The sequence below is a fragment of the Myotis daubentonii genome, chromosome 1 (genome assembly GCF_963259705.1).
Source record: "Myotis daubentonii chromosome 1, mMyoDau2.1, whole genome shotgun sequence".
In the NCBI taxonomy this organism is placed as follows: Eukaryota; Metazoa; Chordata; class Mammalia; order Chiroptera; family Vespertilionidae; genus Myotis; species Myotis daubentonii.
Window position 1 is genome coordinate 177,363,652 of NC_081840.1, and position 576,716 is coordinate 177,940,367.

Consider the following 576,716-nt stretch of genomic DNA (forward strand, 5'->3'; position numbering starts at 1 on the left):
TACAGGAAGTGACCAGATGCACATGAATGTAAGGAGACTATCTGAAATAATTTTATCCTATAGGTCTAAGTTGTACAAAGTTCAGTTCTACTTACAACCACCTTTTCGGTTCTTCATTTTGATCCAGGCTCAGATTCATGCTCCTTTATCATTATTTCAATAAATAGTTATGGAATACCTATTAAGTTCCAGTCACAGTAAAGCATGACCTTCATGGAGCTTACATTCAAGTAGGGAGAAATAGATAATACACAAATAATGCATTACATATACATACAAGTGGAGAGAAGAAATCTGATCAGAGACATGGGAGAAAGATTATGGGAGACAAAACAGCAATTTAAAATAAAGCAGTTGTAAATAGCCTCACAGAGAAGAGGGAACGTGACATTTGAGAATACTTAACGTGATAAGGCATCAGCTGAGTGGCTATCTGGGAGAAACTTGCCCCAGCAGGAGGTAGAAGTATGCCTGGACTGTTCTGGAAATAGCAAGAAGACCAGTGTGGCCAGATAGAAGAGAAAGACAGTGTCATGAGATGAGGTCAGAGAGGTTATAGAGACAGATCACATGGCTCCTTGTAGACGAATGTGAAACTTTATTGAGCAATTGAAGGGTTTTGAGCAGAAGATTGAGATCAAAAGTATTTCAAGTTACAACTCACCATATCCCATATACTCTAGTTTTTTACCCTGCCCAATTTATTTCATGGTACATATCATCTTCTTAGATTATTTTAACTTATATATTATGCTTATTACTTATCATCTGTCTCCTTAGCTACAACTTAAGTTCCATAAAGGCATGACATTAGTCATTTTTTTTCTTTCTATCTTGTTTATTAATGTGTTCCAGGTACCTGGCACACAGTAGGCTTTCAATAAGTAAATATTAAATATTTGTAGAATGAAAAACCTGACTTTTATTTTATGAGGGTATTCTGAGGCAAAGTTGAAGAAATAGGGAGGAACCAGCCCAGATAGCATAGAAGATACTCTCCAGGGGGCAAGCTTTAACAGCCTTAAGAGCAGGGCAGAAATAACAGTTCCTACATACCAGAGTAGATAAAGATTGTAGTTTTTGAATCTAGGCAAGATAACTTGTCCTCCAAAACAAAACCCAACAATCCCTTGAATGAAACATGATACAGAAACCAGAAAACTCCTAGAAAAAAACACAAGCAGTAAAATCTCAGATATTTCTGACATATCTCCTCAGGCAAGGGAAATAAAAGAAAAAAATAAACAAATGGGACTACAAAAAACTAAAAAGTTTTTGCATAGCATAGGAAACCACCAACAAAATGAAAAGACAACCCACTTAATGGGAGATGATATTTACCAATGATACATCTAATAAGGGATTAATAATCAAAATGTATATAAATAACTCAGACAACTCAACACACACACACACACACACACACACACAATTAAAATGTTGGCAGAGGACCTGAATAGACACCTCTCCAAAGAGGATCTACAGATGGCCAAGAGACATATGAAAAGATGCTCAATGTCACTAATCACCAGAGAAATTTCTATTAAAACAAATTGCTATTAAAACAACTTCCTATAAAACAAATTAAAAGAAATTTCTATTAAAAAATTAAGACAGAATATTTGCTAATCTACTTAGGAAAGGTTTATTTTTTCATAATTCACAGCGAGGGCAAGAAAATGGGACTTATAAACCTATACACACTGCTATTGAAAAAAATTAATACAATCTTTCTGGAGACAATCTAGTGTGATGTATTTTCATTTTTTTTTAATTACTCTAATTTCAGCGCAGTTGTGAAATATCAGAAAATACCAAGTTAGCGCTGTTGAGGTAAGAGATGATGTTTACTTGGTCTCCCTAGGGTGGTGGCAATGGCAATGAGGGACATGGAACGAACTGGGGAGTTATTTTGATCATAGGGACAATAAAATTGATGATTGATCATGAAGTAAGAGTAACAAAGAGAGTAGTCAGGAAGAGCTTCCAGATTTCTGGCTTGAGTTTCTGGGTGGATTGTGATACATTTCACTGAACATATGTCCCTAAAAGAGAAGAAGGCTTGCAAGGGGAGATGATAGCTTCACTTTTAAATTTGAAATGTTTAAGAGAAAAGGTAATAAGCCTGTGTGTGTGGTGGCGGTGGTGGTGGGGGTGTTGTTTTGTTATTGTTTTGTTGTTTTTCCTGCAGAGCACCAATTTTGCCTTTCTTATCAGACCCTGGTTTTTACCTTTGAGAACTTCTGTCTTCATCATTAAACAAAATCCACTAAGCAAATTATCAGAATTCTGTCTTCCCTCATTAGGGAAGAGACGTGTAACCCTAGCTAGGCCCAACTGGAAGTGATCTTACCAGAATGTGGATCCTGAACAGAGAGAGGTAAGTATAGTTCCTGCTACAATATAATTTTAGTGGTTTCTCTTCTGAATCCTTGCCTAGCTCCTACCATAGTATTTTGACCAAATTCTGTGATGCCTAATATTCTCCCTTATTTAAGTTAGTCATATTTAGTTTCTGTTGCTTACAACCAAAGAACCTAAATAACACAATATTCATAGTTGGATATGAGCATCCATAGTTCAGCAAGATATTGACCCAAAGTAATGAATTTAGCAATAAGATGGTGATTGAATCATGGATGGTATCTCATACCGAGTATGTAGAATGAGCAGAACAGCACTCCTGTAGTAAGTGTTTCCCTCCATGTCCTGCGTGGTTCAGGGTTCGGGTCTGGAAGAGGAGCCGCACACAAATGAAATAGAAAAGACATGAGATAATTTGGAAATATTGGGGGACCAGGCAGGCAAGCCCAACTCAAGGAGAAGGACTTCCCCTGTGCTCAGGCCTCACCCAGCTTTTTAGAGAGGTAAACAAGGTAGTGGTTACCATAGTTACACAGTTCTTGTGAGTTTCACTTGTTTTGACCATGGTTACACTTCCTGCACTTCCTCAGTCCATTAGCTTCCCAGATAAGATCTAGGGAGTGTTATAAGGTCAAGCCTAATTATGCTAAGAGGACCGTGCTCTCTAAGCTAGGACTTGTTTGTGACTTTGCCAGCAGGTCAGTTGGAGGCTCAACCCTATATCAGTTTCCCACACACACCTAGGTATGAGAGCTCAGAAATGTGAACTGTGTCAGGTAGGCGAAGAGAAGACAGCATAAAAAGGAACAGTCAGAGAGGTCACAAGAAAATCAAGAGAACATGGTAGCAAGAAATCCCAAGAAACCTACAGCAGCCAAAACTGGTTTGGCTCAGTGGATAGAGTGTCGGCTTGCGGGCTGAAAGGTCCCAGGTTCGATTCCGGTCAAGGGCATGTACCTGGGTTACGGGCACATCCCCAGTAGGAGATGTGCAAGAGGCAGCTGATCGATGTTTCTCTCTCATCGATGTTTCTAACTCTCTATCTCTCTCCCTTCCTCTCTGTAAAAAATCAATAAAATATATTTTTTAAAAAAGAAACCTATAGCAATACTAATAAGTATATAAGTAAACACTTTGTAAAAGATGTTCATTTTAATATTGTCTCTAATAGCAAAACATTAGAAACAACCTAAATGTCAACTTAAATAATTTAGAGAATAGTCTAATTATGGAATTCAGTGCCATTACTGAAAATGACCTGAAAATATTTAAAAGGATGCTTACTCAGTAAATGCTATATAAGTATTAAGTGTTATTTTGGAAAATTGAATATCCTCCATTGGGCTCAAGCATACAAGGGAAGTTTACTTGCTTTTCACTTGGGAAATAGCTTTCCAATAAAATAAACACAGGTAATGATCTTATTAAAAACTAAGATACATATTTACTTTGCAGTGTTATCTTTAATAGATTCAACAGACAAGAATTTGTAAAGTACTTATTAGGTGTTACTATTGTGCCAGGATCTCTGAAAGATACTGAAAAATACAGAATAAAGTATTTTTGAGATAAATACTTTTTTATTTTTATATTTTTAAAAATATATATTTAATTCTCTATTGTTGAAAATATTACATATGTCCTCTTTTTCCCCCATTATCCTCTCCCAGCCCACCCCTACCCCTAAAGTATTTTTGATTATAAGGAAATGGCACCAATATTTGTAAGTAGTTCATGAACTGAAGTTGTATCTTAAAAAACAATAAAGAATTTGCCAAATTCTGAATCTCCTACTCAAACTTTGGCTGAGAGAAGCCTGCTGATCTTTGTGTGAACACAAGGGTGGATCCGTAAGAACAGCATCTGGGGCCATCGGTCCATTATGCTTCCTGCAGTAGGAATCCTGATGCAGCATTTTCATGACCACAAATAAGGAGTAGCCACTAATGAGGCCACAAAGTAGGTAAGCCACAAAGTGCTTTATATTCAAGTGCTACAAAGTTTATAACTTATACTTTAGGTTCTACACTATAAAATTAACTAGACAGAATGACAGATTAGACTTGATAAGAGCCTTGACCACCAAGTTTCAGTCTTGGGAATATATTATAGGTGTTGCATATGAGGTTAATATTTGGGAGCAAGATGAACTGGGATGCATCACTTACTATCAGGAGGGAAATTGCACACAGGCTTAAAGCATTGGTGTTGTTTCTGACTCAATCTGTTACAGGAAAACCGGACAAGAACCAGACAGCGCTCTGAGAGTTTGGAGTTACTTTATTCACCGCGGCGGGCCTAGGGAAATGAATCCAAAATCTAAGCAAAACTACAAGCAGAACTTCCCTTTTTATAGAAGAGCCAGCCCTTTGTGTGCTTGCTGGCAGCGGCCTTGAAAACTATACAGTTCTATCCAATTAAAAAATGCACCTGGCATGGCATTGGGTGTATCTAGTCTCTGGCCTACGAGGTCAGACAGCTAAGTTTATCTCCCCCACTATTCAAGCAGGCTAGAAAGCAAAGTTACTTTTTCAGAATAAGAGGCCGTCCAAAGAATAGCAGAGAATTCCAAACAGTAGTTTTACAGAATAGGGGTTTTCCTTCACAAATCAAGCATCTATAATAATAAAATAATAATATGCAAATCGACCGAACGACTGAACAGCAGAATGACTGTCCAGACAACCTTCTGGACGACCACTGTATGACAGGCACTGTCGCCAGGCCAGCCAAGGCGGGTGCGATGTGATTGGTCAGGGGGCCCCGCCATTGCCCCATGCCAGGCCACCCTCTGCGGGGTGATCTATAGAGGGGCTCTGCGATCAATTGCCCCAAAGAGGAAGGCCTAGGCTACCCAGCTGGCAGTGCTGTGGTGGGTGGGCAGGGCCTCCCTCGGTGGGGCAATTGACCTGGGGGCCCGGCGATCGATCGCTCCACAGAGGGAGGCCCAGGCCATCCAAGTGATTGCATCTCATGCCTGTTGCCTGCAGAGGGAGGCAACTGGTGGGGGGAGGGGGGGTAGCACCACACAGATGGCAAGCAGTGGCAGCAGCGGGTGCAGGGCCAGCTGCCAGCAACCAGGGGAAGGAAAGCCCCAATAGGCCCTGATCACCGGCCAGGACTAGGGACCCTACCCAAGGGATCCCGGATTATGAGAGGGTGCAGGCCACCCTGAGGGACACCCCCCAGCACTTTCATGCACCAGGCCTCTAGTTATTAAATAACTACATAAATAATATATCATCTCTGCCTTCTAGGGGCTTGTTCCCTTCACACAATAATAATAGCACAGTATTAATAATTATAACACACTACTGTTAAAAGATAAACTGAGGTACATTAACATTTTGAAGAGTTCATTTGAGCATACATCAATTCAAATCAGGCAGCATTGAACTGAAAGTGGGTGCTCTACCAATAGGAGGTAGAAGAAAAGCTTTTATAGAGCAGGTGCAGGAGCAAAGCAGGAAAATTATTTGAGTGGCTGTAGCTTAAGCAGTTGCCTCATTTGGGAAACCTAGTTGGCTGTTTGTTATTGGTTGTCCTTAAGTTTCAAAATCTCAACCTTGAGCATTTATAGGAATTGAACAGCTTAGGTTTTGGATTGTTCACATAGACTACCAAGGCATTAGAGCTACCTTGGTCTAAGGCAGGGGCAGGGAACCTTTTTTCTGCCAGGGCCATTTGGATATTTATAACATCATTCGCTTAATAGAATTCACTTAACATAAATTTATGTTGCTATGAAAAAAGCTCCTAGATTTATTGAATTTCGAGTCCTGCCTGTGGTTGCCTTGGCAGGGCCAGACCTGTGTGAGCCTCAGACAGCATGCAGGCTGCATGTTCCCCAACCCTGACCTCCTTGTTTAACTATTTTAATCCTACTGACTGTTTCCTAAAGCTTCATATGGGAGTCATATTAAGAGGAAGAACCTACATGTTTCATGCTGGGGAAAGACTGGTTTGGAGAAGAAAACTAAGATAGGAAAGGTGTGTTTGTGCTTAGGTAAATTCAGGAAGAAATCAGCCTCGCTCACTTGGTAGAGAGCCTGAAGCAAAGTCAAAGCCTCCACCAACGCAACTGCTGCTCCAAAGAAGGCTCTCTCCTCCTGCCTGGACAGACTGGGGCCCTGCAAGCACAAGTGCCACTCTCGCCAGCTGAAATCTGCCACAGGAGGGCTGATAAAAAGCATGAATGGCTCTGGGGCCAGGACTCCCGTAAGATTCTGTCACATGGAGAGGGTTGTCCTCTTCCCAAGGAGATGTGAGGATACCAGAAAGGCGGGTACTGATAGGGGGACTGTGGGAAGAAGACAGTGAGAGGAGGGAAAATTGGCTATAAAGATGAGAATGAGTCTTAAAATAAGGCTTCATCACTTTTCTGTGGAAAGTAGGAGATTCAATTAATTAAAGTAAACACGCCTGCCTTCCAATTTTTTTTAAAGTATACTTTTATTGATTTCAGAGAGGAAGGGAGAGGAAGAGAGAGATAGAAATATCAATGATGAGAGAGAATCATTGATAGGCTGCCTCCTGTACGCCCCCTACTGGGGATCAAGCCCGCAACCCAGGCACATACCCTGACCTGGAATGGAACTCCTAGTTCATAGTTCAATGCTGAACCACTAAGTCACACCACTGGGCTGCCTTCCATTTTATACTTCTTTAAGGTTATCTATCTGAACATTTCAATTCAGAAAACGAAACAAAACAAAACTGTCTTACCAAATGCTGGCTCACTGCCGTGAGACTTCCCCCCATGAAATTTGAAACCAGACCCAGTAAACAGAAGGCAAAGAGAGATGGAAGCGGCCAATCCTCCTTGCTGGCTTGCCAATTATTGGTTCGAACCTGCAGGTGAAATCTGAAACTATCCCTATACATAGAGGTCAAGGAGAGACTGAATACAGGCAGGCCACTGCAGATGGTGAGGTGGCAGGTAATAGGCAGGGAACTTAGCATGTCTTGTACGGTCTTGCACAATGACGAGATCTCCAGACCCCACCACCAGAATCCTAAGAGTTTAGAGATGCCTTATCCAGGTTCAGTCAGATACACAGTCCAGATGGTCTCGATAACACATTACTCTCTCAAGTCTGTGTGCTTGAAGGAGACCACATTGGAGTGGGAACAGTTAGCAAAACCTACATTCCACCAACAGGGAAGTGGGTAAGGAGCCTCCAATTGCGGGGGTTCGGCTGCAGGGTCAACCAGTGGTCACATCCTCTGGATGACCTCCTCCAACACCACAATACAATGGCGAGAAGAAAGGTAACATTCAGGAAGAGGGCAGCGTGAGTTCTTGCTTATCTGCTGTTTAATCAGAAGCAGCCTTGCCCTTTGGCATTAGTAGGTTTATAAAGTTTGTTCCTGCAGAAGGTATTGAGGAATAATCTCCATATATCCTGCTATCTGACACGAGAGAATAACTGTCAATTTAGAGTATTAAAGTTCAATGATTGTGGTAGATGTCCAATCGAAATAATTAATCAAACAACAGGTAGTGTTTTCCAAAGCTCCTTTGAAATATAACTTTGATTTAATTTAAAAAATTAATACACTTTTAACTTTTTATTCAACTCTCATGCATTTTGTCTTAAAATGGAATAAATAATTTGTGATGCTTTTTCTAAAGATTAAAGTAAAAGAATACGCCTCTATGTTATGACATGAATAAATGCTCAACATGCTAAAATTACTATAATGAACTAGAAAAATTTCAATGAATTATTTCTAAATGTAATAGTCACCTCATTTCTAAAAGTATTAGTTTTTACATTTTAGCAATTTTTCTTTTTATTTTATTGTTATTATTTTTTTTTAGAGAGAGAGAGGAAGGGAGGGGGAGAGAGAGAAACACTGATGCAAGAATGAAGCATCAAATCAGTTGCCTCCTGCACAACCCCCTCTGGGGATCAAGCCCTAAACCCGGGCATGTGTCCTGACCCAGATTCCAACCAGCAACCCTTCAAGTGCACGGGATGGTGCCCAGCCAACTGAGTCACACCATCCAAGGCATTTAGCAATGTTTCTGGATCTACATTATAAACCCCCTGAGGGCAGAAATGATATATTATCTTTATATCCCCTCCATTCCTGAGCCAGTGCCCTGCAACTTGTAGACACTTAATAGTAGTGGTGGAACAAATCAGAGATGATGCTGATATGTTAAATCTAAATGATAGGAACTAGGGAAATGAAACTGACAAAAGGAAATAGTAAGGGAAGATGATTTTCAACAAGTTGGGCCATCCATAATTGAAAGTCTGCAAAGTATCATCCCTAACAAAACATGGTTATATCTTCAAAAGTCTTCTATTAAACAACACTGTTAATTCCTTCCGGTGATTCTCTAAAGCAGCTCTTACAGAACACCACAATCATGAGAGCTAAACCAAAGTATTATGCCTCTAATGTGGGATAATGGTTCTGGTATTTTTATATATTCTAAACCTGTTATGCTGATAATGGATTTATTGTGGAGGCTGAAAGTCTAATGCATGATGTATATTGCATCAGAGGCAGAATTTGCAATTACTGAAATTGCAAAGTGGAATGGCTATTTTAAAATTTTTTTTTCTATAACCTAATTCTTATTCTGATTTTTTTTTTGTCTTGCTGTATGTTTGCCAAAGACATAACATGCCACTTCAACTAAGGGGCTCAGATTATTACCTTTATTGGAGGGTTCATGCAGATTATGCAAAAATGTGGCTGTGTTTTGTGCATATGGTATTCAGGTTTGAAGTATTCTCAGAGGAGAATTTTCCCTGCTGTGTATTGGACAAATCCAGGCACATATGCAACACTGATATCAGATTAAAAAAAAATTTTTTTATTGATTTTAGAGAGGGAAGCAGAGAGAGAGAGAGAGAGAGAGAGAGAGAGAGAGAGAGAGAAACATCAATGATGAGAATCATTGATTGGCCATCTCCTGCATGCCCCCCCACTTGGGATCGAGCCTGCAACCTGGGCATGTGCCCTTGACTGGAATCAAACCCAGGTCTCTTCAGTCCTCAGGCTGATGCTCTATCCACTGAGCAAAACCAGCTAGGGCTTGATATCTGATTTTAAAACCAATCACACTTCCTTGAAAATCTCCTTATCCCTTAATATCACTTTGAGGATTATAAAACAACTAGAGGCCCAGTGCATGAAATATGAAATTTGTGCACTGGTAGGGTCCCTAGTGGCTGCTGGCTGCAGGCCAGGGCCTCCCTCCCTTCCCCCAGCTAGCCTTGCCCCCTAGTCGAACTCCCAAAGAAACTCCTGGTTGAGGGGATAATTTGCATACTATGCTTTTATTATACAAGATTAGATTAAAATTTATAAATATTCCATTTTATTTTCAATAAATCCATAAAATACAGAGCTTATAATTTCCCACATGGTAATTTTTAAACTGTTCTGCTCTAAGTTCTACCTGAACTTCTTTCATGGGGACACCCGGAAACAGACAGAGTAATGTGCCCATGGATAGTGAAGGTACCAAATACTTAGAATACTCTGTCAAATACTTATAATATTCTATTGAATTAAGAGAAAATGTTATTTTCTTTTTTTAATATATTTTATTAACTTTTTACAGAGAGGAAGGGAGAGGGATAGAGAGTTAGAAATATCGATGAGATAGAAACATTGATCAGCTGCCTCCTGCACACCCTCTACTGTGGATGTGCTTGCAACCAAGGTACATGCCCTTGGCCAGAATCGAACCTGGGACCCTTCAGTCTGCAGGCTGACGCTCTATCCACTGAGCCAAGCTGGTTAGGGCAAAATGTTATTTTCTTAAAAATAAAAAGACAAGGGTGAACCAAGATGACGGCATAAGGTATGTACCTGTACGTGCTGCCCCCCCACAACCACATTAAAACTACAGCTAAAAGACAAAACAGCTATCATCCAGAACCACGGGAAAGCTGGCTGAGTGGAAGTTCTACAACTAGAAGGAAAGAAAAAAGCGCATTGAGGCTGGGTAGGAGGTGCGGAGGTGCCAAGAGCAGAGGTATGGAGGCGCGCGAACCGGGCTGCATCTGGGTGCGCGGTTTTTTTTCAATTGGGAGATACAAGCTCCCGACTGCACTGAACTCGTTTCCGGCAAGACTCTAAGGACCCAGACTCCTACGGAGAGAAACTGGACTGTTTGACATCAGGTCAGAAAGCGAGGGTGGCTTTCTTGCAGAACTGCTCACAGGGATCATTGTTACTGTGGGGGCGTGGGACTCCGGGATGCAGAGACACTGAGATGCAGAGGCACGGAGTCACGGAGAGGGCTGACGACAGCCATGGCTGTTTGCTCCACCCTGTTGATTCTCTGAGACCCTGCCCCACTCAATTTACAACACCACCCAAGCTGAATCACCTGCCCTTTTACAGCCTAACCTAACGAACTGCAGTTGGGTCAGAGAGCTCCAAAATTTCCAAACCCCGAACAAAGAGGAGAAATCTGCCGATCTCGCTGTAGCTCCTGCTGGGCAGGCTCACACAGTGGTTGAATTTGCACCTCCTTGGAGATCCAGGAGCCAGTGTACCCAGTGGTCAGATTCCAGATTTCAACTCCTCACATCCGTAATTGACACACTCCAGAGGCAGACTCAGTGAGCACCAAAGCCCCACTGAAGCAAGTCCTGCCCCATAAGGGTGTCTCCTGCACAGAAGTTCTTCTACTATAGACACAGCGGATCCTTGCAGTTAAAGGGGTCTAAGCCGTCAGTTGTATATCCCCTGAGGGCTCCCAGACTGCGAGAGGGCTCAGCCCGGGCTGAGGGATCCCCTCCACCCAAGTGCACTAATTTCATGCACCGGACCTCTAGAGTGTGTGTGTGTGTGTGTGTGTGTGTGTGTATTTTTTTTTAAGTTAAAAAAAGTGTCAGTTCTGCCATTTTCATACTTCCTTTCTTAAGCATTGTTAGTCTGCGTTGTACTGGCATTTTCTTTACAAGAATCTCTGTATGTCATTTGCATGTTTTGTAAGGATGAGTTTTATTAAAAAATGGGTCATAGAATCCTCTCAACTAGCCACACACAAGCTGCTCTGTGACATGATTCACTGAGAGGGAGCAATTGGGAGCGGCCTCTATGAAGTCGTGGGCACATGGAGCTCCCACATTTCCCCCCAGAAACCTCCTGTACCCAAACGCAGGGAGCGTGACCACCTTATGCACAAACTGTTCAGCATGTCTGTACACTACAGATCAGTACTGTTTAATTTTATCTTACTTTTGGATTTAAAATGCAGAAGTGATTGTGTTTCTCATACCTAGTGGATTTCTGTGCACCCCTTAATTCCATTGATTACAGAACACTGGAGAGCCCAGGAGACTTGAAAGCAAGCATGTCAAACTCGTGGCCCACAGGCTACATGCAGCCCACAACAAATATTTTTGCAGCCCAGCCAATATAAAGGTATGTAAGAAACGCTTTAATAAAAATTTTGTAACTTAATTTTTACAATATCCTGTTATACATAATTATTAACGAACTACAATGTTCACTAATGACTGATAACTATAATCATGTTGCATTCATTTCCCTTACGTGCTTTACTTGCAGACACACCATTTCTCTCCACTAATACCAGCAGCGAATATTTTAGCAGCAATTGCCACGTCATTAGTCTTGTGCTGACTTGTTTGGTGTGCGCAACAGAAAATATTTTGCTTTCAGAGAACAAGAAAAATAGGTTTATTTGCATTACGCTTATTAAGTTGTGTAGTTATTCAGTGTCTGGTAAGTTAATGTTCAAGAAAAATATTAATTTTTATTAAAATGTTCCATTATTTTATGTTAACGATTACTCATTTATTTCAGCCCTTTGTATTTAGCATGTCTCTATCAAAATAAACCTATGTTTCTATGAAAACTTAAGCTTTTGTTTTATTGCAGCCCACATAAACTTAAGCCTTGTTTATTTGGCCCATGTTAGCCTTTGGGTTTGACATGCTTGCTTTAGAGTAAAAAGAAAGAGCCCTGGACAGTGTGGCTCAGTTGGTTGGGCGTTGTCTCATGCACTGAGAGGGAGATTGTTGGTTTGATTCCCAGACAGGGTACATGCTGGGGTTATGGGCTCCATACCCAGTAAGGGGTATGCAGGAGGGAGCCTATTGATATTGTACTCTCACATGGATGTCTTGCTCTTCTCCCTTCCTCTCTCTCTAAAACTCAATAAACTATTCTTTAAAAAAAGAAGAAGAGCCGAAACCGGTTTGGCTCAGTGGATAGAGCGTCGGCCTGCAGACTGAAAGGTCCCAGGTTCGATTCTGGTCAAGGGCATGTACCTGGGTTGTGGGCATATCCCCAGTGGGAGATGTGCAGGAGGCAGCTGATCGATGTTTCTCTCTCATCGATGTTTCTAAGTCTCTATCTCTCTCCCTTTCTCTCTGTAAAAAATCAATAAAATATATTAAAAAAAATTCTTTAAAAAAAAAAAGAAGAAACAACTTAGAAAAATTACTAAATTACTTAACCTTTCAGAACTTCATTTCATTCATCTTTAAGATGATGATAATAAAATAGTAATAATTCCATGCAAACAGATCTACTGTCAGCATCAAATTAAACATTATGTAAAAATACATTATAAAACATTGTAACTTTTAGTTAATCCTAATAAAATTTCAGCAAGATTTATAAGCCTGTAAGGTATTGAAGCATAAAATGAGTGAAAGAATTATATGGGAGGATCTGCATTATATTAGTTGTGTAAAAATTTAACTGTTTCTAAGACTTTTTTAAAATGACATTAAGATGTCCTGTTATCTCAATAAAACATGGGCAGGGGGATGTTCTGATATGTCATGAAATGCCCCAAGCTGACAAATAATAAATTTTCTCAAAGAAGATTATTGCTATATTCATATAAAATATATATAGAAGTAGGCTCAAATAATAAATAAAAACACTATTCATGTCCAAGATTTAAAATCTTTCCCACCTTGAAAACTATGAGGGAAGGATGGAGGGATTTAATCATCCTTACTTTTATAAATTTAGCTTAAGTTTACTTAAGATATTTATTTAAAGGTACCAGCCAAGTTAACTTGTTTGGTAATGTGGGAGTAATTATAAAGATTAATTTGATAATCTTATTTTTCCATCTATATTGTCCACAAATGACCTTATTTAACATAGATAATCCCAAAGTATAATTTTTATTACTACTGTTCTTCTCCCAGTATCTCTATTAGAGATTTCTTCATTCTCTAAAAATCAGCTATCACATCTGTATAGATTACTAACAAATGTTTATTTTTGATCTGGTTTTCTCCTCAGAATTTTGGTCCCTCATCTTAAACTGTGTTTGGGATATTTATATTCATATATTTCACAATCTCCTTACAATTAAAGTTTCTAAAATCTATTTCTAATGCCTTTCCCTCCAAACCTGGCACCAGGTTCCTCTGTCATTGGCAATGGAACAAACAGTGTTTTTGTAATCATGACTGTAAATGAGAAAGTCATCTTTCATACAGTTCCCTGTGCTCTCCAAACCCAAACATAACAAAAATCTTGATCATTCTTCCTTCAAAACATTTCTCCCATCATCCCTACCTTGATATCAGGCCTTACTTTCTTTTATATTTAAACCTTTTCACTCACATTTCAACCTCCATACCCTCTCTAATGCAGACCTTCTTGCAGTCTACAGATAGATTAATCTTCCTAAAGCATGTTTTCCCGTGTCATTCTTCTGTTACAAATAGTGCAAACTTCCTGCCATCTGTAGAATAAAGACCCAAACTCCTAAATCTAGCATTCAATTTGGGATTCAAATTAGATCACATTCAATCTTTCCTATCATCTATATATATAAAAGGCTAATATGTTAAATGTCCCTCCAACCATCCGACCAGTCTCTATGACACACACTGACCACCAGGGGACAGACGCTCAACGCAGGAGCTGCCGTGATGTGCACTGGCCATTTACAAAGAAAGCACCATGGACCTGGCGGCGACAAAGCAACACTTGGCTTCCCCCAAGTGGGACAAAGGCCTCACCACCACCCCGGAGCGACACCCCACCAAATTGCAGCCAATGCTGCCAAGACCCCATGGTGTAAAATGCAGCCCACAGCCCAGCCTAACCCAGAAATAGTCGCTGTGGGCACTGGGTAATGACATCACGTAGCAATGCCTGGTTTCCTCTCCCTAGCAACTAGCCTCCTTGCAGTTTCTTTAGCCCAGGAACATGACTTGCTTTATAGCCAGGTAGAAACATTTTACATGCTAACCAAATGTCTGTGAAGCATTTTCCCATGCCTCATCTCATTTGATCCTCACAGAAGACCAGGAGTAGGTAGATAGGAGACTCGGTAGAATCCTATTTTCTTTACATTAGCAAGAAAACAAAGATTTAAAAAGTTTAGAAACTTGACCCAACTGAAAAGAAGTAAGAAATGGTGGACATTGAAAATGACTTCAGGTTTTTTCATTACATGGAATATAGTCAAACACTGATGCAGTTAAATATTTTACCCTTTGCTTTCCCTGTGTGATCTATAATAATAATCTGCTTCATGTTGATATTTACTGCTGTGTTGCTGAAAATTACCTGAAAGAGAAGTTGGGATGCTTCACTGGGCTGGAAAAGGTTTAGCTAAAACAGAAAGCAGGTCTAATTAAGCAAGTTTATTCTATATCTATAAAAGGCTAAGTGGACTCGCGCATGCATGATACATATAAAGCTCTCACTGGTGCCAATCACACCCATGTGTTTCTATCTCTCATGAATTTGGTTGACACTTCCATTATAGAGAAAGGGCAAATAGCGATATTAAAATATTTCTTCTAATTAATTTCCTTTCAATGTTCACAAATTCATGCACCGGGCCTCTAGTATGCATTATAACTTACAACCAAGCCAGAAATATGCCTTTATTCTAAACTAGAGGCTCGGTGCACGAAGATTCATGCACAGGGTATGGGGTTCTCTCAGCCCAGCCTGCACCCTCTCCAATCTGGGAGCCCTCAGAGGAGCTCTCTTCAATCAAGGAGCCCTGACAACTTAGGGCTACTCCCCATGGTTCTCTGCTCTCTGCAGGGCCTGGCCACTCCACGCCCACTGCCCAGAGGCTCTCCACTACCTCAGTCTTCTAGTTTTTTAATGAGAAGCTTTTCCTTACAAAGGACAATTTTCTCATATCTCCATTTTCCCTCTTCATGTTCTTCTCTCAGCTCATCTGAAGACCCTTCTTCTGCCCAGAGGCCCTCTGCAGTCAGGGCAGGGTGGGGCAGAACGCTGGCATCTGCCAGTGTCCTACCCCCAGCCACTCTGTGCCTAGGTGCGCGCTGCCCAAAGGCCCTCCATGGGCGGGGCGGGGTGGAACACCTGCGTCATCACCATGGTAACAATGAAAGTGTCCCGGCCTGGCCACCGCCATCTTTGTCACTTCAATTTGCATATTCCCTCCTTATTGACTGTGTGAGCCGCCATCCTTGTTTCAGAGTGACAGTCAATTTGCATATTCCCTCTTTATTAGATAGGATATGTTTTGTATCTTCTGTTTACTCCCCCTTTTGTTTTTTGCCTCTCTGTTTCGTCCCATCATAAACCAATGGAAATGCCTTTCTCCTCTTCTTTCCCAGGTGTTCCATCCATAGCCACTCGTTTATTCATTAATCAAATACACACTGAGCATCATCAAATGTTCCAGACTCTATATAGAGGTTAGCAAGCCATGGACCCTGACTTTTTAATCTGGTCAGTTAAATAGACAGAAAAATAACTAATGTAATCCACACTAATAAAAGAGAAAAATGGTAATTGGCGTACGAGCTACCCTTTTCATTGGCTAATCAGGGCTATATGCAAATTAACTGCCAACTAAGATTGGCAGTTAACTGCCAACTAAGATTGGCAGTTAACTGCCAACAAGATGGCGGTTAATTTGCATATGTAGGCACAATGCAGGGAGGCGAAAGGGAAAGCAGGAAGAAGCCCCCTGCCACTGACAGTGATCGGAAACCCAGGGGGGAGCTAAGAGCTGGGGCGCAGGGCAAAGGCAGCCCCGGGGCCGCCTTTGCCCTGCCCCCCAGCCATGATCAGAGAATCAGGTGCCTTTTCCGCCCTGGCCAGTGATAGCAGGAAGTAGGGGTGGAGCCAGCGATGGGAGCTGGGCACGGTTGAAGCTGGCAGTCTCAGGAGCTAGGGGTCCCTTGCCTTGGCCTAAAGCGAAGCCCATGATCACGGGGCCGCTGCCACTGCGGGTCCCCGCTGCCCGGGCCGGACGCCTAGGCCAGAGGCGTTAGGCCTGGGCAAGGGGCCGATCCTGCGATTGGAGGGTGATGGGGGTCAACGCCTGAGGGCTCCCAGTATGTGAGAGGGGGCAGGCTGGGCTGAGGGACACTCCCCCCCCCACCCAGTGCACGAATTTCGTGCACTGGGCCCCTAGTACTCTTATAATAGAGGCATAAACAAATGGGACATAAAATTAGTTAGACCACTTCATTCTATTTTTAGAATTTGAGAAGAATGCCTCAAACTTTTTTTGATTTGGGAGTCCACATTGCCCACCATGAAACCATGGTAAGAATGGGGAACATAATTCAGGAAGGGAGTGAGTGATAAGCTAATCTACTATAGCTAAGAAAAACCAAATGAATACAAAATTTAAAAAACAACAGCAAATTTAAAAAATTAATGAATATGAAACTCAGATCTTCATGTTTCAAACATTTTGAGCCCATCAGTTATCTGTTAATGGAACAGACAGCGGGATGCAAAGTAGTGTGTATACCATGACTACCGCTCTTCATGCTGGACCAGGTCCCTTACACCCTGAGGCCACCCTACACTAACCAACCTTTAACACATTTGCAACCACTGTTAGGAGTTTGGATCAGGTTAAAATAACACATTATTGATTCAATGGACATTTTTTCAGGCTCCCTTTGACCAAGACAAAACAACAACAACAAAAAATGGTTGCAGATATAATAACGGTTGTTATAAACCTAAGCATTGTTTGTAATTTAGTTGATGGTAGTGATCTATCACTTGCTTCATTTGCATCGCTGTGGAAACAGTCTAATAAGACAAAGTGTTTATTTTCCCAATTTGTCATGCAGGAGTGTATCTATTCCCTTCTCATGCTTTCGGGAAGTCACAATTCTCATTACTTTTTAAATAGAGTCAGTAACCCTTTTGTATTATGCATAACCAACCAATCAATCAACAAATATTTACAGAGTAAGTGCAATATGTTGGGAATAATAACAAAGGAGGAGGTTGGAGGTTGAGAAAAGATAAGAGAGGTGAAACAAAGGCAGAGCAGAAGCAGATGTTTTTGCAGTGCCCTCTTGGAAGGGAACTGAGGCAAAGTGGAGCGGACCTTGAAAATGCAAGGTTTGTTGTTTGTTGGTTTGTTTGTTTTTTAAGCAAGCTCTGTTTAGATTCAAGAGCTACATACTGACATCTATGTGAGAGATTAATGCAGTTAGATCTGAGTCTTAATAGGCATCAGAAGTAGAAGAAAGAATATAGAACCACCTGAAAGGGGGCTGGAAGTGGTGGAAGGTGAAGACAGTGGCCAACAAATTCTGAAAATAGGTAAGGAGTCTTATATTGTCAGTACCCCCTGAAAAGAGAATAAAGTTGCTATGTGTTCCCATCTAAACCAGCTAATTCTGTCTCTGGAACTGTTGTGGGAGCTCCCAGTAACCATATAGTATATACACACACAAAGCACCATAAATATTTGGTCTTTGAGCTCCAAGGAATCCACAGCCCAATTTTAAAAACTATTCAAGTCTTTCAATACAGCACAGTTATTGCTCCCCAGTTTCAAGTTTATTTTGTGAACATTTCATGATTTTACTTCTGTATAATTTTCAGCAACAATTTTAGATGGATTGAGTATACCTGATAAGAATAATGAAAAGAATCCACGGACTGGGCATAGAAAATAGAGTCAAGTAGATGACAGAAAAGTTCACCATTTTTGAAGCCAAGTCTTGAGAGAGATAAAGTCAAGAGATTGTAGTTTGGGGGCTTAAACTATGTGAAGGAAGCATACACGGAATCTACAATCAATAAATCTTATTATTCACACAGGTCAAGAACTTTCTTTATGTAGTCTGAGATATCCCAAATTGTTTTACCAGCTGAATATGTTAAAGGATATAAAACAGCCCTTTTAAATCAACATTACCTCAGGAGTATAGTTTTAAAGTCATATTGTTTCTAAACCTATAACAGTTCACTGTTTTACTACAGAAAGTTTGCTCATTGCATACTAAACGTGTGTATATTCACCTTTCTTCCCTTTGTAATTTTTACCAGTTGTATTACCTGCATGAAATATCCCCACTCCACATATGCCCACTTTATCTTTTAAGATTAAAACCATATTACTCCATTTTATAAGTCACTATCACTCTATAATAAAGTGATTTGACATTCTATGAACACCTAGAGCATAGTTATATAGTTCACTTGAGAAACTAATGTACTACTTTAAAATAGTTCTTATACATATTATGAATTAGCTATAGCTGATTCTTCAACCAGATTTCAAGATCCTTGAGGTCTGTGCCACCGTATTTATATACCACACCCCCTCATATAGTGGCTTGGCCATTTCTTACTTATTAAATACAAAAAGTTAGATAAAAATATAATCAAGTCACAAATATGTAACTTGTATTCCTGGAATAAACTTGGTCAATTTTAAAGATAAGTTAAGATGATATAATAATATTTTATTTAGATTTTTTTGCATAGATTTATTTGTATTCATGATTATGGTAAATTGGTAGAAATGGAACTTTCCAAATTTTCATCTTTATTTTCCAGAACAGTTTAAATAGTGTTGATGGTTGTTATTAGCCCATGAGCTCAGTGAACTCTTTTCCTCCTTCAATTTCTTATTGTAGTAGAAGCAGAGAAACAAAAGCATCTTAAAAGTTCCTAGTTTTGAAGGTCAAATGTCCAAGTCTAGGTTTCCGAAAGAAAAGAATTTTGACAGGACATATAAATAAGCACAGTAAGTCTCCCAACTACCACATTCCTGACTCCAAGTTTCTAAATGGTCTCTTGTCAGGACAGGACCTCTCCGTACCCTCTCTGTGTGTCCTCTATAGAGATGAAGAGGAAGCAAGGTGGGAACGCTGGTACAATTTCTAAGAAAGAGTACTCCCCTGCCCTTTCATGTGGGCCCCTGTTCTGATCTTTCAGGTCCTAAAGACGAGAGGGGATGGTGATGATCTCCCAGGAAATATTGAGGATCTGAGACTGGAAGAGATCTGTGCTCAGCTTTAGGTCTGGTTGCACCAATTAGACATTGAGATCAAAGTGTGCCTTGACCCTACATAGTAAAATAGCTGAGTAAGACTGCCCAATGTCTAGGAGGCCTGGATGTAAACAGGCTCACAGAGAGCCACTTTGTATGTATCCTAAGAAGAAATGAGAGAACAGCCAAATGTTTTTTCTTCCTGGTAGTCTGAAAGCTGTGAAGGCTGGAATGGTCTCACAGGTGAGAGAGGGAAATGGGTAGAAGACAATGGAATCACATGACTGGAAACCAGATAAGCCAACCGGGACTCAGCAGATGACACCTGGGACACACCAGACTATGACTATGCTTAAGCCTTTGGAAGGTAAATGCTGTCCCAAGGAGAGGGAGAGAAGGTAGAAAACAATGAAGAGAATTAAGGCTACTTAAAATGATTATTTTTCTGCTATAATGGCCTTAAATAATGTGGTGGTTTTCAGTGTGGCTAATAGAACTAAAGAAAAACATTTTCAGACCCTGGCCAGGTGACTCATTGGTTAGAGTATCGACTTAATACAAATAGGTTGTGGGTCCGATTCCCAGTCAGGACACATACAAGAATCACCAGTGCGCCCTAACCGGTTTGGCTCAGTGGATAGAGTGTCAGCCTGCGGACTGAAAGGTCCCAGGTTTGATTCCGGTCAAGGGCATGTGCCTTGGTTGTGGGCATATTCCCAGTAGGAGGTGTGCAGGAGGCAGCTGATCAATGTTTCTCTCTCATCGATGTTTCTAATTCTCTATCCTTCTTCCTTCCTTTCTGTAAAATATCAATAAAATATAGTTTTTAAAAAAAAGAATCACCAATGAATGAATAAATAAGTGGATCAACAATTACCTGAAAGAGAACTTGGGCTGCTTCACTAGGCTGGAAAAGTTTAGCTATATCAGAAAGCAGGTGTAATTAAGCAAGTTTATTCTATCCTATATAATAAAGAGCTAATATGCAAATTATCATCATGCCCTCATGCCCTCACACCTTTGTGCCCTCGTGCCAGGGACAAGGGACCTAAAGCTGAGACCCCCACCCCAGTGCTGGGGCCAGGGGACCTGAAGCTGCGCCCTCTGCCCTGCGGGGCTTGACGGGGGTGGGGCCAGCTGGTCTGGGTCTTGTGCAATTTTGAGGCACATGTGGGAGGGTGAGGACTTGACTCTGGGTCCCTCAGCACGCCCCAGATTCTGACAGGAGAAAGATTTTCATATACATTTTATTAATTTTCTTTCATCTCTGACACTTCTATTATAGAGTAAGGGCAAATAGCAATATTAAAATATTTCCTCTAATTAATTCCCTTTTAATATGTATGAATTTCATGCACCGGGCCACTAGTATGCATATATATATATATATATATATATATATATATATATATATATATATATATATATGGCTAAGTTGACTGGCATATGCACAATACATATAAAGCTCTCACTGGCACCAATCGCACGTGTGTGTTTCGATCTGTCATTGTTAATAGTGAATTTGGTTGACACTTTTATTATAGAGAAAGGGAGAATAGCGATATTAAAATATTTCTTCTAATTAATTTCCTTTCAATGTGCACGAATCTGTGCATCAGGACACTAGTATATAATATTTTATTCTCTTCCTTTCTTCCTTTCTTTCTTTTTTCTTCTTTCCTTCTTTTCTTCCTTACAATCTTTTCTTATTTAAGAATAAATACATCAAACACCATGTTTTCAAGTGCATTCATTTTTATAGTAATTACTAGAGGCCCAGTGCACGAAATTCCTGCACGAGGGAAGAGGGTCCCTCAGCCCGACCTGCACCCTCTCCAATCTGGGAACCCTCAGAGGATGTCCTACTGGCGGCTTAGGTCTGCTCCCCGTGGTTCTCTGCTCTCTGCGGGGCCTGTCTGCTCCACACCATGGCGACGGTCAAGCAGGCCCTGCTGGGTGCTGCCTGCGGGCTGTGCTTGCCTGCTTGCAGGTTGCCTGGGCAATGCCTGCTGGGATCATGTTGCCAGGGTGACACTGCCAATTCCCTGCCCTGGCTGCTATGGGAGCCACCATCTTTGTCGTGGAGTGACAGTTAATTTGCATATTACTCTTTTATTAGATAGGATGCTTTCTCTATACTTGTATTTGTCTGAAATGAAGCTGAAGAAATGGTGAAATTGAAGTAAATATTTCTTTACTATCAATAATAAACTTTCTCTGAAGTCAACAATACTATTAGGATGTTAAAAGCATGACTTTCTAAACCACATGTTGCAATTTCACAGAGTAGCCATGGACTTTTTGTTTGGAAAATGAGGAGGTTTGTGTACTTACAGTTTCTCCCACCACCCTCTCCTAGAACTGTATTTACTCATATTATCAATTTTATGATGTCAAAATTGGTAACATTTATATTTTATTCTGCAATCAAAATTCTTGACACTTTTTAGTGTTGGTTTTACATTTAAAGGAATTCAGTGTTCATTATCAGTTCTTTTACTTCAGCTTCTTTTTCCTTGAGTTCTGTGTTTCTATACACTGCTTAGTTGACTAAATTAGGTTGATGGTTTTGTTGTTTCTTGAGAGTATGTATCTTTATAGTTGGAGGATAACTTGGCTAGGGACAATATTTAGAGTCAACTCTCTTTCCCTGAGGAATTCATACAGACGTTCTTCCTCTGGTTTCCGGTATTCCAGCATTACTATGGGGAAATCCAAGGAGTGTCTAATCTCTTTTTTTAACCTTTAATGCTACTTGTTTGTTTATTTTTTCCAGAGAATATCCATAGAATTCTATCTTTAGTCTTAAAATTCAACAATTTGGATACTTTTGGTACTAGGATACTTCTTAGGGTACATCATTATGCATCAGTTTTTCTCTTGGACAGAGTTTGCTCTTTCAACATTTAAATTTTGGTCTTCATTTCCAGAAAGTACCATCTAAGTTTTTTCTTGTTACTTATTTAACTCCATCTGTTCTATTTTCTTCCTCAATTTCTAGTTCTTCCTCAAATTTCTTCTTGAAATCTATTTTCTTCTTTATGCCTATATGTTATATTTTTAAAATATCAAATTTATTTATTATTATATTGATGTAGTTTTTTCATCCTTTAAATTGTATATTCCGCAAGATTTTTCCTTAATGTATTTTTCTAAGATGGGTTTTAATCTATTTCATTTATTTTCTGAGGTTTTCCATCTCAATATTTCCCTCCTCTAATGCCTTAAATTATTGCCTCTCTTTTCAAGCTCTTCTTCTACAGAGAACATTGTACAAATTATCTGTTTTTGCATAATGATGTTAACACAGACTTAGTGGCTTGAAACAGCACATATTTTTTGTTTCACAATTTTGGTGGGTCAGGTGTCTGAGCACAGCTTAGCTGGTTCCTCTGCTTTGAGGTCTCAATGGCTGCAATTATGTTGTCAGTCAGGGCTGTTATCTCATCTGAGGTTTGGCTGGGGGAGGATCTGCTTCTCCACGCAGCCTACTGTTTGCAGACTTTAGCTCCTTGCAGACTGCTGAACTGAGGACCCCTTTTTCTTGCTGATCACTGCACCCTCACGTCCAGATGTGGAGCTCACAACATGGTAGCTCGCTTCTTCAAAGTCGGCAAGAGTCTCCTATCGAGATGGGTTATAATCTTACGTCATTGCAAGCACATATACACAATCATATACATCCTGTCCCATTCACTGAATTCAATGTGTAAGGAGCAAATCATAGGTCCTGCCTACACTCAAGGAGAGAAGATAACACAAGGACATAAACATCACGGTGACCACTGTAGGGTCTGTCCACCACATTCATGTTGTATGTAATTTCTTGAGGGCTGTATTAGTTTCCTAGATCTGCCATAACAAAGTACCACAAACTGAGTGGCTTGAAACAAGAGAAATGCACTGACTCATAGTTCTGCAGGCTAGAAGTCTGAAAGCAAGGTGTCAGCCAGTCTATGCTCCCTCTGAAGAATCTAGAGAAGAATCCTTTCTTGCCTCTTCCTAGCTTCTGGGGGCTTCCTAAAATTCTTTGGCTTGTAGCTACATCACTGCAATTTCTGCCTCCACTGTCACATGGCTTTCTTTCCTGTGTGTCTCTGTGTATCCTTTTCTTAAAGGGATATCAGTCATTGGATTTGGAGCCCACCCTAATCTAATATGACCTTACCTTAACTAATTGCATCTGCAAAGACATTTCCTAATAAGGTCATATTCTGAGGTTCTCAGTAGACATAAATCTGGGGACACTATTCAAAACACTACTGAGACCATGAGGAGATATACAGTATTCTTTAACTCTCGGGCTATTAGGTAATATATTGTGCACTCCACATTCTCTTTCTGCAGTTCCCTTATCTCCCTTTTCTCTTCTTTTTGGTTGTTTTATTCCTAGATTCCTGATTTTTTTTTTTTTTTTTGGAGTGGTAGAAATTGCAAATTCACTAACCTTTCTCCCTTGCCTGCCTCTACTACAGAAGCTGTCTTAGCTATTTTGTTTTCCCTGCCTTCCCTTCAGCCAGTGGTTGCCATGACACACAGAACTTGTCCATGAGTTATTGGCAAAACTCTGTGTAGGGATGGGGAGTGATGGGAGCTCACTGGCTCCTCTCTTCATTCCCTCACTCTGTTTTCGCTCTAGAATCTCCTTGGCTCAGAGACAGGCTGAAGGCTGTCAGGATGGCATGCCAGCCTGGTGTCTTCTTTGTTCCTGTGCCCCTTCAAACCAGACATTACACTTTTTCTGAGGAGGCTCCTCAAGGCCAAGACCTTACTGTTCAAATCACAGTCTTTCAGGACTGTGCCTCTTCCGTTGAGAGGAATCTGTGGTCTGCTCAAGGTTAGAGAAGGCATGCTTGGTTCTCAGCAATGAGCCTCTTCCCCCATTTCACTTCATTGTTTGGTAAATCTGCTTCCTATTTGGTAATTTAGGGTTGTATCATTTCCTTGTTTCATTGAAGATGAGTTTTTCTCCCCCGCCCTCCCATTGTTTTTCAACATTTTTATTATTATTTGTACGTTTTAAGGAGGGGGAATGAAATTAAAAAGTCATTCTATTGCCATCTTGAACTAACAGCTTCTACTAGACTGTATAAGAATTTTAACATAATTATTTAACCCCTACTTCTATAATAATCAGAGTTGAGAGGAAAATGATATGTTTTTAATTCTTTCCATTGGATACAATTAAATTAGTAAACTTTCCTCCTTTTACAACTTGTTAGTCTTTGTTAATACCATATGGTATTTAGATCCTAGGTGTTACAATATTAATATTTTATATATTTTTCCTTTTAAGAATTATTTATGATGTTTGCATTAACTTTATAAGCAGATTCTCAACCATATATTTTTTTCAGTATCACTCTTTTACCACGTTTCAGTGTTTGCAAACAATTATTTCAAATCCTCTTTTCCCATTAGCTCTTAATTTTGCTTCATATTTTACTTTTTGGAGAAATATTTAAGACATTTATTTTTATAAATTTGTAAAGGTTGTCTGATAGGACTCACATATCAGAGAACACCTTTCTGTTACACTTACACATCATTAACTACATAGCTGGATATAAAATTCTTCAGCTAAAACTTCTCCAGTCCCAGATCAGTCAGTATAGGCCGAGATGTGTTGTGTTTAACAAATGACCCCAAGATTTCAATGAATGTAATCTCAAAGCTTTATTTCTAGTCATGCTATGATTTTTTGGCAGGTTGGCTTCATCTTCATTCCAGCACCAAGTTGATAGAGCACCTAGAATGTTGTTGGTTACCCCAGCATAGGGCAAAAAGAGCATGGAAAACTATGCTCCTCTGCATCTGCTGGGAAGTGACAAAGTTTTTATGCTTGCAATTTATTGGCCAGAGAAAGTCACATGGTCGAACCTGGTGTCAATAAGGCAAGGAAGTTCTTATTGTCCCCTAGGGATGGACAGCAAATACTTGTAAACAATACTTGCAAATAATGGAATTTAGTACACTCCCCATATGTCACAGACATTGCTTATGTTAGCATTTTCATTCATGAAGGAGAAGGTTGAATGAAGACTACTACAACTGAGATGTAACAAATAAGAGTAGGAATAGGTTTATGGGAAGATAATAATTTTAGTTTTAGAAAGTTGAGTACAAAATATCTAGCAGATAATTGGATATGAGATCAAATGTATGAGGAAAGGTCTAAGTTGGAGATATGAAATTATGTAATCAATGTATATAATTGAATTCATAAGAATTACTGACAGGAGCAGTGGAATGACAGTGTCACCTTGGAGAGCAATTACTGTAAGAACCAGCCAGAAGAAACAGTTATGGTAAAGGAAACAGAAAGAATGGGTAGAACATTTGAAAGGAACAGGAAGTAGCAATGTCATACAAACTAAGGAAGTGGAGAGTACCAGGGAGAGAAGGTATTAGCATTTCCAAAATAAGAATAGAAAACCTCCAGTATAAAATGGAAATTATTTGATGTTGCATTAGGAGATAATTGGTGCCTTTAATAGGAGCTATTTCAACAGAGTGGAAAAGTAACAGGCAATTGAATGACTATTAGGGATTTGAGTGAAGAAATTGAGTATAAATGGAGTACAAAAGACCACTCCTTTAAAAAGCAGACAAGGCAAGAAAATAGTCACTATTTGTTAATTCTATGTGGAGGGAAAAAAGAGGAGATTGGAAGGTCTCCTCCCCCCATTTGAATAGTGAAGAGACTTGGAAATGTTTAAAGGACCAAGGATTGTGTGTGTGTGTGTGTGTGTGTGTGTGTGTGTGTTCATTCTTATTTTATGAATAGATGCATATACAAGATACAATTATGTGGAATTTAAAACCAAAATCAATCAACATAACAATGTTTAAATAGTGTAAAATTCATGTACTTATAGTCAGTCTTTCATATCATGGTATGTGTATTAGTCTGGGTTCTCCAGAGAAACCGAACCAATAGGATATATAGAGATATAAGACACAGTTATCATAAAGAGATTCATTGTAAGGAATTGACTCTCACAGTATGGAGGCTGAGAAGTCTCAAAATCTGCAGTAAGCAAGTTGGAGACACAGGAAAGTTAATGGTGCAAGTTCAAGTCCAAATCCAAGTTCAAAGGCGAGAGAAGACCAATCTCCCATCTTGAAGACAGTCACACAAAGAACAAATACCCTCTTACTCTGCCTTTTGTTCTCTTCAGGTCTTTAACAGACTGGGTGAGATTCGCCCAAGTTGGGAAGGGCAATCTGCTTTACTCAGTTCTATGGATTCAAATGTTAATATCGTCCAGAAACACTCTCACCGACATGTCCAGAATAACATTTAAGCAACTCTCTGGATCCAGTCAAGTTGACACAGAGAATTAACGATCACAGGATGTCATTAAATTAAATTTGGATTTATTTTTTTATATATTTTATTGATTTTTTACAGTGAGAAAGGGAGAGGGATAGAAAGTTAGAAACATCTATGAGAGAGAAACATCAATCAGCTGCCTCTTGCACACCCCCCACTGGGGATTGTACCTGCAACAAAGGTACATGCCCTTGACCGGAATCGAACCTGGGAACCTTCAGTCGGCAGGCCAATACTCTATCCACTGAGCCAAACTGGTCAGGGCTGGATTTATTTTTTAATGAATGTTTAGTATTGTATATAAAATGTAATTAATTGTATAAAACCTCAATTTGAATCCTGAATGATTTAACTTCTGGACAAGGCAAGAAAATAGTTGCTACTTGTTAATTCTGTTTGGAAACCCAAGCTATTGAGAAAAAATTAAATAAAACAATGAAACTATAGGTTGTGGTTTTTTGTTGATTTGTTTGTTATTGTCTCTTTACCCCCAACTCACTGGCTAGAAGTTTCTAAAATACAGTAAAACTTAAACTTGATTTTGAAAGGCACATAATGATGGCAGAAATTTCAGGAGATGAGGAAGAACAAAAAGGAAGCACAAACACTTACTTACTTATTTATTTATTTATTTATTTATTGTTAATCTTCACTGGAGGATATTTTCCCATTGATTTTTAGAGAGAATGGAAGAGAAGGGGTAGAGACACAGAGAGAGAAACATCAACGTGAGAGAGACATATCAATTGGTTGACTCCAGCATGGGCCCCGACCAGGGCTGGGGATTGAGCCTGCAACCGAGGTATGTGCCCTTCACTGGAATCAATTCTGGGAACCTTTAGGCCATGGGCTTATACTGAACCAAACTGGCTAGGGCACAAACATTTTAGTGATAGAGAAGATCTAGAAAAACATTAGCTCCATGTTTAACTTTATTTGTAGTTTCTCTCCAAAATAATATTGTTTTGAATATAGTGCACCCCCAAATTAGCAAGAATTTTGATTGAGATAATTAGATACAGTATGCAGAAAACAATTATGTGTTCTAGTCTTATTGTGACACATAGGAAAGAAACATGAAAAAATAAAACAGTGTTCCAATAAGAGAAAATAGTATATCTTTGGAATTACTAATAATCCAGCTAATTTATTCATCCTTATTATTAGTATACGTCATTAAGTTATGATAGTTTTTAATTGCTTGATTCAAAACTTTTCTGGATGAATTGGAATGCAAAGAGTGTTGCTAAAATTGGAATTTTGAGTACTTCATTATTAATGAATTGTATTTCTCCTATCCTCATTAAAATTGTACAAATAATTTGTGTAATAACAGATACAATTATAAAATTACATCTGTGATGAGTGCTATGAAGAAAAGTTGAGTGGTTCTACGAAAATTTTTCAGGTGGGATTTGTGTCTTAAGCAGTTCAAGTGAAGGCTTCTTTAAGATAAGTCAAGAGCCAAGGGACAGGGAAAAGGCTGTGCTAAGGCTCTGTGGCAGAAGGAGCTGAAAGCAGGGCAGAGTGACAGCAGCAGAGAAAGTGCAAGAAAACCATGATGTGGGCTGACATTAGAGAGGGGAGTGGTGGACCAACTGTGCCAGGTCCCAGGAGCCACCGAAAATCTGTAAGTGGGAACAATGGATTGGAAGGGGCCCAAGTGAACGTGGGTAGACCAGATAAGAGGTTAGTGCAGTTGTGAAAGTGAGACTAGGTTACTCCCAGAGAAAATGGAAGTAAGAGTCAATGAGACCTTTTTAGGAAGTAAAATGAACAGTACTTGGCAATAGACTTGATGCAGGGGATGAGAGAAATTGAAGTATTATGGATGTTGCCTTTTGAGGTTTTTAACTAAAGCAATAGAAAAAAAACCCACCATGCATGGAGAAAGGCTTAAAATGCAGTTCTCACATAAGTCCAATGATTACTTATAGCAATGGAGAATAGGAGCAAATGCTTGTTATGCTTTATATGAACTGTTGGTAATGATTTGTGTGCCCCACTATGACTATTCTTAAGACATTGTATTTTCTGGTTTACATCTGTCTCCTTCACTACACTGTGAGCTATATGAGGGCAGACATTAGGTCTTATTTACCTCTCCTGCAGGCAATCAAGTTTCTGGCATAGCAGCTACTCAAATATTTGTAAAAGGAAATAATTAGGTCAAGAATCAAACTTTAAAATTCTCTATTTTCCAAGTTACTTCAGTACGGTTTCATATTCATAAACAAACACTCTTATATATAATATACCAAATCCAAAATTCCAAGTTGATAACTTTACTCATTTTAGCCATAAAACTAAATGTGGTTTTAGCCAAATATGGCTACATTACTGATAGATGAGTTTAACTGTTAGCCAGCTTTCAAATAATGCTAAACAACAACTACATGCTAGTATAGAATATAATCCCAAATTTACGTACAAGATACTGATTGATTAATCACCCAGCATAGTACTTTTTAGCATGATTAAAAGATATATGGGCTAAACAGCAGTTTCTTGAACTTTACAGGTGCGTCAGGCCAATTACTTTTTTTTCATTCTAGTCAGCAGATGGCACTGTTTTACTTTATTTAGCTAAAAGAAGTATCTCCTAAGCCCTTACCAGTGGTTCTCAACCTTGGCTGCACATTAGAATCACCTGGGAATCTTCTTAAAATCCTGATTTCTGGGCCTCATTGAAATCAGGATTTTAAAAAGATTCCCAGGTGATTCTAATGTGCAGCCAAGGCTGAGAACCACTGCCTTAGACTCTTAGAATTCAGCCTCCCTATTAAATAACAGTATTTTTTGAGAGTTAACTTTATACTTTTTGAACTATACGTAAATATTATAGAATAGGGGCTGGTATAGATTAAAAAATTCATACATTTTTTTCATCAACTTGAACTTAAAAATTTCTTTAATATTGATTCTCATTTGGTTTATTGCAAACAATTGTTCTCATTTTGTAAACAACAGGAAAGCCCAGCTGAGTTTACTTTGGTTTATGCTTTATTTCCGTGCAAGGTCAATGCTGAACAGTGCTGGAAATGACAATTAAATTCCATTTAAACTAATGTGGAATAGTTAAAAGTTTTATTGGGCTTCAGTTCCCCAACTGTAAGAGTAACTCTTCAATTCTGAAGTTTTTGAACTTGAAAGTGAGTCAGGAGATCTGGGTTTTATTTAGAGTGCCATGAAATGTACAGTGAGTGACCATAGCCATTTGAATTTGTCTTTTGCCCTGCTTTTTTGATGAGTGAAATGAATCTAGTCTGTACACTACTATATTTAACTTGTAAAAACATTGTCAAGATACTCATTTTAAAGGTCTGGACTCTTCAAAAAGAAATATGGAGGAATTGAAAATCAAGAAGTCCTTCAGACTTTAAGTAGAAATACAATTTATTAATAATGAAGTATTCAAAAAATCCTGTTTCTATAATAGTCATTAGAATGATGATGAACAAAAGCAGACATTGTTGCTATTCAGTTTCCTTATGTCTTCATGTTACTCTTCAAAATTTAAAGAAGCTTTAGCTTGTATTATTTACTTAAGTAAAAACACAAAAACAATAACCAAGCTACAACCTCCCCTGGCCTCCCAAAGAAACCCAAACCAAATGCTCAGTAGCTCCTTTGAATGTATTTATAAGAAGAACAAAAAATAGTCTCTAATTGGAACTTTCTAAAAGCTTTTCTTCCCAATTAGAGTGCAGTGATGACTTTAAATGGCACTGTCTCGAGGACAGCTCATCAGTTAATTATATGGGGTTCTCTAAATTGAGGAGTGAAAAATGATACTAAATTTCAATCAGTGCAGATAAATATGGCTTGTCATTATTCACTTGATATTTTAGACAGTCCATTTAAAGAGGGAAGACATGGAGCAGAAATATTAATCTTTTCTGAAAGAACAGAGATTATGAGAATAACACTGAACATTTACCCAGCACTATGTTCTGGACCGGAGTATGGTTTCTGTAGTCATTCAAATCCCGTGATCCCCAGAGACTTTCATTTGCTTGCCCAGTGTATTTTCCATCTGGCTCTTTCAAACAAGGAGAAACAATGTGGCATTTCTATTGTTGTAGCTAATAGCCTGGGAAAATGGATGTGGATTTTAAATTGAGTAGTTATGTAATTTAACATGTTGACTGAAGCTTCAATTTCTTTTAATTTTTGTGTTCCAGCATAATTTAGCACTCTGTATTCTGGTAATAAACATCTTAAAATTCTATAATTTACTTATAATTATTTCTAGGATAATTCTACCTGCCCAAGTTAAATTTAGTCTTAAAGAAAGTAATTGTTTAAATAGCAAATTGTCAATACGTATTATTTATCTTAACAATTGCCCAATAGTGCTCTTTTCTATTATCTAAAAATTTTCTTTCTTACTTTTGATATTTTTCATGACCCGTTTATCTTCATCTTCTTTCAAAGTTATGCTGTGCTTATTCATGTTCAAAGAATTTTCAATCATGTTAAAAACAAATATGGATTTTACTATCACAAATATCCTTGTTATTCTCCACAATCACCTTTTTCATGATGTGTAAGCTGGGGACCAGGCTCTGCTTAGCCATAGCCCTTCATGTTTGCTCCTCTGTTCCCGGGGGAGTTTCTTGCACATGCTTCGATCCCTTTCCATCTGGCCTCTGCACAAAGGCTTTCTCCCTAGCTAACACAATCCTTTGTTTTATGGAGGACCTTGAGTTTATCTGAGAGTGAATACATGTGAAACAATAATCATGTTGTGGGAGAACCTGGTCTGACCTTATTTTTATTCCTGAACCCTAACATGACAGAGAAACTACACTTAGCTGGCAACAAAGACTGAAAAAGGTAAGAGCTGTAATGATGACAGATCTGAAACAGAGCTGCCCAAAGTAAGTGTAAAGGGCCTGATTCTCTGGATACTGTCAATAATTACATGCTTATGTTTATATGACTCTAGTAAAAAAAAAAAAAAAAAAAAGCTTGCTACATTTTTGTGTATATCACTGAAAAACCTTTGTGAGATTTTCAGTTTGTAGGACATTAAGAAATGGCTGCATTTGTGTATTGATCTACCCATGAACTTTATTGCAATGTATTTCTTTCAGCGGAAAAATATTTATAAAGCGTTAATGAATTTTAAAATATAGACTCCTGTGTTTTTTTTTTCAGTGTAAATAAAATCACAATAAGATTACTGAAACCTCATATTGAACTGAAAACCCTCCTTTTAAAATGCATGCTGGTCTGTGTTTAATAGAAGTCGACTGATTTTTCTCACCCACTTTGTATTCATTTTGTCTTTCCTGCAAATATACAAATTTATAAGGCAGTACTTAGAATTTTGTGTTGATTTTGACCGTTGAAGCACATTTAAATGAAGAATAAACACTAAAAGGCCCAAAAGAAAACACACACACCCTCCACCATATAGGTGCTTTGTTTTTTATAATTTACTCCAAATGTATTATATAAAACTGTCTCCAGGACTTTATTTGGGTTTCAAAGTTTTAGAGGCTGATGCAGGCTGTTGGTTTCAAATTGAATTGCTGGTATTGAAAGATGGCATCTGAGGTCTGGAAGGCATTTTGTGTGGATCAAAGAAAAAGATCAGAACCCCACCTCCCTGCCCCCCCCCCCCCCACGTATATTCATTTTTTAAATGAAAATACTTTGTTTTGATGTATTCTTTTCAAAGAGCTTTGAAACACATTTCAGATTTAAACTTAAAATAATGACTCATTTTGAAGTAGAATCTAAAACTACATTTCAAAATATTTCTCCCTATATATTTGGCTTGTTGAAGAAAATGATCTCGGAACACATTTAGTCATCTTATTCTGAAAGGGCAAGGTGTTTTTTGATAGCCACTGTCCCAAAGAAGCTAAACTGTGGCCCCCCAACACACACACACACACACACACTCTTCACACAGTGCTCACATCACACCCCCTGTGTTTGTCATCCGTGCTGAACCCTGTAGTCATTGGTGAGTGAATCCTTACAAATGGGTCCAATTTGCCAAAGGCAAAGTGGCTGCAAAGAAAGGAACAGCAAGTGCCTCTTGCTTCATCTTTGTCAGAGGAAATTCACCAGCGTCTGCGGATTGCAGCGTCAGGGAAAGCAAAGTTCGAGCGACAGGACCACTTCCCCCCTCGGAGCCCGCGCGAGGGGGTGACTTCATTGCGGACTCAGTTTGCCTCCGCGGCCAGCACCGCAGGCGCCCCCAAAGTCCACCGGATCGAGTGGGGACACGCCGCAGAGGGACACGCCGGTGGTCCCTTCGTGGTCCTGGGGCTGCCCGCGCGGGCCGCCTGGGTCTGAGCACCGTGTGCGCTCGGTCTGCAAAGCTAGAAACCATGCCCTTCCCAGGCAGGGAAGCAACCCCCGGGAATCCCGAGGCGGCCGGCTCAAGGTCACCGCGGGAAGGCGACGTCTGGGCCGGGGCTCTGCGGCCCCTCGGTCCAAGGACGGACCCGAGCCGAACGCGACCCCGTCCCCGAGTTTCAGAGCCGCGGAGCCGAGCCCGCGGGGGCAGAGCTCGTGTCCTCGGGCGGCGCGATGAGCGCAGCCTCCCGCCCCCCGGCCCCGGCCCCGCGCGCAGGGCGGGGAGCGCAGAGCCCGGCGGTCCTGCCTCCGCGGAGGCTCGGGAGCCGCTGGGAGCGGGACGGGAGGGAGCCGAGCGCCGGGAGGGAGCGGGCGTGCGCGTCGGGACGGGGAGGGGGCGAGGGCCGAGCGACCCGGGGGCCGCGCTCCAGCTCGGAGCCTCAGGCGCCCGCCGCCTGCAAAAGGGGGCGACCCCGGGCAGGGGGAGTGCGGGGGGCGGGGGGCGGGGGAGGAAGGGAGCCTGGAAAGAGGAAGGACAGGCGGGGGGAGAGAGGAAGAGCGGCTGCAATTTCCGCGGCCGGCGCGGCGGGAGCGGGCGCGGGCGGGGCGGGAGGAGGATCCAGCGGCGTCCGTCAGCGCCCGGCCGCGGGAGGAGGGGACGGCGGGCGGGCGGCGGATTAAAGATGGCCTCCGACAGCTGCGGGGAGCGGCGGCGGCCCGGCGCTTCCCGGGGCTGTCCCTACGATCGGCCCGGCCTGGATGGAGAGGAGAAGCCGGCGCAGCGCCGAGGCTGAGGCGGCGGCGGGGACCCAGCGCGGAGGAGGAGGACGCGGGGGGCCGGCAGCAGAAGGGGAAGGCGGCGGCATCGCTGCCCCGGCTGCCTAGCGCCGCTGCCCGCCCCGGCGGACCGGCTCCGGCTCCCGCACCCGCACCCGCACCCGCGGCCGCAGAACCCAGCCCGCCGGCCCCGCCGCGGAGCGCCCGCAGCCCGCGGCCGACGCCCCCTCCCGGCGCCCCGGCCCGCGACCCCCCCGCCCGGCCCGCGCCCTCCGGTGAGTACCCCCTGCCCACCGCCCCTCCGCGCCCGACGCCGCGCCGCTTTGTTCGCGCGGGGCCCCGGCGCTGCCCCTCGCGGCCCGGCGCCCGCCGCCCTGGGGACAGGCCGCGGCCCAGCTCCCGGCCTCCCCCGGGACCGCGCTGCCCTCGGGGCTGGTGGCCGGGCCTGTGTCCTGCGCGGCCTGGAGGGGGCGCCGTCGCGGTCGGGGTCGGGGTCGGGATCACGCGCGGCGGGGGGCGGCGTGGGGCGATGCTTGGGTTTTGGGGCGCGGGGAGGAGGCTGGACGTCGCCGCCGGTGCGCAGTGGGGGCGTAACCCGGCGGCCCGGGAGGGGTCCGCGCCCGGCCCTCCGCCAGCCCCCGCGGCGCCCGCTCCCCGAGCCCCCGGCGCCCGGGCGCAGCCCTGCGAGGCCTCCATCCCTCGGGCGCTGCCTCCCGGCTGGGCTGCGGGCCTCGCCGGCTGCTTCCCCCCCCCCCCCCCCCCATCACACACACACACCCCTGCGCTGGGGGCCCTGGTCCGTGGGAGGAACCCGGGCGCCCCTGTGCCGGCGGCTGCCCTTTTCCTTCTGTGCGAGGATGAGCTGGCATCGCAAACGCTCCCGGTTACCGTGGGGCTTGGCCCGCAGATGTGACCTCTCCGACCGAAAGGCGCCGGCCACCTGCCTAGTGTTTGCGCCTCAGGTGCGGCGTGTTGGTGATCTTCACCCTTCGATCCTGAGATCTGCAGTATTAGTTAGGCCTCCCCTTCATTGACATATAATCTGATAAAACCCGACTGAAAGGATGTTTACTCTCTCTGTGAACCCCTGCCTCGACTTCCAGAGCTTTAGCATGGCTGTTTCCTGTGGGAAAATGGTGCTAGTGCATAGGAAGAAGTATTTGTGTTTTTTTTGGTTCAGTAATGAGCACGGGTTTGGTGAGTGCCAACTGGCTATTATCGTCTGAAAACCGAACAATTAAAAAAGAAAAACAAGACCTTTTGCACTGAGATAGTGGCATACCTCCAGGGTTGGAATTATTTGATAGGAGGTTGAGGACAATTAGTTTTCAGCATCAGGCTTCATCACAAATAAACATCAAACAGAACCAAAAATGTATTGATTAATGAAAGAACTGGATGTACTAGTGCATAGGTATAGGAAAAAAATAAATCCAGCCGAAAAATAAAAAATAAAACTTGATCATGGGACTCTAAGCAGAGGAATTAGCTTGGTATGGTTTTTACATTTAAAAACACATAGTGCATTAGACTGACTTGAGAACTCTTTGTGCGTCTTTTTGAGCATCAGGGTTGCACGTTACACTCTGAACCATTCATTCTCAAGCAGCTAAAAATACAGTTCTAGTTTTTCCGAGTTGAAGTTGATTCGTGTGAAAAAATCGTTTCTAAATTTGAACTTGCTGAAGGAGATATGAATTAGAAAACATGATGTTCTGGCTGGTCTTGTATATCTGTTTTTTAAAAAAGTAAATGACACTGTACATTTCAATATTAGCTGGATTCTCGACTTTGAGGATTCTTAAATTACATTGCTCAACTTTGCAATTTTAAGAGTGTGCAGCAGGCATTCTTAATTTTATGCAAGTGCTTCAGAAGGTTCTTGAATACTCAAATAATAGACAGAATATAGCATATACAGGCATCTCTCAGAAGTTTTGCAGGTTCGGTTCCAGACCACGGCATCAAAGCTAGTCACAATCTTTTTGCTGATGGAGAGTCTTGCCTTTAATTTGTAAACAAAACAAAACAAAACAAAAAACATCTGTGAAGTGCAATAAAGTGAAGTGTAAAAAAATCGAGGTATGCCTGTATATGCATTTTTGGGGGGTAAAAAATCCTTGGAGTCATCACATTCTCAAAAAGATCTGTCTCCACAAAAGATTATGAACTACTGGATATAGAATTAAAGAACTAATCTCTTATATTTGGAATGTTAAGATTCTTAGAGGGGATTAGATGTGAGAATTTGTATCTTTTCAGCTATCCTATATAATAAAAGCCTAATATGCAAATTGACCAAATGGCAGAAAGACCAGCAGAATGACCAGTCGCTATGACACGCACTGACCACCAGGGGGCAGGCACTCAACACAGGAGCTGCACCCAGCCCGCAGGCCCCAGGCCAGCCAAGGCGGGTGCCAATGGGCCCCCCCGCCCCCCATCACCCTGCTGGTCACCCCACACATTGGTCCTGATCACTGGCCAGGCCTAGGGACCCTACCTGTGCACAAATTTTGTGCACCGGGCCTCTAGTCTATATATGTAAAAAGCTAAGCGACCATCCCACTGGCTGGTAGGTATGACTCACACTGACCACCAGGGTGCAGATGCTCAACGCAGGAGCTGCCGAGCTGTGGTGACTTGGCAGCTGCAGTTATCGAGTGACGCACCCAGAACCAGAGAGGAGGGAGTCCAATTCCGTGTTGCGTCACCCAAGAAGCATCCTCTTGCAATCCAGAACCCCTCAGGGGATGTTGGAGAGCCATTTTGGCCTGATCCCCTCAGGCCAGGCTGAGGGACCCCACCTGCCAGAGGGACCCCTGCTCATTCCACAGACGCTTTTTGAGCCACAGCACCACCCCAGGTGCGACTGGCAGGGGAGGGACTGCGGGAGGTTGGCTCTAGGGTGTGTCTGGCCCGTCTTGCCCAGTCATGCCGGTCACCTTCTAATTAATTTCCTTTCAGTGTGCACGAATCCGTGCACCAGGGCACTAGTCTATAATGATAAAAGCGTAATATGCTAATTAGACCTGATAGCCAAACCACCTTCCAGGCGAAGCCGGGGCTGCGAGGGCTGAGCCCCTTGCACGAATTTCATGCATCGGGCTTCTAGTATCTAAGAAATGTTTGTTATTGACAGTTTGGCACATGGGAATTGTTTTTCATGCATTCTTATTGAAACCTTAGGAAAATGTTAATCCTACTTTCATAATGAAGAAATAGATCTGTAGAGACGCTTGTTCAAAGTCACACAGACACTGGTGGGCCAACATTTAAACCCAGACTGTCTAAAGTCAATGCCAGTACTCCTAATAACAAGGAAGGCTACACTAAGTTTTGAGTTAATGATAGCATTTGCTTGATGTTAACATGAGTAATAGATGTTTTGTTAAAATTAAAAAGTGGATCTGAGATGATCAAGCACTCAGTATCATGGAATTTTGGAACTGTTGACTCCGAGTAGAAAGAGGCCTTAGGGATTAAACCTCTGTTGGTCATACTAATCTGAAATCATACCCAAACTAGGGCCATTTCTACAGCATCCTTGGCAGGATCATTCAGGCTCTGGTTTTCATACTTTCTGTGATTATCAGCTCACTTCTTTTTTTTGACATTTTTAATTTTTTTCTGTTTATGTGAATTAAAATCTCCCTTCCTGATATTTCTACTGACAAATCCCAGTCCCTCCTGTGTATGTATGGAACATTTATTTTCCAGAAAAGAAATGAGGTAAATGACTCCTCTAATTGTTTTGTAGTCTCAGGTTTACTGCAGTATAATTTACCTATAATAAAAGTTTTGACAAATGTATAGAATTGGATAATCATCACCATAATATAAAACTTTTCATCCTTGCTGGTGCCGTTTTTCAGTGGTTAGAGCTTCCGCCCGTGCACTGAAAGGTCTCGGGTTTGATTCCTGGGTTGCGAGTTTCCCCCCCGCCCCTGGTCCTGGGACGTGTGGTAGGCAACCAATTAATATGTCTCTATGACATCCCTCTCCCTCTCCCTCTCCCTCTCCCTCTCCCTCTCCCTCTCCCTCTCCCCTCTCCCCTCTCCCCCCTCCCCCCTCCTCCCTCTCCATCTCCATCTCCCTCTCCCCCCTCCTCTTACCTCCCCTCTTCTCCCCTTCCTACCTCCTTTCCGCTCTCTGAAAAGCAAGCAATGGAAAAAATATCCATGGGTGAGGAATAACAACAATAACAAAAAATATGAAACTTTCCCATCACACCAAAAAGTTCTTGTGGTGCTCGCCTGGCAACCATTAATTAATGAATGCCCCTATAATTTTGTCTTTTCTAGAATCCTATATAATAAAGAGGTAGTATGCAAATTAACCCTCACACCCTCACAAGATGGCTGCATACAACCAGGCTGGCAGGGGGGTTAGTGAGGGACGACCAAATGACTGAATAAGCAGGATGCGTGGGGCGACCAGGCTGGCAGGGTGGCCGAGAGGGGCAACCAGGCCTGCAGGGGGAGGAAGTTAGGGGTGACCAGGTAGGCAGGCAGGTGAGTGATTAGGAGCCAGCGGTCCAGGATTGTGAGCGGGATGTCCGACTGCCGGTTTAGGCCCAATCTGGCAGTCAGACATCCCTCAAGGGGTCCCGGATTGGAGAGAGTGCAGGCTGGGCTGAGGGTCCCTCCCCCTGTGCATGAATTTTGTGCACCAACCCTCTAGTATCATATAAAGGAGATCAGACAATATGTAGTGTTTTGTGTCTTCTTTCACTTAACATAATGCTTTTGATATTTGTTAAGTTGTTGCATAAATCAGTAGCTTGTTTGATGACCAAACCTTAGCTGATAAATATTGTAACAACTTGCCCTCTAACATAAAAAAAAAAAAAAAAAAAATCCCTGATTTTTAGCATTTGCTAATTATTGCACTGTAAATACTCTAATCATGGCCTAAATTAAGCTATCTGAGTCAGCTGGCAAAATTTCTATAAATTTAACAGTGGGCTCTCACCAGCTGGTACCAGCCCACTATAACACACCACTGAGTGTGTTCCTTTGTATTGTTGAGTAGCATTCCATTATATCGTGGTATCACAATTTGTTCATCTGTTCATGAATCAGACATTTGAATTCCCAGTTTTGGTCAATTATGAATAAAGCTGCTGTAAGCAAATAGGTACAGGTATATGTGAGGGCAAGATGTTTTCAATTTTCTTGATTTGTACCTAGGAGGTGGAGTAAGTGTATATTTATTAATATCAGTAATTTTATATTGTACTGCCAAACTGTTTTCCAAAATGACTATACCATTTTGTATTCCTACCAGTAGCAATATAAGAGAATTTCAGTTGTTCTGCATCCTTGTTAACACTTAGTATTATCAGTTATTAAAATTATAGCCCATGATTTCCAATCTTTTTCATCTCATGGCGCACATAAGCTAATGAATAAAATTTTGTGACAAACTAAAAATATATATATTTTGCTGATCTTATTAAAAAATAGGTATAATTTTGATTCATTCTCACAGGACAGCTATAGTTGTGTTGGCTGTTGTCATTTTTTTATTTGACAATAAAAGAGGCCAGTTGTCCCTGACTAAACAGTCAGGTATTGTATGTTTTAAAAACTTTTGTGGCACACTAGTTGAAAATCATTTATATAGCCATTTGTTATATGTGTAATGGTCTTCTTTAATGCTTTTTCTTATTATTATTTTTAGTAATATTTGAATCAACATAGGAAGTTTATGACAGACATTGCTAAAAATTATTTTTTGGTTTGGTCATCAGTGATGATCTCACTATGAAGGCTATGGCACGTAAAGGATGCTTCTTATTGTAGAATTGACTTTCATATTATTAGAATTACCTTTTTAAAAAATAATTACTAGAGAATTCTAATAGTGTTAACATTTTAAAAATGTGGCTTTTAAAGAAAAGATATATAAAGCTTGTTTCTTTAAGAAAAATTTAGAATTAAAAAAAATTCTCAAATGCCTGGCTGGTATGCCTCAGTGGTTGAGCATTAACCCATGAACCAGAAGGTCACAGTTTGCTACCTGGTCAGGGTACATGCCTGGGTTTTGGGCTCCATCCCCAGTGGGGAGCATGCAGGAAGCAGCTGATTAATGATTCTGTCTCATCATTGGTGTTGCTATCTCTTCCTCTCTCTGAAATCAATAAAAAATATTTTTAAAAATTCTCACAAATTATAAAGTATTTCTTCAACTACTACTACTTAGCTCTAGATTCACATATCCAACTGCTGATTTAGACATAGCCACTGAGATGTTCCATAGGCATGTCAACCTCAGCATGACCAAACCTTAGCTCATAATCTTTCCCCCCAAATGTCTTCTTTCCTGTCTTCTCAATTTGAGTAAATGCCCAAATCATCTACCCTGTGACTAGATGGAAGGCTGGCAGTCATCTTCCACTCCTTGATCTTCCTCAGTTTCCACATACAGGTAAACATCAGATCAGGTCCAGTTGCTTTTATCTTCTTAATGTTTCTCCTTTTCAACCCTCTCCTTCTCAGAGGCCTTTCATTAAGTCCTGTGTTTCCCTAGTGATTTATTACAGCGGTCTTACAAATGCTCTCAACTCTGTCTTCACCCCTTCTCACCAGTTCCCCTCATACCCTTTCCAAAATGAATTCTTTCTTCCTTTTTTAATTTTGAAAAATATAAAATTCTGATTTTCCAATATGCATATTTTTCTTGCTGCTTAAAATATTTTAGTAGATACTACTTAAGTCATTATCAGAGAGTCATTAAAGTACTGGGTCTTGGTCTGTACAAAGCTCTGTATGGCCTGGCTTCAGCTTCTGACAGCCATTCTTTTCATTCTTTAAAAAAAAAGTTTGTGTGTCTGCTATCTGCTCTGCACAGTGCTAGCTGATGGAGTTACATCAAGGAGCTTAAATGCTGGTCGGGGGCGGGGGGACAGATAACAGATGTACACATTGTCAGTTGGTAATAAGTGCCATGGGAAAACAAGGTTGGGTAAGGGAATTAAGGGAGTGTAGAGTCCTGAGGTGTGCATGGGGTTGCCATTTAGAGGGCTCTATGAGAAGGCCTCTTCGTTAAAGTGAGCAGAGGCTTGAAGCATTTGCAGGAGTAAGTTTTGGATCTGAGAGAAGGGTAGGTGCTGAGGCCCTGAAGCAGGAGGGTGGACAGGTAGGGGTTGGCTGGAGGGAGGTGAGAGCTGAGCTAGGGTGGTGGAGGTGCTGGCAGACCTTGGAGTACAGTGTAAGGACTTTGACTTCTGAACTTGGTGAGTTGAGCCTAGAGTGTGCCCTGGGCATGAGCAGAGGTGCATTCCTGTCTCCTACCTGAAGTTTCTGAAGTATGCTACCCTATCCTGCCCCTGAGCTTTCCTGCTATGCAGAATACTGCTTGGTTTGTCCCTACCCTGTGTTCCCTTAGCACCCTTTGTCATACCCCTACTTACTAGCTCTTTTGTTTGTTTGTCTCCTCTCCCCAGACTGAGCTCCAAAATTTTATTTTTAACTTCTGAATTCCTATTTCATTCAGTTAATGTCTGTTGAATTATGGAATTGCTGACAATGAAATTAATCACTGAAAACTGTTTAGGAGACAACCCAACAGTATAGTGTAATGACTGCTAGCTCTAATGGATGTGCAGTCTGTCTTTTTTGCTGACTAGTGTATATTTAGGGCCAGGGCAATGAGCCCTGCATAATAGGTGCTCAGTAAATACCTAGTGTGTGATTGAGTGCACATCTGTGTACCAGCCGCTGCTCTTCTGCTTCCCTTAAATACACGGACAAGCTTCCCCCAAATCCCTTAACATGTTTCCCTGTGGCCTTATCCTTCCTCTAATTGCATGCTCAAGAAATGCCAAATACTTAGGAAATTCATCTATTCATCCTATCTAATAATAGAGAAACACTGTAATTAACCATAACTTCGCTACCCTTCCCATTGGCTAATCAGCTAGATATACAAATTAACTGCCAACCAAGATGGCGGCCGGTAGCCAGGCAGCTGAGACGAATAGGAGGCTTGTTTGCTCCAGTGATGGAGGAAGCCAAGGTTCCCTGCCTGCCACTGCTGGCCTCTGAGCTTGCGCTCTAAGAAACAGTGTTGCAATTATAGAAGCTAAACAAACTCCAGAAACCTGCTTTCAGCCGTCAGAGCTGGAGAGAGCAGGACCGCAACAGTGTTACAATTATATAACCCAAACAAACCCAGATACCTGCTTTCAGCAGCCGAGGTCTCAGAGCTGGAGCCGGCTCTCAGCTCCAGTGACAGCCATAGAAGGTAAATAAATCCCAGAATAAAAAAAAAAAAAAGAAAAAAAGGAGAGGTTGGGAGCTTCAGTCACCCGCCAGCCTGAAAACGGCCCTCAGCCCCTCACCCAGACTGGCCAGGCACCCCAGTGGGGACGCCCACCCTGAAGGGGGTGTGACCAGCTGCAAACAGCCATCATCCCCTCATCCAGGCTGGCCAGGCACCCAAGCAGGACCCCCACCCTGATCCGGGACACCCTTCAGGGCAAACCAGCCGGCCCCCACCCGTGCATCAGGCCTCTATCCTATATAGTAAAAGGGTAATATGCAAACTGACCCTAACAGCAGAAAGACTGGGAATGACTGGTCACAATGACACACACTGACCACCAGGGGACAGACTCTCAATGCAGGAGCTGCCCTCTGGTGGTCAGGGCGCTCTCACATGGGAGGAGCTCTTCTCAGTCACAAGCCAGGCTGATGGCTGCCAGTACAGTGGTGGTGGTGGTGGGAGCCTCTCCTGCCTCCTCAGCAGCGCTAAGGATGTCCGACTGCAGTTTAGGCCTGCTCCCCGCTGTCAAGTGGACATCCCCCGAGGGCTGCCGGGCTGCCAGAGGGATGTCTGATTGCCATCTTAGGCCCAATCCCCCGGGGGATGGGCCTAAGCCAGCAGGTGGTCATCCCCTGAGGAGTCCCAAACTGCGAGAGGGCACAGGCCGGGCTGAGGGACTCCCATCCTCTCCGCCTCCCCCCGAGTGCACAAATTTTTGTGCACCGGACCTCTAGTTCATTATAAACAAATGTAATAAGATAGTAATGCAGATAACTTCTCTTCAAGCTAAATAGATAGGGTTTATTGCACATATTGACTCATTCACATTTCTGTTTTCCTTTCGTTGGTAGGAATTTTTTGAGGATAGTTTATTACTGGCTCCAACAATCATTAATAAATAAAACACTGATAGGTCTAGAATATCACTTCTATAAACAACTCAATGGGAGCCCTGCCGAGTGTGAAAAGTATAGTACCAGAAATAAAGTCGACAGTATTTCTTAGTGTGTTTCATTTGATTGAACAAGCAATTAAGGATGGCTTATTCATCTGACTTTACTTGTGCAGGCTTTTGGGTGTGTGTGTGTTTTTGTTTTGTTTTTTGGTTTTTGTTTTGTATGCTCACCACCATGTCTGTGTAATGTCAGACTCCAGCACACACTCTTTTTTTTTTTTATTAGTTAAGGTATTACAAATGTGTCCTCATCCCCCCCATTAACCCCCAACCTCCCCCCACACACACAAACTCATGCTCCCATCCCCCCGTTGTCCATGTCCATTGGTTTGGCTTATATACATGTATACAAGTCCTTCTGTTGATCTCCTCCCCTTACCCCCGCCCTCCCCTACTTTCCTTCTGGGGATTGATAGCCTGATCGCTGTTTCTCAGTCTTTGGGTCTGTCCCTTTTCATCAGTCTATGTTGTTCTCTATAATCCACAAATGAGTGAGATCATGTGGTATTTATCTTTCTCTGACTGGCTTATTTCACTTAGCATAATGCTCTCCAGTTCCATCCATGCTGTTGCAAAAGGCAAGAGTTCCTTTTTTTTTTTACCGCAGCATAGTATTCCATTGTGTATATGTACCACAGTTTTCTAATCCACTCATCTGCTGATGGGCACCTAGGCTGTTTCCAAATCTTAGCTATGGTGAATTGCAGCACACACTCTTGAATCTTGGAACACTAGATATCATCTTAAGCCTAGAAACCTGTAACTTCAAGTCCTTCAGTCCTTACATCTAAGGCTTCCATGTCTTGTCTGACCCCTGCATGGCTTGGAGCCTATAGGGTAGTGGTCGGCAAACTGCGGCTCGCTAGCCACATGCGGCTCTTTGGCCCCTTGAGTGTGGCTCTTCCTAAGCCTTAGGAATATCCTAATTAAGTTAATAACAATGTACCTACCTATATAGTTTAAGTTTAAAAAATTTGGCTCTCAAAAGAAATTTCAATCGTACTGTTGATATTTGGCTCTGTTGACTAATGAGTTTGCCAACCACTGCAATAGGGGATACCCTAAGTGTTGTATCTGCATAAGCTGTAAGACTTGAGCCAAAACATTTAAAGTAATGTCTGTTAGTAATATGAGTCATTTTCCCTCCATTTTTGGTTAACCAAAAATTATGTGCTTGGGTATAATACATAACAAATATTGGATTATTGATCTTCTATATGTTGTAATCCGTAGTGACAAGCCTAGTGATGATGTGCCCTGTAGTTTTTTTAGTATATGAAATAGTTGTAGATCCTGGCCCACTTAATGTGAATACTATTTGTATTTTGACCAATTACACTATTGTTTTTTTGCTTTGTTTTGGATTTGGATTTTGTTGTTGCTGCTGCTGCTATTTTAATGATTATGTGTGAGTAGGGCCTTGATTTTGTTTCACTATTAGAATGGTCTTACTATTAAATTTGCACATCAGTTTTCTTCAGTCAAGGACAATTTTTAATGACTTAGGTTTAAGTTTTCTCCCATAAAGTTTAAAAATTTTTTTTTGTCACTTTCAATATGTGTATAGTATATTAGTCTATGACGTGGCACAGTGTTAGTGCACCTAGTTATTTTAAGTTTAATATATCATTGCTTTGTGATATTCCACAAAAGAGCACAATGGGGATCAGGTGCTGCATTACCTGAGCAAGTTTGAGATTTAAGAATGTACCATGACCACTCTTCCATCATATACTAACCCAGTAGCAGATACTGCTATGCCTTGAGTAAACTGAGTCCCTGCGTAGAGAGCCACTGTCATTATGCATTTTGGTGAGGTTGCTTAGATCAGTAACTTTAATCAACTAGATCTATGTGAAGCCACAGGGACTTAAAGTACTACTGTAATTGTATTTTGGGGTTTAGAAGACTATTGAATTGGAAAAAAAATACAACTAAGTATGATTGGCTTTCATTTTTTTAATGTATGGCCTAATTTCTTAAAGGTGTTCATTAGTTCTGCCTATAAAAGACAAGATCCTATTTATAGTGACACTTTCAGAGACCCAGAAATTGAGATTTGAAATCTTGCCCTAGCCGGTTGCTCAGTGGTTAGAGCATCAGCCCGCGGACTGAAGGGTCCCTGGTTCAGTTCCAGTCAAGCGCACATACCTTGGTTGCAGGCTCCATCCCAGGCCCTGGTCGAGGCGTGTGTGGGGGGCAACCAATCTGTGTGTCTCTCATATTGATTTTCTCTCTGTTTTCTCTCCCTCTACTCTCTCTAAAAAGATCAATGGGGAAATGTCCTCAGGTGAGGATTAACAACGAGAGAGAGAGAGAGAGAGAGAGAGAGAGAGAGAGAGAGAGAGAGAGAGTTTTGTTACTTTGAGCAGGTCACCTATCCTGTCTGGCCTCTGGTTCTTCATCTGTTTCCACACCAGGTTCCTTAGATAAGAGTGATAATTGCTTTCTGACACTAATTCTTTTAATTTTCCTCAGTTTCTTAAGCCCTTGGTACTTATGTTGTGAGAGGGATGCAGGGTAATTTTTGACATGTGTAATAGATGAATCCGCTACATTTTAAAGCAGTGGTTCTCAACCTTCTGGCCCTTTAAATACAGTTCCTCATGTTGTGACCCAACCATTAAATTATTTTTGTTGCTACTTCATAACTGTAATGTTGCTACTGTTACGAATCGTAATGTAAATATCTGATATGCAGGATGGTCTTAGGCGACCCCTGTGAAAGAGTCGTTCGACTGCCAAAGGGGTTGCGACCCACAGGTTGAGAACCACTGTTTTAAAGTATCAGGTCCAGCTTTCTCTTCCTGTATAATGTTTCTTCCTATCTTGTTTCACTCTGTTCTCCAGCCAGTATGGATTTAAAGGAGGCCAATTAATTTAATATTAGCCTAAGAAAAATAGAAATCTGTTACATAGCCATTATCTGATATTAAAAAGTCTTGCCAAATGATTTTGTATTATCTGCTTTTTCCTTTAGGGGGAACAAGTAATTTGTCTGCAGAGAACCTTGTTTATTGCCTCGTGCTATAAGTAAAGCATCCTAAGTTATGCTTTATCACTTGTGTGATTTAGGAGGTGATTAACTATTGTATATTGGTGGCCCAGTGCATGAATTTGTGCAAATTGAGAGGAAATTAATTAGAAGAAATATTTTGATATCGCTATTCGCCCTTTCTCTATAATAGAAGTGTCAACCAAGTTCACGATAGACAATCACAGATGGAAACACACACATACAATTGGCGCCAACGAGAGCTTTATATGTATCATGCATGCGCGAGTCAACTTAGCTTTTTATAGACATAAAATAAACTTGCTTAATTAGACCTGCTTTCTGATTTAGCTAAACTTTTTTCGGCCCAGTGAAGCACTCCAACTTCTCTTTCAGGTAATTGTCAGCAACACAGCAGTAAATATCAACATGCAGCTGATTATTATTGTAGATCATGCAGGGAGAACAAAGGGTAAACTATTTAACGGAAGCAGTGTTGTTGTTTTTTAAATATATTTCTTCATTGATTTCAGAGAGGAAGGGAGAGGGAGAGATAGAAAGAAACATCAATGATGAGAGAGACTCATTGATTGGCTGCCTCCTGCATACCCCCTACTGGGGATCAAGCCCACAACCCAGGCATGTGCCCTTAGCTGGAATGGAACCTGGGACCCTTCAGTCCGCAGGCCAATGCTCTATCCACTGAGCCAAACCGGCTAGGGCTGCAGCGGTGTTTGACTATATTCTGCACAGTGAGAAAACCTGAAGTCATTTTCAGGGTCCACCATCTTAACTTCTTTTCAGTCGGGTCAAGTTTCTAAGTTTTCTAAATCTCCATTTTCCGGCTAATGAAAAGAAAATCGGATTCCATCGAGTCTCCTATCTACCTACTCCAGGACTTCTGTGAGGATCAAATGAGATGAGGCACCGGAAAACACTTCACAGACATTTGGTTACAGTGTGAAGTGTTTGCACCAGGCTATAAAGCAAGTCATGTTCCTGGGCTGAAGCAACTACAAGGAGGCTAGTCGTCACTAGGGAGAGGAAGCCGGTGTTGCTACATGACATTACCGGGCGGAGGGAAGGACACTTAGCATATTAGCCTTTATATAGATAGATAGGACTTAACACTTTAAAAAGAATCCCATAAGTATTGTTCTCAAGACAGCCAAATCTTTTAGTACATTTTTGAGTGTTTGTCTCTAGAAAACCAACTTGTTTTAATTTCTCTAATGTTTATTCTAACTGCATTACCTTATTGATATATTTTTAAATTTTGAAGTAGTTATAAACTCGGGAAATTGCGAAAATTACCATAGAGTTCCATGTAAACTTTACCCATCACCCTTTGCTCAGTAGTAACATCTTACATAACTGTAGTACAATAGTGACTTGTATTTCATTGCTAAAAGCATAATGATCTTGCTCATTTTGAAAAATGTTGACAAGTACAAGAATGTTGTTGATATTTTTGTTCTCAGAGGTGAAGAGGTTAGCATGTACAAATTCAGATTCTCTGCCTTGTTTCCATAGGAAAAACACCAAAGCTATGTTTCTTCCCTGAACTTCCTATAAATAGGATGACAGTTAACCAGGCAAATGGCTGATTATTTTCCACCAAGTAGTTCATTCACAGCCTTATATATAGTCATGCAAAATTTCAGTTACACGGCATTCTTCTTAATTCCTCTTTGCTGGACTTCTTTATTTAATCATTCAGGAACTTTTATTCTTGCATGTAACAGAATATAAAGAAATAAATACTGGGCATTTAGTCAAGAGATACTAAGTACCTGTTATCACTGTGTTGACTATTTTGGAAAAGTTATAGTGTAGCTGAATAAACAGCTGTAGGACGTTACCACATATTACATAATGTATTTCAACAGATTTTATTCCTAACACATAGACATAGGCATGTAGTTGGCCTTCAATAAACATTGAGTTAATAAATGTACTTAAGCAATAAGCATGTTGTCAGAAAATTATGTAAGTCTTAAGAAAATAAATGTTTACTGTCACTCCTAGGAATTCTAAAACTACTCATTACCAAGTGAGAGAATAGTAATGCATGTTTTATTATGTTTCTTTATTTTCTTCACCCTAGGAAACCTTTAGTAAATATAATCAAATTTCCTTATTTAAAGACTGGGTCTTTCTGATTCTGAAGTCCAAGTTCTTTCATTATGGCACACTGCTCATTAAAACACAGTACTTACTGATTTAGATGAGAAATGCCATAGTTAAGTGAATAAGTATGAAATTAAACTGTATGTCAGTTATTTTTAGAAAAATCATTGTGTATTGATTGCCTAATAATTTTATTTTACCTGATTTATTTATGTAATTATTAGTGACTAAATTAGATCAAATATAAGGGATTTAACTTGCTCTTGGAACCTAGTTCTTATTACCCAAAATGATCATACACTATAAATATACTCTCAAATGATGCTATAATGTGTAATAGTAATTCTAAAAATTTTTTTCTAAATAGTTATGAAATATTTTATTGTTTTCTGCACTAGGTACTATGGGAGCTACATGGATAATTCTGCTCTCAATAACTTTATAATATAGTGTAGATAAGATAGATGAATAAATAGTTGAACAGTATGTGAATAGTCTGTCTGAAAGGTATCAAAGTTCTATGGACATTTAGTGAGTAGAAAGATTACTTTTAGTTGAAATTATTAGGGGAAGCCTAATATGTTTGATATGAATATCGGGGATTCATAGAATTTTCTTGGTGAAAACTGAAATTGACTTATATCAGAATTATAGAAAATTATAAAATCAATAGATTTCACTAGCAGTGAATCAGATGGAAAAAATTTTGTCTGAATTTATTGTTTAAGTAATAAAGATGAGGATGAGCAGTAAAGTAAAACACTTAGAAAAGACCATATTTTTAACATGAAAACCTTACTAGTGCTCCTGAAGCATTTTACAACTAGGTCACCATGAAAACTGAACCAAATATGACTTTTTAGCATGTTTTTTTAAAAAGATAATTTGATCTGTTGGATCAATGACAGATGTGCTTTATATATTTCATTTCATTTGCTAAGTTATAAGTTAGATAAGTTATCTCTGTGGTTAAGATGAAAACTGGTTTATTGCTGCTTTATTATTTCTGAAGTTCTGATGTTTAAAGTATTTCTATTATCTCTAATAGCCTAAAAAAGTTATCTTGACTTTGTGAAATTCAGCATTGCTAGAAGAGGTTGCTGTTGGTGTGGGCTTAAAGAAGAGGCTGGAGAAAAGGGGGAAGGACAGTGTGGGTGAATGGCAACATGATGCGGAGAAAGGGGGGAAAGAGGGGAGAGGAAATGAGAGTTCTCTGTAAAGGGGAATCCTTCTGCCTGTGGTCATTCAGTCTATCAGAGGCTGACCTGGACCTAGTCAAACCTGAGGTATTTTTGAAAGCTACTTTATTTGTCAAACCTGTATAAAGAACAGAAAATCTTGAATTTGCTTTAGTTATACAATAAATATTAATGAAAAGTGGTGTTATGACAGGCGTTTGTGCTGTCCATCTCCTTTTCCACGGAGACCTAGATTTAAATCTGAGTCACCAGAGTAAATGTGTTCAGTGATTCCCAGCTTGTGTTAGGTTGCATAACTGCCACATGGATTGGCTAGGTGTTTATACTTTCATGAGGTGATGGGGAAGCCCAACAAGACGTGGCAGCTGCTGGAAAGGCCACCATTATTACCTCCGACATGCACTTGTGTGGCTGGGTCAGGGCAGGGGAAATATTCAGAATAGCCTTTCTGAGATGACTATACTAGTGATCTCTATTCATGGTCTGGAGAAGTGCACTTATTCTTTAAAAGCGTATTCTTTCTTTGTCTTTATGAATTTTCATGCACTTTGAATTTTCTCAGCCTAATTACTTTCATAAAAAAAGGGCCACTTTTTAAGTGTTGTGTGCCAGTGTTGAAAGATCTTTAAAATGATCCTCATATTCTAGCCTTTTTTCTTTCTACTGTGCTTGTTGACAGCCACTGTAGTGCAGAGTTGAATAGTTGCTTTGCATATCCTAATGTAATCTGACAAAGCCTCATTCCAGTTCCGAGAAGTTCTGTTCAGCAAGCACTATTTTAATGGAAGGAGATTGGTTGCATTCCTGTACCTAATTGTTACTTTGGTGTTGTTAAACTTATAGATACTAGTCACATCTGTGTGTGCTTTCTTCAGTTTTGTTAAAGTTTAGAAATGCTCTTACATAGCATGTTGGCTACATTGATTTTAGTATCTTAAAAAAATTTTGTCTCATCTAAGTAGCAGAGGTAAGTACTATGCACAGGTTTTGAGTTAGATTTTTGCATTTCATCATCTATTATCATTAAGAGATCAATTAAAAAAAACAACAACTTGAAGCCCTGGACGGGGTGACTCTGTTGAGTGTCATCCCATGCACTGGGAGGTTGCTGGTTCAATTCCTGGTCAAGGCACATGCTCAGGTTGTTGGCTCGATCCCCAGTAGGGGGAGTGAGGGAGGCAGCTGATTGATGTTTCTCTCATTGATGTTTCTTTCTCCCCCTTCCTCTCTCTTTAAAATCAATAAAAACATTAAAAAGAAAACACTTTAAAGATGGCAAAATGACTAGTTTAGTAAAGAATGCCATAGCTTATTGGCGTTAAAAAATTTTCATTATTTTTTCCCCCATCCAATCTATTCATGAGCATTCAACTCATTATAACATCTCTACGAACCATGATTTTAAGCTAAATAAATGAGCTAGTAACTCATTGCCAGATGCCTGAAATAGAAAAGTCCTACCAAAATAAACAAGCAGTGAAAGGGATTTTTGAAACTTAAATATTAAATGCAGTGTTAGATTAAGGAAAGGGCTATAATAATATAAAATCAGAATAGAGGAAAATAATTACCTGGTGAAAAGATAAGAACAAATGAAATTAACCCATGATGTGAGATGCATGGAATAATAATCCGTGTTTACTATTCCGTAGGGAGTTATCTTTGGAAAAGAGACTTGGAACTCACATCACACTTGGTTTTCTTTGAGGAAGGTTCCCCCTGGCAGTTGACATTCCGAGGTGACTCTATTGCAGCACCAGCTGAGTACAGTTGACACTCCTTTACTAGCCATCTAAATTCTTTGGTGGTGTTTTTTCATTCAACAGGAATTTATTAACTGTTTTGTGTGTTGAAATACTAAGATGATAAGATACTAATCCTTTTAAAGAGCTAGTAAGCTACTTTAACTTATGAACACATAATTATTAAATAATGCAGTAGTAACATCAGTTTGAGGTTTCATTGGCTTTCCTCCTTAGTCCCAGTATGTGGAGCTCCTTATTATCCATTGTACTTGTTCTTATCGAAGCTCTCTTGGCATATAAGAAGCCCAAATACACACACCTTTTCCCTATAATCTTGGGCTACTGAGCGTTTTTCCTTGTACTCATGATGATCCCGTTTGTGGCTTGATCTTTAGGAATCAGGGTTGAGAAATTCAGGAAAGGGACAACTTTTATAAGGGTATAGTGTTAGTAACAAAACTAGATTTTGGAGAAAGTAATGGGAATCCTATTTTGGGGCACTAAGTGGAATTAGAAATTTAAGTTTCATAAAGAAGAATTCAGCATTGATCAAAAGAGATGCTAATTTGCCCTAGCCGGTTTTGCTCAGTGGATAGAATATTGGCCTGCATACTGAAGGGTCCCAGGTTTGATTCCAGTCAAGGTCAATGGCACATACCTAGGTTGCAGACTCAATCCCTAACCCTGGTCGGGGCTATGTGGAAGGCAACCAATCAATGTCTGTCTCTCTCACATTGATGTTTCTCTCGCTCTGTCTCTCCCTCCCTTCCACCCTCTAAAAATCAATGGAAAAATATACTCGGGTGAGGATTACAAAAAACCAGATGCTAATTTTATATGACTAGGTATAGACATTGTTTTATTGGTCTGATGTACCTTATTTGTTTTGTGTCAAGTAATTACAACCAGAATTCTTTGGAATTAAGTGGTTGTTTCTATATGCTATAATGTATTTATAAAATATGATGTCATTATCTTTTGTTCTATTTTAAAGAAATATCTGATTTTTAAAAATTTGGCATATAAGTGTCTAGGAATATTATGTTTATATTACTACTAGGGGCCCAGTGCATGAAATTCGTGCACTGGGTGTGTGTGTGGGGGAGTGTCCCTCAGCCCAGCCTGCCCCCTCTCACATACTGGGAGCCCTCAGGCGTTGACCCCCATCACCCTCCAATCGCAGGATTGGCCTCTGGCTGAGGCGTCCGGCTCGGGCAGCGGGAACCTGCAGCTGCAGCGGCCCCACGATCGTGGGCTTCGCTTTAGGCCCAGGCAAGGGACCCCTAGCTCCCGGGACTGCCAGCTTCGACCGTGCCCAGCTCCCATCGCTGGCTCCACCCCTACTTCCTGCTATCACTGGCCAGGGCGGCAAAGGCACCTGATTCTCCGATCATGGCTTGGGGGCAGGGCAAAGGCGGCTCTTAGCTCCCCCCTGGGTTTCTGATCACTGTCAGTGGCAGGGGCTTCTTCCTGCTTTCCCTTTCACCTCCCTGCATTGTGCCTACATATGCAAATTAACCGCCATCTTGTTAGCAGTTAACTGCCAATCTTAGTTGGCAGTTAATTTGCATATAGCCCTGATTAGCCAATGAAAAGAGTATCGTCATACGCCAATTACCATTTTTCTCTTTTATTAGTGTTGATATTACAAAGTTTCCAATTCATACCATTCAGAAAATATTTTTCTTTTGTTTATCTGTTTAATTCCTTTGTTTTTAAATTCTGTAAGTTTGCTTATTTTTTAACCATATCTCAAGAACTGATAGGGTTTTGTGGTATTGGTGATAGGCCAGAGTATGGTCAAGCTTAAGAGTAGGCAGAGGTTACTGTCGTACAGATGGACTAGAATGAGTTCATACTTAGAAATAGTGCCAATCTTACCTAAGCTACAGGTATTGAGGAAAGGTTCTCTTTGGTAGGCCATGCCAAGAGTAGAATAGCCAGGGAGCCATCCATAACCTGTTAATGGGAATTCAAGGTAAAGAAACATGTGGAATCTTGAGGGAAAGAGAATGAGAATGGTCTCCAGAGAATTGTCTGCGGCTACTGGGTTACTGGGCTCTAGATAATGTCCTGATACCAGTCTTTGGGATTGGACTAATAATCAAAAACAGGCATCCCAGCCCTAGGACAAGGCAAAGCAGGGACCAGACTAGGAACATCCAAAAGTGTTTAAAACAGAAGTCTAGTTATAATTATTGAGTTATAAACAGGGCTAGAACAGCAGAAAGGGTAGGAGTAGAATAGAGTGGGTATCAGAACAAGGATCCCTAGTCCTCTAATCTGGGCTCTAGAGGCTGGGTGAACTAATGTTAATGATAACTTGATCTGTAATCAAAGATTGAGGGTGACACTGCTTAAGTATCTCTTGTCACAAATCTGTATTGGTGACCCAGGACTTAAGTGACAGGGAAAGCAAGACCCAGGGAGAGCAGAAGCAGGCTGGGCTTGACATTCTTTTATATACTATTAAGTATCTTTTAAGGAAAAAAATTCATTGCCATTGTTAATCAGTAATCATTTAGCTTGCTCTATGGCACTGGTGTGGCATCACGAGATGTAGAGAATTGCTGATGCTTCATTGTAACATCTTAACAGGAAACTGCTGTTGAGCTGCTGCTAAAATGAACAAACTGAAGCTTTGGAGTAAGTATGCTTTCTTGCAAAATAGGAGGATGTGAAAAAGCATGTTAGGCATGAGGTTCTAATGTCACAATTCTGAAGGCCAAAGCACACTGTGTTAGGCGTTTAGGTTTTGAGTGGGGTAAGAGGAAGCACCAGCAAATTAATGATATGATAATTTGACATCAAAATGAGAACATTCCACACCTCTTTTACTTCCTAGAAGTCATATTAGCATTTTTTGATTTGCAGTAAGCTGATACTCACTAGCATAAGGGGTGATAAAAGGCATTTATGGAGCCCATACTGGAAATTGGATGATAAATTGAACAAGTGGGACTTAAACAGAAGAAGCCAAAGGAGCTCTAGGAATCTCATCAGCAGGAGTTTTATACCTTCTTTCTAGACACCCGCCACCAATGTGACATTGCTCTAAAGCAGGGGTCCTCAGACTTTTTAAACAGGGGGCCAGTTCACTGTCCCTCAGACCGTTGGAGGGCCGGACTATAGTTTAAAAAAAAAAAAAAACTGAACAAATTCCTATGCACACTGCACATATCTTATTTTGAAGTAAAAAAACAAAATGGGAACAAATACAATATTTGTATTTGCATGTGGCCCACGGGCCGTAGTTTGAGGACCCCTGCTCTAAAGATTGAGTCTCTGCCTTGACAGTTCAGTTTTTATATTCCAACAAGAAAGGATGAGATTAGCCTGTTCAGATCAGGTATCTGTCTTCCAGAGCAAGGGGACCAGGTTGTGATGGATAGTCATAGCTCTGGGCATCTAATACTGTGTGCTGGGGGCCATCCCCAAAGAAGGGGAAAGCAAAGCTTGGTAGCTCTCCTGGGAGGTGTCTAGCTATCCTACCCTTTGGTAATTTAACCACTCCCTTTACCTTTTCTCTTGCCCCCATTTTTCTCCCCACTTATATAAAGGTAGAGATAACCCTGCTATCCCATCTGTTGGTGCACTTTTTCTAGTGGGAGAAAAATCTAAATGCAAGCTGAGATACCACATCAAGAGGCAGTGCCGTAGGGCTACTGATTCTGGGTAATGTGCTGCTCTTCATTCTACTGTGACTCTTTCTTTTACAATCTAAATTTAATTTCTGCTAACTTGTCATCTGCATGTTGGGGGAAAGGAAAAGGAAATAAAATGTATTTAATGAGAGAGATGGGATAATTATTATACACTAGGGGCCCAGTGCATGAATTTGTGTACCTTGAAAGGAACTGTGGGCCACGAGGCTGCGATGTGCACAGGGGCAGGTCTCGGCCCCTCCTCTGTGCCCAGCCCCTCCTGCCGCGGCCCCAGGTACCCTGTCTACTGGCAGCCCTGCTCCCGCTCCCACATGCTGATGGTGCCGGCCCCACTTGCACCCACTGACAGCGTGGAGCTATTGGGGCTGGCACCAGCAGCAGGGCTGGCGCTGGCAGCGGGTATGAACAGTGACTCCGGTGCTGGCAGCGGGTGCGAGTGGGGCTAGTGCCAGCAGCAGGTACAAAGGCCAGGCAGGACGGCGGTGTGTGCGGAAGCGAAGAATTTTCAGTAATCACCAGAACCTTGCCCCGATGACAACAACCGGTGCCCCACCTTTGTCTGGTGCCCCCACTCACCTCCACCATCCCACTGTGGCCAATGCCCGCCATGTTCCACACTCTGCTGCCTGCTGCCAAGCCCGCCATGCTCTGCGCGCACCCCCTGGTGGCCAGCACATGTCATAGCGACCGGTTCGGTTTGGCCGTTCGGTCTATTTTCATATTAGGGTTTTACATATATATAGATGACTAGTAAGAAAATAAATGATGGCTGCAATCCTTAGTTTTGCATCAGTGCACAAACCCTAACCTGTTCCACGTCGGATTTCATATTTCTGTTACCTTCTACTTACCAAGTCTATTGGCTTGTCAGGTTCTATTCTGAGCCAGTCTTTCCTTCTTGAAAGGGTCTGAGCTCCCGGTATTTTCAACTGGATGGGATTGTGTTGGTCTTTCTACTGTTGCGAGGAAATAAACCTGAACACTATAAGTTCAGCTTTCAGTAGAATGAAACACTTATTTTGTCTCCTGGTATAAATATTTTTTCCTTGGGAATGAAAACTTCTAGATCAACAGATTTCAGAGTTCTTGAGACAAGAAGAATTATTGAGACAAGAAACAAAACTCTATCATTGTTTGGTTCCTACATCCAGTGTATTCTGGAGATGGGAGACATCGTGTGTTGGTTAGTGTTCAGAACCTACTGTATATCCTGCAGGACAGCAGCCCAAGTTAATCTTGCATAGCGATGCTGGCAGAGGCAAATTCAGAATTGGTATCCCATGTAGTGAGGACCAGCCATCACCATTTCTGTGATGCGGAGGGCTTGATGTATTTTGCCAAAAGGTAGTACTTATAGGGGACTCAGGCAAATGTGTTCTCAATAGTAGTGTCAGTGAGGTCAGTCTTAGTGAGTCCATGCAGTTGATCCCTTACATAACTGCTTCTCCTGCCACCTGGCTGTCTTCATGAACCTACTGAGCAGGACCAGGTTGGCTGGAGAAGAAGTCTAACTTGATTTGCAATGTGGGTCATCTTATCCACCCGATCATTAGGAGGCTTTATATTTTGATTTGTTTGCTTTGGCAGTGGAGGATTCTGGGGAACACCTGCGAGGGGAATTTTAGGTTATTGTCAGGTTGTGAGAGATTCGTTCAAATAGCCATTTCATAAATCTCCCTGTAATTTATCCTTTGATCTTTCATGGCACCAAAAAGGGAAGGATTGTGGGCTCTCTAGCCACTCCAAGATGTGTCTGCCACAGAAGTAATAATATATTCTGTAAATTCCCAAAACTTAAGCAAGATTTTAAGCCACATTAAACTACTATATTTTAAATTTTAACTTATTTTTATCTGATTTGACTCGTTTTTTTCTTTTTTAAAAATATTTTTATTGATTTTTAAGAGAGAGAGGATGGAGAAGGATAGACAGAAACATTGATGAGAGAGAAACATCATTAATCGGCTGCCTCCTGCACACCCCCTACTAGGGGTTGAGCATGCCACCTGGGCATATGTGCCCTGATCAGGAATTGAACTGATGACCTGTTGGTTCCTGGGTCAGTGCTCAACAACTGAGCCACACTGCCTGGGCTTAGCTCTTTTTCTTTTTTTGGTTTCATGCTTTATAGTTCCTCAACTATAAAGGCCCCATTGAAATATTTTTAAAATCTTGGTTTATAGAATTCTAAAATGTTACATACACTGTGTTTGTGAAGACATGCAAATATGTATATGTATACACACACACACACACACACACACACACACACACACACACACGTATATACTCAGCATAGAAAATGTCTGAAAAGGTACATACCAGATTGTAAACATTGATTATCTTTGGGGCATGAGTTAAGGGAATATAAGAATTGGTATTATGGTGCAGAACAACTTTATTGTTTGACTTCAAAAAATATATTCTGCTTAATATTTTATAGTATGCTTGGCTGGTGTGGTTCCGTGACTGAGCATCAACCTATGAACCAGGAGGTCATGGTTTGATTCCTGGTCAGGGCTCATGCCCAGGTTGCGGGCTCAATCCCAAGTAGGGGGTGTGTACACGGCAGCCGATAAATGTTTCTCTCTCATCATTAATGTTTCTTGCTCTTCCTTTCCCTTCCTCTCTCTGAAATGAATAAAAATATATTTCAAAAATATTTTAATTAAAATAAATTTTTTAAAAAATATTTTATAGTATGTACTTTCATTAATATGCCAAAGGCCAGCATATGATTTTTGCTTCTTATAAAGTTAGGAGAGATAGTTTCTGAATGATTAAGGACTAATAAGCAATACTTATGTAAAGCTATCTGGGTTGTCAACAAAAACATATGTAGTAGTTTTTATTTTTATGTTTTAGCATATGTATTTGACAATCAGATGCTTATTGAAAGTCATTGCGTGTGTTAGGTTTTCATGTAATTACATTTAGGTTGAAACTCTGCTTTTCTTATCAACCTAAACATTTTCATTTAAAAGTTACTCTGTAATTAACAAAAAGTATAATATATCTTAATCTGAAATGTCTATAATTCAGAGGTCAGATTGCAATACAGAATTGCAGGAGGGAGGCATTTAACATGTTATTCTCTCTCTTGCTAATTTTAGTTTTCATGTCTGGGCATCTGATAGGGACCCAATGCTAGGAAGAGCTTATAACTAGGAGTATCAAGACATATTTTTTAGTTTTCAGTATATGCAGGCCAGATTGCATCATCTTCAGGCTATTTACTAGTTGATGATGATTTTAATATCTTCCAAAGAGCAGTCTATTATCTCTTTTTTAAAATAAACTGGTTCCTTCAAATATATACATACAGAGAAGTGAACAGCTCATAAGTGTACAGCTCAATGAATTTTCTCAAAATAAGCTTGCTGCACCATTAAAAAAATGAAAAGGTTAGGAAAATATTTGCAAAACATATCTGGCAAAGCATTTGAACCAGAAGATCTAAAGAACTGTCACTCTGTCTGAAAATGACAAAAGATTTACACAGACATTTCACCAAGGTCAGTACACTACAAAGAAAGATACAAATCCATAGGAAGATGTTCAACATCACTAGTCATCAGGGAAAATGAAAATTAAGACCACAGAGTGATGCCATCACACACCCACTAGAATGGCTTAAAGTCTGACGATGTTTAATATGGTGAGGATGTGGACTAACTAGAAGTTTCATCTCATACATTGCTGGTGAAAAGGTATAGAGCCCTTTTAGAAAACAGGAATGGTTTTGCTTTATTGGAAGTTGATGATGTAGGAGAGAGAAGTAGGACTCCCTAGAGCAGTGGTTCTCAACCTTCCTAATGCCACGACCCTTTAATACAGTTCCTCATGTTGTGGTGACCCCCAGCCATAAAATTATTTTCGTTGCTACTTCATAACTGTAATTTTGCTACTGTTATGAATCGTAATGTAAATATCTGATATGCAGGATGTATTTTCATTGTTACAAATTGAACATAATTAAAGCATAGTGATTAATCACAAAAACAATATGTAATTATATATGTGTTTGCCAATGGTTTTGGGCGACCCCTGTGAAAGGGTCATTCGACCCCCAAAGGGGTCGCGACCCACAGGTTGAGAACCACTGCCCTAGAGTATTGTGTATCAAAGGGGAAGTGTTAGTTAGACTTGATATGGTCCCAAAGAGTTCAAGCACAGTAGAAGGTTGGTGGTAAATGTGGATCTGCTGTTTCTGCTTCTTTATAGCATCACTTGCCTGTACATGGTAATTCAAAGTGGGTAAAACCAAATAATCATCTAAAACATTTATATAAAATTGTAAGTAAAGGGTAAATAACTAAGGAGGAATTGGGCAAAAGCTATCAATAGGCATTACATAAAAGAGGAAACACGAATTACCCCAAAAAACTTGAAATACTCAGTATCATTAATTAGCAAAAAAATACAAATTGAGACTACAATTAGATGCCATTTTATACCCCAAAATTAAAAAGTTGGCATGACCAAATGCTGGAGATAGGGATCAATATGAAGTACCCTATTGCTGGTGGGATTATAAATTACTAAACACATTTTTGGGAAAATAAAAATTGCCATCCTCATGAAAAATTGAACATATGTATATTTCTCAACTCCTACACATTTTACTTAAAGAGAAACTTTGGTACTGTGTGATCAGGAGATGTGTATGACAGTTTTTGTAACAATGTTCATAATAGCAAAGAAAAAAAACCCAGGGGAAAACATGATGCTATTGTAAAGAGAATGAATAATTCGATTATGGCATGATCACACAGTGCAGAATTATTCTGCAGTGAAAATGGAAAATTTATGAACTAAAACTAAATGCAACAACATGGATGAAATCTTGAAAACATAATATTGAGTGGAAAAATTAGACCCTGGGCAACAGGAGCTGTTAAATACCACTTTTACCAAAACAGAAGCAAACAAGATGAAGCAGTGTGCTGTTGGGGGATAGGTACATATATAATATACTTTTTAAAAAGCAAAGGGATGATAAACACATATTTTAAGATAGCAGTTACAGGGACAGAAGGGATAAAAGAGCTGGGGCATGGCATAGAGAGGAACAACTCAGTAGAACATTACTAATAACCTATATTTAGGTTCTTGAGTTGGGTAACAGGTACCTGTATATTCATTCTATTATTTGCTTTGAATTTAAAACATGTTACAAATAACTGTTGTATGTAGCAATTAATATAGAGAAGGCATATTCTGAGGTTACAGTTTAGGAGACATTTCATCATTTCTACCTACTCCTTCACTGCTACTTGAATTTCTAAAGTCACTCAATACTTTACTTGAAGTATCTTGTTTTAAAAACTTCTCTCTGATTAAGACTGTGTCTGCCATCTGACAAGTCACTCGGTAACAACTTGTTGAATGAGTAACCAAATGATTTGGGAAAAAGATTCAGGAAGTTTCTTATAAACCACCTAAAAGGTAGATTTTTAAAAATATTTTCCTTCCACTTCCAGCTGGGTTCTTATAAAAAAGTGAGATAGCAAAACTAGGTTATTGTTGCATAGGTTTTTGAGTGATAATTAACTACATTTGAAGACAATATTACTGATTATTTTTAACCTATTGTAATAATATCATCAAAGAGATGAACAAATATATAACAAAAAAACAAATAGTTGATCAGCAAAGCATAATGTTGCTGAAAGATGAAACTATTCCTAAGTAAAATGTTTCAGAGTTAGAAGATCCATGGGAATTAATCCTAGCTCCTTGTTTTGAATGAAAGAGCTTTGAGAACAAAGAAACAATTAATATCCTAAAACTTGATGAGAGCTGAGTTAAGATCAGAACCTAGATATAATGATTCAAATACTAGTGTTTTCATATTAAAATATTGAATGGTAAATAAAAAACATTTAAATATCCTATACAAGGCAAGTTAAATAACTCAAGGTTGGTTTATAACCATTGAGTGAGGAAGCATTGTTTTCTGGTTTTAATTTAGAGTAAATTAGTTCAGCTCTACACCACATTTATCTTCAGATGTTTGACAAATGCACCTAAAGAAATGACATGAATTTCTCTCTCTCTCTCTTTTTTTTTTTTGCTCATATTTGGGTCTCCAAAAAGAGACAAAGTGATCTGTGATGTACCCATGAATTCTGGCTGGAAGTGGGAAGAATTCGGTTCTGCATCTGGCTTTCCTGCTAAATAACTGTGTTGTCATTGATTCTTTGCATAACTTTTTTGGGTCTCAGTTTCCTCACCAGTAAAATGAAGAAGCTGAGTGAGATGGTACGTAGAGACCATCATTAAATGACTGTATTCTTTATGGATTTTGAATAGCAAATTTTACTTACCTAAAATAGTTATGTGTTCCACGATTAAACCATTGGCAGCACATAAAGAAAATAAAGAGAGAATCAGTAGAAAATGAATGACTCATGATGCTGAAACATATTCTGAAAATTCACTGGGTTTTCTTTTTCTTTCTTTCATCATAGATATAATACTTGTCCACATCTGCTTCAGGAGGAAAGTGCCTGCCGCAGGTTCATGCCAGCCCAGAACAGAGAATCAGGTCAGTTGTAGGATTGCTATGTCTGTTGAACAAGGAACCAGGAACAGAATCGTGGTAGTCTTTGCTGTACCATACCATTGCACTGTAACAAGGCCTCTGAACTGTGTCTCAAAAGAGCTGGGTTTCAGTCATTCCCTCTGATGGCTGGGTAATCTCGGGTAAGCCTCCTTTTCTGGATGGCTTTTAGTTTTCTGCACCTAAAGAGGATATGTTAGAATAAATTACCTCAGTTTCAATTCTGGCTGTAAAGCATTATTACTTTTATTGTAGTTACTTACATAGAATAAAATCATGTTTTTAATGCATTATTTTCCTAGAAAAATCTAGCTGTAAGCACAGGCTTTGTAACTCTTTATTGTACTTTACCTCGAGTGACTAGTGTGAATAATGAATTATGTTGTGAGGCATTGGAGAGTACTATTGATACCTACTTGCCTTAGTTTTAGTCTTGCTTTATTTTTGCTGAGAAGCGTATTTTTTACATGAAGTTATTAGTCCTTCAAAAATGTTCTGCAACTTTGGAGGAGGCTGCTTTTTGACCGTGTTAGTTCTCTTTTGATTGCAAGTGACTGGATTCAAATGAGCTTCAGCAAAAGGGAGAAGTTACTCGTTTTTTGGGTGTGTCAGAGGAGATGCCAAAGGATCCAAGGCCAGAAGTGCAGATGGGCTGCCTGTAAAGCACCCAGGAACCAGATGCAGCAGGTCTCCCTCAAACTCTCAGGAGTGTGCAGCTCCTGTGCATCTGTCTCACTCTCTGCAGACTGGCTTTCTCCACGTTTCCATTTCTGCTCAAGGGAAGCATCATTGCCACCACCTCCTGAGCTTTATATCTTGTAGTTCAGATGCCCAAAGAAAGGCTAACTTAAGCACCAATCCCAGATTTCCCAGAACAGACTGATTCTTTAGTCAGGTGCTTGTGGACAAGCTGTGACTTAGGGCACGGTGATTTTTAAAACTTTGCTGTGGTTTTCTTGCCATCTTTGTTTCAAAGTCTGTTTTCTGACTTATTGCTACTAAAATGCAGATAACTAATAATATTGTATTACTCTTTCCAGGTATATTTGTATTTTAATTGATATCAAATGTTAAGCTCAAGCAGTTTTTCCCAAACTGTAGAAGTGAAATTTTCTGTTCCAGTATATAAAAATGATTAACATAGATGCAAGAAAAGCATCAGGAATTGAAAACAGCATTTGAGGGTTCAGGGAGTAAAATAAAATGGGTAACCATATTTTTCTGGTTAGATGAGGGCAGATAGGCAAATATACACTGAGTGGCCACATTATTATGACCACCTGACGTTTGTGGGCAAATTAGCTATCATTTCGTGCTGAAGTTGCTAGAGGGCCAGACCATTATAAATAGGGAAGCAGGTTGTTTACCACAACAGTAGAAGTGATTTTTTCCTGAAGATATGGGTAAACAACGCTATTTAACAGCCTTTGAACGTGGTATATATTTGAACGTGAGTGGCCAGTTTATTATGACCACCCCCATCAGTACTTCGTTGGGCCACCTTTTGCCTTCAATACTGTGGCAATTCTTTTTGGCATTGACTCCACGAGATGTTGAAAGGTGATGCGAGGAATCTGACACCATGCCTGATGAATAGCACTGTCCAGTTCTGTGAGATTTGATGGTTGTGGAACCAGCTGCCTGATGGCTCTTTTAACCTCATCCCACAAATGCTCAATTGGATTGAGATCTGGTGATTGTGGGGGCCACCTAAGCAAGGTAAAGTCTCCCTCATGTTCTTAACACCACTCCTGCACAATGCGAGCACCATGGCATGGCACATTGTCTTGTTGGAAGAAGCCATCTCCATTGGGATACGCCATCAACATGATAGGATGAACTTGATCAGCAACAATACTGAGGTATGTTGTGCTATTCAGATGTTGTTCCACATGAATTAAAGGGCCCAGATCATGCCAGGAAAACATGCCCCAAACCATAACACTGCCCCCACCCGCTTGAAGGGTTGTACTCATGCATGTGGGGTGCATGCTCTCATGCTGTTTCCGCCAAATTCTCACTCTGCCATCTGCATGATGCAACTGGAAACGTGATTCATCGGACCACATGACTTTTTTCCAATGCTCGACTGTCCAATCCTTGTGTTCCTATGTGAATTGGAGACATTTTATCTTGGTAACTGCAGACAGCAAAGGTATTCGAACAGGCCTTCAGCTTCCATATCCCATACAATGCAGTGTATGGCTAATCTGCCTACAAATGTCAGGTGGTCACTCAACGTTCAAATGTATCCCATGTTCAAAGGCTGTTAAATCGCATTGTTTACCCATATCTTCAGAAAAAAATCACTTCTACTGTCGTGGTAAACAGCCTGCTTCCCTATTTATAATGGTCTGGCTCTCTAGCAACTTCAGCATGAAATGATAGCTAATTTGCCTACAAATGTCAGATGGTCATAATAATCTGGCCACTCAGTGTATATATTTCTAAGGTAGAAAGAAATACAAAGCTTGGATGTAGTAAGTAAAGGAAAAGCTTTTCTATTTAACTCTTTAAGAAAAAGATTTGAAGGTGGGAGTGAGAAAGAACCATTAGGTTAGTCCCAGCTTAACTACTAGCTATGATTTTGAATAGTTATAAATTATTCTCTGGGCACCTCAGTTTACTAAATCCTGGCTACTTACTAGCTTCTTACTTAACTTCTGGACATCAGTTTCTTCATCTTAAAAATATAATTGATGGTGCTGGTATTTCATAGGGTTCTTGTGAGGAATTAATATATGCTAAGTGTTTAAAAGCAGCAGCAGCAATTTTTTAAATGAGTAGATTATATTATATGATTGCAGGAGTCCCAGCTAACTAAAAAAAAAAAAAAAAAAAAAAAAAAAAAAAAAAAATCTGTGGTCTAAGATTTTCTGATCTGGACTAATGTCTTTTTCCAGAATAAAGACTTGAGACTTGGAAGCTTTGAGTCCTGGGTTGAAGCTAATTTAGGTACAGACAATAAAAGTTATTTTGAATGAAGTATATGTATTAGTTCTCTATTGCTACATGCATTAATTTGTTAGGGCTCTCAGAGCAACTTAACACAACAGAAATTAATTGTCTTTGTCCCAATTTCCCCTTTTTATAAACACATAAGTTACATTGGGTTAAGACCCGCCCTAATGACCTCAGTTTAACTTGTGTACTTCTGTAAAGATCCTATCTCCAAATGAAGTCACATTCTGAGGTGTTGGGAATTAGAAATTCAATGTATGAAAATCAAAGGGGATACAATTCTTAGTGCTTGGTTGATTGATTATACACTTGATTAGCATATTGACTTTATTTTTGAAAGGTAGAATTGAGTTTGCATAAAAGGATATGAGTTTGGAGCCATTGCTTAAATTGTTGACTTAGAGAAAAGGGTATGGAGGAATTCAGTGTGCTATTTTTGCTGTAGGTTTGAAAAGATATTTTTGTAATCACTAAGTAATTTTTTAAAGTTGGTAACACTAGGATGTCAACTTTCCATTTTAGTTTTAAACTTTAGCCACTAGCCACTCTTTTGTGTTTTGCTTTGACCTCAGGGAAGGGAGCCAGAGGACAGATACCTGTTCCTTTCATTGTTTTGTAAGGGATGTGTGGCTTGGTGTTAATGTTGTTCATGGGAAAGTTGCCCCTGCGTCTTAGTTTTCTGAAGACTCTACTAAAAGTCATCTTTAAGTGTATTAATCTGATTGTGAGATGACTGTGGCAACATAGTAGCATCCTAAGAAAATTAATCTTCTCTTTTTAGAAAAAGGAACTATGTCTAAGTTGAGAGAAACATGGAATTTAGGAGGAAGTCTCCTACTTATGTACATTTTGCTCCTAATTTGGTCAGACATCTGCTTTACCTTTGCACACATTTTTTATGTGCTTTATATAAATGAAAATGAAGAAGGCTGCTGCTCTCCATTAGAGTTTGCAATTTGAAAGTGTTATATAACATAAATGATCCAGGAGAGGAAGTAGGGGGAATGAGAAATATAAGCTCTCGAGGTGTTTTATTATCTTATTAGAAGCCCGGTGCACAAAAATTTGTGCACTCGGGGACGGGGGGAGAAGGGGTCCCTCAGCCCGGACTGTGCCCTCTCGCAGTCTGGGACCCCTCGGGAGATAACGACCTGCTGGCTTAGGCCTGCTCCCGGGTGGCAGAGGGCAGGCCCAATCCCTAGGTGCAGCCCCTGGTCGGGCTCAGAGCAGGGCCGATTGGGGAGTTGGGGCACCGCCCCCTATCATGCACAGAGCAGGGCGGATCGGGAGGTTGCGATGCTACCCTCAGTCACACTCAGTGTAGGGCCGATTGGGGGGTTGGGGCACCGCCCCCTGTCACACTCAAGGCAGGGTCAATGGGGAGGTTGCGGCGCCACCCCCTGTCATGCACAGAGCAGGGCCCATCAGGGGGTTGGGGCTCTGTACCCTGTCATGCACAGAGCAGGGTCAATCAGGGGGTTGGGGAGCTCCCTCCTATCACTCACAGAGTAGGGCCGATAGGGGAGTTGGGGCACTGCCCCCTGTCACACACAGAGCAGGGCGGATCAGGGGGTTGGGGCGCCGCCACTCTCACACTCAGGGCAGGGCCAATGGGGAGGTTATGGCTCTACCCCATCACACACAGAGCAGGACCCGTTGGGGGGGGGGGTTGGGGCGCCGCACCCTGTCACACACAGAGCAGGGCCGATCAGGGGGTTGGGGCGCCGCACGCTGGCACACACAGAGCCGCAGGGCGATCAGGGGGTTGGAGAGCTCCCCCCTATCAGGCACAGAGCAGGGCCGATTAGGGGGCTGGGGCGCCGCCCCTCGTCACACACAGAACAGGGATCGTGGGGGGGGTTGGGGCGCCGCACCCTGTCACACACAGAGCCGCAGGGCGATCAGGGGGTTGGGGTGCTTTCCCCTGTCACGAGCAGAGCAGGGCGGATAGGGAGGTTGTGGCCCCGCCCCCTGTCACACACACAGCTGCAGGCGATCAGGGGGTTTGGGTGCTGCCCCTGTCACACTGATCCCGGTGCCAGGAGGCCTCGCGGCTCCACTGATCCTGGTGCTAGGAGCATATTACCCTTTTACTATATAGGATAGAGGCCTGGTGCATGGGTGGGGGCCGGCTGGTTTGCCCTGAAGGGTGTCCTGGATCAGGGTGGGGGTCCCCACTGGGGTGCCTGGCCAGTCTGGGTGAGGGGATGATGGCTGTTTGCAGCTGGTCACATATCCTTCAGGGTAGGGGTCCCCACTGGGGTGTCTGGCCAGTCTGGGTGAGGGGCTGAGGGCTGTTTTCAGGCTGGCTGGTGACTGAAGCTCCCAACTGCTCCTTTTTTTGTTTTTTGTTTTATTCTGGGCCAGCTTTAGCTCTAACTCCAGCTCTGAGGCCTCTGCTGCTGAAAGCAGGTATCTGGTTTGTTTGTGTTCTATAATTGAAACACTGTGTCAACTCCAGCTCTGAGATCCCGGCTCGCTGAAAGCAGGTTTCTGGGATTTTGTTTAGCTTCTATATTTGTAACTATGTTTCAGACTGCAAGCTCAGAGGCCGACAAGGCAGGCGGGGAACATTGGAGTCCTCCGTCACTGAAGCAAGCAAGCCTCATGTTAGTTTCAAGCTGCCTAGCTGCCGGCCGCCATCTTGGCTGGCAGTTAATTTGCATATCACCCTGATTACCCAATGGGAAGGGTAGCAGACGTACGGCTAATTACCATGTTTCTCTTTTATTTGATAGGACTAGAGGCGTGGTGCACAAAAATCTGTGTACTCGTGTGTGTGGGGGGGTCCCTCAGCCTGGCCTGTGCCCTCTCGCAGTCTGGGACCCCTCGGGAGATAACGACCTGCTGGCTTAGGCCTGCTCCCGGGTGGCAGAGGGCAGGCCCAATCCCTAGGTGCAGCCCCTGGTCGAGCTCAGAGCAGGGCCGACTGGGGAGTTGGGGCGCCGCCCCCTGTCATGCACAGAGCAGGGCAGATTGGGAGGTTGCAATGCCACCCTCAGTCACACTCAGGGTAGTGCCGATTGGGGGGTTGGGGCACCGCCCCCTGTCACACTCAAGGTAGGGTCAATGGGGAGGTTGCGGCGACACCCCCTGTCACGCACAGAGCAGGGCCAAATGGGGTTGGGACGCTGCCCCCTGTCACGCACAGAGCAGGGCCCATCAAGGGGGTTGGGGCTCTGTACCATGTTACGCACAGAGCAGGGCCAATCAGGGGGTTGTGGCGCTGCCCCCTGTCATGCACAGAGCTGGGCCCATCAGGGGTGTTGGGGCTCTGTACCCTGTCACGCACAGAGCAGGGGGGATTGGGAGGTTGCGATACCACCCTCAGTCACACTCAGGGTAGCGCCGATTGGGGGGTTGGGACACCGCCCCCTGTCACACTCAAGGCAGGGTCAATGGGGAGGTTGCGACGACACCCCCTGTCACGCACAGAGCAGGGCCAATCAGGGGGTTGGGGTGCTGCCTCCTGTCACGCACAGAGCAGGGCCCATCAGCAGGTTGGGGAGCTCCCCCCTGTCACGCACAGAGCAAGGCCTATCAGGGGGTTGAGGAGCTCCCCCCTGTCACTCACAGAGTAGGGCCGATAGGGGAGTTGGGGCACCACCCCCTGTCACACACAGAGCAGGGCAGATCAGGGGGTTGGGGCGCCGCCACTGTCACACTCAGGGCAGGGCCAATGGGGAGGTTATTGCTCTACCCCATCATAAACAGAGCAGGGCCTGTGGGGTGGGAGTTGGGGCGCCGCCCTCTATCACCCACAGAGCAGGGCCGATCAGGGGGTTTGAGTACCACCACTCTCACACTCAGGGCAGGGCCAATGGGGAGGTTATGGCTCTACCCCGTCACACACAGCAGGGCCGATGGGGTGGTTATGGCTCTACCCTGTCACACACAGAGCAGGGCTGACCAGGGGGTTGGGGCGCTGCACCCTGTCATGAACAGAGCAGGGTGGATAGGGAGGTTGTTGCCCCGCCCCTGTCACACACAGAGCCGCAGGGCGATCAGGGGATTTGGGCGCTGCCCCCGTCACACTGATCCTGGTGCCGGGAGGCCTCTCAGCTCAGCTGATCCCGGTGCTGGAAGGCATATTACCCTTTTACTATATAGGATAGAGGCCTGGTGCACGGGTGGGGCCAGCTGGTTTGCCCTGAAGGGTGTCCTGGATCAGGGTGGGGGTCCCCACTGGGGTGCCTGGCCAGTCTGGGTGAGGGGATGATGGCTGTTTGCAGCTGGTCACATACCCTTCAGGGTAGAGGTCCCCACTGGGGTGTCTGGCCAGTCTGGGTGAGGGGATGAGAGCTGTTTTCAGGCTGGCTGGTGACTGAAGCTCCCAACTGCTCCTTTTTTTATTTTATTTTTTATTCTGGGCCAGCTTTAGTTTTGAGGCTTGGCTACAGCTCTTAGGCCTCCACTGCTGAAAGCAGGTTTCTGGCCTTTGTTTACCTTCTGTATTTGAAACAATGTTGCTATCCTACTGGCTGAAGCCCGGCAGACTAAAGCAGGTTTCTGGGGTTTTGTTTAGCTTCTGTATTTGTAACATAGTTGCGTAGAGTTACAACTCAGAGGCCCACAGCGGCAGGAGGGGAACATTGGAGTCCTCCGTCGCTGAAGCAAGCAAGCCTCATGTTCGCTTTAAGCTGCCTGGCCGCCGGCCGCCATCTTGGCTGGCAGTTAATTTGCATATTGCCCTGATTAGCCAATGGGAAGGGTAGTGGTCGTATGCTAATTACCATGTTTCTCTTTTATTAGATAGGATGTATAGTGGGAGAGGAACCTCAAAAGGTCTAGGCCTAGGGAATCACATTTTGAGAGTAAAGATTCAGTATTTTTTGACTGAGTGAAGGATTGTTGTGAATGTCTATATGCTAAAGGAGAATGTGAGTTACAGAATGTATAGGGAAGGAAGTACAGGCCTCTTTAAATTTTTATTTATTTATTTATTTATTTATTTATTTATTTATTTATTACTTAAGGATTTTGGGACTTCTTATAAAAATTATGATATTTTGGTTGTTCTCCCCTCCAAAAAGCTGAAATTATTTATAATGGTCTGCCCTCCCTCCTTTCCACCTTCCTTCCTTCCCTCCCTTATTTCCTTCCATATAGTTTTTGACCTTTCCGTTTGGTTCTTTTATGTCTGGTGTTACTACTTGTTTGTAAGTCATATGTCATGTGTTCATGATGCAAGAATTGTTTTTCTCCTTACAATATCTTGAGTTCTTTCTTAATTATATATGATTGCCTACTCCAGATGATGTTGCAAAAAGTTCTATAATAATGAATTTTCATAGTTGCCTCTGAACCAGTTATGGTTCAAAATTCAAACTTTTTGATATCAGGGTTAAGACTTGGTCTGTTTTTGTAAAATCTTCAGGATTTTTACTTTCCTCCAACATCAGTAGATTATCCTGAGGCTTTGCTGTATCTGTATGGGCTGTCAGGAATAAGGAGTTTTGTTGTGGTCAGGGATTGTTGAAGGAAAGCTTTACAAAATGTTATCAGAAGGCAAGTTACTCCTCATGAAAGAACACCTCTTAGTTTATTGTTGTGAGGCCCCACAATAGAGATTATGGTTTTTCGTAGTGTAGGTTTACCTTTAAGTTCCATTTTTTTGGATCACACATTTTGATGTTTTTCATTTTCTGTACCCGCCAAAGAATGACTCTGTTCAAGGAATTTAGTTTTATGATGTCACAGATTATGAAATCTACCCTCATACTCTGACTAACAGCTAACAATAGTAAAAATAATATTAATAGTAAACACTGTTTCCTAGGTTTTTCCATAATATTACATCATTTATTTTTTTATAACAACCCTACAAGATTGATTCCATTATCATACTAAATTTATGCTACTAGCAACAGGCAGGAGAAGTTACAAGGTCACAGGATTAGAAAATGACAGAACCAAGATTCAAACTAGGAGTCTGTCTCCAGGACTCAGGCACGTAACTGCCCTCCTATAATGCCCTGCCCCTCCTACACATGAAGAAAGACATTACTTTTTTCTTTTCTTTAAAAGAATATTATATATTTTTGACATATTTGAATATATGGTTATACTCATTATATTAAACATGGATTTTTAAATGTTTTATTCTATTGCTGAGAAAAGTAAGCAAATCCATAATAAGGAATATTTGGAGAAGAATAACTTGTTCTATCTTCTCAGGTAACCCTGTATAAGATTAACATCCTATTTCAGGGAAGAATATATTGAGTCATAGTTAAATCCCTGGCTTTGCTGTGTCCTAATCATATTTTTGGTATTTAATATGCTAATTTAACTCACTTGTTTCCACTGGAAATTCTCTACCTAAGTATATGTCCATATTTACCTTTTTCTTAAGGAAATTATTTTGAGAACAAATATCCTGGTACCAAAAACTATAGAACTCAAGTACAGGATGTACAGCCAGGCTTCTGTGGAACTGAATGTTTTTAGGCACTTATTCTCCATTTCTTTTTTTGGTGTTGCTTGTATTCTTGTTTTTGTTTCTCTGCCAAATGGTTTTATCAGCTTTCTTATCAGTGGACAGTGGTCAGTCGGGGGTGTTGAGTTTAGCTTTTATTTTGATGGTCACATTCTAAATTATAACTTGCTGGAAGAAGAATTCATCTGTCTCCTGTTCCGAAGGCTGTCCAGCACTGCCCAGTCACTTTCATTTGAAGAACCTTCACAATCGAGTTGCCTTTATAACAAGTGTGGAAAGCACAACTTCTCTAAGAAGGGCCTATATGTAGGAAGAAAGCATCTTTAGTATATCAGCTGAAGCAAATAATTATATGAAAATATTTTTATATCTTAAGTTTTGATACATTTTAAAGTGAATTTGAGTTAACTCTGCTTTTTCTTACCTTTGAGGGTGTTGTGATTTTGTGGCAAACTTATTTTCCAATAGCTCATAAGAGTCTGGAATAGTGATACATTTTAAGTCTAATTTAATAGAGGAAAATGGCCTGTGAACTATATGAATGAGTTTTCAGTTATATATTGTAATTGTTTTTTGAAGAAGCATAGGTTCTTAAAATTTTTAAGCAGTGTTCTCTCTGTTGTGTATTCCAGCAGAAACTGTGTGGTGACCTTAGCTATCATTTTTACTTTTTCATTAGGTTCATTGTTCTTCTCCTTTCTGCATGCTTTGCCTAGCCTAGGAGCTGGGTCTCTGAGAGTGGTTTGCCCTTTAAAAATATAAAAAGTCACAGAATTAACAGAAAAGAGAACTGTGAGATTGTATAAGATGTATGCAAATGATTTAAAGATTTTCATGAAAATGTAATTTGCTTCTTTACCTTTTTTCAACTTCTGTGTATGACATTCTAATGAAGACTATACACTGTATATAGTTCAGGGAAATATTTGTGCAGTACAACCACAGATTTTCATATTTGGTAACATGGGAAAATTGTACAGTTTTATGTTTAAAATATTGTGATGTCAAAGACATTGTTTACAGAGGAGAAAGAGCAGTGCTGTAATTCTGTGTATCCTTCTGCAGTCTACCTAGAGTGGTAATCCATCCTAAGATTTAGCAGGTTAGCACTTTGTAGACCAGAGAGGGAAGAAGTTTCTTATTTCTGCTCTATCAAAAATACTAGAAATCTAAAGACAAGTGGAAACTCTCTAATGGCTTTTTAATCTTTCTCCTTTTAAACCCTACTTTACATTTTGAAAATTTAAAATGTACAGAAAAATTTATTGAATTTACAGTGTATATCTAAGTACTCTCAACCTGGAGTTGACAATTATCAGTGTTTTGCCACAAACATTCTTTTTTTTTTATTATTTTTTATTTTATTGATTTTTTACAGAGAGGAAGGGAGAGAGATAGAGAGTTAGAAACATCGATGAGAGAGAAACATCGATCAGCTGCCTCCTGCACATCTCCTGCTGGGGATATGCCCGCAACCCAGGTACATGCCCTTGACCGGAATCGAACCTGGGACCTCTCAGTCCGCAGGCCGACGCTCTATCCACTGAGCCAAACCGGTTTCGGCGCCACAAACATTCTTGTGTTTATATACATTTCAAAGGAGTTGGTATTACTAAACCATTTGAAAGTGATTTCAACCATCGTGACACTTGACTCATAAATACTTCAGCAAAATAACAATAATCTTATATTGTCATGTTAAATCTAGTCCATATCTAAATTCTCCAGTTGCCCCCAAGATTTCTTTCATAGCATTTAACACTAGATTGCCCAAGGAAGTCATTTTGACTGCTTTTTAATTTCAATTAGAAAAACGATGTATATAATGACACAATTTCTTAGAATTTTGTGACTTTTTGTACAACATATAAATGCATTTATAGTTACCTCCCCCCTCCTTCATTTCCGGTGTATATATATGTGTTATACCTATATTGCCCAAAAGCAGTCATTTTGACTGCTTGGGAAATTTTAAATAATCAAATGACTCTTATTATTGAATTGAGTAAATTTCTTATATGACCAGTTCGGCTCTGTATTGAAATAACAGGTTTCATTTTTTTTCGATTACCGTCACATGATAACATACAAGTACATGATAAATTGCCGATACTTGATAAGTTGCAGTTGCTCAATAAGCTAAACTAGTACTTGTTATTCGAATCTTTATGCAGTGATACTTGTTCTAATAAGTTGTTTATTTTATTTCTTTTGCGCCCTAAATTCATGAAAGAACTGTCGAATAGAAGTGAGTTATTGGAAAAGCTAAGGAACATAAGTGCTCTGATATTATTCTTTCACAATGCAGTCATTTTGACTGCTTTTGGGCAACATAGGTATATACTAAGTTTCAGTCTTTCTAGTGTTAAAAAAATATTTGCCTTTGTCTCCTTATCCTTTTAAAATCTAGATTAGGCTATGGCTGCTGTGGCTCAATTGGTTGGGCATTGTCCTGTGCAATGAAAGGTCACTGGTTGGTCACTGGTTCAATTCCCGGTCAGGGCACATGCCCAGATTTGTGGGTTTGGTCCCTGGAAGGCAAACTATTGATGTTTCTCTCTCTCTCCCTTAAATCAATAAAAACATATTTAAAAAATAAATAAGATAGAATCTAGATTAGTTTTCCTTACCCTTTTCCTCTTTATCTTTTTCTTTCTTCCTTCCTTAATACTAACTTTTTGAAGACAGTCCAGAACAACTTTCTTATAGCAATTCACATTCCACATGTGTTTCTTCCTGGTGTCTTCTCAGTGAAGTTGGGAAATATTTCTTTAACAGGAGCGGGAAGCCACCTGAGATATACAAGAAAAATGTAAAAGGGAATTGGATAAATGGCTGGCAGTAGTTATTACAGGGTTGAAGTTAACAAATAAGATTTCTTTCAGGTTAATGGAGAAGAAGTTGGGAAAAGAATAGGAAAAGAAAGAGATTGGAGGGAATGCACATGGCACTGAGGGATGGTCTCAGGTGAGTTACTTGATAAGAGAGGAGAGGGTTGGGGAATCACAGTCCCCAGCTCCCCTGGGTTAGATATTCATTCTGCGTCAGCCTAGTGGTTGAACAAATGAAGAAGTCTGAATTTTTGTGCTGACTATAGGGGAGGCACAGTGAGTGAAGATCACTTTAGCTGCTACTGGAAAAGCAAAGGAGGTTGTGTGCATTAGACCTTTTGTAAGTTATGAAGTCTTCTATGGAAGTAGAGGTATCACTTTAATATATTGTACTGCTTCTTTCAAATTTTCAGGGGAAAATTTGGAGCCATGATTTGATACTTTGTCTATATTTTTATGTTTTATAATGATTGTGAAATGTCTTGATACTATAGAGGGAAGAGTTTGAGAATCAGAAGATCTTAAGTTGAAATCTTATTTTACCACATACTAGCTAAACAGCCTTGTTTAAGTACCTTAGCCTCTGACCCGTTTCCTCCTTTGTGATGACAAAGCAACATCCTGTAGGGAAAGAATAGAGGCCTTGGAGTTAGGCAGACCTGTTTCTAAACAGCTGGTTCTTCTGATCACTAGCATGTGACCTTCGGCTACTTAACTTAGCTTATTCTCAGTGTTCTCTTCTGTAAAAAGGGATTGACAACATCAGTTTCATGTTATTATTGTTAGGGTTAAAGAGATAATTCATGCAAAATGCTGAATGGGGGGCTGGCATGTAGAAGTTCTTGACATATGTTGGCTTTCCTTCACAGAATTGTCGTGAAGATCCAATTAAACGGTGAAATAAATATGAAATCCCATTGTAAGGAATGAAGTACTATGCAGGAAACTTGGCCAATGCCTAGAAAATAGAATATGGATATAGAGTCATGTAATGATTTCCATTTATTATACATTGAAGAAATCTCTGCAATGATGGTTTTCTATGAAATACTCCATAAATGCTATAAATGGCATGAAAGAATCTGCTTTTTAAGAAAGTAGAATAAGTTAGTGTAAAACATTTGTAATTATACTTTCATGTATAGAGAAATGATTCATTGATCTATCAGGGCTGTGAGTATTTGCAGCTTGAATGATTTTGTTTTTTGATGTAGCTACCAGGAATTTGTGTGTGTGTTTTTTTAATTTTTATAAAAGAATAAAATCTGATTAAAGATTTTGCAGTTTGATGGTAGAAAAAATATTTAGCTGGGAGTTAAGGAGTATTAATCTGTTATCCAATTGCAATATTCATTTTTGATAGCTAGGGACATGGTGTATGGAACTAATGGGTGAGTATATATATATTATTAGTATTACAGATTGGTTAAGACTTCATTAGGGATCTGATTATCTTTTACAAAAGACTCAGGTGATTTTCTCTTCCCCCATTTTTTACAAAACTTAAATAGGCAGACAAACTGTCTTTGTGATTGCAAAGATCTCTGAACACATTTCCCAGTAGAATAAAAGATAGGTCAAACACTTTGGTTTTTAGCTATCATTTAATTTTTTAAAAATATATTTTATTGATTTTTTACAGAGAGGAAGGGAGAGGGATAGAGAGTTAGAAACATCAATGAGAGAGAAACATCGATCAGCTGCCTCTTGCACACCCTCTACTGAGGATGTGCCCGCAACCAAGGTACATGCCCTTGACCAGAACCGAACCTGGGACCCTTCAGTCTGCAGGCCGACTCTCTATCCACTGAGCCAAACCGGTTAGGGCTATCATTTAATTTTTTAAGCAATATGTTTGGAGAGTACATTAAACAACTTTATTGCATATAAAAATTCTTGGTGTTCTATTGGCCATATATTTACCTGCTTAAATTTGTAGAAATCCAAGCAAAAGAGCCCATCTGTAGACTGACCTTTGATTCTCTCTTTATCTCTCTCCCTACTCCCCTGTCTTCTCCCCCCCCACCCACACACACACAGTTAAGATTTTTAAATTAAAGTACAAATGCTGCTTGTTACAAAAAGACTAAATGAATGCGGCAATTAAAACAAAACTTGATAGAGAAGGCCATTCTGAGACTTATTTAATCTTCATTACTTCTGTTGTCTTCCTTTTTGATTTTATTTTTAATTCCTAAAAGAACAGGTTTATAGAAATGTTCCAGTTCTAGAACAAGAGGATGAGAATTGTTATAAACTGGAAAAGAACTATTAAAAGTAAGCTTTTTGTCTTGAGAACTAAATAATTTAATGAACTCTTTAATGTATATTTTGCCATGTGTCGTATTTTACATTCTTAGTGTGAAATATCAAGACATGTTTATAAAATGTTGTGTTTTTTTTGTGCAGCTTGAGGTTGAAAGTTACTTGAATCTATTACTGCTAAAATCTAAGATAAAGGTGCACAAGTTGTATCCTACAATCCAGACATAAATATGTCTTATATAACTTTTGTATATACTATATTATAGCCCTTTAGTCCTAATTACATAAGAAGTGTACAGTTCCTACACTGAAAACAAAACATTGCTTAGAGAACATATTTAAAATCCTGAATAACTAGAGAAGTATGCAATAATCATTAATACCTTAGTTTCGATACCTAAGAATAAGCTTAATCTCTTACACAACAGTCTAAAAACTTTATTAGATTTAACATTGTTACATTACTTTAACCTACCAGTCATTTTTCAGTTTTGTCCATTGATCAAGTAAATGCCTATAGAAAATTTCTTCCCTCCAGTACAGAATTTAGGCTGTGATCATATTTTGCATTCAGATGTCACATGTACCAGTATAGCATCCTTTAATCTTTTTAAGAATGTTAGTGGTTATAAAGCTTTCTTTGTCACTTATTACATTAACATTTTTAAAGTATAGTTGATTCTTGACCAACATGAGGATTAGGGGTGCTGACCCTATGCAGTCGAAAGTCCACATATAACTTTTGACTCCCTAAAAGTTAACTATTAATATAGCCTTATCGATAATATAAACAGTTAACACATTTTGTATGTTATACATGTTATATATTGTATTTTTACACTAAGTAAACTAGAGAAAAGAAAATGTTACTAAGAAAAGAATAAGGAAGAGAAAATGCATACATTTTATGCATTCATGATATACCTAACTTTAATTTTTTTCGATATTTCTAGGCTGTGTGGTTCATCTGTGAGTTTTTTCAAATTGTCACAAATCTTCAAAACAATTTTCCAATATACAGGTGGGGCAAAAGTAGGTTTATGATTCTGAGTATGTGAAATGCAAAGTTTATTCTTATATTATAATTTATAAATTACTGTGTTATTTTCTATACAAACAACTGTAAAGCTACTTTTGCCCCATCCTGGATGTAATTTTTTTCTTTTCTTTCCTAATACAAAGGGGTAGTATGCTGTCTGTATAAGCACTTTGGCCCTTTGCTCTTTTCACTGAAAAATATACCTTGGGAATAATTTCATATTGATTCATAGAGATTATTATTGTCATTCTTCTGTGTGAATGACACCAGTTTATTCATCCTGTCTTCTATGTTTGGCTCTCCGGTAGTTTCTGATATTTTGCAGTTACAGAGTACAGCAATGAATAGCCTTGTGCATATGTCTTTATACTGTTGAGATGTATCTTCAGCATAAATATTAGAGTGGGATTACTGAGTCAAAGGTGAATGGATATGTAGTTTTTCTAGGTGTTACCAAATTTCTATACATAAGGGTTGTACTTTCATTCCCACCAGCAGTGTACTAAGAGAGTGCCTGTTTTTCCATAGCTTTACCAAGAAAGTGTATTGTCAACCTTTTGAATTTTTGCCAATTTGAGGGTCAAGGGATACTAGTATACCTCTGTATTTTTCTTATAAGTTTAACATTTTTTCAGCTCTCTAGTGATCTATATATATAAAAGTCTAAGCAACCAGCCGACCAGCTGACTAGTTAGCTGACCATCTGGTAGCTATGACACACACTAACCACCAGGGGGCAGACACTCAATGCAGGAGCGGAAACCACAGGCATGGAAACATGGAACAGACTGATGAATCTCAGAAGAGAGGGGGCAGGGCGGGAAGAGATTAACCAAAGATCTTATATGCATACTAGAGGCCCAGTGCACGGATCTGTGCACCAGTGGGATCCCTCGGCCTGGCCTGCAGGGATCGGGCTGAAACTGACTCTCTGACATCCCCTGAGAGATCCCGGATTGCAAGAGGGCGCAGGCCAGGCTGAGGGACCTCACCAGTGCACAAATCCATGCACTGGGCCTCTAGTGTATGTGTGTGTGTGTGTGTGTGTGTGTGTGTGTGTGTGTGTATACTAGAGGCCCGGTGCACAAAAATTTGTGCACTTGGGTGGGAGGCGGGGGGTCCCTCAGCCCAGCCTGTACCCTCTCACAGTCTGGGACCCCTCGGGGGATGGCCACCTGCTGGCTTAGGCCCACTCCCCAGGGGATTGGGCCTAAGATGACAATCAGACATCCCTCTGGCAGCCCGGCAGCCCTCGGGGGATATCCACTTGCCAGCGGGGAGCAGGCCTAAACTGCAGTTGGACATCTTTAGCGCTGCTGAGGAGGCAGGAGAGGCTCCCACCACCACCGCTGTACCTGCAGCCATCAGCCTGGCTTGTGGCTGAGCAGCGCTCCTCCCATGTGAGAGTGCCCTGACCACCAGAGGGCAGCTCCTGCATTGAGTGTCTGCCCCCTGGTGGTCAGTGTGTGTCACAGTGACCAGTCATTCCCAGTCTTTCTGCTGTTAGGGTCAGTTTGCATATTACCCTTTTACTATATAGGATAGAGGCCTGATGCATGGGTGGGGGCCAACTGGTTTGCCCTGAAGGGTGTCCTGGATCAGGGTGGGGGTCCCACTTGGGTGCCTGGCCAGCCTGGATGAGGGGATGATGGCTGTTTGCAGCTGGTCACACCCTCTTCAGGGTCGGGGTCCCCACTGAGGTGCCTGGCCAGTCTGGATGAGGGGCTGAGGGCCGTTTTCAGGCTGACGGGTGACTGAAGCTCCCAACCTCTCCTTTTTTTCTTTTTTCTTTTTTATTCTGGGATTTATTTACCTTCTATGGCTGTCACTGGAACTGAGAGCCAGCTTTAGCTCTGAGGCTCGGCTCCAGCTCTGAGACCTCGGCTGCTGAAAGCAGGTATCTGGGTTTGTTTGGATCCTATAATTGAAACACTGTTTCAGCTCCAGCTCCGAGGCCGGCTGGCTGAAAGCAGGTTTCTGGGGATTGTTTAGCTTCTATAATTGCAACATTGTTTCTTAGACTGCAGCTCAGACCCCAGCAGCGCCAGGCAGGGAACCTTGGCTTCCTCCATCATTGGAGCAAGCAAGCCTCCTGTTCGCTTCAGCTGCCTGGCTGCCGGCCGCCATCTTGGTTGGCAGTTAATTTGCATATCTCGCTGATTAGCCAATGGGAAGGGTTAATTACCAATGTGAAGTTATGGTTAATTACCATGTTTCTCTATTATTAAATAGGATATATATCCTATTTACATATATAAATATATGTAAATGTCTCCACTTTTCTCTAGGATTTTTGGTCTTTTCTTCAGTTAAGGGCTTTGTATCTTAGGAATATCAGTTCTTTATTTGTAATGTATGTTGCAAATATTCTTGCAGTGTTCTTATTTGTCTTTTGATTTTGCTGTTAAAAATGGTGTGTTTTGTGATTAAAAAATATATATTTTAAAATGTTATGTTGTCAAAATTATTAGTGATGTCTATTATTGCCCAGGTGTTTTGAGTTATAGTTAGAAAACAATAATTTTAAATGAATTTCTTGTATTTAAGAGTAAAGGAATGAGGTAGTTATATAAATCAGAGAAATAGGAGTAATTATCTGTGCTGTATTTATTACTGGCCCCCAATCTTACATTTATTTATTTTTCAATCTTACATTTAAAGTCTGAACCATAGCAATCATCTATTTCATATATAGAATATGCTAATTTTTAATTTAACTTCAAGTTTTTATTACAGAAAAATTTAAACATCCTTAAAATTAACACTTTTATACCTATCATCTAGTTTCTGTAATTATCATTTCTTTTTAAAGCACCTGTGCCAAATGATCTAGATTTATAGGTTTTCAGTTATTATGAATTATGTTTGTAAAGAGGAAGGTTTTGAACTAGGCTTGCAGGCTTTGGCCAACTGGCCTCGAGGCTCTCTGGCCTCTTTTTAGTAATCTTGGCACCATACCTGACCTCTTTCAGGCTTCTGAAAACACCAAGATCCCAAATTGGAAGTTTATAGAAATAAGGTGATGGAGCTAATAGGTAAGAGACTAATACTATTGCCATGGATCAGTGACATACTCAAAAGAAGTCTGGTTGATTGATGCATTAAAAGTTATATCTCTTATGTCAGGTAAAAGTAAATACTATTTACTGTATATATAGTCATTTGTTTTCTGTGGTTCAGTGTTCATTAATTAGAGTAGAATCAGCAACATATCCTGTCAGTGAGTCTAAGATGACAACTTACAAATGTTTGCTAGCCAGAATCTCAGCACAACACAGAAAACACTGAAAAATTCTAATTCGCTTAACGCAATTTTCTTTGCTCTACACTTATTTTAAACTGAAATTATATTGCTTTCATCTGATAGTCTCCAAGGAAATTTTATTAATTTAGTATATTAATTTTCAATTTATCAAGAGGCCATGATTACTTTGAAAGAATGACTGGAGATCACAAGAGCTCTGGGATTTCTCCTTTCCTTTGAAGGGCCTATGTTCTGTTTGGAACAACATTCTTGATAACACTGAAACCCAACTAAAGTACAGCAGTGTGGTTTTAGAACAGCTTTCCCTCCTTCCTAAGTAGAAGCTGACCAGTAGCTTGCCGGTGACCATATGCTGAGAATCTCAGTATTCTTCTGAAAATACTTTATTAGGCAGGAAGGAAATATCAGTCAGTGAATTCTTCATCTACTGATTATAAGTTGTTTTCATAAGTTAAATCCACATTTGGTTTCTTTTTTTCACTGAGAAGAGCAGTGGTAGTGATCTTGGCAGAACAGAATGCCCGCTGGCAAGAAGCAGATGACGAGGACTGGTACAATCACAGGGAAATGTTGCTGCATAGGATTGCATTCACTGTTTCTCCTGTGCTGGTCTCTTGTGGATTTGCCTCCATGAACTCAGTGTTACCTTTTGCTTATATTGTGCATTTCTTAACTTGTCATTTTTGTATCTTTCTGTTTTGTTTTAGTTATGGTGTTGTTCATCCTTCTTCTAAAATTAGGGCTTGTCCATAAAAAATGGTTTTCTTATTAGCTATCCAGCATGATAAAAACATGACCATTTTTTTTACTAATATCTTACCCCTAAATATCTGATGAGGCTCTAGTGTTGTGGAAGTTAGAATTAAGATTATTATGAAACTGTTTCTTTATTGGTTTTTGGAAAATACGTAGCATTCCTGATTAGAAAACAGCATGGTCAGTGATTGGTTTTGTGCTACTTACCAAAAGCATGAGACACATTGTGCTGTTTGTGTGTGTGTATAATTAACACCTTTTCTCTCAGGTCTATTAATTGAAATTTCTACACTTATTTCTACTACCTAGAACTTCTAACAGTTTTGATAGTTAAAAATTTACACATTTTTCTCTTGGGTGTTTGATTTTAAACTAGTTGAAAGAGAAAATTCTAGATATGGAGATACAAACAAAGTAAAAATATACAGCTAATGACTTCCAGCCTGCAATGAATTTGGCTTTCATTTCCATGGGTGAGGTTAACTTGTCTCGAACACCAAGTTCCTGCCAAAAAAACAAAAACCCTTCAATTGGGTTAGTTTATCGGCTTCTCTTTTAGTTTGAACAGTGGAATTGGATGCTTGATGTTAACAGTGGTACATACTTCTCAGGTGGTGTATCAATTTAAAATTGTGGTTAAAATATACATAATCTAAAATTTACAATTTTAACTGTTTTCAGTGGCATTGTGTACATTCTGAATGTTGTGTAATTATCACCACTGTCTTTCCCGAACTTTTCATCATCTCAAATAAAGCTCTGTACCCATTGGGTAATAATTCCTCATTCTTGGCCTGTGGTAACCTCTATTCTACTTTCTGTCTCTTATGAATATCCATTTTTCAGATATTTCATGTAAAGTATTATCATATATTTGTCCTTTCTTTTGTGTCTGACTTATTTCACTTAGAATAATGTTTTCAAGGTTCAATCCATGCTGTGCCTAGCATGTATCAGAACTTCATCCCTTTTGTGGCTGAATAGTATTCTATTATATGTGTATATCACATATTGTTTGCCCATTAATCTATTTTTGGGGGTTTTTTTGTTTTGTTTTTGTGGTTAATCACTATGCGTTAATTATGGCCCATTAATCTATTGCTGGTCGCTGGTTATTTCTACCTTTTGCTGCTATGAATTTTGGTATACAAGTATCAGAGTCCCTATTTTCAATTTTTTGGGGTATATATCTAGAGTGGAATTGGTGGAGCATACAGTAACTCTTAGTTTAACTTTCTGCGGAACTGACATGGTGTTTATCACAGTGGCTGTTCCATTTTATATTCCCACCAGCAATGTACAAGGTTTACAAGTCTCTACATCCTTGCCAACACTTGTTATTTTTCATTTTTTAATAATAGCCATCTTAAGTAGATGTAAAGTAGTATCTCATTGTGGTTTTGATGCATCTTTCCTTGATGACTAATGATACTGAGCATTTTTCATATGTATACTTTCTTTGATGAAATATCTATTCAAGTGCTTTGCCCATTTTTTTATTGGGTTGTCTTTGATGTTGAGTTGTAGGAGTCTTTATGTACTGTAGATATTAAACCCTAGTCAGAGATATGATTTGCATATATTTTCTCCTTCATATGGCTTGTCTTTTCACTCCTGTTAGTGTCCTTTGATGCACAAAAGTTTTTTATTTTTATTAAATCCAATTTATCTGGTGTTTTTGTTGTTATTGTTATTGCCTGTGGTTTTGGTGTCATATTTAAGAAACCATTGCCAAATCCAAGATCATAAAGAATTGCTCTTTGTTTTCTTATAAGAGTTGTATAGTTTTAGCTTTCAAATTTAGTTTTGTGATCCATTTTATGTTGATTTTTGTATGAGATGTAAGGTAAGAGTCCAATTTTGTTTTTTGCATGTGGATATCCAGTTTTTCTAGCACCATTTTTAAAATTTTTATTAAACTGTTCTTTCCCCATTTAATAATCTTGGTCTCCATTTTGAAAATCAACTGAGCATATATGTGAGGGTTTATTTCTTGGCTCTCTATTGCATTTGTCTATATGTCCATCCTATGCCAGAATAACATTGTTTTGATTAGTATATGAACTGTTTTATTTTTTATTGACTATTTTACCATTTATAATGTGTGCCTTTTAAAATTTTTCTAATATATAACTTTAAATTTTGTTTTAATATTAAGTTATTTTTAGTTGAAATAGTCCAAAAAGAACTGTAAGTATTAAATGAATACTGCTGGAGTTAGTATACCAGGACAATTAACATTAAAGCAAGCAAATTTGGGGTTATTTAATTGAAATTGCACTTTCTTTTGAAATTAGAGGACAAAGCATGAAGACAGAAATGAAATATTGCTTATACCTGCTCACAGAAAGAATAAAAAGAATGGGAAAGGCCATTTCCTTACATAATCTCATAAGTGATTCTTTAGTTTCTTAAATGTCACTTTCATTTTAGTTTCAGAAGTAATCTACTTAATGAAACTGTTCAGGAATTTTATAAAAGAAAATATTGGTATTTTGTGGGGAACATTTTCAGTAAGGAGCTAGCTAATCATGGCAGACTCTTAGTTATTAAGCCAGAGTTGAATGACTGTTTTTATTAGGCTTATTTATGTTACAAATAGCTGACTTAATTTTGTGTCCTTTCAGACTGCAATGAAGATTAGAAAATTAGGACATCAGATACTATTTTTTCTCTCTGTTGATACACAAATTTTATTTGCACCACTTCTTTTCAGAGTGGGTTTTTACCCCCTACCTTTTTTTATTATAAAGGAATACGTCCTCCAATATTTTAACTTAGTCTTTAAATTAATTATTCAGGATTTAGAATTATGAAATAGAAAAATCTTGTAATAAGAACACTGAATTATAAATTAAAAGCAAGGCTTCTAAGTACAGTTTAAGCTTTTAAAAGTTTCTTTGTAAATTAATTAATTCTACTCTGAATAAGAAAAGAAAGTTGCATTTTGACACCTGACTCTTAAGTAGAGGTAAGGTCATAAATTCTTTTTCTAATTTATAAGGAATGCAATATATACTAAATAAGATATTTCTGCCTTGGCTAGTGTGGCTCATTGGTTGGGTGTCATCCTATGTGCTGAAAGGTCACCTGTTTGATTCCTGGTCAGGGCACATGCCTGGGTTGTGGGCTCAATTCCTGGTGAGGGGCGTGCAAGAGGCAGCCTATCCCATTCACATTGATGTTTCTCTCTCGTCCTTCCTCTCTCTCTAAAAATCAATAAAAAATCTTTTTCTTTTTAAAAAAATGATAATTTTATTTGTTCTAAATATTTCATATTACTGTGATTTTCCTCGTATAGTTTTGGAGATATTGATGACATTCAAATACAATCATAAAGTCCTATTTTTATACCTTGTTAATGTCACCTACTACGTACCTTCTTATTGCTAATGTATTTCAGGCCATCATTCTGCCTAAACTGAATGGCTGCTCTTTCCTCTTTCCTGTCTGTGTTAGAGGAAGCTCCTTTGGAGCTCTTTTCCATCCTGCAACAAGAGTCTTCTTTATAGAATGCAAGGCTGACTTCTTGTACTCAACTTCTTGAAATTCTCAGTGTCTCCCCATTGCCTTTAGATAAAGCTTGGACTTGGCATAAAGTACTTTTTTTTTTTTTACCCAACTGGTGCTTGTATCTGCAGCTCCTTCATGTGTTGTCATACATACTTAACTCTTTAAACTGTTTTCTCCTCTTATTTTCCTTCTCTCATCTTCCCCTCCCTGTGTCTTTTGAAATCTGATATTGTGTGCTAGGTATTCAAGTAGGGCCTTATATTTACCCTGATAGAGCACTTTTACTGTTTTGCCAGACTACTTACTTTCTGTCCTGTCTATACTTAGTGTCTTATTTTTCCTCTGTGTCTATGAGGACTGGGACTGGGATATACAGTGGGGCCTTGACTTACGAGTTTAATTCGTTCCGTGACGGAGCTCATAGCACAAATTAGTCATGTCAAATCTTAAAGTGAACGAGTGAGACACGTGATGCTGGGCTGATGTTGTGGCGTTCACTGTGACGTTCGCTGAGCCAACTAGCGGTGGGGTATCTGAAGCTGGCTCGTAACCCGAATTTTAGCTCTCAACTCAAAGCAAAAAATCGGCCGAGAGACGGCTTGTATCTCGAAAAACTCATTAGTCGGGACACTCGTAAGTCAAGGCCCCATTGTAGTAGGGAGAGATCGATGCTTATTGAATAAATGAATGTGTATTAGTTACCTATTGATGTAATATAAATTTCCCTAAAACATAGGAGCTTATAAAAAACAAACACTTCTTATCTCAGTTTCTGTGGTTCACATACTCAGGAGTGGTTTAGCTGGATGGTTCTGGCGTATAGTCTCTCATGAAGTTGTAAGCAAAGTGTTGGCTTGGCCATCTGAGGACTGAGTGGGCCTGTAGGATCCTTCCCTCGCATGGCTGTTGATGGATGGACTCAGTTTCTTGCTGGCTGTCAGCAGGAAGCATCAGTTCCTATTCATATGGACCCCTCCAGGGGCTACTTGAATGTCCTCACAATGTGGAAGTTGGCTTCCTGCAGAGGAAGTGATCCAAGAAGGAGAGCAAGAAGGAAACATAATGACTTTTTAGTTCTGCTCGTACTATCCCTGCCACCATATTCTGTTCCTTAGACACAAGTCACTAAATATAGCTCACAATTAAGAGGAAAGTAATTAGACTTTACCTTGAAGGGAGGCATAGCAAAGAACTTGTGGATGTATTTTATAAGCACCAGAGAATATAACAGTAATTTATGATTCACTCTTGGACCTGACCCTCTTTATAAAATACACTAGTGGCTTGATGTATGAAATTCATGCAAGAGTAGTCCTTCCTTCCCCCGGCTGCCAGCACCAGCTTTCCTCTGGCACCCTGAACCTGGGATTCTCTCTAGCTGCCAGTAGGCACCCAGGAGCCAGGCTTCCCTTGCAGCCCTGGCTTCGTCTGGAAGGTCATCCAGAAGGACATCTGGAAGTACATCTGGTCTAATTAGCATATTATGCTTTTATTATTATAAATTTGTCCAAATGGAAATAAAATTTACAAGTATGCTTTCATTACAATACTCGGGGCCCACTGCATGAATTCATGCACCTTAATAGGAATTGTGGGCCACTAGGCTGCAATTGGGCACAGGGGCGGGTCTTGGCCCAACCTCCACGCCACTGCCTGGCCCCTCCTGCTGCAGCCCCGGTCCCCTGTCTGCCAGCAGCCCCGCTCCCGCCACCACTGCTCCCACATGCTGACAGTGCCAGCTCTGCTCTTACCCGATGATGGTGTGGAGCGATTGGGGCTGGCACCAGTAGCAGGTGCGAGCAGGGCTGGCACTGTCAGCAGGTGCAAGCAGTAGCTGCTGCCCTGATCACCCCTCGGGAGCAGGGGGAGGTGGAGAAGCCCTGAGGGGTGATCAGGGCTGGCAGCCGCTGCTCACACCTGCTGACGGTGCTGAGCATTTGGTGCCTGCGCCTGGCACTGGCAGCAGGTATGAGCGCCCGGCAGGACTGCGGCACCTAGGAGCAAAGCATTTTCAGTAACCACCAGAGGCTCGCCTTGATGACAACAACCAGTGCCCTGCCTTGGTCTGGTGCCCCCGCTCACCTGCTCTATCATCCCGCTGTGGCCGATGCCTGCCATGTTCTGCACTCTGCCGCCTGCTGCCGACGCCCGCCATGTTCCATATGCACGTGTCCCCTGGTGGTCAGCGCACATCATAGTGACCGGTTCAGTTGTTCCACCATTCGGTCTATTTGCATATTAGGTTATATATATATATAGATTTTACTTGTTTTTTATGATACAAAGAATCTAGTTGCACATAGTTGCACATAAATATTATTTAAATGAGCTAATTATTTAGATATTTTTAATTTTATTGACATTCTTTCACTTATATAGTGGAAATAAAATAAGTCATCTTTTAAGCTCTATATTGCTTATGTAGAATTTACTGCTTTTATGAACATCAGTAAGTGTTTAAAAAAATCAAACATTTATCTGTGAGGTGTATTTATACACTTTTAAGAAAGAGAAAATCATAGTCTGATTTAAAACACTGTTGAAATTAATTGTATAAAAATAAAGTCTTTTTAGCCTAGTGTACATAACTTGCTCATTCAAGAAAAATTGGAGTACTTAATATGTGCCAAATATTTTTACTAAATGCTGAGTATATGTATCGGTGGAGAGAACAGACATATTCATATTTACTGATAGTGATAAGTGCTGTCTGTGGAATAAATAAAGGAGATGAGGTGATAGAAGATTATGGGAAGGCAGAGGCACTTCTACACTTTCAAAAAAGGCTTGTCCGAGAGGTGACCTTAAAGCTGAGAACTGAAGGAGCTCTCCTTGCCAACAGCTTACAGGAAGAGGGAATGCCCTGCAGTGTGAACAGTTGGTGTATGAGGAGTTGAAAGGATGCCTGGAGATGTCCAGGGGAGAATGGAATGAAGTTTGAGAGGTAGAAAGGGATTATATTATCTAGAGTTTAAGAGGCCATGAAAAGATGTATGGATTTTATTCAGTGCATTAAAAACATTTACAGATTTTGAAGTTACATATTATGGTTTGTGCTAAACAAACAACAAACACACAAAAAAGGCATTTTGATTGTAAGAGAGAAAGTGAGATAATAGTAAAGAGGCTGTTACAGTAGCCCCTGTGAATGATCATGGCCGTTTGATCTCTAGAGCAGCGGTTCTCAACCTGTGGGTTGCGACCCCTTTGGCGGTCGAACGATCCTTTCACAGGGGTCGCCTAAGACCATCCTGCATATCAGATATTTACATTGTGATTCATAACAGTAGCAACATTACAGTTATGAAGTAGCAACGAAAATAATTTTATGGTTGGGTCACAACATGAGGAACTGTATTTAAAGGGCCAGAAGGTTGAGAACCACTGATTAGAGTGAGGGAGAAAAGAGAATGGATTTGAGATCTAGTTTGTAGATAGAACCAATGGGACTTAACATGAAGTGTGAGGGAGAAGGAAAATAAGGACAAAACCCAGGGTTTTTACTTCAGAGGTGGGTGAGGGGTAATATCCTTAAATGAGATTGGAGGTTGGTGACAAGGGAAATCAAGAGTATATTTGACATTGTGAATTTTGTGACATCTGCAAGTCATCCAGTAGACATGTCAGATGGCACATAGTTAAATGCAATCATGGAGCTCAGAGATTTGAGAGGATCCAGCCGTGGGCAAACTATGGCCCGCGGGCCGGATTCGGCCCATTTGAAATGAATAAAACTAAAAAAAAAAAAAAATAGACCGTACCCTTTTATGTAATGACTAGGGGCCCGGTGCACGAAATTCGTGCACTGGGTGGGGGGGGGGGGAGTGTCCCTCAGCCCAGCCTGCCCCCTCTCACATACTGGGAGCCCTTAGGCGTTGACCCCCATCACCCTCCAATCGCGGGATCGGCCCCTTGCCCAGGCCTGACGCCTCTGGCCTAGGCGTCCGGCCCGGGCAGCGGGGACCTGCAGTGGCAGCGGGGGGCGCCGCGATCGCGCGGGCTCCGCCCCTGCCCCTGCCCCTGCAGTGTCCGGCCCGGGCAGCAGGGACCCGCAGCTGCAGCGGCCCCGCGATCGAGGGCTCCGCTTTAGGCCCAGGCAAGGGACCCCTAGCTCCTGGGACTGCCAGCTTCGACCGTGTCCAGCTCCCATCGCTGGCTCCACCCCTACTTCCTGCTATCACTGGCCAGGGCGGAAAAGGCACCTGATTCTCCGATCATGGCTGGGGGGCAGGGCAAAGGCGGCCCCAGGGCCGCCTTTGCCCTGCCCCCCAGCTCTTAGCTCCCCCCTGGGTTTCCGATCACTATCAGTGGCAGGGGGCTTCTTCCTGCTTTCCCTTTCGCCTCCCTGCATTGTGCCTACATATGCAAATTAACCGCCATCTTGTTGGCAGTTAACTGCCAATCATAGTTGGCAGTTAATTTGCATATAGCCCTGATTAGCCAATGAAAAGGGTATCGTCGTACGCCAATTACCATTTTTCTCTTTTATTAGATAGGATGTTTACTTTGAATTTATATTAGTTCACACAAACACTCCATCCATGCTTTTGTTCCGGCCCTCCAGTCCAGTTTAAGAACCCATTGTGGCCCTCGAGGCAAAAAGTTTGCCCACCCCTGATATGTACAGATGGTATTTAAGTTTTGGAATGGATGAGATTCTTTCTCAGGAGGAAATGCCCTAGGAACTCCAGCTTATGGAATTTGCATGTATGGGCAACATTCTTGCTTACTTTGTAAAGATCAAAAGACAAAACTGTAACACAGAAAGTTTTCTTTATGCTATCATATATATTAAAGACATATGTTTTTGTTTGTTTGTTTGTTTTAATTTGGCCAGCAGTATGGTACATGAGAAAGAAGTTTAAATTTTCACCCAGCCACTTGTTAAATGAATGGATCCACTTACCAGCTGTGTGACTTTGAAATTTTATCTCTCTGAGCAGTTAAATTTCCTTATCTGCTAAAGGGAATAAAAGAAGAGTTGTTTTGAAGATTAGATAAATTAATTTACCTGAAATGACTAGTACGGTGTCTGGTACATAGTAAATACTTATTTATTTATTTATTTATTTTACTTTCCCTTTCCTTGCTCCTACTTTATTTTTGTGTATGTCTGTGAGCAGGAGAGACACCTTGAAACAGAGATGTTTTGTGTGCACGTGTGTGTGTTTTAAAATAAGTTTTTACTAATCTTTTAGTGAGAGAGGGAGAGAGAGAGAGAAACATCTGAGAGAGGAAAACATCAAACATCCATCAGCTGCCTCCTGCACACCCCACAACCTGGGCATGTGCCATGACTGGGAATAGAACCGATGACCTCTCAGTACATGGGACCGCACTCAACCAACTGAGCCACGCTGGCCAGGGCCAGAGGTGGTTTTTTTTTTAATGCACACATCCCCCCCATTCTTATATGATACAAGACAAATCGATTGACCAATATAAACATATAACACATAAACATATAGATGTGTGTGTAGCATAGTTTCTTAAATATCTGAAAACTGTATTTTGCTAAATGGTCATACTGTTTTGTCCTGCTTTTCTTAGATTGTCCTAACTCGGCTGCCTTTAAAGAGCGTTGTCTCTTAAGTAACGAAACACTAGCATAAAGTTTGGTTTTGAAATATTTTTGAAGTCTGATAAGTAGGAGAATGAATTTAAAACAGTATTATAAAATTATTTTTATTCATGTATTAAAGCTTTGGAATTGATAGAGAATTCTCAATTGCACATTAAGTTGTTCATTGTCAGATATAAAATTGGCTAATGAAATACCTTGAAGACAAAGATAAACTGTTACATTTGAATCCATGAGGTCTGTTTCTAATTCTTCTTTTCCCTCCCTGCCCTCTCTTCCAAATAAAAGCAGTGACTCAGACAAAACCTCTTCATGTATACTCTGCTGGGGAGAATATTTTAGAGGTGTTTCATTATTTTGAAGTATGTGCTCATGTGTCTAATTCCAAAGGGAAAACATCTATCCCTCATGTATTATTTCAGTTTTTTTGTCACCTAAATATACCCAGTACAGCTAAAAAATACTTTGGAAAGACTGACATGCATTGTAGAGTGGACCTTACAGTGGATCTCCTTATCTAGTGCCTTACACACGGGATAGCCCGAAAAACGTTAGTCCTCTCTTCTCCATTAATATTTCTTGGTTCTTATAGCGGTTGGTACAGTGCTTACAGAGATACCCTTGTCCACTCTAGCACCTGTGATAAAGTGGAAAATCCTGTCTGATATATGTCACAACACTCTATTACCTTTTATTTATGATTTATATGACTGTAGAATGATATATTGTATCTCATCAATTCTTAGGTACACATTTTTTTCTCATTTGCAGGATTTTGAAACTAGATCATCTTATAGTAGATAGGATAGGAAATTACCATGTCATTTTTAAAAAGTGTGTTTTTATTGATTTTAGAGATAGAAGAAGGAAGAGGGAGAGAGAAACATTGATTGGTTGCCTCCCTCACACTCCCAGACCCAGAATTGAGCTCGAAACGTGGGCATGTGCCCTAACTTGGAATTGAACCACCGACCCTTTGGTATATAGGACTGCCGGGAGCCGGTCCATGCTTGCTGTTTCAAGGGACCTGGCATACATGGCATACTGTTCTTGGCACTATGTGTTTTAACCAAGGTCTCTGAGAAAGGTGGTTTCCCCAGGTAGGGATTTTCCCCTGAAGTTAGGGAGGGAATAAAACCTCTTAACTAAGTGCCAGGCGGGTAATTAATCCCTTTAACTACGAACAATCATGCTTAAACTACATAATCTTTTCTCCCTGGAATGGAGATAAGAAACGCCCTAACCTTTGTAATAGAGATTGATAGGATTGAATCAACTGGTATAAATACAGTTGTAACAAGACAGAAACACTCAGAACTCAGGAGACAGAATTCAGAAGACAGAACCTACACGGAGCCTAGAGACAGAAGAACTTCGCTGGCGAGAGCATGCCAGAGGATCCTGGACTGGGACTGGCCTCGGAGCCTGGAGGCGGAGCCTGGCGAGAGAGCATGGCAAAAGATCCTGGACTGAACCTGACTGCGGAGATTGGCAGGAGAGCCTGACTGGGACCTGGTGACTGAACCTGACTGGAGTACCTGGACTGAACCTGACTGGAGAACCTGAGCAGAACCTCTCTGGAGATCCTGGCTAGAGATCCTGGCTAGGCTGCTGATCAACTGAACGCTGTCTCCGTGTCATTCCTTCTTTGCCGACTCCGTCCACGCCCTTGGGGACCCCTGGACCCGCTGGGGCTGGACCCCGGCATCTGGCGCCCGAACAGGGACCCCTAGGTAAGCGCCCCGCACTCGGGACGGATCGGACTCCACCGTAGGAAGAAGGTGGATAGTCTTCGCCGACTCCGTCCACACCTTTGGGAACCCCTGGAACAGGATTCCCCTAGGTAAGCCCCCCTCCCCCATTGAGAACCCCCACACTCGGGACGGATCAGACTCCACCGTAGGAAGAGGGTGGATAGTCTTCGCCAAATCCGTCCACACCTTTGGGAACCCCTGGAACAGGATTCCCTTAGGTAAGCCGCCCCATTGAGAACCCCCACACTCGGGACGGATCAGACTCCACCGTAGGAAGAGGGTGGATAGTCTTTGCCGAATCCGTCCACACCTTTGGGAACCCCTGGAACAGGATTCCCTTAGGTAAGCCCCCCCGCCCCCCCCCCATTGAGAACCCCACACTCGGGACGGATAGGACTCCACCAGGGTGCTACAGACCCCCCTATAGAGGATAAGTAGGGTAAGAAGGTGGATAGTACAGAACTTAGATTGAGAAGATGTGCCATACTGAGTCTAAAGAAAAAAGACTCTGTATTGATCTTTAGATTAAGAAGATGTGCCATACTGAGTCTAAAGAAAAAAGACTCTGTATTGATCTTTTAACATATGTGCTTGCTAGCAGAGGAATTAAGGTTACTCCCAGTCAGACAGAACATTTTATACAAGAAATATGTCCATGCTTTTCTGAGGAAGGAAAGGTAAATGTAGAGGCATGGGAGAAGGTAGGCCCAAGGAGCCTTATCCTTAACCCCACTGCAGCCTTTCTACCCTGGGAAAGTGCAGGATTGGCAAGCTCTCCCTGGGATGATAGATCAGGACTCAGGTAATAGCGGAAAGCGCCAATCCTACTCTTAAAATGGATATAAGAGAGAATTTTGGGTTTTTCTTTTTAATGCCTGCTTTTAAAAAATAAAAAAGGGGGAATTTGCCGGGAGCCGGTCCATGCTTGCTGTTTCAAGGGACCTGGCATACATGGCATACTGTTCTTGGCACTATGTGTTTTAACCAAGGTCTCTGAGAAAGGTGGTTTCCCCAGGTAGGGATTTTCCCCTGAAGTTAGGGAGGGAATAAAACCTCTTAACTAAGTGCCAGGCGGGTAATTAATCCCTTTAACTACGAACAATCATGCTTAAACTACATAATCTTTTCTCCCTGGAATGGAGATAAGAAACGCCCTAACCTTTGTAATAGAGATTGATAGGATTGAATCAACTGGTATAAATACAGTTGTAACAAGACAGAAACACTCAGAACTCAGGAGACAGAATTCAGAAGACAGAACCTACACGGAGCCTAGAGACAGAAGAACTTCGCTGGCGAGAGCATGCCAGAGGATCCTGGACTGGGACTGGCCTCGGAGCCTGGAGGCGGAGCCTGGCGAGAGAGCATGGCAAAAGATCCTGGACTGAACCTGACTGCGGAGATTGGCAGGAGAGCCTGACTGGGACCTGGTGACTGAACCTGACTGGAGTACCTGGACTGAACCTGACTGGAGAACCTGAGCAGAACCTCTCTGGAGATCCTGGCTAGAGATCCTGGCTAGGCTGCTGATCAACTGAACGCTGTCTCCGTGTCATTCCTTCTTTGCCGACTCCGTCCACGCCCTTGGGGACCCCTGGACCCGCTGGGGCTGGACCCCGGCATAGGACAACATTCAACCAACCGAGTAACACCTGCCAGGGCATCATGTCATTTTTTTAAATTGGCGGCATTATTTTCTTGGTAGAACATAAAATGATATTTTTTTTTATAAATCAGTGGTATCTTAGATTTCATGAATGATGGTAGCCCTTCAACTGCAGTTCTCTAGCTGTAGAATACATTTTTTTCAGAGAGGAAGGGACAGGGAGAGAGAGAGATAGAAACATCACTGATGAGAGAGAATCATTGATCGGCTGCCTCCTGCACACCCTACACTGGGAATGGAGCCTGCAACCTGGGCATGTGCCCTGACCAGGAATCGAACTCTGACTTCCTGGTTCATTGGTCAATGCTCAACCACTGAGGCACACCAGCTGGGCTAGAATACATTTTTAAGAATACATTTTATATTAATTTATGCTTATGTAAAGTAAGAATCACTTTTCTTAAGATCAGATCATGTTTTTTACATTTGTATTTGTTTTCTGCTTGATATTAAGTAAGAATAATTGGCAAATCAGAATAATTTGCCATTTAAAATGACAAAAGAACTTACAGTGAACTGGAGGCCCGATGCACGAAATTCATGCAAGGGGCTAGGCCCCCTCTGCCATGGTGGCTGCCTCTGCCTCGGCCCCCACCCGCCACAGCGGCCACCTCGGCCCCCGCCAGCGGCTTCATCTGGAAGGACGTCTGGTCTAATTAGCATATTATGCTTTTATTATTATAGATAGTATTTTCTCCTTCTTACCATGGCCATATTTAAAACATCAGTCTTTCCTCTGTGTTTACCCCATGGCAACTCTCTAGTATCTAGCTCTCAGTGTATGTTAATTAAATGAATGGGAATTTGTATTTTTGCCTCAAGGTGCTAATTTTCCAGTCATTCCTCTAATTTTTATAGTATCCATTTTGTGTGTATTTGATTCAGAGAGAGTGGTGTTTTACATTTCACTGAAAAACATGTTTTGTATTCCATTATAAACTAAGATAATCCATGAATTGTTTTTAAGGCCTTTATTCTACATAACTTCCCTCACTTTCAGTGCCTCCTAGTGATCTTTCTGAGAATGCTATCCTATATAATAAAGAGCTAATATGCAAATGGTCGTTGCACCCTCCCACCCTTGCGCCAGGGGACCTGAGGCCGGGCCGGGGGACCTGAGGCCGCAACCCCCCTCCCCCAGTGCCTGGGCTGGGGTACCTGAGGCCGTGTCCCCTGCACCAGCGCTGGGCCCAAGGGGCCTGAAGTCCGCTTCCCTTGCACCGGTGCCGGGGCCGGCGGACCTGAAGCCAGGCTGGGGGACCTGAGGCTGGGTCGGAGGAACTAAGGCCATGCCCCCCTGGCGCCAGGTTGGGGGACCTGAGGCCAGTCCAGGAGACCAGAGGCCATGCCCCCCCAACCCCCAACGCTGGGGCTGGGGGACTTGAGGCTGCATCCCCGGCGCTGGGGCTGGGCGACCTGAGACTGCACCCCCCAGCCCTGCTGGGCTTGACGGGGTGGAGCCAGCTGGGTCTGGGTCTCAGCACGATTTCAAGGCATGCACGGGTGGGCGGGGACTTGACTCTGGGTCCCACAGTGCCCCCCAGACTCTGACAGGAGGGAGATTTTCATGTACATTTTACCAATTTTCTTTCATCTCTGACACTTCTATAATAGAGAAAGGGCAAATAGCAATATTAAAATATTTCCTCTAATTAATTCCCTTTTAATGTGCATGAATTTAATGCACCAGGCCATTAGTAACTATATACAATACATTTAACTTTTGTTTGAACTTAGAATAGTCTGGGTTAGTAACTGACATATTAACATGGTTATTAAAAACTATTTAGGAATCTTGGCTTAATTTTTTCCTATATCATAACTTGTGAGATATAAATTTATTTCAGTTTTTAATAATACAAGAAAATGCCTCTTTAATAATATTTCCACAATCACCTATATTTTCTTTTTATAACTATTAGGTTTAACCCTATAAAATTGCTGGTTCTCTGCCCTTTCTGACCTAACAAAATGGAAGTTTCATTTGACTCAACCTAATAGGAAGTAAAAATTTTTTCTAAAAGTTTTGTACTCTTTGTTGTTTAGTTTGATTTCAGCTGTTCGTACTTTCCTTCATTTCTCACCATGATAAACATTTTTCATCTTTAAGTGCTGGTAATAGACATCATCCAGGAGAAGTGGTTAGAATCTGTTTATTAAGCTGCTGATGTTCGGGCTCCAGGTAAAAGACTGCACATACGTTAAATCTCGAGTCCTGACAATAGACCTGAGACAGGAATTATTGTAAATGGCAGAGGCAGGATTTGAACTTTTTATGACCTTAGAAGTTACATGATAACACGTTCTATTTGTTAGAAGTGAATCCCACTCAGGAGGAAGTGAGATAGGCTCTTCCTCTTGAAGGTAGAAGTGGCAAAGAATTTCTTGACAATTTAAAATCACCACAAAAAGCTTGAGACTTGGATGTGCTTTGTGTCATAATAAAATTTTTATTTGGTCCATTAAAATTTCTTCTTATCTTTGATGTTGATGTTAATGATTTACAGATTAGTGGTCACTCTGGAGGTCTTTGTTGTTCAGATTTTAACTTGAGACATGTTCTGTTAATTCAGACTTTTCGTATCAATTCATGGTCTATACACAATGGAAGGAATTCTTTTTAATGTTCTTGTCACTACCATTTTTTATGTTTGATCTTTAAAACTATTTTATTGGGTTTACAAAAATATACCTAATTTGTAAGTCATTTTTCCAATTGATCCTGTGAAAGGACTAAACCATATATCTTGTTTTCCCGGAAGATTATTTATTAAAAGATTTATCTTTTTGATTAATTCTGGTAACAGTTTATTTTTTGATACGCTCATGGGCAGTCTGACCTTCAGGCCTGGTTGCCCAAAATAAAATTGCAGACCATGTACAGAACTAAAACATATATGGTAGAGTCTTTTGATGTGTATTTGGAGCAAGATGCCAGGTTTTCTAGACAGCTTAGCCTTGTGGAAAAGCTTTGCGGCCTGGCCGGCGTGGCTCAGTGGTTGAGTGTCGACCCATGAATCAGGAGGTCAGGGCTCAGTTCCCAGTGGGTGGTATGCAGGAGGCAGCTGATCGATAATTCTCTCTTCATCATTGGAATTTCTTTCTCCCTCTTCCTTCCTCTCTGAAATCAATAAAAATTTAAAAAATTTTAAAAAAGTTTTGAGAGCAGACTGAGAAAACTTGAGTGTAAAAAGGGCTGACAACTGTGATATAAACCACACCTTTTTTTATGGCTATTCTGGAAAGCCAAATGAAGGTATTCTGAGATAACTTGAATGGCAATATTTCTTCAGGTAAGTTTGTCATATTTGACAGAGGAAATAATTCCATTGAGGAGTTTATATTTATTCTTTGATATATCATCTGTCAAACTGTGTGCACAAAAATCACAGAGAAATATTGAAGTGAGTTATTGATTTAATGCCTTAGAGAGAGTAATGCTAAAGCCTGGAATGAAACCCAAGAGTAGTGATCCAAACCACACTTTATGATCTTATCTTCCTCTGCAAATTCTCATTCTTTCCCCTGAAATTTTAGAGACTGTTTCCATGTTAGTTAATTCTTTTTCTTAAAACTATCAAACTGTTTCATAACATTATTATTCTTTAAAATTATTATGCACTAAATTTATCTTTCTTTGGTATATAACTCTATGAACTTTGTATAGATACAGAGTAGTGAAACCACTACCACAATACAGATATAAAGCAGTTTCATGACTTCCCCCCAAAACTTCCTTGTCCTGTCATCTTTTTATAGTCACACTCTCCCTATATCCCCAATCCCTGGCAACTACTATTCTGTCTTCATCAATTTGGTGTTCTCTTTTCAAGAATGTCCTATAAATGGAATCATCTAGTATGTAACCTTTGAGACTAGTTTCTTTCACATATAATGCCTTTTAGAGTCATGCAAGTTATTGAATGTATCAATAGTTTATTCACTTTTATTGTTGAGTTGTATGCATGTGCCACAGTTTGTGTATTAACCTGATGAATGACATTTTGGTTGTTTCCAATTGTTGGCTATAATGAATACAGTTGCTATAAACTTTTGTGTATAGGTTTGTGTGATCATAGTCATATCTCCAGTGCAAGATCAGCAAACTTTTTCTCTGAAGGACTAGAGAGGCTATATTTTAAGCCATATGGTCTCTGTTGTAGCTACTCTGCTGTTGTAGTATGAAAGCAGCCATACACAATACATAAATGAATGGTTGTAGCTGTGTTCCAGTAAGACTTTATGTACAAAACAGGAGGTGAGCCAGACCTGGCACATGACCATAACTCTTGTTATATGTAAATACCTAGGAATGGGATTGCTGGGTACATGATAAATATAGGTTTAACTTGATAAGAAATTGCCAGTTTGTTTATAAGTAATTTAATAATATTGAATTATAGAATATTAATGAACTTAGACCTTATGGTTCACACATCAGACTCACATAATTTATGATAAGACAGCCTTTGGTCTTGTCTTAAATTGAGGATCTATTTTCCTTTTTTCACACATTCATGTGAAATCTTTGACTTGGATGGATCTTTTCTTCCCAGATGAAGTGCATACCCTTCTTTCAGTCATTTTTATTTGGCTTACTTAAGATATGAGGGGGCATTTCAGGGAGGTTATTAGAAGTAAAGAATCACAGCAAGAGTTGCTAGGTTTTTAAATAAATGAAACAGTTGGTTTTATCCTAGATATTGAGTGTAACTGGATAGGTGGCCATCATACCATGACACAGTCTATTTGGAAGTGTTTGCTTACTTTTTCAGTACCAAACCCAGATTGTTTATCCATAATGTCTGTGGGATGCAGAATTAGCTTTCCATAAGCAGTATTTTGTTATGATTCCTATTGTTGCAAAAACAAGGATTTGTGGTTGAAAGAGAAGCAAAGTTTCTTGGAGATGATGAATAAAGCAAAGGAGGTATATCTTTCTGGTGTGGTTTCCGATTAGTTTGGCCCTTCTGAAAAAGCAGTGAAGCCACAAGATCATGACAGTATCACAGAGTTGGAAGAACATTTTGTACTAATCTTAGTCCCACTTGTCTTGATGTGATGGTTGAAAGGTTATGGTCTGTGGGTGGGAAGTGCCTTTTATAAGAGGTAAGTTTGGAAAAGGAGCTCTTTTATGATATGCCCATGGCTACTTTTCTATGCAAGCCTCATCTCCAGCTTTAACCCCCATTCATCCTTTTCTCTAACTATGCCAAACTACTAGCAAGACACAGCAGCATGTCTTGTGCCTTCTCTTCTGTATACATATGATGCGCTTCCTAGAATTAAGATTTTGCCCATTGTCAGATGAATGAACTCTTGTTCATTTACAAACTCATAGTTCAAATGTCACCTTCTCTATTGATAGTTTAATGCTTCTTTCTGTGTTCTTACAGCATTTTGTTTACTTGTTTTATTGCTGTTTATAACAGCATTTATCACATTGCTTCTATAATATGTTTTAGCTTAACCATGAACCCCCAGAGGGTAGAACATGGTCTATTTATCCTTCTGTTACTAACAACTAGCAGAGTACTTTGATTTAAAAAGTGTTAGTAAATGAACAGGAAATAAAAGTCAACACAGAATTTTTGTGCCTTTATAATTATTTGAACTCACTAATTCAGTGTTTCTGATAATTTTGTATGAGCTAACCTAAATTCTACATTTATGAAGGGTTTACTAGATTATATACCTGATTTTGAGGGAGATGTTTACCTACTTAAGAGAGCTGACATTTTAAAAGCCCCTAAGATGATTCAGAAGAATATTTTTCATGCAGATTATTTATATAGTAAGTACAGGACATTTACCAAAGTAAGCCTTTATTAGCATAACCAGAGCTTATGTTTTTGAAAGTAATAATGCTATGTTTCACATGAATTCTATTGTTTCAATGGTTTACTTATTTTCTTTTCACTACATATTCATTTGAATATTGACACTTATTTGCCTTTTATTCTTAGCTTAAATGTAAGTATCATGGTAGAAATCTATAGTTTCCAATTTTATATTCCTTTTAGATACTTTAATATACATTTTAAATGGATTGTGTGCTAATATTTTTTTAAAAAGCGTTGTCAAGTTACATATCTCAGAGGACTGTAATTTCTCAGATTTTCAAATAGGAAAATCTATTAATTGAAATAGAAAGTGTAGGGATTGAAAATTTAAAATTCTACCCATCAGATAGATGAAGGTGCTCTTAATGGGTGTCTACACTTATCTACAGTAGAAAAGATAAAGGCTTTCCATTTAAAAATAGTTGAGTAAAAGCATTTGTATTTCATTCTCCTCCCTAATGCTAACGGAACATAAAAGAATCTTACCTAATAATAGACAAACATGTAAATTGACCATACCTTCGCTACGCTAACCAGCCAATCAGGAGAGCATGCAAATTAACCTAACAAAGATGGCGGCTAATTTGCATACATAGGCTCCAAGCAGTGGAGCGAAAGCCTCATGGCCCTGGGGCTGGCTCCGGCTGGAGCCCGGCCAGAGCGAAGGCCTGGGTATCGGGTGCCGGAGGAAAACCAGTGCCAGCAGCCAGGGGAAAGGAAGGCCTATTGTATGAATCTCTTTGTGCAACAGGCCTTTAGTATTATATAATAAAGAGCTAATATACTAATTAGACCAGATGGCAGAACGACCTTCCGGAATGACCAGTGGGCGGGGGGTGGGGCTAGCAAGCCTGCACCGACAGGCCAGTCATGGCAGTCCTGGTGCCCCCACTTCCACAGAGGCAGCAGGAGAGGGGGCGGCATGGTCCCAGCACCTCTGCAGAGGTGGGATGCGGAGGCACTTCAACCTCTCCTGGCCCCTCCCTCATCCTCTGTGACAGGCGGGCGGTAAGGAGGAAGTGGTCCTGGACTGCAAGAGCCCCGGACTGTGAGAGGGATGTCTGAATGCTGGCTTAGGCAGACACCCCCTGAGGGGTTCCGGACTGCGAGAGGGTGCAGGCCAGGCTGAGGAGACATCCCCCCACCCCCAGTGCATGAATTTCATGCACCAGGTGTCTAGTAAAGAATAAGGAAGAAACCTTTTAACTTGAGTGAAATGAGGAGAAAATCACAATTCCAAGCCTCTGACTGCTAGAATAGCTGCCACTCACTGTGAACTTGGGAGCAAATTGAGGAAGCATGCAAACATCTTAAACACATCACAGAGCTCTCCCAAATTAGGTGGCATGGGGACTACAGAGTGGTAGGCAATGTGAGGATACAGGGAAAGACACAGATACACCCTTTTATGCAGAAGTCAATGGGAAGCAGCAGCAGTGGAGGAGGTAGTGTACATAGCTATCCCTTGGCATTGGTTGTTATAAAGCCAGGAAATAAACACTGCATCACAGTACAGACAATCGACAGCTTAACACTTACTCCTTCTTTCTACTTCAGCCATGCTGCCTTATTACAATTCTTCAATCATGCTAAGCATGTTCTTACCTCAAGCCTCTGATTTTGCTTGTCCCTCAGCCTGGAAAATTCTTCCCCTAGAAATTCTTGTTATGGATTGTTCCCACATTGATTTAGGTTTCTGTTCTGGTATTAACTCCTTAGAAGAGCATTCCTTGACTGTGAAGGCTCAAACAGCAACCAGGGAATATTTTATTTTCAAAGCTTACTTCATTTTTCTTCATAGCCACTTCACCACCAGACCTGTATATTGATTTTTTATTTCTTTACTAGAGGCCTGGTGCACAAAAATTTGTGCACTAGGGGGTGTCCCTCAGCCTGGCCTTCCTGCAGCCCGGGACCCCTTGGAGATTTCCACCTGCTAGCTTAGGCCACACCCTGGGGGGATCAGGCCTAAGCTGGCAGTCAGACATCCCTCTGGCAGCCCAGGAACCCTTGGGGGATGTCCGACTGACAGCTTAGGTCCTAAGCAACAGTGGACATCCCTAGCGCTGCCAAGGAGGCGGGAGAGGCTCCTGCCACCGCCCGCTGCACTCAAGCCGTCAGCCTGGCTTGTGGCTGAGCGGAGCTCCCCCTTTGGGAGTGCACTGATCACCAGGGGGCAGCTCCTGCATTGAGTGTCTGCCCCTTGGTGGTCAGTGTGTGTCATAGTGACCAGTCGTTCTGCAATTTGCACATTACCCTTTTATTATATAGGATATTTGTCTCTTCCCCACTAGAATCTAAGCTCCAAAGGACACATACAGGCTTCTATTCCCCTTCTATGTTCCTACCACCTAGAGGACTGCCTGACACACAGTTGTTGTTTAAAAAATAGTTACTGAATAAATTATTAAACAAATGAACACACAGGCCCTCTAGTAGGCCACATAAAATTAATTCCTACACTTTATAAACTGGGAGAGCCATGTTGAGAGGTAACTAACATGGCTTAAGAGACATTATCAGCAAATAGCAATGATTGGTCCTTATTTTGACCCTGATTCCTATAAAATATCTATAAAAATAATGACACTTGTGAAATAATTGACATTTGAACACTGGATATTTGATAAGAATATGGAGTAGCACTATGAATCAGACAGGATTTAGTTGTAAAAAAACCCAGAATTCCTTCTAGGTAGTTTAGGCAGAAGGTACTTACTACAGGGTATTTGTGGCTTACAGAGGGAAGGAAGCAGCAGAAGAAAGAAGTTTGGGGCTCCTGGTTGACCTTTTACAAACATCTCCCAGTGCTGTACCATAGAGCGGGGCCATCAGGGGAGTTGCTGCTTTCTCTGTGGATCTGGATACTTTGTGGAGGGGAACAAATTATGACCTGCAGGCAAAATCTGGCCTAAACTATTTATGTAGTCCTTCTATGTAGTCCTTCCCATTAAGAATGGCTTTTGCATTTTTAAATGGTTAAAAAAAATTTAAAAAAAAAGAATAAAGTTTTGTGACACCAAAAATTATATGAAATTCAAATTTCTGGTCCATAAATGAAGTTTTATTAGAACACAACCCCACATTCATTTCCCTATTGTATGTGGTTGCTTTCACACTGCAATGGAAACCATATGGCCCTTAAAGAAAAAGTTTGCCAGCCCTTAATCTAGAATACATACACTCGGTGCCATTTCAGGAAGCTACTTATGCAGCTGTTTGGTCTACAACCCAATGGATGTGTCACCTTCTGCTCCCCTACAGCCAAGAGGGTAATTACTGGATACTCAGATCTCTGCTAACACTGGAGACAAAAAAAATGTAAATGTCAGCAAGGCTATGGTCTCTGCTTCACTTCAGCCTTTCAAAACTTGGGCAAGTAAGTTTGATTGGCTGAACCTAATTTGAAACAAGTCGCTGTTTGCATAGGAGTTTGTGGAAACCTTGCCATTTGTGGTAAAACGCATGCTGAACTCCAGTCCCCACCATATTTATCATACATGAATTTGAAAAAGGCAGTTTTAACGTTTTTCATTTTTTTTTTCTAATTCACAGTCATAAGTTGGTTTGGCTATAACTACTTATATTGTAATAACTAGACTGATTACTTAGGTGACAATCACATTGCATGTATTCTGACATTCCTTTTTGACAACATTGTAAACCAGGACTCTAGATATTATGTCCATTTTGCAAAGGTCACCCAAAGAGTGAGTGGAGGAATAGAATTTAAAACGCATGTCCGCCTGACTCACAACCCTTTCTCTACTACCCACTGCTCTTGCTAGTCTATTGCTTGTCTCTATAATGCAACATTATTATGATTCTAACTAGAAAATTTTCATCACATATTGAGAACATTTACATATGCTGTCATTCAGTTTTCATTGCCTTTTCAGAAGATACAACCTCTTAGCTCTGTCTTTTCTTCATTAAAAGCAGTCTAATAGATTTTATCATATTTTTTTACATAATGTTAATTCCCACTTTGTGCAAAAGGCCTCTGTGAATATGCAATACTGTGTTTTTTAGGTAAAAGATTGTAGACATTTCAGTGTTACTAATACATGCCTTTACTTTTTATGAGGAATACATGTATAATCTTCATGCAAAATATTCATATTAGGGAGTAAACATTTGCTCTTAGCAACCTCACAAGGAAGAGAGATTTTAAAGGAGCAGAATATGCTAAATCAGGGAAACATTTCCTGTGAGAATATTTTTGTGAAAGGATATTTGTAATTTAGATCCTTAGTCATAATATCCTAACTCTTTGAGGTTAAGTCTCATTATTTTAAATGCTTGGAACTGGAAAAAATAAATAAAAGCACAAAGTCAGAGTTTAAAGAGAAAAAGAAGAGACTTTAATGAAGTAAATAAAATACCCGAGTTTCTCTTTTAAGTCAAAAGTGATCATTTTATAAAAATGACATAAAATATTTTATTCATAGAAGAATAAGATAGTTTCTATTAATGTTGGAATAAATTTTTCTAAGGTTATTACCTCATTTTCTCTAATGAAAAAAATTGCTGAGCGCATGTTAAATTACATAGTACATTGTTGTATCTAATTGCTAATACTATTCTTTATTTGTATATTTGATGAATTCTGCCAGGAAATTATTTTCTTCATATTTTGAATATTATTCCATATTTGGGATTATTTGGTTGAGTTCATGGTGTGAATTTTGGGGACACTTGAACTAAAGAAAACAGGAAACTCAAAGGAAAAGAAAATGTAATTAGGTGTATGTAACATTTCCCTTCTGTCAGATCTGTCTAGAGATACTAAGAATTCCCTGCCAAGACATTACTCATGAATCATATTTATTGTTGCCAGTCTGGCTACACAAAGTAAACATGGGTTTTGTGTGTGTGTGTTTTTAACTTCTTGGAGACAAAAATACTTGTTCTTAGGAAAGAACAAGTAGTACTGTCATTGTTAGGGATGGCTAGAAAATAAATTTACACTTGTTTTCATCAATAAAATTATTACATAAAGACAGAGGCAGTTTCTTTCTTTAAATTACACACAGCATTTTTAATCATTTTTAAATTACAGTTGATATAAAATGTTATATTAGTTTCAGGTGTACAGATAGTGATTAGAAGTTATATAACTTATTACATGATCATCCTGATAAATTTTATACCCATCTGATGCCATACATAGCTCACACTAAGACACATCATAATTAAAATACAAAAGGTGAAAGACAAATTTATAAGACTGTGAGCTGATTTCTCAACAGAAACTTTACAGGCCAGAGGGATTGGCAGGAAATAGTCAAAGTGTTGAATAGCAAGGACCTACAACCAAGATTACTCTACCTAGCAAAGCTATCATTTAGAAGCTGACAGAAGAAAGAGCTTCCCAGACAAGAAAAAGCTAAAGGAGTTCATCACCACCAAAGCAGTATTATATGAAATGTTAAAGGGTCTTCTTTAAGAAAAAGAAGGAGAGGGAGGGGGAGGAAGAGAAGGAGGAGAGAAAAAATATGAAGGATAAAGTGGGACTAAATACATATCTATCAACAGTTCAATTTAAAAAACAAAATAAATGAACAGAACAGAAACAGACTCATAGATACAAAGAACATTTTGATGGTTGCCAGATGGGAGGGGAATTCAGGGGTTGGGCAAAAAAGGTGAGGGGATTAAGTACAAATTGTTAGTAACAGAATAGTCATGAGGATGTAGAGCGTAGGGAATATTGTCAACAATCTATCTATCTATCATCTATCTATCTATCTATCTATCTATCTATCTATCTATCTATCTATCTATCTATCTATCTATGGCTAAGATACTAAGTGTCCATCCAACTGGTAGATATGACATGCACTGACCACCAGGGAGCAGACACTCAATGCAGGAGCTGCTGAGCTGCAGTGACTTGGCAGTGGCAGTTCTTAGGTGACGGACTCCGAAACCAGAGAGGAGGGAGCCCAATTCCTCGTGGGGCCCTACAATTCCACCTTTGGCCATGGGTTATGTTGTTGTCCACCGTCGGCTCGGAATCTGGTTTACTGCACACTTGCATTTGCGTTCCATACCCTGCACAGTAGCAGCTTCACAGAGTGCCCTCTCTCACTCCAGTTCCCCTTGGGCAGTGTTGGCAAACTGTGACTCGGAAAACTGTGGCTCTTTGGCCCCTTGAGTGTGGCTCTTCCACAAAATACCTGCTCTTCCACAAAATACCGACTTCTGCGCATGGGCCACGAAGTTTCAATTGCACTATACGTGCAGGCCTGCATGTGGTATTTTGTGGAAGAGCCACACTCAAGGGGCCAAAGGGCCACATGTGGCTCGCGAGCTGCGGTTTGCCGACCATGGCCCTTGGGGGATGTCGGAGAGCCAGTTTCGGCCCGAACCCCACAGGCTAGGCCAAAGGACCCCACCTGTCGGAGGGACCCCACTCACTCCGCAGATGCCCTTTGAGCCACAGTGCCATTCCAGCTGGGGAGGGACCGCCGGAGGTTGGCTCCAGGGCGTGCCTGGCCTGTCTTGCCCAGTCCCGCCCCACTAGCCACCTTCCCATTAATTTCCTTTTAATGTGCATGAATCCGTGCACTGGATCACTAGTACTTTAATAACTATGTGTGGTGGCAGTTTCCATTTAATAGGAAGAGCACTGAACTTAGAGCTGTGTGTCTTGAATTGGATCCTTTTGGCAAATTGCCTTAACCTTTCTGAACTTTATTCTTCATTTAAAATGTAGATATTATATGATTTTGGGGTAGGAAATGAATGAATAAATTTATGTGAAAATACTTAGCATTGTACTTGGCTATGGCTTTTAATTCTGTATTTTCTCCACAAAAACTGAGGCAGAGGCAGGAAACGAGGTCCTGAGGGAATAACTCCAGCCCTGGCTACTAATTGCTGATGCTGTCCCTGGAGACTCAGAATGATTCAAGGGCAGAATAGCTGATGTTTTCCACTTGGAAAAACTGATTACAAGCTAATGTGTAGAAAAGTTTGCATGTAAAGAATTAACATGCAGAGAACAAAGCTGCTAAAACCTGATTGATAAAATAGTTTGTAGATAGGCCAGTGAAGTCCACTTGTTTTCTTCTATTGTTGAAAATCTTTTAAAAATGTACTTATCTTCCCTGACACTCTCCTTCCCCATAGCCCTGCAGCTAGATTAGGTTTCCCTACTATACTTTTCCTAGTGTCTTGTGCTTCCCTGATATAGCTCACATTGCCTGTGTTATACCCAGACTCTGAGCTCCATAAATCAGATATGGTGTCTGTCTTAATAGAGTTGCCACCTGTGCTGGTTGATATTCACCACTGTATCCCAAGCACCTACCTAGCATAATTTAGACATTTTATAATATACTCTTGATTAAGAATATTATAGTGCCAGCCTGGCCGGCCTGGCTCAGTGGTTGAGTGTCCATCTATGAAGCAGAAGGTCATGGTTCGATTGTTGGTCAGGGTTCGATCCCCGGTAGGGGTGTGCAGGAGGCAGCCTATCAATAATTCTCTCTCATCATTGATGTTTCTATCTCTCTCTCCCTCTCCCTTCTTCTTTGAAATCAATAAAATTATATGTTTTTTAAAAAATAATATAGTGTGAAAGTCATCATTCTGAACCATAATTCTTATTATATATCCATAGACAGAATGGGAGATTATGCCAAAATTGTAATGACTCCACAGTACTAATAGGAGTTGTTCTCTTTTATTCAAGCCAAGTCTAGGGGGTACAAAACCTTCTTGGTATTCCAGCTGTGATTTTTGTCATTGTTGTTGGAGACCATGGGTAGGCTTGTCTGTGGTTTGGAAGAAGCTCAGATTTATTTTGTCATTAAAAGCTACACAATTTATTTTGATGTAACAAAGAACTCAGTTTATTTTTCCCTTTTTGATACTGGAAATCTGTCTGGATCTGAGGGAAGTTCACTTGCCTGGTTCTTGCCTCTCCGAGCCAGGACCTATTTCCCTCAGCAAGGTATCATCATTGGCTACGGGAGTCATTCCTTCATCCCCAAGAGGACGGAGAAGTCTATCTGGACTTTATTTTGTTTGTGCCATCCTAAGAGTCACAAATGTTTTTTAAAAAAGTTCACTTAAATATTCCTACTGATATAATTTTTTTCTTGGTACTTGCGGAGCAGATAGTTTAAGGGAATTTTTTAGTGTCATCTAATAGAGAATTACAAGGAATAAAAAAGGCAAGATTGAGAATAGCTAAGAATCACTTTAAAAAAAAATACCTACTTGTATCTAATCTAAGTATGCTTCAATTGAGACTAAGAAATAAAATGGTTGTTATTTAAGTGATTTTAGTTGTCTAATGTAATTATATAGTTCTTATGTGTGATACTGATTTGTTGGGCTTAGTTTAACTACATTCAGAAGTATTACAAATTAATTATGACCTTTAAAGAGCTATACATTTAATAAAGGACAGGCACAACCTTTCTAAAGAACTTAGTATTCTCTTTTGTTAGTATGTATTCTTGCAAAATATTTGTCTCATGTGAATGTATTTCTGATTTCCCAAAAATGGTATTGTAATATGTATTTCATCCTACTTCGTAGTTCCTTTCCCTCATGTTGGTGTTTTGAGACACGTCCACGTGGAATATGTCCTTCTAAGTGAATATGGACGATCGTGCATCAGCCCTGTGTTACTTACTCGTTTTCACAGTGATGGGGCGATATACCTCTACTCATCTTTCAAGTTCCTGGTTACCACAAGTAACAGTAAATAACACTATAGTAAACATCCATTTACCAGTCCTTACCCATAAGAATTTATTTGGTGTATATACTGAGAAGCAGAATGCAAATTTCTGAGTAATGTGCAATTTACCTTTAGATCCCCTTCTCTGCCAGTCTGTTTCCCCACCAGTATGTGGGGCCTGTCCCCATGTCTAAGAACACAGTAAGCAGCTTTCTGCTTACTGATAATGTACTAAGTGTAAAATGGCATTTCCTTATTTTAATCTCTATTTCTTTGATTACTAATTAAATTAAAGCAACTTTTGATATGTTCTGGCCTTGCGGTTGGTAGTTCATTTTTTTTTCTCATTTTCTCATTGAGATTGTTCTGTTTTTCTTACTGATGTGGGAATTCCTTGTAAATTCTAAATTGTAATCCATGCAGTTTTAGACATTTCAAATATCTTTTACCATTGTGTTATCTCATTTTTTTGCTTGCTTCACACTACTCTTTGCTGAGCCAAAAGATTTAATTTTCATGTAATTGCATTCATTTTATTTTTGCATATGGTATGTGATTTTGAATTGATGCTTACGAAATTCTTACTTAATTCATAAAGATATCCTTGTTTATTTTCTCCTATTAACTTTATAGTTTTACCTCTTATTTTGGAGTCCTTAATCTACCTTGAACCCACCTTTATATATGCATTTAGGTAGGGGCCTAGATAAATTTTATTGTAAAGATGACTCAATTCCCAGTACCACCTATATAACAAGCAAACCTTTCCTGTGACCTTCATTGTACATTAAGTCCCTAAAACATACATGGGTCTGTTTTTGAGTTCTCTCATCTGTACCTTTTTTTGTTCTTATGTCAATCAGCCATTGGTTTTGTTACCATGGTTTGATAGAGGATTATTTTCAGAATCTAAATATTATATAATTTAATTGTTAAGTTTCATGAACATTGTTACCTCTTATCTTCTTCCTTAAGGACATTTAACACTTCAACCAGTAACCATTATGATCCTTGAAACATATGTTTTGGAAATTCTTCATCAATTTCTTTAGATATAATTGTATTAGAATTCTAAATTCATTTTTAAAAATATACTTAAATATAAATGCTTCACAGGTCTCTTTGTCCATTTTGTTAAAATGTTAAAATTTTGCTGGTTTTGAATTTTAAATTTGGATGACATTAAATGAGTTGTTATCTTGTCTGAAGTTGGGAATATTCTAAATGGTACAAAAATTTCCAGATCATTAAAAATGTAAAGGCAAGTGAAGTTTTTTTTGTTTTTTTTTTAACCCTGTAGGAAGAGGTTACTCTGAATAACCAATCCAAATATTTCCAGTAGTCAGAGTTACTGTAGCTTTCAGTATATTTGAATAAATTACCAAATGTTCTAGGAACATAAACCAGAATCAACTGAAGTGTCTTGGAATGACTGTTTTGAGCATAGAATATCTTTTATGTCATTTCAAAAAGAAAAATAAGCTGAAAAATAATCTATATTTTTTTGAATCCTAAGTCTTTGCATATCGCCTTTCCCTACATAGAAAATATTGCTCAATCTAAATTGTAATTTTTAGGATTACTTATATGTACTTTCTAAAGGGAAGTTAGGTAGCGAAATAAAACTTAACTTTATACCCTTCATCGACTGAAAAATTTATTTCTTATAGTTTAGATTTTTTTATTTGAGCAATTAGAGTCAAAAGCCTAGACACTTGAAATAAAATATATAGGTTATTTATTTAAATTAACCTCCAAACTCTAAACCTGTAAGCAAATATATGAACTAGATTGCAGCCTTTACCCTTATCCTCCAGCTCTAGTTGAGGTGTTAATTGTAAAGTGTAAAAAGAAACAAACAGAATGAAAATAATTACTAGGTGTGCTTGATCTTGATCCTCCTGTCCTGGAATAAAGCCAGTGCCCTTTTAGATTGCCTCCCCACCCCAAAATTGGGAGTGAGGCTTTATTATGGCATGTTAAAAAAACAAAACAAGAAACAACAACCTAGGAAACAGTCATCTCCCCATGCAATGGGGCGGGGGGAGGAGGGGTGGGTAGGGTCTGTGCCATTTTATCCGGGGTAGTTTAAAAAAAAAAAGTTTATTACTTTTTAGAGAGAGAGGAAGGGTGAGGGAGAGATAGAAACACTGATGTGAGAGCACAACTTTGGGCATGTGCCCTTTCCTGTTAATTGAATCAGCAACCTCCTGGTGCAGGGAAAGATGCCCAACCAACTGAGTCACACTGGCCAGGGTCCAAGTAGTTTTTTATATGTTTTATTTCACGGCATTCCCTCTGAGAGGAGGATGAAACTCTAAAGAGAAAATATGGTAAACTGAGAAAACTTATTTCCCCAGAATAAAAGCCAATATATTTAAAATATTATTGTTAATATTTCAAATGGATTTATAAAATGTATCAAATAGCTAACTGATAATAGCATTTTTCCTCTCACTCTTCCCAGAGGCATTTTTAAAAATAGGCTACATGTGATCAACAGTGAAATGATGTAATTAGGACATGGCTACTTGTGGTAATTGTCCTTACGTTTTGGTACAGTAGAAGGATAGAGAAATGTAGTTTTCTTACTCTTTTCTCCTCTTCTATCCCTTCTCTCTTCAATACCCATTCTCCAACCCTTTAAGTGAAAATACCCCTTAGCCATGAGAATGTAAATATATTTTTATATTTCATTTGTAAAATATCTAATGCAAAAATGATAAGGAGAACAATAATACTCTGATTAGCAAAAAGTTATATCCAATAACAAGTAATTTTTAATCCTTGAGATTGGTATCAGCACCACCTTTATTTTAAAGTATGTTTCTTTATGGATTTCATAAGTTTCCTAATTGTTTTCATTCATACAGTTCTATTAAGTAAATAAAGAGTACTTATAAATAATTTGGATTGAGGAATTTATGGAAAAACTAATAAGTAAAGTGCCAGCAGGAAGATTTCCTGCCTTACACTATACATCCAGCCAGCCATCATACATCCTATATAATAAAGAGGTAATATGCAAATTGACCCTCACAAGATGACTGCCTACAACCAGGCCGGCAGGAGGGTTAGTGAGGGACGACCAAACGACTGAACAGCAGGCTGCGTGGGGTGACCAGGCTGGTGGAGGGGGCCAGTTAGGGGTGACCAGGCCAGAGGGGGCAGTAAGAGGTGACCAGGCTGGCGGGGGTGCAATTAGGGGTGACCAGGCCGGTGGGGGGGGGGTGCAGTTGAGGGCGACCAGGCCAGCAGGGGGCAGTTGGGGGTGTTTAGGCTGGCAGGAGTACAGTGAGGTGCGACTAGGCCAGCAAGGGTGCAGTTGGGGGTGACCAGGCTGGCAAGGAGGGCAGTAAGGGGTGCCCAGGCTGGCAGGGGGGAAGCAGTTAGGAGTGACCAGGCTGGCAGGGAGGGGGCAGCTAGGAGCGACCAGGCTGGCAGGGAGGGGCCAGTTGGGGGCAACCTGGCTGGCAGGGGGGCAGTTAGGGGTGATCAGGCTGGCACTGAGTGGCGATCAGGCCAGCAGGGGGGCAGTTAGGGGCGACCAGGCAGTCAGGCATGTGAGCAATTAGGAGCCAGTGGTCCAGGATTGTGAGAGGGGTGTCTGACTGCCAGTTTAGGCCCAATCCCCAGGCCTAAACTGGCAGTTGGACATCCCCCGAGGGGTTCCAGATTGGACAGGGTGCAGGTTGGGCTGAGGGTCCCGTTCCCCACCCCCGTGCATAAATTTTGTGCACCGGCCCTCTAGTTTATACATAATCATCTTCAGTATGTCAGGTGCTGTGGCAAACACTGAAAAGTTGAATACAATAAACTTAGGTCACTGACCTCACACTAGGTTCAATTTGAAGGAATGATGGTGGAGCTGCTGTGTACTGGAGATGCCCTCCAGAAATTCTATGATGTTTTGACCATACCTGTGGTAGGCTGAGAAATAGCCACAAATGGGATCAGACTAGGTTATTGGCTGTTGACTGTTATCACAAGCCTGGTGGAGAGGCTTGATGTAGATCCTTAGTGCATGTTTCCTAGGTGATGAGTGTGTGTGGATGTGGTGCTGGGGGATGATAGCCAGTGACACAGACAAGCACAGGGTAAATGAATACACATGCTTACAACAGAGCAAAGCAGTTAGGAAAGTATGTGTTAATTTTCATTTTCTTTATTATGGACTAGGGGCCCGGTGCACGAAATTCGTGCACTGGGTGTGTGTGTGGGGGGAGTGTCCCTCAGCCCAGCCTGCCCCCTCTCACATACTGGGAGCCCTCAGGCGTTGACCCCCAGACGCCTCCGATTGCTGGCTCTGCCCCTTGCCCAGGCCTGATGCCTCAGCCAGAGGCGTAGACCCCCATCACCCTCTGATCAACTGATCGGCCCCTTGCCCAGGCCTGACGCCTCTACCAGAGGTGTCAGGCTTGGACAGGGGACCCCCATCTCCCCCCGATCACTGGCTCTGGCCCCCGCCCAGGCCTGAGGCCTCTGGCCCAGGAATCATGCCTGGGCAGAGGACCCCCATCTCCCCCCAATCCCTGGCTCAGCCCCCCGCCCAGGCCTGATGCCTCGGCCAGAGGAGTTGACCCTCATCACCCTCCGATCACCAATCACCGGATCGGCCCCTTGACCAGGCCTGAGGCCTCTGGCAGAGGTGTCAGGCCTGGGCAGGGGACCACCAGCTCCCCGCGGTTGCAGGCTCCACCCCTGCCCAGGCCTAATGCCTCTGGCTGAGGCGTCCGGCCCGGGGAAGCGGGGACCTGCAGTGGCAGCAGGGGGGCGCCGCAATTGCGCGGGCTCCGCCCCTGCCCCTGCAGGACGCCTCTGGCTTAGGCGTCTGGCCCGGGCAGCGGGGACCCGCAGCTGCAGCGGCCTCGCGATCGTGGGCTCCGCTTTAGGCCCAGGCAAGGGACCCCTAGCTCCCGGGACTGCCAGCTTCGACCGTGCCCAGCTCCCATCGCTGGCTCCACCCCTACTTCCTGCTATCACTGGCCAGGGCGGAAAAGGCGCCTGATTCTCCAATCATGGCTGGGGGGCAGGGCAAAGGCGGCCCCAGGGCCGCCTTTGCCCTGCCCCCCAGCTCTTAGCTCCCCCCTGGGTTTCTGATCACTGTCAGTGGCAGGGGGCTTCTTCCTGCTTTCCCTTTCGCCTCCCTGCATTGTGCCTACATATGCAAATTAGCCGCCATCTTGTTGGCAGTTAACTGCCAATCTTAGTTAACTGCCAATCTTAGTTGGCAGTTAACTGCCAATCATAGTTGGCAGTTAATTTGCATATAGCCCTGATTAGCCAATGAAAAGGGTATCATCGTACGCCAATTACCATTTTTCTCTTTTATTAGATAGGATGAGTTTGTGAAGCCTATTAGGTATTTGTGGTCATCCATTTTCCTTCTCTGTGAAATGCTTATTTAACTCTTCTGTCTATTTCTCTATTTGGTGGTTTGCCTTTCTCTCATGGATTTGTAACCATTTTTTACATATTTTGGATCTAATGCTTTTTTGTTCATTATTGTGTTGCAGATATAATGTTCCCAATTTGTATCTTGTGTTTATTTTCTTTCTGTTGATTGTTCATGTACAGAAGTTTTTAAAATTTTGATAAGATTAATGGTGTGTGTGTGTGTTTTGAAGACATTCTTCCTTGAGATCATAAAAATATTTTCCAACATATTCTTCCGAATAGTTCAAATGTCTTATTTTTCTAATTAATGCGTTAATTGCTTTGATGGCAAGGACATGAACAAGATGAATATAAGCTACTGAAAGCAGAGCTAGGTGGCTGAACAGAGAGAAATTCAGGTAGGGTGGAGGGGCTCTTGATAAATATTTCTTTGAATCAGTGATCAAATCATTACTATGGGATCATGTTTAGATTTATTTATTTATTTATTTATTTATTTATTTATTTTTATGATCAAGTAAGATCATGACTGGTTGGTGGGCAGTAAAAAAATCAGAGACCATTTCAGGTAGAGGAAAGACCATATGGGGAAAGCATCAAGAGTTTGAAATTACATGGCATATTCCAGAACAGCAGTGTAGGTGATGTTATATGAGCACAGAAAGAGAGGAGCCGTATTGCAGAAGACGGCTTCAAAGTTAGATATGCACAACAGATTTTGAAAAGCCTTTTATGCCTTGAAAAGCATTTGACTATCCCATTGCAGGCAGTCTTGTCACTCTTAAGGGAAGTTACTTACTGATCTGTTTGGAATTTTAGAAAAAAAATTCCAATAGCCAGACCATGGAGGGGGTAACTGGAGAAGGTTCTCCCATGGTACCTTGCATGTAGTAGACACCTAAGGAATTAAATCTCAATAGTACCATTGCTCAGATTCTATTTAGAATTTCCCCCCATAATTAGCTGTGGAGTCTGCAGTGCATTTTTTTAGTGATTAGTGGTGAATTTTCAATCTTTTAAAAAGATTTGATGTTTAGTAATAGGCAAAAGCTTTAGAGGAAGTTCGGAAACTAAGGCAAATGAACAAACTGGGTAATTCCATTTTTGGTAAAACCTGACATATGATGACACTGATTTTTAAATCGAGCTTATAAAGTGCTCTGAAAGCAATCTTTAAAGAGGAATTTTGAAAAGTGTTTTGAGCCATGTCAGCATCATTATGTGCATATAGCCTTCTAAGATCATTAGTTGGTAGAGCAAGCACAGTTTACCCGAATGTATAAATTTTGATATTTTGAAAAAAAAGGCATAAAAATTCACAATTAAAACATTAATTATTGCATAGTCAGTCTGTGCAGAAGTCAACATTTACTTTACCACTATTGTTTTTGTTGCTGTCACTATTTTGCTTTTTCATTTGTGAGGTTTCACTAATACAATTCTACACAATCTTTTGCACTTGTCATTTTTCTTTCATCACTTTCAGATCACAGCATACATTCCAGCTCTTTCAGTAATGATTGGTTGTTGATACTGGTAAGCTGACCTCCTCTCATATGTTCTTGTCCTCAGCATGTTGTTGACGCATCAATTCCCAATGGAGGATTCTGGCTTACTACTTTTGTCACCATCTGCCTACCAAGCAAAGCTAAATATTAAGTAATATATATATATTTTTTTCTTTTATGCCTCTGGCCTTACATTTATAGTTCTTATTTTCTGAATTTATAACAGTTTTTGCTAAACACTTTAAAAAAATGCACTATCGGATACCCAATAACTCCCAACAAAAATGGCCATATGGTAATAGTTGTTTACTTTTTCAGTAAAAAATTGAATTTAAACATACCATGGTAACAAAGTTGTCTTCCAAGCCTTCTTGTTGTAAAATAAACAAGGAGTTTAGAGAAAATTTTCCCGTTCTTTGGCATATTTTAAATTACCTTAACTTTAGATTGAGCTGCCTCCAATTCATTCATCTTCTAAACTTTTATTGATCATTTTGTACTCATTTATTAATAATTTATTGCCTGTCTCTTATTTGCCAGGTACTGTACTGTGTTAGGTATTGGGGAGGCAAGTGGAATAGGACATGATATTTGCCTTTCATAATCTTATATTATTTTTCCAATGCTGGGAAAAAGACAAAGAAAATAACAGTTATGTAGAATATGAGAAAAGCTACGATAAAGACATGCACAGGATTATATGGGAACAAAGAGGGGGGCATGTTTGTCAAATTGAGAGATCAAGGAATGCTTTCTAGAAGAGGGACTGTTGACCTGAGATTTAAAGGGTGACTAGTAGTAATCATCAAAATGTAGAATTTCTGAAGGGGAAGGGGTTCCCAGGAGAGGGGAAAGTATGTGAAGGCACAGAAATGTGAAGGCAGTATAGAGACACCTGCTTGACACAAGGTGGAGTAAAGTGGCAAGGTGGGAGGAGAATAGGGTTAGATCTGTGCATGGGCCACGTCAGTTAGTCAAGAGCCTTGACATTTGTACTTTACCTCTTAAAGCTATGGGAGTCAACTCCTGCATTCATTTGTTTATTTCTACTGTATACTAAATCCTCAGCCACATGTTAAGGATTTGGAGAGCAGTCTGCTTTCAGGGAATTCAGTAGTTTAAGGAGAGATGTTGCTAATTAGCAGGAAAATAAAAAGATGGTTATTTAAGCAAATTGATAACTTTTCAGTTCAGAATAAATGGTTGTGAATGTAATTTCCCCCCCTGGAGATGCTTAAGAACTTTGATATCTACAGACTGAGGACTTTCTATAGGATGAGAACTAGGATACACAGATTGTAATTTTTAAAAAGTGTTATGTGCAATATGTAATTTCTTTGTGTGGAACTAAAACTAGCACACCCAGAATTCAGACTATCTGTACATAAAGTCTGATGCCACCACATAACTGTGTGTAAGTCTTTTAAATTCATTCACCCATCACCTGTTGTGAACTAGGGATACAAAGTTAAGTAATACTATTTGGTTCCCACCATTGAGGAAATTATAAGTTAAGTGGAAGTAAATAACCACTTTTTAGTATATGTTACAGGTTACGGTAGAATAACAGTAATGATAGCTGTCACTTCCTGAGTACCTGTGCCAGATAGTCTAAGTGCCTTTCATGTAGTAACTCATTTGGTGAGTTACACTACAGCACTATGAGATAGGTGCTGGTGATTACTGGCTTTTTACACATGAGGAATTTGATGTACAAGGGTGGTAATTGACTTATTCAAGTTCTACAGCTGGTAAGTAGTGCAGCTAGGATTTGAAATCAGGCAGTTCGTTGCCAAGCCTATATAAGCACTCTGCATACTGTCTCTGAATATTGAACATTTCATGACAGAGTGTAACTAAAGTACCACAGTGGGATAGAAGATAGAACAATAAGCTCTGCCTGGGGGTTTGGGAAAGACTTCTGAGGTGAACTCAGAGCTTAGCTACTAGGAAAAACGAAGGAGGGGGCACCCTTGGCAGAAAGAACAGGACACTAATTTGACTCACATGTTATTTAGATGTGTGTTGTCTAGTTTCCAAACATTTGGGGCTTTTCTCTCATTTGATGCTGATTTCCTGTTTAATTCCTTTGTGCTTTGAGAGCATACTTTGTATGGTTTCTATTCTTTTGAATTGTTAAGGTGTGTGTTTATGGCCTTTGATGTGATCTGTCTTGATGAATGCTCCATGTGAGTTTGGAAAGAACATGTATTCTGTTGTTGGATGGAGCGTTCCATAAATATCAACTACAGAGTTAGCCGATTGATAGTAATGTTCAGTAAACTTTATCTGTATTGATTTCCTGCACAGTTGATGTATCCATTATTGTATGAGGGCTGTCGAAATCTCCAGCTCTAACAGGAAACTTGTCTTTTTTTCCCCTCACTTCTGTCAGTTTTTCCTCACATAGTTGATGCTCTTGTTAGGCTTATACACATGAAGGATTGTTAGGTCTCCTTAGAGAATACCCTTCTTTATCTCTGATATTTTTCCTTGTTTTGAAGACTGTGTGTCTAAAATTAATATAGGTACTCAGCTTTCTTTTGATTGAGTTAGCATGATGTATCTTCATCTCTTCTACTTTTAACCTATCTGATTACTTATATTTTTTATTCCTGATTATTATTTATATTTAAAGTAGCTTTCTTATAGACATCATGTATAGTTGGGACATATTTTTTAATCTACTCTGACATTCTCTGCCTTTTAATTGGTACATTCAGACTATTTGCATTTAAAGTGATTGTTGATATAGTGGATTAATATCTGTCACATTTGTAACTTTGCTATTTTTTTCCCATCCCTCTTCTGCCTTCTCTGTTGTTGGTTTTTTAAATATGTTTTTATTGATTTTAGAGAGAGAGGAAGGGAGAGGGAGAAGAAAACATTGATCAGCTGCCTCCTGCATAACCCCCTACTGGGGATGGGGCCCACAACCTGGACATGTGTCCTGGTGGGGAATCAAACCCCAGCAACCCTCTGATGCATGGATAGACACTTGACCAACTAAGCCACAGTGGCCAGGTCTGCCTTCTCTGGTTTTAACTGAACATCCTATATAATAAAAGCGTAATATGCAAATCAACCGAACGGCCGAACCACCAGTCGGAGGGGGGCGGGGCCGGTGAGCTTGCAGCGCCAGGCCAGCAAAGGTGCATGCCAGCAGGCAGAAGGAGGGAACGGCGATGGGGTGGGGGCAGTGACCAGCGGAGGAGTGATGGGGGGGGGGCGTCATCCCCTGATTGGCCATTCCGGTCGCCTCCTGCAGAGGAAGGCCAGGCAGTGGCAGTGGTGGGATGATGGGGGCAGTTCCGTCCCCTGATCGGCTGGCCTGGTCTCCTCCCACAAAGGGAGGCCAGACTGTGGCTTAGGCCCGCTCCCCCTGGAGAGCGGGCCTAAGCCATCAGTAGGACATCCCCTGAGGACTCCCGGACTGTGAGAGGGCGCAGGGATGCCCCCCGCCCCAGTGCACAAATTTTCGTGCACCCAGCCTCTGGTCATCATATACAATAAAAGCCTAATATGCTAAGTGTCCAGTCCTCCGGTCAGTCGTTCAACCAATCAAAGCATAATATGCTAATGATATGCTAAGGCTGCTCAGCCGCCTGTTATGATGTGCACTGACCACCAGGGGGCAGACACTCCGACCGGTAGGTTAGCTTGCTGCTGTGGTCCAGCTGATTGGGACTGATGCGCACTGACCACCAGGGGGCAGATGCTCAATGCAGGAGTTGCCCCCTGGTGGTCAGTGCGATCCCACAGGGGGAGTGCTGTTCAGCCAGAAGCTGGGCTCACAGCTAGTGAGCACAGCTGCCATGGCGGGATCCTCTCCCGACTCTGCAGCAGCAGGCACTGTGGGCCAGAATGAACGCGAGCGGCACCCGACCCCGACTGGGTCTCCTCCCTGGCTGCCTGCCACTTGGTACACTGCTACATCCCCCAAGGGGTCTCGGACTGTGAGAGGGCGCAGGCCAGGCTGAGGGACCTCCCTTCCCCCGCCACCGCAGTGCACAAATTTCATGCACCGGGCCTTTAGTTTAATATGATTGCCTTTTATCTCCAATCTTTGCATATCAAGTAAACTTATTTTTTAAAAAGATTTTAGTGTTTGCCCTGTTTTAGTGTACATCAAGCATGTCAAACTCATGGCCCATGACAAATATTTTTGTGGCCCAGCCAATATAACAGAATGTAAGAAACGTTTTAATAAAAAATGTCATAACTTAATTTTTACAATATCCTGTTATACATAATTATTAATAACGAACTATGACGTTCACTAATGACTGATTACTATAATTGTGTTGCATTCATTTCTCTTACGCTCAGGCACACCATTCTCTCCACTAATACCAGCAGGGGATATTTTAGCAGCCGATTGCCATGTCATTAGTCTTGTACTAACTTGTTTGGTGTACACAACAGGAAATATTTTGCTTTTGGAGAACAAGGAAAATAGGTTTATTTGCATTATGCTCATTAATTTGTGCAGTTTTTCAGTGTCTGGTAAGTTAATGTTCATGAAAAAATATTAATTTTTATTAAAATGTTCCATTATTTTATGTTAATGATTACTCATTTATTTCAGCCCTTTGTATTCAACATGTCTCTAAATAAACCTATATTTCTATGAAAATTGAAGCTTTTGTTTTTTTTTCGGCCCACACAAACTTAAACCTTGTTTAGTTAGCCCGTGTTAGCCTTTGAGTTTGACATGCTTGCTGTACATATTTTACTACTATTTGTCTACTTTCAAATAACACTTTATCACTGAGGTATAGAGGGTGTCTTATAACAGACTCTCAATTTCTCCTCTTCATTCCTTATGACATTGCTGTCACTCATCTTACTAATTTGTAAACTATAATCACCCAGTACGTTATTACTATTATTTTAAAAACAGGTTTTTTTTACATCAGTTAACAATAATGAAAGATTATATTTTATCTTCACTTATTCCTTTGTCTGAGAGATTCTTTATTTCTTTACTTATAAAGGATAATTCCATTGGAGGTAGATTTCTAGGCTAGTAGGTTTTTCTTCCAACATTTAAAATATTTTCCTCCATTCTCTCCTTGCATGCATGTTTGGATGAGAAATCCACTGTAATTTTTATCCTTGTTCTCTTATAGGTAAGGAGCTTCCTCTTCCCCACTTCTCACACCCCAACCTCTTTCATAATCATGACATCTACCTTTAATTTTCTGCAGTTTGCATATGATATGCCTGTGGTAATCTTGTAGATATATACCTTGCTCGCTTTTCTCTTAGCCTCTTGTGTCAGTGGCTTGGTGTCTGTCATTAATTTTGCAAAGTACTAAGCCATTATTACTTCAAATATGCCTATGTTCCCTTCTCTCTTTCTTCTCCTTTTGGAAGTTTCTTTGATTTATCTTCAAACTAACTAATTCTTTCCTGGGCTATGTACTGTTGAGCCCATCAGAACATTCTTCATATTTGTTACAGTGCTTTCAATTTCTAGCATTTCCTTTCAGTTGTTTTTAGAGTCTTCTTGGTGTGGTTGTAAAGTGTGGGAGAGGGAAACAGTTTTTATACTCTTTTGATTTTTTCTCAGTGTCTTATGGGCCTGTGACACTCACAAGTGTTTCTCCTGGGCTGTTGCCTTCCTCCACCCCCTTAAGAGGGGCTGGTTTGAGACAAATGCCCTTAACCCAAGGAAGACAAGGTGAAGTATTTTATTCGGGAGAGTAAGTAGGTCCTTGTTATGTAGAATGCTCTGGGAACATTTCCCAATGATTACTCTTCCCTCCACCTGCCAGAGGCAGGAGGAGGTCTTTCTCAGATCCCCTCTGTGGAGTGCCTGGAGGTGCAACCCCGAGAAGTTGAGGGGGGCCCTAAGTGCCAACCCCAGCGGAAGACTGGCCCCCAGGAGTTTCTCTCTCATGTGCTAGCCTACTGTCAACCTCCAGCAATTCATCGGTGTTCCTCCCAGTTTGTGGTTCTGGGGACTTTTGTTCCATGTAAGCAGGTTTCAGCCGTGGCTGTCTAGATGTCATGTCCGTCTGGATTTCAGGGCTTGGTTTCCCTGCAGTGTCAGTTCTTTGATGGGTCGAGAAACATCCCAGATTTCCAGTTTATTCAGCTATTTCTTGTTTAAAGACAACAGTGATAACTTCTAAGCTCTTAACATTTTGTTGCTGAAACCCTGAATATAAATTTTAACTTTTTTTCTTGTAACTTTTAAGAACCATATCATTCCATAATACAGATGTACCTTGAGTTACCTATTCATCTAATAAAGGACTAGCCTATTTCTAACTTTTCATTATTATAAACAATTAAATAACGTGCAATCTAGTAAACCATCTTGTACTGTATTAATGTGGGATAGGTTCCTGGAAGAAATTAGATAAAGAGTAGGTGTGTTAATACTATCAGATTGCCCTAAAAAAGACTGTTGATTTCTAATCAATAGTGTTTACATTTCCATTTCCCTATTCTTACTATGTATTAAATCCTGTTAGTTTTTGCCAAACTGATGAGTAAACAGTTGTACTTTATTTTAATTTGAATTTCTCTGATTATTAGTGATTTTAAGGACCTTTTCATATATCTGTTGTGTTGCATTTCATATATGTAGTATTTTTACTGGGAATAGACTGTTTCTATTTCATTCTTATTTTGCTCTCAGATTGTTGATATTAAGAGGCTCATGAATAGCCTAGTTGTTAATACTTTGCTATAAGAATTGCTAATATTTTAAATTATTTGTTGCCTGTCTTTTTATTTTGTGGTATTTTTAGCTATAAATCTGACTCTTTTTTTCCTTTTTAGAAGAACCAACCCTAAATTATATTTACTTTTATATTTGCTTCCAATTTTTTATTGTTTATTTGTATTTAGATCTTTAATACATTTGGAATTAATTTTTTTCCATATGAAAAATATTAGCTTTTATTTATGTCAATAATTTTAGAATGTCATAAATTGTTATTGTAACCAGTCTATAAAATTCTAGGATTTTCTCCCCAGTTTCTGGTAACCCAGAATTAGAAATGGAGAAATTGTGTGGTTGGATTCATCCAGGCATGAATAATGAGTAGGAATGTGTATAGCCCAGGAATGCAAGGGAAGTGAAGGCACAGTTGAGAATGTCATTGAAGAGATTAAACATGGTCTGATCTCTGCTGAAGAATAGGAGAATTGGGAGAAGTCAGTAAGTGATTCCAGCTAAGACCACAGATTTAGGGAGCGTGATAGTTATCTCAGAGTGCAATTTCGGAATGTGACAGTTTGTAATAGAGAAATTCCTAGTGGTGATAGGTCTAGCATATGGCCCTGAAGGTTGTAGCCCTGTTAATATGCATCCCACTCCTGAGGATGTCTCCCCTGCACTGTGCTGTCCATTGAGGATACTGATAATTAAGTGAACACAGAGCTGACTGACTTGAAGTAGAGGTTAGGGGAGATATGTAGAATGTAAAATGTGTCAGTATTAGGCAGTCACAAATTATAGAAACATTGTGCTATAGAAATTCTTTTGCAGGTCTTTTCTACAGAATTTGTACAAACTTTTAGAGAATAATGGAGCTGTCAGGTCAACTTACACAAGTTTATTTATTCCCTAACAATTTAATTATACTATGTTAATCATATCAAATAACCTAACTGCCATTCAACTGTTAGAGTAAATGTGTTTTGGGGCTCCCAAAACAGCAATGGGAGCCCTAGAAGGAGGGGTTCTAGAAAGGTGTCAGAAAGATGGCAACACTGGTTGCTCCATTGGAAATCTTAGCTAAGGGAAGTGTTCTTAAGGGAGGCACATTGCTTTTGACTCTGGAATATGCTTTTGTCCAAGAAGAGAAAAGATTAAGCACACTGAAAAGATACTTTGAGAAATTGTTCAATTCAGTATATATATAGGATGAGTTCACACATGGGGTGAGAAGGGTGAGGGGATGTTGGGAATATAAATGAGATGGCTAATCTTGTAATATCTCAAAGATGAGGCTAAATTGGATAATGACTTCTTGAAAGGCAAAAAATCATGCTTTAGCAGGTAGAAATTTTAAATTCTAATTCAGGACTCTATCTATAGCTCTTTTCCAGTGTATATGGTAGATTTCTGGGTCCGATGTCCAGATCATTGGGAGCCTCTCTAAATTTTTGCCTTATTCTTAAAAAGCTCAAGAAATTTTGCCTTTACTCTTCGTAGTATAAGAAAAATATAGGATTTCCCCCCAGAAAGTTTAAAGAAAAATAAAAAACCTGAGCAATTACTTATAGTTTTTTGATGAAAGTATAAGATTTTCCTTAGCCTTTTTTTTTCTTGTGAAATTAAGGAGGTACTTAGAAAATTTTTTACCTGTGCTACTCAAAGACTGCTAGTTATTTGACAAATGCGTTTTAAAAATTTAAGCTATTGTTTTATACCCTTCTATAATTTAAATAGTGGTAAACTATTAAAGGATTTTGGGTGGGCATAGTTAGTGTCTGGATTTTCAAGCATTAACATAAGAGATTAGAAAAGAAATACTGCCTGGGCTCATTGCTATTTAAATAACCTCCTGTTGGCAGTGCAAATATTTTCTCTTGTGAAACAAAATAGAGTTCTCATACACAATAATCTTTATAAATTTTTTTTTTTATTGCTTAAAGTATTACAAAGGGTATTACATATGTATCCATTTTATCCCCCCGCCCTAGACAGTCCCCTAGCCTCCCCTATCACCCAGTGTCTTATGTCCATTGGTTATGCTTATATGCATGCATACAAGTCCTTTAGTTGATCTCTTACCCCCCTACCTCCTGCCCCCCAACCCTCCCCGGCCTTCCCGCTGCAGCTCGACAATCTGTTTGAGGCAGCTCTGCCTCTGTATCTATTATTGTTCAAAAGTTTATAATGGTCTCTATTGTCCACGAATGAGTGAGATCATGTGGTATTTTTCCTTTATTGACTGGCTTATTTCACTTAGCATAATGCTCTCCAGTTCCATCCATGACGTTGCAAATGGTAAGAGTTCCTTCCTTTTTAGAGCAGCATAGTATTCCATCGTGTAGATGTACCACAGTTTTCTAATCCATTCATCTACTGATGGGCACTTAGGCTGTTTCCAGATCTTAGCTATGGTGAATTGTGCTGCTATGAACATAGGGGTGCATATATCCTTTCTGATTGGTGTTTCTGGTTTCTTGGGATATATTCCTAGAAGTGGGATCACAGGGTCACATGGGAGTTCCATTTTCAGTTTTTTTTTAAGGAAACTCCATACTGTCTTCCATAGTGGCTGCACCAGTCTGCATTCCCACCAGCAGTGCACAAGTGTTCCTTTTTCTCCACATCCTCTCCAGCACTTGTCGTTTGTTGATTTGTTGATGATAGCCAGTCTGACAGGTGTGAGATGGTACCTCATTGCTGTTTTGATTTGCATCTCTCGGATGATTAGTGACTTTGAGCATGTTTTCATATGTCTCTTGGCTTTCTGGATGTCCTCTTTTGAAAGGTGTCTATTTAGGTCCTTTGCCCATTTCACAATAATCTTTATAAATATTTTGAAAACCCCTTAAAACATTACCACAAAATAACCATTCTATTTGTTTTCATTACTATATTTTGCATATCTCTTCTGTATTGCTTTAGAAACTTCTTATTGGCCATTCTACTAAGAAATAAATTTCCCCTTAATTTTTTATCATTTTGTAAGTCTCTAAAACATAATACTACCATAAGAGCTTATGCTGTTTCCTTTCTCTTACTTACTTACTAAAAATGTAAATGAAAAGAATTAAATGTTTTGTGATCAAGCTGAAGGAAGAAAAGAAATTTAAAAATTATTGAATGCAACTAATGTGCTTGGCACTTTATAGAAATGACTAGAGGCCCGGTGCACAAGAATTTGTGCACTCAGAAGGGGGGGGTCCCTCAGCCCAGCCTGTGCCCTCTCAGAGTCTGGGACCCCTCGGGGGATGACCACCTGCTGGCTTAGGCCTGCTCCCCAGGGGATTGGGCCTAAGATGGCAATCAGACATCCCTCTGGCAGTCCAGCAGGCCTCAGGGGATGTCCACTTGCCAGCGGGGAGCAGACCTAAACTGTAATCAGACGTCCTTAGTGCTGCTGAGGAGGCAGGAGAGGCTACCACCACCACCGCTGTACTGGCAGCCATCAGCCTGGCTTGTGGCTGAGCAGAGCTCCCTCTATAGGAGCACACTGACCACCAAGGGGCAGCTCCTGGATTGAGCGTCTGCCCCCTGGTGGTCAGTGTGTGTCATAGTGACCAGTCATTCCCAGTCTTTCTGCTATTTGGGTCAGTTTGCGTATTACCCTGTTACTATATAGGATAGAGGCCTGGTGCATGGGTGGGGACCAGCTGGTTTGCCTTGAAGGGTGTCCTGGATCAGGGTGGGGGTCCCGATGGGGTGCCTGGCCAGCCTGGGTGAGGGGCTGATGGCTGTTTGCAGCTGGTCACACCCCCTTCAGGGTGAGGGTCCCCACTGGGGTGCTTGGCCAGTTTGGGTGAGGGGCTGAGGGCCGTTTTCAGGCTGGCCAGTGACTGAAGCTCCCAGCCTCTCCTTTTTTCCTTTTTCTTTTTTTATTCTGGGATTTATTTACCTTCTATAATTGAAACATTGTTGCCGTCACTGGCGCTCCCAGTTCTGAGGCTGCGGCCGGCTGAAAGCAGGTATCTGGGGTTTGTTTAGCTTCTATAATTGAAACTTTGTTGCTTTCAGAGCTCAGAACCGGGCCGCTGCAGGCCGGGAACCTTGGCTTCCTCCATCACTGGAGCAAGCAAGCCTCCTGCTCGCTTCAGCTGCATGGCTGCCGGCCGCCATCTTTGTTGGCAGTTAATTTGCATATCGCCCTGATTAGCCAATGGGAAATGTAGTGGAGTTACAGTTAATTACCCTTTTTGTCTTTTATTAGATAGGATGTTATTTTATATATGCATTACACAAAGGTTGTGAAAAAAAGATTTTACAGATGAGAGAAACCCAAGATTCAAGGGTTGAGAGCCTTTCACCTGAATTTACTGATCTTATATGGGCATGTTTCTACTGCTTTGAAAAGTCCCTATTTTTATCCTAGTCTTTCACTCCTGGAGAGTATTTAAAACATGGTAGTTCTTGGTCTGAATATCCTATATAATAAAAGTGTACTGTGCAAATCGACTGAACTGTGGAACTACTGGTTGGCATGGGGCGGGGCCGGTGAGCAGGCAGCGCCAGGCCAAAATACATGCCAGCGGGCAGAGGGAGGGGACAGCGATGGGGGAGGGGGGTAGCAGCAACCAGCAGCAGCAGCAGGGCAATGGGGAGGGTGGCTGGCCACTTGCCAGCCAGTGCTGTTCCCTGATTGGCCCTCAGGGAGCAGGCCTAAACTGTCAGTCAGACATCCCCTGAGGGCTTCCAGATTGCCAGAGGGCAAAGGTCGGGCTGAGGGACACGCCCCCTCCAGTGCATGAATTTTCATGCACTGGGCCTCTAGTACTTTAAATATAAACATTGAAGTGCAGACAAAGCAATGATTCAGCAAGCTTGTATGCTTAAGTGTTTCTTGGTAAATTAGGAGAAAGCAGGGCATCTTTTTTTCTATCACTGAGATTATCTGAGTAATTGAGAAATACCTGTAAACCCTTTTAGCTAATTGATACCTATCCTTTTGTATCTGATAAATATTAAATAACGATGGTGCAATCGCTTGATTACATTTAGTCAATGTTTGTCAATATGTGATCATGTTTTTGTTTTTTACTGGGATGAAAGCTGATTATTTTAATGCATATTCTGAAAAATCAAAAAGATTTCTTTCACATTCTAATTGCTACTTGGTACTAAATAATAAATATACTAGAGTCACAGTTTCCAAGAATTCTGTAATTTAAAGTTAGCACATAAACATGAGTAGACTGGGGAAGGACACTTGAATAGAAGGTAAAGGTCTGGATTCTCATACAATTCCCTTTCATTGTGAAATTTTGAGCAAGTTGTTCTTGTCTTTGGCCTCCCCTAAAGGTAGAATAATCCTATCTTCTGTACACTTGCTTAAGTTAAAATGAGAAACAAAGGAGATGGTCTGAAAGTGCTTTGAAGGTCTCTACATATAGAGTGATGCTTGACTTTTTTTTTTAATGATATAGACTCCTTTGAAAGCCGGGGATCTCTTAGGAAAACATTTTTAAAGAATCGGAGGATTGTGAATCTCCTAATCCCTAACCACACACTCTAGATTATGAACTCTGGCTACAGGCTAAGGAAAAAGATCAGAGCTATGCATAATGTAAAATGTTAGCTAATTTACAAACGTGTAATGCACTTCAAATTTTGTTTTTGTTCTGGGGATTTTTAGGACTGCACCCACCAGCACATAGTAGGCTATTTGAATATACTTTTGAAATCTTTTTATTTATATTTGGAGGACTTGCTTATTTTCTAAGAACAGCTTTGAACTGGATTAACTAGTTTGTCATTTTGTAATTCAGAGCTGCCCCCTGGCCTTAGCCTTTGTGTCTAAGCATTCTTCCCTGAGATTGGACCTCTTAGAGTGTATTAAGTGCTTTCTGCACAGCGGTAGCTCAGCATAGACAAGCCATTGGCAGAACTGTAAGCAGAGTGTGTCTTTTTGCTCCTCACCTGTGATGAGTTACATCACGGCCTCCTATTGCACTCAGCTACAGTGCATAAGCCCATGCTTGTAGCCCAATATAGAGTCACTCAAAATTCTCAAGGGCATGTGTTTAAGATGCTAGTTCTTCTTATAGTTTTTTAAAAAATCAGTAGTCATATGTTTAGTACAAAAAGCTCTAGCCTTGTAGCAGTCTTTCATTTTTTAAAGAAATGACATACTGGCTTATGTGGTTATGTAGCAAGATTTAAAATGAATCCAGTTTATTTCTGCTTTTCCACAGATGAAAAAGCAAATTGCCTTTCTTCCAGATTCTGTGTATCCAGAATGTCTTCCCAGCTTTCCTGAATCCTTTTGTGAGATATCCTGTTTTTGTGTATGAGGTTAGCTAATTGCTGGCACAGTGAGTGGTGGTTGAAAAGGGCTGATGGTGCTTTCTGAAAGCTTAGTGTATTGATTCTGGTATATATTCTAACCCAGTGTCGGTTAACTGCAGCTCTAGCCAGGGATACATTTTATATTATTATGTAGTATACACAAAAACCCCCTTACCTAAAAAATAGTTATTTATGTACTCTAATATCTTTTATTATATGTACTTACTATATGTACTCTAATATCTTTTTTTTTCATTTTAAAAATACTCATTATGACCCTAACTGGTTTGGCTCAGTGCATAGAGCGTTGGCCTGCGTACTGAAGGGCCCCAGGTTCGATTCCGGTCAAGGGCATGTACCTTGGTTGCGGGCACATCCCCAGTAGGGGATGTGCAGGAGGCAGCTGATTGATGTTTCTCATCGATGTATGTTTTTAACTCTCTATCCCTCTCCCTTCCTCTCTGTAAAAAATCAATGAAATATATTTTTAAAAAAATACTCATCATGACCTACCAAAGGGCTTCAAGCCACAATTTGAACAAGTGGTCTTCTGTTATATAATTTTCAGTCATGTGATTTGTAGAATATATTGGGGATATCATTTTAGTTAAATTTTATGTATTTTCAAACTATAACCTAAAATAATCTCTTTAGCAGGTACCAAAGTATAATCCTTTATCTAGAAAAAAATATAAATTAAAAATAGAAAAACTATGTTTTTTTGTGTATGTGTGTGGATGGAGTTCTTTGTTTGGATGCTTTGAGGTAAGGGTGAACTTTCTGTTCCCTCATTTTTTTACAAGTATTTAGTTATTCAGCAACATATTAATAGTAAGATTTGTGATCCTTTTTTTTTGTTGAACTTGATATGACTAACTGGAAACATTTGCCCAGTTAATATTTTACATTTAATGGGTTACATTTTATACAAATTGTGTCAAAGCTTGTAGGATAGTTGAGTGCCATAGTTTTTTTTTTTTTTTTTTAAATATATTTTATTGATTTTTTACAGAGAGGAAGGGAGAGAGATAGAGAGTCAGAAACATCGATGAGAGAGAAACATCTACCAGCTGCCTCCTGCACACCCCCTACTGGAGATGTGCCCGCAACCCAGGTACATGCCCTTGACCGGAATCGAACCCGGGACCTTTCAGTCCGCAGGCCGACGCTCTATCCACTGAGCCAAACCGGTTTCGGCGAGTGCCATAGTTTTAATTTGTCATTTAGGAAGATGTATCAGAATTATCTTTGCCTTTCTACTTTTTCTTTTCAAAGAAGTAGAAAAAGTATTTTAGTCAGAATTTTCTACTTTTCAACTTGTTATAAACTCTGACCTGATCAGACAGTGGCATTTTGACTGTTTCTGGTGAACATCTTTCTGCAGGATTACAAGTGTTGATCACCAGCCCGCCAAGATGAACATGGTGAAGAGGATCATGGGGCGCCCAAGGCAGGAGGAGTGCAGCCCGCAGGACAACGCCTTGGGACTGATGCACCTCCGCCGGCTCTTCACTGAGTTGTGCCATCCTCCTCGGCACATGACTCAGAAGGAACAAGAGGAGAAGCTGTACATGATGCTGCCAGTGTTTAACAGGGTGAGTCCAGGCTGCCAAGCGTGCCTTCCAGGACTGGGTGGCACCACCAGAATCTTAAGGTCATAATAAGTCTCAGGTAGGAAAAGTGATAGAATGAGTTAAGTCTTTAAGAAGCTTGATGTTTTCCTTTCTTCCTGTCAGTTTGCTGTAAAGTGGTATGACTTGATGTGAGACCTGGTGAAATGAACTCTACTTAGTTCTTACATATAAAAGGAAAACTGAGCATTTTGTAAAAGGTTCCTCTAATGGTTGAGTTTGGGAGGAAGGATAGATTGTAAATTTTCATTTGTTATTTCCATTATTTTTGAAGTGACGGTTTTATTGCACCAAATGGTGCAATTGCCTAAGTGCTCTCTGTACACTTTTAAGGAATCATTTCAGTTTTCTTTCTTGTTTGGCCGGTTTTCTATCAGATTGAAAGAAGATAGTTACAGGCCCTAGAGAGTCTAAATAGTTAGTGTTTTATTGTATTTTATCAAGTTGATACATGTAGCAATCTTGATGGGGATTTTTAAAATAATTTTTAAGTTTTTACCAAAGGTGTACAAGTACATAGGTTAAAAAGTCAAGCAGTTCCGCAGGCTAATAGGTGCCCCACTGCTCTCCACTGCTAATTGCTGCTGCCACTGTTAGCTCTCTCAGCTTTTAAATAACATACTTTTACTGCTTGTTTCTTGATTGTTCAGTCTTAATTAACTTCCTAATGAGGAGTATGAAAATTAGCTTTTTTAAATTCCCCATTCCTCCAAACTATAACAACCATACATACACTCACTGGTACATGCTGCCCTCATCCTTGTCCTTTTCATGTAGTATACATTTGTTTAAACAGTATTTGTGTTTATGCTGACTGAATGTGGTGTGAATAGTGATCACAGATGGACCTTATAGTATACCACCATTACTTCTACTCTTGTAGAACTTATTTTCCCCAGACTTCATACTATAACTGTCTCCATTTTTGTCTTTCTCTGCATGTCTCTGTTTCCCTCCCTCCTTATCTCTCTCTCTCTTCCCCCTTCCCCTTTCTTTTTATCCCCCCCCCCCAGGTCTCCTTTCCCCTCTATCTCCCTATATTTCTCTCCCTTGCCCTAAACCAACTCTTTTAGATTAACCTTATTTTATATTTTTAATTTCCTTGAATACTTTCTTCTATTCTTTTAAAATTGTGCAGTATCTTCTCTCATTCCTCTGAAAATATTAAAATTTTTTCAAAATTTCTTTAACTTCTTACATTGTTATTTTTCTTTAAATTACTTTTTTCTTTGTATTGTCTTTCATATTAGAGTAGGCTTCAGCTATGGTGTGATAGTTGTCTACACATTGGTACCTATTTATGTTAAACTAGAGGCCCGGTGCATGAATTCGTGCATGGGTAGGGTCTGGCCACCCACCCTGATAGAGGCCGATTGGGCAGGGCCGGCGAGGGGAGGGGACGCAGGAAGTTGACCATCTGGCCCTGCCCCTGATTGGGGTTGGGGGCCATCAGGGGCCGGCCGGCCGGGGGTAGGGGCCATGGGATGTTGGCTGGCTGGCCCCGCCCCAAATTGGGGGGTGAATTGGGGGTGGGGCCAGCCAGGGGGAGGGGCCGTGTGAGGTTGGGTGGGTGGGCAGGCACAATTGGGGCCCCGATTGGGCCAGTTGGCTACCACAGTGTGCGTCATAACGACTGGTCATTCCAGTCACTTGGCTTTTATATATATATATATATATATATATATATATATATATATATATATATATACATACATACACACACACTCATACATACATACATACACATATATATACACGCACACACACACATACACACACACATACATACATATACATATATATACACACACATTATATAAATAAACATTGTGCCATACATTGTACTATGCACTGGAGTTTCTGAGATAAAACAGTCTAATCTGGTGAAGCTCAAGTATAATGAGGAAGATGAGCATAACATTCTGTGGGAGAAGAGATCAGCACAGAAACAGAGAACACAGCAACAAAGAAAGGTGGTGTTAGAAATGCAGGAGGGTAATGTGGCACCCTGGAAAGAGAGTTATCTGAAAGTCTGATGGGGTCAAGGAAGGGAAGTCTCCCTCAAGAATGTGATGTGATTGTTGAGTTTTAAAAGATAAGCATTAGTCAGATTAGTATTAACAGGAATAACTTAACCAAGAATGTAATTCAAGTAAGAAGTTAAAGGATGAGTCAAGGTAAAAAGCAACAAATATTTTAATATGTACCAGTGTCTATAAGCAGTCCAAGGAGTTGATTTTAAAAAAAATGTATTATGGTTATTTTTCCTTCCCTTTGTCCCCCTCTACCCAGCCCCCACCCCACCCCAGGCCTTCCCCATGCTATTGTCTGTGTCCATGGGTTATGCATATATGTTCTTTGGTTAATCTCTTCCCTACCCTCCCTCCCCCTCATCTCTGAGATCTCTCAGTAGGTTCCATGCTTCCATGCCTCTGGACCTATTTTGTTTGTCAGTTTATTTTGTTGATTAGATTCTCTACATAAGTGAGATCATGTGATATTTGTCTTTCTCTGACTGGCTTATTTTGCTTAGCATAATAATTTCCAGGTCATCCATATTGTCACAAAGGGTAGGAGAGACTTCTTTTTTATAGCCGCATAGTATTTCATTGTGTAAATGTACCATAGCTTTTTTATCCACTCATCTAGTGATGGGCACTTCGGCTTTTTCCAGCTGATTTTATGTCAAGGAAGGGCAAAAAATAAGACTGTCAAGATTGATAGGAGGCATATCATGAGCTAATACTTTTAGTAAGAACTAATACTTTTCTTGGTGGCATGCAGAGCCATCAAAGTATTGTAAGCAACAGAATAAGAGAGTAGAAGGGGCCAAGGCAAGGCTTTCTCCAAGGTTTCTAATTTGAGAAACTGGATGGATGTTTTCCCAATAGCTGAGAAAGAAAGGTTTAGGGCACTGATGGCGAACCTATGACACACGTGTCAGAGGTGACATGCGAACTCATTTTTTTGGTTGATTTTTCTTTGTTAAATGGCATTTAAATATATAAAATAAATATCAGAAATATGTCTTTGTTTTACTATGGTTGCAAATATCAAAAAATTTCTATATGTGACACAGCTCCAGAGTTAAGTTAGGGTTTTTCAAAATGCTGACACGCCGAGCTCAAAAGGTTCGCCATCACTGGTTTAAGGGATAGGTTCATTTTGGAGCATGGAGTCTAAATGAATTGTGAGCTTCCCAGGTAGAAATATTCAGTAGACAATTAGAAGGGATTTGGCTGGACACATATTTTTGGGAATCATTGGCAAACCATGGTAAGGTACAGGAGAGATTACACATGGCTCATACTGCCAGCACAAATAGCAGTAAAGGTTGAACCATGGATAATATGAATGTTTGGTGAAAGAAGGGGAGCCCAAAGAGGATATAGAAGAGGTGCTGGTCAGTGGCAGTACAAAATGAATCAGGAGAGGGTAGTGATAGCACTTGAGATAAAAGTTGCCAGGAGGAGAGCAGACAACGCTATCATGTATAATAGCGAGACTGAGTAATATGAGGCCTTGAGATTTGCCAGTTGAGAAGTTACTGGAATGGTGAAACCAGAAAGCAGTGAGTGAGTGAATGGGGGATGAGAAGACAGTAAGTATATACTTGGCTTGTAGAAATTTGAAAGAAAAGAGAAGAGATTGGTGGAAGTGAATTTGAGAGTAAAAAAGTGTTTGCTTGTATGTTTCTAGTGTTTTGCCTTGTTTTTAAAGGTAGGAAAGATGCAGACATGCTTATAAAGAGAAGGGAAGGGAAAATGTGTAAATTTCCAAGAGAAATAAGAAATGATTGAGGTAGGAGAGCATGGAGTCAGCTGGGTGGTTGAGCCTACAGCTGGAAAAAGAGCTCATCCTGTGGGAAAGCATGTGTATTCTGTTGGGTGTGAGTAAGTGGGAAGTTAAATAAGATCTTTCTTTTTTTTATATATATATATATATATTTTACTGATTTTTTACAGAGAGGAAGGGAGAGGGCTAGAGAGTTAGAAACATCGATGAGAGAGAAACATCGATCAGCTGTCTCCTGCACACCCCCCACTGGGGATGTGCCCGCAACCAAGGTACATGCCCTTGACCGGAATCGAACCTGGGACTCCTCAGTCCGCAGGCCAACGCTCCATCCACTGAGCCAAACCGGTTAGGGCAAGATCTTTCTTAAGGACCTCAGTTTCCTGTAGTTATCAACAGAATGTGTGGTCTGTTAAGAGTCTTTTTTTTTTTTTTAAGATATAGTTTATTGATTTTTTACAAAGAGGAAGGGAGAGGGACAGAGAGTTAGAAACATTGATGAGAGCATCGATCAGCTGCCTCCTGCACACCCCCTACTGGAGATGTGCCCACAACCAAGGTACATGCCCTTGACCAGAATCGAACCCGGGACCCTTCAGCCCTCAGGCGGACGCTCTTTCCACTGAGCCAACCCGGTTAGGGCTGTTAAGAGTCTTAAGGAAGTAGGTTGACTAAGGGACTTAAGGAAATTGTGATGGTTTGGCGTATTAATGAAAGGGAATGAGAAATAGTGGGAAAGGAACATGAAAGAGTATTGAGGGCCCAGTGAAAGATGGAGATAATAAGTTTGTACTGGATCTTATCCATGCTGGTGTGTGATTTTTCTCTTTCCAGGCATTCAGTAGCCTGTAGAAGTTAGAGAAGGCAGATAGATACACTATTTATTGGGGTTGAGGTTTTGCTCGCCTGGTAAGTAGAAGGAAGGAACATAGTAAGAGAGAGACTAGTTCACATGCCACCTATGGGGTTAGGTAGGATAGGATAGGACTAGAGGATAGAAACATTAATATATTTATAAGAGGATGTTCATTTTTTAATCTATGAAATAAGAGGTAAGAATGATGGATGGAGAAGATGGTGAGAAGGAACGTGAGGAGAGGTGAGGAAACATTTAAAATAGCTCTTTTGAAATTGGAAGAGGGAACTGATTGTGGCCAAACCATTTTTTTCAAGTCCTGTTGAGGTAACCAGTCATTAATTTTGGTTGGAACCAGTTCTTGGAAGTTTGTTTAGTTTAGTTTAGTTTAGTTTATGTACTGTTGGCTGCTAAGTAGTTTAAGGTAATTCCCTTCTCTCAGACTTACGAACATTTACAGAGGTGATAAGTTGAGAATAGTTAGGCCAATTGTAGTTTTATCTATTAGCATAAATTAATAGGTAATGTCCTACATATGTATCTGATGTGTTTCTTTAGTTATGTTTCTACCGTCAAGTCAAGTGAGTATTAAGAGAGAATAATTGTACCGGTATTTCTTCTTTTAAAGAGTAGATTTTATTTTATTTTATTTTATTTTTAAATACGTTTTATTGATTTTTACAGAGAGGAAGGGAGAAGGATAGAGAGTCAGAAACATCGATCAGCTGCCTCCTGCACACTCCCTACTGGGGACGTGCCTGCAACCAAGGTACATGCCCTTGACCGGAATCGAACCCGGGACCCTTCAGTCCGCAGGCCGACGCTCCATCCACTGAGCCAAACCGGTCAGGGCATAAAGAGTAGATTTTAGATGCTTTAGTGATTATCCTCTGTTAGACTGTTTGACTTAGTTCTCTTGCATTCTAAATTGTCATAAGTCTCATAAACTTTAAATTCTTTCAAATCAAAAGTTTTTAATTGGCTGATTAAAAACACATATACAGTGGGGCCTTGACTTACGAGTTTAATTCGTTCCGTGATGAAGCTCGTAACTCAAATTACTCGTATGTCAAATCTTAAAGTGAACGAGTGAGTCACGGGATGCTGGGCTGATGTTGTGGCATTCACTGTGACGTTCGCTGCGCCAACTAGCAGTGGGGTATCTGAAGTTGGCTCGTAACCCGAATTTTAGCTCGCAACTCAAAGCAAAAAATCGGCCGAGAGACGGCTCGTATCTCGAAAAACTCGTTAGTCGGGACACTCGTAAGTCAAGGCCCCACTGTATATGCCTTGCCTTACATCTCTAATGTGATTTAAATACCATAAAGGCTCACTTTTCTCTTAACTAATGAAAAGATAGGAAGTTATTTTAATTGTGACCAATTAAAAAATATATATAGACTACTCATTGGATATTCATCATTAAACTAAACGTGTCCTTAAATAAGCCATCACATCCACTACATTTTGCAGTATATAGCCATATTTATTTAATGTTTGACCCTTTAGACATGAACATTCTCTATTAGTAAGAGGTAACTTTGATAAATGAATAGCTCATTATGGCTGTAGAGCTCATAGCCATGATTGCTAAATAGGAATGGTACTATTCACTTTTGAGACTCTGCTTGATTTATGCTAATTTTAAAATAAACTATCTTCCTGTTAGACATGGGCATCTATCTCCAGAATTATTTTTAAAGTGTTCTCAGTGTTATTTCAGTGTGTGGTTTTTGCCTTTATGAGACGCAGGTTGAGAAATGACATGTGTTGAGTCCTTTTTCTGGGCCAGTTTCACGCTGGGTTCTTCATCTGCCTCCTACGATCTTCATCACAGTCCTGCAAGGAGACTGCTGTCCTCCCTCTCACTGATTCTCTCCCACTGAAAGGTTACGTGCAGTCTGAGAATAGCTGAATAGTATTTATCCAGCATTCTTAAAAATAATTAACTTTTAATCCCACAAACAGAAGCTTATAGAAAAAAATACTTGGTTTAAATTTATTTTTTAAAAATACAGTATTTTGATCATCTAAAAATTAACTGCATTATTAAATACCTTGGTAGATGTTATACTTTATATTGTGTATTTTAAAATATAACCTTTGCTAATTAGTTGTTATTTTAGAGACTCCCCTAGTTTTTGAATTTACTTCTCCTTTATATTTGAGAAATATCTAAGTTGAAAACAGTGTCTTTTTTTTAGTCGCTGACAGGTAACCTTTACTTTTTTGTTACTGTTGTTAATCCTCACCCAAGGATATTTTTGCCATGGATTTTCAGAGAGTGGAAGGGTGGGGTAGAGACACACAGAGAGAAATATTAATGTGAGAGAGACACATCGATTGGTTTCCTCCTGCAAGCGCCTGACCAGGGCTGGGGATGGAGCCTGCAACCGAGGTACATGCCCTTGACTGGAATCAAGCCCAGGACCTTCAGTCTAACACTCTATTCACTGAGCCAAATTGGCTAGTTTGCAGTGGTCAGCAAACTCATTAGTCAGCAGAGCCAAATATCAACAGTACAATGACTGAAATTTCTTTTGAGAGCCAAATTTTTTAAACTTAAACTATATAGGTAGGTACATTGTTATTAACTTAATTAGGGTACTCCTAAGCTGGCCTTTGCTAAAAATGTCCTCAATTTAATTGAGGTACGTTCGATGAGGTCGACCCCTTCTAACTCTCCTATCCACACTCATCTTGTATACTTGTTTCGTCTATTTCCTTTCGTTCATCCTCTCTGTATGTCCAAACCATCTCAACATACCTTTCTCAATCCTCGACACTACATCTTCTTTCACTCCACAATTTTCCCTTAAAATTAACTTAATAAACTTTTCTTAAAGTTTTAAGTCAGCTTCACACAGTATGTGCGCGCCCGCACATGGTATTTTGTGGAAGAGCCACACTCAAGGGGCCAAAGAGCCGCATGTGGCTCGCGAGCCACGGTTTGCCGACCACTGGGCTAGGGCATGACCTTTACTTTTTAAATCGTTGGCTTTAGAGCAGTGGTTCTCAACCTTCCTAATGCCACGACCCTTTAATACAATTCCTCATGTTGTGGTGACCCCCAACCATAAAATTATTTTTGTTGCTACTTCATAACTGTAATTTTGCTACTGTTATGAGTTGTAATGTAAATATCTGATATGCAGGATGTATTTTCATTGTTACAAATTGAACATAATTAAAGCATAGTGATTAATCACAAAAACAATATGTAATTATATATGTGTTTTCCCGGTGGTCTTAGATGACCCCTGTGAAAGGGTCGTTTAACCCCCAAAGGGTTCGCGACCCACAGGTTGAGAATAGCTGCTTTAGAGGAAGGATACTCAAGTTTAGAACCAAATGAGAGCTAGATCAGGAGTCAAAAAGGGAACTATTTACATGTATACAGCTTTTCTACTTATTACATAATACCAATACAGTTGACATTGGAGACTAGATCTGTCCAACAAAGGGTTAAATTTACCCTTGAAATAGTTATTTTTACCTACCCAGTTGCTAGAAGAACTGGACAGTGGCAGGCCACACTCGGAGCAGAGGAGAGTGCGTGTTCTCATGAGGCAGGCATATCCCAGAAGGAGAGGAAGGCACTGAGAGAAGCATTCTCAGTTTTTTCCCCCTAAGTTGGTGTCCTTCTGAGAAACAAGAAGAGTGTAACATAAATGTTTCCCTAAGTATTTATATTAATTGGTAGGAAATCTTAGCTCATTTATAAGATAAAATAACACAATTACATCTTCATTGTAAATTTTTAAAATCTGTTTTATATTGCAGTTATTTATTAGTCGTACTGTGTAACTTAATTTTAGATATGACATATATTGTATTTAGGGGGGGAAAAGACACTATTTTAGAAAACTGTCAGAATTCCAACTCCTTTTACTAGTTATATTTAATAAATTTTTATGTAATAGCTTCATTCTGCAGCAAGTACATATTGAGCTTCTACTTTATGCATGCCATTAGATAACACCATTAAATTTATTCTCCCCGAGTATTCCAGAAATATTTAGTTGAGGTATCAGGAAATTTTCTGAAATTTATGTAGATGGATATTAAAAATGATCCTTATAAAAATAAGTGAAGCCATGCTATTCTCCCCTTAAGGTGAACATTGTAAAGTGACAATGATAGGATTCACGTGAAGTTTAATTTAGACAATATGGTACTGAGTGATTAAAGAACATGGCCTAGAATCAGACAGACTAGTTTTAAATCTGGCTCCACCACCACCTGTCTTAACTTGTTTAACTTCTCCAACCCTTACTTTTTCTTATCTGTGAAATGGGATCCTGTATAAGATTTTATGAGATTTAAATGACATTACAGGTCAAGTATTTGAATACTGCTAGGCACATGGTAAATGATCATTATACGGTAATAATAATATTATTACCTCACCTGAGGATATTTTTTCCTTTGATTTTCTTTTTTTAGAGAGAGTGGAAGGGAGGGAGAGAGAAAGATGAAAGAGAAAGATGAAAGAGACACATGGATTGGTTGCCTTCCACATGCTCCCCAACTAGTGCGGGGATTGAACCTGAAACCCTTCAGGTGCATGGGCCCTCAGGACACTCTCACCACTTGGTAATTATTTTTATTGCATTTGCTAGAAGGCGTTTTTGTTCCTTAGTGCTGTTTTTATTTTCATCTGAGTTGTGAACATAACATATCTCTTTGGAATCATCCTTTCTGAGTTGAATACATTACCTACCAATCTCTTGCTCAACTCTCTCCCTTGACAGATGAAAGAACCACAAAAATTTGACCAGTAGTCACTGAGGCCAAGCAGAATTCAAGCCTCCTGACTACCAGCTCCATGCTCCACCCTTTGTGGCACACGTTTAAGTACATGATTGAAGCACTGTATATATTTTTTTAAATGCCACTATTTGTGCAAGGGTGCATACATACCTAATATTTTAGATTTAATTATTGAAATCACAAAAATTCTCTTTCCTTTGCTACCTTATATATTTAGTATTATCTAAAACTAGGGGCCCGGTGCAAGAAATTCGTGCCTGGGGGGTGGGGGTGTCCTTCAGCCCAGCCTGCCCCCTCTCATATACTGGGAGTCCTCAGGGGATATCCTACTGACGGCTTAGGCCCAGTCCCTGCTCCCCTTGGAGCTGGCTTCGCCCCTGCCCCCTCCGATCACCGGCTCTGCCCCTCGCCCCCCCCCCCACCTCCCCCACCACACCTGCCTTGCCAACAGGCCTGGACACTTCAGCAGCGGGGCTGAGGGGGCTGGGTGCTGCCATCTTTGTGACAGAATGGTGGAGTGATGGTTAATTTGCATATTACTCTTTTATTATATAGGATGTCAGATTTATGTTTTAGTCCCTGTACCTGTCCAGCCTTATCTTGTACCATTTCCTCTCTCATTCAAAACATTCTAACCTCACCAGCCTTTTGATGCCTCACCCACCCTAATGTCATGTCCACCCTGAGGTCTCAGCACAACTCTTCTCACTACCCAGAGCTCTTTCTCCATGGCCCTTTGAATTGTGACACTTTCTCTGCATTCAGTGTCATCCTTCACATCAGTGCCACTCAGAGAGGCCTTTTCTGATAACTTCTCCCCACTCTAGGCAGTCGCTTTCAGTTACCTGTCTACTTCCTTTATAACGCACCACTGTCTAATATAATTTTCATTTTTAAATTAACTTGTTTAATGTTTGTCTCCTGTACTAAAATATGAACTCCATGAACACAGGAATCATATATGTTTTATTTACCGTGGTATTTACAACTCTTTATTTACCATGGTATTCATGACTCCAAATATTGCCTGACATATTTAGGAGATCGGTAAATATTTATGACTGAATAACTGACAGAATGAATCAGTCAGTAGTGTTAGATCACTAGACTAAAAGTTGTTTATGTCATTTCAGATTAGCAAATAAGACTTAGTTTTTGAACAGCATATTATTCAACCAGCATGAAGACTGCTTGAATAAACCATATCTTTATATCTTCTAAGACATGATCTATTTATGAAGTTGTCTTAATGCTTAGGAACAAAATAGATATTAATTCTTAGGAGCAAAATATACATAAATATATTCTTGGTAATGGAAATGTTTACCTACTTTATATATAAATAAGTTTGACAAAAGGCCAAATAATTGCCTGAGCAAAATGTACAATCCTATCTAATAAAAGAGAAACATGGTAATTAGGGTACGACTGCTACCCTTCCCATTGGCTGATCAGGGCGATATGCAAATTAACTGCCAGCCAAGATGGCGGCCAGCAGCCAGGCAGCTTGAAACTAACATGAGGCTTGCTTGCTTCAGTGACGGCGGACTCCAACGTTCCCCACCTGCCGCTGCAGGCCTCTGAGCTGCAACTCTAAGCAACTATGTTACAAATATAGAAGCTAAACAAAACCCCAGAAACCTGCTTTAGTCTGCCGGGCTTCAGCCAGCAGGATTGCAACATTGTTTCAAATACAGAAGGTAAACAAAGGCAAGAAACCTGCTTTCAGCAGCGGAGGCCTAAGAGCTGGAGCCAAGCCTCAAAGCTAAAGCTGGCACAGAACAAAAAAAAAAAGAAAAAAAGGAGTGGTTGGGAGCTTCAGTCACCCGCCAGCCTGAAAACAACCCAAAGCCCCTCACCCAGACTGGCCAGGCACCCCAGTGGGGACCCCCACCCTGAAGGGTGTGTGACCAGTTGCAAACAGCCATCATCCCCTCACACAGGCTGGCCAGGCACCCCAGTGGAGACCCCCACCCTAATCCAGGACACACTTCAGGGCAAACCAGCCGGCACCCACCCGTGAACCAGGCCTCTATCCTATATAGTAAAAGGGTAATATGCCTCCCAGCACCGGGATCAGCAGAGCCGTGAGGCCTCCCGGCACCGGGATCAGCATGACAGGGGGCAGCGCCCAAACCCCCTGATCGCCCTGTGGCTCTGTGTGTGACAGGAGGCGGGGCCACAACCTCCCTCTCCGCCCTGCTCGTGACAGGGGAAGGTGCCCCAACCCCCCGATCGGCCCTGCTCTGTGCCTGATAGGGGGGAGCTCCCCACCCCCTGATCGCCCTGCAGCTCTGTGTGTGACAGGGTGCGGCGCCCCAACCCCCTGATCGGCCCTGCTCTGTGTGTGATGGGGTAGAGCCATAACCTCCCCATCGGCCCTGCCCTGAGTGTGAGAGTGGCGGCACCCCAACCCCCTGATTGGCCCTGCTCTGTGTGTGACAGGGGGCGGTGCCCCAACTCCCCTATCGGCCCTACTCTGTGAGTGACAGGGGGGAGCTCCTCAATCACCTGATTGGCCCTGCTCTGTGCGTGACAGGGCGTGGCGCTGCAACCTCCCCATAGACCCTGCCTTGAGTGTGACAGGGGGTGGTGCCCCAACCCCCCAACCGGCCCTACCCTGAGCGTGACTGAGGGTGGCATCGCAACCTCCCAATCCGCCCTGCTCTATGCATGACAGGGGAAGGCGCCCCAAATCCCCAATCGGCCCTGCTCTGAGCCCGACCAGGGGCTGCATCTAGGGATTGGGCCTGCCCTCTGCCACCCGGGAGCAGTCCTAAGCCAGCAGGTCGTTAGCTCCCGAGGGGTCCCAGACTGCGAGAGGGCACAGGCCGGGCTGAGGGACCCCCTTCACCTCCCCAAGTGCACAAATTTTTGTGCACCGGGCCTCTAGTTGATTTATAAACACCTTTATTAAACAGTTACATACTCATCTCTGGATTGAAGTAAAAATGGCTATTCAAGCATGTGTCATTGTTTAGGTTCTCAATTTCTAATGTATCTGCCATTTGTGTGTTAAAAAATGTGGGTCTTATTTAACAACACACAGGTTAACTGTAAGCATACAACAGTTATCAAAATCTTATAAGAAAAACAATTTACTGAGTTTTTGATAAAGACTGATTATTTGTTCTTTGAGATAATTTACAATTATTCCTGTGACATGTTAGTGAAGAGACTTATAAATGACAAAAGTACACCCTATAGAATTGAATTATTTGTTCTTGGTGTGTGGTTGGTGTCATTTTTTAATTTTTATTTTTGTACTTTCAGTTCAATTTGAGAGAGGTTATAAGAAACAAAGTATCTATTGTAAAAATGTAAGAAACACTTCTATTACAAGGATATTACATTATAAGTTATATCCTTTTATTAGGCTCCTTGGAAGAAAAATTTTATAGTATGAAGAATAGAGGTGCCCTAACCGGTTTGGCTCAGTGGATAGAGCGTCGGCCTGCGGACTGAAGGGTCCCAGGTTTGATTCCGGCCAAGGGCATGTACCTTGGTTGCAGGCACATCCCCGGTAGGGGGTGTGCAGGAGGCAGCTGATCGATGTTTCTCTCTCATCGATGTTTCTAGCTCTCTATCCCTCTCCCTTCCTCTCTGTAAAAAATCAATAAAATATATTTAAAAAAAAAAGAATAGAGGTACTTCCTTAAATACATATTTTTCTTTCCTAAGGACATTGTGAACCATATAATTGACTAGGTTTTCTCTTTTGTGTATCTAAGCCAAATTCATGACTAAAACATGGCAAATATAGAGGTCTTTTGTTTTAGATTTTTATTTAATGTCTTTTCTAGTCCATTACCTAGTCTTGGTCTTTTATTTGCTTGTTTTTGTTTTATTTCTTTTTTACTTTTAGTTTATATTCTTATGTTATAGTTTGTGTCCTTCATTGCTAAGGGACCTAATCTTCCTCTGGAATTTGGTTTTGGGGGCAGGCAGCATATAAATGAACAGTCATATTTAGGGAACATCCTTATAAAAGGCAGGGTGGTAGCTTGGTAGGTAGTACAAAAATGAGTGAGGTAGGGTTCATCCCTTTGTAGTCATATATGAACAGGTAAGAATACAAAACAGTGTGCAATTGGTATTGCAATAGAGAACTATCATACTTTTAAAAGACACAGAATTTCCTTTTAGTTATAAAGAACATTTGTTGAAACAATATTTTATGATACACCTAGTTATAAAGCCATTATAGTACCATTTCTTTTCCTATGACAATCCACCCAGTTTCATTTTCTTTTCAGTCCTCACCTGAGGATATGTTTATTTTGGGGTTTTTTTTAAATTGATTTTTAGAGAAAGAGGCAGGGGGAGAGAAAGAATGAGAGAGACATCAATGTGAGAGAAACATTGATCAGTTGCTTCCTGGTCGCACCCACAACCTAGGTATGTGCTCTGACCTGGAAGTGAACCCACAACCTTTTTGATGTACAGGATGATGCTCCAACCACCTGAGCCACCCAGCCAGGGCCTGGGTTTCCTTTTCTTATATTCTTTGCTGAACAAATAATAGTTTATCTTGAAGAACTATTTATTCCAAAATTCATTTGTCTTAGGTTTTTTAAAAAAATAAATAAATAAAATGTATCTCATCACCCAAATACCACTCATGGAATTGAGAAACAAAAAGTACTTCAGAAGAAAAAGCTTTTCCCTTTGAATAATGAAAAGAAGAAGCAGTCCATCAAAAAAGTGTGACTTAATCCATGCTGGGAAGATTCGGACATACTGAGATAGGGAAGATTCATGAGCCTTTCATTCATTCTCTCTGTTCTAGTCTTTTTCCGAACAGTCGTGCTTCGGTAATTGTTGTGGTTACGTTCAGAAATTCTGAGATAAAATTCAAAATTCATTCAAGGTTAATGAGTTCTATATTTAGCCTATAACTTAGTAATACTAGATAAGTCTCTGCTTTGCACCATCTGATGTTATCTGTGAACCATCCAAGAACCTTACCTCTAAATTCTTAACTTAGATTTCTTCAGAGAAACATTATTTCTTCTAAAGCTCCTAAAGTAGATTGATTCAAATTATATAGATAACTAGTCTTTGGCTTTTAGATTTCATTTATTTAATCATTCATTCAACAAATTAATATGTATAAGGAAATGTGGCTAGATGTGATTTATCGAGTTGTATTTTTAAACATGTTTTTCAGATTCAAAGAAACTGTTTAAGCATACTTTTTTTTACTTGATTTTCAAGTCATATCACACTTTGAAATGCACAGAATAAAAGGAAAAAGTTAACAATGGTTCATTAAAATTGTTTTTTTCTTACCTATAGGTCTTTGGAAATGCTCCGCCAAATACAATGACAGAAAAATTTTCTGATCTTCTGCAGTTCACAACACAAGTCTCACGATTGATGGTGACAGAAATTCGAAGGAGAGCATCAAACAAATCTACAGGTATTATTGCAGAAACCAGCAAAACCTAACTTATTTGAATTAACAGTTTGGTAAAAGTGCTATTAAAATGAAATAAAAATTGACCTGCTTCTAGGCACAGGGGTTTCAATTACCCATCTCATTCATGTTCTTATAGGCACATTCTTCTCTTGGTTTCAACATCTTCTAATTTTAAGTTTAGTTCTATGAAGGCTACTTTTCTTGGACCACTGCCACACCTCCCCAACCCTTTCAACTATACTCTTTTTCTTCTGAACAAAGTCCAAATTCTTAACATGACATTTAAGGCAAACCCAGAATTGGGATATGTATTAAGTCATACCTTTTTGGATTAAGTCACACCTTTTTGATAGAATGTTTCTTATTTCCCTTACTCAAAGAAAAAACTTTCTCTTCTGAACTACTTTTTGTTTCTCAAATTTGTGAGTGATATTTGGGTATGTGTCTTTATCTCCTACTAGAGGCCCGGTGCACAAAATTCATGCACGGGTGGGATCCCTCTGCCTGGCTAGTGATCAGGGCCCATCAGGGCCATCTCACTCAGTCCCAATTGGGGCTGGTGTCCAAGGAGGGCCCATGGGAGGGCTCTAGGGTGTGTCCAGCCCCATCTTACCCTGTCCTGATTGGTTGGACCCCAGCAGCAAGCTAACTTACCTTTTGGAGCATCTGCCCCCAGGTGGTTAGTGCACGTCATAGCGACCGGTCAGTCGACCACTCGGTTGGACACAGCATATTAGGCTTTTATATATATAGACTAGAGGCCCAGTGTGAGGAGGCACCCCACCTCCTGCCTCCTCGCAAGGCCACCCTTGTGTGCTTTGCTGTGCGCGCAGCCTCCTGTTGATCGGTCGTTATGGCATGATGACCAATGACCATTAGCATATTAGCCCTTTATTATATAGGATTGTAACTCACGGTGCAGAATACTCCTTTATTATATAGGATTGTAACTCCCTCCAGCCCCTGGTCTTGGGAGACCTCATGTCCTTCTAAGGATCTGCTCACCCTTTTCAGCTGCCACACGAAGTAAATTGCATCGTGTGCGTGGAAACCCTTTGCAGACTCCATGGGTGTCTTTACTTCCCTGCAGTTCCAATTACCCCAACTTAAGGAGAGACACCCTCATTATCAGGTAACACCCCTGCTCAGCCTACTGCAGTGGTTTTAAATAGGCCATGGGTTGCCCTATGGTTTGGCTCAGTGGATTGAGCCATGGCCTGCGGACTGAAGGGTCCTGGGTTTGATTCCAGTTAAGGGCACATTCCTAGGTTGCGGGCTGAATCCCCAGTAGGGGGCGTACGGGAAGCAGCATAACGATTCTCTCTCATCATTGATGTTTCTATCTCTTCCTCTGCCTTCCTGTCTGAAATCAATAAAAATATATTAATAAATATAAAAGTAAATAGGTCATGAATCAAACATCACTGTTCTCCATCCATCCAGTTCTCTCACACTCTCCTTTGTCTTCACGCCCCCCTCCCCACCCCCCACACACACTCTGCTGGGGTCCGTAAAATGGGGGCTTCTGCACAGCCCTCCTTCCCCACCCATCTCTGTCCCCAGTGCTTTGGGTCTCTCCCTCCCTTCCCTCCAGCTAACTTGGTGGGCCCTTCTCTGCCCCCTCCTCCTGGGACCTCCTGCCTGCAGCCTCCCAGTGTGTGTCATAGCGACTGGTTGATCGGTTGAATTCCCACCAGAAATCTGGTCAAGGGGAAAATTTTCATATTAGGCTTTTATTATATAGGATTAGACCATAAACTGTTTATGTAACCTACAATATTTACCCCAGTGCTTTACATACACTAGGCTTTTTATGAATGCTGCCTGAATACTATTTTTATTCATAGTTATTAGGTTATTTTAAACTTTGTAAATTATCTTTCTTTTTACTTAAGATTAAAATAAGCTTTCTTGATTTTAATTACAATTAGCAATTTAAGTCATTTTCTAAGTTAGCATTATGTTTGAGGGATTTTATCTTAATTTTGTTATTTTGTGGGGTTTTTTAATGGTTGTTTGACAGCTTTCTTCTTATGGAAACATACTGAGAAATTGATTTTCTGTTTTTAACATCTCTTTGGGGAAATCATTTCTCTTTTCAACCCATTGAATTATTTTTTTCAGTAGTAACAGTAATTTGTTATAAATTATTTTTAAATATTTGTTCTTTATTTTTATTAAAATTAATATAAGCACATAGTTATAACATTCAAATGGTTAAAAGATTTATTAAAAACAGCATCTTTCTTACATTATCCTGGTTCATCCCCATTTCTCCCTCTTGAGAGGCAATCATTTTTTAACACTTAACTTTTTTTAAGTATCTACCTCTGTATCTCTAAATAAATAACATTTGCAATATGTGCCCTTGATTTTTCACATTTAGATCCTGTCTTCTGACTTTTCACAAGAGAATGAGACTTTTATGCTCTTAAGCTTACCACCATTACTCTTACAGTTACTTTCTATACCCCTCCAATATTGCTTTGTCATAATTTTTATCAGATCAGTATTCATTATTGTGACTATGAAAACACTGTTCAAAGTTGAGCCATGTGGTATACTATGGCTCTTGGAAACTTCTCTCCCACCTCCATCAGAGTTAATAATTGACTTTTTTTTTTACTAGTTTCTACATTTTTATTACACATTCATGCCTACTCCCATTTCTTCTGAATCTCCCCTCAATATGATTGAAGACATCAGATAGTCCGTCAGTTTCATCTTCTTGCAAATCGCTTTTCCAGAACCATCTGTCCTGCTTTAAATCTGAAGTAGGTGCTCTTCAGCCAGCTGCCCAGGTATTATTTCACCTCTCCCCTCGCATCGTCCTGGATGCCTTTCCACCTCTGTAAGAGAGAGTTTTCTGAGTTTCATGTCATCTTTTTCTCAAATAGCAGCTTCCTGAGAAAGGATGCAGGGGAATTATTTTTGGTTTTGAGGTTGTTGCTTTTCTTTGTTTTTAAAGAAATGCCATGAGTGAAAATTTCTTTGACTGTGCTGGATGTGTTCTTTCCTCTTCACCAGGGAAAGTGATGCCTTAGGCTGACAACCTTTTCAGGTACCAGGGCTCGGTACCATCCCATCATGTTATCTAATGGTGGCTTTGTTTTATGCTCTTAAGCTTATCACCGTTACTCTTCCTCTTACAGTAGAAAGGGGACACATGAGAAACCAGGGTCAACAGGAAGGAGGCACAGGTCCACCACCTTCATTATCTCACAGAAAAATGTGCATAGGAGGTTCTCACACACCCCCACCCACCCGCCCCAGTCCTAAAGTACAAACGTGAATGCAGTCTTATCAGCGAAGAAACATACAGGCTGCTTGTGATCTTGTCTCTTTGAGTGCTTGTTGGATGTTTATAGGAGTGTTTGAGAATAGTAGCTGTTTAGCCCCAGAGAACTTTGGAGCCAGTCGAAGTTACAGGCCCTCCTACCAGCAGGAGGAAGCTACCAGTATTATGGGAAGTTGTGCTTGGGGGCAGCATCTCTGGGGACATGGTCAGTGAAGGGGGTCTTAGCTAGGTCCTTCTCCAGGCAGCCAGGGTCATATTGGGAAATCTTGCAGTTTGCATTATATATGTGTCCTCCTTTTAGTAGGTATCAGATTCTCAGTTGAAAATAAATTTTCCCCCCAGAATTTAAAAATCACTTCATCATATTCTACATTTCTATACTGCTATTGGTAAATCTGAGGCTTCCTAGATACATGATTATTTTTCTATGCCATATTTTTTTTCTTTAGAAACATTTAGGGTCCTCTTTTGGGTTTTCCTGTTCTAAAATTTTATTATAACATGTCTTTGAGTAGACCTATATTTATCCATTATGCTGATTACTCATTGGACTCTTACTAATAAATCTGGGAATGCATAGCCTTTAATTTTGGGAAAGTTTCATGAATTGCTTATATAATAATATCCTTCCCTCTATTTTCCCTTTCTAATCAGGTATATCCCTAAGACACACACACACACACATACACACACATTCTCTCTCTCTCTCTCTCATTTTCTTTTTTTTTAAAATCTATTTTTATTGATTTCAGAGAGGAAGGGAGAGGGAGTGATAGAAGCATCAATGATGAGAGAAAATCATTGATCAGCTGCTTCCTGCAGTCCCCACACTGGGGGACAAGCCGGCAACCCTGGCATGTTCCCTGACCTAGAATCGAATCGTGACCTCCTGGTTCATAGGTAGATGCTCAACCACTGAGCCACACCTGCCAGGCTGTCTCTCATTTTCTTATCTTCATCTCTGACTTTGTTTTTTTTACTCTACTTGCTAAGAGAGCTCTTGAGTTTTACAATCTATCCCTTCCTTGGAGGTTTTTATTTGTGACATTGTAATTTAAATTATAAGAGTTTTTTTCTTTTTTATTGTTTTTCTTAAAAAGGATTTTCTTCACTTAGCTATCTGAGGTTTTGTTTTTCTTTTCAGATTTTATAGTCTGTTTCTTTAAGGTTGCCTTTTTTTGTTAATTTTCCTGTCTGTCTTTTATGTTGGAATACGTCCTCACATATCTCATCCTTGGCCATATGTTCCTGTATAAGAATGGATAGAAAGCTGCTGGGTGGCTTTGTGTTTATGGGTGGAGCTTGCAGCTCAGGACATTAGCCCAGGGTGATCTTGCTGGGCCATTTTGTTGGCCATCTTTCCCTGGCTAAACAGAGTCCCCAGAGAAGAATGTTCAGTCTTACCTAAACCATATATGTCTGACTCTGAACGTGTTGGAAGCCAAGTAGGGGAAGGTATGCGGGCCCTCAGCATTCAGTACTTGAGTTTTAGTACTTTGTCTCCATGAGCCCATAGCTGTGCCTGGTGTGGTATCATCATCCCCTCTGCCCAATCCAAACACTGCTCTTACTCTTTGCATCGAGTAAACCTACAGTCTAGTGCTCACTTTGTAATGGGGATCTTTTTTTTTTAACTTGTTTACTCATTCTCAGTGACAGTCTATAGAATGACATTTATTTTTTTAAATTAAATGTATTGGGTGACACTGGTCAAAAGGGTCATATAGTTTGCAAGTGTACATTTCTAGGATACATGATCTGTATATTGCATTGTGTGCCTAGCTGCTCTTAAAAGTATTTCCCCAATCCTTCAGTGTACAGTTTCACGCTACCTCTGCTTTCAGAGGTACCTAGTGCCACCAGTTCCTGAGCCTCTTGGTTCTTGTAGTTTCATTGTGTGTGTTTTTGCATTTACTTTAAGATGTAGAATTTACTAAGTCAATTACCACTAGCTTCTGTGCTATTTTATCCAAGCTGTTGCTGTCATCTTTCCTATTCTCTTTGTCCTTATGGGTTTATGATTTTACAAAATACTTCCACAACCATTTTAGTTGTGTGTCTTAGTCTGCTCAAGCTGCCATAGCAAAATACTATAGACCAGTGGCTTAAACAATAGAAAAAAAATTTTTTTACAGTTCTGGAGGCTGAAAGTCTAAGATCACAGCTTCAGCATGATTGGTTTCTGGTGAGATCTCTCTTCCTGGCTTGCAGAGGGTACATTCTCAATGTAGTCTTACCAGGAGGAGAGAAGAGAGCACTCTGGCCTCTCTTTTTTTAAGGGCATTAATCCCATCATGAGGGCCCCACCCTCATGGCCTCACCTAAGCCTAATTGCCTTCCAAAGGCTCCATCATCCAATCCCAATACATTAGAAGTTAGGGCTTCAACATATGGAGTCTGGGAGGGACACATTCCAGGCCACAGGAAGGGCTTTCAGGAGAGAGCAGAGATAATCTTTGTGCTCAGCCCTGGAGCCCATTATGAAGTTTTTGGAGCAATAGCCATTAAATATTTTTAGATTGAGGACAAAATCCCTTATTCAGAAGCATTACATTTTATGAATTGACATATGGATTTTAAAGTGAGACAGTTTTAGTTATATTTTCAGTCCTTGAAGGAAGTCCAAGGAAAGACAGTAAGGTAATTTAAGGTAACTTTCCTGCCCCTATCTTCTCCCTTCTCCTCTCCAAGTTGGATTGCACCTTTTGTTATCTTTCCTAATTTCAGTTATTCCTGTAGAAATAAGAAGCTGGTCTTAAATATAAGACTTGTGTGTGTTTTATACCTATTTAGCTATTTTAAATAAGGGAATTTCTCTGTCACAAATTGACTCCTGTCATTGCATTTTCTTTCTTGAACAATATTTACTCCTAGATTAGAAAAAAAATTCCCAAAACTTTATTTTCTTCCTTCTCTGTTGCTGTCTTTGTAAATACCTACCTAATGAGCATGTTTGTAAAAAAACAAAACAAAACCTTTTTCTAACAGGAAATTACATAGTACATAGAGTCCCCTGTGCCCTTTGTCCTCCGCTGATGACATCTTATTTCCCAGCTATTTTTAAGATATATTTTTTCATATTATGTACTTCCATGTAATTTTTAGGTTTAAACTTTTGAAATTTACTAACTTTAGAATCTAGCGAGATTCGATTAAATTTGTGTAAATTTTACCCTACATAAGAAAAACCTTTCTTAATCACCCTATTTCAAATAGATATTTTCTAATCTATCCCATACCAGTTAGTATACTTGTATTTGTAGTCACTTTAAATACTTCCTTTAGAGCTTTGTCATCATTTAAAGCATCTTGTTTATTTACTTCTTTAATTTTATTGTCTGTTGTATTCACTCCTGTATCACCTAGAACAGCAATTTTCAACCTTTTTTATCTTATGGAACACAAACTAATTATTAAAATTCTTTGGCACACCAAAAAATTTATTGCAATTTTTGCCAATCTGACAAATAGTAAAGTATAATTTTTATATATCAATATCAATATACACTGAATATTGGAAGTTTCTTTTGGTCAGTGTTGTTATCAGAAATGGTTTCATGGAGATTTTTTTATCTTTTGTACTGAAACAATTCTATACTTTCAAGATCTAAGTACATCCTGAATCATCTTACTCTTTTTTACCCCATCTGTATTTTCTGATTGATTAATTTTTATTGTGGTAAAAATCACATAACTATATCTGCCCTCTTAACAAATTTTTAAGTGTACAGTTCCCTATAAAGCCCAGTGTTGTACAGTAGATCTCCAGAACTTTTTCATCATGCATAACTGTAACTTTACACCCATCGATCAGCAACTGCTCATTTCCTTTTTTCCCCAGCTCTTGACAGTCACCATTCTGCTTTCTGCTTCTATGAATTTGACTACTTTCGATACCTCACATAACCTTTTATTTTACAGGAAATTATCATTGACAGTAATTGTTATGGTTAATATGCATATAATTTTTCTCCAAAAAAATCAGGTGAAATGAGCCCTCTATTATTTTTATGAAAAATAGCTATATTTGTTTGTCATATTATTTTTCCAGAACTCCTCCGAATTTGGTGTGCAATACTGGTTATTTTGTTTGTTACCTACCCAGAACTTGCATATCAAGTCTTTTTATCAGATCTTTTATGACATGGATTATAGATATCTCAGTAGGAACCCTGCTTATCTGCAATTCTGTTGTTTAAATCTATCAGAGTTAATAAGAATGGAAACGTTTTGTCAATATCAATATACAAAACGTATACATGGACTGATTTGTAATACAAGGAACCTTCTCTGCTCTAGTTCTCTGTCTCCCTTAATTATCTCTTTATTGTTAACTCTCTGTGGCTTTTGTTAAAAAATATGTAGTGACTCTCAATTAATTAGAGAATATACATAACTTTGTGGCCGTATTGTTTACAAGCTATAGCCTAAGATATTTTCTTCACCTTGTGTAGTTAAGTTTAGACATGTAGTCTACTTAATTCTAAGGGAACAATAATCAGTTTTCACCATTAAAGCAGAAAATTCCCACCTGTGAAAAAATAGCTTTAGTTTATGATTAATGACTTTGGTGCATGTGAGGTGCCACTGTTAAACCCAGTGGTGCAATCCGAAATGGGCAGCAGCCAAGTGGTGGAGAAACCCGGTGATGCCTACTACAGTTGGCGTCTCGTGCAGCATCTTGTGGAACTAGTGTAATGTAGTGAATCCCCAATTAGACAACCCAGCCTTTTTTTTTAAACAGAAAATCATTGTGCCCCGCTGTCCTCCATGGATTTCAAAGCCACAACACCTTCAGGTAATTTTATTCCCAAGGTGTGATTATGTTATCATCAAATGAAAAGAAGCATGGAAGTCATGAATTCTAATACTGTTTTTCTGACTAACTTATGGAAGGTTTTTTTAGGGGGTCAGGAGACAGATGGGAAGGGTTGTTGAGGGTTTGGTTTCTTCTTTACTGGAGTAAGTGTAACAGTACTATTGACATGTCTCACATTGTCAATCTGAAGCATAAGTTTGAAAATGGCTACACTTTAAATGGACTGCAAAAAAAAAGGACTTTGCAAAGGAAAAATTGTTGTATTGCATTTATTATTAACAAGTTTTGTGTTCTGATTGTTCTGAATGCTAATTGAATTCACTTATATTCTCTCAGTATAGGAACTTAAATTTATTTTACAATTGTCTACATTCTATTCATTATTTAATCTAATAATGAATCCCACTAACTCCATTTCTGTATTCTTGAATCTAACTGTATGTATTGGAATGCAGTGTGAAAGCTAAAGCTTGAATCAAATGATTGGCACCTTGCAAAATGAGATAACGTTTTTTTCATTAACTCTTACAACCTTGGGTTAAACCATCATTTAAGTTTGTATTTGTTACATATAAGTGAAATTAAAAGATTCCAGCGCAATATTTTTTTGAATAGGAGTGTTTTTCTTTCAAAAGTTTTAAAGGTGTTTTGAATGGCAGCACTAAAAAGAGTAGGTGAAAATAAAATGTTTCCAAATACTTTTGTTACATATAGACTTCTTTGTCTGTATAAGCATATAATTCAAAGCCAGATAATATAATTTTACATTATTCCTGATGTAACTTAAGTCTTCTTCACTTTATCAAAAAGAGCACTTCAGTTGGTAAAGTTGTTAAAGGGATATTTTTAATAATTACACTGTCTTGATCCTTTTCAAGGTTTTTTTCCCCACAGGTATTATCTTATTTAATCAGATCAGCAATCTGTTAAACTGTTGTAATGCTTAATAACAAATAGAGCATTATGGGTTTTTTTTATTTCATTATTTGTCTTTTCTTATTTTGAAGAACAGCTTAGTGTTCATTGTCAACCAAAACAGAAGAAAGCATACACTCCTATAAATGCGGTTGATCAAATATAATTTTTTCAAGCCAAGAGTACATTTTTGGTGGTTTTTATTGGTTTGTTTGTTTTTAATGTTTTTATTTATTTTAGAGGGAGAGGAAGGGAGAGGGATAGAAACATGGATGAGAAATAACAATTGGCTGCCTCCTGCATGCCCCCTACTGGGGATTGAGCCCATGACCTAGGCATGTACCCTGACCAGGAATTGAACAGGTGACCTCTTGGTTCATGGCTTCATGTTCAATGACTTAGCCACACCAGCTGGGCCATTTTTGGTTGTTTTGGTTCTCAAAATAAGCATTAGCATTCATTGTTTATATTTGACAACTTATTGAATAGCAGTAAAAATACATATTTGTCCAGTTTTCTCTTAACATTAAGAGTGGGTGGACTTCAGATTCACTCAGAGTGGTCATATCTATAGGTTTCTAGCTTCTGTATCAGAAAGATAACTTTGCCTCTTAAATTGAGTTCTTCAAAATCTCCTTTTACCCCCTCCTTGAGAAGCGTAAGTGGTACTGATCAGTTCATTTACTAATGAATGTTTTTTATGAAATAGAATTTCATTACAGTCTCTAACTGTGAAATAATTACTTGAAGATTCCAGGTAGTTTTTTAAGAGATGTTGAGTTACAAAATTGAAAATACACAATTTAAAACCAAAGTTGCCTAATTGTGAAGAAGCTTAGGAAATGAAAGCATAGCATGTCAGCCTTTAACTGAGAATTTTAGCTAACTGGGAAGGAGTTGTCTTCCTTCCATGAGCATTTAATTCCTATCAAGGAACAAGGACTCCTCATGTAATGTAGCAAATGGCTGGGTCCATTGTAAGCTTGCAGGAAAAATTTGCAGGTCACCTTTTATCATTGACCTCAAACCATGATTGTTAATGAAGGTTTTTCAGTGGTATTTTTTTGTTTTCTCCCTCTCTAATGAACCTTCACAATTTAATCAGCCTTAAACATTGCTTTCTCTATCTTACTCCCCTTTTCAAAACTTGCAGGAATTTCTGTTACTCCTAGTAAATCCAAACCTCTTAATTTTCATCAGAAGTTGAGTTCATTGTGTCCTTCTTTAATCAACCTTGGTTGGTTTATTCACCCATTTAACAGATACTTATTGAGCCCCCATTTTGTGCAGTCACGTGCCTCACACTGCGGACCCCCAGTGAACGAGGTAGGCAAGGAGATTGCTCACCTTCTGTTTATTCTCTAGAACGGGGTGAGAGGCTGTAAATCAGTGAACATTTGAATATAATAACTTCACTTTTGAGATATTAAATCAGGGGTCCTCAAACTACGGCCCGTGGGCCACATGCAAATACAAATATTGTATTTGTTCCCGTTTTATTTTTTTACTTCAAAATAAGATATGTGCAGTGTGCATAGGAATTTGTTCATAGTTTTTTTTAAACTATAGTCCGGCCCTCCAACGGTCTGAGGGACAGTGAACTGGCCCCCTGTTTAAAAAGTTTGAGGACCCCTGTATTAAATAATAATAACCCAGTCATCTCTTGGCTTCCCTCTTTTCCAGGTTGTGTTTTTTGTTTCATTTTGTTTTGTTTGTTTTTTTATCACTGTCTTTTGTCTCTTACAGGCTAGACAGTCTGGACTTGAATGTAAGTTCTGTCACTGACTAGCTATGTGACTCTAGGCAAGTTAACTTAACCTCTCCATTTCTTAATTTCTGTTATAAGGGGTATAATAATAGAAAGTAGCTCATATAGTTCTTGTAACAATTAAATGAGTTAAATCTACAAGTAGTTAACATTCATCTTGTTTATCCATATGAAAATTGACAAACTCTCTACTGATGAAATTAAGTATATGGTTAGGGATTTATCCATTTCCTCTTATTTCTAAAAAAATAATGAGCTAAATTAACTTTCAAAGATTCTTGCAACATCACAGTTCTGTGAATGATTCTCCCCCTGTTTTCTCTCTTCCTACTGTCAGCTGTTCAAGTCACCACTTATGTGTATCATGAAGGCAACCTCCTAATTTGTTCCCTCCACTGGTCTCTGCCTTCCCAGTTTGTCATATACATTATTAGTAAGTTAATAGTCTTAGGGTAATCCTCTCAGCACCTCCTTTGTTCAAGAAACTGCATTTGCTCCCTCTTGCCCAAAGAGTCAAATACAGTCCTTAGCTTACCTTCCATCATAAATAGGCATCAGTTTCCTATCACTGCATTGACTTTCTTCTAATCTAATTCTCAAAGTATGCTCTTCTAGAATGTTAACCCAGTATTATTACAGTTCTTTGTCTTAATCAGTACGTTATGCTCTTTCCTCTAGCTACACTTTTATTTCTGCTCCTAATTGCTCGGTTTCATTCCCACTGGCCCCCACTTCCTAGATAAACCTATACAGGTTTCCCTGTTATCCAAAAGTAGAACTTGCCTATGAAAGCTTTTATAAACTGAAACGGCATAATTTGAAGAATATGTAACTTTAATTTATATTGAAAAATTTTGGTCATTCCCAGATTCCAGAAATAACCTTTCATATCATACCAAATCACACATAAAACCTAAAATAACACTAACATACAGTTAAAGCAGGAATGATAACGATAAATGTGCCCCATGCTTTGTACACCCATCCGTCCCCTCAGGCAGCAGAATTTCGATTTTATTCGTTACTGGATGCTCCCTAAAAGAGACCACTTTACTACTAGCACAACCAAGATTCTAGCTTCCAAGGTTCTTTCTGCATGTTAAATATTGGCTGCATGAAGTTCAACACACTTACAAGGTATTTTCTTCCTCGTTATCGAAATGCTTAATTGTGTCCAGTTTTACGCTAAACTTAACATCCTTACGAGCTCTCTTAGGCTTTTCCGATACCATAACACATCTTGCTAATGAATGCACAAAATAAATCGAGGTAACTTCCAGATGCTCACAGACATAGATCAAAGCTGCGGGGTTGGATGCTGGGATGTAGTTCCTGGGGAGGGAGCTAGCAGGGTCACGCTCACTGTGCCTGGTGCACTGCCTCTAGAACAGCTCCCTGCAAAACAAGTGCTGAATTTTCATTTTTACCTTTTTTTGTTAAAGTAAAAATCATTTTTTTATTTCTTTTAGTTAGCAAAAACAGGGACTGATATAGGTCTTTCATCAAAAAGTGAAGCAGCCCAGTGTGAACTTTGGAAAGTAGAGAACACCTATACTTGCTTTCCAGACAGGCTTAGTTCACACTTTACCTCTTCCACGGCTCATTTTGACTATTTTGTGACATACCTTCCCCTAAAATATGTAGGTTGAGTTTTACATTTCCGAAGGATAGGATGATATACTACGTGTGCCATGAAAACATTGCTCTTTACTGTGTTTACATAGAGCATGTAATAGTGCTGATACAAAGTGTGTGCTTAGTAAATGATCATTTCTTTGCAGATTTTAAGGAAGAACCTCTTTATATGTGATTCCTCCCCTCCCCCCACCTAATAGCTTGCCTTTTCCTTTGCTTTTATAGAGGCTGCAAGTCGGGCCATTGTCCAGTTCCTAGAAATCAATCAGAGTGAAGAAGCCAGTAGAGGCTGGATGCTTCTGACAACAATTAACTTGTTAGCGTCCTCTGGTCAGGTGAGTTCTTTGTTTTCATCTTTGATACCTCAACCTCTTTTTTTTGATCCTCTTGGGATTTTGTAAAATTAAACTTATTGTCATATCTGAATAAGCTTTTATGATGATCATGATATTCTTCTAATTCAGTGGTTCTCAACCTTCTGGTCCTTTAAATATAGTTCCTCATGTGACCCAACCATAAAATTATTTTCGTTGCTGCTTCATAACTGTAATGTTGCTACTGTTATGAATCGTAATGTAAATATCTGATATGCAGGATGGTCTTAGGCGACCCCTGTGAAAGGGTCGTTCGACCGCCAAAGGGGTCGCGACCCACAGGTTGAGAACCGCTGTTCTAATTCGTTTTATACATTATTTCATGCTTCTGACAACATCCAGATGAGGAGGTTGATGTTTTAGGCGTTTTACACATGAGGAAATACCTAACTTGGAATAGTGATTTTATCTTTGTGATGTCAACACACATAGCACATCATATGGTTTCCACAGCACACTGGGCAGGGAGGACCACCTGTGGCTGGAGGTGACTAGCCCAGGAGCTCTGACTTCATCAGACCAGCCCAGGAATTCTTTTACCCACGTTAGGGACGCTCTGGCTTAGAGGAATCGTCTAAGGTTCCGCTAAGGGCACTTAGCTAATAAATAAGTGACCTGGAAAATACTTTTATATTTTTCTAATTTTTAAGGAAAATATGAAAATACTACCATTTCTGAAAATATATATTCCCTTACCACTTGATTTATTCTGGAGATCGGTTTTTCCCCTCTAAGTCAACTGTATCAACATCTGTCATGATATATGTTGTCTCTGCTCATTTGTACCTGATTTTAGGCCTGTGATATTTTGGGAATGAAGTAAATTTATTCAACCTTCTACAGTCCAGAGTGTAGTTACCTATCGAAGTTAGTACCAACTCTGAGAATGGCTATTGTCTTCATTACATTGGGCTTTTAAACACCTCACATTACTTAATAACACAAATGATGCTAGTTCTTAGTAACCATACCCTGAAACTAGTCACTAGCTCAGAGTGAGTAGCACTTGGACATTTTCTCCCTTGGAATGGATTGTTTCCTTCTTTTGCTTGCTGGTGTATGTGTGTGTGTGTGTGTGCGTTTTTCTCTTTTTCAATCAGAAAAAGGACCAGACTAACTTGTCCTCGTTTACCTGATACTTTCTGAGTTTTAGCATAGAAGCCTCACATCCCAAGAAACCCCTCAATGGAGATGTTTATTCCCCCTAAGTAACTTTCAGATAGCCCTAAAGTGGACCCCTGTTTCCATGTATTTGGGACCATACCAGATGACTTTCAAAATACCAGTTTTATTGGCTGTTGATGGTAGTTACAAATGCCTCTACATTACTGTGCTGAAGCTTGGTTTGGTTTAGAGTAAAATGTAAAATAATAATTTTATTTGGCATATTTCTGTTTTATTCATATTTTCTATTGATGCTGTAGTTTTCTTTCTCAGTTGTGACAGAGACTATGTCCTACCTAATACCTAACACATAGTAGAAAACAATTAAATGTGATTAACTGAAACATGCAGAAGTTGATAAATTGTCCTTAAAAGTATACGAAAAAAATCAGGAGAGAAACCTGGTCACTTTTTAAAAATTGCAGAAGTTGCCAATTACTGGTTTGGATACCAAGTTGTACTTTTAATCTGTCAGTTATAATATGAAAATGAAAAATCATATCTTTTTGCTTAACAGGAAGAGAGACCTACCAATAGTCCAACTGGGAAAAGAGAAAAGAGACATTTTAAAAACATTTGTGTAGTATTTTAGACTTTTTTGTTTGTGTGCCATTTTCTGTTGGCAGCAGTGAAATGCAGAGATGACTAAAACATAGTTCTGAATCAATATGTAGGTGACAGATGAAGTAGATGAAACTAATGCTATAAAATGCAGTAGTGGATATATGCAGTGCTATGAAAATAGAATTATGAGCCTTATACATTTTATAGGTGAGGATAGGAGGAAAGGTGAGAAATTAATGACAGTTTCAGACACAAAAAAGTATTTAAACTGAACATTAGATGTATGGAGATATGAGAAATCTGAAGTGTAAGGCGTAGGTAGGAAAAGCAGGGGGGGTTTTGAATATTAGAGATAGGAAATGGTACTGGATCTGTAAAAACAGCCAGATCTTGCAGTGAATATTCTTTAGGCTCTCTCTCTCCTCCCCATCTTCTTGCTGCTGCATTAGTTCAGTCCCATCTCATAGGGTTTTCTGTATCTGTTTCCTAATAATTAGCCTGGCCTTCCTGCTCTGTAATCTAACTTATGATCTACATTGCCACCCACTAATTCTCTGAAATCTGGTTCTATTACTTATTTATTTTAACACTTATTGAGTCCCCAGTGCCAACAAAATAAAAATCAAACTGGAATGGGAGACTGTACATAAGTCATTGAGCATATACAGTGTGGACCACTTAACCTGAGGCAGGGTATATATAAGTGATGGGCCACAATCCCTTCACTTGTAAGGCAGGGATCATGCAGTAATGGAATCTACCAAATCGTGATAATGTGAGGAGAAGGTGAGATAATAATTTAAAGTGCTCAGCCTTGTGCCTGTGCTATAATAATCACTTATTAAAAATTAGACATTATTATTGTGGCTTTTCAGGATTCAGGTTCCTGAAACATATTGTATGTACTGTGTGGCCTAATCTTTGTATCTTCCAAGTGATCTTTCCCCTCAGATTTTAATTCCTACACTTTTTATTCCATTCCTGGCAGTGTCGATGCGTCCCTTTTATATTAGCCAGTATGTCCTCCCACTGTGACGCTATGAGATTTAATCAGTTACTGATGAGCCTGCTTCTGCTGGTAGACTAGGGTCTCCTGAAGGACAGGGACATGTGTCCAGCTCCCAGCACACTGCCTGACATACCCTGGGCATTCAGGAAATGCTCACCTCTGGCATGGTTAACCTTTTTATTAAAAACTGCACCATGGAAAATTTTTGGTAATTATTATAGCATACTTCTTTAAAATACTGAAATGTTTACCATGAGAAGGTCTGGAATTTCTTTCTCTAGAAATCCGTGAAAATAATACAGAGATTGTATTTTGTGTGATGGCTATATTCTTCAAATGTTCTTCCAGCCCCCAAAATCTACAATAACAATAACATTACAGTGATAGTAAATCAACTACTAATATATAATTTAGTTCTTAATATGTCCATACATTTGTTTTTTTGTTTGTTTGTTTTTTAACATATTTTATTGATTTTTCACAGAGAGGAAGGGAAAGGGATAGAGAGTTAGAAACATCGATGAGAGAGAAACATCAATCAGCTGTCTCCTGTACACTCCCCACTGGGGATGCGCCCGCAACCAAGGTACATGCCCTTGACTGGAATCGAACCCGGGACACTTCAGTCCACAGGCCGACACTCTATCCACTGAGCCAAACCGGTCAGGCTGCATTTGTTGCCTTACATAATCTATTAATCCTAAGAAGTATGTACCATTATACCCATTTTATAGGAGATAAAAGTGAGGTCCAGCAAAATTAGTTGGCCGCATTCATAGTTAATTTCCTTTTTCTAAATACCAGAGCTTATATTATTTGAAACATGCTACCTCTTAATGAATAAATAGCAAACTTACTTGATACTTTAATAATAACAAATAAACACATCTCAATATTTGACTAGAGCAAATTTGTCCAAATGGGAAATAAGTATTTTTTCAGCACACATTTATTTTTAATTTCTTCAGGCATTTAAAATCTTATTTTTATATATAATTTCCTGCATGAAAATTTGGAGTTAATGATTTAGCTTCTGGCTTAAAATTTGTAACCTCACTTAGCTGTACCAATTGCAATTATGTCTGTCTTCTTACTTATTTACCTATTCATTTATTGATTGATTTGTTTTCCAGAAAACTGTGGACTGCATGACAACGATGTCAGTGCCTTCCACCCTGGTTAAATGTTTGTATCTGTTTTTTGACCTTCCACATGTGCCTGAGGCAGTTGGAGGTGCACAGAACGAGCTACCTCTAGCAGAACGTCGTGGACTACTCCAGAAAGTTTTTGTACAGGTATGGAAGGGCTGTTTGCCGGGCTGTTTAAAGTGAGACAGGTGTATTCCTTCAATTAATGTGTTGCCTGTTCCATTTTCTGTAGTATTTCATGTTGTTTATTATTTTTATCTCATGTAACTGTCACATTTGTTGGATCTGTACACTTCTTTTGAGAAATATGTGAGGTATTAACAAGTTTGTTTCTTGGACAGTCAACTATTAAGTTTACCTTTGTTCTAGCAATATCATCTGTGGAATGAACTAAGCAAGGAAAACTTTTGTTGGTAATCATTAAGTTTGTCATAATATTTCTTATAATGTGAAGAGATTTTCTTTTGTTGCTGTCTATATATAGGAAGTCCCTGTATATCTAACTATAAATATTTAAATTATAAAAATGTTTATTTTAGTGCCTGCTGCTACCTCCTCTGCTCCTTGCCTGCAAATTCATTCTTTCCCACCATGGCCACCATTCCTTTAATAGCATTAGTGGTTAAGAAAGGCTTAAAAAGACCTTTGCTACCTAGCCTGGAAATATTGTCATTTTGATAGCCTTTCTTGGGAGAAAATTTTCAAAGCAAGCAAACTACAAACATTTAAAGTATAGTGTGCCCAGAGAACCTAATATAGAATTAAAAAAAACATTTTGACACAAAAAGACAAATAGGGTATAATTCCACTTATGTGAATCTAAAGTGAGTCAAACTCAGAAAATAAAATGATCGACAGGGGTTGTGGGTGGGGAAAAAGAGTTGTTTTCAATTGGTATAGAGTTTCAGTTTTGCAAGATGACAGTGTTCTAGAGATGTGTTGTGTAACAGCGTATTTAGAGTAAACACCACTGTATTCTATACTTAAAATGATTAAGTTGGTAAATTGTATGTTATGTGTTTTCACCTCAATAAAAACCCCCACTCCTGCTTGTATCCAGTTCTCTGAAATTATATCACCTAAGATATAGATTTTTCATTTCTAAAATGAAGATAATGATACCTACCTAAAGGGTTTTGTGAAAAGTAAGTTAAATAATCCACAAAGCTACAGTTCTCCCTTAGGACATAGTAGATATGAAATGAAAGTACCTGTGATTGCGCTGTTGTCACCACCATGCAGTAGGGCAGTGGATCTGCACTAGGTAAGGTAGAGCTGGGTCCAGATGGCAATTGCACCCCATGTAACTGAGGTGTTTACTGCAGGAATGACTGTACTCTACTGTAGAGCTGCTAACCATGAAAGGACAGGAGTGGGAGGGTAAGGCGGTTTTAAAAAAGAAAAGACAGGATAATAAAATACTAATTCTGCAAATATTTATTGGACACTTGATTTATTAGATACTTTTGTGCTAGTGGTGAACTTAAATCCCTTACCTTATAATTTGCAAGATAACCCATGACTTCAGAATTTTTGTTTTCCTCCCAAATGGCAGAGTAGGATTAGAACTCAGGTTAATGTGACTCCTGAATTAGAATGGATGAGAAAAGCAGTGGAAGTAAATGAAGGAGTAAATCTCATGGGAATTAAAGCTGTTTTTAGACAGTGTTGATTAGATTAGTTGCCCTGTTTCAATAAAGCCCTTCTAAAGACGAAATTAATGCTTTATGCAATCAATGGAAGTAGAATTGTATATATATATATTTTTTAATCCTCACCTGAGGGTATTTTTCCGTTGATTTTTTTAGGGAGAGTGGAAGAGAGATGGAAAGATAGAGAGAAACATTGATGTGAGAGAAACACATTGATTGGTTGCCTCCTGAATGAACCCCAACCAGGGCTCGGGCTTGGGGAGGAGCCTGCAACCGAGGTACGTGCCCTTGACCGCAAGGGAATCAAATCCGGGACCCTTTAGTCCCTTTCTTAGTTTCTCATCCCAGGCTGGACATGGTTTTCATCCTTTTGTCTAGAAGATATAACTTATCGCATGTTTTCAGAACACATAGTATTTTTGATAGATTAAATTCCTAAGTTTATATTATGTGACAGAGAGTTTCCTGGGCCCTTAGCAGTTGGTATTGCTCCATGTAGGCATTTGGTTTTTGTAGGGGTTTTTTGTTTGTTTGTTTGATTTGTTTTGTTCTGCTTTTTCATTTGCGTTGATGAAGCCAATTATTGCTCGGCCACCGTGGCTGGACTTTGTGACAGATTCCCCGCAAATAGAAGTGGTAGTGTAGGGCCGAGAGGGAGGAGACATAGGCCTTAGTTTTCTAGTTTGTAAAAAGAAAGGATTATATTAGATATTTGTAAGAATACTTCTGCCCTTAAAGATTAAAATCTATTATCTTAAGAGTCAATAACTTCAAGAAATAAATCCATTTTACTGCTGAGAATACAGAACTGATCTGGAAATAAGTATTTTATTTTTGGATTTGCTCTTATGTTGCGAATTAGAAAAATGATGTTCATCCCTCTCACACAGGATAATGTGAGAACCCAAGAAAAGTAAAATCAACAATACAATCTTCTGAGCATATGTCTTTTTGCTGCAATTAACTCTTTTTTCCCCAGGTGGCTTTATGTTGCATTTGATACATATGGGAAAATATATACATATTACACATATTAATGGGCATTTAGTACTCAACAATATCTCCAGGCATTTTTTGTGTGTGTGTGTGTGGGGGGGGGGGGTGCCTATATTACTTATTTTATATTTTGTTTTTTTGTCTAAATTCCTAATCCTTTTTTATCTTCCTGATATTTGGCATCTATGATTTAGAAAGCTCTTGTATTTAATTAGATTTATGCATTGAAGGAAATAGGAAAAGCAAGACTTACCTTTCTCAGACAGATCATGACATTTCAAATACTTTTTTCAAACTTTCAATTACAGTTTACTTCCATGCTATTTTGTTTTAGTTTCGGGTATACAGCATAGTGGTTAGACAATTATATACTTCAGAGTGTCCTCTACCCCCAATATTTTCAGTACCCACCTGGCACCGTATATATTTATCACAGTATTAGTGATTATATTCCCTATGCTGTACCAAATACTTTTTTCTATGTAGCAGTTTCTCCACAGATAATGAAATACTCAGAGTTCATGAAGCACTTCCAATAGAATGAAATTATTTCATAACTTATACTTATTTTATTAACATTATATATATATGTTTGAAAATATTTAAATGAGAAAGTTTCCCACAGAGTAAAAAAGTTAACTGTTCCTGCCACTGAATTGAGATTAGAAGAACAAAATCCTTTAAAGGGTGGAAACCATAGCTAAATTCCCCAAGTAGAAGGCTTTTGATGCTGTGAACACCAGTGTACTCTATATTTTGCAATTCATAATTAAAAAATACTCATTCCAGAATTTAAGAAGTTTTTTTAATCTTCCTTGAAAGCTAGGCTTAAGAAGATTTTTGGCTACTAGACATATTTAAAAGTTACTTATGAATTAAGATGATTTTATTATTCTAATATCCCCTTTTACATATATAGAAATTAGAACATTTTGAAAATACTTTTACTTTGTTTTACTGTTTTTACTTTCTCATCTTTCTAAAACTGTTCTTTTTAGAGAAGAAAATTGCATTTCACCTATGATAAACGAAGAATTCAAGAACTAAACTAGAAAACTAAAATGTCGACTTTGAATGTTACTGTTGATTTATGCCGCTTAGGTCAAGGTATACAAAAGTACATGATGAAAAGAAATAGCAAACATAGAACATTTTTAATAAGTTGATAAAAGTAGGACTGGATAACTATCTTACAATAACACCCTTCTAAATTATAGTTGTTTTTTGTTAATGCTGTTTAAGTTAGAGCACTCATCATTGTGGCTTTAATGGTATTGCTCATACTAACCCTGAACTTTCACAGTTTTCAATGGTCAGATCTAGTCCTTTTCTGGGTCCTCCCTTTCCCCAACCATTCATTTATACACACATTTGTTTTGTTTTGTTTTGTTTAGATCTTAGTGAAACTCTGCAGTTTTGTTTCCCCGGCGGAGGAGCTGGCTCAGAAAGATGATCTCCAGCTTTTATTCAGTGCAATAACCTCTTGGTGCCCGCCCTATAACCTGCCTTGGAGGAAGAGTGCTGGCGAAGTCCTCATGACCATATCCCGTCACGGTCTTAGTGTCAATGTAGTGAAGTATATCCATGGTGAATATCTCTTTATTCATTCTAGGTGCTCTACATTTCTTTCACTTTTCTCTTCATATGATGACAGATTTATTTTTAATCTCTCATTTTCCCAAAGATTCTTCTTTAAATTAAAAATTATATTTGCCAACCCCAGGCCAGGTAGCTCAGTTGATTGGAACATACTCTGGATATGCCCTGGTTGCAGGTTTGATTCCCGAGTCAGGGCACGTGCAGGAATCGACCAATGAATGCATAAATAAGTGAAATGAACAGGTCTATGTTTCTTTCTCTCTCTCTCTCTCTCTCTCTCTCTCTCTCTCTCCCCCTCTTTCTCTCTCTCTAAATCCATCAATCAATAATTAAAAATGAAATTTGCCAAGAGAAAAAATATTTATTTTTCTATTTGTAAAGCATTTCAAAATGTAAGAAATTTTCATCCAAATGATAGCTATGTACAAGAGTTAAAATAATGTTATTTTTGTGTATTCACTTATAATATAAGTTCTGTGTCATAACCTATCCCCTCCCTTTTACTGGATAAATAAAAAGTTTTTTTTTGAGATGCTACAGTTAAAAATCTTAAGATATTTCATAGGTAGGCAGATATTAATCTGTTTTATGTGGCATAAATAAAATTAAGTGGATTCTTTATCAACACAAAAGAGAAATTGTCAATTCTGTTTCTTGCATCTGTTCACATGTTAAATCTTTTAGCCTTTGTTATGTGAAACTGGGTTTCTTTAGACAAATAAATTTCATTAAAGATAAGAGATGATATGACTCCAATCACCAGTCAGTAATGGGGTATAACTGTGTTTTAAATTAGTAATATATAGTACAAGCACAACTTTTTAAAATTTTGTTTCCCGGAGTAGTTCTGTATCTCATTGGTCTAGATTGACTCTAATTTGAGCTTTACAGTAATTATTAGATTTGTCTTCTTAAACTTAAAAGACAGTTTTTTAAATTTTTTCCATCCTTTTACTGTATTAATATAAAAGATCAAAAATATCATTTGGCAGCAGGCAGTCATTTTGTTTGATGATAAAACATCCAATGATTTAAAAACTATATTAAATGTCAACTACTTTTCAATCCTTCCTTTATTACTCTTTGTTTGCTCCTTACAACTAGAATTTTCCCAATGAATTTAAGTCTTATATTTATTTTTAGAATGTATAACGTTTATCTTACAGTATTTTATAGATACATTTAAATTTAATGTTTCATTAAACGCTAACTCCGAAACAAGAAAGTTTTCTTAAGCAATTGCCATAAATAATGCATGTTTATTATTTATTTATTCTTACAGAAAAAGAATGTTTATCTACATGTGTTCAGAATATGCAGCAATCAGATGACCTGTCTCCCCTAGAAATTGTTGAAATGTTTGCTGGGCTTTCTTGTTTCCTCAAAGATTCCAGTGATGTTTCCCAAACTCTTTTGGATGATTTTCGGATATGGCAAGGATATATTTTCCTTTGTGACCTCTTGCTTAGGTAAAACCCCCCAATTCAAGAATATATTTTAAATGTCTACTCAATCTTTTTCATCAAAGGAAACAATAGAGTTCACTAGAGGCCCAGTGCATGGATTTGTGCACCTGTGGGGTCCCTCGGCCTGGCCTGCGCTTTCTCGCAATCTGGGACCTCTTGGGGATGTCGGAGAGCCAGTTTCGGCCCAAACCCCACAGGCTAGGCCAAGGGACCGCAACGGTGCACAAATGTGTGCACCAGGCATCTAGTATGCATATAAGATCATTGGTTCATCTCTTTCTGCCCTCCCCCTTCCCTTTAAGATTCATCTGTCCCATGTTACGATGCCTGTGGTTTCCGCTCCTGCATTGAGTGTCTGCCCCTTGGTTGTCAGTGCATGTCATAGCTACCGGTTAGCCAGTTGGCAAGTTGCTTAGGCTTTTATATATATAGATGGTTAGGATAAAAGGAATCAGTCACTTATTTTATGTATACTTTATCTACTCTTAGCTTTAATCACTTATTTTTATTCCTCTTCTGCGAATAGTGTACATAAAGTGAACTTAGAATTAAATTGGCAAATGTAGACTATAAGCGTGGTAGAATCAGTGGTTAGATGTGAAGAATAAATCTTTAGTATCTGAAGAAGTGAAACTTAGATGAAATAATTAGAATCTTTCTAAAGTATAAACTATTCTTGCTTAATTATATTTTTGGTTTTCCTTATTTAGTAATTCAGCATTGTTATTAATGTAGCTAAAAACAAGAATAATTAGATTGAGTGAGACCTTACAAATGTATAAAACAAATTAGGTAATCTAAAATGTTTCACTAGCCTCCTTTTCCATACCAAATGTTCCATGCATATATGGAAAGTGACTGGTTACAAATTTACTAGGAAAAAGATATTCATGCCTCACTAGTTGTGCCCTGGGTCATCAGTTATTTTTGAATCATTTGATCTATTTTAAATAAGCACTATTTTTAAACATTTTATTTCCAAGATACTATTACTTAATACTAGGCAACCCCGAAGAATATAATTTTGCATATGTATCATGATTTACAAACGAGGACATCTGAAAATTGATGAAATAACTATTTCATATTACTAGGAGGTTATTAATTGGTGCAAACCTTTGAGAACACAGGTTACCAGATATTATCAAAAGCCTCAGAATAATCATTACTTTGACACAATAATGTCTCTTAAGATTATATCCTAAAGATATAATCTTAAGTTTAGATGACATTTTATGTATGTTAGTGCTCTTATACTCTGAGTTTCACTAGCTATCCCACTTCCCTCTCCCCAAATCAGTGGTTGGTTCTCCATGACGATTAAAAGCATATGTATGGAGAGTTTATACTACATAGAGAAACCTGTATAACACTAGCAAACCGGGGGGGGGGGGGGGGGGAGGTTATAAAATTCTTCATATGGTATGAAAATAACTTATTAAAACAAAACTTTCACATTGAAAAATACAAGTTTAAAAAATATATCATAATATTAACATGTCTTCTAGTTGTGATGGTAAGCATACTTTTTTTTCTTCTCTACTTTTGTGCATTCTCCAAGTTTATTTTAATGGGAGTAATTAGTTCCATCGGCAGGTTCCCCAATAAATCTTATTCTTTAAAAACTACATTTTGCACCTCATTTTTTATTCTCAATAAAGCCATAATCAAAAGATGATTCTATAATCACTCCAATGTTCCTCTAAAGGAATTAAGATTGTTTTAAAAAAATTGTTAGCCTCTCAGAACTTTATTTAAATGTCCTCTAATAGAGTACCTGAATTAATTAATGAAATACAGATGAAGTGTTAGAATCCTCCCCAAGAAATTCATTTTTTTAAAATTGTTAGCAGAGAAAATATTTTAGGAAAGAAATAGTTAATAAGTGTTTTGCTTGTAAACAGTGAAATTTTATTACCTTAGAGCAGTGGTTCTCAACCTTCTGGCCCTTTAAATACAATTCCTCATGCTGTGACCCAACCATAAAATTGCTACTTCATAATGTAATGTTGCTACTGTTATGAATCGTAATGTAAATATCTGATATGCAGGATGGTCTTAGGCGACCCCTGTGAAAGGGTCATTCGACCGCCAAAGGGGTCACAACCCACAGATTGAGAACCACTGCCTTAGAGCTTTAGGGAATTTAAGAGATATTTAATCTAATTATTTTATAGACACTTTATACCAAAGATCAATGATTTACCTAAAATAGCACTGCTAGTGGCAAAATCAGCACTGATATCAATCAGGGCTTCAAACTGTTGTGTATTTTTTTCAAATACACCATAATGTCTGAAAATTTGTAGATTCTAAAAAATGTGTTTTTACATGGGAAAAATGCAAGAAGATACTTCTTGGAGCATTTGATATGTTTATTTACTGCATATAAATATTGAACATTTCTGTATTAAATTTGAGAATATAACTAGAAAAAAATATTTGCTAAATCCTACTCTTCCTAGATTGGAACAAGCAAAAGAGGCAGAATCCAAAGATGCCTTGAAAGATCTGGTTAATCTGATAACTTCCCTAACAACATACGGTGTCAGTGAACTAAAACCAGCTGGTATTACCACAGGGGCACCCTTCTTATTGCCTGGATTTGCAGTGCCTCAGCCTGCAGGCAAAGGTGAGTTTCTTGTCTCCCATCCCCCCATCTCCCATTTTCAGTCAGAAATCGTGAAAGAATGAAGCAGTCTGACTTTGATTGCTCTTTATTTGTTACTTATATAAAGGTAATCTACTCTTTTAAAGTTTGTGCTCTTTATGATGTAATTTGTTGAGTGAAAGTCTTTACAGATTAAATACTGAAATATAATAAAATAAAAACAGTGAAATTTATATTTTAGTATTTCATTTTAGCATATAAACAGTTTAATAACCCAAATATGTCTCTTTTGATGTTGGCACTTCACACATTTCCACTTTATATGGCTGTACCATGACTTATATTCTCCAGTCTCTGTGCTTTTCTCTATGAATATATATTTTACTTAAAACTCAGCAAACCTAAGTACAAAGAAGTTACATAATTTCTTTTGTAACAGAAAATAAATTTTATAGTTCAGATTTCCTGACTTTGACTCCTCATCTAAATAGTTAATAACTAAATGTTATTAACTATAGAGTAAATTTTGAAAATTTACTCTATAGTTAATAACATTTAGTTACATAAGAATACAAGCTTATTTTAAATACCATGTGATTTTCACTTAGTTGGAATTCAGAAGAACAAAATAAGTGAATAGAGCAGAAACAGACTCATAGATCTGGAGAACAAACCGATAGTTGCCAGATTGGAGGGGTGTTGGGGGATTGGGTGGAAAAATTGAAGGGATTAAGGAATACAAATTAGTAGTAAGAAAATAGTCACAGAAGGCCGGGGAGGGTTGGGGGGCAGGAGGTAGGGGGGTAAGAGATCAACTAAAGGACTTGTATGCATGCATATAAGCATAACCAATGGACATAAGACACTGGGTGATAGGGGAGGCTAGGGGACTGTCTAGGGCGGGGGGATAAAATGGATACATATGTAATACCCTTTGTAATACTTTAAGCAATAAAAAAATAAAAAAAATAAAAAAAAGAAGAATTTTAAGAAGAACAAAAAAAAAAAAGAAAATAGTCACAGTTCTTCAGGGAATATAGTCAATAATCAACACTAATAAAAGAGAAAAATGGTAATTGGCGTACGACGATACCCTTTTCATTGGCTAATCAGGGCTATATGCAAATTAACTGCCAACTATGATTGGCAGTTAACTGCCAACAAGATGGCGGTTAATTTGCATATGTAGGCACAATGCAGGGAGTCGAAAGGGAAAGCAGGAAGAAGCCCCCTGCCACTGACAGTGATTGGAAACCCAGGGAAGAGCTAAAAGCTGGGGGGCAGGGCAAAGGCGGCCCTGGGGCCGCCTTTGCCCTGCCCCCCAGCCATGATCAGAGAATCAGGCGCCTTTTCTGCCCTGGCCAGTGATAGCAGGAAGTAGGGGTGGAGCCAGCAATGGGAGCTGGGCACGGTCAAAGCTGGCAGTCCCGGGAGCTAGGGGTCCCTTGCCTGGGCCTAAAGCGAAGCCCAGGATCGCGGGGCCGCTGCAGCTGCGGGTCCCTGCTGCCCGGGCCGGACGCCTCAGCCAGAGGCGTCCTGCAGGGGCAGGGGCGGAGCCCGCGCAATCGCGGCACCCCCTGCTGCCATTGCAGGTCCCCGCTGCCCGGGCCGGACGCCTAGGCCAGAGGCGTCAGGCCTGGGCAAGGGGCCAATCCTGCGATTGGAGGGTGATGGGGGTCAACGCCTGAGGGCTCCCAGTATGTGAGAGGGGGCAGGCTGGGCTGAGGGACACTCCCCCCCACACACACACACCCAGTGCACGAATTTCGTGCACCAGGCCCCTAGTCCTATATAATAAAAGACTAATATACAAATAGACCCAACGGCAAACGACCAGTTGCTGTGACGCGCACTGACCACCAGAGGGCAGATGCTTAATGCAGGAGCTGCCTCCTGGGTGTCAGTACGCTCCCACAGGGGGAGTGCCACTCGGCCAGAAGCCAGACTCACGGCTCCCGCCTCCATGGCAGCGCCAAGAAGCAGTGAGCTGAGCAGTAAGGAGCAAGGAAGGATCGGGCCTAAGTCAACAAGCAGACATCCCCTGAGGGGTCCCAGTCACAGGCTGGGCTGAGAGGACCGTCTCCCCCACCCCCAGACCAGTGCACGACATTCGTGTACTGTGATACTCTAGTACTGTGGTAACTATGTATGGTGCCAAATGGGTAGTAGAATAATCAGGGGGATCACTTCATAAGTTATATAAATGTCTAACCACTATGCTGTATACCTGAAACTAATCTACACTAATAAAAGACAAAGATGCTAATTGACCATACCTTTGCTATGCCCAAGCCACGCCCACCAGCCAATCAGAGTGACTATATGCAAATTAACCCAACCAAGATGGCGGCTGGCAGCCACAGAGCTGGAGCAAGCAGGAGGCTTGGTTGTCCCAGCGATGGAGGAAGCCAAGCTTCCCGCCTGCCTGGCCGGCTGTGGCCTCCGCAAAAGGCAACAGTTTCAATTATAGAAGACAAATAAATCCCAGATACCTGCTTTCAGCCAGCCTCCACTGGGAGCTTGGGTGGCTGGGGGCTGTGGCCAGCCTGCAAACAGCCATCAGCCCCTCACCCGGGCTGGCCACACCCTCATGGGGTGAGAGTCCCTGCTGGGGGGCTTGGCCAGCCTGCAAATAGCCCTCAGCCCCTCACCGAGGCTGGCTGGGCACCCCAGCAGGGACCCCCACTCTGAAGGGGGTGTGGCCAGCCTGCAAACAGCCATCAGCCCCTCACCTAGGCTGGCCAGGCACCCCAGCAGGACGCCCACCCTGATCCAGGACACCCTTCAGGGCAAACCAGCCAGCCCCCACCCATGCACCAGGCCTCTCTCCTATATAATAAAAGGGTAATATGCAAATTGACCCTAACTGCAGAATGACTGGAAATCACTGGTCACTATGACACACACTCAATGCAGGAGCTGCCCCCTGGTGGTCAGTGTACTCCCACAGGGGGAGCTCTGCTCAGCCACAAACCAGGCTGCCAGCTGCCAGTACAGCGGTGGTGGTGGGAGCCTCTCCGCCTCCTCAGCAGCGCTAAGGATGTCCTACTGCAGCTAGGCCTGCTCCCCGCTGGCAAGTGGATATCCCCTGAGGGTTCTGACTGCCAGCTTAGGCCCAGTCCCCTGGGGAACGGGCCTAAGCCAGCAGGTGGTCATTCCTTGAGGGTCCCAGACTGGGAGAGGGCACAGGACGGGCTGAGGGACCCTCCCAAGGGTCCCTCCAAATTTTTGTGCACCGGGCCTCTAGTATAAAATAACAGTGAATATCAACTGTAATTGAATATCAACTGAAAAAATAAAAGGGTGCTTTTACTTATTTATTTTCTGTACATAATAACCATTCTGAACATTCTGAAGTAATGTGAAGCTGGGGGCTTCTAATGGTTTCTTTCACATGATTGTCACTTGGTAAATATGCAATATGTTTATATTTGCATATAGAATTTAATTAGCCAAAAAATAGCAGCACGTCTGTTCGTTTAAATTTCACAGAACATTATGTATGTATTATGTGACATAGTAGTCAGTTATAAGTTTTTAAGTCAATGAGAATAAATGAATTTATTAGAAAATCCTAAATGTGATTTATTGTAGAAAATTACACTGAAAAGGCATGACTTAGATTACTGAGTTGTCAAACTTACTGTGATAAGATGTACCCTCAGTGTGTAGATTGTATAGAGCTTTTTAAATTAGTCTGTGCAGCCCGGCCTGTGTTGCTCAGTGATTGAGCATCCATCCATCCATGAACCAAGACATCACCATCAGGGCACATGCCCAGGTTTCAGGCTTGATCCCTCAGTAGGGAGTGTGCAGGAGACTGCCAATGGATGATTCTCTCTCATCTTTGATGTTTCTTTCTCTCTCCCTCTCCCTCTCTCTCTAAAAATTAGTAGAAATAAATAAGTTTGTACAATAAGAAATTCAGGCATATTTTCTGAGCAGTTTAAAGCTTCATTTTATTCAATATTTGAAAAATAGGGGTCTCAAAATACTTCTAATTTATCGATTCCAGCTTGAGTACTCTGTAGTTCTCTTTCTCTTAGTTAATTTAAAAATAGCTCAGCAATCTATGTACTTCCTATTTTAGACTTTTGTTCTTTCATTTGGTTAATCAGTATGATCATGACACTGGTATAATAGCTAGTTACAATAGTATAATTTTGTAATGAGAGGATTAATGCAGCAAAATTAACCTTCCCCATTCGTCTGCCTGGTGTTGTCTTATCCATAACAGGGATAATAAACATAAAACCCAGCACCTCCTGGGATTCCCATGAGAATTCAGTGACATATGTTTCTGAATGCAAGGTTAACTAGGAAGGATGTTAACCTAAGAGTCAGCATTCAGGTGTCCATGAATGACCTAACCTTTCTAAATATCAGGAAAAAATGATACAATCTTCTGTAAAATAAATTGATCAAGTTAGGTAATTTTGATTTTCATTTATAATTCAAAATTACCTTTTTCTCATAGCCTACTTTGCAGCGTTATGGTATGCACTAGTGTATATAGCTTTATTCCACACAAAGGGACTATTGAATGTCTTTTTTTTTTTGTCAGGAGTGTTGAGGTATTTTGTATATATATAATACCTCAGTTAATATATAATACCTTTTAGTTATACACACACACACACACACACACACACACACACACACACACACTCTAGAGGCCCGGTGCACCCTCAGCCTGGGAGGTGATCGGGGCCGGGAGGGGCAGGGGCAATGCGGGAGGTTGGCTGTGGGAGCGTATTGACCACCAGGGGGAAACTCCTGCATTGAGCATCTGCGCCCTGGTGGTCAATGTGCATCATAGTGACCGGTCATTCCACCATTCGGTTGATTTGCATATTAGGGTTTTATTATATAGGGTACCTGAAATTTGTTCCGTTTTGATACTGTCTAGTATTTAATTGTTTGGCTCTCCTACCATATATGACCATATGGGACACTTCCTTTTTACTGCTCCATTGGTTAATGTGTCTTAATCCAATACTACACAATCTTGATTACTGTATCTTTAAAGTAAGTCTTGAAATAAAGTTACTTAAGTTGTCCAGTTGATGGCATTTATTTAACTATCATGAGTAAAGCTACGATGAACAGAGTAAAGCTACTATCAACATTCATATAAAATATGTTTTTGTGTGGATATAAATTTTCATTTGTTTGGGATAAATACCAAGCAGTAGAGTTGCTGGGTATGGTAAATCTATGTTTAACTGTACGAGGAGCTGCCAAACTGTGTTCTAATGTGGCTTTCCCAATTTGTGTTTACATCAGCCACATATGAAAGTTTACTTTACACCCTCAGCAACACTTGATGGTGCTAGTTTTTTGTTTTGTTTTTTTAATTTTAGATTTTCTAGTGAGTATGTAGTAGTTTCTAATTGTGGTTTTTTTACTTCACATTTTCCTACATAATTTTGAGCATTTTTTCATATGCTTATTTGCCATTTGACCCCTATTTTTGGATAAGTGCTTTATAAAATATGTATTTTAAGTTCTTCTAGTCTTTACTTGCCTTTTTTTTGTCTTAGCACTTTCTGAAGAAGAGAAATTTAAATTTTGATGAAGTCAAATTTATCACTGTTAAGATACAAGGTGTCCCAAAATATGTATGCACACTTTGAATAATTATTAATTCCAATGGGTTAAATCTGAAAAGAAAGAAACAACAATTAAGCTATCAAAAATGGATGTGTTTCATTTTGGGGAACACCCTATATTTTATGGATTTTGCCTCATCTTAAGAAATATTAAGCCAAGTTTACTAAAATTTTCTCTGTTTTCTTCAAGGAGGTACATATTTTAATGCTTACATTAAGGTTTGAGAATCAATTTAAGTTAATTTTTATAAATGATAGGAAGTAATTTTTTTTTTTAACAATATGGATATCCAGGTGTGCCAGGTCTCTTTGTTGAAAAGACAATATATGACGATATGGGACCCTTTCTTTTTTTCTGCTCCATTGGTTAATATGCCTTAAGCCAATACTACACAATCTTGATTACTGTATCTTTAAAGTAAGTCTTGAAATAAAGTCACTTAAGTTGTCCAATTTTGTTCTTCCTTTTCAAAATTATTTTGGCTACTCTAGGTCCTTTGGATTTTATATAAATTTTACTATTGAGTTATCCTATATAATAAAAGGCTAATATGCAAATCGACCAAAAGGCGGAATGACCGGTCACTATGACATGCACTGACCACCAGGGGGCAGATGCTCAACACAGGAGCTACCCCCTGGTGGTCAGTGCACCCCCACAGGGAGCGCCGCTCAGCCAGAAGCCAGGCTCACAGCTGGCGAGCACAGTGGCGGTGGCGGGAGCTTCTTTCGCCTCCGCAGCAGCATTAAGGACCCCTCGGACCCTCTGGGGATGTCCACCTGCCAGTAAGCAGAAATCCCCAAGAGGTCCCAAACTGCAAGAGTGCAGGCCAGGCTAAGGGCCACCACCCCTCTCCCCCCCCCCCCCCCCAACACACACACACAGTGTGCACGAATGCCGTGCACCGGTCTCTAGTTGAAAACATAAAAAGCCTGCTGAGATATGTTGATTGGGAATACATTGAGTCTATAGATCAATTTGTTTTGGGGGAGAATTGACATCGTGAGTACCCCAATCCATGAAGATACAGCTTTTGATTTATTCGAGTCTTATTATTTTTCTCTCAGCAATATTTATAATGTACATTGTACAGGATTTTCAGTGTTTTTGTTAAATGTATCTGAAATATTTTATTTTTTGATACTGTTGTGAATGAAACTGTTTTCTTCATTTCATTTAAGATTGCTTGCTGCTAATTTTAAAAATGCAGTGTTTTAAAATATCCTTACCAATGACTTTGTTAAATTTGATTATTTGTTTTAGTGGGCTTCACAGGGTACATTTCTTTCTTTTTTTTTTAATCCTCACCAGAGGACATGCTTAGAGAGAGGAAGGGGGAGAGACAGAGAGAGAAATATCCATCAGTTACCTTTCATATGCACCCCAACCAATTATTGAACCTGCAGCCCCAAGGTGCAAGGGCTGATGCTCCAACCACTAAACCACTCCAGCCGGGTAGGGGTGTTACATTTCTTATTAATCTAGGTTTGGATAAGAGATGATGGACCATTGTACAGAAGTGGAAATTAGGAAAGCCAATTGTGATGATGTCGTGTGTAACACACAGAATGAGGCAGTAATAGTTTTTTACAAACTGTGACTCTTTGGTTTGGACTATTTATAAGTTGGGGCTGTGCCTATTCTGATATACTTGATACTATTTATCTTACTTTCTGCCAGTTATTTGTTCAGGGTACTTTGGGAAATATTTTCTCTGATTTCACTGGTTTCCTTTCATCGTATATCAAAAGAAAATTCCTGTTACCAAGAAATTTTTACCCATTTATCGATAGTTACATTTAAAAGAGGATACATTTGCCTTTTATTTCTCTATATATAGATATAATTTACCTATCTTATTTTTAGTGCTGTTTTTATATATAATTAAATTGTATAGAAATCAAAAATTTCAAAGAAAAAGTAAGCTAAGTTATTAATAAAGCTGGTAAACGTATCTGTTTTGATATGTTAACGCTTAAAAGGGATTTCTATTTATGTATTGTACAGCAGGAGCTTTTATAAAATTTTGTATCTTAACCAGCAGAGACATTTTTCTAAAGAAATAAATTTTTAAAAATGGAACAGTCCTTTCCTTTAAGAAATAGTCCTGCTGATTAATAACAACTCCATGGTGATTTTTCATCTTAATTATTCCAGAAACACAATTGTGAGGTTGTGCTTCATAATTCATGCCTCTTCATAGCTTTCAAATTTGTTCCCTAAGCAGAGTGAATGTTTTTAATATTTTTAGAATAAAGAATATATCTCTTCATAAGAAAAGAATGTGTTTTTGTTCAAGCTAGTAACTGAAGTGCTCTGCAGTCTCTGTCATGGGCTTACTGTGAAAAGCTCTTGGTCCACGTAATCTGGGCTGGATGCACACATGGCCAGGGCTGATGCTCAGCTGGCTTGCTGGAATGTAACCGTTCACATTGTTTAGCCAGCCTCCTTCTCACTGGTCATTCACAAGTGTAATTTCGTCATTATTTTCCATCTTACACTAAGCATGCATTGATTTCCTTCCTTGCCAGCACTACTGCCACAATCTAGTTGAGGCTCTGAAGATCACTCATCTGTATGACCATAGGTGTCGTTTTACCTTTTCATTCTTCTATTCATCTCACCACTTCAGATCCATTCTCTGCAATATTTCATAACTGATGGCTTCAAATCTAAAAAATAATAATATTTAGTGTCTGAGTATGGAATGAACTCTTCAGTTTCCTTATTTAGACCTTTATTTGTATTGCATTTTACTTATGCCTGTATCATTTAGGCTCTTTTTTCAAACACTCACTTTTACATTAGATTCTGAAAATAAGAGCTCTATTTTTTGTTGTATTTTCCACTGTCCTTTCACACCTTAGATTAATTAATTTTCTTTTGTTTTTGCTTGTATAGACTTGAAAGTAATGAGATGGTAATTGCCATCTGTTAGAATGATTTCCTCACTTTACCTCTATTATTTTTAGCTATTTGTGTACCAAACAGATTGAAGTCAGTTAATGTAAAATTTGAAACTATACAGAATAGATCTGTTTAGTTAAGATATTAGAGCAGTCTTTTAATTATCTTTTAGATTTAATTATTATTCTCCTTTCTCAATTAAATATTGTAGAAATTTAATGGTTATGACAGTCCTGAATAACTACCTGATAACATCAGCTTTCAAAATATACTTCAATTTATATGCTACTTATTTTGGTGTTACTATTCAGCTATTCCTTTAGATACTTTTTCTGATAGAAAGCCAACTGATCAAATTTGTTTAGTTCCATTGTACATAAGATCTACTAAATTTGAAAATGATATTACACTTAGAAAATTTCTTTTTTTGGATTAGTCACAGGAAATGATTGAGTTTATGTACAGAAAGACTGATTAGTAATTGGATTCGTTAAAATGCTCTGTTCTTGAAGCCTGTGATGGAGACTAGCAGTCTCTATGTTCCTTGGTCATTTATATGGTCAGCCTATTTTAACTACATTATGTTCATGGTCCCTACATGAATTTGATAACAAGTAGGATTAAGGATGGATCAGGGCAGATTTATTACTATAACTAAAAAGAAATTACTAAGCGCCTAATGTTCTGCTGACTACTGCATTTTGAGTGTTATCTTTGTATGCAAGATTATGACATTTTACATTTGATTTAATTGTGTGTGTGTATACATTGTGTTCATTTCAGCTCTTTGTGGTGGACAACTTGTTCTTGGGTTGGTTATTAATATGCCTTGTCTTTTGTCAGTGACATCATTGGAAACCAATAATGAAGATGAAACTTAGGAAAATCCAAATTTTCTCATAGTACCCTAAACTCAGCTCTTTTTAACTCTTTTCTTTATAATGAGACTCGATAATGTCACTTAGCAAAAAGATGCAAAATATTGATTAGAGTTATTCTTTAACTTTGTCATCTTTTTGTCACATATAGTCAGACTTTTATATTTGCATGTCCATCAGTCTATCTAAGCTTATTTTTATCAAGTTTTTTAAAAAATATTTTTTTTTATTGATTTCAGAGAGGAAGGGAGAGGGAGAGAGAGATAGAAACACTAATGATTAGAGAGAATCATTGATCACCTGCCTCCTGCATTTCCCATTGGGGATGGAGCCTGCAACCTGTGCATATGCCCTGACCGGTAATTGAACCTTGAACTCCTGGTTCACAGGTCAGTGCTCAGCCACTGAGCCACATTGGCCAGGTTAAGCTTATTTTTTAATCACCTGATGGTAGTAAGAAAGTGGAGATGTCCTCAAAAAGAACAAGCATACTATTAATGAGGAGCTAGAAGTAAGGAGAAATCTTTGGTATTTGCCACATATGGGATAAATTTGTGTTGTAGATAAAATTGAAATCATATATAGACTGAAAATTTTTTGATCTTTGCATTTTTCAGATAATGCCCAAGCTAGGGACTCTCAGTGGTCTTTCTAACCCATTTGATATTTTTCCTAGTTCTGTTTATCCTCTTTCTAAAATCCAGCTTATTCTGTAAGGCTCTATGTTAATTTTTTTGGTCACTCTTGGCAAATGCCTCATATTGCTTAGATTTGAACCTGTGAATAGTTTTTAGAGGCAAGCACTTGTTTTCATGTGCCTCAAATACTTTTTGTGTTAATTCTTTATAATTATTGTCACTAATTCACCTCATACAAGCCATGGGTACAAATTGAAAATCAGATGTTTAAAAATGTAGTTAGTAAAACAAATAAAAATAGCTAGTAGTTGGACATGGATTGCTTTAACAAGCATATGTAAAGAAATTGCAGTTTTAGCTTGAAAACAAGAAATTTCCAACTTAAAGTTCTAATGTTTTAATTATAAGAGGAAAATTGGAAACTAGAGACTTTTTCCCTCCCAATTTTCCTGCTGTCATTCTTGCTGTTCTCAAACCTGTTACTTCTTCAGGGTGAAAATATGAGAGGTAACTTCTTATAGTCAAGGTCAAGGTTACAGATAATAAAAAGCAACAGCCCTTCTCATTTTCAAACTCTGAAACCTCAATCTATATAAGATGCTTTATTCTCTAAAATTGTATAATGTTTCAACATACACTATTCTTGAACCAGAATATTCTCAATATTGCATTACAAGTTTAATTGGTGTTATTTATCTTTAATTAAATGGCTGAACCTGATGAAGAAAAATAAGACCTTTCATAAAACCAGATGTGTTTTTGGTCAACAGTTGATAAATGTTACAATTTGCAATGTTTAAATAGACCAGGTTGCCATGATTAAACCATCACATACACCTTACTATTGTGTTCTTATTTTCTATTATAGGTCACAGTGTGAGAAACGTCCAAGCCTTTGCAGTTCTTCAGAACGCATTTTTAAAAGCAAAAACCAACTTTCTTGCCCAGATCATCCTTGATGCCATCACAAATATTTACATGGCTGACAATGCCAATTATTTCATCCTCGAGTCACAGCACACATTGTCACAGTTTGCAGAGAAGATTTCTAAACTCCCAGAAGTGCAAAGCAAATACTTTGAGATGTTGGAGTTTGTCGTTTTTAGCTTAAATTATATCCCTTGTAAAGAACTTATTAGTGTTAGCATTCTCTTAAAATCTAGCTCTTCTTACCACTGTAGCATTATTGCAATGAAAACACTCCTGAAGTTTACACGACATGACTACATATTTAAAGATGTGTTCAGGGAGGTGGGCCTTCTGGAGGTCATGGTAACCCTTTTGCACAAGTATGCTGCCCTCTTGAAGGATCCAACTCAGGCACTAAATGAACAAGGTAAAGCATTTTCCATAATTTTATTTTATTTGACAGAGGTCTTGGGATAAGGTGTTCTGTTCATAGTTTGCCTTTCATTTGGTTATTGACTTGAATGACTTACTGATGTGCATTATTGTGACATCTTTGTGAGTATTTCCCAGAGTTAACTTGTTCATTCTGCCTCTTCTCGGGAGTTGGGGAAGGAGTGGGTGGGACCCAGAAATATGTCATTGTGGTGGAAGAAAACTTAAGGTAAAAACTGAAGAAAACATTTATGATTCACATGACTGGTGTCTACTATTTTTCTAGAGGGATTTTAAAAAGCTTCTAGAAGCAATTGGGATGCTTAGGTGCTTTCAAATGTCTTTGTTAACTATAGAGAACAAATAGTTATATCTCTTCAGTAATGTTATGTATACACACATCTAGTATCATTGTGTATCTTAAATTTTATGTTTTTCACCCTTTCTGATCAATCTGATGAAAGTGTGGTAGTATATGGCACTTAAAAGTTAAGTATTAAGTGTGTTGAATGAAATATACAAGTTAAATAGATAGCACTGTTCATAATGTTTCTATTTGGTGCATTATAATCTAGCATTCTTCTAGGTTGTAACATTATAATACTCAAACTTGAATTGCTAAAAAAAATTAAGAACACTGTCATATGAAGCAGATATTTTGGTGAACCTCCTTTACAGGGAAAGCACCTGTGAGAAGAATATAATAAATTTTGATTGGCATTTTTTTCTTTTCAATATTTGTTAGATAACTAACTTTCTAGCCTCACCAAAATAAAATCGTAAACATGGATTTTGACCTTACTTTTGGTTGCTGGTAGACATGTGTATCATTTTTAAAGGTTGTATTATATCAATTGTATTAGTAGTAAGCGTGAATATTAAAGAAATACTTTTTAAATTATCAAAAGAAAATTGAATAATAAATAAGCTTATAACTTTTGTGATTTAGACTTCTGATCCTTTTTCCTAGGGGACTCAAGAAATAATAGTTCAATTGAAGACCAAAAACATCTGGCTTTGTTGGTTATGGAGACCTTGACATTGCTTCTTCAAGGATCAAACACAAATGCAGGTAATTAGAAAAGCTTCTAGCAAATGCTTTGGGAGGATATTACCTCTGGTTATGGCTTCTCTAATGATTCTTGCTTTTGAAATACTCTTATCACTTAAGAGAAAAAACTATTGATTCAGTGATGGTACTATAATATCTCTAGAAATAACAATACTTTCAATCTTTACCAATATATTAATGACCAAATATTTAAGTGTTATTTCAAAAAATGTTCTTATATTTCATTGTGTGCCTTATGTTTGAAGTATTCTTTTTTCTATTTTTTTACTTACATAATACAGGTTCTTAGTCTAATAAATTTATTTATTTAAATATTTTCCAAAATATCTGCTTCATATGACAGTTTTCTTAATTTTTTTAGCAATTCAAGTTTGAGTATTATAATGTTACAACCTAGGGAAATATTGAAAAACTATTCTCTAATAAAACTTGCCTCTCCCAGGTAAATTGGATTCATTAAATCTTTTGCTTTATCTTTGGTCTCAACTTCAATCCTTTTCTACCTGTCATCAACACAGTCCAACTGTATTTATAAATTATCACTCTTGCTTTTAAAAAAGATACTTCTTGAAATTTTAGCCAATGTCAGAAACCTCTCAGGAATAGTGTGCATACAACTTGAGAGAGAAGTAAGTGATAAGGAGGTGAGTTCAGATGAGTGGATTGTGCATAGATCATATAGAGTTTTGTAGGTCATGCTGAGGAATTTGAATTGCATCTTAAATGTTATGGTTTCAAATCTTAGAGGGAATGCTGGGTGGGGTGGGGAGAGATCAACCAAAGAACTTTTATGAATATATGCATAACCCATGGACACAGACAATAGTGTGGTGAAGGCCTGGGACTGGGGAGGCTAGAAGGGGTCAATGGGGAAAAAGGGGGAACATATATAAAACTTTCAACAATAAAGATTTGAAAAATAAAATAAAAATATTGTTATGGGATGCTGTAAATCAGCGGTTCTCAACCTGTGGGTCGCGACCACTTTGGGGGTCGACAACCCTTTCACAGGGGTCACCTAAGACCATTGGAAAACACATATATAATTACATATTGTTTTTGTGATTAATTACTATGCTTTAATTATGTCAGTTTGTAACAATGAAAATACATCCTGCATATCAGATATTTACATTACGATTCATAACAGTAGCAAAATTATAGTTATGAAGTAGCAACAAAAATAATTTTATGGTTGGGGGTCACCACAACATGAGGAACTGTATTAAAGGGTTGCGGCATTAGGAAGGTTGAGAACCACTGCCGTAAACAAATGAATGACTGAATGATTGAACTAGCAAAGGCACAAATGCATGTCTATTTGTCTGAATGCAGAAGAACTCAACATTCAACATAGAGGGTTGGGGGAGGGGAGAGGTAAGAGATCAACCGAAGGACTTGTATGCGTGCATATAAGCATAACCAATGGACAGAAGACACTGGGAGCGGGATGGTGAGGGCATGTACGGGAGGCAGATGGGAGGGGGGGGGGCGAGTAGGGGAGACTGGGTGGAGGTCAATGGGGAAAAAAGGAGATATATGTACTACTACTTGTAATACTTTTAACAATAAAATAAAAAAATTTTAAAAAAATCTATTTAAAAAAATAAAATATATTGTCTTGTGCACAATGCCATGTGTTAGAGACGTAAAGATAATTCTTTTCCCAAAGGAATTACAACCTAATTGGAAATATAACTGTATAAGTAATTATTTAAATGCATTTTGGGCAAATGCCAAGACAGAGTTGAATGAATTTAGTAGGTAATTCAAACAATTAATATGATGAGATTTAATGGATATGATATTAACAGGTTGTCCATGATATAATGCATAATCTCCTTATTTCTACTAACTAGGTTTAGTTGACTGAGATAGTCAGAAACATAATAGGGGTATAATAACAAGAATTCTTGGACAAATTTTTTGGTGGCATGACCCACAGGGAGGGATGGAACAATTCTAATCTATGAGAGTGGAGAGCTTACTCTATGTGACTGAAAATCACTTTCAGCCTGCTACACACTTTTACAAAATTCTTTTCTCATCAACTGTCTTCTCTGTGTTAAGAAAGATATTACTAACCGTCTGATTTCAGGCACTTAAAACAGTGCTTTGCTCTTAGAACTGTTCAAGACATATTAGCAATAATGATTACCTCATGGGCACTAATGCAACCAGGAAGTAAACATGGTCTTCCATGTGCTAAATTGCAAGCATGTGACTTACACTCATTTCAAGGTCATATAATTCCTAAAAAGTTAGCAATTAGAAAATCACTAAATAGAAAGGACAGTGGCTGCTACAGCAAAATATACTAACACTTATTCTCTCAGGAAATACTTATTGAAACACACACCAGAAGGAAATTCAAGTTTAATGGGAGACCAAACATATAAGTAAATAATACTAAGACTTTGCTATAAAGTACTATAATATAAAGTGGCATATGCAAGGTATTATAAAAGTGCAAAGGAGAGAATGTTTAGTTTGGAGGAAATGCTAATTCGTGATTTAGGTCACTTGGTCCATTTTTTAATATTGAAGATGGTATTTGATGTGAGAACAGTATCACTTGTGGGCTGGAGCACAGTCTATAGAGCTGGGCTATCTAGGCATAAATCCTACCCTGCCCTTTGTCAGCTGTTCGGCCTTGGCCACATCACTCAACTTCTTTATGCCTCATCTCCAATCTGTACAATAGGGGATAAGGATTAAATAAATCAACTGAGTAATGCATTTGGAACAATTGTTTTTGTTTGTGTGCTTTACCTAACTAAAAAGTTTGGTTCCTTATAATTTTTTTCATCAGAGAATAATTTTATTTTATCCTTTTCTTACTATTTTGGAAGCCTTGTTTAGTTTAAATCTCATTTACTTAAGGTATTGTTTATCTAAAAGCTGTTTATCTAAAAGATTGATTTTTTTAAAATCATTTATTTATTGATTTTTATAGAGAGAGAAAAGGAAGGGGCAGGGGAGAGAATGGAGCGTTGATTTGATGTTCCACTTATTTATGCATTCATTGGTTGATTCTCATACCAGTATGTGCCCTGACCAGGGATCAAACCTGTATGTAACCTTGGCATATTGAAACCATGATCTAACCTACTGAAACACCTGGACAGGGTTACGTAAATTGATTTCAAGTATTATTCAGTTTAAAGGCTTGACATAAAAATATTGGGTCCCTTTGGTTTCTACCTATGAAATTTTTGAATGTTTAGATTTGGATAATTTAAATGTGGTGAACATATCAGGACATTAATCTTGCATTTAAGGAAATCTAGAGAAAATTTGTATATGTCTTTGCTGACACCCTTCAGTACAATTTTGTATTGTAATTTAAAAGGTGAAATAGGTGTGTAGGTCTTATTTGCATTCTTTTGAGCTACTCTTCATATAAAAAGATCAAATTTTTCTCCCTTCAAGGAATTTTCCGAGAATTTGGAGGTGCAAGATGTGCACATAATATAGTGAGGTACCCCCAATGCCGGCAGCATGCCCTGATGATTATCCAGCAGCTGGTGCTCTCTCCAAATGGGGATGATGACATGGGCACGCTTCTGGGATTAATGCATTCAGCCCCACCCACAGAACTGCAGTTGAAGACTGACATTTTAAGGGTAAGAGTGTGCGTTACTACTCTTCTACTTCTAAAATATGTGGTTATTTTTAACTGACTTAAAACTATTATGAACTATTCTTGCTGTTTTCTAAAATTATGTCAAAATAGTAATAGCAGAAGAAAAGGCGGTGTCTTTCACCTGGCTTCCAAGGCCCTGGGAATATGTTTTCTTCCCCCTGACTTCCTCTCTTAGTATCTTTGCCCCATTCTTGCCACAGACATCACAGAAATAATAGCTACTTTCTAGAATCATATTTCTTTTAAGATTTACTTTATTCAGTTACTTTCTTATCAATATTGAGATGTTTGCATTTTTTTCTTTATACTATTGTATATTTCATCCTATTTTGATTGAGTATAATTTTGAGTATGCATTTTATTTTAAAAGCAATATTAATTTGACCACAATTTATCTCTTAGACAAGAGGGAAATCTACATGCCTGTCAACATTGGGGACATTTGTATATTTGAAGGGATCATTGGGAAAAAAAAAAACAAGTACCTTCAAAAGGTGTTTTGGTTGCTAACATTTTTAACATACATTTTCCTCTTTTCTTGGTTCCTTTTTAATTGGATTTGTAACATATGTGTAGGTAAAGCCTCTTCCCAAAGCATCTGTTCATGGTGACTTTATAGCAGTTGAAATAGTTTATGTCTTGGCTGTCCTGATTATCTGTCTCGTCCTTTCTAAACTAAATTAATTTATATACAGGGTGTCCCCAAAAAATGTATACATACTTTTTTCCTGATTGCTCAATTGATGTTTCTTTCTTTTCAGATTTAAACCATTGAAATTAGTAATTCAAAGTATGTGTACATGTTTTGGGGATACCCTATATATAGACAGTCATAAGTTCTTGTGACTGTGTAAAATTATACTAGATTATGTATTTTACTTATTTAATAAAAACATTACTTTGTAAAAGTTACTGAATTCATTGATAATATTATTTATCACAGACATAGGGAAATCTTTTCAGCCAGGATTTGGATATAGCCTTATTCTATCAAAAGGAATACGTGTTAGTATTTCCTAAAATTATCTTCTGCCTCTATGGCATTTTTTAATTGGCAAAATATTTGATATGCTTCACAGGACTGGTTTTTGTGGGGTTTTTTGGGTAAATGACAAAAATATTTATTTCAGATGTTCACAGAATGGTGGTATAGTCCTTGGACATTTCCTGTATGATTTTATTTTATTTTATTTGAATTACAAGTTTATTTTCTTGTTCCCCATAGGCCCTCCTGTCAGTTCTTCGAGAAAGCCATCGGTCAAGAACAGTTTTTAGGAAAGTTGGAGGCTTTGTATACATAACATCCTTGCTTGTTGCCATGGAAAGATCTTTGAGCTCGCCACCGAAGAATGGCTGGGAGAAAGTGAACCAGAACCAAGTATTTGAACTTCTCCACACTGTGTTCTGCACATTGACTGCAGCAATGCGCTATGAGCCAGCCAACTCTCATTTCTTCAAAACAGAGATTCAGTATGAGAAATTGGCAGATGCCGTTCGGTTTCTTGGCTGCTTCTCAGACCTGAGGAAAATAAGCCCCATGAATGTCTTCCCCTCAAATACCCAGCCATTTCAGAGACTTTTAGAGGAAGACATAACTTCGATGGACTCGGTGTCACCTACTTTACAGCACTGCAGTAAACTCTTTATTTATCTCTACAAAGTAGCCACAGATTCTTTTGACAGGTATGGCTCTGCTCTGTCAAAAGCTCTGAATTAAAAGGGTATACTATATATGACTTCAACATAGAGGCTTAAATTATACGTTAACCTGAAGGAAAATGAAAACAAATGAATTTTCTCTCTCAGTTACTTGTCTATCACTTTATTTGTGAATATTACTATTGCTTTGATGTTAAGTTTTTCAACATAGTCATCTGTGTATTATTTGTAAATCAAGGGTCAGTTAGCTCTTTTTTTAAATGTATTTTTATTGATTTCAGAGAGGAAGGGAAAGGGAGAGATAGAAACATCAGTGATGAGAGAGAATCATTGATTGGCTGCCTTCTACACCCCCCTACTTGGGATTGAGCCTGCAGCCTGGGCATGTGTCCTTGACCAGAATCAAACCCAGGACTCTTCAGTCTGCAGGCTGATGCTCTATTCACTGATCCAAACTGTCTAGGGCTACTCTTGAAGCAATTTCTAAGAAGTTTATGTTAATGGAGTGATGTTTACTATTGTCTTTTTTCTTTATTCTCAACAATGTTAGATACATCTGGACTTAATGATATTAGTTATCATAGGAGAACATGGTTATGATTGTATTTATTTCTAAACACTTGATATATTCTCAGCATAATCCTCAAAAAGTGATAGAACTCCCTATCAAGAGATAATTCAGACTTGGTTACTCATTCTCCATTAAATGAGTGCCAAGTCGCTGTGCTAGGCATTGTGGGTTCAGCTCAGCACGTTCAGCTCAGCACCAGATGACCTGGGTCATGGCCATTCTTTAGCTTAAATATAGACATGTAAATAAACAGTTACACTGATAAACTCTCTGATGAGGGGAATCCAGAGATCTAAGGGAGATCATAGGAGTGTCACTTACCTACATCACTTACTTTCGATTTTTAGTTTTATTTTTTTATTTTTTTTTTAATTGGGTGAATTTTTTTTTTAAATATATTTTATTGATTTTCTGCAGAGAGGAAGGGAGAGAGATAGAGAGTTAGAAACATCGATGAGAGAGAAACATCGATCAGCTGCCTCCTGCACATCTCCCACTGGGGATGTGCCCGCGACCCAGGTACATGCCCTTGACCGGAATCGAACCTGGGACCTTTCAGTCCGCAGGCCGACGCTCTATCCACTGAGCCAAACCGGTTTCGGCTACTTTCGATCTTTAAACTGCTTTCAATTAAGTTCTCACTGAAAATAGTGTCAGAGTGATCATGCTGCAAGTTTCTCCCAAGCATTTTCACTTGACAGTTACCATTGTTTTATTGCATAAAATAAAATAATTATTTTTATATTGTCCCCATAAATTAAGCAAATAACTGTGTTGGGTAGGACGTCTATTAGATTTTATACCTTTCTTTATTGAATATCTACTTTGAAATATCTATTGAGATGTTTCTTGCTTCTTAATATTTTTTATCTTAATATTTAGAGAAGAAAATACAAGTAACATAAGAAAATTGTTTTCCAATTTTTCTCATCTCAAAAATAAAAATGCATATTATATTATTATCTCATAGGAAACATAGGATAATGCTGTATTCATAGAATAAGCAATTTAAAATAGAAATTTTAAAATTTTGGATTCACCTTCTTTTTCCTCAGTTTCTACTTATCCTAGTTAGTATACCTCATTTTTAGTTTGCTTTGTCAAAAACAGGGCTTACAGCACTCTGTTTAACAAATGTGTTAAATGTTAACATTAATAGATAAGCATTGGCTGTAAGCATGCTTTCCTGTTTCCCTCAGTGCATGTGTTATAGTCTTGTTCCTTGTTCCTGCTGAGAATGGAGGACATTTCTAATTAAACTTTTACTGGTATTTGTGAAACTAACCAACTGCCAACGTGATGCTCTCTGCTAACCTCTCTAAACCACCCTGTCTGTTTTGTTGTCTGTAGTCGTGCAGAACAGATCCCTCCTTGCCTGACAAGTGAGTCTTCTCTCCCCTCTCCCTGGGGCACACCAGCTCTGTCCAGGAAAAGGTACTGATCTTACAACAGAAGTTGATCTTTGTTTGTGTGGGGGGTTTTCTTTTTTGCTTAATTATATGCTAATATGATGATTGTGCTTTGTAACTTCAATTTTTTTGGTTTTCTATATATGTATTTTGTTTGTTTTAATAGTCAACTTCTGAGTATATTTATGAGTAAAATGTATTGATACTATGAAGATAGAAAGGTCATGTGTCATCCAACTCTATTATTTAGACTAAAATATGCATTTTGCTTTAGAGAAGCATATGTTTTATTAAAATTAATGTAGAAATGAGGACTTAGTGCCTCTTTAAATGGAGTACTTTCCTGATTTTTCTTTTTACTTTAAAGGTGCCTGGGGATCAATTTTGTTTGTTTGTTTCTCCTACTGCTTTCAAATGAGCATCACAGCACCAGCAAGGAAGTATGTGCTTTCTCAGTCAGGTTCAACCAGTTTAAATGTGGTGCTGTTATAGAGAAGTGTCACAGCTAACCTTTGAAAAGGTGAAGGAAAAACCTACCCCAGTTCTTGCTTTCATTGGTTCGGTGTAAATCTCTTCCTAAGCCAAACTAGTCCACCTCATACAGAAAGCTTGTGGACTATAAAGAACCAGCAGTTAGTTGGCAAGAGTACAGTTAAGATCCATCCATATTCCATAATTATGATCCATGACTATATTCTGTGCACTTGGAACCAATTACTCTTACTTCCCCAGTTTTCCTTATGACCAAGTACAAGTCCTTAAGTCTGTGTTAATCTTCCACTGTGGCTTTTTAAAAATAAATCCTGATGTCCCTTTTGTTGTTTAATTTTATTTCTATTCTGATTTTGAAACTTCATTATAATTGGAGTTTTTATATCAAAAGTATTTGTCACAGACTGTATTTTAATGTATTTCAGTAGTAATATTCATTAGGTGTATGGACTTATGTTTCCCTTTTTTCTTAATTTACACTGGGGCTTATAGCTCATTTTCTTCCAGTAAATCATAGCATAGTTCAGAATATTTTTAAATGAATTTAGCATTTTTTAATATATTTGTATTTGAAAACGACTACTTTTTTTTGAGAGCATTTTTTGTTGTTAGTCCTCACCGAGGATATTTTCCATTGATTTTTAGAGAGAATGGAAGGAAGGAGGAGAAACACCGATGTGAGAGAGACACATCAATTGGTTGCCTCCTGCATGGCCCCAGGACCTTTCAGTTGTGGGCTGACGCTCTATCCACTGAGCCAAACCAGCTCGGGGTTTAAGAGCACTTCTTAATTCAAGAGACTGTAACATCAATTTGAGAATCTGGTGCTTTTTTTTAAGTTGCTAAAATGAGTGAGACCAAAAGTATTCGTTGGGTTTGAGGATTTATGTGCTCTTACTATTATATAGAACTGCTACTGGATGTTAGAAAGTTAGTTTCAATGACTAAATAGTTTTAATTATTTTTTAAAATCACCTTTATAATTCTGTCATAAATGTAAAGGCTTAAAAAGTACTATATTAAAAAATATATAACCCTATTTAACTATTAATTAAAACTGCAAAATAATTTTAATAAAAATTTACAGATTAAAGGACCCCATTAAAAAAAGAAATCCATTAGAACTTAACTATTTTTTAAACAGCATTTTAGTTCATATTATGAAGAATTATTTAAAGCTTTAGATCAGAAATAGTTTGTCTTCATTTGCAACATAGCTACCTGTAAGGATGCCATGTCTTTGATGTAAGGGGAAACTACCTGGAATCTACATCCTAGTTGAGTGAATCTTATCCATTAGAATTCTAATCCGGTTTACAAGTTGATGTCACTCAAGGAAGCTCATGATAATATTAAGACCACTGTTGACATTTTAAGGTTGTCATTCTGACTAGGTTACGTACATTTTACTAAGTGATAAGAATCATAAGCTAATAAGAAATACAATGTTTTTATTTTACACATGCAATATAGTAACTTCCAAAATTAGAACAGCTTGAGAACATAAATTACATCAGCTCATGGGCATCTTTTTCTTGCTGCAAAACATGTTTTTGTTGGCAAAAGGAGAAACTAACATTGTATTAGTTTTTATGGCTTGTATTCAGGTGTTAAGGAAGTTTTGTACTTGTGATAATTCTCTAATATATAAAATCCTAGAGATTCTTCTCTATTTAGTTTAAGAATTGGGGGGAAAAGAACTAAGAAACTTCATATTTTGAAAACTAAAACTCATAACCTTTTTATTATTAATTATCTAGAGGAATAATGGAATATGATTATAGCTGAGTGATGTTTAATCAGAGTTAGAGGAAGTGAAAACAAAATACAAAATAATAACCAAGACACTCCAGAATATATCTGCAATGAAGAAAAGGGTGGCAAGTATCAGTTATCATTCAAACATGGTGTCCATTACTTAGTGCTTCTGCACACTTGATGATAATTATGGCAGAGCAAATTCTGGATTTAAAGATTTAAGCATATATATCCAAAGATGTATTTAAGTTTATATATGTATATTCTAAGAGCTTAGATTGAAATATGAAAATAACAATTTCTGTAAGTTTTAAAAGAAAGTACAACATAAAAATTAACTAAATTTTGAATGTCATTTTATCCTGTCTTTGCAAATGGTTAGGTTTTGCTCAGGAATTATGCATTGAATAAGTTTACTGTAATCTCTACATTTAAAAAGTGGTATGCCTGTGGTGATACCTAAGTGACTTAGTAAGAATTAGTGTTGTAAAATGCTTATAAAAATAGTCCTAATTTTAATTAATAAATACCATGGTTTAGTTTTCTACATTGTTTGAAATATATTCCTAGTTTGAGAAGAATGAATGTGATTCCTATATCAGAATATTGTTTCCTCATGTAAGGTAAAAAAAGCTTACTACTATAATAGTTATATATTTAGGTATATCCATAGTTCAAGTTCAAACCTATATGCAATCTGGAAATTCAGAAATAATTTTGGAAGGCCTATAACTAAAATATACAATTAGAATCTATGTTTATCCTCAAATTTGGGTTATTTTTGTGTGTGTAATGAAAACAGTTTTAATGAAATTTCTTAATGGTTGGGAATTCATATTATACTATAAAGGAATTAAGAATCTTTTTTTGCATAGTTCTAAATATTTTCAAGACTAAAGGGAACAGCTTAAGAGGAGGATAGCTATTGGTTATAGCATTTACAAATGTCTTAAGTTTAGAAATTCAATATTTCTGAACAAAATCAGTAGAAAAACACGGAGTTGAAAAAAAATGAGTGGGTGTGGGATAAGCTGACTTTAAATAAACTAAGAGAGACCCTGTTCTTTTTTTTTTTAAGTGAAGCTGAATATTTTCATTGTCTGTTAAAAAGAAAATAGAGCTTAAAAACAAACAAACCTGGCAGTGCCAATTCTTTGCTTCTAAATCACTGACTTTAAGCATCTGTTTCCCAAGCTGCTCTTGTGCCAGAGCTGAAACCGTACTGCTCTCGGTGACAGAGCTCAGCATTAGACCAGTTATGCTGAGCCACTGGAACAAAGAGCTCCCATAGGCTAAAGCCACAAGCATCTATTTTCTAGAGCCAAGATGCAAAATGTGCACAACTCATGAATTGTAGAAGAATAGTATGAAATAGAAAGTGGAAATCATTGATGAGAAGAAATGTATATTCAGGAATGACTAGACTTTCTAACTCATAGAAGCTTGTTATGTAAAATATGCCTTCTAACTTTGTAACAATTGTGTGGAATATTTTCAGTGGTGGGGGAAAATGTAAAAGAGAGTGTAGTTCCAAATAAGCTAAAGGAAAACTCCCTTGATGATTCTGAGCCAACCCTGAGTCCATTGGCCCAGTTAAACAGAGTAAGCCACTTTGGTCTTGCTAGTTCTTGATTCTGTTATCTATGGCTTAACTCAAAGTTAAAAACACATATGTAATTTAAAAAAAAAACAATTTTATTGAGGGATTTAATTTTAACTTGCACTCTCATCACATATTATCAGAACTGTCACCTTTCCTAGTGCTATGATTTCACCTACTTATATCTCCTGGTACAGGTGTCATTCTTCCCCCATCCCTTTCAGTTTTATCCTATCTAATAAAAGAGAAACATGGTAATTGGCATACGACCGCTACCCTTCCCATTTGCTAATCAGCGAGATATGCAAATTAACTGCCAGCCAAGATGGCGGCCGGCAGCCAGGCAGCTTGAAACTAACATGAGGCTTGCTTGCTTCAGTGACGGAGGAAACCAACGTTCCCCGCCTGCCTTACCGGCCTCTGAGCCTGCAGTTTAAGAAACATAGTTACAAATATAGAAGCTAAAAAAAAAACGCAGAAACCTGCTTTCAGCGAGCCCGGGATCTCAGAGCTGGAGTTGATGCAGAGTTTCGATTATAGAACCGAAACAAACCAGATACCTGCTTTCAGGAGGAGGCCTAAGAGCTGGAGCCTCAGACCTAAAACTAGCCCAGAATAAAAACAAAAAAGAAAAAAAGGAGCAGTTGGGAGCTTCAGTCACCCGCTAGCCTGAAAACAGCCCTCAGCCCCTCACCCAGACTGGCCAGGCACCCCAGTGGGGACCCCCACCCTGATCCAGGACACCCTTCAGGGCAAACCAGCCAGCCCCACCCATGCACCAGGCCTCTGTCCTATATAGTAAAAGGGTAATATGCCTCCCAGCACCGGGATCGGCGGAGCCGTGAGGCCTCCAGCACCGGGATCAGCGTGACAGGGGACAGCACCCAAACCCCCTGATTGCCCTGCGGCTCTGTGTGTGACAGGCTGTGGCGCCCCAACCCCCTGATCGGCCCTGCTCTGTTTGTGACAGGGTGCGGCGCCCCAACCTCCCCCCCACGGGCCTTGCTCTGTGTGTGACTGGGTAGAGCTATACCTCCCCATCGGCCCTGCCCTGAGTGTGCCCCAACTCCCCTATCGGCCCTACTCTGTGAGTGACAGGGGGGAGCTCCTCAACTCCCTGATCGGCCCTGCTCTGTGCGTGACGGGGGGAGCTCCCCAACCCCATGATTGGCCCTGCTCTGTGCGTGACAGGGGGAGCTACCCAACAAACCCCCTGATTGGCCCTGCTCTGTGCATGACAGGGGGGAGCTCCCCAACACCCTGATTGACCCTGCTCTGTGCGTGACAGGGGGCAGCGCCCCAACCCCCTGATGAGCCCTGCTCTGTGCGTGACAGGGTACGGAGCCCCAACCCCCCTGATGGGCCCTGCTTTGTGCATGACAGGGGGCAGCGCCCCAACCCCCTGATCAGCCCTGCTCTGTGAGTGACAGGGGGTGGCGTCACAACCTCCCCATCGACCCTGCCTTGAGTGTGACAGGGGGCGGTGCCCCAACCCCCCAATCGGCCCTACCCTGAGCGTGACTGAGGGTGGCATCGCAATCTCCCGTTCTGCCCTGCTCTGTGCATGACAAATGGCGGCACCCCAACTCCCCAATCGGCCCTGCTCTGAGCCCGACCAGGGGCTGCATCTAAGGATTGGGCCTGCCCTCTGCCACCCGGGAGCAGGCCTAAGCCAGCAGGTCATTATCTCCCGAGGGGTCCCAGACTGCGAGAGGGCACAGGCTGGGCTGAGGGACCCCCCCTTTTCCCCCCGAGTGCACAAATTTTTGTGCACCGGGCCTCTAGTCTATAATAATAAAAGTGTAATATGCTAATTAGACCGGACGTCCTTCTGGACAACCTTTCAGATGAAGCCCTGGCGGTGGCGGCAGTGGTGAGGCTGAGGCAAGGCCGAGGCAGAGGTGGCTGCTGTGGCAGGGCCCCCCCTCCCCCCCGAGCCCCTTGCATGAATTTCGTGCATCGGGCTTCTAGTTGAGATATAATTGACATAGAGCACAATATAATTATCTCAGTTACATATAGTGAAATGTTGATTGCAATAAGTTTAGTTACATCTATCATCTCTTATTTATACCATAAAAAAAAAGAAAGAAATGTGTGTGTTTTTTCCTGTAATGAGAACTTTTAGGGTCTACACTCTTAGCAACTTATAAATATTATCACAGAGCAGTTGTAACTGTATTCATAGTGTGCCATTCTTTAATGAAACAATCCAAATAGTAAATGGTAAGGATGCATAAGAGTCTACAGGAATTGATAGTTAAATAGTCTATATGTGACTCATTAAGAATTGATAATTGCCTTTTTATATCCCAAAGTTAAGGTGTTTTGTAGCCTAACTTTGAATTACAAGGATTTTTGCTTATCTACACTAATAAAAGAGAAAAATGGTAATTGGTGTACGACGCTACCCTTTTCATTGGCTAATCAGGGTTATATGCAAATTAACTGCCAACTAAGATTGGCAGTTAACTGCCAACAAGATGGCGGTTAATTTGCATATGTAGGCACAATGCAGGGAGGCGAAAGGGAAAGCAGGAAGAAGCCCCCTGCCACTGACAGTGATCGGAAACCCAGGGGGGAGCTAAGAGCTGGGGGGCAGGGCAAAGGCGGCCCCAGGGTCAGGCGCCTTTTCCGCCCTGGCCAGTGAGAGCAGGAAGTAGGGGTGGAGCCAGCGATGGGAGTTGGGCACGGTCGAAGCTGGCAGTCCCAGGAGCTAGGGGTCCCTTGCCTGGGCCTAAAGCGGAGCCCACGATCGCGGGGCCGCTGCAGCTGCGGGTCCCTGCTGCCCGGGCCGGACGCCTAGGCCAGAGGCGTTAGGCCTGCGCAGGGGCGGAGCCTGCAACCACGGGGAGCTGGGGGTCCCCTGCCCAGGCCTGACACCTCTGCCGGAGGCCTCAGGCCTGGTCAAGGGGCCGATCCGGTGATTGGTGATCGGAGGGTGATGAGGGTCAACTCCTCTGGCTGAGGCATCAGGCTTGGGCGGGGGGTGGAGCAAGCAATCAGAGGGAGATGGGGGTCCCCTGCCCAGGCATGATTCCTGGGCCAGAGGCCTCAGGCCTGGGCGGGGGCCAGAGCCAGTGATTGGGGGGAGATGGGGGTCCCCTGTCCAAGCCTGACACCTCTGGCGGAGGCGTCAGGCTTGGGCAAGGGGCCGATCAGGCGATCGGAGGGTGATGGGGGTCTACGCCTGTGGGCTCCCAGTATGTGAGAGGGGGCAGGCTGGGCTGAGGGACACTCCCCCCCCACACACACACCCAGTGCACGAATTTCGTGCACCGGGCCCCTAGTTAGCAGATAAAATAAATGAAAAGAATCTGATTGGAATTAAATACCAAATTACCCTTCTTTCTTTTTCATAGGCATGCATATCATTCTGTTTCAACTCCCCCCGTGTACCCTCCTAAAAATGACCTGAAACTACATGTGGCAACTTCCTCTCTCCAGAGTTCGGACGCTGTCATCATCCATCCGGGAGCCATGCTGGCGATGCTGGACCTCCTGGCCTCTGTGGGGTCAGTGGCACAGCCAGAAGTAAGCTTGGTGCTGTCAGCTCCTTCTGTCTTTAATGAGTTTTCGAAAGGATGTGGGTTTGCCTGCATGAGCAAGGGAGTGGGGTCAGAAAGGTAGGAAGGGATGTGAAACCATTCCATATCACATATCCAAGTAGGTAAAGGAAAAAATACAGGGTTTTCTATTAATTTTCAGTAATTTATATTAGTTTTCAGTAATTTTATTAGTTTTCTTCATGAGTGATAGCTATGAATGTTTTAGAATATAATTCATTTGACAAATACAGCCAAGGTGGTTATTTTTGGTGTGAAAATTATTGTTTTTCCTTATAAATCCTGCTCAGCAGTGGACATTGTTAGTAAGTAGTACAGAAAGAAAAGTGACCAAAGATACCACTTTGAAGGCATTTATCTGTTTTGACTTGTAACAGTCAAAAGTTTGGGTGACCTGGAGTTAGGTTGACAAATCTTGTTAAAATGTATGACCTCTAAGACCTAAAATGTCATAAATGTAAATAATAGGACTTCCTTTAAACTGGCTATTTGCCCACCATGAAAAGACTTCACAGCCACCATTTCTATAAAAATAAAAATACTATTAGCTATACAGTCATATATATAAAAGGCTAATATGCAAAGTGTCCCTGCGGAGGTTCAACCAGGAGACCGGGAGTTCTATCTCTTGCTATAACATGTGCTGACCCCCAGGGGATGGTGCAGAACAAAGGAAGGCCCCAGCTGGCAGCCAGGAAGGGGAGGCTCTGGCCAGCAGCCGGAAGGCCCCGATCAGCCTTGATCGCCAGCCAGGCCTAGGGACCCTACCCGTCACAAATTTGTGCACCGGGTCTCTAGTGTAATATAAAAGACTTGGAAGAGAATTGAGTCCAGCTGGTAATGCCAACAAAATGAGAATGGCAAGAGTTTGCCCAGCCTCTGGAGCCTTTGTGTCACTAAGCCAGCCACTTAATGAACCGGAAAGTAATTCACAGCATCTTGAGACCTTGAATTAAAAGGTGTGCTTCATGTGGAGAGAACTGTCACCTTTCTTACTAAGAATGCCCTGGTGGTGTGGATTTTTTTGTCAACTTTAGCATGCTTTGGACCTCCAACTTGCCGTGGCAAATATTTTACAAGCCCTGGTGCACACAGAGAGAAACCAGCAGGTCATGTGTGAGGCCGGACTTCATGCGCGACTGCTGCAGCGGTGCAGTGCCGCCCTGGCTGATGAGGACCACGCGCTGCATCCGCCCCTCCAGCGGATGTTTGAGCGATTGGCCTCCCAGGCTCTGGAGCCCATGGTGCTGAGGTCAGTAGTTCTCTTTTTCACATTTAATAATTCACAATTAGTAACGACAGTTCCAAGAGTCTATATGCAAGAGCTCTTGCTTTAATGGACATATATATATTCAAGTATCTGTGGGAAGATCCAAAGCACAACTAAAATGGGCAAAATGCTCAAAGTGTAGTGCATACACACAGATAAATCTAGTTTTTAAAGAAGAGAGGATGTTTCTGTTTGTTGGTTATTTCTTCTACTTGAATTCAGCAAACACTTTCCTTTAATGTCATACTATATTTATGACTTGCACATACTTTAAGAACTTATTATATGTAAGGACTCTATGTTAAACAAGAACATATTATATGTAAAGACTCTATGTTAAACTAGAAATACTTGTTTAACTTTTTTATTTTCAAATAATTACCAATTCAAAGGAAGTTATAAAGTTAGATCAGAGAGGTTCTCTGTCCCCTTTAACCAGTTTCCCCCAGTGGTAACATCTTATATAACTACTAGAGGCCCGTTGCATGAAATTCATGCACTGGGCGGGGGTGGGGGGCGTGTCCCTGAGCCCAGCCTGCACCCTCTCCAATCTGGGATCCCTCTCACAACCTGGGACTGCTGTCTCCAAACCGCTCGCCTGCCTGCCTGCCTGCCTGATTGCCCCTAACCACTTCTGCCTGCCAGCCTAATCACCCCCAACCACTCCCCTGCCAGCTTGATCGATGCCTAATTACTCCCCTGCCGGCCCTGTTGCCCCAACTGCCCTCCCCTGCAGGCCTGGTCGCCCCCAACTGCCCTCCCTTGCTAGCTGGTTGCCCCTAACTGCCCTCCCCTGCTGGCCTGATCACCCACAACTGCCCTTCCCTGCAGGCCATCTTGTGGCTGTGGGCACCACCATCATTGAGGGTATGGCACTCAATTAGCATATTCCCTCCTTATTGGCTGTGGGTGCTGCCATCTTTGAGGGTGGGGCAGTATATTAGCATATTTTCTCCTTATTGGCTGTGGGCGCCACCATCTTTGAGGGTGGTATAGTCAATTAGCATATTCCCTCATTGGCTGTGGGTGCCACCATCTTTGCAATGGCGTGAGGGTCAATTAGCATATTCCCTGTTTATTAGATAGGAAACACAACATCAAAAGCAATAAATTGACCCTATGTAAGGCCTTGATGATACCAAGATGAACAAGATAGTCCCACCCTCTTCTTCCATCATCTTATGGATATGTTCAGAATCCTTCAGAGAGGAAGGTAGAGGGAGAGAGAGATTGAAACATCAATGATGAGAGAGAATCATTGATCAGCTGCCTCCTGCATGCCCCCTCACCCAGCCATGTGCCCTTGACTGGAATCGAACCCGGGACCTTCAGTCCTCAGGCGACACTCTATCCACTGAGCCAAACCTGCTAGGGCTGCTTTTGTATTTTAACTGATGTGTTATAATTCAGTAACTCCTATTTTGTGTGTGTTTGGTTTATGATTTATGTAATATTCTCAGTCAAGGAATAACTTTGCTTTGTTTTTTCTTTAGGGAGTTTTTGCGTTTGGCAAGTCCATTAAATTGTGGTGCCTGGGACAAAAAACTGCTAAAACAATATAGAGTCCATAAACCAAGTTCACTGAGTTATGAGCCAGAGATGAGAAGTAAGTTGACTTTGAAGTTTCTTTTTTTTGGTTGATTTTATAAATGTGGGGGATCAATATTATTTCAAGAAGTTTGACTATGATAGAAAGGAAAGAAGAGTTCACTGTTGTTTTTGTTTGTTGTTAGTTAAATGTAGAAACAAGATCTGGTTGAGTGACTGAAGGGGGTTGGGGAGTAATCATTGATGTAATAAGTGAGATCCAGAGGAGATTTTTAATTACTTGCAGAATAATCCTTGGGTTGTCAGAGGTAATACTTCTTTTCCAAAGGATTCATAATTACTTTGCCTTTCTTTACTAGCCTTTCTTGCCTGGACTAAAGAATGTTGATTGGAATATTAACAGGACAGCTGCTACAGGAGGACATGAAGAACAGGAAATTAAAAATACTGATTAAAGTAGTTGAGCTACACCAAGGAGTATAGGCCAGATAGGGAAAGACGTGAAGCCAAGCAGTGAATGATAGGCTGGGAGGAAGAGGATGATCACTAGTCAGGAGAATAATGGCTCAACCAAAAAGCAAATGTAGTGAGAGAAATGGAACGAGAAAACTGGAAAAATGGGGTGGAACAATGGCAGCTAAAATTAGAGCAGTGAAACAAGCAGAGGACCGTGCCCAAATTGCTCTGAGGGAATTAGAGGTGAAGCTCACTGGGGGAAAAGGAGTCTCATAAAACTGAATGTGAGGTGTTAGGTGGTTTGGTCACGTGGACTTTGATATCCCAGTGCATTGCAAGAATCATTACAGAGAGGATGGCTGAGAATGAAATGCCAACAATAGGAGAAGGCAGTTTCTTGGGGAGGGGGAAGGCAGTAGTATTGGTGATGAACTCCAAGCAGAGAAGTTCTTGCATCAGGCCGATAGAATGGTGATAGAGGCGGCTAGCAGAATGTAGGCCTGCCTACCCACCTGACATGGAGAAGCAACAGATTTCCATCCACTCAAAAGCTATGATGGTGTTCTCAGTAGACACCTCATCTGTACCAGATTTCTTGGTTTTTTACTGTATAATTTATTTGGTGTCATTGTTAGCCACAGTGATAAGGTATTTGTTTTGATGGATTGGAGTGACCATTACTAGTGAAGCAGGGAAGAATAAAACCTAGCAAAGTAGACTGGCTGCTGTGAAAGAACATAGTGCTCATTTAGTTCAGCCCTTCTTGTTCAGGTGTGAATCCGAGCTTCAACAACCTTCAGTCATTATTTCAGTCTGAATTTTTCCCCCTGAAAATTATTATCCATTTTTAGTGAATACTGTATTTTGAAAACTTTAAGATTTTTTTGAGTTCCAACACAATTTTATTGAAAAACAAAAAGTATTGCAGTTTTTTATATTAATTAATATACATCTCTTAGATGTATGTATATTTTTTGTTACTGTTGTTTTTATACTTTACACAGTTGCTTAGAATTGAGTTGTGATTTGCTTTGTAAAGAATAGAAATAAAAATAGTTTATCTTGGAGAATATTGAACTGTGTTTATGGTTGAGCCTAAGTGCTTAACACATTTACAGGGGAAACAGTTACATTCATGTAATTTATCCCAAGAGGGAGTATCTTCTTCATTAAATTTGTAATCCATATCTGAAAAATAGAACTGTTTGAAGTCTGTCTTTTCATTCTTGAAATTATCATTTACATGCCTATAGAAATTTCTTAATTTAAGTACTTTGTGATCACATATTTAATTTTAATAGTTAGAAGAATTAAAAATGGAGAGAAAATGGAAGAAATTTCTGCCATTTATCTCTGATTTTTTCCATAAGAAAGATGACCTGTTTCGTTTCATATAATGCTTCTAGAATATTTTGTTTTTTTCTCAGAAAAAAATCCTATATGCAGATCAACCGAATGGCAGAACGACCTTTTTTTTTTTGGGGGGGGGGGGGGCGGGCAGCGAGCAGGCTGCGCCAGGCCAGCCAAGGCACTTGCCAGCAGGCAGAGTGAGGGAACAGTGATGGGGGTGGGGGGTCGGTGACCAGCGGTGGTGAAGGGGCCCGCCTGGTCGCCTCCTGCAAAGGGAGGCCACCAGCACGGCCACAGTAGGATGACGGGCTGGGCTGATCCCACAGAGAAAGACCGGCAGCGGCAGGGTCATGGGGTGATGCTGGTCCATCCTGCAGTGAAACGCCAGTTGACAGCCACAGCGGGATGATGGGGGCGGCGCTTCCCCCCTGATCCTGATTGCCCACAGAGGGAGGCCAGACTGCAGTTTAGGCCCTCTCAGTAGGACATCCCCAGAGGACTCCTGGACTGTGAGAGGGTGCAGGCCGGGCTGAGGGACTCTCATTTACCTCCCCCCCAGCAGGAATTTTTGTGCACTGGGCCTCTAGTAATAAATAATTTTGTGACTTAAAAGTATAATCAGGTTTTTATAAAAGCCATTAACCATAATTTATTATTGAATTATATTGTAACAGGGGCTGGAATAGTGGTTATTGGTGCTCTGGTTTCCAACATTTCTACAATGTGCTTATTACTTTAGTAATATGTAAAAAAAGGAAACATGGGCTATTTAAGTTTTAAAATGAACATAAAGTACATTAAAACTGTAGTTTATAATAAAAATAAATCAGCCTTGTAAAGTCATTATTTTAGAAACCTATGTGATACTTTTTCCAAGAAATTGTCTTTGATTTATAGGTAGTCTGATCATGTCTATGGAAGGTCTGGGTTCTGATAATGTCTTCAGCTTACATGAAGATAACCACTATCGGATAAGCAAGAGCTTGGTAAAATCTGCAGAAGGGAGCACTGTACCCCTGACCCGGGTAAAGTGTCTGGTCTCCATGACAACTCCACATGACATCAGACTTCATGGGTCTTCAGTTACTCCAGCTTTTGTTGAATTTGACACATCCCTTGAAGGGTTTGGGTAAGGAATTTACAAGGTAGCCAAGCCTTATTATGTTTTTTATGATTCATACTTGCCTTTGACAAATAGATCTTTGGTTTTAAATCTACTTAGTTAAAATATACTATATACTGTTTAGTTTCAAATTATTCAGTTCTTGATCATGTTAAGAGTAGTTTTGTTTGTTTTTTACTGTATAATTTATTTGGTGTCATTGTTAGCCACAGTGATAAGGTATTTGTTTTGATGGATTGGAGTGACCATTACTAGTGAAGCAGGGAAGAAAAAAACCCAGCAAAGTAAACTGGCTGCTGTGAAAGAACATAGTGCTCATTTAGTTCAGCCCTTTTTGATTATTTTTTTGTTATTTTAAATTACTTATTATAAATTAATTATTTTAAATTACTTATTCTGCATTACTTATTTTAAATTACTTTATTTTAAAGTTATCACCATAACTTTATATGGTATTAGAGTCATCAAACTAAAGCCCAAAGTTCAAATATGTTTGTAAATTATATTTTGTTGTAAATAAAGTTTTATTGTAACACAGCCACACTCAGTAAACTATGTATTGTCTTTGGCTGTTTTCATGCTGGAGTGGCAAAGTTGAGTAGTTGTGAAAGAGACTATCTGGTCTGCAAAGAGGAAAATATTTATGGTCTGGTCCTTTCCAGAAAATGTTTACCAGCCTCTAATTTAAAATTAACATAATAAATTTATGGGTAATATGCAAATCAAAATCAGATTAAAAGTTCTTTGACTGGGTTTTATTATCCTCTCCCTCAAAATACCTATCTTAGTATCTCATACATTATAAATATTCAGTGACTATCACATCAAATAAATAAATTTTTTTAATTGGCAGAAAAGGTTGTAGTAGCAGAAGCAACAGTAAAGAATCTGTAGAGAATCTAGAAGAGTTTATAAAGTCCATCAACCTTGAAATGGACACAGATGCTAATAGAACAGATCTACATCTATACTATAGTTATTTGTGGGATTCTTATACGTTGATCTAAAACTATAAATTTTATTTTAAGATTATCATAGTTTTTCATTGAATAGTAGATTCAACCACATTTAGGAATAGGCAAAACTAATCAGAATGGTCGTAATAGGAGAGTGACTCACTGGACGAGACACAGGGAGTTTTTCTACGGTAATAAAATTGTTTCAATGTCTTGAACAGAATTATATGTTGGTACATTTACCATATACAAGTTATACTTTTATTTTTTTAAAAAATTTAAATGTCAAATGATGCTATTGGAGATTTTATGTTTGTTTATTTTTAATCCTCACCCAAGGATATGTTTTTGTTGCTTTTTTTAGAGAGAGAGGAAGGGAGAGACAGAGAGACATTGATTGATTGTCTCCCATGCACACCCCAACTGGGGATATTACCCACAACCTAGGTATGTGCCCTGAAGGGGAATCAAACCTGCCACCTTTTGGTGAATGGGATGATGTTCCAACCAACTGAGCCACCTGGCCAGGACTCTGTATGAGATTTGTAAAGTATTATCTTTCCATACTCTCACATAATTAAAAGAAGAGGGAAACTTTGTTAGGCACCCAGATTTATTCCATGATCTTTTTATCTCTCGATACCCCTTAAGAAATGGTAGTTCATTTCACAGTGGTGAGTGCATAGTGATAACACAGGAAAAAGTTGATCTCTAATATGTACGTCATCTTTTCTTTAATAGATGCCTGTTCCTGCCCAGTTTGGCCCCTCATAACGCCCCTACAAACAGTGCTGTTACAACAGGTCTGACTGATGGGGCTGTGGTCAGCGGCATTGGTTCTGGTAAATATTACTTTCTTTGTTTATGTGTCCTTTTTTTAGTAGATTATATTGTATTTGGAGTTCATTGCTATTTTTTTTATTGTAAACATGACTCAACATAAACTCTTTTATTGTTATTTTACTATTTTTACTTTAGGTGAAAGATTCTTTCCTCCTCCGTCTGGCTTAAGCTACTCTAGCTGGTTTTGTATTGAACATTTTAGTTCTCCTTCAAATAACCATCCTGTCAGACTTCTGACTGTTGTGCGCCGAGCAAATTCTTCTGAGCAGCATTACGTGTGCCTTGCCATAGTTCTGTCAGCAAAAGACCGATCTCTGATCGTTTCCACCAAAGAGGAGCTACTCCAGAACTATGGTTAGTATCTGTCTTTTTCTTTTTGCTTCTTATGATCATTAAAAGTCCTAAAGTTCATTATAATATTAATTTTTTCCCATTTAAATTATTATAGAATAGAACAGGTTATATGAAGTCTTGCATGTATTGTTTACCAGTAAATTTTAAGGCACTTTTAAAAGAGACTTAGAAAGCAGTGGAGAGAGTCCCTAAAATAAGGATTCATCTCTACTTGCCAAGAAAAGCACAGCCTTTGCTAGGAAAGCAGGTTCCTTGTCTGGTATATTTTAGTAAGGATCTTCATTGGCTGTGAATTCTGCTTAACTAATGAATATTCATTGAGCATATGTGCCACTGTGCTAGCCATAATAACACTTAAATTACTTTATCCATCACTTACCTTCAAGACTTAATACATATCACTTAGTCCTAATTCCATAGTTCCCTTCCACAAGCCATAACATTGCATTGCTATACAGAGGAACTTCAAACTCAAGACATGCATGAAGCTCTTTCTGAATTATCTAAATAACATAAAATATGCATCTCAGTTTACTGAATTTTCTTTACTGTGATTATAACACTTGTATAAAAATATACCTCTTTTTATCTAATTTTGTCTTAACTAAATAAATAAAATGCCACATATTGCTAAACTTGTGGTTGTGTCCAAATATTAATTGAATATGAATGTTAGCTTCTCAGTTTGATTGTAAGGCTTCTTGCTTTACTTAGTATTCTTCATCATGACTAGTACAGAGTTAGGCATCAATGCATTAAATGCTTTAAAGTTTTTGTTAGGACTCTATTTGCCCCTTCTGTGGCATTTGACCCTGTTGATAGTTTTGTCTTAATTAAAACGGTCTCCAGTCTTAAAATTTGGGATACTTGTTCTTTCACTATTTCTCTGACCTCTGCAGTGTTCTTCAACAGCTTTCTCTTCCATCTTTCCCTTAAAATTAGTATTGCCCAAGGTTTCCTCATTAGTCTTCATATTCAATCTGTTCTTCATGAGAAAAAAAAATCATCAATTTTAGTTAGTGTTAAGTCTTTAGATCTTTTTATCCCAGGGACTCAGAGAGTAAAATTTTTTTATATGTTTGTGTCCTAGGATTTATATATTTCAACTGCATATTAGATATCTTCATATGAAGAGCCTTCCTGTAAACAACTTACACTGTAATGTTTCTATTTTATAAAACCTGCATCTCCTTCTATTCTCCTGTCTTGTGGAGACCCCCACTACCAGTTAGCCCAGCTTATACCCCTCATGTCTACCTTGAAAAATACCACTTCTTTCATGAAGTGTTCCTGTATTATGTTTCCTTAATATTTCTTGAAAGTTTTTCTTCCTTCTTATGCCCACTGCCATAGTCCTTGTTTAATATTCTTTGTTATTTATCTGGCCTTAATAGATTTTAATTATTTACTTTGTTTTTGTCTATCTACCTTACAAGAATTCTAAGTTCCTACATACAATTTATAACCTTGGTAATCTAGGTAGCCTGCCAGCTAAAGCAGTACCTAGCACATAGAATGCCAACAGGTATTATTTAAAAATACAAAGGAATGAATGAGAAGAAAGAAAAATAAAGGAAAAAGGAATATGAAAGGTTTGAAGGAGAAACAATGAGGAAAGTAAATGAAGAATTTGGAAAGAGGGTAGAATTTAATGGGAACATTAAGGATTAGATCCTAGGGTGTTTCAGTAAACCAGAATAGTGTTTTCTAACTCTATAGATTTTCACTAAATGTAATGTGCAAGACTACTATAGTCCATATATCACTAGAAATTATATCAACCTATACATATGATGTTGCTACTACGAGGGTCCATCCTCTGAACAGCTACAGCCCCATTAAGATGTCTAGGAAATTAAGAGTTGTCAGAAACCAGTTGGCTCACCAAGATGTCCTGACACTGTTGAATACTGGGTATGTCTTAGTTTAAGCCTGAGTCAGAATGTGAAACTCAGAAAATTTTAGAAGTAATCTGTATATATAAAAGCCTAAGCAACCATTACGACCTAACGACTGGAACGACCGGTCGACCAATTGCTATGGTGTGCACTGACTACCAGGGGGCAGATGCTCAATGCAGGAGCAGCCCCCTGGTGATCAGTGTGCTCCCACAGCCAAATCCCATGGCCAGCCAACCTTCCCCGGTCCCTCCCCATCCGGCAGGCCCCATCCAGCAGCCAGCAGGCCCCGGTCAGCCCGGCCCCAATCAGGATGGGTGAGATGGCTCCGATAGGCCCTGACCTCTGCCAGGCCTAGGAACCCCACCCATGCATGAATTTTGGCACCGGGCCTCTAATATTTTCTATAATCCCCAAGAAGAGGTAGTCCGTTAATGAGGACAGGGAGAGGGAAGAGTTCCTGGTTTTGCCTATACTTTTGGTCTTCTTTTTTCACATCCTTTCAAAACTAGATCTTGCTTTTCGCCTAGTTCCGTGGTTGGCAAACCACGGCTCGCAAGCCACATGCGGCTCTTTGGCCCCTTCAGTGTGGCTCTTTCACAAAATACCACGTGCGGGTGTGCACGTACAGTGCGATTGAAACTTCGTGGCCCATGCGCAGAAGTCGGTATTTTGTGGAAGAGCCTGTATTTTGTGGAAGAGCCACACTGAAGGGGCCAAAGAGCCGCATGTGACTCACCAGCCGCATTTTATCAAGCCGCAGCTTGCCAACCCCTGGCCTAGTTTATTTAAGTCTGTTCCTAAGTTAGGTCACCTGTGGAGAAGATTCTGTCTTTGTAGTAGTTTTAACTCATTAATAGATGTATATTCTGAATTGGCATTTCAACACATGCAGATATTTTAAGATTCAAAAAATATAAATTAATATTTTATTTATAGTTATTTCTGCATATTATTTAAAGTTTTAACTTTCAGTATATTTACTTGTCTCTGCTGCTTGTACTGAAAAATGGTAGGTCTGCTTTAAGTTACATGGTTACATATTAGCTCTCTCTCTCTTTTTTTTTTTTTTTGCTTAAAGTATTACAAAGGGTATTACATATGTGTCCATTTTTCCCCCCCCGCCCTAGATAGTCCCCTAGTCTCCCCTATCCCCCAGTGTCTTATGTCCATTGGTTATGCTTATATGCATGCATAACAAGTCCTTTAGTTGATCTCTTACCAGATTAGCTCTTTTACAAAAAAAAGATTTGAGGGGGGAATAGGTTTTTAACATCTGGATTTCTGTTGTTCCCCTCCCCTTCTTGAATAGTTAGGAAAGGTAAATTAGTATTAATTAACTTAACATTATGGTTAAATTAATAATAACCCATTATTTCCTAGTGCAATCTGGCAGCATATTGGGTAGCAGAGAGAAGCCAGATTAGAGTCAGGAAGTGATTGCAGAATGTTAGCAAATCACCAGACTTATCTGGTGAAGTGGAGAACTTGGATCATCAAATACTTTTCCATTCCATAAATCATCTTACTACCAGCTATTGTCAGGTCAGGGTCAGGACTGTACACTCACAAACGAAGAACAGATAGTTGTCCCTTTGCATCACTGAGTAGAGCATATAGCAAGAATATAATTTAAAATTTTTTTGGTCTTTTTTTTAAACCAGTGCTATAATCAAATGTATGTTAAGGTAGAATTTAAAAAGACCCTTTATATAGCTAGTCTCTTTTTGTTTATCATAATTGTATTTTATTGTCTACTTAACCTTATTTATTTTTATTTCATTAGCTATTATAACTTTATTTGGTTATAACTACATGTATTTTGAGAAGAAAGCAAAAGCATATCCCAGGTTTTCCTTTTTATAAGTACTGCACGCTAACCGATTGCGCCACTGGAGCTCTGGTTTTGCTTTTTAGTACAGATGAAGTTACTGAACAAATAGGATATTTTCATTGACATCGTCATCATATTATTTTAACATAAAGTCAAGATCTAGATATGAATACTCGTTAGAATGAGGATAACGTTGAGTATTTTTTTATTTCTTAGTTGATGATTTTAGTGAAGAATCCTCTTTTTATGAGATTCTCCCATGCTGCGCTCGCTTTCGTTGTGGAGAACTAATAGTCGAGGGGCAATGGCATCATTTGGTTCTGGTGATGAGCAAAGGCATGCTCAAGAACAGCACTGTGGCCCTGTACATCGATGGACAGCTTGTCAGCACTGTGAAGGTGAGCAACCCTGCACTTGGAAAGCTCAGCCTGCTTTAGAGTGTCTGTGTGTTTGCAGGGGTATTTTTTAAATTGTCTTAATTTTAAATTGACCTTTTATTTGAACAATATGTTAGAGTCATGTGGCTGGCTAGTTTCTATCACTTCATTCGAGAAGAATGGAAAGGAGAGGTTACAAAATAAAGAATTACTGAATACGTCTGTGATTGAACCAGACTGCAGAGTGCTTTTTCACAACAGAGAAACCAGTTGAAGGATGCCTAAATAAATTATGAGCACACTTTTTTGTCACTTCTTTGTTATTATTGTATGCAGCCAGTAGATTCTATATTCTTTAGAGCTAGAATTGTTTTTATTCATCTTTATTTTCAGATCACCCAGATTAGTCCCAGGAGAGAGGCAAGAGAGGTGCATTAACCAGTAAAGAATAAGAAGTTTCTTTTTTTGAATCAGGATAAAGACTGCTAGTTACTCTCTATAGAACTCAACTAGCAAACACTTAAAATTCTTTAATTTCTAAAAGTTAGTGCCCATTTTTATAGAGATAATCACTTAAAAGAAGTAGTAAAGGCAAAGTCTGTCCTTTTGTGTGAATTAATGATTAAAAAGTAGTGAAATCAGCAGCTTCCTTGAATATAGTTCCTTCCTTAATGATACTTGTTTTTGGCGTCGTGTGTCAGGAGGATAAATGCTAAAATGCACTTTGTGAGAATAGTCTTTTTTATTTTTTGTACACACAACTGCATTTGAAATGGGTTTGCAGATTCTCTAGTAGGTTGTTCCTCATTATTTTTAGTATTCTTGAAAATAAAAATGTCCTCAGCTTCGAGAATTGACAGATAGGAGATTTATGATGGATATATCTATGTTATCATCATCACTGTGCCTGTGAGAAGCTAGACTCCTGTGAAGCCAACGATAGTTCATGTGTTGCTCTTCATAGTCATACTATTTACAACACTAGGAACTGTTCTTTAGTATGTGGAATAATAGATGATCTGAAACTAGGACAAATGTACCTCGTTCTGTGAAATGATGAAAGCTGCTCACACAATAAGATGCAACTTGATTTCATTATCTATTGTACTCTATGTATTTATTATAAACAAATTGAATGGTAATTTAATCAACATGTCAGTAAACAGTAGTGTAACTTCAAATCTCAGAATGTATTTTCCATTGAGATTAAAGTGTGTGTATAAATTATAACAGACAATAGACTATTCGCTTTTCTAATATTTTAATAGCACTTTACCCATTATGAAACACTTTCCATGAATAATTTCATTTGACACACTCACATTGAAGGTAACATAGCTAATTTAAGTCTACTTGAATTCCATAGTTGGAAAGCTGTTTTTATATCAACCCAAAAATTTCATAGACGCATCATTAATTTGATATGCAAACCAACCAGACAGTAACAGTCTCCCTATATTTGATTATTGCTCTTTCTAGCATTAGATTGTTTATCTGTATTGGGAGTTGGATAACTCATTTCCAACTTTCACATTAGGGTCCAGAATCCTGACTTGCCCTTATCTTTCTCAACCCAATAGTTTTGGTATGTTTATAAGATTATATGACCTTGAGATAATGAAAATATACAGTAAAAATGCTTATTTTCCTGGGAAAAGTTGTTTTTGTGTGTGTGTGTCATAGCTCACACACTTACTTTTGTTTTCTTTATAGCTTCATTATGTTCACAGTACTCCTGGGGGTTCAGGTTCTGTAAATCCTCCTGTGGTCAGCACAGTCTATGCATACATTGGTACTCCACCTGCCCAGCGCCAAATTGCTTCACTGGTTTGGCGACTAGGACCCACACATTTTTTGGAAGAAGTTTTACCTCCTTCAAGTGTCACTACCATTTATGAACTAGGACCAGATTATGTTGGAAGCTTTCAGGCTGTATGTATGCCATGTGAGTAACTTATTCTTTCTTCTTGAAGTTGTATGAAGCTTAACTACTAAAGTGTAGATGCATGAATAAAGTACATGTGTGTATATAGGTTATACATTGTTTATCTAAAAAAGGGGGGAGTTCTGTATTTTTCTTCAGCACGATGCTATTGATGACTCACTCCTCTTCACACTGTTCTCCTCCACTGATTATAATATACTTTCCTGATTTTTTCTTCATCACTAATTTTCCAGTTTCTCTTACTGGCTCTAGGATGTAGGTGTACATTCTCATTAAAAGTCTAACCTCAGCCTTATCCTCTTTCTGTTATTTCTCCTATTACATGAAGCAGTTTAAAATGTGTCTAGTCTTGTTAAAGGAAGGAATGATAGGTCCAGAAAACACACACATATATTCTTGAGGTTAGAGCAGTTAACATAAACTTTTCTCATCCCTTTACTGCTGCTGTGTACTTTTTGTTATCCTTTCTCCCGAAGAGAATTTAGAGTCAAAGAAACTGATGTGGTACTCTTTCCAAATGTCTTCCATCCCTTGTTCTCATCTACCAAGGTTCTCAGAAGTTAGGACAAGTATATTGTACATGGTGATAATACTATGGCTAAGTCATTTGTCTTTCACTCATGTTCTGATTTAGATAGTATCTGTAATAGCTAACACTTCTTGATCACTTAAGTGCTGAATAAGTTAATACACCTGAAAGATATAGCTGTTCTGAGCCTTTCACATTTTATTCATCTCCTCAAAATACTGGGAGTTAGGTACAGTTGTTTTCATCCCCATTTTACCGATGAGGAAACTGGAGCAAAGGGATATATAGCTACACAGCTTTTAAGTGATACAGTAGAGATTCAAACTTAACCCATCTTACATACTCTGCTGTGCTGTCTAGAAGGATACAGAGAGGTGGCGATGAGAGCTCTGGTTGGGGAGGAGGCTAGGGCCGAAAGCTCATGGACATTTCACTCATTTTCTTTTCCTTTGAACCTGGGGAATGGGTTTTGTGTTTTGTTTGATAATTAAAACTCTTCCTTTGCATTATGTTATATGTTAAGCATATTTTTAGAGTGAAACTTGGAATGAAAAGCTCTGTGACTAGATGATTTCCCTATTTCCTAGTTAAAGAAATAATTGAAGAGCTGAAAATTAAATAAAAGTTTTTCAATTTTGTTCCCTTGTTCCACTTTAAAAGATTTTCAAGTTTGCTGATTTAAGAATGATAAGAAGACTAAAATTCTTGTTAGAATAATGATTTTGAAAGGATTATTTTTCTTTTGAAGGTAAAGACGCAAAATCTGAAGGCATAGTGCCATCTCCTGTGTTATTAGTGCCAGAGGAAAAGGTGTCATTTGGCCTCTATGCACTCTCCGTGTCTTCCCTAACAGTGGCAAGAATCCGGAAGGTGTACAACAAGTTGGACAGCAAAGCCATCGCTAAGCAGGTGAGCACAATGATTTCCTGATGAGCTGGGACGGATTCTCCCTGGAAAGAAGTTTCAGAGCTTAGTCATGCGTACTGCCTAAGTCTGAGCAGGTGCTGAAATGGTGCTTTTTGTGTATTATTTATATCTGGTTTCTTTGGCTTTAAGCCAAAACCTATTTCGAAATTTGCTTAATTTGGAAAAGTAAGAAATGCCTTCTAAGTGCATGGTTTATAATCTTATGTTTTTATTGTCAATTTGAGAAATTGAGCTTAGAAAAATAAAGAAGACAATTGCTTTTTCTAAGGCTACAACTAAAGGTTTTTCTGGATCACCTACTATGTGCATCATTTTGTTCAGCACACATCAATGGGTAAAGAAAACATTCCTGCCTTTATGGTTCTTTCATTCTCATGGAGGAGACAGACAACAATAAAAAAGAAATAACCTGATGACAAAGTATGTTAGAAGGTGAAGAGTGCTAACGTAGGGAAGGAGAAAGAGATAAGATTATAGTTTTGAATAGAAAAGTCAGAGGAGGCCTCACTGAAGTGAAATTGGAACAGACTTGGAAAGGGATGAGGGAGCAAGCAATGAGAACATGGAGAATGGATGGGCTATAATTATAGGGTGGAGGGTCTTGTATTCTGGGAATATAAGTACTAATGCCATGAGGAAGGTGTGTGCCTGCTGCAGAGGCACATGTAGTGAGAGCACAATAACAGCAGGCCTGGCCGGTGGGAGAGGAACTCAGAGAGGAATGGTACTATATTGTTTAGAATTTATAGGCACTTGTAAAAGCATTTGCTTTACCTGAGTGAGATGGGAAGTATTATAGGGTTCCAGACAAAGGAATGTAATGTTATGACTTTTTAACCAGGATTACTATGCCTCCTATTGAGAATAGATTCAAGGGAGATAAAGGTAGAAGCAGGGAGATGAGTTTTGAGGCCAGTGTAATAATAATTCGTATGGGAGATGCTGATGATCATAATGGGGTGATAGCAGTGGCTGTGATGAGAAGTGATGATCAGATATGAGGTATATTTTGAAGATTGAGCTAACAGTTTTTGATGGCAGATTGGCTATGAATTGTGAGAGAAAGATAACTCCAAGGATTTTGCTCTAACAACAAGAAAAATGGAGTCAGTTTTTTCTGATTTGGAGAAAACTACAAGAAGAGTAATACTTCAGGGGCAGGAGGTATTGAGAGTTATGTTTTGGAGATGTTTGAGAAGCATATCAGACATGTTACTGAAGCTATCAGAGCCCATTGGGCATAGGAATCTGGGGTGAGAAAGAGTTTTGCCTGTCTAGATGGTCATAGATGGTATTTAAAGGCATGAGACTAGGACCCTGGACGGTTTTTCTCAGTGGTTAGAGCTTCACCTGCACACGTAAGGATCGAGGGTTCAGTCCCTGGCACGTGTGGGAGGCAACCAGTTGATGAGTCTCTCTCACATCGATGTCTCTTCCTCCCTCCTTTTTTTCTCCCTCCCTTCTACTGTCTCTGAAAATCAAAGGGAAAAAATATCCTTGGGTAAGGATTAACAAAACAAAACTTTTAAAAAACAAGCCATGAGACTAGGTTCACTCACCAAAGTGTAGATGTAAGTAGAGAAGAGGAAAGTTTTCAGGCTGAAGCCTGGGATGTTCCAGTGTTAGGAGTTGGGGAGATGAAGCAGAGCCAGATGAGAAGACTCAGGAGTAGCAGCCAGCAAGACAGGAGGAAAACTAAGAATACTCAACATTGGGTTTTGTAAGGTGGTCGTCCTCAGTGAGCTTGACAAGCTGTTTTGGTTGATGAGGGGAGGCAAAGCCCCAGGGGAAGGAAATCAAGAGACTGCAAGGAAAGGACTTGGGAACAGAAAGTATTGACAACTCTTGTGCAGAGGTTTGTATGTGAATATATTTACCATTTCTAAGGAACATAAACTTGGTTCTACAGGTAACAATAAAATTAAAGTCTTATGATTATATTTGCTTGAAAGCACATTGTGTGAGTGTGCGCGCACGTGCGTGCACACACAAAATTGAATATTTTATGTATATTCATAAAGTTTTGCATAATTTATGTGACATTTACTTGGTTGTGGAAATACTGTGAGGCAATGAGTGATAAGAACCTTTAAACCACGACAGAGTTTTATTCAAAAAGCTCCCTGAACTATTTCCCAAGATCCCCCCTCACCATCTTCATCTGAGTAGATTGTGTTTAACTTACTTTTTGTGAGTTTGCACACTTTTGGAAATGTTTGCACATTAAAAAAAGAGAAAGGAATGCTCATGTTTTTAATATTCTGGTAAGGAGAGAGAGAAAATTTGTTACCAAATTATGTCTCTTTTTTTTTTCTTTCCCAATCAAAATGTTCACACTGAAATCCTGCTATTTGCAACAGCATGGATGGACCCAGGGAGTATTATTCTAAGTGAAATAAGTCAGACAAATACCACAAGATGTCACTTATATGTGGAATTTTAAAAAATCAAAACAAATGAACAAACAAATCAAGAACAGACTCATAGGAACAAAATAATAAACTGATAGTTGCCAGATGGGAGGAGGTAGAGGAATGAGTGAAAAAGGTGAAGGGGCATATAGTAAATAATAGTGCAGTAATTTTGCACAGTGACAGATGGTTATTAGATTTAGAGTAATGAGCACATTGTAAGATATAGAAATGTCGATCACTGTGTTGTACACTTGAAACTAATATAATAGTGTATGTCAACAATACTTTAATAAGAAAAATGTTCAGGCTGTTCTTCTATGTTATATTTTTTTCCTTTCCTATTCTTCAGTTAGGCATTTCCTCCCATGAGAATGCCACTCCTGTGAAGTTGATACACAATGCAGCAGCACATCTCAATGGGCCCGCCCGGACGATTGGGGCCACTCTGATTGGATACTTGGGTGAGTCAAATCATCTTTGTTGTTCCAGACTTCTTTATTTACCTTCACATATACATTCACTTTCCTCACGTAAGGGGTGGTTCATCTTTTATAGCGGTGACCTGTAATGTTCTTGGAATGTTTAGAGACTAAAGTAATAATCTCAAACTCCAGTTCACGTTTAAAGTTATATGCTCATTAAACTTCCATTAACTTTTCCTCTTTTGTTAGCATTGATGAGCTCTTAACTGTATACTCCTGTGTAGTTTCAAGGTAAATATCACAGTACATTTAGGGACAGATGTAAAGACTTGGAAATAGTGATGATTGCTATAGGTTTGGTGCAGCAGGGGTGACACTCATGAGCGCTCCTATTATTTGGAATTGAGCTAGAAATAAGAGCTTTAGGGGTGTAAAGAGTGTGAGTCCAACTCTAATAAAAGTCAGAACTAGTGGACATTCTGCAGAGCCTTGTACCTGATGTCTGCTTAAAAAGAGTTGGTTTTTGGTTAGATAGTCTTGAGACATAATCTAACCAGACCACCCAAAATTCAGAGCCAGTAGTTATATATTTTAATTTGTAGATCAGTTCGTGATATTGGTGGTCCCTTTTTAGATTAACAAGAACAGTTAACAAGTTAGTGTTGTTCCAGTCAGAATCCTACGTGTTTATTAATCTTTGGCAATTTTTATTGTCTCAGTGATGTGCACATGACTATTTTTTTGTTTTGGTCATGTATTGCATTGATAAAAATGTTTTCTTTATGCTGAAGCACATGGTAGTTTTTTTATTATTATTCAGTTTAGCAAATCCTTACTGAGCACTGTGCTGTCTTTTGCAAAAATACAGCAGTGCTGTGGTATAGTAGAAAAAGCAGTGACTGAGGAGTTCAGATTGAACTAACCCTAACCCTAACCCTAACCTTCTAATCCCGACCCTAAACTTGAGGTCCCAGCCCCTGCTCTGTCAGGGTGTGGCATTGTGCCAGATACTTAAGCCCAGGTTTCTCATCTTAAACTAGTAACACTGGCCCTACTTACCTTAGAAGGTAGTTTTCAAAATCCAGTGTCATAAGGTATGAAAGTATTGTGAATACTTTAAAGGACATAGAAATATAAAATGCATATGAGTTTTATTTTTAAAAATCTGAATCTTGATCAGTGGGTAAATGAAATTTGAACAATGGCATTTTAAAATATAGCTGTGAATTTTTTTTTAATTGACCTAAAGTTAGACCCAGTGCTGTGTTTCCATGTAATTATGCTCTTCTGGGGTCACTGATGTGCTGTTACTCAGATTGCATAACTGGGAGAGCTTTGAGTAATGGGCAGTAATATGCTCTGCATGGCTAACCTCTAGGGAATATGTCATCTTGCAAGAGTGGCCTCTCCATCCCATTGCCTAGTTCCCAGAGTTAAAGTGCTTTTGCTCTCCCCAAGTTTAACCCCCAGCAGTTTCTAGTGAGGCATTCTCACTCCCCTCGAAATGCATTCCCAAGCCCTCTGTGCTTTTGAGTCTTAATGTTGCCCAAAGCCACACAGAAACATTTGCACTTGTTCTCAAACCCAGCTCTTCTCTGCTCACTACTAAGCTACCACGCTCCTCCCACTGATTACAATATGTTTATTGCCTTCTCCCAAATTCTACCTTCAAGATTTTTTTTAGAATTTTCTTTTTTGGATTAAAGGTCTTTTTAAAATATCATGTATAATTAATTAAATCTTCTTAAGATGATTTATTCAGTTCTTGTTTACATGGGGACTTTAATTTTTTTTTCCACTGTCTTTTAATCAGGAGTAAGAACATTTGTCCCTAAGCCTGTTGCCACTACTTTGCAGTACATTGGGGGAGCTGCAGCCATCCTGGGCCTGGTGGCCATGGCTTCTGATGTGGAGGGGCTCTATGCCGCAGTCAAGGCCCTGGTTTGTGTGGTCAAGAGTAACCCACTAGCCAGCAAAGAGATGGAAAGAATCAGGGGCTACCAGGTTTGTAACCATAAAGCTTTGCTCTCACTTTACTTTGCATAAAAAGAAAAACTAATTATTATTATTATTCTCATTTTTCTCAAACTCTGGAAGAATTATATTGACAAGTCACCTTTACAAGTTAGTAGTTTTTATTAAAACTAACACATCTCAAGGGAGAATGAGTTATCTTTTTTTTTAAATATATTTTATTGATTTTTTACAGAGAGGAAAGGAGAGAGATAGAGAGTTAGAAACATCGATGAGAGAGAAACATCGATCAGCTGCCTCCTGCACATCTACTACTGGGGATGTGCCTGCAACCCAGGTACATGCCCTTGACCGGAATCGAACCTGGGACCTTTCAGTCCGCAGGCCGATGCTCTATCCACTGAGCCAAACCGGTTTCGGCATGAGTTGTTATCTTTATTTTGGTTTATCTTTGTTATCCTATCTCATCAAATATCACTCAACCTTTGAATTAGGCTAAGTTATTTCAGTATAGCTTTGATATATTTGAATATATTTTCAGAACAATGGTTTACTGTGGTTTTTTTTTTGGAAATAAGACTGAAATGAAATAGGGTCATGCTACCACCTGCTCTGGAGACTGCCAGATCATTAATAGATGCAGAGCTCTCCCCATTTTCCTTATCTCTTCCCTCCACACCCAGTCATCTTTTATACACCCCCCTTGCTTACCTAGAGGAAGTGAGACCCACTGTACAGTAACTGTGCCATTGCTAGTTTTGAAAACTCATGTGGGATTAAAAATATGCAGCATTCACATATTCACAATCTCTACTAGATTTAGGCAGAAAGTTCCTTTAAGAAAAGCAGGTATTGGAGTAAGATAAAATCATTGTAGTGTAATTGAAGTACCAGTGCCTTCTCTAGCTTTAGCCAATAGTTGATTGGGCATGGATAAACTATTCACTACATTGTTCTGTAGATTTAATCACACTGTTTTGATCAGTGTTCTGTTTTGCAAAACTCTTACAATGATTCATAGCAGCGTTGTTGATCATGAAAAAATAGGAATAACCTAAATGTTCCAAGAGTATGCGAATGACTAATAATACTGTAAACATTCCATAGAATATCATTCAACCTTTTACAATTCTAATTATGAAGACTATGTTGTAACAAGAGAAAAAATTCTTTTAATAGAGGTTATATAGAGAAAAAGAATAGCAAATTGTATATGCATGATGGCAACAACAATTTAAAAATAAAGTTTATGTAAAAGTGGATATTTTCATAAGGAATGGGATTACCCTGGTTTTTAGATTTTCTCTAATGTTATATTGTTATAATAAAAATTTAGAAATCAGCTTAGAAGTCTCAGGAATTACTTTACATAGGGTTCTCTATTGTGTGTGTGTGTGTGTGTGTGTGTGTATCTGTGTTGCTATGTTTGTATGTATAGTATGATTAATAACAAGCATTTGGTGTGCTTTCTTTTAGTTGCTGGCAATGCTACTTAAGAAGAAACGTTCCCTTCTTAACAGCCATATTCTCCATCTAACTTTTTCCTTGGTGGGAACTGTTGACAGTGGACACGAGACCTCCATTATTCCCAATTCAACTGCTTTCCAGGATCTACTTTGTGATTTTGAAGTATGTACATAAATACTAACTGGTAATGTGTAATCAGTGAATCCATCTTTTACTCTGTATGACAATAGAGTTAACTATTAAACAATTTTGTTTCTTAGATATGTTCTATAGTTATATCATGCTATGTTAATTTCATTCATAAAATACAACAAATAGGGTAATGATGGAATTCCTTTTCCCCAGGGGTATTCAGTTTTACGAATAGTAGAGAAGTGAAATGGTACAATGCATGTGCCTAACTGTTGCTAATGTGCTGCTGCCTCTGGCATTAAGTGAGGCAAATATTTTCATCAAATAATTCTTTTGATGAGTAGAAACTTTTCATCAATAAATAGGAGATAGATGTGAAGTTTTGGTTAATAGTAGCTTCATAGTAAAATATCATTCATTTTTTCAGAATAACAAGTTTTCATTTCTACTGTCCTATTAGCATAAACAGCTTCTACTCTGTCCTCTCAAAGCAGTGCTTGGTCTTGCATATCCTTGTCCCTTAACTTCTTGTTCTCAGTCCGTTGTGTACCCGTCACTGTATGCTTTATAAGTACAGGATGGGGCAAAATTAGCCTTACAGTTGTGAGTATGTGAAACACAGTTTATTCTTGTATTATTATTTTATTAGTCATTGTCTTTTTTCTTATATGAACAACCATGAACCTACTTCTGCCCCACCCTGTATATGTATCTCCTCCCATGAGACTGTAGGCTCCGTGTGTGCAGAGATCATACCTAGTTTCTTTTTCTTTGTATTCCCACCACCCAGAATGGGGCCAGGCACTTAATATTGGCTAACTGTAATGTCTGTGCCCTAACTCTTCTTCCTCATAGTTACTATAAGCACTGTCTTGTCTGTTATTCTAAATCCTTGACAGACAGGCTCTGTGCCCTAATGGCTTTACTAAAACTTTATTCTAAAAGCTTATTAGCAGCCTGGCCTATATGCTCTATATAAAACTCGTGCATGGGGGAAGCGGAGGTCCCTAAGCCTGGCCTGCGCCCTCTCACAGTCTGGGACCCCTTGCTCCTTACTGCCTGCCTGCTCACTGCTCCTTAGCACTGCCACGGAGGCAGGAGAGGCTCCCGCCACCGCCGTTGTGCCAGCTGTGAGCCCAGCTTCTGGCTGAGTGGCCCTCCCCCTGTGGGAGCTCACTAACCACCAGGCGGCAGCTTCTGCATTGAGCATCTGCCCCCGGTGGTCAGTGAGCGTCATGGCGACCAGTCGTTCCGCTGTTCAGTCGATTTGCATATTAGGCTTTTATTATATAGGAGGATTCCAGTTCTCAGTACCCGCAACTCTCAGTAGCATGTGATGCAGTCTTTTTCCCTCTTGCATCACCTCATTTTTTTGCTACCTTTCAGGTAGCACTATCCTGGTTCTTATATTTTCTCACTACTTTCCCCATAATTCTATGGCATGAAATTTTCATTGATTTATACAACCGTGTTCAATTTCACTTCTTTATCTTTTCCTTTATTTGTTGCTTTCTTTCCTTTAGATTCTCACCCATTTCTACAGCTTCATTTCTACGGAGTTGATTCTCAAATCTAAATCTCTAGCTTGACATCTGAATGCCAGACTTATTTCTAACTTATTGCTCAACATTTCCATTTTTATGTCCCAGCAACACCTTAACTTAACATCCTTTTCCAAATTAGTTCTTCCTTCTAACTTCGGTTTCTATTATTAACACTACCATTCCCGCAGTCACCGAGGCTTGAAATTGAAAAAATCAGCTTCTTCCTCCCTGTTTATAAACAGTTCGATATTAAGTTGTATAGATTCTAAACCCTAATCAATTTTTCTTACCCCCGCTTAGATATGTTCTATAGTTATATCGTTCCTCAGGCTATCCTTTGTTTCTTTCCTCAGGCTACCCTGTGTTTCTTATCTCATTCTTTCTAAGGCTTAGTCATATCAGGTATAAAACATAAAATAAACTTGCAGTGATTTCCCTTCCTACCCAATCAAGTTCTAAAACACAGACCTCTCATTCTTTTAGCAAATGCCTATAGAGCATCTTTGAACCTGGCATTGTATTAGGGCTAAGGCTCTAAAAGTAAAGATAGAGTCCATGCCTGAAGGCCTTTTGTCCATTAGAAGAGAAAAACAAATCAATAAACAATTAAAAACTTATGAAAGCACAGAGATGAAGGTCTGCAGAAAGAATTATGGGAGGACTTAACCAATCCTAGTTTTGTTTTCATCTAGTGGCTGAAACTTAAATCATGAATTATCTTTAGTTTCAGATTTCTGATTAAAATCTAGTATACAAATGTCAGAAATTGGATCCTTTACCAATGTTGGCTTTGTTTACCTTGCTCACTTTATGGCTTTATGTAGCATTTCTAATTACCCCAACCACAGTGATATATAAATACTTAATTCACTCTCTTTTTAAAACATCCACTTGATAAACATAAATGCAATAATTGTAATAGTACACAAGCATTTTCTCTTTTAGTGGTTGTTCTAGAATTTATAATATACATACACATGTAACAATTTAGTCTATCTTTACCTGTAGTATAAAAGCCTTGTGAAGATACATTCCCATTTCTTCCTCCTATTCTTAGTGCTATTGTTATCAGACGTTTACTTCTATTATGTTTATAATCCCCACAATACTTCTTATTATTTTAACTTAAAACAATTATCTTTTAGACACTTTAAAAAAATTCTTTTATAGTTCCCCACATATGTAGCATGGCATTCTTTATTCCTTTGTGTAGATCTAGATTCCCATCTTGTATAATTCTTCTACTTAAAGAACTTCCTTTAACATTTCCTGTAGTGCTCATCTGCTGACTATAAATTCTCTGTCTGAAAAAAACCTTTTTTTTAGAAGAAGATTTTTGCATACACTACAATTCTCACTGACATTTTTAATTTTTTTTTCATATTTTAATGATTTCAGTCACCCCATTGTCATTTTTAGTTTCTTCTTTTTTGGGATTTGTTGGCTTTTTTAAATCTGTGAGTTTGTCATTTTTATAGAATTGGGAAATTTTTAGTTGTTACGTCTTCAACTATTTTTCCTGGTGCCCTTCCCCGCCTTTTCTGGACTTCAGTTATACAATATCTGAGGTTGCTTGATGTTGTCCCACAAGTCGCTAATGCTCTGTCTAGTAATTCTTTTTCAGCATTTTCTCTCATGCTTAATTTTGATTAGTTTGTGTTCTTATGTCTTCAAGTTCACTGAATTTTTTTCTGCAATGTTTAATCTGCTGTTAATTTCATATAGTATAGTTTTCATGTTAAATATTTTATTTTTCATCAGAAGTTCATTTTGGACCTTTGGTTATCTTCTGTTTCCTCATTATATTCATATTTTTTGTTATATTCTTTAGTATATGGATCACGTTTTTTAAGGTCCTGATAATTTCATTATCACTGTCATTTCGGGGCTATTTATAATAATTAATTTTTCTCCTATTTATGAGTCATATTTTCTTTTTTGTCTTTGTGTACTTGATAATTGTTGATTGCATGCTAAATTTTACATAGTTAAGTGCTAGGTTTTGTTGTATTTCTTTTAAAAGAGTATTGAACTTTGCTCTGGCATTGTAGTTATCTTGATCCTTTTAAGACATACTTTTAAGCTTTGTGAGGGTGAACATAGAAAAACCTTTAATGCTAACTCAGCCCCACACTAAGATATTACACTTCTGAGACTGCCAGTTCCCCTTGTATTACAAAGTCTCCACACTCTGGGAGGTGGGAGTGCAAACTGGTCCCAGCTTTGTTAGTTCCAGGAACTGTGTGATATACTACTTTACAGTAGTTAATTCTTTCAGACCCCACACAAGATTCCAGTCATTCAGTCTTTGAATTCACTATATAGCATTCAGTATTCATTATATTCTGTTTTTGTGTTCAGTATTCAGTCATTGATTCCAGAGAAACTTTCCCTATATCTTGCCTTTTCAGCTGATTACTTCAGCAGCGTAATTTCCATAGTAATTATTCCTTTATAAACAGAATCAGAAATCATATGTACAAGCAGTTTTATAGGATTTCATCAAGTAAAAATTGTAATAAAGTGGTTTATTCAATTAATTCATGAGTGAATTGGCATTTGGGGTATTTTTTACCCTATATATACCATTCTTTTTTTTTTTATCATAGGTCTGGCTTCATGCACCATATGAACTTCATCTTTCCTTATTTGAACACTTCATTGAACTGCTCACAGAGTCCAGGTATTCATTAATATCTATATAGTTAGTTGTTTAGTTATTAAAGAGATTATAGTACAGTGTATAAAGTCTTCTTTCTCTTATAGTGAAGCTTCAAAGAATGCCAAATTAATGAGGGAATTCCAGCTAATCCCAAAGCTGCTACTGACTCTTCGAGATATGTCTTTATCCCAGCCTACCATTGCTGCTATTAGTAATGTGCTGAGCTTCCTACTGCAAGGTTTTCCTAGCAGCTATGATCTGCTCAGGTAGTGAAAATGTCTGTATTTATCTGTTTATTAACTGAAAGTATCACTGAGGATAAGATGAATGAGATGATTATAATTGGTTCTTATGCCTGTATAATACCTGTAATGTTAATACCGTTCAAGATTTTTGTAAGGCACAGACCACATGCATGTCTAGTATCTCACCTTTGTAAACAAAGCCAATTGTTGCCACTAGTTAATAATAGAATATTGCTGAGCAAAGATGTAGGAATGAGCCCAATGTAATCGATTATCCTGGACATAACGGTGTTCAGTGTAGGGATTCTCAATCCTTCTTCCCCATGCCCTGTTATTTCTCTGTGTTCATGCCTGCATGCACGCGCGCACACACACACAGACATGCACACACTTGGGCACACACACACACACACACACAGTGAGCATGCCTTCTTTATATTTATTCTTTACCATTCAAAACAAATGATGATATTTTATTTTTGCATATTCTAATCTTTTATATGATGTGAGTATTATTTTGCTGCTAATCTGAAATATGGTTTAAGGCCTATTTATGGGCTGTAGAAGGTTCTAGTGTTTACATGATAATTTGCATCTTAACTGAAAATGGAAGGGAAAAAACTGCCTAACCAAAGTATTTTCTAAACAGAGAATTACTTAAACTGGCCTTGACCATCACTTTTCATGTAATCTTCCAGACACAAGTGAAATCACACCTACTCATTAGAGCAGTGATGGCGAACCTTTTGAGCTCAGCGTGTCAGCATTTTGAAAAACCCTAACTTAACTCTGGTGCCATGTCACATATAGAAATTTTTTGATATTTGCAACCATAATAAAACAAAGACTTATATTTTTGATATTTCTTTTATATATTTAAATGCTATTTAACAAAGAAAAATCAACCAAAAAATGAGTTTGCGTGTCACCTCTGACACGCGTGACATAAGTTTGCCATCACTGCATTAGAGTATTCCCAGTAAACTAATCTCCAATCTGTGTAACATGTAAATTATTCACATTTATTTACCTACCTCAAAAGCACTTTTTAAACTTGATGACAGATGAAAACTGAAGTTTGAAAATTATGAACAGTATTTATTTCAATCTTCTCCTGGTACTATAGTGTTCATTTTGCTAAAATTATTACTGAAACCTATTAAGCTTTTAGTTTTCTCTACTTTATAAAATTAAGAAACTAAGGCCCAGAAAGGTTAAGCTACTTGCCCAAGTAACAAGATTAAAAACTGATAGAGCCAGGATTTTAACTTTACCTGTGTTTTCAAAACCTAAGTTCTTAACTACAGTGGATGCATATGGATGTTAGGACATTTTAATTCGGATCATGCTATTTGATTTGTGAAATCATTTAAATTAGTGCATTAAAGGACTTACAATTCTGGAGAAGTATAATTAAAGCATTGTAACATATACAGGGTGGGCAAAAGTAGGTTTACAGTTTGTATGGAAAATAATAGAATAATAACGATACAAGAATAAACTGGTGAACTTATAACTGTAAAGCTACTTTTGCCCACCGTGTATAATGGATATAGTGATGGTCCTAGGAGAGGTAAACCAAATGCGATCACCTGAAGGTCTGTAAAAGATTACTTAAAACTGTTTTTCATTTATTTGGTTTTTTTATATTTGTTATTTGTTTTGGAGAGAGAAAAAAAGAATAAAACTCATCACCCTTTTTTTCTTATACTTAAAGGTTTGGCCAGTTTATTTCTTCTACTTTACCAACCTTTGCAGTTTGTGAGAAATTTGTCGTTATGGAAATAAACCATGAGGAGAAGCTTGACACTGGTGAGTGATTCTGGGCCTTGAGAACTAATTCCTGTGCCCTCTTCTCTGGCACAGGTCAGGCCCGCCTTAGGTGGATGCTGCCCTGTCACTTTTCTCCTTCCATTACTGCATTGGTCTCCTGCAGATGTATTTGTCTTAAATCAGCCATGTATAATATGCACAAGTTCAGAATCACACACAATTTAATAGGATGTGAATTTTACTCTAGAAACAAAAATTTTCCCCATGTTTAGAGGATTTGTAACATTGTTCCTTTAAATAGCAGATTCTTCCAGGGTGATATTTTAACATTATTTTAATTTTTAGAAATTTATGCACATCTCTTCAGAAACACAGATACTTGCTACTGTGAATTATATCTATATTACTTTTATTACTTTTATTTTCATTTCCCTGTTAACTATTTAGTCTTAAATCTCGTAATTTAACTATGTCCTTCAAAAAGAAACTGGAAATTAAGGATTTGGATTGTTGTTTTTATTTATGTATTTATTTTTTTGTTAATCCTCATCCGAGGATACTTTTCCATTGATCCTTCAGAGAGAGTAGAAGAAAGAGGGAAAAACAGAGGTAAATATCAACGTGAGAAAAACATTGATGTGAGGGCCTGGGCCAGGGAGGCACCTTCAAGCAAGGTACGTCCCCTTGACCAGAATCTAACCTGGGACCCGTTGGTCCACAGTCCAGTGCTCTAAGCACTGAACCAAACTGGCCAGGGCTTGGATTTTATTTTTATTCAATCCTTATTTGGTTACTTTTCCCTGTTGGTAGGGGAGGGGAATATTAATGTAAAACCAGATTCACATCCTGACCTTTGTTGGTCAGTGGTTGAGCATCGACCTATGAACCGGGAGGTTGCGGTTCGATTGCGGTCAGGGCACATGCCTGGGTTGAGGGCTCCATGTCTAGTTGGGGGTGTGCAGGAGTCAGCCCATCAATTATTCTTTCTCATCATTGATGTTTCTGTCTCTCCCCCTTCCTTCCTCTCTGTAATCAATAAAAATATATTTTTTAAAAAAGGGTTCACAGCCTTTATTATCACTTATTTAGATAATGTAAATAAGAAATTTTCAGGATTCTAAAAAGAAATCTTTTAACAGACCCTTTTTTTCATTCACTTTAATGGAAAGTACTTCTAGAAAAAATGTTTTCTGAAAGATATATTTTTCAGTGAATTTTCCTAGAAGAAGGTTGGATATTTTATCCAACACTAGGCAATTTAATGTATTTATTTTCATTCTAGGAACTGAAGAAGAGTTTGGAGGTCTTGTATCTGCTAATCTTATACTTTTGAGGAACAGACTTCTAGATATCTTGCTAAAACTAGTTTACACATCTAAAGAAAAGACAAGCATTAATTTGCAGTAAGTAAAATCTTTTTAGAATTGATGGTACCAGTTGCTATTACTAGTTAATTCATGGTAGGCAAAAGAAAGAATTTCTAATGACTTATATTTTTTAAGCCCTAAAATTTAGAATATCTTAAGAACAAAACCTGGTCTTATTCTTCTTTATAATTGGAAATCCTAATCATTGAAATTAATGTGTTTCCTTCTTACCCATCTGTCTTTGAATAGAGCCTGTGAAGAACTGATCAGGACACTGGGTTTTGACTGGATTATGATGTTTATGGAAGAGCATTTGCATCCCACCACAGTCACAGCAGCCATGAGGATTCTTGTTGTCCTGCTGAGTAATCAGTCTATTCTCATCAAGTTTAAGGAAGGACTCAGTGGTGGAGGGTGGCTGGAACAGACAGACTCTGTCTTAACTAATAAGATCGGGACTGTATTAGGTATGGGACTTTTGAAGTCAACTGCTTTAAAATAAGCTATTGTGTTTCATTTTGTTTTGAAATCTTATGTAAGCTTATACTCTTCAGTTTACTGACAACCATTAAGAATCTGAATTTTAATTAATGTAGAATAGAATGCTTAGAAAGTTTCAAATTTGGCTCTTTTTAATTGCAAATCATAATGAAGTCAGAGACAATGTTAAGATGTGGAAGCTCAAGGGAATTCCTTATGATCTTTTTATTGCTTAATTCCATTTATGATGAAGTAAATAACAAATGATCAGAACTGAATTAATAATAATATTTTCAGTTCTTATTCTATGCCAGTTACTAAACACTTTATTTTCACAGTAACCCTATGAGATGTAAATACTATCATAGCCATATTACAGATGAGAAAGCCAAGGCAAAGGAGTGAAGTCACATGTTCAATAAAGAATACAGTGGGGCCTTGACTTATGAGTTTAATTCGTTCCGTGACGGAGCTCGTAACTCAAATTACTCCGTTTGTCAAATCAATTTTCACCATTACAATGAATTGAATGCTGGGCTGATGTTGTGGCGTTCACTGTTAAGTTCGCTGCGCCAACTAGCGGTGGGGTAACCCAAATTTTAGCTCGCAACTCAAAGCAAAAAATCGGCCGAGAGACGGCTGGTATCTCGAAAAACTTGTTAGTTGGGACACTCGTAAGTCAAGGCCCCACTATAGTCAACATTTTTGAGTCCAGGTCACTCAGAACCAAGCCCATGCTTTTAACAGTTATGTTACATTGCCAATCAAAGATTTAAGCTTGCCCTGGCTGGTTTTGCTCAGTAGATAGAGCATCAGCCTGCGGACTGAGGGGTCCTGGGTTTGATTCCAGTCAAGGGCACATGCTTGGGTTCTGTGCTCATCCCCACTGTGGGGCGTGCAGGAAGCAGCTGATCGATGGTTCTCTCTCATCATTGGTGTTTCTATCTCTCTTTCTCCCTTCCTCTCTGAAATCAATAAAAAATATATTTTTTTAAAAAAGATTTAAGCTCAAAGTTTCAGCCAAGGCTTCTTATTCTTTGCTTACAGTTGTATGCTGTTTTTAACATTGAACTGAGCATTTAAGTTATATTAGAAAGTTATAGTTTGCTCTGTTAGAATCATTTGAACTGTTATATTTCTGTTTATATTAATGATCTTTAGAAAATATATTTTAAGATAATATTTTATTGACAATTGTAATCAATTCCTAAACTTTAAAAAATATGTTTGTCTTTATAACATTATATTTTAAAATAATTTGTATTCTGCAACAAGCATCAATTTACCCTTGTCAAAGGGGAAAATTAGGGATCAGGATTTATATATTTGTTTGTTCGTTTATTTTCCATCACCAGAAAGGATTTATTCAAGAAGAAAAAAGTGTTGCAACCCAGTGTGTGCAGACATAGCAAGCCATATCCACTCTCAGAATCAGAATTTAATATGTAATTTACCTGTTAAAAAATGTAAAAATATCAATAGCTGGGTGCTGTGCTGCCTGTACTACTTTCTCAAATATTAAAGTAAATTACAGGAAGACAGTTTTCAACATAGGATTATTTTATTGTTATTTTACATGTAGAAAATGAAGAAACTGCATGAGATGAAATAAGAAATTTACTATAAAATGACTTCTTGAGAAAACTTTTGTTTACAATATAAATTTTAAATTACTATCATCATAGATACTTTTATGATCTAAAAAATAATCACTATTTTGCACTGACTCTGGAGAAGGGATATAGCCTACAAATGTTAGGAATAGTTTAGTAGCAAGAAATTTAGTTTATTGGCCTTAATAATAACTACTAAGAATAAATAATGAAAGGCACAAAATAATTGAATGGGAGTTTTAAATGCTAATCGACAGCACTGCTTCTCATTGAAGGCCAAAAACTACAGTAGTGATGACAGCTAAGATTCATATAGTACATTATGGTTTGCAGAATTCTTTAACATGTATCATCTCATTTGGCCTTTATGTTTCTGGAGACAGGTATATATTTTATGATATCTGTTACAAATTTATAGGAAATAAACCTGATAAATACAAATTAAAGATTAATTTCTCTACTTAGGAAAGTAAGACAGTTAATTGCATGAGGTTCCTGAGTAGAGTGTCTAAGTCTCTGTATCCTGACTGTTAGATCTGCCCTTCTTCCTGTCCTATGTCATTTCAGTAGTATCAGAAAAAGATGCTTGTACCATATCTGACCTACTTGACTTTATGCCTTAGAATTTAGATGACCTTCATTGATAACTATTTACACATCGCATATGCTGCTCTGGTTCTAAAAGGGACATCTAGGTATTTAAATTTTATTCAACTTAATATAATTTTCCCTGAATATATCTGATACATACATATGAAATTTTCCTTCATGAAAATGCCTTCCATATAGCTGTAACTTGAACCTAAATTAAGCTTCATTGTTAATAACATATTAAATAGTCCTTAAGACTAATTATAGGGAAAAGCAGGGAGTGAGAATTTAGAAAAGAAAATGAATGCTAGTATTGATTTTCATTTAGAACATATAGTTTAATAAAAGTTTATTTTCCTATTGGATGTATAAAATATCATTTTATGTCTTTTGGGTCCTTAAAGCAAAAGACTTTTTTATATTCATAATTTAATTTAGAATTTACTTTAACCAAAATTTACCCAGTGTCCTAATGCAGCCAGTCTTTCAGAAATGTGGCAATGTCATTAAGAAGGCCGAGAGAGACAGCATAACTTCCAGGCTCTAAAATAGAGACATCAGACTCCAAGTCCTAGTGCCACCACTCATTAACTTTATGACTTTGAGCACATTGCATATCTTCTATGTTATGAAAAGGATAATAGCTTATTCTAACTCATTGTGTTTGCTCAATGAGATGATGTATTAAAGAGGTTGGTAAGTTGCTGTACAATTTTTTCTTAATTAGAAAAGCATACTTCAGAAGATTAATTCATATCACACTGAGTTGTCAATTGGGATGAGATATTTAAAAAGCCACCTAGACACAATTTTTTTTTTATCTTAAATAGGAGCAGATAATGTGCTTATTTAATTCTAGAAAAACAAAGCTGGCTATTCATTTATATGAAATTGTTTTAGAGTAAAAATCAATCCTTCATCTCTTACTATTCACAAAAGTTTTTCATTGAAACTTTGGCCAACATTCATTCTGTGCTGATCACTGTACTGGGTGGGGTGGCAAAAGAACTAAGTGTTTTGGTTGCAGCCTGAAATTAGTTATACAACAAAGGAAACAGGATTGATAGGAAGGCTGATGCTGTAAGCAGCATTAATAAGCAATGACCATCTCCTGGCAGAGTTGTATTTCTAGAAAGGGCTCTGAATGTTCAAATAGCCATAGTCACAGCAGGCTCAGGTTTGCTGTCCCACTGCTGGGCAACTTTCCCACAGACTTACAGCCTGTTGTAAGGAAAGATTATTTTGCTTAGTCCTGTTTTTAAATTCATAGATAATTTAAAATTAAGTAGTTTATGATAGGTTTCATGATGAAATACATTAACTATATTATAGCAGTTACATTTTTAAGTTACATTTTTGTAGCACCCTAAAGTTTTGACTCTTTTGAATTTTACTTTGTTCTTAAGGAAATGTTAGAGCTCTTTTGAGGTCATTCTTTTAATGAGCACAATTTTTATTACCTCTTGTATCTGATTATCTCGGCTATGTTTCAAGTCCTGTATCCTAATAGGCAGGCTTGCTAAAGTCAAAGAGCTAGTAAAGTAAAACTTGCCTGAAAGGTGAATTCAACAGTTGAACAGTTAATTGCCTATATTAATATGAATATTCTTGTGGAAACATCACATATTCTGAACTACTTTCTTTGTTAATACAGCACAGTAATTGATTACTAATTTTGTACTTATTGTTATATTTCCTCTTCTCTTAGGATTCAATGTGGGCAGGAGTGCTGGTGGAAGATCAACAGTCAGGGAGATTAACCGGGATGCTTGCCATTTTCCTGGTTTTCCAGTCCTTCAGTCATTCCTTCCTAAGCACACTAATGTCCCTGCCCTCTATTTCCTGCTCATGGCATTGTTCCTGCAGCAGCCAGTTAGTGAGCTGCCAGAGAACCTGCAGGTCAGTGTGCCTGTCACCAGCAGCCGATGTAAGCAGGGTTGCCAGGTAGGAATTACCTAGTAAGGTGTAAGTGTAATTATATATGCCCCCGAATCACCATAGGGCAACGGGTTAACCACAGTACAACCACTGATTCCATCTCTTTCTCACATTCAGGATTTGATTTGGGACAGAAAAGTCGGATAGTAGCACAGAAAATTTTCCCAAAAAGAAATCATTTATCTCTATTTGGTCTTTTATTCTTTATGGTTACTCTATATATAGATTGTATATGCATAAAAACTTTGGATGATATTTGAATAGTGATCTAAAGAATTCTTTTGAGTTGAGTGATTTTATCTAGAAATATAATTTCATTTCTGTAGAATTAAAAATGAGGGGAGTGAATGGAGGAAAAAGGGGGACATATGTAATACAACAATAAAGATTTTTAAAAAATAAAAAAAGGAATTTATGTGTATCAAAACTAATTGGGTAGGAATGACATGATTCTTAGTGCAAGTCTGATTATAAAAATGTTTTATATTAATGGTAACAACATCTATGTTAGGAAAACAGTAAGGCTTTGCTTGATTTCTAATTGAAGACTGTTGTGGATATCTATACATAGATTATGTTGATGGCTCTGCAGAGACTTAGAAATTTAGTTTGAAACCCAACTATGTGTGCATCATAATGCCAAAGGCTGGCTATTCAAATCAATTTTAATAGTTGACAAAACCTCTTAAATGAAACCACTGAGTCTATACCCTTACATCAGATCAAGATAAAGAGTCATGCTTAGCAGAATTTGGTTGGTTATGTAATTTTTCAAAATAAGCATGACACCATAAAGTGTTATATAAAACTGCTAGGAATAAGTCTCCTTAAACAGATTTTTATTTTGTCAAATCTTATCTGTATGTAATTTAAAAGTGAATAAGATCTTTAAAAAATCCTGCTTAAAATCATCAGTTCTAAACTTTCATCTGCTGGCTAATTAGCATGTATTTTATTTGTTTTCTTTAGAGAGAAAAGTAGAAAACAATGTTTTTAACACAGGTACCTAAAACAGGAAGATACATAAATTCACTCTTTCTTTATAAAAGTAAAAATGAGTTTTAAAATGTAGGAAGGAGGGGAGAGAGGTCTCTGTCTCTTCATTATTGCTCACTTTTAACTGGTTTCAAAGAAATTGTAGAATATTAGAACTTATGAGGGTCTCTCTGGAAAAAACTGCCAGTGACTCATCTTCACTTTCCCTCTGCAGTTTGATTTAGATTCCATTTGGACATTTATCTTCGGAGTTCCTGCCTCCAGCGGAACTGTGGTCTCTTCCATTCATAACGTGTGCACTGAAGCTGCTTTCTTGTTGCTGGGAATGCTCCGCAGCATGCTGAACTCGGTAAGCTCACAAGACACTAACACCTGCTGATACTTCCTCTTCATGATATTTTTTTAAAATAGAGAGATCTTTTGAAAGCATACTTATGTATTTACAGCATGGTCTCTGGAACCTCAGCCTCCCTGGTTTGTTATCTGTGAGGCAAGGACGAACCATGCAATTGTTAAGACCCCCGCGTCTGGAACTCTGCCTGGGTTCAAATCCCATCTCTGGTGCTTAAGACATACTAACTAACCTCTATGTGCCTTGGTTTCCTTATGTATAAAATGCTGGTGTTAATGGGATATGTCTCTTAGGGCTGTTGTGAGGATATAACGATTGAGTATATACACAAAGCACTTATAAAAGAACTTGGTATATAGTAAGCGCTTCAAAAGGTTAATTGATATTATTAGTGTCAAAATATATATTACAATGTGTACATTTATAATGAATATAAAGATTACATATTGTAGTATATGTCATTATAATGTTATTTTAATTTTTTAATTATTTTTATTTCGAGACTAAAATCAGTATGTTTTAGTTTGTATTTGTTTTTCCTGTCTAATTATTTTTTAACTTAGATATGAAGAATGTAAAGAGGAAAGGACAAAATGTATGTTCCTACCTATCTTACAGTATTGTGAATAATAACTTAATTTGTTTACACAATTTAGGATTACATCATAAGAGGAATTATTAATGAGAATCTTTGGATTACAAGTACATGACAAATCTAATTGTGCTCAAACTATTCTTATGTCATTTAGAAAAGAATATTGCCATTACATGTATTAGTTTAGAATGCTTTACGATTTGTGTTTTGGTTCCTACTCATAAACAAATATAAACATCTAAGTTTTAAAAAAGCCACTGTCTAGGGAAGTATCAAAAGATAGGCATTGTTCAGGTGTATTCTGTGTTTGTCACTGTTTTATCATCATCATTGCTGTTGTTGTTATATTGCTGTTAAGAAAAACCATACTACTGTATGTCTCCTGTACTATGAATATTCTACTATAACACAGCTTCACTTCCGACACTAGTCACCAAATATGTGGGGGGGGGGAGGGGTGCCACAGAAGCTGGCCATCCCACAATTCAGTTCAGGTCTGACATTGTTTACCTGGAAAGAGCATTAGGCCCCACAGGTTAAGGACTAGGTCCCACAAGACGACTCCTGAACTTCAGACACCATTCACAAGTCCAATGTTACTTGTGCTTCTGACTTACCGGCTGTAAATTGGAGGATCCCATGACTTGAGAAAACGTTTTACTTACTAGATTACCAATTTATTATATAAGGTTATGACACAGAAACTGCCAGATGGAAGAAGTGCATAGAGAGGCTATGTGGGGGAAGGGAAGTGGAGCTCCCAGTCTGTCCTTGTCCTGCCCCTCTCCCAACACCTCCGTATGTTCACAACCCAAGACCAATTGGAACGCCATCTTTCTGGTTTTTCTTGGAGGCTTTGAAAATAGCAAGATTGGGTAAATTGGCCATCAGTGTTTGAACTTTGTCTCCAGCCCCTGTCCCCTCCCTGGAAGTTGGGGAAGGGGAGTGGGAGGGGACTCTAGGACTGAAAGTCAACCCTTTAATCCTGTGATTGGTCCCCTGGCAAGCCTCTATCCTCAGGGTCTTTCCCAAGGTCATCTCATTAACATAAACTCAGCAGTGGTTGAAAAGGCCTTATTATGATTAACAAAAGAGACTTTTATGGCTCATCACTTTGGACATTCCAGGGGTTTTAGGAGTTCTGCCAAGAATGGGATACAGACCAAATATATATTTCTTATTATAAATCACAGTTTCACATTGGCCAATAGTTAAAAGCATTGTTCTTATCATTTTACATATGAGAGTGAGAGGCTCAGGAAGGTGAAGTAACTGAGCTTCCCCATCTTTTATCTCACCCCCAACTCAGGCACCATGGAGGATGGGGCAGTTTTGTTGGTAATTCAGCCACTATTGGCACCAGCTATAGTCATGATCATAATGTCGAATAATCAAAGCCACTGACTCTCTAGTTACTGAGCTGTGAGCACTTTGATGAAGAGATAGGTATCCTGTCTGTTTCTAGGGGCATTGTATAAGTACCGCGCGCTAACCGATTGCGCCACTGGAGCTCCTGTTTCTAGGGGCATTGTTTTTGTTTTAGCTTGTTTCTGGATTTGTTCTTGTGTGTAGTTTATGAGAGTTCTGGACTATCGGTGTATCCGGTTTTAGAAGAGTAGTGAGTAGTGCATTTTTGTAAAGTACTTTATAGCAGTGTCAGTTTTCCTAATGTATTTCTTCTTTCTTGTCCCTGTGACAGCCATGGCAGTCAGAAGAAGAGGGATCTTGGCTTCGAGAATATCCTGTGACCCTAATGCAGTTCTTCAGATACTTGTATCACAACGTCCCGGACCTGGCCTCCATGTGGATGAGCCCCGACTTCCTGTGTGCACTAGCAGCCACCGTCTTCCCCTTCAACATCCGCCCTTACTCGGAGATGGTAGGAAAGGGGGAGGCAGTGTCAAACTATAATTAGTCTGCTCCAATGGATAGCTGATTTTTTTTCTCTTGTCAATCTTTAGTTTCTCACCATGTTACAGTTTCATAGCTCTCTCCTTCACCTCTTACATCATTACCTGGTGTCTGGCTCCCCACTCTCCTTCTGCTTTCCCCTAAAATAACAGTGAGCTCAGCTTCCTGTTCTCATTTACCGTATTTTGGTAAGTTCCTTGTTAGTGACTTCCTCTCCAAGTCATCGTGGATCCGTTTCTTATTTTATGGGATTGATAGCTGTGTAGTTGTGAAGTGTTCTGTCCTGGTGTGACAGAACTCTAGTCACACCAGATTCACCTCTACTTTATCTCAGGAGTTAGGCATCCTCTAGATTTAGTCTTTACAAATTAATTATATGGGTGTCGCTATTAAAAAAATGAAATATTGTCCTTTTTATTCAACTTTTCTTATTTCATCCAACTTTTATTTTTCATATTTTGTACTAAGATTAATAGAAAAATATTAGATTATAATCATATATAGGATAGATACTTCTTTTGTCCTTGAAAACAAGCCCAAAAGACAATTATTCCTCCATAGTACTTCTGAATATCATGGTGTTTCTTCTTATTTCCACCTAAGTTCTTCATACTCATTTTTCTTCACGTATAAAGGTGAAATGCTAATTCTAAAATTGTAGGGATTTTTTAGGATAAACACAAGTATAGCATATGACCTTCACACTGTGGTTTACTTATAATTCTAAAACCCTCATTTTTATCAAAAGTAGACCTTTATAATACTTCAGTGTCTTTTCTTTGTCAGCATCTTATACTCTGTCTTCTAGCCCTTTTTTCTTTTTCTTTTGGCTTGAAATTGGCACTAGTTTTGTCTTAAGTATTTATTTGGGTTTTCTTTTGCTAGGTCTTTATCTGAAACTGAAATTTGACTTCCCAGGAGGTATATTTTCAATATGCAAATATAGTTATTCTCATTTTATTTCATTTAAGTGCAATTATCCACAGTATTTTAGAGATAAAATTCAGCATACTACAGATACACGGTTTAATCTTAGAAAGAGCATGTGTTGAGTAACCGTGACATACCGTGAGGTACAGTACCTGATTACCGCCTTGAAAGGAGGGGCCAAGTAACGCAAAGTGCAGTAATGCATTGAGTTCCTTATAGGTAAGAGTTGAAGAAAAATACTGGTGCTGCTACAATTTGGTTTTTAGGAAACAAAGTAAAATAAAATTGAATGAAACTGGCATCATCACTTTCTGCTTGGTTTTGCTAGGTGACAGATCTCGATGATGAAGTTGGATCTCCAGCGGAAGAATTTAAAGCCTTTGCAGCGGACACAGGGATGAACAGGAGCCAGTCTGAGTACTGCAACGTGGGTGTCAAGACATATCTGACCAACCACCCCGCTAAAAAGTTTGTTTTTGACTTCATGCGGGTTTTAATAATAGATAACCTCTGTCTCACCCCTGCGAGCAAGCAGACTCCGCTAGTTGATCTTTTGTTGGAGGTAAAGACAAATATATTCACATCTGTTTTGCATTGTTTTTATAATTAGAACATTAATAACCAAGCATATTTCATGCCAAAAACCTATCATTTCTAATTCTTCTGGGTTGTATAGGCAGAATATATCATGGACTATGGGGATATTTTAGTTCAGATGTACTATATAGCCTATCAATTTGTTTCTCTCCTTTTCTGCAAGCGTGTCCCTTTATCGCCCTTTAAATCCTTTCCCTAGACCAGGAATTGACAAACTTCTCCTGTTAGGGCCACACTGGAAATATTTTAAGCTTTGCAGATTACAGTCTCTGTCACAACTGTTTATGCCATTAGAGCTAGAGAGCAGCCACAGACAGTACATAAACTGTGTTTTAACAAAACTTCATCTGAAAAAACAGGCATAGGCTGGATTTGGCCCAACAGCTTTAGTGCATCCAGGCTCTGAAAACAGCACATTTTATTGAAGATTGGATCGGTGCCGAAGCTGCTTTTCCCTCTGAGAACTTCTCCGTGCCCTCAGCAGTACGGCAGCTGCAGCAGCGCCTCCTTTGCTCCCCCTAGTGGTTCACACAGTCAACCTCGTACTGAAACCTTAAACCACAGGAGATGTTTTCTCTTATTCATGGGAAACTGTCTCCGTTTGGTCAATTAAAAGAAATGAAAATGTAATTTAGGTTCCAGTCATGTTAAGCATTTTAACTAGGATCCAAGTGTTTAATATTGTCAGAAAAATAGCCAAGTTTATCAGTAACCCACATGGTAGAATTTAAAAGCATACCTGGTAGAACTTGTCCTTGGAAACTTTAAAAATAAAAATAGAGATGGCCAGTTCTCAGTGCATCAGGTAAGAATTTAAAGCATTCTACACAAAATGAAAATAACAAAATAAAGTTCAGAAGATGTGTGTGTGTAAAAATGTATAACTGAGCTAAGAAATAAAATATACACATATGAGGTGAGTGTATGAAGCCAGTAATTACAGTTTCAGTCTTAGAGAAACCCTAATAGCCCATTAAATAACCATGCATAAATGATATCATTGTCTTTTATTTTGACTTTCTGTAGCAGTCAGTAAGGAAAGTTTGAGACAGTGTGTATTAACCTTGAGATAACCTTCTCATTGTTGTAGACACTAACGTGCCCCGCTGATAAATTGTCTGGTTGTTCTAGGAAGTTGGGTGGTAGTTACATTTCAGGGAGAAGACTGTCAAGATGGACACTCCCAGATAGACTGTAAATTCCTTAAAGCTAGGGACCAACTTTCATATGTCCTGTTTCTCACAAAATGCACAGTGCCTTGGTATGTTCTTTATGAATTGTTGACATTTAACTATAACAACATCGTTAGCAGTTCCAAAACAGGAAGATATGATACCAGATAATAAGAGAGTTACAAATTTGCTTTTAAAAGTTAACTTGATACTTTGAGGAAATTCAAATCTAAAACAACTGTATAGAATATACATACAAAAATATTTAGTAAAAATAGTATTTACCCTGGGTTTTCTTATGGTGTAAAAAAATAAATTACAAGCTTATGATTTTAAAAGTTCTCACTGAAGAAATTCAAGAAGAGAATTCTCTTATTCTGTATTTACCATTTACCTGCATGAAGGAAGGGGTTTAAACTGACTGATACTCAGTCTGCTACACTCGAGCCAGGCCATCTTCAATTATATGATTGTTGAAATTTTATCATTAGAGTATCTACTTACTTGCTTATATCTACAAAAGAGTATGTGAAATTGTCTTTATTAGTAGTCTATAAAAATAAAAGATTCCTCCCTGGAAGATTTGTCTCAAGGGTTAGAGCATCCTCCTGCAGACTGAAAGGTCCTGGGTTTGATTCCAGTCAAGGGCACATGCCCGGGTTGCAGGCTTGATCCCCAGTAGGGGCCATGCAGGAGGCAGCCAATCAATGATTCTCTCTCATTGTTGATGTTTCTATCTCTCCCTCTCCCTTCCTCTCTGAAATCAATATATATATATATATATATATATATATATATATATATATATATATATAAAATAAATAAAATATTCCCATTCATATACTGGCTTGAGTGTGACACTGAGGCCAGATACAAGGGAAGCAGTGTGGTATTCTGAAATGAAAGATGTCTGGTTTGAAATCTGACCTGTGTATTATGTAAGTATTTTCATCTCACTGAGCTAAATTCATTCTCTGGGGAATATTATATACTGTCTCCTCTACATGATTGTTATGAAAGTTAAGTATACATAAGTCACCCAGGCCTGTTTGGCTCAGTAGATAGAGCATAGGCCTGTGGACTAAAGGGTCCTAGGTTCAATTCCAGTCAAGGGCACGTATCTTGGTTGTGGGCTCGATCCCTGGTTGGGGTGCGTGCAGGAGGCAACTAATTGATGTGCCTCTCTCACATCAATGCTTCTCTCTCTCTCTCTCTCTCTCTCTCTCACCCCCCCCCCCGTTCCTCTCCCTCTCCCCACTTTCTCCCCCTCCCTTCCACTCTCTCTAAAAAAATCAATGGGAAAAATTCTCAGGTGAGGATTAACCAAAAAATAAATGAAGGAAGGAAGGGAAGGAAGAGAGGAAGGAAGAAACATAAATCACCCAGTCAAAACTATTTTGAGAAAGTAAATGTGTGCTGATTATAGCTTGGCCAGCTTCAGTTCTCTTCACCCCTTATAGTTTGTCCATCTTTACAACGGCATAAAAATTGACCCTGTCTCTGAGGGCTACTGGGAGAATTAAATAAGATAATACATTTAATATTGACAACACAGGGCCTGGTATATGAGACTTCCACAATCAGGTGGCCTGTGTTAGCTTGTACAGGGTGTCAGTGAGTCTTTTCCCAGCTCCCGTTCCTCATCATCCTCTGCTGTCACCACCTGGCACCTTTTGGAGAGTCAAATGTGTTTGCTGCACATGACTGTAGCAGAAGGAAAGTGAAGGAGAGCGGATCATAAAGTATTTGCATACAATTTCCTGAAGGAAAGATAAATTAAGTGTGTTCCTGTCTGATACTGTAAGCAATTTTCTATAGTCTGAAGAGTTTGCTGCTCTATTCCAGCTGTGTTCTCAGCCCCATTCATAGGAGTGAAACCCACCCTGGCTGACTGCAGGGCAGGCAATAAACAAACCAAAAGAAAGTAGGAAGGTGGGCAGAGAGAGCACTATAAAATAACAGAGAAGAGAACAGTCAGGAGGGATACTGCGGTCAGATGAAAAAGTTCCAGACTCCCTTCTTTAAAGGCTTCAGCCCATTGCAGAGACAGCAGAATAGCAAAGAGCCCTTCTCCCAGAGCCACAGTGCTCTCACCGTGGGCAGAGGACACCCCCGGGCTGTTTGGCCTGTGCACAGGAGGTTCTTCGAAGTATCCCGGCCTCTCAAAGAAAGCTTTGATTCTTTGCAGACTGATGTTATTGACTGGCTTCACTGGTTTCACAAGAAGGCAGATCTGACAGTCAGAGGCCAGAGCAGATCACAGTGCTTACCATGTCTTCTGCTCTGAACTCATCCTGTTGTCTAGTGGGCCAGCCAGGTTTACCTAAAAGAATGATGAGATTGTAGCAGAGTTGCTCTTGTGCATTTGTTAACTTTACAATGGAGATTTTTAGTAGAGCTAGAGAGTATGGTATAGCAGGGGAGGTCATGAACTTTGGCATCACAAAAATAGGTTAGCCCTGGCCAGTTGGTTGGCCGTTGAACCAGACACTGAGGGTTGCCAGTTTGATTCCTGGTCAGGGCACATGCCTGGGTTGCGGGCTCAATCCCCAGTAGGGGACGTGCAGGAGGCAGCCAATCTGTATTACGCTCTCACATCAATGTTTCTCCCTTCTCTCTCTCAAAATAAATTAAAAAATATTTCAAAAAATAATAAATGAAGACTTGGGTGTGTTTTTTTAAAAAAGAAAATCCTATTTGTGACTTGACCACATAAATTAACCTCTCTAAACCTCAATTACCTTATCTCTAAAATGGGGATGATAGTGTCTACTTCAAAGAGATATTTTACAGATTGAGATAAGGGACATAAAACAAAGCACTGTGTTTGGTATATAATAGTAGTCCAGGGAATTATTTAAAAACAAACAGGTGCCTTTGAGACAATTATGCATGGGCATAACATCTTAAGTCCTTTAAAAATTGGGCTGCTATAAATCTCAGCAAGAACATTTGAACTCGGCACTTAGAGCCAATAACAAGTGTAAATTCTGGTCACGATCACTCTGTAACAACTTCAGTGAGAGGAAATCAGTATTAAATGCCCATTGGTGTTTGACCCCGCTGTAAACACCAATACACACAAGTACTTTTAATCAAGTAAAAAAATATTGTTAACTGATCAAGCTACTTCTCTATGTTCTATGGTACTTCTGTTTTACAGACTTCAAAACTTTGTCTAGTTAAGATTTGTTGAAACCTACTCATTATCCTTTGAGTTGATTGTGATCCAGAGTAGATTTATAAGTTTTTATCTGTATCTCAAAATAAACTGCTAGATCTCTTGAAAGTGAGGTATAAGAATAGATTCTCAGATATTTATTAAATATTTGTGATGTTTAGAATACTATTTTTGGAAGAATTGATTCAAAAGAAGATGATGTTTCACCTTTGCTTCAATGTTTTAAAATTTTGTGGTCAGAAGTATAAGAATATATATAATCTCGAGTTATATTATTTGAGTAAATTATTTTAATTCTTTGATACATTTAGTAATATAATTATGGTTGAGCCCTTATCTTTGTTTAGTTGGTTCTGTTTCTAATTCTTCATTTTATTGATTAGGCTTCCCCTGAACGATCTACAAGAACTCAGCAAAAAGAATTTCAGACTTACATTTTGGATAGCGTGATGGACCATTTGCTTGCAGCTGATGTGTTACTAGGTAATACTGTTTTATTTTCACTTTAAAAGTATCTGTAATCACTCTTCTTCTCTCTCTACACCCCAAGTATATCTCCTTTTTAAATTCATCTCTTTCCTCTTCTGTGCATTTCCCCCTCTTATTGGTATCCTATAAAATCGACCGAATGGTGAAACAACGGGCAAAGGGAACGATAGGTCACTATGATGCACACTGACCACCAGGGGGCAGATGCTCAATGCAAGAGCTGCCCCCTGGTGATCAGTGCACTCCCACAGGGGGAGCGCTGTTCAGCCAGGAGCCTGGTGGTGGCAGGAGCCTCTCCCGCCTCTGCAGAAGCGCTAAGGAACAGTGATCCGAGCAGTAAGCAGCAAGCAGGTGGGTAGTAAGGAGCGAGGGGTCCCGGACTGCGAGAGGAATGTCCCAGGGGGGATTGGACCTGAGCTGGCAGGCAGACTTCCCCTGAGGGGTCCCGGAATGTGGGAGAGCTCAGGCCAGGCTGAGGGACACCCTTCCCTCCAGTGCACAAATTTCGTACACCGGGCCTCTAGTTTTTCTATAAAGAGGAAAAGGCCCTCAGCTCTTTCCTTTGAATCTGGGATAAAGATCAACAGCAGGGAAATACTTACAGTGCTTGTCCACATCTGTGTACGCAGGGTTGGCAGGAAGAGGACAAGGAAAGAGAAAAAAAATTTTTTAAACATATTACATGAATTATTATATTTTTATGAATATCAATACTTTTACATTTTCTTTTTCATTATAATATTTATGAATGTGGAGCTCCATGAATTCTCACCCAGACAATATGCCTGTATAAAACATCTCAGAAATGCATTGCCAGTACTCCAGAAACTCCCCTTATACGCTGACCCAGATATGACTCTATAAATCATTGTCCCAACTTCTAAAACAACAGATTCCTTTTCTCTGCTTTTGAACTCGATATAAATGGAATCATACAGTATGTATTCTTTTTAGTCTAGTTTCTTACACTCAACAGTGTATGAGATTTATTCAGGTTGCATGTAGCAAGAGTTCATCACTATATAGTACTCCATCAGATGAATAGCTAAACTTATCCATTTTGCTGTTGATGGGCATTGGGCAGTTTTCAGTTTGAGACAATTAAAAATTAGGCTGCTATAAACATTCTGGTTCATATGGGTCACATATATAGGGTGAGATAAAAGGTTTACAGTTGTGAGTATGCGATACAGTTTATTCTTGTATTATTTGTTTTTTATTGTATTATTTTCCATACAAATAACTGTACACCTACTTTTTGCTGCATGTACCCTGTATGTACAATATTTATACATATCTGCTGAGTATATACCTATGAGTGGAATTATATTGGGTCATAGGTATGTATATGTTATTCTTTAGGATAGCTTCTAGGACATAAATTCAAGACACATTAAAATTTTGTTTTTTTCCTGTATGTCTCTATCTAATTACAATAAAAATACAAAATTTGTACATTTACAGTGGAGCTAACATTTATATGTGAAACTGATCCAATTTAAAGGTGAAGGAAAAGTAATGAGTTAGTATAATTGCTACTTGTGTTCCTGGTAATAATATTATTCATAGAGTCTCCATGTTCTTAAATTATCATATTTTTGCAAAGTAATTTGCCAAGAAATCTTTGGTATTGACTTAACATGCAACTCTCAAAGCATGTTATAAAATCAAACTTTTGTTTTTATCACTTGTGATACTGTCTGTGTTGTACTATCTTACTACATGAAGACGCAAAATGAAGAGTTTTGCTTAATGTTGGGTGGAAATAATCACAGTGAGCAGAGGCTCTAGAATTTCTAGCAATGTCGGGCTTAGGGGGGCATTCTGATGAAGAGCACCGGGGAGAATTAGTGTTGAACAGTATGCACATAGCAGACACTGGGAGGCTTTTACAAGAGAGACAATGCTTGGGGCAGTCATTGGGTGACACCACCACCCTGGTTGTACTTTATTTTTCACAATTCTTCTGAACCTATCTTCTGCCTATAGTGCTTTGTCACTATTAAAGATTTACTCCAAAATTGATAGTTTTGTTTAATGGTTTATTTTACCCTTTTTTATTTTACAGCTAAAAAACTGTTGACTTTTCTCTGAAACAGAGATTATCTGTCACTGTTGGTTTAAGTTGAAGAACAGTTTGCTTATCACAGACTGTCTTCAGGCAATAAGAGATTTCACAATCTGAATCTACTACGTTTTTATCCTGCAGAAGTTGTTTCTTCCAACACTTATCATGATTTCTAGCCATGAACATCATTTTCTTACAGTAGTGCATAAGAGCTATTGGCCTGCTTCCCATAGATGTGCTCATTTTGCCTTAGCCTGATCTGTGGGAGGATCTGGTTTTATGCTGGTGGATACCAATTTTCTTAGACATCTTTTCCTGCTGGAATTTAGGGGAAGATGCATCTCTACCTATTACCAGTGGAGGAAGCTACCAGGTGTTGGTGAACAATGTGTTTTATTTCACACAACGTGTGGTGGACAAACTTTGGCAAGGCATGTTCAACAAAGAATCTAAACTTCTTATAGATTTTATAATTCAACTAATTGCACAGGTAATCCATCGTCACTATTACTTGTAGAATACATGTTTTCCAATTTAAAAACTTTTCCTAAGGTGTTATAATTGTTGGAAATAAGTGTAACTAATAAGATAATGAATGTTAACATTTAACATAAAACTCAGCTTATTAAAAGTGAATAAAAAATGTAGACTTGTAACCCTATTCCCCCCTTACCCATATCCGGTGCCAGTGTGTCCCTTGCGAGGTTATCTGGTTCTCTCAGGCTATGGGCTCTCACTCTCTCCCCATGGGTATTGCTGTTTGCTGCCCAGATAACTTCCTTTTAATATAAATGATTTGTTAATAAATTTGATAAGTTTTTTACAGTATGATACATCAGTGTGTAAAGGCTAACAGAGCATGAAGAGTTGATATCAAAGGAATATTCTCTTCTTGTAATTGAATCTTTACGAAGTCCATTGTAGTCCTTGTTCCTTTGAAGATGTTATTTTGGTGTGTGTTTTTGGTGCCTTTGCCTAAGGAAAATTTGCCTGGTTTAGCATGAGTGATGATTATTTAACACGTAATGTAGAAAGTGGGAAATACTGTTATCATATTTTATTAGCATATGGTGCATAGGTTCTTTCTTGTCATCTAAGAATTACTTGAAAACTAAATTTGTATTTAAGCCATATTCACCCTAACAGCTTGTGCAGTAGGAGACTACTCAGATGGCTCTTCCTCATGTTCTTGGCAGGTGTATTTTTACATAGCACTCATCTCATTAAATTCCATTATGTGTCTCTTGGATTCTGAACCCCATAATAGCAAGAGCTTTATATTAGCACCTCAGTACTTAGCATGTCATCTGGTACATAATAAATGTAGTAAATGTTCATATGTGAATGATAAGCAGATCTTTCATTTTTGCCCATGTTACTGAATAAAGTATCTTTCATATCTTTAGTCAAAGAGAAGATCCCAGGGACTGTCCCTGGATGCGGTCTATCACTGCCTCAACAGGACGATCCTGTACCAGTTCTCACGGGCACACAAAACTGTTCCACAGCAAGTAGCTCTCCTCGATTCCCTCCGGGTCCTGACTGTGAACAGGAACTTGATCCTGGGACCTGGGAACCATGACCAAGAATTCATCAGCTGCCTGGCTCACTGCCTTATTAATCTGCATGTTGGAAGGTAACTCCTTTAGGTTCAGTTTGCCACCTTGAATTTGTCTTTGATGTTTTTTCACGAAAACTTTTGGTTTTATTTTTATTGATAGTAATAATTTTTTTTCTTTAATCTCAGTTTTATCTAAAACTTAATGTAAAAGGTAAAAGTCAACTGTTGCTTTTTTTCAATGAAATGCGTATTTTTTTAAAATTTTCTATATCTTTAAATTTTTCATTGATCACCCTATGTCATGTATATAATTTTAAAAATATTTATTTTAAAGTAAATATACATTGTTGGAAGAGGAATAAAAAGAAAAGAATACAGTGAATAAATACAATGGTGTATACTAAATGGGTGAAATTAGTATTTTTCCATTGATTGCTTTGTCAGATATTTCTATAGTGACTGCTAGGTCCAGGCATTGAATTAAAGACTGGGGTGTGAGTAAGAAAGACCCTGTGGCAGGGCCTTGGAGTGTGCAGTCTAGGAGGGAGGACAGGTAACTAAGCAAGACCAGTCAGGTGTGCTGAGTGCTAGAAGCTAGAAGCAAGGTGCTTTGGAAGCATGTACTAGGTGCCCCTCACCTGGAAGAAACACCTGCTGAGTTGCATCTTGAACCTGCTTGAGGAAGTGGTTAACCCTCCAAAGAGGTCAAGGAAGAGGGATGTAGGAAGAGCCATCTGTGATTGCCCAGTGGGGGGAAAAGCATGTGACACATTTGGGAAACTGCAAGTACTTTTATTGATAGTAATAATTACTTGTGCTCCTGGTAATAATATTATTCATAGAGTCTTCATTGCTGCTGGAGGAAAGAGTGCTGTGATTAAGACTAGAGAGGGGGCAGGGGGCCATGGACATATGAGGAGAATGTTCTTAATGAACTTTTTGTAATTTTTAGGTAAAACTGTTCATCAAAAAGTGTCTTAAATATTAAGATGTTCATCTCAATGCTATAGTTTAGTGCAATTACATTTAGTCAAGTGGATTTGTAAGATCACCCCTTAAAATGGCATTTTTATTATAAACTAGCCATTCTATTTTGTGCATCTGCTGAGTGTAGTCTATCAGTCTTGGAGCTTTGCAATAGAGGTAATAGAGCGAACATTTACTTGTGTCTGCAGAAAATACTTAGTTATTAGAGTTTTTTAGCTATAATCATTTCCTTCATATAGTTTAAACTGACACGTTTTTCAGCAACGTGGATGGATTTGGACTGGAAGCAGAAGCCCGCATGACTACCTGGCACATTATGATCCCCTCTGACATTGAGCCAGATGGTGGTTACAGCCAAGATATTAGTGAAGGTGAGTACCTCAGTTTTTTCCCCTTTCCTTCCTACTCATTAACTGACAAACAGTCTCCCAGTAGGACATACCTGTAAATACACTGATATGCCCACCAACATACACTGACATGGTAGCTGTGCATGTCCTTATGCCAAGATGGGAAAACCATAACCACTGATATTTCTAGACCTTAACGTTTTGTAGTAACATTGGGAGTCTTAATGATATTTACAGTTTACAGGTACTAGTGCAAATACTAACTTGGCACTTACCATGAAGAGAGCTGCCTGTTGGTAGAGTTAGGCATACATATCACGTTAGAGGTAAAATATTGCCTGAGATGGATTGTCAGTACTACCATTTTTCTCTTTCTGTTTTCTATTTTTAATTTAGTTTTCCTGGTGATTTTGTTAAGTATTATGCCTAAAAGGCTTTGGGTGGATTGATTTATTTCCACATTGTTTAGTAAAAAAAAAATAAAAAAAAAATAGATCATTATAGTAGTGTTTGTCTCCCCAGCAATATGGTGTGGTAGTTTGCATATGATTTTATCCTTCGGAAGTCCAGCACTCCGTCTTTCAGCCATTTAAGCATTAACTTATTCTCTCTTTCTTCACCAAAAGTTCTTGAACCCCAGAAACTGAGGGCCCAGTGATTGTTTTCACCCCCTCCTCTATTCCCCTCAAGGACCTGACAGTAAGAACATTGGTTCTCAACACAAGTTTCTCAGACTAGCAACATCCCCATCATTTGGGAACTCGTTAGAAAGCAGATTGTCTGTGCTCACTCAGATCTACTGAGTCAGAAACTCTGACCAGCAGTCAGCACACCTCCAGGTGATTCTGGTACTTGCTAAGATTGACTGGTCTAGAGCAAGAGCTAGACAAATTATTAAGGAATGCAAAGCAAGAGGGAATTTAATAGTAAACACTTTAAAAAATCTTTGTTTATTCTTTTTTTTTGCAAAATATTTGAGAACAACTTAATTTTGAGCTTACCTTAAATATTGAGATCTCAAAATTTTCATAGGGATATGATCTTTTCTTATTTAGAAGAAGCTAGATAATGAAATATGTATATGATCTCCGATTTTATAAATAAAAATGTAGTCTTTTACATGAACATAAAGTTGTGTGTGGTTTTTTTATTGTTTTCCAAGTAGCCAACCACATTTTGGTTATCTGGATAATCTTTTTTACTGATCTGGATAGGATATAAAGCATTTTTTTTTTTTTTACCATTAAGGACTATAGTTGAAATTCTTAAATGTAATTCATGAAGAAAAATACTAATTTTATATATATTGTTTTTTATCTATTTATTTTTTTCATTTCCTAGGACGACAGCTTCTCATAAAAGCTGTCAATAGAGTTTGGACTGAATTGATACATAGTAAGAAACAGGCCTTGGAGGAGCTTTTCAAAGTCACTCTCCCTGTGAATGAAAGGGGCCACGTGGACATAGCTGTAGCGAGGCCGCTCATCGAAGAAGCTGGTTTGAAGTGCTGGCAGAATCATTTGGGTAAGAAAGTCTGCAGAGATCCTGTGACCAGGAGATTTACACATGGGTGTTATACATGGGTGCACTTTAGATACGTAATTAAAACTTTCCCGAAAGGATATTCTGACAGCAGTAGGAATAAACATCAATACAGTATAACCAATTCTAGAATAATCGTTCTAGATTATGCTGAGATTTGGCTTTTCTTCTCAGATTAAAAAATCTAAGGTGTGTTATACATCAGGATTCTATGAGTTTGGAAAATAATATAATGCTATAGCTTTAGTATGGTCACCATCATGACTATGAGTCCACAATTCCCTGTCTTTAATTCTGAAGTTCAAAAAGCCCTGAAAACCCAAGGTTTGTTCATTAATTTGGTCCCAAAATTCACTTGGTAGCAAAACCTGTCCTATCTTTATTTATTCTACTTGGAATGAATATTTATACATTTTGCACAGAAATATTAATGTGTTAAAATATGGCTTATCACCATAGAGCCTGTGGTAGTGTTATATAATGAAATTTAGGTTATGTACTGTATCACCTTTTTAACATTCAGAACATTTTAAATTCCAAAGTATACCCAGCATCAAAGATTTTAGACAGGGGATTGTGAATTGTTATTAACATAGAAACCGATTTCATTAAATTTGCATATTACTGCAGAGCGTGAAGTTTCAATGAAAGGTAAATCCAACCAGTGTACTAATTGTCAATCAACTATCCTTATCCAAGATCACCTGTAAATAAGTGTGCATATCTCAGAGAATGTGTCTGTAGTGTAAACTGCTTTTGATAACTATAGAATTGTGGTTTGTCACCATGATGCCAGAGTATTGAAAGTAAGACTGATAAATAAATACATGGAGAAATTGTAAAATAACCTGAGTTTAATTTCATAGCCCATGAAAAGAAATGCATCAGTCGCGGAGAGGCTTTAGTGCCCACCTGTCAATCCAAGCTGTCCCGCGTAAGCAGCGGCTTCGGTCTCTCCAAGTTAACAGGATCAAGAAGAAATCGGAAGGAAAGTGGTCTCAGTAAACACAGCCTTTCCACCCAGGTACACTGTTTGGTTTAATTGATGATATGATTAGAAATTTATATTTCAGGGTTTAATTGTAGAATTTTATATAACACACTTAACATGTACCACGCACATGACTTGATATGGAACTTTTCCACATTTTTGCTTTAGAAGAGAGATAGAAATAACTCTAGCCCTGGCCAGTTTGGCTCAGTGGATAGAGTGTCGGCCTGTGGACTGAGGGGTCCTGGGTTCGGTTCTGGTCAGGGGCATGCGCCCAGGTTATGGGCTCAATCTCCAGTGGGGGGGTGTGTAGGAGGCAGCTGATCAATGATTCTCTCTCATCATTGATGTTGCTATCTCTCTCTCTCCCTCTCCCTCTCCCTTTATGAAATCAATAAAAATATATGCAATAAATAATAAAATAAAATAAACCATAGCAATCATTTATAAAAAAAGAAATAACTCTAGATTGCAGTAACATCTCATTTTATTGTGATAGAATTGCATTATGAGTGCTATGTATTTACATCCATTTCATAACTGGACATAAGATGAGATTCAGATGTTGATATATGATCAGACTATGGACGATTTTTATGAACTTTTGATAATTTTGTTACTGATATTTTAAAGTAACAGCAGAATAAAATGGCTTTTCAAAATAAATCTTAGAGAGATACATACACACACACACACACACACACACACACACACACACACACACACACACATACCTGTGACTGTTTTTTTTTTCAAAAACTCATCTACTTCCAGTATTAATTTCTTCCTCATCATACTTCCTCTGCCATCCCCAAGTCTCAGTGTGAAGCGGATCTGAGAGGGACTGTGTGTATCCGTCATTCAAAGTGGCAGCTGGGGTTCCCAGGAAGCACAGTCTGAGAAGCAGTTTAGTGTGTGTGATGTTGATTGGGGTTCCCTTGTGGTTATTACCTGTGGAAGAAGGAAGCAGGATTGGTCACAAGAAAATGCCTGGCTATAGTGCAGGTCCCGTGACATCCTCAGCCAACGTAAGTTGAGGGGCCAAAATAGCCTATCAGTAGACCGGTACTGAGGTGAAATGGCTGACCCTGCTTACCCCCAAGTCAATCAGTCATTGGGTATGGGGTGCCCAGGCGGCTCTCTGCAGCTGAAGTGATCCCTAAAGGTAGCGACAGCATTCCCAGAAGCTCAGCAGCAAACCCTTCCCTGATGGGGCATTGGGGTAGAGCAGGGAAGGGTTTTCGTGTTCAACACACATTCCTCCATTAGTTTCATCACATAAGTCATCTTTCAGAGTTTATTGAGACTATTTGTAATGGTGACTTTAACAGAATTTTAACTAATTGTTCAGCATTAATTTCAAGGCTAGTTAACTCATTTTTTCCAGGAAATACATGAAATATTAAACTTATTTTTCTGTCCATTGTCAGGAGATTTCTCAGTGGATGTTTACACATATCGCTGTTGTTCGTGACTTAGTAGACACACAATATAAGGAACATCAGGAGGTAAGAGTCCATAATCACAATCTTGGTATGTTTTGCATTTCTGTAGTGACCTTTGTCGTCGCTTATCATGGCCTTCATTTTGAAATCTGTTTTATCAGATATGAGTATTGCTACTCCAGCTTTTTTTTTCTTTTCCATTTGCATGGAAAAATTTTTCCCATCACTTCACTCTCATCCTATGTGTGTCTTTTGTTCTGAGGTGGGTCTCTTGTAGACAGCATATGGTTGGGTCATGTTTTTGTATCCATTCAGCTATCCTATGCCTTTTAACCTATTTACATTTAGGGTTTTTATTGATAGGTATTTATTTATTTCCATTTTAATTCTGTATGCCTAGGTTTCTCTCTCTGTTTCTTCTCATTACAGCAGTCCCTTTAGCATTTTGTGTAATGCTGGCTTGGTGGTGAGGAACTTCTATAGCCTTTTTTTTTTTTTTTTTTTTGTCCAGTAAGCTCTTTATTTGACCATCTATTTTGAATGATAGTATTGCTGGATATAGTAATCTTGGTTTCAGATCCTTGCTTTCCATTACCTTGAGTACTTCATGCCATTCCCTTCTGGCCTGTAGGGTTTCTGATGAGAAATCAGATGTCAGCCTTATGGGAGCTCCTTTGTAGGTAACAGTTTGCTTTTCTTTTGCTGCCTTTAAGATCCTCTCTGTCTTTAATTTTTGGCATTTTAATTATGATGTGTCTGGGTGTGGGCCTGTTTGTGTTCTTCTTGCTTGGGGTTCGCTGTGCCCCTGAACTTCTGTGAGTTTTTCCTTTACCAGGCTAGGGAAGTTTTCTGCCATTTCTTCAGGCACATTCTCTAATCCTTTGTCCCTTTCTGACTCTTTCGCATACCTGTTATTCTAATATTGTTACATTTCATGTTGTCCCACAGCTCCTTTAAGCTGTCCTCCTGTTTTTTAATTGTTGTTGTTGTTTTTTTTCCTTTTTGGTTCTCTGATTGATTTTTTTCAACCCTGTCTTCTAATTCATTGATTTGATCCTCAGCTTCCCCTAACATGCTATGTATTCCTTCCAATGTGTTCTTTATTTGTGCTATGTCATTCTTTTTTTATGTTTTCATAGTTACTATATCTTTTCTCATGCTATTGAGCAACATTACTCTGAACTCTGTTTCAGATAAATTTCTTATCTCTGCTTCACTTATCTCTTCTTCTGGAGAATTCTCTTGTTCTTTCATTTGGAGGGTTTTTCTTTGTCTCCTCATTTTGGCTGCCTCTTTGGGTTTGTGACTGTTACGTAGATCCTCCACACCTCTCAATCTCTAGTGCAGGACAGTGTCAAACACTATTTCTGACTAATTAGATCAGGCTAAGACTCAAAGCCTCCAGAGACTGCCTCTGCCTACAGACTGATATGATTCTGACTTAAATTGCACCCAGGCAATTGTCCTCAGAGGTGGTGAGAGTTTTTTTCAACAGGGTGTGGCAATTGCTTCTGCCTGGAGGCTAATTGTTAGTTTTAGTCTCGTAAGTGGCCTCAGGGCAAGGTATTTTTCAATAGGGTGGGATCAGCTGTGTTCCCCCCAGGCAAGTCCTCCTGTATACCAAATGTCTGTGGGAAAGATGTACTCCACTCCCTGAGGGAATGACTCAGCAAGGAAACCCTGGTGTCTGCCTTCTGAGCTCTAACCCTTGAGTCCCCAATCCTGGCTTCTGCTCACTCAGCTTCAGTCCACTCTGCTCTCCCTCTGCTGGAGCACAAGGTGTGTGGGTCCTCAGGGAATTTTGTGAATTGGTCCTTTAAGAGAGTGCCTGAATTTCCAGCTGTCTCTCCCTGACAGGAGCAACCCCACTGATTTTCACAGCCAGATGTTATGTGGGTACTCTTCTCAGTTGTGGTGCTTTCTGCTGGGGGGCCCAGCTTGGGGATTAGACCTCAGAGTTCTCAGTGGCAACCCCCCACAGCTGAGATATCTCTCTGGGACTTCAGTTGCCATCAGTGGGTGCCCGACCAGCCCTTTTGTGCCTCCACCCCTCCTACCAGTCTCTATGCGGCCTCCACTTTTGGTCCTTGTGTATCAGGGTTCTCTGCAGCGAGTCTTCCATTGATTATTCAGGAAGTTTTTCTGTATTTCAGTTATAATTCCAGTTCGGTCCTGGGAGCGTGTCCATACAGCATCCACTTACTTTGTTGCCATTTTTAATCTCCTCTCCACTTAGCGAGTAGAATGGTTCTTTGCATTTCTTAAGTGGGAAAGGACTCTTTTCCTACCCATTTTAAGGCTAAGTTGCTGAACCGCATTCATCATTAGATTATTTTAATTATTTCTGCCAATAGTTACTTTGGCTATTGGTTTTAAGATCAAAATTTTGAATTTCCTATAGGAAAACTGCATTAAAAAATCAACAAATTTGAAATCATCACAGCTGAATCCTGTTAACATTCAATAGTGACATACAACAGTCCTTGTTCCTAATAAAAATTAAAATATAATACAGATCTCTGTCTTTCAAACTTATCTAGGAGATTGTGAAAATATGCATCAAAGTTTCTGAGAAGTCTCTTGAAATTCTAAATACATAAAAGACTAAAAATAAGGTTTTTTATTACAGTTGCTTGGTGATTGTCAGTAAAAATTAAATTCAATGAAAGCTTCTTTGTGAATTCATTATTACTCTACAGCTTATCCTAAATATTTTATTTCCAAAGCAACTGTTTTAAAGATTGTTGAATGCTAAACTGCTAATATTTTATGGTCCTAACACTAGGTTAGTTATTTTAGGGAATTCTGCTACTCCCTGAATGCATAAGTACTACTATGATTTCATGTAATTTTATGATTATTCTTTCAATAAGTTTTACTGTTGGTTGTATAAAGAGATCTTTATTCTTAGACTTAGGTTGTATACATATATTCAATGAATCATTAAATTAAGTTAGTTATAACCGTCTACTGTTAAAACATTTTATGTGAATGTGAAGTTCCCTATCAGAGTTGAATGTTTATATTCTTTCCATAAAAACTTTGGAAATATTACAAAGCTTATCAGTAATCTAGTGTGTTGGCAATATTTGTTTCCAGATATTAACTTGGTTTTAAGGTATTTGTAGATTTTTCATTGTTACTCTTACTTTTGCTCAAAAACCAACCTGGACTCCTTCCCCACAGCGCCAGCAAAATGCCTTGAAGTATGTGACCGAGGAGTGGAGCCAAATCGAGTATGAACTGCTGCGGGAGCGAGGGTTGTGGGGTCCCCCCATCGGCTCCCATCTAGACAAATGGATGCTGGAGATGACAGAAGGGCCCTGCAGAATGAGGAAGAAAATGGTGCGAAATGATATGTTTTATAACCATTACCCTTACGTGCCAGACACCGAACAAGAGACAAATGTGGCGGTGAGTATGCAGAATTACATGTTTGTAATGGTGCCTTGAAGCTTTTTTTCTTAAGCATCTTTCCTTATTAGGTCAATTACCTAAAATGTCTGATTTTGATAATTCAGTATGCTGTATTAAATTGGTAATGTCAGGGTGGTGGTGGTGGAATAAGAGGCTGCAGCAGTGAGACAGGGAGACATTGTAATGAAGTGGTTTCAACCAGACTGCCTTGCCTGGATTAAGGCCTACCTCTACCCCTCTATTGCTGGGTGACTTACTACCTGTCATTGAGCCAGCTTGGGCTTCTGTTTCCTTATGCCTAAAATGGAGAAAATAATGGTTTCACCTCAAACAGATGTTAAAAGGATTAAGTTAATTGAAATTAGTAAAGTATTTAGAATAATGTCCAGCACAAAATAAGCCCTGTATGAGTGAGTGTTAAGTAAACAAAATGAGTATTGGCACTAAGCAATGCCCATTGAAGAAACGTAATAAGCAGCAAAGAACAATTGCCTGAACATGTAGATCTTTCCATTCATGTTAAGAAGCTTCATCACCGACTCCATGGGTTTAAAACAAACATTTGCCCTTACATACCTTTTTATACAGACAAGTTACCCTTCCCAAAGCCTTTGTTCAGGATTTTTCACAAGACTAAAATAAATTTTGTCTAAACTGATAATGATTGGGGAATTGCATATTATGTCTGGGAAAATAGAGTCTTTCCCAGTAGTCACTACAAATTTAAGAAGAGAGAACACAGGAGTATAAGATCCACTGAATTTAAGTCTGAAAGTCCTCATAACATTTCTAAATAGTAATTTAGCTCTTCAGTGTCTAAAAATATTTCCTTGCCTACAAAATATATAATAGTTTCCTCCTTAGAAACGCACTTTTGTCATGGAATCACAGCTTTGGGAATTGAAAGAGGATTTTGCAGATAATTTCATGCAGTTTCCTACTACTATTATGTCAATGTGTAATCAGCTATAAAAACATTATTTATGAAGTATTTTACTGTTTTGTACTTTGTCTTCAAAATGCAAAGTACTTAAAAGCACATCTCAGTCCAGACTAACCACTTTTCATAGGCCCAGGAACCACATGTGCAGAGTGGGTACTGTGATACATGGGCAGCTCTAGAGAACCCCTGACTTTTAGACTAGTGTTTCATGATTTTTTAAAAAATCAGTATCCCTTATTAATGAGTAAGATTTTCATGTCTTCCTTTATTATCATTTAAATTTTCAAAAGAGTTATTCTGACTTTAAAAAGATAGTCTGGAAAAGCATATTTTAAGATTTTCTCCCTCCCCAAGAATCTGACTACCTTATGCTTAATTTATCTCTGGATAGAAAGGTTACTAGGGGTTGTATTTCATATTTTGTTTCACCCTAGATTTTAGCTGCCTCTAAAATGAAGTGATCTAAATAAATCTATTGAAACTCATATCCAATTAGAAAGTATTATCATTACAAAGAATCATCCACTGACAAACATATTGGGTTTGTTCTTCTGAGGTATTTGGTTAATAGGATTTTAGAACCTGAAAGCTTATAAAGTCCATCTGCTTGCCCAGTGTAGAGGTTTTATTATATTTTATTAAAAACTTCACTTTAAAACTAAGATTTATAAAGGAGACTTGGAACATGGGTCTTTTAATAAATAGTTCAGATCATATAATTTGAGGCAACTTGCATTGTTTCAATCCTCCTTTTATTTTACTTCTGGCAAAGCCCTGGCTTCATATACTTATACTCATGGGTTCCACCTCTGTCCAGAAGCTACTTAGAATGTAGGTTGTAGACCTGCTAATATATAGTTACTTAAAACTTATCAACATAGCTCCCCAAGGTCTACTATTTTCCAAGCTATTCAGTTCTATCAAGAATTCCATATTTGGCACAGCTGTAACTTAAAATGCCATAATTTCTAATACCAGAGCATTGTGTAAGAAAATTAATCTACCCGTATTTTTGTAGCCTTTTACTAGCACCTACTTTTGTCGGAGCAAACCAGCAATACATTCTCTCATTCTTAATCTTACCCCCAAAATAAATAATTGATTAAGAATTTAAGCCAGATTTGATAAAATATTTTTTATTGAATCAATACACGTTTAAATGGAATCCATTCAAGAATACTAAAATACAGGTTGGGTTTACAGTTGTGAGTACACAAAAGTTTATTGTTATATCATTATTTATTAATTATTGTATTATTTTCTATATAAACAACTGTAAATGTACTTTTGCTCCATCCTGTGTAAGGTAAATATACTCCCTTGAATATGTGACTGACTCACTATTTTTATTTCACTGAGGCATATACTTTTTGAGTTACATAACCAGAATATTTTGTGTCTTATCTATTCCTTTCCTTCTTTATAACAGTGTTATTTATTTTACAGAAGTATATTTAATTTTCTGTATCAGATAAAACAAAATAACCTATTTAGAGTTTAGACTTACAACCTTAATATCATTAGCATTTTACCTAAGCAAAGGAGTTCACCAGCCTATGAAATCTAAACAGACACTCTCAGAAATAGGTATATGCCACATGGAATTTAGTACCCCAGATGGGGTACATATTGGGAAACACAACAGAGTCAAGAAATGTTAAAGATACATTTCAAAATAGAAGACGCTCTGGATAGAGGAGATGATTATAGAATGCAGACCCATGCACAAGTCTAGGTTAACCTGCTGTGATGAAATCTGAAAGAATAGTTTGAGTTTGCTAGTTCAGAACCTTTTGTAGATCTCAAATGCCATTGAATATCCACTTTTGTTCTATGGAATATGCAATCGGGCAATGGTGACAGCAAAGAAATTCTAAAACCTAGAAGCAACAGCTATCCCATGACTTCTATTGTGAAACCAAAAAAAAAGTGAATACCGTACTTTTAAGCACTCTACAGAGTTTACAAATGCAGTTTCATTTATGTGTCTAGTGGCCCTTGAAGTGGAGTCTGTCTTATCATCCCAGTTTTACCATGAGGACTAGAAACCTAGGAAAGTTAAGGAACTCTTTCTAGGTCGCAGCTACGAAGTGATAGAACCATGTGTAATGTTGACAGAAATTGAATCATTTTTGAAAAGGAAAAGATTCTGATGTTTCTTGGTTTTGTGACATTATCTGTAAATAGTGAATTTCTTTCAGACAGAAACTATATATTAGGTTTTGTCTTTCTAATGCTAACAGAGTACCTAGAACTTGATAGATTCTTGATAGATTTTCATTGAATTGACCATCAGCATTCTCTTTTCCTAACTTAGAGATTTTATCGATTGCTTTCTGTACATTCTGTAGAATTTTCCTAATTCTGAAATTTTTCCACTAGAGCCAGATTTTATGGGACCTGAAGTTTATACAACTTGGAGGGAAGAAGGAGGCGGCTCCATAAGAAAAAGAGTACCAAATTATGTGTACAAAATTACTAGGGCCAGCCCCTCTTCCAGTATTTTGAAAGGAGCCCATGGGAAGTAAAGGTGGTTGAAGTTTAAGCTTTCTTAACCTCATAGTAAACCCACCTCTGTCCTGAACTATATTAAATATTGCCTACCAGAAGTAGAGCTCAGTCTTTCTTCCCTTTCAACTCTTATAAATGTGTTGCCCTCCTTGTGTGAGTCTTTATAAAATATAGTCAGTACTTTATGCAATAACACGTATTTGCCAACCTAAAAATGGCTTTTGAAGCCTCTTGATAGGTTAGCAGGCTTTACCTGGAATGAGAGCAAATGGTTTGATTAATTGCCTTATTGATTAAGAATAATTATTGTTTCTAAGTAACATTTACTTCAATAGTCCTGTTGCTTAAGCTGAAAGAGTACAGTGATGATTAAAAAGTTGTTTTATTGTTTTAAAATCTGTGATAGGTTAGAAATGAATCAAGTGATTTATCTTAGTCATTAAAATTTTATTTCTTAAACCTGGATAATATTGTATGCTGCATAAAAAATAACTTACCTATTCTAAGTTTTGAACTTTTATTTCTTGGTTTTTAAATTGGATGTTTATTTATAGAATATAGAACATATTTTAGTGTTTTATTTGCCACAGACTCAAAAGCTTTCAGAATTTCTCAATTAAAATTATTTTCATAAAAGCAAGAATAATTATATCCTGAGGAAAATTGGTATATGTGGAAAATTCGTATTCTTCCATGAAAATAATTTATCTCTGCACAGGGACTTTCCTTGGGAGATAATTTTCTTAACTTAAAAAAAGCTAAACTAAATTGCAATATAATTCTATATTTTAAGTGGTAGTATTAGTTATAGATAGTATTAAAATGTGAGCCTAGGACAGTGATGGCGAACCTTTTGAGCTCGGCGTGTCAGCAGTTTGAAAAACCCTAACTTAACTCTGGTGCCATGTCACATATAGAAATTTTTTGATATTTGCAACCATAGTAAAACAAAAACTTATGTTTTTGATACTTATTTTATATATTTAAATTCCATTTAACAAAGAAAAATCAACCAAAAAAATGAGTGCATGTGTCACCTCTGACACGTGTGTCATAGGTTCACCATCACTGGCCTACGATATGATAAAAATATAAAATCTGGTTGTTTTTAAGAAGTTTGTCTAATTACCTTGAATCCTATTAAATGAAATAAGATTACATATTTTGCTATTAAAAAATATTTAACCATTAATACCAGGTTTTAATTCTGTAATCCCCTTATTTTAACAGAATAATAATCTCAAACAAAATATACTATTCTTTGCAAATATCTTTGGAGTAAAAACCTCAGTGTCTACCTATTAATGTTGGGCTGCTCAGTGCAGAAGGATAAATTTACTGAAAGGACCCTTTTCCAATTAAGGGAGTCTCTCATAGCTGCCTTCACATATATTTTTATGTAATATATAGACATCACAGGACAAAGAAACTGAGCAACTCATTCAGGAAATTCTATTGCCAGCATTATAGAAAATTTTAAAGTAAAAGGACTAAAAAAATATTTTCTAGAAATTTTGACTTGGAGAAATTGAGATTTCCATATGAGCATAATTACAACAATAATATATTAAAAGCCTAATATGCAAATCAACTGAACTGGTGGAATGACTGGTTGCTATGATGCGCACTGACCACCAATGGGCAGATGCTCAATGGGCTCACAGCTGGCTGGTGAGCACAGAGGAGGTGCTGGGAGCCTCTCCCGCCTCCGTGGCAGTGCTACGGAGCAGCGAGCAGGCAGGCGGCAAGGAGTGAGGGGTCCTGGACTGCGAGAGGACACAGGCTGGACTGAGGCTGCCTCCCCCCGCCCCCCCCCCTCCCGTGCACCAATGTCATGCATCGGGCCTCTAGTTTTAAATAAAAGAGAGCTGAGGTACTACTAAAATTATTGGTATAACATATTTCTTATCTATTGAATGCTTTACTACCATTTAGTAAAATAAGAACTTTAGTTAGTGGATCAGTGAGCACATGTATTAAAAGAGCAGCACTATATCATATGCTGCAGAGACAATATAAGAGTGTACCTGTCAGACCCTGCCCATAGTCCAGTTGAGGGGTACGTAGTGGATATCAGAGTTGGGTTTGACAATAGTCATTGGTCCATTTTGCTGTATTGGTTTCTCACACATCAATCCAGCATTTATCTTGTTTTTCTAGGAATTTCAGTGATTGCTGAATCAGTGCCCTTCATCCCTGTGCACTTCCACATGCATGTCAATAGAGTTCAGTCCTTGTTTATAATTCTGTTTTTATTGACATAAATGTTACACACATTGAAACATAGAAATCTTAAGTGTACCATTCCATGAATTTTAACAAATGTGTAGCATACATGTGTAACCAAACTCTTATCAAGATAGAGAACATGCATGGATACTTTAAAGATTATTCTTCAAAATAAGGTACGAGTTTAAAGTTTGTTTTGAAAAACAAAGGTTTACTAAAACTACGTGAAGTATTTGAAAGCATGTCCACTAGCCCCGTGTTTGTTTTGTCTAGGGAAGCAAACATCTGTGAAAGCATTTTGCCTACTCATGTTTACCGTAGGGAAAGATACCGGAAGTCATCTTCAGATATAAACCAGGAAAAGGAAGATAAATTGGAAGTAGTTCTTGGGTGCATTATTGTCTGTCCGTATGTATCTGTGTGTTCGCCTGCGTAAGCCACACACTACAGCTTAACTAGAAATTTCCTTCTGTCCATCAGGATTTTATTCTGAGAATAAAATATAAAGCAGCCACTTAATTCTTCTTTTTTAAATTGTTGACACTATTGCAGATGTCCCCATGCACCCCCCTCCTTAATCCCCCTCCACCCAGCCCCGGCCCCCTTACCTCCTTCCATCTGTACCTAATTCTTTAAAAGTACTTTTTACAAAAACTTTTGGTTGGAGGCTGACATCCAGTCTGCCTTCTGCTCTCAGCCTTTATGGGGTTATAGCAGTAAGGTGGTGAAGGAAGTAAAGGCCATGGACTTTATGAGAGGATGTTTTTAAATAACAAGCACTTAGTGATTTGTTTGGCTCAGGGATAGTGCAGATAATCATTTAAACCAGTTGCTCCTATTACAAAACAGATCTGGGGAATAGGGAGTGAGCCAGGTGAAAGGTAGGTGGAAGACAATAGCTAGCATCAGGTTCTATTTTCTAGTTTTTTCCTTTTGAAGCCATGAAGAGTTGCCTGTAAATCATTCATGCCAGCGGCAGCCAGTGCTGAAGTTGTGTCAGTGTGGTCTTTAAGTATATCCTGTTCAGTCAGTAGCCTTGAGAATTAGTGTATTTTAGTTTCATTCTAAAACTACTCTTGATAGTGGAGAAAATAATCACAAGATGCTCCGTGATTATTTCAAACAGCCTAGGATGTCGTGTTAATTTTCTTTTGCATGAGTACAGGTTCCTATTCCACACAGTCCTCAAGAAAAATTTATTTTTATGTTATTCTTTATGTTTTTTTTTCTGATGTGTTTATACTTAATACCCTGTTTTCAGTCTGAGATCCCAAGTAAACAGCCTGAGACTTCCGATGATATCATTCCTCAAAAGGTAAAACAAATTACCATAAAATAATGCAAACTACTTGCAGTTTTGGTTTTTTTGTTTTGTTTTGTTTTGTTTTTAGTGCATGGTAGACTAGACTAACTTAAAAGATTGACTTTCAATTTGCTCTTCCTATAAGTTTCTTAGAGTTGAAAAGTGGGTTTCATTTTTGCTGAGAACTGTTCTGGCCTTTCTCGGCTTTGCTCTAATTAGCTTCCTAGGGTCTGTGTGTGGCTCACTAACAGGTGGAGTGTTCATTGCTCTCACTATAAAATGTGTATGGCTTCATACTTAACTAACAAGTTCTGACGCATGTTAGTAATGGGCAGCCTGACACCTTCAACTGTTTTTTCAATTACTCATTTAATTTTACTAGATACTAAACTGTATTTTGACAATGCAAGGGTATTTCTCTTTTAAAATTATTTTTTCCATCAGAAGGAACTAATGAAAACTAAGAGTATATGACCAGTTTTCAAAATACAATTTAAATTTATTTTAATTTGTTAAAAAAATTATAATTTTTCCCCCAGGAAGATTCTGTACATAATTCAATAAAAACTGTAGTTCTTTAGAACACAGAAATATGCTTCAAAATATTTAGGGGAAATGCCTATGGTTCTGAGTTTAAATCTGTAAATGTTGTCCCACATGTGTTCATTCATTGTCTTGCCCATCACTAACTCTGCTTTCATCTTTTTAAAATGAACAATTTTGAGTTAAAGATAATAGTTATATATCAAGTAGAAGAACTGTTACAGTACAAAGTGTGTTACCTTGCTTTCATTTCCAAAATATTGCAGTGTTCTTATTTGTTCATCAGGTTGATCCTTCCATAATTGTGATATTATTTTACATCATTTTAATACTTTCCTGTGTTATGTAATATATATCAGTTTCCATTTGCTGGATATCAGTCTTCAGTTAGCTCTTTATTCCCTGATTCTGTGCCTGAAATTAAAAGAAGGCTGGTGTGGTTTTAGTTAGGTGTACTTTTATCTCAACTTGATTCAGTATTTTCATCTAAATATTCCAAGCAATTGGACACAGTTTTCCACTTCAATTTGAAATCATTTTTTTAAAAATGTCTTGCTTGAAATAAGCATTGTTGTAAACAATACGTATTGACTACTTGCGTTTGAAGAGTAGGCCAATAGAATTTTTTAAATTAGACACTCTTATTCATAGGAAAGGTGAATTAAATGTTTACAGAGAGAGCATTTTAAAGCATGTTTCAAACCCCATCCTTTTCTAATTATTAATTCAAAGTCTGAGTCTAATTCTGAGTGAGGAACCTTTATACATGTAAACTTTTCCCTCTGGTTTTACTTTTTCGTAGGAACTTTTAGACCTTAATGTTTTCATTGTATTAGGTGGGGGGGAAAGGTTTAGGTCAATTGGAGAACATTTTTCAGGTAAATATTAATTATTCTGAAAAATGCTCGTTTCATGCCAAAAAAATTAAATATTTCCAATGTTGTAGGTAATAAATTTCTTTTTCTAAATTGACTTATATATGCCCTTGATATACTCATTTAGTTAGTAAGTTTATGGATCATATTCTCCTATACAACAATGAGGATGTTTTAACAAATTGGAGATACCAGCTCAAAGTGGCAGACCAACCAGAGAGCACCATCTGCTCTGAAGCTAGTTGAGTCCATGCTGGTCAGGACTCTCTGAAGGTTTGGGCCATTTTCAGAGTTCCAGTGAGACCTGGGAATATGCGAAAGACCAGGGCAGTTCTGAGTCTCTACCTGCAAGTGTCTGAAGTAAACACTCGTACAGATGACCCCAACTGAAGGGCTGGCCCTTTAAGCCTGACCTACTTACTGTACTTGGGATGCAAGCAGCATTCCAGGCTCCTTACAGACTAGACATCCCCCTTGTAACTTGATGGTCTCCAACACTGGGCATTCTCTTCACACTACTACTGTATAGGGAAGTTTTCTGATACATCAGTGAGCCCATACTATACTAATGTGAAAATGTTATTTAATTAGAGAGGGTTCATTTCTACTTCGGGAAGAACAAAACTGCTAATATTGTTTTACGTATGTCTTTTAAAAATCAATGGGATTTAAAAATAAAGAAACTTAACCCCAGTAATCTATGGATTTACTGTGTATAAATACAGTCTATTAAAAATCCCTAGGAAAAAGGTAACATGTAAAGAAGTCATGACACCATACCTTCCCTTGGGAAGCTTATATTTTTATTCTTGAAGACAATTATTTGAGTTCTTTTCTCTTGTTATTTCTTAGAAACCTGCTAGGTACAGAAGAGCCATAAGTTATGACAGCAAAGAATACTACATGCGACTAGCCTCTGGCAATCCCGCCATTGTCCAAGATGCCATTGTAGAGAGTTCAGAAGGTGAAGCTGCTCAGCAAGAGCCAGAGCACGGCGAAGACACTATTGCCAAAGTCAAAGGTCAGCCTTCCTCTGGGTTTCAATTTGAAATCATTAGGAGCATTCCTCATATTTGAATGTATATGAAAATAGGAACAACTGTGAACAGTAGGTCCAGCCTTAAAGATATCCATAAATATTATGCCATCTCATTCTTCTTAAAAATTCATTTCTGTATCTGAATTTTTAAAGCAACTGGCTCTTGTTGCCTGCAGATGAATGCAATATGCCCATTGACTTGATAATTCTTTTTTTAAATTGTATTTTGCAGAATTCTTGTGGCACCTGATATTTTCAGTTAACTGATAACTAAATAAATATTTATAAGTTTAAAACCACTACTGAAAATGTGTCCTTAGTGCATGTTAGCCAACAGGAAACAGTAATAGTCTTTTTTCCTATGATTATTCCAAATCTTTTCATGGTTATGCATTCTGCCTCCTTTCTACAGCTATATGACCATCTCAACCAAAAATACCATAGAAAATCATGATTCATTTCTCCTATTATTATAATACTATTGGCCCGGTGCCTGAAATTCATGCATGGAGTGGGGGGTGTTCCCTCAGCCCAGCCTGCACCCTCTCCAATCGGGGACCCTTTGGGGGATGTCTGACTGCCGGTGGATCAGGCCTAAACCGGCAGTCGGGCATCCCTCTCATAAGCTGGGACTGCTGCCTCCTAACCGCTCACCTGCCTGTCTGCCTGATTGCCCCTAACTGCCTCTGCCTGCCTTCCTGATTGCCCAACCCAGTGGTCAGCAAACTCATTAGTCAACAGAGTCAAATATCAACAGTACGACGATTGAAATTTCTTTTGAGAGCCAAATTTTTTAAACTTAAACTATATAGGTAGGTACGTTGTTATTAACTTAATTAGGGTACTCCTAAGGCAGTGGTCGGCAAACCGCGGCTCGCAAGCCACATGCGGCTCTTTGGCCCCTTGAGTGTGGCTCTTCCACAAAATACCACGTGCGGGCGCGCACATACAGTGTGATTGAAACTTCGTGGCCCATGCGCAGAAGTCGGTTTTCAGCCTGGGCGAGTCTATTTTGAAGAAGTGATGTTAGAAGAAGTGGAGGGTGGACATATAGAGAGGATGAACGAAAGGAGATAGACGAAACAAGTATACAAGACGAGTGTGGATGGGAGAATTGGAAGGGGTCAACCTCAGCGAACGTACCTCAATCAGATTGAGGCTGTTTTTAGCAAAGGCCAGCTTAGGAGTACCCTAATTAAGTTAATAACAACGTACCTACCTATATAGTTTAAGTTTAAAAAATTTGGCTCTCAAAAGAAATTTCAATCGTTGTACTGTTGATATTTGGCTCTGTTGACTAATGAGTTTGCCGACCACTGTCTTAAGGCTTAGGAAGAGCCACACTCAAGGGGCCAAAGAGCTGCAGGTGGCTTGTGAGCCCGTTTGCCTACCATGGCCCCAACCCCTCTGCCTGATCTCCCCTAACCTCGCTGCCTGCCTGCCTGATTGCCCCTAACTGCCTCTGCCTGCCTGCCTGCCTGATCACCCTAACTGCCCTACCCTGCCAGCCTGATCTCGTCCCCAACTGCCCTCCCCTACTGGCCTGATCTCGCCCCCAACTGCCCTCCTCTGCTGACCAATTTGGTTCTGATTGGTAGGTTTGTATGCCAGTCAGCGTCAAAAGCTCCACCTCCTAGGCAGCCATTGGTTCCTCACAGTTGACCCAGATTTGGTTCTGATTGGTCAGTTTCTATGCCAGTCAGTGTCAAAAGCTCCACCTCCTAGGCAGCCATTGGCTCCTCATATTTCACCCATATTTGGTTCTGATTGGTTGGTTTCTATGCCAGTCGGAGTCTCTGGGCCTATCAGCGGGGCCTGATCAGAAAGGCAGGGCTGATCAGCAGCCCTAGTGGAGGCCTGGAGAGAAATGGAGGTGCTGTTGCTGGCCCCACCGGGAGAGAGAGAGGCAAGTGCTGATCAATAGGTGCTACACAGGCTGCAGATCAGACCCTGCTTCTCCCGTCAGGCCTCTCTCTGGGCCTGATTTGCAGCCCCCTCAGCAGTCAGTGCTGGGTCACCGAGCCTGCAGACACAGTGCTGGATCGCCGTGGCAATCCAGCGCTGACTGCAGGACTGACTTCCTGTTGGTCAAGCCTCTGGTCGTGACGGACCCAGGGTTTTTATATATTAGGATACCTATTCTCTCATAATGATTATGACTTACTAAGCATTTCATAATTGATACAAAGTTTCCATAGAATCCTTGAAGCTTTCAGTAGTTGAACAGTTTACAACCTTCTAATTTTCTTGACATTGCACCAACAAAATTATTGAGATACTCTAAAGCTATATTTACTGGGTATAAGCCGCACAGTATAATTCACAGAGTGAGTCAGTCGACTTGTGTTTGGGTCATTGGTACTTCACTTCTCTTGACCTCATTTTCCTAATCTCTAAATGAGCTAAAATCACAAATACAGTGCCACTACTATAATATGCAAGGTGTTATTCTAGACATAGAGTTGGAGGTTTTGATTCACCAAATTAAAAACAATGCAGCTGTAAGCTTTCCCCTCGTGGATGTCCCCAGCAGGACTTGATCTCTTATGCTTACTTATTATGCCCTTTTAAATGTGAAAATAAGGTTCTTCATAAGGCAAAGCAGAGCCCCTGATAACACAAATTGAAAGCATAAGATTCTAACAGGCTGACTTAATGCTTTCCAAAATTCTTAAAGCAACTATCACTGGTAGGTGTAACATGACTTTTCTTTGGTACAACTAAGACTATTGATCTAACTAAATGTGGGAGTTAGAGTGTATTTCGAGTGGTTCTTATATTTTGGGATCTTGTTAACTGATTTTAATGTCATCTGCTGTGATTATTAATAAAGTTATCTAAATGTAGGCAGGAAAGTGTTTCCATAATCTGCATATTAAATGATTTGTCCCTGTATTATAAAGAATTCTGTTCTTATTCTTTATGGCCTGATGATAGGATGTATGAATGACCATACTGCCACTTATGACCTAAGTCTTAAAATAGTCCTCATGGGCAGTCTAAGTAGGTGGGATCTGTTATAATCATGTTTATAAATTGTTATCTTTACTTTTGTTTCTGGTAAGAATTGATCATTTATTCATGGTATCTCCTCTATGACACTTGTCCATAGCAACACCATTCTTACCATTAATGATGCTAAACTCTCTGTTTATCATTATCTGATACTTATTTAGAATTTACTATTTATAACCATAATGCTCAGTGCTTTTATTACATGAGTTACCTCATTTTGTCCTCCAACAATTCTCTAAGATAGGCAGTATTCCTATTCCAGTTTTATAGGTAAGACAACTGAGATTCAGAGAGATCAAATAATTCTCCAAAGTCACACAGCCATTTAACTCCAGAGTCTATGTTGTTAACCATTGAACTGTGTTGCATCCTGAGTTATCTCAAATTGGAAATGCATAGGAGGGGCTACATGAGACTAAATGCTTCCCAAATGACCCTGCAAGGTCACATGGCCCCCTTGGTTATTATCCTGTAGGTCTGGTCAAGCCTCCTCTAAAACGGTCCCGATCTGCACCTGATGGAGGTGATGAGGAGAACCAGGAGCAGTTACAAGACCAGATTGCTGAGGGTGGCTCTATAGAAGAGGAGGAGAAAACAGACAACGCCACCCTACTTCGCCTCCTAGAGGATGGAGAAAAGGTACTGTGCTTCTAAAAAGTAAGGATTGTATGTAAGTAACTTGTTTCCAGTTTACAAGACTGGTTGAGAGGGTGGCAGAAGATAAATATTTCAGCCTCTGTGATGAAATACAATATTAAACCACCTTTTGGGTTCAGTACTTCTCTCATCTTCAGGATTTTCTAACCTAGCTGATCACATAAAACAGCATCAAGTTTCATCAGACACAGTATTAACAACTGACACCTACTCCACCGTCTTCCTCTATTCCCTTTATTAGACTGCAGTACTTGGTATAATTCTCTAATCCAAACCCATCTACACAACCCATTCTGGCCTTGTGCTTTTTCAACTCCATAACTCCAGTGATCCCTACAAGAAGCGTCAGCCAATCTGTGCCATCTCCCCAGTCTCCTTCACTCATAGAACATTACTTTGCCTTTCTATTTCAGCCTCTTGCACCTTGCCCATCTCTCCAAGCTCTTCTTACTGACCCTGCCTTGTAGCTTGAGCCCCCTGCAGCATTGTGTGTGTTGCAGTTTACTACATCCATGATGTTATTTCTTCATTCTACACTTAACTCATTCTCTTCTCTGCCAAAATGCCTCTCTCTCTCCATCATTTGCATAACCTCTCCTTGTAACTCCCATTGATACAGTCTAATTTATTTGGATATCTTTAATACTTAAATGTAGGAAGTGTTTCTTGATTGTCTTGCCAACTCAGGCTTGTCTAGATACCCTCCTGTATGCTTTTATAATGCCTTGTATATTTTACTCTATTTTATTAGGTCCTGATTATTTATTCCTGTGTCTGTCTCTCCCCCTAGCCAGGGAGCTCCTGATAGGCCAGCACTGCTTCTTATTCCTACCCTATTGCTGTATAGTTCCACTCACTTAGCAGACACCCTGAAACCTTAAGTGAAGGAGTGTTTGGTTGAGTAAATAAAGGGATAGAGGAAGGAAGGAAGGAAAGAAGGAAGGAAGGAAGGAAGGAAGGAAGGAAGGAAGGAAGGAAGGAAGGAAGGAAGGAAGGAAGGGAGGGAGGGAGGGAGGGAGGGAGGGAGGGAGGGAGGAAGGAAGGAAAAGGGAAGGAAAGGAAGGAAGGAAAGAAGGAGTAATGAGCATCAACTGTTTAAAGGATGGTCTTTTTTCTATTATATTAGATCTTGAAATAACCCTTGAAATCTGGCCCACTCTGTAGTAGTAACCAGAAATCCTATCTAATAAAGAGGGAATATGCTAATTGACCCTCACACCATCGCAAAGATGGCTGCACCCACAGCCAATAAAGAGGAAATATGTGAATTAACTGTCCACCCTCAAAGATGGCAGTGCCCACAGCCAATAAGGAGGGAATATGCTAATTGAATGCCCCTCCCACAAAGATGGCAGCGCCCACAGCCACAAGATGGCTGGCAGGGGAGGGCAGTTATGGGTGATCAGGCCAGCAGGGGAGGGCAGTTAGGGGCAACCAGGCTGGCAGGGGAGGGTAGTTAAGGGTGAACAGGCCGGCAGAAGAGGGTAGTTGAGGGCAACCAGGCTGGCAGGGGAGCAGTTAGGTGTCAATCAGGCTAGCAGGGGAATTGTTAGGGGGTGATCAGGCTGGCAGGCAGAAGCAGTTAGGGGCAATCAGGCAGGCCATCAGACGAGCGGTTGGGAGCCAGCAGTCCTGGATTGTGAGAGGGATGTCCGCCGGTTGGACATCCCCCAAGGGGTCCCAGATTGGAGAGGGTGCAGGCTGGGCTGAGGGACACACACCCCCCCCCCCTCCCCAGTGTACGAATTTCGTGCACCGGGCCTCTAGGTAGTATATAATTTTTAAAATTCTGTCCAAATATATGGCCTTATTAATGTGGAATGAGAATATTTTTAAAAACCATATAACTGCAAAACTTCATTAAGTCTGAAGGAAGCACAAGAGAAGCTCTGAAGTCTTGGGAATGTTATATTTCTTCATTAGGATGCTCGTTGCAGCATAGTTAGCATTTGAAAATCCAAGCTGTGCATTTTTGAAAAACATTTTTCTGTATGTATGTTACACTACACTAAAGGTACTTTAAAAGTGCATCATTATTTTTCCTGTTACATTCTACCATTTTATTATTGAAGTAGTTCAAATGTGGCTATGAATATTGACTTACATTTGCATATTTTAGAAAATTACTTTCTAATGCTGTCACTTGTTAAACTTTTAATCTCATGATTACAGTTTTTACTGTTTTAAGATTCAGTAGTACAAGAAGTATATTCAAACTGACATTTATTTGACATTTGTTTGCCTGTAGTTTAGTTGTTGATCTTTTTCCTTGTCTCATGTTGAACTGAGTTTAAACAAGAAAGAATTTTTAATAAGAACAGATCCTGCTCATTGGAGAGAAAACAATACTTACATTGAGAGATTCAGTGATTCCTTCCTTCTATGAGGAAAATACAACTTATACCAATTTGGGCTTTTTACAATGGCATAACAGTCAGCCAGGCAGGAAGGATCCAGATGGTAGCGGATAGGGACCAATCCCAGTTCTAGTTCCAGGAGTTGTTATGGAAAAAGGAAAAGTGAGCTGTGTGGAAGAGAAAATAGCCAACAGTTGCAAACATGAATATGTAAATTACCTTGCTCTCACAACAAGCTAGTGTGCATTTGAAATTTACAAACAAAGACACAGAGGCCCAGAGAAATTAGGAAACTTGGCTAGATCTACAGTAAGTAACAAAACTGGGATTCACTCAGGATTGTTAGGCTCCCCAGACCTTTTTCACTTTGTATCATCTTTGCTCACACAGGGCTCAGTCCTAATCTGTTTACATGTATGCCTCAGTTCCCTTTCCTGCCAAGTTTTCTGTCTGTCTCCCTCATTATCGAACTAGTTCATCATCTGTGGAACCTGGTACATATGTGCCTGGCACATAGTGAGTATCGGTGAATATTGAGAAAAATGGATGATGCATGGGGGTGGATGGATATGACTAAATGATTGTTTCTTTTTACTGAGGTCAACTACAAGTCAGACACTGTCTTAGCAGATTCTCTTTAATATGCTTACACTCATTTACTATGCTTGGCTCAGGGGATGCCATCACAGAGGGACCTTGGTAAAATCCTGTTTGCCCATTAAATCCATGTTTTAAAACATTTTGTTTCAGTTATATCAAAATAAAATAAAAATCTATGTTGATGAATGTTTATGGTTTTCCTTTATAGATCCAACACATGTACCGTTGTGCTCGAGTCCAGGGCCTGGATACCAGTGAGGGGCTGCTTCTCTTTGGTAAAGAGCACTTTTATGTGATTGATGGATTTACAATGACAGCAACCAGGGAAATAAGAGACATTGAAACTTTACCTCCAAAGTAAGTAGATGAATGAAGAGACATACAGTACAGCTATCTTTAGAAAACAATATTATTCACATTTTGTTTTTTAATCCAGAAATTGTGTTTCAAATAATGTTACCTCTCAGTTTGTGTGCATCCATGTTAAATATTCACAAGGGTTATAGTTATTTAAAAGTAATAAAAAAATGGCTTTATATTTCAAAATGAAAACTAAAGTTTTGACTATGCATTAATAATATTAGACACCAAATTTCTTGTATTATAATCTATATGTTTATAAACTTATTCTGAATTTGCAAATTGTTCTTTTTAAAAGATTTTAGTACAAGCACAGTTATAGAGAAAACGCAGGCCACTGCACAACCCTCCTGGGTGCCCTGGGTACCCTGGAAGCAGTGTGATCAAGGCTCAGGCAGCAGTGAGCTGAGTCTTACCCATCTGCCCTTCTTCTGCCAGTTCTGTGATGGAAGTGATAGTGGGTAATGGAAAACCCAGAAGGCAGACCAAGCTAGAAGGAAGATGAAAAGCTAAACGCTTAGAAATTCAACACATTTTTCTTTTCCTTTGCCATTTTGAACACCTAACACTGTTGAATGTAGACATGATCTTTGCAATTCATTCCTAGGAGATATTTCATATACGGTAGTCACTTTCAGCAACAATTAGGGCCACATTATGACTTTCATGGGCCCCTTTCTCCATATAAAAATATTAAAATTTATATTTATGACTTGGTTTAAAGATGAATATATCCATATTATATTTTAAAACATATTCTTCTGCCTAAAAGTTTAATTTTGTTCTTCTGGTTTTAAAAGAAATTAAAACATTTTCTTGGGCCCCTGAAAGTATTTAGATCTAGGCACTGTGTCTGATTGATAAGTTGGCCCTGATAGCAATAATGGGATTTTAAAATTAACTTCATCAAAGGAGGTTGCTCGTGTGCTCAGTAGCTGACAAATTAGTCTCTTCAATATATTTTTTGAAGTGAATATTCTGATATACTGTTCTCCCTTCTATTCATATGTTGAGAATAACAGCTTTTTTTGAACTCTAAATTTATCTCTCGCTGTGTTTTTGTTTATCTCCTTTCCCTTGGCTGCCTATAGTATGCATGAGCCAATTATTCCTAGAGGAGCCAGGCAAGGCCCCAGTCAGCTCAAGAGAACGTGCAGCATTTTTGCGTATGAAGATATCAGGGAGGTACATAAAAGGAGGTATCTCCTGCAGGTGGGTTGACTTAGTAGTACCCAGTGTTTTGTCATGTTCCTTATTCAGAGCATGTATTATTTTAAAACTGATGCATGCCATGAAAACCCTCTGCAGGATCTGCATTATCCCTTAGAGTATTTCATAGATTATTCCTTAAATTTGGTTATGTGACAAACTGACATCATACGGTGCATAACTCTGTATAATGCATCTCTTTAAAACAAAAACAAAAACCGCCGAAACCGGTTTGGCTCAGTGGATAGAGCGTCAGCCTGCGGACTGAAGGGTCCCAGGTTCGATTCCGGTCAAGGGCATGTACCTGGGTTGCGGGCACATCCCCAGTGGGGAGTGTGCAGGAGGCGGCTGATCGATGTTTCTCTCTCATCGATGTTTCTAACTCTCTATCTCTCTCCCTTCCTCTCTGTAAAAAACCAATAAAATATATTAAAAAAAACAAACACACAAAATAAAACCTAAAACTTAAGTGATATCTTGGTCACCCATCCTTATCTATAGCTATCCAAGTCAACATTATAATTGCCTTTTAATATAAATATTACATCTTCCTTATAATTTCACAAAATTGTAATTTTTTGATTATTTTAGTTTACCATTCTATTATGAAATATTTTAGAAAAAAATTTGAGAACACATTTGAAACAAATAGGCTCTATTTACTTTATAATTGAATCTGCTGGGAATTTATGACTCAGTGTTCTTCAATGGGTTAACTTTTTCAAATTCATAGAAATTGATAGTGGAAAAGTTAATATATAACCTTATTTGTGTTTTCCTTTATGTCTTTTTTTTCTCTGATCATTTCAGCCTATTGCTGTGGAAGTTTTCTCTGGAGATGGACGGAATTACCTCCTTGCTTTTCAGAAAGGAATTAGAAATAAAGTCTATCAAAGGTATTGCTTATTAGGAATACTTGATAATGCTATCATGGGAAGAGATAGAAGGGAAACTAGTACCAGTTTACTAGTAGCTAGTTTTTAAAAATCTAGAATTTAAATCAGTGAATTAATTTCCTTGAGGAAAATATTTGTTTCACTTTTGCCAACCTCTTTAAACATGATTCTTCTAACTCAGAGGTTCTCAACCTGTGGGTCGCGACCCCTTTGGGGGTCGAATGACCCTTTCACAGGGGTCACCTAAAACCTTTAGAAAACACATATATATTTACATATTGTTCTTGTGATTAATCACTATGCTTTAATTATGTTCAATTTATAACAATGAAATTGGGGGTCACCACAACATGAGGAACTGTATTAAAGGGTCGCAGCATTAGGAAGGTTGAGAACCATTGTTCTAACTAGCTTTTATAATGATGCTATTTTATTTTGAAATGCCATTTTTTTCTTCTGGTAACGTATAGTTATCATTCAAAACCACTTTCATCAATAAGTCCTGCATCTCTAAATGTAAAAGGATGGTGAAGTGTAGCTTCAAAAATAATACTTCAGGTTCCAAATAGGCTTTCTTCATATTGAACAGAGAGACCAAGTTTCCTTAGAAATTACACTCATATGAGACTTTCTCTGGTCTTGGAAGGGACATTGGATACCTTCACCATTGGAAAAGTAGTACAAGTAAAGCACCTACTCTAATATAACCCTATTTTATGTTGGATAAAAATATATTTCAAATTTACTTTAAAAACCTCACAGTACATATCCATGGCATTGAAGATATTTCTGTTGGATGTATGAATAATGAGGCTTTATGCACTGATCATAGATAAGAGAGACTTTCTCTTACTCTTTGAAGGGTGGTGCAGATCCTGAAGGCCTTCTAGTAAGGGAAGTTTTCTGTTTCAAGTCATTCCATGAGGAACAACGAATGTCAAACAGCATTGCTAATCTTTGCAGTACAGTAATGCTAGTTAGCAGTGAGCACCTGGGAATGAGGGCAGGTCTTCAGGTGCAGTGGTTGTGAGTGTTGGTTGGTAAATCAGAAACCCCTTCACGTATGGGAAGAGCTAAGTTAAAGTGACTGAAATTTCAGTTACTTACCTTGTTAATCTCTAAGGGTGCTATTGTTTTCAGCGCTAGGAAATTATTTGCTCTTCATAACTGGAAACCATTACAAGGAGATGAATTCTTCTTTCTGTGAGACATTTCTGTGTCTGTGCCACATTCAAGGTCTGCATTCATTCCAAGCATTTCCACATAATTCTCTTTGCCTTTAAAAAATGTATGTTGACGCCCTGACTGGTTTGTCTCAGTGGATAGAGCGTCGGCCTGTGGACTGAAAGGTCCCAAGTTCGATTCCAGTCAAGGGCATGTACCTTGGTTGCTGGCACATCCCTAGTTGGGGGTGTGCAGGAGGCAGCCAATTGATGTTTCTTTCTATCCCTCTCCTTTCATCTCTGTAAAAAATCAATAAAATATATATTTTAAAAAAAATGTATGTTGACATTATAAGCAACTCTGAAAAAAAGTGTAAGATTATCACATAAAGTTCCTTACCTTGTGTGGGTCTTCATTTATTTAGTGATGTGTCTGTTCTATCATTTTAGCTGTCAGGATTACTTGCTGTCATGTGCATACTTAGCTGTTAGTCACTCTCTAGGACTTCATTAAGTTGACTCAATTCCTGTGAATCCATGCTGCACACAAGGCCTTTGCTTCCTGCAACGTGGCAGCATATGTAAAAGGCCAAATCATTGATTCTGCTGTGGGCCTTTATTATTTGGCTGCGGAAGCGACCATCTTATCCTAACAGTGTTCTATTATGTGTTCCCGCTGCCTGCCATTTATTGGGAAACGGAGGGGTAAATGAAACAAAATGTAAATGAATCATCCGTCCTTTCTCAAGCTCTCATTAGATCCTGACTGAGACTTCACTTTCAATTTTATGCTATTTTTAAATTTTCCAGGTTTTTGGCTGTAGTTCCATCTCTAACTGACAGTTCCGAGTCTGTGTCTGGGCAAAGACCAAACACAAGTGTGGAGCAGGGGTAGGTGTTTGCTTCTTGCATTATAATTTAATAGTGAAATTACAATGTTTGTATCTGGACAGCATTATTTAATATTTCAGATGAGTGTTTTCTCTTCCTGGTGGTTGCACAAAATTGTTTGATTACTGAAAACTAGAAGGAAAAAAGAAAATGTGTGCATGACCACTCAGGTCAAACCAGTGCTCCCATTTTTTTTTTTTTTTATTGCTTGAAGTATTACAAAGGGTATTACATATGTGTCCATTTTTTCCCCCCCGCCCTAGACAGTCCCCTAGCCTCCCCTATCCCCCGGTGTCTTATGTCCATTGGTTATGCTTATATCAGTGCTCCCATTTTGATCAGTTTTCTTGGAGTCTTTTAAGCATGCATATATTCCTATATACATAATTAAGTTCATACTATACAGATTTCTGTTTTGCTTCTTCCATTCAGTGTTATATGTAATGGTTTCCCCTGCTTTAAAGAAATTCTTCAGAAACATTACTTTTATTTGATACCTATTCAACATATGTATAAAACATTCTTTTGTGGATATTTCATTTTTATCATGTTCCCTTCTAATGATAATGCAAGTGTGATTCCTGATTATTTTTTTTTAGGGTAAAGTCCTCTCAGTAAAATAAAGGGAATGAAATTGAAGGCTTTTGATACACAAAACCAACTTAATTTCCATAAAAATATGCACGTTTGTATTCCATCATTTGCGGATAAGTTTAGTTGTCTCCATAAGATGCTTCTCAACTCTTTGTATTTTTTAAATTTTTTTACCAATTTCATAAAGTGGATTTTTTCAGATTTTAAATGAGCATGTCTTTTATTATTAGTTCTAGAGCTCGGTAAATGTCAGCCACTTAAAATCATCATTTGGGGATTATCTATAACTTTTGCCCATTTTTTTTTCTAAGGGTGGTGGTGGTGGTTTGATTTTTTTCTTTAAATTGAGATATAATTGACATATAACATTATATTAGTTTCAGGTATACAATATAATGATTTGAGATTTATATATATTGTGAAATGACCATCACAGTAGTTTAAATAGTTAACCTCTCTCTTCTCTTGAGTTTTTATCAATTTTTATGGGGTTTTTAAATACTAATGTATTATTACTCCTATGTTTGTCATATTTTTCGCAAACTGCCGAGGCTTCCTCTTGATTTTGTTTTTTCACATTTAAAATAAAACTTCTGTTTTTATGTGTTCACACCTATCAGTGCTTCCTTGTGCTCTTTTCAGCTGCTTTTACTCTTAGAAAGTCCTTCTGGATGGTGTAGATACTTTAAGAATCCACACACCCAGCTCCATTCATAGTCACTCAGAACTGTGGTCCTCTATAATCCACTGGAAGAGAAGCAGGGCTACAAATTAATTATTACAACCTGCAAAAAAAATGACTTAAAACTACTGGAGATTATGTAATTTGTAAATAAAATTTGAGTCCAACCTGTGTATATCTAAATATATTAAATTCGTGTATTTCTTTTTAGGTTGTTGCTTTTATTTTTCTTTAGCCAAGATTTAGCAAATACAAATGCTAACTACATGTTTTTATTAGCCTCAGAAGCATGTTTTGCTCCTAATTATGTGTGTTGTTAATATAAAAACAGGAAATAAAAGCTCCCTAGAGCACATCCTTTTTCTACGTATAATCAAATTGCTAGTTCTTTCATCCGCCCTGATTATCTTCAACTTGCTATTTTCACTGTTCTTGCTACTTTTTGTGTTGAATTGGCAGTTCTTGAAGAACTTCTGAAAGCTCAAAGGCAAGAAGCAGACATTCATTTCCAACTTTAATCTTCTTTCCAATTGTTCCCTTTCTTATAAGGTTGAGGAGTGATCATAGCTCTTTTTCCAGGGAAAGCATCCTATACATTCAGTTTTCCTAATGGGAATAAGAATTTATAAGTATAAATGGAAAGTGGTATCTATGCCATTGAGCTGAATCTATTAATTTCCTTTCAGTCAAAATGCATAGTTAAGTGTTTGCTTTCTGGTTTAACGGCCACTTTGCAATCTTCAAAATATAATTATCAGTGTTATAAAGTTGGTAAACCTGAAGAAGATTTTAGCCCAGCCTGTGTGGCTCAGTGGTTGAGCATCAACCTATGAACCAGGAGGTCACAGTTCGATTCCTGGTCAAAGCACATGCCCGATTGCCCCCAGGCTCAATCCCCAGTGGATGGCAATCAATGATTCTTTCTCATCATTGATGTTTCTGTCTTCTCTCTCCCTCTTCCTTCCTCTCTGAAATCAATAAAAAAAAAAAAATTTTAAATAAGGATTTTATAGCATTCTAGGAAAGGCTGCTATCAAAAAATGTCCACAATTTTAAATAACCTGAACAGCAGTGACTTTCCTGTCAAAATAATTTATATTCTCATTCACTTTCAACATCTCTTTTAGAAAATATGCTGTGTACCTACTATGTACAAAATATTGTGTATTATTTGTTATTCCAACATAATGTCTTTACATCCTTTTACATAGTGATTATTGGAAAAGTCAGAAGGTTGTACTAGATAATTGTTTTTAAAACTCTTTGCCATTACCCACAGTAAAAAATATATTCTACATTGTATCCCACAACACACAATCTGAGGTAGAAAAGCTAAGACAAAATTCACTGAAAATACTTTCATTACTATATGTGATGCCTCCCAGTGTTCTGTGTTCTTCTGTTCAATTCCATGTTATTTTTAAGAAGATGAAACTGATTTATGACCCTCTAATAGGTCCTCCGTAGTCTGAAAAATTCTTGGACCAGGTGACTTAAAATTGTCAACTCTAAATTAATCATTTAAAATTCTTTTGTCTACAGTGTAATTATTTATTGGTTTCAGGTCTGGGTTGCTTAGTACTTTGGTTGGAGAGAAGTCTGTCACCCAGAGATGGGAGGTAAGCTTAATGAAAATGGAAGCTTCCTTTGTAATTTATAGTTGGATGGTGCAATTCATACAGTTAAAAAGGCACTTTAATAACCCTTAAAATAAGTAACATAGAAAAAATGTCTTATTTTTGTTCTTTTTAGAAAACATTTTGATGTTCTGAAATCTATAAGAAATAAATTATTCTTTACCTCATTTTGCATATAACATTTTAGAAAGTGAACATAGTGGATGTAATTGATTGCTCTAAAATGAACCCTTATCTCTCTTTCCCAAGAGAGGTGAAATCAGCAACTTCCAGTATTTGATGCACTTGAACACTTTGGCCGGCAGATCATACAATGACCTCATGCAATATCCTGTGTTTCCTTGGATCCTTGCAGATTACGACTCAGAGGTAAATCTCGAGTCATTTTGTGTAAGTGGAACACATTTTCAAAAGTAATTAAGAGATACTGCAATGGCTTAGATGTTTTATAGTTTAAAGTTCTCAGCAGGCACTTATTCCAAGAAGATGAGAAGAGCTTTAGATTGGACTTGTACAGAATGTGGATAATTGACCAACTTCTTGAGTATTTATTCATAACCTCTATTTGGTTTCCTTAAGTGCTAATTAATTTGTATCCACTGGTGGATGTCTCTCTGCTCTCTGCACTGTGGCCATTGTCAGAAACAGAAATCTTCTTGAGTCATCCCTCTGTTTAAAATGATTCAGTGAATCATCATCACGATTTGGAGAGAATTTAAAAGCCTCATACTGTGCCCTTTACAAAGTAACTCCTAGGGATCTGTCCTTTGTGTGGTCCCAGGATTGCTATTTGGGCTACCTGTCCATCTCCTTGACGTCTCTCAGTTGCTCTGCACACGCTATACTCCTAGTGTGGAGTTCTGCCAGTGCTCTTGCACACCTTCTCTCCCATTACACGTTCACCTGGCTAGCTCCATTCCACCCTGCGGACACATGCGGGTGTCACTGTCCTGAAGCTGTGTTTTGTTATAATCATGATTTGTGTTTGACCCTACTTGATTGTGAGGTCCTTGAGCACAAAGACTATTTTACATGTCTCTCAATTCCCAACCTCTACAATAATGCCTGGTACTTAGCATACACTTTAATGTTTGTTGAATTAACCAAAAAAATATTAATGAGGTATTTTGCATATAGATTTTGAGGGGACAAATGTACTAATTTGACTTGTATTTATAAATGTGGATCAATTTCTCCTGCCCAAGACTTTTAAAGTACAAGTTTGGCAAAATTGGTTGGTTATGATGCCCTATTAAAAGAATACAAATTAAATATCCCACAGGTACATATTTCAAATTTCTACTTTTAAAACCCTCAGGATGTAAATTCAGGTTTACTTTCAAATATATGAGTTAGGTCAACTAGAGATGAGCTTTAAAATAATCTGGCAGACAGAAAGATTCCGTCTCAGTCACAGTCACTTGGCCTGGTCTGATGCCTTTTAGAGGTGAATGAATTCCTGAGTGTTCTACTTTATGTCATTTTCCAATCACCTCTATGAAGGAAATGCTCAAAGGTAAGGTCAGCGTGAAACAGGGGAGGTGGAGAAGAGAACAGAGAGGGGATTTGTTCCTCTAGGTCAGCGGTTCTCAACCTGTGGGTTGCGACCCCTTTGGGGGTTGAACGACCCTTTCACAGGGGTCATCTAAGACCATCGGAAAACACATATATCATTACATATTGTTGTTGTGATTAATCACTATGCTTTAATTATGTTCAATTTGTAACAATGAAAATATATCCTGCATATCAGATATTTACATTACGATTCATAACAGTAGCAAAATTACAGTTATGAAGTAGCAACGAAAATAATTTTATGGTTGAGGGTCACCACAACATGAGGAACTGAACTGTATTAAAGGGTCGCGGCATTAGGAAGGTTGAGAACCACTGCTCTAGATACTAGTATGTGGGTGACAGAGGATAAAGATGAATTGGAGCTTTTGTGTCCACAGTCTCCTGCTGTGTCCTTGCCAAGACTGGAGAGGATTTTCCCTCCCCCTCATCTCCAGACATGGGTCCTGAGTGCCCTCCTCTGTCAACACCTAATTTCCAAAGCAGTTGTCTTCAAACCAAGCCACTTAACAAACTGCCATGTGCCTCTCTATAAAGTGTGAATGACCAGCAGGTGCATGGCATTGTTTTGGAGTCCAGTTCTGCTGTGGGACCCGAAAGATACTAGCACATTTACAAGTCACCATGGTCAGCTATAGCCACCATTATGAGAATGGTGGGAATAAAGGGTGTATGGTAATGTGGAACTAGGTTTATTTTGTATTTTAGGAGGTCGATCTTACTAATCCCAAGACATTTAGAAACCTGGCGAAGCCGATGGGAGCGCAGACAGATGAACGATTAGCTCAATATAAGAAGCGATATAAAGACTGGGAAGACCCTAATGGTAAGTAACTTTTCTTGTCATAGACTTTTACCTAATTTCAAAATTAAGCCTTTAATTTAGTGGTCTGATCTCCTTGCATCTTTCCCAAATTGCTTATATATCATTATCTCTATATGCACACATCTATACAGCTATCAGAGTAGAAAATCTGGTTTTGCATGCCAACTGATGGCCATGTTTAGAAGGGATTTTTTTTAAGTAGCCTATCAGGTACTGGCAGAAAACTAAAGTATAAAGTATGTCATTTTGGCACAGGGCAGAAATTTCCCATCGTAATGTGCCTTTACTTTGACTTATATGTAGGCTAGGAATTACTCTTTCATTTATTGACTCAATTTTTAGAACCCTTTTGCATTAAAAAAATAAAATAAAAAAATTGACTACCTTCTGAAACACCTCAGTTTACGTACTTATTATTTATTACTATGTTTAATGTTTATCATATGTGCCCCAAAAATAAGCAGAAGAAAGGCGGGAGGGAACTAAGCCTAACATTATTCCCTATGTGGACTCTTTTTTCCCATTGATTTTTATAAAGAGTGGAAGGGAGGGAGGGCGAGAAGCATTGATGTGAGAGAGACACATTGGTTGGTTACCTCCCACACGGCCCCAACCATGGCCAGGGATCAAACCTGCAACCCAGGTATGTGCCCTTGACCGGGAATTGAACTCACGACCCTTCAGTGCATGGGCTGACACTCTAACCACTGAGCAAACCAGCCAGGGCTGGACTCTTTTTTTTCCCCCCCTACCAATAAGAGTAGTAAAAATTGCATAATATTCATAGGCAATTTAGGGAAATATGGTGATGCAGAGCCAGAACCTAATGAAAAGTATCTGCGAGTCAAATATCCTGCTTTAGTGGAGATGTTTTGCTCTTCAGAGTTATCTATTATAATTAGTCTCAAAACAGGAATTGCTAGATATGCTAAGAGGGGAAAGGCATCAGATTATACTTACTTTTCATTACTGCCCAATATGTAAGTGAGGGGAACAGTGTCACCACAAAGTTTTCATGCTACAAACGCCAGCACTAGCTGTATTTAGTGTCACAGTTGTATTTAGTGTCACTAGCTGTATTTAGTGTCATCAGCATTTTCAAGCCTATTAATACTAATATTATTTTTTATGTTTACTCTTTTGTTTTCAATGTTGCTGTAATTTTTTGAGCAGGAGAAACTCCAGCCTACCACTATGGGACCCACTATTCATCTGCCATGATTGTGGCTTCATACCTAGTGAGGATGGAGCCTTTCACACAGATATTCTTACGGCTGCAGGTAAAACTCTAAATTCAGAATTGTCCCATTCTGCACAAGCCTTCTTTCTATTTAAAATTGTTGCTTTCTAAAAATATACTGTTATCTTGCCTTACAAGAGGACCCATAATCAAAACATAATTAAAGTGAAATTTTGCTGTACCAAAATTGATGAATAAGCCAGAATTTGTTTACAATAAACAAGTGCCAAGGTCCTTTAGTCAAATAAGCAAGTAGCATATGCTTTCTGGCCAGGCATATGGAATTCAGCCTTAATTGGTTGAATTCAACAAACATTTAAAAAAAAAAGAAAAGAAAGAAAAGTAATTAGTCTAGCTCATTTGCTGTTTTCTTAATTATAGGTGCTTTTCTCCACATTCTCTTTCATTTATTCAGACAGCATTCTGGTGCTTGGAATACTTTAATGAATAAAGGCAAAAGCCCTGCCATGTAGAGCTTATATACTATTTTGGTTGAGGGAACCAGTCAAACAGAATGAATAACTATATTGTCAAGTGTTTTAGAATGTGATAAATGCTATCATAAAAATATAGATCAGGGAAAGGGAAATGGGAAGTACAGGAATGGGAGGCAAGGGAGGTTACAATGCAGTTTTTTAAAAAATATGTTTTTATTGATTTCAGAGAGGAAGGGAGAGGGAGAGAGAGATAGAAACATCAGCGATGAGAGAGAATCATTGACCGGCTGCCTCCTGCATGCCTCACACTGGGGATTGAGCCGGGTATGTGCCGACGCTCAATCACTGGCCCACATTAGCCAGGCATGATGAAATTTTAAGGAATGATCAGAGTAGGTCTTCTTTAAAAGGTAACATCTAAACAAAAACTTTAAGGAGGAAAGGGAGTTAATCATTCCAGTGTCTGGTGAAAGTGTGTTCTAGGCAAAGGGCACAGCCCAGGCAAGGCCCCAAGTCAAGTGTAATGCCTGAGATGCCTCAGAAACAGCAAGGAGGCCAATGTGTCTGGAGCAGAGTAAGTGTGGGGAGAAGTCCTAGAGGCCCGATTGTGTGATGGCCACAGTGAACTTCATCATAGAGACGGTTATTCTGTGTTCGCTTAAAACACAGCATAACGAGCTTGATTGAGGAAGAGGTTGGTGGGCAAAAGAAATCCCACTTCTATTTGAATTTGTCTTATCAATCTATATATTTTTGATCACCTTCCTAGTTCTCCACTTAATTCTCATTGGTGTGAGAACTTCAATGTAATGTTGTTTGTGAAATTAGTCAAGCACATATATACCTGGAACATCTCCAACTGTGAATGACTATAGTCTTTAAGAGAGCATCATCAAAATGTGGAAGATTTTGTATTCCTTATTGTCTTGCCTCTCTCTAAAAACTAGTATTTTTTTAAATGGCTTTTTAAAGTCTTTACATTTGGATTTCACTTTGATTACAAAACAAATACATTGAGCACCCTTTGTAAAGAATACCCCAGAAATAATGAATTAGATTAATTTTGGGGGGTGATCATTTAAAATGTAGTGTATTTGACATAGGATGATGGGAAATGGAAAGGTCAGCAAACATCAACTCAGGGATTTCAAGCCCTTGAGCTTGACTGAAGCTGTGAGGCGGGCCTGCTTCTCTAATAGGGAGGTGCTTCTCATTCTGCCCACAGGGAGGCCACTTTGACCTGGCTGACCGGATGTTTCACAGTGTGCGGGAGGCCTGGTACTCAGCATCAAAGCACAACATGGCAGACGTGAAAGAACTGATCCCAGAATTTTTTTACTTACCAGAATTCCTGTTCAATTCCAACAACTTTGATCTGGGTACGTAGAGCTGTGGCACTGTTTTAGAATTGTCATCCAGAAAGACATTGGTAAAAATAAGTCACTTTTCTAAAGACTGCAATACACACTGAGGAGATGGCACTGTGATTCAGCTGCCACTGTTGACTGTAATTGGGTGTCTGCGATTAAGTAGAAAAAGAAAAATGGCTGTTTCAAACCTAGAGTCTGGGAAACATTTATAAATTGACACAGATTACATCTACTGGTCAAAACATTGTTATGTCAGTGAAAACAGACATGAGGTAAAAATTTATTTGAGAATTATTACAATTGAAACCCATTAGTAGCCAATAGTGGTGTAGCCAAATTTTCATGTATTATTTAAATCTTATGTATTGCTTGAGGCATTCTCAGGTTACATGTAATATGTTTTAAAATTAGAATTTCATAGTAACTGTAAGTAAATTCCTTTTCTTATCCTGATTTCTAGAAAAACAGGACCAAATCAACATTCATAAAAAGGAGAGAAATTTCATCAATGCTCTGCTCCCCGTGTGTTATCTAAGAGCTACGGGAAATTGATTTGACTTTGGTTACAGTTTCTTGGAACACAGTTTGCTGATCTATGTTTCTGGTTATTTCTTTTAAAACATATAATAATTCCATTGTTTCCACTGTAGGATATTTCTGCCAGATATTCTTCTGTTTTATATTTTTTATACCTTCTACTTTATACTGTATTTAAGAGTTCAACATATAAATCATTACTATACTACCTCAAAATGTTTCATTAACAGAAAATTCAGGAAGCTATTCATATCTAATTATTTGAGTGATTTTTTTAAAGACAATTTTAACTAAATTTATCCATCAGCAGTCCTAACTTTGTGAAATTATAGCTCCAGGTCCAATGGAAAAGATAATATGACTCTGAGTAGCCCCAGCAGAAGTCCTGAAGTTGAATCTCATTACTTCTGATTGGTCCTGGAGCTCACCCATGAGTAGCTAAAGACACCAAGTTCTAGGACTTGGAGTTGGAGGGAGTGTTGGTTACTGGAAGGAATAGAATGGATAGTAAATAAGGAAAAACAACTGATGTGTACACAGCATTTGCATATGGCTACACATTAGTGTTATATTAGGTTTACTTATAGTTCTCCTTCGGAAAAGGACTGTCTTCCCTAGGGACATCACTTTCCAAGACACAAATATGGAAAGGTACAGAAAGAGATACCGTCGATCTTTCAGAAACACTAGATCCATTATAATAGTCTGTGCTGCAAAAATGTTTTAGCCACACTACTTACAAACCCAACCAAATGCTCCACTTTCACGTGAATAATAAAAGAAGGACCGTGTGACTGTCACACTCACCTTCATAAGAAATCATCTTTCTTCCATGAAATCACAGACTACATAAAGCACTATTTGCTTGTAAAACCTATAGCCATAAAACTGTAAGAGAAAAGCATAGGGTTAAATCTTAATGATTTTGTATTAGGCAATGGATTCTTAGATGGGATATCAAAAGCACAAGCAACAAAAGAGAATTGAAATTGATCAAAGTTTAAAACTTTCTGCATTCAAGGACATTATGCAGAAAGTGAAAAGAAAACCTTCACAAAGAAAACGATGTGTCTTATAGGGGCTAGTGCCCAAAATATGAAGAACTCTTACTGTTCAACAACAAAAAGACGAACAATTCAATTTTAAAATGGGCAAAGGACCTGAATAGGAATTAGTCAAATGCCCAGTAAGCACATGAAAGATGTTCATTATCAGTAGTCATTCGGGAAATGCAAATCAAAACCACAGTGAGGTGCCACTGTACATCTAAATATGGCTTGTAAAAAATAAATAAATAAATAAATAAATAAATATGGCTTGTAATGTAAAAAACAAAAATGCGCACTAACAGAAAACATCAAGGACTGTGGAGAAATTAGAACCTTGTCCGTTGCTTATGGGAATGGAAAATAGTTCAGCCTCTGTTGGAAGCAGTGTGGAAGTTTCTCAAAAATTTAAACATAGAATTACCATATGACCCAGCAATTCCACTTCTAGGTATTCCCAGAGAACTGGAACAGGGCATCAAGTGCATGTACCCTCATGGTCAAAGAGGCACTGCCTGTAATATCCAAATGGTAGAAACAGCCCACATATCAATCAGTGAATAAACAAATTGTGGAATCTATCTACAGATATAAAAGCCTAAGTGACCGTTCAACTGTCCGACCAGTACCTCTGATGCGCAATGATCACCAGTGGGCAGACGCTCAACACAGGAGCTGCTGAGCTGCAGTGATTTGGCAGCTGCGGTTCTCAGGTGATGCACCTGGAACCAGAGAGGGGGGGAGCCTGATTCCAGGGTGTGTCACCTGAAAACCGCCCTCTCGCAATCCAGGACCCCTCGGGGAAAGTCGGAGAGCCTGTTTTGGCCCAATCCCCATAGGCCTGGCCAAGGGACCCCCCACCGGTGCACAAACCCATGCACCAGGCCTCTAGTCTACACTAATAAAAGACAAAGATGCTAATTGACCATACCTTTGCTACTCCCTAAGCCACGCCCACCAGCCAATCAGAGCAACTATATGCAAATTAACCCAACCAAGATGGTGGCCAGCAGCCACAGAGCTGGAGTAAGCAGGAGGCTTGGTTGCCCAGGCGATGGAGGAAGCCAAGCTTCCCGCCTGCTCTGAGCCGGCTGTGGCCTCCGCTCATGGCAACAAAGTTTCAATTATAGAAGACAAATAAATCCCAGATACCTGCTTCCAGCCAGCCTCCACTGGGAGCTTCGGTGGCTGGGGGCAGTGGCCAGCCTGCAAATAGCCATCAGCCCCTCACCCAGGCTGGCCACACCCTCATGGGGTTAGGGTCCCCTCTGGGGGGCTTAGCCAGCCTGAAAACAGCCGTCAGCCCCTCACCCAGACTGGACAGGCACCCCAGCAGGCATCCCTGAAGGGGCTGTGGCCGACCTGCAAACAGCCATCACTCCTCACCCAGGCTGGCCAGGCACTCCTATATAATAAAAGGGTAATATGCAAATTGACCCTAACAGCAGAATGACTGGGAATGACTGGTAACTATGACACACACTGACCACCAGGGGGCAGATGCTCAATGCAGGAGCTGCCCCCTGGTGGTCAGTGCACTCCAACAGGAGCTCTGCTCACCCACCAGACAGGCTGACGGTTGCCAGTACAGTGGTGGTGGTGGGAGCCTCTCCCGCTTCCTCAGCAGCACTAAGGATGTCCGACTGCAGCTTAGGCCTGCTCCCCGCTGGCAAGTGGATATCCCCCGAGGGCTCCCGGGCTGCCAGAGGGATGTCTGACTACCAGCTTAGGCCTAATCCCCCAGGGAGCAGGCCTAAGCCAGCAGGTGATCATCCCCTGATGGGTCCCAGTCTGTGAGAGGGCACAGACCAGGCTGAGGGACCCCTCATCCCACCCCACCCCCTCACCCCCGCCCCGAGTGCATACATTTTTGTGCACAGGGTCTCTAGTATACATATAATAGAATATTATTCAGTCATAGAGTATGAAGTATCAATAAATGCTACAACATGGATGAACCTCAGAACGTTAGGCTAAGTGAGAGAAGCCAGACACAGAAGGTCACATAATGTGTGATTCCAAATATGTGGAATATCCTGAGTAGGTGGTTTCCAGGGACGGGGTGAGAGAAATGGGGACAACTGCTTTATGGGTACAAAGTTTCTTTTTGGAGCGATGAAAATGTTTTGGGACTAGGGAGGTTATGATTGCACAACATTGTAAACGTACTAAATGCCACTGAGTTGTTCACCTTAAAATAGTTAATTTTATGCTATGTGAATTTCACTCCCATAAAAAGAAAGCAATAGAATATGTTTACCCCTTTGCCCAGAAAAGATGGTAAATGGTTTAAAAGAAAAATCACTGGAGTTTTTCCCTACTTCTAGAGTGAGTGACATTCACTCCTGGTTTTCTTGTCCTCACACCCTGGAAGTACTTGGAGGGGCGCTTCAGAGGCAGGATTAGATAAACCAAGCGTTTTCTATAGACCTGTTCCCTTTAAGTTTTAAAACTGCAGATAGTGCTGATTAAATAACAGTTATATCACATAATCATTTAGGGATTATGAGCAAAAATTTGAAAAGCAGATTATACTTGAAATAGCCTGGAAATTGTCACCTCATCAAAAAATTAGGCCTGGAGGGCATTTTAAGGTACAGGAATGAGGGTGTGAAAGGGGGGAGCGGTTGTAATAAGTTGATTGTTTTGTTTTTTCTTAAGTTTTATGGTAATTTTTCTAACCAAGTCAAGACATTCCTTTAAACAATAAACTGATTTGTGTATCTTTCACTTAATATCACATTGTAAATAAGCCCATCAAATAACAATGATGAAAACAAGATTGCTTCTAAGGAAAATATTTTTATTGGCCACTACTTGGAACTGTCTTTGTGTTCTAAAACTTGAACAGTTGCACTTTTCTATGAAAATTCCTAATGTAGCTATTTATCTAACCAACTGCTGTTAAGCTAGTGAGCAACATTTTTGTTTATAGAGTCATTTTTTTATAATGATCATCTGATTTGTACCTAGCAGAACTATAAGCTCAAGTTAACATTTTGGTGTTATTTTTAAAAAGTGAAAAAAAGAACCTGTTTCCTTAGATGCCAGTCCCATTTAATGTGTTTTGTTGTGGATAAATTTCATAGCAAATGGTTTCTTTAATACCTTAGTGATTATCTGGCTATAACTTAAATTTACAGAATACATTATTTTAACAATACATTAGAATAACAAGAACACGTGGAATACATGTCACTTGGTGTGCATTATCGCAACATGATGTTTCTGTTTCTGTCAGGTAGCCTGTAGTCTTCCCAAATTTTTATTTTCTGTTAAAATGATACACTAACAGCAAAAAGTTGAGTTTTATATTTTACTAGAGGCCTGGTCGTGCACTGGGGCAGGCGGGGGAGGGGTGTCCCTCAGCCCAGCCTGCACCCTCTCACAATCCAGGACTGCTGGCTCCTAACCGCTTGTCTGCCTACCTGCCTGCCTGCCTGCCTGCCTGACTGATTGCCCCTAATTGCTCCTGCCTGCCAGCTGATCACCCTCTAACTGTTCCCCTGCCAGACTGATTGACGCCTAACTGCTCCCCTATTGGCCTGATTGCCCCCAACTGCCCTCCCCTGCTGGCCTGATCGCCCCCAACCACCCTCCCCGGCCGGCCTGGTCACCCCCAACTGCCCTCCCCTGCTGGCCTGATTGCCCACAACTGCCCTCCCCTGCCGGCCATCTTGTGGTGGCCATCTTGTGATGATGTGAGGACGTGATGGTCACCTAGGCTTTTATTAGTATAGATTTCTTTAATGAGAATATTTACAGCAAAATATATATCAGCTCTATGGAGCTCCCTGAAGAATTAATGCATCAGAAATATGAGAAACCCCATGTATTCCAAATATCCCAAGGAGACAGTGGCACTTTCATTTCTTCTATTTTTAAAAAATCCTCACCTGAATAGATTTTTCCACTGATTTTTAGAGAGAGTGGAAGATAAAGGGAAAGACGAAGAAAAATATTGATGTGAGAGAAACACATCAATTGGTTGCCTCCTGCACACACCCTGACCAGGGCCCAGGCCAGGGAGGAGCCTGCAACTCATTTCTTCTTAAGCAAAGAAAGCAAAATGAAAGTTACTGAGGAGTTGGGAATTCTTTCAATAGCCTTCTCCATGCAAATGGCAAAAATTTGTCAGAACATTAAGACAAGAATGTCAGTACTGGTTAACTACTGATGACTCACCAAACATGAAGCATTCTGGAAAAGCCTAAAAAAGGCAGAGTTTAGAGCAGCAGTCAGCAGTCTTTCAGACCTCACTGACCAGTGGTCCATGGACCACCACTTGGCAACCGCTGGTTTAGAGAAATGTTAATTGTCTTCCAAATGAGCCATCCATCCTATGGGCATTAAATTTGAGGGGTTTTTCCAAACTCAAAACAGTAGCCCCATAAAATGTTTCATTAAGGACTCCTGTAGTCAGTTAAGTTTTAGACATGTTGTAATATCCCTCCTAGAGAAATGCCATGTGTCTGAGGAGTCTTGCAGGAAAGAAACGCCCAACTTTGCATAGCTCAGCATTTCCTGAAGTCACTTGACTATGAGCATCCCTCTGTTTTGCTAACACTTAATAAATCTCTCTGAGGAAGTACACTAAGGATCAGTCTTAGGAAAATAGCAGAGCAGATGATATCTGAGGGTCCTGGTGGTAAGATTTCATAGTTCTGATAATGAATCTACACCCACTGTTTCTCTGTTATGTTAACATGAAGTTACTATTTATCACATTTTTCACATCTATATATTTTTTTTAATGTATCCAACTGCACAGGCTGTAAACAAAATGGCACCAAGCTTGGAGATGTTATCCTCCCACCCTGGGCAAAAGGGGACCCACGAGAATTCATCAGAGTCCACCGAGAGGTAATGGGGGTACACTTGGCAGTTGAGCTTGGATCTCATTGGGCCATTGGCCACAGTATGAAGAGAGGACCTTAAGCAATCTATCACCCATTTGGTCAAGTTACTAATATTGTGTTTATGATTTTTAGTTATTTTAATTCCTGTTGATCACTGGCCAATTTTTTTCCTTTCTGAGCAATTAATAAATGTCAGCCAGTAACTGAACCTTTGCTTTGAATTACAGGCTTTGGAATGTGATTATGTGAGTGCCCATCTGCATGAATGGATTGACTTAATCTTTGGCTACAAACAGCAAGGCCCTGCTGCAGTAGAAGCTGTAAACGTCTTCCACCATCTGTTTTATGAGGGTCAAGTGGATATCTACAACATAAACGACCCACTGAAGGAGACAGCCACAATAGGGTTCATTAACAACTTTGGTCAGATTCCTAAACAGGTATGGATGTTCTTATCATCAGTGTTCTCGGGTTCCGTTTTTAAGTGCTGTAGCATTTCTTTACATGATCAATACCATACAAAATAATAATTAAAGTTAGACTAAGTTTTCAATAAAGGACCATAAATATCACCCAATAGGTTCCAAGAGTATTGCTTTCTCCTCCCTTTTACGTACAAATAAATAGAAATTCGGTTGTTCACGGAGAGTTTTCCTTGCAGGCTAGTGCAGGGTGTGCTTTCCTGTACCTGCACAAGACCTGGCAAGAGGTGAGGAGAGCCTGGTCAGGAAAGCAGGTGGGATCTGGGGCACAGTATACACAGAGATGGGGTTCCATCCTGAGGCCAGTGATGAGCCAGTGCTGAGTCTAAGCAGAGAAATAGTGTGGTCATATCTAGATCTTAAGGATCATTCAGGCCACAGTCGTGCACACACATGCATATGCATTGTAGGGGAGCCAAATTAGGAGCAGAGGGCCACCTAGGGAGCTCTTGCAGTAAGTAGTTCAGGAACAAGTAGTTTGAATTAAAGAGGTCTGATAAGTGATGTGAGACTACCTGCCATGGGAGTGCCTGGGACCCATCCTGCACCAACTGCTCTAATCACCTTCAGTAACGAGCAGAGCTCAGAGACTCCCTCCCTTCTTTTGTCCCCATTGTCCAGGACACACCTGGAGGGCAGGTGCACCAGGAGTAACTAGCACTGTGGAGAAGGCTTACGTGGGCCGGTCAGACCATCCACTTTCCCCAAGTGCCCACACTTTGACCTCAACTATCCTTCTCTGTTCCTGCTTCAGCTATCTCCTGGACTCCCTTTTTGTAGGTTAACCAACCTAGTGGTTCCCAGAGCTGACAGCTGGGAACACAGAACAATGGCTTGTCTTTGTACATGGAAAAACTGAGAGGAACAGACAGCAGGACAGCCTGTAACTACACTGTTCCTGGTGCAATCTGATCCCCCATTGAAGGAACCAAGTTTACTGTAAAGTGAAATGCTTGTTGATAAACACTAATCACAGCTGAAGACTCTTAGCTAAGCCTTTCCTTTCTGCAGAGGGTTTTAAGCACAGAAACCATGTCTCATACCCTCTGGGGGAAAAATATTCTGAACAAAATTAATCAAGATAGCCCTGGCCGATGTGGCTCAGTTGATTGAGCGTCGTCCCGTGCACTCGGGTCTGAAGTCAGGGCACATGCCTGGCTTTCAGGCTCAATCCCCAATAGAGGGCATGCAGGAGGTAGCCCACCGATGTTTTTCTTTCTCTCCCTCTAAAATTAATAAAAACATATTTTTAAAAAATAATCAAGATACATACATGTAGGATGTTTGTTCTATTTTTAAGTGTAAGCGTTAAGCAATCTAGAAGATAGAGTCTGGGTAATAACGTATTTCTAGGATATTCCAGTGACTGATATAGAGTACTATCAAGTGTAGCAGTCCTAAAAAAATTTAAACTTCCTGGTCACCGTATTCGTGCCTCTTTCTATACCCTTGCCTGGCTCTGTCCTGAAATCCTCATATAAAAGTTCGTAGTAAATGTTCATTCATAAACATGCCTCCAAGTGTGTGGGTCTTTTTATACAACTTCAGAGGCTTGGGTCATTATTAACTTCTATAGAAAATAACAGAATTCTGATACTGTACTCCTATATGTAGATAAAATAGGGACAGTATGTTAAGTGTTTGGGAGCCTAGAATGTATATCTTTCTCTGTGCATAGCATTTTTCTTGGTCAAATTCATAATGTGGTGGTGTTACTTTCATCTTAAACCTCACTTCCTCTAAGCTTTCCCTAGTATCTTCCTTAGATAGCAGTTTTCTGACGGAGATAGCTCAACGCTTATTTTGAAGATGGAAAGTATTTGAAAAAGTCATTTCAAATGTACATTAACACTTTTTAATCCTGTAGAAATATCGAACAGAGATGCCAAAGAGTTTTTTCTTTCTTCCTTTACAACATGGCAAAGTAAAAAGAAGGCAACAATGTTTACATTTTCAGCAAATTAGCAACACCTAAGAGACCAAAATGATGTTGCACAGAGAAAAACCACCTGAAGCCAGAAACAGCCCAATAAACAGAATGTCTGCTTGCCCTCAGTGGCAGAGCGGTGTCGATCTATAAGAATTAGTTAATCTTTAGACACCATTGGAAAATAATTGTCAGTTGACTATAGTTTGAGTAAATTAATTGACTTTTGAAAAGTTAGGAAATCATTGTACCACGATGGTGACACAAACTATGGTGTCGAAGCCCTGTCCCTGCTTCCAAAGGTGCGAGAGCTCTGGCAGCCTCTGAGCCTCTTATAATTTCTTTCCTCAGAATTTGATAATGCAGTACCTGCTGGTTGTTATAATGCTTAAGTGAAATAACATAATACCTGGCATGTAATAGGGCTTAATAAATGTTAGTTTTCATTGTAAAATGTATCATATGATCTCGTACCAGCTATTTAAGAAACCTCATCCACCAAAGCGAGTGAGGAGTCGGCTCAATGGAGACAATGCAGGAATCTCTGTCCCTCCAGGCTGTACAGGTGACAAGATCTTTTTCCATCATCTAGACAACTTGCGGCCTTCTCTGACACCTGTCAAAGGTAAGATGATGGGAATAAACCTTTGATTCATGATTCTGTGGGATTATTTAAGAATCCTAGTTGAGCAATAACAACTTTGCTTTATGACAATAGTGTAATTTGTAATGAGTGCTGTATTTTTGTGTTAAATCACCAAATACTCATTAGATTTTCTCCTTCTCTGTTTCTGTTTCGGCCTGTTGGATTTTCCATCAAAAAGAACCAAAATGGTTTCTTCCTCCTACTAAAATATTGAAAATTCTAAAGTACCAACTCTGTAACTCACCCTTTATATTATATATGTAGAAAAACTTCTGCCACCTTCATTTATACATATTCTGCCAATTTAGAAATAATGGTAACAAGACTGCATTTTTAATATGCCAATTTAAAGTATTTATGAGATAGCTAAACGTACTTTTGCAAGTGGATTATTTTCTCCTTAGAATTAAAAAAAAAAAATGTTTTTGCAAAGTCTTGAAGTTATCATCTAAAGAAATCTAAATATCGGTGCTTCAAAGTCTGGTTAATTGGATTGGCCACCAGCTCTAGGCCATCTGCCTCATTACACAGACTTCGCCCGGCACCAGCTCCGGCCTCTGCTCAGCAAGGGTTCTGGAGCACTGGTGTGGTCGGCAGCGTTCAGGGCAGAGCAGGGAACCTGGGCCTCTCGGGGAGCACCATGGCCTTTCTTCAGGGAATATAGGGTGGCTATAACTTGAGAGGTGCCGAAGGTCTAAATTGGTTCAGTCTATGTGTGACGTGCTGGGAACATCCCAGATCCCTCTGCACAGCCCTAGCGATCAAGAAGGCAGGCCTGACTGCTGGGAGCACACCAGGTACTCAGACAGCAAGGCTGGAGGGGAAGCCTGGAGGGCAGGGCTCCGGGGACTGACAGACCATGCTGCACCTCTCCGGCCCTGTTGTCAGGATGCTTGTGTGAATATTTGGGATTACTTTACCATCCACTATGGAATAATGAAGTTCTTTTTCCCTGCCCTTGTTGTAATGTGTTGATTCATTTTGTGTAGAACTCAAGGAGCCTGTGGGACAAATAGTGTGCACAGACAAAGGCATTCTTGCAGTAGAACAGAACAAGGTGCTTATCCCACCTACCTGGAACAAAACTTTCGCCTGGGGCTACGCAGACCTCAGCTGCAGGCTGGGAACCTATGAGTCAGACAAGGTTTGCATCCTTTCTTTCTCACTCATTTCCTCTTGCTCTTATGGCTGGGTATACTGCTTAATCGGGGTGGAGAAAGCCCACGCCAAGGGCTTGTCAACTGGCCCTCCAAGGCCCAGAGGAAGGGAGAGCAGGAAAACGAGCGAGTGGACTAGTCATGCTTCTTACAGAACAAGCCTCTTGGGGCAAGTTGTATTCTGGGGACCAGCAGTTTCCCTCCACTCTTAGAACTCCTCCAAGAGTCCTAGCCAGCCAGGCAGTCAGCATTTCTTACAGCCAGAGAGCCTCCCCCGGTGAGTCACTGCCTGGCCCTCTCATCTCAGTTCTCTTAAATGGCTGACAGAGACCTGTCACCGCATCCCCCAAGAGTCAGCGGCCGCTGTAAGTCCTGTAAGTATCCCTGGGGAGAGGCAGTGTGTAGGGATCCTTTAGTGCCCTGTGCGCCCTCTGACAGTCCCCTCGTACATGCAAGAAGGATACAGTCTGTGCCGGTGATTTGGGTTGTTTTATTGAGCAGGGTGATCGCTTTCACCGGGGTCTTGTCCGATGGATTCGAAGAATGAAGCCACGGACAGAAGGTGATAGGTGAAAAGTACAGAACCTTTATTGCAAGCTGACACTACCTCTAAAACCCTAATTCTAGGTTCTAAGCCTAAGACTCTGTCCTTCCTGGATGGACAGAAGGGGACCCCATGGGGACGGCCCCTCTCCCCCAATGGGGGAAGCCTTCTCTCTCCTCTCTCCTCTCTCCTCTCTCCTCTCTCCTCTCTCCTCTCCCCTCTCCCCTCTCCCCTCTCCCCTCTCCCCTCTCCCCTCTCCCCTCTCCCCTCTCCCCTCTCCCCTCTCTCCCCTCTCCCCTCTCTCCCCCTCTCCTCTCTCCCCCTCTCCTCTCCCCCCTCTCCTCTCTCCTCTCTCCCCTCTCCCCTCTCCCCTCTCCCCTCTCCCCTCTCCCCTCTCCCCTCTCCCCTCTCCCCTCTCTTCTCTCTCTCGGAAAAACCAAAAAAATCCCCCTTCGTGTTCCTTTGTCTCCAGTTTACATATGCTACAGTTCTTTGTCTGAACCTGACCCTTTCTTATTGGTCATTCTACTACATAGAATTAGTTTTCAAAGTTCAAAGCCCATGTGGTGTCTGCTGTGTTCTCTCCCTCTTATCTTGTTGGTTGGAGTCACTTTTGATTTATCTTATGGTTTTCTCCCATAAAGTGCTGGCAAAGAAAGCCTTATCTTATAGCCCTCCCAGCTACTCAGGTCAGGGCTACGATTGGCCTATATTATGGTCACTTTATTTGCTCACGCCAGAGATACTCCTGTCTGTCCTTGGTTTATGGCTGTTTTAGTTGCACAGGACAGAGATATTTCTGTGGCATTTCTCTATCCATTGTACAAGTAAGATAAGCACCTCCATTATGTATTCAAGTCTTCATTATGTATTCCTCTCCCATAGACCCTCCTGATCTCTGGGACTCCCTAAACCTGCCTAATTAAGGTGCTACCTAACCCTTTCACAAGTCTGTATGTCACACTGTAACGCGTTTAGTTAACGTTCGTATCAGTGGAGTTCATGCTTCCTTTTACATTGTAAGTGGCTACGGCAAACACATCCTTCACCAGGTTATCCCCCTGCATCTTACAGAGCATCACTGAGTCTGACGTCATCTTCCCGGACTGAAGAAACTGGAGGCCCCCATTAAGGTTTCTAGCAGCAACTATGGTTAGGAGGCTGTAGAGGGTAGCTCAGATAGAGCTTCAGTGGAAAGGATGCTAAATTGAAACCAGCCCAGAATGTCCTATCATTTGCCTGTGAGGACCTGCCTAGAGGCCTTTGTCCTTCACACGGTATGCTTGTTGTGTTTCCAACACTCATGGTACTTGATGGCCTGTGTCTCACATCTGCTTTATTTTGCAGGCAGTGACTGTCTATGAATGTTTGTCTGAGTGGGGCCAGATTCTCTGTGCCATCTGCCCCAACCCCAGGCTGGTCATCACGGGTGGAACAAGCACAGTTGTGTGTGTGTGGGACATGGGCACCTCAAAAGAAAAGGCCAAGACCCTCACTCTCAAACAGGTAACAGTATAGGTGAAAGACATCCCATCTCAGCTGCCCACACTCTAGCAAGCATGTCAAACTCTGGCCCACAGGCCGCATGCGGCCCATGATGAATATTTTTGCAGCCCAGTCAATATAATGGTATGTAAGAAACGTTTTAATAAAAATTTCATAACGTAATTTTTACAATATCCTGTTATACATAATTATTAATAATGAACTACAACGTTTGCTAATGACTGATTACTATAATCGTGTTGCATTCATTTCCTTTATGCGCCTTACGCACAAGCACACCATTTCTCTCCACTAATACTAGCAGCGAATATTTTTTAGCAGCCTATTGCCACATCATTAGTCTTGAACTGACTTGTTTGGTGTGCGCAACAGGAAATATTTCACTTTCGGAGAATAAGAAAAATAGGTTTATTTGCGTTACGCTTATTAATTTGTGCAGTTAGTTATTCAGTGTCTGGTAAGTTAATGTTCAAGAAAAAATTAATTTTTATTAAAATGTTCTATTATGTTAACAATTACTCTTTATTTCAGCCTTTTGTATTCAGCATGCCTCTATCAAAATAACCCTACATTTCTATGAAAATGGAAACTTTTGTTTTTTTGCGGCCCACATAAACTTAAACCTTCTTTATTTGGCCTGTGTTAGCCTTTGAATTTGACATGCTTGCTCTAGAGAAAGTAAAACTTCCTTAATTTTAAGGCGCTTCCAACATAATGGACAGAACCAAAAAAATATATGTTCTTTTGCTAGAAATGGGTCTAAAAAGTACAGGAAATGAAATCAGAAATACTATTTCTAAAAATTATCTATGAAGGTCTTTTTTTAAAAGATCTGAGGCATGCTGTCTTTAGGTAGTATATTTTAAAATAAACAAGTAACATAAATATTTCTCAAAAGTTATATGTAAATTGAAATTTTACAAACCAGATTATATTAGTGCTACTGATTCAGTATTACTTTCCTTTCTGGGCGATTTTCGTTCAGTTGGACCATTAAATCTTTGGTTCCTTTGTCTTTCTCTTTCCTCATTTATCGTATCCCTAAAGATATAACAAACTCCTGAACATATTCAGTAGATCCATTAATGATGATATTAACAAATATTTTTTATAACTTCTTAAGTACTGACTATCCTAAATTTCTTACATTCTTAAAGCAAGAATCCTTTTATGATTAAGCAATCATCTTTTAGCATTTGATTTGTGAGTTATCACACAGTCGTTGTTTTTTAGTGTAGTATACATCTAAGTATTTTTATGATACAAATTTGAAAATTAGAGTAACAGTATCTTCCATTTATTGAGCACCTACTATGTTTAGGAAAATGTGCTGAATGTTTAAAAAATGTAAAACATCAGTTCTCACAGTTCTACAAGGTAGTTATTAGCTCTCATTACACCTGAAAAACCAAGGCTTAGAGACACATAGCCAAGTCACTCTCAGTGGTAAAGCCAGGATGTAAAGTTCTCCATGACTCCAAAACTTATTTTAAAGCCGAACTCAAACAAAATATGTATGGAAAGAATTGAACCCCTTGTACTTATATTCCAACAACCATCTATATGGCCAGAACTTCCTTGGCTGCTGAGTCTGAAGGTAAGCCATGTAAGGGATACAGTCTTGACATGAGCAGACAGAGACAGACTGACAGTATAGTTTGCTGATCCAGATGCCTGCTTACAATTTTTTCCATTTAGAAAGTGAGCTTTGGAGCTATTAGGCCAGTAACCCTCAGTAGAAAGTGCTTCTTATTTAAAACAGCCTCCTGGGGTTTATTTAATAAGCATATAATAAAGATGACCAAAATTTTAAGCCATTTCATTAAATATAAATTCAGATTACTGTTAGGAACTCCTAACTGTATTTTCTTCAAAATACTTAGTTGCCTGCATTGCCATTTCCATGGGTCCTGCTTCTCTTCCTATTCCAGCAAAAGAGAAAAGTTTCTGCTCTGTATCTAGTTTGCAGAAGGAGTCCCTCTGGGGCACAGATGTCTGTGTCTCCTGTTTAGTGACAGCCCAACAAGCACATAAGAGCCACATTTTCCCTTTATCTTCTGGGACCATGTACCACAACCATGCAGTTCTCACAGTTTGTATATTTTTTAAAAAATCCATCCAATTGCAGTTCCTTACAATGAACTTAACAGGAATTGATGGCATGAAAGAATAGATTCAGAGCTGAAATTTCTGTATTCTGGGGGCCATAATCAGTACATCTCCACATAGAAATGGTAGAAAGAAACCAAGCTGGGTTGCAGTGCCATTCTCTCTTCCTTCCAAGATACTGCCCCCAGTCCAGGAAAGAATGAATAGAAAAACAGAGACTGCCGCCTCCAGAGCCCTCCAGGTTGCTCCCTGCCCCCCCCCCCCCCCAGTGGCTTAAGGCAAGAACAGCTGGCAGGAGCAGAATGAAGGCTTTCTAGACGCTGCGCCTGATGCTCATCCCAGCACACGTGCTGTCATTTCCTGGTGCATCCCGGGTCTGCTGTCCCCCTCAGCTGCATAGTCCCTGTGATCAGCCTGAGCTTTCTGTTCTCCTTTATAGGCCTTGCTCGGCCACACTGACACCGTCACCTGTGCCACAGCTTCATTTGCCTATCACATAATCGTCAGCGGGTCCCGTGACCGAACCTGCATCATCTGGGATCTGAACAAACTGTCATTCCTAACCCAGCTTCGAGGCCACCGAGCTCCGGTTTCTGCTCTTTGTATCAATGAATTAACAGTAAGTAGTAAATTGTCCTCTTGGTTCATGTTTAGGAAAACAAGTAGGTCTAGCCAACATAAATAAAAGATGACTCTGAGTGTTCTCTTGGTTGTTAAGGACTCATTTCCTTGATTTATGTGTTGTTTGTAAAAGCAAATGGATGTTAAAGTTTGTAACTCAGCAGTTCTGTCTTAAAATTCATTCAGTGCTGCATACTTCAAAGAGCAAGACTTGGTTCAAAACAAAACATTCTAGAATAGGTGGTTTTTAAAAACAAGGAATATGTAGAATTTGTTGAGAATTTTACAATTGTGTTGAAATTTTTATGACATATATTCAAATTATTTATTATGTAAAGTGAAAAAAAATAACATTTGGGTACTCAAACAAGAAAAAAATTGTTATAGAACTACTAGAGGTACAATGCACATAATTCGTGCAAGAGTAGGTCTTTCTTCCCCCAGCTGCTGGCACCGGCTTCCCTCTGGCACCAGAGACCCGGGCTTCTCTCGCAGCCCCGGCTTTTTCCAGAAGGTCATCCAGTCTAATTAGCATATTATGCTTTTATTATTATAGACTAGAGTCCCGGTGCATGAAATTTGTGCACGGGGTGAAGAGGGTGACCCTCAGCCTGGCCTGCACCCTCTCCAATCCAGGATCCCTCTCACAGTCAGGGACTGCTGGCTCCTAACCACTCACCTGCCTGCCTGCCTGATCACCCCTAACCACCTCTGCCTGCCGGCCTGATTGCCCCCTAACTGCCCTCCCCTGCTGACCTGATCGCCCCTAACTGCCCTCCCCTGCCGGCCTGATCACCCCTAACTGCTCCCCTGCTGGCCTGATCGCCCTGTAACTGCTCCCCCCTGCTGGCCTAATCACCTGTAACTGCCTCTGCCTTGGTCCCTGCCACCATGGCTTTGTCTGGAAGGACGTCCGGAAGATATCCAGTCTAATTAGCATATTACTCTTTTATTAGTATAGATTCTTAAAACAGATCTCAAAGTTAACAAAGGGTATTATACAGACAAATGAAATGAGTTGGGATAAATAAATGCACTGGCCTAGGAGGCCCCATGCAGACCAGGCCTGCCTGAGTGGGGAAAGGGGAGGGTAGTCATTGTCACTAAGGTGTGTTGATAACTAGGGGTAGGTTTACAAAGGCTGAGGTCTCTGTGTCCAAGGGACAAGTTAACACATCCGTATGCCCACATATGCACAACAGTCTTGCAAAGCAACCAGAGCTCCCCCAGCCTCATCACTTCTTAGCCGTATCTGCCCATTCCCACCTCTCTCCTTAGATCCCCTCCCCCCAGAGTCATCGTGTGTGACACAGAGCCCTAGCCACATCATACCATCGCCCAAGCGGACAGCTTTCCTTCTGAGGGATGCTACATCTTTAGTTTCTACCAGAAGATACTAAGTATGATGCTTTTAGTCAAATACCTTGTAGTCATTCAAAGAAAAAGGAAAAAGATACAAATTCAGTTCTGGTGAATGGAGATTAGAGTGTCTGATAACAGTAAGAGTAACCAGGGTTGGCAGTGGGTGGGGTGTGTGCAGGGGTAAAGAGTCAAATTTGTGTTTTGGTGTATTGGAAAGGTTTAAGATATTTGCAGAAGAGCACCTAAGGCTGGCCCTGCAAACATCTGTGCCGAAGTTTTACTGACATGTCAGTGCACCAGAACTGCTCTGGTCCAGCAGTGCTGCTCTGAGCCAAACACTGGGTCACGCTATTCCGAGCACCTTGCTTTGGGGCTCTTGACTTAAATACTGAGAGTTTTGCTTATGGTCAGTAGTTATTTGAGCCAATATATACCCATTGGATTGCAATAGTTGCTGCAAACACTATGGAAAAGTGTTTGGTTTTATTCTTGTGAGATGTTTTTGTAACCTCTTAATAATTCATGGGGAAAAAACTCATTAAAAGATTTCTATTCGTGTTGTATTTTTGCAGCCAATTTAAGTCTGCTTTACTTCAGTCTACATTTTGGACCTAAGCTGCCTTGCTGCTTGCCCTTTGATTCCTCCTCCTATGTTCACCCCATAACCACAGGGTTGGTCTAATGCTCTCTAATGGAGGTGCCCTGGGGTCATCGACAAAGCCTTGTTCAGTACAGGAGGGAGAGGCTGGCTCTCGTTGTCACAGATGATTCAGTGGCCGATGCAGAGGCAGACACAGCAATGCTTTGCTGAGTATTTTATTTGTTTGGGTTTTCACCATCTTGGTGGAAGAGCAGGAAGAAGGGAAGGAGGAGAGCAGGAGAACGGTAGTAGGTTCTAAACTCAGTAGTGAGCATCGTAACAGGCTGCTCAGGGATGAGAGGCAGCATGGTGTGGTGTCCAGGCTTTAGGGCCAGAGAGCTGGGTTCACATCTTCACTCTGTGATATTAAGCAGTCACTTAAGCTTTTTTACTAAAGCAGGGCTGGCACTGGCTAAACGCACAAGGTCGCAATGGAACGTCTGAAGGTCCGCCCCAGTAACTAGTAACGGAAGCAGGAGATGCTTTAGGAAGCGTCTTAATGCCCTTAGCAGTCGTGAGCTGTATTCTCACCACGTTGGGTGGACCCCAGCCTGGTAAAATTTGAGGGGAAAACTTTTTTGTCTTCGGAACTCATGAAAACCTGAATTATCAGCGCTGGGAGTCTTAGGGTTTATTCAGTTTGCCAAGTGACATATATACCAGTTTTCATCTCTTTTTTCCTCATTCCCCTACCCTACTGTGAATACAAGTTTTTAAATAGTCTCTTACGCTGTGACCACGATGTCATCTTTTTCTTTATTGAAGAGGGAGGCAGCTATACCTAGACTGCAGGATTTCCCTTTGACCCTGTGGTTTTCACTGGACTCACTTTGTAAAATTAAGTGGGGCTGGATTCTCGTCCCTATAAGAAAGGTGTGAATCAGTTTTGTAAACAGTGGAGGGAGGGGAAGAGCTCACCTTCTCAGATGGCGTTGGCAGGGAGTAAAGTCTCACTCAGCACTGTGCTGGGCACAGACAGCACGGAGGTCCTACCGCTGTCTCCATGAGGTCCCCTTGGCCGCAGCCACTCAGCCTCGGATTCTTAAAAAGGCCTCTGTTTGGGGTATTTTCTTTTAAGTCACCAAGCACTGAATTCCAGGCCTCCTCAGCAATCACCCAGTCACTAGTCACAGGACTGAAGGGGGCTTTGAGAGGCTGGCCAAGGATTTCATTTGCTTCTGGAACAAGGATGCAGTATGTCGTGCTTGAGAGTTTCCTTGCCTTCCAGGGGGACATTGTGTCCTGTGCAGGCACGTACATCCACGTGTGGAGCATCAACGGGAACCCCGTCGTGAGCGTGAACACCTTCACAGGGAGGAGCCAGCAGATCGTCTGCTGCTGCGTGTCCGAGATGAACGAGTGGGACACCCAGAACGTCATAGTAACGGGACACTCAGACGGTGTGGTCCGGGTAAGTCACTGTGAGGAAAGCGTATTAGGACACCCACTGCCCTAGTGCAGCTGACATCGTGGAGCAGCCGTCATGGAAGGGCACCTGCACAGCTTGTGACGTGGTCCGGAAGCTCTCGCTCAGACTCAGACAGGCCTTAGCCACTGTTCTCAGACATGGCTCTTCCCATCAAGTAGTCAATGCTGCTAACCACCCGACAGTGTGACACCCGTAGGCCGCTAAGCATCGTTTCCATGGCACCTTGCTTTGGTAAACGTACAAACTGCAAGTACTGGCTGTTGGGCCCGCGAATGACTTCTTAGGGAAGACAGGGACTGTCTCTGTTCTACAGAGAATCCGAGGTCACCCACTCCCTCCCTGCAATCCTGCCTGATCCCCTGAATCCGAGATAGTCTACCTTCTCTCAGCTGTCTTTGTTGGGCCTCTGCAGAAGATGGGACCACAGTGTTTTCCTTTGTGGTCTGTTCTAACACTGGGCTTTTTCTCCCGGGAGATTTTTCTTTGTGCTTCTTTTCTTTCCTTGTACGCTGTGAAAGCCTAGGGCAGCTGAGCCTGCCACAGTGAGGCTGCCGTCAGCCCCTCCCCTGCCACACCCTGCACCTTAGATAGCAGCTCTCTCTGGGAGCATGAGGCATTGTGCCAAGCTCCGGTGGCGAGGGCGTGTGGGGACCCCTCTTACAGAATGCCTTCTTAGCGATCCAGAGCACATATTAGTATATGCAAGGCTCTCAGGTGTTTTTATAGGAAACAAAACAGAGTACTTAGTTGAACCATGTTTCTCAAACTTCACTGACCACAGTCCTTTTCCCTCCACCATGAAACACCCATTAGCATCTCCTCAAACACAGCATGGGAAGCACTGTTCATGTGATGTCAGTCCCCTGTTTCACCCCGAGGCCCCATCTTCACCCAGTAACATGCACATTGTTTGAATTCAGTTTTGGAGAATGGAATTTTTGCAAGTTCCTGAAACACCAGCTCCGGAGCCCACAGAAGCCTTGGAAATGCAGGAAGACTGTCCAGAAGCACAAATAGGTACTTGTATTTCCTAAAATGTTATATAAGAGTTTTCCTGTTTTTTGAAGTCATTGAGTATAAACTTCATCAAACAGTGTAAACCAGAGCCTGAGCTGGTTGGGCATTGCCATAGCAGCACAGCCACCAGCTGCTGTGGAAGTGGCCAGGCTCATGCTGGGCTTCCTCTGGTTCCCGGGGCACACGCAGTGGTTAGGGCCTTGGAGTTGGCTCCACTTAACAGTGTAAGTAAGTTACTAGCTTCTTTGAGCACCACAGGCTTGGGCTTTCAGTTCTAAACGACGAAGTAGGACCTGGAGGCTGAGGTACTGGACAAGTAGACGGCCCACACCTCAGCCCACGTCCGGGAGTTCCACCCGTCACTCGGCGGGCTCGATACGGATGTCAGGGTGGCGTGGTGTTTGTAAACTGAACAGAGAGAAACAGTGTCCCTGCCCTGGGCCTGCTCAGGAAGGGCATTCATTCAGACAGAAGCCTGTCATCTGTTATTTGTGAAGCGCTTTAACATTTTCCAGTGAAGTAGGGAGATAGCTGACTCCTGTGCAGCAGGGGTGGGGAACCTTTTTCTGCCAAGGGCCATTTGCATATTTATAACATCATTCTCGGGCCATACAAAATCACCATAGCCTGCTGTATTTGGTCACACATTTAATTAACTTACCCCTAATGCCTGGGCAGGGCCAGACCAAGTGATTTTGTGGGCCTTTTATGTCCTACAGGCCAGACGTCCCCCACCCCTGCTATGCAGAATGATTGGCTGTAAAACCAGACTGAGATCTGCATTGGGGCGCTCATGTCCAGAGAACTCACCCCCCTTTTATTTAGAACAATTTTTGCAACAGTCTTCCCAGAAAGTGTTTCGGGTTTGACCTTTTGATTGTTTCTCTGTGGTTAATTTTTTGTGCATGGGGAGTTCAGTGTGAGTTTGACAACATGAGGGAGTTACTAAGGGAAAAGGCTTATTATCAGAAAGGCCCAAATCACTTCTCTTTGTAAGCTGAAAGTAGTTTTTACTCTGTTTGCCAGAAAACAAATGATCTGAGGCACAGGGCAGTTTAATGCTTGTATTACTTTGATGCATGTAAATTTCTACATAGTCAACTGCAACTCCACTGAAAAGGCCATCTGAGTGTCTGGGAACATAAGAGTTCAGTTTTGTGTCAGTGGATTAAGCCCAGTGATATGTGGGCACATTCCCTTCCTTTAACAACACTTTTAAGTGAAGAACAGTGGAAGATGAGATGAATAGTGAGATGGAAGAGGGGGTCAAACTCAGGGAAGAGAGACGTGTTGTAGACAGGGTTTGGCGGAGAGCGGAGAGCAGCCACGGGATGGGTTGACTTTGGACGGTGCAGAAGTTGGGAGTTGAGGGTAGTTGCTTGGGTGAAAGTGAAGACAAGCCAGTGGTTCCCTGGAAATCAAAGCTGTTTCCAAGCCTCCTTGTCTGGAGGCCTGAAAGCTCATAATCCCAAGCCGTTAGGGTGAAAAAATCCACTTAAATTAGCCAACTAGACTACTGGTGTGAGGAGCAGAGGGAGGCCAATGAGTGTTTGTCTTGCTAAAAAATATGTATGTGTAATAAGTTGGTGCTTGCACACTTGTTCTTGTTCTCCTCTTTTCCAGTTACATATGTTTGTTTTTCATAAAGTTTCGTTCCAATAGACTTTATTGCTAGGGAGTTGAGGTGAGGAAATGGAAAGGGAAAAAAACAAAAAGCTTACTAAATGAAAGCTTTCTTCAGTAAATCGTCTGTGTTGTCATTTATATTGACTACTCTGTGGAAGGCACTGTGTTTGGGACCGCTCCTGTTGAGCTGACCACTGTCTTACAGAAAGACTGTCCAAAGGAGAGAATTACTTTCTGCTGCAGGAACCGGGTAAGATTTCAGAGAACAAAGTGTTTAAGCCATGCCTTGAAAGATACATAACATGGAAACACACAGAGATTGGGAAGATGGCTGTAGGTTGAGCCAATGGCATGTGCATACTTAGCCACAAGGAGCCAGGCTGTGTGGACGAAACCCTCTAGCTGAACTGTGTTAGAGAGTGTCAGGCAGATAGTGAGAAAGTGAGAAATTCACAAAGGTTTTGGCCAGATTGTGAAAGAATAAATGTTTTGGCCAAAGCGTTCTGTGAACTCGGAAATTCTGCCAGGGTTTTTTTCCTATATGTAATCCAGTTGAAAATTCTGGCAATTTTTTATTGTTATGTTAAAATACAATGTCTACTGTGTCTCAACTGATAGAGGAATAACACCAGTGGGACACAGCTGGGTCTAACTCTAATGTCCATGTGTTTTCTTATCCTCCCAATGACAGGACAGGAAGCCCAGGATGAGGACAGTAGCGATTCAGAAGCCGATGAGCAGAGCATCAGCCAGGATCCCAAGGATGCGCCCAGCCAGCCCCCCAGCACCAGCCATAGGCCCCGGGCAGCCTCCTGCCGAGCCACGGCCGCCTGGTGCACCGACAGTGGCTCCGATGACTCCAGGCGCTGGTCTGACCAGCTCAGTCTGGATGAGAAAGATGGCTTCATATTTGTGAACTATTCAGAGGGCCAGACCCGAGCCCACTTGCAGGGTCCCCTTAACCATCCTCACCCTCACCCCACTCTCATGGAAGTTCGGAATTACAGCAGATTGAAGCCTGGTAATTTGGAGTCGGGGGCCTCTCTCGGGCTCTTTGTGGGTGGTCTGTGTTTTGATGGATGGGGCAACGGGCTCTGGCTGCATCTGAGCCCTGTCCCACTGACCTGGGCCACCCACAGAGGCAGGCCTCGGAAATGTCTTCTTCTGGATAGTGGATGTAGAGATTATATCCCACAGTGGTGTTGCAGTATGTCTGGCATTTTTAAAAGAAAAGTACCTCAAAACAAAAACCTCATTCATTCACAAATCATGAAAGTTTTTGAAACTAGGCAAATTATTGATTACAGATAAATAAAACTGTATTCACAGGTAACTTTGCCTTGACTGAGATAGAGGCAAGGTCCTCAGTTGGAGAAGTTGTTATCTTCTTGCATGGAAGATTTCTCTTCTCTGTATTCATCTTTGCAAATGAGGCTTTCTCGGACCTGGCCCAGGGTCAGTGTTAAGCTAGATTGCTCTACCTTCAACCGAGGCAGCAGCTGCTGAGAGCCGGAAAAGCTGCTGTAACTGTACGTTATAGCACCCTAACTTTTAGGAGCACCATGTTAGGGCACACCTAGCACACGTTGGCCTCCCTCACTTCCGTATGTCATGTCTTCCGCTGCAGGGTACCGGTGGGAACGGCAGCTGGTGTTCAGGAGTAAGCTGACTATGCACACGGCCTTTGATCGGAAGGACAACGCGCACCCCGCAGAGATCACCGCCTTGGGCATCTCCAAGTGAGTGTCAGGCCCTTTCCAGCTGCTCATCCAGCTGAGTCCGCTGCTGAGCCGGGGCCCAGTCTTCAGGGAAAACAGATTTCAGTTCATAATATGGCTCAAAAAGACAAATCAGAAGTTTGTAGATTTGAATGCTGAATTAAACAAAAAACAGCTTTGCCTTCTCTGTACTTCTAAGATACAGCAAGGTTTGATCCAAAGAGAGTTGCGATGGAAGTGTAAATTCAGACCCAGTTGTATTTTTGTCTCTTCCTACACACGACCCTCACCCCAACACACACCCCCACCACCACACACCCCCCTGAACACTAGAGAGCTGCAGAGTAACAGAAAGACCTTCAGCCACAGGGCTGTGCTGGCGCCGTCCCTGAGGGGGCTCTGTGCTGTGTCTCCTGCAGGGATCACAGTAGGATCCTCGTGGGTGACAGTCGAGGCCGAGTGTTCAGCTGGTCTGTGAGTGACCAGCCAGGCCGTTCTGCTGCTGACCACTGGGTGAAGGATGAAGGAGGGGACAGCTGCTCGGGCTGCTCGGTGCGGTTTTCTCTCACGGAAAGACGGCACCATTGCAGGAACTGCGGCCAGCTCTTCTGCCAAAAGTAAGATGAGATGCATACTTTTTGAGTTCCTGGGGGTTAAGTTCTCAGGATGTCAGTTATGCCCAGTGCGTAGCTTCTGATTTGCTCCTGGGCCTCACTACCGTGTGCTGTCAGTCTAACCCTGTCTTCACTTTCTCTCTGTTCTTTTTTGTTACAATTGTGAAATATTTCTGTCATACCGGGCCACCCAGGACTCAGAATGGGAAGTTGCTAATATTTCATTGTATTTCTGTGTAAAACATTATAGATTCATTTTAAGTCCTCTTTTCACCCTCACCAATTGCACTCTCTTCTCCATGTTGTCTTCAAAACAGTACTGTATTATGCTTTGTGCATTTGCAGTTTTACTTAAATATAGCATGCCTTCTTCTTTAGCTTGCTATAGAGATGCTTTCACAGACAACACGAGTTGTATAATTGTTTTTGAACCAGTTATTGAGGCTTTTGCAGATGTGCTTATCAGAAGCAGTGTGGTCCTTTGGTTGTACTGACCAAATGCTCACTGGACTGCTGTCCATGTGTCATCCCAGGCGAGTTACCCTGAGTTCCAGTGGCTTCATCTTTAAAATGTGGATGGTTATCCCTTTCTTCACAGAGGTGTTGAGAGAATTAAATGAAATCATTATAAAGTGCCATGTGCAGATTCTGTCTATGTAGATGTTCAACAGAAGGTATTTATAATTATTGATTTTTTTTCAGCTTAATGTCTTAAGCTGTCCTTTGGGGAAGTCTGATTTAAGATGAGGTGCCCGAATGTTGCTGCAGCCATTCCTTATGGGCCTTCCCAGGAGGCTGGCACAGGGTTCTGGCCTGTGGCTCTGTGCTCTGAGAAGCCCGCTCTATAAAACCCAGTAACCTAGTGGTTTCCAATAGTGAACACCCCTGCATGTCCACTGGCACACATCTGTTCTTTGTAGTTTAATTTTCAAAATATTTTTTAAATGTAAGTAATTATTTAAAGTATCTATTGCTATCAAGTGTTGGATGGAGCCCTTATTTGAAAAACCGACCAAACAGTGATTGATGATGACAGAGCAGACGCAGAAGGCAGAGCTGTCCCGGAGGCGTGGCCCGCCCTGAAGTCCATGCCCTTCAGTTGCTGAGGTTCTTCTCAGAGTCCCGTAACAGTGCTTTAAACCCCTCCTGTACAGTTTACTGGTAGATTAATAGAGGAAATAGAATTCTGTATTTTAATCGTGTGAGAAGCCAAGCTTAAAATGATTAAATGCCATGTCCAAGGTCATACACTGCTTTATTCCAGGAATAGGAATATTTTTAAAAGAATTTGAACATTTCTTAAGTATAATCTACTTCAGGGAATTCTATCAAAATAAATAGAAAATGAAAACATTTGGACCAAACAAAAAAGCCAAACTATTTGTTTAAAAAACAAGTAAGGCGTGGATCAAACCAAGTGTTTAAATGCCCAAAGGAATTTGATAGTGACCAAAGTGCCTTTTTTAAAAGATATGTTTTTATTGATTTTAGAGAGAGGAAGGGAGGGAGGAAGAAACATCAATTGGCTGCCTCCTGCATGCCCCCTACTGGGGATCAAGCTCACAACCTTGGCATGTGCCCTGACTGGGAATTGAACCAGTGACCTTTTGGTGCATGGGATGATGCTCAACCAACTGAGCCACACCGGGCAGGGCCAAAGTGTCTTTTAAAATGGGTAGTAAGTCTCTGCCAAGAGAAAAAGTCAAGCTCCAGGTAAAGATACTGGCATGCTTCTGAGTTCACAGGGCATGGGAAGCGGCCCTGCCCAGGAAGAGTGGCCACACAGCTGCCCAGACCCCTTGGCTTCATCCTATAGGAGAATCTTAACTTTTTATAATTCTCTTCAGTCAAATAGCCCACCTTGATTTAATATTTCTTTTCTTCATAGACTGAAACAAATAATACAGCATTTCTTTTGGTCCCGTGCCAAGCCCATGACACAAACCAATAGTCTTTGGCATTCACCTGGCATTATGTGGTCTTTGGCATTATGCTGCAAGATTTCCTTCTGATTTTCAAATGAGTGTTTCTCAGCCCAGTGATCAAACATGGAGCAGACCTATAACTACTGGATTTTGCCTTTCCTTCAGGTGCAGTCGGTTTCAATCAGAAATCAAACGCTTGAAAATCTCATCCCCAGTGCGAGTTTGTCAGAACTGTTATTACAACTTACAGCATGAGAGGGGTTCAGAAGACGGGCCTCGGAATTGTTGAAGATTCACACGCGGACTGGAGACCACGGCTGGAGACCCTCCCCGCTCCCCGTCCCACTCGGAAAGGCATCACAGTCTCCGTTTACACATCACTGGACAACACGCTCGGGGTATTGAATTCAAAGGGATCATTGGATAAACGGGTGACGGATACAGTAACGGGACAGGCGCTGTTCAGGTGACCAGCACAAGAAGAATAGGAGGTGGTTCCTAGGAGCAACATTGTCAATATCCGCTTCTCCCTGTAAACATCACTGTCTCCAAGGGGAAATCCTCAGTCACTGTTTTGTTTTGTTTTTTTGTATGTCATTTTTATAGAGCTGCTCATCCTTATTTGGAAAAACCAACAACAAAACAAGGCTTTTAGAAAATGGCTGTAAATCTGACTTCTTTGCAAGTAACTGTGTATATTGTAAATAGGTATAAAGGCCTTTTTTCTAAATAAGGACTTCACTGCCTGTAACATGAGATTTCAAACTAAACCACTAACTCAATGAACTTCTTATGGTTTGTCTGACATCTCTCACCAATTAATTATAAATATTTTTTTTTAATCCTCAAAGGCATTATCTGTGGTCTCCCCCACCCCTTCCAAATCCATCCTGTGCCCAATGTTTTGTTGTTGTTGTTTTTTTCAAGTTGGCCCACAGTATCTTCACTTAAAATAGGCTAGTAACCAAAATAATGTGGGCCTTCCTTAGGAACCAGTGTGGGAGAAAAGGAGTCCAGCCCTAAGATACCCTGGAAATATTGGAGCATCTTGCACCGGGCTCACACCATCTCAGTGTTGGTCTGATGTCACAAGGCCCCGGTAAGCTTCTGTTTGGACTGCCATTTGGTCATAGCAAACCTTCTTAGCATTGCACAAAGGTGGTCAGGGGATCGGTGTGATGCGGGAAACAGCCCTGCCTCCACTAATGGCAATATAATTGCATGTAACCCAAATTAACTTCTCTTGCATAGAACATAGTAAGTATGTGTCTTTGGTGACACTAAAAGTTCTACTATAGCTTATTTTCAAAAAAGGGTGAAAAAAAAAAGGTGTACAGAATTAACATATAAACCTTGTTGTAAAACTGGATCATGTCAGAACTGCTTATAATTAACCTTTACCATTTAATGCCATCTACCTGAAAACAGTGAGATTTATACTGTATCAATGTCTATTTTTTTGTTTTTTGCTATGAATATAATTACAGTATTTTAATATTTAGTTATTTAATTTGTTCTACTAGTTGGTAACAGAACACACAGATCCAGGGAGACTAAAGCTGGTAGGGGCTAAGAGATAAGCTTAGTTTACAGAGAAATGGCTTTGGTGGTGGGATTTTTTAAAATGTGTGTTATGTACATAAATATGTATATATATAAAACAAATGAAACAATTAATCTAGATTTTAACATTTTCAGATATTTAGTGATAATATTATGAGCAATTCTAAAAGCCCAGTGATTTGAAAAATGTAGAATCCTTTATGGCCCAAGGAAGGAAGGACAGGCCTTCACACCCCATGGAGGCACCGTACACAGGACAGTGGCTTTGGCTTTCCCAAGTCTTCATCTTCAGGCCCTGGTGACAGGCACACTTATGCACTAAAATGCACATATATGCACATGCGTTCAAAAATAGGCATTGGTACAACAGCAATCTTGTACCGAATGGGCTGAAACCAGCTTAAGAACAAATTTGTTCTTCCTGATAACTAGGTCTCCAAGAGAAAATATAAAGGCTGCTTTAGTGCCTTATGCTTACTAAATTTAAACCTTTATTTACCCAGGTTTGAGCCTACAGTCTATTTATGATTACATATCAGAATTGATTAAAACACTTCCATTTCTAAAAGTTCCAATATACTTGTTAATAAAAAGGATTATTGGCATTAATACTTTAACTTGAAGAAGAGTTGTGTTCTGTTTTCCTTTCTGTGTCTTATCCTCCCATGCCCCCCCACCCCCATCTTACTTTAGTTCTAACGAATAATACTGGATGTTCGACACTTGCAGGAATCATGCTATCGCATAACTGTGGGCTCTGCCTCTGCCCAGCCCCATAGACGAGTTGTAGCAGTGTTATTCTACACTTTTTCAAAGAAGCGTCCTCCTTGTGTACATGAACCATGTTTACCCCAAACCCAATGGCAGAGGTGTTCTTTAAAGACTTGAATATATGAATGTGTGTATGTAGTTACTTAAAGGTTATTCCTCTTTGTAATATGAAGTTATATGGGATGAACACTTTTAAACTTTCCAACACAACTTCCTTGACCAGGAGATGGAAACCAAAACTCTTGTGATAGTATTTCCTCTGGCAGCTGGTGCTGTGGGCAACTGTTCTGTTCAGTGGGGTTTGGTGTGCGTGTTTATGTCTAATGCAGAAATCACAGATCACTCACATATACAAGTACACTCACATGCATAAACTCGTTTCTCTGAACGTCTTCCTGTGTTCCATGTAAATTTGTTTGCCAGCCTATATTCCCAGCCTGCACATCCACATCCATGTGGTCTGATTCTTTGTCTGAGAGCACCTCACAGGCCCCTGCTTGACCTCCATCGTTCCTTTGTTCATCCATCCGCCCATCTAGCCATTTATTCGTCCATGTGTTCTAACGTGTGTGGTGTGCTACTGTAATGTCATGCTTTGGAAGAGAATAGCTGCCCATAGCGGCCATCCGTCTGGGTAATAGCAAAACACTCTAGATAAGTTATTTTGCACTTTCTTATGTATAAAGTTGGTAGAAACTTATTTTTGCTTTGTATCATTTAAATACATTTTGTTTTGGTAAATGAACTGTGTATAAAATATTTATGCCGTTACAACTGTTTTTAGAAAGTATTTTTAATTTCAGCAAGTTTGGTTACTTGTTGCATGACTATTAACACGGCTGACTTTTTGTGTCAGTGCAATGTATATTTTTTTGTCCTGTTATTAACTTGTAAGCCCTAGAAATGGCCAATTATTTGTACAGCAACAGAAGTAAATTGAAGATACTGGCTAAGACTGGATTGATTGTGGACTTTTGTACTATATTGCAGAATTCAATACCTGTTTGGTGGTTATGTAAAAGGCCTGAAGAATTACTACTAGTGTGCAATGTGTGATAACTGAATGTTCATTGTATATCTGTCTCTGATGCAAAAAGGTAGAGTAACACAATTACAATACATGATTAAATTCAATAGTCCAGGTACTATTTTTTTTTTTTCATTTCAAATAAATACCTACTATTCACCATCCATGAAAAAAAAAAAAAAAAAAAAGTTGTTTCTAAGCCAGTTCTTCAGGGAAGGAAAAAGAAAGCAGAACTGAGATCTAATAATCCCCAAACTTTATAAAAACTGAGGTCTAACAATTCCCTAAACTTTGTATAGTTTAATAGTTGTGACTATATCTTTCAAAAGCACCTGCTTATGGTCTCAGCTTGCAGAAGTTTGGCTATTAAGTTTGGCTCAAATGCTAGTTTGATCCATCTCTAAATTCCAGCCTTCCTGCATTCTGAGCTTCCCGGTTGTGTGTGAACAGCCGCAGGGAGAGGAAAGTGACTCCTAGGAGGCATGGCCCTCCCACTTGAGTGGACCTATGCCCCAAGACCTCATTGCATGGTTGTGGGAAAAGTAAGCAACAGTGAAGTATCTATCTCCTGCCCCTTGCAAAGTCACATGAGGACTATTCCGGTGTCCTGTCCCTCTTCTGCAAGCACACACCCATCCACCGTCGTCAGTCCTTTCATTACAGACCTCAGTCTGAGAGGTTGGAACTCACAGATCTGTTCTTAACTGTTGCTAGCTTATTGGGTTGTAAACTGCCTCCCCAGCACTTCAGTGACTTTACTTTTCCGCTTTCTAAAGGTATTAATAAAAATCTCGGTTCCTTTTCAGCTTGACAGAGTCCCAAATTTGAGGATATTGTGCTTATTACAGATTCCACCTCAGTCCAATTCCACTTCACAGGCAGAAGGTATAGGAATGTCAAATCTTCTAAGACAATAGCTGTTTCTTCAAAAATAAAAAGTCATTGGTAAGAGAAAGCCAAGGGCAGTTCCCATTCCTTTGATGTAATACTGCACATCGTTCTAATGGCCTCAAAAAGAGGTGCAGTCAAGGATGGGAACTGCAGGAATCAGAGTTTAAAGGACTGAGATGCAAATGATCTCCAATAAGTCCCTTTCCTGCCATTTGCTTAACTGCAATAAAATTTCCTCTTCGCCCCTCATCTGGACCCCTTTGGAGCTTTGGAGAGAAGCAGTCCAATGGAATTAGTCTAGCGTTCCATCAGCTGTTTTCACTTTATCAACATTTCCCGCACCCACTGTAAAACTCTTATTGTCCCTTTGGACTTTTGTAGATATGGCACCAAGCCAAGCTGCCACGCTGAGATGGCGTGATGTGGGGAGAGCCTCAGAATAGAAATGAAGAGCGAGGTTGCTGCTGTTGCCTGCCAGGAACTTCGGAAGCTCCCTGTAAGCACCCTGTGCACCAGGTTTCCTGTGTCAGAGCTGCCTGTGAGGATGCGACAGGGGGCTAACATAGCGATTCTTCTGTTGTGGCAGCAATTCTTCAAATGGCCCAGGAGAACTATCAGTCAGCACTCCGAGGAATCAGGAAAGAACCTTTATTACGCAGTGCTACCAGTCCAGGGGATTCTGATCCAAAGCCTGAACTGCCAATGTGGGGAGGTTTTGATAGATATTTCTTCTTGTGGCGGGCCCCTGGGTGGGCTTTGTAGCTCTGCCCAAGTCGGTTAGAATGGGGCTTGTAAGGTTACTGTTTAGAGACTGAACTAGGCTATAAGCCCCCAAAGTTGCCCACCTATTTTCCTTCTCATTCTCCCACTCTTGTTCCACAAGCTAGTCTTAGCCTTGGGGATTACGGAAGACTCGGGAATTGGGGATAAGGTCGCCAAACACTCCAGCTATTTACTGCTGAAGGGGGACAATGAAAAGGGGAGTGTAGTATGCCGAGTCTTCATCATCTTCCCCAAGGGGGTGGTAATAGTAGTTTGGAGTAGCAGGGGCAGAGAAGTTCTCCTCCCGGGACCAGTCTGGGGGTTCTGGAGATACTTGTATAAAGACAGAATAAAACTGTTAGAAAAATGAAAACAATGATTATCCAGAAATACCAAAATCAGGTCAGTCAGCCAGATCCGCCGTCTTCTTGAAGATGATCCGCAGGGGGTGGTTCAGGTCAGAGGTTGCCTTCCACTCTGGATGCTGATTGTACAGCTGGTGGGCTGCTCCCACCCGGGAATGGTGGATCCAGGTGTTCAGTCCTGCAACTTTGAGAACTGAGAAGGTGGTTAGTATGACTGGATAAGGTCCCTTCCAGGTTGGCTTAAGGGGTTCCTTTTTCCAATCTTTTACCCAAACCTGGTCCCCAGGCTTGTGAGGGTGTACAGCTGTTACTAGAGAGATGGGCAATCCATCAGTAAGTAACCCATCTGTGGACTTCAAGTATAGTTTTCCCAAGACCTTGTAGCTGTTTCTGAATTTCTAAGTTCTCTGCCTCCCCCAAATCTCCCTTTGGCCAAATTAAGGGAGGGGGTCTGCAATATAGAATTTCAAATGGAGAGAACCCAACCCTGGCCCTCAGGGCACAGCACACCCGCAGGAACACAAGTGGTAAGATCCGGTTCATGCGTTCTACTTTCCCTGAACTCTGGGGCCTGTAGGCTACATGTAAGTTCCACTTAATTCCTAAGGCCTTAGCTACCTGTTATACTACTTCAGCTACAAAGACTGGGCCATTATCTGCCCCTATGGTTAATGACATTCCAAACTGCGGAATTATGTCCCTCAGTAACGCCTTGGTGACTTCTCTCGCCTTCTCCATGTGGGTAGGATATGCCTCAACCCAGCCTGAAAAGGTGCAGACTAAAACTAAAAGATATTTATTTCCTCTACTAGGCCCTAATTCTGTAAAGTCTACCTCTAGATCTTCAAAGGGAGCCTGCCCACAGCGCTGAATTCCTATGGGTCCTACAGAACCCTGCCTTGCATTGTTCTGTGCACAGCGGAGGCAGCGCTGAGAGACTGAGGTGCATAAGGAGGAGAGATGGGCAATTATATAGTATCAGCTTAAGGCTTCTAGAGCTGTCTTCCCTAAATGGGTAAGTTCATGCTGCGGGAGGATTACTCTATGAGCTAACTGTTCTGGAACATAGACCCTATGATCTGGGAGTATCCACCAACATTCCTTCATCCTCTTACCCCCTTCCTACTAGGCCCATTCTTGAGGTGTATATTTTGGAAGTTCAGATAATTCAGGAGCCAGCATGTTCTGCAATGGTCCTGCCTGTTCCTTAGCAGCTAGCTTTGCCTTTATGGTCGTGAGGGCTTTTTCCTGCTTAGGACTCCAGTTAATGGGTGCCTTTTCCTCTCCTTTTAAGGCTTCATAGAGGGGCTTAGCATGAACCACCTGGTGGCGGCTTAGCTGACATCGGCGGGGGCGGCAGAATGGTCTGCAGGTGTGGTCCCCAGTAGCTCCGATAATGGTGACCTCCCGTCCTGAGAGGGGAGCTATTTTCTAAGTGACTACTGAGTGCTATGTCCCTGTATCAACCATAAAGTTCACAGTCTGGCCTCCGATTTTCATTTTGACCATGGGCTCATGGGGGCCCAGCTGGGAAGAGCACAGCCTGTCCTAGTCAGAGCCAGCTGCTGCTAATCCAATGAGGTCTGTCTCAGGTGGCTCTGGCCAATAGTGGCTGGATGTTTGGATGGCCTTGCCTGCCTTTTCTGGCAGCTCAGACATTCATTCTTCCCAATGTCCTAATCCTTTATAATAGGCACGCTGGTCCCGTTTAAGATCTGTCCTTGCTTTTCCTGACTTGGCTCCTTGCTGTTTCCCTTTCCTTCCTGCCTGAGGGTTCTGGTAGTTAGCTTCTATGACAGCCACAGCAATCAGGGTCAATTTCTTTTTTAGTTTCTCCTCAGTCTCCTTTTTAGCCACATTATCCTGATTAATTAAAACCTTGTTTGCTATTTCTAGTAGCTCGGTTGCATTCTTTCCCGCAAATCCTTCAAGCTTCTGTAGCTTTCTCCTTATGTCTGGCTGAGCCTGACTAATGAAGGCTGCATTGACCATAGTTTGATTCTCTGGGGCCTCAGGATCAAAGGGAGTGTAAACTCGATATGCTTCACAGAGTCTCTCACAAAAGGCTGCTGGACTTTGATCAGACTTCTGGAAAACCTCAGAGGTCTTAGCCATATTCGTGTGTTTCTTGCCCCTGCCCTGAGCCTCTGGAGAAAGGCCAGTCAATATCTCTCTAGCCTGGCTTTCCTGTACTCCGAGTTCAGGTCTCATCAGGGTTTCTCATCTGGGAGAGCTTCCCTGGCCCATCTGTCTGTGTCCAATATCCCTGCTGGAGCCTGGGTCTGGAGCCATTTCTGAGCTTCTGCTATTATTCTCATGCGCTCCTCAGTGTTGAAAAGCATGAGAAGGAGTTGCTTGCAATCGACCCAGGTGGGCATATGGGTCTGAAAAATTGACTTGAGTAGGTCAACCATGGCCTGAAGTTTTTCAGAATAAGCAAGAGTGTGATGCTTCCAATTTAAGAGATCAGTCGTAGTGAAAGGCTGGTAGTAAAAGACCAATCCCCCCCTTTGTACGGTCCCGTCTTCTCCAACTACATGGGGGCCCCACACTTCTTGGAGAGGCATCTGGAAAGCCAGGGGTGGCCTGGGTCCCTGATCAGCTGAGCGCAAATATCATCCAACTGGCTCTGGAGAGTCTGGTTGGGGGGGAGAGGAAAGGAAGTGGTGTATCTAAGCTTCCCTGACCAGGCTAAGGAGCACTGGGTGCCACTTGAGGCACGTATGGAGGTGGTAGAACTTGCAGGGCTTCCTCAAGGGGTTCTTGTAGACTAGGAGGCTTAGTTTCCTTCTGAGAGGCCTGTTCTTTTTCTCCTGCCATTAAAATCTTACTCTGTCCCTCCTTATATATACCAAACCAGACCCAAGGCAGCTTAAGCTGTGCTATTTATAGCCACTGGTCAATATAAGGGAACTGATCAGGATGACCTGGGTCTCCTATGATAATTCTGTGAACATTCCTGATTGTGGGGACATCCAATGTGCCCTCCAGTGGCCATCCTACTCCAAAAGATGGACAGTCTATTTCACACATTCTTTTTAACTCCCAGGGGACTAGTTTTGCCCCTTAGTCCCCAATAAACCCTTTTTAGAAATTCCTTAACATACATTCTAAGACAGTAGACTTTGAGGAGCTATTACCCATGTTGCAAGTATGTAGCCCCACCCAGTGAACAGAGAGCAAGACAAACAAAGGTAACGTTTGCTTCACCGCCCAGCCATGCCAGTCGTCTGGACTTAAGTGTCTCTTAGCTTTGGAGAATCCGTATAAATCCTGGGCCCAATCACCACTGCAGAGAGGACCAGGTTGCCTCAGTCCCTCAGGTGACGATGCCTCCCTTGGCCTCACCATTCACACTCTCATTCACATACCAGTCAGTCCGAGTTTTGACTTCCACCCACAGAAAGTCCCTGAGGCAAATATTTGCCTAGGCAGCGATCAGCCAGCCTCTTCTGTCCCAAAAGACAGGACTATTCCCTAGAGAAAATTTACTAGTCAGATGTAACCGAGGGTCCAGAAAGGTATTTCCTGCCTCAGTGAATCCCCTGGAGCAGAGTCGCAGCAGTCTCTCCAGGCCCCGTGAGTCCAGGAACTGGCGAGTGAGCTGGTGGCACCTTCCTAGGGTCTGAGCCCAGACTGAGTGCCCTGGAGTCTGCTCCAGTCAGCGGTGGCCCAAAAGCCAGTGCAACTGATGCTTCCCGGCCAATGTACCAATTATGTTGTGGCAGCAATTCGTCAAATGGCCCAGGAGCACAATCAGTGAGCACTCAGAGGAATCAGGAAAGAAAACCTTTATTACCCAGAGCTGCTAGCGCAGGGGATTCTGATCCAAAGCCAATCTGAACTGCCAATGTGGGGGTTTTGATATGTATATCTTCTTGTGGCGGGCCCATCAGGGTGGGCTTTGTAGCTCCGCCCAAGTCAGTCAGAATGGGGCTTATAAGGTTACTGTTTAAGTAGGTACTGAACTAGGCTGTAAGCCCCCAAAGTTGCCCTCTATATTTTTATGGACTAAGGTATTACATATGTGTCCATATCCCCTCATTGCCCCCCCAACCCACTCCTGTACATGCCCTCACCCCCCTTTTGTCTCTGTCCATTGGTTATGCTTATATTTATGCATACAAGTCTTTTAGTTGACCTCTCTCCCTTCCCCCATCCCCACCCCCACCTTCCCTGTGAGGTTTGAGCATCGATCAGATGCCCCCCTATTTTCCTTCTCATTCAATGTTTGGGTTTTAGGACCTTTGGATCCTTAAAAACTCAAGGACTCCAACCTCTTTTGTTTGTATGGTTTGCATCTATCAATAGTAACTGTATTAAAAATAAAAACTGAGATTTTAAAAATAGATATACTCATTTAAACATAACAGTGATAAAACCATTATATATTAACAACATACTTCTATGAACAAGAAAAAACTTCCAAAAAAATTAGGAGAGAGATTGTTTCACAATTTTGCAAACTCTTTAATGTCTGGCTTAATTAAACACAGGTCGATTCTCCTAGATCAGTGATGGCGAACCTATGACACGCGTGTCAGAGGTGACACGCAAACTCATTTTTTTGGTTGGTTTTTGTTAAATGGCATTTAAATATATAAAATAAATATCAAAAATATAAGTCTTTGTTTTACTATGGTTGCAAATATCAAAAAATTTCTATATGTGACACAGCACCAGAGTTAAGTTAGGGTTTTTCAAAATGCTGACACGCCGCGCTCAAAAGGTTCGCCATCACTGGGCTAGATGCTTCTACATTCAATCTGGTGATACTTTACTTCAGTTGAAGCATAAAAGGAAAATGCAGTCTCACACAGGTATGTGGGTGGGAAAGGGGGCCTATGTTAATAGTCTGTTCAGATTTTAATAGTCTGTTGAAATCTTGCTTCTTAAAGATTAAGTTTCTGAAAGGTTGCCTACTATGTGTCATCTGAAACTGCATCAATGAACTTTTCATACTCTATTACCTTTAAATCCATTTGTCTGTCTTGCACTTTGAATGTATCTTTTCCCCATGCATCATTTTATAAGCAAGCATTGGTCATTTAGAAACTATTAGATCCCTAACGTAGTCAAAAATTGCACCACTACTGGTGTGTACATAGATCTTCCAAGTGTTGACATACTTCATTACATATCATATCAGACAATCACATCATGTATCTCAAAGTGTCACCAGAATTCTCAGGAAATCCAAAGTCATGGCGATGCACACAAGTTTCTCAAAATTAGAAATTTTGTTCAAAGCCTAAAATGTTATCCTTGGCAATAAATACTGTGTGTTGTTTTCTTTGAAGCCCATTCTGTTAATTTCAAGAACACTGCTGCCAGAGAACCATAGTTTGCCCGTTGTTCTTTCCAGTAACGCTGGTGTTCGTGGGAACAGCAGCGGGTCCAGCCCACAGCGCAGTTGCACAAGCTCTTTCCTCTGAGACAAGCATTGCCCAGAAGCCTTGTGGTGCCTTGTGGGTACTTATCATTTTGTGTCACATGGCTTAAGGCTTAAGATTTAATACAAGTAGTCATTTTTACTGCTTCTCAGGGGACATTCTTAAGTGAAACAGGCTCCTTTCTTTGCACTGCAAGTACTTGTCAATGACGTATATCATGACTGCTGCTAGCAGTTTGGTGCCATGGGCCGGCCTGATTCACATGGAGATACCAGCAGTTTACTCACCATTGTTTTGTAGCTCATGTCAGTACAAATACCAATGCAATAGAGTGAAAAAAGGCAGACAACGTTTTAGTATTATTGTGAACATAGTCTTCATAGTCAGAGACCCCAAAAGGGTCTCAGGAGGCCCAGGAGTCTGTGAAGCAGACTTTGAGAAGTGCTGATCCAAGGAGAGGGTGCCACCTAAACTGTCAAGTGACCTGTGTGCGTTTGGGAACAGTGTTCCTAATCTTGGGCCCTGAGCTTTCAGCGGAGCTCCCACTGAAACCTGCCACCTGCAGGCCCCAGCCCGTCACACTGGGCCCATTGGTGGTGGCCACACAAAGACCAGGATTGCATCTCAAGTGCTGGAGTTGCTATCAAGGTCTTTTTTAAATCTAGTCAAGACTCTAAAATGTTGCTACTGTAAAAAAACTATTAATGGTAATCTTTCTATATTAGGTGCAGTGGTGTACTGTACCACACTGGCCAGGAGCTTGGCAGCGGAGCTGGTCTGGGGTTTAAGTACCTCTTCTACCACTTCATGTGTGACTTTGGACAACTTGTCCTCATCTAAGGTTTCTCATATGTAAATTTATTGAGATATTAACATACTACACTATATATATATGAACAAGCTTGTTCTCAATGTATTGTAGTGTTAATTCGGAAATCCTAATATATAAAAAGCTAGGGACCGTCACGACTGAAACAACTGGACAGATGATCGAACAGCATGAGGGTCGGCAGCGGGGGCAGGGCCGCGGTGGACGCCCCTCCACACACCTGCACTGGGGGTCTGGTTCAAGTCCCAGATTGTGAGAGGGTGAGTGAGAATGACAGAAGCCTGGCATATGTCGACTGTTTGGCCCAAATAAACTCACAAAAATTCTTTACAGGTTTCAATGTTTTTATGTTAACAGTGGGGAGAGCCCTGAGAAGTCATTTCACACAAGAGGAAAGGGATTTGGAGAGGGGTTTGGTGGTTCCAATGCCATGCTGCTTATTAGGTCTAATTCCCAGCTCTACCCCTGAGCTTTCCCACTCCCTGGCCAGTGCTCCCAGTTTATGTCCTTTCTTTTCTTTCTTTTTTTTGTAACTACAGTGAAAATGTACTTAGAGTGTTATTGCTGTGTCATCCATGCATAATTGTACCCTGCTTTATCAAGGAGATTATAAGGGTTAGAACGTCAACTTTGGCCTTCAGCTATCATACTGCCTGCTCAACAAAGACAGTGGCAAGTTCATTCCAGAGCAGAGTTTAGAGGTGTTTAAAGAAAACAACTCCTGCCCTGGCCACGGGGCTCAGTGGGTTGGAGTGTCATCTCCGTCATCCCATCCCAAACACCAAAAGGTTTGCAGGTTGGATTCCCACCAGGGCACATGCAGGAGGCAACTAATTCATGTTTCTCTCTCCCTACCTTCCTTATTCCCTCCCCGTCTCTTTAAAATCAGTGAACATATGGTAGAGTGGGGATTAAACAAAGAAAAAGAAAAAGAGGGTGAGGACATGTGCTGGGGGTAGGGGTGGCCAATAGGGAAGAAAGGAGACATATGTAATACTATATGTAAAACTTTAAACAATAAAGAACTGAAAGAGGAAAGAAAGAAAGAAAGAAAGAAAGAAAGAAAGAAAGAAAGAAAGAAAGAAAGAAAGAAAGAAAGAAAGAAAGAAAGAAAGAAGGAAGGAAGAAAGGAAAGAAGAAAAGAAAGAAAGAAGAAAAGAAAGAAAGAAGAAAAGAAAGAAAGAAAGAAAGAAAGAAAGAAAGAAGAAAGAAAGAAAGAAAGAAAGAAAGAAAGAAAGAAAGAAAGAAAGAAAGAAAGAAGAAAGAAAGAAGGAAAGAAAGAAAGAAAGAAAGAAAGAAAGAAAGAAAGAAAGAAAGAAGGAAAGAAAGAAAGAAAGAAAGAAAGAAAGAAAGAAAGAAAGAAAGAAAGAAAGAAAGAAAGAAAGAAAGAAAGAAAGAAAGAAGAAAGAAAGAAAGAGAACTTCTTTAGGATCTTGCCCTCAAGCACCGCCACAAATTGAAAATAAAAGCTGTCCCCTAAAAAAATATTTCTGTTCCTAAAAGGAAGCCATCCTTTTCAAACCTGATTAGAGTGAAATAAACCATGGAGCAAAGGTCAACCTAAGGAGTCTTTGGTTGTAAACTTAAGAATCATCACAGTCTGGGCCCGTAGGCTGATCTGCCAAGAGGAAGAAGGAAGACCTACTTTAGCAAAGTTATCAGGTAGGAGTGTGTTTGGAGTTTGGATCCACCTATGTGGAATTCTTTTTCCTTCTGAGGTCGTAATTAAGTGTTCATGCTGACACATATGCTGCTGGGCCTTGAGTTCTGTAAAAAAACGACACAACTACCCTCTTAGGAACTTTCTAGCCTGTCAATGAGAGGCTGCACTTGAACTCCTGACTTTGTAATTGAATTTTCAGCAAGTCTGTTTCATACCTTACTGTTTCTAATTCACAATGTTCTTTTCTTAGCTCTGCAGTATTTATATCATCGTCATCATCATCAGCATCATCTCATCTTTAGCACTTTCTCCTTACTAAATTATAGAATACAAAGCCTTCCCAGAAAATCCTCTTCTATTCCCCATACTGGCCTCTTGGTCTTTTTGCAAACACTTGCCTGCCTTCCTGCCTCCCTCCCTTTTTCTATAGGTGTCACACCATTGGTTTTCATCTTCCGCCTTTTTAAGGTGGATACTCCTGCCCAGACTTGACATCTGGTGAGATAGATTGTGAGTGAATTAGTTTGAAGACTGGCTGCTGGGAATTGTGTACTCTTGCCTTTGCCTGCAAGAGTCAGTTCTCAGCGAGGCAGCCACAGTGAGCTTGTAGGTGCCAGGTTCTATCTGTCGCTGCTAAGACCCCATGGGGCTCCTTGCCTCTCTCCCTGTCCTGTACTGCATACACACGTACGTGCCCTTGTACCCTCGCTGTGACTGTCACCTCTGCCTGTGAAGATCCTAATCCGAGCTCTCTTCCTCCTGTACCTGCTCTGATCACCTGGAAGGGAGGCCTCCCCTGCCACCCTGCAGTACTTACTGTTGCAATTTGCCTGCCTCTAAATTCCCCGTAATCTGAGATACTATATAATAGGTGTTGGTGGTGTCTCCCCAGTAAAGTGTAAGCTAATTGGAGGCTGATATTTGTGTCTGCTTTGGTCACAACTGTACCAGCAGAGTAGCTGCTCAATGAATATGTTGAGGAAAGGAATTAGAGGTGGCCCTTGACTTACTGACCTTCAACTTTTATTATTATTGTTATAAGAACATTTTAACATGAGACTTTTTAAAAGTAGATAATATTGTTAACTGTAGGCACAATGTGGTAGGACAGATCGCTAAACTTGTGTCTTGCACAACTGAAATTTTATATCCATTGAATAGCATCTCCCTATCCCCCCTACCCCCATCCCCTGGCAACCACCATTCTACTCTCTGCTTCTATGAGTTTAATTGCGGTATCTCATCAGTGGAAGCATACTGTGTTTGTCCTTCTGTGACTGACCTATTTCATTTAGCTTAATGTTATGGATCATGAACATTAATGCAATAGGTTTTGGTGGAAATCTTAAATCATCTTTCTTGTGTTGAATTTGAGCTTTCACATACCACATGCTTGAATACTTCTACTCAAACTTTCACTGAGGTTTCATCTTAAACATTCAAGTTCCTTAGCCCTTGAGAGCACCCTTGAGAAAGGCGCCCTCTCCCTACAGGGGGACCAGCTGCCTTCCAGGCCTCGGTAGAAGCCAGAGGGTCTTTGCAGCAATGTCTGAGAAGAAAGCCTGCCCTCCTCCTAGTCTAGCTTCACCAGGAGTCATAGATATTCCAGGGCAGCCCCCAGCCCTCAACACTGCCCATTGGACAATTCAGAGAGGGGCAGCTGGACCAGTTGTGGGGTTCCCAGTTGTGGAGTCAGCTGGTAGCCCTTCCCTGACTCTCCTCAGGCCTGGAATACCCTCCCTGCAGATCCCATCATTACAGATTCTCTAGTCAGATTTTTGTTAAATATTTTATTGATTTTTAGGAAGGGAGAGGGAGAAAAACATAGATGTGAGAGAGAAACATCAGTTGGCTGCCTCCTGCATGCCCCCTCCCAGGGATCAAGCCCATGATCAAGGCATGTGTCCTGACCAGGAATGGAACCGGCAAGCCTACGCTCATGGGGCGACGCCCAAATGAGTCACACTGGCCAGGTAGTCAGATTTTTTAACTTTATTGATATATAATTAACACACTGAAGTGGGATTTTTTGTTCTGGAACACGTGGTGTTCCCCTGGGCAGGATGGTTCCCGGGCTCTTTGTCCATGGGAGTAGAAGAATGAATCCACAGATGGAAGGTGGTATAGTAAAGGTGGACATTTTATTGAAGAACAAATACAGACTCCCACGGGGGGAAGGGGAAAGAATCTCACAGCACAGACTCCCGCTTGGGGAGAGGGAAAGAGTCCCACCGAGTCCCTGTTTCCACGGTTTATAAAGGCTGTAGATCTTTGTGCCTTGATATCCCCTCTGATTGGTCACTATTCCCTTAGACTGGTTACTATAGTGACTTCTGAGCTCAAAGGTCGAACCTCACATGGGACATGTGAAGTTTTCTCCTCGCCCTCCCTCTCCCTGCTCCTTCCTTATTGTTTTCCTATTCCCTTTGGGCTTTCTTCTTCTCCTTCTGGATGAGGGGCTTCTTTCCCTTTATTTTGTAAATATAGACCTTCTGCTGTTTTCAGCTCTCTCATTCTATGGAAATGTACCTGTTGCAGCTTTTCAGCTTCCCTATTCTATGGAAATATACCTTCTGCTGCTCTGCAGCCCTGTGCTTCTTCCATGGTCCCCTTAATTTCTAAAATTTCCTAAAACCTGTCTTTTTAATCCCCCAAAATTCATGTTCAACACTATAAAATTCATCAGTTTAGAATGGGTTTTTATATATTTACACTAGTGGCCTGGTGCACAAAATCTGTGCACTCTGGGCGGGGTAGGGGGGTGTCTCCCAGCCTGGCCTGTGCCTTCTCAGAGTGCAGGAGCCCCGCGATCAATCGCCCCAAAGAGGTAGGCCATGCCCACCCATCTGAGGCCCCTTGATGGATTGACCCCAAAGAGGTAGGCTGGAGCCGGGGGTTGTGTCTCTGCCGTGTGAGCAGGGCCACAGGAACCCCAGCAGAAGCCACGTGGAGCAGCTGCTGGGACCCGCCCCTACAGTGCGTGTGGGGCTGCGGAAACCCCAGCAGAAGCTGCACGGAGCAGCCGCTGGGACCTGCACCATGCACACAGTGTCAAGCCCCACGCACCCTGGGGATGGATTGTGACAGCGTGATGGCGTGAGGGCATGACGACCACCCTAGGCTATTATTAGTATAGATAGTTGTGCAACTATCACCACAATCTAATTCTAGAACATTTTCATCACCCCAAAAGAAACCTCATACCATAGTCACTTCCCATTCTTCCCCATCTCCACCCCAATTTTACAATCCACTAATGGACATAAAGGAGAGTTAAGTTCCTCTGGCATTTCATCCCCTGCAGGCCTGGTTGCCCCAAACTGCCCTCCCTTGCTGGACTGGTCACCCCTAACTGCCCTCCCCTACAGGCCTGATCCCCCCCAACTGCCCTCCTCTGCTGGCCTGGTCACCCTAACTGCCCTCCCCTCCAGGCCTGATTGCCCCCAGCTGCCCTCCTTTGCAGGCCTGGTCCTTCCCAACTGCCTCCACTGCTGGCCATCTTGTGTCCACATGGGGGCAGCCATCTTGTGTGTTGGAATGATGGTCAATTTGCATATTACCTCTTTATTATATAGGATTCTTATGTCCTTCATCATAGATTAGTTGATCATATAAGTATTTTTTTCTGACAGAGAGAGAAATTCTGGTATCTCTATTCTGTTCCATTGATTTATGTGTGTGCTTTTGGCAGAACCATTTTGTTTTGATTATTATATCTTTGTAATATAGTTTGAAATCAGGGTACATGATACCTCCAACTTTATTCTTCTGTCTCAAGATTGCTTTGGTTTATTCATGGTCTTTTGTTGTTCCACATAAATTTTTAGATTACTTATTCTAGTTCTGATAAGAATTTCATTGGTCTAAGAATTTCATCAGATTGCTTTCAGTAGTATGGTCATTTTAATGATATTAATCCTTCCAATCCATGAGCATGGTATATCCTTTCATTTATTTGTGTCCTCTTCAATGTCCTATACAGTGGGGCCTTGACTTACAAGTGTCCCGACTAACAAGTTTTTCGAGATACGAGCCGTCTCTCGGCCGATTTTTTGCTTTGAGTTGCGAGCTAAAATTCGGGTTACAAGCCAGCTTCAGATACCCCACAGCTAGTTGGCGCAGGAAACATCACAGTGAACACCACAACATCAGCCCAACATCACGTGTCTCACTCGTTCACTTTATGATTTGACATACGAGTAATTTGAGTTACGAGCTCCGTCACAGAACGAATTAAACTCGTAAGTCAAGGCCCCACTGTAGTTTTCAGAATGCCTCATTCATTGAATTTATTCCTAGTTATTTTATTCTTGCAATTGTAAATGGGATTGTTTTCTTAATTTCTCCTTCTGATTGATATTATTGTATAGGAGCACAATGTATATCTGTTTATTAATTTTGTATTCTGCTACTTTACAGAATTGTTTCACTAATTCTATTAATATTTGGTGTTGTTTTAGGGCTTTCTACATATATATTATCATGTCATCTGAAAATATTAAGTTTTACTACTTCTTTTACAGTTTGTATACCTTTTCTTTCTTGTTCTTGTCTGATTACTGTGGTTAGGACTTCCAATACTATATTGAGAAGTGATGGTGAGAGTGGGCATCCTTACATTTTTTGTGATCTTAGAGGAAAAGCTTCTTGCTTTTCACCATTAAGTATGGTGTTAGCTGTGGGCTTTATAAAGTTTTTTCTTTAGTTTTGCTTTGATTCTTATCATTTCCTTCTACTTACTTTGGGGTTTCTCTTTTACTAGTTTTTTCAGATGTAATTTTAGATTATTTATTTGGGATTCTTCCTCCCTCTTGAGGTAGCCTGTATAACTATAAACTTTCCTCTTATAACTGCTTTTGCTGAATTCCATAAATTTTGTAAAGCTGTGTTTTCATTTTTATTTATCTCAAGGTAGTGTTTGATTTCCTCTTTGATCCTCCTCCTCCCCTACTTCCTACTCTTTTTGGAATTCCTATAATGAGAACGTTAGGGTACTTGATGTTATCCAGGGATCTCATACTATTTTCACTTAAAAAAAATTTTTTTTTCATTTGCTGTTCTGATTGGGTGAATTTCATTATTCTGTCTTCCAGGTCACTAATCTATTCTTCTGTATTAACTAATCTGCTGTGGATCCTTCTAGAGTTTTCATTTCAGTTATTATATTCTTTACCTCTGATTGGTTCTTTATTACATTTTCTATCTTTTTGCTGAAGCATTATCTGAGTTCCTTTATTGTATGCTCAAATTTGTTGAGCATCCTTTTGATGATTGAATTCTTTATTGGGTAAATCACTTATTTCTATTTCATTAGGGTTTTTCTCTGGAGTATTTTCTTGTTCCTTTATTTGGGGCATGTTCTTCTGTCTCCCCATTTTTAAATTTTATTTTCTGTGTTTTTTTCCTATGAATTGGATAGAATAGCTCTTTTTCTTTCCCAGTCTTGAAAGAGTGGTCTCTGTGTAGACACTGTGTTGAATAATTTTGGCAGGCCAATTGTAGTCCATGCAGCTATGTATAGTTCCTGGTGTGTGGTCTGGCTTTAAGGAGTGAGTTCTGGGTGGGGCAGATTGGGGTGTGTATGCTTCCTTGCTTTTCTAATCTGGGTCAGGCTGCCTGATGTAGACGGAACTGCTTGGTTTGCTGTTGGTGTGCCCTGTTGTTTTTAACTGTGATCAGAGCAGGGTCTGGGTGGGGCTGCTTTACGTACTTGCCTCTCAGCAACCCACCAATTCTGCTCCCTCTCTGGACAGTGCACCTACTCATGCACTCAGAGGTGCCCCTGTCCACAGGAGCAGCCCTGTGTGAGTGCCCTATCGCTTTAAATGTCCACAGAGCAGGGTATGGGCAGGGCCACTCTGTTTGCCTGCCTTACCAGCTCTGCCCTTTCTCTGGGTGGGGCAGTCTTGCATGCATGCTGAGCTGCAATATACTATATTTCACCCTCTCCAGGCAGGAGAGGCACCCTACATGCACACAACAGCACCCCATTCACTCTGCATGGGGCAGCGTGTGGGTACTGCAGTTTTGCTAGCTCCACAGTGTCTCCAGGAGTGCAGCCTGTCCACTATCTGTACACTCTCTGGACAGGGTATCCCTACAGGCGACATCATGGCATTTTCTAGTCCCACATTCTCTCCAGGGGGGGAGCTCCATGTGCACACAGCCCAGTGGGTGTGCAAAGCAGCACCCTGCCCTATCTGCTGAATCAGCTTTCAGGTGGAGGCGCACCTTGTGTGAACTGTGGCTCCTCCTGTTTCTGCTGGATTTGGCTACAGAAGGGTGGCTGAGGGCACGCTCCAGTGCCCTGCAGGTGGGCCAGGGAACCTGGATGGAGCTCCTGCCCTCTACCACATGCCAGGGAAGCGTAAACAACGGCGCTCACCAGTCCCTCAGGCCCTGGGTTGTTCCTCAGCTCCAGAGAGCTCGTGTTCCCCAACCTTCTCTATGCACCCCTTTCCCTTGCTTGTGCAGCTGTTCAGTTGGCTCCCCGTTGGCTCGCAGGAGGCACTGCCCCAGGTATTAGTGCACACTTAATGTGTTCTTGGGGGGAGAGGGGGGAGCTCAGTGGCTACCTGTGCTGCCATCTTGGACTCGCCCCTCAAATGTGTCTTAATTGTACTAGCAGAAGCCTCCAGTTCCTTTTTGCATGCTTTTGAAATTAAAACTGTTAAAAAATATGCTTGATTATTCAAACTTGTTCTTCAAACTTATTGCTCTTCTAGGTCCTGTCTGGTTTGGCATTGCACATCTTGAAGAGAAACCCACCTGGATCCCTTAAGCTCAGCTGGTTGCAAGGGAAAGGAGGGTCTGAGCACTTAAATCCCAAGTGCTGTACCCTGTTGTGCTGTTGTGTGTTGACGGACAGTTTGAGATTTCATTCTCCAACACACCTTTGGGTGGACTGCCCCTCAATGATTTTCTCTCTCTGGGCAACAAGGCTTTGCTTTACCCACCCATGTCCTTTGTACATGCTAGAGAGCCAGACTGTATTCTCTCTGCTCCTTTGGAAAACTAACATCATCATCATCAGATAACGTTCCATTCATCAACCCTCACTCAGGGACTCTCCATGGTACCTGATGATTCAAGGGTTCTTTCCGCTGCACAGGAAAAGAAAGACAACAGGATGAAGGTGCGACAGGCTTTGGGTTAAATGGTCTAGACCTGCTTTTTTATTTGCAGCCATTGCATACAAATTTCCAAAGAAGTGAAATTTTAAATTTCGTTGAATTTCAGGAGCAGGCTGAGAAATCTGCTGTGGACTATCTGCAGGACAGACAGCTCCTCCGTGGAGGTCAGAATAGTTGTCTTGTTTTCCCCTGAACCTGGTTTATATGTTGCAATTTCCATGATAAACACCCACCTTGGATGGCACTTACCTCTGTCTCCAGGTAAAGAAATACTAATTCTAATGTTCTTGGTGCTAGAACAAAAAAGCTGCGCTGGGTGTCCGGTAGACGTCCCAGGCTTGCTGACGTGACATGATGGGATGTCTACTGTTGAAAGAACACTTACATTAACGCTACCTAAATCCAATGTGGCCAGATGTGGTTACCTTTCAGTCACTTCCCTCTGCAGATGGGCAATGAGAGGAGAAGGTAGGAAGAAAGGAAATGAAGGATTACTAATTGGTTCCTCTAGGGTAGACACAAACCAAGGCTCATTCATAATTTTAACCCTTAAAAGTGACCCCAGCAACTAGAAATCATGAAGCCCATCTCAAAGCTTTGCAACATGAAAACTGGGCTGGGCACGAAAGGGCTGTCCAAGAGACACTAGTGGGAATGTTCAGTTAAGTCTTCAGACTCCAACCCACTGGGTGTGTTCTGAAGCTTGAGGGCCTGGAGTGTTAGCACTGAGCCCGACCTGGAATCACAATGGCCAATCAGAACAGATGCCACTCAGCATCCATATAACTTAAAGCTCTAGCAGGAACTGGATCAGGATTCTCCCAAGTAAATGTGTGGGGGGTGCCATTGAAATTCTGTACTTACTCTTTCTAGTGAAAGGACATCACCTCTTGACAAACACACCTTTCCGTCATCACCAGAACTTCATTATCCCCGTCCTCAAAGATGTCACTGTAGGTGTTGGTGATGGAAAATACACAACAGATACTACTTATGTGTGTCCATCATCATTTTGTAAACACTAGTTGAACGGACGTTTCTTCTCCAATGAGAAAATGGCACGACAAAGTCAAAATGTGATTTATCTGTTTTATTTTCCTATGTTTCAGTAAAAGATTCAGAGAACTGATGGACACATATCATGAGCTATCTCCTGCCCACATACAGTATATGTACACTGCTTCTACTTTTTCACTGAACAAAGTGATACCATCTTTGTTCAAACCAAGGTACAAAGTGATACTGTAAACAAAAAACAAAAAAAAGGTGGGTGGGTGGGTGTGGTCTTTGCTTTTCAGACAGTAAATGTATATGTACCACCACAAGGGAAAAACACGGAGGGAACATTTGCATCCCACAGGTTAAAAAGTCAACCAATTGGTACCCTCAGAGCACCTCCAAAACTAGCCAATTTGGAAAAATGAACCATTACCATGAAGGAAGTTCCTAGTCTTTCATCTTTCTGCCATCACGTAGCTATATTAGAATTTAAGTCCTCTTCATAGTGCAAACACAGAAATGATCAAAGTCAGGGTTTTATGGCTATCATTTGATAAAATATCTTGTATTTTAATATACATGCTCTAAAAGTACAAAAAAGTACTTTAGTGCTCTGTTAAAACAATTTACTTTTTACATATAGAATAGCGTACACCCAACTCAAAGTATATTTGAGGAAATTTATTTTTGTGACACAAATATTTCTAGCTTAATATTTTATTATAATATTGATTTTACAATACAGGTATTCGGTGATGCTCTCCTGTAACTGCATTTCAGTGCCGCACCAGTCACCTTATAGAAAATGCCAGGGAACTGTGTGTCTTCAACGCATTTTTATTGTGCAAATCTTCGTCAGCTACATTCCTATTACAAACTTTTTATTTGACTTTTCAACTCTGATATGCTACATTCCTGTATGATCACCATTTGGAGCTTTTGTGAGGCAAATAATGAGAGATGCTGAAAATTAACTGGTAGGTAGCCTGATTTTATAAGGGATCATTTTGTCTTATAACATTTCCAATGCCAATTCTAGGTTTTTATGGAATAGGGTGAAATAACGCTGACTGAATACATCCAGTTGTGAACCAACTGAATGCCAAACTGAGAAATCAGACTCTTGGTACTGAGTTCAGCTACACCCACTACCGTGCAGTGCACTTGATAAAGGTGCCTGTTTAAATGCCATCCTAGGAATATCTGTACTGGGACCCATGCATATCCACACTCTTTGATTGTAGGTATAATAGTAGAACAGGAATATAAAATGATTGAAATTTGTTTTTGATTTAAACAAAAATATTTCCTCTTTTCATTAGTAAAACATTCTTTAAAATATATCTATTTCTCCTCTCTGAACATTTAGCCAAGGAGCAACAGGCAATTTTCAAAGGTTTACTGCTGCCTCTTCGATACAACAAGCATGGTTATAGAGAGCACACAGCAACATGAGCTTATTTGCATTCACTGGTAAGAAACTTGTCCTCGTCTCCTGTCCATCAGAGGAAGGTCTGACATTCGTGTGCTTTTTGTTCTCGGCGGGAATCACTCCTGCTTGATTTTCATTCTTGGAAGAAAAATATCATCGGCTGATGTCCTTGGGTTTTATGACATGATGTGAAAAAGGAAAGGGACAGAGATGAGCTGCTCCCATGCAGTCAGTCAGGGTCTGGGCCTCCAGGCAGATCACCAAGCTTCCTGCCGTGGAGTGTCTCCGGCTGCACAGGAAGGAGACGGGTAGGGGCGCCCGGGACACAGAGCCCTGTCCACAGACAGGTCACTCTCGCTCAGCGGGGCACCCCCTCTCTGCTTCAGCCACCACCCCTGCTCTCTACCCCTGCGTAGTCATCTTTTGTGCTCACGGCTATAGACCTTAAAGAAACCAGTTCACAGGGAAACGAGGAAAAGCAGAACTAACTAGACCCAAAGTGGCCTGTGTCCCGTGTCTCTGTCTTACGCAGTCTCCTGAGCTCTTGTCATCTGTGGAGGCTGCACACGTTCTTCATAGCAGAACTCCCCTTTGTTTCTCTTCAAAAGCTTTTGCAGCATCAGGTTTTTCCAAACAACTTTATCTGAAGTAGAGTCTGATGTCAGCCAATAAAGATAGAAATTTCAGCCTCCCTCTCTTGAATCTCAAACCTACCTAAAAGAGGAATGTTGTCCCCTGGCAAATGATTACTTACTTTCCTTTTGTTTTGGATCCAACTCAGCCCTCAGAAAATACTTCAAATTAAAAGAGGAGGAAGTGCAGGAGAACTAACTTCCTATTGTGCCTCCCAGAGAACATTCTGCTAAAACCGAGAGCAGCTCCAAGTGCAAAAGTAAATATTTGTGCAAAGGGCACACTTTCAGGTGCAATCTTAAGACATCCTCAATTGACTCATTTGATAGTATTTGACTCTTTAAAACAGTCTTTTAAATTATGAAAATGGTAAGTAAGGGAAAGGAAGTTAACATCAGAAAATACACTTTAGAAAAAAGTACAGAATACTCTGATGATGATTTGCTACTTATTTCATAACTTAGATCAAGTCAGTGTGTGTTAAATATTCACAGTAGTTCAGAGAAGAAACATTCCTGTCTGTAAATCTTCACGCTAGTGCATTTTCAACCACTTTTCTGTACATTTACAAAATTTCATCTGTCAGTGCTTTTCTATAGAATTCCTTATTGTCGATTGAGTCTTTCCCTCTCTGGGTCCGATTATACCTTCAAGGTGGGCTGCAGGATCCCTTTCTCAATGAGGTGCATCTTCAGGGTCTTGTATATATTTAACTGCTGTTCTGGCTGAAGCACCAACAGCTGCTGCAGCACTTTGCTGGGATTCGGGCCCCTGGCAACAGAGCAGAAAGGAGAGTTCTTGCTATTTGCAGAGAGCTGAAGGAAGCATATGCCCACAGTTTAAATGCTGCCTTTCAGTGTAGAGTAGCAATCTTTACAGAACTGAAACAGCTCCTGATCAGAGCACACTCTATGCCCAACGTTAGTGCCAACAGTAAAACACACACACACACACACACACACACACACACACACAAACAAAAGCAAAAAAAACCAAACAATTTTCTGCTGAGAGGCGTGCAATCTCAACATGGCAAGAACGGGCAGTACAAGGGGTACGGATCCGAGCTCTACAAAATTCTCAGAAGGGCAACCTGAGTTAGAGGTGGGAATAGGGGACAAATCCCGAGGTTGGACAAGGCACAAAAGCTATCCTGTAAGGAAAGGAGCAAAATTCCTGGTGGGAGAGGACATGAAAACAGTGTTTTGCTTGTTAGCTTCAAAGAAATGTCAAACAACGGCAGGCATTTTGTTGAAGAACTACGCAGGGAACCATGAACGTTCAAGAGGCAAGACTCAAAGGTTCTGAGCCCAGCACTGAATTCCTACCCGGCCTCAGCAACAGGGGCCACAGCCTTTGTTCAAAGAGAGTCTTGGGTCCCCAGTCTAAGGAACAGAATGAAAGCGGATCTGCTCCAGTTGAATGGAGGAGAGCCCTGCCTCCTCGCCCACCGCCCTGGCGGTTCCAGGGGGAGGGTGTGAGCCCAGGGTGGACTGAAGCAGAAAAGGCCAGTGATACCACACTCTCCCCACAGCCCACACAGGGGCCCCTCAGCACTGCCCTGTGGGCTTGCTCCACCAGCACCCGCACTGCAGCCCTTCTCTTCCCCTTCACAATGCGCAGGTCAGAAAACTCCAGGTCAGGACTGCTGCCCTCGCACCTGTGCTGCTACGACTCTCAGCCAGGGGACTGTAGTCTCCCCTCCTGGGCTCTAGAACTCAGCCCCCTTGTACACTGGAGACCACGTGTGATCTTCTAAAGTGTTATTCTGTCAAGTTCCGAGTGAACCTAATTCAGATGTTAATGCATATGCACTGTTCTTTGTAATTTCTACAGTGCACTTGAATAGAAGAGTATGGTTTACTTTTTGTGAAGAGCAGTGAGTAAAATCCAATGGGAAAAAGACGTAAGTAATATAAGGAGAATGGTAACCAGAGAGACATTTACACGAGTAATTAAATTTAGGATTTGTAATAAGGACTCTTTAGTTCAAATGGAATTATAGGAAGTAGAAATACTCAGATTCACCCATCCTATGGGTCCCCTTTGTGCAAATGCCAAAAACTGCAGCCATAAATTACACAGCCACAGTCTCCTCAAGTCAGGGCACCGCTTGTCTTAGATTTCTTCAAAAGATTCAGCAACTTCATAACATAAACCCAGAGCAGGGCCCACAGAGAAAAGGAAGGCGTTTCTAGCAAGTTCAGCTAAATGCAAAACTGCCAGCAGGTGCTCCCGGCTAGCTGCATCCTGGCACCAGCACTGTGTTCCAACAGCAAATATTTCAGATGGCAAGCACATGGCTCAGCATGACTCCTCTACTAGGAGAAAAGCACATTCGAAAAAAATGTAAAGTATGAGTTAATGCCCTAAACGCTGCCATCTGCTGCAAAGAAAGAGTTCTGAGGGTTTAGCCACTAATTACTAATTCTCAACTCTATCAGTAAATAAATTACACAAATAGATTGAATATTCCCAATAAAAAGACAAAGACTGTCTACTGGGTTATAAAAAACAAAAACAAAATCCAGCTATCTGCTTGTTAGAAAAGAAAAGAAGCCCTGACTTGCATCAGTGGTTAGTGTGTCTGCCTGTTTACCAAGGGGTCTCAGGTTCGATTCCCAGGCGAGGGCATGTACCCGGGTTGCAGGTTCCATCTCTGGCCCTGGTCGGGCATGTACAGGAGGAGGCCAATTGATGTGTCTCTCTCACATTGATGTTTCTCTCTCCCTCCCTCCCTTTCACTCTCTCTCAAAAAAAAAAAAAAAAAGAGAGAGAGAGAGAGAGAAGAAAACACACTTTTGCTAAAAGGATAAAGGAATGCTAAAAGTAAAAGGAGGGACAAAGAAATTCTGTGCAAACACTAACCAAAAGAAGGCTGATGTAGCTATTCTAATATCCAATAAAATAGGCTTTAAGCAAGAAGTACATAAAGATGGACATTATATAACATTATATAATGACATTAGGAGTGATTCAACAGGGAGATATGATAACCCTAAATGTGTATATACTTAATACAACCTCAAAATATATAAAGCAACAAATGACAGAATTAAAAATAGCATTAGGTAAATTTACAATCATGGTGGGAGATTTTGACAAAGCTCTCTCTTTGTAACTGATAGAATAAGTGAACAGAGGGGAAAAAAAATCAGTACAGAAGATTCAGAAGGTTAAGCTAAATTTCACCCAAATGACATATACAACATGCCCACCAGAAACTGCAGAAGGCGCATTCACTCCGTATGCGCACGGGACATGTACCTGAATAGACAATACACTGAGGCATAAAGCAAGTCTCAACAAATGTTAAATATTGAAATAATAAACAGTATGTTTTCTGACCACAGCGGAATTAAAGCAAAATCAATAAAGGAAGGAGAATGAGAAAATCTCCATTTGTTTGAAAAATGAATCAGTACACCTATAAATAATCCACTGGTCAAAGACGATATAATATTGGAAATCAGAAAACATTTGTGATGGAGTAATGAAAATAAAAATATAACATATAGGATGAGAACTTAAGCAGTACTTAAAAGGAGATTTGTAATCTTAGGTGAATATATTAGACTAGTAGGCTGAAAATCAATAATGTAAGCTTTATCTCAAGAAGCTTAAGAATAGCAAATTAAACCTAAAGAAAGATTAAGGATGAGAATAAACAGCAATGAAATAGAAAACAAAGTTAACAATGCCAGGATTTGATTCTTTGAAAAGATTAATGAGATAGATAAACTAACAAGATTACTCAAGAAAAATGTAAATTCCTAAGAAGATAACACAAGGAAAGTAAGTGTTAATAAAAAATTCTCATGCTGCTATGGGTATATATTTAAAATGCGTATGTATGTAGGAACCTATAAATATGAGTTTCAACTTCAAATAAGTCTATGAAGGAAATACATGTTTTCTATAGCGTACCCACTAGGAGAGACCACGGAAAATAAGGCTAACATGTGGGTAGGTTTCACACCCCAAATGGGCATTTTGAGGCAGAACCAAAACATTAAGGTTTAAAAAGAAGAATAAGCCACCCTATATAAAACAGCAACACCCCTCACTCACCCCACCCCACACAACCACTCACCCCTGGCTTGTTTCATTTTTTCTCTCTGGCACTTATAACCACCTAAACGAGCTATATTTATTTGTTTACTGTCCACTTCTGCCCCTTCTCCGTCCAACTCCCCAGTAAGAATGCAAACTCTGAGGCAGGGACTTGGTTTGTTTTCTTCTCAGCTATATTCGTACCAAGAACATTTCCCAACATGTAACAATAATTGGTAAACTGGATGAATTATGTCCTCCTTTGTAATTCTTTGTATTCACTACCATTGCCTCACCCACAGCCAAGAAATGAAATCTCTGATGTTCCAATCCAGGACCATCCATACTGAGTGGATTTTAACTGGGCCCTTTAAAGACCACAATATGTACTATTGTTTATTTCAGTTCAAATCTATGTAAAATAATAAAAATGTAAGCATGCTGCTTAGGGGTACGGTGTGACACAGCTCCAGGGTCCGCTGTGCCCTTTGATATTATAGGTTACCACCGACAGAAAAGCAATTCGGTCAAACTAATGCCGATGGAAACGAGAACTTCAAGAAACCAAGTATGAAAACAATTTTTTTTAAATCTAAAAGTACCTTATAAAACTTGTGATGTAGACGTGCACAAACGTTGCCATCAAGTACTGACAATCAAATCTGTCCATTATCCCGCCATGTCCAGGAATGGTGTTTGCAAAATCCTTCCAAAACAAACCAAGAGATTAGCCAATTTTCAAAAAAATTTTGTCATAAAATTCCTATCTAATGATGTTTCTGGAATCACGGACACTAAGGAAAATACTTTACTATTAGATTGTCACACTAAATACAAACTTAGAACATGTGCAACAGATCAAAACCACATCTTTTGCATATATTCCCATGTTAGGACATTACTGAATTGACCAGCAATATTAAAATAATACTCATTAAATATTAGTTAATTCTAGCACTAACTTTTTTTAGCTAGGAAAACTTTTTCCAAATCAAAAGTATCAACTATTACTACTCTAATATTTTTAAAGACTACTTTTCCGATTAAGCAAAACTATTTTGGGAGCTATTTTAGTATTGTTGACTGAGGTACACATGGTTCTAACTCATATTTATCCTAATAGTTCTTACTCTGAAATAAACATTTTACTACTATGATAAATATTTCTCCTTTTTTTAAGTGTGGTAAAAAGAAAATAAAAATAGTTCATTTGGGACACATTAGTCAATTGAATTGAGGGGATGGTTAGTAAGCCTCTGCAAATTGACTGGACAGATATATCCCCATCTCTCAGTGCCCGGAAATGGCTATGACTAATTCCTCTTCTCATTCACTCAGGCAGACTATAAGCATCTAAAATGCAACAGCAATTACAGCCTTTTGGACAGGCAAAAAAATTCTCCGTAGTCAACAGGAAACCCTGGGTTGGAGACTATTAAAGAAAATGCCATTCCAAATATAACACATCTGTGTAAAACAATTCTTTGGTTAATTTTTGCCAACACATTTCCTTCCACCTCTTCCCTACTAACCACAGCACAAGACAGCCATGGTAACTCAGTTCTGCTCCGCGTGTGCAGCCGTCACAGGACACTAGCCATGCACGGCTGCTGCGGGTTCTGTGTGGACCTGTGTTATCTCCCATAGTGGGTGCTGAGCATTTTGAGAACAGGGACAACATCGTACACACTTTTGTATATTGCATCCCACTTAACATACCATCTGCCCCACGGCAAATCCTCGCTGAGTTAGCTCATTTCCCTGGCTTTTAGGGCCCTCTGTGATTTAACTCCACCAACCGCTGCAATGTGATCAGCCACACACACTAATCAAAGAGGCTAAGCGCCTGCCCTCCTTGCACTCGCTGGGGTCTCTTCCTTAGATGTCTCTGCAGGCCTCCTCCTCCTCCTCCTCTTCTCAGATTCCTGCTCAAATGCCACCTCCTCAGAGAGGCCTGCCCTCTCTCACTTCTAATGGCACAATATTCCATCTTAACTTGGTGAAGCCATGAGAGGAGAGCTGAGAGAAGAGGGCAAATGTACAGGGTGTCCCCCAAAATGTGTACACACTTTGAATAATTATTAATTCCGATGGGTTAAATGTGAAAAGAAAGAAGCATCAATTGAGCTATCAGCTGTTAAATGTGGATACATTTTGGGGGGACACCTTATGTGTCACTTTATGAGAATCTAACTTAAAACCTAGGGATGATTTTAAGTATCTGGGACAGGGATCAGCAAACTATGTCCCACAGACCAAATCCAGCCACTGTTTTTGTAACTTCATTAACTTGATTTACAAAATAAATAACATGCCCACTCATTGACCCATCGTCCGCCAGGCTTGCCCACAACGATGGCCAAGTTCCGAGTTGAGTAGTTAGGGTGTGATGAACAACTACAGAAGTTAGCTGACTCCTGATCGAGCAGAATGGATGGTTACATATTCAAAGGCTGCCCTGTCTGTCCTGGAAGTGAGACCGTGGCAGGACACTCATCTTCGGACGATTCATGCTGGATTCTTGGCCGAGCACCTGAAGGACCAAGATTCTGTGTCGTCCCCCGTTAAGTAACACGTGCTATTTCTATAAAAGAGGCTGACATGACATGGCTCGGCCAAAACCCAACAAGGAAGGATACACTCAAATCAACCAGGAAGTGTTTCTGTGAGGCCTGAAACCAATCGTTTTTGCTCAAGGGCTTAATGTAGGAGACCCATAGAGGACTGAATTTCAACTCTGTTACCTTCTCTGCTACTGTAACGAAGAACCCCACACACACCTTGATTTTGAAAGCTCTTTTGAATCCGCTGGCAAAGAAGCCTCCGAAGGGGCCAATCAAAGAGGCAAATGTTGACAGAGCGACGCTGTGGATCTGGAAAGGGTACAAGCTCACTCTCTCCTACGGAGGAAACAAGAGGCGGGCGGGGCTAAAACTGGGCTAAGCATGTCACCCAAACTAAGAATATGACATAATCCTACTTCAAAACATAGGCCACATTTTTGCTAATTTCACAAACGTTCAGGCTCATGGGAGAAAAATACACGGTAAGCGCTCCTTATCAGCCTCCCCTAGCTGCACTCTTGTGCCCTCTGCATGCATCCCGACAGTGCCTGGCCCACCAAAACCTGGCAGCCGACAGGCTACTTTCTAGTTCATCTAGAAATTTCTACAACACTTGAGCTGTAGACTTACCAAGAATCAGCTGAGTTAATTTCGGAATTTATTTTTTGCCAGTAGTACTCTGTTTTTTGTAATTATATAATGTATTTTAAATTTTGAATTTTATTTCACTTTATAACTTTGTATGACAGAGTGAGGGTAAAGCTGGTCTTTCTATTAATAGTAAACTAGCCGAAACCGGTTTGGCTCAGTGGATAGAGCATTGGCTTGCGGACTGAAGGGTCCCAGGTTGGATTCCGGTCAAGGGCATGTACCTGGGTTGCGGGCACATCCCCAGTGGGAGATGTGCAGGAGGCAGCTGAACGATGTTTCTCTCTCATTGATGTTTCTAACTCTCTATCTCTCTCCCTTCTTCTCTGTAAAAAATCAATAAAATATATTTAAAAAAAATAGTAAACTAAATGATGTAGAAACACATGAAAATAAGTTGCTTTAAAAATATACCAAAATGTGCATCAGCAAGACATTTATAAAAGATTTATGGAGATCATAAAAATTGAGAATTCTGCAAATTGTTTCATAAATTCTAAGTTCTTGTTCCAAATTTCTTTTCTTGCTCTGCTTTAAACTAAAACTACAAACTATACACAGTGCAGAGCTGGTGTGGCTTCACAACCATCATTGAGAGCACCAATCTTAATCAAAGATTGGCAGTTCAGATCTTTGCAGATAACAGATGGCTTGGACATTGGAAAAATTCTTGGAATCCATGTATTGAGCACTCAGGAGAGAAATAAATTATTCTCTAAAGTTAAGGACTTTAGTTAAAAAGTAATATGGTTCAGATATATGCATGCACACGTGTGTCAACACACAATTATTGGATTCCCCAGTTGAAGTAACCAGCTCTGGTTTCGATGGCACATATCAGCAGGTTCTGCTGGACAGCATGGCACAGCCTGCAGTGTAAGGCCGCGGGTTGCCTTAAACGGCAGGAGTGCACTTCTGGAAGGGAAACTGGTTTTTAGAAGCAGCAGTTTTGTCTGCTAGTAAAGGTCCCCTGAAAAATCAAGGAAACTCTGAGCTGGTGAATTTTAACTAATTTTTAAATTTAGGCAACTCATGCCCTGGCTGGTTTGGCTCAGTAGATAGAGCATCGGCCTGTAGACTGAAAGGTCCAGGCTTCGATTCCAGGTAAGTGCACATGCCCGGGTTGTGCGCTCAATCCCCAGTAGGGGGCATGCTGGAGCCAGCTGATCAATGATTCTCTTCATCAATGATGTTTCTATCTCCCTCTCCCTTCCTCTCTGAAATCAATAAAAATAAATTTTAAAAAAATTAGCCAATTCATGCCAATTACATGTGAAACTTATTGTAACTCATCCAATTTTCAGAAATCTATGGAATATTTTTCAATGTTTCAAAACAAATACAAGATAAATTATAGCATCAGTATTCAAACCATTAGGCAAGGAAACCCCTAATAAACAATAAGTTTATGATAGTAATGTTCACTTTATGTTCAAGAAAGGGAGATTACAAAGGGCTAGAATACATTATTGATGCTAAGCAGACAGTGAAACCACTTCTGTATCATAGAAATCAATTTCTTATAAAAATCTTACTCTTTGAGATAGAGGACCTTACCCACATTTATCTTACCCGTCTCAGCACCGCCTTCAGAAAGGGAGGAAGTGAATAACTCTGAAGCTGGAAAAGTTCCGAGGGTTCACATTCTGTAACGAAGGAGTTTACATCGCTTCGGTATTCCACTGGACAGACAAAGTACTGGTACTTGGATAACACGTAGGCAGCCTGAATAACAAGGCAGGAGTTCATGAAACACTGAATGAAAGATTTTGTGTGTGTGTGTGTGTGTATGTGTGTGTTTTGTGTCAGCAGAACAGCCAGAGTAGATGCCAAAGTTTCTTTGTATTCACATTCTGCTATGTATTCTCAAAGCTCGATGGTCAAAACTGACCCAATAAAAGACTTTGAAAAGCCATTGGAAAACCAAAGGCCTTTTGGAAATCAACGAGATTATCTCTATGTGACCACAATAGAAACAATGAAGGGGAAGGAGAAAAAGAAGCTGATTTAAACATTTAAACAAGCATTTCAACAAGGTTTCACTTTTCTAAAGTACACATAATTAATGGTAGCAGATGCTAGTAATTAAGGTATGGGAGAGTGCAGGGCTGAAGTTCTTTGAATAAATGTTATATTAATTTCATCAATTAATAAATAACCAGTGATTTAAAATTAAAAAAAAAATACAGATGAAAAACACCATTGTTAACCAACCCAGAAAACTTTGACTAAACTATTCTTCCCTTGACCACAGAACTGTAATTTTAATATAGCTTCTCACAGTCATGGAGGAAGATACATAAAATGAAATATTTTAAATTGAAATTATTAGACAACAGTTTATTCTCTTTTCTTTTGCAGCCATTCACCCCATTATACTGCTCAAGAATGATTAAGAGAAGTGCAAATTGACACTAGGAATGTTAATAAACTGATTTTGCTTCTAACCAGTTTCCTCAAAATTATATATTAGAAATTATATAATGTCCCTTCTCATTACTTTTGCCATGCATTACATTCTTACAGGGTAGCTGTTTATTCTCTTCCAATGATATGGCTATTCTTATGCTATTTCTAAATTAGTCTTTAATAATACCAAATTCTTACAGTGCTATTTAACTCAGTAATTCCTGCTTCATAATGTATAAACATCAGACAGGATCAGTTTCCTTGTCATCATTCTGTTTATGAGTTACTATCTCATCAGTGCTCTACAGTATGCAGAGTATAAACATAAACACTGATTGGATTAGTTTTGCCAGATCCTATTGGAATTTTCATTGAGAATGAACTAAAATTGCAGATTAAACAGAGGAATGGTTTTCCCATCAAGGAACCTGATACTTTTCATTTATTTGTATATTTGCTCTCTCTCATGTTGTTTCTAGTCACTGTATATTTGGCTGTGGAATGTATGCTAGAACTGTTAGGGACTACACTTTTAAAAAATTAAACTTCCTAACTATTTTTTAATATATTTACCTTATATCTAGCCATTTTACTATATCTTTACTGCTTCTTATGAGATACCTTTTAATTAAAAAAACCTACATTCCATAACTATAAAGTAATTTTTAAAACATTAACAAGACTCATTATTCATGGCTAAAAGTAAACATCAATTATTTTTAACAACCTTTTCCTGCATGTTGGGCTCACGGCAGTAAGCACTTGCTAAGCCAAGTAGCAGCATGTGTAAGGGAGGCAAGGCTCTTCAACATCATTTGTATTTTCTGTTTTTACTCAAGGCCACCACCCGTCCCAGAACCTGTGTCCCAACAGAGCAGAACAGCTGTTCGAAACTGCCAAACACCTCAGAGGGCCTCAAGGCCTCCACGTACACCAGGGGGGAGTTGGCCTGGTAAGGGGCTGGGACACAGATGTTGAATAAGCTCCCCAGGTGATTCCGATATGAAGCCAGGATGAGAGCTACTGGGGTACAGAATAGATTGTGCCTGGTGGGTTTCAATAAATACAGTATTAGCACTTGGCAGTTTAATTCTTTTAGGTTTAGGATAGACTGATACACTTGCTACCATTTTTCAAAATAGAAATAAAAATCTTAGTAAAACTCACAATGAATCCAAACACGACTGTGGAAAAGAAACCGCCAATAAATCCTTCCCAAGTCTTTTTAGGAGATAGCTAGAAAAGGCCAAATAAAATAAAAAAAGAGTTACTGTACTCCCAAAACACACAATACATATGCAAGCCCTGTTCGATGAATTCCCATACATCTCTCCTTGGAATGGCTTCTTTTCCCTTCATTCCATGATCCCAATTTATTTGTGCAAATTTCTCTAATAGTATGTAACATATATTGGGCCCTCAAACATTGGACACACACCAGAAATAGGTGAGCATAACTAAACACGGACATCGCAGCACACCAGATTCCCACGTATTCCCAAAAGGCCATGCAAATGGCCAAATGGTCCACAGCCCCAGATACAGTATTTACTCCCCAAGTATTCACGTATCCTTCTCTCTCTGGTCACAACCTTGTCTGTCTCCATGAAGAAGGAACCACGCTGTGCTTCTACGAACAGATACTGTTTGTTCCAGATTAGAGCTGCTGCTTCCCAGTCCACGAGGTGCTCAGGGAGAGGAATGTGGAGGTCGGTGGTGCAGGAGGGGAGATTCAGGAGGGGCCTGCGCTAACTGCCTGAGCTGCCCTGCAAAGGAAGGACTGATGTTTGGGGCGCTGTCATCAGGTCACTGGTGGCTTCTGTGATGACCCTTTCAGTGGAACAACAGGGACAGGAGCCAATAAATGTCCCAGGGAAGCTTCTGCAGATGGAAACGGGTGATAGCTACGCTGCACGAGCTGTTTGCGGGCCTCTTGTTGTGATGGTCATAAAGCTCAAAGCCAAGAGGGTTGGTTGGCACAAATAACCGGTTTCTTGACATATCTGACAAGAGCGAAGGGGCAGACGTCTACCTTCTCGTAGGATAATTCAGTATTATCATCATGCAGTGCGAGCTGACTCAAATTCAAAAGTGCCCGCTGATTAGTTCAAAGATAGTCACCAAACTGAACTGTTCCACAGCATATTGACTTAGGGGTGAACTTAATTCCATCTGCGTCTATTATGCAACTAATCCAGCCCAGGAAGCTCACTAGCACTCGTTCTAAGTCAGACAGTGAATCTTCTGCAGGCGTACAGCCTCTCTGAAGACTTCCTCAGCCCAACACTCCTAGCTGGTCCAGGAGCCTTGAACACTTAATCACTTGCCCGTGTGCTGAACAGCTTTAGAAACGTGAAGAAAATACATGCCTTGCTCGTATCCCTAAGGCTCAGCCTGACACCCTGTGTTGGAACGCTGCTCCGTGGGGGAGAATTTATGGAGGGTTTTAAAGGTCAAGGTCTGCTCTTCATGAAGAACTGCTTTAACTGCTTTATTTCTTTCTTCCTCAACATGGGAGCTTATAACTTAATTCATTTCCTTCTTTGCCTCCACTGACTGTAAAAAGCAGCAGCTCTAAGGCAAAACAACGCGGCCTGCTCTCGCGTCCATTCCTTTCCCTTATTCTAACCTTTCCTTATGACTTACATTATCAGTGTTTTATTTAGGGCCTCAATTTTTTTTTTTTTTTTTTTAGTTTGGGTGTAAAAGTCTTACAGTGGACATGAGTATGTGAAGATGGTGTAATGAACACTTTCAAAAAGTTTGGTGAAGGAGGGGGCGGGTCAGACAGCTGGGGGAGCAGAGGCAAGGAGAACCACATCACTGAGAGAAGAAACCAGCAGAAAGGAGAGGTGAGCCTCCATGGGAGAAAGGGTAACCGATGGCGTCGAGCCCTCAGTGAGGAGCCAACAGAACAGTTAAAGAACCAGACCGCACCTCGGGAAACATGCTCACCGCCCTGAGTGCAGCCAAGGGGGATCGAAGGCCCTTGGAAATCAAAAGAGAAAAACAGAAAAACAAACAAACAAAAAATGGGCACCAGCACTAAGTCCCCAGTGGCTAATCTTTAAGATTAGGGTAGTGGCTTGTGATATTTTATAATTACCTTAATTAATGGAGTTCTCCCAAAAAAAAATCCAAAAAGGTAAGCAGTTATGTCATTGCAGATAACACTTGATATTGGAACAAGGAACCTTTAAAAAAAAAAAGTCAGCAAAAACAAGTTCATATGATTATACAGCTTATGACTCACAATGAATCAATATAATAACTCTTTGAATTACACTTCAGACTAGTCCAGAACATAACACTTGATGAAACATTATTAGAAACATTAAATATTAACCACATTTGCCTGCTTAGCAATTAAGCAGATAAAAATCTATAAATAAATTAACCTAATGGGAAAATATTGCTAAGGAATATACTAAATAATCAATTTAATTTTAATATTAAATAATGAATTTCTATAGCTATGGATTTTCAAATTTCATTTTTATGAGGAACAAATTATAATAGTATAAAAATTTGTTAAAAATATTTTCAGAGAGGAAGGGAGAGGAGAGAGAAATAGGGATGAGAAAAAGTTTTTTAAAAAGCCGCCTTTCATAATGGAATGAGTCATTTGGTTTAGATAGAGTACAATCTGATAAATTTATACTAAGCTCTTAATACAAATTGTCTTACAGGAAAAATTATCAATTTTAATTCTATCTTAGCCTAAAATTGCATTAAACCCAACTAATTATACAGAACCTATTAATTTTATAACTTCTTCCAGCAATTGAAAGTTTGTATATGGAAGACAATCTTAAAATGATGTTAATTGTACACACATAACACCAACCCCTTGGCTAAAAATCATGAAGCTGTCATGGGAATAATTTATTTTCACAAAACCACCTGTAAAGGATTTTAATTAATGAGTGCTTTTTTAAATGTGGGGAAATTATGGTCAGATTTCTTAAAATCTTTTTTTCTCCACTCTATTTTTAACTAATAATTTTTATAATTTTAAGCTAATACTATTTTATTTTTGAAAAATATTTATTGTTGAAAGTATTACATATGTCCCCATCCTCTACCCCCCCCCCTTGAAACTAATTTTTAACTTACAAAAATGCTTTCTGAATGGGCAAGCCACTGCTATATAGCGAGTAATTTCATACATTTGAAATCCGGACACCTGCTCCTATACATGGGCAGAGTATGTACCATTTTTCACTAGAGAAAGTGCTTTGCCAGCACAATGTTGGCAAGCAAACTTTCATGTTCTTTCTGAATCCCACGTAAATAATATGCTCTTTTTAAGAGCGATGCTTTGTAAAAAGTCACATTCAAATAGTAGTCAAGCCTGAAAGTGTAATTAGCTGTTTGAAACTTTCATAAGGACTTTATTTTATTTGGAATCTGAATAAGGAATATGCCCAGCTAACATGTTTGTCTTCAGGTGTCAAATAGTAAAATGAACAAAACTCAGTAAGGTATTTTAATGGAATACAGCAACAACAAATAGTACATTTTAGTAGAAGTTTGTGAGACACAGTTCAATGTGAAAGCACTTTAAAAATGCTATGACATAAGTATAAAGCAGCATAATTCTGAGCCCTTACCATATCATGCCTTCAAACAGATTTTGGATGACAAGATGTGACTGAGTAACTGTTATCAGTAAAGTGACATGAGTCCATGCGAACTGTTAATAGCCCAACAACACAACAGTTAGTGAACACAACTGATCAGTGCAGCCAGGAAGCAAGAGTAACTTTGAAACACACAATTCTAGCATGGTTTTTTTGTTAAATTTTGTAAGAAAAGATTATACAAAATAAATGTCGTTAGCAAATTATATTCATTTTGGTGCCTACTGGAACCTTAAAACCATGAAAACATTTTTAAAAAGTCATCTTAATATACAAATGGATTGCTTATTATACTGAGCTAAATTTATAACGATATAAAAAATAAACCATAGTCTCGAACCATCGGCTTACAATGATAATAAGAAATGTATGGTGTTGTTATGACATCTAGAGAGGAACATTTTACTCCAGCTGCGTTCTGCAGTTATTAAACCTGCTAAACCCTATTTCTTTTTTCAGAGTTCACTATGGTAACTTTTCCCCATAAAGAGTTATTTCTAAATTCAAATGATTCAAACCAGGAGAGATCAACTGCCCTTGAATCCACCTTTTCATCCTTGGAAGTTGATCGGCCCAGCTCTGTTCAACGGCAGGAGTCAATTTCAAATTTCCAAAGGCCTCTCTGTTTCAGTTCCATCCAGCCTGAGAGGTGGCCATTAGGGACTTTTAGCATCATCAGTATGAGTTGAATGTGAGTGAAAAAAAAGCTCATGTTTCTAGTGTCGTAATTTTGATTGGAATTTATTACTCTTCAAAATTCTTAGATTTTGATTTATTCATAATAAACCTATTTTCTATTTCAGCAAATATTATATTGTGGCTTTGTTTTATTTTATTTTTATCTGCTTAAAAGATCCAATTCTCTTTTACCCTGGTTGCTTAAAAATGCATAAATGATTTTTTTTCCAATAGGCACCATTTATATTTTCATAGGAGATCCTATTGTTTCTAATTTGTCTTGACGGTTTCTAGATTTTTCATTGAGAATTTTACTCTTTCCCTTTCAAGGTCTCCAGAAATTAGAAATGTAAGAAATATTACAATTTCTCAGCACTAATGCTCAGCAGGAGGTCTTAATGGAGAAAAGCAAAGCAGAAAGAATAGAAAATATATCCCAAATCCAAAACAAGACTAATACATAATTTCACAGATTTAAATATTATATTTTTCATTTTAAGTCTTATAATTAGCTACCTTTTAAAAAAAGAAGAAAAGTTTATCATACACAGTGATAAATTTCATAAAACACTGAACACTGTTCAACGCTAAACTGAATAAAATACCTTAGGCTAAAAAGAATTATGAAATTTTATGACTAACCATAGCTACCAAGAAAATACATGCTTTGGTCCCTTTATACTCAATGAAGAGCAAGTTTCCATAGAGAAATAGGCTAAATATAATTAGCTTCTCAGAGTAACTATTCAGAAATCTATGGAAATGTTTCAAATTTCTACCAATTTAGGGAATCCAAATACTTGGTTTTAATTTTATAGCCTTTGAGCATATTTAAAGAAAAAGTTTTTAGAAAATTTTGAAAATGGTTAAAATTTTTAAATCCTCAAAAATGTTTCAACTTCACCTTTTGTATTTACTAGTCATCTCCAAATGGAAATTTAGGCCTCTAGTAGCAGATTACATTTTATCTTCTCACTACAGAAAAATAATTAAAGGTAAGGGTTTCTATGATGTACAGTGACTACGGAACCATGATTAATACATACCATGTAAAACTGCAGTCGATAATGCTTCTTCACCAAGCTCAGCACAAACATGCAGAAACCTGCTCAAGAACAAAGACCATGTGCTTGTTGTGCAATTGGTTACCAAATGTAAGATTCGCTGAGTTCAAACAAGCCAATCTTCTACACCACACCTGTATACTCTATCCACTTACTCATTTGGCATGTCTCCTACTCTTATATTAAGTAAAAGTTTCCTGCTGGAAATGATCTTGTAGTCTCCAAAACGCCTAATATATTCCAATGCATACATTCAATAAATATCCCCTAAGTTAGTTAAGTGAATTCATCTCTGGCTAATAGGTGGACATGGAAAACCAGGTCTTAAATTTCAGTTAAATAAAATTAATTTGCTATATCAGTCTACCAAGTGCATGTACAGAATGCTTCAATAATGTAAAATTGAATGCTCTGCATAATGTAAAAATTAAAAATAATTACTAAGGTGGCTAACATCTATTGAATACTTGTTATGTTCCAGGCTCTTGTTAAGTATTTTACTAGTATTAACTCATTTAATCCTTCCAACATCCCTATGATATAGGTACCTTTTTTTAAAAAATTTTTAATATATTTTATTGATTTTTCACAGAGAGGAAGGGAGAGAGACAGTCAGAAACATCAATGAGAGAGAAACATCGATCAGCTGCCTCCTGCACATCTCCCACTGGGGATGTGCCCGCAACCCAAGTACATGCCCTTGACCGGAATCGAACCTGGGACCCTTCAGTCCGCAGGCCGACGCTCTATCCACTGAGCCAAACCGGCTTTGGCTAGGTACCTTTTATTATGTCAGTTTTACAGATGAAGGAAAATGCGCAAAGGACTTCATTAATTTACTAAGTATCACCGGGCTAAAAAGCATTAAACCCTCAGATCCTAATAATCCTCACGAATCTGTGGTTCCACAAATCATTATTAGCAAGACTCAGGTTAAGAGTGACTTGAAATTTCTCAGAACCATATGATAATAATTATAGTAAAATATAATGTTCTCAAATAAGATTTACAAACAGCACTAGTGTTTATGTTTATAGCCTAAAAATTTATTAGAATGAAGTTTTACTAAATAAAAATTTTACCTAATTAACTGAAATCTAACATATACCAAAATAATGGGAAGCAAATATAAACACTTTTTGCCCCATATATCAGTAAACTTCTAAAGATAAGTATTTTTTTTTTACAGAGGTAGGTACTGGAAATGCATACACCAAATTTAATTTCAGATAAATAGCCATTCATGCATTCTATTCTGCAATGTCTTTAGAGAGTGAAATCTGAGACAGAAAATAAATTATCAACTAATCTATCCTATATGAAATAAATACTAGACTTAGTACATCTAAGTCATACTTACCAAGGCAATTCTACACACTAGTAAGCAAAGTTGATACTATTCTGACCAGAGCCACGAACCAAACAGCAGCTGCCTTCAGCTATATTCTGATGAGTGATTTGAAATGTCAGTGGAATCCAAGGATGGTGACAAAGGAAGGGAATGAATACGGGCTCCCAGATCCTACCTCACCTCCTACTAGACACCTAGAAAGTAATCTGACTGGCTGAACTGCAAAAGAGATATAGAAACATTTTCTGTGTAGAGACACAATCAAAAGCCATGATGTCATTTTCTAGGAAGGAAGGAAGGAAGGAAGGAAGGGAGGGAGGGAGGGAGGGAGGGAGGGAGGGAGGGAGGGAGGGAGGAAGGAAGGAAAAAAACCATGGAATTTGTGGCATTGAAGTAATCAATAGTTTAAAAGACCTCTTTAAAATGACTGCTTTTAAGCTTTTCTTCTGTAGCAGGTAGACCTCTTTTGTGGCTCAAGTAATAATGTCATTTCTATGCTGTTTTATGTCATTGGTCCATGGTTAAGGGGGCAAACACAGATTGGACTTGGTTCAGAGAGAGGCTAATGGGGTAACAACAAAGCAGAGACAAGACAGATGTTCTGTCCAAACGGACCCCTCTGACTCTCCCAGCACAACCTTGGGAACCTTTCAACATCACTGACTAGGCATTGCCTCCTCACAAATACTACTGCAATGTGTATGGTTTTCTCTTCGGTGAAATTATATAATACCATTCACTCTTAAGCATTTCTTCAAACAAAATTACCAGCAGAATCATTCTGTATTTTCTCAATGGTGATCTTATCCAGGATAGTCTTGGCAACTCACTTTTACCTGACTCAATTTCACCTTTAAGACAAGCCCTAACATGCAGCTTTTTAGGGTGCTCTAATAGAATATGTAACTATCCATCCCTTAAATACATTGAGAAAATACAATTCTCTTGATTGGGGGGGGAGGGAGGGGGAAGAGGAGGAGCAGGGTATAAAGTGTTTTTCTAGCATATGTTAGGTTAAATATTAATTTTAAAGAAAAGCAATCTGGGATCTGGGGACATAGTTGTCTTCTCCTGCCGCTGGTTTAGGCTGCACTATACTTCCCAGGACCTGGTCCTTTTTCTGGCTAGCATCTGGCTCAATAGACCCTTTCTTTTAGGACAAATTTAAAAGAAAAAGAAAAACAATCTGAAAAAGAAACACATGAATTTAACTTTTTGGTTCACAACAATAAAGTTATGTGTATATTTTATGTTTAAATGTGTAAAAATACATATGTACTATATTTCAATAAGTCTATGGAAAAGATAACTTTGTATGTTTAGATCTATAATAGTTTTACTTTTTCTCTAATTACAAATAATATTTGTATGTTTATATTTCCAATTAAAATCATAAGATTTATTACAGTATTGTAAATAAAAGTATTCATTGAAAAACACTTCCTAACACAACATAGTTTTTCATATGTAATTATGTTTAGTTAAACTTACTGATCCCCACTTATGTATGCAGCACTATGCCTGGTGCTGTCCTTACAAAGATGTATACATCCTGTTGCCTAGTCCCAAGGAGTTCCCAGGTGGGTAGGAGGACCCAGTTACCCAATGGACTAAAGGGAGGTATACTGAAAAAGAGCAAAAGAGAATGAGATTTCAAAAGTAGTCAGGAAGCCCTAGTCGGTTTGGCTCAGTGGCTAGAGTGTTGGGCTGCAGACTGAAGGGTCCCGGGTTTGATTCAGTCAAGGGCACATGCCCGGGGTTGCGGGCTCAATCCCCAGGAGGCTCAATCCCCAAACAGTTATTCTCTCTTATCACTGATGTTTCTATCTCTCTCTCCCTCTCCCATCCTCTCTGAAATCAATCTACATCTATCTATAGATCTATATCTATATCTATATCTATATACCTATACCTATACCTATACACATACATATACATATTAGGAGAAATAAAGGGGAAAAACATATTAAAAAGTCCAAAAGATGAAATAGAGGGAATTTCAGAAAAGTGGACAATCAAAAATTATTTATTGAGCAGTTAAGATGTACCAGACACAAGATACAAAAATTGAATAAGATAGGCATTCCAAGAAGCTCATAATCTAGCTGTATAGAAATAATAAAGTTTTAAAATTTACTATTGGTGATTAACCAATTCAGTAAACATATGTAGTCCTGAATTAAAAAAACAGACAGTAAAATAGACCCAGGACTAAATAATGGAGCTTACTGACTCAGCCCTCATTCTTTCATGTGGCTGTACTTATCACTACCCTTACATAACTAATCAAAACACCAAAATGTTTCAAACATCCTTTTAAATAAATTCAGAAGCACACAGCATTGTGTGCCCATAGTCAGACACCAGATTACATTTGAGCTATTAAAAAATGGTTTTAAGTGATTATGCATTGTAGAAACTCATGAAAACCAACTTGATTAGCTAAGATTAAAGTTTTCTATCAATCTTCATGGTGAGTTTAAGGTGTAGAATAGTAGTATGGGTATAGTTTTTAACAGTCATTAATTCAAAAATGACAAGTGGTTTTGCAGATACAATCCTTTGTGAATAGTTATTTGTGACATCTTTCTAAAGAATTCATCAACATCTTTTAAGATAAAAGGAAGGGTGGCGGGGGAGGGGGGCATGTGGGAGGCAGGTCTCTCTCATTATTGATGTTTCTATCTCTTTCTCCCTCTCCCTTTCTCTTTGAAATCAATAAAAATATTTAAAGAAAAGGAAAGAGTTAGCCATGCGTAAATACAATCCCCACCCCAAAATCACCAGTTGGCTGAAGAGATGGTAATGAATATTAGGTGTAAACAACTTAAGCTTATTCACCCATCACTACTAGCCATGTAATCACATGGCTGCTCTGTTTTCTAGAGAGCCCTGAATCCAAATCACAAAGATATTTAAAAAATATACTAGTATCTAGACCAGGGGTCCTCAAACTACGGCCCGCGGGCCACATGCAAATACAAATATTGTATTTGTTCCTGTTTTGTTTTTTTACTTCAAAATAAGATATGTGCAGTGTGCATAAGAATTTGTTCATAGTTTTTTTTTTGTTTTTTTTTTTTAACTATAGTCCGGCCCTCCAACGGTTTGAGGGACAGTGAACTGGCCCCCTGTTTAAAAAGTTTGAGGATCCCTGACCTAGACTCTAGAGAAAATGTTTATCCTATTACTTTTAGTCTCACTGATTTTTTTCTTGCTATCAGTAAAATTCATTTTACAACAAAATTATCTAAATGTCAGAATGATTTCCAGGTCCTAGTCAGAGAGTCATTTTTTATGATATTAAACAAGTCATTTAATTTCGAGGGCCGTGGTGAGGAGGTCAGACCAGAGATACCTACATTTTATTTTAATAAAATTCAATGTCAATGAAATAGCTTGGGCTGTCTCTGCTTTTTAAGTTTGCTAAGACCTATACTTTCCAAAGTCAGAACTAAAATTTTCAAAAGACCTTGGAATACTGTTCAACAAAAAGATTTCATAGTGCCCCGCTGATGTGGTTCAGTGGTTAAGCATCGACCTATGAACCAGGAGGTCACGGTTCAATTCCAGGTCAGGGCACACGCCTCGGTTGTGGGCTCAATCCCCACTGGAGGATGTGCAAGAGGCAGCAGATTGACGATTCTCTCTCATCATTGATATATTTCTCTCTCTCTCTCTCTCTCTCTCTCTCTCTCTCTCTCTCTCTTTCTCTCTCTCCCTTCCTCTCTGAAATCACTAAAATCCTATTTTTAAAAAAGATTTCACAGCATAATTTGAGAGAAAGATGGAACGTTCTCAGCATAGAACACTTTCCATTTCTTGCTCCTGTTTTGAAGTCTAACTCCATTTGGTAGACTAAGCTCACAATGTTGCTAACCACTTCAGCAATCACCAGAAGAGCCTCAACACTCAGCAAAGGAAGCACTGATGCTGAGGAAGTACCCTTAGGAAGCACTGTGTGGATGTGCATGTTCTCTGCCTCTTGATCATTCACCCAACAATACATACTGGGAACCCCAACTCCAGACCCCATGCTAAGCCTGGGAGTTAAAACACAACTGAGATGCAAATTGGTGCTTATGTTCTAACAGGACCATATTTAGACCACACATAAAATAGTAGATCTAGAAGACAACTGGGGATTTGTATTGGAAGTTTTGTCATTTAACCCAGTAGCTCCTAGTTTACTACAAAGTTGCGTTTTACAAGTACAGTTGTAGGACTGTAATAACATCAATATCCAGGTATGATATGATATTGTAGTTTTGCAAAATATTACATTGGTGGAAACTGGCCAAAGTATAAGGAATATCTCTATTATTCCTTACGACCGCATATAAAGACACAATCATCTCAACGAAGAGTACATCTTGAACCAATAATGGGAGACACACAGAAGACAGTTTTCATGGACTTCCATAAATAGCTGTGAGTTTCTAAGGCCAGCCTACAGTGTTTTACTCACTTCATGACCCTCTCAGTATTTAATACAAACCCAAACGGCTCAGGTCCTCATTCTATTCAGCAGGAATTACAGCAGCAGTTTCCTATCTAGTCGCCCTGTTAATGTCTCTCAACTCATCTTTCATTTAATTAAAAATCTGGTCATATCATCTCTCAGCATAAAATTCCAATGGTTTCCAAACCCTTCCCACAATACACACAGCTTCTCAAGGTGTGGTTCCTGCCCACCTGTCCAACTTTTAATGCCTGCCACCAGCCCAGGACATGCGTCGCTCTCTCATCTCCAAGCCTGCAATGCCCTTCCCGTTACCCACCCGGCAGATGCCTGCCTGCTCGTTACTTTTCATGACACCTGAAATCTCTTCTCAAAGGCCTTCTGTAGCCTGTCCATCCCCAGCAGAGCAAGGCCCTCCTTGCCCTCCTGTCTGCTTAGAGATCCTGGCTCATGTTTCAGCAATAAACTTGGGGACGCATGTCCCAACAATTTCAAGACCCTGGAAGGCACACTGTCGGCCATACTTCCCTGTCTCCGCACCATCCACAGTGCCGAGCATCTGGAAAGCACTCAAATGCTTGTTGGAAGAGTGACACTGACTTTCAATGAGCTCCTGTGAGTCCACGAGCCTAAACTGCACTATTTCTCCGACAGAAATCAGTCAGAAAAAAGGAAGGAATACTGGTTTTATTTTATAAAGTTGAGTTGGAAAACAGTGTATGAAGCAAGCAAACACTACAAAGGTTGGCTGGGAGGCTGTCATGTATAAAATGTATAAAAAGAAACAATAAAGAAAACAAATTACATCTTCGTTACCACTCAACTGAGAAGTTACTCTCAAGTATAAGAGAGAGCAAGCCTCAAAGGGAAAGCAAGCTGGGGAAACGGTGGGCACCGTACTTTCTGACATTCTGCCCAGCAGATACCGCTGTCTGCACATCAATATAACATAGATGCTACTGCAGGTATGGAAAACGTGAGATCGATTCCGACGTCCCAGTGTAAAACCACCCATGAGCTACATCAACCGGGAAAAAGCAGGTACAGACTAGTCTGCTCTCACTTGTATTAAAGAAAGCAATGAGGGGGAATGGAAGATACAGACGTATAAGCTCGAACATGCAAAAAATGTCTGCAATAGCTGTCGTGAGCCCCTAGAGACAGTAAGGCAGGCTCCGAGGTAGGAGGGAGGTTTCACTGAATACTGCTTTTTAGTCTGTTTACTATGAGCATGCATCATGCTTCCATTTTTGGAAACCAGTTTAAAAAACACACCTAATTAAGGACTCTTGAGACACTGGCTTTTGGTGTAGTCACTCCCTATTCAGAACCCATCGGTGGCACTCAGGGACAGCCAAGCCCCATGGAGGGGCCAAACGTAGGAGCTCAAGTCAACAGCCAGCACTGACTGTGGCCCTGAGAGCGAGCCATCGCGGATGTCCAGCCACTCAAGACTTCAATGACTAGCACTGCCTCCATCTGATGCCTCCCCGGGAGAGGTCCTCCGTCAGAACTGCCCACTGAGGCCCAGTCAGCCCCGGATCCATCAGAGAAAAGAGTAAATTCTTTAAAGCCAAAATAAAAAATATAAAGCTAGTTAGGGTTTCTGTCTTAAAATGGCAAGGCGACCGCATGCATTTATTTCTACTCTGTCCCAGTAGCCTAACTAAAATAATGTTTAGGGGGAAACCCACAGAGAAAGAAAACAACGAAGAAAATAAAACCCAGAGAGCAAAGGGAACTGAAGAAATGTCAAGGCAAACAGAGGGGAAATGGCTGCAAAATTTTGGAAGCTGGAAAGGAGATTGGATAACTTTTAGCAAACCTAACAAATAAGGGACGGCTAACAGTATCTTCTAGAGAAACCTGTCCAGAAAAGGCTCAGTGGAAGGCAAGAGCGAGGCCTGGGCTCCTAAACTAGAGTATTAAGTAAGAGTCAACTAATAATAAGTGGGAGCCTTGGCCAAAGCAGTCAACCGTACGAACAGTCTCTCTCTCTCTCTCTCTCTCTCTCTCTCTCTCTCTCTATATATATATATATATATATATATATATATATATATAGAGAGAGAGAGAGAGAGAGAGAGAGATAGATAGATACACACACACACACACACATACACACACATATATATATATTTTAAACATATTTTTATTGATTTCAGAGAGGAAGAGAGAAGGAGAGATAGAAACATCAGTGATGAGAATCACTGATCAGCTGCCTCCTGCATGCCCCACACTAGGGATGGAGCCTGCAATCCAGGCATGTGCTCTGACCAGGAATCAAACCATGACCTCCAGTTCATAGGTTAACACGCAACCACTGAGCCACACCGGCCAGGTGAACAAAAATATTTTTAGACCTTTACCTTCTAAGAACATTTCATATGGAAACTATTGGAGGCCATGCTTACAACAAAATGAGGGTGTAAACCCAGAAACTGGAGGGCATGGAAGAGAAGAAATAAGGAGGCCAAATCATGCTGGTACGCTGTAGGCCTACCAGCAGCCAATCCAATGGTAATACCACTGAAGTCTCTGGAACCGGGGTCTCCAGGAAAAGAGAGAACTGACCCGCTACTGATTTGTGTGAACATTTGAAAAAGCTACCAATAGACATAGCACAGACCTGAAGGAAAAATTAAGGATTGCTACCTAGAACTTCACAAATGTGAAGAAAAGAAGGGGAAGCAGTTACTAAGCTCAAGAAAAACAAATTGTCATAAAAGAATGAAAATGTAATCATAGATACTTTCTATAAAGTGATATTTTAGGCACCCATTTAATGATGTAAATCTGACTTTTAAAAAGTACATATCTAAATCAATTTCTTAAAAATTTGTATATGGTTGGGAAACTTTAATGGAAAATAAATCTATAATCCTAACTTTATCCTAAGTATCTGATTCTTAATCTAAAATAAAAAACATATGGCACAGCATACTATAAATGAATATGTAATGAACCATGTCAGAAAAACTAAGTACCCTGATTAAGTCTATATAAAACTCTATTACTTAGGAACAAATAAAGCAATATAGGTGTGAAGGTTTCTTTGTAAATTATACCTGGTTATATCAATCCATATATTTAAAAGTTTCTTTACTACAATTTGCAAAGAAATTTTTCAAATATACAAAGTGACTATTAAATAAGTACTTTTTAAAACCACCATTAAAATATAATTTCTACTTAAGACCCTAATGAGAAAGAATCGCTTTTCACATGGGACAACTGAAAAAAGAAGCTGGATTAAAATGTAACAAAGAAAGGATGTTATGAATTTAAATAGCAAAAATAAAAATAAACATGTAAAATCTGTTATCTACATATTGATACAGAATATTTTCCTTAACTTACCTGCCAGATATAGGGCAAATGATATAAATCTATGGTAGCGAATGAGGAACTGAAGTTGCTCTTCTCTTTGAACAAATGTAGCAAAATAATCAGCTACAGTCTCTCCATAGAAAAAGTAGTTTACACAGAGTAGGAAGTACCTGTAATTTAAAAATAATTAGCTTTTTATATTTGAAGCTTTTTTAGGCCCCTCAAATTCCAGAAACAATATTAGGAAACAATATGAAAAACACTTTCAATCTCACAATATAGAAAATACTTGCAATCTCTCTCCCCCGCTCCCCTCCCCCCATACACACACAGCTCTAATGCTTTTTATAGTAGAGATCCTACGCCAAATTTCCACCTGCCCCACACATGTTGGCGTCTTTCTCCCTCTCCTCCTTGCTCCCGATGACCTCCTGTTGAGCAGTGATTTTTTAAGGAGCAGCAGTGAGGACAGGAGCTAGCAGCAGCAAAAATCTCCAGTAGAACCTTTTAAAAATCATATAAACCACCTGTCCTTCCTCCAAGCTCTGGTATGTCTTTTCCCTCAGGGAAAGGTGTAACCCGAAGATTTTGCTAATGGGAGCCAGGAAAAAGGCTGAGAAACACCGCCCTAGGTTCCTAGTGCCATGCGCTTTACACAGCAGAGCCCCAGGTAGCCAGGAGAGCAGAAAAGGAAAGGCGTGGCTTCGCTCTGGACCTCATGGAGGGAATTATGCCCCACTGTTTTCAAAGGGCAAGTATTCTCATTTCTATCAGCTGTGCTACCGTTTTTCTATCCTCCTATGCTGGAAACTGTCTTGGACTCTTCTGTAAGGCTATCACAGCCCACTCTAGCCCACCAGTACGTTTTGCCCACTATCTATACTAACAAAAGGGTAATATGCTAATTAGACCGGATGTCCTTCCAGACAAAGCCATGGTGGCAGGGGCTGAGGCAGAGGCTGTTAGGGGTGGCCAGTCTGGCAGGGGACAGTTAGGGGGTGACCAGGCCGGCAGGGTGGCAGTTAGGGGGCAATCAGGCCGGCAGGCAGAGGCGGTAGGGGCGATCAGGCCGGCAGGCAGAGGCGGTTAGGGGTGATCAGGCAGGCAGGCAGGCAGGCAGGCGAGCAGTTAGAAGCCAGTGGTACTGGATTGCAAGAGGGATGTCCGACTGCCAGGAAATAAGGCTAACATGTGATATTTTAACAGTTGTGTTGGAATGGGAGAATTGAAGGTGATTTTCTTCTTTTCAAAATTCAGTTGCAATTTTTAAATTTATCTTTCTCCAAAATCAATCTATAAGATCAACTATATGGATACTGACTGATCAGAATGCCTCTCTTACCCACTTGAGAAAAGAGTTAGATTTTCTTTATCTTTAATTAAGAGTTAGGTTTTCATATCAAAAGGTTTTAAGTCACTTACCAGCTGAGTGTTCTAAACCATGGCAGCTCGTAGGAACGATAGACTCTGTAACCTATAGTGATAATTTCATGGAAGCATTTCACTTGGATGCCTAGAACCTGAAACCAAGAGAAAACACTGACATACATTTCTTGATGTTTATATTTAATAAGTAGCTTATGGTCACATGTATTTGAGCCTATCCATTTTTAATTATTCTAAATGTCAGTAGCAAAAGTTCAATATTCAATATCTCTAAACTCCAGTTTAGAAGGTAAGTAAAACAAGGTTTTAAACAGAGATCCTTCCTGGGGTGGGAGGTGGCAGTGCAGTTTCAATTTGAGGGATGTGATCTGGTTGGTCACAGGTAACTAGATCAGGGCATGTGTCTGGTTGTGGGCTCCATCCCCAAGTGTGGGGCATGCAGGAGGCAGCGGATCCATGATTTTCTCTCATCCTTGATGTTTCGATCTCTCCCTCTCCTTTCCTCTTTGAAATCAACAAAAAATATGTTTTCAAAAAAGTTATTGGGCTCCCTCAGCCATCTAAGAAATTATTATGCCAAACTATTATGAATAGTTCTTTTAGGAAAAAGGTGTAAATGTGTGTTATAAAGACAAGAGGAAACTGAAATACTGTCCTTCAAATAACCTTTGTACATAACACCCAATGTCGTTTTTAGACACAAAAAAATCACAGGATGGGGACAATGCTAGATGTTACAATAAAATGGCAAAGCTGTGCTATTTATAGAACCAAGGACTTTTAAAAGACCAAATGCGCTGATGCAATGTTTATGAACACATTTGCTCAAGAACCATTAGCACTGTACATGTGGTATTTTACTGAGAGGAGAAAAAAGTATCTTAAATAGCACACACACATATTTATATGACCGCTAATCACAGCTTGCAAGTAGAGTGAATATGGAACTGCTGGGAAAGAGAAAAGAGGACTCAAGCATTTGAGTTAATATATATGTATGTGTATTTTCCAGGGCTGGGTGATTACACAGAAACTGATACTCCACGCAATCAACACCGGCAGCAATGCACATTGGTAGGACTCCACTGGCCCAATTAATGTGTTAAGAACCTTAAAACAACAACCTTTATGTAAATGCCTATTCTGCTAGTTACTGACATAGGACATCTGTTCTCAGAGAGGCATTGTCTGTCAGGGAGGACATGCAACTACTAATACATGTGGAAATAGTTACAAGGATATAAATAAGCACAGGCAGACATACAAAAAAAAACTGTGGAAGAGGGTGGGAGAGGGCCACAATCAGGGCAAAGGAGGAGGAAATAGAGTTATGTATGTAAGAGAGGACAAGGCATGTGGTTCTCAGAGTTGCTGGAACACTGAGGTGGGGGTGATACAGAGAGAGCAATAAACCTGGTCCCAGAACCATAGGAAATAGCACAAAGGAGGCTGTGCTGGTCGTGAAAGGACATGATCAGACGGGAGGGTCTGAAGATAACAGAGGTGGAAAGAATTAACTGCAGAGGCAGCACAGGTAGAGACAGTAAGGCAGGCAGGACACCACCATCTGGATGAGTGTGGGTGAGCATCTACCTGGGATGGTGGCAGAATGGATTGCAAGAATAACACACATCGAGGGGTAGAACTAACAGGATTTGGAGGTTGAAGAAATTGGAGGGGCCAAGGGAAAGAGGGGAACACAGAGTAACACTAGGCAAGGCTTGGGAAACTAATTTATGCAGAATGGCTGGGGTTGGAATAGAAGTTGAGATCTGCATATGTTCAGTCTGAACTATGTTACCTGTGGGTTACCCAACTAAAAGTGTCTATTCTCACTTTGGGAATCTATTCAAAGAAAATAATTCTGCATATGTTCTTCAATAATTCTGCCTATGTTCTGCAATAATTCTGCATATGTTTAACAGTGTTATTCACAAAAAGAAAAACCAGAAAATAACCTGCATGTCTAAAAATAACACAACGGTTTAATAACTCATGAGGCACTCTATTCCATGGAGATGAATGTATTAAACCGATGGTTGTAAAACTAGAGCAACACAAAACGCTTGAGAAGATATTTGGTTTCCATAGCAGGATATAAAATTTTAGTCACATTATGACTACAACCATGGTTTTTAAAAACATAAAAGAAAAAAGGATTAAAGGAAGCATATCAAATGGCAGTATTAACTAGGTTTTGGTGGTTAATGATTTGGTTGGGTGATTTTTAAAATTATCTACTTTCCAAAGTAATTTTAATATACTTTTATACCTTTCACAATGGAGAAAATTAAACACTATTAAAAAGTAAATTATATATTGTAGATTAAAAGAATTATTATAAGAGTTTCCAAGAAGGTGGAGGGGGGAGGGGGGCTCCTACAATATCTTCTATATGTGCACACCTGCTTTTAAATCAAAATATGCTTTAATAAATCCATCATTTGGAAAGTGTGATTCCAAGCTGTGGCTGCAGCAATTAAAGTACTATAATTAAAAGTTTGAAGGGAAAAAGCTCATTTTAAGGACCATGTGTATGAGTTCCATCTTAAAATAGTAGCTATCATTTCCTAGAAGTTTTTGATAAAATTCTCTTGGATTAGTCATTTTTAAGTGCTGATATTATTAGGCAAAGGCAAGCTATATACAATGTGTCTGACTCAAAATAAAAATGACCTAGTTAGGGATATGGATGTAAATAAGACTTTAAAGCACATGAAAGCAATTGAGTACCAACAGTGTGTGTGTATGTGTATGTCCATTCATATTTCCTTAACATAAACATCTTAAATACAGCATATGTATACATGCATGTGTACCTGTGTGCAGACGTGTGTGCATGCATATGCAATAAACCTAAATAAGAGCGACAACAGTTCAAATCTACTTTAACTACATCTTTAACATTCTTATATTCTCCTCTGATTAAGCTTACCAAAGAAACAACCTGCCGAAACCGGTTTGGCTCAGTGGATGGAGCGTAAGCCTGCGGACTGAGAGGTCCCAGGTTCGATTCCGGTCAAGGGCATGTACCTTGGTTGCAGGCACATCCCCAGTGGGAGATGTGCAGGAGGCAGCTGATCGATGTTTCTCTCTGATCGATGTTTCTAACTCTCTATCTCTCTCCCTTCCTCTCTGTAAAAAATCAATAAAATATATTTTAAACAAAATAAAAAAAAGAAACAACCTTTCATAGAGGGGAAAAAATGAACCAAAAAGCCCGAGTGCTTTAGGTATGCTTATGATTGTCTTTTTAAAAATCAGAATCCAGGGATGTCTTTAAAGGGGTTTTGAATTTTGTCATTAAAGAGTGGTGAAAAAAACAGTCTCTACCAATTCTGGCCCTACTCTCCACCCAAAACAGTCTAGTGTGGAGACCACGTCACTGATTGACAGGGAGCCCACGGAGTCAGTGTATCAAGGATGCAGGTGTTTTGCAACGTCTTGATCAAAATTACCTTCTAAAGGAGACTCATAATTCAAATAATCCCCAGTATTTTCAATGGCTCCTCTGTGCTTTACAAATAGACCCCAAACTTCTTCACATAGTATGCCAAGGGCCTCCGGAATCTGATCCCTAATCATTCCTCCCGGTTCAAAGGCCCTGCCTCTAGGAAAGAGCAACACCGCCTTTTCTGACACACCTGGCCGTGAGGACCTTTGCTCACAGCACACAGGCATCCACCCTGATAGAGCCTCAAGGTCCACCCAAAGGTCCCTCAGACACAAAGCCTTATGGGCTGTCTGCCATCGTCTAACCCAGGGGTGGGCAAACTTTTTGACTCGAGGGCCACAATGGGTTCTTAAACTGGACCGGAGGGCTGGAACAAAAGCATGGATGGAGTGTTTGTGTGAACTAATATAAATTCAAAGTAAACATCATTACATAAAAGGGTACGGTCTTTTTTTTTTAATTTTATTCATTTCAAACGGGCCGTAGTTTGCCCACGGCTGGTCTAATCCTGTTTCCAGGCTCGACCACTCACCACTGAAAAGCGCTTTGCACACACTCACTCTTCAGTGCCCGAGTCCCGAGGCCAGTGGTGGTCACTCAGCACTCGTAGCCCCCAGCGGGCTCAGACGCAGGCTGGGAGGGAGCCGGGCTCTTCTCTCCGGTCTCACCTGGACGGTGCTCGCCCTGCCTACCTGGCTTTCAGACTCAGAGCTTCTGCCCTCACATTAAATTAGTCCCAACCATTGTTCATTTTTCTTGCTAAAAAAAAAAAAAAGTTCTTCAATTTCTTATTCATTTTTGTGACCTTGATATCCCCAAGGAAGTACAAAATTAATGAGGACAAAAAGAAGAGTGAAAGGGCTTGATGGTGTTTAGGAGAGTTACTTTAAGTGGTTTCAGGGGTTGGTGGAATTTTATTTTTCCCCAAGCGTGTCTAATTTCAGTTCAAAATGGATTCTTTTCTAGAATGAAGGAAAGCCATTTCATATTGCTCCTAGCTTAGTGCTCTGAATAGGACTAGCATGGAAGGAGAAGACAGGTGAGACAGGTGAACAGAATTCTAAGTGGGCAAGGACACAGGGAGACAGAAGAAGAGGCTAAACAAACCGAGATGGGATGAAGAAAAAGAAATAATAAAAGAGACGCTGCAGATCCCCGAGAGCTGGCTCTCACTGCTCCCTGCTAAGTCACACTCAGCATAAAGTGACAAATCTATTGAACAAATGCACTCTCCTTCTCACTCCCACCACTTTGCTTCAAACGCTTCATGCTTCTTTAGATGCCAAGGCCTTTATGTTCAGGAGTCTCTGCGGTGACCCTCCTTCCCCCAAGCTCCCTCTCTCACCACGCCAACTCCTCCTACTCAGCCTTCAGACCGAGCACTTATGCTGGGCACAGGCCTTGGAGAAGCCTTCCAGTTGCCCCTTTGCTCTCATAGCATCCTTTTTTCTTTTTTTTTAATTAAATGCTATTGCAGTTTTTAGTTGTATTTCTGATCAATTCTTTAAAGTGTAGATCTTAAGCTCCATGATGGCACAGACAGGTGTGTTTTTCTCAGCGCCACTGTACCAGAGCCCAGAACTAGCATAATGCCTGGCACATGGCAGGCATCCTGGGACCATCTGCTAAATGAATGAAAAGCTTAAAATACTTGTTGGGCTTCAGGACTTGTTGGGCTGCTCATACATGACAAAGTCCCCACACCCAGAACAGCTCTCACTCACCTCTCTGGTCTCCTCCCTAGATTCCCTCCATAGGTTACCTCCATGCCTTGCTCACGATGTCCCCACCTTGGAATGCCTCCCCTTGTCTGTCCCTCTTTCGGGACTAGCTGTGGCATCACCTCTTCTGAGAGTCTTCCTTCATCTCTGTCTCAGGCTGTTGCAGGCACTTTTTTACTGTGCTCTCCCAACAAGTCCTACCATGGGGCTTACCCCACTTAATGACTATCCTATTTACTCATAGCGTTACTTATGTGCCTCTGCCATTTGATTAAGTTCCTCGAAGTTAGGGATCTAGCTAACAATCCTATATGTTAAAGTCATGTATATGTGTGTGTTTCTGTTTTATCTTGACAAAAAGACATGAATAGACTGTATATACTTGGTCTCTGCTGAATGAACACATTCAAAGGCCCTTTTGCAAACAGAAAAGATTAGCCTTGATGCTTAACGGAACTAAATTTGCTGTTACCAAGTCTTACATTGCCTCCTTGGTCATGACATACTCAAATTACTGCAATCACACCAGTGCTGAAAAAAAAAAAAAATCAAGAGCACCTTAGGGAAGTGTAAATACTCACAAGAAGCATCAGCATAAAAGATCCCATATAGATGATCAGGAAAAACAAGGAAATCATCGTTAGAGTAAGAATTCCACGAATCCACCAGTTTTTCCACCTGCAAAGAAAACGTTTATAAAGTTAGCACTTCATGTGTTCTTACAGTATTTTTCTTGTGTGGGTGGTTTCAGTATTGAGTTACCAGACTTAAGGATTTTCCCTAATTATACCTAAAGAATCCTTCTAATAAAACAAAACAAAACAACAAAAACCCAACCAACCGAAGGGCATTTGTTCACTCACTGAAGAGCTAAATTAAATGTAAAGGTTATGTTAGCCACAGAAAAAGCCTGCTTTTTGTTATGAATGAGGATGAATCATGAGACTAAGCAGGGAGGTGATTAACATGGACGTGTGCAAATCTCCCAGGGTCACTCAGAAGGGAAGAAGGAGCCAGGTGCAAAAGCCCTCCGAAACGATGACCAATCCTTGGGGGTACTCGATAAAAATAATATGATTTCAAGGTGGTTCAGACAGAGTGCGTGACCTTCCGATGAGGAAGAGGAAAGAGAGGCTGATGCAGAACTGAAACTGGAGAGCACAGCAATGTCAGTGAAGGGAAGAAGGTGCCGGCGAGGAGGTCGGTCGCAGAGGACAAGGCCAAACTGGACGTCACGTCCTTCTATCGCTCAGTGTGCAGCCTGCTCTCCTTGGTTAGGGACAGGGCCCTTAGTAGAAAAGCATTTTCTTATTTGGGCCTTTGCTTGTGCCTTACAGCACAGCATCCCTGCTGGCACACCAGCTCGTTGCTGAGAACTGATCTCCCTCAATCCCCGGGCAGCTGTCAGTCAGGGTCTGGGTCCCCTCACCCTTAAGAGCCTCCCACTTCATCCTCAGTGCACCTTACAAATACTGTCACTCTCTACGTGGCCATGTCATGAGAAATGTCGGCAGCTGCTTTTTGACACGAGTAAAATGACTCTAATCACACCTGTGTACGGATGATGATTTCTGAATCTAAAATTGCTGCCCTGCTTTATTCGTTCTACACGCATTTTACATTATACACACAGTAGTTTTTTCTTGAAGACTTCTGATTTCTATTGATTCGAATGATAGCATTTAAATTATGTTTCCAGAGATTTGGATTCAACTTAAAGTATGACAACATATATGTACAATATCTAAGCAAGGCTTTTAGTCTCCTTCCCATAAAAGAAACAGTTGCCAATTTCATCTGTTTATTAAATATTGGTTACATTCCCTGCTTCTAATCACCCTCCTATATAGTCCAGATACTTCTTAAATATCTCTTTTATCATGTCATTTCTGCACTCAAGATCTAAAATACCAACATTACATCCAAACTCTTTCATCTAGCTTCCAAGATTTTTCATGAAGTGGTCAAATTGTTCTTAGCTGACTTTATTTTCCTCTACTGTTCAACCGACTATGTAGATGCATACATTTCTCACAGACTGTAAGCTTTGGGGCTGAACTGAAATGAGTATAGAGTCAAAAATGGCGTAGATGAAAGGTTCCATTTAGTTTTAGAGATATAGCCCCCTATGCGCTAATGAATGGATTAGAGAACCGGGCTAGGTCACGGAGCTGGTCAGAGGTACGTAAAGGACATAAGCCCGTCTCCTGATAGTAACCCTGACCTGCTTGCATGAAACCTAGACGTGCCCTTAGCCCTTCTTTATAACTGATCCTCAGACTCAGAATTACCTAGAACCTCTCTAGTCAGGTGGACACTACATAAGGGTTAGCAATCAGCCCCAGGGTAGATGTTTCTCCTGTCCATGTGTACCTCTGTTAGATGCCTGGCTTTGAACTTCAGAGAATGGTAGCTGCTGAGAACCAGAGATTTAAACAGGAAACCTACTGTCTTCATATCACCCCAAAATTCCATGGCCACTCAAAACCAGGGTCCTCAAGGAACATATACTGTCTGGTTGTCTTTTATGTAGGTATTTCCCCATCTGAGAAAAAATTCTCCCACTCCAATAAAATTAAAGACTTACTTCCCTTATTTATTTTAACTTAACTGACTCCCCAAATTCCCCAAGAATACCTAGTACAAAGTTAAGCACATACTGAGACAGTAACCAAAAGTCATCTTTCCGGAGAGAAGCACTGAATTTAAAGCAGAGCTCAATATGCAAAAAAAGAAAGAATAGAAAATCACTGTTACTAAAAACCAGAGGATAGTCTGGTTCTGAATTCAAAATTCTCCAGTTCCTTTACCACACTTCCAGGATCACATTAGAGAATGCCTTAGTTTTTAGTCCAAGTCATCACCTCACTGATTGTTTTTGGAAAAAGCAGCTGAGGATCAGTAGAGGAGAAGTGCATTCAAGTTTCATGTCTTGAGGACCTATCTGAGCCAGAAATGAGATTTTCAAAAAAGTATGTAATTAAGCATATCCTTAAAAATGATTAAAGTGGTTACACACACTGTTCAAATCTATTTGAATATGTACAATGAATTACTATTACTACCACTATTATGTGGCTTTTATTTCAAAAGTAATGACAAGGTTTAAAAAAAGAAAGAAAGAAAGAAAGAAAACTAGTGCCAAAAGCAACATGAGTCATCCAGAACCTGGTTTGACAAGACAGTTCACCTGAGCCAAGAACTGGAACACAGAGGCACTCCTCAAAAATAAGCAAGAACGGGCCCTGACCAGGTAGCTCAGTTGATTAGAGCATCAACTTCATATGCCAAAGTATCAGGTTCGATCCCAGGTCCGGGCACATACAAGAATCAAGCAATGAATGCATAGATGGGTGCAACAACAAGTCCATGTTTCTCTCCCTCTCTCTTTACGATCAATCAATCAATCAAATGTTTTTAAAAATAAAAAATAAACAAAAACTTGATGGCAAAGAGGGGGAATTTTGAGAATTTCCATCTACCAGTGTTTGGAGAACATGCACAGGAAGTGTATAGGTTCAAGAAAGGAAGGAAGGAAAAAAGGAAGAGAGGAAGAGAGGGAGAGAGAGAGGGAGGGAGGGAGGGAGGGAGGGAGGGAGGGAGAAAGGGAGGGAAGAAGACGGCATTACTGCTATACCTGGATGTGTCCTGGGCTTCTCAGACTCAGAACCGTTACTGTTTTGTGCCAGATAATTCTTTATTGTGAAGCACTGTTCTGTGTACTGTAGGGTGTTTAGCATCCTCCTTAGCCTCTACCCACTGGTGCTAGAAGCGCTGTCTCTCATTGTGACAACCACAAAGGTCTCCAGACATTGCCAAACGTCTGCTGGGGAGGTGGGGGCAAAATCCAGGGCACTGCCCTGGATGAAACCTGCTAAGCCAGGCTCATAGCTGAGGAAGAGCTTCAGTAAGGACAAAGCCAGACCAAGTGGCTCACGAATGCTCAGACACAGGTGAAGAAACAGACTGGGACAACTTGCCAAGTGACCGAAGATCTTTCAGGCTCCTTCCAATTTCAACAACTTAAGACTTTTTGACATTGTAGATTAAAGCCTCAAAAGTGAGCCTGAACCTCGACCAAACAATTTCACTTTTAAGATTTTATCCTACGAAAATAATTATGGTTGCTAAATAAAAGTTATCTCTAGAGAAAAACGTTTAATGCAGAGCTGTTTTTGAGCATGAGAATTTAGAAATCAGCTAAATGCCCAGCAACAGCTCTTTAGTTAAACTACAGTCATGCAAAGGAATATATCGTGCAGCCACTTAAAATATCTATGTATAGTTAAGGATATTTGTTCCTAATACCACAGAATGAAAATGAAAACAGACAAGCAGAAAATAGTACAATGCTTTTTTTACAGCCCCCCCCCCCACACACACACACACGCAAAATATGTACAAGAGAAAAAAGCTTCAGCGTCAACACCGCAATACTGCAAATATCCATGTCTTGGTGAGAGGATAATAGGGTGTTTCCCTGCAATTCATGAAAATTTCTTATGTAACTAGTTTTTTAATCCTATGCATCCACCACTTCTAAATCATTGTAACACAGACTCTTTGGGGTAGTGCAGAGCCTAAACTGATTAAGATAGAGATTTTGAAACATTCATGTAACTTTTATAGTGAAGTTTCATGAGACGATTGAAACTGGTCACATATCCTCCATTGTTCATTAAAAAAAACCACAATTCTTGACCTGCTGGTTTGGCTCAGTGGATAGAGCATCAGCCTGTGGACTGAAGGGTCCCAGGTTTGATTCTGGTCGAAGGTACATGCCCGGGGTTGCAGGTTCGATCCCCAGTAGGGGGCGTGCAGGAGGCAGCCAATCAATGATTCTCTCTCATCATTGATGTTTCTATTGCTCTCTCCCTTTCTCTCAGAAATCAATAAAAATATTTTTTTAAAAATTAAACAATTCTTTTATAAATAGAGCACAATGCCTAGGTTCAGAATGTGGTTCTATTGCTTACTAGTCACATGACCCTTGATATATAAAATTTCCGTGCCTCAGTTTCCTCATTTATAAAATAGGTATATAAGTATACCTGTGTTATAGGTTAACAATTAGCTAGTCAATTCATGTATACAGTATATTCTCAATAAATATCAGCTGATATTACTTGCTATTGTTGCTTTACATGGGGGGAGGGGAGAACCTTAATTGTTAAGAAATTATTATTGACACATAGGAATCTAGCATCATTCTTATATAAATCAATATAAGTTTCCAAATCTGAGATAGACCTGCTAAGGTTTTAAAGCAAAGGTACATCTGTCAATTAGGTCATGAAAATAACTGGGATCAAGGCTATTAAAATAATAATCATGCTTCAAATAACAGCAAAAATTTGTTCTATTAGTTAAAATAATTATGAAAACTTTTCTTTGAAACAATTTATTCTAATATGGTTATAGCCTAGAAACTAAAAACAGAAAAATTCATATTACATTAACTAGATATGACTACACCATTTTTTTATTGTTGTTATAACCCATGGCTGGTAAATTTAATTTAGTAAGTTACATCCAAAATATTTTGTTCAATAACAGAATAGTATCAAACAGAAAAGAGGGGACGTCACACAGTAATGATAAAAATTGTTTCATAACATTTTTGTAGCAGTTAAAATATACATTTGTGTGTCTCTTGGGATGTGGAGTAAAATGTATCTCTTATTGTATGTCACAGTCAAAAACATGGAAAAACTGTTCCATGCCAACATTTAAGATTTCACATATTAATCTAAAGAAAAGCTTATATTTACTTTGCTTTTATAAATTTTATAATTCATATTACTAAAGCATACAAAGGAAGACAATAAAAAATTAGGTAAAATTTGTTGGTGATTACACATTTTAAAATATAGTACAAATATAAAATGGTAAAAGGTTGCCAATCAATGATTCTCTCTCATCATTGATGTTTCTATCGCTCTCTCCCTTTCTCTCTGAAATCAATGAAAATATTGACAATAATTTAAAACTCAGTTTAAAAAATGAGCTATGTCCCTCTGGTACTTGAAGAACAGGAAACAAAGAATATACAATTTTCTTTATTAGGAGAAACTAAGATGGCGGCATAGGGAAACACCGAAATTGCTGCCTCCTACAACAACATCAAAATGCAATAAAAAGACAAAACGGACATCATCCAAAACTTGCAGGAAGGCTGGCGGAGTGGAAATTCTACAACTAGAAGGAAAGAGAAAGGCACATTGAGGGTCAGGAGCTGCGGCAGTAAAGTGCAAAGGTACGGAGGCTCGAGAGTGTGAGGAAGGGGGCTGATACCTGAGGACGCAGCTGTCTTTTTGAATCGGGAGGGAGTCACAGGCTCCCGACTGCTCTGAACTCCGGTTCCGGGAAGTCTCTGGGGACCCAGGACTCATAGGGGGAGAAACTGGACTGTCTGGCAGCGGGCAGAACTCGGAACTCGAGGGCGGCTTTCCCTCAGAGGTGCTTGCAGCAATTGGATTGTCGGGACACTGACACGCGAGCGGCCCCTTAGGGCAGGGCTGAGAATCCGCCATACTTCCTTGCTCCGCCCTTTGATTCCCTGAGACCCCGCCCCACCCAGGCTACGGCAGAGGCTTTTGCATATGAATGCCCTGGCCCTTTGCAACCTGAAAATTACCTAACAAATTGCAGCTGGGCCACAGACCCAGAACTTCCAAGAGAAGGCCCAAGGCCCCACAGCAGCTTGCATTGCTTCACAGCTGGGCCTCATCAGGGCACCTCCAAACTCCAAAAAAGGAAGGGGAATCTGCAGTTCTCTTCTTAGCTCCTGCTGGGTAACCTCAGGCAGGGGCTAAATTAGCACCTCCTTAGATCCAAGAGCCAGTGTACCCAGTGGTCAGAGGGGGACCATCCGGATTACAACTCCTCAGATCCATAAGGGACACACCCAGGGGGCAGACTCAGTGAGCACCAAAGCCCCACTGAAGCAAGTCTTGCCCCAGAAGGGTGTCTTCAGCACAGAAGTTCTCCCACTGCAGACACAGCCGATTCTCACTGCCAATTGGCCTGGAGGTCAATTCCTCCCAGTGATCCTACAACAATCAAGGCATAACTACAACAAGACTGTTCACAAAGCCCACAAGGGGGTGCACCAAGAGTGTCCACCTCAGGTAACGGGGGAGGCTGAGCCACTGGGCCCTACAGGACACCTAGCACACAAAACCACTCTACCAACACAGGGAAGCATAAAAAATGTGGAGACAAAGAAACAGGTCACAAATGACAGAAATGGAGGAAAGCAAACGACTGGATATAGAGTTCAAGGCTACATTTATAAGGTTTTTCAAGAATTTTATGGAAACCGCCGATAAATTTAGTGAGACCCTCAAGAAATCTAGTGAGACCCTCGAGGATATGAAAAAGGACCAACTAGAAATTAAGCATACACTGACTGAAATAAAGAATAATATACAGAGATCCAACAGCAGACAAGAGGATCCCAAGAATCAAGTCAAAGATTTGAAATACAAAGAAACAAAAAATACCCAACCGAAAAAGAAAAAAGAATCCAAAAATATGAAGATAGTGTAAGGAGCCTCTGGGACAACTTCAAGCGTATCAACATCAGAATTATAGGGGTACCAGAAGAAGAGAGAGGGCAAGATATTGAAAACCTATTTGAAGAAATAATGACAGAAAACTTCCCCTACCTGGTGAAAGAAATAGACTTACAATTTTCTTTATTTAATGTTCCCCCACCAGAAAAGGCAACCTGATGTACTAAATAGGTCACCGGCTTCAGAAATCTGACCAACTGGGATAAAAATCCCAGGTCCGCATCTTCATAGCTCTGTAACCTTCACCAGGTAACCTCTCAGATTTGGTTTTCTCATCTATATTAATAAAAGGGTAATATGCTAATTAGACTGGACGTCTTCCGGACATCATTCCAGATGTCCTTCCTGACAAAGCCGGTGCCAAAGGGAAGCCAGCCAGAGTCCTGGGTGCCTGTGGGCAGCCTGGGGGAAGCTGGCTGGGGTCCCGGGTGCCTGCCTGTGGCCGAGGTCCCGGATCTCGGAGGGAAGCCAGTTCCGGCAGCCGGGGGAAGGAAGACCTACTCTTGCACAAATTTTTGTGCATTGGGCCTCTAGTAACTCAAGATCTTAAGTATTAAATGAAGAATGAACATTAAGCATCTAGTACCATGTGTGCTTGACCAACAATGAAAAAGTATAAGCCTTCTCTCTCAGAGCTCCAAAGCTTAGAAATAGTGAAAATAGTACTACATGGGCCAGGATAACCCTACAACTTATCTTGTGCACCCATCCAATCATACCTTGAAGATAAACCAGAGAGAGCTTTCTTGAGGATCTCAGGGGTTCTATCTGAGGATGGTGGAATTTCTGGAATATCAGAATCTGTTCTGGAATCCAAATCTCCATATCTGTCATCGATATCTGTTTCCTAAAATTAAAGAGAAAAGAAGATCACTTTGTTAATAGGGAAAAAAAGCACACACTTGCTAATTATTTATTGCCCTGTGTGTCAAATCTCAGTTACATAACTTGAAACAAAGAAACAACTATTAACTTACCTTGACTATCCAAGCTCTCTTGTACTTCCTTGTTATTATCTGTGCTAAAATCTATCAATGTAAAGGACTCATGTAAACAGAAGACAAAAAGAAACTCCTATATTTCTTAAAACATACATTTACCACAAGAATTAAATATTTATTCTTTTGATACTTAACTGGGAGAACACAGTGTTATTCCAGATAGATTCCGATGAGCTTTTTATTGATTACAATCAAAGCAACAATGAGAGTAATATCTGACACTGGCACAGCATTATATATCTACTAGAGGCCTGGTGCACGAAATTCGTGCATGGGGGTGGGGATGTGTGTCCCTTAGCCCAGCCTGCACCCTCTCCAATCTGGGACATCCCTCTCACAATCCAGGACTGCTGGATCCCAACCACTTGCCTGCCTGATTGCCCCTAACCACTTCTGCCTGCCAGCCTGATCACCCCCCTAACCACTCCCCTGCCAGCATGAACGATGCCTAACTGCTCCCCTGCTGGCCCGATTTCCCCTAACTGCCCTCCCCTGCTGGCCTGGTCACCCCTAACTGCCCTCCCCTACAGGCCTGGTCCCTCTCAACTGCCCTCCCCTGCTGGCCTGATCACCCACAACTGCCCTCCCCTGCCAGCCATCTTGTGTGTTGGAGTGATGGTCACTTTGCATATTACCTCTTTATTAGATAGGATAAAGTATATATAACTCGGTTTTGAAGTTGTTTGCTATGCTGTCATGTAACAGTCTCCACTCCTGCATTCTCCCCTCTCCTACACCCCAACCCAAGCAACCTTCAGTAAAGAATGCTACACATGCTTGCACTTTGGGAAGGTGGTTTACAGAAGGGGACTGGGGCAATGGGGCTCAACTGAAGGAGAAGAACGAGAGGATTCGCAGGAGGTGAGTATAAGCAGATGGAGCACTGAGCAGAACACTGGGCCAGGAGTGATCTTAGAAATGAAAGTGCTTGGGAATGCAGAACATTCAGGAATCTCAAACCCTTATTAGCGCCAGTCTCAGCAGATGGCATCACCCCTTGAGACATTTTCTTTACCTATAGAATGGAAGCTTTTAATATAATGTCAAGGACTTACTGAAGTCAAAGAAGAGAGCTACTGCTATGATTGAAGCACGTCTTCCAATTCCTCCTTAAGTGACTTACCAAATAATATATTAGCCTTGGGGGACTATTTTCAGTTTTCATAAAGTAATAATAAATTTTTGCTTACTAACGGTAACGTTCTTACCATACAATTATGAAATTAAATGATGTTATACCAAAAATGACAAATGAAACAGACATATCAAATTCCTACTGTGACACAGAGCCAGTTGGCCCTAAAGCAGCTTAAACAGAAAGAGATGTTGACTTAATAAACAGCCACACAAAGCGTTCCCTGAAAATGTCAGGGAACCTGCTGCGGGCCCGGCATGCCAGCAGGTCTTTGACATCTACAACAATGAAGCACATCTCTCTTTTTTTGGTCTTTTCCCTGCTACCCACAGTGCTGCAGGGGTGGTGTGAGTGGCAGTGGAGATGGTGACTAATGGAAATACCCCCATAAGGCTACCACCACCATGTTGCAGAAAAAGCACTAGACTAGGAACCAAGGGTTGCCAGTACTAAGGCCACCTGTTCTCTACCCAGCAGAGTGGCAAAGGGCAAATCACTTACCCCTTAACAAAAAACCAAAAAAACTCAGCCTTTGTTTTCCTCATAAAATACAAGCACTGGGCCCTAATTCAAATCGTGGAAACACAAACCCTTTCAGCAAGCCACTTCAGTCCACTTGTCAATGATGGTGATATGTCAAGGCCCTCCTCTCCACACCCTCAAGAAAGCTGTCCTGTTTTTACTTTTATTATTTAAGCTTCTGGGTTCTATTTCATATAACTGGAGGGACACAAAGTGAAAAACTTAAGATTTATCCAGGCTTCTTCATTTCGTGCTAATAACTAAAGAATAAAAGATAATGCTTAAGTAGTGGCCTTTTAGAGCAATTTTACTCAACTCTGGGAATTAGAAGCAGAGACTCTAATGTTTCTGCATTTCTTGTTTGGATTCTGTTACAGATGCCAGACTTGACAAGGAAAACAAGAGTGTGATTGAGGTAACGGGAAGAAGGAAGCAGCACTTTAATGCATGCTGAATTCATGCGAAACTTAACATGCTCAAGAACACCAAGTTAGGAGTTTTTTCTCAAGTCCCAAATTTAAAGACAATAATCCTCCTCTTTCTACCTTTTAAAAAATATTTTTTATTGATTTCAGAGAAGAGAGAGAGAGAGAGAGAAACATGAATGATGAGAGAGAATCATTGATTGGCTGCCTCCTGCACGCCCCCTACTGGGGATCAAGCCCGCAACTTGGCCAGAATGGAACCCAGGACCCTTCAGTCCATAGGCTGACATTCTCTCCCCTTAGCAAAACTGGCTAGGGCCCCTTTCCATCTAAAGCCTGTGTTCTCCCACTACCCACCAGGTGATGTGCCCTCTTAGCTTCCCATCTTCCGCTACACCAGTGGTTCTCAACCTTGGCTGCACATTAGAATCGCCTGGGAATCTTTTTTAAATCCTGATTTCTGGGCCTCATCCTCTGGAAATTCTGTTTCTTTGTTATGGGGTAGGACCACAACATTAGTAACAAAAGAAACAGAATTTCCGGAGGATGAGGCCCAGAAATCAGGATTTTAAAAAGATTCCCAGGTGATTCTAATGTGCAGCCAAGGTTGAGAACCACTGCTCTACACACAAGACTCCCCATAAACTGGGTCTCTAGCTCCCAACACACAATCTCCAGGTGGGTTTTTCCACTAGCATCACCTGAAATTCACATAAGCAAACTGACCTCTCTTTTTTCCACACCAAACCTGCTGCCCTTCTACATTTCCTTCTCAGGAAGACACCACCACCAAACAGTTAACCAATTAACTCAGGTCAGGCACCTAGCTATCAACTTAACAATTCCATCTCCTTTTGCCAAAACACATCCACGTAGCTCCGGGCCTGTCATTACTCTTTCTCCCATGTCCATCCCCACCCACGGCTACTCTTCCTGAGCATCTGGTACCTCAATACCTCATCCCCCTACCCTCTTTACTTTATTTTCAATATAAAAGGAATCTTTCTAAACTGCACATTGAATCTTAACACTCCCCAACCTAAAACCAGAGGATACAATCAAACCACCTGACATTGTTTTTACTGTTGTTCACAATGGCACCCCTCTTTGATGACTCCCCAGTTTTCACACCATTCTGTTCTCTCTCTTATCCAGATATTTGTTCCATCTTTAAAATACAAACTGTGCATTTTCTCTATTGCCCACATCCTGGTCCAAATCCTCCCTTCCACATTCCTAAAACGTGGCTACTGCCCACTCATCCTCTGACCTTGGTTTCAAGGTCACGTCCTTTACAAATGTCTTCCCGGACCCCCAGCGCCAGGTTAGCTGCTCTTCAGCTGTGTGTCCACGATTTCCCTTATGTTTGCCCATTACTCTATATTAAAAGTGTATGTTTGCTTGTCTATACTTTCCAGTAGTCCCCAAGCTTTGTGAGCAGAGGAAATACCATCCATTGGCCTCACTCTTAATCCCAAAAGGCCAGCAGAGGGCTGATACAGTGGCTGGCATTTATTAGGTAATACACAATAGGTGACGAATGAATTGAGCCTGTCAACTCATGCTAACATTTAGGATTAAAATTAGAAGTTCTCTTTGTTCTTGCTAGATGAATAGTCTTGACCAAGTGCTTGGCTTGGGATCTCAGTTCCACATATCTGTAATGAGGGCTTACTGACTTTTCAAAATATAAAATTATAATGAAAGTATGTCTGGTAAATGAGGGATGGAAGTTGAAGAAATAACAGGTTCTTTATTTACCCTGTAAATCCAATTCCTAAGGAAAAGTAATTAGGAAATCAGAGCAAAAGCACTTAACAAATATTGATTTACTTATTCCTCACATTACCCTAGAGGTAGGTAAACAATCACCTCTATTTTATAGGTAAAAAAATTTGAGGCTTGCCCAGCTGGTGTGGCTCAGTGGTTGAGCATCAACCTATGAACCAGGAGGTTGTGGTTTGATTCCCAGTCAGGGCATATGCCTGGGTTGTGGGCTTCATCCCCAGTGTGGGGCGTGCAGCGGACTGATGATTCTCTCTCATTGATGTTTCTAGCTCTCTCTCCCTCTCTTCCTCTATGAAATCAATAAAAATATATATTTTAAAAAAACTGAGGCTCTGAAAGATTAAGTGTCCAAGTTTACACAGCTCTAAGCAATGTAGCTGGAAGTTGAAATCATACAGGAGCATAATTAAAGTGACAATTCTCTCCCAAATTGATCTACAGATTCAGTGCAGTCCCAATAAACATCTCAACAGGTGCTTTGTTTTATTTTTGTAGAACTGCACACACTGGTTCTAAAATTTATATGAAAATGCAAAGAACCTACAAGAGCTGAAACAGTCTGATAAAAAGATCAAAATTGAAGAACTTACACTACCTGTAATCAAGCTGTGATATTAGCATAAAAGAAAAAAAAAAGATCAATGGAAAACAGACTAGAGTCCAGGAAGAAACCCACACAAATATGGATCACTGATCTTCAACAACGTTGAAAGGGTAATTCAACAAACTATGCTGAAACAATTGGATATCCATATGAGGAGGGAAAGAAAAACAGGAGAGAAAGAATTTTGATCCATACCTCACACCAATTACAAAAATTAATTCAAAATAGATCACAGGCCTTTATATAAAATAGTAAAACTTCCATAAAATCTCTGTAATCTTGGATTAGGCAAAGATTTCTTAAATAAAACGACATAAAACAAAAAAATTAATAAGCAGATCATCAAAATTAAGTCTTCTGGTCTTTAAAAAACACTGTTAAGAGAATGAGAAAAATGAGCCCATAGACTGGGAAAAGATATTTGCAAAACACATATCAAATAAAATGTTTGCCTCCAGAATACATAAAGAACCCTAAAATTCAATAAGAAAACAATTCAATTAAAATGCAAGGGCAAAATATTTGAACAAACATTTCAAGAAAGGCAATACACATTTGGCAAATAAGCACATGAAAAAATGTTTAATGTCATTAGTTATCACGGAAATGCAAAATGGGGGGAGAAGGACACATATGTAATATCTTAAACAATAAAGAAAAAATAAAACAAAAAAGATACTACCACACATCTAGTAGCATGGCTAAATTATAAAAACTGAACATACCAAGTGTTGCAGAAGATGCAGAGACACTGGAACTCTCACACTGGTGGTGGGAATGTAAAATGGTACAACCACTTTGGAAAACAGTCTGTCAGTTTCTCAGAAAGTTAAACACATATCCACCACATGACCCAGTCATTCCACTCCTTAGTATTTGTCCAAGAGAAATAAAAGTATATATGCACACAAAGACTGTACACAAAGGTTCATGGCAGCTTTACTTGTAATAGTTTCAAACTTGAAACCACTCAAATGTTCAACAAGGAACAAAACAAATTGGGCTACATGCGTACAATGGAATACTACCCAACAATAAAAATGAGTGAACTACTGATGCACTTAACAATAGAGATGGATGTCAAAATAATTATGCTGAGGAAAATGAAGTCAGACAAAATGTACAGCCTATCCCAGTGATGGCGAACCTTTTGAGCTCGGCGTGTCAGCATTTTGAAAAACCCTAACTTAACTCTGGTGCCGTGTCACATATAGAAATTTTTTGATCTTTGCAACCATAGTAAAACAAAGACTTATATTTTTGATATTTATTTTATATATTTAAATGCCATTTAACAAAGAAAAATCAACCAAAAAAATGAGTTCGCGTGTCACCTCTGACACGCGTGTCATAGGTTCGCCATCACTGTCCTATCCTATAAATAATCCTATAAATAAAAGGGTAATATGCAAATTGACCCTAATGGACTCTCCCGCCTCCTCAGCAGTGCTAAGGATGTCCGACTGTGGCTTAAGCTGGCAGGTGGACATCCCCCAAGGGCTCTCGGGCTGCCAGAGGGATGTCTGACTGCCAGCAGGCAGATAGAAATCCTCCAAGGGATCCCAGACCGCGAGAAGGTGCAGGCCGGGCTGAGGGACCACCTCCCCACCCCGAGTGCATGAATTTTCGTGCACCAGACCTCTAGTTTAGTATATATAAATAGTCTTCCAATTTATAAAATTCTAGAAAATACAAACTCATCTTTTGAGCCAGAAAGCAGATCGGTGGTTATCTGGGAGTGGGGAGGGAAATGCAAAAGAGCAGGAGCAGCACACTTTTGGTGGTGATGGATATGTTCATTACCATATCTTTAGTGATGAATTTATACATGTAAACATATGTCAAAATATCAAATTGCAGAGTGTATGGTTAATTGAATGTAAGTCATTTATAGCTCATGGTGACTCCTGAACAGTGACAGGAGCCAGTGGCCAGGAGAAGAGGAAGGAGGTGTTTCCAAATACTGGATGCTGAAAAGACAGGAACATGGCCATGGGGCTCCTCCTGATCTTCCTCCAGTGACATCCAATTCTATGATACATTAAAACCATACTATGTCTTATGGCTTCATTATTGTAAGTGTTAAATTCCAAATTAGGAAGAAAGATCCCTGAAGGCTGATTAGTGACTTTGAGCATGTTTTCATATGTCTCTTGGCCTTCCTTATGGCCTCCTTCGAAAAGTATCTATTTAGGTCCGTTGCCCATTTTTTGATTGGGTTATCTTCCTTTTATTAAGTTGTATGAGTTCCCTGTAAATGTTGGAGATTAAACTCTTATTGGAAATAACATTGGCAAATATGTTCTCCCATACAGTGGGCTTTCTTGTTGTTATGTTGATGGTTTCTTTTGCTGTACAGATGTAGTCCCATTTGTTTATTTTTTCTTTAGTGTCCACTGCCCTAGGAGCTATATCGGTGAAGATATTGCTTCAGCATATGTCTGAGATTTTGCTGCCTGTGGATTCCTCTAATATTTTTATGGTTTCCCATCTTACATTTAAGTCCTTTATCCATTTTGAGTTTATTTTTGTGTATGGTGTACGTTGGTGGTCTAGTTTCATTTTTTTGCATGTATCTGTCCAATTTTCCTAATACCATTTATTAAAGAGACTATCTTGACTCAATTGTATGTTTTTGCCTCCTTTGTCAAATATTAATTGAGCATAGTGGTTTGGGTTGATTTCTGGGTTCTTTATTCTATTCCACTGGTCTATATGTCTGTTCTTGTGCCAGTATCAGGCAACTTTGAGAACAGTGGCTTTGTAATACAGCTTGATATCTGGTAGTGAGGTCCCTCCTACTTTGTTCTTTCTCAGGATTGCTGTAGCTATTCAAGGTCTTTTTTTTTTTTAATTCCAGATGAATTTTTGGAGAGTTTGTCCTAGGTCTGTGAAATATGCTGTTGGTATTTTAATGGGGAGTGCACTGAATCTATAGATTGCTTTGGGTAGTATGGACATTTTAATGATGCTGATTCTACCAATTCATGAACATGGTATGTTCTTCCATCTGTTTATGCCTTTCTATCTCTTTTTTCAGTGTCCTGTAGTTTTCCAAGTACAGGTGTTTTACCTCCTTAGTTAAGTTTATGCCTAGGTGTCTTAATTTTTTTGGTGCGATGGTAAATGAGATCGATTTTTTAATCTCTCTGTAAGCTCACTATTGGCGTGTAAAATGCCATACACCTAAATAGATACTTTTTCAAAGAGGACATAAGGAACGTCAAGAGACATATGAAAACATGCTCAAAGTCACTAATCATCGGAGAGATGCAAATCAAAACGACAATGTGGTACCATCTTACACCTGTCAGAATGGCTATCATCAACAAATCAACAAATGACAAGTGCTGGCGAGGATGCAGAGAAAAAGGAACCCTTGTGCACTGCTGGTGGGAATGCAGACTGGTGCAGCCACTGTGGAGAACAGTATGGAGTTTCCTCAAAAAAACTAAAAATGGAACTCCCATTTGACCCAGTGATCCCACTTCTAGGAATATATCCCAAGAAACTAAAAACACCAATCAGAAAGGATATATGCACCCCTAGGTTCATAGCCGCACAATTCACCATAGCTAAGATTTGGAAACAGCCTAAGTGCCCATCATCAGATTAGTGGACTAAAACACTGTGGTACACTTACACAATGGAATACTATGCTGCTATAAAAGTGAAGGAATTCTTACCATTTGCAACAGCATGGATGGAATTGGAGAGCATTATGTTAAGTGAAATAAGCCAATCAGAGAAAGATAAATATCACATAATCTCACTCATTTGTGGAATATAATGAACAACATAAACTGATGAAAAAAAACAGATCCAGAGACAGAGAAGCATTGGTCAGACTGTCAATCTTCAGAGGGAAGGTAGGGGAGTGTGGGGGTAAGAGGGAGAGATTAACCAAAGGACTTGTATGCATGCATATAAACCTAACTAATGGACAAAGACAACAGGGGGGTGAGGGCATGAGTGGGGGGGTGGGTGGTTAAGAGGGGGATAAGGACACATATGTAATACCTTAATCAATAAAGAGAGGGGGGAAAAGAACCCCTCCACCCCCCAAAAAAGAAAAAAAAGACCCCTGAAGGCAAAATCCATGGGATATACAACAGAACTTAGAAATTTGAAGAGTTATAGACCATTGTGAAATATTACTGTCATCACAAAATTGCATTTTATCAAGATTTCATTAGAGCTGGCTCTCCATCCCTTTTTCAGGGCTGAAAGACATAATGCTTACTGCTCTTCTGCGGGACCCCCCTTCAGAGGGAAAAACGAGTATATGAACTAAGAATGATTAAACCTGCAATGTCTGAACTCTGACCTGATCTTAGTTTGGGGGAAAGGAAGGAATCGGTAATAGACACTTTGGCAGCAATAGGGAAAATCAGAATATAGATTGTTTGTAGATAAGAAAGTTACAGTTAATTTTTTTTAGATATGATAATGGCACTGTGATTCTATAGGAAAATGTCTTTAAGATGCATCATTTAATATTAGGAGAGAAGGACTAGGAGGTCTGAAACTTATTTTCAAATGATTCTTCAATAAAATATGTGCATATACATATATGGCAAGGTAAAGCAAATTTGGCAAATTCTTCACAGTTGTTAAATCTAAGTGCTGGATGTACTGATAATCATTGTACTACCCTTTTAATTTTTCTGTTATTAAAAACTTTTACAGTAAAAAGCTCAGAAAAAAATTCAAAGCTTACCAATACACTGTTTGTGGATATAAAATAGTTATAAACCTATCAAGAAGGGAAAGAAATCTTGAGAATAAAATTCAACCTGTGCCCTGGCCAGTGTAGCTCAGTGGTTGAGCACTCACCTATGAATCAGGAGGTCATGGTTTGATTTCAGGTCAGAGCATATGCCGGGGTTTTGAGCTCAATCGCCAGTAGGGGGCATGCGGGAGGCAGCTGATCAATATTCTCCCTCTCATTGATGTTTCTTTCTCTCTCTCTCTCTCTCTCTCTCTCTCTCTCTCTCTCTCTTCCTCTCTGAAATCAATAAAAATATATTTAAAAATATTTAAGCTCTGATAACCTAGGTGCCTAAGGGGTTCCTTGTATTATGAGCCTTTTGTACTGATTCCATATTTATTAACAGCAATATAAATTATTTTAAGTACTACTATGGCGTACACTGAATTCTACCTGAGTGGTGTCCCAGAGGTGTTTAAAGCCTCAACCCAGAAACATTTCATGTAAAACACAGTAGGGTGTTGTGAAAATAAAATAAAAACCAAAACCTTGAAAGAGGCTAGTTTTATTTTCTAGATCTCGATTTTTAAACTTCAAGGTAAAATGGTAGGACTCAGCTAGGCTTAGCAAACATTTGCTGCCCCATGGCACTACACTGTTTTCAAATAACATGCTTGGAGCAGAAAGGTGGCAGTGAGCCCTGTCTTAACCACCAAGGTGCTCAGCCCCACCTGAGCCAGCCAGATGATGAAGTCAGAGTGGCTTCCCCAGCCTTTCATAAAGCTCTTAGATAGTTGGCCAGGGTCCTGGCAAATAAAAGGGAATTGCAGGCATAGCCAGGAAACAGAAGTACAACACTGCTTTCCTAGCCACCAAGTTTGCAAAAAGCAGCTTTAAATTTCCACAGGGGAGAGCCCCTCACACTCTAGTGGACTCTTGTTTCTCCCTTCCTGTGCACTCCAATTTTCTGTTTACAAGAAGCTTAGCCCAGTCAGTGGTCGAGCGTCAACCTAAGAACCAGGAGGTCAGAATTTGATTCATGGTCAGGGTACATGCCCAGGTTGCAGGCTCAATCCCCAGTTTGGGGAGTGCAGGAGACAGCTGATCAATGATTCTCTCTCATCATCGATGTTTTTCTCTCTCCCTCTCTCTCCCTCTCTGAACTCAATAAAAACACATATTTTTTAAAAAAGAAAAGAAAGCTTAAAATCTTGATAGTTCTCACAAAGTCTTCAGCAAACATTCAAAGACATGATGTGAAAAGTAACTCTCGCCTCTCCTTGCGAATAAGAAAATAAGTCAATATTTAGTAAGACAACTAAACTTGGCATGCCTCAGGAATGATCAACAGCCCAATTGGTCATTAATGAAATCGGTTCCTCTGCTTTTCTGGAGTCCCTTCAAAATGTGACATCATTCTCATTTAATAGGTTATGAAACATCTCCCAACCAAATGAATCGAAATGTGAGCAGCTATAAAATAAAAACCAATGATTTATTTTCCCAACCAATTATAAAATAAGCAAGGGAATACTAGAAACAATTTTGTTTGATTTAAATCCGAGTGCCTAAAATCACAGAATTACAAGTATTCACCTAAAAGTTTCTAGCCAAATTCATAAAGGCCAAAATAGTTCAAAAATCACACAAAATAGTAACTGTTAAAAAAAAAAAAAGTTCCTAAGTAAATATTTTAATTAATTTTATAAATTTAGTACCACATACCTACTTTCTCTTATATATCACTTTTGTCAGAAATTTTAGGGTAAATCCCAGCTCTAAATACTGTGTGAACCTAGGAAAGGAAGTCTTTGGTTTTATGGACAAAAAAGGAGCCACATACTTAAACCTGACAAGCTTAGGGAGGCTGCATAGCGGGCCCTACAAACTCGGAGACTTACAATAACCACATAGGATGGTCTGAAATGAACACTTCCTAACGGAACGTGAGTCATGGCAGGCAGTCAGGTCCTAGGCCAGTATTTCCCTGACAAAGGTCAACTTTACCTTAACTGAGCCTGTCTACTGTCATTTTGCATTTATGTCAACACTAAAGGTCCGGTGCATGACATTCGTGCACTGGGGCGGGGACCCCCTCAGCCTGGCCTGCGCCCTTTAGCAGTCCGGGAGCCCTCGGGGGATGTCTGACTGGTGGCTTAGGTCCTCTCCCCACAGGAAGCAGACCTAAGCTGCAGTCAGACATCCTTAGCACTGCTGCGGAGGCGGGAGAGGCTCCTGCCACTGCTGCTGAGCTTGCAGCAGTCAGCCTGCCTTGTGGCTGAGCGGCGCTCCCCCTGTGGGAGCGCACTGACCCCCAGGGGGGCAGCTCCTGCGTTGAGCGTCTGCCCCCTGGTGGCCAGTGCACATCATAGCGACCGGTCGATAGGCCATTTGGTCAATTTGCATATTACCCTTTTGTTATATAGGATACCTTTAGAATGTCAGGGTAAATTGCCTTTTCCAGACCCCTCCTACACAATCTCCCATGAGAGGAGACCACAGAACCCCTTCAGTGTTATTGTTACCATGTTAATTATTAACTATCCTACACTACCAATGTTAAAAATATATATATGGTCTATTTTTTCATTTTGTGTCCAATCCCAGAGATTTCCTCACCTTTGCTTTCTCCCCTCTGCCCCCCCCCCCCACCAATCTATCACTAATGGATTTCATGTTACCCCTTTATGTCTTGTCCTTTGATTCTAATGTAAAAATAAGCTGCAAAACTGCCATTCTCTGGAGCATTTTCTCGATCCACTGAGATTTTGCTTCCCAGCAATTGTCATCAGTTTGACTCAAATAAACTCACAACTTTTATATCAACAATTTTCAAACCTTTTTCTCAGGTGTAAACTAAGCCTATTTCCCTTGTCTACACAATTGTTATAAATAGATTCAAATTGGTATGATGTACATGTATTTTACACACTATACATTAGTTTATTATCTTTACTCCACTGACAAGGAAAAAATTCTGAGATGTACAAAATTAAAATTAAAGCGACCATTAAAGAGAGATAGAGACAGAAGAGTTAGCTTGTTAATAGCTGTGGGCCAGCTCTGATATAAGACTGCTCATATCCCTGCGTATCTGCTAGAATTTAGAATAAATTCCAGGTGGCTGTTTCCACGGACTATGTTAGCCAGGCACCATGTAACCAGGGGCCTCCGCCTGTTTACACGTCGGCCTCCGGCTGCTGCCCCAGCCCGTCCACAGGAGCGGCCCCTTCTTCATGCAGACCCTGTGCCTATCCCAGACTTGGTCCCGCCCGCTTCCCCTTCTCCCACCCCTGTGCCTACAGCTCATGTAAATTCTGTCAGATGACCTCCTTTTTCTCCCTACCCCCTTTGTGATGCATAAGAATACTTGCCAACTCCCAGACCATGGACATGGATGGATATGTTGCCATGCTGCTGTTGGTTTAGGCCACATGCCCCAAGACCAGTCCTCCTATTTTTGCAAGCAATGGCCTAATAAACTCCTTCTTTTAAAAAGTTCATTTTTTTTTGTTTAATGCCTTGCAGTTGTTGAGCAACAAATAAATCCTGGCCTCACCCCTTTTCTCAAATGTAGAAAGAGCCACAAGAAAACGTGACATCCAATCAGAACTTCAAATACAACAGGCACCCAATAAACCCTTACCGAATGCACAGAGCCAAGTCAAGCCTCACAAAAAGCCTGTAAATTTTAAATGTCCTATTTTCTTTATCCTGAATTAAAGCATGCATTTCTTTTCTTTTTATTTTTTAAATGTATTTTTTATTGATTTAGAGAAAGAGGAAAGGAAAGGGGGAGAGAAACATCAATGATGAGATTGAGCCCGCAACCCAGGCATGTGCCCCAACCAGGAATCAAATGGTGACCTCCTGATTCATAGTGGTTGACCTCCTCTCAACCACTGAGCCACACCGGCCAGGCTAAGACATACATTTCTTTTAAAAAGACACCCCCAAATGCAGAATAGTTAAAGGAAAATAAACACACAGAACCTTAGTATTTAGCTGTGCTAACCATGAAAAAAACATGTGAAAGTCTGTTTTTAAAAAATCAATAAAATATAACTATAAACATAAATACAAAGAATAATCATACTATACAAATATATTTTATAATTTTTCTTTATGAGGTAATCTTCCGGAATAGTACCACTTTAAGTTTTCCAAATTTTCCCTAGCACATTTATGACAAATAAAATATTGTTTTCATCAGAAAGTGTATTGCATCCAAAGCTTGATATAGCTAATGGCATCCTATAGTAAAATCTCTCAAAGTTTTAAGAAAATAAAGTGTTTTAAACTTAAAGTCACAAACAGTAAGTAAAAACTCATATGGTAACACACCAGAATATTCTTTAGAAGTCTCAAGTATGCCATAAAACATACTTGAAAGACCTGAGAAAGAAACGTATGATCCACCCTCACACAATTTACCGCCTAATCAGTGATGGCGAACCTTTTGAGCTTGGCATGTCAGCATTTTGAAAAACCCTAACTTAACTCTGGTGCCGTGTCACATATAGAAATTTTTTGATCTTTGCAACCATAGTAAAACAAAGACTTATATTTTTGATATTTATTTTATATATTTAAATGCCATTTAACAAAGAAAAATCAACCAAAAAAATGAGTTCGCGTGTCATAGGTTCGCCATCACTGGCCTAAATTAACATGACTAGAATTTGACTGACTTGTTAGCATAACTTTACTATCCCTGGAGTCTAGATCTGGAGCTCATGGTTCATCCACAAGAATTTGTGAAAGACAAATCTACTCTCTATAGGAAGCAGCAACTTTCCTCCAAAGACTCAAAATCAGGGGTCCTCAAACTACGGTCCCCGGGCCACATGCAAATACAAACATTGTATTTGTTCCCGTTTTGTTTGTTTACTTCAAAATAAGATATGTGCAGTGTGCATAGGAATTTGTTCATAGTTTTTTTTTTTTTTTAAACTATAGTCCGGCCCTCCAACGGTCTGAGAGACAGTGAACTGGCCCCCTGTTTAAAAAGTTTGAGGACCCCCTGCAGTCAAAATCCTTGCCTGGCTATTGCCATCAATCCAAGACGGTTATATTGTGATCCATAACTAATCCTAAGCAAGTCTCTGCACTGAAAGAATCAATAATTTTATTCCAATTCTCAATGAAATCCAGCCTTGCCCTTCTCCCTCCAAGATTCTGCCAAAGCTCTGTCCAGGTGTTCTCCCTCACCAGCCGAAGCCATAAACTCAACTTTGTCTTATCAACTGGTCGGTTGGCAATATTTGGAGCACCAGCATTCAAAACATATTGTTAAGTAATAAAATGAATATGCTGCAATGACAAAAGAATCATGGAAAGTTATTTAGGTGCTAATACTACCAATAAACAATTCAGAAGTATCAGCCAAAATGATATCTAGAAGTCTAGACCTAAATATTACCATTGTATAATGGCCTAGATTTATATAAAAATGTATAGAAAATGTTTATTACACTTACAGGTGACACCAAGACAACCCATAGTGAGGTGTTCCAAAATTAAGAATTTACAGAAACACAAGTTCAAAAATTAAAAATGTGTATTAAAAATATTAGAGTATTTATGAAAGAAACTACACATATCTCAAATGGGTAAGGGCAGAAATTAACTGACTTTCGGATTCTTTCACCTTCAACCTCACAAACCAAACCCCACATACAAGCAGAGCAGAGACACTGTTCTTTCCAATGTGTGCTTCCCTTTACTGGCCACAACTTCCATGGGTACCTCCTTTTCTCCCACACTGGTCCAGTAAATCAGGTGTTAGCTTCACATGCAATTGCTCAGACCTCTCAATCCATCCAGAGTTCCAATGACCCAATTTGGGCTTCAGTCCTCTTCCCTGTCCACCCTAACTTGTGGTCAGCCACTTCAATCCCAGCCTCACTGACTCCATCATTCCTTTAGCACCCTTGACCTGGAATTCCTGGACCAAAATCATTCCCAGTGCCTTTCATATTTTCAGCAACTAAATGAGGGATATTCCTAACACATAGGGTTGTTATGAGGAACAAATAAAGTAAGATGTGCAAGTATACTCTAAGAACTCCAAATCACGACAAGCATCAACTATTAAGACTATTACTGCTACTGAGGTAAGGACTAGTTGCCTCTTGATCACTTCATATTACACTCCCTAAATGACACTCCCTGATAGATGAGTTCTAGTTCCAGCTTGGCCACTTGCTGTAGGTCATCTTGGGCAATAACAACCACATTCTAAAGCAAGTTTATAATTTTTAAATATATAGGATTGGGCTACACTGTTTCTAAGATCCCTTGCAGCTCTATGGTTCTGAGATCCCACTTTATTGAGAAAATTGAAAGCATCAAATACTTTGATCTTCCCTCTTTTGCTTTTCAAAATGTTTCTGCATCTACCCTCCATGCCTTCATTCCTTTCCTTGGATACCCCAATCATCTGTATTCTCCACACCATGTCTGCTTTCTTTTTTCTAGGGCCTGCCCATCCTTGTCAGCATCTTCACTCCCTCTTGACTTCTTTCATCCAAATGCCTATCTTCCCTCCCATGAAAAAGGAAACTTTCACTTGATCCTCCAGTCCTTTTTAGCCTCTATTCTGCGTTCCCCTTTGCTGGAACTGCCTGACAATAACCACCAGTATTTTACCTCTCACATTCCTCAACTTAGAACCTGGCTTCTACTAAGATCTTTGCTGAACTCGGTGTTCTACCTCACCCTTATTTAAATACTATTGATGACATCCTCTACGCAACCCTCCTCCCCTGCTCCCAGGACCTCATAATCTTGGTTCCTTCCCTACATTTTCAACCCTACTCTACACATGGGCACCTCCCAGGGCTCTGTCTTCAACTCTATCCCCTCTTTATCCCACTCAAAAGTTGACATTTCTGGAGCGTTAACCCCATAAGCCAAGGTTGTGGGTTTGATCCCCAGTCAGGGCACATACAGGAATCAAACAATGAATGCACAGATAAGTGGGACAACAGATCGATATTTCTCTCTCTCTCTCTAAATTCCCCTCTCTAAAAAAAAAATCAATTAAAAAAAAAAGTTGACATCTCCACACCTGACCTTTCGACCTTTCATTTCAGTTCCCATCACCACCTTGAATCACCTCTCTATTTTAGAGAATGGCACACCCTGTCCAATCCAACTCATCCTTGCCTACAAAACTGCCCAATAATTTTTGCTTCTTTCCTAAAAGACTCTTAAGGCATGGATTACAATGTGTCTCCTGGCAGGCTCTTCTTTAATTAGTCTTACTTTGATTGCCCTAGTCTAGGTCCTATCTGCATGATCTAAAATATGCATCCTTTCTCCCAACCTCTATGCCCCTACCCCTACTAGACTCACTCCAGGCCCTCATCATTTCATACCTATAGCACTTGCAATACCCAACTATCTGGTTTCTTTGCAACAGGCCTCTCCCCTTCCAACACTTTCTCCAGACGGCTGCTGAGTGATAAGCTAATGCCTTTGTAAACACTTTTCAGTGGCTTTCTACAGTCCACGGACTAAAGGCTAACCTCCACGAGTCTCAAGCTCCCAACCCCCAAACCCCACTTCCCAAGAATGCACAGCATATGCTCCAGGATTACTAAACTAATTTCAGGGCCCTGTGCCAAGAATACTGACTCAAGAAACAGCTCCACATGCCCTTTGCTCCACATGCCCAATGTCCTTCCCCAACACTGTCTACCTGGTGAGTCCCCAAGCACCTTTCAATTCCAAGTGCAACCCTCACCTCCCCTTCAAAAGCTTTTCCTGCTGTCTCCATGTAGTCTATGAACCTTGATCATTCTTCTAGTAAATCCAACTCATATAAGTCTCCTGGGGAGGGGGGTGGCAGGAATGGGGGTGGGGGGTGGGGGGAGTCCTTGAAGGGGTGGTCTTGTCATCTTTCAAATATTTATCCAGCATTTAACATAGCAAACATTCCCTTGCAGGTAAGAAGCACTTTCCATCTGTTAATTCCCCTAAGCACAGAGCCTCTCTCAGCTTAAGTCTCTTGGTCCTAAACAATGAGAATGTCATGTTAGTAACACCATTATAAAAAGACTACAAAATGGCATGGGAGTGTACTAGAATCACAGAATACTAGTATAATCACAGAATACCTCCTCCACCACTTTCATGAATTCCCCAAGTGTTTTGCCTTTACCGCAACTTGAACAGAGAAGGCACTTAAAGAGCTTAAATGGTCCAAATATTAACCAGCCTCTGATGTGCAAACTGATTTTAAAATAGCCCTTGACCTGGAAATACAGATGCATTCAAATATACACCCTGATAAGAAAGCGCAGACGGAGGATAGAGTTCAATGTCTCAACGCCTGCCAAGACAAGAGTTCCTGGTGGTGAACGCTACAGGTATAGCAATATTTTAGACACAATGTGCCAATGCTCATCCTTGCCTAAGAAATCCTAAGAGGTTACACATGGCAATGTCCACTCTCAGAAAACAAAATACAGCTGGGTCCGTGTTGATGAAAATCTACAGTGCGGCTTTTATAAAGAAACAAATACGCAGCAAGGTAACCTAGTCACAGAGACAATAGTTCTAATGAGTCAAACCAACCCTAGAAATAGTTTCCATTTCAAATGTATCAGGGTGTTAAGAAACTAAGTTAATTCAAAAGTTATTGTATGCATGGCTTCCTGAACATGTTTTCTCTTATTAAAAGCGTGTTCGCTTCTCCTAGTTAAGGAAGTCCACACAGGGGGAGCTGGTATTTCCTTGGTTCTAGCCAGAGCTGAAGCACAACAAATCCCAACCTAATTAATTCTATTTTTGGTCTAGTTTCCAAGGCAGTTTTCACAAAGACTATTCTCACAGCCCACTGTTTCTAGCCTTGTAACATCAACCTTCAGAGGCTGGCAACTGTTACAGTTTGTGTAATTCCTTGACATGTATGTTCTATGACAGACTCTCATTTGGTTCTATCAACTATCAAAGGTAGGAAAAAAATAAAGGAGATGTCATCTCATTGATTCTAAAGTGTCATTCCTGAAATCACTGTTGAATTAATTATTTCAGGATATCATGCAGTATGTTCTTACCAGGACTCTGTAACTTGGGTTACGTCAAGTTCATCAACATCGGGTTCCAGGTGGAACCCTCCCCAAATCAGAATTGCCAGCAAGTCTCAGTAACAGTCCAACCCAGAGGAACGGGAATCAGGAAACAGGCCCTAGTTCCAAAGGCCATTGCCTTGACCTTGTAACTCACTTCTGTAATTCAAACTGCAACACCTGCTTGCAGAAAAGAACGGTTCTAGGAAGAGTTTAAGTGCTTTGAGCTTCAGAAATAAGATGAGATTTTATTCACAGAAGGTCTTGTAAAACAATTTATTCTCTGGCCTGATTACCTAAACCACCAGTCTAAAAGGTCATAACATTGCATTTGTTTGTTTCTCTCCCCCCGCCCCCAAATATTCCTACCTGCACCACTGTATTTATGAATAAACTAAACTTCGACTCCTTTCCTACCGTTAAATAGAATAGTGGGGTATTACATCTGCTTATTCTTAAATGTGAAGCAAGGGTAATCCATAGAAATGGGAGCTAAAAATCCTCAAGACGTAGCCCGTCAGGTCAAATGAAATCTACCAGCAGGAGAACTGCCTGCTGTGGGCTCCAAGGAAACAGGCGGATTCAGTTGTGTCGCGTGTAGGTTACTCTGAAACCTCCAAAACCTATTACCCTGAAAAAGGACAGAGGAAACGAAAGTGCTGATGGGGGAGCAGGAGCAGCCTAGCCTCCAGCGTCAGGATCCAATGACAGGCTAGAGCCGAAGGTGTCGGTCTTAAGTTTAGTCCGCGCTAACTTCGTTCCTCTACCGAGGGAGGTGTGAGCTGGCGGCTACCAGGAAACTAGGGTGCCTGCAGGTTCCTTCCAGACCCGAGCACGGGCCCCGGGACCCCAGGGAGGGCGGCGACTGGACCGGGAAGAAACTCAATTGTAGTCAAGTTGAATCACCCGGCAGCGGCCGCGGTCATCCCGGGGAACGCACCACCACCGGGGTCCGGGGTTCGGGGCCCCACACCAGCAAGGAGACAACAATCCAGGCCGAGGGGAAGGCGCGGCGGGCAGCCCACAGCTCACCTGCCGTCCGCGGGCCCCACCCCGGCTCCCAGCGACCCGCCCAAACCAGGACCCGGGCGGGCGTGGGTGTGCGCCTCCCGCGGCTCCACTTACTTTGTCACTGGTGCTCTCGGCTTCGTGGTCGCCGCCGGCCGCCACTCCCTCGGGGGGTGGCGGCGCCACTGCTCCCTCGGGGCCGGGGCACACTCCCCGGTGCCTCAGCTCCAACATCTCCCGCTCTCGCGTTCGGCCGCGGCGGCCTCCTGCGCCCCCAAACCCGAACTGCGCGCAGGGTCTCGCTGGCGGGCCTCCCTTCGCCCCACAGCCCCACACTCCACGTCCTGCGGAGCCGCGGTCACGAACACGCGCCCACCATGGAGGCGCGACCACCGCGCCAGGTCACCCCCAAAACGGCATCAACGAGCGAGCGCTCGAGGACGCCTGCAGCGAGCGCGGCGCCGGGGACTGGCTCGGGGCGTGCGGGGCCGGCTCGGGCGCCCGGCCCGAGCAGAGGAGGCGGAGACGCGGCGCGGCGCGGCCGCTGGTTGCCAGGTGCGCGTCTCCACGCAGAGGCCCAGGTGGGAAGAGCAGAAGGGGCGGGGAGGGAAAAGGGACGTGACCCGATTTAGAGCTTCGCAGGGCGCCCGCAGCCCGGGCCCGGCCACGCCCCGCCCCGCCCCCGGACTCGGCCGGTCCCAGCCCCCCGACACCTTTCCCCGGGCTCCTGCCTCCCGCACCGGGTCACGCGCCCAGGCCCCGCCTCGCCCCGCCCCTCGGTGCTGCACTGCGGTTCCCACTGCCCCGCCCCCCCGCCGAGGAGTGACGTCACGAGCCTCCCAGGCTCCGCCCGTCTCTGCGCGCACACAGGTGGGGGCAGCGAGAAAAGGTGCGAGCTGGGCTTGCAGGAGAGGAGGAGGCGAGACGGAGGCGGGGGGAGCCCTGTGCTGGGAAGGGAGGGGTGAGAACCTGCAGACTTGTCCCCGAGCTCCTGGTGAGACTGGAGCTGCTGGTGGCTGTTGACAGCACTCAGAAGTCGCCCTTCAGATGACCCCCCCCGCCGCATCGGCTTGACACACTGCAGCGTGTCAGAGGTCCAGAGGCGTCCACCAACAGGAACTTGTCTGGCAGGATGGACTCGTTGACCTTGAGGCATTCTAGGCCAGTGTCATCACCTTGAAAATAAGAGATGTGTTTGCCTCCCTGGGCGTCTCGGGAGGGTTGGCCGGTTTCAAGCATAAACCCAAGCTCTGTCTCTGATAAGCTTGAGTACTAACCCTCAGGAAACTCACTGCCTGGGGTCCCAAAAGAGAATCCAGCCCCTGTGATACCGTGGGGTGCAGTGGCCAACCAGCTAATCTCTGAACAGTCATGGACCTTGGGCTGCTACAGCTGGAACAGGGAGGGCCCAAGATCCGCCTTAATTCTATTCCAAATCCTGTTAGAAGGCGATTAGTTTTCTTGACATGTATCCACCACCTGCTCATTAGAGAGGAGCTGAGGAACGGTAAGAAGAAGACAGAAGAGGAGGAGAGAACTAAATCAATAATATAAATTTCTCCAAGTCATGACTGACCCATTGAAAATATGTACTTTTTTTGTGAAAATTTATAACAAGCAAAAACAAAAAGTCAAAGTAGGATACATTAAAAAGTAAAGCACATGGACGTCATTTCCCCAAACAAATCTTAGAGCTCTAGGTTCAAATTGAGTTGCCACATTTTCAAAAGCATATAGAGAAAGGGGTCAGTCTAATGGGAAGAGTAACAAAAATGCTAATGAAAATAGGCACTTTAGGGATGGACTTGGCGTGGTTTTTCTTAAGGGACAGAAGACTGTGGAATTACTAGGTTAATCAGTTGTTCTCCATTTTTTCTGAGGGACCAGAAATTAATGACTGCCTCATTGTCAAGAACATAATTTTGAAGAGGCTACTGAAGGTAGTAGTGGAATTTCCATCTCTGGTTCCCTCAGCAAAACGGGCGGGTATTAGAAGTGTCCCACTGCTCCATTCTAACCTTCATGGAAGTCAAATCTGAATCCTAGTCCCACCAATGCTACGAATTGGCTGTATGGCCTTAGGTAAGTCATTAAGCCTCAATGTCCCCAGCTATAAAACGGAAAGTAAGGAGGATGGCCTCTCTGGACCCTTTGCAGATCACACATGACTGCAGCAGAAGCCTCACTTTATCAAAAGCCAGCCCTTCCTTTCCCCCATGCCTCAAGAAAGGGGACCCAGCAGAGCAAGGTGCCAGAATGGTTTCCTTGCCTCCTTCCCCAAGCCAACCCAATAGCTCCTTTGGCTTGACTTTTGTTTACTATAATGGAAAGAAGATAGTAAGAGAGGTAGCAGAGGGGAACGGGAGAGGACATAGTGCATGACAGGAGAAACAGTCTGACTACTCCCTGACTCAGGAAAAGTGGGGCCAGAGCAGACACTGCCAAGTTAGAGTGGTTCACTACTTTACCTCACCTTACCTTAGGCTCTGCCTACTTCCTGTGTTTCAGCTGAGATAGTAATTTCTTTCTGTCTTCTGCATCATAGTTATTGTCACTCATCAAATGATTATACTGAGTCTAGACAGCAGGTACCACAGTTTATTTATCTTCACAGGCCAAGCCCTTGCCATGGTGCTAGCCCCAACCTCATATAGTCAACTCATGAAGAAGTGAATGGGGGGGAAAAAAGCATAAATGGCAGAGGAATAGCATGACCAGGGAAAGATATATTTGTCGTTTTAAAATTAAAAGGTCTGTATTAGACCTAGGTACTCACTATCTTCATTTTTTACTTTATGTGAAAGATTGATGGATTTTAATATGTATTAAAAGGAAATTCTAGTAATGTCTTGCACATCATCCTTAAGATATATTATGATATACTGGTAGTCAATGACACCAGCCTTACTGGGTTCTGTGTTCTCAGACTTTCTCAATGTCTTTCTTTTTCATTTTCATCCTTCTTTTTCTTTAATCAGGGAACTTACATTCTTGAAGTTTATTACATTTATCTTCAGTGATACCAAATCTGTCATGTAATGGTTTCTAAGACCTCACCTGTTAGTTTTACAAGCATGCAATCTGCTAACTCCAGGCTCATGCAGGGAGACGCTTGGCCAATACTTATTGGTTGATTTGTAGATTTTCTATTTTAGGGATAGCACAATAATTTATAACTCCTTGCAAGAGATTTGCTAGAGGAGAAAGAGGGAGAGTGCTAACATTATTATTTAATTTTTTTTTCAGTTTGATTTTTTAACCTTTTCTTTTGCTCAAAAATGGAGAGATCTTGCTTGAAGTAGTTATTGTAATGAAAAGGGAGACCCGTTATCATTCTCTCCTCTGAGTACCCTCACAATGTTCCCATACTGATAAACATCCCCGTCTTGTGTGGGAATTTGAGCTGCCTTCCGCATCCGAGTCTCAAAGGCGCCTGACAGGAATGTCCCCAAGCTTGCCAGGGTAAAAAGACATCTTCCTCCGCCAAGTGTTTCCGGTTGCTTGGACACCCACGTTATAGATTTTTGTCGCTTGACCTACCTTTAGTTGTTATTCTCTGTTAGTTCGGTCTGTAGGTCGGAGGTAGGAATTTCTGACTTCGGCCTACCAGAAACACAATTTTGTGGGACATTTTTGAAGAACAGTTTATGTTTACATCATCTTTAATGAATCTGCGCAGGAAAACAACGGTGCACCATCAAGTATTATAGTAACCAAATCTCAGAGGGGTGAGTGCAGTGGTGTAGTTAGAAGCACAGGTTTTATATATGAGCAGCCCTGGGTTCCATTCCAAGCTCTGCCATCTTCCAGCTGTGACCCAATTTACTCACAGAGCATTTCATCACACACAGCTGAAGCCACATCCTAACTCATGCCTGTTCAAAGTTAATGTGATAACGCTTTACATAACACTTTGCAATGCACTTTCACGTCCATTGCTTTATTTAATTCTACTCAGCAACCTATGAGGTAGGCAGGAAAAATATCATTATTTCCATATTGCAAAGAAAAAAATCGAAGCTTCAGTATGTAAACTGGCCAGGTTTGGAGAGGAAATTTTTCTACTTCAGATTCTGGCAGGTCTACTATGCACTGCATATAGTTAGTAGCAAAAACAAGTAACTTCCTACGGAGCACAACTTGTGATAACAACTAAGCCCAGGAATTCTGGAGCCAACCTGAGTTCAAGTCCCAGCTCTGCCACCTACTGGCCAGTGCCATTAGTCAAGTAAATTAACTGTTCTGTGCCGTAGTGTCCTGTGTATAAAATGAGGAATTCTTTTTTTTTTTAAATATATTTTATTGATTTTTTACAGAGAGGAGGGGAGAGGGACAGAGAGTCAGAAACATCGACCAGCTGCCTCCCACACCCCCCCCCCCCCGGATGTGCCGGAAACCACAGTACATGCCCTTGACCAGGATCGAACCTGGGACCCTCCAGTCCGCAAGCTGACGCTCTACCCACTGAGCAAAACCGGTTATGGCTAAAATGAGGAATTCTTATGCAGAGTAAGGTTACTATACAAAAATGCTTAGAACAGTGCCTGGTCATAGTGATACACCATGCTAGTGTTACAATTATTACCATTTATATTATTGAAAGCTGCATTTCTTTTTTTTTTTAATATATTTTTATTGATTTTTTTACAGAGAGGAAGGGAGAGAGATAGAGAGCTAGAAACATCGATGAGAGAGAAACATCGATCAGCTGCCTCCTGCACACCTCCTACTGGGGATGTGCCCGCAACCCAGGTACATGCCCTTGACCGGAATCGAACCTGCAACCTTTCAGTCCACAGGCCGACGCTCTATCCACTGAGCCAAACCGGTTTCGGCTGAAAGCTGCATTTCTTAAGAGAACAATATTCAGCACGTACACTCACTGAAGCTGCAACACCCCACAAGACTTTGAAAAAAAAAAAAAAAGAATATGCTGACATTGCTCTGAAATTATGAAATGGGGTAGGGCAACTTTGCAAATAAGTACAAAGAAATCAGCAGACAATCAAATTAATTAATTGCCACTAGCAGTAGTAAGACGAATGAAATGGACATACCCTATTATTAACTGGAGTCAATTTCTACCGTGTATCTTATACAGTATATGGTATGATAACTACAGAATTCCTTTCCTTTCTAGCTTCTCCACTGAATCATAGTAACTCTTAGCATATTATATTTTGGTGATTTAATTCCTTTGTAAAATAAGCAGTTTATTCCTTTAATAAATTTATAAATTATGTTCTAAAATAATGAGTACATGTGTGCTTTTGGCACTGAATGGTTCAACTGTTTTTGTTAATGTTGGATATGGCTGGATTATATTTTTTTGGAAATGGTCATTTTAGAGAGAAGTGGAAGGGATTGGTAACTGTCCTTAGAAGGGCTGAACTGCTACTTACCTTAAATTATATCAATTATCTCTGTTTAACAAATTGCTGGAATCCAGAGGTATCAGTCAAGGTCCTTAGATGCAAGTCTGGCTGACTTAGGCAGACAAGGTATTTATTCAAGGGTTGGTAAGAAACTCACAGAGCTCTTGGGAAAGCGTAGAACCCAGCAGAGAAAATTGATAGAAACAACGGATGCCAAGCAGCAGCCAGGACTACAGTCAAAGTCAACCCCAAACCAGCCAACTGAGGCCACCAATGCTGGACCCAAAGGACAGGCCACCACAGCTTGCACCGTCACGGTGGGGACACCAGCCACTGCGTTCCACAGTTGCCATTGCAGACCACGGTTTCCATTGAGGCTTTTCTTCGCAAACTCATTTGCATATTCTTTAACAATGGGGATGGTTTCCTTATAAACTGCAATACAGCCGTAAACATCTCATTGTGAAAAAAGCCTTACTGGTCAGAGAACTAAGAGCTATAGTTCATGTCTATGTTGGAAACGTAGTAAATATATTTCTTCTAATATACCATTTGCATTTACATTTTAACCACTATGAAATCATAGTGTGTCTTACAGTTGATGTGATAAGAAACAGTCTTATTTTCATTGGCCACTTTATTTTTCTTAGCAGTACATACCATAATGGTGCATTTACTTATTTATTATTTTACTTATTTATTTATCTATTTATTTATTGTTAATCCTCACTCAAGAATATTTTTCCATTGATTTTCAGAAAGAGCAGAAAGGAGGTGAAAAGACAGAGAGGAACATTGATGAGAGAGACACATCGATTAATTGCCCCCCAGATGTGCCCACACCAGGGCTGGGGATCAAGCCTGCAACCTGTATGTGCCCTTGACCAGTATCAAACCTGGGACCTTTAGTCCACAGGCCAATGCTCTGTCCACTAAGTCAAACTGGCAAGGGCACGGTGCATTTTTTAAAATGATGGTTTAATTGAGTCAATGAAGTATAGCACTTTAAGGATTGACTGTTGTTGGTTAGGAAGATCACGTGTCTTGGATTTTTCCAGATGGTCCCAATTATATGTATTATTTTTTCTTTTCAGTAAAAGGATTAGTGGCCTCTCTAGTAAATATATAAGGGTGGGCAAAAGTAGGATTATAGTTGTTAGTACATGAAACAATGTTTATTCTTGTTTTATCCTATCTAATAAAAGAGAAACATGGTAATTAGCCGTACCTCCGCTACCCTTGCCATGGGCTAATCAGGGCGATATGCAAATTAACTGCCAGCCAAGATGGTGGTTAACCGCCAACAAAGATGGAGGTTAATTTGCATATGTAGCCACAATGCTGGGAGGCGAAAGGGATCAGGAACCCAGGCGGCAGGCAAGAGGTGGGGGGCGGGCAAAGGCGGTGGTGATCGGTGATTGCATTGTGGATTGGAAGCAGAGAGAGCCCCGGCTGGCCTGCTTCCCCATGATTGCAATGGCAATCGGGGGCAGAGAGAGACCTGGCGCAGGCCAGCCAGCACCCCTGGATCCCTTAGGGCTGTGGGTGCTGGCTGGCCTGCTACCCCGTGATCACCATGGTAATGGGGGGCAGAGAGAGCCAAGGCGCAGGCCAGCCAGCACCCCTGGACCCCCGGGGCGGGTTGCAGGCTGGCTTGCTACCCCGTGATCGCCATGGTGATCGGGGGCAGAGAGAATTAAGAGAATCTACGGAAAAAAAAAAAAAGAATCTACGGAGTTCCCTATACTGCACAAGTTTTAATGAAAGAAAATAAGACTTTCTAAGAGCATCAAATACATGTTTTGTTACTTACAAACATATATACTCCTCTCTCTGTCTCTCTCTCTCTTTCTCTCTCTCTCTCTCTCTCTCAAATATATTCATACTGATTCAGAGAGGAAGGGAGAAGGAGAGAGGTAGAAACATCAGTGATGAGCCCTGGCTGGTTTGGCTCAGTGGATGGAGCGCCGGCCTGTGGACTGAAGGGTCCCAGGTTCAATTCCGGTCAAGGGCATGTACCTTGGTTGTGGGCACATCCCCAGTAGGAGGCGTGCAGGAGGCAGCTGATTGATGTTTCTCTCTCATCGATGTTTATAACTCTCTATTCCTCTCCTTTCCTCTCTGTAAAAAAAAAATAAAATATATTAAAAATAAAAAAAAGAAAGAAAGAAACATCAATGATGAGAGAGAATCATTGATCGGCTGCCTCCTACACGCCCCGTACTGGGGATCAAGCCCACAACCCGGGCATGTGGCCTCACCTGGAATCAAACTGTGACTTCCTGGTTCATAGGTCGATGCTAAACCACTGAGTCACACTGGCCGGGCTCAATTCTAATTTATAAATTCATTCCAAGGACATATACAGCTTGAAAAGCTCTGGAAGTAGTTTCAAAAAAAACTAGCTTTTAAGTAACAAGAAAACAGTTATAGAAGAAAGTTTAAATTAAAAGAAAAAAATTGTTTTAATTTATTCAAGAGTGGGAACATCCTCCATGAAAATGTGTACCTTGACTGTGGATGGCTGGGAGGCCTTATCACACCTTAGGAATTCAAATGCTTTTTACAATGACAAGAAAGAGAGTTTCATCTCATTTCTCTCCCAGGGTAGATGTCTGTCAATAGAAGGTGGACATCAATAAAAGGAGGGGCTTGCACAAGCAATCCAGAAAGTCAGCAATCTATGAATAATCCAGAACCCAGAATTTATCTCCTCTGCCTCACACCCTCCCTCCCAGCCAGTGAGCAAGATAATTACTCTCAAGTCAAGCTAAGTGCCCCCCAGTCACAGTGGCCCAATGCTGACATACAAAGCATACAAATAATTCTCACTCTGGCATAAAAGTGACAACTTTCTTGGAAGAACAGCAGATACTGTAAATTTCTCAAAGTCTTCCAGGTTAAGGTGCCTTTCTTACAGGTCAGTTTAGCCCATTGTTTTGTTCAGATTGTTTAGGAACCAAAACCTGCCTTCAATAGTATTTCTACCCAGCGGTGTGCTTTTATTTCCTCCTATAGCTAAGCAAAATCAGTCTGCTGCAGTTTCTTTGCAGAACTTCATTGTCTTCCAGATAAAGTATTATCAGTTTACTAGAGGCCGATGCACGAATTCGTGCACGGGGCTCGGCCCCCTCATGCAGCTGCAGCCGCCTCTGCCTCCGCCCCCACCTCTGCTTCCGCCCCTGCAGCCCAGGCTTGGTCTGGAAGGTCTTCTGGAAAGACGACTGGTCTAATTAGCATATTATGCTTTTATTATTATAGATTCTTTTCTCAGAAGACTTTTTAAACTTTATCCCTTTAATCATTTGGTCATGATGTAGTTTTTTGATATGTTTTCAAATGATTATGATCAGAATTGAATATAACACCAAGAGCATAGCTTAACTAGTGCTTATGCTTCCTTATTCTCTTAATTTTGCTAATGTGGCGGCTCTTCTGTATTTTTACTTCTTTAGAAAAAATGCCATGGGAAACCATCTGTAATAAAATGCCCATTCTAGAAAATAATTCATCTATACTAATAAAAGGGTAACATGCTAATTAGCTTGGGAGACCTTCCAGATGTTCTTCTGGACAAAGCCATGGTGGCAGGGCTGAGGTAGAGGCAGTTAGAGGCCAAGAGGGGAGGGCAGTTGTGGGTGATCAGGCTGGTGGGGGGCAGGGCTGTTGGGGGTAAGCAGACCAGCAGGGGGGGCAGTTGGGGACAAGCAGGCCATCAGTGGGGGTCAGTTGGAGGTGATCAGGACTGCAGGGGGGGCAGTTTGGAGTGAGCCAGCCAGCAGGGGGACAGTTGGGGATGAGCAGGACAGTGGGGAGGGAAAGTAGGGGCGAGCAGGCCAGCGGGGAGGGTGCAGTTTGGGGTGATCAGATTGGTGGGGGAGCATTTGGGGGCAAGGAGGCCGGCAGCAGAGGGGGGTAGTTGGGAGCAAGCAGACCGGCAGGCAGAGTGGTTAGAGGCAACGGGCAGGCAGGCAGGCAGGTGAGTGGTTAGGAGCCAGCAGTCCTGGATTGTGAGAGGGATGTCCGACTGCCGGTTTAGGCCCGATCCCTGTAAACTGGCAGTAGGACATCCTTTGAGGGGTCCCAAATTGGAAAGGATGCAGGCCAGGCTGAGGAACATACCCCCACCCCCATGCACGAATTTTGTGCACCGGGCCACTAGTTATAATCATAATCTACTAGTCTTTTTTCATACAAACAACTGTAAACCTACTTTTGCCCACCTTTGTGTAACTATATATGTACTAGTATCTTACCATGAAGCAAAGGTGTAATGGCCACATAACAAGAAGGTAGCTTACGACAAAAAAACTATACAGGCAACTCTATAGAATATAACACAATTATTATAGGGTAATTTACTTACAGGGTGCAGGGTAAGAGCAGGCAGACAATCCAGAAATCTGTGCAGATTATTCTTCACTAAAGGACCCTGTTACAATGCCTTTTTAATAGGATAACTCAGGTATAATGATTGCCAAGACAAAGGGAGAAAGAATATAGTACACACCAGGGGCCACACCTCCTGGTGGTCTGTGATAGATGATTACTTATAATTGATACTATCACCAGTTTAATATTTGCGTCAGTTGTCATGCCACTTGGCCATTATTATACAAAAATTTTTCTGACTACATTGCATAATTGACCTATCTTAGGCCTGCCAGAAACTTAAGGGACACAGAAAATCATGCTTGCTAAGGACAGTAAAGTTGGTCAAAGGTCACAGCATGAAAACTGAAAGATGGGCCCTGGCTGTTTGGGCTCAGTGGATAGAGTGTAGGCCTGTGGACTGAAGGGTCCCTGGTTCGATTCAGGTCAAGGGCACATGCCCGGGTTGCGGGTTGCGAGCTTGATCCCCAGTAGGGGGCATGCAGGAGGAAGCTGATTAATGATTCTCTCTCATCAATAATGTTTCTCTCTCTCCCTCTCCTTTCCTCTCTGAAATCAATAAAAATATATTTTTTAAAAAACCAAAAGATGGAAGAAATCCAGGACACATATTTTAACAGATTTAATTGATTTGCTCCCCAAATAAATATAAATATCCCAAATTATTACCGAGGTTAAGCTCATCCAGCCTGTTAACAACTAAATGTGTGCCTCGATCATTTTGTATCTTACACATTTCTCTGTGTTTAACTGAGATGGATTGATGTGTGGAAGTGGAAAGGGACTGTTGTCTTCACTGTGGCCTCCAGGCAGTTGGGAGGAGCCCAGAACAGGAAACCTACTAGAGTTTCTCTGGGTGGGCCAGGAGTGGTTGCTAACCTAAGAAGCTTAAGAAAAACCTAACACTTCAGTGTGTGTTTTTGTTTTTGTCGACAAACCTGGCTATAGCAACATACCACTCACACTGTAAATACTGTCCTGTTGTGTTTAGGGAACAAGTGCCAAAATGACTTACAAACTGGGTTTTGCCAAGTTATTTCTGGTACATTCAAGGAGGAGATTACTGGTGACTTGAAAACATTCTATACAAGGACACTGAGATTTTTATAAGGCAAAACTTTGAATAATCTCTTGTTAAGAGAATGCATGAATAGTATCAATCTGCACGAATGTGAATAAAGAAATTACGCAAACTATCAAGTCATTGAAAAGTGATTCACAAGTGTTTCAAAACACCAAGAAAACAGATGATTGCTGACAGAGCAGTGTCAGGAAAAACTGACAACATTTTGGAAATGAGCAAAAGAGATTTCTGGCTGTCCTTGCAGGGCGTGCTGGCCACTCCCTGGCAGTCCAGCTGGTGATTATCTGACACTGCAGAGGGATGCGCCCTTTGATTGTTGTCTTCATCAGCTCAGTCTGCCATAATAAAAATACCATAGACTGGGTAGCTTAAAATTACAGAAATATATTTCTCACAGTCCTGGAGGCTGAAAGTCCAAGATCAGGGAGCTTGCATGGTCAAATTCCTGTGAGGGCCCTCTCTTGGGTTGTAGACTGCTGACTGCTCCTTGTGTTCTCACTTGGCAGAGTACAGAGAGGGGAGACAAATTCTCTTATGGCTCTAGGTCACTAATCCCATTCATAATGGCTCCATCCTCATGCATGACCTCATCTAATCCTAATTACCTTCCAGAGGCCCACCTCCTGATACCATCACTTTTTTTTTTGCTTAATTCTCCCCAGAGAATATTTTTCCATTAGTTTTTAGAGAGAGTGGGAGGGAGGGAGGAAGAAAGAGAGAGAAACATTGATGTGCAAGAGATACATCAGTTGGTTGCCTCCTGAACTTGCTTCAGCCAGGGTTGGGCATTGAACCTGCAACCCAGGTAGGTGCCCTTGACCAGGAATCGAGCCCATGACCCTTTGTTTTGAGGGTCGACACTCTAACCACTGAGGACCACTGGTGAGGTCAATACCATCACATTTTATTTATTTTTTCTTAATCTTCATCCTAGGATATATTTCCCATTGATTTTTAGAGTGTGGAAGGGAGAGGGAGAGGAAGAGAGAGAGAGAGAGAGAGAGAGAGAGAGAGAGAGAGAGAGAGAGAGAGAGAGAGAAAGAGAGAGAGAGAGAGAGAGAGAGAGAGAGAGAGAGAGAGAGAGAGAGAGAAAGAGAGAGAGAGAGGTATCGTGAGAGAGACATATCAATTAGTTGCTTCCTGCACTGGGACCATGGATTAAGCCTGCAACTGATGTACATGCCCTTGACTGAAATCGAACCCGAGACCCTTCAGTCCTCTGGGCAATGCTCTATCCACTTAGCCAAACTGGCTAGGGCCCATCACATTTTAGGAGTAGGGTTTCAGCATATGAATTTGGGGGAACACAAACATTCAGTCTATAGCAATTGTCTTTTGATCAATTAGGCTATTTTACAACTTCAGGGATGAAAGTAATTTGTGGAAGACTGATACAATGTAAGTGAATTTTGTTTGATAGAGAATAGAAATCATTTTAAGTCAAAATTCCGTGCAAACTAATTTTAATATTTTTCTGGCTCCCTCATTAATGAATGCATGTAATAAAATCTTGGACATATGTTCACTTTATATTTGTATGAGATTCATTAATTTTAGAAATTATACTTTAATAGCCATGTCTGTTCTCATTCAAGAGATATTTGTGTATTTACATAACAAATATTTATTGAGTACCTACAATGTCAGAACACTGTGCTAGGCATGTCATGGGATTTGGAAATAAGAACCAACTGAAATTCCCATATGTGGATATGTTTTTTATCTGTGTATACACACACACACACACACACACAATTACAAATGACATATCAATATGCACTCAAAGTTTAAAAGTTAAACAACAGTATTATCTAGAGTACATAGTAATATAAAGTCTTTTTTTCTCCTCTTGGAAACATACTAATTTCTCTTGAAATAACTACTATTAACTGTTTTCTAGACTTCCTTTCAGATTTTTTCTATGCCCTTATATACATACTAGAGGCCCAGTGCACGGATTCATGCATGGGTGGGGTCTCTCAGCCGGGCCTGCACCCTCTTGCAATCTGAGCCACCACCGAGGCAGGAGAGGCTCCCATTGCTGCAGCTGCACTCGCCAGCCATGAGCCCTGCTTCTGGCTGAGCAGCACTCCTGCTGTGGGAGCTCCTGTGTTGAGCGTCTGCCCTCTGATGGTCAGTGTGCATCATAGCCACCGGTCAACTGGTTGTTCCTGTCGTTCTGGGCATTCGGTCATAACGGTCACTTAGGCTTTTATATATATAGATGTAAGTGCACATGTATACATGCTATGTAAGATTGTGTAGCATACTTTTTATGTAATAAGATGTCAAGTTGGAGAATGAGACAAAAGCTGAAAATAAGAATTAATTGGAAGCCAGTATATTGAAGGATTGACTTTATCCTGTCACGCCTCCTCCTCATCCTTGTGCACAGAATGCTTGGCAACAGTGGTTACAATGAAGGTTTATGGCTTATTATGAGCAGAATGTAGGGTAGCCAGATTTAGCAAATAAGAATATACAGACAACCGGTTACATCTGAATTTCAAATAAACAACAAATATTTTTTTTTAAGAATATGTCCCAAGCAATATTTGGAACATACTTACACTAAAAATAAATAGTCACTGTTTATCTGAAATTGAAATTTAACTAAGAGTCCTGTATTTTATCTGGCAACTGTACCAGACTGAATTCAGATCATCTTTTGTTCTGACTTGGCAATTCAAATGAATTCAACTCAGTAACTAGATGGCAAAAAATGATAAATGGTACAAAATGTTGCCTCTGAGAATCTGTCCCATGTGGGTAAATACCCAGAAGAGGGATTGCTGGGTCAGATGGAGACTCTATTTTCAATTTTTTGAGGAACTGCCATACTGTTTTCCATAGTGGCTGTACCAGTTTACATTCCCACCAGCAGTGAATGAGGGTTGCTTGACTCTGTCCCATTTGAACTCACCTGAAGATATTTATAAGTCAGACTTCCTGAGTCCGATACTGTGGGCAACAGGAGGCAGGGCGCCCACATTCCCCACAGAATGGAGCATGAAGCTGTAGCTAACACTGAAGGAAATTTTGTTTGTATTATAATTTGAGTCTAGGTGGTTCATGGCTATCTGGTTTCACACTGAATCTGAGCATTCACTAGCAAAACCTCTACCCAATTGAAAATTAGTGTCAATTCAGTGATTTTCAAGTGTATTTAAATCAAATAAATAACTATTTAAAGTTCCCCCCAAAGCTTCTCCTTTTAATTTTAAATGTCTGGTTTATGTCTTGAGGTAGCCTAATTGTCTACTGGGTTACCCCCTCTCTCACTTTCTATAGTACTCTACTAACCTCAGGCCCTTTTTCTTCTCTACAAAATTATTAAAGATATCTATTCAGAAGCAAATGTGGTTGCATTGGAGATAGATAGAATACTATGTGCTGATGTGTGATATTCCTAATTTAGGCATCTTTTACTCTAATAATAGTAATATCTTTATACATTTTGACAGTAAAGAATACTTATTGTATGTCATCACCATGGAATTGCCATAAAATTTATACCCGAAACAGGAATAGGTTCTTGGTCATTCATTTATTGAACCCACAAATATTTACCTCGAGTTTGATCAGAGATACAGCTGTGAGGAATGGTAGCTAATCTGTTTGTGTCACCCACTGTTCCCAGTGCTTTCTATGTCAGTCACCTAACTCTCACAGCACTCTTATGAGTAGATACTTCAGTAATCATCACCCATTTTACATCTGGACATGCAAAGAGAGGCTGAATAACTCACTCATGGTCACATTCCTAAAAAGTGTTAGTGGCAGGATGACACTCCGGCAGTTTATAGTGCTAAAGCCACCTCTCTCATCAGTGAACAAAACAGGCCTGGTCCTGCTCTTATGGAGCTTACGACATTCTCAGATGTTATTTCCTTCACCTTATATGCTACGTGCAAAGCCCGACACTGATTAACAAAAAGCAAGCATACCCACTAACTTTCAAAGCATGTGAATATATATTTACAAGAGTTTATTTTTCATCTTATTATGGAGAAGTAATATTTTATAAAACAGATATTGGTCAAAATACTCAGCAATTATAGTCAGTCTAATGTGCTTACCTTTGATCATGCATATTTGCAAAATATGAGTGAAAATCTGGACATTTGGAATACAAATCAATTTGAGCTTTTTATGAAAAAGTTCTTAGGATTGCAGAACCTATGCAAAAAAAAAAAAAATTTCACAAACACCTGTGAGTTAAAAGCTTAGGGTAATTTAGTAAATCATAGCTTACCACCTACCCTTTTGTTGTCCATGCTAAGAATTCTTAGAATTCAGATTTCCCTCTTCAGAAACCAATCAGTCCTGCTTACCCCTGAACTCATGGGCTGGATATCTGTCTGGATGTGCCACCCAGCATAACTCCCTGGCTATTTGTCTACACAGAATAGTTCACTTCACCCCTTTCAGAATAACCATCTTAGATTCTCTTGTACATTTTGTGTAAAGGCCTTTGAAAGTAGCTTTTCTGTTTTTATTCACAGGTAATATTTAGGCTTTGTCCCATTCCGTTTACTTTTTTTAATAAAATATTTTCTATTTCATATTAAATCCAACATGATTCTTTAATTTATTTTTATTCTATATTTTCTGACTGCTCAATTCTAGAATGTATTTTGTTAGGTGTCCCATGTGCCAATCCAAATTGAATATCAAGAAATCAAAATTTGTTCAAATACACATGCATATGAGCACACACCCGTGCACGTATGCACACCCACACCCACAATTCTTGCCGAATGAATTATTTATGGTATTACTTTATTAATTTTGTCTATTTTTTTCACTTAGCATTCAATATTGTTTTATATTAGTTTCAGTATATAGCATAGTGGTCAGACAATGATATAAATTACAAAGTGATCCCCTCCCTCCCTCTCATCTGGCAACCATCAGTTTGTTCTCTGCATCTATGAGTCTGTTTCAACCTTATTTGTGCATTTCTTTTGTTCTTTAGTTTCCACATGTAAGCAAAATCATATGGTATTTATCTTTCTCTGATTTATTTCACTCAGCATAATACCCTGTAGGTCCCTCCATGTTGTTATATGGTAAGGTATCAGTCCTTTTTGGCCAAATAATATTCTATTGTGTGTATGTACTACACTTCTTTATCCACTCATCTACTGATGGGCATTTGGATTGCTTCCATATCTTAGCTATTGTAAATAGTGCTGCTATGAACATAGGGGTGCATATGTCTTTTCAAATGAGTACTTTGGGTTTCTTAAGTATATACCCAGAAATCCATTGCTGAGTCATAAGGCAGTTCCATTTTTAATTTTTTAAAAATATATTTTATTGATTTTTTACAGAGAGGAAGGAGAGAGGGATAGAGAGTTAGAAACATCGATGAGAGAGAAACATCGATCAGTTGCCCCCTGCACACCCCCTACTAGGGATGTGCCTGAAACCAAGGTACATGCCCTTGACCGGAATTGAACCTGGGACCTTTCAGTCCGCAGGCCGACGCTCTATCTACTGAGCCAAACCGGTCAGGGCCATTTTTAATTTTTTGAGGAATGTCCATACTATTTTCCATACTGGTGGCACCAATCTGCATTCCTACCAACAGTGCACAAGGATTCCCTTTTCTCCACATCCTCACCAGCACTTGTTGTTTGTTTATTTATTGATGATAATCATCCTGACAGGTGTGAGGTGATATCTCATTGTGGTTTTAATTTGCATTTCTCTGATGATTAGTGACATTGAGAATCTTTTCATATGTCTATTGGCAATCTCTGCATGTCTTCTTTGGAGAAATGTCTATTTAGGTCCTCTGCCCATTTTTTAAATTATGGTGTTACTTTATTTTTTAAATATATTTTTATTGATTTCAGATAGGAAGGGAGAAAGACATAGAAACATCAATGATGAGAGAGAATCATTGAGTGGCTGCCTCTTGCACGCCCCCTATTGGGGGGTCAAGCCTGCAACCCAGGCATGTGCCCTTGACTGGAATCGAAACTGGGACCTTTCAGTCCGCAGGCCGAGGCTCTAGCCACTGAACCAAACCGGCAAGGGCTATGGTGTTACTTTAAAGAGTAAGTTCTTCCTATCTTATTTAAATACAAATTCTTTTTTTTTAAGTACCTATTTTCTGACCTCAGACCGTCTGACCTCAGCAGAATCAAACTTCAATAGCTCTAGACTTGCCCTGGCCATTGCTGCCCGTGTGTAGCAGACAGTAGTGGAGATGGTGGAGGGTGGGGATTGGGATGAAACAGACGCACACACAAATGCACACACTGGGAGTGGGAATAAGAGGTGACCTGACAGTTTAAGGCCTTTGGTGGTTGGCTTCTGACAGTTGGCTGTGGTAAGGCCATATATCCAGATTAGGAGCATGGGCTTCCCTGCCAGGCCACCTTGATTTGTGTGGCTTTGGCCAGCGATTTAATCCCCATAAGCCTGTTTCCTCATCTGTAAAATTGAATGAATAATACTATAGACTACATAGGGTTGGGGTGAAATTTATAAATAACATTTTCTATTTATTCTAGTATTGAAGGCGTACTATTCTAATTAGCAATGTTATTCAGTCATTGCAGTTATGAATACCTTTGGTACCCCTGGGCAGGAAAAGAAAGTGCCATTTTAATTATAGCTAGTAGGATGTTACCACTTAACTGTGTAATTCCTGTCTTCACAGGCTGTTTACGATGCTGCAAATAATTTGCTGCTCTGAAAAATCCTTCCAGGAGCAAGTTAAAAGCAGATAATGACTGGCCTAACTTCTCCAAGGTCATTTCCATATGTTTAGCTGCAAACTTTTCTTTGTTTTCTTCTTTTTGAGCGTTGCGATTCAAAGGGAAAGACTGAACCCAGAGTATCAGCTTTCTGTGTAAAGGAGAAACAAAAATAGGAATTGTAAGACTCTGGAGTTGCAACTTTCACTACCCTGCTGTCTTCTTCAGACACACCCAGAAGCAATCTTAAGGATCCCATGGAAACCAAGAACCTAACTCCACAAATCAGCAGTGCCTCCTGAGTGAGACAAAAAGAACTCGAACAGACTGAGTGTTATTTAGGTCAGTGCTGTTAGGATGACTGCTTTGATTTTTTTTCTGGCTAAAACTGAAGGGAATTTTATGGGATTTTGGTTAGTTTGTTTATTAACTCTTACCCTTCAGAATGGTTGTATTCTTTCTCCAGGATTTGGATTTCTCTGAGATTTTTGTTGTTGTTGTTAATCCTCACCCAAGGATATTTTCCCATTGATTTTTAGAGAGAGAGTGGAAGGGAGGGGGAGAGACACAGAGAGAGAAACATTGATGTGAGACACATCGATTGGTTGCCTCCCTCCTTGACCAGGGCCCGGGGTGAGCTTGCAACCAAGGTATGTGCCCTTGACCAGAATTGAACCTGGAACCTTCAGTCCGAGGGCCGACACTTGATCCATGGAGCCAAACTGGCTGGGGTGGATTTCTCTGAGAACTTGCTTTAAAGTTCAAATTATTGCCCTGACCAGTTTGGCTCAGTGGATAGAGCGTCAGCCTGCGGACTCAAGGGCCCCAGGTTCGATTCCGGTCAAGGGCATGTACCTTGGTTGGGGGCACATCCCCAGTGGGGAGTGTTTAGGAGGCAGCTGATCGATGTTTCTCTCTCATCGATGTTTCTAACTCTCTATCCCTCTCTCCTTCCTCTCTGTAAAAAATCAATAAAATATATATTTTTTAAAAAGTTCAAATTATTGCTGATTTTTTGGCATATTCCTTTTGAGTCTTTTATGGAGATTATATGTGATACAAACGCACACACAAATGCACACACACACATCTCCATACACTGCATTTTAATCTTTTCCCCACCTTCACTAATAGTGCATCGTAAGCATCTTCCCAAGCACAGTCTCAAGAACTGGATCATACAGAGTTTTTTTCTCCCTAGTTTACCTGTCTGTGAAGCAGCGCCTCAGGCAGCTGGCTTGATGTGGCTGGGCTGTGGGAGTGTGGTAGAGTCCGTGGGACCCACCCATCCATTGCTGGTTTCCCAGCTTACCCAGCACATTGCCATCCTAAGTGGGCACTTAGAGGCACACAGCCCCAAGCCCGGTTGGCTTGGCTAGTCCATCCTCATTCATGTCCCCAGTCATCCCTGCCTACCTGCTTTACTGGGTGGGGGGTCCATTTTTATAGTGTGTTTGCCAGACATTCTTGGGGATGAAGGGAATGGAAGAAAGGAATGCCAAGTTTCTTCCCTCCCCCATAATATTGAGGTCCCACAGCCCAGAGCATAATTGCCAATTATCCACACTCTGTTTTGATGCAGGATGGACAACCAGTCCCATCACCTATTCCTGCTTTCTTCTGATTCCCTCAAACACCCCACAATTGGAACCTAAGCAGAGGTTAGGGTGTTCCAGCCACATGATAAGAGAGGGGGGATGTCAGTAGCTAAGTGGGGTACCACTCATTGAGAGCCTACTACAAGCCAGGTACTGCACTCAGAACTTTACCTATATATTCTTTTAGTTCTTAACAGGTATTGTCATTATGTAAGTACCTAAATTGGGCTTCAGAGAAGGTAAGGATATGAGATTTGCCAAAGACCTAATAGTCAGTCATCACCAAAACTAGTGTTGGAACACAAGTCTGTGTTATGCTAAGGTTCTGTTCTTCCCACTATGCCGATCTGACTCCCAATATGTGGTGATATGTTGGAGGCCTATCAAGTTAGTTTATTTCTTTGGATCCAAGGGCCCCTCTTATATATTTTAATTTTATTTTTGAATACCACACATTGTTCTGCATCTTTTTTCTTTTGTTTAACAATATACCTTCAAGCTCTTTGTATACCAGCACACATCAATGAACTTCATAATTTTAATGTCTGGGTAGCATTTTAATTTTTACTGTATAGTATTTGTCTAGAGTCTTAGTTGTGAACAATAAAATTTCCTCTGGCTGATTTAAATGGAAGAGAAACTGTGAACTTTACTGAGTGGCTTAAGAAATCCTGCGGGGGGGGGGGGGGGGTGCGGGGGGGGGGGCCGGGGGAGAAAAGGGTCCTGATATGAGGTGAAAGGAGAAGATTTGACTTTGAGTGGTGGGGACATGGTCCTATACACAGATTTTGTAAATTAGTAATCCACACATGAAACCTATATGTTCATGTTGACTAATGTCACCCCAATAAAATTTAATTAAAAAAAAGAAAGAAACCACCAGGCGGGCCCAAGAGCCAGTCTCTGAAGCTCTGCAGCCAGCAATGCCAGCCCTGGAAAGCTCCGCAGAATCCTTGCACACAGTAGGCCTTGCTGGTTGGTGGGCTCCATAACCACATGATCCACAATATCAATATCCTTTCCTTTTTTCTTGATGTGGTCAGTTTCCCCAGAGAGAAATTTGCCAATCTTCTGCTTCTAGATTTAAGTCTGCCTCTTAGGTTCTGGAAGCCATATGGAGGTTGGTGATGGAGGGAAGCAGATTTGGAAGTCTCACTTTGAGGATGAAGATTTCCATACTTGTTTTCAGTTCAGTGCCTTACTACAGCTGTGTCTAATGTCTCCAAGTCCATGGACTCCATGGTCCAAAGAGAGTCAGCCTGCCTTCTGCCAGAGGGTAGAATGGGCCGGGCCTGGCTCCACAGGGCATGGAGAATCTTGACCTTTATAATTATACTAGAGGCCTGCGGGAATTGGGCTGAAACCGACAGTCCAACGCCACCTGTTGCTCCTGCCTGCCGTTCCTGCTCATCCTGGCCCTGCTGTGCCTGCCACTGCTGCCGCTGGGTAGGCTCACTACCACTCAGTTGCGGTCTCTGGGCTGCAGCGGCCAGCCGTGAGCCCTGTGTCTGGTGCCCGTTGGTCAGCTGAGCGGCGCTCCCGCTGTGGGAGCGCATTGACCACCACGGGGCAGCTCCTGCATTGAGTGTCTGCCCCCTGGTGGTCAGTTCACATCATAGCGGCCGGTCGAAGGGTGGTTTAGGATTTTATATAGAGAGATTTGCTCTCTATATGGGATCTCAATCAATCCTTTGGTTTTTAGCCCCTCTTCTAACACCCCTCCCTACAAATGGACCTGGTGCTTCCAGGCCTTCCCAGTGGCAAGGATAAGAGGTGGCAAGTGCCTTGTAGTGAGAAACACCTTACTTTTTGTTGATTTTTCTCCCTGGCAACAATTCAATTTCAGCTTTCTCTGGTTTGCTACAACAGTTATTGTTCATCTATTCCCTTTCTAGCTTTGAACATTTTGTTGGCATTTCATCTGCTCTCCTTTCATCTTAATTTTCTATCTTTTTGTTTGTTAAGCTCCCATTTCCTTTATTCTGTTGGTTGTATATCTTTCTGATTCCCTTACTGTAGTTTTAGTGCGGTCTTGGTAGGTCGTGGGGATAAACATGGCATTAAAAATACCACATTTTAATGGAGATCCTATTGCAATATGACCTACAACAATATTTATCAAAAAGAAGATTTCCAGCCCTGCCCTCCTTCATAAGTGATATTATTGTCCGTGTTCCTAAGCAGATCATATGAAGTTACTTAGCTAGTCCCTGAGGAGGCTAAGGTCATTGACTTCATTCCAGGACTGCTGGCTACGCTGTGCCTCATAAGAGCTTACTTGAGTGGTAAATGAGAACCCTGCCCACAAAGAGATGTCCTGGTGCCAAAGAAAGTATGAAAATAAAAGCATGGGCTTTACTTCTTAAAATTTATTAAAAGGTCATAAGGAAACTTAGACTATTTTGTAGTGCTTTCTTTTTTAGAGCTTTTGTAAATTATTCACTTTGTCAGTACAGTGGTCAGGATATTTCTCAATTTTTAGCAAGAGATTTTGTTTAGAAGGTATAGAAAATTCTTAATTTAAAGTTTGGAAAAGATGGACATACTGTGGATTTTAGGGAAAAACTATCCAGCAATGTTTAGACATAAAAGGAAGAAATCTAAAGGCAAAACACATTAAAATAATTCAGGCCCAAGCAATTGACATGATTAGTTCAAGTGACTGAATACCGACTGAATATATGAAATTTCCATTTTTAGCTGTTATTATATAATTAGGAAAATGATGAAGCCTTTTGAGACCTTTTGTTACAATTAATCCTTGCTCTGCTTACTTCAATCTTTCCCTGCTCCTTGAAATTAACCTGGATTGATGAAATGGTTTGATGTCTGGGATTTGTTTCAAAACAGTCCAGTGGAGGGGGTGGAGGGAAGTGAGTGGGTGCATAGATTAGACAAGATTGACTATGTGCTGAAAATGACTAAAACTGCTTGATCAAGAATTCATCCTATTATTTTTGGAAAAAATCATAATAAAATCATAAAAGGAAAAAATTACTTTAAAAAGTAGAGTTTATTTTCTAGAGAAGTTTTGGAGCCTAGCAACATTGAGTGGAAAGTAGAGAGTTCCTATATACCCCTTGTCATCCCCAGGCAGCTTCCACCACTATCAGCATCCCGGGAGCCGGTCCATCCTTGCTGTTTCAAGGGACCTGGCATATATGGCATACTGTTCTTAATATGTTTGCTCACCTTCTTGGCACTATGTGTGTTAACCAAGGTCATCTCTCTGAGAAAGGTTGTTTCCCCAGGTAGGGATTTTCCCCTGAAGTTAGGGAGGGAATAAAACCCCTTAACTAAGTGCCAGGCGGGTAATTAATCACTTTAACTACGAACAATCATGCTTAAGCTACATAATCTTTACTCCCTGGAATGGAGATAAGAAACGCCCTAACCTTTGGAATAGAGATTGATAGGATTGGAATCAACTGGTATAAATACAGATGTAACAAGACAACAGGACACAGAACCTAGACACAGAACCTAGAGACAGAAGAACTTCGTTGGAGAGAACATGGCAAAAGATCCTGGACAGAAACTGGACACAGAACCTAGAGACAGAACCTAGAGACAGAACCTGGCTGAAGAACCTAGAGACAGAACCTGGCTACAGAACGTGGATAGAACATGGCAAGAGAACCTGACTAGAACCTGGTGACTGAACCTGGCTGGAGAACCTGGACAGAACCTGGCTGGAGAACCTAGCGAGGGAACGTGGCTACAGAACCTGGCTGGAGAACCTGGAGAACCTGGCTGGAGAACCTAGCAAGAGAACATGGACACGAACCTGGCTGGAGATCCTGGCTAGAGGTCCTGGCTAGGCTACTGATCAACTGAACGCTGTCTCCGTGTCATTCCTTCTTCACCGACTCCATCCACACCTTTGGGGACCCCTGGACCTGCTGGGGTTGGACCCCAGCATCAGCATCCCATAGCAGAGTGGTACATTTTTTTATAATCTATGGACCCACATCAACAGAGTATTACTATCCAAAGTTTATAGTTTACACTAGGGTATACTCTTGGTGTACATTGTATGGGTTTGGACAAAAATATAATGACGTGTATCCACCATTATAATATCATAGAGAATAATTTCACTGCCTTAAAAATCCTCTGTGCTCTGCCAACTCATGCCCCTCTCTAACCCTCTAATTCCTGATGAACACTAATCTTTTTACCAGCTCCATACTTTTGAGCTTTTCAGAACAGTATATAGTTAAAATCAGAAATCACTTTTTAAAATCACTACTCAAAATTAAAATCAACATCTTGCCACATAACATTTATTTATGTAAAAATAAAAAGAATGCAAGTACAATAAAATTCTTAAAAATGAAAAAAAAGCTGTCATTCCCACAAAAGCATGAATGGGAAATATGCAGCAACTGTTGCAGAGAGTTATACCCCATCTCAGAAATGATTACAAACCTATATGCTTGAATTTGCTTTTCTTCATCTTTCAAGTTGCCTCCCGGTATTCTTAGATTCCTTTGGGTTGGAGTCTTGCATCGGACATGCTTTTCTGGCTTGACCATAACCCTCTCCTATAAGCTTCCACTCCACTTGATTGACTCAGGTACGGTCCTTGCTCAGCTGTCCCTACAGAGGAGCAGACACCAGGCTTGGAAATAGGCCAGGTCATATGCTTCCTTGCTAAAGAAGGACTCGGACTCTGTTGGCTTTCTTTACATTTGCGATGGTGGATAATCATATAGTAATAATGAGAAGCATTTTTAAAATATAAAATTATTTGCCTTGACTAATTTCATGCTCACAACAACCTTGAGAAGGTAAACGTTAATATTACCTCCATTTTGTAGATGAAGATGCTAGGGCAACAAAAGTTAAGGAAATGGGTCAAGTTTACCCTGCTGGCAACAGGTGCATACACTCTGGACTGGGAACTGGGAGGCTGTGTTCTCCTCTTGCCTCCGCTATGAACCAGTCATGTAATTTGAAGAAGCCTCATAAACTCCCTGGGGCTGGCGATCCTGGGGTTGGACTAGCACTAAACTATCTCTGGATCCCGGTCATCTTTGAGATTTTTTGTGTGGTGTTCACTCAATAGGAGACATGCGCAGCTTTCCATGAGGCTCTTTTGAGGTATCATTTTTAGTTAACTTTTCAGCTAAATCAAATATGTCGAAGTAGTATATGTAGCTTTACTTCTTTTCTTTCATTCTTGCATCCCCAAATGGTTCCTCAAAGTAATGTCGATAACTGAGTGCCAGTGGCAGTTTGTTCTCATGCAATGACTTCTTTTGCTAAGATGCACAATACAACGTATAATTTATCAGGAACCTTTCCTCTGGACGTAAGCATCTCTCTGGAATCCACTCATTAATCATTTGGTAATTCTGCACTCTGTTTTTTTTTATACTACTGAGGCCAAACAAAAGACTGAACAAAACAAATTCGCATTTGGTAGCCAGCTGCCAAGATGGCGCCCAATCCTTGCCTCTTGGTATCTGCACCCTTCTGTAACTCCCTCCCTCCGTGTGCCATTTGGTTTGTGTAGCCAACAGTACATGGCAGGAGTGATATTGCATCACTTCAAAGATTGGGTTAACAAAGTCACCCTGGCTTCCATTTTGGTTAGTCTATTTTTTTCTTGGATCATTTGCACCAGGAAAAGTCAGCTGTCATGTCAGGAGCAATCCTGTGGAAAGGCCCACGGAGTGAGGAACAGAAGCCTCCTGCTCAAAAGCAGATCCTTCAGCCCTGCTATGCTCAAGATGACTGTAGCCCCAACTGCCACCTGAGTGTCACCTCCTGAGAAACCCTGGGTTACATCTCCCCAGCTAAACTGCACCTGAGCTTGGGGGTAATTTGTTAGACAGCAATAGGAAATAACTTTAACAGATGGGGAGACTGAGGTACTGACAAGCTGAGTGAGCCATCCAAGAACACTCAGCAAGCAAGTGGTATTTTTGAGTAAAAATCATAGGTGCATTTTCTTCTCATTTTTACATTATTTATCAGTGGCAAATTTTCTTGGTCACTTTATGAGGTCAGTTTTCCTTGGGTTAATGACAGAAAAAACTCTTGTTATACCTTTAATTTTTAAAGTTATTCATTGTTCCTTAAGCAATGAGGATAGATACATTTTTTTTCAAAAAATATTTTTTATTGTTGATAGTATTATAGATATCTCCAATTTCCCCCCATTTACGCCCATCCTCCCATCCCCTAACACCCCCCAGGTCTTCACTACCCTATTGCCCGTGTCCATGGGCTATGCATAAAAGCATTTAAGTTCTTTGGTTTATCTCTTCTCATCCCCCCAGCCCTACACCGAATTATGTCAGCCTGTTCCATGCCTCGGGTCTTATCTTGTTGGTCAATTCATTTTGTTCATTAGATTCCACAAATAAGTGAGATCATGTGATATTTGTCTTTCTCAGTTTGGCTTATTTCACTTAGCATAATATTTTCCAGGTCCATCCATGCTGTTCCAAAGGGTAAGAGATCCCTCTTTTTTTATAGCTGCATAGTATTCCATTGAATAAATATCCAACAGCTTTTTTATCCATTCATCTACTAATGGGCACTTGGCCTCTTTCCAAATCTTAGATACTGTAAATAACACTGCTATGAGCATAAGAGTGCATATATTCTTTCTGATTGGTGTTTTGGGGTACGTTTTTTTCATTTTTGTACAGTTTTAATTACTCTAAAAGAATAATGACATAAGAATGTAAAAAAAAAAAAAGGTAAATTTAACATGACTTGTGTTTACATCACACATGATGCTTGATTAGCAAGGTGACCAGGTGTGCTCAGTCAGTCTTACTTTTTGCCTGTTGTCTGGCATAATTATTAACTGTGCTCCCTTTCACTCTCAAAAGTAAACCATGAATTACATGCCCACTGTGGGAAGACCAAGTCAGCACATTAGTGATTGCTTGTCTCCTACATTAGTTTCTATTTCAACCAGAGCTACCTGCTTGGCCCCTTAAGTAAGGCTTAAATTAAGCTTAGTCATCTACATTCTCAGGCCCTCCTTGGTGAGTCCCTGTTGAGGACACTTTCAGCTCAGAAGCATGAGTACTCTGGGTGCCCATTCTCATGCTGGTAGAAAGAGCAGGCTTTGCAGTTAAATGAATCTGTTCTCCAACCACCGCTCCATGACTTAACCAGCCATGAGATCAGGTGGAGTTACTTGGACCAGGCTGTCCAATAGCATTTCTGTAATCCTATATAATAAAAGCCTAGGTGGCATTGCACGACGCCCTTGCGTGATGTCATCACAAGATGGCTGTGGTGACGGTGTCACAAGATGGCCACCACAAGATGGCCGACAGGGGAGGGCAGTTGTGGGCGATCAGGCCATCAGGGGAGGGCAATTGGGTGTGACTGAGCCTGCAGGGGAGGGCAGTTGGGGGGCAGTAGGCCAGCAGGGAAAGGCAGTTAGAGGCAATCAGGCCGGCAGGGGAGGGCAGTTGGGGGCTATCGGATCATCAGGGGAGCAGTTAAGGTTCAATCAGGCCAGCAGGGGAGTGGTTAGTGGGTGGTCAGGCTGGCAGGCAGAAGTGGTTAGGGGCAATCAGGCAGGCAGGCAGGCAAGTGGTTAAGAGCCAGCAGTCCCGGATTGTGAGAGGGATGTCCCAGATTGGAGAGGGTGCAGGCAGGCTGAGGGACACTCCCCCCACCCCCTGTACACGAATTTCATGCACTGGGCCTCTAGTAATAGAAATAAAAGTGATACAGGAGTCATTGACTCAGATTATTTACTTGATCACCTGTGTAAATGCTGATACTATATTTTGTCCCGAGAAGATAAAAACTCAAATGGAAGAGCATGCTTGAGGGCAGAAATGAGTTCATTTTGGAGCATGTTGAGTTTGAGATACTTCTCAAGCAGCAAGATATGCCCCATTTGGCAGTTAGAAATATAGGTATGGAACTCAGGAAAAAAATTGAGGGTTTAGATTAGAATTTATTCATACATAAGTAAAATTGAATGCCATGGGAGTAACAACAAATTCTTCCAAGGATATTGTGTAAAGTCTTGTTCCTCAGCGCATGACCCATAGGTAAGTATGAAAGCCAGCATCCAAGATGGCCCCCACCTCCAGATATTCATGACATTGTGTGGTCTCCTCCTACAACAAATAGGGCTGAGATGTAACTACAAGGGCATTGTGTAAATGACAAAGTTTGACTTCTGAGGTCAGGTCATAAAGACTCTCGAATCATTAGCTCTGTGGGAAGCCAGCTACCACCTCCTAAGGATACTTAAACTAGCCAATGATCAGGAACCGAGGACTCCTTTTGACAGTCATTGTGGGTGAGCATTCCCTGAAGCAACTGATCCCCCAGCCCTACTTGAAATTCTGATGACTGGAGCTCTTGACAACATCTTATCTACAACTTCATTTGAGATCCAGAGCCAGAACCATCTAGCTCCCAGGTTTCCTGATCCTTTGGAAACTATGTGAAATCATACATTTACTGGTAAGCTTCTAAATGTTGGAGTAATTTGTATGCAGCAGTGGAAAACTGATACAATCAGCATCAAAGCTATAACCTGAAAGCTTGTTGAAATGCAGAATATCAATCCCCACACAGAACCTAATGAACTGAAAGCTGCGTTTTAACAGAGGCCCAGGTGATTTATGCACATTAAGTTGGAGAAGCCCTGGTATAGATAAAAAAAAATAAATGAGTGTCCAGGACAGTACTGATGAGGGTGGGTGGTGTGTGGGAGGGCTACTGCTCAAAAGTTGGGCCAGGAAAAAAGAGTGACAGAGGCAGAGGAAGCACATCAGGAGAAAGAAAATAACCAGGACAAAGAATTTACAAGGAAGACAAGAGAAGAGAAAGTCTCAAGAAAGAAAATGTCACTATTATCAAATTATGCACAGGGTTTGAGTGAAAGAAGAAATAGAAAATGGCCATTATGGTGTGGAATGCTTTTTAAAAAGTGTTCTTATATTGTAGAGATAGATACTGAAATATTTAAGGATGACATAATGTCTGGTATTTGCTTCAAAATACTTTGAGAGGGGAGGAAATGGTGGTATAGATGTGACATGCTTGACCATGAATTGTTAACTGTGGAAACTGGGGGATGGGTGCGTGGAACAAAGTACGTTATACTAGTTGATCTATTTTATCCATGTTTGAATTATCTCATGTTAAAAAGCTTCGAAATGATCATAAAATTGCTTTAGGAGATTATGTGTGACTTTTGTCAGAGTAAATTTATTAGTGTTTTAGAGCAGAGCATAGTGGGTTGAGGAAGAAAGATAAGAAATGAGGACAAGGGGTAGAGATGATTCCGTTCAGAAGTTTGATTTTGAAGGAAAAGAGAGAGAGCATAAGCTTCAAGGGGAGAAAATGTTAATATGGAATTGTTGTTATGACAGATACCCAAAGGCTCTCTATAAAATAATGATAGAGCGTAAAGATAAGAATAAAATGATTATGACCTCACAACAGCCATCAACATCAGCCCAAGGCTCTGAGGCTACCAGTTGCTGTTCTTTTTTAAAGACATTGTAAGTTTTCTTTGAATTGCCTTAAGAGTCTCCAAACCTTTGATAATAATTGAATTACCAGACCTGCAGTTAAAACAAATCCTATCTAATAAAAGAGAAAAATGGTAATTGGCGTACGACGATACTCTTTTCATTGGCTAATCAGGGCTATATGCAAATTAACTGCCAACTATGATTGGCAGTTAATTGCCAACTAAGACTGGCAGTTAACTGCCAACAAGATGGCGGTTAATTTGCATATGTAGGCACAATGCAGGGAGGCGAAAGGGAAAGCAGGAAGAAGCCCCCTGCCACTGACAGTGATCAGAAACCCAGGGGGGAGCTAAGAGCTGTGGGGCAGGGCAAAGGCGGCCCTGGGGCCGCCTTTGCCCTGCCCCCCAGCCATGATCGGAGAATCAGGTGCCTTTGCAGCCCTGGCCAGTGATAGCAGGAAGTAGGGGTGGAGCCAGTGATGGGAGCTGGGCACGGTTGAAGCAGGCAGTCCCGGGAGCTAGGGGTCCCTTGCCTGGGCCTAAAGCGAAGCCCACGATTGCGGGGCCGCTGCAGCTGCGGGTCCCTGCTGCCCAGGCCGGACGCCTCAGCCAGAGGCGTTAGGCCTGGGCAGGGGCAGAGCCTGCAACCGCGGGGAGCTGGGGGTCCCCTGCCCAGGCATGACACCTCTGCCAGAGGCCTCAGGCCTGGTCAAGGGGCCGATCCGGTGATTGGTGATCGGAGGGTGATGAGGGTCAACTCCTCTGGCCGAGGCATCAGGCCTGGGTGGGGGGCGGAGCCGGAGATTGGGGGGATATGATGGTCCCGTTGCCCAGGCCTGAAGCCTGGGTCAGAGGCGTCAGGCTTGGGCGGGGGGTGGAGCAAGCGATCAGAGGGAGATGGGGGTCCCCTGCCCAGGCATGATTCCTGGGCCAAAGGCCTCAGGCCTGGGCGGGGGCCAGAGCCAGTGATGAGGGGGAGATAGGGGTCCCCTGTCCAAGCCTGACACCTCTGGCAGAGGCGTCAGGCCTGGGCAAGGAGCCGATCCTGCGATTGGAGGGTGATGGGGGTCAATGCCTGAGGGCTCCCAGTATGTGAGAGGGCGAAGGCTGGGCTGAGGGACACTCCCCTCCCCACACACACCAGTGCACGAATTTCGTGCACCGGGCCCCTAGTGTTTGTATAAACAGCTATTTATAGTGATCTGTATAGCACGCAAGTGGTGAAGGTACTGCCTGAGTAGAAAATGTAAGGGTTGTTTCCTAAAACCTCAGACAGAGGTGAGCGGCAGAACCAATAATACCGGCCGTGGGGTTGTCATGAGGATTAAGTAACATAACAGTGCTCGCTGCTACTTTTGTTTCCTTCATTATTATAAAGTGGCATTTCCCAAAATGTTCTTGAAGTACACACATCCTAAAGGATGTTAACAAATGTTACGGGGAAAAAAGTGTTTCACGGTCAGATAAATTTGGTACATGTTGGGTTAATAGTTAAATACCTGTTCCTATTGTGAAACTTCTCAAAGTCATTTGTACACTGAAGTGCTCTGCTACTTTCAAAAAAATATGCAATATTTTCAAACTTTTTTTTCTATTTCAGAAAACTTTTGCAAGTTGTTTTACTTACAATGCCAACTTTTAAGAAGTCACTAAATTAACATTAACTGGGCAATAAACTAGGTAGAAATCGCTTTGCAAAAAGAGGGAAAGCCCAAAATGCCACTTTCTATAGAGTTCACAATTCAGTTTTATTCAGAGCAAAGAAAAAAGATACTTTTGCTCAGACTGGAAGAAACTCAGCCATAGGTTTGGAATCTGCACCCTAACTACACATGCAATGAGGGCAATAATCTGCTAATACAACTGATTTGCTGCTGCATCTGTCTACTGTTTGTCTAATGTCAACAATTATAAACAGAGCAGTGCAACTAGTATTTGGAACAATCCTCACAGTGTTACAGTGTCAGGCACAACTTTTCACTTCTCCTCATACCACTGGTTCTCTTTGCGTACCTGGGTTCTTCTTCTTCTTCAGTAAAGTCATTTTTGATATTGAAGGTTTTGCGAATCTCTTCAGCGGTTTTCCCCTTGAGCCTATTGGCAATAGTCTTGCAGGTAACATCAAGCAAACCTTTGATGTCTAAATAGTTTGCAGCCAGAATAAGTTCAATAAGTGTTCCATGGTCAACTCTGAGGAATTCGTGGTCCCGAACAGGGGTATCATCTGTTCGCTTTTCTTTGTTCTCGTCATCCTCAGGAGGAGGAGGTCAGCCTTGTGGTGGGTGCACCACTGAAGGAGCTTTTTCAATACTGCTGCATTACCATTGGGTAGAAGAACTGGGCCATCATCGCCTTCATCGTCCGTTCCCAAATCTTCTAACGTGGTCTTGAGAGTCACAGATGGTTTGACATTTTCAACATCAACTTCAAATATCTCTCCATCAGAATTCTGCAAGTTAATTGAAGACATGGTGCTCAGTCTCAAGGAGAGAGCAAGCCAGAGGCTGACGAGAGAGCGGGGCAGTGTCAGCAGACTCAAGAGAGAAAGGCAGAGAACAAGGCCACTTACCTTCAAACTATTTTTAACTCTAGAGTTCTTGAAACTTTCAGGATTGCTGTTTCTCAGCACCTATCTTGGGAACTAATTGCACTAAATCATGTGATGCATCTCATCATCACATGACTCTGAATACAGTTAAACACATCCTCAATGACAGTTCCTTATAGAGAAGTGCCCACTTTTGCTTTTCAGGTCTTATCAGTTACTAATAAATGCCTTATACATTCTGAACAATGGAATGCATCCCTCATGAGTCATTCATAAAGATTTATAAGAATACCAAATTCCCTTCAGTTCTCTAACATAATTGGTGTGGGTTTCATTTGTATATTTGTATGTATGTATGTATGTATGTATGTATGTATGTATGTATGTATTTAGTATCATATTTCTCCAGAGTCTTAGGAGACAATTTTCTGTAGTGGTTAAGAATATTGACTCTAGAATCTGATAACCAATATGCATTCAGAACACACCTGTGGGCCTTTGGGCAAATCTGTTGGGGAAAACTCTGATAAACTATATTCATATCTAGTATAATAGTTATCTAGTAAATTATGTTTTATTAATAACCTCCCTCTTGTAGGTATAGCTCTTTAGAAGTAATATCTTTGTTTCTCTTATAAAGCCTCTACAGGTATTATTAAAGATGAGAACCCTGAACTGAGAGGGCCTCTCCAGCCTACCATAAAGAATGACCCTGCTACTAAGATTAAATGAGCAGGCAGGAGTCTCTCCTTAATAAATGGTCAACATCCTAGGGATGGGGCTAGAGATTGGGATCTGTTTGGAGGTTTGTCAAGAGTAGATAAAGCTAGAGGACACTTGTCAAATAATTTTCATGGAAGATTACCAAGGGCTGAGCTGAAGAAACAAAATCTGTCATCAGAACCAAAAGGATAGATAAGATATAGATATAGATATAGATATAGCTACAGATTAGATACATAGATGAAGAGAGAGATTTATTTTAAGGAATTGACCCATGAGTTTGTGGGGGCTGGCAAATCCATAATCTGCAGGCTGAAGACTCAGGGAAGAGATGATGCTACAGTTCAAGTACAAAAGTATTCTGCTGGCAGAATTGCCTTTTCTTTGGGGAAACTGTCTTTTTTTAAATTAAGGCCTTCAACTGATTGGATGAGGCCCACCACATTATGAAGAATAATCTGCTTTTAAATCAAAGTCTGTTGATTTAAATGTTAATCTCATCTAAACAATACCTTCACAGAAACATCTGTAATATTTGACCAAATATCTGGATACCATGAGCTAACCAAGCAGACACATGAAATTAACCATCACACTCTTCTTTCTTCTCTCACAAGCAGCTGCCTAACTTTTCTACCAGTTAGAATATTAAAAAGAGAATTAGGTTGGTTCTTGGAAACTTGAAACTCATCATAGAGATGAGTATTAATTTTTATGCTCTCATTATTGGGCTCTTACATTAGCATGGCCTAATTTCCACTACCAGGAATAGGACGTGTGCTGTGCTAATGGGAAATGATATATTTAGTGTTTTGTATGATCATTCTTTAGTGTCTGTGTCCCTTTTATTGGATGAGAGCCCACATGAAGTGGCTGGAGGGAAGTGTCCTTTCTGCTTACACCAGCATTAGGAATAAAAAAGAGAGAAAATGTGTGTGTGCTCAGGAAAAAAATCCATTATTTTACAGTTATTTATGGTGTTATAATCAATATAATAATTTTCAAGTACCTTCTAGTTAGTAAGCTTTGCAGAGGATAAAGTAATTCTGTATGAGCTGAAGCTAGTGACTGTGCCCATGATGGGTTCAATTACAGTTAAGCTTTAAGTGATACATGCTCCTCCGTAAAGTTTAACAAGTAAGTGTTAATTTTGGGGGGCAATGTACTTGGTACAATACTGACAATAACTCATTAAAAGCAAAGAAAATTCTTTTCAAATATTGTATAAGCATAATATGCTTAGCTGATGAATATGTTTTGAATTAGAAAATTTTTAATTCATTCAATGTCTATATACCACAATCGATTTAATTTTCACAATAGGGTAAAGTAGCCATATTCAGTTTACCAAACAGCATAATGGTGTGAAACCAGTCTTTGAAGCATGATGACATGTCTCTTTGTTAATGCATGGGAACCCTTTCAGAATACTTGATGTCCCCAAGCACTTTGAAATAGATTAAACAGTTGCTGCTCAAACAAATCTGTGAAGTAAGTGGGATCTTACTCCATATTAAAGATAAGGAATAGGCTCAAGCTGGTTTGGCTCAGGGGATAGAGTGTCGGCCTTCAGACTGAAGGGTCCCAGGGTTAATCACGGTCAAGGTTATGTACCTCAGTTGCAGGCTCAGTCCCTGGCCCTGGCCAGGGCCCATGTGGGAGGCAATCAATTGATGTGTCTCTCTCACATCGGTGTTTCTGTCTCTCCCTCTCCCTTCCACTCTCTCTAAAAATCAATGGGGAAAAAAAGATTTAAAAAAAGATTTTTAAAAAGATAACAAATAAGGCTCAGAAATGATATATTTAATCTTATAAGAAGATATCACCAACTGGGTGGCTTATAAACAACAAAAATTTATTTTTCACAGTTCTAGAAGTTGCAAATCTGAGACCAGGCTGGTCAGGGGAGAGCCTTCTTCAGGGTTGCAGACTTCTCATTGTAGTCTCACTTGGCAGAAGGGCACTAATCCCATTCATGGGGGCTCCACCCTCATGGCCTAATCATCTCCCAAAGGCCACACCTTTTTATACCATCATCTTGGTGGGGGGAGGGGGGGTTCAATATAAAATTTGAGGGGGTTAAAATCATTCAGACCATAGCACAGTGTCTATGAACTGATAAGTGGTTAAGCTTAAAATGCAAATTAGTCCTAATTTCAAGTATCTCTTCTCTTTCCACTACACACTGCAAATACAGTCTCAATAAAGAACCACATTTATATGTAACCTTCATTAGTGATCTTCTATTGCAAATGTCAGAATATCAACTCAAATCAGCTTATGCAAAAAGGGGAATTTGTAGGTTTAGGAAACAGAAAGGTGCAGGGGTAGGTCATGCTCAGACACTGCAGAACCCAGGTGCTCAGCAGACAGAAATGTATCTCCTGATCTATGTCTTGGTTCTGCCCTTCTTTGTTTTGATCCCGATTCTCTGACAAGTTCTTCCCATTGGTGGCAAAGATGGCCACCAGTAACTCCAGGTTTATATTCTATCAGTTACCTGCCCTAGCAGAGAGAGATTCACACTGGCCCCAACTGGGTCAAATGCCTACTTTTAGAGTGAGTGTGGGGTTAGCCTCATCTGTGCTGTGACCACTGACACTGTGGAGGATGTGCATCTAGAAAGAGAAATTTGGGTGCCAGTACTAGTAAAAATGGGGAAAGAGGGCTGGATAGGAATTCCATCTAGGCAAAGAAAGCCAGTAAGTACAATAGTATGGCATGTTATCTATATCTGCTTAGGGGAGTGAGCAGGGAATCTGAGCCAATGCAGCCACACCCTAAAGGGCGAGTTAGACACGAGGCTAAAAACTTCTGGAAATCCAGTTAGCTAAGCAGAAGACGAACTGGAGAGATTGTCCAGAACTCAGAGGAAAATTATGAAAGTACCAAGTGGGACAGGTGAAAGGGATCCATCTGTTAGTGAGAGGAATTTCAGAAAGGGATGAGAGAATCTTAGCAGAAGGAGATGGAATTCTTGATCCAAAGAAGACCCCAATCTGAAAATTTAGAGCACATACCCATGTGTCAGGCAAATTATTGGGAAAAGGCCGCATATCTGATTGCATTCTGATAGAATTGTAACACTTTGATGATAAAGAAGAAATCCTACGAGCATCTAGAAAAAGTCGTTATACACAAAGCAATGAAAGCATCAGGCTGGCCTCAGTCTTCCATGTAACACCCCGTGTTAGAGTCTCGGCCTGGTACCTCACAGAGAGCAGAGCCTGAGACAAGGGCTTGAGCGCAGGCGCTTGATGTGGGGCACTGTCAGAAGGAAACAGTGGGGAAAAGCTGATACCAAGTTGCATTTTGAGTTGGCTCTTGCTCTGGATGACTGGACTAGGGCTTGGTACCTCTGGAAGCTTCTGAGGATTTCAGTCTGAGGATTCCAGGATTGTCTCCCTGAGGATGGAAGAGGGAGTATTTATCCACCAGCTCTCATCCCTCATTGATTAAGAGTTGCCTCATTGGGTATTGAGTGCAGACTGAACTCCCATAGACCTCAGGGCAGAAAGGAGAAGCGCTTGGATTGCTAGTAATCTAAGAATGTTTCTCAGCCATTCTTTGCCTTTAATTGACAGTGACTTTTGAAGTATACAGGCCCACTGTTTTGTAGAAGAAATCTTATAGGTTTTGAATGTTTTGATTGGGAAGAGCATTACCAGAGGGTCAAAAAACTGGGATTCTAATCGACAACCCACCAAAAATTAGCTTGGGGCTTCAGCCTTCTCTGAACCAGTTTACTCATCTTTGAAATGGGCCTGACCCAGTTGTCTCACAGAGTGCTTTGGAAGATAAAATGAGACAATGGATATGCAATTGCTTCTGTCAACAAAAGTTCACTGCCATCAATCCAGTGCTAACAGGAGTCCCAATCTGGGGTTCAGTAAAAAGGAGAAACTTTGCCTGGCCTGTGTGGTTCAGTGTCAACCTATGAACCAGGAGGTTACAGTTAGATTCCTGGTCAGGGCACATGCCTGGGTTGCAGGCTTGATCCCCAGTGTGGGGCATGCAGGAGGCAGATGATCAATGATTCTCTCTCATCATTGATGTTTCTATCTCTCCTTTCCCCTTCTTCTCTGAAATCAATAAATATATATATTTTTTTTAAGGAGAAACTTTATTCAGGTAAACAGTGTACAAACTAAGGAAAATGCAGTCTCTGGAGGAAACTGCGAATGTGCTACCCTGAGACAAAGGGGAGGCCCCCTTACATGGAAAAAGTGTTCAGCAGGGTCCCTGTTGGTCTATTATTATGCAAAAGAGGAATCAAAATTTGCACAGTTTGATTGGTTTAAATAGCATGCTCATGATTGGTGAGAATTGTGTGTTCTGATTGGCTGTTGTGGAGCCACTCTGATTGGTCAGTAAAGACCAAATGAGGATGAATAACTGTGCAGCTCTGATTGGACAGGGCAAGTCTCCGCCCAGGGGTCAAAATATGATTTCAGAAACTCCTTTAGAAGGTTGGGCTCAGAGTCCGCAAGCTGTGCAGGTGTCTTGGCAGCTTAATCTGCCACTTTTCCCTGATATGCATGTGTGTGTGAGAGGCCTCTGTAAACAATGGCTGCTGGACTCTGATTATGAATTTGGGCCCAGTTAATCATAAGCAGTCCAGGCATATTTCTTCTTCAGGTCAGCACTTCAAAACTGCAAGGTGTTATACAAAATGAAGGCATTGTTTTAAGTTGTGAGTCATTGCTACTGATTTTTAAATGTCATCATTTGTATGTGCTGTTCTTCCTGATTCTAAGAATACTACCTGTCTTCCCTTCCCTTCCTCCCCTCCTTTCCCTTCTTCTCATCCCACTGCGTGGGCACACATACCTTTACCTCCAGTTTTTTAAAATGCAACATACACGTACATAATACTCAGTTAAGTAGCAAGAGGAAAAAGTAACATGTGGAAGATTTCAAGTCCACGGTGGCTGTATCATTAGAGGTATATTGCCTACTGCTTAATCCGTGGCCTTATCTGATGGATGTAATGGAGGATGTAACACATAAAGTCATAACACTAGACGGGACCTGAGATAAATTCCAGGTCAGAGTGTTCATCTCCCAGAGGTGGCGTGACTGGTTCAGGCCACACGGCTAATCCTTGGAGCCAGGACCAGACATGCAGGCTCCTCTGCTGCTTGTCCAGGGCTCTTTACCTCGCACCCACTTCCTGAGTTTATTCAGGTCCCAGGCAGCTCACTAAAAGAATGTAGTCAGTTGGGCCTTCTACTCCTCACATCAGAAACCTTGGAATGACGTTCCCGAGTGGAGGGACAGGAGCTGGGCACAGACGGCAGCTCAGCCCGCAGAGGCCGTCTGCTGCTCACGGAGAAGGCTCTACTCCACAAGCATGCGGAGCCACAAGGTGGCCATAATGGGTCGCCATTACTCTATTTACACATAGAACTTTATTTGGAAATATTTTAATGTTGTAGAAAAATTGCAAAGATAAGAAAATAGTACACATTTCCTTGTCTTCTCTCAACATTCTCCTGTCAGCGAGAGCCTTCCTTTTTTCTTACCTATCTGCTTGTCTGTCTATCTTTCTATCTATCTATCTATCTATCTATCTATCTATCTATCTATCTATCTAATATTAGTATGGACTCATGGGTTCTTAACTTTTCAGTGGTTTATAAGGAATCATTTTGGTGCTCTAATTACCCCATGTTTGGCCAGCAGAGGTTTCTTCAAATTGGCACCTGTGCCCTTGTGACTTGCTCCTATCATTTTTTGGTGGGAGGTGGGCTGGGTGGGCAGTGGGTGGGTGGATGGAGCACTCTCTTACTTTCTGACATAATGAGCTGTTTCAGGCTCATCTTGTGTCTCTCCTGCTCCAGGCCTGGAATTAATTACTACTACTTCTTTACTAGGTGGCAGCTATAGACTCAAGTGACTGTGTAGAAAGAGAATGACAACCTTGGGGCAGGAAGGCTTTGAACCTCTCTGTGACGTAAGCAAAATAGAGTGGATACATAATGCAATAATCTGGCAGGCAGGCTTCTTATTATGAGAAACACCAGACCTGGCACTTAACTTATCCTGTGGCTGTGTCAACAGAATAGAATAGTGGCTTGGAGCACAGACGCTGGAGTCAGACTACCTGGATTCAAATTTCAGCTGTCATGTGCTATCTGTATGTCCTTGGGTCAAAGACATAGTTTCTTCATCGGTAAAATGAGACTAGTAATGGTATTAATAGCGTAAAGTGCTATAAAAATTAAATTAAATAATCCATGTAAATACTGAACAGAACCTATAGCACATAAAAAATGCTCAATAAATCACAGATGTTTTTTATCAATAATATCTGATGGATTCTTTGTTCTTTTCATTTTTCCTGTTTCAAGTTTAATGGAAAAAAATAACTATTCTTCTCTAATTGAAAACCATTCTGCTGATAGGGTTAATTCTTGTGAGTATATGTGGAGCTGAAAAGACCCTTTGGTGACATAACTCTTGTTTGCATGTATGATAGAAAGGAAATTTCTAAGAAACTAACAAATACTAAAATAAATAACCCTAAAGGGTGTTCAGAAAACAATAATAGAAATGTTCGCTAGGGGGAGCTATTATAACAAGTTATGTAGTGTTCCTTTGAAAAGTATTTTTTCATACTTTACTGATAATGTATCTTTCCTGTGAAGTGAAAATTGCTAAGTATTGCTCTGTAATTTTTGTGAAGACTATACATATGACAGTTGACTGTTTTAAAAGATAAACATTCAGCCCTAATCGGTTTGGCTCAGTGGATAGAGCATCGGCCTGCGGACTCAAGGGTCCCAGGTTTGATTCCGGTCAAGGGCATGTACCTTGGTTGCGGGCACATCCCCAGTTGGGGGTGTGCAGGAGGCAGCTGATCGATGTTTCGCTCTCATCTATGTTTCTAACTCTATCCCTCTCTCCTTCCTCTCTGTAAAAAATCAATAAAATATATTTTAAAAAATAAAAGATAAACATTCATATAATTTGGAGAGAATCAATATTTACTACATTTTGAAAACTGCACTTGTATTTCATTCTCTCTTGGACAAAAGGATAGAAATTTTAAAAGTTAAATAATCAGTAGAACTATATAGTTAAATAAAGTTTCCATTAAATAGTGCAACAAAAGCAACCATTTAAAATAGTTGAGAACATTTTCTGAAGCGATTGTAGAAAGTAAAGATAATGACAATTTAAAAGCGGTTCTCCCAAGTCTTGCTTCACAGGAAGAGGGAAGACTTTTAATGGGAAAGGGATGTCTTTGAATCAGAAATAATCTGGCAGTTTGGGACTGATTATTTGACAGCAGTAGGGGAAAGGAGCTGTCTGGTTGTCAGGGGACTTGGGTTTGGGGATGAGCTTTCCTGCTGTTCAAACCCAGGCAAGTCATTTAGCCTCAGGTGCCTCACCTCTAACAGAGGGACCTAGAGCTCCAAGCTTCCTTTGAGTTCTGATACTCTGTGATGCTGACAATAAAAAGCATGAATTTAGTGTAATTATGTTTAAGGTAGTTTTTAACTTTTTAAAAAATACATATTTTTATTGATTTCAGAGAGGAAGGGAGAGGGAGAGAGAGGTAAAAACATCAATGATGAGAAAGAATCATTGATAGGCTGCCTCCTGCATGCCCCCTACTGGGGATCGAGCCTGCAACCCAGGCATGTGTCCTGGCGGGAATCGCACGGTGACCTCCTGGTTCATAGGTGGAAGCTCAACCACTGAGCCTCGCCGGCTGGGCTATTTGCTTAACTTTTAATATCTAAGTGTTATAGTCTTGGTGTTTGTTTTGTTCCATCCAAATCTCCCCTAGCACCAGAGTCAGAGTCATATTTATTTATGCAAACATTTCTAATGTGTAATTATTATTTTGTTTTGGTTCTTTCTGGCGAGTAAGAGAATAGTTTCTTAGGACTGGACTGAGCTGAAGAATGTTTAAGGTGGCTATGTTAGTACAGCTGGAAGAATGAATGGGCTAGAGTTTACAACACAAAGCCAAGTCACCCAAGAGGAGAAATACATATTTCTTTAAATAAGATTTTGTATTTTTAGCTGAAACTCCCAAATCAATTGTAAATGCATTTGTAATTGGCAGCCTCAAATCATATTGCCCCTCTTTATTTGGTTTGAGAAAATGCTTTTCAGTATTTGGAAGGTATCTTAGATCCTATTGAATTATATTTTTAAAATGCACTGTTCCCATTTCAATCAAAATTGATTTTATGGCATCCTATATAATAAGAGGCTAATATGCAAATTGATTTAACGACAGAACGACCAGTCACTATGACATGCACTGACCACCAGGGGGCAGATGCTCAATGCAGGGGCTGCGCCCTGGTGGTCAGTGCTCTCTCACAGGGGGAGTGGTGCTTAGCCAGAAGCCCAGCTCATGGCTGGCGAGCGCAGCAGTGGTGGTGGGAGCCTCTCCCGTCTCCACAGCAGCTCTAAGGATGTCCGGCTGATGGTTTAGGCCTGCTCCAGCTAAGCCGTCAGTCAGACATCCCCCGCGGGCTCCCAGACTGCGAGAGGGTGCAGGCCAGGCTGAGGGACCCCCCCCACTCCCGAGTGCAAGAATTTTGTGCACTGGGCTTCTAGTATACCATGACACTAAACAGCTTCTGGTAATTTGCCTATAAACCAAAACTGTCTTAAATTTCTCCATTTGTTCCTTTCAAAAATGATGTTCACATTTGTGGACCTTGTCAGGATCCTGACTCAAACAAACTATGTGTAGAAAGAAACTTATAGAACATATGAGAACATGTGAACTCTAAGGAATGTTTAATGGAATTAAGGAACTACTCTAATTTTTAGGTGTGAAAATAATAAAGTTATGTGGGCATTTTAAAGAAACCTTCTTTTTCAGACAAGCACACTGAAATAATTATAGATGTAATGCTATGATGTCTAGAATTTGCTTCAAAACAAGTCCAGTGCATGCAAGAGAGAGAGAGAAGTAGGTGAGGAGGATAAAGATGAAATAAGCTTAGCCATGAGTTGCTAATTGTTAAGCTGAGTCTTAAGTATATGAGGGGAAGATTATTATCTATTCTTTCTACTTTTGCATATTATAAATTTTTTTGTAGTAAAAAGTGAAAAACAAATCACATGCCAAAAAAACTCCCAAACTCAACTGTCACTATTTAATAACTTTGAACTTGGTGTGGACCTACGAAGACATCTTTCACAGGGAAATTTGCAGTTCCCAGTCTTTTTCTTGATGATTGGGTCTGAATGTGTTAATCAATGCTGCCCTGTCATAGCCCCTGACATAGGAAAATGCTGAAATGTGATTTTTAAATCATAAAAATGTGCCCATAGTAATAGCTCCATCTTTTGCATAATATTTAAATCAATTCATTGATTTCCAGTTGCCTGATACTCTTATTTCAGTAACAAAATAAACGATACATAGTTCAGTGAAGTTGAATCCATTTGGGTTCATTTGTGCTCAAAATCTGAAGCCAATTAAGATCTGCTCTCAGCTGTGTGCCTGAGGATAGGGCCTCAGTCTCTCTGTAAGGCTTGGATTTCTTCTTTCTTTTTTGTGCGGTTGCCAACCATATCCATGGAAAGAGAAATCAGAAGCAAAACCCATCTATGTTGGTTCTTTGTATATTTGGTTATAGAGAATTACGAATACAGTGAATGTTTATAAATATCTCAAACGTTCCCAGCAAACAAAACTTCTCAACCCCATAGTCTCCTTTTCCCTTTTTATTTTTATTTTCCTTTACAATAATAACTTCCTTTTTAAAAAATATGTTTTTATTGATTTCAGGGAGGAAGGGAGAGGGAGAAAGATATAGAAACATCACCCATGAGAGAGAATCATTGATCAGCTGCCTCCTGCGCGTCCCCCACTGGGGCTCTAGCCCACAACCCAGGCAACCGTGACCTCCTAGTTCATAGATGGACGCTTAACCATTGAGCCACCCTGGCTGGGCTACAGCATAACTTCTTTAAAGAGTCCTCTATATTTGCTGCCTCCAGTTCCTTTCCGTATATCCTTTCTTGAATTCTCTTCATTCAGGCTTTTGTCCCCACCACCCTATTCTTGTCAAGGTCATTTGCTAAATCCAACTGTCAATTGTTAGTCCCCATCTGATTTCACCTCTCAGCAGCGTTTGACATGTTGACCACTCTGTGCTTTCTGATAAACTTTTCACTTCACTTTCAGGTCATAACAGTCTACCAATTTCTGGTCACCAGTCTATATTTTACTGGTCATTCCTTCTAAGTTTTTCTTGCTGTTTTCCCCCCTCAGAGTCTTGATTTTAAAGGCTCAGGTCTCAGTCCTTGAAATCCTTCTCTTCTGCTTCCATGCTCATTATCTTGATAATATCATTCAGCCTCAACCTAGCTCTAAATGTCATATAAATGCAGATACTCCCAAACTTATACCCAGCTCAGAGCTCTCCCCATGAATTTCAGCTGCCTCCTTGACATCTGGATGTAAAAAGGCATCTCTAAATTAATAAGTCCAAAATCACTGCTAATCTTTCCACTCACCCACCCACAACCTGGTCCACCTGCAATCTACCTCATCTAAGTGAAGGGCCACTCCGTTATTTCAGTAGTTGGAATCTTTAAAGTCATCCTCTCTTTCTCTTATATCCCACATCCAATCCTTCTGAAAATCCTGTTATTTCTACCATCAAAATATATTTAAACTCTGTCTACCTCTCACCATCTCCCTGCTTACCAATTTAATCTCTCTCATATTATTTGCAAATCCTCCCAGTTAGTCTTTCTTTTCTCATCATTGCTGTTCAAGACTCGAGTCTTGCCGAAACCGGTTTGGCTCAGTGGATAGAGCGTCGGCCTGCGAACTGAAAGGTCCCAGGTTCGATTCCGGTCAAGGGCATGTGCCTGGGTTGTGGGCATATCCCCAGTGGGAGATGTGCAGGAGGCAGCTGATCGATGTTTCTCTCTCATCTATGTTTCTAACTCTCTACCTCTCTCCCTTCCTCTCTGTAAAAAAAATCAATAAAATATATTAAAAAAAAAAAAGACTCGAGTCTTCATACAGTAGTCAAAATGATTCTTTCAATACTTATATCCAGCCATGCCGTCCTCTGCTCAAAGCCCTCTGTAATAATATGGGAAGCCACTGGATTTTGCCTATTTCCTCCCCTCCACTATATTTTAGTCATTTTCTACTACTCTCCCCTTCCTCTACCCTCCAGGTATCCTGGCTTCCTTGCTGTCTCCTAACTACACTGGGCCTCAGGACATTTGTGCTTGCTGTCTTCACTACCTTGAACCACCTCCTTTCTCTCTCTCTTTTTAAAAAATTATTCATTTCAGAGAGAGAGAAAGGGAGAGACATCGATTTGTTGTTCCACTTATTCACGCATTCATGGTTGATCCTTGTATGTGCCCTGACTGGGGATCAAACTTGCAACCTTGGAGTATTGGTATGACACTCTAACTGAGCTGCCCCATCTCCTTCCTCCATGATAACTGCATCAGATGTTCACTTGAATGATATCATAGTAGTGAAGCCTGGCCCTGACTGCATTACTTGCATGCTCTACTCTGTCACCAATGGCCTGCATTCTCTATTTTCCTCCCCATTTCCCTTCTGTAGCTCATTATCACCCTTGACAATAGTGTTGGTCTTTACTTAGTACAGGGGTCCTCAAACTAAGGCCCGCGGGCCACATGCAGCCCGCCGAAAACATTTATCCGGCCCGCTGGGTGTTTTTGCCACCACTGCCTGTTGCTTAGCAGCTGACTCGTCCCGGGCCCACAGTGCACATGTGTGGAATGTGCACCGCACTCTCTAACTCCCCTCCTTCTCTCTGTCTCTCGACTCCTCCTCTCAGTCTTGGGTGTGATTGGACGAGTCACGAGCTTGCCTGTGCAGAGCCTGCTGCTGCCTGAGGACCGAGGTAAGAACAAGTTAGGATTTATTTTTTTTTTGAAGTTAGGAGGTCTATTTTTTTTTTTTTATTTTGCAGTTAGTAGGGCCTTTTTTTTTGAAGTTAGGAGAGCCTTTTTCCAGAATGAAACATCTGAAATCTCCAACCAGATCTAGACTAACTGATGCACACTTGCATCACTTGTTACGACTAGCAGTGACAAATATGGAACCGAACATTGACCATCTCATTAGCCAAAAGCAGGCCCATAGTTCCCATTGAAATACTGGTAAGTTTGTTGGTTTAACTTTACTTGTTCTTCATTTTAAATATTGTATTTGTTCTCATTTTGTTTTTTTTACTTCAAAATAAGATATGTGCAGTGTGCATAGGAATTGGTTCATAGTTTTCTTTTAAACTATAGTCCGGCCCTCCAACGGTCTGAGGGACAGTAAACTGGCCCCCTGTTTAAAAAGTTTGAGGACCCCTGACTTAGTTATTTCCTACTAGAGGCCCGATGCATGAAATTCATGCAAGGGGCTCTGCCCTCTCAGCCCCTTGCAGCCTCAGCTTCGTTCAGAAGGTTGTCAGGACGGTTGTTCTGCTGTTCGGTCTAATTAACACATTAGCTCTTTATTACATAGGATCATCTGAATCCCCACACCACCCTCCATTAGAATATAAGCTCTATGTAGGCAGGGATTTCTGTATTTGTTTTTCATTGCTATATCCTACCTGTCTAGTTCAGAGCCTGACACTTAGCAAATACTTAAATATGGACTGAATGAATAATTGATTATACAAGTCAGTCACTGAGCATTTCATGTAAATATCACATTGTTAGATATCTACACTAATAAAAGAGAAACATGGTAATTGGCGTACGACCGCTACCCTTCCCATTGGCTAATCAGGGCAATATGCAAATTAACTGTCAGCCAAGATGGTGGCCAGCAGCCAGGCAGCTTGAAACTAACATGAGGCTTGCTTGCTTCAGTGACGGAGGACTCCAACGTTCCCCGCTTGCCTTGCCGGCCTCTGAGCCTGCAGTTTCAAACATTGTAACAAATATAGAAGCTAAACAAAACCCCAGAAACCAGCTTTCAGTGAGCTGGGATCTCAGAGCTGGAGTCAGAGCTGGAGTTATACATTGTTTCGAACTGAAACAAACCAGATACCTGCTTTCAGGAGCGGAGGCGTAAGAGCTGGAGCCTCAGAGCTAAAGCTGGCCCAGAATAAAAAAATAAAAGAAAAAAAGGAGCAGTTGGGAGCTTCATTCCCAGCCTGAAAACAGCCCTCAGCCCCTCACCCAGACCAGCCAGGCACCCCAGTGGGGACCCCCACCCTGAAGGGTGTGTGCCCAGCTGCAAACAGCCATCATCCCCTCATCCAGGCTGGCCAGGCACCCCAGTGGGGACCCCCACCCTGATCCAGGACACCCTTCAGGGCAAACCAGCCGGCCCCCACCCGTGCACCAGGCCTCTATCCTATATAGTAAAAGGGTAATATGCCTCCCAGCACCGGGATCAGCGGAGCTGCGAGGCCTCCCGGCACTGGGATCAGCATGACAGGGGGCAGCACCCAAACCCCCTGATTGCCCTGCAGCTCTGTGTGTGACAGGGGTCAGGGCCACAACCTCCCTATCGGCCCTGCTCTGTTCACGACAGGGGAAGGCGCCCCAACCCCCTGATCGGCCCTGCTCTGTGGGTGATAGAGGGTGGCGCCCCAAACCCCTCCCCCCACTGGCCCTGCTCTGTGTGTGATGGGTTAGAGCCATAACCTCCCCATTGGTCCTGCCCTGAGTGTGACAGTGGAGGCGCCCCAACTCCCTGATCCGCCCTGCTCTGTGTGTGACAGGGGGCAGTGTGCCAACTCCCCTATCGGCCCTACTCTGTGAGTGACAGGGGGGAGCTCCCCAACCCCCTGATCGGCCCTGCTCTGTGCGTGACAGGGTATGGAGCCCCAACCCCCTGATTGGCCCTGCTCTGTGTGTGACAGGGGGTGGCACCACAACCTCCCCATCGACTCTGCCTTGAGTGTGACAGGGGGCGGTGCCCCAACCCCCCAATCGGCCCTACCCTAAGCATGACTGAGGGTGGCATCGAAACCTCCCAATCCGCCCTGCTCTGTGCATGACAGGGGGCGGCGCCCCAACTCCCCAATTGGCCCTGCTCTGAGCCCAACCAGGGGCTGCACCTAGGGATTGGGCCTGCCCTCTGCCACCCGGGAGCAGGCCTAAGCCAGCAGGTCGTTATCTCCCAAGGGGTCCCAGACTGCGAGAGGGCACAGGCCGGGCTGAGGGACCCCCGCCCCCCCGGGCCTCTAGTAAATAAATAAAACAGAACAGAGTAAGATGTAGACTATATGTAGAAGGGCCTCAGGAGGGCCAAGTTTGCTTGGAAGATGAATAAGGTGCATCCATTTTAAGTCTGAATTTTTATAACAAAATCCATGATTTTATTTACTTGGATTGAATTTGAATTTGGGCTGACTTGAGGGTTGGAATGATGAAGACAGGAGGGAGAAATGAAGACATCATATCAAGTTCCTCCTTGGCTGTGTCACTTGTATGAGAGTTTACAGTTTATCAAGAGCCCTTCCACACACATTATTGTTGCTTTTAAGCCTCAGAACAACCTTTATGGGTAGGAATTCCTGCACCCAGGTGATAGATGAGGAATCGGAGCTGTGAGAGATTAAGGAACTGACCCAAGGCTGCAGCATACTTGGTGACACAGACAGTAAGAAGAAGCCCATACTTTGTGAAAATGCATTACTAAAATGCCATAGGGCATTGGAAAAGGCAGGGTTTGCATAGCTGACATTACCAAAACATACTGAAAATGAAAAATCCTGCCAGAGTGTTGTCTGTACTATAGCTAGGTAGTTTTACCATTATGCTCTTATGATGTAGAGACAGCCATAGAATTTTCAATCATATTTTTGCAAGGGCCCTTGAGCCATCATTTAGTTTATCCTGGATATTTTTTCAATAGGCCTGCAGCAACAACTAAATTCACTAAGCATCCTCTATTATACAGAGCACATTGGCGCGTCACAGAGGAATGGGAAACTACCGTAGATTTGAAGGCCTTTAGAATGAGAGGAAGTTCCACAGATTCTTCCCAGGTGACTGAGTTTCGTGTTTGCAATGCTCACTGTGGTTGATCTTCTACATAATGAGATAAGAAATGTGGGAGAGCCTATCACACAATGAGCACTCAATGAAAAGTATATCTGAACAGGTGGCTTATGGACATGACACAGTGCATGCATGATCACCATTTTGAAATGGGGCTTTCATTTAGGGAGACCCCCACTCTGCAGAGGGTCAGCTGTGGTATTGTTTCACCATTTGTGCCCTATCTTAATCTCCAAAAGAGTCTGAAAGGAGGCAGGGCAGTAGGTGTGGCCCTCTTTCTGCACCTACTGTTCCATGGACTCAGGAGTTAACCCAGGATATTCCCTCTACCTTTTTATGCCCTATTGTCCTTGTGAACAGAATTGCCCTATTTTGGGTCTTTGCTGCTTTGATCAAATGTCAGGGCTTCCTCTTTCTTCAGCTGGTGAACTTGCCTTTTGGTAGTCTGACCAACCCAGGGACCTCACAAGAATGTCATCCTATATAATAAAACCCTAATATGCAAATAAACCAAATGGCGGAATGACCAGTCGCTATGACATGCACTGACCACCAGGGGACAGACGCTCAATGCAGGAGCTGCCCCCTGGTGGTCAGTGCGCTCCCACAGGGGGAGCACTACTCAGCCAGAAGCCAGGCTCATGGCTAGTGAGCACAGCGGCAGTGGCAGGAGCCTCTCCCACCTCTGCTGCAGGTGGGTGGTAAGGAGCCAGCGGTCCCAGACTGCAAGAGCCCCGGATTGTGAGAGGGATGTTTGACTGCCTGCTTAGGCCTGATCCCCTGCAGGCGGACATCCCCTGAGGGGTCCCAGATTGTGAGAAGGTGAAGGCTGGGGAGAGGGACCCCTCACCCCCGAGTGCATGAATTTTTGTGCACTGGGCCTCTAGTAATCATTATAAAGGCCATTGGAAGCAGAAGAGTGGGGCAAACTCCAATAAACAGGGTGCAGACTTAAAGATCACATATTCATCTGTTTTCCTGGAACAATTGTTACTCTACTATAGCAATTCTCAAACATTTTAGCCTCAGGACACCTTTCCATGCTTAAAAATTATTGAAGACCTTAATAAGCTTTTGTTTATGTGAGTTATAGCTATCAAAATATATCATATTAGATATTAAAACTGGAAACAGCCCTGGCTCATGTGGCTCAGTTGGTTGGAACGTTGCCCTGTACACAGAAAGGTTCCAGGTTCGATCCTCAGCCAGAGCACATCGCTGGAGGTGATGTTTCACTTTCCTATCAATGTCTCTCTCTCTTGTCCTCTCTCTCTAAAATCAATAAAAGCATGTCCTCAGGAAAGGATTAAATAAATAAATATCTACCCTTATTTTTTAAAAAAGTGTAAATAAACTTTAGAAAATTATTAATCCAGTTAAAGGTAGCAAATTTATTGCATGTTAACACGGATAGCATATTTTTACAAAAAAATAACCATGTTTAAAAAAAATTAGTGGAAGAGTGGCATTGTTCTACATTTTTGTAAGCCTCTTTGAAGTCTGGCTAGACAGCTAGATTCTCATATCTGCTTCTGCATTCAATGTGTTGCAATATATTGTTGTGTTGGTTGAATTAAATGAAAAAAATCTGGACTTACACGGATATGTAGTTGGAAAGAAGAGGCATTTTAATAGTTTTTTCAGATAATTTTGTATATTCTTCTTTGATACTACATCAAATTCAATAAATACTCATTTCTAAAAGACTAGCTGCAATTTGGAATCTGAAACCATACCAATGACATTTTTGTACTCTAACATTAAATCCATCTGTCTTGCCCTCATTTTCAATCTTCACCTGAAGATATGTTTACTTATTTTTAGAGAAAAAGAGGAAGGGAGAGAGAGAGAGAGAGAGATTGGTTGCCTCTGGTATGCACCCTGTCCGGGGATTGAACCTGAAATTTAGGTATGCACCCTGATCAGGAATGAACCACAACCTTTTTGGTGTAGGGGGATGAGGCTCTGACCAACTGAGCCACCAGCTGGGGCTGTCTTACACTTTGAAACTTTTATCCACTTTTCAAAAATGTTGCTTCACTAAATTAAAGAGATCTTCTGAACGCTGACACATATTAAAAAACTAGAGGCCTGATGCATGAAATTCATGCATGATTAAGCCTTCCTTCCCCCAGCTGCCAGCACCGGTTTCCTTCTGGCACCCGGGACCCAGGATTCCCTCACAGCCCCAGCTTCATCCAGAAGGTCGTCCAGAAGGATGTCTGGAAGGAAGTCCAGTCTAATTAGCATATTATGCTTTTATTATTATAGATATTCCCCCCGTACACCCCCCCCCAAAAAAAAATCACAGTTGTGACTATCACCACTTGCTGTAGTCAGAGTAATGGAGAATAATGGTCTCCCGAAGTTATCCACGTCTTAATCGCCAAAGTGTATGAATAAGTTAGGTTACATAGCAAAAGGGAATTGAAGTTGCTGATGGAATGAAGCTTGTGAATCAGCTGAGCTTAAAGTAGGGAGATTACCCTGGGTAATCCAGAAGGGCCAATGTAAGCACAGGGTCTGTAAAGGTGGGACAAAAAGTTGTAAGAGAGGGTCAGAGGAAAATGATGTGATGACAGGTGCAGGGGTCAGAGAGATGCTGTTGCTGTTTCTAAAGATTGAGGAAGCAGCCAAGAGCCAAGGAATGTGGGCAGCCTCCAGAGGCAGGAAAAGGCAAGAAAACAGGGTCTCCCCTAGGGCCTCAGGCAGCCCTGCTGACACCTTCATTGTACTCCAGTGATACCTCTGTTGGACTTTAAGCTTTAAAAAATCTGTGTCGTTCTAAGCCATTAAGTTTGTGCTAATATGTTCTGACAAGAAATTATTTTTCTGATTACTAATGTCATCAGAAAGGTTTTTAAATATTGGGAGGCGGTTAAGCTCATAGAGGCCACTACAAGTTTTCAAAAGTTTTGCTTGAAACCTTACATTATATCATTGGCAACAAGTACTGTCAGTTGTTTTCCTTAAAGTGAGAGGCTTACCTTGTTTGTATTTGAGAAAAAGCCTGCCAAATGCCCAAGTCTATTTGTCTATTAATTGCCCGATCAAGTACAAATGGTTTTGTTGTTTTCTGAGGAGGAGTAGCTAGCTAAGTTTACAACTTAACCACAAACAAGTTTTATCTCCAGGCAACCATCCTATTTTGGTGTACACAACTGATTTCTGTACACTTACAATTTCATCACACAGAATCTTTTACTCAGAGGTTAATATTTAATAATATTGGTAATTTTTACAGCTTTGTCAAGGGCATTATTAAATAAAACTGTCATTGTTTAGTTTAGATACAATGGCTGCTAGTACAGTTGGGTGCCATGACCTAAATTCATTTTATGCTAATAGCAGTTTAACTACCATTGATTTTATACCATAAAGTGCATATGTCAGCACAGTGAGAAAGACAGAACTGTCTTAGTATTGTTATGAAGGTAATGTTGACCTGGTAGACACTCCTGAAAAAGTCTTGAGGACTCTCAGGGTTCCACGGACCACTCTTTGAGAACCACTGCTCTACCATGATTTAAAACAAAAATTATTTGTCAAATAAAATATTATTGTTGTTCTTTTAATTGGTGCCCTTCAATAGTTTGCAGGACATCAAAATGTTACTTACATTTTTAGCTTTCTTGCCTCCCATTTTTAGGTGGTTTTCCAGTTTTGAAGTCATAGCCCAAAAATATCTTGGAGGGAGTCCCTGGCCTCCAGAAGGGAAAACTTTCCAGCATTAAAAATATTTGGCGTAAATTTTTAAAATAAACCTTGTGGTTGAAAAATGAAGTCATATCCTAAGTGCAGTATAACTTCCCTTAAAACCAAACTTATTAATTTATTCAACAAGTGGCCACTACGTGTACTGGGCACTATCCTTTGCACTGAGAAGGAGAGTAGGATACTGTCCTTACCTTTAAGGACTTTACACTCTAATGAGGAAGATCAGAAAACTGATGGTTGCAGTAACCAGGGGTAATACTATGCTGTGGCGAGCACAGGGTGCCATGGAAACACACAGAATTGGCACCCAACAGACCAGGGAGGGTGTGGGTGAGAGGCTCTGGGAGGCTCCCCGCCCCTTCCTGGCTGACAAGTGCAATGAGGCAGAACCGCTGTGGGAGTAGGAGCTGGGTGTGTGAAGGTGGGGAAGGGGTGGGAAGTGGATTCTAGCTTTAGGGAGTAGCACGTGAAAAGGCTTAGCAGTGAGAGAGTTTAGCATTCAGAAAGATGCAGGTGGGCAGTCAGCTGGCAGTATTGAGTTGAGTGTGAGGGTAGGGAGGGTTGGTAAACTTGGTGAAAGGTGGCCCTAGAGAGACAGGCAGGGTCCAGAGCAGCCGTGGGCAAACTACGGCCCCGCGGGTCGGATCCGGCCCGTTTGAAATGAATAAAACTATTGAAATAAAAGACCGTACCCTTTTATGTAATGATGTTTACTTTGAATTTATATTAGTTCACACAAACACTCCATCCATGCTTTTGTTCCGGCCCTCTGGTCCAGTTTAAGAACCCATTGTGGCCCTCGAGTCAAAAAGTTTGTCCACCCCTGGTCCAGAGCAAGAGCACATGATCTTATCTCCCATGGTACTCTTTGCTGAGGGCTTCAGGGCAGGGACACTGCCGCTTTTCTAGGAGGGAGGTCATCAGTGTTGGACTACGTCCTTTCCTAGTCCTTTCCTTGGACTGCCCTGTCTGACCCTTGCAGGCTGCAGTGGGCTCTAATATGCCCTGGCTTCTGGCTCGGTGTGGCCAAATGGAGGTACTATTGGGAAAGTGGATGGTGGTGGGAAGGCTGTCTCTCCTAGAGTCTTTCCACCTCAGGCAGCATTGCTGGCTGCAACTCTACCTGCTCTGTGGCCTCGTCTCTCTCTGCACTGGCTGGATAGTTCCTACTACTCCTGGATGACACAGTCTCTGGGCTCCAGAAATAACCATCTTTCCCTTCGTCCCTTCCCCCCTTGGGGTAGTAGGGGCTCTTTCTTCTGTTGCTAATCTCTGGGTTACCTCTCCACTCTTCTTTTGACTTTTTAGCTCTTTCATCACCTATGTAACCAGTTTTCGGTATCTGCTTTTCAGAGTAGTTTGCTTCCTAGTTGGACCTTGACTCATACAAAAATGATATGTAATTGATTAATATTTGGGAAAGATCACTCAAATTGCAGGGGGAAAATGAATTGCATGGAGAGAGATAGAAGGAGAGGGACCAACTGAGGGTGATGCACTTTAGCCAGGTGAGACATGCTGCGAGGTTGAATGTAGGCAGTGGCCAGAGTTCAAAATGAAAAGAGGTGAATTTGAGAGGTATTAGGAAGGTGGAATCCACAAAGGATGCTGCCTGATTGACTGTGGAGGAGTTGTAGTGATATCCCTGTTTCTAGCTGGGACAAGTGAGTGGTGAGTTCATTCCTGAAGTGGGGAATATTGGAGAAGTTAGGAAGATCATGGTTTGGATTTTGGATCTATGGATTTTGAGAAGTCCAGTCACTAAGTAGCCGCTTCAGATAACAGATCAACTACCATGGCTATCATAGTGCTGTGTTCAATAACCCTTGTTTTACTTGATGATGGCCTCAAAGTGCAAGAGTAGTGATGCTGGCGATTCAGACTTGCCAAAGAGAAGCTGTAAGGTGCCGTAGACCAATTCCAGCATGTCATAATTTTAAGAGTTTCATCAAAAGGTTGATGAGACTTGGGGACTCAACAGGGTTGAGTCACACATGTAGTCACCTGTTGGGAATGGCTAAAGGCATTTCCCCAAACCTGAATAGGAAACTGATTGTGGCTGCCAGACAGTTAAAGGGCATCTTAATCTACATGTTATTGCCTCCTACTGGCCGAACACCTGAATAGCCATAGGCTATTCCTCAAACTGACAATGCTTCTGTACCCTTTGAAACCTTACCCTTTGAAGTGTATTATCTCCACCTTGCCTTAGGGCAAATTGTGTTAATAAAAGCAAGGGTCCTAGACAAGGAGGAAGTCTACGGTTCCTTTAGCTGAAGGTCCTCTGACCCCCAATGCCTTTCAAAATTATATCTCGTCTCCAAACGCTTTATTAGTCTCTGGATTCCTATGTCATCTACGCACAGCACCTTTTCCGGATTCCTGAACCCTTCTTGATGCTGGGACAAGAACCCCGGCAGTAAGGTGCTTCCTTTAAATGAAAGGGTGGGTACAGAATAATAAGATGTTTAGAGAGAGAGAGAGAGAGACCACATTCACATAACTTTCATTGCTCTATATTGTTATAATTATTCTCCTTCATTATTACTTACTGCTGTTAATTTATAAATTATTGCCTAACTTATAAGTTAAATTTTATCATAGGAATGTATATGGGGAAAAGCATAGTATGTATAGGATTCAGAATAATCCACGGCTTCAGGCATCCACTGGGGGTCTTGAAATGAATCCCCAGCAGATAGTGGGGGACTGCTGTGTGTATATATTGCCTGTTTTTCTTCTCCTGTGTGTTGTGCACACTTGCCTTTATTACATTTTATTCTATTGATGCAGGAGTCTCTTTGTGCTTCCCCCCACACACAATGCTTTTACCCTTACTTAAAATTCCATTTGTAAAACTAATTTATTCTAAGCCTAACATTAAACTGAGTTACATGATTTGAACTATATCTTATCTTTGTTAAGGGAAAATATTAGCTATATGCTGTGTGGAAGCATACCATATTTCAAGTAATTGCAGCACTAGTCAGGGCTAAAACTATAAATCATATCACCCTCTGCTTGGAGACTCAAGCAAGGGCCCCAGGTGAAATTCTCAGAGATAGTTCTCTACTTATTGATGGAGGAAGGAGGACTGGCCTGGCTCTGTGTATTGGATGCCTGAATAATGCTTCACTTCACTCAGAATTTAATCACATTTGTGACTTGGCATCTGTAGTCATCTGGGTGACTGTATTTTTTATGCATTTGAATCAATTGACAGGAAAATATGTCTTTTTATATAATTGCTGTTTCTCCTAAACTGTAGAAAGGAATACCTTTGGTGGGTGCTGCTTTCCTACTCAAGTCTGGGAAGCAAAAGTCAAGAAGAAATGGTGTAGCCCTACCCAGGTTGCTCAATGAATAGCGCGTAGGCCTGAGGACTAAAGGGTCCCAGGTTTGATTCCACTTGGGGCCTGTAACTGGGATGCAGGCTAGATCCCCGGCCTTGGTTGGGGCACATATGGGAGGCAACTAATCGTCCATGTTTCTCTCTTTCTGTCAATTGAAAATTATCCTTACGGGAGGGTTAATAAAAAACAAAAAGAAGAAGAAAAAATGGTGTAAATGAACAGCTCAGAGCAGGCTGCTTCAGTCACACAGAATGGATAAGTCTGTCTCTTTTAGTTTAAAAAAATTCTATGCATCCTCATCAGTGCAGTAAACATAGCACTTTTGCAGGTAAATTATTCAGGCCTAAAAGAGGTAAATTATGTGATGTGTCAGTTAAGTATTGAAAGCAAGGCAATGAAAGCTGTTATTTTATGTTTCATCTTCTTTCCTGTTAATTGACTCTTGATTAAGAGTCAGAGAGGATATTAGGACTTTCTACCTCAATTCACCATTATAAAAAGTTCTTTAAGAAAAACCAACAGTTCCCCCCACCCCAGTAATAAGTTTAAATGTAATTCTGTTGTCAGCAATTCTGAATTTGGGGTGCAACTTAACTTTTAAACTATCTATATATATAAAAGCCTAAGTGACCGAAAGGCTGGTCAACTGGTTGCTATGACGTGCACTGACCACCAAGAAACAGATGCTCAATGCACAAGATGGGGCTCCCTCCTGTTGGATTGGGCTTGCAGGGATCAGGCCAAAACTGGCTATCTGACATCCCCCAAGGGGTCCCCGATTGTGAGAGGGCACAGGCCAGGCTGAGGGACCCCACCAGTGCACGAATCCGTGCACCTGGCCTCTAGTACTGATATAATAAAAGTGAGATGTAGGAACTATATTTTAGCTGGCGGAAGAGATTATCACAGCCATGAAGCTACTTTACAAACATCTCTTATACGAAGTTCAGATAAAAGTGATCCCATTTGCCCAGCCGGTGTGACTCAGTGGTTGAGCGTCGATCTATGAACCAGGAGATCACAGTTTGATTCTCAGTTGGGGCACATGTCCAGGTTGCAGGCTCCACCCCAGTGTGCAGGAGGCAGCTGATCAATTATTCTCTCTCATAATTGATGTTTCTCCCTCCCTCTCTCTTCCTCTCTGAAATTAATAAAAATATATTGAAAAAAAAGTGATCGCATTTATTTGGCCATCTCTAGTCTCTATGATGCCTGAGATATGGTCAAACTGGCACAGACAAGGTATGTTTTGTTTGTGTGTATGTTTTTTTTAAAGCAAGCCCATGTCTCCACCCTAAAAAGATAGGAATCAAGTAGTGGACCAATCAGAAAAAGGATTCAAAGGCCAGCCTCTTTGCTTTCAGAGAGTCACCTTTTACAAATCACTCAGCAGTTCAGCTTCCAGTGCAGGATGAGTGACGCAGGGGAAGCTGCTGGGGCCATAGCCATCCAGCCCTGAAAAGTGCATTCAGTCAGTTGGGTAGCTCCACCCTGCTACTGAGGAATCCTTTTATTTACCTCTTTTTGCTATAGTCACAAATGTATTTTTCTTGCCAACTTTCTGGAATTTTCTCTCTTCTCACATTGCCAATCCTTCCCTGAATCTTTCCATCAAATGCATATTCCCAGCTTACCTGATAGAAGTTTTCTGACTCCCTCTACTCTCCTACCCTAAATATCTGTGTTTCTTTATACCTAATCTTGCCTCTTTCAACCCCAAAGAAAAGCTTACCTTTCCACCTATTCTCACCCTCTTGGACATTTATCTTCCAGTCAATCCCTCCTTCTTTAGAATCTTGCATCTCTCCCAATGCATTTTCTTCCTTCTGGCTTACTACAAATATGCACAAGAATATCCAGTCTAGGGGAAAACACAAGACACATACTCAGAAGTGAAAGGGCCCAAGTTATTTGATTCTGGCTCACCCACAGCTTTCTCTCTGACCATAGGTTCTCTTCTTGATGAACTCCTGCCCATAGTTCTAGGCCCAGCCATGACCATGGTACTTATCAGTCTCTGCCTTGCTCATTATCTTTTACATGTAAGAACCAAGTTAGCAGTAGGGTCCTTTAAGAAGGGACTTAGTGGTTTTTGTTGTACCTCTCAGCACCTAGCTGATTTGAGATCAAGACTATATTTCATGTCTTTAAAGTCAAGTGGAGCTTGTTCTGGATTATCTAGACATATCAAAGAAAAACAACTAGTTTTATTGAAAATATTAGGACAATTCAAGCAGCAGTAGATTTGTGATGGAGGGTCTAAATAATAATGCCCAGGATCCTCATCAGAACCTTGTACTGAAGAGTCCCAGGGTCCCTTCTCACACCAGGGCAGTCCTTTGTCCCCCCTTTCCATTACTGCAGGCCATAGGAATTACGTTTACATGTCTCTTCTTAGCCACCAAACCACCCATCCAATTGCTTAGAATCAGAGCCTATCAAAAGTTGAGAGGGGCCCAAGCAACTTCCATTTTTTAGAGTTCCTGGTGTATGAAAAGGTAAATGAATTCCAAAATAGGATTATAAAAATTCTGGTCTATATGCCTTTAACAATTTAGTGCTTCTAACATATGCATTGTTATTACTCACAGGATAATTATAGTAATTATTTAAAATATTAATGTATGCTTACCTGACAGGGAAGATACAATGATCACCAAGGTGGTTTTCCCAGGGTGAACTCACCCGTTGTACTCTGGTTGTGATTTCCCCAATTGTGGGAAGCTCAACTGCATAATTTGTGGTCATGGAGGACTATATTTGCACTCTCCCCTGGTAAAACACACACACACACACACACACACACACACACACACACACACACACACGTAGATCTTATAAAGGCTATGTGGTTATTTAATGGGACATGGGATTAAAATGGAAAGTTTTTCTTTTTCTTTCCATCGGTCAGTGTATGTGATTGTCCTTTCTTGAAGGATATGCACATATCCTCCCAGCACCACACACCATTTCCTCCAATGCACAGACACACAGACATATGGACACACATGCCAGGCAACATTCCCTGTTGGAGATCTCTCCAAGACTTGCTCAAGAGTGGTAGGACATCTCCCAGGTACCACTTTTTCTTGCTCTCCCTAAATATAAGCACACAGAATCTCTAGTTTGTTTGTTTTTAGGGGGAGTGAAGCACAATAAAACAAGTATGCCTCAGTTACTAATTTGGGGAAATTTTACAAAGGTTTTGTATTCTTAAATTCCTATCTACACCTTTTACTCCCTAGACTGACATGGAAACTCTGTGATTATGTTCTTCACTCTATTATTCTGAAATCAAACTTTATCAAAGCCACTCCCTTATTCTTTCTCCATCTTTTGTGAGGTCCTCTTGCTCTAGCATGGAGCCTTGTCCTGGCCCTTAGATGTTCAATGTAGTCACACAATCTTATAGCCCATTCCCATCAATGAAACTTGCTCTTAGGTAAGGATTTGATAAACTCATTGCACTTAGACTTACATATTTGCTAAGGCATACTTCTGAGACTTCCAAAAGATGTACAATTATATATATTAGAGGCCCAGTGCATGAAATTTGTGCATGGGGGGATGTCCCTCAGCCCAGCCTGCACCCTCTCCAATCTGGGACCCCTCGGGGGGATGTCCTAAACTGACAGCCGGACATCCCTCTCACATTCCGGGACTGCTGGCTCCCAACTGCTCGCCTGCCTGCCTGCCTGATTGCCCCTATCCACTTCTGCCTGCCAGCCTGATTTCCCCTTAACTGCGCTCCTGCTGCCCGATCATCCACAACTGCCCTCCCTTGCCACGACTTGCCTCCTCCACGCGAGGCAGTGGAGACATTGGGACTGGCCTCCTCTGTGCCGCATAAAGCCACGGGACCCCCAGGCCTCATTGTGCAGAGTGGCCACCAGGCCCTGACTCCGCTGTGCGCGTGGCAATCTTGTGGCAGCCATCTTGTGGCAGCCACCTTGTGATGACATCACTTGTGAGGGCGTGAGGACCACCAGGGCTTTTATTAGTATAGATATGTTTTATTGATTTCAGAGAGGAAGGGAGAGGGAGAGAGATAGAAACATCAATGATGAAAGAGAATCATTGATCAGCTGCCTCCCACATGCCCCACATGGGGGATGGAACCCGCAACTGGGACATGTGCCCTCCTGGTTTATAGGTCTACGCTCAACCACTGAGACATGCTGGCCAGGCCAAGGACTTACAATTTTAACCAAAGACAAAACCTACTTTTAGAGAGGAATAATTGATAAAGCAATATAGTGCTATATAGAATGTAAACCACTCCTGTTGACTATTTAGATATTTAACTTTCTGAACTGATATTCTGCTATAAAGTATTTTCAATTTTGGTCTAGAGATCTAGACAGAACTGGTTAGTTGGCAAGAAGGTTTTGCTTCTTGTTACAGGCCTTTAATGTATAGAAATAATAAAATGAGGGAAAACCTTTTACTCTCTCTATAGACTAACCTATGAGGTATCTAATCTAATAAAAGAGAAACATGCAAATTGACCACACCTCTGCTATACCCACAAGCCATACCCACCAGCCAATCAGGAGTGAATATGCAAATTAACCCAACTAAGATGGTGGCGGCCACTGAGCTGGAACGAGCAGCAGGCTTGGGTTGCCCCTGGCAATGGAGGAAGCCAAGCTTCCTGCCTGCCCTGGCCGGCACTGAGCTCCACTCAGGGCTACAAAGTTTCAATTATAGAAGTTAAATAAATCCCAGATACCTGCTTCCAGCCCCCAGGCCTGGCCAGCCTGAAAACGGCCATCAGCCCTCACCCAGGCTGGCCAGACATCCCAGTGGGACCCCCACCCTGAAGGGGCTGTGGCCAGCCTGAAAACGGCCATCAGCCCTCACCCAGGCTGGCCAGGCACCCCAGCGGGACCCCCACCCTGATCTGGGACACCTTTCAGGACAAACCAGCCGGCCCTCACTCGTGCACCAGGCCTCTATCCTATATGATAAAAGGGTAATATGTAAACTGACCCTAACAGCAGAACGACTGGGAATGACTGGTCACTATGACACATACTGACCACCAGGGGGCAGACACTCAATGCAGGAGCTGCCCTCCGGTGGTCAGGGCGCTCTCACATGGGAGGAGCTCTGCTCAGCCATAAGCCAGGCTGACGGCTGCCAGTACAGCGGTGGTGGTGGGAGCCTCTTCTGCTTCCTCAGCAGCACTAAGTATGTCTGACTGCAGTTTAGGCCTGCTCCCTGCTTGCAAGTGGACATCCCCCGAGGGCTGCCGGGCTGCCAGAGGGATGTCTGACTGCCAGCTTAGGCCTAATCCCCTGAGGAGTGGGCCTAAACCAGCAGGTGAACATCCCCTGAGGGGTCCCAGACTGCGAGAGGGCACAGGCCGGGCTGAGGGACCCCCCCAAGTGCACAAATTTTTGTGCACCAGGCCTCTAGTATTTATCTATAAAAGAATGAACATGGTATTCAAGAATTCTGGCAAAATATTTAATCCTTCAGGGAAAAAGGATACAGTGTCTAGCATTCCTGCTCAGAATTTTAATGATAAACTTTATTATAGTTTAGTGTATCATTGGCTTGCATTTTTTGTAATTTTACAAGAAAATTTCCGTTTCCACATATCCATTAAGTGTCTGATTCATTTTCTTGGCTCAAGATAATGCCTTATAACTATAACACCAGCAAGCCAGTGTCTGCATTGAACAAATATAAGACTAAGTGTGATTAAGCTATTAAGCATTTTTAATTACCTTTTACTGTTCTTTAGATAGTGTGTTTTTGAGTAAGCAGAGCAGAATTGGAGTACCTTGATATTAAAAAGCTTTATAGAGCAAGCATATGGACTTGGATTATTCATCATAGTTGGCAGAGATTCTGCTGTACAGAGTTTCGCAACACATCTCAATTTTCTTGCTCTAGTGAATGTCATAATGAACACATTTACAGCGTGAGTTATGGAGAAGGGTAAAAATTTCTAAATCTTTAAAGCATTTTTAAAAATCCTCATCCAAAGGTATGTTTTTATTGATTTTTAGAGAGAGAGGATGGGGGAGGGAGTGTGAGAGAAATATTGATCAGTCACCTTCTCAGGATCCTTGACTGGGGATCAAACCTGCAACCTAGGTTTGTGCCCTGACCAGGAATCGAACTCAGTCTTTTGGTGTACAAGATGACTCTCCAACCAACTGAGCCACCTGACCAGGGCTCTTTATAGCATTTTTATGTTCTGTCTTTCTTTTTGGAAATCAGATCTTGATTAAGAGGTAGAATTAACACCCAGTAGGACATCAAAATATTTTGACTTGAATCCTCTGCATTTCTCTTCTTTGTCTCTAGGACAGACAAGAAATTATTTATGGACTTGAAGTATCTGAAATGCATATATGTTGTTTCCTACAAGCCAATTACATTGTGCTTACATATGAAACTTTGGAGGGAAAAACAAGTAAATCAATGTAATTTTTTCATATTGTTTTATTATGCTTTAACTTAATAATCCTTTTATTCTCATGCTTTTGCCCCTGGTATCTATTCCTTTAATGCCAGGCAGTTTGTCATTTCCTTGCCAGCAAGTTTCCTTAGGTGAAGATCGCAGTGACTCCTCCTACACAATAGGGCATTTTGTTCTCAATGCTTTTTCACACTTTTTTGTTAAAATAGTTGTATTGGGGTACATTTCATTTGCCATAAAATTCACCCATTTATAATGTAAAAGTTTAATATATTTACAGAGATGTGCAACCATCATCACGATCTAATTTTATCTTATTTTTTTATGATCTAATTTTTGAACATTTAAAATATCCCCAAAAGAAGCTCTAGTACTAATTACAGTCATTCCCCATTCCTACTCCCTCCATCCCCATCCCATCCCCAAGAAGCCACTAATCAATTTTCTGCTTCTATGGATTTACTTATTCTGCACATTTCACATAAATGGAATCATACAATATGTGGTCTTTTGTGACCGGCTTTTTTACTTAGCATAATGTCTTCAAGGTTCATCCACAGTGTAGCATGAATCAGTACTTCATTCCTTTTTATTGCCAAATAATATTCTATTATATGGACATGGTACATTTTATTGATCCATTCATCAGATGATGAACACTTGGGCTGCTTCCACTTTTGGACTATTATGAATAATGCTGCTGTGAACACTAGTGTAAAAGTTTTAAAAAGACATGTTTTAATCCAGTGTTTTAGGGATGAGGAAAATCAGACTCAGAAAGCTAGAATCTGGGCTTCTGATTTCTAATAAAACACACTTGCTACAGAAATACAGAAATTTTAGAAAGTTCTATCTATCTATCTATCTATCTATCTATCTATCTATCTATCTATCTATCTACTTACTTACTAGGGGCCCAGTGCACAAATTTGTGCACCTTGAGAGGAACTGTGGGCCACGAGGCTGTGGTGGGCACAGGGGCGGGGCTGGCACCAGCAGCGAGTGCGAGCGGCGGCTGCTGCCCTGATCACCCCTCAGAAGCAGGGGGAGGTGGAGAAGCCCTGAGGGGTGATCAGGTCTGGCAGCCGCTGCTCACACCCACTGAGGGCGCCAAGCAATCGGGGCCAGTGCCAGCAGCGGGTGCGAGTGGGGCCAGTGCTGGCTGCAGGTGCAAGTGCCAGGCAGGACTGCAGCATGTGGGAGCAAATAATTTTCAGTAACGACCAGAGGCTTGCCCCAATGACAGTGACCGGCGCCCCACCTTGGTCAAGCGCCCCTGCTCACCTGCTCCACCATCCTGCCATGGCTGACACCACCATGTTCTGCGTGTGCCCCCTGGTGGTCAGCACATGTCATAACAACCAGTTGTTAGGTTGTTCAGTTGTTGTGCCATTCGGTCTATTTGTATATTAGGGTTTTATCTATATCTTAGACATCCAGTGCATGAAATTCGTGCACTGGGGGAGGGGGGGGGTCCTTCAGCCCGGCCTGCACCTTCTCCAATCTGGGACTGCAGGGATCGGGCCTAAACCGGCAGTCAGACATCCCTCTTCCAATCTGGGACTGCTGGCTCCTAACTGCTCACCTGCCTGCCTGCCTGATTGCCGCTAACAACTCTGCCTGCCTTCCTGATCGCCCCTAACCACTTCTGCCTGCCAGCCTGATCACCCCTAACTGCCTCTGCCTCAGCCCCCGCCACTGTGGCTTTGTCCAGAAGGAGGACTGGATAACTGGAAGATGTCTGGTCAACATGGTCTAATTAGCATATTACCCTTTTATTAGTATAGATAGATAGACAGATAGATTGATTGATTGATTGATTGTTAATCTGCACTCAAGGATATTTTTCCCATTGATTTTTGCAGAGAGTAGAAGGGAGGGAGGGTGGGTGGGAAAGAGAGAGAAAAAAAACAGAGAGAGAGAGAGAGAGAAACATCAATGTGAGAAAGACTCATCAATTGGTTGCCTCCTGACCAGGGTGGAGATCAAACCTGCAAAGCAGATACGTGCTCTTGACTGGTAATAGAACCAGACTCTTGGGTGCTCAGCCCAACACTCTAACCACTGGGAAACACTGGCCAGATTGAGAAATACAAGTTAATTTTAAAAGTCCAGTATCACACATTGCTTCTGTTTCTGGACTTGATGTACATCCAAAATGTAGAAACATATTTTGTGGGGGGCTTTTTCTTAAAATAGTTTCAACATCTTTGTATCTGCTCATATATTTCTTCAGAACCCAAATTGCAGATAGGCACTGATTACATCCTTCTAGTAAGTCTTTGTGATCTGTTGCCTGTAACATAATCCTTTCAAATAATAAATAATTGTGAAGGAATTCTGTTGAGAGTTCTTCTGGAATGAACCAGCTCCTGTTAAGGGCCTTAGAATGCTGAAGAAATGGATGCTGTGCAAAACGAATTGCTGGTAATAAATCAACATAATGCAAATTATATCAAATTAAAATTGAGTGCCTTAATGAACTGTGATCACGAGTGTGCTTCACTGCTCCAAGTACAGAAACTGCGTGCAGCCAGCAGGGAGCAACCGCCCAGGAAGCCAGGCCTTTGGAAGCCAATCCACTGGTTAATATTCTCATTTGTGCTCCTCTTCAGAGTCTGCTAGGTTTCCTCACTGATTTCCTAGTTCTAACCCAGCCGTGGGCAAACTACGGCCCGTGGGCCGGATCCGGCCCGTTTGAAATGAATAAAACTAAAAAAAAAAAAAAAAAAAAAAAAAAAAGACCGTACCCTTTTATGTAATGATGTTTACTTTGAATTTATATTAGTTTACACAAACACTCCATCCATGCTTTTGTTCCGGCCCTCAGGTCCAGTTTAAGAACCCATTGTGGCCCTCGAGTCAAAAAGTTTGCCCACCCCTGTGCCCCACAGTCAGGTTCATAGCTGCCTTTAGGCTGCCCTTTTGTATATGCCTGACTATTGGTCAATTATTACACCCATAAACTATGAACACTGAAAAGCACCATAAAAATGACCTAAACCACCTATCAATATTTTAAAGATGAGAAAAAGTAGGTCCACCAGGTTAAATGACCTGCTGACCTAAACCCATATTCTTCTAGGACTCCTAAATCCTAACCCAAGCTAATCCCAATCAAGAGAGACCTAATATTATTTTTAGAAATTAAATTTCTAGTTGAATAATTTAAAAAAGAATTCAGTAGGCTTAAAAATCCTTTTTAATGTTTTTCTTAGTTAAGAAAATGTGAACTATATTTTTTTCTGTAGTGGAATATGTGAAGATTTACTTTCTGCTTACTGATCAATTTATAATATTCAAACAGCTTTCATATGCATTTAAATTTTTTCAGATATCAAAAGGGCAATTTAATATAGTGGTCAAAAGTAAGACCTCTGGTCCTGGCAGGGTGGCTAGTTGGTTGGAGCATCCTCCCATACACCAAAAGGTGGCAGGTTCAATTCCCTGTCAGGGCACATTCCCAGGTTTCACCTTCAATCCCATGTTGGGGTGTGGAAGCAGCCTTTCTTTCTTTCTTTCTTTCTTTCTTTCTTTCTTTCTTTCTTTCTTTCTTTCTTTCTTTCTTTCTTTCTTTCTTCCTTCCTTCCTTCCTTCCTTCCTTCCTTCCTTCCTTTCTTTCTTTCTTTCTTTCTTTCTTTCTTTCTTTCTTTCTTTCTTTCTTCCTTCCTTCCTTCCTTCCTTCCTTCCTTCCTTCCTTCCTTCCTTTCTTCTTTCTTTCTTCCTTTCTTCCTTCTCTCTCTCTCTCTCTCTCTCTCTCTCTCTCTCTCTCTCTCTCTCCTTTCCTCTCTCTAAATATCTGTTTTTTAAAAAAAGTAAGAGCTCGAGCCAGACTACCCTGGGTTTAATTCTCAGCTAGTCCATTTAGTAGTTGTATGATCTTGGGCAAGTTATTTAACTTCTCTGAGTTGTAATCTCATCATCCTTTTAATGGGGACAATTATTCTTCCTTATTCAGAATTGTGGTTCAATTAATGCTGCTCTGAATACTGTACACACTCAATGTTAGCTATTGTTATTATGTCATGAAATTCTGAGAACTAGTGGTAAAGTATCTGAAGACCTGAACGGGTTAATGTTAAGCAGAAGAATCGGGGCAGGAAGCTTGAACTAGAGCAGGTGCCTCCCTGTAACACTGCATTTATTGGAGGAGGCTGAACTCAGGTCTTCTGACACATCTACAGGGCGGCTAAGTCAGGAAGATTTCAACCACAGATCTGTACCTGCCTCAGTAAGTGAGTAAGCAGGTTATACAAATGGGCTGAAAAATGTGCTTACGGGTACAGCGACATTCTCCCACCGTGCCACAGGAGGCACACTGGTGTGCCTTAAGCATTTTCAAAACATGCAATGATACTGGCCTTTTTCCCTTATGATAACAGCCCCTGGTATGAATGCCCTGTCTTGAATCATAAGCATATAGGTCATATTACCAGATATTCTTATGTACATGTATAGGCACCTGTTTTTTTTAAAGTCACTTTGGAACAAAAAGGGTATTAGTTACTATTATTATTTTTGTAAATCAATCAAAATTATACTTATTTTTGTCAGATTGGCAAAGAATATTTTTATTTGGTGTGCAGCAGAATTTTAGCAATTAGTTTATGTGTGCTCTGAGATGAAAAAGGTTGAAAATTGCTGCACTGTTATTGTATTGCTGTACTTAATACAACCTCTACTATTAAAACAAAGCATAGACCCTAGCCAGTTTTGCTCAGTGGATAGAGCATTGGCCTGTGGACCAAAGGGTCCCGGGTTTGATTCTGGTCAAGGTCACGTAACTTGGTTGCAGGCTCTTCCCCAGCCTGAACCCTGGACCAGGCTCGTGCAGGAGGCAACCAATTGATGTGTTTCTCTTACACTGATGTTTCTTTCTGTCTTTCCCTCTCTCTTCCACTCTCCCAAAAAATCAATAGAAAAATATCCTTGGGTGAGGATTAACCAAAAATAAAACCCAAAAAAACCAAACCAAACAAAACAAAAATAACCCACAAAGCATAGAATAAAAGTTAGAGAAATGGTGAGGCTGGTGTGGCTTGGTTGTTAAGCCTTGACCTATGAACCAGGAGGTCATGGGTTCGATTCCTAGTCAGGGCACATGTCCTGGTTGCTGGCCCAGCTTGATCCCCAGAGGGGGGAATGCAGGAGGCAGCCGATCAATGATTCTTTCTCATCATTGATGTTTCTATCTCTCTCTCCCTCTCCATTTCTCTCTGAAATCAATAAAAATATATTTATAAAAATGGCTTTAAAAAGATTAGAGAAATGATAGCAAGCAAATATTCCAAAATATCAGAAGCTTTTGCCACAAATGGTAGGATTATGGTAACCGTGTTTTTATAATTCTCTGTACTTTCTAAGTGTTCTGTATTGAGCACAGTATTGTTTTGATAATCAGGAAAGAAAAGGAGAAAAGCAAAATAATTTCAGTAAAACTTGAAATCTGCTTTATCACAATTGAGTCAAACAATAGAGTATGAAGAAGGATAGGTGAGGAAGAAAGATTTAAAATTTAAATGTTCATTTTAGAAGGCTTTTGTTAATCTGAATTAAATCAAGAATCGTCAGAACCACAGTTGACTTTTGAACCTGGCATTTCAGATTAAAATTAAACAAATGTTAAGGGTATTACGCAAAGGCCGGCCACCTCGTTCAGAAAATAGATACAACATGTACTTTCAACACAACAGGGCAGCGCGCTTGTCTTCCCTGGAGCGAGTGGCCCGCTAAGAAGTGGCCCTTTTCCCACAAGAGGGCGGTAACTGCCCAGGCTTTCTTTAAGACGGAGCGTGAAGGAACTCGGCGCTGGAGGCGAAGCCGCCAAGCGGATAAAATAACTTTTCTCAGCGAAGAATAAGGAGCCGCACACACACGCGACGAAAAGATGCAATACTGGCACATTCACGCACCCGCAAACCAGAAGCAACGACTTCTAGCGGGGCATCAAAAGGAACTAACTAGTTTACAGATTCGCCTTAAAATCACCTAAATTATGTTCAACGGACCTCATTTGTACGTCCAGGCATAAGCTTTTCACGGCCATTCACATCAGATTCTGTTTATTTGGTGGCTCGCACTGGGTTAGCACTTCATTCTGCTAGGAAACTGTAGCAACCCGCAGTCATTCCTTCTGCACACGATTCCACGCTGGATCCCGTTTTCCAGAATATACTTTAAAGCAAGTTGGTTCCCTGGAAGCGAATGGACCTTTTCGAATGCTGGGGGTGGGGTGTGTGTGTGTGGGGGGGTGAGGAGATACATACTTATATGTGCTTTGCTGAAGTTATGTGTGTTTCGCTGAAGTTCAAGACCAGCCTTCTCTCTAGTAGGTCATTGCATCTACTCTCATTCCCGAATCCGGGTTGTGATGTTGCAGACATTTCTGGATTTTAGTGTTTTCCATCTTCTTGGACCTTTCCGACTCCTCCCTTCCCAGGGCACGCGTTCCCCTAGAGACGCTCAGCACGAAGTCTGCGCCGGCGAGGCGGGGTGTCCGGCGGCCGCTCTGGTCGCTGAAGGATGTCCCTGATGAGGCTGGAGACTTTTCCGGATAACATCTCACCCTCGCATGCTTTACCTTGGCCTCCACGGGAGAGCGCGACCACAGGGCCCTGCAGCACTCGTTCTCAGGAGGCGATTATAGGCCCCGCTCTTCCCCAGCGCTTTCCAAATCGGCTCCTCAATCCCCGGACAGCAGAAGGAGCGCAGGGTCCGGGTCCCACCTCACAGCGTTTGCAGGGGGCAGAGACAGCGCGCTCACCTCCCCTGCTCTCCTCCACTTCTCTCCTCCCAGACTGGGCTGTGGCAAGATTCAGGACACTCCCTTTTATTCCTTGAGGTTCTACTTGGCGGTCCTCTTGACCCCTCTTTTATAACATTAACACAAACCTAGCCCGCCTCTGGCTTCCACCCAAACAGGCCCCAGTCATCTGCCCGCCCAAGTGGTATTATTACAGGAGTGGTTATTACAGAAGCCATCTACACAATTCAAGCAAACACATTCTAGAAAGGCTTTTGGCCGGAGGCACACATAATTCTCTTTACCTCTGACCCCCGAGTTTTCGAGCATGGAATTCGTGTCCCGTGGCTATTCCTGAGGTCCCCGGACATTTGACACGAGTGTATTCGGGGAAGAATAGTCATCGTTCATGCCAGGCCGCTGTATTTAAGAACCTTTAGCTGAATTTCATTTGCATTCCTTGCGTGAGTTACCCCGAATTTATTGGCTGTCCCTTCAGCTGAAAACAAGTATTAACACGCCCAGGGCGGCCCAGGGCGCGTGGGTGGCGCAGGCTGAAGCCGGGACTGGCAAGCTTTCTCAAAGAAAGTTGAGGGGCGCGTCGCCTTCCTCACCCCTAACTTTTTAGCCTTTTCTTGCAACCTCAACATTTGCCAAATAGCTTTCATTTATGTTTCAATTAAAATATAAATCATTCACTTTCAAACACAGTTCTCCCCCCCCCTCTCCCCCCACCCCTATATACGGACTGTGCAGCGATGGGACCGGACCCTCGCCACCACGTGTTGCTACACGTTCCACTCCTGGGAATGGCTTAGAAAAGTCCAACCTGACCAGGTCGTGGACAGGGAAGCCTGGAGGCTAAGGGTTCCCTGAGGGAGAAGAAGTCCGGACCCTCCAGGGTGTTTGTAAGGCGGCGCCAGAACCCGGCCTCCCGCTTCAGCTCAGGGCTCTGCGCGGACAGGGCTCCCCCGAGGGTGGTTGTAGCCGCTCAGGAACAGGATCCTCTCACCCGGAGAGTGAGGGGGCAGCCCACCCCCTCCCTCCGAGGATGCCCCTCACTCTCCCTCACTCCCCGGGCTCCCAGCTGGACACAGACGCTCACTCGGATCCACAGATCGGTGACCTGCAGCACCAGGCGGGAGGCACCGGCCTGGCTGGGCCCCGCGCAGAGCAGTGTGCGCCGGGAATGCTGCGACCCCCGCGGGTTCAGACACCTGGGTTCCCTCCCAGGGATCGAGGTACACAGACCCCGGCGTTTTTAAGTTGTGGCCATTGAGCACCATGCTGCTGTCTTGATTCCGTCATGGAAATAAAAGTGAACGACGGCGAGTTCCTACTGGCAGCCAGTTTTGCAAGTGCTATTTAGTAAAGGGGCACTTAGCCAGGAGCTGGGCTGAGTGAATCTCTTTCTCTCCATCTCTCTAATTTTTCTCTGTCTCTTGACCTCACACCACCCCTTATTAGATACTAAGTTTACAATAAGAACATGCTCAGTTCTTTCCTGGGTCACAATACATACATGAAATAATGGGGCGCTGCCTTTTGAAACTGGAATCTTTGGGTGAAATAATGGGGCGCTGCCTTTTGAAACTGGAATCTTTGGGGATCACTAGCCTCCTTCACTTTCCTTTCCTATCTAGAACTTGAGAATGCAGTGCCGGGGGATGTGAGAAGTCGCTGGTGGCCCAGGCACGGGCCCAGATGGGGAGACTGGAGTCTCCGGAGGCGAGAAAAAGTTTCCTTTGTAAGGAAGTGAGAGGCAGAGGGGCCCCAGCACCCGGGGCCGGGTCACCAGGCACTACCCTCCTGCCGCCACCTCCCAGGCAGAGTGGCCGGGCGCTGGGCTTAGAGCCACAGCCCAGCAGAGCATCCTTGCCGGGGAAATGCAGCCCGTCCCCACAGCAGCTCTCTTCTTGCCCGGCTCAGCATAATTCCCCGCAAGCGGAGGTCTTCACCTTCTCCCGTGTCAGACCCTAAGGTCTTATTGAAGTGATGGATGGAGCCCAATCTGAAAGTTTATTCAGAAGGGTGGAGAGGGAAGAGGTGGGACCAAATAGGAGTACTATTTCTTTAATCTCAGAAGTGAATAATAAAAGTGGCAAAAGATAAATAAAAAATTTTAAAACCCCTCAAACTCCAGCTTCCCCTGCTCCTTTTAAAAGGCCAGCGCTTTGGTAATGCAGGTTATCAAAGCGGCTTAAGCCCTCCCAGCTTTTCCTGCTTGGACTCCTGTGAGTGCGTTGGCACTTAGAGCCAAACTCCATCAATATGTGGTGCCGCTCAAGTTCTATTCTTGAGCCAGTTGTTTCTGTTTTATTTTGCGAATTAAGTTTGGACTTAATGACCTCATCCAAATTGCTGTAGTGATTACCCCCCCCCAACACACACACACACACACACACACACACACACACACACACACGACGACGACAACAACAACGGTGTGTTACTTTAACATCCTGCAATTCCAAAATTGTGCAAGGGTCTTCCTTCTTACATACACAGGTCAACCCTTTGGAAATTTAAAGACCCACCAGGGATGGAAGAGATTGGGAGAGAATAAGGAAACCACCTTCCAACTCCTAACCCTTAGCATCCCATCACTTCAGCCAGAAAACAGGACATCTTCATCTTCCAGAACAACCTTGCAGTTGAGGGCAAGGGCTAGAGTTTCGGAGACCTGTACCCAGATACTTCAGTATCTAAAAACTCCAGCTCAATTTTGGCGATCCCCGTGAAAACTCAAAACAAATAACAGTAATCAAAGAGGAGAAAAGTTTCTTTTTAAAAAGCTCACTGCTCTCATGTCTAAACATTACTCGAGAGATAAATATTTCTATTAAGTTGATTCCATTCCCAGCGCATTATGCAAAACTATAAATGATAACGATCGAGGGGGGACTCAGGAATGAAAAGAAAGGTAAAAGAGCAAGCTGGAGATGGCAAAGACGGAAGAGGACGCTCCTTCGGCCTACAAGGGGATTAAGGACATCTATAGGCTTAAGGAGCAACAAATTAATTTGCACAATTCTGGGAGAGCCCAGATGGCCTTTAATTAATCCCTTCAAAAGAAGGAGCTGGGCCAGGGCTGCGCCGGCTGCCTGCTCCATTAGCTCCATTTTACAAGGGACCAGACTCTGTTCGAGGTGAGCCGCCCCGAGCTCGTGGGGGAAGGGGGTAGGGTGACGCGAGCGGGAGAGGGGGGAGGCGCGGGAAGAATATGAACTGTTTTTCCATAAAAGGGCTGGGTTTTCATTATTCTTCTCTTTAAAAAGTAATACCCTCCTCGTCTCGGCTCCCCCCTCCCCTTTCCCATTTTATTTAACACAATTAATTGAGGCGTCCACTGGTGCCCAGTTGGACCCGCACCACTCTCAGGCACCGCCCCCTGGCCCCACCCACAAGAGGGATGGAGGTGATAGGGGCGGGGACCAGGAGGGCGTGGCCTTTCGGCTCCCCCGGCTTCAGCCAATCAGAAGGAGAGGCGCTCCCGAGTGGACGCACCCCAGAGGCGGTGCAATGCCGAAGGCTGAGCGCTATTGGAGACGGTGGTTACGCCCCCGGCCGGCACCCAGCTCGTCGGCCCCGCCCCTCCCGGTGCTGCGGAGTGACGTCCCCCAAAGTTCTTATTTTGGACCCCCACTCCCCCCAGCCTCTCGTCCCCCCTCTAAAGAGGGGTAGGGAGTGATGCAAATGTTTTATTACCTTTGAGAGCTTCATCTGAACTGTCAGGCCCGGAGGGAAGGAGGAGAGGAGAGAGAGTGGAGAGCGGCGGAGAGGGTCAGCTTGGCCAGAGGACAGGACTTAGAAGCGAAGCCTGTAAAGCCGCGAAGAAAATGCGAGAGAGAGGCAAAGGCGACGAGTGAGAGGAAGCGAGGACGCCGGGGGGTGGGGCGGGGGTCGCCAGGCCCGTTTGCAGAAGTGGACAGACGCGCAGAGCCCTAACCGAGGCCATCAGACTTTTCACACGTAGTCTTTGTTTTTCTGTGTTTTTCCTCCTCCCCTCTGTCTCTTTCAATATTGTAACTCTAGTGCCCTGTCGCCCAGAGGGAAAGGCGAGTCGGGCGAGTGGCGCGCCGAATCCGGGAGCCGTGGGGATCCAGGCACTGCCCTTTCTGGCCGGCGGAGGAAGCCCGCCCCGAGGCGAGGTCCTCCCGCGGGCCGGAGGCGCGCCCTCCCCGCGCGCCGCGAGCGCCGAGTGCGAATCAGCCTGGGACCGAAGGAGCGGGGCTTCCGCGTAAGATTAGAGGAGCTCCTCGGGCGGAACCCGGAGTCCTTTGAACCTCTCCAAAGAAAGCCAGCCAGCCCCCACCCTCCGACATCAAAGTGGAGATTTGGTGACTCCTAACTTTGTTACGAACTCTCTGGGGCCGGCCGGGGGTTTGTTTTGCTTATTTCCCGGGGGAAGAAGATGGGAAGTAGCGCCCTTTGAGCGGCGAGGAAAAGTGAGGAGGAGAAGAGACCGCGGTTGAATCCAGGAGTCCGGGAGCGAAGGGACAGACAGACCCACCCGGACGCCCGCCGGTCTGGGAGAGCCACCGCCTCTCGAGCGGCGTGTTTGTTTGTACGTTTCGGTGGCGCAGCTCCGAGAGCAACTCTAGGCAGCGGCGTGCTCGGCCCAGTTGGCCGGTGGCCGCCGGGTGCGCGGTGCTGCTCCCCGCTCGTGCCCTCCGCGCTTCTCGCTCCCCCGAGCCCCGCCGCGGGCACCGGCCCGCGCCCTTGCTGCGTGGCTGCGGGCTCCGGCCTGGCCGTGGGATGTTAGCGGTGGGGGCGATGGAGGGCACCCGGCAGAGCGCGTTCCTGCTCAGCAGCCCGCCCCTGGCCGCCCTCCACAGCATGGCCGAGATGAAGACCCCGCTCTACCCCGCCGCGTACCCCCCGCTGCCCGCCGGTCCCCCCTCCTCCTCGTCGTCGTCCTCCTCCTCCTCCTCGTCGCCATCGCCGCCTTTGGGCGCCCACAACCCCGGCGGCCTGAAGCCCCCTGCCGCGGGGGGGCTCTCGTCCCTGGGCAGTCCCCCGCAGCAGCTCTCCGCCGCCACCCCGCACGGCATCAACGACATCCTGAGCCGGCCCTCCATGCCCGTGGCCTCAGGGACCGCCTTGCCCTCCGCTTCGCCCTCCGGTTCCTCTTCCTCCTCTTCCTCGTCCACCTCTGCTTCTTCCGCTTCGGCCGCGGCCGCTGCGGCCGCCGCGGCCGCCGCCGCCGCCTCGTCCCCCGCGGGGCTGCTGGCCGGCCTGCCCCGCTTCAGCAGCCTGAGCCCGCCGCCGCCGCCGCCCGGGCTCTATTTCAGCCCCAGTGCCGCCGCCGTGGCCGCCGTGGGACGGTACCCCAAGCCGCTCGCCGAGCTGCCCGGCCGGACGCCCATCTTCTGGCCGGGAGTGATGCAGAGCCCGCCCTGGAGGGACGCGCGCCTGGCCTGCACCCCTCGTGAGTACCATCGGCCGCGCCCCGCTGAGCGCACGCCGCCCGCGCAGGGTCCCGGCTACCTGGTGGGCGTGTGGGTCGGTGCACCCTCTGGCCTCCCGGATAGTTTGGCCGCGCCGGAACCGCACGATTTAGGCGGGGCCAGGGCACTCAGGGATGCATTCTCTCTTTCCTGAGCTCCCGCGCTGGCGTCCAAGCCCCCGCGTCTCACTCGGTCTTGGGAACGCTTCGCGGAGCGGGGGGGGGGGGCACGCTTCCGCGTGGAACACAGCGCGGTGCTGGGTGTGTGTATCATCGGAGGACCCGGGGTCCGGCCGGAACCGCAGGCCGAGCCTGGGTTAAAGAGGTGGTGGTGGTGGGGGGGAGGCAGGAGAGGCCACGGCGCCCCATCCGCACCCCTACTTTCCCGTCTCCTTCTGCCGGTTAGGACCCCCACTCCGCCTTCGCCCGTTTAACTGGCCTCCTCCCTGAGAACCGGTGGGGAGCCGCCCCGGCGAGACCTCCACAGCTCTGAGCGTGCATGTCTCGCCCTGGGTGCCCCCCACCTCACTGCTTGACCCGCTTCCCTCCCCCTATGCACCCCTGTACGATCGGCCGGGGTGAGCCCATTGGAGACCCGCGGAGCAGGGCACGCGCCCAGTCACTTTGGGCCGCTCCCCAGCGCTGGTCCCCGCTTTCCCATCTGCCTTGGCCCCGGGAGCACCTTGGGCCGGGATGCCGTGGGCCCGGGCTTCATGAGGGGCATCGTGGAAGGGCAGAGGAAGAACGAGGTGACGGAACCAGGACTGGGACATGCAGCATCTAGCAGGGACCTTTCTAGAAACAGCTGCGTGTCCCCGGGATCGCTCTCCTCGGTCGTTAGCCACCTCGCCCTGGAGTGCCCCAGCCTCGCAGGTGGCGTTCTGGGGCCCAGCCCCGGCTCCTTTTCTCGATCATTCCTTCGGTTTTGACCGAGTCCCCGAAGTTTCCTCAGAGTCTCCCGACCGCTTTCCCGTGGCGGAGCGGCGAGAGTGGAGGGAAGTTTCGGGAACCCACGGCGGCCCCCCGGGAAGCCGGGAGGCGGCGGGCGGCCCGGGCCGGTGAGGGTGTGGGAGACGCTATTGTATCCGTTTTGATGGCCGTGTAGGGACCGCCAACAAAGGCGGCGCCCCCTCCCCCTCGGCCGCAGCAGCGTAGACTTAGGGGCGATTTCGCTCTCTTGTGTGCAAAACACAAGGCCCCCGTTGTTGCGCGCACACAGGTTAGGAAGGCGGTCAAGGAGCAAAAGTAGTCATCCTGCAAAGGGTCCGGGGCCAGCGGAGCGCCGACCCCAGCGGGAAAGCGGCCGTCCCCCGCCCTTCTCAGTTCACTGGGGCCTGACCGCGGGGCGTCGGCAAACTTTAGGGATGTGCCCCCCGGCTGTTTGACGCAGGTGCTGGGCAGAAGGTTAGTTAGTGGTGCTCCAAACACCCCGGCTTTTAAAAAAACAGGGGTGGGGGGCGATCTAAACGGTGGGGGGGGGGAGGTTAGGGGGCTATCAAAAGGCAAAGAGGTGCGGTGGGACTGGAAGCGCCACCCACGGCTCTTCTGGAGCCCGCCGCGGGATAAGCTTTTCTATCCGACCAGAACATTGTTTTGTAAGTTCGTTTCTTTTCCGCGGAGCCGCTTGTAACCAATGATTTCCCCCCCCCCCCCGCCCTCGTTTATCTATTATCGCAGATCAAGGATCCATTTTGTTGGACAAAGACGGGAAGAGAAAACACACGAGACCCACGTTCTCGGGACAGCAGATCTTCGCCCTGGAGAAGACTTTCGAACAAACGAAATACTTGGCGGGGCCCGAGAGGGCTCGCTTGGCTTATTCTTTGGGGATGACGGAGAGTCAGGTCAAGGTGAGTGGACCTTGCAACTCCGGGGATAGGCTCTCCACCCATGTTGCGTCCCTCTCCCCCGCGCCCCCCACCCCGTCTAACAAACGGGGCCTGAGGAGCCTGAGGAGATGAGATCAGCTCTGCGAAGGGGTGGGGGTGGAGGTTAAAGGCTCTCCTGGGCGGGCAAACTGTTGATGAACAAAAGGAATCAAGTCCCCCTCACCCCCGCCTTTGAAATGAGGTTAATCTAGATAGCAGCATGTGCTGGGGAAACTCATCATTATTAGAGAATAAAAGCATTACTGAAATATCAGCCCTGAGAATAGATCAGACCAGTTAGATAGCTTCTGTTTAGTCTATTTGTAGAGATATTCAAGCTTTTGTTTGTTAATTAAGACTCCACCAGTCATATAATTTCCTAATGTAGATCAGCATTATAGTGGTACTAGACATTAACTTGCAGTTTGAAAAATAAATTTACAGTGTTTAACCACTTAGCATGGATAAATCTGCTTTTAGTTTAGCTGAAGGCAATGACTTTGGCATAGTAATTTTCCAAATGAATTGACAAGATTATTACTTTATTATGAAATTGAATTGTTTTAAATATGTTTATCAACAGATGCAAGACATTTTACTGTTTATGACAACAACTTATAATTAAAATGTCACTTAGCTTATAATTGAGTTGTATAGCATATTCCCAGGGATTCAAATTTTAGAAAGCTTTCCTTGAAAAATAAAGGGAAGCTAGATAAATTAAATCTAGCAGTTTCCTGTATTTCCAGTAGTCTCTTTTGTTCCTCTTCTTCATTTACTATATTTGGGGTTTTTTTGGGGGGGGGTTGTCTATAAGTCTGTTCTCATTAGTCATATTGCTGTTCTTTAAGTAGGAATAACTGTTAGCCATGCCTGTTGGTTAGAGTGTATTTCCCCTTGGACAAGCATCATAAAATGAATTTCACAAGTGATTTTTGTGTGACTATTAGAATACCATCACAGTTAAAATTATTTTTGCGATGGTTGGTACAGAGCCTGCCACAGTAGTCTGGAGGTCTTCATTTGTCACTGTAAATATGTCTGTGTGGCTAGACGTGAATTATTACAGCTGTATATGGAAAATCAGAATCACTTTCATAACAATTCTGATTCTCTAGACAGAATACATAACGGATGGATGAGAAAATGGCTGAGAAGCATAAAGAGAAGATAATTCAATATGATTGGAAAATTGGTTGCTTATTGCTGGTGCTTTAAGTTAAAATATGTGTATCAAACATGGTGTCAAATGTGGTGAATAGGCTTGAATATTTTTATATAAAATGTGTGCATTGGGGAGGAACACTATCAAAATAATATTTGAAAGACTAGGCATGCTAACAGTGGGAAATAATGTAACTTGCAAAATTTCACTTACAAAACAAACTGATGAAAACTCTAAGCGTTTGGTTTTATGAAAAACATTAAACCAGACAGACAAACACACACCACATTGATGATTTTGACTCAGGTCTTAAATATTTTCATGCATTCATGTTGGTTATTATTAGTGATTTGAGGTTTCTGTTTTAGCAGATTAAAAAAACTTTATATGATTGCACGTGTAAATGGGGTTTTAAACTACCATGTCTGTGTATATTCAGACTTGTGACAAATGAAACAGACATCTATCCAAAAGTGCAAAGGCGAACGGAAGTAATGGGGGGGGGGGATAAATGCTGTGCTTTCTCCCACAAATCACACTAAAAAGCAAGTACATTTAGGTTGTTTGGAATACCTTAATTTAATAAAGTATGTAACGAATTAAAACCACAGTCATTATGGGGCAGCTTTAAAAGGGGAAAAGTTTTCCACTTTCAACTAGAAAGTGGAAAAGTGCACTCATTTTTAGGGACACTTAATTTAAGTTTCCAAGTTTTTTTTTTTTTTTCTCTTCTGAGAAATCACTCACTGACGACCTCAATACTCTTGTTCCTATCGCTATGGCAACGGGCAGGCAGTTTGTAGGTGCCCGTTGCTCAGAGGAGCCTGGGGCGATGGAGACTGACTTTGACAGCCCAGACAAGGGAGGTCTCTGAGGGAGGGCGGCCAGCCGTCGGGGGCCCGCAGGAGCGACTGCGGGAATGTGGGAGAGGTAGCAGAATCCGCTCCCGTTAAGTCCCTGCCACCTTTGTCTCTCTCCTCCTCCCCTGATCGGCTCGCAGGTCTGGTTCCAGAACCGCCGGACCAAGTGGAGGAAGAAGCACGCGGCGGAGATGGCCACGGCCAAGAAGAAGCAGGACTCGGAGACCGAGCGGCTCAAGGGGGCCTCGGAGAACGAGGAGGAGGACGACGACTACAACAAGCCCCTGGACCCCAACTCGGACGACGAGAAAATCACGCAGCTGCTGAAGAAGCACAAGTCGGGCGGCGGCGGCGGCCTCCTGCTGCACGCGTCCGAGGCGGAGGGCTCGTCCTGAGCGCCGCCGCCAGCCACCGCCTCCGCCCGGGGCCGCGGGCCGCGCGCGCGCCCGGCCGTCCGGCCCCGCCCCGCCCCGCCCCGCCTGCGGGGGGTCCTTTGCTATTTTCTGAGATGTACATATCTATTTTTTTAACCTAAAAGTTGAGGAAGATGGAGGAGAGAGACTCGGGGGTTGGTAAGAAGGCAGAAAAATGACGAACGCACTGCGCAAAGAACGCAACTGAAACTCTCCGCTGGGCGGTCCTCCGCGGGAGCTCCTACCCTCTCCCTGTATCCGAGGAGGGAGCGGCCCGGACCCCCAGCGCACTCAGGCTTCCCGGCCTTTGCATCGCAGGGAAAGTGGGGGGGGGGGCGCCCTCAGGGACCAGTTTTCGTGGGATCGACTGCTACCGCGCAGGGGACCTCGGAGCTGAGCGGGCGGGCGGACGCCAAGGATGGGAAGAGGGATGCGTCTCCCCCCACAAACTGCTGTGCGGACTAAAGTAACCTGTTGAAGGCCCCTTGTAAATAAATCGTGAGTCATACTGACTAGAAGTTACTTTATTGTGAATATTTAAAATGTAAAATGGCTTTTTGAATTTGGTAAGAGATGGACCTCCTTCTTCCTTCCACCCTCCTCCCTTTTAAGAGCTATTAAAACCGCCCGTTCCCCTTTTATTTTGAACTTAATTGGAGACCGTAGAAAAGAACGTTCTCAGCCCCCCTCTCCTCCAGCTACTCTGGGGGTTTGGGTTTGTAGGATCTCACTTCCCCGCCTCGTCCCCACTCACTCCCCGCTCCACCACCCCGAGCGCGGGGCGGCTCCAGCCTCCAGCCTCCAGGACTTGAAGTAGAAGAAGCGGAACCGCCTCTCCGTTCCTCTCTGAAATTGCACAGTGGTTTGTTGCTATTTATTAGTGATTTAAAGAAAGTATTCGGGAGGGAGGGGCTACATAGCTTGTATTTAATTTAACTCCTTTCTGATAAAAATGCGTGTTAAAATAGATGGTGGGCATTGTTACAACTGCTCTGGGTCAGAAACATAAAAATCCATTTAGTTGCTGTAATTGAATTTGAAGTGTTTTGTATGATAAGAATACTACAGACTATGTAAATTGTTTTCTTTTTTAAAGCTAATAACGGTGATATATTAGCATCTTTAACATTTATTAATTTATAAAAGGAATTCGGTTTGTAAAGAGAAAAGACACCTCCCCTTGCAAGACCAGTTAAATGTAATGCACTTTCTGTTTCAAAGGATAAAATCAAATTAAAAAAAAAAACCAAACAGTTTGAAGACGTCTGTTGCCTTGAATGAAAGGGTACAGATCATCTGATCTCATCAGCGATCTCAAATAAAAGTCAAGACCACAAAAATTTTATATGGTTACATGGGTAAAATAGTCGCTACTTCATCACCACCACCATCATCTGGAAGAGTGGCATTTCTCCTTCTCCTGGATTGGGAAGATGGAGAAATGCAGATGCACTTGCAGGGCTTCTTGGAGAGACTTGTCTAGCAGGCTGCTTCTGGTACTTGTGTTGTCTGATTTTTTCCTGATGGCTTTTTCTTTTGCAAGGACGTCCCTGTGGAGCTTTGGGAAGGCCTCATTTCCATAAATCCAAGATAGCGCCTCAGCCGGGCGCTAGCTCTCTTAGCTTCGAGGAGGCAGCGAAGCTTGATGGTCCAGCAGCAGTGCTGTTGGGTACTAACCTTATCCCCCTCCACTATTAGCTTGCAGGAATGCAGAAGTCGGTGGAAAGACAGGAACTATGATTTTGCCAACCAGGATAATAAAGAAGGATGAATTGAAAGAAAGCGTCTTGTAACTGACGCGAAAACTCTAGGGTTAAGGAAGCAATGCATAGCTTTTGCAGTTGAATTTGAGGGGGGAAAAAGGAAGGGGGAGGGGAGGGATCCCAGGGAGAGGGCGGTATCACTGTCTTGGGATCTTTTTGTTTTCAAACGCTCAGTTATAAACTCAGTGAAATATAGTTATCGCCTTAGTGTTTCAGGTTAACAAGCTTGTGTTCAAAGACAGAAAAATCAATAAAATTCAGTAGAATCTTCAGGCTAGTGAGAGAGTATGGATCTGTTTTGTTCCCTTAAAAAAAATTGTGAAAACTGGGAATGAATTTGTCTGAAGGAAGTTATTGTAGAATATATTCCTGATGGCATCGTCTAGTGGAATGAAAGGATGCAAATTTGCCCTAATTCTTTTCTCTAGTTTGCCCGTGAAATTCCCAATAAATGTCAAACTTCTGAATTTTTGTGTTCGTAGAGAGTCTAAGATTTGTGTCCTATAGAGAGACAGCTATTTCAAAAGAGGATTTGCTGTGCTGGGATGATGTAATTTAAATTCTAGCTGTAAACAATAAGAACTAACTTTTTTCCTCCCTTCCTTCCTTCCTTCCTTCCTTCCTTCCTTCCTTCCTTCCTTCCTTCCTTCCTTCCTTCCCCTCTCTCCTCCTCCCCCCTCCTTCTCTTTCCCACCTCTCTTTGAAGGATCCTAGGAAAGGGCAAGTTTATCAGCCTAAAACTTCACTTTATTTTTTTGTCAATTTGCAAAAAAAATGAAAGTCTCTTTTCTACTTTATTTTTTAAACCTTCATTCATCTCCCTTCTGCCTTGAAAAGCCAAGGAACTTTTTATGTATTTCTTCTTCCTAAGAAAGCAAAAATTCACGAGGTAATGAGAAATGCTGCTCCTGGAAAAATTTGAATGATTATTATTGTCATTAGTAGGAGTAGTAGTATATTGTAGTATCACTCAAGGAAAACTTGGAACAGAGATTAAAGCTTTTCTCTCAAGTAAGTAGGTTAGAGTATTTATTCCAAGTTAGAAAGGAGCAAAGACCCCTCTTCTGATTCCTGTAGGAAGCATTCCCTCTAAGCTGCTCACCTTCCCATTTAGAGAGTATCCGAGGAGTGTAAAAGCTGGTGGCCTGGCCTCCACCCTACAGCAAATATGTGGAGGGCAGACAGGGTCTGCATGATTGCCAGCCCAAGCACTGAGGTGCTCTGAGTTCTGTGGGTGGCATCCAGAGTTGGGCTCTGGGACCATGCGGCACTGGCATTTGCTCCTTTTTTTCCAGTTGACTGCAGCAGTGACTTGAGGTTTCCAGTTAATTTATTTCCACCCAGGATTCCAGCTGGCCACCAGTTGCAGCTGGCCCCATAAAGCTGGGAGTGAGGGAGAAGTGGGTGTGGATACCTTTCTTAGGTGTCCCTTTATCCTGGTTGGTTTGGTTTAGTTCTGCGTGTGTGTGTGTGTGTGTGTGTGTGTGTGTGTGTGTGTGTGTGTGTGTGTGTAAAAGGGATGTTTTTCAGCATCATTAGCATGGTGAGGAAGCCGAGGAAACACTCTATAGCTAAAGCAAGGGAGAATAAGTCATTTTCACTTGGGGTCAAAATTTTGATGGCATTAACCAGCCATAAGCATCTGATAAAGGCTTCCAGCCAGTCTTTACAGCTGCAGGAGTCATGATTTTGAAACAAAAAGTAACAGCAAATGACCTGGTGGATCACTGCTTTCATTTTTATTTTTTCCAGTTTTGAAATATAATTGACATAGCATTGTATAAGTTTAAGATGTACAGTATACTGATTTGATACATGTATATATATAGTGAAATGATTACCACAATAAGTTTAATTAATATCCTTCATCTATCTCACAGTTATAATTCTTTCCTAGTGATGAGAACTCTGACACCCTCTCTTAGCAACTTTCAAATATATGCTACAGTATTGTTAACTGTAGTGAAATCCTATACATTTCATCCACAGACATTTTGTGCATTTTGGCCAACTTTACCTATTTTCCCAACCTCCACTCAAGCACTACTTTCAGAAATGCTTACGGACAGCAAAATGTCAACATGAAAAACAAAAGGGGAAAAACAAGATGTGTGGTGAAAGGAAGGGTAAAACTGCTTTTTCTAAGTTGTCATTATTTTTGTTTCACCGTGTGTGTGTGTGTGTGTGTGTGTGTGTGTGTGTGTGTGTTTCCTAAAAGGAGAAAGCAATGAGGCTGGGCGAGGGGTATAGAGTGGAAGGAAGGACCCTGCATATTTCTCTCACGTGGGCTGGCAGCTTTCACAATTGACAGCCTCCTACTCAGTTATCTTCCCAGGCCTCACAGTCCACGCTCAGGTCTCCTAATTGGTGATTTACCTTTTCTTTGGTTCATATTCACAGGATCCTGTAACTGAAAGCTCTGTTTTCTTTCTCCAAAGCTGAAGTTTATTGAGCTGCTTTCCAAGCTTGTGAATACTTAAGCCACTTTCCCTTTCCCTTTTTGGGAGACAGTGGGAAGAGGAGCAACGGAAAATTGCTCATTCTGCTCTGGAAAGATGTGCATTTCCTCACTGCGCAGTGTGCAGGCAGTTAGGACTGGAGGCCAACTCTTTTTGGAAATAGTGTACCAGGCAACAGAGTCTGAGGGTGCATTTGAAACCTTTGGGGGCCTAACATCATGTGCATGAGAATGTTATTAGACCAGCATTGACTGGAGTAGGTCCACATTATGCTGTCCTCTAAGCTGGCCATCATGGGGAGGGACACACACACACACACACACACACACACACAGTGAAATTCCACTTGGGAACTCCCAGCACTGAATAGCTTAAAGAGACAGTGACTCCTTTGTTAACCATTGACAATAGAATCATGTAATAACAACAGAGGTAAGCGGTAGATTTCATGTATAAACTCTATTTTAGGCTAATTTGAATAGCTTTCCCTGCACTCAATTTCCTCCTTATTACTGCACACACATATACTCCAAAAAAGTTCTCCTCTTCTCAGTATGACTCTTTTTAAAGGCCATTCCTTGGTACATTTTTCTTCTTGATAAGGAACGTGAGTATTTTGTTCTATAGTATTAAGACTGCAACCTTCACAGAGAAATATATTCTCCCTTTGGCCCTTTCTAAGATCTGCAGAAAACACAATAAAATAAACTCCCATTTATTAATGTAAAGCTTGACTGGGGAATGGAGTGATGATGTGAGCAGGATGACCAAAGAGATGGGGAACTTTCCTGAATGTTAGCTTTCTGGATTGACTAGGATTGTTCCACAAACTGTAAAGTTTAACTGCAAGCCTCAGTTCACACTTGTCTTCCACTTTGATACAATAGATCAATAAACCCAGATGAAATGTCTAGATATGCATCATATGTTTTCTGCCTCAACCAGACGTTTCCATGGAATACCACACTCAAAGACTCTAAAAGTAGCACATTATGTGTTTGTAGTATTGTTTATTTGTTTTAAAATTTATTTTAAAATTAGAGTTGACATACAATATTATATTAGTTTCAGGTGTATAACATAGTGGTTAGATATTTGTATACCTTACAAAGTGATCCCCCTGGTAAGTCTAGTACCCATTTGACACCATGACATAGTTATTCAATATTATTGACTATATTCCCTGTGCTATACTTTACATCTCTATGGCTATTTTTAAACAATCCTCACCCACAGGTATGTTTATTGATTTTTTAGAGAGGAAGGGAGAGAGAAAGAAACACCGATGTGAGAGAGAAATATTGACTTTCGTACACACCCCGACTGAGGATCACACCCCAAACCTAGGTATGTGCCCTGACCAGAAACCCTTTGGTGTATGGGATGGCACTCCAACCAACTGAGCCACCTGGCCAGGGCTCCATGACTATTTTTATTACTGGCAATTTGCATTTTTCAACCCATTTCACCCATCTTTTCAAACCCCTCTCCCATCTTGCAACCACCAATTTGTTCTCTGTATCTATAAATTTGATTCTGTATTGTTTATTTGTTTATTTTAAATTCCACATATAAATGAAATTGTAGCTCTGTGGTATTTAATATCTTCTGGGACTTGGCCAGAATTCTGAAGTACAAGCTTCATGAAGTACAAGTACTTCTATTTTAATATACTTTGCAAAACCATAGCTAGTGTGGATGGAAATACATTCAAACATGATCCATCCCTCATTCTAGGGGAAGAAAAAGGGTTTTTTTTGTTGTTGTTGTTAATCCTCACCTAAGGATATTTTTTACAATGATTTTTAGAGAGAGTGGGAGGGAGGGGGAAAGAAAATACTCCTTGCTCCTTCTTCTTTTTCCACTTACACTTTTCAGAACCTTTCCTCAGTTGAATAGTTATCCTGCACAAAACACCGGGGCCTGAGCTAGGAGCATCTTTTATGATGATGATGATGATGATGATGAAGAAAATGATGATAATGGCTAAGACTTCCATAGCTTATTATTACATTGTTCTAAGAACTTCGCATATATATTGTATTTTTGTATATATAACATAGTAATTCATTCCATTCTCCCAACAACCTCACAAAATAGGTACAATTTTCATCTTTGTACTGCAGAAGACTGAGGCACAGAGAAACAGAGTCATTTGACCAAGATCTCATAACAGTCACTGAGGGGTCAGATAATCTGGCTCCACAGTCTGCTCTCCTCCACTGTGTGATCTTCTGATTGTGGCAAAGATAAAAGATATCTCAAATCCACTCATTCTATTGAGAACATTTAGATTTGGGAGAAAGTTAGAGAAATCTTTACAGACCAAGTAAAGAGCACAGAGAGGGAAGAAGAAAAACCCAGGGAGGAAAAAGTTTACAAATTTCTTTTCAAGAGCTGAGCCACTGCATTGAGCACATAGTCAAAGCTGCTGCTGATGACTAGAGGAATTACCGTAAACCATGGACCCACATCCGGGGCTCAGATGGGAGGCATGAAAACTTGTTGGATGCCCCTTGTCTGAAGGTGATTAGTTCATCTGGTAATAACTAAGTTAATGGATTTTCAGCAACCTTGCCTTCCTGTGGTCTATACAAGCAGATTGGTCCCAAACAACTCATTGTTGACTGATAGTTTTTCATCATTTATGTACCTTTCAAATAAAACTGTATTATAGAGCTGTGCTGGTTTTCCTCCTCAATTTGATATATCTGGCTCCCTTGTAATAACCAAACATTAAGGACAATTAGATCTTAACATTTCCTTTGGCTTTGCCAAGGTAGACATAAGCCATAACATTAGAGAAGTGGTAGGCTCCTCTACAACAGTAAGCACCTATATAAATTGATCAAAACTCTTGCCCTTGCTGGTCAAGGACACATACCTGGGTTGCAGGTTTCTCTCTCTCTCTCTCTCTCTCTCTCTCTCTCTCTCTCTCTCTCTCTCTTTCTTTCTCTCTCGTTGCTCACTTGGAGGGGAAGTCAGCTGCCATGTCGTGAGGACACTCAAGTAGTCTTACAGGGAGTTCCATTTGGTGAGAAATCGAGGCCTCTGCCAACAATCTGTCCTCATTTGCAAGGAGTGTAAGTCAACTCTGGAAGCAGACCCTCCAGTCTCCAATAAGCCTTTACATGGCTGCAGCCCTGGCCAATTTCTCAACTGAAACTCATGAGAGGTCCTGAGGCAGAATCACCCAACTAAGCTCTTCAGGCTTCCAGGCCCACAGCAACTGTGTGAGATAATGTGTTTGTTGTTTTAAGCCATTACGTTGGGGGTATTTTATTACACAGCATAAATAACTAATACAGTATCTAACAGACCTACTTCTGTTCTCTGGATAAGGAGTAGTGCATTGAGGGTAAAGACTCTTGCGGATGGCACTTCATGATTAGTCATGTGAAAATGCTAACAGGATGGCCCCATGTGGTATAAAAGGTGCACTGGCCAACTTTATTAGGGTCAGAAAACTTGAGCTCTAGAGCTGGTTTCTATTTCTTACTAGTAAGTTGGGCAAGTAACTTGGATAATCTTCCATTTCCCTACCTATGAAATTATTTTCATAAAAAGTACTGCCTCACAAAGTTGTTGCGAAACCCAAAAGCAAAAGGGCTTTAGAAAACATAAGGTGGCACATCAATGTGCAAGGTGATGATTGTATCCTATACTATGGATGTATAATTTGGCTAAGCATGTCATATTGTTGTTTTCCATGAAGGGATTTCAGAAATAGAAAGAACCTGCACCTGGCTTCCCAGGCCAGTATTATTTATCTCCCCATAGAACATGCCACAGCTGCACTTCCAACTTTCCTCTGGTTGTTTGGATGCTGGGAAAGCTAGGAGGGGAAAGCCCAGAGAAAGAAAAAAGGCACAAAAGAGTGAAGGAATCCTGGATTTAGAGTTAGGACTGGGGGTTTGGAATTGCCCCCTTTACCTTCCCTTTGAGATCCAAGAACTGACTCTGTTTCCAAGAGAGACAAGGAGACATGAAGGCAGGAGAGAGAGGGCGTGAGAGACATGTAAGAAAGCTGCCTTTGGCTACTTGGGATAAAGAAGGAAGGGAGGCAGCAATCTCCTAGAAAAAACAAAGTCAGGAGAGCTGGCTCTTGGTTAAGAGGAAAGCTCCTGTAGCCCTTGCTTCTTCTAGTGTGAATTTGGGAATTACCTGCCCATTGAAGTTGATAGGCAGAAGGCTCCTCTACTTAACTTTAGCATATTCCTTATAATACACCAGAAGCAGAGAAAAGCCGGTGCACCATGGAGTCAGTAAAAATAGCAAATACAGGTGAAGACTTGGCCTCTGTAGCCTCTGGTGTAGGAAGCAATCCCCGTGCCACCCTAGGTCTTCTGATAAAGGGGATGATGAAGAGAAAAGGGGCTACGGAGGACAATATGAAATTACCACATTGCCACGAATCTCCATGATAGAGAGGAAGGCAGAAAGTGAAGGGAGATCTCAGCCAGCAGTCCATGCTCTACCAGGAAGGATCATCATGGTTTCCAGGTGCCTGCCTCCTTCCCACCCTCCCCGCCTCCCTCTCTCCCCACTCCCTTCTCCTTTCAGTACAGTGCCTCGGGGAGCGCGCTTTGAAAGGTCAGAGTGGGTGATAGTCTGGGCAGAACTGCATCTGTACTACCTTTTGGAAAACTGAAACACAGAAGAGTCCAACTGCAAGGGCCACATGTTCCTAGTTTACCATTGTGTCCCCAGGACATTGTGCAGTGTCTGGCACATAGAGGGTATTCAAGGACTACTTCTTGAAAGTGCGCACACTTGTGTGCACACAATATGATGTGGCTACAGAGAATTGAATTCGCTTGACCGTTTTAAAGAAAATGATAAACTTTTAGCGCAGCTGGCTCCCCCCCCTTTTTTTTTCTAAGCCTGGAGGCAGAGAAATGATCTCTAAGCTATCAGGGGTCTCTTCGCACTCTGAATAGATATGTAAACATCTGATAAATTCTTATAAAAATAAGTATGCACAGCTTAAGTAGCAAATGGGCGAGTTCAATGTAAAGATTTTCTTTGGGTAAAATGGAAGATCGAGTAAGGGTTTATAATACATTCATTTATCAGCTCACAACATAGTTACTTTGAAATAAGATCTTCAGTATAATCATCATTTGTAGTAATGTGTGTCACTCTCCAAAGCACATGAGTTATAATCATGCATAAAAGCAATAAATAAGTAAGAGGAGGACTTACTGGCTATTTAAAATACTCACTGCAGCAGAGATTCATGTCTCTTTCACTGATCCCATCAGAGATTTACAGCAATATTTTCTTTGGGACAAAAATTTGGGAGGATATAAATTAACACAACTAACTCCTACCTGTTTAAGCTGTGGTTTCCTGCTGTGATAGGATTCTATCTCCAAGAATTGGAAGCGTTTCTCTTGCCCACCCTCCCGTCTGTTTTGGTCCCTGAGGCGTCTGGATGCATTGTGGGGAGACCTGTGCATCTTCAGAGAGCCTTCGTGGTGAACTGATTGCTGGAGGCCGTGAGGTCTGAGAAGCCTGCAACAGAAGCTGCGGCAGGTGGTGGTGGTGAGGCTGGAGTTAACTCCCCCTTCACCTATCAGCCAAGGTTACAGTTAATCTACGTTCTTTAGTCCATTCCCTTTCTTCCTAGAACAAGAGGGAGTTTAGACGTTCGTAATCTTTGTGTTCTCTTCCCAATTAGCCTCTGCAAAGGCAATGACTAATGACCACTTCTATTTCCAAGAAGGTTTTAAAAATATCCCCCCCCCAGAGGCCCATGAAAAAAACCTAGGGTCCAAGAAGGCAGAAGGGATGAATGAGTCCAGATCAGGCCTCTTAAATAAAATCGTAACACTAGCAATACCTCTCCTTCCCCCAAAGGGGAACAAGGTCTTCCACTTACAATGATTTCATTTTCAACTCCCTTTTTTCAGTACAGCCACAGCCACCCCACTGTCCCTTAGCGATCAGGACAGCCTAAGAAAGCACTGTGCATGTGCCTTCCCTCCCTCCAAACTGGGGAGTCCTTCACCAGGGAGTAGTGGTGACCCGCTGGCCTCAGTTCCACAGCCAGAGTAAGGATTTTCTTATTTTTCCTGGTCCTATTTAGCCGGGCAGAAAACTCGCTTCCCTTTTAGGAGCTGTTTTCCTGTGATAGAGGCACAAGTGTGTGTATGTGTGTGTGTGTGTGTGTGTGTGTGTGTTGGTGGTGGTGGTGGTGGTGGTGGTGTGGAGGGGGGTCTGTGGAAGAGCAGAGGAGGAGGGAACTCGGCCTCCTCCCTTCGAGAAGGCTCCTATCTGTGCGGAAAGACGTCCTGAACTGGGACAACTGTTCCTAAGTCCAAGTGTGGAATGTGCACTGCGGTCCCACCCACAGGCACGGGCCGCTGTAAGCTCCCCAATGCGGGGAGAGGCTGTGCCTGGCTTGGGACTTGCAGAAACTTCGGCTCCGGTGAGGAGACAGGGGCCTCCCTGCAGGGCCTGGAGGTGGGGGAGCTCTCAGAGGTCCCTCCGGTTCCACAAGGACCTGGAAAGAAGGGTTGCGGAGCTTGGGGGACTGAGGCTGCCTGTGATCACAGAGGTCAACGAGGCAAACTGGGATTCATCTTGATTACATGGGAAGACAAGACGAGTTAAAAAACGCTGCGTGCCGACGTCATTTGCATTTGCTCCGAGAGCGGCTCATCACAGGGGATCCCACATCCAGGCTCAGGCTGGGGCCGCTGTCCAATTCGCACTGCAGAGGGGACAGGAGCCGGAGCGCGTCTGTAGGGTGGGTGTCACGGTGACCCGCTGCGTGGGCGAGGCGGGCACGGGCACGGAGGCCCTCAGCGCCACAGGATGGGTTTGCTTTTCTAACCTATTGAGGGCGTTAAGCCCAGAGAGGGTGCCTGTGGGGCGGCTGCTCCGCACATCCCACCTGCGGGGGAAGCGCGCCACCCACAGAGGAACTGAGATCTCTGGGCCGACAGGGTACCGGTGCCTCTGCCCTCGCCATCCAGCCGTCCCTGCCGGCCTGGACCCCGCCCCTCGTGTTCTCCCTGGGCCACCCTCCCCGGCTTAGATTGAGCTAAAATCCTCAAGACACTCATCTCCGCGCATCCTCAGACTCTTGCTCCCACGCTCTGTTTTCTTTAAGGGCTGACAAGGGATTGGAGAGTTCGCAAGTGGCGGGCACCGAATGTCCTCCTCTGGTCCCGGCTCTGCCTTTTGGCAAATTCCTTACTGAGTCGGACAACGAAGCCTGTTTGGGATTCAGGATGCTGGTCGCCACGCCCTGGCCCCAGCCCTCCTGCCTGAGGCGGGCTCCACCCCAGGCCCCGGCCCCCTGACCAGTGCGCTGGGCACACGCCCGCGGGGCCTTTGGATTCCACTCGCCGCTGCCCCTTGAGCGGGGTCAGGCGGGCCCCTCCCCTAGGACAGCATCCCTGGAGAAAGGGGGCGGGGGCTCAAGAAGCCCCTCCTACCCTCCCCACGGAGTCCCCTCACGGGAGTTTCCCCCACGGGAGTACCCCCACGGATGTTTCCCCCCATGGAGTCCCACCCTCGACGGGAGGCCCACTCCAGCCTCAGCCCAGCGGTCCCCAGAGCTGCCCTGGAGGCAAGTGACCACGCGTTTTCGCTGAGGAATGAAACCCGAGTGTCCAGGGCAGAGTCTGCTCCCCGGGGCGTCCCCACCTCCCTGAGGTTTAGCCGGAGCTTCGAGGTCAGAGAGCCTGAGCCTCCGAGGCCCCGCGGGCGAGGGCGTGGCCCTTGCGGTCCTGGCGCGCCCCTCCCCACCCCCTGCCGCCGGCTGCTCTGCGGGTGCGGTGCCCACCCAGGCCCGGCGCGCCCCCTGCAGGCCGGGCGGGGCCGCCGATGCCCATGCGCTCGGGTGGAGTTCAAGGGCATCGCTCTCCTCCCCGCAGCCGGGGGTTAACTGGCGGCTCGGACGTGGTGGGCGCGCCCCATCGGCCTCCCGGGGAGCGGGGGCCGGGGCGCGGCGGGGCGGGGGCCTCCTCGTTCCGGGACCGGCCGGGCCTCCGCCCCAGCTCCCGGCACCGACCCGCCCGCGCCCTGCGCTCGCTTCCGCGGAGTCGTTTTCCGCCGTCTCTCTCCCTCGCTCGGTTATCACCATGCAGCCTAAAAGGCGCCCTCAGCTAAGCTGGACCTCGCCATTTTAACATCAGGCGCTGAACGATGCATGTAGAGAACTGTGCTCCCGTGTGCACTGCTGGCCACACGCCTGCTCTTCTCCTGCCCGTTCTCCCCAGCCCTCCTCCCCCAGGCCCCCTCCCCAAGCCCCCCTCCCCCAGGCCCCCTCCCCCAGGCTCCCGGCAGGTGTGTCCAGAACAGACACAGGTGGCCAGCGCCGGCCCCAGCTGCCCGAACATCGGTCACAGACGCCCGCGAGGGACGGAAACATCTGTTCGGGCAGCGGCCGGGAAGCCGAGGCGGCGGGGTCGCGCTGTGGGAACGCACCGCCCCCCGCGCGACGCCAGGGGACAGGGTCCCTGCTGGCGGCAAAGACTTTTCCAGAACGCCCGTACCCCGCGCCGATGGGCAGCGGAAAGCCGCCCGAAAACACTGCGGGGAGGGCGCTCCGCAGTCTCTCCCGCCCGCCGGGCCTTGGTTCTCTCCTCGCCCCCCTGGGCTCCGGGTGGGGGCCTTGCCTCCGCCGTCTCGGCCCCCCCTCCCCCCGGGAACAGGTTGGCACCCGCGCCCCTGACCCCGGCGAGCCTGCGGGGCGCGGGCGGAAGGGCGGGCGCGGAGGCGGCGCACGGAGCGCAGAGCTGGGGCGCTGGGGCCGGCGCGGTCCGGGTCCCCGCTCGGACCCCCCGGGAGCGAGCGCGTGGGAGCCGCCTTTCTAAGAGGAGGGGCGGCGGGCTGGGCCGCCTGCCGTCCCCACCGCCTCTTCCAGGCGCACTGATACCGCCCTGGGCACTAAGCACTGCGCTTGGGGCCAGAAACTCCAACGGGACAGCCGGAGGCGCGGGCCACCGGCGTTTGAATCCACCCTGTGGCCGCCGCGTCGGAAGAGTCGGAGCTCGGGGATCTCTGGGCGCGTGTGAGCGCCGGGCCGCGAGCTCACAGACCCGGGGGGCCTGGCTCCTGGGCCCTCCACCTCCGCGGACGATTTCTCCCTGGAGGGCGTCTCCTCGCCTCTGCTCTGCAGGCGGCAGGTGGCCTCGGTCCCGGGAGCGGAGAGCGGCCCCTTGGCCTCGGGCTCTCGCTGAGCCGGGCCAGCCCCCCCGCGACCTCCCAGTGAGGCTCCCGGTGCCGGACGCTCCTCACTGACCACCTTGCTGGCTAAGGTGGGGAGGGGTGTAAGGGTGGAGGGGGCGGCTTCATTTTTCTTTTTTTATTTCGCTGATTGCATTCACAGTGAACGTTACTAATGGTGAATAAAATGTAGTTTGCGACCGTAAAATGGGGACGGAGCGGTCCCAATAAATGTCACAAGATATGAGACAAAAAAAAAAAAAGTACCCTGCAACTGTACACGGGACTGTATTGCTCCCAGTGTTGGCTACAGATGCACTAAAATAACCTGTTAACACACACCGAAGTGCATCCTTATAATAACCTCCTCAATCATTTATTAAAAGTCGTGTCAAGCAGGCCCGTATAATTCATCTCTATGCAAATACATCAATGTCAGGCCATTAGTGTATTGCTCAGGTTTTTATTAAAGTGCATTCTTTTTAATTCAGCCCCGTAAAATACGAGCCCCATTGCTCAAGAATTATAGCAACTATTAGAGTAACATATGGGCAACATGCACTCAGAAAATAAAAACCAACAGATAAAGTGGCAGGGTCACATCGCAGGAGCAAACACTTAACAAAATGGCAGTGGGGTGATAGATTTTTCTCCCAGGGCCGTGGGCTGTAGGGTGTCTTGGGCATCAACATCTCCGAAAAGGCAAGAGGCTGCAAGTTACTCCGCCTGTCCTACCCCCAGAATCAGCCCGCAGAGGCATCTTGGGAGCTAGGAGAGAGAAAGCTTCCAGAACCCCGGGTCTGGCCTCCATCTTTGGGGTTCCAGGATCTCCACATTCAGAGAGAAATGTCAACGAAGGGTTTGTGGTTGAAACCATTCTCTCCCCGGCCCCCATCAAGGGCACTTCTCAGATCTCACTAGGCTAACGGGGAGCCCGTCCCACCTGGAGTACCTTCTGAGATGCTCCTCCCTCTCTGTGGGGAGACTGAGACGGAGTGAGCAAGGCCTAGGGAGCCAGGAAGGCCTGGCACTTGCAGGCAAATTTCCTTCTCCCGTGTAGAAGCCTGGGGGTGGGGTGCCGGGGTGGAACTTTCTGCTGAAATGAGCCCATGGCTAAATAGTGACATCTCCTTTTGCTCTGGATTCAGAAGAAACTTAGATGCCCTCTGCCGGGAGTCACCCCTTCCTCCTTCCCTCCCGGGAGCTTCCCTGGTTAGAATGCTTTGCTATGTTTGCTTAACTAGGGAAAGCTGTAGCCCCATCCGAGGGGTTCCACTGCTATTTCAAGGTACCAGGCCTGAGGGGGTGGTGGTGCTGGTGACCACATCCCTTCAGCCAATACCTAGGTTTGAGGTGTGGGGTGTGGGGGGAGAAAACCATCTGAAAGAGCAGCTGACAAACACACTGGAGAAGTCAGCAGCGTCAAATTTAGTTTTTTATTTTTAATTGCCATTAGAACAGTCAATTTCCAGAGGCTTAAAAATAAACTTCAAATCCAAAACAAAACACAGCCCTTATAGAAGAGAGAAAAAAGAGGAAAAGACTAAGAACAATCTCTCAGATTTAATGAGAGAGTCGCCCACATCCTCATCACCCCAGCATGGTAATTGAGCAGATCTATTAACTTGTTACACTAGATTTGTTTAAAGAGACTATTACACAGTCATTTAATCAATTTGTTACACTGGAGGTCCTGACTTATGAGACACTTGCCTTATGATTCCTTAATGACTGAATTAATTTGTTTTAATAAAACCAACATTGTGTACAAGTATATTTCTAGAAATGTAATTTTGGAGATAGAACAGTCCAATGCTTCATCTGATTAGGTCCTTTCTATGGTTTATCAAAGTCTGTAGTTTCTGACATAGCTGCTTGTATGGAGTATTTTTCTTTTTTATAGCGCCATTAATTTAATATGGATCATTAGTTCTTTATACACATGCATGTTCTGACAAATGTACCCAATGAATAATGCAGCTAATGTGCTTAGGCCCAAATGCATCACATCATAAACAGAGACCTCTGCAAAAATAACAACAATGAAATAAAACGCCACCTCTAGTCACCATGGCCATCTTCCGGGTAGCATTCTGAGTTATCTTAAGTCCTGTTTTACAGAGCAAGATGTGTTTGGTCCTAGGATTATATCAACATAACCAACTGGGTCTAACTAGGTAGCAAACACAAATAGATTTATGTTGAATTAAGGTTGTCTTGAGAGCAGATGCAGGACAAGAAAATTGGTTTTGCTTTTGATGGAAACTGACATGTGTAGAATAAAATGTAAACAAACAGAAAGTCCCCAAGAAAAGGGACTTGATGTTATTGATTATGGAAAAATAATTAGGACATTACAAATGATAATGCACTACAAATAGCTGGCATTTATGACATGAGTTTTTGCAGAAAGAAACGATTTAGGCTCTGACACACCACTTGAAAAATGGACCATGATCTGAGGTGCAATAAAAAAATTAATAACTGAGGGATTGGAATGATCAGTTTGAAACTGATAACGGATATAAATAATAACTGAATGAGCCTGCTGCAGCGGTAAACATTTGAGCTTAGTGGAATATAAGGTGGAGTGATGGCCTTACATGATCATTCCAGGCATAAAGTGCTTCTGCATAAAGTGGATAACTATGCACAGAAGCCAAATATTGACTAAATAGCTTAACAATTATTACAGGGGAGAGGGAGACGCTGGTTATATTTTCAATAAGGAGATGCTTTACAAATCTTTCTTAACAATGCTGGACAGGCAGCTGTTTGAACTTGATTTCATTTAGAAAAAAGACCCTGGACTGCACACATATTAACAGTATAGTTGAATGCTTTTATGCCCTCCTATTGGTGTCCTTTTGAAATGAAAATAGACATTAAGTTGACGAATGTAAATAAAAAGATATGGCTACTTCTGCTGCATCAAGAGTAATTATGATTATTACTACATACCAATGAAATTCAGCTTAGAGTTACATGAATGGATAGAAAACCTGCTATAAGAATAATCTGATAAAAACCTACCAGGCCCTAGCCGGTTTGGCTCAGTAGATAGAGTGTTGGCCTGTGGACTGAGGGTCCCAGGTTCAATTCCAGTCAAGGACACATGCCCCATTTTCGGGTTCGATCCCCAGTGAGGGGTGTGCAGGAGGCAACTAATCAATGATTCTCTCTCATCATTGATGTTTTCTCTCTCTCTCTCTCTCTCTCTCTCTCTCTCTCTCTCTCTCTCTCTCTCTCCCTCTCTCTTCTTCCTCTCTCCCTCCCACACTCTTCCTTTCTGAAATCAATAAAAAACAAAACAAAACAAAAAACCCCTACCAATATTTCAATAAGAGGTACAACAATCAGATAGGGTTGTATTATTTACTGATTTTTGTTAAACAATATAATGTTATTCATGGTTGGGATTCTCTTTGAAAAACTAATCTTCCCAATGTGGTTCTGTTGGTAAAATGGGCTATTTTTTGAGTTATTCACCCTAAAGTTTGTGGATAAAGTGGAAGATGCCATTAGAGTTTTGGTTTTTGAAGCATAAACATTTGTAAAATAAGAAAGACTTTTTGAAATCATACAGTTGTACAGTCTGACATTTTATAAGCTACATTTATCTTTTCCCTTTCACTGTAGCTCAGTGATTTCTCTGCCCGAGACAGGAATGTTTATGATGATAAATCAGTGTTGTTTAATTAGATTCATCTTTACTTCATTTTAATGTTAGCTGGAAATGTATTTCTTTAGTTTATAAAAATGAATAATTTAATCACTTCTTGGTATAAAATAAGTGGCATGAGACCAAAAATCAATGTTGGATCTTTCTGGATTTTTTGATTTATTCTAAATTCCTTATGTAATATTGTACCATCTTGCTTTGACAAATGAATTTGTGCATTTCTTCCTATTTGTAAGCAGCTAATGCAAAATATATTTGCTATTTATTACAAAGTAAATGAATTTGACCTTTTGCCCATTTCACCAGATGCTATTTCTGACCACCCCAAAAAGACTGTTTAAAGTCAACAACATGAAGCATTTGAGGTTACAAGACCAATTCAAGGTCATTTTAATATTGGCAAAGGTTAATTAGATTACTGCATTAAAACAGAAATAGACTTGTACTCAACTTCATCTAAATAAGCATAGACAAGCTTACCTTACCTTACCTTTTAAAGTTTCCTTAGAGATTCTAACTTATTTCTTGGAATGGTAAAAGTAACTTTTTGTAAACATAATTTTAAAGTTTTCTTTTCCCCAATTTTAATAATGTTTGTCACTTATTGGGTGCTTGCTATGCACCGGCACTGTGTTACATATTTTACACAGCTTTACATAGTTTACAACATCTAATATAATTCTCTCAATAACCCTTAGAAGTAGGTATTGATCCCCATTTTACAGATAAGGGCACCGAGGCTCAGAGAGTTTACTTACTTGACTAAGATTAACAAAGGTATTCATCTGGATTCAAACTCAGACTCTAAATTTAACTGCTGTACCATGCTGCTTTCATGAAACATATCACACATCATTTTACAAGTACAGACACTTTTTAATTTTCATTCGTATCTATTGTCTTTCACATAGTTTGATGTGATAGAAGGAAAGGGCCTAAGAAATGTACAGAGCTACTCTGATTCTAAAAACAAGGAACTTTTATACTTACCTCACGGAACACTTTAATAAACAAGTGTTGAGTATGATGCTACATTAGTGTTGTTTACACAAAACTGTCCCATAGTGTGATAACAGTAAATACTACCAAATGTAAAAGACCTGCCTGATATCTACTATTAGGGAGTTCTTTTTGGCAACTAAGTGAGATGTAAGAGCAAATCATGGGATGCCTATTTGTGCCCTGGAAAAGTGTTTTACTGAACAATCCCTTATGGCTCCTGAAGAAAAGGATTTGTGGGAAAGTTTCTTATGGGACTCTGTTGCTCCTAGAGAGAAACCGCTTTCCTAGCAAATTGGTAGATTGTTAATTCCATCATATTCGCTCACATGAGAGCCCCCTGACAAGAGGTAACTTTGAATGTCCTTTAGGAGTAGACATTTTCAAATAAATATCCTATTTAGAGCCACTTTTCCTTTTTTTTTTTTTTTCTGGTGACTGGGACAATTTGTTATTTAGATTCTATACCTCAGCACTGTATTGTTTTCTATTTTTTTCATCTGGTTATTTACCTGCTTTCTCCATGTAGGCTAGACTAAATCATTTGAAGGGAAAAGTACACATTCTGCTCTAGTCTTTCTTCATTCAGGTTATTCTTCTGCCTGGCCTCTGAAATGCAAGCCACAGATTGTAGGGACAATCTTCTCATAAGCTTATATTTAGAATTAATTAAAATTGTATTTAGAAATAAATTATAAAATATTTCCATTTTCAAGATATTCAATATTTAGTATGCACTGGAAGATTTTTCGGTGGAGTGAACCTGGACTCGGGGAGCAATGGAAGTTCCCTGTTCTGCCTTCTAAACAGCCTTGCCTTTGAGTGCCTGGGAAGTTGGAAAGAGCCTCTGGGACAGCATTAATAAAAAGAATATTTAAGAGAAGACAAGCAAGGTAGTCAGATAAATAGCTTAATTCAGGACCCAGGGAATTTTTTTCTTTATCATGACAAAATTAAGACAATGTAACGAGTATGCCCATCACTCAGAATCTGGAATTTTCATGTTTTCTAACATAGAATTCAATTCTCATTAATTAAATATGATAAAACTGAAAATCTGATATAAGGGCTGCAAGTGATTTATGGTCTTCAATCACTGCTGACAGCTAAAGATGTCAATTCCAACCTGAAGGACCACAGACGCGGCAAGTCCTCTTTCCAAATCCCATGTGTTCAGATTCTACTTAAATGGTTCTTGGACACTACTCTTTCTTTCTTCCTTCCTTCCTTCCTTTCTTTCTTTCTTTCTTTCTTTCTTTCTTTCTTTCTTTCTTTCTTTCTTTCTTTCTTTCTTTCTTTCTTTCTTTCTTTCTTCTTCTTCCTTCCTTCCTTCCTTCCTTCCTTCCTTCCTTCCTTCCTTCCTTCCTTCCTTCCTTCCTTCCTTCTTTCTTTCTTTCTTTTCTTTCTTTCTTTCTTTTCTTTCTTTCTTTCTTTCTTTCTTTCTTTCTTTCTTTCTTTCTTTCTTTCTCTCTCTCTCTCTCTCTCTCTCTCTCTCTCTCTCTCCCCTCCCTCCCTTTCTCCATCCCTCCTTCCTTTTCTCCCCCCCCTTCCTTCTTTCTTATTAAAATATGTTTTTATTGATTTCAGAGAGGAAGGGAGAGAGAGAGAGAGAGAGAGAGAGAGAGAGAGAGAGAGAGAGAAACATCAATGCCTGCCCCCTATTGGAAATTGAGCCCACAACCCCGGGCATGTGCCCTGACCAGAAATTGAACCATGACCTCCTGGTTCATAGGTTGACACTCAACCACTGACCCACACTGGTCAGGCTTGGCCAGTACTTTCCAGCTCTTGGTCACGCTTGGCAGGCTGGATGCCTTTAAGGCAAGATACTTCAACTATGAGATCTGGCCATAAAATTACAAGGTGGAACTCACCCCTATGAGTGGATCTGATTCCCTTCTTAGGTTTTCTCTTGGTCTAATTTGGGATCTCAGCCTACCCTTCTGCTCTTTATGGGGCTTTTATGAGGTACCATGTCCCATCTTACAAACTTTAGACTGTAGCCAGGCTCCAGATTGCACATGGAAATGTAGCATCTACTGGCTTTATGACATGGCATAAATAAACTGAGATAACATGAAATGTGCCCATAATGATGCTTGGCATGAAGTAAGGACACAATAACTGACTGGGACCTGTTATTACTGATTTTGTTGTTACTGTGACTATCACTGTTACTGTTTTCCCCCCCCATATTTATTGAGATATAATTGACACATAACATTGTGTAAGTTTTAGGTATAAATTGTGATGATTTTATATATGTATATATTGTGAAATGATTACTACAATAATCATTTCACAATATATTAGTTGACACACCCTTAATCTCACATAATTTCCATTTTTGTTTATTGTTATGGTGAGAACGTTTTAAAATTTACTCTCTTAGCTACTTCAAGTAAGCAATGCAGTTTATTATCGTCACCATCCTAGAATTTATTCATCTTATAACTGAAAGTTTGTACCCTTTAACCAACATCTCTTCATTTCACCAATTCTTAGCCCCTAAACCACCAATCTATTCTTTGTTTCTATGAGTATGGCTTTTTTAGATTCTACATATAAATGAGGTCATACACTATTTGTCTTTCTCTATCTCACTTATCTCACGTAACACAATGACCTCAAGGTCCATCCATGTTGTTCAAAATGGCAAGATTTCCTTCTTTTTTATGGCTGAATAATAGTCCATTGTATGAGTTTACTGTTTAACAAGACCAGGTTGTAATAAGAACACTAGCCATAATGATTCTAATTCATTTGGACTCTTGGGAACGACTTCTGAATTCTGAAGCGCCTCGCTCTGAATATAGTGCTATGGCTGACATTTTATTTTTGGTACTCCACAGAAGCAAAAGTCATTTGAAGATGAGTTCTTTGCCCACCCCTACTCCTTTTATGAGCTAGCCATAAACATGGCTGTATCTCATTAAATTTAATGAGTCTTCATAAAATAACCATTACATTCTAAAGGTAATGAAAGACTAGCTTTGATGGTTAGTAAATAAACTACCAAGGACAGTTTGGTCATGTTCTGGGACAGGATGGGTACAGGCAGCATTAGGAAGGGGCTGGGACATTTTTGTGGTAATACAAGCTAGGGTGTGCCTGGCTCCACTAGATGAAAGCCCATAGAGCAACAGTCTCCATGTCAGCCAGAGTGTTCCTAGCTATGCCTTGGTTTTGAGATGTGATTAAATTGATTGGCTTAAAAATCGGTTAAAACATTTTATGTATATCATGTCATGGATATTGATTTTGAATACTATCATAGTAGGTTAGACTAAATAATTATCTTATAAACATAGAGGTAGAGCAGATTGAATAGAGTATGCAAATTTATGTAAATAACCCTACAAATTCAGACTTTTCTGATGCAAGAACCAGGGTACTTTACAAATAGGACTATAGCATTGTAAATCACGAATTATTAACTTGTGGTTCATGGCCCAGTAGGGTCTTGAATTTATATGCAAAATCACATGCCTGTGTATGTTTCTAGAGAGAGGGTCCATAGCTTTCATTATATTCTAAAAGGAGTTCACACCATAAGAGTTAACTACCATAACATGGTATAAATAATCTAGGAGGCCATATTAAATCAAATTGCATTTACTCTCTCTGCTTTTCAAAAAATGTTAATTAGAATAAAAATCTGCTACTTATTTATGATCCAGCCTGAACTAAAAGTTTTCTAATGAATCCTTTAGTTTGCTTTGTAAATATATAAATATCCTACTCTTTCATATATCTGAATTTTCTCTCTGTTGCTTTCCACCTGAGACTGTTCTTTTACCTTCAGTAGTTTTTGAAGTTTTAATTTTCTATCTTTATTTCTTGAAGTCATTTTTGATACCAAGCCACAGAAAGCTTTGGTCCAATGAAATGGGTCTGTAAAGAGACTAAAAATGATTCTCTAGAAATGATCCTTTCTAAAACAACAATGAGGTACCTTCACATACCTGTCAGACTGGCTATCATCAACAAATCAACAAACGACAAGTGCTGGAGGGGATGTGGAGAAAAAGGAACACTTGTGCACTGCTGGTGGGAATGCAGACTGGTGCAGCCACTATGGAAGACAGTATGGAGTTTCCTTAAAAAACTGAAAATGGAACTCCCATTTGACCCTGTGATCCCACTTCTAAGAATATATCCCAAGAAACCAGAAACACCAATCAGAAAGGATATATGCACCCCTATGTTCATAGCAGCACAATTCACCACAGCTAAGATCTGGAAACAACCTAAGTGCCCATCAGTAGATGAATGGATTAGAAAACTGTGGTACATCTACGCGATGGAATACTATGCTGCTCTAAAAAGGAAGGAACTCTTACCATTTGCAACGGCATGGATGGAACTGGAGAGCATTATGCTAAGTGAAATAAGCCAGTCAATGAAGGAAAAATACCACATGATCTCACTCATTCATGGATAATAGAGACCATTATAAACTTTTGGACAATAATAGATACAGAGGCAGAGCTGTCTCAAACTGATTGTCAAACTGCAGTGGGAAGGCCAGGGAGAGTTGGGGGGCAGGAGGGAGTGGGGTAAGAGATCAACCGAAGGACTTGTATGCATGCATATAAGCATAACCAATGGACATAAGACACTGGGGGGTAGGGGAGGCCAGGGGATTGTTAAGGGCGGGGGGAAAAAAAGGACACATGTAATACCCTTTGCAATACTTTAAGCAATAAAACAATAAAAAAAACAATAAAAAAAGAAATGATCCTTTATTTTCTTCCTAATGTCTTTTATCTAGATTATAGGCTTCCTGAATTAATCTAATATTTACCCCAATAGTTTAGATAATCAAGTGTAATAGGAACACTTATGTCCCTAGATTATCCTATGAAATGGATAGAGCATAGAAGAGATAGTTTTGTAGCTTTGCAGAATAAACCTGAGGCGATGTAGAGATATGTTATGGCCACAGAGGCCAGGTCTCTGCCTGGCAAAACAAAGACAGAAAGTCAGAATTGCAGAGCTGAGGGGATTGTTGACATTATTGAGTTATTCTTTACCAAATTAAAAAAAAAGACTGAGCAAAAACTGAAGTCCCAGCCTAGAGCTTACTTATGACACCATTATCACCAAAGACAATCGGGTGTGTATTTGGGATCAAAGTAAGCACAGAATTCACAATATACACCAATTCAAAGATAATTTTTAATTTGACAGTTTCCTTTTTCTTCTATGATTGTGTGTGTGTGTATATATACACACATACATACACACACATGCACACACAGTACACATATGTAGGAGCCCAAATAAAATAACACTTTATATAGAGTTAGAATGAACTATTTCTTCTTCGATGTCAAAGCAAAATAATTTTCTTTACTTAACTATGTAATTTCCCTAAAAATGAAGGCATTCTAGGTCAGGGATACTCTAAAAGTGTCACTGGAGTTGGCCACATTTTTTAAAAAAATTTTACACACCAAAAGGATAGAGGATTTGTATAAATAGCCTTACAATTTCATCATTTTGGGATATTTATCCCAAATACAGTAAGTTGATGCCTAGCCTTACACTGAGTGATGGATGCCATTATTTGAGATAATGTGTATGAAAGTATTTAGCAGTTACATATCTCTCAATAAACAAGGTCACTGCTCACTATTCTGGAAAAATATTTCTTCTCTCTTGATTAAACAAATTGTCTTTTCTTACAATGAGCCTGGGAACCATGATGAGAAAATCAACCCTGTCCTCTGAGTATGAACCCAGGAGCATTCTCATCCCTTAGGGATCAGAGAGGACTCCAAATCCTTGAGCCTGTGGGTTCTTATCCCCCATATCTTCTTTTACTTTTTGTAGGTCCTAATGAGAACACTCCCTGGGAAGTTGGGGCCCTAGCATATTTTCGATATTTCGGGGATATTGGCACTTTGGCTGCCATTTGCAGAATAATGTTCAGACACTTCTTTGTGGCTTGGGCTGCTTAATGAAGCTGTTGAAGACTTTTCAGTTAATCTCTACTCTTTTGGCCTTTATATGGTTTCCTACTTGTGGAATAGGTCACTATCTGAAAATTACGTACTCATAAACTCTTAAGCAGGCTTGAATTCATGGAGTAGTTCCAGAGTCCCAGGACATAACTTGACTATTACATTCATAATTGGCCTTTAAAGGTAAGAATAGATTTTTCTGTGTTCTTTTAAAGTTTATTAATTTATTTCATTTTATTAATTTATTTTTAAATCATCACTTGAGGATACTTTTCCATTGATTTTTAGAGAGAATGGGAGGGGGAGAGACAGAGAGAGAAAAACATTGGTGTGAGAGAGACACATCAATTGGTTGCCTCTGGCACGCATCCCGACCAGGCCAGGGAGGAGCCTGCAATTGAGGTGCATGCCTTTTACCAGAATATAATCCAGGACCCTTCAGTCCACAGGCTGACACTTTATCCACTGAACCAAACCAGCTAGGGCTCCTTTTCTGTTCTTAGAACCCTAATTAATAATCAAAGAAAAGGGCTAAATGCTTCTGAAAGAGGTTCCTGCTTTACCAAATTTTTTCCCCTCCCAATATTGCCTTTTAAAATCTCTTTTCTATCTTTAGAAGTGGGCATAGAAATGTGAACCCATTCACAAGTATATACTCACACTAACACCAGAAAACAGACATATCAAAAGCAGTGAATGCACTTAATAGTGAATTATTGTGTGTGTGTGTGTGCGCGCGTGCATGCACACGTGTGCACTGCAAACTATAACTTACATGTAAAAAAATTATTGTTATTTGATTGTGGCATGGGTGTAATTTTTGTTACATTATAAATATCGCAGATTCATTTTTTTCTACGACCACAGCAGTTTCTGAAGTTATGTAAACCTGAGTGTTATTACTCTCTAATCTAGTTGAGGTGATGAAATAGTGCCAAAACTCTCATTGCAATTTTATTAGCATATTCATGAGTCGTACTTTTGCAGTGTTGCAGAAACAACACAAATTGGTTTGTGGATTGTGAACTACCCCTTCTTCCTCTCTCCAGAAGCACAGACTGTGGCTTAGCAAATCAAGTTGGCCCACATACTTCTGAGCACTAAATTGCATAAGTTTTCTGCTCTGCCCTTTATTTCCATATTTTCTGTTACTTCTTTTATTGAATGCCCTATGAATGGACATATACCGTCCAATAAGAACAAGAAGTGGGGTTCACATGGCTTGGAAAATTGGAAACCCTAGAAAAGCCAGACTAAATTGCTCTGTTTAAAAGAGAAATTTAAATTCTTTTGATGTTTATTTTTTTATTTTTTGGATGGGAGTTAAGAGTGCATTTGTAAACTGAAACTGGCTCGCAGTCCACCTAGCCAATTTTCTTCTGCCCTTGGCACATAGCTAGGCCACGTTCTCCAGCCTCACTTGTGTTTAAGTGTGACTATAGTACTGAGTTCAGGCCAGTGCGATGTGGATGAGAGTATTGTCCCATAAACACTTTCCCTGTGATGTTCCACTCCCCTTTTGCTCCATCTATTGGCTGGATGTTTACCCTTAGGGCAACTTTGGCAGCTAATAGTTGGAGATGACAGAGCCTTCATCAGCCTGGGGTCCCTGGATGACTGCATGGAGTTCTTGCTCTTCATTACTATCTGAACATTAATGAGAAATACGTGTCTTCTGTGATAACCCACTAAGATTTCAGATTTTTAATCTTAAAGCATCTAGGTAATAATTAGCTATTACCTTAACTAATTCAATGGCACCTTTATTATCCCGATTTTGTGCCGTTTAAGGAAGTCGGTTGCTATTATTTAAATTTTTATTTGACATGAGAAATGGAACTTTAATAATTAAAACACATGGTTCATTCTGCTGTTTGCTTTATTTCTTGCAGTGGTTATATCTTTTGGCTTCTTTGTGATCCATTTTTGCTAGTTATATGCCCTGAAGGGACATTATACAATTATCCAAACTCAGTTCTTCAGTCCCTCATAATGAATTAAGTATTGAGGGAAGTATTTGTGAACACATTCAACCTAGACAGAACACTGGATCCACTGTATTAGTTGACTAGAAAACTAGCAAAGTCAACTTTGCTTAGCATCCAACATATTTCAGAAGTAAACACCAGGAATATTGATAACTTTTAAAGCATATGTAGTGCTTTTGGCTTTTAAAAAACACATTCACATGAGAATGTACAGTATAATGTATGTTTCCTCAGTTCTTTGAAAGATTTAATAAGAGATTTTTCTAAAGATGAAACATGCATTTTTAAATAAAAAAATCTGCATCACAGTAACAACAGCAACAGAAATCACAGGCTGCTAACGCAGTAAAAAATGTTCCTATTCCCAGGCTTAGTTAGCGACCAGGTCTTCTTTGCTAACACTGCTTTCGATGGATATGTTATGTTGCTATGGTGCTTTCAAGAAATGTGCAGCCATCTAGGCTTGCTGTGGGCAGTTAAAGATGGGGGATACCAGGGCACATGAGAAAATTATTATTGAAACTGTAAGAGTAGATAATCAGGGCAAGAGTCGCTACTGATGCACAAAAGACCACTAATTCCAGAGTTTCTCTAGCTTGAGAGGCTGTTAGAAATCAGGATGAAGTTTAACTATGTTATAAAATCTCTTTGAAATCTCTCACTCCAGCCAAGAATCCATTATATTTAAGTTCAGAGCCGGTTTTGAACAAATGCAGACAATGTATGAGGTAGCCTATGTTTGTATACCTTTGAATTATAAATATACTTAATTTAATTTTTCCACGGAAAGATTGCTTCAGACACACATTGTTCACATGATACAATGCAACATAACTGATTTAATTAGAGCTTGTTTCCTTGGCTTACAATCTTTATATTTGAGGGATTGCTTTTTCCATGGGAAAAAAACTATCAGTGGGTAACATGATTTAAGAGACAACAGAAGAATACATTCCTTTTGCTTTTTTTTCAGGCTTCAATCCATTGCTCAATTTAAGTATGGAAATGCTGCTTGTCAAAGACTTCTTGACACATGAATTTTACAACAAAGTATCAGTGCATCTACTGCTTGGATTTCTAACTCATTTATTGTACAGTATTCAGCTAATCCAATTTACTGCTGCAAACATGGTTTTGTGCAGTTATGCCTGGCCATAGCACAAGGGTTTTCTTTAAATTGGAGGGTTTTCTGAAGGTTTATTTTCCTTTCTGGTGCAGAAAAAAGTAAAAGAGTCCTATCTTACTTGATAAAAATGATGGTGTTGAGTCCATAGTGTGGAAGAGTATGGTTTGCAGAGAGCTGACAAGCCCTTGTTGCCTTTGGGACCAACAAGACAGAGACTTGTAAACAGGGCATCTAGGAGAGAATCTAGGGAAGTGTGGTGTGAGAACTCGAGGATGATTAACAAGGAAACAGCTATAAAAATCTTGGAGAAAAGGGAATAAGTGATTTTACTTGACTCTGTTGCATTATTGGTGAGCTGAAATAAAGTGGAGGAAAAAACAGGAGTTTAAAATTTGCATTTAACAAGTTGAAAAACATAAAGTGGAAAAGTCAGTTTCTTGTTCTTTTCCCTATTTTTAATTTTAAGGGCAGTGAGTGCTTATTGTGAGAGACTTATTCTCACTCTCCAGGGATAAACACTGTGAACTGCTTATATAGCCTGTCAGACGCTCTCCTTGCATATTTAAACACACTAATTAAAAAATAAAGGATCACCCTAGATGTATGCTCTATTACCAGCTTTTAAAAAATGTACCAGGATGTTATGACAATGTATCTCTGTTCATACAACATAGCATATGTGGTGGGCAAAATTTCAAAAATTGCCCCTCCTCCAGTGGAACTTAGCCTTGTATAGAACCCTCTCCTTTAAGTGTGGGTGGGATTTCTGACTATGATAAGCTAACACTGCCTTGATTATGTTACATTATATGGCACAAGGGAGATGATGCAGGTCTCCCTTTATAGTAGAGAGTTTTTCTTCAGCAGATGAGCAAGAGAAGTCAGAGAGATTTGAAGTGTGAGAGGGACTCACTGTGAGGGAGATTTACTGCTGGCCTTGAAGGATTCGGCAGCTGCCCTGTTGTGAACTGCTTATGGAGGGGCCACAGGCAAAGTTGTGTAGGCAGCTTCCAGGAATTGAGAGCAGTCAGCTGACCCCCAGCAAGGTCAGGGGAACCTTAGTTCTGCAACCATAAAGAACTGAAATCAGCCAATAATCTGAATGAACTTGGAAGTGGATTCATCCCTACGCCAGCCTCCAGAGGAGAAGGCAACCTGGCTGACACCTTGGTTTCAACTCAGTGCAATGCAGAGTAGAGGACCCAGCTATGCTGTGCAAAAACTCTGCCTTCAGAACCATGATCTCATAAATGGGTGTTACTTTAAGCCACTAAGTTTACGGTAATTTGTTACATAGCAATAGACAACTAATACAGTGTAGGTATTGTTCCTGCAAATCCCTCATCTATGCTGACTCCGGGGAGATAAAAAGTTCAAACCAAATGAACTTCAGAATTATAGAAATGTGATATTCATTTATTCATTCAACAATATTCATGGACCTCTACTATGTGCCAGTCACAGTTCTAGGTGCTGGAGATACATCTATGAGCAAAACAGACAAAAATATAGGGGGTCAATTTCTTAAAGGAGCACAAGAGAATTAAGCCTTACAGTAATCCACATGTTTTAGTACTTTATATATCACAAAGCAATTTTTTATACATGTTCTTATTCTGTTTCCTATTGAAATTTTCACTGTGAGGTAGATATTGTTATTCTTTCGAACCAGTGCTCCTGTCCTAAAGATGAAGGGACTCCACAAGCTCACCCAGCTACTCATGGAAGAGCTGGGACTCTGCTCTCTATATCACACCAGTGAGCCCCAGGCATCTGTTCTACAATAGCTAGCATTTTCAGGAGCATTTGCAATGTACCTGGCAGTGTGTTGAATGTTTTTACATGAATTATCTGATTTAATCTTCACAACCATTCTGTGAGGTTGCTACGATCATGTCTAATCTTCATTGTACAGATGAGGCGCTTGAGGCTTATCAAGGCTAACTTTTCCATGGTAAAGCCAAGACGCAAACCCTGGGAGCCCTTTATAGTTTTCATTGAGAATATGGTAACATAAGGAACACTGGCATAGGGCCAAGCATTGTCTACGTATTAGACTTTTATCACTGACAATGCCACCAAAAAAGGTGAGCTTAGATTTATGCCCCCAGAATAACTCTGTTCTCTTAGCCTCTTACTCTCAACTGTCAACCCATGAATGTATACTTCTTTCAGGTAGATTATAAGCCTTGAAGAGAAGGTATATATTTAAAACAGTTTTTTCATATCTAGTACTGTTCTAGACATAATAACAGGTACATCTTTATTAAATTATGCTTCAGTTTATCTCAAATTGTATTGAAATCACACACACACACACACACACACACACACACACACACACACACACGGCAGCCTGTCTCATTTCTTGAAAGTAAGAATTTCCATATTAGCTATCTTCCTTCCTTTGCTCTATAAAAACCTTTTTCCAATTGCGGGTGCTACTCTGGTATTTTAGGTTTTGATTAATGAGTTCTTGTTTGAACTGTCCATTCCGTTTAAAACAATAATAACTTTGATTGTGTCTCCTTCACCTTTTGTCATTAGAGCTAAAGAGTCTTACTTTAAAAAAGTTTAACTTCAGCCTTGTCCGGTGTGGCTCAGTTGGTTAAAGCATTGTCCCATGCACGTAAGAGTCTGGGGTTGGTTTGATTCCATGGTCAAGGCATACACCCAGGTTGCAGGTTTGATTCCTGGTAAGGACATATACCCAGGTTTCAGGTTTGGTTGCAGGTTTGATTCTTGGTTAAGGCACATACTCAGGCTGTGAGCTATGGTCTCTCACATCGATGTATCCCTCTCCCTCTCTCTCTAAAATCAATAAAAACATATCCTTGGGTGAGGATTAAAAAAAGAAAAAGATTAACTTCGAAGACTACAGCCTCAGTCATCCCATTCATTACTATTTAAATAGTCTATCTCCAAGGTTTTCTGTTTTGAATTGTGGGGACCAGAACTTTGTACACAATTTATGATGAGGTATAAAAGTAAGACACTATTTCTTAATTTTATTTACCCTCCTCTTAATAGCAGCAGGACCCTGGGAAAGGCTCACAATGATTTGTAGTTTGATTTCCTGGATGGTGACCCTCAGTCCCGTATCTTTTATGTATATTTGGAAAATTCCCTTCCATCCTATTGTGACAATTTTATTTAATATCTGTTTTAAAACCACATTTAATTTATATATAAATGTTATTTGGAAGTGCTTTTTTTTCTAAAAGAGATAACAGCTCTTCTAGAGGACAATTTCTGGTATAAACTGATATTTTTGGAAATCCAAATTAGGTTTTGTGTTAGGTTGCTATTTTATAGACTTAAAGTTGAAAGTAGAATATTAAAGATAATTTGATTCAAATTCCTCCCTCATAGATGAAACTGAGGCCTGGGAAGGACAAATGACAGACAGCATCCAGGCAGGCTAGCTAGCTTACCTGGGCAGTGAAAATTGGGTAAAGAAACTTAAAACAAATCTACTGATGGGAAGAAAGAGACAATTTTTGTCTTATAAAGTAGGAAAAGTAGGAGATGAAGAACCACCATTTTATCTTTAAAGGTCAGGTGTAAATAACTTTTCTTTTGTGGTAGAGAAAAACAACAAGAATCAAAGAAAAAAGTCACAAACACTTGTCAAAGTGGATTGAGGTATTGGAGCCCACGGACTTGGCCCTGGAAAGGACACGATTCCTAGTTAAGTACCTTGACTTGGGAAGGAGATTTCTTCCCCATTCATGCATAAAACCAAGTAGTTGACTACAGTTAAGAATTACTGTGTAAATGCTCAATTGTATTTAGATATTTAATTTATCCAAATTTGGGGTATTATATATAACTTTAAAAATATTTAACATTGTTATATCAATATTTTCATAGTTACTTAAAACGGAGATGAAACGTGTGATAATGTTTCTCTGGTTACCTGGCTAATTGAAAGTTTGACTTCCATGCATAGAAGTACTGCTTCTCTTCTTGACCAGGTTAACTCTACCTGCAAGCAGAGTATTCAGTGAAACCGAGCAGCTGTTGATGTTGCGTTTCCACACCTCAGCATGTGAAGTGATGATAGCCGATGTTTTACTGTAGTGAAGCTTATCTTACACTCTCACACTTTTGACTCATGCACTGATGATACCCTTCGAAGCCTAAGGTTTCTACACTTTCTAGTGATTTATTTCACTATTCTTAAATTCTTAGTGCCTACAACTTGGATATTTCATATCGTAGGAGCTCTCTGCCCTGAATGTTTGCTATTCCACTAAAGGCATACTCACTTATTTCCACCCCAATTTTTCTGTTTCTTCTAAGTTAGTTTCTTATCTTTTCCCATTAATCACACAATGACTCATTTTTAATAACAATTTTAATAGGAACATTATAAAAGCCTTTTGGAATTTTTTGTTTGTTTTTTTGTTAATCCTCACTGAGGATGTTTTTCCTTTTTTTTTGAGAGAGAGTGGAAGGGGGGAAAGAGGGAGAGAGAGAGAGAGAGAGAGAGAGAGAGAGAGAGAGAGAGAGAAACACCAATGTAAGAGAGACACATTGATTGGTTGTCTCCTGCACAGGGGCTGGGGATCGAACCTGTAACCCAGGTAGGTGCCCTGGACCTGGAATCAAATCTGAGACATTTGGTCCAAGAGCCAACACTCTAACCACTGAACCATACCAGCCAGAGCCCTTTTGGAAATTTAATGTGAAAGTAACTTTTATGAACATTACTTTCCCAGAAAAACATATTAGTATCTTGTTATAGAAATCCTGTGTCATTTACAAAATGACCTTAACCTCTATTGAAACTTCTCTATATTGCATTGGTTTTGCTCCTAATTCTTAATGTTACCTGGAAAATCTGATTTCAGGAGTGAAAGAGGAGCAATAAAGTGTAGTGGTAACCAGTTGGTTAAATCTCACTGTTCTTAGAATATTTTTAAATTTTGAATTAATTTCCAAAATTCATGTTAGGGGAGTTCATACAAAAATTTAAATTTCTAAGATTTCTACCCTTTTGTTATCCAATACAATGGACTCAGAAAAATGGATCAGTAACTGAGAAAGATGATTAGAGTCTAGAGTGTTTGTTTCTTTCTTTTTTAAAAAATATATTTTTATTGATTGCAGAAAGAAGAAAGGAGAGGGAGAGAAACATCAATGATGAGAGAGAATCATTGATCGGCCACTTCCTGCATGCCCCCTACAAGGGATAGAGCTCACAACCTGAGCACGTGCCCTGTTTGGGGGTCGAACTTTGACCTCCTGGTTCAAGGGTCAACACTCAACCACTGAGCAACACAAGCCTGGCTAGAGTCCAAAGTGTTTGAATCTCTGAGTAAGGAGAGCAAGTAACTTTTCTTTGCAGTGGAGAGAGGACAGGATAGTAATTTAAAATTGTCCTGACCTACTTTTTGCACTCATGATTGTGATGGGAAAACAATGTTAGATCCATTTTAAGGAACTTAAGCAGATTTTTGTCTTCAAATACTTCTTTCTTTTATGTATATGTTTGTCAACATATTAAGAATATTAAAAATTTTGGAAAAGCTATGCCAACCAACTAAAGGACCTACTTGTTCTTTTAAAAACCAAATGTAATAGAGCAAAAACCTTCACACATGTGCTCTGGCCATGATAAAACTTGCCATGATAAGGAGCTTGCCCTCCGACCATAAACAAGTAAAAACAAAATTAAATAAATATTTTCAGATATTGCAGAATTGGAACAATAGGCATCCCATGACTATTGTGAGCTCTATGAATGCCTCAGTCTCTAGAAACAGTTTTCAAACAGTAAACAGTAGCAGAGGGAGGGGGAACTCAAGCATAGAACATTACACATTACTGATTTGAGGTGATGGAGACTGGGGTGCTGAGGCAGCTTATATTTTAAAACAGAGTACCAGAGAGAGAGAGAGAGAGAGAAAAACTATGAAAAGAGAGAGCTTTATGAACCTGCATAAGGGGTTCCTAAATTCTTTGAATAAATATCTATCTGTGCATTTTCTCATGAAGCCAGGAAAAGAACATGTGTCATAAGAGAGCTATGAGGCGAACAATTTCAATAGTTCATGTAGGGCCGAGAGATGATCAAATTCCATCTAGCCAGACTAGAGAAAACCCACTTAACATTTGGAGCAATTAATACATACCTTAGAAGTGTCATTCTTCAATATCAGGGCTAAATTAGTCTGAGAGTAAAGTTCCTGCTAAATCTGCCCTAACAGAGTTTTTAAAAAATCTTAAAAGAATTAAGCTATAATGTATCTATCAAAACAAATTTCAAAAACAAACATATCCAGCACTCAACTATATAACATCCACAATGCCCAGCATCAAATTTAGTAGATATGTGAAAAGCATGTGTGATCCATAGCCATGACTAGAAAATCAGTCAATAGACATAAAACCAGAAATGACAGAGATAATGGAGTTAGCAGACAAGGACTTTAAAATAGCTGATATAAATATTTTCAAGGATTTAATAGAAAACATAAACACAATGAAAAGAAATTTGAAAGATATAAAAAAGGACAAAATGGAATTTTTGAACATTTATATATATATTAAAAAATTCACTGGCTAGGCTTAATAGGAGCTAAGATGCTACAGATGAAAAATTAGTGACCTTGAAAATCTAGAAATAGAAAATCTTCAAGCTGAGAGAAAAAATTACTTGAAAAACTGAACACAGTTTCAGTGAGCTATGGGACAATATTAAGAACTTTAACATGCATGTAATGAAGTCCAAGAAGAAGAATATGGGGCAGAAGGAAAATTTGGAGAAATAATAATAAAGAATTTTCCAAATTTGATAAAATGTATAGACCTATAGATATAGAATAGTCGACAAAACAAAAATAGATCTAGAGACATAGAAGCATTGAACAGACCATTAAACTTCAGAGAGAAGGCAGGGGAGGGTGAGTGGGGTGGGGGGTAAGAGATCAACCAAAGGACTTGTATGCATGCATATAAGCATAACCAATGGACCCAGACAGTGGCGGGTGTGTGTGTGTGTGTGTGTGTGTGTGTGTGGGCATAGCTAGGGGGTGGGAGCGGCCGGGGAGATGTCAATGGGGGAAAAAAAGGAGATATATGCAACACTTTAAACAATAAAGAATTTAAATAAAAAATAAGCATGAAGAAAAGCATATGAAGGAATGTCATAATTAGAATACTAAAAACGAGTGTTGAAAAGCAAGTTTTAAGGGCAACTATAGTAAAAGGTCACATTATATATAGTTAAACAAAGATAAGAAAGATCACAGATCTACATCATGCCCAGTGGGAGTAAATCTCAGTTATGAAAGACTGGTTCAGCATTCGAAAATCAATTAATGTAATTTATCATAGCAACAGCCTACAAAAGAAAAACTATATAATCATATAAATAGATGCAGAAAAATCATTTGACAAAATCCAACCCCAAAACATGAGAAAAACTCTCAGTAAATCAAGAATAAAGGAAAATAGAGGAAAACTTCCTTAACTTGATAAAGAACTATGTATGGTACCAGGTGGGTACTAGATTTATCAGAGAGATCACTTCATGAGTTGTATAAATGTCTAATAATTATGCTGTACACCTGAAACTAATATAATATTGAATGTCAAATGTAATTGAAAAAAAGCAACATTTACAAAAAGATGTAAGGAAATGAGGGTAGTTGATGGAGGAGGTTTCTGTAGATGGGGCGAAAGGACAAGGTCTTGAGATATGATGAAAGGGAAGGCAGGTAGAGCAATTGGCATGGTGATTTGCCACATAGTAAGCTAACAATATAGTTTCTAAATACTAAGATGGTCAGAGTAAATCTCTGCTTATTATTTTGAACTTATGCCATACCTGTACTATACTTTTTTTTACATATAACTTTAAGTATTTATTCCAAAAAGTACTTATTGCTGCCAAATGACTGCTATCTTCTGACTTCGAACTCTGAGATTCTGAAAGCTCTCCAAGAGTATCTTCAGAGAATTTGCACCCAGGCCAAATCTGGCTTTCATTAGCCATTAAAAAATCAAAGGCAACTTTAAATCAAAGAATAAAAGAGACTTTCCCCAAATTTAGACTCACATTAGCATGTGAGAGACCCTGCATCAGCAAAATTCTTCCTTTTTTAATCAACCTAAACCTCTGACTAAATTAATAAGAGCTGAGTTTGACCTTTAAAATGCTAAAAAATACAGTTCCCAGTATAATTCTTGTTCATCCCTGGACCAAACCATCCTCATAGTAAATTATGGCACTAACAGCTGGCTGCCAATGAAGTCAACTATTAATTGTATGTTCACTGCACTGCCTGATATAAATCAATATAAGTAATGAGCAATTTGTCCTCAGTCTATAGCTACACAGACCCTTCATTGCAAAATAATTTAAGATTGGTTGTCAGCCTTCTCAGACTACATGCCACTTGGTCTTTACTGAAGACAGAGCAAAAACACAGAACCCACAATGAAAATTGCCTGATCTAGTGACTCTCCAGAAAACTTCTAGTCATCTCTATGAAAATGACAGTAGAAATAATTTTTGATTGTGTATTCCAATAAACAATTTCTTTTTTTTTGCAAATCCTAGGGGAATCTGTAGAATGGGCCTCAGGGTCTCACCACTTTATAATCTCAAACTCACACAATTCCCTCTCTGTCTATCACCTTCTACTTTTCCTACTCTCTCCTTTCTACCAGATTTGCTCTCCATCTTCATAAAGGCCATCAGCCTCCTTGTTTTCCTACTTCCTATTGCTATCCAGCTTCTTTCATCTCTCTACCTAGTTTCAATCTTATGACACCAAGGCCTACTAACACTCTCATTCTACAGTTCACCATTCCCACCTTGGGAATTATTCTAGGCCACCCCAGTATTCCCTATTTATGATTCCTGGATGGCAGAGTCAGAATCTATCAAAAATCCACCTTGTTTAACTTTGACGGGCCCCTTATACAACCCAAAAGTATTTAAGTGCAGATTTTGCAAAGTGGCTTCTTTAAGACACTCTCAGACTACATTGATGAGTATTTGGTGTGGGTGGAGGATTCTATCTATTATATAAAAGGCTAATAAGCTAAGTGCCTGTTCAGGTAATGATGTCACATAGCAATGCCCGGCTTCCTCTCCCTAGCGACAACTAGCCTCCTTGCAGTTTCTTTAGCCCAGGAATGCGACTTGCTTTATTGTGAATATTTCTCTCTTCTCCACATCCAGCACGGCTAGAAAGTGGTCCGGTTCCTGAGTAGGGGCGGCTGGGGATTGAGAAAATGAAAGAAAGAGACAGACACGAAGATGGAAGGAAAAAGCTGGGGCCTGGTGGGACCACTGTCCTCTGATGGAGAGACAGGGACAGGAACCCAGAGCCAATACAGCATGTTTATTTTATACAGCAAAAAACAGGAAGTTTTACTAAAAGTCAAGACAAAGGAGATTATGTGCATTCTGGGTGGGCCTGAGATGTATTCATTCCTGGTGCTTGTCTGGATTTAAATGACAAACCCACCCCCTGGCACCTGGGCTGAAGGTCAAGCTGACAACACTCCTGCCTCTGGCAAAGCGTGTTTCCAGGACGTGGCTCTGCCAATGCCACTGGATTCAGCTGACAATAATTAAAGAAGTGCCCATGTGCCTTCCCAGGTGCTCTCTACACTTTATGGCCAGGTGGAAACATTTACACTTTAACCAAATGTCTGTGAAGCATTTTCCCATGCCTCATCTCATTTGATCCTCACAGAAGTCCTGGAGTAGGTAGATAGGAGACTCAGTGGAATCCTATTTTCTTTGCATTAGCTGGAAAACAGAGATTTAGAAAGCTTAGAAACTTGACCTGACTGAAAAGAAGTAAGAAATGATGGACCTTGAAAATGACTTCAGGTTTTTTCATTACATGGAATATAGTCAAACACTCCTGCAGTTAAATATTTTACCCTTTGTTCTCTCTGTGTGATCTATAATAATAATCTGCTTCATGTTGCTATTTACTGCTGAGTTGCTGACAATTACCTGTAAAAGAAGTTGGGATGCTTCACTGGCCTGGAAAAAGTTTAGCTATATCATAAAGTAGGTCTAATTAAGCAAGTTTTTTCTATATATATAAAAGGCTAAGTTGACTCGCGCATGTGCGATACATATAAAGCTCTCACTGGCACCAATTGCACGCGTGTGTTTCGATCTGTCTTTGTCAGTTGTGAATTTGGTTAACACTTCTATTATAGAGAAAGGGCAAATAGCAATATTAAAATATTTCTTCTAATTAATTTCCTTTCAATGTGCATGAATTCATGCACCAGGCCACTAGGAATTTTTAAGCTTGGAAAACACTGGTTTAAATGAAATTAAACAAGCTCTTTTTTTTCAGAACTTAGTAGAACCTGGTGTACTGGTATGCTACAGAGAAGATAATGATGGATAAGATATGGAAGGTGTCAGTGGGCTTAAAGAGTTGATGCATCCTAGAAAAACATGTTGAGGTAGAGTAAGTGACATGATGACTTAGTAATTTTTATTTTTTCCAGTATTTGAGATGTAATTAATATGCAACATTGTGCAAGTTTAAGGTACACAACATGTTGGTTTGATACATTACTATATTGCAAAATGATTACTGCCATGGCATTAGCTAACACTTCCATCACATATTTACCATTTCTTTTTTTATGGTGAGAACATTTAAGATTTACTTTCTTAGCAATTTTCAAGTATATAATTCGGTATTATTAGTTACTAGAGGCCCTGTGCACTCAGGGGGAGGGGAGGAAGGAGGTCCCTCAGCCTGGCCTGTGCCCTCTCAGGCATCCTTAGTGCTGCCGCAGAGGTGGGAGAGGCTCCCGCCACCACAGCTGCACTTGCCAGCCGTGAGCCCAGCTTCTGGCTGAACGCTGCTTGCCCTGTGGGAGCACACTGACCACCAGGGGGCAGCTCCTGCGTTTCTGACCCCTGGTGGTCAGTGCACATCATAGCAACTGGTCGACGGTTTACTGTCTGCCCCTGGGTGGTCAGTGCACATCATAGTGAGCAGTTGAGCGGTCTTAGCATATCATTAGCATATTATGCTTTGATTGGTTGAACGGATGACTAGATGACTGGACACTTAGCATATTAGGCTTTTATCATATAGGACTAGAGGCCTGGTGCACAAAAATTTGTGCACTTGGGGGCGGGGGGGTCTCTCAGCCCGGCCTGTGCCCTCTCTCAGTCTGGGACCCCTCAGGGGATGTTCACCTGCTGGCTTAGGCCTGCTCCCCGGGTGATTGGGCCTAAACTGGCAGTCAGACTTCCCTCTGGTAGCCTGGGAGCCCTTGGGGGATGTCCACTTGCCAGCGGGGAGCAGGCCTAAGTTGCAGTCGGACATCCTTAGCGCTGCTGAGGAGGCAGGAGAGGCTCCCTCCACCACTGCTGTACTGGCAGCCGTCAGCCTGGCTTGTGGCTGAGCAGAGCTCCCACTGTGGGAGTGCACTGACCACCAGGGGGCAGCTCCTGCATTGAGCATCTGGCCTCTGGTGGTCAGTGTGTACCATAGTTACCAGTCATTCCCAATCATTCTGCTGTTAGGGTCAATTTGCATATTACCCTTTTATTATATAGGATAGAGGCCTGGTGCACAGGTGGGGGCCAGCTGGTTTGCCCTGAAGGTTGTCCCAGATCAGGGTGGGGGTCCAGCTGGGGTGCCTGGCCAGCCTGGGTGAAGGGCTGATGGCTGTTTGCAGGCTGGCCACACCCCCTTTAGGGTGGGAGGTCTCCACTGGGGTGCCTGGCCAGTCTGGGTGAGGGGCTGAGGGCCATTTTCAGGCTGGCCAAGCCCCCCTGGCTATGGAAGCTCCCAGCCTCTCCTTTTATTTCTTTTTTTTTATTCTCAGATTTATTTACCTTCTATACTTGAAACTTTATAGCCTTGAGAGGACCTCAGAGCTGACCAGGGCGGGTAGGAGGGAAGCTTGGCTTCTTCCATCGCCAGGGGCAACCCCAGCCTCCTGCTCGCTCCAAGTCTGTGGCTGCCGGCCGCCATCTTGGTTGGGTTCATTTGCATATGGTTGCTCTGATTGGCTGGTGGGTGTGGCTTAAGGCATAGTGAAGGTAGGTCAATTTGCATGTTTGTCTTTTATTAGTGTAGATAATCACCATGCTATATATTAGGTCCCCAGAACTTAATCTTATAATAGAAGTTTGTACCCTTTGATCAATATCTTTCTACTTCCCCCACACCCTTGTCCCTGGTAACCACCAACCTACTCCCTGTTTCTCTGAGTTTGGCTTTTTTAGATTCCACATACTACTGATATGATTCAATACAATATTTGTTTTTCACTGTCTGACTTATTTTACTTAGCATAATGCCCCCAAGATTCATCCAAGATGGCAGGATTTTCTCCTTTCTCATGACTAAACAACATTTTATTATATATATTAATATATATATACTTATTTATTCATTCATTCATTGATGAAAATTCAGGTTGTTTCCATATTGGCTGCTGTTAATAATGCTGCAACAAAAGGGCGACCTTTGAGATCCTTTTTAAATTTCTTTTGTATCCCACCCAGAAGTAGAATTCCTGTTTCATATGGTAATTCTATTTTTTGAGGAAACTTCTTACTGTCTTCTATAGTGGTTGTACCAATTTACATTCCAACCAACAGTGTACAAGGGTCCCTCTTTTCTCCACACCCTTACCAAAACTTGTTATCGCTCATCTTTTTGATGATAACCAACATGGCCAATTTTGTGCTACCAATATGTCCTCAAAAAATGAGGAACCGGTGGGAGATGCAACCCAAGAGGAATGGCTGCAGCCCACCACTGAAATGGAGGAGTGCATGGTAGCAGCTAGGTTTCTGGTTTGAATAAACAGGTGGATGGATGATAATGCCATTGCCTGAGAAGGTGACACTATTTTGAAGAGCAAATTTGAAAGGGACAATGATAAGTTATGTTTAAGACATGTTGTGGCTGAGTTACAATGTTCCATGGGAATTGGACAACTAGATTTTGCGCTTAGGAGGAAGTTCCAGCATATAATCTGGAGTCGCTGGGATATAGGTGATGTTTGAAACCATGGAAGTAGATAAGACTTCCTAGGTAGCAAGAAGAGTGCATAAAGAGAATAAAATTGAGGGTTTTATTGCTCCAAAGGGCTGCCTACTGGATACATTTTGTGCTTCTAAAGTTTCCTGTCTGCATTTTAGGCTCTGAGGGTTATTTACAAGAGAAACAGGTTTGGGGACTGCATGTCCAGCCTCCCAAACTAGAGTTGTGTGTCTGCTCTGATTTTGGCTTAAAAAAAAAATGGTTACTGTGAAGACAACATTGGTATCCTATTCTTGTTTTCAGATGGGAGGGAGCCAAGATCAGGTAAGAAAAGATCAGAGCTTTTAAAATTTTACTACATTTAGAAGAGACAAGCTGTTTTTATTGAGTAGGTGGGAAAATCATATGAGAAAATGGAATGATCCACAGTCAGTATAAAAATCGCTGTAATCAAGAGCATAACAACAGCTCGGCTCAGCAAGAACAGAATGGGGCCAAGACACATACCATCATTCCCTTGTCTTCTCTTCCAAGTGTAGGAGGAATTAGGGAAAAATGGTGAGTATATGCAAAAAGGAAAATTCTGTTTCTTTATTCATCCAGAAATAGTTATGATACCAGGAAAAAGTAAGTTTAAGCCTCCATCAGTTTAAAAGGTCAAATCCCCTTCCACATTCCTCCTTGACTTCCTTTCCATTACACTCCCCCTCAGGTATTTTTATACCTGGCTAAGAGGAAGCTGACTTGGAAAATCATTTAGTTTGAGTTTAGTAAAAAGTATGTGAGGTTCAGGGTAACTTGCATGTATAGTCAAGTTATTTCTAGCAGAACCAGGTTAGGAAAGGGCTCCGGGGATTCTCTTACAGCCCACTGCTTGGATATACTTTGTGGTATAAAGGTGCAAGGCCGGAGATCGTATCTTGTATGAACACATCCTACTGCCCTGCCTCTGGAGATATGGGAGTAGTGGAGGAGAACATATGCAGAGCCAGAAGCCGGTCTAAGGAAATTTCTCTCATCATCAGTCATGTACAAGTCTAAGTGGGGAATTTGGTTCTCATCCATGCTTAATCAAAGTGGAAATTCTCTCTTGGCAGGAATATATTCAGAAATATAGTGCTTAAAATAATAAGCCCACCATTATGGGAATTGTGAAAAAGTAGTTTTCTCAGATTCTTGTGTTATGACAATGTAAACTATTGGCAGAACTACAAGCAGTATGTACCTCTATGTGTGCAGTAGCATGTTTTATGCAACCTCATTGATTGCATCATGTCTTAGCATGGGCCATGCATCTTGCTCTGACAAAGTCTATTGGTTCCAGATAAAAAGGCACACAAATTGCTACCAGTTAAATGGCTTGATACTTTTAAAATATTGCCTCAGTATGTGTATGTTCCCCCACGTCCCGCGTGGTTCAGGGTTCAGGATCTGGAAGAGGGGCCGCACACAAATGAAAGAGACGAGACAGGAAATAATTTGGAAATTGGGGGGCCAGGCGAGAGCCCGTCCCAAGAGGATGGACTCCACTTGTGCTCAGGCCTTGCCATCCTTTTATTCAGTTTGGGATACACCTATAGCCCTTAGGCAGGCAAGTTCCAGTAACAGACAGGCTATCTTATCAGTAAGGATTTACATGACTATCTGGTGGGGAAGTTGCTTCAGCTGCCATTGTCTCCACTAAACAGTGGGTGCATAGCCCTGACCTTTGCCAGGGCTTCAGGGGTCACCAGCATTCTGGACTTCTTATCCACACCTCTCTGCTAGAGAAGACAATAGGTGGTTTCCCACATAAATATGTAGTTTTTAAAAATAGATATCCAGCAGATTTTCTTAGTGTGATTCTTAGTCATTTTATATTTTGGGTTACTGTATATGTGTTGGCCTCCATACATGGTGGGAAGGATAGGCCAAAGAAAGAGGCCGCCACTCCAGATTGGTAGGTGGCAAGGGAACTCACATTAGGGCTTACCTTGGGTAACTGCAAGACTTTTGATAATGGGCTAATATTCAAAATATAAAGACCTCATACAATTAAGCAAAAAAAAAAAAATACAAACAATCCAATTAAAAAATGAACAGACACTTTACCCAAGGCGACACATACAAATGACCAACAGATATATGAAAAGATGGTCAACTTCACTAGTTATAAGGGAAATACAAATTAAAACCATAATAAGATACCACATCACACCTGTTAGAATGGACGTTTATCAACAAGGCAAGAGATAAGGGTTGGAGAGGATGTGGAGAAAAAGGAACCATCACACATTGTTGGTGGGAATGTAAATGGTAAAGCCACTATGGAAAACAGTATGGAGGTTCTTAAAAAATTAATTAATGGACTCCCATATGATCCAGCAATTCCTCTTTTGGGTATCAAGTTTGAAAACATTTATTTGTAAAGATATATGTATTTCTATGTTTATTGCAACATTATTCACCCTGGTCAAGATATGGAAACAACCTAAGTGTTATTCAATGAATGATTGGATAAAGAAGATGTGGTACTTACATATAATTAAATACTGCTCAGCCAGAAGGAAAGATGAAATTCTACCACTTGTGACAACATGGATGAATCTTGAGAGTGTCAATTCTAAACGAAATAAGTCAGATGGAAAAGCACAACAACCATATGATTTTACTCATATGTGGGATATAAAACAGAAAGCAACAAACAAAACAAGCAAACAACTCATAGACAGATAACAGTATGGTGGTTACTACAAGGGAAAGGGGTAAAGAAGGTTGAAAAGGTAAAAGGGATCAAATATATGGTGATGGAAGGAGACTAAACTTTGGGTGGTGAGCAGACAATGCAATATACAAATGCTGTATTACATAATTGTACACTTTAAACTTATATAATCTTATTCACCAATGTCACCCACAATAAATTTAATAAAAAATAAAACAATTGTTTTTTAAAGTAGCTCAAAATTCAATTGTTTTCTCCATGGGAATTTTGCCCATGGATAACTTCCAATAGTCATTAGGTCAAGAGAACTTCAAATACAATAGAAAATAAATATCTTATGAATCAGTTCCAATTCTTAAAGAGGGTTTGGCTTTCCAAGCCCATTATTCAAAAAATTAAACAGTAGTATATTTATGGCATGCCTATAAATGTTAGTATTTTTATCAATTCCTGGGACAAAGGAAGGCTATAATTTTGACTTACTGCTAGCATTGTTATCTATACAAATAAAAGGGTAATATGCTAATTAGACTGGACATCTTCTGGATGTCCTTCTGGACATCCTTCCAGACAAAGCCACAGTGGCTGTGAGGGCCGGTCCAGCGCCGTGGTCGCTTTTGCAGAGGCCATGGGAGAAGGCATCACAGGAGAAGGCAGAAGGGAGAAGGCCAGCACTGTGCAAGAAGGGAGAAGGGAGAAAGGAGAAGGCCGGCACCACGGAAGAAGGGAAAAGGTAGCATTTAGGCAGTTAGGGGAATCAGGCCAGGAGGGGAGAGCAGTTAGGCAGTTAGGGGGATCAGGCCAGCAGGGGAGAGCAGTTAGGGCCGTCAGGCTGACAGGGGAGCAGTTAGGGGCATCAGGCAGGCAGGCAGGTGAGCGGTTAGGAGCCAATGGTTCTGGATTGCGAGAGGGATCCTGGATTGGAGAGGGTGCAGGCCGGGCTGAGGGACCTCCCCCCCCCTCCCGGCCCCATGCATGAATTTCGTGCACCGGGCCTCTAGTCCTATATAATAAAAGCCTAATATGCAAATCAACTGAATGGTGGAATGACCATTGGAATGACCGGTTGCTATGATGCACACTGACCACCGGGGGAAGATGCTCAATGCAGGAGCTGCACCCAGTCCATAGGCCCCAGGCCAGTCAAGGCGGGTGTCAGCGAGGACCCCCGATTGCCCTGCCGGTCACCCTACAGATCGGCCCTGATCGCTGGCCAGGCCTAGGGATGCTACCCATGCATGAGTTTCGTGCAGTGGGCCTCTAATATTTTATAATTTAGAAGGAAGCCTTTTTTTAGCCTTATATGCTGATTTTTCAAAATTATCCACTTGTCACCCAGTTTCCATTGGCCTGACTGATATTCCCTATTCTTCCTGCAGAAATAGAGAATAACCATTTCCTCCTTGGTAGTCTCTCCCATTTCCTTTTTGATATCACTTTCTTAGCTCCTCAATTTCATTTCTCTTCAAATATTTCTAAATTAACAAGTGAAAACAGTAAAATTAGAACTTTTTTTTGAATCTGATAGCCATGTTCTCTAACCACTAAGAGGAGCTCCATATGTCCAACATTTATACACACACACACACACACACACACACACACACAAACACCAAAAATAGTAAGGATAGAAGGATTATAAATAAAATTGAATGTACGCTGTACACTTTCCTTATACCTCTCTGAAGCTCTCTTTTCTCTTAGCCCCATGAAACTTGTCGGTTAGGACAGAGTCTCTAGGTATCTTTCACTTGTGGGATGCCTCCATTTTCTGGAAAGCTAAGCTAGGCCAGGCTGGAGCTCAGGGAGGAGGGAACATTGAGAAGAAGCTTAGGCATTCTTTGCATGAGGCCTTTGGGAGAAGGGATGGTGCTGTTTTGTCTTCCTTCCTTCCTTCCTTCCTTCCTTCCTTCCTTCCTTCCTTCCTTCCTTCCTTCCTTCCTTCCTTTGTTTCTTCTCTCTCTCTCTCTCTCTTTTTTTTTTTTGCTTAAAATATTACAACAAGAAGTACATTTGTCTCCTTTTTTCCCCCCTTGACCTTCCCCCAGCCGCCCCTACCCCCCAGTGTCTTGTCTCCATTGGTTATGCTTATATGCATGCATACAAGTCCTTTGGTTGATCTCTTACCTCCCATCCCAACCTTCCCCAACCTTCCTGCTGTAGTTTGACAATCTGTTTAATGCTGCTCTGCCTCTGTATCTATTTTTGTTCATCAGTTTATAATGGTCTTTATTATCCATAAATGAGTGAGATCATGTGGTATTTTTCTTTCACTGACTGGCTTATTTCACTTAGCATAATGCTCTCCAGTTCCATCCATGCTGCTGCAAATGGTAAGAGTTCCTTCTTTTTTACAGCAGCATAGTATTCCATTGTGTATTCATACCACAGTTTTCTAATCCATTCATCTACTGATGGGCACTTAGGTTGTTTCCAAATCTTAGCTATGGTAAATTGTGCTGCTATGAACATAGGGGTGCATATATCCTTTCTGATTGGTGTTTCTGGTTTCTTGGGATATATTCCTAGCAGTGGGATCAATGGGTCAAATGGGAGTTCCATTTTTAACATTTTGAGGAAACTCCATACTGTCTGTCTTCTATAGTGGCTGCACCAGTCTGCATTCCCACCAGCAGTGCACGAGTGTTCCTTTTTCTCCACATCCTCTCCAGCACTTGTTTTTTGATTTGTTGATGATAGCCAGTCTGACAGGTGTGAGATGATACCTCATTGTTGTTTTGATTTATAGCTCTCAGATGATTAATGACTTGGAGCATGTTTTCATATGTTTCTTGGCTTTCTGAATGTCCTCTTTTGAAAAGTGTCTATTTAGGTCCTTTGCCCATTTTTTGATTGGATTGTTTATCTTCCTTTTGTTAAGTTTTATGAGTTCCCTATAAATGCTGGAGATTAAACCTTTATTGGTGATAACATTGGCAAATATGTTCTCCCATGCAGTGGGCTTTCTTGTTGTTTTGTTGGTGTTTCTTTTGCTGTGAAGAAGCTTTTTATTTTGATGTAGTCCCATTTGTTTATTTTCTCTTTAGTTTCCAATGCCCTAGGAGATGTATCGGTGAAGAAATTGCTTTGGCATATGTCTGAGATTTTGTTGCCTTTGGATTCCTCTAGTATTTTTATGGTTTCCTGTCTTACATTTAAGTCCTTTATCCATTTTGAGTTTATTTTTGTGTATGGTGTAAGTTGGTGGTCTAGTTTCATTTTTCTGCATGTATCTGTCCAATTTTCCCAGCACCACTTATTGGAGAGACTGTCTTGACTCCATTGTATGTTCTTGCCTCTTTTGTCAAATATTAATTGAGCATATTGGTTCGGGTCAATTTCTGGGTTCTCTATTCTATTCCATTGATCTATATGTCTGTTCTTGTGCCAGTACCAGGCAGTTTTGAGAACAGTGGCTTTGTAATACAGCTTGATATCTGGTATTGAGATCCCACCTACTTTGTTCTTCTTTCTCAGGATTGCTGCAGCTATTCGGGGTCTTTTTTTATTCCAGATGAATTTTTGGAGAGTTCATTCTAGGTCTGTGAAATATGTCGTTGTTATTTTAATGGGGAGTGTGTTGAATTTATAGATTGCTTTGGGTAGTATGGACATTTTAATGATGTTGATTCTCTCTCTTTTTATTAAAATATATTTTATTGATTTTTTTACAGAGAGGAAGGGAGAGGGATAGGGAGTTAGAAACATTGATGAGAGAGAAACATCCATCAGCTGCCTCCTGCACAGCCCCTATTGGAGATGTGCCTGTGACCAAGGTACATGCCCTTGACCAAAATCAAACCTGGGACCCTTTTGTCCGTAGGCCACCGCTCTATTCACTGAGCCAAACCGGTTAGGGCACCTGCCTTCTCTTAATGTTACATCTGGGTGGCCAAGATCAGCTATGTGGGTCTGAGTGAAATTAGGCAAAAAGTTGCTTTTTTGTTCTTTTTCTAGTCTAGTTCTCAAGGTAAAATAGCAGAATGAATTCAAGGCTTCCACATGGTCCAGCCCGGTTCATCATAGCAGGAGCCCAGAAGGCTTTGTTGCAAGGCTCTAGCTAGTAACAAATATCTTCCATGCACTTAGATTGCCCTTTGTGCTTTACATCTCTCTTCAACCTACTGGCAGTGAGAGAACTGTTAAGTCCTGGAGGGTTCTAGCCTCACCTCTCCTTTCATTAGGAGAACAAGATAACAGACCTCCTCTGCATTTGGTTGAGTGATTTTAAAATGTTTTTAAAAAGTAAATGACCTTCAATTTTCATTTTTACAAAGGTAGTCATTGTTCACAATTTGAGATATGTATATTACATCAATGTTAAAGAATATATTTGGAACATCTTTTCAATCAGTGCACATGAATCTATATCTTTCTAACACCTGCAGAGTGTTCCATTATGTGTAAGTAATATTCTATTCAATACTTAAAAATACTCTTATTAAAAATTTTGCTGTATTGAATATTGTTGCATCTATATTTATGTGTGCACACATATTTAAGTTTATTGATATGATCAACTATTAAAAGTAAAGTTGAGAGTGGGGTTGGAGATTTAGCACATTTAAGATTTTACCAAATTTTTTCCAAAAGAAAAAATGTATATTTTTTCTGATAGCATATTTTGCCCAATACCCTTATACATTTTAAAACTTTGAATCTTTTAAAGTATTTTAAATAAAACGCCATTATTTGTTTTAATTTATACTTTAAGTATGTTTGAGCTATGTTAATAAACTATTTGTAGGTCTTTGTGAGTTCTCCGGTCATGTCCTTTGCCCATTTTCCAATTTTGTTTTACCTTATTTTTTGTTGCTTTGTAGTAAGTCTTTGTGTATTAGGAAGTTTACTCTTTGATGTATGTATTAAATTCTTTTTCTCCAATTTGTCATTTATCTTTTGACTTTATTTTGTTATTGTCATTGTTGTTATTTTGCTCTCCATTTAAATTTTTACTGCTTCAAGGTGGTCTTTTTTTTTTTTAAAGAAAATATATTTTATTGATTTTACAGAGAGGAAGGAAGAGAGAAAGTAAGAAACACCAAGGAGAGAGAAACATAGATCAGCTACCTCCTGAATGCTCCCTACTGGGGATCGAGCCTGCAACCAAAGTACATGCCTGTGACCAGAATCGAACCTGGGACCCTTCAGTCCATGGGCCAATCCTCTATCCACTGAGTTAAACCGGTTAGTGCTTTACTGTTCTTAAATCTGTCAGTTTAAAAAAAATAATTTTTATGATATGTCAGTCTTCTATTATTTTTAGCTTTCTTGAAATGTATAAAAAAGTTTTCCTTATCACCCTAAGATTAGAAAAAATTCTCACTCATTTTATCCTACTATTTTAATGACTTTTTTTTTTTACATTTTAATCTTGGATTCAGTCTCAACAGCAGGTTCCAGGTCAGGACTTTCTTTTGTTTGTGTCTACATTCTCCATGCCTCGTTGTCAAGTAATGCATGTATGAGGTTAGTGGAAAAACAAATCATATTGGCTTTTGGAAAATGAACTTTATGGAAAGGTGAACGGTTTAGAAAATTTCTACCTTTATATTTCTGTTAAAATATCTTTATGTGAGGAAAAAGCTATAGGCTCCAAGGGACACCAAAGATATGATAAACTATTCATAGTTAGAGGAGGAGTGATAGCATCAACACAGACACTTTGCATTTCTCCATTGAAGAATTATGTAAGGTTCCCTAAGTTTTATGGTTTCTTAATCACAGTACCCAAGACTCCTTCTGAGACATTTTTTGATGACTGTGTAATGGTGAAGAGAACACATTGGTTTGAAACTAGGGCTCCTATTCCTATTTCCAAAGTATATGGCTCATTCTTTGGTTACACTTTAATGTAAAATATCTGTGCAGAGAAATGTAAACCAAAAGCTGAAGTTCGACTATTCACCTTTTAGTCCTGTGTCTGGGGATTAGATCACTTCTGAGGAACTTAGCCTGTTTCCCTCTTTGGAAGCTTACTTACAGTAATTTAGGCACATTCGTATGTCTCAAGGGGAAAAGGTAGGCTACCCAGTTTCCTAGCAAGGCTGGATATTGTTATTCAGTCATTAGAACTATGACTATTACTCAGGAACAGAAGTCAAGGTGTCGCTGTTAATTCTATTTTCTATTCCTTCTGTAATTGGGAAGGACACAAGACCTGGACAGTAGACTACTAGTGATAGCAGGCCTGGACAAAAAGGAGTGTGCTTTACTTTCTTCTCTAATTTTTTTTCTATTTTTAATCTTTATTGTTCAGATTATTACAGATATCCCTCTTTTCCCCCCCATAGCTTCCCTCCACCTGGTTCCCACCCCAGGCCCTCACCACCCCACTGTCTGCATCCATAGGTACTGCATACATGCATATAAGATCTTTGTCCAATCTCTTCCTGCACCCCCCCTTCCCCCTTCCCCCGTCCCCCTGAGAATTGTCAGTCTACTCCATTTCCATGCCCCTGATTCTATTACATTCGCCAGTTTATTCTGTTCATCAGATTTTTTATTCATTTGATTTTTAGACTCATTTTGTTGATAGATATGTATTTGTTGTTACTTTGTTGTTCATAATTTTGTATCTTTACCTTTTTCTTCTTCTTCCTCTTCTTAAAGAATACCCTTCAGCATTTCATATAATACTGGTTTAGTTGTGATGAACTCCTTTAGCTTTTTCTTGTCTGTGAAGCTTTTTATCTGACCTTCAATTCTAAATGATAGCTTTGCTGGGTAGAGTAATCTTGGTTGTAGGTTCTTGCTATTCATCACTTTGAATATTTCTTTTTTAAAAAAATATATTTTATTGATTTTTTACAGAGAGGAAGGGAGAGGGATAGAGAGTTAGAAACATGCCCCTGACCGGAATTGAACCTGGGACCCTGGAGTCCACAGGCTGACACTCTATCCACTGAGCCAAACCAGCCAGGGCACTTTGAATATTTCTTGCCACTCCCTTCTGACCTGCATGGTTTCTGTTGAGAAATCAACTGACAGTCGTATGGGTACTCCCTTGTAGGTAACTAACTGTTTTTCTCTTGCTGCTTTTAAGATTCTCTCTTTGTCTTTAGCCCTTGGTACTCAGATTTTCCTATTGTTCAAGGGTCAACTATACTCTTAATTTTGGTTTACTTCTTTTTAGATGTTTTTCTGCACACATATATGTACCTACTTTTTAGCAGACTTCACACGTTTAAATTATTATTATTATTACTGTTGGAGGAGGTAATCTGGAGGACATAATCTCTGGTTGGCCTATGAGCTGGGCCCAGTGACCAAAGGCTCCTCCCCTCCCTTGTGCGATTCTGCTTGCCTTCCCTACCTTAGAAGCTGTCCCAAAGATACAGCCTTGAGAGAGTAATGTGTTGTTGAGATTATATGGATGTTGTGCTTGACTGAACACTTTTTTTTAAAAATATATTTTTATTGATTTTTTACAGAGAGGAAGGGAGAGAGATAGAGAGTCAGAAACATCGATGAGAGAGAAACATCGATCAGCTGCCTCCTGCACATCTCCCACTGGGGATGTGCTCGCAACCCAGGTACATGCCCTTGACTGGAATCGAACCTGGGACCCCTCAGTCCACAGGCCGATGCTCTATCCACTGAGCCAAACCGGTTCTGGCGACTGAACACTTTTAATGCCTCTATCTTCTAGGTAAACCTTTAAGATTCTGGTGGGTGAATGGGAAAATCTACTTGTCTTGTGGTCACTGAAGGCAAATCTGGCAAGTTCCCTTGCTTATTAAACGTGCCACCTGCCAATCTGGAGTGGTCTCCCTCTTTCTTTCTGTTTTTTTTTTTTTAAATTTCTTTATTGATTAAGTTATTACATATGTGTCCTTATTCCCCACATTACCACCCATTCCCCTTCTCATGCCCTCACCCCCCTGTTGTCTGTGTCCATTGGTTAGGCCTATATGCTTGCATACAAGTCCTTTGGTTGATCTCTCCCCCTAACCCCCACCCTCCCCTACCTTCCCTCTGAGGTTTGATGGTCTGATCAATGCTTCTCTGTCTCTGGATCTGTTTTTGTTCATCAGTTTATGTTGTTCATTATATTCCATAAATGAGTGAGATCATGTGATATTTATCTTTCTCTGACTGGCTTATTTCACTTAGCATATTGCTCTCCAGTTCCATCCATGCTGTTGCAAATGGTAAGAACTCCTTCTTTTTTACCACAGCATAGTATTCCATTGTGTAGATGTACCACAGTTTTTAAAAATAATTTTTATTGATTTCAGAGAGGATGGGAGAGAGAGAAACATCAATGATGACAGAGTATCATTGATTGGCTGCCTCCTGCACACCCTCTACTGGTTGTCGGACCCACAACCCAGGCATGTGCCCTTGACTAGAATCAAACCCGGGACCCTTCAGTCTGCAGGCCAACGCTCCATCCACTGAGCCAAACCAGCTAGAGCTCCCTCTTTCTTTGTTTTCTCCTTGCCCTCTATGTACAGGGGCCAATTTGTGAACCAACAAGTACATATATAGATTTTTGCTTTTAGGAGCATTATGTCATTGCCACTTCTCAATGTTAAGTATCCTTTAAACAAAATCATTTTTAATGCCTACATAATATTCCACCAAACATGCCATAATTTATTTAGCCAGGCCCCTATGTTGGGGCACTTAAGTTTTTATTATTTTTGCTTTATCAATAATACCTCAGTGGACATTCTATAAATAAATCTCTTTGCTGTTTCTAATTATTTCCTTGAGATAGACTGTGGAAGTATTGGATCAAAAGGGATAAACATGTACAATCAAATAAAACATTTCGCCATAGTTTCTTCAGCTAAAAAAAAAAAGAAATATCTGTCCTGTTGACTTACCCACTGTTGCCAGATGGTTTAAACTAATATATGCAGAAGTGCTTTGTAAAACATATGGGGCTGTGCAAATACCAAATGTGTTTTTTATTGTAATGTATATAGGTGTTGTCCTCAGAAATACATAAAACACTTCTGGGAGTCTAGGATTACTTAGATTATGTGGAGGAAAAGAACAAATTTTCATTAGGTATGCACCTGTGAAATAGACAGAAAGGTATGGTTATTTTGTTGAAACTGTTAAAAGGTTGGCAGTGAGTTACATGATGACATTCAAAAGTGCACACCTGGTCCTGAATGCTTCCTCCCACTTATTCTTTCTAGCGCATCTATACCAGATTGTAGACTCCCTGAAGGTCTTAGCAAGTGAATCACTAGCTATTTTGCAGGCATTGGAAGAGCACTGGGGTGAAGGGATGTGGAGTTGCCAAAGAGAACTGATTGTAATCAATGCTCTGTAATTAATGCAGGGACATGCTCCTCTATTCTTTTTAGCATTGATGGGAGATCATGCTTAGCAAATGGAGAGATGGATGAACATCTGTAGGTGGTTCTCTTGGAGGTATCATAGATAGTTCTGATTTCTAGTTATGCTTCTGGCTTCACAGAGCAGCACATCCCTGCAGGTTTCACCATGGGGTGACTTAGGGAAGTGACAGCATTACTCTGCACCTTGCTATATTGCATCACCACTAACTTGTGACAGTAACTGAGTCACTCTTAGTCTATTTCCCACACTCATAGTATATGCCACCAACTCTTATCAGCTCTACAAAACATATCTGGAATCTACCTACTTCTTTTTACTGCAGTGCCATCACCTTATCAAAACTTCATCATTTCTCACCTGGGCGTTGCTGCAGCCTTGTTTTGTTTTCCTGATTCCATGCTCACTCCCTTACAATCCATTCTCTCTACTCATCTGTTTTGAGTGATCTTTTTTAAAAAATATATTTTTGTTGATTTCATGGAGGAAGGGAGCGGGAGGAAGAGATAGAAACATCAATGATGAGAGAGAATCATTGATCGGCTGCCTCCTGCATGCCCCACACTGGGGATCAAGCCCGCAACCCGGCATGTGCCCTGACAGGGAATTGAACCCTGACCTCCTGGTTCATAGGTCGAGGCTCTACCACTGAGCCACACAGGCTGGGCTGTGCGTGATCTTTTAAAAACATAAAACAGATTATATCTTTCTACTGCTTAAAACTTTCAGTGATTTCTCATTGCTCTTTAAATGAAACCAAACCTTGTAAATGGCCTACATGGTCCTGGATGCTATGGTTCCCATCACCCTCTCTGACCTCAGTTTGTACCTCTCTCTGCCTTTCTCACTGCACCCTCGCCACACTGGCCTCTCTTCTGGTCCTCTGCCCCACCAGGCCCTTTTGTGCATGACACTTTCTTGCATGCTGTTCCCTTAGCCTGCTGTCCTCATCTCCAGCTTTTTTGTGAGCTTACCCTCACCGCCACTTTTAGCTAAAATGACACCTACTCAGAGAGGTTTTCTCTGACCATCCAATGCAAATTGGCCTCCCCTAGTGACTGTCCCAAAGCTGTATTTCCTTCATAGCCCTTATCGCAAGGTATAATCCTATTTTAAAAATTTGTTTACTTGCTTAATTTATTTCTCCCCTACTGAAGTATAAGCAAATAGGGACAGGTTTTTGTACTCATAGTGCTGACTCCAGCACGCAGCAAAATGCTCACTGATTGAATAAATGAACACTAGTAAGTTCCAATGTGTCATATCTCATCAGTTAAATTTGTTAATGGGCAGGTAAGAGCAATGATAAGAGCTAGAACTGGGGAGGAAGCAATGTGGAGGAGTGGGAAGGCATGTGGATAAAGACTCAGGAGCTCTCCTTTGTGGTCCTGGTCTGTTACTAATAAGCTTTGTGCTTTCTATAAATTCTACTTTCAGCATCTGGAAAATGATTTCTAAAGTGCCCTCAAGCTCTGATAGGTTCTTTAGATACCTTGGGGTAGAACTATCTGATATAAGAAGCTCCCAAGCTTTTGCAAAGTAGCTACCCTTAGAATTTTATGGCAGCAGGTCTGTGACCTATAGGTGAGGTATCCTTTCCCAAAATCAAGGCTGGGTCTGGGGATCTCTGGATACTATTTCCAACTTCAGTTCTTTAATGATTGTGAGGAACAAGTGTCTCCTTGGATTATTCATGGATCCTGAGGAATGGGAGTTACACATGCTAAGTGGGAATGGAGGGATTGCCTGGAAGTTTGCTCATTTCTTTGGCTGGCTTCCTGAGTATGCATCCTAGAGAGTTTTGAACAAATTTCTTAAGAAAACTGCTCTTTGAAAGAATTTAGAAGCATTTTTATTTATTTATATAGTGCGGAATTTACAGAGAAGAGAGATACACCTTTTTTATAGCATTCTTGATGGAGAATCATCTTATATAATACATTTTAGGGAAGAAAAGTTGGAATACACTATTATAATTTCTAGAAATATCTTTAAAGGCTATATCAGAGTAAGATGTTTAGGAATGCTTGGAAGTTCTTGCATTGCCAATTCTGCTCTCATTAGAAATGTAGATATATTTTCTCTATGATACTAGTTTAGATTTAATAAACTCTTTGAAAACAAACCAGATTGATGGTAAATAATTTCATACAGCACTTTGGTAGTATTGCTTAACTAGACATTTTATGGTGATTTTATGATGCTTGGGAAGGAATTGGTACAGCTACACTAATAAAAGAGAAAGATGAAAATTGACTATAGCTCCGCGACACCCACCAGCCAATCAGGAGTGAATATGCAAATTAACTCAACAAAGATGGTGGGCTAATTTGCATATGCAGGCACCGAGCGGCTGGGGGGGTGGGGTGGGATGCTATGCAGGCATTCTACACTGCCCTAGCCACTCTGGGTCTCTAGACAGTGTGGGAAGGCAGAAAGGCGGCTCTGGCTGGAGTGAAGGCGGTGCTGCAGCCAGGGGAAGGAAGGCCCATTCTTGCATGAATCTTCATGCATCGGGCCTCTAGTTATATATAAAAATAGGTACCAAATATTGCTTTTTATTTTGCTAGGTCTCATTATCCTATATCTATCAATGTTTCCCCTAGGCTAATACATTCTTAGATTACCAACATTAGCTTAAAGGCTAATTACAACATTAATTAGAGGCATCTTAAAATATAAAGCAGGCTGCTGTCTCCAGATTAGATCTTATTATCAGGGACTTAATTCTGCTGCTCTTTCTTTATGAAAGAAGAAATTGAAGCAAAGACAAGGGATATGGCTTAGTCCATGGCCTAGAGAATATTAATAATAGAGTGTAGGACAAGATGTTAGAGCCACCTGGGTGGCGGACTTGCTCTTATCAGATGTTAGACATTTTGCCCTCATGCAGCGAGGAATTAATTGTTTCACTGTGGAACAATTGATTTAGATTTGTGGTGAGGAGCAGGAGATGGAGGGGGCAATGGTATGTTGTTTCAAAGAGCCATGATTAATCCTGGAGACATAGAGTTCCAGAGGGAATGGTTAAAGAAGAAGTAAAGGAAAGTGAAGTAGGGTTTGAGTGGTACAGGGGAATTCTTAATAATAGGTTTGGGGTTTTTGAATTACACTGAAAGAGTCTCTATGTGCATGCGCTTACTCAAATGCACACACTTTCTTCTGAGCCCTCCAGGGGCCTCTTTTCCTGTTCTTTGCTCATTTCAGTATGGTTTGCCACCTCAGCCAGTTGATGCATACCCAATAGGCTCTATGCTTGTCATAATGTAGATGCCAAATACATGTTGTACTACAGACAAAATAAAAGTCCCAGAGCAGGCCCAAGGCTAAAATAACTTTTATTGGATCCTTTGGAGATAACACAGCCAGATTAAACAACTTGGTCTGTTTGAGAAGAAACTACTTCATACTCACTAGGATTGCTATTACAAAAAACAAACCCTGAAAAGATCAAGTTTTGATGAGGATGTGGAGAAACTGAAACCCTTGTACACTGCCAGTGGGAATGTAAAATGGTGCAGATGCTATGGAAAACATTATAGCAGTTCCTCCAAAATTGCCATATGATCTAACAATTCTGCTTCCGGGTATATACCCAAAAGAATTGAAAGCAGAACATTTAATCAATGAGGTAAGAGATCTATACACTGCAAACTATAAGATATTGATAAAAGAACTTAAAAAAGACACAAAGAAGTGGGAAGATATTCTGTGTTCATGGATTGGAAGAATTAATATTGTTAAACTATTGTTAAGATACTACCAAAAGTGTTTTATGGATTCAATGCAACTCCTATAAAATTCTGAAGTCATTATTTAATATAAATAGAAAAAACAATTCTAAAATTTGTATGGAATCACAAAATACTAAGAGTAGCAACAGCTATCTTGAGAAACAAGAACAAAGCTGGAGGCATCACACTTTTTAAACTATATTATTACAAAGCTAAAGTAATCAGAACAGTTTGGTATTGGCATAAAAACAGACACAGATCAATGGAACAGAATAGAACAGAATTAAGAGCCCAGATATAAACTCATGGATATATTATTAATTAATTTAAGACAAAGGAGTCTAGAATATATAATGGGGAAAGGACAGTCTCTTCAATAAATGGTATTAGAAAAACTGGAGAGCCACATGCAAAAAAATGAAATTGGACATATTATATCTTATACCATATACAAAAATCAATTAAAAATAGATTAGAGATTTGAATGATAAATTGTGTAAAATTCCTAGAAGTAAACATAGGGGGTAAGCTTCTTGACATTGGTCTTGGCAATTAATTTTTGGATTTGACACCAAAAGCAAAAATAAACAAGTGGAACTACATCAAACAGAAAAGCTTTAGCACAGCAAAGAAAATAATCAACAAAATGTAAGGCAACCCATGGAATGGGATAAAATGTTTGCAAACTACATATCTGATAAAGGGCTGATATGTAAAATATACAAGGAACTCACAGAAATCAATAGTGAAAAAATCAAGTAACCCAATTTAAAAAAATGGGCAAAAGATGTTCATAGCAGCACAATTTACAATAGCTAAGATTTGGAAACAGCCTAAGTGCCCATCAGCAGATGAGTGGATTAAAAACTGTGGTACATCTACACAATGGAATACTATGCAGCTGCAAAAAGGAAGGAACTCCTACATTTGCAACAGCATGAATGGACCTGGAAAGCATTATGCTAAATAAGTCAGTTGGAGAAAGATAAATATCACATGATCTCACTCATTTGTGGAATGTAATGAAAAACATAAACTGATGAACAAAACCAGATCCAGAGACAGAGAAGCATCGATTAGACCGTCAAACCTCAGAGGGAAGGTAAGGGAGGGCGGGGGTGAGGGGAAGAGATCAATCAAAGGACTTGTATGTATGCATGCATATAAGCCTAACCAATGGACACAGACACCAGGGGGGTGAGGGACTGATTGGGGGTGGGGTGGGGGGACAATGAGGGGATAAGGACATATATGTAATACCTTAATTGACAAAGAAAAAAAAGGAAATAAAAGGGCAAAAGACCTGAATAGATTTTTTTTTTTTGTACATGGAAAAATAGAGACATGAAAAGGTGCTCCACATCAGGGATAATCAAATCAAAATCACAATGAGATATAACTTATTAGAATGATTATTATCCTATATAATAAAAGGCCGGTGACCATAATGGCGTAACAACTAGCCAGTCGCTGTGAGGTGCATTGACCACCTCTCAGTTCCTCCCCCGAGTCTGCAGGCTCCTATTGCTGGATGGCCAATGGGAAACCATGGGGGAACTGGGTGGTGGCGGGGTGGAACTGGGGACTGGCGAGCAGGCAGAAGACAGACCTCTTGGTCCCTCCTCTCGGCCCACAGGCTCTGATCATGTGAACGGAGAACCACGGGGAACTGGGGTGAGTGGGGTGGGGCAGGACTGGGGACTGGTGAGCAGGCAGAAGATGGCCCTGATCGCAGGCTAGGCCTAGGGACCCTACCTGTGCATGATTTCATGTGCTGTACCTCTGGTAAAATAATAAAGCTTAACAAATGCTGGCGACAATGTAGAGGAAAGAGAACCCTTGAGCACTGTTGGTGAGTATGTTAACCGATGTAGCCATTATGGCAAACAGAATAGAGGTTCCTCAAAAAATTAAAAATAGAACTACCATATGATCCAGCAACGCCACTTCTGCATATATTTCCCAATGAAAGGAAATCATTATCTCGAAGAGATATCTATACTGCCTTGTACATTACAACATTATTCACATTAGACATGATGTAGAAACAGCCCAATATATGTATCTCCCAACTGTCTATCAACAGATGAATGACTAAACAAAATGTGGTGTAAAAATACAATGAACTGTTATTCAGCCTTAGAAAGGAGGGACATTTCTGACACATGCTACAACATGGGTGAACCTCAAAGACATTGTGCTAAGGAAAAATATTGTATGATTCCACTTACGGGTTAAATTCATAAGGACAGTAAGTAAAATACTGGTTGCCAGGGCCTAGGGGGAGAGGAAGAATGAGGATTTACCAATGGTATGGGGTCTCAGTTTTGGAGGATGAAAAATTTCTGGAGTTGGTGATGGTTGCACAACAATGTGAATGTACTTAATGCCACTGGAATAGACACTTGACAATGGTTAAAATGGTAAATTTTATGTCATGTACATTTTACCACATAAAAAATATAAGAAGAAAAGGAGCAGCTATGAGAAGAGGGGCTCTTTACCTCTCCTTTTTAGCCTCTGCATCTGATTAGTGGGGAGGGGCCTGCATGCTTACTAGAGGGGTAATGATAAGGTGTGCTAAGAGGAGGCACACTTTGAGAACTGGTGTTTATTTTTGTTTCTGAAGAGTGATCTTGCTCCAGGTAGTCAATTGTCATTCATGTTATGATAAAAATGCCTCCCCAGTGTACCAAAAATTGGTCATAACACTCACACCCGTCACGGTATCCATCACCCTTGCTCCCATAAATGTGCCTTTACACGACTATTAGAGAAAGTGGTGATTTTTAGATCTTTTGTTTCTTTTTTCTTTCATTTACCAACAAAAGAGTTGTCAAAAGTAATGTTTATAATAATTTAACGGATTATTTGCTTATTAGATATTAATCATTCTGCCGTGCCGAGGGCCCATACTGGTGCTTTGCTGCTAGAACAGTGATTCTGATCTCAATTAGATTATGTCTCTCTCCTTTACCTCCCCATAAATCATTCCGGCAAACTGAAATTAACAGCTACTGGAGCGCATTAATAATCTGCCTCACACATTGGAAAATGCATTAGCCGGAACCCTCCCATCGCTCTGACTGTTAAGCACATCATTTTGTTTATGAAATATAAACATTTCATGGAAGAGCTCTTCCACATTTCTCTGGGCTTGTGACAGCTAAAATGATTGCACACAATTGCCAGTCAGTCATGCGCCCAAATAAAGTTTGTTTAAAGTCATGGTTCTGTGGCTACCCCATTTTCTCAGGCATTTAAAAACCTACATTCGAAGTAAAAAAAACCCCTCTGTGATCATGAAAATAATAACAATACCATAAAATTGATACCTCACATGTGCATAGTCCTTTGCATAGTTTACAAAACACTTTTACTTTGTTCCACCCCTGAGCTAGCAGGATGCCGTTATTATTCACATTTTATGTTTCCCATAGGGAAACTAAGGCTGGGAGGTGATTTGATCAAGGTCACACAGCAAGTGGTGGAAGGAGGTGTAGAGTCCAGGATCTGACTGTAAGTCTCATGCTCTTTTCAACACTCTGCAATCTATCCTGTAAACCACACTCTTTGTAGAGCCGTGATCACGCTATTTCTGCTTGTTAAATGTATAATAGAGCCATGTGTCCTTTCCCGAGAGATGAGCGATCTGCCTTTATTCTATTATAGAACAAAATCAAGAAAAGTTGGGGGCAAATGGATCATTTTCTTTATTTTGATTCACTGCACTTATTCATTGCTTTAATTATATCCTGCTGTACAGTGCAGTGATGATGTACACAGGCAGAGTGAAATGGAGATTAGACATATTATCAACACCATTTTTTACTCCTGTATAGATAGATAGCCTCTCTAGGTGACTCAAGCACTCAAACACCCTCTTTACCTCAACAGCACACGTCTTGGTTTTAATTTACTTTGATGGCAGACAAAGTCAGATGGAGGCAAAGGTGACATGTATATTTTGTTGTTGTAATACCTCGGCAGTCTTAGGTGACGTTAAACTGATTACGACTTGACTAGTATCTAAGGCCACCAGAAATACTGACTGCAGCATGTTTTGGCTAATTTAATTATGGCAGGTAAATAAGCCTCAGCTACTAACTGAAAGAAACAAAAATAAATATCTGTTGGAATTTTAAAAAGATTTATTGACAATCCAAACTTAAAACATTTGCATTTAAGACCATTATTGTTATTTCTTATTGTTCCCAACTAGTTCCAGAATCGTCACTTTGTGTGTGGTTAGCCTTTCCAACTTCAGTTTCTAATTAAGAAAACAAGAATAATACATACCTTCCTTATCTCAGACTTAATGTGACGATCAAAAGGGGAAAATTATGTAGAAATGCATTGTGACTTGAAAAGTTCTTCAGAATTACATATTGTGCTTATCCATTATGTTGTGGTCAAGCAGTTGAATAGTCTTAGCGGGTATATTTTGTTCTAAAGAGTTCAGACAGCTGAGAAAAGACACAGTCTCTTGACAGAGTATTGACTGATGCTGCAGGCACCTTCCTTCCTTTGTGTCCTCCCAAAGACTCACTCATTCCGTTTGCTTGTGGAACAGAAACTAGACCTGTAATGTCTTTTGTCCAAATTTTATAGTTTCACGAGTATATGTCAACAGGCGAGACATGCATCTGATTACGTGTGGATACTAACTTAAAAAATAAAAATGCACTCATTGTAGACGATTTAGAACTTTGTGAACAGGACTGGTGTCTTTGTGCTCTCAGCACCTCGCTCAGTTTCTGCGCGGCAACAGGCATGTAATACTTGTTTCACAAATGGAATAAAGTCACATATGTCAATCATGCTTCCATGGCACAAAACATTTTCCCATACTCCTTCTTTTCAGTCGCTTTCAGCCAGGATTTGAGGGTCCCAGGAAAAACAAACCAAACCACAGGCCAAACCAGTTTTATTAGTCTGACCACACCAGAACTCTCAGGCTAGGTCCATTCACAAGTTTGATCTGCCATGTCATTGTCTGTTTCAAAGATTTGTCTGCTTCTAAAATTATTTGGGTTTGTCATAGTGATGGTATTCAAGTGACTGTGCAAAAGATTTTTGATCACACCTTCTAAACCCATCTTCTACATATGTATTTTTACCCATGTGTTACATAAGCATCTTCATTAAGGGAAGGAAGTACCATGTAGGTGAGAGTCAGAATGAATTAAATTTTATTTTTTTTAATGAACCTGTTTATACTTGATTGAAATTCATGTTATTTTGAAACACATTGTGGAGTATGTGGAATAGTATTTCTTCTTCGGGCAAAACAATAACGGTTCATTCTGTGATGCTTACTAGGCATTATCCTGCTCTTAATTATTTTCTTTTATGCTCCTGGAGCCTGTGCGGAGGCACCATTGTAGTTTTCCAGGAGTCTTCAGTGGCGGGTTATTTAAGGTCTTCCAGCCAATATTAATTTGGAAGTAAATAATTACTTTTAAAATCATGCATGAAATGAGGTAATTCTTGCACAATCTATGCTACTCTTCAAGCAATCTTTAATGAGTGCAATATAATAAAGCAATCGTTGAATTGGTTATATATTTGTCACTCCTGTTAAAAGCTATTTCCTCCTCCCAGCAGGAGGGGAGGGTCATTTGGAAAGTGGGCATTCCATATGCGTGACCCATACAATGTTGCACAGCCCTGCCAAGTATCTTTCGGAGAAGCAGCTTCTATGATGTGCAATAACCAGTTTCTACCAGTAAATGTCAAAGTTGCAGTCATTTTAAGAAAGAAATCCATATTTTGGACTAAATGTCATTTCAGATAACCAAGCTATTGCAAAAACACTATGAGAGTTTTTTTAAAAAGGAGTAAAAGAGCCAGACCCCTATAAGCTTTCACTTATTTATTTTTGCATTTCCATAACTTGATAATGACCAAACTAAACTTCCCAGAAAACTGAAAGCAAAACTGTACTTTGAGTTGAGACTTGAAGAATCTGTTTCGCTCTGAAGGAAATCTTCAGTTTAGTAATAAACCCCTGAAATTCAGGTTTTATGATGGAAATGCCGAGAGACTTTTTGCCATTTGAACAACCAGAGCTGGGACTACTTTAAAAGGATGTGTATGCCTATGGTATGCACACCCCAGGAGGTTATACCTATGTTATCCGTGACAAAACATGATGGCACTCATAAAAATTAGTTTCATGTACTGCATGTTGGGCAAACTTGACCTGTTTCTCTTTGGCTTTCCTTTTAGGCTCACTTACCCATCTTTAGGGAGGAAACAAAACACAATGTTCTTTTGCCCCTAAGAGTAAAACTTGATGCAGCTGAGTCCCTGGCTCTCCTGGCTGATTTTTGTTTCATAGAGCACTTCATGACATACCTAGCAATATCCATGCAGACTAGGAGCCAGCCTCTTTTTTTCTCTTTGTTTTATTAAACAATAATTGTTTGATACTTTATTAATGAAACCTTACATAATTTTTGTGGTGTACATTTAGTGCAAACCCATACACAAGGCGACAGATGCGGGGCAGATTTATGCGCACTACATTTAACGGGGAGGGCAGTTCGCTGACAGGGGCTATTGACTGAGTGTGGAAAGGAAACTTCACGTGGGAAGAGGATTTGACTTTTAAATGGATTGACTCCCATTGCCCCACAGCCTGACAACTGTTTGCTTCTGTCCCCAAATTTTATTTAACAATGCAGAGAAAGATTCACTGTATTCTGGAACCAAAAAGAATTAAGAATCTAGTCAAGAAGTAGTTCCTTTTTATAAGGATGGGCAATGTGGAAAAAACCCCCACTGTTAATTCTTATTTCTAGTGCATCCTTGTCCTTTTCAGGAGAGGCAATAAATCTTTGCTCCCCAAATGAACAGCAAAGGGGAAAAAAATAATGTTAGGAGTGCCTATAGCTTGTCAAATCAAATGTTAGTGAATCATGTCTTCAGAGGGAATGGTTTGCTAGAGAAGAGTTCTTTCCTTCTACCTGTTTCTTTTCTTTTCTTTTCTTTTCTTTTCTTTTCTTTTCTTTTCTTTTCTTTTCTTTTCTTTTCTTTTCTTTTCTTTTCTTTTCTTTTCTTTTCTTTTCTTTTCTTTTCTTTCCTTTCCTTTCCTTCCCTTCCCTTCCCTTCCCTTCCCTTCCCTTCCTTCCTTCCTTCCTTCCTTCCTTCCTTCCTTCCTTCCTTCCTTCCTTCCTTCCTTCTTTCCCTATTCTTTTTGCTGTAAGGGGCTACAGGATGACAGTCATTGTCATGTTGCTTATGAACACGGTATTTACCCCCCTCTCCTGTCTCCAACACACAGACAATAGTGGGGATTACTGACAAGTGACTTCTTGGAGGAGTTAAGAACAGTCATAATAACAATACATACATACCCTGTGATACTGGCTGTGTGCCACCTGTCTTTATGATGTTTCTAAAATCTACTTGCAGCTAGAATCTTGTGTCCTCTGAGTCTTAATGGGAATTGGTATTTTTGCCCCTTCATTACTTCATGAGCAATTTCTTTATTAACTAACATAACCCATTACTTCAAATGGTCAAGGCATGTGGGCTTTATATGCTTTGAAATTTAATTTTTCCATTTTCTTGCAACGCAGACAGTCCATTTTATTTTTTCATAAAGAAAGGGATGCCCAAAGGTGAATGATGGATGAATCTCAAATGGTTGGTGTCCAGTTTGAAAAAGCACCTGGAAGTAGGGCTGTTTGGCTGCATTCATACAGATCTTTATTTTTCCTTAGCATTCATACAGCTTTTGGTATTTGCAAAGGGTTTCACACTCATTTTTATATGCTATTCTTCATACCAACCCAGAGAGGCATGTTCATTTTCCTCAAGATGTGGCTGAGAAGAGTTGGCGGTGGAATACTCAGCCTCTCGTGTAAAGGCGTACGCAGCCCTAAACACTGCAGGGCTTAGGGCTGAGTACCCGAAGCCGTTGTATTGCTAGGACATATTGGAGAGTGCATATTCTCATAGGTGAATTTACTCATAAAGAACACCTCAGTTTTATTAAGGCACAGCTTCCAGGGAAGGAGAGGTTGATAAAGTGGATATTGTGCTATGGCAAAGAAAAGCAACTATTCCTTAGAATATTCAAGGATCTTAGATATTTGATGCTATACTTAGGGTGTTTTAGAGAGTGTGGAAAAGAGTTCAGCTGAAATAGGTTTTAAAGAACCTCATCCTTCTATTCCAACCTCCACCTTTTGTCTTCTGCTCCTCCTCCCCTCTTCCCCCACCCTTCCCCAACTCCTCCTCCTCCTCTTTCTTCTCTCTCTGTTTCTCTCTGCGTCTCTCTGTGTCTCTAAATTTGCATGCCATTATATTGGCGATACTGCGTGTTCTGGGGTAAGAGTTATTTTCAACATCTCTGGTCCAAATTAGGTTTTAAGCAACAACATGTACCCAAGATTTACACAGAATTAAGGGGAGGACTGGGTAACTATCCTGATAGCTTAGGTACATTACTTCCTTTTCAATCGTCTAGGTCACATAGGCAAAAATCACTGTTAGAAGTTTACATTAATTGATTTGTTTTGGGGGCGGGAGTAGTTTGCTAGAGAGAGGAGGCTGAATTACCTTTGGCACGATGGAATAAAGAATGAAGTCTGGATGTGAGACAAACATCTTAAAATGCAGCCTCTAATACATCCATTCCCTTTCTGTTCATACATTCAGCATAAATTTTATCAAGTGGCCATTGATCAGTACTTACATTTTCTTCTCCCAATCCTCACTGTAACAGGAAGCATTTGAGAAATGACCTACAATTTATGATGCTTTATCAATGTTTTTACTCACTATGGGGGAAAGTGTGAGGAACATATTTCATGATGAAGTGGGTTTCTAGTTAACAGAACAAAATGAAAGCAAAGTCATAGATCAGTGTAATATGTCAAGCCCGGAAAGGTTTCAATTTATTGTAAATAATACCCAAGTTGCAAAAGAAATACGGCAACAGAAATCAGTTTATTCTATATGTGAAAAAGGAAAATTACCAGTAAGAGGTAATAGGCTCCATTTATCCCGTGACAGAAATTCATATTGTTTGTGCTTATCCCCTTTGGGGGATCAAGGACTCTATCTATCTTTGGGGTTTTAGAAAGGGGGGCAAAAAGATTAAATTTCCCATGGCAAAGTTATAATAACTAGCACCTTTAAATTCAAAACATTTTGCTGCTGGTATATGGAGGAATATCAGGGACATTCTACCATTTAAGAAGTGTCACTCAAAGTGGTTTCAAGTCTGCCTGCAGGGAATCACCCAGAGTGCTTACTTACAAAGTTAGATTTCCTGACCCCATCATAAAACTATCAGATCCAAATCTATGGGCTTTAGGGACTGAGACTCTACATTGTAAAGTAAGCTTCCCAGGTAATTCTTATTCTAGGGTTGCCAGATTTGGTAAACACACAAACAAAACAAGCAAATACAAAAACCCAGGACACCCAGTTAAATTTGAATGTCAGACAAATGACACTTTTAAAGGATAAGTGTAGCCCATGCGATTTTTGGACCGTAACTCTACTAAAAAGCTATTTATTGTTGATCAGAAAGTCAGATCGAACTGAGCACCCTGTCTTTCACCTGGCAATCCTGTTTTATGTGCACTGAAGTCTGAGCAACACTAATTTGAGGGGCATAGTCAAGAGTTTTGGACTAGTGCAAAGCTTTGGCCTTTGCTGAGAACTTTCTGAGAGTTGAAGGGTGGCAGGATTTTTGCTGACCTGACTCTAAATGCCTAGGAAGAGCTTTGTAAACTACCAAAGTGTGCAAACAAGAGGTCAGCAAAGCCATGCTTCCATCCTGTTTTACAAGGTGTTTTCCCACAGGAAAAGGGACAGCTTAGGAAACCTGAGTCTTATCAGCACTCCCCCCCACCCCCCACCGCCTCCTCATCCTTTAAAGCCTTGTCCTTGGTGGGGGTGGGAAGGGGATGGACAGGTGCTTCCTACATGGACATTTTCATTACTTTCTTTTTGAATCTATGATTTTCTAAATATTGGGATATACAACTTGCTGACTCTGTTCAGCTCTATCCATTTTAGGGAAGTAAAGTTAATTATTTGATAAAATCAGTCTGCACCTTTTAAGGAAAACTTTTTGAAAGTCTTTGTGAAAGTTTTAGTTTCTTTTGTTTTTTTGGCTAATCCTCACCCAAGGATATTTTTTCCATTGATATTTAGGAAGAATGGAAGAGAGAGGGAAAGAAGAGAGAAACATTGATGTGAGAGAAACACATCCATTGGTTGCCTCCTGCACAAGCCTTGACCAGGGCCTGGGCCAGGGAGTATCCTGCAACCAAGGTACGTGCCCTTGACTGGAATCGAACCTGGGCCCCTTTGGTCCACAGGTTCATGCTCTATCCACTGAGCCAAACCGGCTAGGGCTCTAGTTATTTTTTTTTTAGAGGAAAATTGAGTTAAATGTATCTACAATAATCCAAAGGATCTTTCAGGCCAACAGGTGTGCAGGATGATAACAAAGTGATTCCTTTGGACACTGATGCCCATGGGAGGTGCTTTCTCTACAGGGACCTGCTGAGACGTGACCGTATGAGTGAGGCCATCTTTTCACTGTATATGTTTGCATCATATATGCCTTCGAAATGCCTCATGAACAGGCTGATAGTCCAATAAAGTATATTCCACAGTGGGTTCAAGAACATTGTTAGAACATTTCTAGTTTCGACCTAATTTTACTACAATTCTTCCCAGATGAAGGTAAGAGTTTTCATTGATTTTGACTGGCTGGGAGGATATTTCTAATTTACATCTCCGGGATGTATGATTCACTGCAAAGAAACTCAGATAAAGTGGAAGCAAACAGAGCCCGCTGGAGAAACCGTCTGCATGAATAATATACTGTTTATCTTAATGAAAGCACTATCAGGAACGGGAGGGCCGGACTCTTTTGTTACTGCTAAACACAAGCAGTCTGAAACCTGAAGGAATAATTGCTGCTCCACGTTCTGTCTGAACCTTTCCTAAATAATTTCCATGCTATTGACTTTTTTGGCCTTTAACCAAGCCTTCAGCTCTCTAGACAGCTTTGCCTCCATTTCCAGAAATCCACAGCCTGTGGAAAGAGTGAGTGGTCTAAGACATTTTATAAACATTACTTAATTAATTCTTATTATAGCCTTGAAAGGTAAATATCTATAAGCCCGAATGGCCCCGATTTTCATATATGAAGAACAAGGGAGGAAAGGCTGCATAGAAGTAGAGGCCTCTAACAGTCTTCATACATTTATCTGTGATTATTAATTACTAGAGGCCCGATGCACGAAATTCATGCAAGGGGCTCAGCCCCCCGCTGTCGCCGCAGTTCCCTCTACCTTGGTCCCTGTCCACCGTGGCTTCATCTGGAAGGATGTTTGGAAGGAGGTCCAGTCTAATTAGCATATTATGCTTTTATTATTATAGATAAGCATTGGGTGGCTGTAGTACTAAGTGACTTATAAATAAAGTGAACTGCCCCTTTCCTGGAGGATTTGTAATATATGATAACATTTCATTTAGAGTGTGTATTCTTACCATGTTAGACTGATGCATAGAAACTGAGGACCCCTCTCAATATTGCCTGTGTACTTTGAGTTTCTCAAACATAGATGTTGCATTATTATAAGATGTTTATATAGGAGCTTTGGTGAGATGAGTGCTTATAGCCAATTGACTAACATACCTTTCTGACCGAAGGGGTGTTCATACCAAAATGACCAACCATTATATAGGCTTTTCTATCATATGGATTCATTGGTGGATGGCAAATATTGTTCGGGTTAGGGCAGATCTCATCCCTTTATAATACTTCTGCCAAATCTCAGACCTTGGGTCCAAACCCAGCTCTTTACATCTTGATCTAAAGGTTTCAAATAAAATAGAAGGTTGGATGTTGGTTATGATAGACTAGAAACTAGAAAAGAATACAGTCACGGGCATGTAAAGTATAGCACAGGGAACATATCGATAATATTATAATAACTATGTGTGGTATCAGATGGGTACTAGATTTATCAGGGTTATCACTTCATGAGATATACAAAAGTACAATCAGTATGTTGCACACTGGAAACCAATAGAATCTTATATGTCAACCATAATTGAAAAAAAAGAGGCTAGAAACAGAGAGGGATGCATGAACCTTGAATAAGGGGCACATTTGAGAGCTACACCTCTGGAGGCTTTTGCAGGGCACTAGCCTCACAGTCAGGGATAGTTTAGGCGGGAGATATATGTGTCGGCAGCTTTTACTACTCAGTGTAAAATTAGAGGACTTTTACTACCTAGTGGTAAAAGAAGAAGGGTTAATAGTTGAGTTGCAGAGAAGGTCACTAACTATGAGCTGAGTCTTCTGAACTCTGCTGTGTTTATTGTCTAAAGAAGAGATCTGTGTCTATTAGACACCTTTCGGGGGAAAGTGACAGGTCAGATTAAATGGGCTTGGAGGAAAGAGGACTGGAGGACTAGATACAGAAAAATGGAGAAGGAAGACTGTGTGTAGCCCCCGCTAGATTTATTTTAGCGCTTATAAATAAAAACATGAGCAGAGCCTCTCTACAGAATTATTTACAGAAGAATTTAAGCTACGGGCCCTTTCCAGGCTAGGCACTGAATGCTAAAGTTTATGATGTAGAATGACTTTGGCTACTGTGGCCCCAATTTGGACAAATCTGCCATTAACAGCAGCATGGCAGTTATTTTACTGGGGGTGACAGATTGTGAGGTAGGGAGAGTAATTCAGACTATTACCCAGGTGAAGGCATGAAAGCTCAGTGATATATGAAGACCACTTAAATTCATTGTATCTTGTACATCACATCTTTGATAGATTATAGCTGTGGCATTAAAATGGAAATGGTTTCTCTGAGGCCTGACAGGGGCTGGGGTGACCTATGACCTCCCTCTGAGGAATGTGACTGACCGAATTATCAGTTAAGAGAAAAATCTATGGGGAATAGACTCACAGTGATGGCGAATCCACCATGCATATATATCTATATTTTTGAAACCTTTGGTTTGATTGAAAGCTTCAGTTCTCAAACCCTGTCTCCACCTCTGCTCCCCCCCACCCCCGCCAGCCTGCCCTCCCCAAACCTGTGCTAACTCTCTCAGCTCAGCTTTCATCCAGGCAAGGCCCCTCATATTGATTGAAAAATTGTTATTAGAGATAGTAGGCCTCCTGCACACTGCCTACTGATTTAATTTGGAAAACATTTAATTTTATGAAGCGGTAAATGATGGTGCCACGCTCCCCTGTGTTAGGGAGCAGCTGGCTCTTTACCTCCTCACCCGCCCAAGTCCCAGGCGTCCTCTTGGCAATCATGTGCTCTCTTCCCCTTTGCTTAACAAGTTATTTCAATTTCTAAACGAAGGCTGAACAAGAGAAAGACAACATGCAAATTGAGAGCCAAGCCGCCATTCACACGTGAAAAAGTTCCCCTGGAATTCCCTCAACTCAGCCCCCCCTCCCCCCCTGCATCTGTCATGAAAAAAACAGAGCCCTTGTTCTCCTCAGATTGTTTTCACCAATGACCTGACACCACCATCTATAATTAATTACATCATTTACATTAGACTATTGACTAAACAAATACATAAATCATAGGCAGAGTCAATAGGTGCAGACATATTTAATCATGTTCTAAATAATGATTACTGCTCCCATAATGCAATAATTATTTTCAGCAGCTGACTTGAATTAATCTTCTGTCAGAGTGCCATCTGAAAGAAGGGAGACGAAGATGAAGAAGGCAACGCGGGTGATGGAGAGGCTACTCTGCTTCTCTCTCAGCTTCTCTTCCTTTCGCTCTTCTCTGCGGGTGCCCTCTGAGCTCCCTCTCTTTTCATGCCCCCTTCTCGACTTGTCTCTTCCCTTTCCTCCACTTTGCCTGTTCCTCTTTGTCTTTTCCCTTATTCATGCCCATGTCTCAGAGTTGGTCTTTTTGCCACCTGTCTCTGTTGCGTTTCCTCTTTATCCCTTGCCAGGTAAACTCCCCCTCCTTCTTCCTTTCCGTTTGCTGTGGGTCTGTGCCCGTGGCGGCATCTAGTCCCCCTTGCTAGCCTGGCCTCTCTCCCTAACCCCCTGCCCCCCCCCCATCACCTTCATTTCTGAATCTCTATGGACAGTTTAAATGTTAAAGACTCGAAGCAGCAGTTTTCTTAATAATTTATCCAGATTAGATTTTCTTTCTCTCCTGTTTGACAGCTTTTCCTAAATCACTTTCCACTTCGGAATAGCAAATTGATTAAAGAGGTGGGGTAGTTATAACACAGATGCAATACTCATAATTTTTAGACTAATTTAGTTTTTGTCATCAGAGAGCCGAGAGTAAATCAGTGTTTATAGGTGTACATGTTTTTTTTTTTTAAAAAACTTAGCAATGGAATCAGCATGTTATAGTTAGTGGGTACCTTGCAAATACCATAATGCCTTTTGTTTTACTTCATATTTGGCTGCCAGTAGGCCAGGCCAATTATGAAGAAGTGACAGCCTGAAGGAAAGACATCACGCTGCAATTTATGTAAATGCCAGTCGTTTGAAGTACTGATTCTAAGAGACCATGTTGAGGATAAATGCAGAATAAAATTTTATATGCTTCTTGTCCTTCCCATCATCCTCTGGCTTCTTTGTAAGTTTGTAGACAATTGTTACCTAGGAGGAAAAATCATTTCGGGTGAAATATACAAGAGTTGGAAATATTTCCTCTAGCTAGTTTGAATCTGCCTCCTGGAAGCTTTTCTGCAATGACCTTTTCAATTAGTGCTTGTCCTCTGGGATTTGAGGCCAAAAAGTACCGGATCACTGTCCATGAAGTGGGGAATTCTTTTTCTCACCTCTTTTCTCTATTCCCATCCCAAAGGGTAAGCCATTTGTGATTCTTTGAACACTCCTGTGGTGTTCCTGGCAGCCAGGCCTCGTTTATCCTTTTAAGAAATGACTGCCTTTCTGGTTGTTGTACACACTTGCTAATTTAAGGGTCATATAATAGGACAGGGATTAGAATTTGACCTGATTGGTGGTATAAGGGAAGACAGCCTTAGCAGGGAATATTTAGACTCATAGGTAATAGCATATTAATTCATTCAAGAAATATTTACTGAGTGCCTACCTGTGTCCGGTACTGTGCTGGATGCTGAATCTCCAGGATAATCATCAGTGCATAGTCATTACTAAAGCTTTCTTCCTAAGTGCCCTGTTAAATTTCTTACAGGCAGTTAATATATATATTGATTTCAGAGAGGAAGGGGGAGAGAGAGAAAGAAAGAGAGAGGGAGGGAGGGAGAAAGAGAGAGAGAGAGAGAGAGAGAGAGAGAGAGAGAGAGAGAGAGAGAGAGAGAGAGAGAAACATCAATGATGGGAGAGAATCATTGATTGTCTGTCTCCTGCACATCCCCCACCAGGGATTGAGCCCACAACCTGGGCAGTGCCCTTACCAGAATCAAACTGTGACCTCCTAGTTCATAGATCAGTACTCAACCACTGAGCCATACCAGTTGGACTATAGGCAGTTTTAAGTAAACAGAATTATTGTTATTTTTAAAAATATTATTATTGATTTCAAAGAGGAAGGGAGAGGGAGAGGGAGAGAGAGATAGAAACATCATCGATGAAAGAGAGTCATTGATTGGCTGCCTCCTGCACACCCCACACTAGGGATTGAGCCCGAAACCTGAGCATGTGCCCTGACCCAGAATCGAACCGTGACCTCCTGGTTCCTAGGTCGATGTTCAACCACTGAGTCACGCCAGCTGGGCAAACAGGATTACTTTTTAAATGGCACACCATATGATGCTAATTATTGAATATGCCAGGTAGGATAAACTTTTTTTTTTTTGTGTGTGTGTCAAACTGACCAGGTATGCTGCAATAATTTAACAAAGGTTTGTGACTGATGTGAAACTTAGTAAAAAATATCTGACAAGGATAGAGGTGGGGTTCAACTTTTTCCCATTTGCCTGTTTGTTCCCTAATGAAAAAGTCAGAAGGTCAAGAGTTGGGTAAGAAGGACATTAGTAAGAGACCTAGTAAAGAAGAGAGGGTTTATAGTAATTATAATTCCCAGTGTCCACCAACCAAAACCTTGTGCAGTGAGGAAGTGTGTATCCCAAACAGATACTGCTTCTGAAGTAAGAATACTTTTTGGTAATCTCTCCAGGAAAGGGGTACATGACTTACATGATGGTTTGAAATCTTGAGGTGTCATTTAAAATGTTTATTTATTGAAGATAACAAAAATCTTAGTAAAAAAAGTAAAACTCGCAAAAAGTGCAATCTTCTTATGTGAAAACATAAGGAGAATCTAATTCATTGAAATGTGCAGTTTAAATGACAACATATTTATGAAACTGCAATATACTTGGAGATTGGTCTTACACATAGTGAGTCCTCGTTAAATGAGCACTGATGTTTTTTTCACAGTACCTATTTTATTAGTCATACTTTCAATTATTTAGCCTATTTAATATTATTTTTTCCATATCACCTATTCCCTCACCCCCTTCCCATTGGCAATCATCAGCTTGTTCTCTGTATCTATTTCTATTTTGTTTTGTTTGTTCATTTGCGTTTTTTATAGTCCACATGTAAATGAAATCATAAGGTATTTGTCTTTCTTGGTCTGACTTTTTCACTTAACATAATATGCTATATGTCCATCCATGTTGTTACAAATAAGATTTCATTACTTTTTATTGCTGAGTAATATTTCATTATGTATATGTTTTGACTTTCAATGTTATTTTATATTAGTTTCAGGTGTACAGCATAATGGTTAGACATTTATATAATTTATGAAGTGATCTCCCCGATAAGACTAGTACCCATCTGGCACCATACAACTTTATTACAATATTATTGACTATATTCCCTATGTTGTGCTTTATATCCTAATGACTATTTTGTAACTATCAATTTGTACTTCTTAATCCCTTCACCTTTTTCACCTAGACCCCTAACCCCCTCCCATTTAGCAAACATCAGTTTGTTTTCTGTATCTTTGAGTCTGTTTCTATTTTATTTGTTCATTTATTTTGTTCTTTAGATTCCACAGATACATGAAATAATATGATATTTGTCTTCCTTTATCTGACTTATTTCACTTAGCATAATACCCTCTAAGTCATCTATGTTGTGGCAAGTGGTAAGATTTTATTCTTTTTTTCCGTTTGAATAATATTCCATTGTATATATCTTTTTTATTGTAGCACATCTTCTTCATCCAATAGTTCATTGATGAGCACTTAGATTGCTTTTATATCTTGGCTATCTATCTATCTATCTATCTATCTATCTATCTATCTATCATCTATCTATCTATCTATCTATCTATCTATCTATCTATCTATCTATAAAACGCTAATATGCAAATAGACCAAACGGCAGAACAACCGAACAACTGAACAACCAGTTGCTATGATGTGCGCTAACCACCAGGGAACATGGAACATGGTGGGTGTGGAACATGGTGGGCATCAGCAGCAGGTGGGATGGTTGAGCAGGTGAGCAGTGGCGCTAGACCAAGGCGGGGCGCTGGTCCCTGTCATCAGGGCAAGTCTCTGGTGGTTACTAAAAATTCTTTGCTTGTGCGTGCCACGGTCCTGCTGAACGCTTGCACCTGCTGCTGGTGCTGGCCGGGCTCGCACCCACTGTCAGCGCCAGGCATCAGCCCTGCTCGCACCTGCTGCTGGCGCTGCCACTCTCACCTGCTGCCAGCTCCTGGGCCAGCTCCGGTTGCTTGGCGCCATCAGCAGGTGCGAGTGGCAGCTGCTGGCCCCAACCATCCCTCAGGGCTTCTCCACCTCCTCCTGCTCCTGAGAGGTGATTGGGGCTGGCAGCAGCCTCACACACTTGCTGCGGGCAACAGCCCTGCTCGTACCCACTGCCGACACCGGTCCAGCTTGCACCCACATCTGGTGCTGGAGCTGCTGCTCACACCTGCTCCTGGTGCCCGGCGCCAGCCCCGCTCGCACCTGTTGCCCATGCCTGGAGCTGGCCCCGATCACTTGGCGCCATCAGTAGGTGCACACATTGGCTGCTGGTCTCGATCACCCCTGAGGGCTTCTCCACCTTCCCCTGCTCCTGAGGGGCAATCAGGGCAGCAGCCGCTGCTCACACCCACTGACGATGCTGGCCCCGCTGGCACCCACTGCTGGCACAGGCCCCAATTGCTATGCACTGCACCGTCAGTGGGTGGAAATGTGGCCGGCACTGTCAGTGCATGGGAGCGGTCGCAGCAGGAGCGGGGGTGCCGGCAGACAGGGGACTGGGGGCTGTGGCGGGAGGGGTTGGGCAGAGGTATGGAGGGTGGGCCAAGACATGCCCCTGTGCCCACAGCAGCCTCACAGCCCACATTTCCTTTCAAGGTGTATGAATTCATGCACTGGGACCCTAGTTGTAAATAATACTGCAAAGAACATAGGGAGTGAATATATTTTTTCAAATTAGTGTTTTGGATTTCTTCTGATAAATACCCAAAAGTGGAATTGCTTTTCATAAGGCAGTTCTATTTTTAATTTTTTTGAGGAACCTTAATAGTGTTTTCCATAGTGGTTGCACCCCACCAGTCATTTCCTTTGCTGTGCAAAACGTTTTTAGTTTGATGTAGTCCTATTTGTTTATTTTTATTTTGCCTCCCTTGCCTGGGGAGGTTCATTAGGAAAAAATATTACGAAGAACAATGTCAGAGTTTGCTGCCTATGATTTCTTCTTGGAGTTTTATGGTTTTGGATCTTACTTTAAGTCTTTAATCCATTTTAAATTTATTCTTGTAAGTGATATAAGAAAGTGGTTCAATTTCATCTTTTACATGTATTTGTTCAGTTTTCCTAACACCATTTTAAAAGAGACTTTCTTTACCCCTTTGTACATTCTTGCCTTCTTTGTCATTGATTAATTGACCGCTTAAGCAAGGATTTATTTCTGGGGCTAATAGATATGTATATCTGTTTTTATTCCAGTACCATACTGTTTTGATTAATGTAGCTTTGTAGTGTAATTGGAGCACTGATATTGTTATTTAAGAATGGTGAAGTATAGAGTTTTGTAATTGAAGGATGGATGGCTCTTTTTAGATAGTTTTGAATAGAACAAACCTTTGTATAGTTCTGATTCACCCCCTATATATGTTTTCATATATACAATACTATTGTTAGTGACTGAATCTTTGATTAGCTACCAGACTCATTCATTAAAAAATTATGCATATTCTATGTGTTAAAGAAACTCACATTCTAGGAGTAGAGACCAATGCACAGATAATTTTCATGAAATTATGACATGCAATGTAATATAATGTTTAATAATCATTTGTACCTGAAATGGCTGGAATTTGCCATCTCTATAGTGGTACTGTGCAATACTTGGATTGAGTACACTGTTTAATGAGATTTAGAGTCAGTGCAAAGATAAGTACAAACCAAACTTTCTAAATTAGCAGGGCAGCTTCTTCTACTTGATCTGTGCCTCAGTGGTGTTCTCTAACACAACCGTCAGGTGCCCTCTAACTTTCTTGGGGAGGCTTGTTCTTAGTTGCAGTTTAATCAGTGTCACATCATTTCTACGTATGAGTATCTTCTTAAATGCAGAGAAGTTTGGGGGAGTTATATTAAGCACTTCTTTTGGGACACATAGCAAAGAGTTTGTAGTACTTCATAACTTAGCACATCAAGGAGCTTATATAAAAATGAAGGAATTGTACATTTTGGCTACCAGTTTGAAATATTTATAAAGGTAAATGAAAAAGGAATCCACTTTTCCATCAGAGCTGATGTTACAGCCTGGTTAATATTGCATGATGAGTGAGCTATAAATAAACAATAAATGGAAATAAAAAATAGTGAATATAAAAATAATTATTGATATAAATAATAAATGAACAAAGCATAAGTTTAGGGCTGAGATGAAATGGAACTAGATGTGAAATTTAATTGAGCTTGATTTTGAGTTTAAGAAGTCTTTTGGAACCAGTAGTTCAGTAAGGATTTCAGGATTTTTCCCCCCTTTAATTTTAAATGAATGTGCTCATAGCTCCTAGATCTTCAGGTCAGTCAACCAAAGGTAACTATTACTGTAATTCCAAACGGCTGCCTGGGGAAAGCAGCTGGCCTGAGAGTAGGTTTAGACCAAGGGGACCAAAGCTTTCATTTTTAAAAGGATCATCCCCTGTGCAAACACTTTTTTTACCTGTCTTTTAAGAAGTCTTTGGGGGAACCGCACACTACCCCCCTTTCTCAGGGAGAAAGCAGTAGGAGGAAATTCCTTTTTTTTAGTTTTGGGATTAGCTCTATTGGGAGAAGCTTTTCAGATCATTAACCAAATGGGCTGTCAGAACTAAATTTTCTAGAAGGTGTTCAGGAAGAAAAGAAAAGTGTTAGTGCTGTACCTGCATGGACTCATTCGTTAAATTCTTCCAACAGTTATTATTTGATGAGGCAGGCTGTAAGCATTTACATCTCTGTTTTAGAGGTGAAACTCAGAGAGGTTAACAGATGCTTGTCTAGGTTGTAAGTGATGGAACCAGCCTGTAGTTGGGCAAACAGGCTCCAGAGTTACACTGAAAGAGGCAAGACATATGGCAAAAGTAGAAGCCAACCCTATAGAGAATTCTAAATTTTATTACCAGTTGTAAACCTGTGAGATAAGCAAAGAACTCTATTCCTTCATCTCCCATCCTTCCCGTCATCACCCCCCCCTCCTTCCCCCAGCTCTTCTGCTTCTTTCTTGTGCTTTTCGGGGTGTACTCTGTGTCCTGCCTAGTGCTCTGCCTTTAAGTCTGGATTCTGGTTCATGGAAGACACACAATAAATATTCATGTCATGAGTGAATGGCTGATAGACAAAGGTGAGACTGCCTGGGTTAAGTTCTAGCTTTACCATTGTCTGTCATTGTGACCTTGGGCTAAGTTTCCTCATGTGTTCCATTTTTCTTACCTATAAAATGGAAATAATGAGAGCCCTGAGCTTATAAGAATGCTTATGGAGACTAACTGACATAACATAGCAATAATGATTAAGATGATAATGGTGATGAACAGGAAAAAGTGCTTTTTAGTCAAAAGTAATGACATATGTGAATGTATAAAATAAGACAGCAGGGCCAGCTTAGTTTGAAGAATTAAACAAATCTTATTTTGAAACAGCCTAAGTGCCCATCAGCAGATGAGTGGTTTAAAAAACTGTGGTACATCTACACAGTGGAATACTACCCTGCTGTAAAAAAGAAAGAACTCGTACCATTTGCAACAGCATGGATGGACCTGGAGAGCATTATGCTAAGTGAAATAAGCCAGTCAGAGAAAGATAAATATTACATGATCTCACTCATTTGTGGAATATAATGAACAACATAAATGGATGAACAAAAATAGAGCCAGTAGGGGGGTGGGGGATATTTTAGAATCTAATAGAAGTAATCCTGTTGTTTTGCAGATTTTTAATATTTCCTTTTGGGTGAGTAGGAAGTAGTTGGGGTTTTTTTTTTTTTGCACTCTCTCATAGGCTTAATGTAAAAATTAAATTAAAAATGCACATAGAAGATGTGGCATAGTGTCTTGCATGTGTTAATTGCTCAGTAGATGTTATCTTCACAGAGCCAAATCAAAACAACCCCTTTCAGAAGCATTGTGTAAGGACAATTAGCTCTCACCTACACTTGGATGAACTGTTTTTTCTCCCTCATTGCTGTGGTATAGCTGGGAGTCTATGACACCTTGCATATAACTAACAGCACAAGGTCAAATAAATAAGTCTCCTCCGCACTATATTGGTATAATATACCCCACATCTAATTGCCCTTTGTTGACCTGAAAAGTAATTAATCTTTGTTAGAAAGACATGCTAATTGTACCTGATCAACCTGACAAAATAAGCAAATCATAAAGGCAACCAAGTAGAAATCAAACAGAAAGAAAATGAAAATTTTTTTTTTTTGTCATAAGGCCACCATATTTATTCACAATGTGAAGTAAACAGTCATTTATTGACTCACGCCCTTCATTTACATCTTATCTCAGGCTATTTGCTTTAAGAGTTTAGCACCCATCACTAAGTAGAGAAAGCTGTTCACATCTACCTCATATGCTGGCATCATCATCATCATCATCATCATCATCATCATCAACACCATTATCTTCCCCGTGGTCATGATTACCTGGTGCAGGGACATTTTCACTAACCTACAATTAGCCTAGCCAGAGATGGTAAACAAAGGGAACACAGGCAGACTTCCCCTTGGCCTGCCTGACTGGGGGTAAATCTAGCTGGAGCGTTAACTAAGCACTAACAGATAAGGTTATCATCAGCTGGCGAAGGGAGGCTGGGAGGCAAGTCCATTAAAAACACAGGAGGCTTGACTTATCGCTGCACGTGACTATGTGCTTTTAAATGTCGACAGCTTCTATAAAAATTCCATCTTCCTCACATGTGGTCAACTTGACTTACTGCAGCGAACACTGGCAAGGTTCTGGCCCTTCACATTTGTCTCAGCCAGAGCCAGATAACCTTGCCCCGTAGTCTAAAAAGACTGCCTGCCCCAGGACTCTTTTTTATCTCTCTAGCAATAATGACAGAAATGAGCCTGGGTCTTGGAAACTGACGTGTCGACTTGGAAAACTGTGCATTCCCACCCCTGCAACTCAAACACACTAGCCCTTTGTTTTCAGGAATTGTGAGCACAGAGCCTCCTGCCACGGGGTGAGGTGAGGACACCTGCAGGTTTTCTCAGGCTCCTGCGTGTGGCCCCAGACTTCTGCTGCAGTTGGACACTTTCAGTGGTTTGCCTTTCCAGAATGCTGTTCGCTGGAATAGTAGAATTAGCCGTCTGAAGTCCTTATTCTACTCCTGGTTGACCTCCAAACTACATTAACCTTGAGGAAGCCACTCAGATTTTTGGGCCTCTCCATCACCTGTAAAATAAGATGATCGATAGATCATTTTCTAAAATCCTCAAGCTGGTACATTAATGAATATTTTCTCTTGCTATAACTCCCCATATTTTCATCCCAACCCCTCAAATTTTGCCTTCTGAAACGTCCACTGGTGGCTTGTTTTGTTGAATATCTTCTTGTATTTTCTCCTCCATCTCCACCTGGGATGCCAACCACATGAATTCGGGGCTGGTTGGTAATTCAATGTGATGAGCACCCCGGTATCCTCCATGCCCCACAAAGGCTACCCAGAGTTTCAGTAGTTCTTGGGGGGCTGCTCTGAGATTAACAAGGTGTTATTGGCCTAAAGGTGATTTGGGCTTCTGTTATGTTCGTGGCAGTTTACCAAATTACAGGAACAGAATAACTTTCCAATGTGGTCTCAGTAAATGTTCCAGAAAATACAAAGTCAACAGAAAGAAATCCAGGTGCCTGGTTTTTGAGGTAACAGTGAGGCTTGGGAGTAGTCACCGGACTATCCTCTCAGTCATACAGAGAAAGGACAATTTGCACTCTGCTTAGTATAAAGTTAGGCTTTCGGAGGTATTGTGCTTGTTTGGCTACCCCAAGTTCAACGCTATTTTGGTTCTGTACGGCACGGTATTGGCCTGTCTGATTTGGAGTGTGTCTCCTGAATGTTGCTCCTCTGGTCTGACACAAGCTGAAAGCAAGCTGAATTGGGCCTGAAACTGATACAGTAGATGGAGCCCAAATGTTTTAAATGACCCAGAAGCAGATTGGCATTAGTGGACTTTGTTAATTATCACCTTAAAGCTGTATTTAAAGTGATGCTCCAGGAACACAATCCATACCAGTGTGAGCCAGCCTTCAGCTTGATCAGATCCCAATATCTTTCTCTTGATGAAATTGTAACTTATTAACATTCTCAAATGAGATGGAGCTATAAATGTAAGTGGGTTTTAATACAATCGTTTTGGAAGAAATGTCAAACTTCATTGCACACCTCTCCCTCTCGTCTCCGCCTTTAATGGCAGAGTTCAGTGAAGAACCGAGCCAGATTAATGAGCGAGGGACAGAGGGGATTTTGGAGCCAAGGAAAAGACCACACAGCAGATCAGTCTCTAACTTAATCATCTCAGTAGGCTATTCAGTGAGAGAGGGTTATTGAACCACCCTGATCATATTTATGTACCTGTGGAAGGAAAAATGAGGGCGAAACTAGGGCTGTGTTTATGGACATAAGGGAGACAGGAAGAGAGCAAAATTGTCAGCCTGAGAATTCTGTGGCCTGGAACGAAAAAGCATGATTGGCTAAGTAAATGCACATAATTAAATTAAATATGAATAGCCACTGATTGAGAATTGCACCACGGACAGAATATGTGTGCTGTTAACGACTTGCGATTTATTTACACCTTAAACATCGTGTTTCCTTACTGCTCTAAAGTAGTGAAATTGCCTTCTTCCTGGTGAAATTTATTGCCATTTAAACATGCCAAAAGGCCATTCTGGCAGTCATTACAATAATCTATCATTTCTGCAACTGCTGGTATCCTGTTCTGTGGTCAAATTCAATCTGAGAAGGGTCAACAGAATTTTTCCACCAAATGCTTCCCTCTTGACGATCATCAATTTACTTTTGTCAACAAAAAGGGCATTACTACGGAATGAAACGGAAGATCCCCATAAGACCTCTGGCAAACACTGAGCTTCTCTGCATCCAGTGTCTCCTCTGCCTGCAGATCTGTCTTTCTGTGTGTGCCTGTGTGCACAGTCGGGGCTCATCATGTGGAAGCAGGAGCAGGAGCAGGAGCCAGGACACCTGGCGATTTTTCTCTCCAGTGACAAAAGCAAGCATACACTTGACAGTAGCTTACACTCTGGATAGGTCCTGGCTTCCAGTGGGACTGGCGTTTTCTTTGAAGGAGGAACTTTTCGGGTTTATGTGATAAATTGTTGCCATAGTTAGTCACACGGTTATTCTCCTCTCTTCCTTTCTGCATCCCCTCACACCACTTTTTATCTTGTATTACATGACATCACTGTTCAGGGGTCCTCAAACTACGGCCCGTGGGCCACATGCAAATACAAATATTGTATTTGTTCCCGTTTTTTTTTTTTTCACTTCAAAATAAGATATGTGCAGTGTGCATAGGAATTTGTTCATAGTTTTTATTTTAAACTATAGTCTGGCCCTCCAACGGTCTGAGGGACAGTGAACTGGCCCCCTGTTTAAAAAGTTTGAAGACCCCTGTACTGTTCAACTCTCAGATCACACAATTCTAACCACTGCCCACAGCAGGGGATGCAGGTTATGTTATATAGAAAAGAAAAAATATATATATCCTGTAGCATTGAGGTAAGCATGGAGATTTTTTCCACTCAAGAAAAATGAGTTGGAAAATTAAAGAAGAAAATGCAGTTAGTTCAGGCCTTCACCTGTATTTTCTCTGACAAACTCAGAAAGGGTGCTGTTTCTTGTTATGGGAGCAGGGAAAGGGGCATGGATAAATGGAGCCGTTTCTGTGTGGTCTGTCTTGGTTAATGTGTGAGGGCACAGCCTCCATTCTTGCTTGTCTCTCTTAAGGTCTGTTGTTGCCTTTTCTATGGATGGGAGGCAGCATCAAGGCAGAGCAAGTGGCTGCTCTCCACGGTACAATTACACAGTGGGGACCAGGTCACCCCCCCAGCCATCACCTGTTCACAGACGCTGGAAGTAGGTTGTAATTTATAATCAAAGGTTTCATCTTGAATGGTCAGACTGAAAACTTGAAGGTACACTGTGTTGTTTGTATATGTGTGTGGGGACGTGGGGGGGGGGATGGGGAGAAAAGATAAACTTTTGCTGCTGTTATTATCAGTCTTTTCTTTCTTTGATTATTTAAAGTTTACTTTCACATTTGATCACTTATCTATATTTTTTTGCAACAAGACTAAGCAAGTTTTTTTCTTCTTAGGAAAGTGGATCCCCCAGTTTTATTGAGTTATAGTTGACTTTTTTATTATGTACAAGGACCTCAACAAGCAAAGTGTTGCTCTTCTTTGTCTTTTGACGTGTGTCTTGACATTACTTACTATTTGTTAGGTTTTAGTTTGTGTATAGTTTACTTTTGGCTTTATATATCGAGTGGGCAAATTGAAGTTAATGTAGATGTACCTATCATTTTGGTTAAAGTCTAGCTTTAAATTCAACCAAACCAAAAAAAAATCATGAATATTCTGCAGATTGGATTAAGCTAAACTTAATGAGATATTTTATTATACTATACTATCAATTTTATAGATATTTGTGCATATTTGGCTGTTCACATTATTTAAAATGCCAATCTCCTAGTTGTTTAGAAAACCTTTTTTCCTTATTACAAAATAGATACATGTTTATTGTAGAAAAATTAGAAAATATAAATAAGAAAAAGAAGAAAATCATTATTATATTGTTAAAATTAATAATAATTCCACAACATAGAGATAATCACTGTGAATATCTGGGATACTTTTCTATCTACCTACCTACTTACATATCTTTACAAAAAAGAAAAAATGTATGTATATACTGTGAGTTTTATTTATTAGAGGGCTGTTCATAATAATAACTACCTATAGACAATATTCATCAAAGTAAATTGTGGCTAATTCATACAATAGAATAGTATATAGCAGTTAAAAACAATGACCGGAAGCTGGCCACAAAAAATAGATGGATCTTGCCCTAGCTGGTTTGGCTCAGTGGATAGAGCATTGGCCTGTGGACTGAAGGGTCCTGGGTTCAATTCTGGTCAAGGGCACATGCCTGGGTTGCAAGCTCGATCCCCAGTAGGAGGCATGCAGGAGGCAGCTAATCAATGATTCTCTCTCATTGATGTTTCTTACTCTCCCTCTCCTTTCCTCTCTGAAGTCTCTCTCTCTATATATCTTAGCATTATAATAATTTGGAGCAAAATATATCTCCAAAGATTATATACAGCATGATACACTTTTTATCATTAAGTCAAAAATAACAAAATCCAGCATTTTGTACCTATGCTTTAGAAATACAGATAAATGTAACAGAACCTGGAGGGTTTACTGCAAAGGTATAAATGACAATGGAGTAGTTGCCTGCTGTCCAGATTTGAGGGGAAAACCTGGAGATGCTAATATCCAATAAATGTCTTACAACCAGTTTCTCTCTTTTCAGTAACAATTCTCATTTCTGCTTCAAGGCTTTTGGTATCTCAGTCTTGGCACTATTGACATTCTTGACAACTCTTTGTTTTGGGGAGTTGACCTGTGCACTGTAGGATGTTTAGCAGCATCCCTGGCCACCACCCACTAAATTCGTAGTACCTTTCTCTCCAGTTTTCATAATCAAACATGTCTACAGACATTGCCCAATTTTCCCTACTGTGCAAAAATGCCCTTGGTTGAGAACCACTTTGTTAGGAGAATGGTTATTGATTGTTATTGGCTTAAGAACATAAATGGTAAAGTGGGTTCTCTGTTATTGAAATTGCTCTGTTTTTAAAATATAGCTAATCATCACTTAGGATTATCCATCCTATAAACACACAAAATGTAGTTCTCCATTTTGTTGATTTTGGTATCAGAGACCACTGAAATAACATAGCACAGCCCACTGAAATGACTTGATACAGAAATGGGTTTTGCTATTTTATTGAGAAGTCCTTTTTAAAATCTACTGACATATTTTTGTTGGCTCCTATGGAGCCCCATGCTGCAACATCATTGGTTCTCTAGGCAGTATGGAAACTTCTGGTAGGGAGTCCATCCTGCTGGGTGACCTCAAGAAAGCCACTGTGTTTCATCAAACCCATATGAAAGAAAAAAAGAGCAGTCATAACAATTAAACTGGCTAGCCTAGAGGGCCTTCTGAAGAAAGTCTGTGTGAGGACAAACTTGTAGTATTTATTGTGATTATCAGCCCCTCAGGGGCCTTTTGAAGAATTCTGTCTGATTTATCAGGCAGCTGTACCATGGATATGCATGAAGTGAGAAGGAAGGGATTAGGGGTGTGTGGGAGGGGAGTGGAGAGTGTGACCAGGTTGATGGCAGTGCTCCAAGGGTGACCTCACATTTACCCCCAGATGTTCAGATCATTTCAAAATATCATCACAATCTTGGTGTGATGCCATTTTCAGTTCTTGCTAAACTTTGGTAAGCATGGAAGACTTCAGAATTTTAATGCTCACTTTAGCCTGTGAAAGACATAGTAATGTTCAAAAGTAGCCCGACCTTTTCATTATTCATTGCTGATTGGTTGACTGACCATTTCTATTCCCTATTCCAAATGCTTCAGCAACTTTCTTGTCTCCTTCCCTTCTTAGCACCAGGTACATCATTCTACCAATGCCCTGACCTTTTCCAGTATATTTCTTTGCCAAGATCTTGTTTATCTTATTCTAGCCCATTTTTTTTCAAGGTGAGGACAAAATGATGAAATTAAAGCCTAGCAGAAAAATAAAAATCAGTGAATGCCGGTATCTAGAATTATTCCTTCATTAACAGAAAAGGACTATGTGACAGGCTAGCTTGTATGAGCAGCTGAGCATTGTCCTTCCCTTCAAGGTAATTAAAATGACTTTGAGGAGGAATACTCAGATTTCGTCCAGACAAGAAGAGAATAGGTATAATAAAATACTTTTTTCAATTTTTTTCAGGTATTTTCTTTGCTGTTATTAGCAGTAACTGGCTGTATACTTGTTATTTAGGCATAGGCTTCATTTACCCAAATAAGAGCCTCAATGGCTTAATTTCTCATCTATCCTGCCTAGACATTCCCATCACTAGAGTCATTCTTGCTCATTAAGGTAGGAATATTGACCATAGAGGCCACCGCTGGAATGTACATCTGTTACATGGAAGGGGCACAGGAATTGAGGGAGGAAGAAGCACAACTACCTTCCATGAACAAACTTTTGAAAAATCAGCATTTAATAGTTGATCGCATTAACCATGTTGACATTATAAGAAGAGAACAGATCTGGGCTATGGGATAGAGGAAGGACGAACATTAAATAAAACTTCCGTTTCTGATATTGACTCTAAGAATATCATATTGAATCCGTTGTCTACTGCTGGCTAAATCCATCCTCAAACTGTCCATATTTCTCTGATATAGAATAAGACATATTTGTGAAAAGAAGCTGGGGTGTTGAATCCATCACTGAAGTAGTGACAACCCTGTCAGCTTTAACTAGACAGAGGAAGCAATCCTTTAGTATGATCTTCACCACTTACAGATAAAGTAATCACTAAACACATGTTAGATGACACAAAGATGTCTCTTCAATGACACTTCTCTGAAAATGAAGAGTGGAGGCTCACCAGGCAATAAGAAACACATGAACCAATACAAATCGAGGCTTTTCCTCCACCATGTTAGACACTCTATCCTGACACTTAACAAGGAGACTGATCTCTAAGGGATTAACTAAGAAATAACTGCATGCAGCTTGCATCCTGCCACGCTCTTATTAAACCCTTGTCAAAGACCGTTCTGAAGTGGGCAGAGATCTACTGGGTGCTTTATAAGCAATTAGCACCATCAACTAAAAGAATTTTAATAAGTCCATTTGTAGTGTCACTAAAAATACTAACAGAGTTAATTAATCCCCCACCCCCCTGCATTTTTAGATGGAATAAAGACTACTTTGGACTCTGAGCACCAAGAAGGCAGGGACCGGGTCTGTCTTCATGCTGTACTATCCCCAGCACTCAGGATCTGCACATTAAAATTTATAGGGTGAATAATTAATGAATGCATGCTTGCATTATATCAGTTTTTATGTGCAAATTCATTGATAAAGGAAATGATGGCCAAGTTATGAATTCCTAAATAGCATTCTAATTGTTAACATATATTGAGTGTTTACTATGATCCAGGCACTTTGAAAGTGTGTTGCAGATATAAACACATGTAATCCTTCTCCTATATCTCTATGAGATACCTACTCTATATTTTTCTCACTTGATAAGGTAAATTTCTCATTCTCATGACTAATTGATGGAAGAAACAGCTTTCAAACCTAGGCCTGAGTGATTAGATCAGAATCCAAGCTGTTAATAACTTTGCCATAGTGTAAGTATTGAATGTGTGGTAGGTGGATGATGCCAAGTGTTCTATATAAAATGGAAACAGTTCAGTTTTAAAAATATTTTTATTGATTTCAGAGAGGAAGGGAAAGGGAGAGAGAGAGAAACATCAGTGATGAGAGAGAATCATTGATCAGCTGCCTCCTGTATGCCCCACACTGGGGATTGAGTCCACAACCTGGATGTGGCCCTGACGGGGAATCGAACTATGACACCTGGTTCATAGGTTGATGCTCAACCACTGAGCCATGACCGCTAGGCAGCAGTTCATTTTGAAAAAGCAGGAAAGTTGGGATTCTTCTCATTCTCATTTCCCCTCTCTCCCTTAACTAAGTAACTGTGCATCCATGAGCAAAGGAATGTACTTCTTCTGTATCACAGGTGCCCCAGTTTGAAAGCTTATAGCTGGATCATATGCCCCTTGAGGTTCCTTCTAGTTTAAACTCTACAATTACTCAACTACTGCTCCAGTTCCTAAACACCTGTCTCAGTATTTGCCTAAATTCAGATCTTAAATAAATAGCTGACATCCAAATGTGTCCCCGAGTTAAGCACGGAGCCAACCGTCAAACAGAAGTATCCAGTGGAATGAGCCAGTGTTGAGACTTGGAAAAACAAAGATCAGTCTGAAGAAGTTCAAAGAGAGGAAGAAAAAGGTGTGTTTCTAGTTAAATGCACCCGTGTTGAACTGAAGACCCAGAAAAGTTCTTTTCATTTTATTTTATGTTGGACTGACTTTTAAGAAAACAATCTTGGAAGTGTTTATTTTATAACTCTCACAGCGTCCAAGAAAATGTGAACAGCCAAACTCTGAAAAAGCACAGTTGTGAATAGAACTCATTTTCAGTGAGCAGAAGGCCTTTCCTGTCCCAGACGTACATGCCCATAGTGAAGTTGTTTCCCCAAGAAGAGGACAAAAGACACTGTCAACTGCATAGGGCCTCCTGAGCTAAGAAGTTCTTCCCCTAATGCCTCCTTTTGAATTGGACCATTTAAAATCTTGTTCTGCATTGCAAAATGGGAGAGGAAGCCATATTTCTTATCCTTTTGATTGGCATTGCAACCCAGACTGTAATTTGATGATTTGGGGAATAGGATGTTATCTTAAACAGTCCAGAATGGACTACAACTGTGTTTTACAGCATTGATGATTAAGATGTTAGGACAATATTTCTATTCTCTCTGTGAGTTCTTTGGTATTTAAGCAGTTTTAACCAACAGACATTTCTTAGATCTTTGCTTCTACTATCTATCAACACTAATAAAAGAGAAAAATGGTAATTGGCATACGAGCTACCCTTTTCATTGGCTAATCAAGGCTATATGCAAATTAACTGCCAACTAAGATTGGCAGTTAACTGCCAACAAGATGGCGGTTAATTTGCATATGTAGGCACAATGCAGGGAGGCGAAAGGGAAAGCAGGAAGAAGCCCCCTGCCACTGACAGTGATCAGAAACCAAGGGGGGAGCTAAGAGCTGGGGGGCAGGGCAAAGGCGGTCCTGGGGCCGCCTTGGCCCTGCCCCCCAGCCATGATCGGAGAATCAGGTGCCTTTTCCGCCCTGGCCAGTGATAGCAGGAAGTAGGGGTGGAGCCAGCGATGGGAGCTGGGCACGGTCAAAGCTGGCAGTCCCGGGAGCTAGGGGTCCCTTGCCTGGGCCTAAAGCGGAGCCCACGATCGCGGGGCCACTGCAGCTGCGGGTCCCCGCTGCCCGGGTCGGATGCCTCAGCCAGAGGCGTTAGGCCTGGACAGGGGCGGAGGCTGCAACCGCGGAGAGCTGGGGGTCCCCTGCCCAGGCCTGACACCTCTGCCGGAGGCCTCAGCCTGGTCAAGGGGCCGATCCGGTGATTGGTGATTGGAGGGTGATGAGGGCCAACTCCTCTGGCCGAGGCATCAGGCCTGGGCGGGGGGCTGAGCCAGGGATTGGGGGGATATGATGGTCCCCTTGCCCAGGCCTGAAGCCTGGGTCAGAGGTGTCAGGCTTGGGCGGGGGGTGGAGCAAGCAATCAGAGGGAGATGGGGGTCCCCTGCTCAGGCATGATTCCTGGGCCAGAGGCCTCAGGCCTGGGTGGGGACCAGAGCCAGTGATCGGGGGGAGATGGGGGTCCCCTGTCCAAGCCTGACACCTCTGACGGAGGCGTCAGGCCTGGGCAAGGGGCCGATCAGGCGATCAGAGGGTGATGGGGGTCTACGCCTCTGGCCGAGGCATCAGGCCTGGGCAAGGGGCAGAGCCAGCAATCGGAGGGGTCTGGGGGTCCCCTGCCCAGGCCTGATGCCTGGGCCAGAGGCATCAGTCCTGGGCTGGGGGCAGAACCAGTGATGGGGGGAAATGAGGGTCCCCTGCCCAGGCCTGACACCTCTGTCAGAGGCGTCAGGCCTGGGCAAGGGGCTGATCCTGAGATTGGAGGGTGATGGGGGTCAACGCCTGAGGGCTCCCAGTATGTGAGAGGGGGCAGGCTGGTCTGAGGGACACTCCCCCCCCCCCCACACACACCCAGTGCACGAATTTCGTGCACCGGGCCCCTAGTATTTGTATAATGGCCAAACTGTATGTGCATGCATACACATACTAGTACATACGTGTGTGTGTGTGTGTGTGTGCTGCTAATATCTAAAATGCACAGAATAAAGCTGGAAATGAGTGAAGTGATAACATCATTAATTCTTAAAACATATATGCAGCCTTAAATTTTTAACTCTTTTAAATATTTTAACTTATTTAAAGTATTTAAATACTTTACCAGAATGTTATATTGAAGGGTAAATCCTATTGCTGTTAATCTGTTTAAATTTTTGATGAAATCTAGATGTGCTGTTAAAAAATATTTATTAGAGTTTATTTATTTCATCTCATCTTTTATTCTCATGTCAGTCATGTGTGCCAGGTAAATCATTTATTTATAGACGATGTAATGAAGAAATTAGACATAGATTGCCTTCACTTGCATTAGAAGCATGTATGTTACATGAAGGAATGACATTGACACTAAACAAAATTCCTGATTAAAATACAAAAACTTCCTCCTTTTAAAATTTTATTACAATGGTAAATACATATTAAATTTAGCCATTTTTAAGTGTATAATGTCATCATATTAAGTACATTCTCATTGTTGTGCAACGGATTTCCAAAACTCTTTTCATTGTGCAAAATCGAAATTCTGTATCCACTAAAGAATAACTTTCTATATCCCCACTTCTCAGACCCTGGCAATCACCCTTCTACTGCTGTCTTTATGAATCTGACTACCTTAAGTAACTCTCACATAAGTGAAAACATACAGTATTTGTACTTTTGTGACTGGCTTATTTCATTTAGCATAATGTCCTCAAGGTTTCCCTATTTTGTAGCAGATGAGGGATTTTCTCTTTTTTTAAAATTCCTCCCTTGGCTTCCATGACACCATACTCTCTTGGTTCTCGTCCCACCTCTAGAACATCCCTTTTAACCCATTTCGCTGGATCATCTTCTTCTACACAGTTCTTTAAGGGAGACATTCTCCAGAGTTCTGTCCTTAGCTCCCTCATAGTCTCTGTAGGTAATCGTATCCATTTTCATGTTTTCCACTCTCACATATGTTCTGATCATATCCCTTCCCATCCTGTGTACTCCAGGTTCACATCTTAATGACCAATGGCCATTTCTACCTGATGCCAGGGACATGACGTAGACTGATAAGGTAGGCTGATAATGGCCCCTAAAGATATGGGTCCTAACCCCTGGAACCTGAAAGTGTTACCTTAGTTAGAAAAAGAGTCCTTGCAGGGTTAAGGATTTTGAGATGAGATTGTCCTGGATCATTTGGATGGGCCCTAAATGCAATCACAAGTGTTCCTGTAAGAGTGAAGTAGAAGAAAATTTGACAAACACAGAGAGAGGCAATGTGACCACAGGGTCACAGATTGGAATGATATGGCCAAAAGCCAAGGAATGCCAGCAGTCAGCAGAAGCTGGAAAAGGCAAGCAACAGGCTCTCTCATGGAGCTTCCATAAGGAACCTGCCCTGCTGACACCCTAATTTGGGTTCACTGAAACTGATTTTGTACTTCTGGCCTCCAGAAATATAGGACACAAAACCCCTGCTGTTTTCAGTCACCAAGCTATGGCACCCTTCTATAGCAGCCACAGGAAACTGATAGAGAGCTATATTAATTTCCTAACACTGCCACAACAAAGCACTGCAAACTGGGTGACTTAAACAACAGAAATTTACTTTCACATAGCTCTGAAGGCCAGAAGTCCAAGATCAAGGTTTCAGCTCCCTCTGAGGGCTGAATCTCCTCCGTGCACCTCCCAGACTCTGCTGGTTTTCTGGCAATCCTTGTATTCCCTGGCCTCTGCTGCATCACCCCATCTGTGCTTGTCCTTATATGGTGTTCTTCCTGTGTGCGGGTCTTTGGTGTCCAAATTTCCCCTCTTTATAAGGACAACAGTTGTATTGGATAAGGGCCCACCCTAATAACTTTATTTTAAATTAATCTACAAAGCTCCCATTTATAAATAAGGCCACATTCCTGGGAGGATAGGATATCAACATCTTTTGGGGGACATGAGTCAACCCATAATAGTATATTCTCTGACTCCCCAAAATTCATGCCCTTATAAAATATAGTGACCTCATCACTATATCCCCAGCATCAACTCCAAGTCTAAAATCCCGTCTAAATATCATCAGCTTGTCCTGGTTGGTATGGCTTAGTGGGTTGAGCATTGTCCCATGCACCAGGAGGTCGCTGGATTGATTCCCAGTCAGGGCACATGCCCAGTCTGTGGGCTCCATCCCCAGTAAGGGGCATGAGGGAGGCAGCCAATCAATGGTTCTCTCTCATGGATGTTTCTCTCCTTTTACCTCTCTCTCTCTCTCTCTCTCTCTCTCTCTCTCTCTCTCTCTCTCTCTCTTTCTCTCAATAAATAATAAATAAATAAATAGATAAATAAATAGATAAATAAAGAAATAAAATAAATATCATCAGCTCAAAGTTCCAAATCTCATCCTCTAAACATCCAAATCAGTTAGGGGTAAGATTTATTCAGGAGCAAAAGTCCTCTTCAACTGTGAAACTGGACAATAAATTGTCTCTTTCCAAAATACAATGAAGGAGCAGGAATAAGATAAACAGTCCCATTCCTAAAGGGAGTAATCAGGGAGGCAAGAGGCTGTGTGTCCCAGCAAGTCAGAAAACATGGAGAGCAAATTCCATTAGATTTTAAGGCTTGGGAAAGATCCTCTTTGGCTTGATGTTCTATCTTCCAGGCCCACCAGGATGGCAGCCCACTACCTGAGCCCAGACTGATGGCCGAGACCTCTGGAACTGAGGAGGTGGTCCAACCACACCCTTGGGGTTCTCTCCACAGTACACTTTCTGTTCGTATGCAATATAGACAGGCTCAGAATATTCCAAATCTTCAAGTTCTGTTTCCCTTTTGTGTGACAAATTCTCCTTCAGTTTATTTCTGTCCTCTGACATTTGACTATAAGCAGCAAAGAAAAGTAGGTCATGCATTCAACATTTTCTTAGAAATCCCATCAGCCAAATATCCAAGTTTATCACTTACAAGTCCTACTTTCCCTTCAACAGAACACAATCAGCCAATTCTGCCACTTTACAAGAGGGATCACCTTTCCCCCAGTCCAAATGCCATGTTCCTCATTTCTGGCTGAGACCTCACCAGGATGGCATCTAACATTCATGGCAGCAACGTTCGTCCTTGTCCTGTGGATTCCCTAAGATGAGAGAAGCTTTCTCTACTGCTGTCCCCTCTTTTTTTCTGAGCTCTCACCAAAATCACCTTTAATATCTATATTTCAAAGGTCTCTTCAAGGCAATGAAGGCTTTTTCTGGCATGCACTCCCAAACTCTTCCAGCCTCTGCTCGTTACCCAATCCCACAGCCACTTCCACTTTTTTAGGTATTCATTACCACACACTACAATTCTGGTACTAAAATATGTATTAGTTCCCCAGGGCTGCTACCATAACAAAATACTAAAACCTGAGTGACTTAAACAACAGAAACATATTGTCCCACAGTTCTGCAAGCCAGAAGTCCAAGGTCAAAGTGCCTGTAAAGTTGGTTCCTCCTGAGGGCTCTGATAGAGGACCTCCTCCACTCACCTCCTGGCTTCTGTGGTTTAGTGGTCATCTTTGGTAGTCCTTGGCCGCTGCTGCATCATGCCTATCCCTGCCTTCACCTTCACATCCATTCTCCCTGTGTGTCACATTTGTCATAGTTTAGAGTGGGGTTATTTTAGAGTTGCGTCCAACTTGTTAAAAAATGACATTAATGAAAAAGACCATATTACTAAATTCTAGTCTAAGTTCTGTTACTATCTACTCATCTAACTATAAGCGGGTCTTTCAGTGTCACTGAACCTGTTTTTCTATCAGCAAATTGGGAATAATAATATACTTTGCTTCTCTTATAAACTGAAACAATGACAAAATGAATTAATTTATCAATGGAATTTGTGTTATGACAATGGCAAGATGCCATTATTGCTTTGGATTTTAGCTCCAACACATTGAACATGTGAAGAACACAAGTAGATGGCAAGAAATGTAACGATTTTTAGCCTCATAGCAAGAATAGGTTATGTCTCTCGTTTTGGGGCCAGACCACAGACAAGCATATGTGATGATATCTGTTCTGTTGATAAGAAGAGTCACTTGGAGAAATATAGAGAGTCTATAAAGAAATATATGATTTATCTGAAACTAGTGTAGATGGCTTATAGAAGGAGTCTAATGCAGTAGGTAGAGGCTTCTGACCTGGTTGTGCACCAGAATATATGGAGGGTTTTTTTTAAACCACATACTTGTGAATTTTTCCCTTGAAGATTACTGATCCAGAGGTCTGAGTGGGCCTGGACATTTGTAGAGTTGAGAACTAATGCTGCATCTTCATATTTACTGGTTAAAGTCATTACAATTGAACAACGAGGTTTATGTTTCTCTTTGTTGTAGTTATAGTTTGTCAATGATATCACCAACATAGTGTGACTCGTCATTTACACTCAGGTCTTCACTCTTGTGTTTTTTTCACCTTCCATGCCTTCTTTAAAAAAGTTCTTTATTGTTGAAAGTATTACATATGTCTCCTTTCCCTCCCATTGACCTCTGCCCTACTGCTCCCACCTGCCAGCACAGGCCTTCACCTCCCTACTGCCTGTGTCCATTGGTTATGCTTATATGTATACATACAAGTCCTTTGGTTGATCTCTTAACCTCCCCTCCCTCCCTCTCCTGCCTTCACTCTGAGGTTTGACTGTCTGTTCTAAGCTTCTATGTCTATGGACCTATTTTTGTTCATCAATTTATGTTGTTCATTATATTCCATGAATGAGTGAGATCATGTGATATTTATCTTTCTCTGACTGGCTTATTTTGCTTAGCATAATGCACCTTCTAGGCCTTCTGACTAATCTTGCTTTCCTTCCTCCTCCTGAACTTTCAGCTTTTGCTCTAACCATGCAACCTTGTGACATTCCCTTTGATCCACCCACTCATGATTGAAGCCACCACAAGCTTCATCAACCAGAAATACATTCTTTACAAGTCATCACTCAAAACCAGCAGAAATTTCAACCTTCCAGGACACCTTTCCAGATTGAGAAGAGAAATATGTTTACTTGCCACCCTACCTCCTTAGATTTTCTGAATAGGGAGTGGTATGATGGAAGCAACACAGGGTGGGACAAAAGTAGGTTTACAGTTGTTCATATTGAAAATCTTACATAATAAAAGGCTAATATGCAAATTGTCCCCTCGGAAGTTCAACCGACTGGGAGTTCAACCGCTAGCTATGATGTATGCTGACCACCAGGGGGCAGCACAGAACAAAGGAAGGCCCCAGCCAGCAGCCGGCAGCAGGGGAAGGAAGGCACCGATTGGCCCTGATTGCTAGCCAGGCCTAGGGACCCTACCCATGCACAAATTTCATGCACTGGGCCTCTAGTAATATAATAATTAACAAAGAATAACACAAGAACAAACTTTGTGTTTCATGTACTCACAATTGTAAACTGACTTTTGCCCTACCCTGTATTTTAGGAAGCCTAAGCTTGCAGTGTGATGCAAAATGGATTTGGGGGAGGAAAGAGTGGAAGCAAGGTCATCAGTAAAATTGTATTTCTTGGTCCAGAGGGATGATGGGCAAAGAATGTAATTTCCTAGTTGACTGAAGTTGGGATGATAGTGGAAGTGAGGAATGTGAAGGACAGAACTAGTGTGTGGAGAATGATCACTTTGTCATTAAACATCTAAAGAATAATCCCATTTGTTAAATAATGGACCAAAAATGCAAGTTTCACTGGTAAACAGTGTAGCAGAAAAAGCCTGAACCAAGGAAAAGGAAATTTAAGGTCTTTTTTAAAAATTGTGATAGTATTACAGATCTCTTCCATTCCCCTCCCTTTTCCCAACCCCTCCCCATCCCCTCCTCTAGGTCTTCACTACCCTATTGCCTGAGTCCATGGGCTATGCATATCTCTCTATATAAAAGGCTAATATGCTAAGTGTCTGTCTGACCAGTAGCTATGACACACACTGACCACCAGGGGGCAGACACTCAATGCAGGAGCTGCTGAGCTGCAGTGTCTTGGCAGCAGCAGTTCTCAGGTGACGCACTCTGAAACCAGAGAGGAGGGAGCCCGAGTCCTCGCAGGGCCACGTGATTCCACCTTCAGCTGTGGCTTATGTTGTTGCTGGGGCACTGTCGGCCCCGAATCTGGTTTACTGCACACCTGCGTTTGTGTCCCATGACTGCAACTTTGCAGAGTGCCCTCTCGCACTCTGGGACCCCTCAGGGGATGTCGGAGAGCCGGTTTTGGCCCAATCTCCATAGGCCAGGTTGAGAGACCCCACCTGCCAGAGGGACCCCCCACTCACTCCGCAGATGCCCTTTGAGCCACGGTGCCACCCCAGGTGTGGCCAGCCAAGGAGGGACTGTGGGAGTTTGGTTCCAGGGCATATCCGGCCCATCTCGCCCAGTCCTACCCCTCCAGCCACCTTCTAATTAATTTCCTTTTAATGTGCACAAATCTGTGCACTGGGTCACTCGTAAGTATATAAATTCTTTGGTTTATCTCTTCTCATCCCCCCAACCCCACATTGGTATATGCAAGCCTGTTCCATGCCTCCATGCTTTGGGTCTTATTTTGTTGGACAATTCCTTTTGTTCATTAGATTCCACAAATAAGTGAGATCATGTGATATTTGTGAAATTTAAGGTCTTAATACTGATCCACACTTCCTCTGTGTTCTTGGACCCCTCATGTACCATTTCTCTACTTCAGTTTCTTCCTCTGAGGGCCAAAACCCCTGCTGTGTCTCCCACACACCAGAATGATGGGAAGCATGTACATCACATTCCTGTTTTTCTGATGTGATGAGGTGTTTGGATAAATTCCACTTGAGGAGGAAAGGACATCTCAAATGTGGCCCAGGGAACAGACATCAGGAGCGCTGCAGCTCCTTTCCACTGCTGCATTATGCATTTTGCTCCGGGACTTTCAAGGCCTTGTCCTTGCAGTGAAATTGCACTGAGCGTGTTAATAAATGACATCCAGGGACTTGCAGTGGCATCGGAGTTTGTCTGTTCAGGCAGGGTTTCTGGGAGTGAGGCAGCACGCTGCCCTCAACAGAGAACTCTGTTTATCACTTTGGAGATGCAATAAAAATAACAAATGTCCAGAGTAAACCTAATTCACTATGCTACTTAGTATTTGAAATACATAAATATGTCAAGCAAAAGACCTCTAATAGACCCTTTTATCCTGGTAATAGTGTACATATAATTTTCCTCTCATTAGTACAAAAACTACCTAGGGAACTCTCGGCCCATCCTTCATCCATTTAATCTGCATTAGCTTACTTTTACCTTGTGTTTAATCTGCTTTCCCTCAAGGTATTTTGAATAAATCAATAGGAATACATGATTGTTTAATGATTTTTAGAAGAGCTCCCTTCGACCACAGCTGCATGATTTAGAATGACTAATTCCACTTTTTACAATTGATCCTTCCCTGTGTGGACCATCCATTTCTGCCAGGCCATTGTGAGAGAATTCTACAGCAGACTGCTCCCTATTCCCGGGGCTCCTGGTGGGGCTGGATGGGTTGCTAGCTGGCAGGGCCCCTCCCTCATCACCATCTGATTAAGCATCACATAAAGGCCCTTGCTCAGCCCCCAGCTCAGCTGCTGCTTATAGGCAATTTTCTGGGAGCTCAAATGTGTCTGATTTAAAAATCTCTTTACTGAATTTCTCTTTTCACTGTCCAATGCTTGAGAATTGGACTCCCCTTCAAAATCGCTCAGAATTTCATGAATTATTTGATGGTGTAATGGGTAGAGATAAGACAAAGTAGCAATAATTCACTTTGCTAGAGGCTCATACTAGTTGTCTAGCTCTATCTGTGACGTGTGTGTGTGTGTGTGTGTGTGTGTGTGTGTGTGTGTGTGAGAGAGAGAGAGAGAGAGAGAGAGAGAGAGAGAGAGAGAGAGAGAGAGAGAGAGAGAAAGAGAATATCTTGAGATTCCTGGTCTCAGTCTGGGTCAGTTGCTTGAATGCTCGGGGTAAGGAGCTGTGAGTGGTAATGAGCTTGGAGAAGCAGAGAAAATTGATCAGCAAAGAAGGATGAAGCTGAGTGAGGAGACTATGTGATGCCTTCCAGGGAGGGGTTGCTGCTTTCCTGCCAGCTTTCAGGTCCCGGAGAACCTCCCTGAGGTTCTCTGACTATTTTTAAAAAAATAATAAATCTTCCTCTTCTTCTTCTTCTTCTTCTTCCTAAGCAAATTTGATATTTCTGTTACTTTAATTCAAGAAACTTTTATTGCAAGAGAATAATGTTGATTGGACTCTGTGATAAGGGACTTAATTAAAGTGATCATATTGAGCTTAGTCCCTCTCCCTAGTAGATTCATGAGGATATTCTTGGAGACTTCCAACTTCACAAAAAAATAGGTAAACAAACTTTATTCTCAATTTTCTGAAGTGATGTCCACTATTAGAGTGACAATGAAAGTAAAGTAGTTGATTTTATATTGTGTTTCATATAGAAAATAAAATGTAATATATATTATTAGTGTTATATAACTTTGCATTTCAACATGGCCTTAGGCGTTAAACATCAGTTTATTCTGCCTCCTGAGTTTATGGTTACATTTCCCTGAGTCTATTTTATCATTTGTTGTGCAAAAAGGGAATAACATTTCTTCTTCTCAGGGTTGTTGTGAATTAACTGGGTAACATGTCAAGTGCCAGGCTCATCATTTGAGCCCAGTGGACATTTGTTGAGTGCCTCTGATGTATTGCAGTAACAACAGCTACCACTGAAGTGCTCCCTCTGTCTAGGCATGACTCTGCACCCTTTGGTATACTCGTTTATTTAATTCTCACACCAACCCTGTGAGTATGCAGCACAGTGCAGGTGTCCTGTTCAGTGCCCTCTGCATTCACCCTTCCTGGACTTCCAGCCACTAGCCTGCAGGTGGGAGAACCAGTCACACCTGGGCAGTTGGGGACTGTCTGTAACTGTAATCACATTAGAGGCCCAGCGGGTGAAATTGAGTGGCCCCGCCCACCTGTGCGCACCCTGCCCACTGGCCCGTTGCTTTGCCTTGACACCGTAACCTCTCCAACCAGAGCTCGAGCACACCTGGCCCTGTCCCAACCCCTCTGGCTTTCTCTGGCTGCTTCAAGCCCCGCCCTCAGTCCCCACGAGTTGCCTTGGGCTGGTCCCGCCTCCTCTGGGTGCCTCCTAGCTTCCACCCCATCTCCGGAGCAACATGGTGGCTCCGCCCTGGTATGGTGCCGGCGGAGAGCCTGGAAGCCTGGTGCCTGCTGCAGAGTTTCGAGTGCCGCTTCCTGGTGGCACACTGCGCTCCTTCCCCTGAGTACTTTTATGATGTTCGGTGGGTTAGGTGTATTAAATGAATTTTTGACTTATGATATTTTCAACTATGACAGTTTATCAGGATGTAGCCCCGTCACAAGTCAAGGAGCTTCTGTGCTTGCCCAGAGTCCCCCAGCTGGTAAGAGCTGGGCTAGACTGCAAACTAAGGTTTGCCTGAATCCACACGTAGCATCTTTAATCACTTCCTTCATTTCCATTTTGTGGGGAAGGCTTTGCAAATGCTAAAATGAAGGAGGGGGGTTTTGCATGCTCCTGCTCCCCTAGGCATGGGTAATAGTATTAGAAGCTACAGAATATGAGGAAGGGGGCGTTGAGGAAGTTTGCTCAACTGCAAGGAGGAGAGTGAATGGGGAGCATGTTGGTGAACCAGGGGAGGAGAACCCAAAGCAACAGAGGTGACCCTGGCTGAGTCTTTGTTATTGTTTGGTAGTCTGGAGGGTACTTCCCTTCCATGTAGGTTCCAGAGAGGACTTGGCTAGTTCTAGAAGCAGTGTATTTGGTAAAGAGCCAGGAAAGGCCTGTATTATTTGTAGCCTAGAGATGGTCTCTGTTTTAACATTTCTTAATGCTTCTTAGTCCTGAACTTCAGTGCAGAACACACTGGGCTTGGTATCAATTGGAACTTATGGCCTCGGAGTCACTGAGATAGAACCGTGTCTAGAATTCTTCTTTTGAAGATGAAACAACTGAAATTGTGCTGCCCCTAGACCTGCCTTCTCAGATTAGTGTATCACTCTGAGTTAGGAAGTCACTCTCCTGCTGTCTGACTGTCCAGCTGGAGGACGCCTTAGGGGAGAGGCAGCTGACCACCTCTGGTCACTAGCGTATCCTGTTATAAGCCTGAGTATTCATTGTGACTTTGTATGGAGAAATTGGACCAGTGAGTCATTTTTTTAAAGGAATAGTTTGGAGCCAGGGTGCTATTATTCTATTAGAATGGATGAAATGCCTTTTTTTAAATAGAGCTCTTTATACTCACCAGGTCCAGAAATAGAGCCCAAATGCCTCAAGGCAGACAAATATTAATTAGTAATTTCTTTAAAGCACAGGAGCCACACTATTAACTCTCTGGCTCCTTATTTAATAATTATAAATCTTGCCAGTTGCTCTCTCAAGCTAGCTCCCTGAGTTAATTCTTCAGGTTGAGCAAGACCTCAGGGTCCACAGAGGCTGGCATTTAACGAGTGTAGTGGGGCATTATTAGTAGCAGCCACTTGATTGTATTAATGTACTGGGTACTTATCAGATCGACACACCTGGGGCATTGTTTGTAAGCAAAGAGTTGTATATTTCAAGCCTCTAAGATTATATGATTAATTCATATCCTAAAATTCTACCCTATGGAAGAATTTATGGTTTGAATAAACCCAACTATAATTCACCCCTTTCATGTCTGATGGGTGGGTAGATTATGATTTCCTTTTTCCCTTTTTGGGTGGGAAGGAGTGTGAGGTCCAGTGAAAGAAAAGTTTAATGATATGTTTTTGCCTTTATATTTGCTGGTAAAGAACATTTCCTTGGACTTGAAGTGAGTATGTGTAATAAGTACATGGCATTGTTAATAGGCTATAAAAATGTTATTTTGCATAGAACCATGCATGGGTGGGCATAGATGTGTGCACATTTCTACATGAGATTGTTAATGGACTGTTTTAAACCCTTACATCAACTGTTTTTTAAACAAGCTTCTTTGGGCCATCGCTTAAAATGTTTGCATTTTGGTAGCTGATCAAAGTCTTGAAGGTTTTATGTAAATCACTAGAGCTGGCATGACCAGTGCAGGATCTGAGGCCCAGGGAGGTTTTGTTTGAAGAATGGCACTGTTGCGGGGCTTGCCAGCCAGACTGTGAAGAATTCACTTCTGTTCTTGCCTCCCTACTGTACCTTCTTTTATCCCCTGCCTGTCCTCTAAGGACATGTGGAATGCTTCCCAGTCCCATTCTGCTTAACCTTGCTTCTGATCTTTCTATTCAGTCCTTTAAGATTCTCACACACACATAAACATCTTTCTCTGACAACATGCCCATGTAAACTGATTCCAAGACCCGGCCCGCTTTGCATGCAGTTAGCTTGGCTCACGTATCCTGAAGGGGGCTGCCTTGGATTAAACACATAGGCCCTTGAAGTCATGCCAAACAAAAACACTGGCACTGCGACAAAACCTAAAATGCTGAGTTGGCTACCTGTACAGTAAAATGTAGATGCATTGAGCTGCTACTTCATTTTTAGGCTCATTCGATTGAACACTTCCCAGAGTGGACAATTGCTAATATTTATTTCTCACTTTGTTTGGAATGAAACTTTTGGGGTTAAGTTGGTTTTGGCCACAGTGTCCTAATTTTATTTGATGTAGGTGGCAGAAAAGGTTTAAATACCAAAGGTTTTCTTATTACCAGTTTTGTGAGCAAATCACTGTAAAGAAGCATTTTAAAATTAATAAGAAAACCACAGTGATAATACAATTATTAGAATAATTTTTAAAAGTAATGTTTAGTACTTGAAGAATGATTTCTGCTTATTAATGAAACATTTTCTTGTATTTAATAAATTCAGGTGATAAAAAATGTGAGTTGGAAACTAAATCCTCTAATGCAATTTTATGATTGCTTTTTAAAAAATTATTATAGAGAGTTCATTTGGATGCAAATTGCAACCTCCATGATAGGAAAACATTATAAAAATGGTAGCAAAAAATGAACAATTCCCATGAAGCAAACCATTGCTTTTTCTCTGTACACAGACACGAAGCACCTCTGGCTGGATGAAATGACCCCCCCCCCACCTTTTTTTTTTTTTTTTTACCAGAAGAATAGGACACCTCAGTGATTGTTCCAACTTCAAGATGATAAAATATGAGAAAATATATGCATCTTAAAATCTTTGAAATCTGGTAGGTTGGTCTTGGTGGTGGGTTAGTATCTCTGAAGCCTTGCAGGACCTTGACAAGACTTGTTCTCATAATGAAGGAATCCTGCCATCCATCCAGGAGTTGTGCCAAGAGAGGAAGTAATATTTTCCAGGTGGTTTTCACATTGTTGGTGTCTTCAGTGGTTCTGTAAGGTAAGGACCTCACAGTTAGTAAATTTGATCAAGAAAAATGGGATAACATTATCTACTTCTGTGTGTTGATGTAGAAATTAAGTTAGATGAATCTAAAAGGCATGGTGCATAGTAAGAGCTCGATCAATATTAGTACCTACCCCTCTGAATTTATCAATTTCAATATCAATATATTGATAAATTTAGCATTCTCCAATTATTTATTTACATATCCATCACCACCTTTGCCTCAAATGGTGCATCCCACATTTTTTTTCTTCAGTGTCTAGAATATTACTTGGAATGCAGCAGGCGCTCATAAACTAATTGTTGAATTGATGATGGGGTAGTGGAAAATAATGTAGGATACGTAAGTTGGGATTAAATTGTAGAAAACTAAATTAGAAGGCCATGAAAAGATATATTTTCATTTCTTAATAAATACTTATCTTCTTTCTCCAAAACTTAGTTCTTAAAACCACCCATCTTCCTAGGCTAGATACTTTGGGGTTGTATTCGACTTTACCCTTTTCTTGCACCAAATATTTTTATTTGTACTTTCAGATTTATGGATTCACATTTTTTTATTATTCCTATTTCATTCCACTCTGTCAAAAGCCTCAACACACAAATTACTTCAACAGAATTCTAACTTGAATCTTGGCCTTTAGTGTCTTTCTCTTTCTCTTTTCAATGTTTCCATGTGAGATATTAAGACTAATCTTTCTAGAATAGGCTAAAAATACAGTGGGCTCTACACTATAGAAGATTCTGACCACCAGGTTGAGGAGTTGGACTCATTTTGTTAAGTAGGAGGGAGACATGGTCACAAGGTCACAAATTTGAACCTGGTCAGATTTGGGGTGAGGCCACAACATTAGTAACAAAGAAACAGAATTTGCAGAGGATGAGGCCCAGAAATCAGGATTTTAAAAAGATTCCCAGGTGATTCTAATGTGCAGCCAAGGTTGAGAACCACTGAACTATAGCCTTTGGCTATAATTGTGCTGGGACTGGCATGTGGCTTTCCCACAAGAGGATGGTGCCCTCTCATTAGTCCCAGGCTTGAACCTGTCCAAATGCTGTAGCCACTCTCCACATCTCCCCCCACCCAACCTCACTCCTTTTTTCTGTTTGTAAAAACTTCCATTTACATCATCAAAAGCTCTAGGCAAATTATGTAGCATAACCAAAAACATCAAGAACAAATTTCTGGCTGTTAAAAAAACAACCAACACAGTAATGTTAATATAATACAGCAATAAGAAAGAACAAAACTCTCACTATTAATAAAACAATAACAAAACAATGCCAATGCAACACAGCAATAAGAGAGAAACCAAACTACAGATATGTTAAAGTTTCTTTTGCTGCTGGTGTATATCTACTCAGAGTCCTCAGACTTGGCTGTGCAATACTTTACAGGAAACTGGCAGCTCACCAACGCTAGCATTGCCAGAAACATGGTTGAGGGAGTACCTTCCACGTCTTGCTTTTCTATCATCTGCTGGGCCTCAGTCGCTAACTTCTTCAACTGACCCCATATTGGCACCTCTGTCCTTTGTGTGTAGCCTTCGTTATCTTTTTCTGCATGGCAACTCTCAGTCTTTTGAACGGAGTGACAAGGAGCTTCTCCGGGTCCATTGCGGTGACGCACGTAATGCTCTGGCACCCAAATTGGCCGTGCCGCTCCCTCTGGAAAGATACAAACATCCTCTTCCCCACATCATTACTGGATCTGGCAAAACTATTGTCCAGTTTGTGCATCCTTCCACCCGGCCAACTCGGCAGAGGCTATTGCACTGGAGGTTCGATGCCCTTCGGCCACTGTACAACCTTCTGCATCTTAATTAAAAAAATTTAACACATTACATCCTCCTCCCCTTTTTGTTTTTGTAGAGAGTAGATCTTTGTGTCACCTCAGGGCCCTTGAGATGTCATAAAGCTGTCTCTCAGGTAAATTCCCAAAATACCACAGCTGGAAAAGCTGTCAAACATATCCAATTAAAAACTTTTTTCTTCTTCCTCTTTTGCCTTGCTCCAGGCGGGGAAAACAATGGCCTGTTAACTGAACCTGCAAAACCCCACAAGGTCCAGTGCCCATGAGCAAACAAATTACCAAAAGTTTAATTTCCTCCTTGTTTTTATTCCTGTACTGTCCTCTACTTCTAGTCTTCCACTCATTAAAATTTGCCCTTTAAACTTCAGAAATTTAAAAATGCTTCATTAAGCATTGTTTTAGGGATCTCTTTCCTGAGATCCCTAAATTGCCCTTGTTTTACACCTAGCTGCTACCAAACCTCGCTCCAACCTTACTTTTGCTTTCTGACCTTACTTTTTCTTTTCTTTCTGCGCACACCTCAAGGAAGCCTCCTTTCACCTGACAATTGTAGTTCCCCTGTACTCAGGCCCCACGTTGGACGCCATATGTGCTGAGCTGGCACAGCCATGAGTGAACTTGAGAGGGGGTGGTGAAGGATTCAGAAAAGACAGACAAAAGAATAAAACTGGGTCTAAGTGGGACACTGACCTCTCTGATGGAGAGACAGTGCCACAGTCTGTAAGCTGAGTCTTTATTTTATAGCCAGATTCTATGAGGCAAAGTAAGGGCGTGGTCAAGATGTTTACAATGTTCTTGAGGGTTTCGAATCTACTCAATTAGATGCACTTGATCAAGTTTTGTTTACTTGCTGCACCTCCCATAGCCCATATCACTTAGCCACGTGGGACCACAGGTTTGGACCATAAGGTCAAGCTTACAACTATAGTTTTTGGCTATAATTGTGCTGGGACTTGCATGTGGCTTTCCCACAAGAGGATTGTGCCCTCTCATTAGTCCCAGGCTTGAACCTGTCCAAATGCTGTAGCCACTCTCCACAATATATCTTTTGTATTCCTCTCAACACAGAGCTAAGAATTCATCATAGGAGTTGAAAATTGCTTTCTTGTTAATGAATTGAATGAGAGGACCAGTTAAAATGACTGAGCAAGAACTGTATCCAATTAAAAAAGTGGTTCAGTGTAGACAATGGAATGGAAGGAAGTGAAGGAAAAACTTGTATCAGGAATAAACCATTTTAGGTAAACTTGTGGGTTATTTTGTGAATTGTTGCTGAAAGCTACCTGAACTTTACTTTCAAAATGTGTGGGTATTCAAGGATATAGCACAGAAATACTATTAAAATCTCTTTAATATTTCAAGATGTAAATCATGTAATGGTGTGACTATGTAGTTCTTTTATACTTTTTCGTGGGTTTTCAAAACTGTTACATGAAACATGGCATTCTGTGAGAAAGCAATATATTTTTTTGCTTTTAAAGTGTTTCAGGGTCAATATATTTTGAAAATAGTGTTAATGTAAAGAGTTATTTTTAAATTTTACTGCAGAGATTCTCAAAGTCCTTCAAATGCTAATGTACACTGTGAACCTCCAGATTCATGATTACAAAAATTCTCCCCCCTTTTTTTGTGAGGAATTCATATTATATCACAGTGAACACTGATGGTCCATAGAACACAATTTAAGAAACAGCTGTAAAGGTCAAAGCCTTTTTAAAAAATACTAGAAGTTTTTGTAATTTAACCTAAGTAAATTTAACCAGTCTTAATTAAGATAGGTTCCTTTCAAATTTCTCAAATGTGTATGGCATTGAGATGGTTCATGCAAGTCTATTTGCTCAAAGCTAAATTCATGGCAAACTCTTGAAATGGGCAAGCTTAACTATTTTCTACAATTGTGCAATCATAGTGACAGCTCTAATTTATCAAGCTTAAAATATTGCCAATTTTGTTGTTCAAATCCCAATCCAAAAGCAATTGAATCTGAAAACTAGGAACTGGGAAATGGATGTTGGATAAAGCTCATAACAGAGACATAAATGCTGTTCTGGCACTACAACTTGGCATGTATGTCAAAGCTTATTTTTTCCAAAATTGTAGGCATTTTAACCTATTTAAAGCTCTAAATTTTCAGAGTAAATGTTATCTGAGTTTATTATAATATTATACTGCAATAACCTTCTGGAGACTCAACTTTTCCCCATCCATTATTCTAGTTCTATTATTTTTTAAAGTTCTATATTTCATTGTGCTTTCAGGTACCCACCAGTACACCATTATGATTAACGCCATCACTTTTACTGCTATTAACACCATTTAATGATTCCCCACTATGAACCAAATACTGTACTAAAAATGTTATTTATATTATCTCACTTAATTTTTTGAGGTTGGGTTTTACATATGAAGAAATTGAATCAATGAGAGATTGAATAACATTTGAATTCAGTTCTGTTAGGTTCCAAGATATCTACACTTAACCTACTGTACTCCATGAGTTTAGGTACAGTCCCTAGTGGGTACCTATACACATATGTATAAGAAATCACATATGTTCTTTCATTCCTTTGACATCTCTTGGCCAAGATGGTGAAGATTTCTTTTATTTTGTAGTAGTTACATAGGATCTCTTACCAAGTAGAAAGCCATGGATATTAAATATAGGCAGTCCTCACTTTGCAAGGTTCTGATGTGAGCAGATTTCTATATAGCTTACTTAAACAGTACCAGTACCCAAAAATGTGATTCAAATTTTAGTTTCCATGATATATTAACTGTGAGCAAACTTCACTACTAGCTCTTCAGACCACAAATCTATACTAATAAAAGAGAAAGAGGCAAATTGACCATACCTTCACGACACCCACCAGCCAATCAGGAGTGAGTATGCAAATTAACCCAACAAAGATGGCAGGTTAATTTGTGCTCTGCACCACTCCAGCCGCTCTGGGCCTCTGGGCAGCATGGGAAGGTGGAAAGGCAGCTCCAGGCTGGAGTGAAGATGGAAAGGCAGCTCTGGCCATAGCTGGGTACCGGCAGCCAGAGGAAGGAAGGCCCATTCTTGCATGAATCTTTGTGCATTGGGCCTCTAGTCACAATATAAATAAGATGGTTTTCATGATTGGCGACCAATCACATTACTTTTTAAAATTATCTGACTGGTCATTGAGCATCTGTTATTCATCTAATGCACAGTTGTCTCCTTGTCTTTTTTTTCATTCATGAAATATTTACCACACACTTACGGTGTACTAGGCAAGCTCAGTGTCAGAGATCAAGTGGTGCACAACTTACCCTCTGAGGGACAGATGCATGGTGAATTTGAGAGACTGATAAAGCTATGCGATATTTTATAAAAGTGGGTGATTGAAAGAGGAAATTGGTCAGCAAATATGAAATTGCAACAAATAAATGAAAAGTGATAATGCTGTAAATTCAAACAAAATTTAAATGGAGTTCTAGAAGAAATAACTGACTGAGAGCATGTTCAGACTCTCTTTATTCAAGACTCTGAATGTGCAGAGAAACTTAGAGAAGACAAACTTATTAACATAACTGAAAGTGGTTGTGCTGAAAAGGCTGGACATGCACCAGCTGAAGTGAAGTTGGCAAAAATTTCACATGAAAGAAATTCTTGCAGATGTTTAATAACATTGACATAACAAGAATAAAAGATTAGAAGATGAGTTATACTTAGAAAGGGGCATGACAATTTATCAAGACATAGAAAAGATGCTAACGTGTACAGAATACAGAAAAGAGTCAAATACTATAAAACTATTCTTAGTGAGTTTCTTTTGCAAAAGAATAAAACATATTAATGTTTTTAATGTTTTAAATTAGCATATTAAATAAAAATTAGTTATACTATTTTTTCATTTTATTATACACTTATAACAACATTTAGACAACATTTTTTGTTATGATCTTTCTTGTTGATTAAGATTACTTTGCATAGTTTCAGTTATATAGATCTTTTTTATGGTCCTACACTACCATGCAAAGTGAGAATTGCCTGCATATAAAAAAAGTGAACTTCTGGTCCAGATACATAAGATTTCTAGGCACTATCACTTTACATGGAAGATTGGTCGCTACCAATAAAGAACACCAAATGGAGGAGGTGTTGAGAACGCAACTTGAAAAAGAGTGTTTCAAAATTGTTTAGTAGTTGATCAAAGTCAGATACATTGCACTGTAGTCTCCCTATAGAATCTTATCTATAATAATAAAAACATAATATGCTAATTAGACCAGACCTCCTTCTGGACGACCTTCCAGATAAAGCAGGGACAGGTGCCATAGCGAAGCTGGGGAAAGGAAGGCCTACTCTTGCACGAATTTCATGCATTGGGCCTCTAGTGTATATATAATACATATATACTAAATATATATATATATATATATATATACACACACATACACACACACTAGAGGCCCGGTGCATGAAAATTCATGCACTGGAGGGGGTATCTCTCAGCCCGGCCTGCCCCCTCTCACAGTCTGGGAGCCCTCAGGGTCAGGAGGCAACCTGGAGATCAGGAGAAGGTGATGCCCCCATCACAACTCTGCTGCTGCCATTGCTGGCAGTGCAAGCCTTGGCTGGCCCTGGTTACCTAAGCCTTGTGTGGCCCTGGGTGGCTGGGCAGCCGCCATCCGAGGCTTGCCTTTGCGTCAGACTGGCCCTGGGTGGCTGGCGGGTAAGGGGACTGAGGGACTCCAGAGGCAGGAGCGTGAAGCAGCTAGGCCCTCCTGGAAGTGGGCCCAACCTTGCCACATGCCTGCTGCCCTTGTGGGGCTGAGGGGACTGGGCACTGCCATTTTGTGGCTGTGGGCACCACCATCTTTAAAGGCAGGGCAGTCAATTAGCATATTCCCCCATTATTGGTTGTGGGTGCCACCATCTTTGTGATGGCATGAGGGTCAATTAGCATATTCCCTCTTTATTATATATATATATATATATATGTACATATATATACATATATATATATATATGTATATATATGATGTTTTCCTACTAATATTCTCATACCAAAGTTACTATTCAATTTTCCAATTAAAGAAGCAAACTTGGTCATAATCAGTAAACTCAGGAAGAGCTGGGGATATGGGTGTGGCTGAAGAAGTAGATACCTTGGGCTAATTAGCTGACCACTATAGTTATGTCAATAGTCAATACTCCACTTACTACAGAGGGTTGTTTAAGAAATGTCATTTTAGAATATACAACAAACATTTTGATAATTTTACATTTGACCAACACGTGGGGAAAATGTTCCTCTTTATTGTGGAAACAGCTCTTCAGAATAGATTTACCCTTGGTAGTTATAATAGACTCCATTTATGCATTCTCCAGATCTGCTTTGTCTCATCTGCCTGTCCCCCTTCCCTAGCCCTTGGCGATTTTCCCTGCCTCCCAATCAGATCAACTCTGGTGACAGCTCATACTGTTCCTGTGACTATAAAGCTATAGCTGTCACAGCCTCATTTTCTAATTCCTGGGGTTGTTTGACCACTCTCTGGTGAATGCTGGTCTCCAGAATGTTCTTCATTGAGCCCATGGATAAATGCAGTAGCTAAGACACCATATTCTGGGCTCTGACTTCCCTGATGACTTTCCTGAGGGATCAGACAACTGGGAAGCCTCTGGTTGTGAATACCCCAATGAAGTAATGTTGACCAGTGAAAGGCAGTGACAGAAAGGAGTCAGTGGACATTTGCTCTCCCTTCTTCCCTGTGACAGATTTCTCAGGCACAGAGCTTCCCTTTATTCTCCCTGTAGGTGGATAGAGAACTCCCAAGCATGACTAAGCTACCAGTGATTATCAACTTGGTAATATACCACCTTGTACATGCTTCCCCCTTTTCCTGCCTAGCTTCATTTTTTCCACCTCACTCTTGCTTCCTGGTCATTGTGCCCTCAATAAAGCATTGCCTTATGCTCTGTTTACTAGGAACCCAAGCAAAGACACCAGTGTTTGGAAAAATGACCCAGGTCTGGTCTTAAAATATTCTGTTCGGCTGA

At 40.7% G+C, this 576,716-nt stretch overlaps 3 protein-coding genes and 2 pseudogenes across 19 annotated transcripts; 3 read left to right on the top strand and 2 right to left on the bottom strand.

The window, feature by feature from the left end:
- The first annotated feature begins 33,816 nt into the window (after positions 1-33,816).
- On the top strand, positions 33,817-311,476 carry WDFY3 (WD repeat and FYVE domain containing 3). Of its 17 annotated transcripts, XM_059666280.1 has the most exons (69): positions 34,188-34,300; positions 54,885-54,995; positions 61,459-61,535; positions 129,412-129,622; positions 144,381-144,504; positions 152,547-152,600; positions 157,165-157,274; positions 161,184-161,345; positions 165,241-165,433; positions 166,728-166,914; positions 169,377-169,543; positions 180,427-180,894; positions 181,870-181,971; positions 185,404-185,597; positions 186,843-187,300; positions 189,198-189,281; positions 196,469-196,640; positions 197,710-197,924; positions 199,436-199,548; positions 202,194-202,425; positions 204,117-204,217; positions 204,354-204,572; positions 208,521-208,702; positions 210,395-210,626; positions 211,904-212,064; positions 214,846-214,957; positions 216,732-216,922; positions 218,369-218,521; positions 222,645-222,718; positions 222,802-222,963; positions 224,660-224,754; positions 225,998-226,118; positions 226,332-226,549; positions 230,475-230,710; positions 231,915-232,049; positions 234,347-234,526; positions 235,817-236,050; positions 240,822-240,921; positions 243,325-243,485; positions 244,402-244,631; positions 245,805-245,914; positions 247,235-247,417; positions 248,302-248,459; positions 249,857-249,934; positions 253,058-253,285; positions 260,233-260,286; positions 262,545-262,713; positions 266,222-266,385; positions 269,569-269,717; positions 270,812-270,932; positions 271,740-271,825; positions 273,799-273,879; positions 276,720-276,774; positions 277,042-277,182; positions 279,079-279,196; positions 280,370-280,476; positions 282,099-282,252; positions 288,598-288,689; positions 288,913-289,125; positions 291,572-291,719; positions 292,730-292,884; positions 294,789-294,947; positions 297,496-297,675; positions 300,908-301,090; positions 302,029-302,125; positions 304,443-304,772; positions 305,379-305,490; positions 305,889-306,086; positions 308,174-311,476. In XM_059666280.1, exons 4-69 carry the CDS (start codon positions 129,443-129,445, stop codon positions 308,295-308,297), a joined length of 10,659 nt encoding a protein of 3,552 aa, XP_059522263.1. In that variant the 5' UTR covers positions 34,188-34,300; positions 54,885-54,995; positions 61,459-61,535; positions 129,412-129,442; the 3' UTR covers positions 308,298-311,476. The 17 variants fall into 17 exon arrangements, with proteins under 17 accessions (XP_059522346.1, XP_059522335.1, XP_059522313.1 ...); XM_059666212.1 differs by lacking the exon at positions 61,459-61,535 and having other exon boundaries at positions 33,824-34,300; positions 54,881-54,995; XM_059666232.1 differs by lacking the exon at positions 61,459-61,535 and having other exon boundaries at positions 33,824-34,300; positions 54,881-54,995; positions 230,475-230,665.
- Positions 311,477-329,480: 18,004 nt separating this feature from the next.
- On the bottom strand, positions 329,481-391,758 carry CDS1 (CDP-diacylglycerol synthase 1). Its single transcript, XM_059666375.1, has 13 exons — positions 391,198-391,758; positions 371,529-371,656; positions 363,814-363,910; positions 358,094-358,191; positions 356,702-356,841; positions 347,511-347,569; positions 345,757-345,839; positions 344,250-344,337; positions 342,311-342,379; positions 340,307-340,459; positions 338,303-338,422; positions 336,125-336,228; positions 329,481-332,240 (listed from the first exon to the last, which is right to left on the bottom strand). Exons 1-13 carry the CDS (start codon positions 391,312-391,314, stop codon positions 332,111-332,113), a joined length of 1,386 nt encoding a protein of 461 aa, XP_059522358.1. The 5' UTR covers positions 391,315-391,758; the 3' UTR covers positions 329,481-332,110.
- A 29,871-nt stretch (positions 391,759-421,629) lies between these two features.
- On the bottom strand, positions 421,630-422,190 carry LOC132227157 (S-phase kinase-associated protein 1-like; annotated as a pseudogene).
- Positions 422,191-447,682: 25,492 nt separating this feature from the next.
- On the top strand, positions 447,683-447,833 carry LOC132225013 (U1 spliceosomal RNA; annotated as a pseudogene).
- A 14,090-nt stretch (positions 447,834-461,923) lies between these two features.
- NKX6-1 (NK6 homeobox 1) lies at positions 461,924-469,257 on the top strand. The gene is made up of 3 exons (XM_059666384.1): positions 461,924-463,667; positions 465,363-465,535; positions 467,719-469,257. Exons 1-3 carry the CDS (start codon positions 462,995-462,997, stop codon positions 467,971-467,973), a joined length of 1,101 nt encoding a protein of 366 aa, XP_059522367.1. The 5' UTR covers positions 461,924-462,994; the 3' UTR covers positions 467,974-469,257.
- The last annotated feature ends 107,459 nt before the right edge of the window (positions 469,258-576,716 follow it).

Excerpts from the sequence above, each read along its gene's own strand:
- CDS1 (XM_059666375.1), bottom strand. The coding sequence starts at position 391,314 with ATGTTGGAGCTGAGGCACCGGGGAGTGTGCCCCGGCCCCGAGGGAGCA. Across the intron at positions 347,570-356,701 it reads ATTTGCCCTATATCTGGCAG|GTTTCTGCATGTTTGTGCTG; the intron begins GTAAGTTAAGGA and ends GTTCTTGAGCAG. Across the intron at positions 342,380-344,249 it reads GGAGAACTCCATTAATTAAG|CTATCTCCTAAAAAGACTTG; the intron begins GTAATTATAAAA and ends GGCCTTTTCTAG.
- WDFY3 (XM_059666212.1), top strand. The coding sequence starts at position 129,443 with ATGAACATGGTGAAGAGGATCATGGGGCGCCCAAGGCAGGAGGAGTGC. Across the intron at positions 204,218-204,353 it reads GGTCAGCGGCATTGGTTCTG|GTGAAAGATTCTTTCCTCCT; the intron begins GTAAATATTACT and ends TTTTTACTTTAG. Across the intron at positions 279,197-280,369 it reads AGACTGGGAAGACCCTAATG|GAGAAACTCCAGCCTACCAC; the intron begins GTAAGTAACTTT and ends TTTTTTGAGCAG.
- NKX6-1 (XM_059666384.1), top strand. The coding sequence starts at position 462,995 with ATGTTAGCGGTGGGGGCGATGGAGGGCACCCGGCAGAGCGCGTTCCTG. Across the intron at positions 463,668-465,362 it reads GCGCCTGGCCTGCACCCCTC|ATCAAGGATCCATTTTGTTG; the intron begins GTGAGTACCATC and ends CTATTATCGCAG. Across the intron at positions 465,536-467,718 it reads TGACGGAGAGTCAGGTCAAG|GTCTGGTTCCAGAACCGCCG; the intron begins GTGAGTGGACCT and ends ATCGGCTCGCAG.